Below are 576,716 nucleotides of genomic sequence, written 5' to 3' on the forward strand. Positions count from 1 at the left end.
GGAAGGGAGATAGACCCATTGACAAGTATACCCATCGACTCAGAATCACTTTCTGATTTGATTTAGCTATGTCCGTCTGTCTGTCCGTCTGTCCATGTTAATTTGTGTACAAAGTACAGGTCACAATTTTCATCCCATCATCTCAAAATTTGGTACAGACATGTTTTTTGGCCTAGAGACAAAGCCTATTGAAATTGGAAAAAATCGGTTCAGATTTGGATATAGCTCCCACATATATGTTTGTCCGATTTGCAGTAATAAAGCAATAAAATGGTAATTTGTTAACCGAAATTTGGTGAATTTCATAGAAATCAATTCAGATTTATATATCTCTGGACATTACAGGTAAATTTCCTAGAAATCGGTTCAGATTTATATATAGCTCTCATATATCGCCCGATTTTCACTCCTACAGCCACTGCAAACGCATTTTTTGACCAATCTTGCCAAAACTTTGCACAACGCTTTCCCTGACAACTTTCACATTATTTAAGAAGTTTGTTCGAAATCGGTTCAGATTTAGCTATATAGGTCCCATATATATGTTCGTCCGATTTTGAGATATATTGCAATAAAATGCTTATATGTTAACCGATTCTCTTGAAATTTGGCAGAAAGGATTTTCTCTCTCAGATGTATGTATCTCTGGACATTACTGCTGAATTTCATACAAATCGGCTCAGATTTAAATATAGCTGTCCTATATGTATATCGGCCGAGTTCCACTCCAAGAGTCACTGCAAGCGTATTTTTTGATCAATCTTGCCAACATTTTGCACAACGCTTTTACCGGACGACTACCACATTATCTGAGAATTTTGCTCGAAAACGGTTCAGAATTAGATGTAGCTCCCGTATATATGTTCATCAGATTTAGGGAAATTTGCAATAATGTTGTTATTTGTGAATCGTAGTAATTACAGTTTGAATATATTTGCTCAAAATTTGATAAAAAAAAAATTGCAAATTTTCCCCATGAACATTCCACTAAAGAACAGTGGCAAACTTCTCACATATCAATGAGTGCAGTCCGATTCAAGTTTATGCTCAATGATAAGGGGCCTCCTTTTTATGGCCGAGTCCGAACGGCGTGCCACTGTGCGATACCTCTTTGGAGAGAGGTTTTACATGCCATAGTACCTCACAAATGTTGCCAGCATTAGAAGGGGAAAACCACCGCTGAAAAAAAATTTTTTTTTCTGATGGTCTCGACAGGATTCGAACCCAGGCTTTCAGCGTCATAGGTGGACATGCTAACCTCTGCGCTACGGTGGATTGTTTATTAACCCATACGAAAACATGCGCCGAAGTCTATCAACATTTGTTCAGAATTGGATACGGCTCCCACATTGTACACACATGGTAGGTGTATGGTATTATGCAGTCGGCACCGCCAAACATTTACCCCTCCTTACTGGTTTTTTGTAAAATAGCATATATTTAGCAATACCAATATTCACATTTACTACCCAGTTTTGATGAAATTTGAAACAGTGAATTCTTTAGACTCCTCCTCAACGCAAGTGCATATACAGTGGCACAGAAAAGTCTACATACACCATTGAAAAAACACTTTTTTCTTAACGTTTTTTTTTTTTGTGAAAAAGTTGTTTACCATGGTTCCCAGTATTATAATTAGTTAAAGTTTTTGGGGTAAAATCTTTTCCTTACTAAGTAACCGTCAATTTACTTAACTGCTATTTATGAAAAGGTATGTAGACATATCTGTATCACTGTATGTATATTGCTGCCAAATAAACCGATCCCCCGGTTTTCCATTAAACAAAGTTGGCAAATATGTTGGTTAGCGCCCATTATTGTACTTTTCTGATCACCTATCCCATATGGCAAGGGTGTAAATAAACCTTGAGTCTTGACCCCTTTGATTAACCTTTGGGGATCTCATTGATTTCTGACTAACCCAAGATTTACGTCACTTGGTCCAGCTTAAGTTAATTTAATTTTCTTTTCAAAATTTGATTATTTTCCAATAAGTTTTTCGATTTTTTAAGGCAATTTATATGCGCCAGGCATGCTAAAAGTCTGCTTTTTAGCATTGTCTTCCAGTCTCGCTATTGATTTTTTTTTTTTTTTTTTGGTCTCTTCCGTACTTTGGTAGATTTATCTTTTGGTTGGGGAGTTGTTTTTTGTTTATTTCTATCTTTCGCCTGTTTATGTTTATGAACATGGCCATTGACTAGCTGACAAATGTACTCCTATGATTGGTTTGGATATATAGTATGGAGAGGTTGTTGTTCTTGCAAAAGTCAACAACAACAACAACAATAGACAAACACACTTCATTGGGATAACTATTTTGGGGCTTTTGTTGGTTTCTTTGCAAGTTATTGGTTCCTCATGGCCATTTGTTTGGCGGTGGCCAAAGAAGATGTGTTCTTTGCTTGGCTACTAATGGGGGAATTACTTTTGATTTGTTTATAGCCGAACGTTATTTGAATTATAATCCTGTGTTGCTATTTGCTAATTTTCTATTTGTTTCCTTTTTTCGATAAAAAGTTTTCCTTATTTCGCATTTTCTTGACTAATGCCGTTATCGATGGAGAATTTATAAACTGCTACTCATTGTAAGGAGATATGTATTTGGTTAGGACCATGCTAATAGATTGCAATCACAAAAATTGCGAATCAGACTATACATGGATGTTGTTGCCATATAGACTGATCTGCATATTTAAAATCTTAACTGTTTAGATTAGGTTAGGTGAGGTTAGGTTAGGTTGAAAAGAGGGTGCTGATATTAATCCGCCCCATGCCACTATGGACATACACCTAAGCCAGTAATCGGCTTGTTGTGCGCTCTAAAAACTATAAAAAAACCTCTAACCGAATCTTATATACCCTCCACCATGGGTCGCATTTGTCGAGTTATTTTGCCGGCATCTCTTCTAAGTCAAAACAAGTAAAAGCGTATTAAGTTCGGCCGAGCCGAATCTTATATACCCTCCTCCATGGATCGCATTTGTCGCGTTCTTTTCCCGGCATCTCTTCTTAGAGCAAAAAAAAAAAGAAAAGAGTTGCTCTGCTATTAGAGCGATATCAAGATAAGGTCCGGTTCGGACCACAATTAAATTATATGTTGGAGACCTGTGTAAAATGTCAGCCAATTCGAATAAGAATTGCCCCATTTGGGGGCTCAAGAAGTAAAATAGAGAGATCGATTTATATGGCGGCTGTATCGGGCTATAAACCGATTCAGACCTTAATAAACACGTGTGTTGGTGGTCATTAGAGGATCCGTCGTACAAAATTTCAGGCTAATCGGATAAGAATTGCGCCCTCTAGAGGCTCAAGAAGTCAAGACCCAAGATCGGTTTATATGGCAGCTATATCAGGTTATTGACCGATTTGAATCATACTTGGCACAGTTGTTGGAAGTCATAGCAAAACACGTTGTGCAAAATTTCATTCCAATCGGATAAGAATTGCGCCCTCTAGAGGCTCAAGAAGTCAAGACCCAAGATCGGTTTATACGGCAGCTATATCAAAACATAGACCGATTTGAACCATACTTGGGACAGTTGTTGAAAGCCATAGCGAAACACGTCGCGCAAAATTTCATTCCAATCGGATAAAGATTGCGCCCTCTAGAGGCTCAAAAAGTCAAGACCCACGATAGGTTTATATGACAGCTATATCAAAACATTGAACGATTTGAGCCATACTTGGCACAGTTGTTGGATATCATAACAAAACACCTCGCGCAAAATTTCATTCCAATCGGATAAGAATTGCGCCCTCTAGAGGCTCAAGAAGTCAAGACCCAAGATCGGTTAATATGGCAGCTATATCAAAACATAGACCGATTGGAACCTAATTAAGCGTAGTTGTTGGTAGTCATAGCAAAACACGTCGTGCAAAATTTCATTCCAATCGGATAAGAATTGCGCCCTCTAGAGGCTCAAGAAATCAAGACCCAAGATCGGTTTATATGGCAGCTATATCAGGTTATTGACCGATTTGAACCTAATTAAGCACAGTTGTTGGATATCATAACAAAACACGTCGTGCAAAATTTCATTCCAATCGGATAAGAATTGCGACTTCTAGAGTCTCAAGAAGTCAAGACCCCAGATCAGTTTATATGGCAGTTACATCAAAACATAGACCGATTTGAACCTAATTCAGCGTGGTTGTTGGTAGTCATAGCAAAACACGTCGTGCAAAATTTCATCCCAATCGGATAAGAATTGCGCCCTCTAGAGGCTCAAGAAGTCAAGACCCAAGATCGGTTTATATGGCAGCTACATCAAAACATAGACCGATTTGGACCTAATATAGCGTAGTTGTTGGTAGTCATAACAAAATACGTTGTGCAAAATTTCATTCCAATCGGATAAGAATTGCGCCCTCTAGAGGCTCAAGAAGTCAAGACCCAAGATCGGTTAATATGGCAGCTATATTAAAACATTGACCGATTTGAACCATACTTGGCGCAATTGTTGGATATTATAACAAAAAACGTCGTGCAAAATTTCATTCCAATCGGATAAGAATTGCGACTTCTAGAGGCTCAAGAAGCCAAGACCCAAGATCGGTTTATATGGCAGCTATATCAGGTTATTGATCGATTTGAACCATACTTGGCACAGTTGTTGGAAGTCATAGCGAAACATGTCGCGCAAAATTTCATTCCAATCGGATAAGAATTGCGCCCTCTAGAGGCTCAAGAAATCAAGACCCAAGATCGGTTTATATGGCAGCTATATCAGGTTATTGACCGATTTAAACCTAATTTAGCACAGTTGTTGGAAGTCATAGCAAAACACGTTGTGCAAAATTTCATTGCAAACGGATAAGAATTGCGCCCTCTAGAGACTCAAGAAGTCAAGACCCAAGATCGGTTTACATGGCAGATATATCAGGTTATTGACCGATTTGAATTATACTTGGCACAGTTGTTGGAAGTCATAGCAAAACAAGTTGTGCAAAATTCCATTCCAATCGGATAAGAATTGCGCCCTCTAGAGGCTCAAGAAATCAAGACCCAAGATCGGTTTATATGGCAGCGATATCAGGTTATTGACCGATTTGAACCTAATTTAGCACGGTTGTTGGAAGTCATAGCAAAACACGTCGTGCAAAATTTCATTCCAATCGGATAAGAATTGCGCCCTCTAGAGGCTCAAGAAGTCAAGACCCAAGATCGGTTTATACGGCAGCTATATCAAAACATAGACCGATTTGAACCATACTTGAGACAGTTGTTGAAAGTCATAGCGAAACACGTCGCGCAAAATTTTATTCCAATCGGATAAGAATTGCGCCCTCTAGAGGCTCAAGAAGTCAAGACCCAAGATCGGTTTCTATGGCAGCTATATCAAAACATAGACCGATTGGAACCTAATTTAGCGTGGTTGTTGGTAGTCATAGCAAAACACGTCGCGCAAAATTTCATTCCAATCGGATAAGAATTGCGCCCTCTAGAGGCTCAAGAAGTCAAGACCCAAAATCGGTTTATATGGCAGCTATGGCGAAACATGGACCGTTATGGCCCATTTACAGTCTCAACCGACCTACACTTATAAGAAGTATTTGTGCAAAATTTCAAGCGGCTAGCTTTACTCCTTCGAAAGTTAGCGTGTTTTCGACAGACAGACAGACGGACGGACGGACATGGCTAGATCAACATAAAATGTCACGACGATCAAGAATATATATACTTTATGGGGTCTCAGATGAATATTTCGAGTAGTTACAAACTGAATGACGAAATTAGTATACCCCCATCCTTTGGTAGAGGGTATGAAAAGAAAATTTTAAGTTAGGAATTCCGTGCTACTTACAAAATCCTTAATTGTTTTCAATACCACTCCCCTAAGATGGTTCATGTCTGGTATTGTGTCCCCATCTAGGTGCCAATATCTGTTAGACGCGAAAGTCGGACAATGACAAAGGAAATGCTCCAACGTCTCATCATCTTCCCCACATGCCCTACACATGATATTACTTGCCGCACCGATTTTACATAAGTGAGCTCGTAGTCCTATGTGTCCCTTTATGATACCAATAGCTATACGGACCTCCATCTTACTTCCTTTCAGTAATAGCCTCGTCTTTCCAAGGTTATGCGTTCTTCTAGCCAGATTGCGCAGATAAGCTGATGCATACTCCTTATCAGCGTGTCGCCTCCGGTCTTAAATAGTTCAGCGAGTAACCCGTCGGCTCCTGCTGCCTTGTTGTTCTTTAGTCGGGTCACTGCTACTTGAACCTCATTCTGACATTCTATACCATCATCAGGAACTGGTTCCGCGGTATCCTTTTCGCCGCCAACGTCAGACACTAGCAGTTGGGTAAAATGTTCTTTCCATATCCTTAGCATGCTATCTGTGTCAGTTACTAGATTTCCTTCTTTGTCTCTGCAAGAGGATATGCTTGCACCAAAGCCATCGGTTTGATGTTTAATTCGTTGGTAGAATTTCCGGACTTCATTCTGACTCCGGTACATTTCAATTCGCTCACACTCACGTCTTTCCATTTCCTTTTTCTTTCTGTCGAATAGACGTTTCTTCTCTCTCCTTCATCTGGCGCATTACTACTGATTGCAGGGTTGCTCTGTATGCCGCATTCTTGGCTTCAGTAGCATCTCGACACTCTTGGTCGTTCCATGGGTTTCTTGGCTCCTCCAAGAAACCCATGGAACGCTTCCGATACCCAAGTACGGATTTCGCGGCATTTTCCATGGAGTGGGCAATAGTTTGCCACTGCGCTATTTTATCATCGGAACAAGGAGTGCTGTCATCAAGCAGTGGGGTCAGTCGAGTGGAGTATGCCGCTGTCATCTGTTGTGTTTGCAACTTTTCAATGTCCAGCTTCCGTACAGTGTCAGATCGTACTTTTCTCGCCATGTTCAAACAGGTGCGAACCTTTGCTGCAACAAGGTAATGATCTGCATCTATATTCGCTCCACGGATGGATCGTACATCTAACACTCTGGATGAATGCCTTCCATCTATCAACACGTGTGAAATTTGGTTCCTCGTCCTTTGTTCGGGTGACAGCCATGTAATGCAAATTTTGCCCATGAACATTCCACTAAGGAACAGGGGCAAACTTCTCACATAGCAATGAGTGCTGTCCGATTCAAGTTTAAGCTCAATGATAAGGGGCCTCCTTTTTATAGCCGAGTCCGTACGGCGTGCCGCAGTGGGACACCTCTTTGCAGAGAAGTTTTATATGGCATAGTACCTCATAAATGTTGCCAGCATTAGGAGGGGAAAACCACCGCTGTAAATTTTTTCTGATGGTCTCGCCACGATTCGAACCCATGCGTTCAGCGTTATAGGTGGACCGTTCCGACTGTTGAACCAAAAATGTCTTCCTTCCCTATCTTCGCATTAAAATCTCCCAAAACGATTTTAATATCATGGTCGGGGCAGCGGTCATATTCTCTCTCTAGGCGCTCGTAGAAAATATCCTTGGTCTGCTCGTCTTTGTCTTCCGTCGGGGCATGGGCACAAATAAGGCTGATGTTGAAGAATTTGGCTTTTATGCGGATTATGGCTAGCCTCTCATCCTCCAGAGTAATGTTGGAGACAAGGCTAGGTTCTGCTAAATATCCATATTCCAGAACCCTGCGACTTTGATGAGGTGCATCCAAAAGGATATGTTAGTAAATCAAGTACGAGTGGATGGGGAGATTGACAGGTGATGAATGTCGTACGCCACGAGATTCCAGATCACACATCCAGCACGTTGACATCAATTATAGGCCACTAGGAGTTGAGAAGACTGCATCAGCCAGGTGCAGCCAGGGAGGCCACCAAAGCGCAGAGGTAAGCATGTCCGCAAATGACACTGAAAGCTTGGGTTCGAGTCCTGTTGAGGACATCGGAACAATTTTTCAGCGGTGAATATCCCCTCTTAATGCTGAAGGCATTTGTAAGGTACTTCACCATGTAAAAAACTTCAACCCAAGGATGCGGCAAGGCGTTCGGACTCGGCTATAAAAAGGAGGTCCCTTGCCCTTTACATTTTTACACCATGTAAAAAACTTCCACCCAAGAGGTGTAGCACTGCGGCACGCCGTTCGGACTCGGCTATAAAAAGGAAGTCCCTTTTTATTTATATGTGCGTAGATTGCTCCTGTTTTTTGTTGGAATGTTCATGGAGAAATTTGCATGCCATAAGCCAGAACTACACTACTTTGCCTAGGGAAGTTAACCTCTTCAGTTGCTTTGGTTCTCCCAGAACGGAATTCACTTGGTAGCTGTACACTGCTTCCGTTACCGAATCCTCGTGAATGCTATTTGGAGCCGCCTAATACGCTTCTTAATGAATGGATATCCCCCACTACCAACTGGTTAGAAATCATGTCATTGTGTCTTCGCATGTGTAATTTTTTTTTCAGCCGTATTCACAAAACTTAATGTAGCTTTTAAATAGGTAAATTTGGCATATTTCATTTATAGAATGTCAAATAAACCTATTTTAAGGCTTCATTAAGTTTTGTGAAAAATGCCCTTAGTCTTTTTTATAATAATTTTATTTAAAAAATAAAACTTATTTAGAACGCTGTTATCATAGGACGATGGTATCGTTTTTTGCACTGTTATACCGACAATATATAAATAACGTAATTAAAAATCATAAGCATGCTTTTGGGCGCTTTTAATACACGGTTGGCATTAAATGGTTTTATCATCCTTGCTCCCTGTAATACCGACAATCAAAAAAAGACATCCTAAATAAAAATCGTTAGCATACCTTTAGGCGAATCAGTTATTGGGTTTGAAACTATGGTAAATGTCTCTGTAGAAGAGAGAGAAAGCGTTAATGAAGGGCATTTAGAAATAAAATATTCTTAAACCATGTTTCCACTTGGAGCAAATCTAGATTTGCGACGATATTTCGGAAATCTCGTGTTCAACGATACATTTTCAATGTGAGCAAATCTACTTATTTGAGGAGATTTGCAGCAAATATCGTTCCAAATTCAAATGAAACACTGCGTATGCATTGAATACCGGTTATTATTGGGATTTTTTGGCATCACTTTTTCTCAACATCTGACAGTTTCTTATTGAAATTATAAAATTTAGTAGTAATTTAATAAAATCGTTTCACAAACTTAATTGCTGACCGCAATGTATATGCTGAACACACTAAAAATGCTAATCACAATAAAAACGCTGTCAAAAACGTCTCTGCCACCGTAGCGCTGAGGTTAGCATGTCCGCCTGTGACGCTGAACGCTTGGGTTCGAATCCTGGCTAGACCATTAGAAACAATTTTCAACGGTGGTTTTCGCATCCTAATGCCGGCAGCATCTGTGAGGTACTATGCCATGTAAAACTTCTCTCCAAAGAGGTGTCGCACTGCGGCACGCCGTTCGGACTGGGCTATAAAAAGGAGGGCCCTTATCATTGAGCTTAAAACTTGAATCGGACTGCTCTCATTGATATGTGAGAAGTTTGCCCCTATTCCTTAGTGGAATGGGCAAAATTGGCAAATTTGCTGCTTTCTTTAAAGAAAAACAAGTTATTGTCCGATTCGGACCATAAATAAATTGCATGTTGAAGACCATGACTTCTACTCATTGGGTAATATTTCAGTCCATTCGGATAAGAATTGCGCCTTGTAGGGGCTCATGAAGCATAGCCTGATATGGGAGCTGTATCAGGCTATAGATCGATAAAAACCATATTGAACACGTATGCTGAAGGCCGTTGTACAAATTACAGATCCCAGATCGGTTTATATGGTAGTTATATCAGGTTATGTATCGATTTGAACCATATTTATCGCAGTTGTTGGAAGTCCTAACAAAATACTTCATGCTAAATTTCAGCCAAATCGGATAAGAATTGCACCCTCTAGTGGTTCAAGAAGTCAAGATCCAAGATCGGTTAAATGGCAGCTATATTAAAACCTGGACCGATTTGGCACATACAATCCCAACCTACCTACACTAATAAGAAGTATTTGTGCAAAACTTGAAGCGGCTAGTTTACTTCTTTGAAAGTTAGCGTGCATTCGACAGACGGAGGGACGGACATGGCTAGATCGACTTAATATGTCATCATATAGTTTATGGAGTCTTAGATGCATATTTCGAAGTGTTACAAACGGAATGACGAAATTAGTTCGGACCAACGAAATCCTAAATAAAGGGTGATTTTTTTGAGGTTAGGATTTTCATGCATTAGTATTTGACAGATCACGTGGGATTTCAGACATGGTGTCAAAGAGAAAGATGCTCAGTATGCTTTGACATTTCATCATGAATAGACTTACTAACGAGCAACGCTTGCAAATCATTGAATTTTATTACCAAAATCAGTGTTCGGTTCGAAATGTGTTCATTCACCGTAACGTTGCGTCCAACAGCATCTTTGAAAAAATACGGTTCAATGATTCCACCAGCGTACAAACCACACCAAACAGTGCATTTTTCGGGATGCATGGGCAGTTCTTGAACGGCTTCTGGTTGCTCTTCACTCCAAATGCGGCAATTTTGCTTATTTACGTAGCCATTCAACCAGAAATGAGCCTCATCGCTGAACAAAATTTGTCAAAATTTGAACACATTTCGAACCGAACACTGATTTTGGTAATAAAATTCAATGATTTGCAAGCGTTGCTCGTTAGTAAGTCTATTCATGATGAAATGTCAAAGCATACTGAGCATCTTTCTCTTTGACACCATGTCTGAAATCCCACGTGATCTGTCAAATACTAATGCATGAAAATCCTAACCTCAAAAAAATCACCCTTTACTTTCAGGATGAGCGTTCACTACCACTTCAATGATCCGACCTTAACAATATGGGTATCAAATGAAAGGTATTCTCGAATAGAACACGAATCTGCAAAAACAAGTTAAAAAATTGAACCCGGGAAGGACCTCCACGGTCTTGAGAACCTTAGACAATATGAGTATCAAATGAAAGGTATTAACGAGTAGAATAGGAATATGCAAAAATATCTCTAAAAATTGGAACCGGGAAGAACGTACGGGGTCTTGAGAAAGGTATTTACAAGTAGATTGCGAATATGGAAGAAAATGTGACTAAATTGGTCACTTTACCAATTCTTCACCATTATCGTCCAACCACCACGTCACAATGTCTTCGGGAACAACTTTTGCCATTCTTGGTTATAAAATTACTTCCGTGTCGATCGAAATCAAAACCAGAAATGAGAAATGAATGAACGGTGCGTGTTGTAGGTCAATTCATGTAATAAGTAAATGAATATGGTAATGTTATAATGTACCAAACGTAATAGGTATTAAAAAAATTTACATTGGCTTGATATCAATTTGAAAGGTATTAAGATAGTTTGCGAAGAGCAAATTTTCATATGCAAAACAATGAATTATCTCACTACTGTAATATAACAATGAACTTAATGCTCCATACGAAACCATATCTGATTGCAGACTGCCATCATAGCTTAACCTAACGTATGATGTATTTCGGCTACGGCAAATAGAAAAAAATTTGAGATACATACATATTTACTTCGAACTACGTTTTCCATTAAATAATAGCTCGAACCAGGCAATGACTTTAAACTGTGTCTGTACAATGAAATCCCTTGACATACATTGTATTTGTCAAAGCATTTCATCACAATTTGCTAAAAGGTTTTCTATTTTTTTCCAGCAGTCCACAAAACAGCTAATTTATTTAAATTCATTACAAACAAAGTGTGCTCGATTGAAGGGATGGAGTGAAATGTAGGATTAAAGCAAAGAATAAAGTAAAGAAACACTGCAAAAAGGATATGAGGGTAGTAATATGATAACTGGGAACATTGTAGGAATATTGTCATTCCGTTTATTACGCCTCGAAATATTGGCCTAAGATCCCTACAGCAAACCCATGGCAGTCGGTTATACGTACCGGTTTGACCCGATGGATTCCTTCATCGATAAGGGCTGCCGCCACAGTGTACAACAACACCCCCTATAGATTATAATTGGCGTACCATTTTATGTAGATCTGGTACTGTACGTTTTTTTGTCGCCATCAGGCTCACTTTCGAACGAGCAAAACTAGCAGCTCTAAATTTTCCACAAATACCCATTATTGGTGTAGGTTGGTTGGGATGCAAAATCGATCTTTGTATAGCCCAAAAAATCGGTCTGCTTTTGTGAGAGGCAAATACACCATGAACATCCTATTAAAGAACTCCGGGAATACTTATCTCATATTTAGCGAAATATTAGGGACATCCTTTTCTACAGCCGAGCCAGAACGCCAAGTTGCAGAGTGAGAGCACCCAGTAGAGAATACAAAGTCAGTAGTAGATAAGACAAAAGTCACCAGCGTAAGTAAACATATATACACAGCTGAAAATTTTCATTTTTAAGTCTACTTTTCATATAAACATACAAACAGGCAAATAATCCGAAAACACAAAATGAGATTTCCAATATCCAAACAAAGTATAGTTTAATTAAAGGCTGGCTGGGATTGGGGCTGCTGTTAAGCTAGCCGAAATGGGTCACTTAAGACTATTGACCAAGGTAGGGCATCTGTGAGCACACCCCCTGCGAGCTACTTGGTATAGATGCTTCCTACGATGAAACCCCGATTTGAAAGTTTTACCATATCCGGCTCTGTATTCATTTCCATTTTTCTTTCGATACAATGTGGTCGTAGTATTCAAATTTTAATTTTCGATTACCTCTTTGTTAAAGATTTGTACTACAATTATCCCATATCCATTACGACTACCTCTAAGACTTTTGGTCACCAATAAGGCTATTTCGCAATCCCTTTATTTTCTTCAACATCCACATCTTTAAGTTGAAATTTGATTAAGTTCTCTGGCTTTGCAGACCACTGCTTAAAATATTTGCATTTCATTTCACTCCAAGCGTTTTGATAATCATTGGACATAGACTTAAGCTCTAGGTATGACTTATTTTCTAGGTCATCACAGCAAATATTAAAGCTTTGAGGTTTTAATTTTACAATTTCCACAAACTTTTTAAAAAGGTGAAATTTTGAAATAGCTAAAGCGGCTTGAGCTGTATTTAGTTTTTTACTTGTAACTCCTTGGCGTTTACCATTTACGGATACTTCATAGGGCCTGAAATTAAAAACAGTGACTAGGATATTTTGTTGTTAATGAATATCCATATAGATAGACCTACTTTAAGTACTCAGGTATACTGCACCATACCAATCCATTTGGGGTTGGTTGCTTCTTTTCATCTTGAGCATGTGCAAATTCTCCCAGACTACAAATGCGTATAAGTGGCTTATGCAGTGCATATTTTGTGTTAGTGTAATCATGATTTTCAAAACGTTTCCATATGGCTCTCTCTAAAGCTCCATGGTCATTTTGACAAAAATTTAAAGTCTCAAAATATATTGGTGTTTCAAGTAACATGTCCAACAGTGCCCCCTGCACGCCTATTACCTGCCATTTGGCTAATTTATCACTGCAGCTCATAGACAGAGTTCGCTCACCTCTTCCCGGCTTTGTTCTTACTGCCCCAGTTATTTGTTCAATGAGATCTGTGTGTTGTGTACCCAAAAGCTTAGCTCCAGTGTAAACCACATCACCACTAGTTTCGACATAAGAAAGCGACTTGGAGGAGTCATCTTCCAATTTTTTTCTTTTTATTAATGGTTCGCCATCAATTGCATCTTTTTTATTATCTATTATGCAAGCATCACCGCAGGGAGTTTGTGTACTTAGGAAATGGAAAGATATTCCATCTCTTAATTTGCATTTCTTACTTTCAAAAACCCATGTGAATATAGAACTGCTGTCATTTTCCAATGCCTTTTGAATGTGAATGTAGAAATATCTCAGAAGACCTCTACGGGCGAGCACCTCGGCATGTGAGTCGTTAAGAATGAGACCTTTAGAACATAGTTTACTTTTGCCAATGCATTTGGTTCCACATCCTAACGACACAACCTCGCTTGTTGCACTAAGGTCATTGTGCAAAACAACACCAGCCAAAACCGTCCATTCATCATTTTTTGGTTTACCCGTTTTGGGCAAAGTTTTGAACTTGTTAAAGCACATTTTTGCTATATCTTCAGCCTTCAATTCCAGGAATTTATTCCGCATTTTAGCTGGCGGCTGTTAGGTTTTTAGTTGCGGTAAAATGTAAACAATAGCAGATTCTTCTTTTGTCAGACATTCACAGATCATTGACATCAAGAATAAATACCGCAATGCCAAATAAACCACAACAAGAACTAAGGGCAAAAGCGACATCAAATGAGTTTATAGACAAAAATACTAATTTTTTGTTTTCTAAGTGGAACCCCAAGGCGGATTTAAAAAGGTGGTCTTACACGAACAGCCGTTAACCGCTGGGCCGGTTTGACGGTATTAAGATGACAGATTTTTGTTTGCTATATCTTTGTTGTTATCTTCTTTCTCGCATATTCTCTGCTCATTTACGCACACGTATGCACACACGCACAAAAATTTCTTTGTGTGTGTTGGCAAAACGGTTAAAAAGGCGGTCTCACGCAAACAGCTGTTAACAGCCGGCCAGGTTTGACAGTATTAAGATGTCAGGTTTTTGTTTGCCTTCTCTTTGTTGTTATCTTCTTATTCTTTACTCATGTACGCACACGTATACACACACACACAAATTTCTTTGTGTGTGTTGGCAAAACGTCGATTGGCAAACAAAATTGCTAACCCAGATTAACTAAGCCTCTAGTCATATCACTGTCTATTTATGGCAAATTCTTATTTGAGGTGTTAGTAAATTATCTTCTTCTTCATGTTGACATATATGTCAATACCGCCACAATATGTCTTCTGGCGGTGGGGTGTATAAAAAGTGACATGAGACACTAAAGGCCTGGTTTGTTATGTGTGCGCTTGGTCGGCGTTTGAAATGGCTACCGGTTAGCTGTGGTGAGACTTTCAGGGCTAGGGGCCTCAACCCGCCAAAACAAACCCTGCACACAAACATCGAAAAAATGAGGGGGATACTATTTCACATCCAAAACTTTACCACTAGCGAACAAAAAAAAAACTCAAGGGGAAACACTCTTCACAGGGATCTTGATGTCACAATCCCGCGCTAGCCCGCCCAACCATGGTCCAAGGCATCCACTTACCATATTTCTACTTGGACCCCAAATTCCACACACAAAGCTATGCACCTACTTCATCGCGCTGCCCCCGCAATCACAAATTTACCAACACATAGTCATTTTAATTATTACACATTACAATCAGCACATATTTTATTAACTAAAAAAAAACTTAAAATTATATGAAAATTTTGCCATAAAAATACATTTGTTTCTTAACCTGGATTTACAACTATTTTTTTTTTGCAAAACAAACAAAGAATAATACCTGGTAAAACAAAACAAACAATTCCCCCTTTTTTTTTTTTTGCCCAATTCACCTAAGGCAAGACTAACCGAATATTTCTTTAACCTTGTCTTTCGCTTTAATACCAGCGCATAGAAATTACCTACCACTAAACGAGCTCGCTTATCTGGTTATCTTTTGCCGTTAATGTCTTCTCTCGGCACAACAAAAAAAAACTAAACAAGGTTCATAGACAATTCAATATAATCCCCCTGGGAGGCACAATTTCTCTTAGCCTCAGGCTATTATTCCTTTTACAAAACACAACAATTAACACTACGTTAAATATAAAACTAACCTAGGATCTGTTTTTCTTCTTCTTTTCTCTTTTTTTTCTTTAGTATATAATGGTTTCTCTTGTCCAAATAAAAAAAAAAAAAAAAATTAGCTCTTACTGATTTTTCAACTTCTTCTTTGCAGCTAGCGCTCAGCCACAATACTGAATATACTTGGACGAAATCTTGGATATAGGTGGACGACACACACACAGGTAACAGAATCTACTTTTACCTTAATTTTTTTTTGACACAAATTAACAATCTTCTTCCAACGTTTCAGAAGCGCTCCCGCGGTCTTCACAGACGGAGAGGGAAGCAAAACGCTCACCAGAGCTTCAATTCACGCGACACGCCACAGTTTCCTGCCGCAAGTTGCAGTAGAGCTACTGGCAAACCGAATAAAATGATGGTAGCTAACCAATTGTTGGTTCCACGGCTGCTGCAACCAAGGGCAAAGCACACAGGATCTAGAATCAACTTTCGCGGGCAATTTACTGGCAGTTTGGCAACGAATGAGTCGTGTTGGATGGCGAATTCACCAATCTCAAATATGTAACGTCACACACGCAAAAAAGAAACAAGCACTGGCCGTCCGTCCTCAGAAAACCAGTGCAGCTATGAAAGTTGGCAAAAATACAACAAATTACTTTTACACACACTCAATAAACACTACACCTGTTACTTACAAAGGCATGAGTTAACACAAACTAATTATTTTAAATAAAATCGGCAACAAAAAAAAACACTGATGAATATTTCTTTTTTTTTTTTTTTTTTTTTTTTTTTTTTTGACTACGATCAGTTTCACTGGCTGGGCTTAGAATGGCTCTTTCGCTTGCTCATGAGGCTTATATATCCCCGCATACCCTCCCGCCACAAGCCAATTTTCCAGCCAAAACCATTTTCTTTAGCTATTTTCTTTTAGGCCCATTCTCATTTTCCCCAAATACATCGGTCGTCCTTTTCCCACTGGGGTCGATTTCGATTAACGTGGCCACATTATCGACATACATTTACGGTCGTACGACCAATCTTCGAACAAATCGTGCAGATTTCTCATGGTCCTGGCCAAAATAAAAATCACAAGACCATTGTAATTTCTTGGGGGTAATAGCATACATGATACCCCATAGCATATCAATCAATGCCTTTCAATGTCCACCGTGCCTTAAAGTCCATACCCGCACTGAATTCACAAAATCACTCATTACGCCCTACGCCAACGTACCTAGCGTATCATCACGTAATTCACTAATTGTTAACCAACCCTGGCTTCGATCGGCATGATGTTCGCAGCCAACTTTACGCACATCCCCATTCACTCGCACGCCACCACCACGATACCACGATCCATCCACCAGAAGCCCACTGCAGAACACACCAGAATTAAAAATTAAATCTTTAAAAGAAAACGTGTGTTCTTCATCTGGGAATATCTCCCTATCGGCGAAACCGTCAACTTTTGGATATCGGTGGTGGCGTGCATCGAACCAGCCGATCATGGAAATAACCATAACCACCATCACACCGTACCCCCCCACCCCCTCATGCAATCGGTGTCATCTTTCCCTGCCACCAACACATTAGGGTGGCCTGCAACAAAACATCGGGGAACGGCGAGGCTCCGCAGACGGCAACGATGTGTCAGGACAGGTAGGATTTCCAACGTGGGGAACACCCACGCCTGAGATGTCTCATGCCGGGCTCTAGGCGTTATATGGCCGCTGTAGGTAAGTATGACTGTCTCACGAAAATGAGAGAAAAAACTAATTTCACATATCATCCACAGGCTCGTAGTTGTTGTTGGCTTACTACTGGTATTGACGAAGCCATGGCCATTCAGTGGAACTTGCGCGTGAAACGTATTTGCGAAAATCCAGCTCTGTCGGTCCTGAGGGTTGTCGTGCCAATATCTCTACCTGTCCTCATGTTTCCATTGACCCCTTCACCATCACAATAACCAGGTCGAATGCCGTGGCCCAAATCCACTCAGGTACCATAATCGTTGTGGTTGTCTCTAGTTAGTGTCCGTAGACATTTGTTTTTTTCTTGAATTAAAAAAAAACACACATGGCCAAATGGAAATGATTGTGTTCCTTCTGGTTTATGAAAACATACAGGCATAGTTTGTGAATTTAGTGACAGTGGTCGAATATGATTGTGGAAATAAATAATAGATACTGTCCCCGATTCACAGTATTTATGTGCAAAACATGAGGATGCAACAGGTATAGTTTTAGTTACAGCCCATCATGAAAAATCAGTGTACGTTATTGCAGCCAAAATATTCGTGTTTCATGAGGACAAATAGATATAAAAAAAAATACTGTCACCAAAGTACTTATTGGCATGCCACACACATGCACCCTTATTGGGAGTGAAAATATAAGCATGACGCAGTCAGTGGTTGATGTTTTCTTTTTATTATGGCAGCAGCGAAACAGTGGGAAAAATCAAAATAGCACAAAATGTGCCGATCGTTATAAGAAAGTGGTACGTTATTGTTGTTGTAACCAATGGTACGTACAATTAATGTGTGCATAAACAGACGTACATTGAAAGTTAAATGAAATTCATCTTTTCCGTGAGGGGCCTAACCGTTTGAAGGCCTATGCGGTCTAAACTTGCCATGAATGTTTAAAAATATTAATGCATCAAATGCACAAAATAATGCAAACGATCAAGTGGTATTTTGACGCGAAATCGTAGGTATGGTTTGCTTAAATCTGCCCGTGCTTTTGCATAACCAAATGTGACCGCCTACTGGAAAATTTACGTGTTTTAGAAAAACGTTAGTAAGATTGGGTAGATACGTTACGCGGACGGACGTACATTCGCCAGCTGGACGGATCGAAAAACGGATAAAAACACAAACTATACCAATGTATAGGAATATTATTTCAGGGTGTTTTACAGGGCATGACATACCCCTAATGTTAGATTTTATATTTGATTCTTTTTTTTTTTTTTTTTTTTTTTTTACTAAATGCGTACAACACAAAAAACATAACCATGTACTACCCAATATAAATATGGATACAAATAGTTCATAATATGTAACTGGACAATACGGCCTATGATTACCGGGTTCCAAAGGACTAGGTCTGGGACACAAAAGAAAACGATGTTTTGAGAGTTGTGAATATTATGGTTATCTAAATTTCATTAAAGTGATATACCTCATTGCAAACGATTGTCATGTAGCATATTCCGCGTTGGGAAATGTATTTAAGAAAAGGTATAAATATTGCAGGAATGTATTCTTGGCCTGTATTGCATTCTTGGTGACATTCACTGATCTAGACAACCAGGTAGCTGACGCAAGCAAAGCTACGATTCATACTGCTCATACTTCTATATACCAGTGGTCGAAAAAAATGTAGGTAGTATGGTGACAAAGTGTGCATCATAAAAAAAAGGAAATAGGTCTTCATGTTGCCCTGTCCCACCGTGTTGATGTACGATCTGATTTGTTCCACTTCGACCCAATACAGGATATCATCAGACATTCCACACTTAATCGGGTACCTTCAGTCCAGTGATAGCTAATGCATCTCGCTATGTCTAACTTTTCAAACAATGTCAATGGTTAACAAAAACTATTTTTCCAATTTGCTACATTTGGGTAAGACAGTTACAGAGTAATGTCACATGGTTTGGCTTAATCTTGGTAACCCATGCTCAAAAGTCGACTCAATAGGGATTCGTTTATGTTTCTCAAAACTAGATCTGCGTTCACGTCAGTGGCATTGGTCTATCTTTTAAGGTCCTTCACATGACTTACACCCATTGGTTTTCCGTTCAGATCCTCAAGGGAATACATATTATTTCCTATCGGTTTTACGATACGACATTTTATGAATTTACGGGCGAATTTAGCATTGAAATTTTTTTCAAAGTCACTTAGGACATGATTCCTTTTGTATACTTCCTGTCCAGGAGAAAATGTTACCATTCGAGCCCTCGCATTGTACCTCTTGGCGCTCCGTTCGTAAGCTTGATGCATATTCTGTTTGATTTTATTACGAACCAAGTCCATTCTGTCGTCTCTTTTCAATTGCACAATCTCGTGATCAGACATAGAATGTAATTTTCGGGCTAGTTTATAATCAGCGCCATGGGTATACATATTGTACCCAAATAGGGCGAAAAATGGGGTTGCCCCCGTCGCACTATGAATCGACGTTCGAAGAGCACATTCAATGTCTGTCAAGTATAGATCCCAATCTCGGTGATCATTTTCTAGATAGGCTCTGATGGCAGCCAGCACCGATTGGTTCACCCGCTCGGATGCGTTGGACTGTGGGGCGTAGGGTGCTGTTTGTAGATGGTTTATACCGTATGTTTCAATCATATCTTTAAAAGTTTTCGATACGAATTGAGCCCCGTTGTCGCTATGAACCGTTTCGGGCACCCCAAACTTTCGGAATATGTCCTGTATCAGAAATTTCACCACGTTGGAAGCGGTCGCCTCACGCATCGCTTTCAGGAACGTGAATTTGCTGAAATGGTCTACCACGATAAATATAAAGGCATTTCCACTTTTGGAGCGCGGATATTTACCCAAGAAATCTATATAGATCTTCTGAAAGGGACGTTGGGTTACCACCTCGTCACCGATTGTGGGTTGAGTATATTCATTGGTGGGCTTGGTTTCCTTGCATATAGCGCAATTGGTTACATATTGTCGCACTTGCGATGCCATTTGTGGCCAATAATATTTTTCTTTTAATCGATACAACGTCTTGGATATTCCTCCATGAGCAGCAGTGGTGTTGTCGTGGGCTTGTTCTATTAGGGTATGCGTCAAAGCTTCAGGAATCCACAGTTTCCACTGAAATTCTTGGGTGTCTGGGTCATACGACGCATGGCCCTTCTTGAAAATCATATTATCCACAATCTTGAGATCAGGCAACTGTGCTTTATTCTTTTCCACCACCCCTCTAATCTCCTTATACGCCTCACTCTCAAACTCAGTCGTCTCGAATTCCAAGACCTGGTTCATATCTATCTCGTCAGCTGTAGGTAATCGTGACAGCATATCCGCCACCACGTTGTCTTTCCCTTTTCTGTGCTCAATGTCGAAGCTATACCCCTGGAGTTGCAATGACCAACGAGCCAAACGACCGCTTAGGTCTTTTAGGTTCATTAGCCATTGCAAGCTCGCATGGTCAGTAATGACGGTGAACTCCATGAGCTCGACATAGGGTCGGAATTTGCGGATGGCCATCACAGCTGCGAGACACTCTTTCTCAGTAACGCTGTAGTTTCGTTGGCATTTGTTGAGCTTTTGAGAATAGAAAGCTATGGGGTGCTCCTCCCCTTCGCTGTTGAGTTGGAAAAGTACGGCGCCTATCCCGTATTCCGATGCATCACATTGGATATAAAATCTCTTGGAAAAATCGGCGTGGCGTAAGACGGGTGCCGAGGTTAAAGCTCTCTTTAGGTTTTCAAATGCTTGTTTTGCCTTCTCATCCATCGTGAACTTTGTGGACTTTTTCAGGGTGTCGGTGAGCGGTGCTGAAATTGTGGCAAAGTTTTTAATAAACCGACGATACCACCCTGCAGTACCGAGGAAGCTTCTGACCTCTCTTGCATTTTTGGGCACTTTGATCCTTTTAATGGCCTCTACTTTTTCGGGGTCGGTCCTTAAGACTCCTTCGCCCACAATAAATCCCAAATATTTTAGTTGCCTGAAGCAGAATTGGGACTTTTTTAAGCCTATCGTGAGATTCGCCTTCTTTAGACATTCGGCAACTTCGCTTAGCAGACGAAGATGCTCGTCAAATTCACCTGATATGATCAACAGATCGTCCAAGTATACAAAGACATTCTCCTTCAGTCGTTGGGGAATGACTTTATCCATCAGGCGGCATAATCTTTGCGCAGCATTGCACAAGCCGAACGGCATCACACGGAATTGATACAATGGACGGCCTGGGACCGTAAAGGCAGTGTAAGACTTGCTTTCTTCGTCTAGCTCGATTTGCCAGAATGCGTATTTTAAATCCACACTGCTTATATAGAAAGTCTCATCTATTCGGCTTAATATGCCATCTATATTTTGCAGTGGGTAGGCATCTTTTACGGTTAGTTTGTTTAACTTCCGGGCGTCTAAGCAGAAGCGGTTTTTACCCGGTTTTCTCACCACCGTTGTGCGATTACTCCACGGGCTGTCACTTTCCTCAATCACATTTAAGGCTAGCATGTTGTCTACTTCTTGGAATGTTATTGCCTGCACCGCGGGTGACATGGGGTAATGGCGGTCTTTTACCGGTTCCGCCCCGTCAATCAGTTTTATGGAGTGCTTTTCCAAAGTGGTACAACCCAGACCATGTTTCTCAAATGTCTTAAATTGTTCTATGACTTTATTCAGCCGCTTAGCTTGTTCGGATGAAAGTTCGTGGGGATTCAGCCGATGTTCGGAATCGGTACTGGCCATGTCATTGGTGATCTTTTCGAGATTTAACTCAGAGACGCCTACGACATCAGGGGCTAATTGAAACAGTCGCCAGAAATCAATGCCTAAGTAGAGATTCTGTTCCAAGTCGGGACATAGATATAAAACCATCTCCTTAGTCTCCCCTTGGTATTCAACGGAAGCCTTTACCATTCCCAAAACTCTATACAGTTTCCCACCTGCAGTGCTAACGTTGCTGGATAGGGGTATCATTGGAATTTCCATCTCATTAATCAATTCTCTACAGTCTTTTCCCAACATGCTAACGGACGCCCCGGTGTCGAGAAGACCGTGAATGACCTTTCCCTGAATGGTTATGTCAGCAAAAACTCTGGGATCATTCCGACGACCTACGATTTTCGTTATCGAGTCTGTTAAAAATCGCCTCTGTTGGCGCCATTGGGTTGCTTTTTGCCTTAATTTGACTATTTTCTTTGGGATCGTTTTTACTTCCGAATTAAAAATTCTCTCTCTTACTTTCTCATAGTTTCTTTCTCTTATCTCCAGTGGAATATAATGCCTTTGGGATGGGGTAAAATCCCCACAGATATTCTTAGTACTATCCTTATTTTCTCTATTCCTAATATTATTTAAACTCTTAACTATCTTATCTTCTACTTGCCGTGGGGCACCGGGTTGTCGGACGGACGAGGTTCCCCCCTCTTCTCTCCGCCCCTTCTCTGGTTTCCCTGTAGACATATCGGGCATTTCGGCGTTACGGTGTCTGGTTTACCGCACCTGTAACAGAATAGTTTTCGGAACTCCGCCTGGCAGTCCATGAACATATGTCCAGGTTCGCGGCAATTCCAGCAAATAATCTGTGTTCTGGACTGACTTTGCACTCGAAGTGCTGAAATATTCTCCTCCTGAGGTTCCTGAATCTCCTCGACCGGACATTCTATCTCCTGTCCATATATCTCGCTCACTTGTCTCATGGGTCGTTGTGGTACGGGCAGTGGCCTATTTTCACGTCTGGGAAAGTTACGCTCTGCTTCTATGCATTCAATGCGCAACTGTTCAACAGAAGATATGGTCATCTGGTAGACATGACGCTTTATATCTTCTCTTATGTTGCCTTTCAAGATCTTTATCATCTCATACTCATAGATGGGCTGCATTAATCTAGAGCGTAATATTCCCATCTCGTGAAAATAATTGTTGACGGACTCATTGGGCCTTTGCCTCCGTTCCAACAACTCCCGTAGTATGTCAAATTTTGACTGTGGAGTTTGATATTGACTTGTCAGCGCATGTTTCAGACTTTCCCAATCGGAATCGACATTATTTCGGCGGTGTAACCAGTACCATTCCCTGGCTTGGCCTGATACTAAAAACGAAAAATCTCGTAAAACCTCTGCCCATGGAATATTGTACTGGGCTCTCATCAACTCAAGCCTATAAATAAAATCATTGACCCTTAGTTCGCGAGGATCCCCGCTAAAAATCAAACCCAACTTATCAACTCGTATGCGCAAGGGCTCATTACTAGGGTACACCGCTGGTGCACTGTCTAGATTGGTCGACGAGGTCGTACCGGGGTATGATATGATCGGGTGAATATCTGCCCTGGGCAGAGAAGCTACATTGTTCCCATAATCATGTATCGGTCCTTCTGCAATGACCGATCCAGATGCATTGGAGCCAGAAATGGGCGTGTCTCCTCTTGTTGGTATGGCCGACTGTTTGCGGACAATACCAGATAGATCATCCATGCCTTTCGCCAAGGAAGCTATCATCCTTCTAACATCGCCTAATTCGTCCCTAACCATTTCCTTGACCCGTTCCTCTAATGATCGTTGGCTGGACGCGGCCTTATTCTTTACCGGACCTCTAGCCTCTTGCGGCAATGTTTCTCCTGCCCCATTACCTGATGACTGACCGCCACTGGCAGACACGTTAGCATTGTTCTGTTCTTTATTGATTATAGAATTTGAGAGATCCCTAACTTGGGCCCCATTCGTGTTCGTACTTGGTTCCGCCATATCGCCCTTTACAAGTCTTCGTCTACTATGTTCAGGGAAATACACTGAATTATTCAAATCAAATGACTCTGGTAGGGTTCTTTTCTTTGATCGAGTATTAATATTCATGCCTCAATTGAACAGCCCTAAAAATCAATTCGCTTTAGGCGGTTCGCCGTAACCCAGATATGTATTAATGCTATTATTTATTTATTATTATTATTATTGTTTTTTTTTTTTTTTTTTTATATATATAAATTGCTGTTAAATTAAAATAAATATGACACTCAATATTACAAACATCAATCGCTACTTCTAAAAACATAAAATACTTGGTTGACAAATACTACGAAATTGAATTTCCAATCAGATCATTAATTTGTGGGGGCAATGCTTTCTCAGAAGCAGTGCGTGCATTTTGTGTGGTTTTCCCTTCTTAATTACTGAAAGAATTATAAAGCGCCCTCTATTGGAGGTGTAAAAAAAAAATGTTTCTCTAGACAATTTTACGAACTGAACATTTGCGAAACAAATAACTATCACTTCAATGTCCATGACATTTCTTAAAATCTTTACTTTCATGAAAAGTTCATGGCTTACTGTACTCGCAATACTCTGACTTTCAAAACGATGCGTAAATTGAAACGGCTATTGCACTTTCCCAAAATTGAAGCGATATTGTCATATTGTTATATATTGCACCGATGTAAAACACAAAACAAAAATTGTAAGGCAAACTTCGGACATAGACAAAACATTCGTCGTCCTTATGAGAACTAACGAGTTATTGCACATATCCGGTGTAAAATGGAGAAATTATTCTATTTTCAACCTACTAGATCTAATATTGCACATCATAAATTGCTTTTTACAAGGTTGGTTGCAATAAAATATCATAGTTTGTAAAAACATTTGTATAATTTCTTTTGGTCTATTCTCAACACTATCATTCTATGGCTATGTGCGTCGGTCTTATTGCACAGATTTAACTAACCTAATATCACATTAAACAAAGGCGTTATTCACATCGCCATTCTGAAACGCGCATCAGGTATTTTCTGTCTTACTTTTCGATTGGGCGCCATCTCTGTTATGTGTGCGCTTGGTCGGCGTTTGAAATGGCTACCGGTTAGCTGTGGTGAGACTTTCAGGGCTAGGGGCCTCAACCCGCCAAAACAAACCCTGCACACAAACATCGAAAAAATGAGGGGGATACTATTTCACATCCAAAACTTTACCACTAGCGAACAAAAAAAAAACTCAAGGGGAAACACTCTTCACAGGGATCTTGATGTCACAATCCCGCGCTAGCCCGCCCAACCATGGTCCAAGGCATCCACTTACCATATTTCTACTTGGACCCCAAATTCCACACACAAAGCTATGCACCTACTTCATCGCGCTGCCCCCGCAATCACAAATTTACCAACACATAGTCATTTTAATTATTACACATTACAATCAGCACATATTTTATTAACTAAAAAAAAACTTAAAATTATATGAAAATTTTGCCATAAAAATACATTTGTTTCTTAACCTGGATTTACAACTATTTTTTTTTTGCAAAACAAACAAAGAATAATACCTGGTAAAACAAAACAAACAATTCCCCCTTTTTTTTTTTTTGCCCAATTCACCTAAGGCAAGACTAACCGAATATTTCTTTAACCTTGTCTTTCGCTTTAATACCAGCGCATAGAAATTACCTACCACTAAACGAGCTCGCTTATCTGGTTATCTTTTGCCGTTAATGTCTTCTCTCGGCACAACAAAAAAAAACTAAACAAGGTTCATAGACAATTCAATATAATCCCCCTGGGAGGCACAATTTCTCTTAGCCTCAGGCTATTATTCCTTTTACAAAACACAACAATTAACACTACGTTAAATATAAAACTAACCTAGGATCTGTTTTTCTTCTTCTTTTCTCTTTTTTTTCTTTAGTATATAATGGTTTCTCTTGTCCAAATAAAAAAAAAAAAAAAAATTAGCTCTTACTGATTTTTCAACTTCTTCTTTGCAGCTAGCGCTCAGCCACAATACTGAATATACTTGGACGAAATCTTGGATATAGGTGGACGACACACACACAGGTAACAGAATCTACTTTTACCTTAATTTTTTTTTGACACAAATTAACAATCTTCTTCCAACGTTTCAGAAGCGCTCCCGCGGTCTTCACAGACGGAGAGGGAAGCAAAACGCTCACCAGAGCTTCAATTCACGCGACACGCCACAGTTTCCTGCCGCAAGTTGCAGTAGAGCTACTGGCAAACCGAATAAAATGATGGTAGCTAACCAATTGTTGGTTCCACGGCTGCTGCAACCAAGGGCAAAGCACACAGGATCTAGAATCAACTTTCGCGGGCAATTTACTGGCAGTTTGGCAACGAATGAGTCGTGTTGGATGGCGAATTCACCAATCTCAAATATGTAACGTCACACACGCAAAAAAGAAACAAGCACTGGCCGTCCGTCCTCAGAAAACCAGTGCAGCTATGAAAGTTGGCAAAAATACAACAAATTACTTTTACACACACTCAATAAACACTACACCTGTTACTTACAAAGGCATGAGTTAACACAAACTAATTATTTTAAATAAAATCGGCAACAAAAAAAAACACTGATGAATATTTCTTTTTTTTTTTTTTTTTTTTTTTTTTTTTTTTTTGACTACGATCAGTTTCACTGGCTGGGCTTAGAATGGCTCTTTCGCTTGCTCATGAGGCTTATATATCCCCGCATACCCTCCCGCCACAAGCCAATTTTCCAGCCAAAACCATTTTCTTTAGCTATTTTCTTTTAGGCCCATTCTCATTTTCCCCAAATACATCGGTCGTCCTTTTCCCACTGGGGTCGATTTCGATTAACGTGGCCACATTATCGACATACATTTACGGTCGTACGACCAATCTTCGAACAAATCGTGCAGATTTCTCATGGTCCTGGCCAAAATAAAAATCACAAGACCATTGTAATTTCTTGGGGGTAATAGCATACATGATACCCCATAGCATATCAATCAATGCCTTTCAATGTCCACCGTGCCTTAAAGTCCATACCCGCACTGAATTCACAAAATCACTCATTACGCCCTACGCCAACGTACCTAGCGTATCATCACGTAATTCACTAATTGTTAACCAACCCTGGCTTCGATCGGCATGATGTTCGCAGCCAACTTTACGCACATCCCCATTCACTCGCACGCCACCACCACGATACCACGATCCATCCACCAGAAGCCCACTGCAGAACACACCAGAATTAAAAATTAAATCTTTAAAAGAAAACGTGTGTTCTTCATCTGGGAATATCTCCCTATCGGCGAAACCGTCAACTTTTGGATATCGGTGGTGGCGTGCATCGAACCAGCCGATCATGGAAATAACCATAACCACCATCACACCGTACCCCCCCACCCCCTCATGCAATCGGGGTCATCTTTCCCTGCCACCAACACATTAGGGTGGCCTGCAACAGGTTATGCTTTCGTAAACATACCGTAAATGTAGGAAAACGTGTCAGCTGTTTGGTTTCAGCTTATGAATACACATACAAATGATAACCGAACGTCTGTCTACCGTAACCGGAATGTAAAATTCAGTAAAAACAACATTTTACGTTCCGTTTTCGTGTCAGCTGATAAAATTTGAAGTTTGAACAAATTTTAAAACGAAAAATGTATATTTAGAAAACTTCTATTCTCCTGTTCTATGATTTTTTTGTTTTTTTTTAGTCTGACCCGTGGTGGAAAAGAAATAAAAAAGTGAGAAATATGTGACAAGAAGAAATTAGAAGAAGAGAGTAGGGGGTAATCGTCAATGCGGCTCTGGTGTATGGAGTCTATTCAGGGACTCCACATACTCCGCGACACACTTCGACCTCACTGTACTAGAACCCACGGCCTTAAGGCCGCCATATATACTGATTTCGAAAACTGTAAATTCCCTCCCAGAATTTCTGTGTCATTATGACACAGAGCTCTGCTTGAAATGTTGTGTGTGTCGTAGTACAGCCCCAATCCAGTCCCTATCCCAATTTTAGAGTCATCTATAAAGATCGAGGTATCATTCTCGGTATTGACTTCCTCCCTCCCAGGAAAGCGAATCCCGAAATTCTGAAACCCTCCTTAGTCTACTCGACTCATCCATAGTATCCTGAATGGAACATTGGCCGTATTCTGTCTCCTCCAGATGGTACAGTTCGGAATATAGACCTTGATATGTTGCATACCTAGCATCGCGATCATTCTCACGCCTTCCCTGTTTAGACCCAACAAAAATTTGTTCCATTGAATTGGCGAGAACCTCCCCACCCGTTCCCATTATCACCCGCCTTCTAACCTCACTATCTGCGAGGTTCGCGTTGATTGTGCTGTCAAGTAGCATACAGTTCGATCGCAGGGAGAAACTCGAGTGGATCCCCGTATGGCACAGAGCGGTGACAGTCGACCCATCTCCTCTTTGTTAAAATTCAGGAAGGCCGCCATCGCGTACTCCTTCAGTTAGAGAGACGTCTCGTCTTCTCGCATTACTGCGTGGAGGGCCGTCATCTCCGACCTGCGCTTAAGGTATGCCTGTTGTGCCCTTGAGGTTTGTCTGGAGTTCTTAGACGTCAGACCCTCCCTCACCTTTAAGTCTTTTTTTGTCAATAAAATTGTTTTGTTTGAAATGACAAATGCTACATTTTGTAATGAGCATAATTGCCTTTTTACATTTGTTCTACAATAACGAGAGCATAACCAGGCTTTTAGTTTATACTGTCACTCTTATGGAATATGCTAGCTGTGTGAACTTATATGTTTATATCAAAATGTTGTCGACATACAATTTGTATAGGTGTACATAGACTTTGTGTTTGTCTTTCCTGAGAATGTCAATGATGGTTCGTCCTCCGATACCATGGCTCATCAGGGTCTAATTGAGAAGGTCTCTTTGCCGTTGGTTAATTCTCGGGCATTGAAATGTCAGGTGATCGATAGATTGTATCTCGCCGCAATCGCAGCGCTCTGTGTCCAGTATGTTTAGAGTTCGGCCACAATGAAACACAATGAAAAGTTCTTTTCAGCAAAACATTGGCAACCCTTTGGGATGTACAGTTATATGATATCCCAGATCCCAGCAAGGCTGAAAAACAGCTGATTATTATTCTTGATTTGAAGAAAACAGCATTTTGGAAACTGTTAGGAAAAAATATAAATTAGATTTCACAACTTGAGCGCAATGAATATCTTTTGGTAGAGCTACATCCATAATTAGATAAGTAACTATGTCTTTGGCGGAGGCATATCGTTCTTGTTGGCTGATTGCCACATTTGGTCTCATACTTTTTCTTGGCGGAGCCGGTGTTTTATTTTGGAATGAGGTAAGATTTTATAAAAATAACTTTTGTGAAATCAGTCTAAAATTTGAACTTTGTTCGTCGTCAGGGAAGAGCAGTCCATACGATTATGTCATTGGACGAAGCATTAGATGATGCTGTGACCCTGGAGACAAATGCCGATGATATAGAACCTATATATAATGATCGTATTGTACATATCACCGGACCACTCATTGTGGGCGAACCCTTAACGGAACCCGATTATAATATACAAGTATTGGCCGTAAAATTAAAACGGCGTGTTCAAATGTACCAATGGGTTGAGGAAACAGTGTAGGTATTCGAAGGTTTATTTAGCAAGTTTATAATGAAAATTTATGCATGTGTGTATGTGTATTACTATTCGCAGGGAACATAACTATGGTGAAAGTGTAGCTTCAGTACACACAGAGGATCGTACCTATTATTATACACGTGATTGGCGTGATCATGTCATAGACTCTCGTTCGTTTTATATACAAACTGGCCATCAAAATCCCCGCCAATTTCCCATCGAGTCTGCAACGCAAACAGCTGATGCTGTCTACATTGGACGTTTCGAGTTGGGCAGTGATATCAAGAACAAATTTAACAACTATGTGGAATTAACATCTGACACCAGACCTGAAGATCCTACGATTAAATTACACTTGGGCTTATATTACCATACAAATGACATTTTTAATCCCGAGATAGGAGATATACGTCTTCTATTTTCGTTTGCTGGCATGGAAGGTGAGATGGTGAGTATTCGTTCAACAGCTTTTTGAATTTTTGAAACTAAAAGTATTCGATTTCAGTATACGATAGTGGGCAGACTGGCTAAGAATAAAATAGAACCCTACACTACAAGTCGTGGTGTTAAAATTTTACTAGTCTATCCTGGTGAACTATCATTGACTGAAGTGTTCAAGAAGGAACATCATGCTCAACGTCTAACCACGTGGGGTTTCCGTTTTATGGGTTGGGTTTTGGTGTTCTTCGGTGTAACATGTACATCGACACTATTGCATCTAATTTGTAAGTAGGATATCATTTTGTTTAAGTTAAAAATTACATATATGCCGTTTTTTGGAATTCCAGTATCTCGAGTACAATTTTTGTCATCTCTTGCCCCAGATCCCCGATTTCCAGTGGGTACAAATGTTTTACTTTCACTTTCTATGGCCTTAGTGATTGCCGCTGTGGCATGGATCTTGCATAGACCTATGATAGGTGCTGGTTTAATGTTTGCTGCTGCCTCCCCTTTTGTGTGGTTTGCACGCGGTGTGGCCAGTTATCAACGAGTCAATTGACCAGTGAACAGTACCAAAATATGGGAACAAAAGATAACAATATAATATACCAAATAGCAATTATGTTGAGCTCCAAATACTGGAATATAAAATGTAATTATTTTTGCGCTATGACTTGTTGAACTTCAAAAAAAAGACAGCCAACAAAAGCTGGTAAGACAGAAGTTTAGGCATTTTCAAATAAGCCACCAGAAACAAAGTAATATTTTAAATTTCATGTCTGTTGTTTCTCATATAAAAGTATCACAAGATCAAATTTTAAACAAGACTATATGAATACTTTAGTACATTAAGAGTTTACTTAGTTCCTTATTTTAATGTTATAATATACATTTTAGATGCCGTTGTGTTATTTAATTATTTCTATTGTATTATCAGTCTCAAATATGTTTTATAAAATTTTTAAACACTTATTTTTATCAAAAGGCCAATTACTTTTACTAACCATAATTTATTTATTAAACGATAAAATTCATACAACATTTTTAAATTTTTTAGACTGTCTTTTCTAGATTGACTGTACGAGCGAAGGATCAAAATTTAACGCAAAGGAGAACCGAATTATGCTACGAAAAACAATGAATTGGTCTCAGTCTGTCCACACACTACGTACCCTTTGTCCAATATCCGGCCCATCGATAAAAGCGGTAAAACATGAGCTATTTACATGAATGAGTAAAACCATTCGAAATCTTTCAATTTTGAGTTTTGTACCTACATATGCCTTAATTGAAAGATAATTATTAAACTTTAAGAACGTGAATATTTAAACCGACAATTTGACATTCAACTTTGTACAAAGTGGTATAACATTCATTAAATACGAGATGAAATTTCATTTGATATGAAAACGTACTCGGATCGCTTATGCATTATTTCGTCCCCAGCTCTTAAAGTTAAAGACAGGAGAGCCTAACCATATTTTCATGTGAAGGTGGCGATCTTCGTCAAACTCCAGTGTGAACAAGCTCGATCGCCGCGAGCACAAGGTGGCCGGCCATTGGTTAATTAAAGGCGCCAATAACTCGCCTTGTCATATCGAGCACCATAGGCACTCAGTATTTGTGCAAGTGCCGGTGCCGTCCGGCTTCTCACTGAGACTCTCCGCTCGATACCGCTGATAGTTCGGGACTGCCGTTGCAGCCGTTGAGCATTCCACTATCCGCAACCTGTGGACGCGCCCGGTGGCTCACAGGAACGCTTCTCGCGACAGCAATGCACACCACACGGATAGGACCTCATTGTTCCAGCCTGTGTGGTGCTCACAGCTATCCCGTACCGGGCATGGACATGGCATTTAAATCGTACTAGGAGACTGCCGAGATATGTAGGGAGAATATGTTTTGCCCGATTATCCGAAAATGGAAAAATGAACTTCGCCACAATAAAAACATGATAGTTGGCAGCACTGGATTTCAATATCGTACAGGCCGCATGGTGGTCCACCGATCAAGAAGTTTGCAACCAAATATATGGAAGGCATTCATCGTTAGATGAATATTTACCTTGTTTCTGCAAAAAGAAAAGTGTGATCTGAAACCGCAAGGAAGCAATGGCCAATGGCCACCACCCTTTGGCCGGAACGAGCTTGCTCATATTTTTAAAATATTTTTCAAACAATTTTTGATGATTTCATATTCTTTGTATTTAAACCTGATCTTCTGATCTCATAAAATCGGATTTTAGTTATATATAGCTATATAGACCGGTAGACCCCTACCCATTTCTGTGAAGTGTGGTTCAGATCGGACTATGGATATAGCTGCCCTATAGACCAACCGCCCGATCTCCCGATATAGGTTATTCAGTCCATAAAAGATCCATTTATTACCCGAATTCGATAAAATTTGGCACAGTGTATTCTGGTAGACCCCTACCCATTCTTGGTTAGGGGTCTACCAAGATTGGTTGACCCCTAACCTATGGTCCAAACCGGACCATATTTGGATATAGCTGCCATATAGACCGATCTCCCGATATAGTGTAATGAGCCTATGAAAGGAGCATTTTTCATCCTATTTCGATGAAATTTTGCACGGCGAGTTCTGGTACCCCTCTTAACCCTTTTGTTGAATACCGATTTTATGAGATCAGCAAAAATTGTTTGAAAAACATTTTTATACTCAAGATATCTACAAAATTATAAATACCCAGATTTTGGGTATAAATGAGTAAATACCCGGGTAATTACCCAATTTACCGGTTAAATACCTTTTGGCTTTTTACCCATCTCCCTTCTCTACGCATACCTATTGAAAAACTGAATAGAACCTTTTCGATAGGACTTAAAGGTTTTTTTCGATATGACTTAAATGGTCGCTACTACAGACTTATTGGAGATAAATATAAATCTGGCTCGACTTTAATGAAATTTAGCACACGTGTTAGGACGTTAAATAAAACATCTCATGCTAAATTTTATAAAGATCAAACCGAAATTGTGGCGACTGCAGTCAATAAGGCCATATCGGATGAAATATATACATGGAAGCTATATCTAAATCTGAGCCGATTCTGATGAAATATTACACACATATTGGGATGTCACAAAAAGCACTTCATGCCAAATTTGGTAAAGATCGTCTAAAGGCTCAAATCGGATGAAATATATATATGGGAGCTATATCTAAATCTGATCTAATTTTGATGAAATTTTGCACACATATTTGAATGTCAAAAAAAGCACCTAATACCAAATCAGACCGAAATTGTCGCTTCTACGGCTTTAAAAGGGCATATCGGATGAAAAAATATATATGGGAGCTATACCTTAATCTGTACCATTTTTTTCAAAATCAACAGCGTTCGTCCTTGGACCCAAAAAGTGACTTGTGCAGAATTTTATGAAAATCGGACAAGAAATTCGACCTGTACCTTGACTACAAGAATACTTGGACAGACAGACCGACGGACGGACATAGCTAAATTGAATTAGGAAGTGATTCTAAGCTGATCGGCATACTAATCGATGGGTCTAGCTCTTCCTCTTCTAAGCGTTGCAAAAAAATGCACAAAGTTATAATACCCTGTACCACAGTGGTGGTGTAGGGTATAATCAGTGGATGTTTTGTGTTAGCCTATTGGTAGCAATGTAGGGTTCCGCCATCATATGGAGGGCTCCATTGCCTATCCGCACCATAGTCGCAATAGGGATTACGACAAAACATATCGAATTGTACCAGCTAATGCTGTAATGGCGTAAAAACATCGGCTTTTGCACAGATTGCTAGACAATCATGTCTACGCACAGACATGTAGACAATCTTTCTGGGTTAACTCAGTGTGTTGTTCCAAGTCTCTGCCCTTACCCAATGAGTAACTGCAGTTTTTGCAGTCATAATTAAAATCTTCTCTATCACTTCCTCAACAGCTTTGGTTGTTTAAAGGGTTAATTCTATACGATATAAATGGACAAAGGCAACTCTCTAGGATGTATCCTTTGAAATCCCCTTGTCAAGTTAAAACCGACCAAGACCATAACTGAGAGCTACTTCTACACTACTTGATTAAATGAAAACTTGTTTCGTAATTATGATTCATATGAATAATATTTACAACTTTTATTATAACATTTATATACATATGTACGAGAATACTATTAAAATAGCTTCATTTTTATGCAACAACTCTTTTTTTACATTTCATGACATTAAAAACATATTTACTAGCCCATATCTTAGTTGAGCTTCCAGAACAATTATTACACAACACTTTACTCTTAGGTATAGCTATTATTAAATTCTGCATTTGTACCTTTACTGCCACTGTTTTCGTTATCTACACTTGGTGGCACAGCTGCATTATCATGAATGTCAATGCCACTCTTGATGTCAGCCATATCATGTGACTGAGAATTAGTCGAATGTCCATGGGACAGAGGAACTTGAGGGCTTTGAGATTTATCATGAGCACTGGTACTACTTGTATTGTCATCTCCCTGGGATTCTTCAAAACGCACATATGGCTCAAACGCATTGATTTGCATGGAGCCGCGATGCAAAGTACCCGACTCGGCCTCAAAGAGAATATCATTTATGAACTTTTCAGCGAATAGCCGCTGGTCGCGTGGCAAACGTTTTAGCTTATAAGCCCATGTACGTGTTAGGGATTCTTCCTCGGGATACTGAGATGATAGACAATTGCAGGTGGAGGCAGATGCATTATTTGTGGTGGGGTTAAATGTATTCATAGATGTTCTCTGGCGTTTATTAATCTCCGAACTTGGTGATGGCTGTTGTTGATTATGCGGCGATTGTTGTTGATGATGCTGCTGCATTTGTTGTCCATATTCATTTAAGTTGTTGCCACTATTTCCCATTTCATTGGTCATACCCACGTTCAAAGGGTTTAACGAGTTATTTAGATTGCCGCCTGGTGCCTTTTGTGGTGATGCATTATTACTGCCACTCTGTCCAAATGACTTTTGAAACATTTGTGTTATGCTAGGTGGTGGAGAGCCACCATTATTCATGCGAAATCCATAAGGTGATATTTCCAAGAAGTTCCCCTGATGCGTGGCTTCATTGAATATGCCAAACGCCGAAGATGCGGAAGAATTGGAGGTCTCACTCTTTATGTAGTTGGGATCAACGGCCAGAAATTTTTCAGCATTCCTCAAAAAATCCAACTCATAAAAGGTCCAACACCTTGGCTGGTAAGTGGTACCTTGTCTACGTGCACTTTCAATTATCTTTAACTCTTTGCGATAGTTAGTCCTTAAGGTGTTTATTTTCTTTTTTACATCTTGCAAATTGGCATCTCGCTTTAAATACTTATAAATGGGTACCAACTGTTGATATGCCTCTGCCCTTTTATCTCGGTTGGTGTAGTCACGCAATGTGGTATCCCATAAAATGGGAAGATTGTGATAAGTTTGAATGAAAACTTTTAAATAATGACGATTTTCTTCAGTGACACTAAATGAAGACTTTATGTTATTGGCTGCATGATGCTGCTGCTGTTGTTGACTGGGGTCCAACATATTTGTGTATATTTTTGAAATAGCAAAAACCGTTAACCAATAATGTGAGTGCCAGATAATAAGATAACGGTACTATAGTAGAGGCGAAAATGGATTAAATTTTACACGAATTTGCAGAAAATTAATAATAATTTGTGTATTTGTGACAATTGTAGAGTACGTAATGTTTTGTTGTTGTATTGACAGATGGATTGTCATGGATTGATAGATGGATGAAATGAGTAGCGTTGCCAACGTGTATATGGTATTTTGCTAAACGTCACCGTATGGCTTAAATAACGGAAACAAAAATTTGAAAATTTAAATGGACAACAATGAAAGGTGATGAAATAAAACTACAGGTGATTGAAGCAAAGTAAGCAAGGGATTATTACTAAATTATTGCAAAATCTCATGATAACCGGGCTGTCGCTCAGTGTAACACACTACTACAAAAACAACAACTAAACAATTGCAAACAATAAGGGACTAGGGATACTTCTCTCTTAACAATGAGTGCCGATTCAAGTTTTAGCTCAATGATAAGGGACTTTGTTATGACACGTGGAATCGAACGATGCGCCGCTTACTGACAATTTTTCGGTGCCACTAAAAATAACGTTCTGATTATCTAGCCGGGATTTGTATCCAGGCGTTAAGCCTAATATGCGGACATTTTTTAAATAGCATTTTTATACCCTTCACCATAGGATGGGTTACACTAATTTCGTCATTCTGTTTGTAACACCTCGAAATATGCGTCTAAGAGACCATAAAGTATATAAATTCTTGATCGTCGTGACATTTTAAGTCTAACTAGTCATGTCCGTCCGTCCGTCTGTCTGTCGAAAGTGCGCTAACTTTGAAAGAGTAAAGCTAGCCTCATGAAATTTTACACAAATACTTCTTATTAGTGTAGGTCGGTTGGGATTGTAAATGGGCCAAATCGGTCTTTGTTTTGATATAGTTGCCATATAAACCGATCATGGGACTTGACTTCTTAAGCCTCTAGAGGGCGCAATTCTTATCCGATTTGACTGAAATTTTGCACGTAGTGTTTCAATATCACTTCCAACAACTGTGCTAAGTATGGTAAAAATCGGTTCATAACCTTATTTAGCTGTTATATAAACCGATCTTGGGTATCGACTTATTAAGAGGCTGTAATTTTGCACGTTGTGTTTTGGTATCACAGATTCTCACTCAGGAGAATCATTACAAACGCAGATTCACTCTTAAAATGCTGCACATTATTGATATTCCTCCTGACGAGAGAATAAATTACAAGAAAGACGTTGAAAGTTGTGCAAGGGTACATCGACACGTCGTCAATAAACATAGAAAGAGAAAATCAGTTGACAACCGATAGTGAGACGAAGAGCAGCGCATCGAATGTAAATTTTCAATTAAAACGTAAACATTTTAGTTATTTTCATTGTGATTTATTTTACGTAATTGTTTATTGTTGTATTTTGGTTAAAAAATAGCCTGTGAAAACGGTAAGTCGAAGTCAACCGAAATATCGGAAATAAATTGAAACAGCACCATAAAACTCTTTGTTTTAATTGACCTGCAGCCGAAACCATAAAGTAAGTCAACTATACGCCAAGAAATCAGAAACAAGCTATAGATAAAATTCAGTCAGTGTAAACATAGAGGTAGATTTTTAAATAACCGTTCAAAGTTGTTAAAAGGTATGAAACCTTATGTAATCACTGGCCCTGTTTATAGCGAAACAATTAAAGGTGGTCTCATTTATACAACAACCACAAAAAGCTGATCTACGTTTTGCCAACACACAGAACAAAATTTGTGTGAGTGTGTGAATATGTCCATGAGCAGATAATATGCGAGAAAGAAGATAAGAACAAAGGGAATGCAAACAACAATCTGTCACCTTAATACCGTCAAACCTGGCCGGTTGTTAGCAGCTGTTCGCGTGAGACCACCTTTTTAAATCCGCCATGGGCGCTGTTTAATTTTTTCATTTTGCGCTTTGCCAATCACAAAAGTCTACCAATTGAATATAAATCGATGATAATGAAAACACAAATGACAATCAAGCTCAAGCTTTTATATTTGATAAGCAATATAAGAATTCTATAACCAAATTAAATATTTATTTAAAGTATTTTTTTTTTTGAATAACCCTGAATATGAAAAACATGTCCATTATTGGTTGTAACTATCTATGAATTGGCAACGCCACAGCCAGAGATGTGTTTGCATGTTATAGCACAGAGTTGGCTGTCGATACAAGTCAGCTGTGCTAAACATCGCATATCGCTTATGTTTGACAGACAGCGCAACAACAACTGCACAGCCAAAAACGATCGTTGAATTCAATTTTTATTTAGCCGCGCCAGCAAAATAACCTCGCCGCCGTCGCACTCTGCTGATCGGGAAAACGCAAAGATACAAAAGAAAAAAGTGGTGGATTAAAATTGAAATGCTTAGAAATTTAAAAAAAGAATTATGAAGTAGTTAATAGAAAGTAAATAAATTTAAGTGCCGCGAGAATTTTATATTCAAGAGAAAAAGGTGTGCCGATATGTATATATTGTGAATACATGCGACAATTGTAACTCAAAGTTAGCCGCGTCGTCCTTGAATTTATCGGGCACACAACAACAATGGATGACATTCTTCTGTGAGCGGTGGCATAAAGAAATTATCCGATAGAGAAAGATTTTATTGTAGCATCGTCGTACCTGCCTGCCATAATCATCATCACCTAGAGTATATACACATATCTTATTTAATCAAGGATACATTCCTATAGAAATCTGTGAAAACAGAAATATATACAATTGCTTAGTATATATATACAATTGCTGGTGTATAAGTGCAATTATTTTTGAGCATTCTGTAAAGTGCGTAGTGCAATGGAATAGTAAGAAGGAAAAAAGTGAGCCCTTGTTTGTTGCCTAGTGGCAAAAGATGCACAGAGCTATAGGCAAAAAAGTTTGCGCATTTTAACTCATTTTTTGGATCAATTGGATATCTTTTGAAAAGGCTGCTGCTATCATTAAAGACAGCGTTTTTTTTTTTACTGAACACAATTCAGTGTGAGCTCTGTGAGCAGTGTTTGTGTGTGAGTGTTGTTGCAAATTGTTATTTTTCAAAGGAAATTGAAGCTTGACAAGCAAGCGCTTCCCCGAAACCTTTCATTGTGGATAAATAGACATTAAAAACAAAAATTTCATCAACATGGAAACAATAGATGAACAATCTTCTAAATATGGTAAGCATTTGTTTTCGCGTTTTTTTTAAATCCTGTAAATAATTTTTTTATTTTATTTTATTGTAAATTGCACTTCTGTCGAACATGTAGCGATTTAGATGACAATTTATGGGACAGTTTGCAGATCATGTTGGAAGATTTCGTAGATCGCCTGTTAGCCAGGCTTGTCAGATGCCAAAAGCAGGAAATCGGGGAGTCCAAAGCTTAAGTCAGGACATTCTTCGAAAAGAGTAATAATATTTTTATACCCACCACCATAGAATGGGGGTATACTAATCTAGTCATTCCGTTTTTAACACCTCGAGTACTTGATCGTCTCGACATTCTGAGTCGAACTAGCTATGCCCGTTCGTCTGTCCGTCTATCGAAATCACGAAAGCGCTCGAACGCGTAAAGCTAGCCGCTTGAAATTTTGCACATATACTTACTAAATATTGATGTAGGTTGTTAGGAGATCGGTTTATATGGGAGATATATCCAAATCTGAACCGATATAGCCTACTTGCAAACCAGTGGGCTATATCGGTTCAGATTTGGATATAGCTCCCATATAAACCGATCTCCCGATTTGACTTCTTGAGTCCCTGGAAGCCGCAATTTTCATTTGATTTGTCTGAAATTTTGCACATAGTGTTCCTTTATGATTTCCGACAATTGTATCAAGTACGTTGCAAATCGGTCGAGAACCTGACATAGCTCCCAAATAAACCGATCTCTTGATTTGAATATTTGAACTCCTGGAAGCCACAATTTTTGTCCGATTTGACTGAAATTTGGCAAATAGTGTTTTGTTATGAATTCCAACAACTATGTAAGTACGGTCCAAATCGGTCAAGAACATGATTTGAAACAATCTCTCGATTTGATTTCTTGAGCCCTTGCAAATGCAAATTTTGCCCTTCAACATTCCACTAAGGAACAGGGGCAAACTTCTCACATATCAATGAATGCAGTCCGATTCAAGTTTTAAGTTCAATGATAAGGGGCCTCCTTTTTATAGCCGAGTCCGAACGGCGTGCCGCAGTGCGACGCCACTTTAGAGAGAAGCTTTACATGGCATGGTACCTCACAAATGTTGCCAGTATTAGGAGGGAAAAACCACCGTTGAAATTTTTTTCTGATGGTCTCGCCAGGATTCGAACCCAGGCGTTCAGCGTCATAGGCGGACATGCTAACCTCTGCGCTACGGTGGCTTGCGCCCCTACAAGCCGTGATTTTTATCCGATTTGGCTGAAATTTTGCGTAGTGTTCTGTTATGACTCTTAGCAACTGTGCCAAGTACGATCAAAGTCGGTCTATATCCAGATAGAGCTCCCATATTTTAGCAGAATCCATTGTGGTGGGTTCCCAAGATTCGGCCCGGCCGAACTAAGCACGCTTTTACTTGTTCTCAGAAAAGTCAGTTTAACCCATATGTAAAGTTGAAATTTCATCTCATTAAAAACTGTTGTCATTCTTATAGCCCGGCTCTAACCGCCAGCATGTGAAGGGATGTCTCTGAGCACTCTGATAGTTCCAGATGTCTGAAAAATGGGCGGAGCGATCCAGAAAGAACACAAATAGAGGGTTCAGACCGATCTTCCTTCTCTCGCCAGTAGCAAAGACTTGTGAGAAACTTACCCTTCCGAGTCTGGTTAAAGAACTTGAATTTGCTGAGCACCAACAGGAACTCTGTAGATTGTATAGCGTATTCTTTGCACTGCATTACTACACATATTTAAACGGAACTAAAATATTAGATAATGAATTATCTGTTTGGTCGCCAGTCCAAAGTCCCATAGAGTGCAATAGGGTGTTCCCCAAGGCGAGATGTTATATCTGGTACTGTTTAAGCCCCACCTCTTGTCTATTCCACACCCTGCAGACGTCATCGAGATCGTTTCATATGCGGACGATAGTGCAATAATAGCTGCGGGTCCCCTCGTTGATGTAATCTGCGTAAGGTGAACTATTACCTTGCCGATCTTTTGGTTTATTCCGCTGCCGGAAACTTGAAGATCCGCGATCTAATTTTCAGCCTCACTGTTCACTCCACAGTCAGCGGAGATTCATAAGCAGTTAAATGTGATAGTCGAATCGCAAAAACTCAGACCACTATTGTCCGGCACGGGATAACTGTGAGCAACACACAGGCTGGTGTTCATTGTTATCAGGAGATGCTTAGCTGTGAACTACCAGGCACGTTGACAGGTTGCGGATAGTGGAATGCTCTATAGGGAGTAGCTGCAATTGCAGTCGCGGACAATCAGCGATATCGAGCGGAGAGTCTCTGTGAGACACCGGGCGGCACCGTCTGTTATTTAAGTACTAAGTGCCTGTGATGCTCGATATGATAAGGAGTTTTTGGCACCTTTAAATGTTCCGATGGCGATCGGTCCTTTGGACCGGAACAAACTTGCTCACCTATAGGAGCTAGACGAGGATGCCCGGTAGCTCGATTAAGATTAGGAAACGTATCCGATATCGAATTGTCGGACTAAACACACTAAAACACCCCAAAATCTAACATATTTACCGACCATGACAATATGGAACTCAAATGAAAGATATTTGCGAGTAGAATATGAATCTGATATCCATAACACCCCCTTTACCAAAACACCCCCCACACAGGACTTTGTTACTGACCATGGCAATATGGGGCTCAAATAAATGGTATTTGAGTGTAGAATACGAATCTGATACCCAAATGTTTGGGGAGCCGCCCCTTACCAAAAACATCCCCCAAAAAGATCAAATTTACTTCCATAGCAATATGAGGCTCAAATGAAATGTCTTTGGGTTTAAATCACGAATCTTATATCAATATTGTGGAAAAAGTGTCAAAATGGGCCAGCCCAACCCCATAATACACCCCCAAACGGGTCATGTTTGCCGACTATGGAAATATGGGGCGCAAAGAAAAGGCATATGGGAGTAGACCACGAATCTGATATCAACATTCGGGACCAACTGCCTAGGGAACATCCCACCCCCATAACAACCCCCAAATAGGACGTATTTGTTCACCATGACAATTTGGGTCTTTAAGGGGAGTGGAATTCGATATTAATAGTTTTTAGGGCCCATACCCCAAACCGGACATATTTGCTGATTTTTGCAATAAGGGATTTAAATAAAAAGTATTTGAGATTAGAAAACGAATTTTATATCCAATTTTGAGGTTCAAATAAATTATATTTATGCGCCCGTTAGCTCGCAACTAAGCTTCTCGTGACAGCAATGAACCCCATTCGGGATTATATCGTTTGTTAATATTTTTCTACTGAAGGTCACCATAAAGCCTATTTTGTTGTTGTAAAATTGTTTGTGTATTCATACTTAGGAGGCCACCGTAGCGGAGAGGTTAGCATGTCTGCCTATGACGCTGAACGCCTGGGTTCGAATCCTGGCGAGACCATCAGAAAAAAATTTTCACCGGTGGTTTTCCCCTCCTAATGCTGGCGACATTTGTGAGGTACTATGCCATGTAAAACTTCTCTACAAAGAGGTTTCGCACTGCGGCTCGCCGTTCGGACTCGGCTATAAAAAGGAGGCCCCTTATCATTGAGCTTAAACTTGAATCGGACTGCACTCATTGATATGTGACAAGTTTTCCCCTGTTCCTTAGTGGAATGTTCATGGGTAAAATTTGCAAAATTTTTGTATTCATACTTAATTCTAATTGCTAGGTCCTGTTAAATACCCAGATCTAGGAACTCTGCAATTTGAGTATGATGTGTCCAGAGTGATTTGGCAATAAGACGACCAGAGGTGATGTGTGGTCTTAGGTTTAAGGGGAACAAGCTTCTAATACGTTGATATAAATCCTAGCCCATTAGGAATGGAGGCGGCTGCATGTGTCGCAAAGTCGTTCAGCCCCAAATATACTCTGTTGTATACCGAGGGAGGTTGTCTTGTTACGACTGTCAAATGTTTAACCAAGTATTTTGGTTAGTCGGAGTTGCTGCGCCATTACCTTCCGCCGCTGGACTTTCTATTTTATGACAGATGTCATCAATGGGGCCGGAAGCTGTGATCATACAATCATCTTTAAATAAAACCATGTTGCTGCGGTCGGGAGAGTGTGGAATAGATAATATGTTTCAAATTTATTTCCTAAATTCTCCATACGACTGAAGGGATGTGATGGCGAAGTCCCCAAAAGCATTGTATGGTTGAACGTATCAAAAGCATTCCATGTCAAGAGTATTCATATGGCATGTTCTGAAATTGTTCAGATCTTGACTGATGGATGGCAAATAAGTTGTCGTACTATGCATATACATGCTCAGCGAATGGAAGTTCTTGGCTGATGGAGAACAAATCAATCATTGTTCTATGCATCCCCAAGCTGAGAAATTGGAAATTTTCAGCATGGCTTGTAATGAGCAGTATCTTGCTCCAATTCTTTATTGGCTTTAGAATGAGGGTTCAAACAATGAGTTTTCCTGTCAACTGAGTCTTTGTATGTTCAGAGACAGGTTAACCATTATCATCAGATACAAAACTTGGGCCACGGTAAATTGTGATAGCTGGTTATGAATTCAAAGGTCATAGATGCGACGAAAGTTTCTCCAACTCGCTCGTTGTGCTCAATAAAATAACGGTGAAACAACCAGACGCATCGTTGATTGCTGATGTCCTATCGTCCCATCCACCTGTTCGAGAGTTACGTATTTCAATCAATTTGGGCAACTAGGGGCTTCAAAGACTTGAGCCAATACCAGTAAGGAAAGGCAAAAGTCGGCGGAGCCATCTATATAATGCCCTACAATTACATACTTGGGCAATATATAAATTTATATGTATATGAGAGCTATATCTAAAAATGAACCGACTTTTAAACAGATCGTTTGAAAATTGTTTTTACTACGGTCATTTAAGTGCAAATCGGGCGATACATGTATATGGGAGCTATATCTAAATCTGAACCGATTTTGATGAAATTTTGCAGATATGTTGAAATCAGGAACAAGAAAATCCGGTTTGTGCAAATCGGTTGCAAATTGTAGTTATATATATGAGAGCTATATCTACATCTGAACCGTACGTCCTTGGGCCAAAAATGCGGTATGTGCAAAATTTCGTGATGATTGGACAACAAATACCACCTGCACTTTGATTACAAGAATACATGGACTCACAGACGGACATTGCTAAATCGAATCAGAAAGTGATTCTGAGTTGATCGATTACCAATGGGTCTAGGTCTTCTCCTTCTTAGCGTTGCAAACAAATGCAGAAATTTATACAATAATACCCTGTACCACAGTGGTGGTGTAAATTCAAATTTTGCCTATGAACATTCCACTAAGGAACAGGGGCAAACTTCTCACATATCAATGAGTGCAGTCCGATTTAAGTTTAAGCTCAATGATAAGGGGCCTCCTTTTTATAGCCGAGTCCGAACGGCGTGCCGCTGTGCGACACCTCTTTGGAGAGAAGTTTTACATGGCATAGTACCTCACAAATGTTGCCAGCAAGAGCACCGGAACTGAGTGCTTACGATAAGACAAAGGCAAGATATTGGCGCCCTTAAAAAAACCAAAGGCCACCATGTTCCCTCGCCGATCGGTTGTATAGACCGGAACGAACCGGATTGACACGATGGAGTTCTTCTTCGGCAAGGGTTGCCGCCTCAGTGTATAATACACTGCTAACCTTTTAAATATTAGCTTGAATAATAAGTTTAATTTTTAAACATCTATTAATGTTTGTATTTTTATCAACTTTATGATAAAAATACAAATTTTATAAGGCAGTATATTTAATAATTAATTTAATTTATAAATTATGCAAGTAGATAAATTAACTTTTCACTGAAAACAATTTTATCAAACACACATATTTTAATACGGTACTAGTTCAGTTTTTACCAACATTTTCTAAAACATATGAGATTCTCAGGTTTGAAGATTTCGCTCTACTTATTCTGATAGCGCTAATTTCTTCTTTACACCTTTAATAAGGTGTGATTTAAACACAACAACAATGTTGTTGTTCGTGTAATAAATGAAAGGCAAAAATTTACAACGACAAAATTGAGCTCGAGATAGAAATACATTCTCTTGTTCCTTTAAAATACTTCTATCTCTCCCTATATCTCATATATGCTCTGTCTCCTAAGTAGTTTTTTTTTAACTTCTACATCCCTCCTTCGTCGTGCCATTGGGGTGAGTCATAATTGTGACTCCTGTAGCAGCCGATGTTAGTGCTTGTAGAAAGTCACTCATTTTGAATACAAAGCGAATTCTCGTAGTCAACACATACATGAACAGACGCAACGAAGTTCATCCTATGGTCATTTGCAAATACACTGATGTAAAAATATTTAGGTACATTAAAGGGGAACAGTTAATACGACCAACTAAAAAGTTAAATTGAAAGATAATTTTGATTTGTGAAATATTTTTAAATGGTATATAACATTTTTGGGGTAAGGGGGAGGGTCCCCCTTACCCAAACGATTCATATATAAAGGCCATGGCAAAATGGGGCTCAAATTAAAGGGATTTGGAAGTGCAGCACCATGTCGATATCTATATTTGAATCGAAATGTCTGAGATGCCATCCCTCCCCTTATGAGAACGTTACCCTAAGGAAGAACATTACCACCAGGAACCGAGAAGGGGCAAATTCTCACCGGGATAAACACCGCTTTGTCCGTTGTTCTTTCCAGGATTCGAACGCATTCAGCTTCATGGGCTACAATGGCACGAATTCGATATCCGCATTCAGGGCGAAGTGTTCCCACCCTAAAAAGATATTAGAGAGTTAAAGAAGGCACAGCGGAGCTGACCTGGTTCGGCTAGTAAATATATATATTTCATCCAATATATGCTTTTATGGGTGTGGTAGCAACAATTTTAGACACAGCATTACCAAATTTAGCAAAAGATGTTCTACATATTTGATGTCGCAATCAGCGTTGCCGTTTTTAGTAGGTTCCTACCAAAATTGGTAGTTTTTTATTCTCTTGGTAGGTTGGTTGGCTGACTTCAATTTTTGGTAGGTTTTTCCAACATATAATTACCACTTTAATTACTGAAAACATCGCCGGGGATAACTCAAAAATATTTCACTTCTTGTTGTTTCTGAGTATTCGTTAAGAGTGCAGAATAAAACCATGGATGTCGATGGCCCAAATACTCTTACAAGGGGTCTCACTGCATCAACTTTCAGGAAAAAAGGACGAAAGTAATGATATTGACTGTAACTGGTACGAGTGTTAAGGGATCTCTTCCAAATTTTCGGGTAGAAAAGCGGCTGTTGTGCGTTTAATGCCTTCAATCGAAAAGCGTATGTATGTATGTATGTCAGATGCATTAAAATATGGTTAGATCTGGTCCATACTCAGAGGTTGAGGGGTCCATGCAACTCACTATTATGTGGGAAAACCGATAGTAAAAGCGCATTTCTGGGCTCTAGCACAAAAATCGGGAAATCGCTTGATATAAACTTGGCACAGATGTTCATTGAAATTGGGACAAAAATATTTTGGATCGTCGTAAAATTCTAAGACCCAAATATGGTAAAGATTGAACTGTTTTTAGATATAGCTGTCATATAGACCGAGATGCCGATTAAGGGTCTGAAGCTCTCATAAAAGCTTTATTTATTACCCGATTTTGTTGAAATTTGAAATACAAAATTCAACAGTGACTTTTATATATTAGACTACTCAATGTCCGTGTCGAATTTGGGTGCATAAGTTATCCAATTTTCACCGGATTGTGACGAAAGGGGGTGGGTATGCAAAGTTCGGCCTAGCCGAACATAATACATTTTTACTTGTTTATTTTAATCTGAAGCTGTTTTTAATTAAATATGGGCTATACATTGATAGATATCAAATTTTTCAAGTTATAAAAACAAACACCTAGCCTTATAGCGGTGGGCTGTTGTCAGGCTTATAAACTGAGGTAAAACTGCCAATCGGTGGTATGTACTAGTTGTTAAGCTTTTCCTCGGCAGTTGCAGACTTGACAGCTACCCCCATACATTCAACATTGAAGTTGTGTATCAAGTATGTCATTCCCCATATTCTTATGCAACCGGTTTTAATTTCAACAAATGTACAAGTTGCAGGTATAACTAAAATATTTCTTGTAGATCGCAGCGGCAATTATCTTCTATTGAGTCCACAATCTTCTCGATTTTGCTTACAAATGCAAATTTTGCCCATGAACATTCCACTAAGGAACAGGTAAACTTCTCACATATCAATGAGTGCAGTCCAATTCAAGTTTAAGCTTATAGATAAGAGGCCTCCTTTTTATAGCGTAGTCCGAATGGCGTACCGCAGTGCGACATCTATTTGGAGAGAAGTTTTACCTCACAAATGTTGCCAGCATTAGGAGGGGAAAACCACCACTGAAAATTTTTCTTATGGTCTCGCCAGGATTCGATCCCAGGCGTTCAGCGTTACAGGCGGACATGCTAACCTCTTCGCTACGATGGCCTCCATTTTTGCATACAGACTATTAAAATCAAATTTCAAAACCTAGTTACTTCCAGGCATTGTAATCTGTAGTATTTATGTAATGTATTTTGCCATTTTTATATATTAAACCAATCTACCTAAACTATTTTCCAGTAGTGTCTTCTGTAGGCAAAATAAAATGATGATCGTACTTTGATCTCAACGAATGGCATTTGTGTGTACAGTAATGCCGCCTGGTTGTGCATTTATGAACTTTGCAATAATCGCTTACATGAACTCTCTTCGTTGGTACATCTCCCACCCTGTCTGTTGTTCTCACTGTACACAATCCTGTTTCTTTACCTCTCGCCATAAAATATAAATGCGAGAAGGGGATTCCTAATTTTATGACAGGATTTAACAACAAACAGGCAGCCGCAGCTTATGCACAACTCAGCTGATTTCTAATGAAATGACGAGTGAGAGAGAGATAGAGAGAGACGGGAGAGTACACACCCGGCCAATAAAGCAAGCAACCATTACTTGATGACTGACACGTACTGATCCATGTTGTTTATGTTTAATCTTGTCGACGACAGTTTAGTTTATAATTAGAAGTAGGAAAAAAAAGAAGGAATACAATTTAGTATTTAAGAGGAAAAGCATTTGTTTTTTATTTTTAATATTTGTGCTTATTGTAGGAATTTCAAACGCAAGCAGGCATGGAGGAGCAGCATATTTATGTTTGTGGCCTGTGTCATGTATTTATTTTTAGTATGCGCAACTCTTCAGGGGCACATGTGAATATATGGTACATTATGGACACATTGTCTTGTAGTTTTTGACGTATTTTTTCATATTGTATTGTTGTTGTTGTTGTCTTTGGATCTCTATGTTTTTTTATGAAGATTTTCTCTTAGACATTCCCCTTGGTATTTTTGAGGTGCAGAGTGAGTGTCAAGTACATGATCATTTGCAAAGTTGTTGCTTCCTTTTTACGAGTTTCAACAGCAACACAACTTCCGTTTTGATGAGATGAGACATGTTGCATGGCGGCGTGATAATGTTTAAAAATTTATGACTTATGAGAGCGTGTATGGGTGCTTGTTGCATTTTAAATTATGTATTGTGTTCCCCATGTTTTTTCATGAACAATTTGGGCTATAAACTGCAACCGCATATGTTGATGACATTGAATACCAAAAGAATGTATCTGGAGTGTGAGAGTTTAGAAATCTGATGAAAGTATAAACTCATATAGGTAGCATTTATTACGATTTGCGTTCATGTTTTCTTCACTTGTATTCTGTTAAAATATATAGATTATAAAATTTAATGAGCGCTGTTTTTATACCCATCACCGTAGGATAGGAGGTATATTCATTTTGTCATTCCGTTTGCAACACATGGAAATATCAATTTCAGACCCTAAAAAAATATATATTTCGGATCGTCGCAAAATTCTAAGACGATTTAACGATGTCCGTGGGTCTGTCCATCCGTCTGTTGTAATACCTCGTGAGTCTTCAAAAATTGAGATATTGAGCTGAAATTTGGCACAGATATGTCTTTTTGATGCACGCTGGTTGAGTTCTTGAACAGGCCAAATCAACCAATATTTGTATATAGCTGTTATATAGTCCAATTTTCTGATAAAGGGTCTAATGCCCATAAAAACTTTATTTTTCATCGGATTAAAAATTTGAAATTTGAAACATTAAGTAGTTTTAGGCCTTCCGACAACTGAACCAAATACGGTTCAGATCGGACTATATTTAGATATAGCTACCATATAGACCGATTTTCTGATAAAGGGTCTAATGCCCATAAAAGCTTTATTTATTTCCCGATTTTGCTGAAATTTGCAACTGTGAGCTATTTTAAGCCTTCCGACATTTGACATAAATATGGATTTGATCGGTCCATATTTAGGTATAGCCGCCATATAGACCGATTTTCCGATAAAGGGTCTAATGCCCATAAAAGCTTTATTTTTACCCGATTTCGCTGAAATTTAAAACAGTAGATTTTTTTAAGCCTTCCGACATTTGACCTTAATATGGTTCAGATCAGAATATATTTAGATATAGCTGTCATAAAGACCGATCTCCCAATAAAGTGTCTGAAGGCCATAAAAGCTTTATTTATTACCCGATTTCGCTGAAATTTAATACAGTGGGTTCTTTTAAGCCTCCCGACATCTGACCTAAATATGGTTTAGATCGGACTATATTTAGATATAGCTGCCATATAAACCTATCTCCCGATAAATGGTCTAAAGGCCATAAAGCTTTATTTTTTTATCCGATTTAGCTGAAATTTGGAATAGTGCGCAGTTTTAAGCCTCCCAACATCCGACCCAAATATGGTACAGATCGGACTATATTTAGATATAGCTGTCATATAGACCGATCTGGCGATAAAGGGTCTGAAGCTCATAAAAGCTTTATTTTTTAACCGATTTTGCTGAAATTTGAAGCAGTGAGTTTTTCTGAGCCTCACAATATCTGACCTTAATATGGTTCAGATCGGTTAATAATTGGATATATCTGCCAAAAAGACCAATATTTTGTTCTACAAAATTGAACAGTAACGTATATATTAGACCACTCAATGTCCGTGCCGAATTTGGGCGCTTAAGTTGTCCAATTTTCACCGGATTGTGACGAAATGGGTGTTTACATATATACCCGAGGTGGTGGGTATCCAAAGTTCGGCCCGGCCGAACTTAATGCCTTTCTACTTGTTTTTGTTAATACTCGTATCTTATTGTCTATTCCTAGAACTTGTATAAAAATTGTAATTTTTATTGTTCTTTAGTATTTCTTTCCGCACTAACGGCCGTATTCACAAAACTTATTGAAGCCTTAAAATAGGTTTATTTGATAGTTGTCTTAAGGAAATTTGTCAAATAAACATATTTTAAATCTACATTATGTTTTGTGAATACCGGTGTAAGATTTTTCCTGCATCTAATTCCTTATATCGTATCAAAGTATTGGGTTGCCCAAAAAGTAATTGCGGATTTTTTAAAAGAAAGTAAATGCATTTTTAATAAAACTTAGGATGAACTTTAATCAAATATACTTTTTTTACACTTTTTTTTCTAAAGCAAGCTAAAAGTAACAGCTGATAACTGACAGAAGAAAGAATGCAATTACAGAGTCACAAGCTGTGAAAAAATTTGTCAACGCCGACGATATGAAAAATCCGCAATTACTTTTTGGGCAACCCAATAGAAAGCTGAAACATTATTTTTTATTTAATTTATACTATATTCGTATTAGGGTGCAGGGAAGCTACGACGCACAATGGAATGGAACAGAAAAATGTGGTAATGAGTGTCTTTTTTGAAGAAAGAGAAAGGGAGTTACAGGGATTTTTAGAAATATAATACCTCTAAGCGAATGGATTATATTGGCTGGTACCTACCTCTCTTATGAATTTCTTACTTTAATTGGCTATGACAGAATATTTGGTCCACTAGCCGAACATAGAATAGCGTTCTAAGCGCCTCGATTTCTACGCTCATTCTAAAATCTCTGACACCAAGTTGCGAGGTGTCTCCCACCACTTTTTCCCTATTTCCATCGGGCTTTTGGTCTTCCCGGTCTGCGTGTACCACCGTGTTTGCCTTCAAAAGACTTCATTGCTGGAGCTTCTTCATCCATTCTGACAACATGACCTAGCCAACGCAGCCGTTGTATTTTGATGAGTATTACTATGCTATCGTCATCAGCTCGTGGTTCATACGTCGCCTTTATTCTCCATTATCGCAAATTGGTCCATATATTTTACGAAGAATCTTTGTCTCAAATACTCCAAGCACTACCTCATCTGTTTTCACAAGTACCCATGCTTCAGAACCATATAACAGCATGGGTAGTATCAATGTCTTGTATAGTGTACTCTTCGTCTGTCGAGAGGTGGCCTTGTTTCTAAACTGCTTACCTAGTCCAAAGTAGCATCTGTTTGCCAGTATTATTCTTCGCTCTATCTTAAAAGTGGTGTCGTTCGTTTCGGTTACGGCGGTGCCTAAGTAGATAAAGAAACTGACTTGTGGTTTCCAACATTCTCCATTTTCTTTATCTCCTCGGTTGTACAAGGCATTTTGGGAGTTGAAACCACCCATTTCGTCTTATCTTCATTTCCTGCCAGACCCATTTTCGCTGACTCTCTTTTGATTCTTTCAAAGGCTGCAGTTACTAATTCCGGTTACCGACCTATGGTGTCGATGTCGTCCACATAGGCGAGTAGCATGTGTTCCCTTGTGATTAGTTAGAGATTCACACGATAGTCTGTCTCCTTGTATGAAACCTCTTTGGCTTGAAATGCCTTTGAACCTAAAGGGGTATCAAAAGCTGCTTTGTAGTCAACAAAGAGACGGTAGGTTTTGATTTGTCCTTCTCGAGTCTTTTCCAGCATTTGGCGCTGTGTGAATATCTAGTCCAGGGTGGATTTACCAGGTCTAAAGCCGTATTGATAGGGTCCAATTATCTCATTGACTTTAGGTTTTAATCTTTCACACAGTACGCTCGAGAGTATCTTGTATGCGATGGGGAGGAGACTTATTCCTCTGTAGTTGGCACATTCCGTCTTGTCTCCTTTCTTGTGTACGGTACATAGTATGCTGAGGTTCCAATCATCGGGTATGCGTTCTTCTAGCCAGATTTCGCAGATAAGTTGGCTATCAGCGTGTCGCCTCCGGTCTTAAATAGTTCAGCGGGTACCCATCGGCTCCTGCTGCCTTGTTGTCCTTTAACTGATTTCCTTCCTTGTCTCTGGAGGAGGATGTGCCTGCACCAAAGCCATCGGTTTGATGTTTGATTCTTTGGTGGATTTTCCGGACTCCATTCTGACTCCTGTACATCTTAATTCGCTCACACTCACGTCTTTCCATTTACTCCTTTTTTCTCCGAAATAGGCGTTTCTCCTCTCTCCTTTTCTCCCTATACCACTCCTTGACATGGCGCGTTGGGTTGCCCTGTATGCCGCATTCTTGGGTTTAGTAGCATCTCCACACTATTGGTTGTATCATGGGTTTCTTGGGGTAGGCTTCACAAGTACGGATTCCGCGGCATTTTCCATGGAGTGGGCAATGGTTTGTTACTGCGCCATTATATCATCTGGACAGGGGTCCTTTCATCAAGCAGTTGGGTCAGTCGAGTGGAGTACTGCTGCCATCTGTTGTGTTTGCTGCTTTTCAATGTCCAGCTTCTGTATAGTGTCAGATCGTACTTTCCTCGCCATGTTCAAACGGGTGCGAACCTTTGCTGCAACAAGGTAATGATCCAAATCTATATTCGTTCCACGGATCGATCGTACATCTAACACGCTGGATGAATGCCTTCCATCTATCACAACATGATTAGCCCAGCGACCCAACCGCATGGGTTTTGTAGGATTGCACATGTATCCCTCGTTGTGGCGAGCCGCTTGCTCGAAGATCCGACGTTTGCCTCCAGGCGCCCCTAACCTGGGACCAAACGCTGTTGTTGGCCATTGGTTATTTGAAAGCGCCAATAACTCGAGTATCACTGGCACTCAGTATTTAATTAAGAGCCAGTGCCACCTGACTCCTCACTGAGACTCTCCTCTCGAAAATCGCTGACTACGCGCGGCCGCATTTGCAGCTACTCCGCATAGAAACGGAGCTTTCCACCATCCGCAACCTGTGGACGCGTCCAGTAGCTTTCAGCTAAGCTTCCCGTGATAACGATGGACACCACACAAATCGGAGCTCAAAGTTGCAGCCTGTGTGGTGCTCATAGTTATCCCGTGTCAGCCGGGAACGCCCAAACTCTAGACTTGGGCAATTATAATACAAATGAATCGTCTTTCCGTGCTGCTTTGTGCTTTTATCCGCCAGTACACGATCTCATTAGAGGGTCCGGCCATTACTGTTAGTGATCTGTGCGGGTTCTTCATTTTATTTTGATTTCTCTTTATACCCTCCACCATAGAATGGGGGTATACTAGTTTCGTCATTCTGTTTGTAACACCTCGAAATATGCGTCTGAGACCCCCTAAAGTATATATATTCTTGATCGTCATGTCATTTTAAGTCGATCTAGCCATGGCCGTCCTTCTGTCTGTCGAAAGCACGCTAACTTTCGAAGGAGTAAAGCTAGCCGCTTAACATTTTGCACAAATACTTTTTATTGCGACCTATACCAATAAAAAGTATTTGTGTAAAATTTCAAGTTGAGATTGTAAATGGGCCAAATCGGTCCATGTTTTGAAATAGCTGCCATATAAACCGATCTTGGGTCTTGACTTCTTGAGCCTCTAGAGGGCGCAATTATCCTCCGATTTGACTGGAATTTTGCACGTAGTGTTTTGGTACCACTTCCAACAACTGCGCTAGGTATGGTTCAAATCGGTCCATGTTTTGATATAGCTGCCATATAAACCGATCTTGGGACTTGACTTCTGGAGCCTCTAGAAGGCGCATTTCTCGTCCGATTTGACTGAAATTTTGCACGTATTGTTTTGGTGTCACTCCCAACAACTGTGCTAAGTATGATACGAATCGGTTCATAATCTGTTATTGCTGTCATATAAACCGATCTTGGTTCTTGACTTCTTGAGCCCATAGTGCGCGAAATTCTCATCCGATTGAGCTGAAATATTGCAAGAGGTGTTTTGTCAACTGTGCTAAGTATGGCGCAAATCGGTGCATAACCTGATATAGCTGCCATATAAACCAATCTGGGATCTTGACTTCTTGAGCCCATAGAGCGCGCAATTCTCATCTGATTTGGCCGAAATATTGCATGACTTGTTTTGTTATGACTTCCAACAACTGTGCCAAATATGGCTCAAATCGGTTTTTAACCTGATATAGCTGCCATATAAACCGATCTGGGATCTTGACTTCTTGAGCCTCTAGAGGGCACAATTATCATCCGATTTGCCAGAAATGTTGTACAACGGCTTCTCTCATGACCTTCAACATACGTAACTAATATGGTCTGAATCGATCAATAGCTTGATACAGCTCCCATATAAACCTATCTCCCGATTTTACTTCTTGAGCCCCTACAAGGCGCATTTTTTATCCGAATGGACTGAAATATTACACAATGACTTTTACAATGTTCAGCATTCATTTATGATCCGAATCGGACTATAACTGGTTGTTTCTTAACATGATCCTGTAGGCATGTGAAGGGCATGCGGGGAAGATGATGAGACGTTTGAGCATTCCCTTTGTCATTGCCCGGTTTTCGCGTCTAACAGATACCGCTACTTAGGTGGGGACACAATATCAGACATTAACCAACTTAGGGTCGTGGCATGGAAAATAATTAAGGATTTTGTAAGTAGTACGGAATTTCTAAATAAGATTTTCTTTTTCGAGGTTACTTTTTTAGTATTTAGAGCGCATAACAAGCCGATTACTGGCTTAGTTGTATGTCCAGTGGGATGGGGCGGATTAATATCCGCACCCTCTTTTCAACCTAACCTAACGTCCTCTACTTCTATATGGATGACAAGCATGGGTCAGGATTTAATAAGAAATAGTAGAGAATACCAATAATAGACAGCAAGATTGTAACCTTTGTCCCCGACAAATTTTTCAGTTTTTCAGATTTTAAATATAAGTATAAACGATTATTATTCCTTTTTTAATTGGGCAAATCCATAATGGCTGTCAGATCGATGAGGTAATGCATTTCGCTTTTAAAATGTACCAAAAAGCATATACCTGAAAAAATAAAATTTTTATTTGAAATTTTAGGGTAGATTTTGGCTTATTTGCTTTACTCGCAGTCAACCAAGCGTAATTGTGAAATTTATGGCAAATGGTATGCTTAAACAGATATTAAATCATACCCAAAGTTTATTAGCTTACTACGCCTCGACGGCTAACAAGCCTTTTACTTTTTCAATTCCGGTGATGGCAAAAGTACCCATATGTATGTGTCACCTTAATTGGACAATATCAGGAAAAGGCACTGTTAAGTTGCACCGGAAAATGATTCTCTGAAGAAGATGCCACTTGACATTGTAGCCAGGGAGAAAAGCATAAGATATAAATGAGGCATCCTACTTCAATGGCCGGCCATTTGTTGAGTTTAAATCCAGGCACTTGTTGGATTACATGGATTTATTCGGCTGATAGATCTTGCAGAGTTATACCACCTGCGGTTCATTTTTTGCCTTACCTTTTCTTAACTTAAACAAGCACCTGCTGTTGTTGTTCTTATACTCTCTCGCTCTTGTCTCTCCATATTCTATATACCTTTTTCAATTCTCTTTTGTCTTCTCCTTTTGTTGCATTGCTAATTTGGCACTTGCCATTGCATTGAAGTATTCACACATCCGAAGGACTGCCTTGGTATTTTTGGTTTCTTTTGAAACTGTGTGTTATTCCAACATGTGGACAACACATGTGTTTATTGGTATGAGTGTTGTGTGTGTGTGTGTAGTAGTTCCTCTTTATTCCTGTTAAGGATTTACCTAACTATCTACCTACCTATTTCCCTTCTTCATTTTAAAACAAGACCTTATTATCCTTAACAGCCTCGACATTGCCGGTTTTTGTTTTGAAAGGAAGTTTTTATTCCTTACAAGTCCTTGTTTGAAGCTAGTCATTCGTTTGCTTGTTTATTCTCTATCGTGTCGGTTATGTTTCAATGTGTTCCAGTTTCTTTGCCATCGGTTTAAATAAAGACAAAATGGACTGACTACGCAATGTGTCTGTATGTTTGAAAAGTTTTGAACGAAATTTTTAGCAATTTGTGATGTTATACAAAATTCTGTGAAAATTAAAGATACAATTGTTGTAAACAAAAAAAAAATCAGAAAACATGTGTTATGGTTAGTAAAATAATTTAATTTTTCTTAAAAAATCTTTTAGAAGAATGTGACTTAAAAATTTATTTTTTAACTAGCATAAGGAAATTGTGGATAAATTATTGGGCCAAAAAGTAATTGCGGATTTTTTAAAAGAAAGTAAATGCATTTTTAATAAAACTTAAAATGAACTTTAATCAAATATACTTTTTTTACACTTTTTTTCTAAAGCAAGCTAAAAGTAACAGCTGATAACTGACAGAAGAAAGAATGCAATTACAGAGTCACAAGCTGTGAAAAAATTTGTCAACGCCGACTATATGAAAAATCCGCAATTACTTTTTGGGCAACCCAATATTTATATAATTTTGGCATATAAAAATTTTAATAATGAAAACAGTAGTCAAAGCGGAGGATCAGTTTTTATGTAAGATATATAGTAACCTCACCCTTTGAACTATAATTCATATGGGCACGAATGGTCATCGAGCAACATTAAGTCAAAAATATCAAAAACATATTTCAGCCATGGATATCTCTTTAAAAATGCAGGCGATATTTGTGAAACTCCTAAACTGGGAGTTTAATAACAAAACTTTTAAAATTTCTAAAAGACGTTTTTAAAAAACATATTGAATAGGTAAAAACGTAATAAGTTCGACCAGACCGATCTTTGAATACCCACCACCATATATATATTTATTATCATGTATAATTGTTACTATTTTTACACCCTCCACCATAGGATGCGGATATACTAATTTCGTCATTCTGTTTGTAACACCTCGAAATATTCGTCTCAGATCCCATACATTATATGTATTCTTGATCATCATGACATTTTATGTCGATCTAGCCATGTTCGTCCGTCGGTCTGTATGTCTGTCCGTCCGTCCGTCTGTCTTTCGAAAGCACGCTAACTTTCGAAGGAGTAAAGCTAGCCGCATGAAATTTTGCACAAATACTTCTTATAGGTGTAGGTCGGTTGGGATTATAAATGGACCATATCGGTCCATGTTTTGATATAGCTGCCATATAAACCGATCTTGGATCTTGACTTCTTGAGCCACTACAGGGCGCAATTTTTATCCGATTTGGCTGAAATTTTGCATGAGATGTTTTTTTATGATTTTCACTAACTGTTCTAAGTATGGTTGAAATCGGTCCATAACCTGATATAGCTGTCATATAAACCGATCTGGAGTTTTGAATTCTTGAGCCTCTAGAGGGCGCAATTTCTATCCGATTTAGCTGAAAGTTTTCACGACGTGTTTCGTCATGACTTCCAACAACTGTGCCAAGTATGGTTGAAATCGGTCCAAAAACTGATATAGCTGTCATATAAACTGATCCAGGGGCTTGACTTCTTGAGCCTCTAGGGGGTGCAATTCCTATCCGATTTGGCTAAAATTTTGCACGACGTGTTTCGTCATGACTTCCAAAAACTGCCAAGTATAGTTAAAATCGGTCAATAACCTGATATAGCTGTCATATAAACCGATCTGGGGTCTTGACCTCTTGAGCCGTTAGAGGACGCAAATCCTATCCGATTTCACTAAAATTTGGCACGGCGTGTTTCGTTATGACTTTCAACAACTGTTTCAAACAGGGTTCAAATATATCCATAACTTGATATAGCTGCTCTATATCCGCTTTAGCTAAAATTTTGTACAACGGCTTCTCCCATGACCTTTAACATACATGTCAAATATAGTCCGAATCGGTCTATAGCCTGATACAACTCCCATATAAACCGATCTCTCTTTTTTACTTCTTGAGCCCATAAAAGGGCGCAATTCTTATTCGAATTGGTTAAAATTTTACACAATGACTTCTACTACGGTCTCCAACATTTAATTCAATTATCGTCGAATTGGACCATAACTTAATATAGCTCCAATATTATAGCAATTCTTTTCTTTTATCCTTTTTTTTCTAAAAAGAGATATCGGGAAAGGAACTCGACAAATGCGATGTATAGTGGAGGGTATATAAGATTCGGCCCGCCCGAACTTAGCACGCTTTAACTTGTTTATATTAAGATTTTTATACCCACCACCGAAGGATATATTCATTTTGTCATTCCGTTTGCAACACATTGAAATATCCATTTCCGACCCTATATAGTATATATATTCTTGATCAGCGTAAAAATCTAAGACGATCTAGACATGTCCGTCCGTCTGTCTGTTGCAATCGGTACAGTCTTTAAAAATAGAGATACTGAGCTGAAACTTTGCATAGATTATTTTTTTTCTCCATAAGCAGGTAAAGTTAGAAGATTGGCTAAATCGGACTATATCTTGATATAGCCCCCATATAGACCGATCCGCCGATGTTGGGTCTTAGGCCCATAAAAGCCACACTTATTATCCGATTTTGCTGAAATTTGGGACAGTGAATTGTGTTAGGCCAGTCGATATCCTTCTTCAATTTGGCCCAGATCGGTCCAGATTTCGATATAGCTGCCATATTGACCGATCTCTCGATTTAAGGTCTTAGTCCCATAAAAGCCACATTTATTATCCGATTTTGCTGAAATTTGGGACAGTGAGTTGTGTTAGGTCCTTCGACATTTCTCTTTAGTTTGGCTTAGATCGGTCCAGATTTGTATATGGTTGCCATATAGACCGATCTCTCGATTTAAGGTCTTGGGCCCATAAAAGGCGTATTTATTGTCCGATGTCGCCAAAATTTGGCACAGTGAGTTAAATTAAGCTCCTCGACATGCCCAGATTTGGATATAGCTGCCATATAGACCGATCTCCCGATGTAAGGTCTTGGGCCCATAAAAGGCGCATTCACTGTCCGATGTCGCCGAAATTTGGGACAGTCAGTTGTGTTAGGGCCTTCGACATCTAAATTGGTCCAGATTTGGATATAGCTGCCATATAGACCGATCTCTCGATTTAAGGTCTTGGGCCCATAAAAGGCGCATTTAATGTCCGATTTCGCCAAAATTTTTGACAGTGAGTTGTGTTAGGCCCTTCAACATCTTTCTTCAATTTGGACCAGATCGGTCCAGACTTGGATATAGCTGCCATATAGATCGAACTCTCGATTTAAGGTCTTGCGCCGAAATTTGGGACAGTGGGTTAAATTAAGCCCCTCGACATATTTCGCAATATGGCACAGATCGGTCCAGATTTGGATATAGCTGCGATATAGACCGATCTCTCGATTTAATGTTTTGGGCCCATAAATGGCGCATTTATAATCTGATTTCGCTGAAATTTGACACAGTGACTTATGTTAGGCTTTTCGACATTCGTGTCGTATGTGGTTCATATCGGTCAATATTTCGATATAGCTACCAAAAAGACCAATATTTTGTTCTACAAAATTGAACAATGACTTGTACTTATTAGACCACTCAATGTCCGTGCCGTATCTGATCTAAATCGGACCATATTTCGATACAGTTGCTATGGGGACATAAATTATGCATTTTTCACCGGACTATGACAAAAGGTGGTTTACATATATACCCGAGGTGGTGGATAACCAAAGTTCGGCCCGGCCGAACTTAACGTCTTTTTTACTTGTTTTGCATATAATATAAGTTTTTTCATACACATGAGTCCCCAAAGGCCGCAGTTTTTAACCGATTGTGTTGTGACGTATGGCTTTCATGCCAAATCTCATTTTGCTTCCACATGCCTCTATTTCTGCATGTAAGATTCTAGAGCCCCTGTGTTTTTAGTTTATTTAATTGCATAAGACACCTTTAGAGCCCATTTCTGACCTCTACGTCTATCCAAATATTTATGAAAATTCCATAACATATGCAACTTACCATTCAACAAAACTATAATGCTATCATTCAAAACTTATGTTTAACTATTCATTATAGTATTTAGAGTAAAGTGTTTTCCACACATAAAGTTTTTAAACAAAAAAAGAAATGCAATTAAAATTATATTTGTTTATAATTTTCAATTTCAAGTACACTCACATTTGGGTATCTTTACCTATTCCATTTTTTGCTTGGACAATGATCCCCTTCCTATTCAGTTTGATTTGAGTTTGCAGCTGTTGCACATGTGCCAAGGCATAAACAAAACTAACTTTTGGTGATGCGAGGGGAGTTTTTAAAGTCATTGATCCATAAGGACATAAGAGTGTGTAGAGACTTTAGGTTCAAAAACAATAATGATTTATTTTAGAAAGAGCAATGACCTTGAACACTAATTGGAAACATTTGGAAACAGTTTGTGTGTAGCGGAAGGGGAATACCAAAAAGATTACTAAACAATAAAGGAAAACGGGTTTTTTCCATTTCTTAAACTAAGCTACAATATTAACCTTTTCCCAAAGTAAATTTTCTAATCTTCCACCATATTTTGAAAAGAAAAGATTTTCTCTTTAAAAATAAGACGACGCAAATTTAAGTATATCTTAAAGTTTCATTTAAGTTAAAAATTCCCTAATACGAAGTAAAAAATCTTTCTTTTGTTTGAAATTGAGTTTGCAGTAATCAAAATTTAACTCTAGAAAGACCAAGCATTTTTATACCCACCACCGAAGGATGAGGGTATATTCATTTTGTCATTCCGTTTGCAACACATCGAAATATCCATTTCCGACCCTATAAAGTATATATATTCTTGATCAGGGTAAAAATCTAACCATGTCCGTCCGTCTGTCTCTTGAAATCACGCTACAGTTTTTAAAAATAGAGATATTGAGCTGAAACTTTGCATAGATTATTTTTTTGTCCATAAGCAGATTAAGTTCGAAGATGGGCTATATCGGACTATATCTTGATATAGCCCCCATATAAACCGATCCGCCGATTTAGGGTCTTGGGCCCATAAAAGCCACATTTATTATCCGATTTTGCTAAGATTTGGGACAGTGAGTTATGTTAGGCTTTTTGACACCCTTCTTTAATTTGGCACAGATCGGTCCAGATTTGGATATAGCTGTCGTATAGACCGATCCGTCGATTTAGGGTCTTGGGGCCATAAAAGCCACATTTATTATCCGATTTTGCTGAGATTTGGGACAGTGAGTTGTGCAAGGCCCTTCAACATTCATATTTAATTTGGCCCAGATCGGTCCAGATTTGGATATAGCTGTCATATAGACCGATCCGCCGATTTAGGGTCTTAGGCCCATAAAAGCCACATTTATTATCCGATTTTGCTGAAATTTGGGACAGTGAGTTTTGCAAGGCCCTTCGACATTCATATTTAATTTGGCCCAGATCGGTCCAGATTTGGATATAGCTGTCATATAGACCGATCCGCCGATTTGGGGTCTTGGACCCATAAAAGGCGTATTTATTGTCCGATATCGCCAAAATTTGGAACAGTGGCTTAAATTAAGCCCTTCGACATACTTCTGCAATATGGCACAGGTCGGTTCAGATTTGGATATAGCTGCCATATATTCCGATCTCTCGATTTAAGGCTTTGGGCCCATAAAAGGCGTATTTATTGCCCGATGTCGCCGAAATTTGGGACAATGAGTTAAATTAAGCTCCTCGACATACTTCTGCAATATGGCTCAGATCGGTCCAGATTTGGATATATGTGCCATATAGACCTATCTCTTGATTTAAGGTTTTGGGTCCATAAAAGGTGCATTTATTGTCCGATTTCGCCGAAATTTGGGACAATGAGTTAAATTAAGCCCCTCGCCATACTTCTGCAATATGGCACTGATCTGTCCAGATTTGGATATATGTGCCATATAGACCGATCTCTCGATTTAAGGTTTTGGGCCCATATAAGTCGTATTTATTGCCTGATGTCGCCGAAGTTTGGGACAATGAGTTAAATTAAGCGCCTCGACATACTTCTGCAATATGGCACAGATCGGTCCAGATTTGGATATATGTGCCATATGGACCGATCTCTCGATTTAAGGTTTTGGGCCTATAAAAGACGCATTTATTGTCCAATGTCGCCGAAATTTGGGACAGTGAGTTAAATTAAGCTCCTCGACATACTTCTGCAATATGGCTCAGATCGGTCCAGATTTGGATATATGTGCCATATAGACCTATCTCTTGATTTAATGTTTTGGGTCCATAAAAGGTGCATTTATAATCCGATTTCGCCGAAATTTGGGACAATGAGTTAAATTAAGCCCCTCGCCATACTTCTGCAATATGGCACTGATCGGTCCAGATTTGGATATATGTGCCATACAGACCGATCTCTCGATTTAAGGTTTTGGGCCCATATAAGTCGTATTTATTGCCTGATGTCGCCGAAGTTTGGGACAATGAGTTAAATTAAGCGCCTCGACATACTTCTGCAATATGGCACAGATCGGTCCAGATTTGGATATATGTGCCATATGGACCGATCTCTCGATTTAAGGTTTTGGGCCTATAAAAGACGCATTTATTGTCCAATGTCGCCGAAATTTGGGACAGTGGGTTAAATTAAGACCCTCGACATACTTATGCAATATGGCACAGATCGGTCCAAATTTTGATATAGATGCCATATAGACCGATCTCTCGATTTAAGGTTTTGGGGCCATAAAAGGTGTATTTATTGTCAGATTTCGCCGAAATTTGGGACAGTGAGTTGTGTTAGGCTCTTCGACATTTTTCTGAAACTTGGCTCAAATCGGTCCAGATTTGGATATAGGTGCCATTTAGACCGATATCACGATTTATAGTCTTGGCCCCATAAAAGCCGCATTTATAATCCGATTTCACTGAAATTTGACACAGTGACAAATGTTAGGCTTTTCAACATCCTTGTTGTATATGGTTTCGATCGGTTTATTTTTAGATATAGCTACTAAAAAGATCATTATTTTGTTATACACAATTGAACAGTGACTTGTACTTATTAGTATTTGATCCAAATCGGAACATATTTCGATATATCTACTATGGGGCATGATGTATGCATTTTTCACTGGATTTTGACGAAAGGTGGTTTACATATATACCCGAGGTGCTGGGTATCCAAAGTTTTGCCCGGCCGAACGTCAAATTGACTAATTTGATGATGTTGGTAGAAAATTTTTAAAATTTCAATTTGCTGCCCTCAAATCTACAAAATCCATAAAAAAATTTTTATTATTACAAAAAAATTTTAAATTTCAAAATATCCAATCAAAACGACCGGTTAGGTCTTTCTAGTTTTAATTTTTATCTGCAATCCTCGTTTCATAACGTATGCGATTAAAATTTCTATTAAAATGCCTTTTTGGCCTATTGCTTAAATATACCATGGATACAATAAAATTCAGCCTTTTGGTATAACAATAATTGACGCATGTAATTTTTGTCTAATAAAATTTTCATTGATCCAAAAATAAATAGAAATTTTTGCCATTTTCATTGTCCATAACATGTGTCCGCAATTTTAAATAGCTCATTGAGCAGAAAATTCCATCCAGCATCTATGCATTCCAAAGACCCTCCAGACGACTGACAGAGAGAGAGAGAGAGAGTGCATTCTTTTGTGCTGTCGTTTGTTACAGCAAACGTAATTCAAATCAATTATACAAATATAATAAATTATACTAAAAGATAATCTCCTAATGATTGCTGTTCATAATTTATAAACTAATGTGAACTAGGAAATTTTATGGTTATTTTGCCAATGATGGCTGGGAAGAGGTAGTAGGAGATGCAGGACTTATGGCCAAATGTTTAAATGTTTACTTTAAAGTGATGAGTTACTGAACCATGTGAATTAGTATTCAAATTTGATGGTGGTTGATTATTGATGAGCACAAGGCGAAAATTATTCAGGCAATGAAAACACAAAGGAAATCTGTTTAATTTCTGGTAGAAGAGTTTAGCCTAGAAGAGAATTAGTCAGGCTAGGAAAACACATTAAAAGAAAACACCTTGAAGCATCTAGATCATATAACAATATAAATAGACCTAATCTTTTCTCTAGAGGTCACCATAGTGCAGAGGTTAGCATGTCCGCCTATGATGCTGAACGCCTGGGTTCGAATACTGGCGAGAAGATCAGAAAAAATATTTCAGCGGTATTTCCCCTCCTATTGCTGGCAACATTTGTGAGGTACTATGCATGCATAGAAGTCATATAAAAACTTCTTCACAAAGAGGTTTCGCACTACGGCTATAAAAAGCAGGCCTCTTATCTTTGAGCTCATAACTTGAATCGGACAACACTCATTGATACGAGGGTTGCCTTTTATATTTCGGGTTGTCCAATCCCTTGTGTTGCAATCTGCCAACTGACAGCTCTATCATAAAGCTTGACATTTTTTGAGGTTATACGTACACAGAACGTTTTGACATATGAGCGCTATTTGTGTTGTTGACAGTAACTTAAAAGATTCATCTCGCTCAAAAAATGTAATTAAATCGTGAACATTTTCGTGCGATTATTGTTAACAACTATCGACATGGATTAACTCAACAACAGCGCATCGTTGAACTTAATTCAATTTTTGGCCATGAAGCTCCATTAAGGACCAGTTTTTATCAATGGTAAGGTGAATTCAACCGAGGTCGTAGTTCAGTCCAAGACGAATTTCGTGTAGGTCGTCCAAAATCAGTTGTAGTTGAAAAAAACATTGCTGATGTGCGTCAACTGCTATTGCAAGAGCGTCATTATTAGTAGGACACAGCATACATTCAATATTGCATGAACACCGGCAAAAAAAATGTTCGCGTTGAATTCCACACAATTTGTCAATCGCTCAAAAATAGTCTCGTGTCGATTGGTCGAAAGAAATACTTCAACAATACCTACCAAACAACTGCATTTTTGAGCACTTACAACATCGATTTGATGAGTCATCCGGCGTATAGTCCTGACTTGGCACGGAATGACTTCTTTTTATTTCCGTACATAAAAAATAAAATGAAAGGTGAACGTTTTTCGAGATCGGAAGAAAAATTTGTTCGCGTTGGATCCCACATAATTTGTCATCGCTCAAAAAAAGCTCGTGTCGATTGGTCTAAAGAAATGCTTCAACAAAACGATTGCGGTACTTCGAAACACGTCTATGACATCGTGACACTCGTTGAATCGTGGATTTACGCGTATGAGCTCGAAAATAAACAGCAATTGACTGTATGGGTGTTTCAAGATGAACCAAATCCAACAAAACTTGCTGACGCACGAAGTATTTCCAAGCAAATGATCGCCTGTTTTTTCGGAAAAACTGGACATGTCGCAATCGTACCACTAGAACAAGGCAGAATGTCAATTCTGAGTGGTACACAACTATTTGCTTGCCAGTTGTCTTTCAAGAAATCAGGAAATCATTTTCAATGATTAATATTTGCTTTTGTGTTCTCTGATCCCGAAGTATGAAAGGCAACCCTCGTACATAATAAATTTGCCCCTGTTCTCCTCCATGGAATGTTCATGGGCAAATTTGCATTTGCATTAGACTTCTTTTTAAAAATAGAGAAACGCATACCCTCCATTTTTTTCCTTTTGATCCCAATGAGCGAAATACAATCAGTTAACGACGATCAGGAGGCCACCGTAGCGCAGAGGTTAGCATGTCCGCCTATGACGCTGGACGCCGGGGTTCGAATCCTGGCAGGACCATCAGAAAATCTTTCAGCGGTGGTTATCCCCTCCTAATGCTGGCGACATTTGTGAGGTACTTTGCCATGTAAAAACTTCTCTCCAAAGAGGTGTCGCTCTGCGGCACGACATTCGGTCTCGGCTATAAAAAGGAGGTCCCTTATCATTCAGCTTAAAATTGAATCGGACCGTATTCATTGATTTGTGGTGATAAATTTGCCCCAGCTCCTTAATGGAATGTTCATAGGCAAATTTGCATTTGCAACGACGATCAGTTAACGATAACACGTCGTCCAAAATTGAAAAAAGTGTTTTTTTAGGATCCATTGGAGGATTTTAAGTCGTCGAATTTACAAAAAAAAAAAAACATTTATATAGCACTTTTTGTTAAAATAAACACGAGTTACACCTAGAACCACTACTTTGGCAGTTTATAGTGTATCGATCGACTCAGAAGTACTTCCTAGTTCGAGTCAACTGTGTCCGTCTGGCCGTGGATCCGTGAATTTATCAATATTTTCACGAAAAAATTTGCACTTTCACAAGGCCAATGCTGCCTGAAGGAGTGTTCCAATGCTTTTGCGATGTACTAGAGAGTTCTTAACTATTGTCTTAGCTACAGTTTTTGTCTCAACATTGGATCGAAAATCCTAATGGTTTGGCAGTTATAGGTCAAAATATCCAAAAAACGTGACAAAGGTAAAAAAAAACAGGGCTGCGAGTCGAGCAATTTGACTCGACTCCGATTCCGACTTTGACTCCAGACAAATTGCTCGACTCCGGGTGCGATTCCAGGCACTTAAAAATGCTATTTTTTATATCCACCACTAAAGAATGGGGATGATACCCAACCTAGGCAATGTGGTCATCAAATGAAAGGTATTAGCAAGTAGATTACGAACAAGTAAGAACAAAAAATAAAAATTGGACCTGGGAGGGACCTACGGGATCTTGAGAATTTTGAACCCCCTTTAACCCTAGACAATATGGGTACCAAATGAAAGGTATTAAGGTGTTGATTATGAAAACGCAAAAAACAAATAAATTACATTCACTTACAGCATGTAGTTAGTTTTTTCCCCAGAAACGGACTTCAGAATTTCGTTCCTGGTGTGCGCCCTATAAAGTGCATTTTTCCCCAAATCCCGTCATTTCGTTTATAACGCCTCGAAATATTTATAATGAGGTTAGGATAGGTAAGGTTGAAAGGAGGATGCGGATGTTAATCCGCCCATGCCACTATGTACATACACCTAAGCCAGTAATCGGTTTGTTGGGCGCTCTAAATACTAAAAAGTTACATCGAAAAAGAAAATTTTAAGTTAGGAATTCCTTGCTACTTTCAAAATCCTTAATAGTTTTCCATACCACTCCCCTAAGTAGGTACATGTGTGGTATTGTGTCCCCACCTAAGTACCGGTGTCTTTTAGCCGCGAAAGCCAGGCAATGACATAGGAAATGCTGCAACGTCTCATCATCTTCCTCACATGCCCTACACATGCTATCACTTACCCCGCTGATTTTTCATAAGCGAGCTCGTAGTTCTATGTGCCCCGTTATGATACCAATAGCTATGCTGACCTTCTTTTTTACTTCCATTCAGTAATAGCTTCGCCCTCTCACGATCCGGTTCAACCCATAGAATTTTCGCCGTCCTACCGACTGTTTTGATGTTCCTTTTCCGCTGTTCCACAGGGTTTCATGCGTATTCGTCACCCACGCTTTTAACTCGGACTGCGTCGACCCGAAAGGCTTCGGGTTAACGAAGTTTATTGACGGCAGTTCTCTGGCCTTCACTGCCAAATCGTCTGCCCTTTCATTCCCCCTTATTCCGTTATGGCCCGGCACCCAAACGATGGGGATTGTGGCATCCTCAGAGAAGGCGTTAATCGCCTTCTTATACTCCAAGACTGTTCTTGAGTATATGCAAGTCCTAGGCTTTACTTACTTACTTTAATTGGCTATGACAAACATTTGTTCTACAAGCTGAACGTAGAACAACGTTCCAAGCGCCTCTATCTTCTGCGCTCATTCTTAAATCTCTGGCACCAAGTTTCGAGGTGTCTCCCACCACTTGATCCTTCCATCGGGCTTTTAGTCTTCCCGGTTTGCGTGTACCACCGTGTTTGCCTTCCAAAGACTTCTTTGCTGGAACTTCTTCATCCATTCTGACAACATGACCTAGCCAACGTAGCCGTTGTATTTTGGTACATACAGCTCATACAACAAGTCCTAGGCACGCTATGAAAATTTTGGCCAGATGAGGCGTCAGATAGTCTGCCGGATATATTCCGGTGTTACTACAGATAGAGGTGTGATGAGTTAACTGTTCCCTACGGGAGATGGTATAGGTCCCAAACCTGTCACGGGATAGGTCCTCTGTTGGTAGGGACCGGTCCCAGTTCTAGCCCACTTAAATGATTAATAGCTATCACTTTTATAAGGGTTTGTCGCTCGAGGTGACGAATTGCCACCATTCTAACACAGTAGGATAGGTCCTGGGACAGTTCGAAAAGGATGAGTATACTTTGCAAGTATTTTTAAGGGAGATAGCATTAGTTAGCAAATGTATTTAACGGAAAAGCAATTTTTAAGAATAATGAAGCAAACATCAAGTATTTAATTGCATATTGATTTTATTGCAATTAGCGTAACTTAGCCGACTTTAGAAAATAATCCATATAGGCTTAATTATTATAATATCTTATGTTTGTCCATTTTCTTTCCCACAACATCATCATCATCAGTTGTCATAATAATTTGCGGTTTGTTTTTTGTTTGTGGTTCCAAAAGCTCATGTTGTAATTGGAAAAATTTAGTATCAGCTGCTATTTGCTTGTCTGTCATTTGTTTTTCTTTACAAAAAGTATACATTGTAATTTTATACTTGCGATTAAGATGTGAGCGAGTGCTTTCCTCAAGATATGAATTTTCACTCTGAACAGCTAATTAAGGCGTTTAAATGTGTATAGCTAATTACACATTACATTGGAATTATGGACAGATAATAAATAGGGGTGGCATCCCATCTTGTACAATACAATAGGGGTAATTTGGGAAATAGGACCTCTCCTGCCGACCATCACTATGGGAAAAAGGATAACATTTTTATAATTTACGATGTGGTGCTTTTATTGCATTTAATTTATTCAGTTTAGGGTTTATTGAGCAATTTTGTCCCAAAATGTCATTGCTGCTTATGCATATATACACAACATATTATTTTGAGGATTTTCCCACGGTATTTTGTGGGATTTTCCTTTCTTTTCTACATAAAAAAGAAAAAAAGGATTATCACTTCAGCTATTTCAACGCTATATCAAAGCCTATACCACGATAGATTTGTGGCTATTCTCTTGTTCTTTGCATGGCGATATTCATAGTAAATTTTTTCAAATTTAACTTTTATTAAAAAACTTTAAAATTTGATTCTCATAAACATTTGTTTAGAAATTTAATAGTTGTTGAAAATTTTGTGTAAACTTGTTTCAGATACAAAAATCGTGTACAAATTTAATTTTTATAGAAAACTAGCTAAAAAACTGCTTTCTTTCACTCTCTAATACCTTTTATTTGAACCTCATATTCCCATGGTCGGTAAATTTGTCATGTTTGCGTATCTATTGGGAGTGGGACGGCTCATAGTCAATTCGGCTCGACTGTCAGGTCTTTTTCGTTTTTCGAAACAAATCTTCAAATCGTCAAATATTTTATTAAAAAAAGTCACACCTAAAATTCGACTTTTTATATCCACCACCGAATGATGGGAGTATATTAATTTTGTCATTCCGTTTGCAACACATCGAAATAATTATTTCCGACTCTATAAAGTATATATATTCTTGATCAGCGTAAAAATCTAAGACCGTCTTGCAATGTCTGCCTGTTGAAATCACGCTACAGTCTTTAAAAATAGAGATACTAAGCTGAAACTTTGCACCGATTCTTTTTTTGTCCATAAGCAGTTTAAGTTCGAAGGTGGGCTATATCGGACTATATCTTGATATAGCCCCCATATAGACCGATCCGCCGATTTAGGGTCTTAGGTCCATAAAAGCCACATTTATTATCCGATTTTGCTGAAATTTGGGACAGTTAGTTGTGCTAAGCCAGTCTACAACCTTCTTCAATTTGGCCCAGATCGGTTCAGATTTGGATATAGCTGCCATATAAACCGATCTCTCGATTAAAGTTTTTTGGGGCCATAAAAGGCGCATTTATTGTCCGATGTCGCCGAAATTTGGGACAGTGAGTTTTGTTATGTCCCTCGACATATTTCTGCAATATGGCCTAGATCGGTGGAGATTTGGATATAGCTGCTATATAGACCGATCTTTCGATTCAAGGTCTTAGACCCATAAAAGCGCATTTACTGTCCTATATCGCCAATCAGTCCAAATTTCGATACAGCTGCCATATAGACCGAACTCTCGATTTTAAGTCTTGGCCCCATAAAAGGCGCATTTATAATCCGATTTCACTGAAATTTGACACAGTGCAGTGACATATGTTAGGCTTTTCGACATCCGTGTCGTATATGGTTCAGATATAAATCCATCCCCTGATTTCACTTCTTGAACACATAAAGGACGCAATTCTTATCATTATCCTTCGTTTTCCTATAAAGAGATGCCGGGCAAAGAACTTATTTTGCCTATAATGAGATGCCGGGCAAAGAACTTGACAAATGGGATCCATGGTGGAGGGTATATAGGATTCGGCACGGTCGAACATAGCACGCGTTTTACTTGTTTATACATATGTATGTATGTTCGATGAAATAAGAGCTCGATTTATCGAGATGGGGTTTTAGCGATAAGACGTTTCATGGCTGCCATTTAAAATTTAATCAAATTTGTTTTCTACTTCGAAATACCTTTAATTTAAATTCCATAACTGGTGCAAATGCCACTTTGTTGGAGTTTTGGAGCGGGCCGTTCGCCTCAGTTAGTTGACGCCTAAATTGGTTATTAGTTTCGCACTTTTCTACCAACTACCTTTTATTTGAGTGCCGTATTATTCTGATGGGTCTAGATGCCCGCTCTTTCCGGTCTAGTGAAGGGGTTCTCCACCCAGTTACTTCATTTGAATCCCATCTTGTCCTAATCGGTCTACATGCCCGCGCATTGGGGGTTTTAGAGTGAGGCGTTTCCCACAGTAGGTTGACCATTAATTCGGTTATCAACTCCGGATTCTTCTTCGAAAATACCTTTCGTTTGAGTTCCATATTGTTCTGATCGGTCAACATGCCCGCTCTTTGAGGTTTAGGGATGGGGCGTTCCCCCTAGTTACTTCATTTGAATCCCATCTCGTCCGGAGCGGTTTACATGCCAGCTCATTGAGGTTTTGTAGTGGGGCGTTCCCCCCAGTTTCTTATCAGATTCGTGCTCAATTAACAAAAACCTTATATTAGGGTCCCATAGTCTCCCGTTCGGTATACATGACCGCTTGTTTGGGTGCAACTAAAAATCCACTCAAATCGGTCGACCCACATTACAGTGCGGTGATTTTAAAAGTTTTGGTAAAGGTATAAAAATGAATAACCTTGGGGTCACAATTCAGCTGTTTGTGATTATAAAGGATGATTCTTTAAGAGCTATAGGAATGGTTAAAAAAAAAACATGTCCGCTAATTGGGGGTTTTAGGTTGGCGCGTTTCCCTCAGTAGGTTGACCATTAATTTGGTTATCAACTCCGGACTTTGAGTTCCATATTGCTCTGATCGGTCAACATGCCTGCTCTTTGGACCTTGGGATCACGATTGAGCTGTTTTTCATTATAAAGGGTGATTTTTTAAGAGCTGTAAGAATGTTTCTCAAAAAAAAAAAAAAAAAAAAAAACGTAAAATTCAGAAAAATTTAAATCTTTATTTTAATCGATAGTACGATCCATAAAATTTAATGTTTGAAGATTATTTCATGCAAATGTTGACCGTGACTGCGTCTCCAATGTTCCATCCGCTTAGTCCAATTTGGAATACTCTTTCCAACATTTCGGCCGGTATTTCACGAACAAATGCTTCAGTGTTGTCTTCCAATGCGACAATTGAAGCGGGCTTGTCTGTAGAGACATGAACTTTAACATTGCCCTACAAAAAAAAGTCAAAAGGCGTTAAATCGCACGATCTGGGCGACCAATTGACCGGTCCCGAACGTGAACTCGCCTCTCAATATGTCCATTTTTACGCGTGTTGTGTGGCACCGTTTTGTTGAAACCACTTGTCATGCAAGTCAAGCTCTTGCATTTTGGGCAAAAAAAGGTTCAATTTCATCTCACGGTAGCGCTCACCATTCACAGTTACATTACCATTTGCATCATCTTTAAAGAAGTACGGTCCAATGATGCCACCAGCCAATAAACCTCACTTTTTCTGGATACATTGATAGCTCTTGCAATGCTCTCTTCTGGCTAATATTCACTCCAAAATCGACAGTTCTGCTTATTTACGTAACCATTGAGCCAAAAATGAGCTTCGTCGCTAAAGAAGAAGAATCGCGGGATAAACTTTCTTAACAGAGCAAGCAATTTGATAATAAAATTCAATAATTTGCAAGCGTTGTTGTTTTGTAAGACGATTTATGGTTAAATTATAGACCAAACTGAAGACGTTTGACAGTGACACAAAACTCGAAACATGCGTAAGCTGTTCAAACCAGTGTTGCCAAATTGTTGCCCATTGAACAGATAAGCAAACAGACATATTGACTATCTTTATACAAAACACGTACCAGCAGGTAACACTAAACACCGTTTTTGGAGATGATTTTATGAAAGTTTTAAAAGTATCTTAATTTTTATCTAGATTTTTTAGTTTGAACATTATATCAATTTTTAATTTTCTGTGATTTTATTGATAATTTTTTATTTTATTTATTATTTTAATTTTCATAAAACAAATCCCCCTCGTTTCACAATCTTTTTTTATTTCTATTATCTCCACACGAATTTTGCACCTGTTTCCGGAAAGTCCATATGTTTTAAATTCAAACATCCATTTAGGATTTCCTTTTCCCAAAATTTATTTGCTTTAATGGACTAATTTAAAATATTTATCGGCATTTATCGAAATTTGCCAAGCCAAAACCCTTACCTCTTAACAATACAAACAAATGTAAAGAGTGACAGTGGCAAAGAGCGCGGAGATTTATGCCTGTAAGTGCGTTCCAGTGTTCGCGTTTCAGCTCATTGGCTTTTATGATACTCAAGAGGCCATTCATACCTTACCATTGATAATTGTAGGGGAGACAAGATTGACAAGCCACTAAGATGTTCAATTTATAAGAAAAATAAACAAATTTCGTTAAAATATACAAATCTTGAAAATGAGGGGTGAAAAAACACTAAATAAACAATGGCCAAGCGTATGCAGCCCATACACTTATTCAGATAAAAATTATTTGAAAAGTAACAGGCAACAGCAAAAAGTACGAAAGTTGATTATAATACAAGGCGAGAATAGGCAACAGCAGGCTATGGACACTTAGAGAAATATTGTTAGTGAGCATTAGAACTAAAGGAAGTGGTCAAATTAGAACTGTGATAAGTTTTTATTTGCTCGCTTAACAGATGGTTGATCGATTGGTGCTTTAATGCTCTTGTATACATGTCATTACAGCATTTTCTCTGAGTGCATTTATGCCTATGATAAACAAAATAACCTTCTCTACAATGCCCATATGTTCGAATGTGATGAGACAGACGAATGTATTCACACCATCACAACACATTTACTCAGCGTCCATGCTGTTGCTTACTCTCGGAAACGTTGTGAATATGACCGACATACCCCCATAGACATTGGACACCTACCCCGTGTCACACAGTCAAGCACAATTCAACTAGAAGATCATACGCCGCGGTGGCATATAAAGAGAGGATGGACGGCAAGCAATAGTCTAAAGCAAAACTGCCGTCGTTCCTACATAGACAGCGTTGGGTCGTGTGCCTCTGCATTTTTATTTCCTTTTTAATTTCTTTATACGCTTTTATTTATTTATTCGTTTTTTATTGAAATGGACAACAAATTGTTTTAGCTTAGTAGTGGTCGTTGGCTTTAAAATGCCAAAATGGAAATTTAGTTTAACCATTAAAAGAAATGCACACAAATTGTCTTTTGATCGCAAAGAATAAATTTCTTAAAAGGAATGTGTGATCGTTTTTCTTAAAAAACAAAAAAAAAAAAAAACAAAAAACTAAAAATATTCAGTTCACACAAATTAAAAAAAAAAAAAAGTAAAAAGGCATTAAGTTCGGCCGGGCCGAACTTTAGATACACTCTACCTCGGGTATATATGTAAACCCCATTTTTTCACAATGACGGCAAATTGAATAACTTAGGGAAATCATTGTCTCAAATTTCAGCGAAATCGGGTAATAAATAAAGCTTTTATGGGCTTCAGTCCCCTTATCGGCAGATCGGTCTATATGGCAGCTATATCTAAATATAGTCCGATCAGAACCATATTTTGGTCGGATGTTGGGAGGTCTGAACTTACTCACTGTTTCAAATTTTATCGAAATCCGTTAAAAAATAAAGCTTTTATGGGCTTCAGATCCTTTATCGGCAGATCGGTCTATATGACAGATATATCTAAATATAGTCCGATCTGTACCATAATTGAGTCTAATGTTGGGAGTCTTAAAACTGCGCACTAATCCAAATTTCAGTGTAATCGGGTAATAAATAAAGCTTTTATGGGCTTCAGACCCTTAATCGGGAGATCGGTCTGTATAGCAGCTTTATCCAAATTTGGTCCGATTTAATCCATATTTAGGTCAAATTTCGGGAGGCTTAAAATAACCCACTGTTGCAAATTTCAGCGAAATAATAAATTAAGCTTTTATGGACTTCAGACCCTTTATCGGCAGATCGGTCTATATGACAGCTATATTTAAATATAGTCCTATCTGCATTATATTTGGGTCGGATATTGGGAGGCTTAAAACTGCGCACTATTCCAAATTTCAGCGTAATCGGGTAATAAATAAAGCTTTTATGGGTTTCAGACCCTTAATCGGGAGATCGGTCTGAATAACAGCTATATCCAAATATGGTCCGATTTGGCCCGTTCAAGAACTTAACCAGTGTGCTTCAAAAATACGTATATGTGCCAAATTTCAGCTCAATATCTCAATTTTTGAAGGCTCTAGAGTGATTACAACAGACGGACAGACAGACGGATAGACGGACACACGGACATCGTTGAATGGTCTTGGAATTTTACGACGATCCGAAATATATATACTTTGTAGGGTCGGAAATTGATATTTCGATATATTGCAAACGGAATGACTAAATGAATATGATCTCTATCCTTTTCTATGGTAATGAAGTTTGGATGAAAATTTATTTTCGATTTAAGTTTCCATGCAAACAGACGAAATTTGACGTAATTTTCTATAAAAATAATATTTCGACATTTTTGGTACACAAATTAAATTTCGACAAAATTTTCTTAATAAGACGGTCTCGAAATGGGGCTTGAACCCGAGAATAATCCACTGGCTCCACAGGAGCGTGATTAGACCAATACTTACTTAGGCATAAGTAGTTTGGTGGAATGCTATGAAGAAATGTGCAACATAAGGACCATACAACAGGTTCAGAGAACATGTTTTCTTGGCATAGGCGGAGCGATAAGGACCACGCCCACTAGGGCACTAGAGACTATTCTAAATATCTGACCCATTGACATACAAATTAAGTGTGAGGCAGCCACTGCGGCTATGAGCCATAAGGCGATGGGAGAATGGATTGCGTATGGGGGCAGCTCATACCATCGCGGTATAATCAAGGCGACGAAAGGAAACCTGGAAGGAAGGCAAGAGGTTTCCGATCAGATACCTGAGACGACGCTTGAGGTCGAGTGCTAGGCACTGCTGTCAGCAGCACAGTTTTGGAGTGACGGAACCCTAGTATTGTCAATTGGAAGATCATGTTACAGGGATGGATCAAAGCTACTAGCTAAGGACAGAGTGGGCCTGGGGGTCTACATTGAGAGCCCAAGGACTGAGATCTGTTTTAGGCTGCATGACCAGTATACGGTCCTGCAGGTGGAAATCCGGGCGATCACGGACGGGTAGGTCACGAACAGTCTTGCAGTGTAAGGAGATTAACGCCTTCTTTGAGGATGGCACAATCCGCATCGCTTGGGTGCCGAGCCAAATCGGAGTAAGGGGAATGAAATGGCAGATGATTTGGCGGTGAAGGCCAGAGACTGCCGTCAATAAACATGGTTAATTCGAAGCCTTTCGGGTCGACGCAGTCCAATTTAAGGGCGTGCGCGACGAATGCGCATGCAACCCTGTGGAACAGCGAATATCTTATGGGGGGATCCAGATCGTGAGAAGATGAGGCTATTACTGAAAGGAAGTAAGAAAGAGGTCGGTATAGCTATTGGTATCATTACGGGACACATAGGACTACGAGCTCACTTATGTAAAATAGGTGCGGCAAGTGATTGCCCGGCTTTCGCATCTAACAGATACCGGTACTTAGTTGGGGACACCATACCAGACATAAACCAACGTAGGAGAGTGGCATGGAAAACAAGGATTTTATATGTAGCACGGAATTTCTAACATAAAATTTTCTTTTTCAAGGTTACTTTTTAGTTTTTAGAGCGCACAACAAGCCAATTACTGGCTTAGGTGTATGTCTATAGTGGCACCCTCTGCACCCTCTAACCTAACCTTCCATTAAGAAACAGGAGATACTTCTCTCATATCAATGAGTGCATCCGATTAAAGTTTAATGATAAAAGGGCTTCTTTTTTATGCCGAGTCCGAACGGCGTGGCGAATAGCGACACCACTTAGTAGAGAAGTTTTAACATGGCAGGATAACTCACAAATGTTGCCACCGCTGAAAATTTTTCTGATGTTTGCATTGAGATTTGAACCCAAGCATTCTGCTTCATAGGCGAACATGCTAACCTCTGCGCTATCTCAGCGTATAAAACCAGTAAGGAAAGGCAAAAGTCGGGCGGTGCCGTCTTTAAAATACTCTACACCTACCCTATAAATACAAAAGGGGGACTATATCTAATTCTGAAACAATTTTGATGAACCTCGGCGGATGTATTCAGATAGGTTATTAAAATTACTGTATCAAATTTTGAGCAAAGCAAATATGTTCAAAATGTAATAACTACGGTTGACAAATGACAACAAATTACCCAAAATCTGACGAACATATAGATGGAAGCTATATCTAAATCTGAACCGATTTCGATCAAACTTTATGGAGGAAAGCGTTGTACAAAATTTTGGATTGGTCAATAAATGCGCTTGCAGTGGGTCTAGGAGTGAAAATCGGGCGATATATATATAAATGAGAGCTATATCTAAATCTGAACCGATTTCTATGAAATTCACCAGTAATATCGGAAGGATAAGAAAATCCTTCCTGCCAAATTTCGAGAGAATCAGTTAGCAAATGACTATTTTATTGCAGTTTTATTGCAAATCGGAAGAACATATACACATAGTCCATAAAGTCTGCGTTCATGTGACAATTTTGTTTTAATGATTAAAAAACAACATAAAAAATAAATAAAGTTCAGTTTTGTTGTATATGTTGTTTCTTTATATTTCCTAAATTAGAAAACAAAAATACAAGTTTGCTTTTGCTTTTTTGTTCTAACGGTACTTATGTCTCATAAGAAGAAATTATGACAACCAAAAAGTCTGCGTTCACTTTGTTTACTTCGAAAGTACCGTTACTTTTTATGATGCTTGTTCTTATTTTTGATCAGTTTCAGTTCATTATCATAACAAGTGATAGTTACACGTGTTGTTTTTTAAGTTATTAATTTGTAAACATGGAAACTAAAGGAAAGGAAATATGCAGTTCTGAAAGAAAAATAATTATTAAATTGTGGAAAGAAGGACAAAGCTTTAGAAATATTGGTGGAACAGTTGGAAGAACGTATTCTTCTGTCCAGCGTGTTATTAATAATTACAATGAAACCGGCATTATAATTTCAAAGCCTCGGCCTGGGCGTCCCAAAAAATTATCCGCTAGAGAAGAGCGCAAAGGGATTAATATGGCAAGCAACAAGCCTCGTATAACATCAACCAAAATTGTAGAAAATATTAAAACAATGTTTAAAAAAAGCATCTGTGCCGAAACTGCCAGAAAAAATATTACATAGAGCTGGATTTCATGGAAGAGTTGGAAACAAATTATTTTCTCCGACGAGAGCAAATTCTATATTTTTGGCATTAAAGGTCGGCAAATAGTGTGGCGCAAGTCCGGGATTGAGCTGGAAAAACAAAATTTAGTTGGAACGGTGAAGCTCGGTGGTGGAGTTATGGTGTGGCGGTGTATGGCTGCTAGTGGAGTGGGTCAATTAGAATTTATTGAGTCCAAAATGGATAAATGGGGTTATCTCAATATTTTGAAAAAAAAATTTGAAACCAAGTGCTGCTAAACTAGGGTTAGCAACGACATTTTGGTTCCAACATGATAACGATCCAAAGCATACATCGGAGGTTGTTAGGCTTTGGCTTCTATATAACACTCTAAAGCAGCTTAAAACACCACCCCAATCACCAGATCTCAACCCCATTGAGCATCTTTGGGATCTATTGGAGAAAAAAATTCGTCAGCACGTTATAACCAGCAAAGGAGATGTTATGAAGTGTCATGCAGGCAGAATGGGTGAAAATAACATCTGAGGAAACAGAGAGGTTGGTAAACTCCATGCCAAATAGACTAAGTGCAGTCTTAAAACAACGTGGCTATCCTACCAAATATTAGGAATGTGTTAATATGTTTTTATTTTGTGTTTAAATAACTCTTTTGTTTATTTTTAATAACTGAACGCAGACTTTGTGGTGCTTATATTTAATTGTTATCATATTTAAATCGCTCTAGAGTGAAAGTGCTTAACCAAACTTAGAATTTTGTTTTTGTTTTTTAATGTTAGGAATATAAAGAAAAAATATATGTAAAAGAGTTGATTTGATTTATAATTTTATTTTGTGTTCTTTAACCAATCATAAAAGTTTGTCAGGTGAACGCAGACTTTATGGGCTATGTGTATATGGGAGCTATATCCAAATCTGAACCGATTTCTACGATTTCACCACTAATATCGAGAGTTATAAAAAAATCCAGCCAAATTTCGAGAGAATCGGTTAACAACTGACCATTTTATTGCTGTATTATTGCAAATCGGACGAACATATATATGGGAGCTATATCCAAATCTGAACCGATTTTTTCCAATTTCAATAGGCTTTGTCTCTAGGCCGGAAAACATTCCCATTCCAAATTTGAAGACGATCGGATGAAAATTGAGACCTGTACTTTGTACACAAATTAACATGGACAGACGGGCAGACAGACGGACAAAGCTAAATCGAATCAGAAAGTGATTCTGAGTCGATCGGTATACTTATCAATGGGTCTATCTCTCTTCCTTTTGGGTGTTACAAACAAATGCTCTAAGTTATAATATCCTGTACCACAGTAGTGCTGTAGGGTATAAATACAACTACTACAAAATGCTTGCCGAGTGAATTAAAAATACGTCAATTTTTTAACTTTAATACAAATTTTCTTAATTTTGGGAAATTTTTAACTTAAAATGCGTGTGTCTCCTTATTCAATAATCAGTCTGACGTGTCACTATAGAACAAGAAAATATTGTAATAATAAATGTATTATTTTTACATTGTTCATTTATATTATATTAAATGTATTATTCCAAAGAGAATTCATGCTAGTCATGAAAAATCTCTTTATAATGGGTAATTATTCAATGATCTTAAATTTTAAGTTGGCACACAATTACTTCGAAACAAAGACACATAAGAGCCATTTAATTGTTTATGGTGAGTGTTTGCTAAATTTTCAATCACTATGTACCATGACAATTCTCTAAAACAACGTTACCTAAACTTCAAAATATAAAGGGGCACTTAAATGTGTTGTTAGTACCTAAAATTAGTAACTAAACAAAACAAACGAAAAAAAGATTGTATAAACAATATAAATATTTCATAGTCTACTACCAGCTAGCTAATGGTATTTGCCCAGCACTTAGGAACAGTTCACACACATATTTATATAAAATACAATTCTATTTGAAAACTACGTAACATGCATTTAACTAATATGGAATAGTAAGTGTGCTAAGCAGCTAAACATTCAGCTACGCGATATTATTCTAATAAGCAAACAATGAAGCAACAGAGTGCAAGGGTCTAGCTGGATTGGTAGGTACTCGTACATATAAATTAAAAGCGGAACAGATGTTTCGAATCCTTAAGCAAACTAACTACACCGACAGTTTGTATGATAAACCATCCAATATGAGATGCATGGCACGTAGCACTCGCCGACTTTGACTGCATGCCTGTATGGCTGTCTGTCGATCTGCTTCTCTTACAAATTTAAGTGTGGAAAAACAAAGTACCAATTCATATGGACAAGAGTGTATACAAAAAATAAAATACATCTATCGTGTCGGCGGTTGCGGAGGTGCAATGTTATTTGGCTTGTATTGTTGATAATATAATTTCCTTTTATTACACAAAAAAAAAAATAAACGTTATTATATTAATATTCATTCCTCATTCCTATGTAGAGCCTTTGTAGTTTTTTTTTTTTGATTTTATGGTAAAGAAAAAAATATTTTTCTCTTGGTTTTAATTTAAATAAAAACGGTTACCAACCATGTGCTCCCTTAGTCATTCTTGAACAATGTTTTTTAGAGTATTCCAGGGGTATGGTAATTGATTTTAGAGTTCACACATGTGAACGGCGGATGTTCTCTTAACTGTATAGTCAAGAAAAAAGAATAATAGTACGCTGTTTTTGTATGAAATAGGCTTATATAATACAAATATGATGTTTTTAAATTGTTATCATTTCATTGTTGAAATTTTCACTTGAAGATTAAAAAACATATTTATTCATATTTACCAGATTTTCTCCTAAAAAACTAATAAACTAAAACTTATAATTATCCATACTTTAGTTATTTGAACAACTTACTTTACTTAAATTGCTTTAACTGGCTATGACAGAACATTTGCCGAATTACTTTTGGGAGTTATACAACATCCACATTTTGGTATATAAGGCAGAATGCTTGGGGACATTGTTCCCTACACCACCATTGTGGTACAGGGTATTATAAGTTTGTGCATTTGTTTGCAACGCTAAGAAGGAGAAGAGCTAGACCCATTGATTAGTATACCGATTGGCTTAGAATCCCTTCCTGATTCGATTTAGCTATGTCCGTCTTTCTGTCCATGTATTCTTGTGATCAAGGTACAGGTCGCATTTATTGTTCAATTGTCTTGAAATTGAAAAAGATCGGTTTAGATTTAGATATAGCTCCCATATATATCATTCATCCGATATGGTTTTTTAAGGCTTGTAGAAGCCACAATTTTCGTCCGATCTTCACAAAATTTTTGTTTTATATGAGGTCTACATATATGTGCTAAATTTCATAAAAATCGGTCCAGATTTAGATATAGGTCCCATATATATATCTTTTATCCGTTATGAACTTTTAAGGCTGTAAAAGCCACTATTTTAGTCCGATCTTTAACAGACTTTGTGCGAGATGTTTTTTATTTGACGTCCTAATATGTGTGGATAATTTCACGAAAATCGGCCCAGATTAAGATATAGCTCCTATATATATATTTCATCCGATATGGCTGTTTAACGCTGTAGAAGCCACAATTTTGGTCCGATCTTTACAAAAGTTGGCATGGGGTGTCGTCTATATATGTGTGCAAAATTTCATAAAAATCGGTTCAGATTTAGATATAGCTCCCATATATATTTTTCCTCCTATATGAAGTTTAAAGCCTGTAGAAGCTAAAATTTTGCTCCGATCTTTCAAAAAATTAAGTAGGAGGTGTTGTGTTTGACCTTGTCAGATGTGTGCAAAATTTCATCAAAATAGGTCCAGATTTAGACAAACCTCCCATATATATCTTTCATCCGATATGGAATTTTCAGGCTGTAGCAGCCACAATTTTTGTTCGATCTTTACAAAATTTAGCATGAGACGTTTTATTTAACGTCTACATATGTGCGCAAAATTTCATTAAAATCGGTCCTGATTCAGATATAGCTCCCATATATATCTTTCATCTTATATGGACTTTTAAGGCTGTAGAAGCCTCATTTTTGTTCAATCTTTACAATATTTTGCATGAGGAGTTTTATTGATCATCTTAATATGTGTGCTAAATTTCGTCAAAATCGGCCCAGATAGATATATATATAGCTCCCATATATATATTTCATTCGATATGGAGTTTTAAGGCTGTATAAAATACAATATTAGTCTGATCTCAAAGTTTAGCACGATGTGTTTAATTTCGGCCCAATACGTGTGCAAAATTTCATAAAATTTGGTTTCGAGTACTACTCCCATATATATTTTTTATGCGATATGTCAATATTTCAAATGGTATGCAAAATTAAAGTCTGACTAGATTTGGAGATAAGTTTTATATATTAATAGCATTACGTATACTAGGTGACGTAGGGTATTATATAGTCGGCCCTGCCCGACTTTTGACTTTCTTTACAGGTTATCTTGATAAATTGATTATTAGTACCAAGTCCAAGTTGAATGCACCATTTTTTAAATTTCTTTTTAAAATGTCGATGTATTATTTGTGGTCCCGCTCCTGAAGCTGCTATACACCCCCAAACGATTAAACCCCCTCCACCATGTGATACCGTAGCCACTGTGTATAGTTCTTCAAGCTCTGTATTGGGGTTTCTGTATACTATGACTTTTCCATCACACCGAAAAAGATTAAACTTGCTCTCATCTGCAAAAGTAATTTTTTTCCAAAAGGATTGTGGTTCTTTGACTTATGTTATTGCGAAGTTTTGCCTTTAACACGTTTTATTTTATTTGTGTAGGGCTTCTTTCGTGCAGTTCTTTCTCTATAACCATAACTTTTAAACGAACTTTGAATTGTTTGTGGCGTAACATCCTTTCCTAGATATTCCTTAGTATTATTACAGAGAATTGTGGAGTTTGTTTTCACCTTTTTCTGTACTTGCGGCACTAGACAACGCTCATTTGCATTTGTTATCGTTTTTTTGCAGTTTTTGCTTGTTTCACTTTCTTATATTATATTGTATAGGACTTCATGGTCTATTTACTATTTCACCAATTCCTTGTTGAGTTAACCCATTTCTGTGATGTTAAATCATCAAAACTTTAACTTCATCAGAAATTTTTGTCCGATTTGGCTGAAATTTTGCAGGTATTATTCTTTTATGACTTCCAACAACTGTGGCGAGTACGGTGCAAATCGGGCTATAACCTGATATAGCTCCCACATAAACCGATCTCCCGATTTGACTTCATGAGCCCTTACAAGCCGCAATTGTTGTCCGATTTGGCTGAAATTTTGCATGTAGTGTTGCAACAACTGTACCAAGTACGGTCCAAATATGTCCACGTTTTGATATAGCTTCCATATTAACCGATCTCCCTATTTGACTTCTTGAGCCCCTGGAGGTTTTTGTCCGATTTGGCTGAAATTTTGCACATAGTATTATTTTATGACTACAACTATGGCGAGTACGGTTCAAATCTGGCTATAACCTGATATAGCTCCCACATAAACCGATCTCCCGATTTGACTTCATGATTTGACTTCATAGCTGAAATATTGCATGTAGTATTTTAACAACTGTACCAAGTACGGTCCAAATATGTCCATGTTTTGATATAGCTGCCATAGCAGAAATATATATACTTTATAGAGTCGGAAATAGATATTTCGATGTGTTGCAAACGAAATGACAAAATAAATATCCCCACATCCTAAGGTGATGGGTATAAAAATTATGTTTTTCATCTTTTGGTCAAAAGTTGCTTAAATACCTCAATTTTTACTTTTTATACCCACCACTATAGGATGGGGGTATACTAATCTAGTCTTTCCGTTTGTAACACCTTGAATTTTTGATCTGCGACCCCATTAAGAATATATATTTCTGATCGTCTGGACATTTTGAGTCATTTTAGCCATGTTCGTCCCTCCATCTGTCGAAATCACGATAGCGGTCGAACGCGTAACCCTAGCCAATTGAAATTTTGTCCAGATACATCTTATTGATGTAGGTCGTTGGGGATTGCAAATGGGCCATATCAGTTAAGATTTGGATATAGCTTCCATATAAACCGATTCCACGATTTGATATATTAAGCCCCTAGAAGCCGCAATTGTTATTCGATCGGACTGAAATTTTGTATGTAGTGTTCTGTAACGAGGTCTAACAACTGTGCCAAGTAGGGTCCAAGTCGGCCTTTGACCTGATGTAGCTATAAACTGATCTCCGATTTCCTTGTTCGGTTCCTAGAAACTAATTCATAATTCAACTAATTCTAGTTTGTGCCAATTTTACGCTGTACCATGGTGGTTGGTTCAAAGATTTGGCCCGGCCGAAATTAACACGTTTTTACTTCTTTAGGTTAAGTTGCTAAGTTCAAAAAAAGAATAATTGAACAATTATCTATTAGTAAAATAAGAATCAATTAGCGATCAAAATTTAAAACGGATGGCCATGTCTGTTAGTTAATAGGAAATTTAATTTAAAGAAGTCTATCACTAGCTTTTCAAGGGATTACTGGTTTCTAGTGTTCTTAGTAGTGTGACTGGCCTTCAAAAGTGATGATGACTTGCTGCATTATGTTTATTACTTCTTTAACTCATAATGTTGCCTTTTTTATGATGTGATCGATTATGGGTACTGTTTGGCATATCCACGGGTTTGATCTTTTGCCACGCGTCTACCAATTTCGGTTAGGAGTACTGTCGTTTCAAGCTTTTTAGCTTTCCATTAAAATATGGAAAGCTAACTTCCTCAAGAAGAACAAAATGTATTGATGGTCGCCTGTAATATTTGTCTGTACTGCACTTTCTCTTCTTGATGTCATTGGCTCTCAGACCTGTGTAATATCTGGGATAGTAAACAGGGCGGATGTACTTATTGCGTGGGAGCTAAGATCGCCAGCTATTTCAAGATCGACACTCTTCAGTCTTGATTGCTCTTGAAAACCTTTGCTGTCCCATGGGGTTAAATATCTGCTTAGATTTTTCATCCTCTAAATGTTCATGTCCGTGATGATTAATAGGCTATTTACATAAAACACAGTTAACTAAAATTTAAAATTTTTTTCCTAAATCGAAAGATATTGGCAATGATTTCAAGATAAAGAAGTATGACTCCAAAATAAGGATCTTATTCTTAATTTTTAATCGCTGTGTTTAAGGCACACAACCTTTCATTTCGACTGAATTTTAATTTACTTCACAAATGCCTACCTGTTTCTATTTTGGGAAAAATCTTTTGCTAAAAATATTAAAGAGCGCTTCATCGTAAGGCGATTCTTGTAACAGTGTTGTCCTATTTCCAAAGTTAATTTCCTAACCTTCAACTATACTTTGACCTTAGTTAAAAGATTTTTGTATTTAAAAATTAAACTTAAAGTTAAGGATCTTTTATACTACTTTTTAAGAAAAATCGCATTAAAATCAAGTAAAAAATTTTTCACTTAAAAAAATTTACCTTAAAATGTTGGAAAATTTGGCATAATTTAAGGTAGTTTAAAAAGTCCTTAAAGTGAGTTGAAGACAAACATATTTTCAGTTTATAAATACACATAAAATACACTTGGTTGATGATCTTTAAAAAAAATTACTAAATTTTTGATTCATAAGCACTAAACAAACTTTAAGTCAATACACTCATAACTACTACAGTTCACATTGTATTGCATTTTTACATAACATCCCTTCTAACGTCATATTCTTTTTTCATTTAACAATTCAGAAATTACATACAACAATATAACGGTAGACAATATTTTCTAATAAATATCCATATTGTGTTTTGTTATTACAGAAATGTCAATTTCCTCATCTCCGTCACCGGAAAATTTACGCATTTGCCTTGTGGGCAGTGTAGTGCAAAATGATGCTGCCGTTGAAGCTGCCCATACATTTGGTGTCCCCGTCATAACATCTGAAACTGGTCTGGAACTTGTTAACGATTATGATTGGCGAACATATTTCATATTAAATGACTTTGAAGGTCCTGTGTACGAGGCGATACACAAAAGTAAACAATGGTAAGTCTCGGTCTAAAGTTTTCCTTCCCCCCATTTTAATTTTTACTGAGTTTGATATACATGCATGTGGTATAGAAATGTTTAATTAAGTTAGACAAGATCTCATTGATAATCAACTCATCAACTCATCATCACCACCAGCCATCATCATCATCATTATTACATAGCTGAGGTAATATATTGAAATTGTGGTGATAAATACATCGTTGAAAAACAATAAAAATTAATTTATTTATAAAATTCTATGCAAATTAATATGGCCGTATATATTGTAGAGCAAAAAAGCTGAACAACAATTGTCACTGCTCACCACTCAACCAACCTCCTGTTCCATCTACTTCTCGTAATGTTTATTCAATTGGTACCTGTTTGCTTTTTTCTATTTTTCTTTTTCAATTTTTTTTTTTTGTGAAGGAAAAGAATATTGTATGCAAATTGGTCTGTATAAGTGTGTTTTTTTTTTCATTTTGTCTATATACTACTTGTATATCGACAATGTCGTCGCATTCACCGCGCGGTATGATTGGTTTTCATTGTTTTCTATGGGGATGGTGATAATGCTGTTAAATTAGGACGTTTGTCTTTTTTTGTTGGTTTATAATTTTGATATATAAAAAAATATTTTTGATCTAAAAAGCTTTACTTTCCTACCAAGTTATCAGTTGGCCTAAAAAATGTTAATCATTAATGGTTTACTCAAGTTTCAAAGTTGATGTAAAGACTAAAATTTAGTTTAAGATATTAACTAAAAATGTACGGGTGATACGAGGCAGTGCTGAGGCGCTGCCGGTTGTTGAGGGAATGACAACCGGAGGGGAGTATAGCTCCCACGATTTATTCGTTTGAGCCCTACAAGTCAACTTGACCGGATGGAATATCGCCTGTCATGCTGCAAAGGGCGAGTTCGTATGCCTTGATGCTTCTGAAGGAGAAAAAGGTGGCAAAAAACTGAGAAAAATCTGAGAAAAAGAATCAGAAACGCGAAGGGCCCATTAGGTTAGGTTAAAAAGAGGGTGCAGATATTAATCCGCCCCATGCCACTATGAACTTACACCAAACCAGTGATCGGCTTGTTGTGTGCTCTGAAAACTATAAAGTAAGCTCTAAAAAGAAAATTTTTATGTTTGGAATTCCGTGCTACTTACAAAATCCTTAATTATTTTCAATACCACACCCCTAAGTTGGTTCATGTCTGGAATTGTGTCTCCATCTAAGTGCCGGTATCTGTTAGACGCGAAAGCCAGGCAATGACCAAAGAAATGCTCCAACGTCTCATCATCTTCCCCGCATGCTCTATACATGGTATCATTTGCCGTACCGATTTTACATAAGTGAGCTCGTAATCGTATGTGTCCCTTTATGATACCAATAGCTACACTGACCTCCTTTTTACTTCCTTTCAGTAATAGACTCGTCTTCTCACGATCTGGAAACGCCCATAGGATTTTCGCCGTCCTACCTATCATTTCGCTGTTCCACAATGTTGTTCCCTTAAGTCGGACTGCGTCGACCCGAAAGGCTCGGCTTAACCAAGTTAACGACGGCAGTCCTCTTGCCTTCACCGCCAAATCGTCTGCCCTTTCATTTCCCATTACTCCGTTAGGGCCCGGCACCCAAACGATGCGGATTTTTCCATCCTCAGAGGCATTAATCTCCTCCTTACACTCCAAGGCTGTTCGCGATCTTACCGTCCTGGTCGTTATTGCCCTTATGGCAATTTTACTGTCGGTAAAGATGTTCACACTCAACGTCCTCGCGTTAGCCTCACGCCACTTCACGAATCGCCCGGATTTCCGCCTGCAGGACCGTATTATGGTCAGGTAGTCGAAAATAGATCTCAGTCCCTGGGTTCTCAATGTAGACCCCCAAGCCCACTCTGTCCTCTAGCTTTGATCCATCCAAGTAACATGATCTTCCAGATGGCAATACTAGGGTTGCGTCAATCCAAGACTGTGCCAATGACAGCAGTGCCTCGCACTCGACTTCAATGTTCAACTCAGGTATCCGATCGGAAGCCTCTTCCCTTCCTTCCAGGTTTCCTATAGTCGCCTCGATTGTACCGCGATGGTATGAGCTGCTCCCATCGCCTTAAGTCTCATAGCCGCAGTGGCTGCCTCACACTTAATCTGTATGTCAATAGATCGGATATCTAGAATAGTCTCCAGTGCCCTAGTGGGCGTCCTCATCGCTTCGCCTATGTCAAACAATATGTTCTCTGAACCTGTTGTATGGTCCTTATTGTAGCCACATTTTCATGTAGAGGTGGCGATCCTCGTCAAGCTATTGTAGGTGTGTAAGCTCGTTTCGGTCCAAAGGCCCGATCGCTGCGGAAACAAGGTGGCCTTTGGTTATTTAAAGGCGCCAATAACTCGCCTCGTCACATCGGGCATTATATTCACTCAGTATTTGTGCAATAGTTGGTGCCGCCCGGCCTCTCACTAATACTTTCCGCTCGATACCGCTGATTGTCCTTGACTGCCGTTGCAGCTACTCCAGAATCGGCCAACACTCATTGATATGTGAAAAGTTTGCCCCTATTCCTTAATGGAATGTTCATGGGCAAATTGCCATTTTTCCCATATAAACCGATTTCTTGACTTCTTGAACCTCTGGATGGCGCGGATGTGCGCAGTATGGTCCAAATCGGCACATAACCTGAGATAACTTCCATATAAACCGAACTCCAAATTTGACTTTTTAAGCCTCTAGACGGCGCAATTATTCAATTTGGCTAAAATTTGGAACGTGGTATTTTTTTAATAACTTATAATAGCCATGACAAGTGCGGTTCATAATTTGATCTATCTCCTATATAAAGGGTGATTTTTTAAGAGGTATAGAAAAAATTTCAAAAAAAAAATCATGAAAACTTTATTTGAATCGATAGTACGGTCCACATAATTTAAGGTTTCAAGATAATTTTATGCAAATGTTGAACGTGACTGCGCTACAAATGTTGAACGTGACTGCGGTTCAAATTCCATACGATTAGTCCAATTTTGTCATACTCTCTCCAAAATTTCGGCCGGTATCTCACGAATAAATGTTTCAATGTTGTCTTCCAATACGTCAATTGAAGCGGGCTTGTCTGTATAGACATGAGCTTTAACATAGCCCCACAAAAAATAGTCTAAAGGCGTTAAATCGCACGATCTAGGCGGGCAACAGAAAGGTCCCGAACGTGAAAAAATGTTCACTGAACTCGCCTCTCAATAAGTCCATTGTTACGCGTGCTGTGTGGCATGTTGAAACCACATGTCATGCAAGTCTAGCTCTTGGATATCTTCTCTCGATAGCGCTCAACATTCACAGTTACGTTACGATTCGCATCATCTTTGAAGAAGTACGGTCCAATGATGCCACCAAACCATAAACCGCACCAAACTAAATTTTTTTTGATGCATTTGTAGCTCTTGCAATGCTTCTGGTCGATTTTCACTCCAAAATCGACAATTCTGCTCATTTACATACCAATTGAGCCAAAAAATGGGCTTCGCCGCTCGATGGAAGAAGCGCGCTATGAACTTTGTTCACAGAGCACGCATTTTGATAATAAAATTCAATAATTTGCAAGCGTTGATCGTTTGTAAGACGATTCATGGTTAAATTATAGACCAAACTGGAGATGTTTGACAGTGAAACAAAACACGAAACGTGCGTGAGCTGTTTAAACCAGTGTTGCCAAAAAGATAATAGTTAAATCAACCTTTTTTTGAAAAAGTCATTCAAAGAACGTGTCAAATGCAATTCATGGTGAAGGGTGTGCAAGCAACTTAACTTGCTTTTATTATTTTTTTGTGGGTGTATGGGCAGCTATGACCGCCTGGCGTCAAAATAAATGGACGTATTATCGGGAAAAATTTTGGAAGCTGCTTTGGAGTCGTTGTCGGTTGTACGCCATGGACGTACCAACAGGATTCGCCACCATCAGGAAGGAAAGAATTGCTAAAATTCCCCACTTCAATTCGTCTATGCAATGCCTGCCTCATTCGTCAGAGGCCAATCTTATGGGCTCTTCTATATGGGTCATAGTAGAGATCCAGGTAAGGATAAACAAATATGACAGAATGGATGCTCTGAAGAATGCCATTGTACGGATATGGGCAAAAATATAATAAAAAAATCGAGCAAAAGTGAATAGATACGGAAAATTGAATTCCGCTACAATGTGGCCTAATATAGTATGACAATATGCATATGATAGAAATGTTTACATACATGTACAAACATACATAGGTTGGCCTTTTCGGGAAAATGAGGGTTTTCTTGTCGTCAAAATTTGATGCCAAAAGTGTTTGCGGCATGTTATTTTTATTTTGGCCCCTATTTTTTGCCTCTTTTGAGGCAATGTCATTGTTTGGCGTTAACCATTCATTCACTATTCACTTGGCTCAGATCTTTTGTTTATTTTATGTTCAATTTAATTTTAAACATTTGAATAATTAAGTAATCAGCAAATTGCAAACATGAAACAATTTTCTAAATATCTCACACTTTGTCACAATACATTGTTATAGTTGAAAAAATTATTTTATAATATATAAACAAAAAAAAAAACATTAGGAGGAAAGGAAGACAAGTATTCACGAAATAAAATGAAGAGCTTATTTTCAATTCAAAAATATTCAATTATCAACTCATTTGTTAAAAACTCTTATATCTTATAATACATTTTTCAGTTTTAATTTTATGGAAATTCGCAAGTCCTACGAAAGCCTTACTCGGATTATTTTTTCACTTATATTAACATTTTAACTCCATGTAGTCATATGTTTCAGTTTTTCCAAGTCATCACTTATTTTAAATATTTTTATTAATAGAATGCCTTCCTGCTAAGGCTTATTATTATTAAGTTTTAGTATTTTTTCCCTTGAAACATTTTAAATAATGAAATTATATTTAAAATTCTACTAACCATTTTTCCTAAAATACATATTTCTTTAAAAAAAATTCTTTTCTCATCGCCATTCATGTATTTATACTCAGTTTAAAATATGATATAAAACATTTGTTCCGTTGACCGTGTTTTCTTTGCAAAAAAGAATATATATTTCTTTTATTATTTGTCAACTGGGATGAGGTCTTCCTACTGAAATTGTTTTTGACGACAAATTTATCTTGTTTTTGTATTAGTCACAAATGCATTTTGTCGTTTTTATGCCCTTCACCATAGGATGGAGGTTACTAAACGTCATTCCATTTGTAACACCTCGAAACATTCATTTAAGACCTCACAAAGTATATATATATTCTTGACCGTCATGACATCGATCTAGCCACGTCCGTCCATCCGTTTGAAATTTTGCGCAAAAACTACTTAATAATGTAGATCGGTTGGGATTGTGAATGGGCCAATTCGGTCCATGTTTAGATATAGCTTTCATATCAATCGATCTCCGGATTATACATCTTGAGCCTCTAGAAAGCGCAATTCTTATCCGATTAGGCTGAAACATTGTATGATATCCAACAGATGTACCAATCATGGACCGAATCGGTCCAAAACCTAATATAGCTCCCATATAAAAAGATCACCCGATATTACTTTTTGTACTCCTAGTGGGAGTCGTTTTTGTCTGACTTGGCAGAAATTTTGCATAATATAGTGACTTTTCCTATAACCTGATTTAGATCCTCTATAAACCGTTCTCCCGATTTTACCTCTTTAGTCCCTAAAGGTCGCAATTCTTATCCGATTTGGCTGAAATTTTGTCAAGTACGGCCCGAATCGGGCAAAAAATCATGGTGGAGGGTATATAAGATTCGGCCTGGCGAACTAAACACGCTTTTGTTTGTTCCCTCTACTATACTACACTAACTACATATACTACAGTTATGTGCAAAAAAGAGGGACAGCGGATAGACTGACAAAGAACTACTACACCCATAAAAGAAAAACCTTTCGAACATTTTTACGGCAAAGAAAATCTTTTTGTCACCAAGTTTTTCTCATATTGTAACTGTGTAACGTTTCGCTTCAACATATCAAACGTTAGCCATAACCGTAGGATTATTAAACGTAACTAACTTTGTTTATTGTAAACCCTTTAGCAGCTTTGCCTACAGTAAAAGGACTTTTCTTTTGTTATAATACCAAAAACTCTTTAATTGCAAAAAAGATTCGATAGCCGCAAACAATTATTCGTGCATCTGATCTTTAATTTTCTCTTGTGTCTATACTACTAGGAGAGAGGATGAGTATAAGAGCGTATAGACCAGTGGTGGGCAAAAGTACTCACACTATTGCACATTACTGTGTATGTTCAGAAGAAAATAATCCCAAGCAGGTCAATGGGCTTCCAAACAATAATATATAGACACATTCTCACTTGAGCAAATAGCAGTCAGTATATTGAGCAGCTTTGTAAACTCTGAAAGTGACTATGTTTAGATTCGCCTAAGGTGCCAAAATACTGATATGTCCAATGACAAAATTCATCAGAGCAACATACAAATGGCTGCCAAGTACAAAAAAATACAACAATAATTTCTAAGGCACATACATTGTTTGGTAATATTTACGCAGTAAAGAAGTATCTATCCTAAAGTAGGCATTTTAATGTGCGAAAACAACAACACCCATAAGTAGTTTTTTTATTTATAGCATGAATACAGCAAATCATAATGCAAAACCATAACAGAGTTGTACAAAACTGAAAGGCCTATATTATAATTGTGTATCATAACATCGAAAATCCAAATAAACTCTGAAGGAGTTTAAATTACCAACTGAGATCTGCTTATAATTAGTAAAAACTTGCGATGAAATTAAGTTACAGCATTAATTTGAACTTGGCATCTTTTTATAAGCATGACGCGATATTAATTTAAATAAACAAAGAAAAACTAGTTGAAACCCCTAATAGCATGTTCAATATATCAAAGATATTGTCAGGGTACCACAAAAATTAATATTTGTCACATATTCTTGCAAGAATTTATTACAAAGTCCAACAATTTTCGCAAAATAAATTTACTTGGCGAAAATTTCCTTTATGTGAAACGAATTATTTTTTCCGTGTACTACTTCTAAATTTCACATGAACATTAAGGAATAAGGGATACTTTTCTCATATCAATGAGTGCAGTTCGATTAAAGTTTAAGCTCAATGAAAGCAGCCTTCTTTTTTATGCCGAGTCCGAACGGCGTGCCGCATAGCGACAATACTTGGTAGAGACAATCCAATGGTAGCCGGTTGTACGCACCGGATTGACCCGATGTAGTCCTTCATCGGCAAGGGCTGCCGCTTCAGTGTACAAGACACTGCTACAACAACAATAACAATAATAATGGTAGAGAAGTTTTGACATGGCAGGATAACTCACTAATGTAGCCAGCATTAGAAAGGGGATAACTACCGCTGAGAATTTGTTTATACCCACCATAGGATGAGGTTTTACTAATCTGGTCATGCCGTTTGTTATATTGAAATATCGATCTGCGACTCCATAAAGTAAGAAAGTTATCAAAATAAAAACACATCAAATTCGGATAAATGCATGAAATCTTTATTTGAATCGATAGTATGGTCCACAGAATTTAATGTTTGAAGTTTATTTCATACAAATGTTGACCGTGACTGCGCCTCAAACGGTCCATCCAAGTGGTTGAAGTTATCTTCCAATGCGTCAATTGAAGCGGGCTTGTTTGTAAATCTCCCGAACGTGAAATAAAATGTTCATCGAACTCATGGTCTCTCAATAAGACCATTGTTACGCGTACCATTCACAGTTACATTACGACTTCATCAGCATCATCTTTGAAGAAGTACGTTCCATTGATGCCACCAGCCCACAAACCGCACCAAACTGCGACTTCTTTAGATGCATTGGTATTTCTTGCAATGCTTCTGGTTGTTCTTCCCTCCAAAATCGACAATTTTGCTTATTTACATACCCATTGAGCCTAAAATGAGCTTCGTCGTTGAAGAAAAAAAAGCTCGTAATGAATTTTCTTTACAGAACATAATTCGCAAGCGTTGTTCGTTTGTAAGACGATTCATGGTTAAATTATAGACCAAACTGAAAACGTTTGACAATGAAACAAAACACCAAACGTGCGTGAGCTATTTAAACCAGTGTTGCCAAAAATATAATAGCTAAAAAATCACCCTTTATTTGAAAAAGGCATTTAAGAACGTGAGATAGCTCGCATATAAACCGATCTCCCGATTTGACTTCTAGAGCCTCTAGAGGGCGCAATTCTTATCTGATTTTGCTTGACGTGTTTCGTTACGACTTCCAATAACTGTGCTAAGTATGATTCAAATCGGTCCATAACCCGATAAAGCTGCCATATAAACCGATCTTGGGTCTTGACTTCTAGAGCTTCTAGAGGACGCAATTCTTATCCAATTTGGCCGAAATTTTGCATGAAGTTTTCTATTTTCACTTTCAACAACTATGTCAAGTATGTTCTAAATCAGTCAATATCCTGATATAGCCGCCATATAAACCGATCTCCCGATTAGATTTTCTATAGCCCCTAGAGGGCGCAATTCCTATCCGATTTGGCTGACGTGTGTCGTTATGACATCCAACAACTGTGCTAAGTATGGTACAAATCGGTCCATAATCTGATATAGCTGCCATATAAACCGATCTTGGATCTTGACTTCTGGAGCTTCTAGAGGGCGCAATTCTTATCCGATTTGTAGTGCCGGAAACGGATAGCATAGTTTAATGCATTAAAGTAAAACGATTATCTTGCCGAAGTCATGTTGTCTGAATAACCTCAGCTAACAAGTTGCTAGAAAATGGACCTATGTTTAACGTCCACGGAAAATATAAAATCTCCGATCAAAAAATCATGTGAAGAATGTTTTCCATGAAATGTTCTATTTTCACTTCCAACAACTGTGTCGGTTATGGTCTAAATCAGTCGATATCCTGATATAGCCGCCATGTAAACCGATCTCCCGATTAGAATTCTTGGGTTTCTAGAGGACGCATTTCTTATCCAATATGGTTGAAATTTTGCATATGCCGTTTTGGTATGACTTCCAACCACTGTTCCAAGTATGATCTAAATCGGTATATAACCCGATATAGCTGTCATATAAACCGATCTCTCAGTTTGACTTTTTGAGCCTCTGAAGAGCGCCATTATTATTCGATTTGCCTGTAATTTTGAAGGTGGTGTTTTTCTATGACTGCTGTTTTTCTATTTGGAAAAGTCATTCAAAGAACTTGATAAATGCGATCCATGGTGGAGTGTATATAAGATTCGGCCTGGCCGAACTTAGCACACTGTTACTTGTAAAAGGGTTACAATGCCTCGATCTGCCTGTATCGGCCTAGCTTTAAAGTAGGGAAACTTAAATTAAAATAAAATATTTGACCTTAACTATTGTTTTATCTTTTCTTCAAATAAATAACAGCTTTTTATTTGTTTTAAGTAATAGCTTTCGATGATTTTTCAACATTTTTTAAACGATTTGACTTACTGTCTATATTCTTTCCCACAACCTTAAATTGGACTTTTTGCAGCAATTTCTATATCAGAAAATTGCTTGTTCTATATCAGAATATGTTTGACGTTTTCGTAACAGAAATTGTTTTTGCAGTGTATATGCAATAAAAAATTGTTATAACTATAAATTCAGCTTTCATCTTTTATATGTCTGTCTGGCCGCTGTCCCTATTTTTTCGCACATGACTGTAATTGCATTGAAGACATTTTTGAAATAATTTTTTTTTTTTGTGTAAAAGTTGCTACAATTGAATAATGTGTATTTCCCATAATTTTATCGAAAGCAGAGGATAATATCAGGGAATTTCTTCCAGATTCTATAAAAATACCAAAATGGACTAAAATTGTACTAAGTCACCTGCTTCTCTATCAATTTTCATTACAATTTCATATGTACCTGCAAATAATGAATTTGTATTACAAAATTCATAAATTTTTGTGGCGCTATGTGACGCTTTGAATTGAGGTATTCTATCATCTTATTATGATACCAAAATGATGATTGGCATAAATCAGCATCACCTCCATCTATCCACTGGCTGGCACGAATTCGTGTAAATTATAAGAATTATCTGTCGTTGCCGCGGTCATCTAGACCATTCCTCAGAAATGTTTTATGACAAAAGTAATCTTGGGAAATCAGTAGCGACATTACAATGGATGGTTGAATGAATGGATGGATGGACGAATGGATGTATCGTTTTCTTCACTATTTTTATTTGCTGGTTCTCAGCACTTAAAAGTGTTTGTGTCTCTTCATGGCTTTTTGTCACATCGCGTCTTTATTATTTATTTGTATATCAATGTATGTTTGTAATTTGTAAATTTTCTTCGTATAAAATCGTATTTTACAAAATTTAGAAATTTTATTTCGTAGAATAATAGACTATTCTCATTATTGGCGCCAGTTTGTTGTTGCTGTTGTGTTTTTTTTTTCTTACGGTGCGATTCAAATTGTATGGCAAAAAATCACCATCAACACAATGACATGGTAGAAAAGTAAAAGTGTTGATAAATTGGTGTGATATTGTTTGAATATGGGGATTTTGATTACTTGGTGGAATGTTTTAGGCTAATCTTTTGAGCGTTAAATGTTCAAGAGCTTTAGCACAGTGGGCAAACAACGGCAGAAAAATAGGATACTTTTCAAAAGTACATGCTACAAGTTAAAGTCCATACACAAAATCGTTCAATGTGTTTGGGATTCATATGAGCTTTTCTTAAGGGTAGCCTAGATTTTTCATTCCAGAATTGATTGACCTTTTAAACAAATTGCTGCGCAAACAGACAAGAATTTCGCGCGACAGAGTACTTAGAAGCGAAGTAATTTCTGCACGAACAGCGTCTTCGTTCCAAGTGTTCTTCCACGGCCGCACGTCCTTTACGCAATCTTTTGAACCTTGCTAACCGTGCGGGTGTTTTCCCGGCGTTTTCGAAGATTGTGAACGTGCAGCCTATTCCCCAGAAGGTTGAGGACCCTGCAAATTACCGACTAACGAGCATAACGCTACTCCGCACTTTCCAAGATTATGGAGAGGATGGTTAATTAGTATCTTGTGAGATACTTAAGAGTCCAATGGTCTTCTTAACGACCACAGATGGGTTCCGCAGAAATTGCTCAACGGGTGACCTGATGGCATTCCAGTCTGAACGATGGAGTCGCTTTATTCACCAGTTCGTTGAGAGTAAGCTCTTGGCTCTATATATCTCCAAGGCATTTCGTAGGATATGGCACGGTGCATTCCTTTCAAAGCTTGTACATTTTGGTATCGGTAATAAGTTCGCTCGCTTTGTTATCCGATTTTGCTGGAATTTGGGACAGTGAGTTATGTTAGGCCACTCGACATCCTTCTTCAATTTGGCCCAGATAAGTCCAGATTTGGATATAGCTGCCATATAGACCGCTGCCTCGATTAATGGTCTTGGGCCAATAAAAGGTGTATTAATTGTCCGATTTCGCCTAAATTTGGGACAGTGAGTTGTGTAAGGCCCTTCGACATGATCCTTTAATTTGGCCCAGATCGGTCCAGATCTGCATATAGCTGCCATATAGACCGATCTCTTGATTTTAGTTCTTGGCCCCATAAAAGGCGCATTTATTATCCGATTTCGCTGAAATTTGGGACAGTGAGTTGTGTTAAGCCCTTCTAAACCGTTTATTAATTTGCTGGAATTTGGGACAGTGAGTTATGTTAGGCCACTTGACATCCTTCTTCAATTTGACCCAGATAGGTCCAGATTTGGATTTAGCTGCTATATAGACCGATCTCTCGATTAACGGTCTTGGGCCAACAAAAGGTGCATTAATTGTCCGATTTCGCCTAAATTTATGACAGTGAGTTGTGTAAGGCCCTTCGACATGATCCTTTAATTTGGCCCAGATCGGTCCAGATTTGGATATAGCTGCCATATAGCATGTCCGCCTACGACGCTGAACGCCTAGGTTCGAATCCTGGCGAGACCATCAAAAAAAAATTTTTGAACGGTGGTTTTCCCCTCCTAATGCTGGCATCATTTGTGAGGTACTATGCCATGCAAAACTTCTCTCCAAAGAGGTGTCGTTACGCCGTTCGGACTCGGCTAAAAAAGGACGCCCCTTATCATTGAGCTTAAAACTTGAATTGGACTGCACTCATTGATATGTGAGAAGTTTGCACCTTTCGTTAGCGGAATGTTCATGGGCGAAATTTGGCTTTTTTACAACATAGACCGATCTCTCGATTTAAGGTCTTGGCCCCATAAGAGGCGCATTTATTATCTGATTTCGCTTAACTTGGACACAGAAACTGATGTTAGGCTTTTCGACATCCATGTCCTACACATAACCAAATTTGTTATTCAAAACAGCAAAAATTTTTGCTAAAACAGCAGTTTTTGTCTGCTGGAAATAGTAAAGCAGGCAATACTGCTGGTTCACCCATATGCACCCATAATTTATAAATTTTTCACCAAATTATGACGAAAGGTCACCACCCGAGGTGGTGGGTGTCCGAAGTTCGGCCCGGCCGAACTTAATGGCTTTTTACTTGTTCTTATTTTCATTGACGATATATTGGGTTTCCGATATCCGAATTCGATATACTCGTTCGCGGACGACAGCAACCTCTGTCATTCATTTTCATGCGACCATAGAGAGACTGAAGAGAGAAAGCGGATTATGGACGTGGCACTCTCGCGGGATTCGCTGGCCATTTCATAGTGGATTTGAGTGCACCTAAGAAGCAGTACTGTTTGTTGTCTCACAAACGGTTCACTGACAGTTTGCAATCGTCAATATCTATCAACGGTTGTTGTTGTTGTAGCAGTGTAATGCACACTGAGGGGGCAGCCCTTGCCGAAAAAAGACTCCATTAGGTCAATCCGGTACATACAACCGGCTGCCATGCCTCGTCGTAGATATCGTGCAGTCAGATGCTCTTAATGTTCTAGGCATGAAGATACAATGTGATGTCCGTTGGTCAAGACATGTATTCGAAGTGTCAAAGAAAGCATTCAAGCGCTTGGGCTTTCTTAAACGGTGTAAGAAATATTTCACTCCCTCATACGTAGTATCTTTACTACGTACATCAGGCCGAAAATGGAATATAACTCGCATACATATATGTAGACTGGAGCTTCGAAATCAACCCTGTGGCTGCTTGACCGTGTCGAGAGACGGTTGTTGAAGTTGATTTGAGATGATAGGGTATCCTACTCCATTTTTTCCCTTGAACATCGTCGAAATGTGGGTTGTGTGGCGCTGTTCTATCGAATCTTCCACAGTGTGTGTTCTTCGGAAATGAGTTTTCTGATTCCTGACTTGAGGTTGTTTCTCAGAAATTCAAGAATTTCTAGAAGCTCATACCGGCTTGGTATCGATTGGCCAGTTAATCGCACGGTTCGATGCGACTTGATTGCGTCAGAAGGACTTTTTTCGCAAGGATGATTCGAATGTGGAATTGACATCGGGCAGATGTTTATCCCGCATCTACGACATTCAGAAATTCAAAACAAATGTTTTGAAAAACGGCAATACTGGTCGTAAGTAGTGTTTAACTTACGACCAGTATTGCCGTTTTTGGTAGGTTCCTACCAAATTAGGTAGGTTTTTATTCTCTTGGTAGTTTGGTAAGCTGATCTCTATGTTTGGTAGGTTTTTTCAATATAAAGTTAATTACCGAAAAAACAGCCGTGGATAACTCAAAATTATTTCAATTCTTGTCGTTTCTGTGTCTTCGTTAAGAGTGAACCATTAATGTCGAGGGGTAAAATACTGTTACTATTGAAAATTTCAGGAAAAACTCGTAAGTTCTGATATTTACTGTAACTGGTACTAGTGTTAAAGTATATCTTCGAAATTTTTTAAATTATGGGCAAGAAATGCGGCTTTTGTGCGTTAAATGACTTCAATCCGAAAAAGGGGCGATATGGCAGCTGCATACAAATATGGTCAGATCTTGTCCAGATGTTGAGGAGTCCTTGTCCTGTTGTTCACAAGGCGAATTTTAAACAGGTGGTCTCACGTAAACATCTGGAAACAGCCAGTCAGTATAACGTTATTAAGATCGAAGAGGGTGAGAAAGAGAAGAGTTGACTTTAGCGCATTTTGCGGGATCACAAATAACAAAAGTTAAAGACACAACATGTTTGAATTGCTTACGATTTTTCGTTTTTTTTTATTTCAACATTCGGTTGCAAAGAATCAAAGCAAAATGCGACTAAATGTTCGAAAAAATCGACGATATGATTTGTGATTGTTATACAAATGAGATCACCTTTTGGGTTGTTCATTGAAATCGGGGGAAAAACACTTAGACTTGTATGAACTCAAGATTGCTAATCGAGAGATCGATATAAAGAGATAGCTCTCTGTCATCAAAATAAAGGTCATCTTTGAACTCTAGGCTGTAGAGTGATTTCAACAAACAGATGGACGAACATGTCGAGATCGTCTATGAATATAACGACCATCTATTGGGTTGCCCAAAAAGTAATTGCGGATTTTTCATATAGCCGGCGTTGACAAATTTTTTCATAGCTTGTGACTCTGCAATTGCATTCTTTCTTCTGTCAGTTATCAGCTGTTACTTTTAGCTTGCTTTAGAAAAAAGTTTAAAAAAACGTATATTTGATTTGATTAAAAAGTAAGTTTTATTAAAAATGCATTTACTTTCTTTTAAAAAATCCGCAATTACTTTTTGGGCAACCCAATAGTATGTATACTTTGTAGGGTTGAAAATGTATAATTTGATGTATGAAAGATGGAATAACAAAATGACCAACTCTTCGGTAGTGGGAATAAAAACATACCGCTTTTTTGGCTTGTAGAAAATTTGGCAGGTTTTGGTGGGATTTGGTAGGAGTTTTTTAAATTCTGTGAGTGACAACACTGCTTACGATCCTTAACTATTCTCTCAAATTTCAAGTCGATCTCTCTATTCATTTGACCGACTTGATATTTTCGACAGTCGTATTAGTAGATTACTATACAGCCGAATGGTTATACTCATTCTATATACTTGAACTCACCTATAAACCAGTAAGGAACGGCAAAAGTCGGGCAGAGCCGACTATATAATACCCTACACCACCGAGTCTACGTAATACTTTAAATAAATATATAGCACTTATATCCAAATCTAGTCAGACTTAAATTTTGAAATAGATCCTTCTACGATTTTCTTACGATGGTACAAAAATTTTGGCTTCTACATCCTTAAAAGTCGAAACGCATAAAGTATATATATATGGGAGTTTTATCTAAATCTGATACGATTTTGATAAAATTGCACACGTATAGGGATGTCAATTAAAACATCGCATGTGATTGTAGAGATCGGACCAAAATTACAGCCTTAAAAGTTGAAACGCATAAAAGAATTTTACCAAATCTGGTTCGATTTTGATGAAATGTTTTGGATGTAGTGCGACATCAAATAAAACATCTCCTGCAAAATTTTGCACATCTCCTTTAAAGGGCACATCAGATGAAAAAATATAGATATGAGAGCTATATATAAATCTGATCCGATTTTGATGAAATTTTGCACACATACTAGGACGTGAAAAAAGCACTTCATGCCAAATTTGGTAAAGATCGGATCAAAATTGTGGCTTCTACAGCCTTAAAAGACCATATCGGATGAAAAATATATATGGGAGCTATATATAAATCTGATCCGATTCTGATGAGATTTTCCTCACATATTGAGACTTCACAAAAAGCACTTCGTGCCGAATTTGGTAAAGACCGCACCAAAATTGTGCCTTCGACAGCCTTTATAGGTCAAATCGGATGAAAGTTATATATGGGAGGTATATATTAATTTGAACCGATTTAGATAAAATTAATAATATTAAAATTAAACTAATATAATAAAATGCACACGTATTAAGACGTCACACGAAATATCTCATGTTGAAATTGGTAAAGATCGGACCAAAATTGTGGCTCCTTCAGCTTGAAAAGAGGAAAATCGGATGAAAGATATATATGGGAGCTATATCTAAATCTGTACCGATTTTAATTAAATTTTGCACACATATTGGGACATCAAAAAAAAAAAAAAAAACACTTCGTGCCAATCTTTGTATGGATCGGATCAAAATTGTGGCTTCTACAGCTTTCTAAGGGCAACATATATGTGGGAGCTATATCTAAATCTGGACCGATTTTTTTTCAAATTCAATAGCGTCCGTCTTATGTAAAAATCGGTTAACAAATGCGACCTGTACCTTGATTACAAGAATACATGGACAGACGGACATAGCTAAATCGAATCAGAAAGTGATTCTAAGCTGATCCGTATACTTATCGATGGGCCTAGCTCTTCTCCTTATTAGCGTTGCAAACAAATGCAAAAATCTATAAAACCCTGTACCACAGTGGTGGTGTAGGGTATAAAAAAAAGGTACCTTATCATTGATATAGGTGAAGTCTCCGTGCTGTACCTTGATTGCTGTACCTTGCTCATGGGTAAAAAAAATAACTCAAAAAAAAATTTTTTTCCCAACATATTCCACTGTGGTTTCCTTCAACTCATGTATGTGTATATAATAGGTAGGCTTCTGTACAATTTGTGTTCACACGCAGTATTATTAATGAAATTTATGACATATTTAAGAAGACATTTTTTTATAGAAAATTGCTGGCCATGCACAAGAATTATAAGCAAACGGGTGATAAACGATTTGAAAATGAAATGAACGGCCAACGGAGGACGTACGTACATAAACTTAGCATTTTGGCAGCGTCATTTTTTGGTGTTATCATCAAACATAGTCAAAATTTTCTTGGAAGGCAGTTGTGATTTTTGTAAAAAAAAATACAAAATATTTTCTTCGCCTGCTTTTGTGTAATAGTTCTATGTTTATGTTTGTTTTTGTTTTATTATACCCTCTCAATGATTGTGATGTTGTGTTGTGTGATGATTGTTCCATAGGGGGTTTTCGTTACATATTTTATATTTAACGCACCATAAATTTTGCGCTGCGGTTTATGGAAACGACCCTCAACAAGTTTATTAACCGCGTTCAACCTGAAACGACCGCAGGTCAAAGACTGTGTTACATAAGGGTAGAACAAAACGAAAAAGAAGCACAATATGCCTTAGTAAGAGCCACGAACTACAACATTGTCGCCCCATGCCTCATTCTTTTTGAGGTGAGGTGCGGAATGATCGCATTGCCTTCAGTTGTATTCTGCTATTCTTGTTTTGTAATATGCCCTAGCATCTCGTGATTGTTTGTTAGCGTTGTTTTTGCTATAGACACAACTGACGTTGCTGTTTTTTATTATATCGTAATATTTTCTCAGTTGTTGGAACAGACAACGACGCAGAATTTTATGGAAGAATTTCCCAAGTTATTTTCTCCTTATCACATTCTTAATTTAAAGGTCACAAGTGTTACATATATTTTATAAATAAATAATAATAAAATTCATATATCGTTTACTGATGTTTCTCGTTTTTTGAGTTGCAGTATTGTTTATACGCGCGCTGCCTAACAGCCATGCTGCGTTTAATGAGAATTCAGTTTTTGAAGTATATACACACAAAAAAAAAAAAACGTTTAAGAGATCCACGCCTATTTGTTGTAATGATCCACTTTTTGTTTGTTTGTATCGTTATATTGTTTATTTTAGAAATTTAATGATATGCTTTTAAAAATTAATTTATTTGCATGTTGTTTTCTTTATAAATAAAAAGCTTTTGTATAACCTTCATCAAATTTGAGTGAGTAAATCCATATCAATTCTGTAAGGTAAACAAGTAATAATAATGCATTAAACTGATTGGGTTGATAGAAACCAATAAAAGATCGGAGAGTTGAAATAGTATCACGGGTATTTCTTAATTAATTATTTTGAACTTAAAACAAGTAAAAGCGTACTAAGTTCGGCCGGGCCGAATCTTGGGAACCCATCAACATGGATTCTGCTAAAATATGGGCACTATATCTAGTTATAGACCGAATTGGACCGTACTTGGCGCAGTTGTTGAGAGTCATAATAGAACACTATATGCAAAATTTCAACCTAATCGTATAAAAATCGCGGCTTGCAGGGGCTCAAGAAGTCAAATCGGGAGATTGGTTTATATGGAAGCTATATTAGGTTATAGACCGATTTGAACCGTACTTGGCACTGTTGTTGGGAGTCATAATAGAACACCATGTGCAAAATTTCAGCCAAATCGGATGAAAAATTGAGGTTTCCAGTGGCTCAAGAAATCAAATCGGGAGATCGGTTTATATGGGAGCTGTATCAGGTTCTTGACCGATTTGAACGGTACTTGGCACAGTTGTTGGAAGTCAAAATGGAACACTATGTGCAAAATTTCAGCCAAATCGGAGAAAAATTGTGTCTTCCACTGGCTCGAGAAATCAAATCGGAAGATCGGTTTAAATGGGAGCTATACCATGTTCTTGACCGATTTGAACCGTACTTGACACAGTTGTTGGAAGTCATAAAAGAACACTATGTGCAAAATTTCAACCAAATCGGACAAAAATTGCGGCTTCAATTCAAATTGACTTCAGGGGCTCAAGAAGTCAAATCGGTAGATCGGTATATATGGGAGCTACATCAGGTTCTTGACCGATTTGGACCGTACTTGGCACAGTTGTTGGAAGTGAAAACAGAACACTGTGTGCAAAATCGGACAAAAATTGTGGCTTCCAGGGGCTCAAGAAGTCAAATCGAGGGATCGGTTTATATGGGAGCTATATCTGGTCATAGACCGATTCGGACCCTATTTGACACAGTTGCTGGAAGTTAAAACAGAACACTATGTTCCAAATTTCAATTTCAACGGGCAGACGGACATGGCTTGTTCGAATCAGAATTTCGAGACGGTTAAGAATATATATCCTTTTGGGGTCCTAGATCAATATTTCGACGTGTTACAAACGAAATGACTATATTAGTATACCCCCATCCTATAGTGGTGGGTATAATTATGCCATTAATATATTAATTGTTATGCCATTAATCATTAATAAGAATTATGTGTCGAATTTTAAAAGGGTAGTCGAAAGACTTTTTTCCGTTACCAACACGCAGGGGATGTCCCCTATATGCAGTGCGTTGCGTTGGCGATTAGGAAAGTTAAGGGTTGGAGGGGGAAAGAGGGAGTAGCGTTTATTGATATTCGTCTTAAACTTCTGAACGTCAATGTCGGAGGGAAAGACATTTGGGCGACAAATGAATTTTCTCGGTAATGCATGGTTCGGTTGACTGGCCAATCAATTACAAACGGGTGTGAGTTCCCGGCAAGTCTTGTATTCCTGGTGAACATCCTAACGTCAGGGATAAGAAGACGAATATCCCTGGAACACACGCCATGAAAATAACGATAGAGCAATACAACAAAATTTTGAGCGGTTAAACTTATTCAAAAACGGACCACCATCGCTCTCCGTTGAACCCGGCCAAGGAGCTTCAAAGATGATTTTGGAGCTCCTGCCCATATATGAGAGTTATTTTCAATCCTTGGTTTATGGTCGGAGTTTTATCTTCTATTGACTATATAAAAAATCCGCAATTACTTTTTGGGCAACCCAATATATATAGAAAGTCCTTTTCTAAATTTTGAGCGGCTAAACTTTTTCAAGAACGGACAGTCATAAAGTCTTGTTAGTTCTCAAAAAGGTTCCGATTCCATTAAACTATGGAAAAAACTTTCTGCCTAGACCACTAAAATCTTTTTTCTTTCCGTCACTGGATTCGTTAGCAAATTCAATGAAAACAGCTGCTTTTCATCTATGAAATCAGCTGTTTTCAATGAAAAGTTTGTGGTGATGGGTATCTTAAGTTTGGCATGGCCGAAATTAATACGTTTTTACATACCACTTTTTGAATTTGTATACCTACCACCGAAGGATAGGGGTATATTAATTTTGTCATTCATTTGCAACACATCGAAATATCCATTTCCGATCCTATAAAGTATATATATTCTTGATCAGCGTAAAAATCTAAGACGATCTAGCCATGTCCGTCCGTCTGTCTGTTGAAATAACGCTACAGTCTTTAAAAAATAGAGATATTAAGCTGAAACTTTGCACAGATGTTTTTTTTGTCCATAAGCAAGTTAAGTTCGAAGAAGGCCTATATCGGACTATATCTTGATATAGCCCCCATATAGACCGATCCCCCGATTTAGGGTCTTAGGCCCATAAAAGCCACATTTATTATCTGATTTTGCTGAATTTTGGGACAGTGAGTTGTGTTAGGCCCTGCGACATTCTTCTTTAATTTGGCCTAGATCGGTTCAGATTTAAATATAGCTGCCATATAGACCGATATCTCGATTTAAGGTATTGGGCCCATAAAAGCCACATTTATTATCCCATTTTGCTGAAATTTGGGACAGTGAGTTGTGTTAGGCTCCTCGACATTCTTTTTTAATTTGGCTTAGATCGGTTCAGATTTGAATATAGCTGCCATATAGTCCGATCCACCGATTTATGGTCTTAGGCCCATAAAAGCCACATTTAATTTCCCATTTTGCTGAAATTTGGGACAGTGAGTTGTGTTGGGCCCATCGAAATTTTTTTCAATTTGGCTTAGATCGGTTCAGATTTGGATATAGCTGCCATATAGACCGATCTCTCGATTTAAGGTTTTGGGGCCATAAAAGGCGCATTTGTTGTCCGATTTCGCCGAAATTTGGGACAATGAGTTGCGTTGGGCCCTTCGACATTTTTTTTTTCAATTTGGCTCAGATCGGTCCAGATTTGGATATAGCTGTCATATAGACTGACCTATCGATTTAAGGCTTTTACAATAAAAGGCGCATTTATTGTCCGATTTCGCTAAAATTTTGGGACAGTGAGTTCTGTTAGACCCTTCGATATCCTTCTTTAATATGGCCAGATCTGTTCATATTTGAATATAGCTGCCATATAGTCCGATCTCTTGATTTAAGGTTTTAGGACCATAAAAGGCGCATTTATTGTTCGATGTCGCCGAAATTTGGGACAGTGAGTTATGTTGGGCCCCTCGACATTCTTTTTTAATTTGGCTCAGATCGGTCCAGATTTGGGTATAACTGCCATATAGACCGACCTCTCGGTTTAAGGTTTTGAGGCCATAAAAGGCGCATTTATTGTCCGATTTTGGCGAAATTTGGGACAGTAAGTTGTGTTAAGCTCTGCGATATTGTTCTGTAACTTGGCCCAAATCGGTCCAGATTTGGATATAGCTGCCATATTTGACCGATATCTCGACTTAAAGTCTTGGCCCCATAAAAGGCGCATTTATAATCCGATTTCACTATAATTTTGACACAGTGACTTATGTTAGGCTTTTCGCCATCCGTGTCGTATATGTTTCAGATTGGTTTATTTTTTGATATAGCTACTAAAAAGATCTCTATTTTGTTATACACAATTGAACAATGACTTGTACTTATTAGTATTTGGTCCAAATCGGTAAGGTATGAATTTTTGTCACCGGATTTTGACGAAAGGTGGTTTACATATTTACCCGAGGTGGTGGGTATACAAAGTTTGGCTCGGCCAAACTTAACGTCTTTTTACTTGTTTAAATTTTTAAGGACATTGTATTTGAAGATCCAAATTTCGTACGCAAAATGTTCTATAATTTTAAAAAATTTCCACTATTGTGAAAATTATTATTTCATATTTTTTTTTCGCAATAAGTAAACAGAAAACTACCCAATTGGATTAAGTCAAAAAAAAAAATTTAATGAGGCGTTAAATAGGTATCTCGTGTGTGCTTCCATTGATGTTCCGTTTATCGAAAAAACATAAAAATTTAACAGATCCATTCGTAATGGGAAGATTAATGGAAAAATATTTCATAAACATAGCAATGGTATAAAAACAAACATTGATTTCCTTGTAATCAATATTGATAAACTGTATGCAAATGTCGAATTTAACACTGTATATACATATAGACCACCTGTTTTTAAAGAAAACATTTGAATATATAACAAAAAAATCATACATGTTAAATTCTTCGTTTCACGAATCTATAGATTAAAAATCAATAGAAATTAATTGTAAAAAAATTGGTTTCTGTTAAAGTTTTCATTGAATTTTTTTAAGATTGTTTTTAATATGAAAAAATGTTTGATAATATATACATACACAGTGTCACACATAAGTATTGGCAAAACCATCAATTTTAAACTTGACCGCTATTTTTTAGCCCCGTCTCCCTCCCAGTCTACTCAAAAAAAAAAATATTTTTCCGAAAGATCCCATGTTGTTACTTAACTAATGCAGTAATTTTTATTCCAAATTTTTTCCCCCATAGGATGAGGGTATACTTATTTCGTCATTCTGTAACACTCCGAAATATGCGTCTGAGACCCCATAATTCTTGATCGTCATGTCATTTTAAGTCGATCTAGCCATGTCTGTCCGTCTGTCTGCCGAAAGCACGCTAACTTTCGAAGGAGTAAAGCTAGCCGCTTGAAATTTTGCACGAATACTTTTTATTAGTGTAGGTCAGTTGGGATTGTAAATGGGCACGTGGTGTTTTGTTATCACTTCCAACAACTATGGTTCAAATCGGTTAAGTATGGTTCAAATCGGTTCTTAATCTGGTATAGCTGTCATATAAACCGATCTTGGATCTTGACTTCTTGAGCCAATAGAGCGCGCAATTCTCATCCGATTGGGCTAAATATGGCGCAAATCGGTACATAACCTAATAAAGCTGCCATATAAACCGATCTGGGATCTTGACTTCTTGAGCCTTTAGAGGGCTCAATTCTCATCCGATTTGGCAGACATTTTGTACAACGACTTCTCGCATGACCTTCAACATACGTGTCTAATATGGTCTCAATCGATCAATAGCTTGATACAGCTCCCATATAAACCTATTTCCCGATTTTGCTTCTTGAGCCCCTACAAAGCCCCTATTACACAATGACTTCTACAATATTCATCATTCAATTATGGTCCGAATCGGACTATAACTTTATATAGCTCTAATAGCATAACAGTTCTTATTCAATATTCTTTGTTTGCCTAAAAAGAGATACCGCGCATAGAACTCGACAAATGCGATCCATGGTGGTGTAGGGTATATAAGATTCGACCCGGCCGAATTTAACACGCTCTTTCTTGTGTTTTTTAACTTTTTTATATTTTATTTAGCAAAAAATAACGTGATTTCATTGCACAAAGGTATTGGCACACTTACATGTTCTGCTATATTTTTTCCTCATTCTTGTCAGTTGGCAACCCTTTTTGCAAAAATATTGATTCCTAAAATTGTCTACCGTGTTGCTTTATTCGTTGCAATTGGTTCCGAAAATTATCTACCGTGTTGTTTTACCGTTAATTTAAGTTTTTTGTTAAAAGAATAAAATTAAATGCAGAAAATACAAACAATGGCCCCAAAGCAAAAAGAAACGAATGTATCTGAGCGAAAAATTATAATGCACCTTCACAGTCAGGGAAAATCGTTTGCTGAGATCGGCCAAATGATGGACAGAAGCCGTTTCACAATTCGATTACATTGTCAGCAGGTTTAAAGGAGAATCAAATTAACGAAACGCAAAACGCTCTGGGCGTCCCCGAGTTTTAAGTGACCGGGAGAGTCAAAAGATAGTGCGAGAAGTCCAAAAAGACTCCTAAAAAAAACATCAACACAATTAACAGCTGAAGTTCAAGAGGAGACTGGAAAGAAAATTCATCCCATGACGGTCAGAAGAGTGCTCCATGAGGCCGATTACAGTGCCCGAGTTACGTAAGCCGCTTATTTCGTTAAAGAATTTTGGGACAGTGATCAACATAACAGCATTTAAAGAACCAGAAGAAGCGCCTAGCCTACGCAAGAAAATATGTGAGCCCACCGAACAACTTCTGGGACTAAGTGCTATTCTCGGATGAGAGTAAGTACAACATTTTCCGTTCTGATGGCCGCTCTACTGTATGGAGAAAGCCCAATACGGCATACATATGAAAAAAAGCATCTACAGTCAAACACGGTGGAGAAGGAGTTATGGTATGTCGTCTGTCGTCTTGGTCGGTGAGCTGGTCGTCAGAGATAGCATTATGGATAAAACAGTATATTTAAATATTTTAAAGTAAAATGTAAAAAAAAGCGCGGACAAACGGAATCTACCGAGGTCATATACAATTCAACAGGACAATGATCCCAAACATTCTGCTCATGATGTGCGTAACATCCTACGCAATCTCCAGACCCATCGAAAAAATGTTCAGCGTTGGTTTTCCCCTCCTAATGCTGGCAACATTTGTGAGGTACTATGCCATGTAAAACTTCTCTCCAAAGAGGTGTCGCACAGCGGCACGCCGTTTGGAATCGGCTATAAAAGGGAGGCCCCTTATCATTGAGCTTCAACTTGAATCGGACTGCACTCTTTGATATGTGAGAAGTTTGCCCCTGTTCCTTAGTGGAATGTTCATGGACAAAATTTGCATTTGCATTTTTCAATACTTATGTGTGTCACTGTACATATTTTTGAAGAAAAACTTCTTATATTCAATATGTGCTTATTTTCAATTTCTCCGAATAATAATATCAAAACAATTTTCTTTTGATGATTGGGCTCCTCTGTGATGGTTGATGACTGTAGGGAAGGTGTTAATTGAAATCTGTCAAGTGTTGTAATTTAATGTTTACATGCCTTTTTGAAGTAGAGTAATTTGTGGGAGTTGTTATACAGCGGTCAAAAAAAGTATTCATCATTCAATGTTTTTTTTTTTAATAAGTCTACAAAAGACAATTGGAATAAAAACATATTAAACTAATGATGCAGTAGTGCTTGTGTGATATATATGTACACAATTTCATTGTTTTTAAAGAAAAAAAATAGTATTTATTGGAACAAAAAGGGCCATTTTACAGCTGAACACAAAAAATTAAACAAAAAAAGTATTCATCATTGCAAAAAAACAAAAAAATAAATAACATAATTTAAAAAAATTAATACTTTGTTATTCGACCACCGCGTCTTATAACTTCTTTTAAACGGTTTGACATCGATTGGACTAATTTAGCGGTTATATTTTGGTCTATATTAGTCCATTCCTCCATTATCACCTGTTGCATTTGACTCTTGCTCGAAAAATTGCGCGTTCTCAATTTGCGTTCGAGATGTTCCCAAAGATGTTCAATTGGGTTCAAGTCGGGACTTTGAGGAGGAGTTTTAATGACTTTGGGGCAGTTATACAGCATCCACATCTTGGTATTTAAAGCAGAATGTTTGGGGTCATTATCTTGATAATATTGAAAGTTATTACCAAGCCCAAGTTTTACAGCACTATCTTTTAAATTCCTCTTTAAAATGTCAATGTAATACTTATGATCCATTACTCCATTAATAATTTCAAGATTTCCCGCTCCTGAAGCCGCCATACACCCCCAAACCATTAAACCACCTCCACCATGTTTTACAGTAGCAACTGTGTTTCGTTCTTCAAGCTCTGTATTTGGTTTTCTGTACACTATGACCTTTCCATCGCACCCAAAAAGATTAAACTTGCTCTCGTCTGCAAAAATGACTGTTTTCCAAAATGATTCGGGCTGTTTTACATACATTTTTGCGAAGTTTAGCCTTTTCACTTGGTTTATTTTATTTATAAAGGGCTTCTTACGTGCAGTTCTTCCTCTGTAACTATGCCTTTTGAGTGTATTTCGAATTGTTTGTGTAGTAACTTCCTTCCCTAAATATTCCATAGTGTTTTTACGAAGAATGGTCGCATTTGCCTTCGGAGTTTTCTGAACTTGCCGCACTAGCCAACGCACATCTCCAACTGAAAGTGCTTTTGGTCGACCAGATCTTGGTTTATTGTCAACAGTTTTCGTTTCTGTCCACTTTCTGATGATGGATTGTATAGTAGATCGTGGTCTATTTAATATTTCACTGATAGTTTTTTGAGTTAAACCATTCCTGTGGTGTTTTATTATCAAAACTTTTACCTCATCAGAAACCTCGTTTTGCTTACGACCCATTTTGACAAAAACTATATTTTCAATGAAATTAAATATTTGCTGTCAAGGGCAAAGCCTCCTTTACTAAATAAAACAGAAAAGGGGGATTCCCAAATAATATTTGAATTTGACTTTGATGATAGCACATCAATGATGAATACTTTTTTTGTTCTGTTTTTGGTGTTATTATATAAAATTGCATTTTTTGCGCTAATTAAATTTATTTTTTTAATTTATTTTAAAACATATTACAAAAAATAAACTATTGCATAAAACTGCATTATTTGTTTACTTTAAATTTTCTTCAATTACCCAAAATAAGTGAATTTATTATCAATTTTGCTAATGATGAATACTTTTTTTGACCGCTGTACATTTTTTCTTGAATGAAATTCCCATTTACCTAAATATTTACCAAACTTTTGATTTTTTGGTTTTTCTGATTTTCGTTTTAGCATATTGGGTCCTCCAGCTTTGCAACAGGCAGCCGAAATGAAAGATGGTCTGACACACAATGCCCGTCCCATTTACAACTATTCCATGCGTGGTGTTGTAACGTGTTTCACGGGCATACGCAAAAAAGATGAATTGGTGAGTTTTGTAAATGTCAAAAAAAAATCTCTTTAAATAAGGAAAAATAATCAATCTTTGCCTATTAACTAATATATTTTTCATTTGTTTCTTTTTTTTTTACGAAACAGACAAAATTGGTGAATTTAATACATTCAATGGGCGGATGCATACGCAAGGATATGAATTCCAAAATCACTCATTTAATCAGTTCTCACAGTGGTGGAGAAAAATATCAGTAAGTATTTGAATGAGTTGTTGTTATTTTACTACCGGTGATTATTACATGTTGGACTAATTTGAATTTGTCCCTAATCTAAGAATCTCGTTTTATCTAAGCCAAGTTTTAACTGTGAATTATTATGAATTTTTATACTCTCATACGATAATATATACAACTTGTCTGCAATAGTAAGTCTTAAACTAGACGAAAAGAAGAAAGTCTATGCATATTTTGTAGACTTTTCCGCTGCTTTTGACAATGTGTCCAGACAAGCCCTAATTTATAAATTATTTGAACTGGGTGTCTCCTATAAATTTGCTAAGCTTGTAGAGAACTTATACGCTAATACACAGTACGCTGTATGGACGGGGGAGGAAATGTCCGCATATTTTCAAACTAAGGCTGGCGTAAAACAGGGATGTTTGCTCTCACCCTTATTATTTGCTTTATACATCAATGATTTGCATGATAGCCTGGAGGGAGGACTGCAGTGTAATGGTATTAATCTGAGGATTTTACTATACGCAGATGATATTGTGATTATCTCTGATGATATAGAAACAATGCAAAGCATGATTTACAACTTAGAAATCTATTGCAAAAAATGGAACCTTTCAGTCAATATGGCAAAATCGCAGATGCTAATTTTTAGAAGAGGTGGAAGATTAAGCTCTCTCGAAAAGTGGTGGTATAAAGGGGAAGAAATTAAAATGACCTCTGAATTTAGTTATTTGGGAGTAATTTTTACTCCAAAGCTGAGTTTTCAAAAACATGTAGAAAAGAGAAATTTGCAAGCAAAGAATGCTCTTAATACGACCTGGAATCACATAATGAAGGAGAACCGAATCAGTCTACGTATGAAATGGAAGGTGTACTTAGCCGTTTGTAGAGCAATACAGAGCTATGCATCTCAAATATGGGGCTTTAGACATTTTGATGAAGTAGACAAACTTCAACGCTTTTTTATGAAAAAAATTTTACGGCTGCCGAAAAATACGCCAAATTATGTACTGATGTTGGAAACTGCTGCTGAAGAAAGTCATATATATACGATGGGATTACATTTGAAATATATAAATAACGTTTTACTACATTACCATGATAATCGGTTGCCAAAGATGCTAACGAGAGCATTAATAGAAAGGAATTCGTTTTGGGTGAAAGATTTGAGAAATATAGCAAGAGATCTAAACATCAATTGGCCTGAATTGTCGAATATTTTCGTCCAATGGAAAACTTTCAGCATTGAACTGCTAACGGCTTTAAAATTGAGAAACATCTATGGTAATATTCGAAATAAAAACTCAACAGAACGGTTTTACAAACATCTGGACTATAATAAGGGGCTTTCATATATAACAGATGAGAATCCGTTAGATAACATCATATGGATTCTAAAGGCGCGAGGTGGAATGCTTAACTTAAACGGCAATTTATATGGTGTGGAAGATAACCATAAATTATGTAACCTTTGCAATATGCGGGCTATCGAAAATATCCAACATTTCGTAGGTGTATGCCCAGTGCTAAAAGAATTTCGAATTTTGTACTTTGGCAAAATAGTACTAGCTGATCATGAAATGATCAATATATTGAATGGACAACGACAGGATGATTGGAGCAATTTGATTAAATACATAAAATGTGCAATGAATTATAGGCACTATTTGATACAAGAATTAAACTAAACACAAATGTGACAGACGTTTAATGCAAAAAAAACATTGTCTAAGTTTAACTATCTTTATTAAAGTTAATCAAAAAAAAAAAAAATACAAGCAATGAATATTATACTTATATAGTTGAATTTTGTTTAATAAAGATCTAATCTAATCTAATCTACTCTCCACCATAGGATGGGGGTATACTAATTTCGTCATTCTGTTTGTAACATCTCGGAGGCCCCAAAAAGTATATATGTTCTTGATCGTCATGTCATTTTAAGTCGATCTAGCCATGTCCGTCCGTCCGTCTGTCTGTCTGTCGAAAGCATGCTAACTTTCGAAGGAGTAAAACTCGCCGTTTGCAATGTTGCACAAATACTTTTTATTAGCGTAGGTCGGTTGGGATTGTAAATGGGCCAAATCGGTCCATGTTTTTATATAGCTGCCATATAAACCGATCTTGGGTCTTGACTTCTTGAGCCTCTAGAGGGCGCAATTCTTGTCCGATTTAACTGAAATTTTGCATGAGGTGTTTTGTTATGACTTTAAATAACTGTGCTAAGTATGGCGCAAATCGGTACATAACCTAATATAGCTGTCATATAAACCGATTTTGGATCTTGACTTCTTGAGCCAATAGTGCGAGAAATTCTCATACGATTTGGCTGAAATTTTGCATGAGGTATTTTGTTATTCTAAGTATGGTGCAAATCGGTACATAACCTGATATAGCTGTCATATAAACCGATCTGGGATTTTGACTTCTTGAGCCTCTAAAGGGCGCAATTCTCATTCGATTTGGCAGAAATTTTTGTACAACGACTTCTCTCATGATCTTCAACATACGTGTCTAATATGGTCAGAATCGATCTCTAGCTTGATACATCTCCCATATAAACCGATCTCCTGATTTTGCTTTTTGAGCCTCTAGAGGGCGCCATTCTAGTCCGATTTAAATGAAATTTTGCACATAGTGTTTTGATATCAATTTCAACAACTGTGCGAAGTATGGTTCAAATCGGTTCATAACCTGATTTAGCTGCCATATAAACCGATCTGGGATCTTGACTTCTTGAGCCTCTAGAGGGCGCAATTCTCATCCGATTTGGCAGAAATTTTGTACAACGACTTCTCTCATGATCTTCAACATACGTGTCTAATATGGTCTGAATCGATCAATAGCTTGATGCAGCTCCCACATAAACCTAACTCCCGATTTTGGTTCTTGAGCCCCTACAAGGCGCAATTCTTATCCGAATGGACTGAAATATTACACAATGACTTCTATAATGTTCAGCATTAAATTATGGTCCGAATCGGACTATGACTTGATATAGCTCCAAAAGCAATACAGTTCTTATTCAATATTCTTTGTTTGCCTAAAAAGAGATACCGCGCATAGAACCCGATAAATGCGATCCATGGTGGAGGGTATATAAGATTCGGCCCGGCCGAACTTTGCACGCTCTTACTTGTTATTATCTAAGAATATACTTTGATAATGCTGATTTCGATCGTGAAAAAAATGTTACACTAATGTTGCACTTGTACAGGACGACATTTTGCAAATGTCGCCCCAACCCTCTCATAGTGTTAAACTCTTTGCATATTCAATCGAAAATTGTTTACATGTCCATACGATTCTTGTTTGAACCGTTGAGTGGAGCGGACGTATTGTTGTTTCACTCCGCAAGAATTTCCCTATAACTCGTAATAGGTCATTATTTTTGGAAGAAAAATGTAAATCCCTCAAGGATAGCTGCGATAGAGGTATCCATTAGGCGGATGATGATCTTCGTCTGCTTCCAGTGCAGCGTCAGTTCTAGAGCCCAGGAGTAGCCTTAGAATGGACTCCAAAGACCCAACAGCTGCGGTGGTGGCATAAAGCCGTAGCATGTTGTCTGCTACTGAAACCTCGACTGGTGGAGCGGCTGCTGCAGGCTCCACTAGCCGACAGACGACTGGTCAGCAGGGGCTTTTGACGAAGACACCTGGTTCGAGTGTAAAGGACAAGGCCGAACCTATTCCTTCTTCGCATCGAAGGCCATCGGCCTTCCCCAGCAAACCAACACGCTCTTTAAAAGGTTGGAATAATAGAAGACGCATCGCTCTCAGGTTTATTAAGAGGTTTGTTGCGAATGATCCCAAGACTCTCACAGATAGGGAGAGAAATTCCCTTAATTAGTCTTGGGAATCCGCTGCACAGGCTACCCCAAAGACTGCACGTCTAGATTTAGAAACTGCATCGCAGTTAGCAAAAAGGCTGCGTTTACCTGGAGGGCATCCCATGCCTAAAAGAACTTGACGAACAACAGTAACTGCACCGCAGTTAGCCAAAAGGCTGCGTTCACCTGGAGGGCACCCCATGCGTAAAAGAACTAGAGTGAAAAACAGTAAAACGGGTTCAAGAGCCCTCGCTAATGTCGCTAGGGACAGTTTGGTGATGGCAGTTATCGACAAGGGAGAAGAACAGGGCTGCATACCTAGGAATAATTGGAATGGGATAGTCAATGGACTGTCATCCGTATACTCCGATGTTCTTGCGGGGTCTCCTCCAGTTTGTGACGATGCAGGCTGGTATCGAAGCCAATACAAACTAATTGCCTTCGGCGATCAACGCTCAATTGAAACGTATCGTTGGGCGCTAAAAAAGATTGGTGAGATCTGGCCAGGTGCAGCACTTGGTTTAGTCAAGAAGTAAGATATTCCTACTCGACCAATGGCGCATGCTTGGATACCAAGGATTCCCTCAGATCCTGAAGCGATACTTGGAAGACTAAGGGAATGTAATCCCAATCTTTCAACCACTGACTGGAAGATTGGTAGGTTTGATGAGGCTGATGGTGACCGGAGACATGCAGTATTCGTACTAAACTCCGGATGTCTCGCAGACCTCAACAAGTCTGAAGGGGTTGTATCCTACGGATTCAAGAAGTTGAAAGTTGAAGGTCTATAGAAGAGGTGGGGTTGGGGAATCAGGAGACGACTCAGCAGTTGTTGCTGAACACTTGCCTAAGGAACTATCGACCACATCGCTAAAGTCTGGCGGATTGCAGGAGACTGGAAATCCCCCTGCCACAATCGAGACAGGAGGGGATGGCCCTGTGTGGATGCATCACAAAGTTGAACTGGGCTCAAAGTTCGCGCCAGCGGGGAAGTACGGAACTTTGGGCTATAATTGAAAATTTTTCGTCATTTGTAAACTGATTCTCACGAATTATAGGTCTCGACATTATTGGTGAATTTTATAGAAATCGGTTCAGATTTGGATATAGCTCCCATATATATGTTTGCCCGATTTGGACTAAAATTGCAATTCAATTGTCATTTGTAAACCGATTCTCACGAAATTTAGCACTAGTGATTCTCTTATAGGTCTCGACATTATCGGTGAATTCTATAGAAATCGGTTCAGATTTAGATATAGATCCCATATATATGTTCGTCCGATTTGGACTAAAATATAGGCGTCATTTATAAACCGATTCTCACGAAATTTTGCACTACCGATTCTCTTATAGGTCTCTACATTATTGATGAATTTTATAGAAATCGGTTCAGATTTACATATAGCTCTCATATATATTTTCGTCCGATTTTGACTAAAATTGCAATTATATCGTCTTTTGAAATCCGAATCTCACGAAATTTTGCACTACTGATTCTCCTATAGGTCTCGACATTATTGGTGAATTTTATAAAAATCGGTTAAGGTTTAAATATATCTCCCATATATATGTTCGTCCGATTTGGACTAAAATTGCAATTTATTCGTCTTTTGTAAACCGAATCTCAGGAAATTTCACACTAATGATCCTCTTATAGGTCTCAACATTAATGGTGAATTTTATAGAAATAGGTTAAGATATAGATATAGCTCCCATATATATATTCGTCCGATTTGGACTAAAATTGCAATTTAATCGTCATTTGTAAACCGAATCTCACGAAATGTTGCACTAATGATTATCTTATAGGTCTCGACATTACTAGTGAATTTTATGGGAATCGGTTCAGATTTACATATAGCTCCTATACTATATATGTTCGTTCGATCTGGACTAAAATTGCAATTTAATCGTCATTTGTAAAACTATTCTCACGAAATTATGCACTAATGATTATCTTATAGGTCTCGACATTGTTGGTGAATTTTATAGAAATCGGTTCAGATTTAGATATTGCTCCCATATATATGTTCGTCCGATTTGGACTAAAATTGCAAGTACATCGTCATTTGTAAACCGATTTTCACGAAGTTTTGCACTAATGATTCTCTTATAGATCTCGACATTGTTGGTGAAATTTATGGAAATCGGTTAAGATTAAGATATATCTCCCATATATATGTTCGTCCGATTTGGACTAATATTGCAACTATATCGTCATTTGTAAAACGATTCTCACGAAATTTTGCACTAGTGATTCTCTTATAGGTCTCGACGTTATTGGTGAATTTAATAGACATCGGTTCAGATTTAGATATAGCTACCATATATATGTTTGTCCGATTTGGACTAAAATTGCAATTTAATCGTCATTTGTAAACCGATTCTCTCGAAATTTTGGACTAATGATTCTCTTATAGGTCTCTACCTTGTTGGTGAATTTTATAGAAATCGGTTCAGATTTGGATATAGCTCCCATATATATGTTCGTTCGATCTGGACTTAAATTGCAATTTAATCGTCATTTGTAAACCGATTCTCACGACATTTTGCACTAATGATTCTCTTATATGTCTCGACATTGTTGGTGAATTTTATAGAAATCCGTTAAAATTTAGATACAGCTCCCATATATTTGTTCGTCCGATTTAGACTAAAATTGCAATTATATCATCATTTGTTAACTGATTCGAAACTTTGCATGATTACTTGTTTTTCTCTTCAAGATATGCCAAAACGTTTCGATTAACAGTGGTGCGACCAAATTGGGTTTATGCTGCATGGGAAAGAAGAAATGAGACAGATTTTAAAGCCACCACCGATGAATTCTCCAAAGATCACAAACTGAAAGCCTTCGAAGGACAGAAGATTTGCTTTTTTGGTTTCCCTGCCGATGAACATCAACACATGGTTGATATACTAAAAAGTAATGGAGGTGTACCCGCCGAATTGGATGATCCTGAGTGTTCACATGTGGTAAGTTTGATATTTAGGAATTAAAAAAATAGACAATTAACAACTACTACTGCACCTTTTGTTCTTTAAATAATAATGTACACTTATTTATATACTTATTTATACAGGTTATGCCTAATACGGGTGGTTACTTTTCTGAAACTCTTAATAACAATAACAATAATAATTGCAATACTAACAGTAATTCACAAATTCAAACCAATCCCAATCCTGAAGAATCCAATCCTAAACCAGATGATGATAATGGAATGGAAGTTGATGATGAGGTTGAATCAGCCATTGAAGCGGCCAAAGGTATTGAAGCAATCAAACCGAATTTAAACGAAAATCTGATTACTGAGGGCAAACAGTTGCAAAACATCGAAAATGAGGAAGACAACGATGACGACGAAGATAATGATGATGACGAAGAAGGTCATTTTGATGTACGTCTGGTAGTTGACTATGAGCGAAATTTGAAACAGGATGAAGATGATTTGGTCAACGATTTGATACCCTTTGTCGATGACCTCGAAGAGGAGAGAGTTGTGTTGAAACCTGCCGATGGCAATTCTCATGCCAGCACCCCCAAATCCTCCAAGGCTATACATGCTTTGTTGCCCTCCAAGCAACTGGAATATAAAATCAACAATTTGGTCAATGTTACTTCGAATGAGTTTCAAAATAACTCAGCAAATTTATCACCAATTTGTAAGAAAGACCATCAAGATTTAACAGGCCCTGCAAAGTCAACACCTCAAGATGACTCTTGTTTTCCCATGGACCTGGATATGGATGATTTGGAGGCCGATCCAGATGCCGACTTGGATGAGGCCCAACGAGAGTTGAAACGCAAACGTGAAAGTCTTGATAGCATTTCCCTAATGTCCGTAGAATCGTTTGCCCTGCCAACTAGTACAAAGAAGCCTAAACTATTGCGCACTGGATCGATATCTCGCACCATAAAACGTTCCATGAGCTTCGTGGCCGTACGCACTCCCATAGCCAAGATGTTGAGACCGCGACGCAGTTCGGTGGCTTTGGATACTGCTCCCACAGATATAACAGACAATGACAATGATGATGACCACAATGAGAATGCCAATGATTCATTTTGCTCCATAGCTTCGGTGGAGAGTACCTTTAATGAGTCCATACGTAAACCTGTCAAGGAGAAATTGCGTAGCCTACGCAATCGTATAACGCGCAGCAGTAGCCGACGCGAGAAATATGTTGTCAGCAACAATGGTCAGAAAACTGCTGACAATAAAGGAGAGGATTCGGCGGCTGATGCTCAAAATGATAAGGAGGATTTTAAAACTCCCAAAGCCCCTTCCAAATATAACTATGCCTGTTTGTCGGCTCCTAGGCCCAACACTAGATCCCTCAGCCAATCAATGTCTGCTTCAGCAGTATCATCAACTTCCAAAATTTCCCATAAATCCCTTAACCTCTCAAGCATCGATGGTCCGTTTGTTAACTCCAATAATTCCTTTTTCCAAAAAATGAATACCTCTACTAATCTACCGGCTGATTGTAAAAATGTGGGTTTACTTGGTACTAACGCTTTACGTCTTACATCCGCTTCCGCTTCCTGTTCTATTACTAACCCAATTATACCGCCCAGTAACCAATCGCTTGAAATAAATTCAAACGATCACCATATCGCCCATCATCATCATGAGCATCATCGTGTTGTACAAAAACAATCGCAATCATATGCAAATCATAACAAAGCAGCAAATGTGGACTCAAGTTGTGCACCACCTACAGTTGCACCGGCTGCCATACATTCGGTACTTAAATGTTATTTTTTTTTCCTTTTACACATCATTACTATATGGCAACAAAGAAGACTTTTATAAACAAACATGGAAAACATTTGTTTTTAGAGAGCGATATTTTTTTTTCAAGTATTATTGCCCATTAAAAAGTTTATGGGATAGGACAAAAATCCTTCTTGTTTATGACTTTTTTTTAAATTGTATTAATCACCATTTAAGACTTTGAGAGATCAGATCTTTATCATTTATCTTTGTAATCTGTTGTTTAGGTAACAGTTCCTTCATTTTAGTTTTGATTTTATATATAAAAACTTTAAGCCGATAAAAAGGCTTTAAAATCAATGTATAGTAGTAAAATGATTCAGAAGTTAAAGTCGAAATCATTCTGATTGCTTTTTGGGCCCATTAAAGCTTTATACCCAATTCGAATGAAATTTGATATTACGACCCCTCAAAAAACACAATGAGTGATCAAACCTTAGTGGTCTGTGGTCAGCTAACCCTCTCGATATGGCCCGTTGTAGTTCTTTACAGTATACCGCATAGAACAAATTATCATCTTGTTTGGAACCATCCATATAAAAGTAAGAGTCATGCGTATTATATTTCCAATCGGTTCTATCAGCCAAATCAGATAGTATTTGCGCCCTCTAGAAGCTCAAGAAGTCAAGATCCCAGATCGGTTTATATGGCAGCTATATCAGGTTATAGACCGATTCAGTCCCTATTTGAAACAGTTGTTGGAAGTCATAACAAAACACATCATGTAAAATTTCAGCCAAATCGGAAAAGAAGCGCCCTCTAGTGGAAAAAGAAGTCAAGATCCAAGATCGGTTTATATAGCAGCGATATCGGGTTATGGACCGATTTGAACCATACTTCTAAGATCGGTTATATAGCAGCGATATCAGGTTATGGACCGATTTGAGCCATACTAAGCACAGATGTTGGAAGTCATAACGAAACACGTCATGCTAAATTTCAAGAAAATCGGATAAGAATTGCGCCCTCTAGTGACTCAAGAAGGCAGCTTTATCAGATTATGGACCGATTTGAACTATAATTTTCACAGTTATTGGAAGTCATAACAAAAAACGTTATGCAAAATTTCAGCCAAATCGGATGAGAATTGCGCCCTCTAGTGACTCAAAAAGTCAAGATCCCAGATCGGTTTATATGACAGCTATATCAAAACATGGACCGATATGGCCCATTTACAATCCCAACCAATCTACACTAATAAGAAGTATTGGTGCAAAATTTCAAGCGGCTAGCTTTACTCGTTCGAGAGTTAGCGTGCTTTCGACAGACGGAAGACTTGACTCGATCCACTTAAAATATGACGATCAGTAATATACATACTTTATGGAGTCTTAGACGAATATTTCGAAGAGTTACAAACGGAATAAGGAAATTAGTATATCCCCATCCTATGGAGGAGGGTACAAAAAATAAAAAAAAAAATCTTTTAGTGGGATAACAATCTGATGATGCTCCTGGTAAGGCCGTAATCGCAATAATTGTAGCCTGCCCAATACATTTTGCACCACAACGGTGCGAAGATTCTATGAAAGGCTTTTGTTGCTTTTCCATCCGAAATAGAACAAAAAACAAAAACACTTTGTCCTAAATCCAATAACAAAATGAAATAATTTTGTCACCAGATGAAAAAAGCTCAAGAACAAAGGAATTTTTCATTAAATCTTAATAGATTTTTTACCCACCACCGTAGGATAGGGGGTATATTCATTTAGTCATTCCGTTTGCAACACATCGAAATATCAATTTCCGACCCTACAAAGTATATATATTTCGGATCGTCGTAAAATTCTAAGACGATTTAACGATATCCATCTGTCCGTCCGTCTGTTGTAATCACTCTACAACCTTCCAAAATTTAAATATTGAGCTGCAAATTGGCACAGATACGTCTTTTTGATGCACGCTGGTTAAGTTCTTGAACGGGCCAAATCGGACCATATTTGGATAAAGCTGCTTATATAGACTGATCTGCCGATAAAGGTTCTAATGCCCATAGATGTTTTATTTTTTATCCGATTTCGCTGAAATTTGATACAGTGTGTTGTTTAAAGCTTCCCGACATCTGATTCAAACATGATTCAGATCGGACTATATTTAGATATAGCTGCCATATATAACGATCTACTGATAAAGGGTATAATGCCCATAAATGCTTTACTTTTTATCCGATTTTGCTGAAATTTGAAACAGTATGTAGTTTAAAGCTTCCCGACATCTGATCTAAAAATGGGTCAGATCGGACTATATTTATATATAGCTGCCATATATACCGATCTGCCGATAAAGGGTCTGAAGCCCATAAAACTGAAAATTTCAAAAGGTGAGTAATTTAAGGCCTCCCAACATAGGACCCAAATATGGTTCAGATCGGATTATATTTTGATATAGCTGCCATATAGACCGATCTCCCGATAAAGGGTCTGAAGCCCATAAAAGCTCTATTTATTACCCGATTTCGCTGAAATTTGGAAAAGTGGGTTATTTTAAGCCTACCGACATCTGATTTAAATATGGTTCAGATCGGACTATATTTAGAAATAGCTGCCATATAGACCCATCTTCAGATAAAGGGTCTGAAGAAATTTAAAACAGTGGGTTATTTTAAGCCTACCGACAGCTGACCTAAATATGGTTCAGATCGGCCTATATTTAGATATAGCTGTCGTATAGACCGATCTGCCGATAAAGGGTCTGAAGCCCATAAAAGCTTTATTTATTACCCGATTTCGCTAAAATTTTAAAAAGTGAGTTTTTCTGAGCTTCACGATATCCGACCTTAATATGGTTCAGACCGGTTTATAATTATGTATATCTGCCAAAAAGTCCAATATTTTGTTCTACAAAATTGTATAGTGACACATATATTAGACCACTCAATGTCCGTGCTGAATTTGGGTGCATAAGTTATCCAATTTCCACTGGATTGTGACGAAAGGAGATTTACATATATACCCGAGGCGGTGGGTATCCAAAGTTCGGCCCGGCCGAACTTAATGTTTTATTTTTTTAATTCATACATATAGGCACTAAAACTTTCAAAATGTTCTTCCTTTTGGATAAGGCTAAAGCTATTAAAATTGGCATACAGTTACATCTTGATATTGGATGTACCATCGTGGGCAGCGAAGCGACCGGACATATGCTAGTATATTCATAATTTAGAGAATTTATATTGACGTGCAATTTTTTTAAATACTTTTGACAAGCCAATTTTCCCCCAAAACATGACGGGAAAAATTAGTTACAAGAATTTTTCCCGTCATGTTTTAGTCGTCTACTTTCATTACGATACCTCTTTCCAAACTCGAGCTAGAATTTTTCTAAGGCAGCTCTTGGGTATTTTTCGTCGTTAATGCGAACCTGAGCACACGGAGCAGCAGCAAGAGCCATTGCCATTGTATACCATTCGAAGCAATTAATACAACTTCCAAAAGATATTTGCACTGTGTTGGCAATCAGTGTAGTATTCAGCTCCGACTTTTTGACCAAATATCGAGCCGATGTGTCTGTTCCTGCACCTAATGCAAATTTCTCACCTATCAATGAGTGCATTCCCATTCAAGTTTAAGCTCAATGATAAGGGGCCTCCTTTTTATAGCCAAGTCCGAACGGCGTACCGCAGTGCGACACCGCTTTAGAGAGAAGTTTTACATAGCATATAACCTCACAAATGCTGCCAGCATTAGGAGGGGAAAGCCACCGCTGACAATTTTTTCTGATGGTCTCCTGCACCCAATAGTTACCACAATAAAAAAAAAATTATGGTATGTTTACCAATTTCACAGTAATAATAATTTTGGCAATTTTCGATTTTGAAAAAAATGTGTGGTGGACCCCTCCCCCCAAAATAAAATCCTGGCTACGTCCCTGGCTACCATATGTATGTATCGCCCGATTTGCACTTAAATGGCCGTAGTAACTACAATTAGCAACCGATCTGCCCAAGATTTGGCACGGATTGTTTTGTTACTGATTTTAATTCATTCATTCATTCAGGTTCAGATTTGGAAGTAGCACCCACACATATTTTTTGGAGCCCACGGTAGCGCAGAGGTTAGCCTGTCCGTCTATGAAGCTGAACGCCTGGATTCGAATCCTGGGTTCAGATTTGGATGTAGCACTCATACATATTTTTTGGAGGCCACCGTAGCGCAAAGGTTAGCATGCCCGCTTATGACGCTGAACGCCTGGGATCGAATCCTGGCGAGACCATCAGTAAAAATTTTCAGCGGTGATTTTCCCTGGCAACATTTATGAGATACTATGCCATGTAAAACTTCTCTCCAAAGAGGTGTCGCAAAGCGGCACGCCGTTCGGACTGGGCTAAAAAAGGAGGTCCCTTATAATTGAGCTTAAACTTGAATCGGGCTGCACTCATTGATATGTGAGAAGTTTTTCCCCGTTCCTTAGTGGAATGTTCATGGGCAAAATTTGTTTATTTGTTGTCTTATAGACCGAAAAGCCGCTTAAGGGTCTAAAGCTTATAAAAGCTTTATTTATTACCCTTTTTTTATTTTTTTTATAAATTTATTTAAATAAAATTTAAAAACCTTTACCAGAATGACTTCTTCAAAAAGCGGGAATTCTCGGGATTTCCCGGTTCGAAGTTCCCTTTGCAAAACCATATTCAATATCCACATTAAATATGAGTTAATTCGAACATTGAACCAGCTCTTTTTGTCCGATTTAGATGAAATATGTTATGCAAAGTTCCCATATAAGGAACCACACCATATGTAGATATAGCCCTTTACTTAAACCTATCCAGAGTGGTAAAAAATCGAAAGAAAATTAGTCAAAAATGTTCCTTGTGATAATGGGTTCGGTATTACGAAAAATTGTTCGGTCTTCCAAATCCTCAGTTATGGTCTGATTTTTCAAAAAAAAAAAATTTTACTGGATAGTGCTCAAAAATCCCTACAAATAAGTTCCACAATATCTCCGCTTGAGGTCTACACTATCTCCACTGGTTTCGGAGATATTCGACTTTATTTTTTTTTGGTGCAATTTTGACTGAGATCCGCTTTACAATCTGCAATTTGCGAAGGCATTTGTGGTTCGATTTTCTTTTCTATGCATGATTTGGATTCGTGATAATATTTACAATGACAAGTGTCCACATCTTCAGTCGAAAGTTATACAGTTTGGAAATCAAAAAATGTGAAAAGAGTGTATTTTTTACATTAATGGTCAAAAAAATATTTTCATTGATTAGTCTTTATTGAAAAAAAATTGCTTCAATACCTTCATTTTTTCTTTTTTGTTGGTGAAGAGAACATATTGAAGTTCGTTATGTTCGGCCGGGCCGGGATATCCACCACCTCTGTAAACCACCTTTCGTCATGATACGGTGAAAAGTGCATAATTTATGCCCACATAGCAGCTATGTCGATATATTGTCCGATTTGGACCAAATTCAGAACGAACAGTGAGTGGTCTAAGTGGAACAAGCCATTAGTCAATTTTGTAGAACAAAAAATTTTGGTCTTTTTGGTAGCTATATCCAAATAAAGACCGATCTGAATCATATACGACATAACATAAGTCACTTTGTCAAATTTCAGCACAATTGAATTATAAATGCGCCTTTAAGGGGGCCTTGATTTTAAATCGAGAGATCGGTCTCTATGGCAGCTATATTCAAATCTGGGCCAAATTGCAGAAATATGTCGAAGAGCCTAACACAATTCACTGTCCCAAATTTTGGCGAAATCTGACAATAAATGCGCCTTTTATGGGCCCAAATCCTTTAACCGAGAGATCGGTAGCTATATCCAAATATTGGCCGATCTGAGCCAAATTGCAGAAAGATTTCGAGGGGCCTAACACAACTCACTGTCCCAAATTTCGGCAAAATTGGAAAATAAATGCGCTTTTTATAGGCCTAAGACCTTAAATCGAGAGATCGGTCTATATCCAAACCTGAACCGATCTGGGGCAAATTTCGTAGGGATATCAAAGGGCCGAACACAACTCACTGTCCCAAATTTCAGCAAAATTGGATAATAAATGTGGCTTTTATGGCCCTAAGAGCTTAAATCGTCGGATCGATCTATATGGGTGCTATATCAATATATAGTCCGATAAAGGCCATCTTCGAACTTAACCTGCTTATGGATAAAAAAAAAGAATCTGTGCAAAGTTTCAGCTCAATATCTCTATTTTTATAGACTGTAGCGTGATTTCAACAGACAGACGGGCGGACATAGCTAGATCGTCTTAGATTTTAACGACGATCAAGAATATATATACTTTATAGGGTCGGAAATGGATATTTCGATGTAAACGGAATGACAAAATGAATATGCCCCCATCATTCGGTGGTGGGTATACAAATTGGAAAAGCCCCTCTAGTTCAAAATTTCCAAAGCCCAGATTCCCCAATTGGGCTCATATGGAGTAATGTCCCCTAAACCCATGCAAAACTTTTTTTGCACCTAACAAAATGCCATGCCATGCGATTTGGATACCATCTTTTTCGAAATACCAAGGTGGCCAACTTTAAGGGCCTGCCAAAAGGCGCCCGGACAACCTAGGGCCTTGGAATTTTGCACATTTTTTGATCTCGTTAACACCTGAGCTCTAACCATTTTAAATTTCAAAGGTATAGCTCTACCCATTCTTAGACGGCATATTTTTTAATAATTTTGTTTTTCGATTTTCTCCCACTGTTCGATCCCTTAAGCTCCTTAAAGTTATATCTAATTTTTTTTATCCGTACCCATGGTGGTGCCTATACAAAGTTTGATCTACTCTTTGGTATTAAAGATTAATATTGACGATTTTCCTTTAAACTTATTGTAAATTTCATTGCATTTTAAACATTTTTATTATAATTTAAAATTAAAAAATTTATAAACAAATGTGCGGTTGGTTACTGTTGTTTTTTCGTTTAAAAAAATTCTATCGTTTTGTGTGTGTGTGTTTTTTTGTAATCTTACGCACATAATTAACAATTAAATTAAGTTATATATTTTATTTATGGTTAAAAGGTTATTTTTTGTCAAAGTTTCAGAGGGAAGAAGAAAAAACACAGCACATTAAATTGTAGTAGCAGAGAGTGAAAGAAAAAAAAACAAACGAATTCAGTTGTCTGCATAACCACAAAGAGCTGCTGACCGCTAACCTACATGCAAGCACTTGTGCGGCTTTAAATTTTTATTTATTTATTATTTTTATACAAAAAATGTTTCAAATGCCGTGCAAATTGCAAATTTAATTTACTCGATGGGTTATGATAAAAAGGGATTTTTGTCAATAAAAAAAAAACCTGAATTGCATAATTTTTAAATGCTTTAAAACAAATGTTTTCCAATAAAAAAAAATCCTATTGAGTCTTCTTTGAGATTTGCCTTAGAGAAAGTTTTAAAAAATTGTTTAAATTTCAAAATGAAGATGAAAAGTTTTGTTTTTTTTTTTTTTGAAGTCTAATTCAACAAATGGCTGAATTTTGTTTTTCTTTGTTAACTTATTTATCACTTTGCAATTATAATTTTATGTGCTTGTTGAGTTTTTCTTCTAAAAATCCGTTGATTGAATTTAATTATTCTTTTCCTTTGCTTTTCAACAACTGCATGCCATTATTTTCTAATTGATTTTATATATGTTTCTATATATAATACATATCTACATGTATGCGATTTTTTGTTTTATGCATAACCAAATAAGTTTTTAAATACTTTCCATTTGAATGTTGTTTTTGTTATTTTCGCAATTTTTTTGTTTATTACACTTTTCTTCATTCAGCCATTTCACAACAAATTTCACGTTTCATTTCATTTCGATTGTTTTTTTTTTATTTTGGGTAAAAGTAAACCAAACTTTTTTCATTTTTTGTTGTGTATCGAAACACTTAAAAAAATTTGCCTTAAAAAAATCGAAGCGCTATCATTAACAAAAGCCTCATAAGATGAGCAAAAATATAACAAAATTTAATATCCATTTAAAATGTTTCTCCCACAAGAACAAGAAATGAGAAAGAAAAAAAAAACATAATTTAAACAATTTTCAATTTCTCTATTTTTATGATAAACACAAAAAAAAAAGAAACAGAAAAAATATATATCAACATTGTGTATACATATGTACGTAGATTTAAGAATTTATGAATGAAAAGCATTTAAAGGGGTTGTGAATGCTTAGTATCTGTGTTTGCGTTTTTCTTTTATTTTACCAAGAGCCGTTATAAATGACAAGGCCAGGTGAATGAAATTAAAAAAAAATAAATACACATTCCTTAATTATGTATATCCTACTTCCTACTGTGGTACAGGGTATTATAGATTCGTATATCAGCTTGTAACTCTTAGAAAGATGAATAAACCGATCACCATTAAATATTGTTGATGTTGTTGCAACAGTGTGTTGTATCTTCAACCTTAAATCGTTTGCTAAGTTTCCATTAAATATTCAGCAGATTGATCAGACATACAACTAGGTCAGTAATCGGCTTATGGGGCTTTCTTACAGCTCGAAAAAAGTCGTAAAGCCTATGCACACCATGGGCGGAAATGGAAAATTTGCGGCAAACATTATTCACAATCATACCACCTTTCTAACCATTGTAAATTGGTATTACTTATCAAAAAAAAAAAAAGTAATAAAAAGGCGTTAAGTTCGGCCCGGCCGAACTTTGGATACCCACTACCTCGGGTATATATATAAATCACCTTTCGTCATAACCCGTAAAAAATGTAAAATTTACGCCCCCATAGCAGCATACCGAAAGATGGTCCAATTTGGACCAAATTCGACACCTACATTGAGTGGTCTAATAAGTATTGGGTTGCCCAAAAAGTAATTGCGGATTTTTTTAAATGAAAGTAAATGCATTTTTAATAAGACTTAGAATGAACTTTAATCAAATATACTTTTTTTACACTTTTTTTCTAAAGCAAGCTTAAAGTAACAGCTGATAACTGACAGAAGAAAGAATGCAATTACAGAGTCACAAGCTGTGAAAAAATTTGTCAACGCGGACTATATGAAAAATCCGCAATTACTTTTTGGGCAACCCAATACAAGTCATTGTTCAATTTTGTAGATCAAAATATTGGTCTTTTTGGTAGCCATATACAAATATAGACCGATGTAAACCATATACGACACGGATGTGTCAAATTTCACCGAAGTCGGATTATAAATGTGCCTTTTATGGGCTCAAAACTTCAAATCGAGAGATCGGTCTATATGGCAGCTATATCCAAATCTGGACCGATTTGTGCCATATTGCAGAAGAATGTCGAAGGGTCTAACACAACTTACTGTCCCAAATTTTACCGAAATCGGATTATAAATGTACCTTTTATGAGGCCAAAACCTAAAATTGAGAGATCGGTCTATATGGCAGCTATATCCAAATCTGGACCGATTTGTGCCATATTGCAGAAAGATGTCGAAGGGCATAAGACAACTCACTGTCCCAAATTCCACCGAAATCGGATTATAAATGCGCCTTTTATGGGCCTAAGACCCTAAATCGGGGGATCGGTCAATATGACAGCTATATCCAAATCTGAACTTATCTGGGCCAAATCGAAGAGGGCCCAAATTTCGGCGACATCGGACAATAAATGCCCCTTTTTATGAGCCCAAACCCTTATATCGAGAGTTCGGTCTATATGACAGCTATATCCAAATCTGAACCGATCTGGACCAAATTGCAGAAAGTTGTCGAACAGCCTAACACAACTCACTGTCTCAAATTTCGGCGAAATCGGATAATAAAAGCGCCTTTTATGGGCCCAAAGCCTTAAATCGAGAGATCGGTCTATATAGCAGCTATATCCACGTACAAGTCCAAAGAGGTTCTGCGTCTTAGTCGAACTTTGTCCGAGGTTAATTCTGGTGGTTGTTTAACATTTAGGAGACCACAAATGTGACAAATCTCGCCCTATCTGTTTTGGGATGCTTGGCGAGTAAGGCGATTGGCGTATCTCTTACGATCAGTTACCTCAACATGGCCAAAAGCGACTAAGGACTTATCATCCCTTTTGCCGGAGTTTACGAAGAGCAACATAAAAGTTAGCCAATAACGGCACTTAGGTAATATTGGATTGCCCAAAAAGTAATTGCGGATTTTTTTAAAAGAAAGTAAATGCATTTTTAATAAAACTTAGAATGAACTTTAATCAAATATACTTTTGTTACACTTTTTTTCTAAAGCAAGTTAAAAGTAACAGCTGATAACTGACAGAAGAAAGAATGCAATTACAGAGTCACAAGCTATGAAAAAATTTGTCAACGCCGACTATATGAAAAATCCGCAATTACTTTTTGGGCAACCCAATAGTTGTTTAAGCTGACTATCCTACCGATTTCAAGATTTAGTTCCCATCGCCCTCGCATGAAATATCGGTATTATTCGGTCAGCTAATAAAAAGGCAACAACTCCGCGTTTATGATGTCCTGGGGTTTTCTGTCACCAACACGTTCTAATTCGTGTATTCTAAAAAAAAAGCTGTTCGACCAAACGCGGAGCATTATTGATCAGGTGGAGCAAACTTTACTGCTTACCAACAAAATGTATAGTTTGTGATGTAGTATAATGTAGAGTTCTGTGGCGTTTACATAACTTGACTGTTATGTCCCAAGTGGTGTAGGGTATCATAAGTTCTTCGTTGTTTCTAATCGTTTTGGATTAAAATTTTAACAATAATTTATCAATACACACATATGGCTGCACATTGTTGAATATATATTTTTGATAAATTTATTTTATTATTATAAATTATTATTATTTTTTTTTAAATTATAAAATTAATCCCAATATAAAATTTAATATGATTCCCTTTAGGTGGTTGATAAGCACACCACTCAAACCAAGCCTGAGCCAAAAAATCATCGTACCCATATCCTAAAATCCGATTGGTTTTGGTATACCATACAAAATGGTTATGCCGATGAAATGGATTATCTCTTTGGAGATGTAAGTATTAAATCCATGTTAAATATTTAATTTTGTTATTAAAATGATTCTTGTTTTTGATTTTCTCCAGTACTTGGATAGCATTGCCAATACCCCCAATACAGATCGTCGTGATTCCTTGCCGATTAGCTTCAATAAACGCAAACGTAAACGTTTCTCACAACGCATCCAATTGGAGGGTACACCTTTAGGTTCCACCAAGCGACGTTCATCCGTATCGGATGCTGGTCTTCTATCTGCTTCGGGAAGTTTCTTTGATTGCACCACCAGCCCCTCAAAATTAGAAAATGGTACTATTCTGACAGAGCCTGAGACATCGACATGTGAGGTTCAGACACCGGGGAAGAAGGCATCAATGCGTTTTAATCATTTTATGGATTTCTATAGTACGGAATCGAATTATGTTGGTATTTTGGATACAATAGTGAATGTGAGTATTAGTAGATAAGATTTTACTGAAAACGATTTTACAATTTTGAAGGCATGTTTTATAGAGGATATAACATCACAGAAAAAAAAATAGAAATCGGTTTCAATCACGAAATTAATTGATCCAATTAATTTTTTGATTCAAACGGTTTTAATCACGAAAATGGTAATATCAATCACCGTTTCTGAAAGAGTAATTGAAAAAATTTGCAACTAAAAAAAGGCATAATCAATTAATAAGTGATTGAAAATTTTGAAAATTTCAATTAATTTTTTAATTGATCAAATTAAAAAAGTTATTGAAATTTTCAAATAATTTTTTAATTAATCCAATTAAAAAATTATTGTAATTTTTTGAAAACTTCAATTCAATATTTGGTACACTGATGTTTACCTCCTGGAACTTGAGCTGCGTTGTTTATTGATGTTGTTAGGACAAGGGTCCGTAAGCACCCGTATAAAAAAACTCCCAAAAAACTTCCCCAAAAAAATTGTTCCTACTTCTTACCATGTTACAAATTGCAGTAGAAATGTGTTCAGGACCAGTAAAGGCTGCCAAAGGCCAGCCAACTTCCGACGTACTCCCGCTATCATTGTTTTGAACAAAGTGCCTGAAAAATTGGCGCGGATGTCATTAAATTTCTTGCAGCGAAATAGGCGGCAAAATCGTTTAGGTCAATGTGCGATAGACTAAACCATGGAGCCGTAATCGCACAATCGTTAACATATGATACTATTTCAATGCCATCTGTAGATGCAATGCAAGATAGGAAACTAAACAATGCCAGAGTTACAACTCCATCACCATGGAATTGCCTGTTTCACTCTATGGGGATTCGACCATTTATTCCTAAATTCCACATACGACAGTTCACACAAATTGTTCACGATATAAGGTCTATCCCATGGCAGCCGGTTGAACGTACCGGATTGACCCTATAGAATCCTTCGTCGGCAAGGACTGCCGTCTCAGTGTACATCACACTGCCACAACAACAATAATGATCCAACGTTTTAAACCTTGCTGAAGGGGTGACTTGCCAATATCCTTAAAAATCGTGGCGTAGCGACCGTACAGAATGCCTTCGATAGGCCAATAGCCACCATCCCATAGCCCAGCTTGGCCAGTAATAGCGGGCAAAACAGTTGTCGCGCCAAAGATTTACAAATTTTGTCCATGAACATTCCACTAAGGAACAGGGGCAAACTTTTTGCATATCAATGAGTGCAGTTCGATTCAAGTTTTAAGATCAATGATAAGGTGCCTCCTTTTTATAGACGAGTCCGAACGGCGTGCCCCAGTGCGACATCTCTTTGGAGAGAAGTTTTACAAGGCATAGTACCCAACAAATGTTGCCAGTATTAGGAGGGGAAAACCACCGCTGAAAATTTTTCTGATGGTCTCGCCAGGATTCGAACCCTGGCGTTCAGCGTCATAGGTGGATATGCTTACCTCTGCGCTACGGTGCATAGCACATAAAAATTCTCCAAGCCTGGGAGGAGAAGGACCTTAATCTGTTTAGCTACTGTAGAGAAGGGGAATCGGACTTGCTCGAGTTAAATTTCCCTATACCAGATATTTTATCTAATTACCTTTTTGGGATGCCAATAATAGGTATTCCAGGTGATACCACCGGTTGATCTATGTCCACAGCGGGTATAAGAGTCTTAATTTTGTATAGCAAAACAGATGAAATAATTATCCCATTTTTATGGTAAACTAAAGAGGGTCCTTTTTTATACCCTCCACCATAGGATGGGCGTATACTAATTTCGTCATTCCGTTTGTAATTCATATTTATCTGAGACCCAACATAGTATATATATTATTGATCGTCTTGACATTCTTAGTCTGTCGAAAGCACACAAACTTTCGAAGCAGTAAAGCTAGGTGCTTGAAATTATACATAAATACTCCTTATTAGTGCAGGTAGCTTGGGATTGTAAATGGCCCAAATTGGTCCATGTTTGGATATAGCTGCCATATAAAACCGATATGGGATCTCGACTTCTTGAGCCATTAGAGGAAGTAATTCTTATCAGATTTGTCTAAAATTTAGTACCAAGTGTTTTATTTTGACTACCATAATTTCTACTAAGTATGGGCCAAATCAGTTCATAAACTGCTAACCCGATTTCGGAACTTGATTTCTTGAGCTTCTAGAGGGCGCAATTATCATCCGATTTGGCTAAAATTGTGCATAAAGTGTTTTGGTTTGACCGTTAACAACTGTGCCAAGTATAGTCCAAATCGGTTCATAACCTGATGTAGCTCCCATATATACCGATTTCGGATTTTAACTTCTTGAGCCGCTAGAGGGCGCATTTATTACCCGGTAGGACTGAAATTTTGATAGTGTTTTTTGACTACGAACCTTTCTGCTAAGTATGGCTCAAATCGGTTCATAACCTGATATTGCTCCCACGTAAACCCATTTCGGATCTTGACTTCTTGAGCCGCCAGAGGGCGCAATTATTATCCGATTTGGCTAAAATTTTACATGAAGTGTTTTAGTTTGACCATCAAAATCTGTGCCGAGTATGCTTCAAATCGATTCATAACCTGATATAGCTCCCATTTAATCCGCTCGAGGATCTTGATTTTGTGATCCTCCAGAGGGCGCAATTATTATCCAATTTTGGCTTTTGCAAGAAGTGTTTTGGTTTGGTATGCTCCATAACATGATAAAGCTCACATATGAACCGATCTTCCGATTGTACTTCTTAAGCCTCTAAGGGAGCAATTCTAATCGGATTTGGCTGAAATTTTGCACAACTTCCTGTATGATCTTTAACATACGTGTTAAATATGGATGAATCTTCCAATTTTATTTCCTGAGCCACTTTATGCAATTCTTATCCAATTTGGCTGAAATTTTGTACAATGAATTCCACTTTGGTCGGTAAATAACATGGTATAGCAATTCTTATCCATTACCCTTTGTTTGTCTATAAAGAGATATCGGCCAAAGAACTTTACAAATGCATGGGATAACTATGAGCATCAAACAGGGTGGAAGTTTGAGCTCCATTCAATGTGGTGCTCTTCGTTATGACGAGACGCTTAGCTGAGAGCTACCGGGCGCGTCCACATACGGAGTAGTTGTGACTGCAGTCGCAGACAATCAGCGGTATCGAGTTGTTGTTGTTGTTGTTGTAGCAGATTATTGTGCTCTATCTTTCGTCTGCTTGATTCTGTTGAGTGTCAAAACCCAGGAACTCTGCGACTAAGATGGGGTGCGTCCACAGGGATCTGGATGTGAGTTGAGTGGGTCTGGCTGGGCAGTTAATTAGGGGACATGTATCGTGCGGTCCCTGTTTACAATCGGGACATACATCTTGCACGTCGGCATCAATCCTTGCTCTGTAGGAGTTGAGGCGGCTGCATCTGCCGGAACGTAATTCAGCCAGAACCACTCTGGTTTGCCGGGGGAGGTCAATTTCTTCAGGTGCAATGGGAGCCGGTCGTTCTTCAAGGAGTGGAGAGTCTCAGTGAGAGGCAGGGTGGCACCAGCTCTTGTTAAAATACTGAGTGCCTATGATGCTCGATACGACAAGGCGAGATATTGGTGCCTTTAAATAACCAATGGCCATGATGTTCCCGCGGCGATCGGTTGCATAGACCGGAGAGAGCTTGCTCGTCTATAAGAGCTTGACGAGGATCGCCATCTCCACATGCAAATATGGCTACAACAACAACAACAACAATAGCGATCCATGGTGGCAAATGCGTTCCGACCCGACCGAACTTAGCACGCTTTTACTCGTTTCGATTTAAACCTGAATATAATTTTTTCCAACTTTTTCTATCTCCTCCAGCTGTTTAAAAATCCTCTTGAGGAGATTGCCGAATCTAGTGATGCTCTCTTAAATAAATCAGAAATTAAAGCAATTTTTGGTAATTTTATACCCATACACGAAGTACATCAGAGTATGTTGGAACGTTTGAGAGCCATACACAGCAAATGGTCGGAAGAGTGTCTAATTGGTGATATTATACTGCAGCATCAAGATGAGCTTATAAAGGCCTATCCACCTTATGTGAATTTCTTTGAACAAATGAAAGAGACCCTTATACAGTGTGATACACAAAACCCAAGATTTCATGCCTTTCTGAAAATCAATCAAACGAAACCGGAGTGTGGAAGGCAAACATTACAGGATCTTATGATTAGACCTGTACAAAGATTACCCAGTATTAGTTTGTTGCTGAACGATATACTAAAGCATACAAATAAAAATAATCCAGATTATGCCAGACTTGAAGAGGCCCTAAAGGCTATACGAGTGGTGATGACGCATATAAACGAGGATAAAAGAAAGACAGAGTCGCGTATGGCCATTTTTGATATCTTTAATGATATTGAGGGATGTCCGGTATGTAAAAATGAAATTGAAAAAATTATTTAGGTGTTCATGAAAATTTATTTGTTTCATTTTTGTTTTCAGGCTCATTTGGTATCCTCCAATCGCAATTTTATTTCACGCTGCGAAGTCTCCGAACTCACCGATAATCTTAGTGGGCGTGGCGATAGTTTGGTCTTGTACTTATTCTCCGATTCCATTGAAGTCTGCAAGAAGCGATCGCGTGGTTTCAATTCCGCCAAATCGCCCAGCACAGCGAAATGTTATAAACACATTAAGCTGATGTCCTTAAATGCCATACGCTTTGTCATAGATATCACCGATAGCCCGCGGGCATTTGCTTTGCTATGTCGCCAGGACAAAGATAAATTGCATTCATTCACCATCACCGATGAGGAAATTGATAAAGTGGTCTATTTGAAAAGCCTGTGTAAGCAAATGGCTGAAAATGCCTGCAGAACAGATACGGTAGGTGGTTGTCAAAGGCCAATTAACATGGAAATGGGGCTAATAAAGTCGGTTCTCTTTGTGTGTTTTTTTTTGTATTCCAGGATAAGGCGCTACTATGTCGTACTTCACAAGAATTGGAAGTGGATATTAGTGATGTTAATCTGAGTACGCTATCGAAAGCATTTAAGTTGGCGGCACGCACACGCCTAAAGGTAGGTCCTTTGTGATGATGATGTTTCTTTTGGTTATTTATCTTCATTAGTTTTATGTGTATATAGTATGTATGTATGTATGTATGTGTTTATGTGTTTATGTGGTTATGGTTTATTTTTGTTGTATCCATGTTTGTGCTGGAAGTTTTATCGCTTTGATGTTTTTGTTATTTTTATATGTTTTTTTTTCTTCATTTTATTTTATGTTGATGTGGTTGTTTTCTGTTCTAACATTGGTTTTTTTTTATTTTTTCCGATACAACCACGCTGTGTTTATATGTGTTGCTCTGTCTGTGTTTGTGTCATCTAAATTAAAGAAACTATTTACTCTACCTAGGTCGGGCGCGCATTTTCATTCAACAAAACCCCTTCCAAATTGAAACGTGCTGTGTCAACAATGATGACATCACCATTTGGCAGTACAAATTCCCTAACACCCGCCTCGCAATTAGCCCAAATGCGTTTGGCCAGTTGTACAAATATTCATGTAAGTATTGATAATTGAAATTTATGTTTATATCACTATCATTTTATGGTTAAAAAGGATTTTCATATAAATTGGATTTTGAGGTTGTACATATTATGTAGGTAGGCAAAAATAATCCGGCAGTTTAATTGCTTTGTTATTCTGTGATTTGATAAGTGAGCAAATTAAATAATGGGGCTGTTCATCTTCTTTACTGCTCTTTCAATGTTGCACAGTTGGGTGGCTATGAAAGGAGCACGCCCCGCCCGTGGTCAGATATCATGTATCTGTATAAAAACTTCAGCTTTTGTTTTAGGCCCATATTGCCATAGGCTGGTAGTCGTAACATTTCCTGGTATTAAGAAGAAAAACTTTTGCTAAAGTTTTATAGTCCTTAAATAACTTCCTGGTTGCAAAAACTGTCATTAAATATTCCGGTTAGTGACTCTCGGGCATAAAAATGTATTCCCAGAAATTATTTGCCAAACAAATATAAACAAGTAAGAGTGTGCTAAGTTCGGCCGGGCCGAATCTTGTATACCCTCCACCACCATGGATCGCATTCGTCGAGTTCTATGGGCGGTATCTTTTTTAAGACAAACAAACAATATTAAATAAGAACTTTTATGCTGTTGGAGCTATATCAAGTTATAGCCCGATTCGGACTATAAATGAATGCTGAACATTGTGGAAGACATGGTGTGACATTTCAGTTCATTCGGATAGGAATTGCGCCTTGTAGGGGCTCAAGAAGCAAAATCGGGAGATAGGTTTATATGGGAGCTGTGTCAAGCTATTGATCGATTCAGACCATAATTGTCACGTATGAAGAAGGTCATGAGAGAAGCCGTTGTACAACATTTCTGCCAAATCGGATGAGAATTGCGCCCTCTAGAGGCTCAAAAAGTCAAGATCACAGATCTGTTTACATGGCAGCTATATCAGGTTATAAACCGATTTGAACCATACTTACCACAGTTGTTGGAAGTGATATCAAAACACTATGTGCAAAATTTCATTTAAATCGGACTAGAATTGCGCCCTCTAGAGGCTCAAAAAGCAAAATCGGGAGATAGGTTTATATGGGAGCTGTATCAAGCTATTGATCGATTCAGACCATATTAGTCACGTATGTAGAAGGTCATGAGAGAAGCAGTTGTACAATATTTCTGCCAAATCGGATGAGAATTGCGCCCTCTAGAGGCTCAAGAAGTCAAGATCTCAGATCGGTTTACATGGCAGCTATATCAGGTTATGTACTTAACACAGTTGCTGGAAGTGATACCAAAACACTACGTGCAAAATTATAGTCAAATTGGACGAGAATTGTGCCCTCTAGAGGCTCAAGAAGTCAAGACCCAAGATGGGTTTATATGGCAGCTATATCAAAATATGGACCGAGGTGTTACAACAGAATGACGAAATTAGTATACCCCCATCCTATGGTGGAGGGTATAAAAATTCTGAGAAATATTTCCAAGGACAAAATGAAAACCATTACTCAGCTTTAAAAGAAAGTTACTTTATCCATGAGCTGCTTTGGAAAGACGGGTGTTTTGTTTTCATACCCACCACCGAAGGATGGGGGTATATTCATTTTGTCATTCCGTTTGCAGTACATCGAAATATCCGTTTCCGATCTAAAGTATATATATTCTTGATCAGCGTACAAATCTAAGACTATCTAGCCATATCCTTCCGTCTGTCTGTTGAAATCACGCTACAGTCTTTAAAAATATAGATATTGAACTGAAACTTTGCACAGATTCTTTTTTTTCCATAAGCAGGTTAAGTTCGAAGATGGGCTATATCGGAATTTATATCGATATAGCCCCCATATAGACCTATCAGCCACATTTATTATCCGATTTTGCCAAAATCTGGAACAGCGAGTTGTGTTAGGCCCTTCGACATCCTTCTTCCTTTTGGCCTAGATCGGTCCAGATTTGGATATAGCTGTCATATCGAGCGATCCGCCGATTTAGGTCTAGGGGAAATTAAATTTTTCTTCTACATCTTTTCTTCTTTAATATTAAAAGAAACAAGTAAAAAGGCATTAAGATCGGCCGGGCCAAACTTTGGACACCCCCAACCTCGGGTATATATGAAAACCCCCTTTCGCCACAATCTGGTGAAAATTGGATAACTTATGCACTTATCTAATCCATATTTAAGTCAGATGGCAGAAGGCTTAAAACTACCCACTGTTTGAAATTTCAACGTAAACGGGTAATAAAAAGAGCTATTATGGTCTTCAGACCCTTTATCAGCGGATTGGTCAATATGGCAGCTGTATCTAAATATAGTCCGATCTGAACCATATTTGTGTCCTATGTTGGGAGGCGTAAAACTACTCACTGTTTCAAATTTCAGCGAAATCGGTTCACAAATAAAGCTTTTATGGCCTTCAGAGATCGGTCTATATGGCAGCTATATCTAAATATAGTCCCATCTGCACCATATTTGGGTCAAATGTTAAGAGGCTTAAATCTGCGCACTGTTCCAAATTTCAGTGAAATGGGATAAGAAATAAAGCTTTTATGGGTTTCAGACCCTTTATCGGGAGATCGGTCTATATGGCAGCTATATCTAAATATAGTCCGATCTGAACCATATTTGGGTCAGATGTCGGGAGGCTTAGAACTGCGCACTATTCCAAATTTCAGCAAAATCGGATAATAAATAAAGCTTTTATGGGTTTCAGACCCTTTATCGGAAGATCAGTCTATATGGCAGCTATATCTAAATATGGACCGATCTATTTCATATTTAAGTCAGATGTTAAGAGGCTTAAAATAACTCACTGTTGCAAATTTCAGCGAAATCGGGTAATAAATAAAGCTTTTTATTGGCTTCAGACCCTTTATCGGGAAATCGGTCTATATGGCAGCCAGGTCCATATTTAAGTCAAATGTCAGGAGGCTTAAAATAACCCACTGTTACAAATTTCAGCGAAATCGGGTAATAAATAAAGCTTTTATGGTCTTCAGACCCTTTACCGGGAGATCGGTCTATATGGTAGCTATATCTAAATAAAGTTCGATCTGAACCATGTTTGGGTCAGTTGTCGGGACGCTTTAAACTACTCACTGTTTCAAATTTCAGCAAAATCAGTTTTTATGGACATTAGACCCTTTATCGGAAAATCGGTCTATATAGCAGCTATATCCAAATATGGTCCCATTTGGCCCGTTCAAGAACTTAACCAGCGTGCATCGAAAAGAAGTATCTGTGCCAAATTTCAGCTCAATATTTCAATTTTTGAAGGCTCTAGAGTGATTACAACAGACGGACGGACAGACGGACCGACACACGGACATCGTTAAATCGTCCTAGAATTTTGCGACGATCCGAAATATATATACTTTGTAGGGTCGTAAATTGATATTTCAATGTGTTGCAAACGGAGTGACTAAATTAATATACGGCGATGGGTATAGAAACTAATGAATAGTAATAAATTATTTAAATATAATGAATAATTTAGTTTTTTCTTTATTTCAGGAAGTTGTTGATGACGATAATTCCAATATGCGCAGCAGTTCACCCTCTACACACTCTGAGGTTATAGCTCCCCCAATGTCTGTGCAGCCGACTCGTAAAAATATGGCCTCATGTATAGGCAGTGTTGGACGTATTTAATTATGCCTTCAAGACACCAAAAGTAATCCCAAGTTCTGTGTGTCTCTAACTATGAATCGGTTAGGATCATGTGAGAACATTGAATTTCCGTTACAGCTTCAAATACTCGTTCAATTTCTACCCTTTGGGAGACAAATAATGTAAAGTTAAACAGTTTTCGTTTGAAAATGTTTTAAGGATTTTTTTTTCAATCATTTATTGGCGTCCTAGTGTCACTTGTAAATGAAGACACTTTAAAAAAGTCATTAAGGAAATACACACACACATCCAATTCCTTATGAATCTTGATAAGAATTTTGTTGTAATTTTTAACAGATCTTGCAACACTCTCTCTTTCCAAATGATTATGTTGCATGCAGAAACTAATATGAAAACAAAGGAAAAAGCTACTTATACATAAACTTTAAATTAAACTAAAGTATTTTAAATACTCGAATTTTATGTCCTTTTTATTGTGAAAAAATGCAAAGGCTTTCGTTTTAGACACTCTTTTTTTTATCTATAAAACAAAAAACAAAACAAACCCCAATTATTATTACTACTCTCTATCATATTAAAGGACTTTTTAAAATTGTCTTCTTAATCCAATGTTTAAGCGATTTTTCTTATAGATTTATACTTATACATTTATATATATAACTGAACGTAAAGTAGTTTTATATATAGGATTATTTTCATAAAAATTTTAATTTTTATAGTGTATTCGGTCACAATTTATGTTTTCCTTGTGTGTTCTTATACCCTCCACCCATAGGATCTGGGTATACTAATTTCGTCATTCTGTTTGTAACACCTCGAAATATGCGTCTAAGACCCCATAAAGTATATATATATATTCTTGATCGTCGTGACATTTTAAGTCGAAGTAGCCATGCCCGTTCAACTCTCCGTCCGTCAGTCTGTCTGTCGAAAGTACGCTAACTTTTGAAGGAGTAAAGCTAACCGCTTGAAATTATGCACAAATACTTCTTATTAGTGAAGATCGGTTGGGATTTTAAATGGGCTAAATCGGTTCATGTTTTGATATAGCTGCCATATAACCGATCTGGAATCTTGACTTCTTGAGCCTCTAGAGAGCGCAACTGTCATCAGATTTGGCACAAATTTTGTACAACGGCTCCTTCCATGGCCTTCAACATACGTGTAGAATATGGTCAGAATCGATCTATAGCTTGATACAGCTCCCATATAAACCAATCTCCCGAATTTGCTTCTTGAGCCTCTACAGGGCGCAATTCCCGTCCGATTTAAATAACATTTTGCACATGGAGTTTTGATATCACTTCCAACAACTGCGTGAAGTATGGTCCAAATCGGTGCATAACATGATATAGATGCCTTATAAACCGATCTGGTATCTTGACTTCTTGAGCTTTTAGAAGGCACAATTCTTATCCGATTTGGCACAAATTTTGTACAACGGCTTCTCCCATGGCCTTCAACAAACGTGTGGAATATGGTCAGAATCAATCTATAGCTTGATACAACTCCCATATAAACCGATCTCCCGATTTTGCTTCTTGTGCCCCGAATCGGACTATAACTTGAGCTCCTTCTCCTCCGTGCTTATTCATTATTCTTTGTTTGCCTAAAAAGGGGTACTACGCAAAGAACTCGACAGATGCGATCATGTTGGAGGGTATATAAGATTCGGCCCGGCCGAACTTAGCACGCTCTTACTTGTTTTTTTTTTTTTGTATAAAAAAATAACTAATAAAAAGAATAATAACTCAAAAATTTAAAACTTCGGTTAAATGGACATGCATTGAAGGGCCCCTCGTTCATTTTCTATCAAAAGAACTCTCAAGTTTGTATTTCGTGTCGCTACTATTTGAATTCTTAAAATTTCGAGTTATTACACTTTTGTTTGACAGTTGTGTTATGTCGATTTTATGAACATTCAAATAATCCTTATATTCACTAAGGCTCCTCGTTTTTGCTTGCTTCAAGTTTCTGTTTTGTATTAACTATTTTTCATTTTCTTAATGAAGCCCTGCTTAATATTTTTTTTCAACTTTTCATTTTTATACATTTCCTTTGTGTATGTGTTAGTATCTTTTTGTATATAAATTTGGTATTTTATATAATATATAAAATAGAATTATTGCCCAACGGCATTGCTTTTAGTGTATGTAGCTGTAGAGACAAACTACATGAAAACAAAATCTTACTTAAAAATATAATAATTCAAGAAACCCCTGATTTTTATACACCAACTCGCTCATAAATAAGAAACGAAATTTAATAAATAAATAATAATAAATATTATTTTATATATATTTAACCAAAATAATTTTTAAAATTTAATTAAAATGTCAAAACAGATCGATAGCATAAAATTATTTGTAGTTTTATGGAAAATCATAAATTTTTATGTAAACCATATGCATAAAAACTCTATTAAAAGAGGGTAATTTTTTCCAATAATCATATCTATATTCGTAATTGTGTAACAAAAACAAAAAGGAATCTGTAAAAAAAGAAAAATAAACCGCAAAATATTTTGTATATAAAAGATATTTTATTTATCAATAAATATTTTAGTTTTTTTCTTACAATTTTAAAACTTTTTCAAAAAAAATTCGATGGAAAAAAGCCACTTCGATAATTTTGAAAAAATCAGAATGCTATCCCTCGAAAAATGCAATAAAAAAACAAAATTGAACAATTTCTACGAAATTCTCTTTATTTTATGAAGCCTCTATAAATTTTAAATTGCGGAATGCATTTGAAATTTCGTTATTCGAAGATATGGAGGAGTTATAGCGAAAATATGTGAAATTTTAAGTAAAGTTGTTTATTTTACGAATCGCCTTCGAATTTCAAACTGCGAAATACTTAAATTTTTGATGATTTTTAAAATGAAGGAGTTAAAGCGTTTTAGGCCTTGAAAACGACTTTGAATTTTTACGCACGAAAAAATTAGCTTTTTGCGTTGTTTTTTATAGAAATGCTTAGAGTGTTGGATCATCCAGCACCTCTACGGAAAGGGATTGTCTTCACGAATACAACGGTGTACTCAGAATTTTAAAGTTCGCAAAACTAAAGAAGTAACAGTAATTTCAAACTCACGTTGATTTTTTTTGAATTTTTGGAATATGAATCAAGCGATTTTGCGCTTGCTTTTTGAAGAACGAACACAGGAGTTGCACAATACCGATTTTTCCCCACAATATTCAATACAGTAGACTCAACTCGAAAATTTTTTTCCCATCAAAAATTTAAAATTTTGGTAAGGGGGTAGCCTTTGCTAAAAAATGCCAAAAAAATAAAATATGAAATTTTAAGTAACGCTGTTTATTTTACGAATCGTCTTCGAATTTCGAACTGCGGAATACTTAAAATTTTTCGAAATTCGACAAAATGAAGGAGTTACAGCGTTTTAGGCCTTGAAAACGACTTTGAATTTTTACGCACGAAAAAATTTGTTTTTTGCGATGTTTTCCATAGAAATCTTTACAGAATTCATTCATCCAGCACCACTACGGAAAGGGATTTTCTTCACGAATACAACGGTGTACTCAGAATTTTAAAGTTCGCAAAACTAAAGAAGTTACAATAATTTCAAACTCAATACAGTAGACTCAACTCGAAAATTTTTTTCGCATCAAAAATTGAAAATTTTGGTAAGGGGGTAGCCTTTGCTAAAAAAATGCCAAAAAATTAAAATGTGAAATTTTAAGTAACGCTGTTTATTTTACGAATCGTCTTCGAATTTCGAACTGTTGAATACTTAAAAATTTTCGAAATACGACAAAATGAAAGAGTTAGAGCGTTTTAGGCCTTGAAAACTACTTTGAATTTTTACGCACGAAAAGAATTTGGTTCTGGCGATGTTTTAATATGAATTAAGCGATTTCGCGCTTACTTTTTGAAGAACAAACACAGGAGTTGTACAAAACCGAATTTTGCGCCACAATATACAATACTGTAGACTCAACTCGAAATTTTGTTTCGCATCAAAAATTTAACATTTTGTAAGGGTGTAAGACTTTGCTAAAAAGATACAAAAAAAAAAAATTAAAATCTAAAATTTTAAGTAACGCTGTTAATATTGTTGTTTTTAATTCAAACTCGAGGACTTTCTGGGGTTTCTCTTTTCTTTATTATTTATGTATCGATATTTCGCATTTGAATGAAATGCATTTTCAAGATATGATCTACAACAAATTAAATTTATTTTTAAACTATTGACATCACTGTTTTTATTTTGTTTTATTTAACTTACATATCTAAATGAGAAACAAAACACAAACAAAAACTTTATGCGACCGTCTTCAACAGTCGTTGTCTGCTTTGCTACTGTTTTATAATTTTTCTTATTGGACTTTGTTCACTCGTTGTACCAACAGTCTATAGTTGCTCGCGCATCCCTCTGTGTCTGCTTTGTAATTCATGCGTTTTGTTGTTGTCGTGTTAATGATGTGTAGCGTTTCTAGTGTCAGTTTATTGTTGTAATTTATCCCGTTATCTATTATTCTTACTCTTTCTAAATAAGTCTGGCTCACGGTGTTCTGTTGCACAGTGTTCTGCTAATGCCGTTTTTTGGTGTGTGTGTTTCTACTTCTTAATTAAATGTCAGATTTATGGCCTGCCAGTCTAGTTTTTAGTTTATCTTTGGAGGTTCCGATATATAATTTTGGCATCCGGTAGTTCCATCTTCATTGCATTGGATCTGGTATACTACATTCGATTTCTCTATATTGTATAAGTTCGTCTTTGTGTCAGTAGATAGGGATCTAAGTGTGTTTGTGGTTTTGTTTGCGATTTTGTATTTTAATTTGTCTATACAATTTGCGTTTTCAAATCTCTCTGATAGTTTTGGTACATATGTTATGGATTTGTGTGCTATCGGTTCTCTCTCTTGAGGCTTACTGTTCATCGATTTTTTTAATATATTGATTCAATGACTGTTAATGGGAAACTATTATTTTGAAGGATATTGATGATTTTTCTTGTGTTTTTTTTTATCGTGGAATCTTTCGTCACTTATTTTAACTCTATTGATAAGATTTAAAGCTGTATTTAAAATAATTCTTTTTGGATGGTTTGAATGATATAGAGCAACCCCCTGCAATCAGTAGCAACAGATGAAGGAGAGGTATCGGGAGAAAAGGAGAGAGGAGAAACATCTATTCCGCAAAAAAAAGGAAATGGAAAGACGTGAGTGTGAGCGAATTGAGATGAGTGAGAATGAAGTCCGGAAATTCTACCAAAGAATTAAACATCAAACCGATGGCTTTGGTGCAGGCACATCCTGCTGCAGAGACAAAGAAGGAAATCTGGTAATTGACACAGATAACATGCTGAGAATATGGAAAGAATATTTTACCCAACTGCTAGTGTCCGACGTTGGCGGCGAAGAGGATACCGCAGAATCAATCCCTGATGATGGTATAGAATGTTTACCTCCCAGTCAGATTGAGGCCCAAGTAGCAGTGACCCGACTAAAGAACAACAAGGCAGCAGGAGCCGACGGGTTACCCGCTGAACTATTTAAGACCGGAGGCGACACCCTGGCTAGAAGAACGCATACCCTATGATTGAAACCTCAGCATACTATGTCCCGTACACAAGAAAGGAGACAAGACGGAATGTGCCAACTACAGAGGAATAATTCTCCTCCCCATCGCATACAAGATACTCTCGAGCGTGAAAGATTAAAACCTGAAGTCAATAAGATAATTGGGCCCTATCAATGCGGCCCTAGACCTGTAAATCCACCCTGGACCAGATAAAAATAGGAAAGAATCTCTCCGAACCATTTAATACCAAACGAGGTTTCAGACAAGGAGACAGCCCATCGTGTGATCTCTTTAATATCCTGTTGGAGAAAATTATACGAGATGCAGATGTGAATAGATGTGGCACACTAATCACAAGAGAACACATTTTACTCGCCTATGCCGACGACATCGATATCATAGGTCGGTCACCGGAAGTAGAAACTGCTGCCTTTGAAAGAATCGAAAGAGAGTCAGTGAAAATGGGTCTGGCAGTAAATGGAGATAAGACGAAATGGAGGGTTTCAACTCTCAAAACGCCTTTGTACAACCGAGCAGATAAAGAAAATGGAGAAAGTTGGGAACCACAACTTTGAGATAGTCAGTAACTTTATCTACCTCGGAGCACCGCCGTAACCGAAACGAATGACACCAGTTTTGAGATTAAGCGAAGAATAATATTGGCAAACAGATGCTACTTTTGAAACAAGGCCACCTCTCGACAGACGAAGATTACACTATACAAGCCACAGATACTACCCGTGCTGTTATATGGTTCTGTAGCATGGGTACTTGTAAAGGCAGTACTTGGAGTATTTGAGAGAAAGATTCTTCGTAAAATATATGGACCAGTTTGCGATAATGGAGAATATAGGCGACGTATGATGGAAAGATCAAGTGGTGGGAGACAACTTGAAACTTGGTGTCAGAGATTTAAGAATGAGCGCAGAAAATCGAGGCGCTTGCAACGCTATTCTACGTTCGGCTAGTGGAACAAATATTCTGTCATATCCAATTAACGTAAGTAAGTTTAATGATAATTTAATATTCTGCCTGATGATGAAGGCTTCTGATACCAGTCGATAAAAATAATTGCATATCCAAGTATGGTAAACTATTGTTTTCTTCTTTTTCTATTGCGAACTTGATGCTTGAATTAAAACTATTGAATTAAGTCTAATATCACAGTTTGAAAGGCATTCATTCAGTAGCTCCTCCATTACAATGTCTGCCACGATTGGTGATGCTGCCGATCCAATAGGCAAACCTTTCTTTTGCATTTGTAGAATGTCCTTATATTGAAAATACCTATTTTCTTGCATGCAGGATCGTATTGGGTTGCCCAAAAAGTAATTGCTGATTTTTTAAAAGAAAGTAAATGCATTTTTAATAAAACTTAGAATGAACTTTAATCAAATATGCTTTTTTTACACTTTTTTTCTAAAGCAAGCTATAGGTAACAGCTGATAACTGAAGAAGAAAGAATGCAATTACAGAGTCACAAGTACTCTCAGGAAAAAATAGTACTCTCAGGAAAAGGCCCTTCGCCATGGTTGTTAAATTTGGAATAATTGTCCACTTATTTCCTATAATCCTTATTGCACAGTCCACTGGTATACTAGGGAAGAGGGGCACTACACCGAGTGAAAACATTGTTTCGTCGGTATTTATCAAAGTATTGTGTATTTTCTCTTTAAATTCGTCTGAGTTTTTGACGTTGTACTTAGACTCTTTTGTCAGATTAGATAAAATTGTAGTAATACATCTGCAAAGTTCGCTAGCAGGTGAGTTTACCGTGGTGGAAATCGGTCGAAGTGGGTAACCCCTCTTTGTGAAGCGCGGAGGTTGGGTCCTTGGTCAGTCGTCGATGCATCGTCATATCGTTTACCATTCCGTGCATCCGTTCATCGTATTCTTCCTTTTCCATTACCACTGTAACATTGCCTTTATCTGCGTCTATTATCATGATATTGTTGTTTTCTTTCAAAAATCTTTGGGTTTGTCTCGCTATTCTGAGAATGTATCTATCTCTTGGTGTTGACTGGTGCTTTTGTCTCCAATGTCTTCATGCACTCTTCTCCATCTGCAATATATTGTGGTAGTGCAAAATTTGCTTTCGTCTGCGGTCGTGCAAACTTTTTCGCATGAGGCAAAAGCCAATTCACGTCGTCTGGTATTATTGATTCCGTCTTGTTAACAAACCAATTCTCGTTGATTCTTATATCTAGTTCCCTTTTCTGTTGTTACTTCAAATTATTAAATTTTTTCTTGTGTCTTGACTAATAATCAACATAACGATTTTTATTTTACGAATCGTCTTCGAATTTCGAACTGAGGAATATTTAAAAATCTTCGAAATTCTACAAAATGAAAGAGTTACAGCGGTTTAGGTCTTGAAAACGACTTGGAATTTTTACGCACGAAAAAATTAGCTTTTTGCGATGTTTTTCATAGAAATCTTTACAGTATTGGATAATCCAGCACCACTACGGAAAGGGATTTTCTTCACGAATACAACGGTGTACTTTTAAAGTTCGCAAAACTAAAGAAGTTACAATAATTTCCAACTCACGTTGATTTTTTTTTTAATTTTTTCAATATAAGTTAAGCGATTTTGCGCTTGCTTTTTGAAGAACAAATAGAGGAGTTGCACAAAACCAAATTTTTCGCCACAATATTCAATATTGTAGACTAACTCGAAATTTTTTTTCGCAAAAAAAATGCAAAATAAAATGTGAAATTTTAAGTAACGCTGTTTATTTTACGAATCGTCTTAGAATTTCGAATTGCGGAATACTTAAAATTTTTCGAAATTCGACAAAATGAAGGAGTTACAGCGTTTTAGGCCTTGAAACGACTTTGAATTTTTACGCACGAAAAAATTGGTTTTTGCGATGTTTTCCATAGAAATCTTTACAGAATTCATTCATCCAGCACCACTACGGAAAGGGATTTTCTTCACGAATACAACGGTGTACTCAGAATTTTAAAGTTCGCAAAACTAAAGAAGTTACAGTAATTTCAAACTCACGTTGATTTTTTTGGAATTTTTTGAATATGAATTAAGCGATTTTGCGCTTGCTTTTTGAAGAACAAACACAGGAGTTGCACAATACCGATTTTTTCCCCACAATATTCAATACAGTAGACTCAACTCGAAAATTTTTTTCGCATCAAAAATTGAAAATTTTGGTAAGGGCCTTTGCTAAAAAAATGCAAAAAAAAATAAAATGTGAAATTTTAAGTAACGCTGTTTATTTTACGAATCGTCTTCGAATTTCGAACTGCGGAATACTTAAAATTTTTCGAAATTCGACAAAATGAAGGAGTTACAGCGTTTTAGGCCTTGAAAACGACTTTGAATTTTTGCGCACGGAAAATTTTGTTTTTTGCGATGTTTTCCATAGAAATCCTTACAGAATTCATTCATCCAGCATCACTACGGAAAGGGATTTTCTTCACGAATACAACGGTGTACTCAGAATTGTAAAGTTCGCAAAACTAAAGAAGTTACAGTAATTTCAAACTCACGTTGATTTTTTTTGGAATTTTTTGAATATGAATTAAGCGATTTTGCGCTTAATTCAAACACAGGAGTTGCACAAAACCGAATTTTTCGCCACAATATTCAATATTGTAGACTAACTCGAAATTTTTTTTCGCAAAAAAAATGCAAAATAAAATGTGAAATTTTAAGTAACGCTGTTTATTTTACGAATCGTCTTCGATTTTCGAACTGCGGAAAAATGTTCAAAATTCGACAAAATGGAGGAGTTAGAGCGTTTTAGGCCTTGAAAACGAAAATTTGCTTTTTGCAATGTTTTTCATAGAAATCCTTACAGAATTTATTCATCCAGCACCACTACGGAAAGGCTTTTTCTTCACGAATACAACGGTGTCCTCAGAATTTTGAAGTTCGCATAACTAAAGGGATTTTGAGATTGTTTTTTTGAAGAAAAAGCACAGGATTAGCACAACTCCTTTTTTGCATTTTCTAGCCATAAACTTCATCACTGAGTACACAACTCAAAAAATGTTTTCGCTTCAAAACTTTCTCGAAAATGCCAAAAACATCAAAAGTCAAAATTTCAAGAAATGCTATGTGTGTTATGATTCCTTTTCGAATTTTGAATCACGGAAGACTTTTAGATTTTTGAAATTTGAAGAAGTTTCATCATTTTTGAGCTTGAAAAATACTTCGAATAGTTACGCAAAAATTAAGTTTTGCAAACGTTTGGAGAGAAAACTATGAGGGTTCTTTGCGGATTGATTTTCTACAATTCGACTTAATTAACGGGTGACGGGCATCTACAATACATCGCAAAAAGTAAAACATACTTTTGGGGTATAGACATGATAACTAGAAATAATGAATATATAAAAACTAAAGCATACTTTTAGGGTCTATTAAAATTATTGGTTGTAACGAGTCCTCCTTTATAACAATAAACTAAACTGTTATAAACAATGTATTTATATTGTTTTTGTTTTTGGAAAATCAAACAGATGAGTGGTAAGTATTTTGGTTCTTCTCATGCGTAAATTATAAGGTTCACTTAATAACGGTACGCAAAGCAATCAATCAACATAAAATGTTTTGAATTTGCGCCTTAAAGCTTGTATAAGTTTCAATTTTTTACGTTTTTCTTATTTGTTGGTGAACAGTGAACAGATTGCTATCATTCGCTTTTATAACGCATGACGTATTTTATTCTTACTTTCAACAACTGTGTCAAATAAGGTTCAAATCGGTTCATAACCTGATATAGCTGCCATATAAACCGATCTGGGATTTTGACGTCTTGAGCCTCTAGAGGTCGCAATTATTATCCGATAGGCCTTAAATTTGTACGACGGATCCTCTCATGACCATCAACATACGTGTTTATTATGGTCTGAATCGGTCTATAGCCCGATACAGCTCCCATATAAATCGATCTCTCTATTTTACTTCTTGAGCCCGCAAAAGGTCGCAATTCTTATTCGAATTGGCTGACATTTTACACAGGTCTCCAACATATAATTTAATCTTGATATCGTTTTAATAGCAGATCAAATCTTTTCTTATATCCTTTTTTGCCTAAGAAGCGGCGTGGAAAAGTTAACAAAATTTCAACTTTGACACTTGAAAGCGAGCGTCGTTCCGTGCTGCCACACGCAAGTAGTGTTTTTAGTAGTCAAAGTTAAAAACTGTTTAACTTATGCGAGTTGATTTTGTGACATTTGTGTGCAGAGTTGTATTTTTCAACGCGACGCTCCTCAACGCACACCTAAAAACAAAAGTGGACCGATCGGGGCCATGAAGGACTTAAATGAAAAGTACTCGGGAGCAGAGTACGAATATGATATTAAAAATTAGGTCCAAGTATTTAGGAAGCCGTCCCAAGCCCAAAACCGCTCTGAAAGTACCGCCTAAAATCAAAAGTAGATCGATCGCAACAATGTGGGACTCAATGAAAGGTACTCGAAATTAGAGTATGAATATCATATTCAAAATTGGGTCCAAGTATCTAGGGGGTGCTTCAAGTCAAAACCGCCCCCAAATAGGTATTTTGGACGTTTATGCCAAATGGGACTAAAATGAATGATATTCGACAAGGAAAGGTACGTGAAAGTAAATACTATTGGGTTGTCCAAAAAGTAATTGCGGATTTTTTAAAAGAAAGTTAATGCATTTTTAATAAAACTTAGAATGAACTTTAATCAAATATACTTTTTTTACACTTTTTTTCTTAAGCAAGCTAAAATTAACAGCTGATAACTGACAGAAGAAAGAATGCAATTACAGAGTCACAAGCTGTGAAAAAATTTTTCAACGCCGACTATATGAAAAATCCGCAATTACTTTTTGGGCAACCCAATATTTTGGTACCCGCTTCAGGGACAAATGTCTGGGTGTCCACCACTCCCCCAAACAGGACATACTTACTTACCAAACATGCACTAGAATTGGATATCAAATCCGTGTTTTACTACCAGATACCTCTCTTTTGAGTCCCATATTGCTAAAGAAATATGACAAAAAAACAAAATGTGATATTTTAAATAACGTTGTTTATTTTACGAATCGTCTTTGAATATCGAACTGTGGAATACTTAAAAATTTTCGAAATTCGAAATTAGCTTCAAAAATTGAAAATTTTGGTAAGGGGGTAGCCTTTGCTAAAAAAATGCCAAAAAAATAAAATGTGAAATTTTTAGTAACGCTGTTTATTTTACGAATCGTCTTCGAATTTCGAACTGCGGAATACTTAAAATTTTTCGAAAAACTAAAGAAGTTACAATAATTTCAAACTCACGTTGATTTTTTTGGAATTTTTTGAATATGAATTAAGCGATTTTGCGCTTGCTTTTTGAAGAACAAACACGGGAGTTGCACAATACCGATTTTTTCGCCACAATATTCAATACAGTAGACTCAACTCGAAAATTTTGTTCACATCAAAAATTGAAAATTTTGGTAAGGGGGTAGCCTTTGCTAAAAAAATGCCAAAAAAATAAAATGTGAAATTTTAAGTAACGCTGTTTATTTTACGAATCGTCTTCGAATTTCGAACTGTTGAATGCTTAAAAATTTTCGAAATACGACAAAATGAAGGAGTTACAGCGTTTTAGGCCTTGAAAACGACTTTGAATTTTTACGCACGAAAAAAATTATTTTTTGCGATGTTTTCCATAGAAATCTTTACAGAATTCATTCATCCAGCACCACTACGGAAAGGGATTTTCTTCACGAATACAACGGTGTACTCAGAATTTTAAAGTTCGCAAAACTAAAGAAGTTACAGTAATTTCAAACTCACGATGATTTTTTTTGGAATTTTTCGAATATGAATTAAGCGATTTTGCGCTTGTTTTTTGAAGAACAAACACGGGAGTTGCACAATACCGATTTTTTCGCCACAATATTCAATACAGTATACTCAACTCGAAAATTTTTTTCACATCAAAAATTGACAATTTTGGTAAGGGGGTAGCCTTTGCTAAAAAAATGCCAAAAAATAAAATGTGAAATTTTAAGTAACGCTGTTTATTTTACGAATCGTCTTCGAATTTCGAACTGCGGAATACTTAAAATTTTTCGAAATTCGACAAAATGAAGGAGTTACAACGTTTTAGGCCTTGAAAACGACTTTGAATTTTTACGCACGAAAAAATTTGTTTTTTGCGATGTTTTCCATAGAAATCTTTACAGAATTCATTCATCCAGCACCACTACGGAAAGGGATTTTCTTCACGAATACAACGGTGTACTCAGAATTTTAAAGTTCGCAAAACTAAAGAAGTTACAGTAATTTCAAACTCACGTTGATTTTTTTGGAATTTTTTGAATATGAATTAAGCGATTTTGCGCTTGTTTTTTGAAGAACAAACACGGGAGTTGCACAATACCGATTTTTTCGCCACAATATTCAATACAGTATACTCAACTCGAAAATTTTTTTCGCATCAAAAATTGACAATTTTGGTAAGGGGATAGCCTTTGCTAAAAAAATGCCAAAAAAATAAAATGTGAAATTTTAAGTAACGCTGTTTATTTTACGAATCGTCTTCGAATTTCGAACTGCGGAATACTTAAAATTTTTCGAAATTCGACAAAATGAAGGAGTTACAGCGTTTTAGGCCTTGAAAACGACTTTGAATTTTTACGCACGAAAAAATTTGTTTTTTGCGATGTTTTCCATAGAAATCTTTACAGAATTCATTCATCCAGCACCACTACGGAAAGGGATTTTTTTCACGAATACAACGGTGTACTCAATTTTAAAGTTCGCAAAACTAAAGAAGTTACAGTAATTTCAAACTCACGTTGATTTTTTTGGAATTTTTTGAATATGAATTAAGCGATTTTGCGCTTGCTTTTTGAGGAACAAACACGGGAGTTGCACAATACCGATTTTTTCGCCACAATATTCAATACAGTAGACTCAACTCGAACATTTTTTTCGCATCAAAAATTGAAAATTTTGGTAAGGGGGTAGCCTTTGCTAAAAAAATGCCAAAAAAATAAAATGTGAAATTTTAAGTAACGCTGTTTATTTTACGAATCGTCTTCGAATTTCGAACTGCGGAATACTTAAAATTTTTCGAAATTCGACAAAATGAAGGAGTTACAGCGTTTTAGGCCTTGAAAACGACTTTGAATTTTTACGCACGAAAAAATTTGTTTTTTGCGATGTTTTCCACAGAAATCTTTACAGAATTCATTCATCCAGCACCACTACGGTGCTGGAAATTTTAAGTAACGCTGTTTATTTTACGAATTGTCTTCGAATTTCGAACTGCGGAATACTGAAAATTTTTCGAAATTCGACAAAATGAAGGAGTTACAGCGTTTTAGGCCTTGAAAACGACTTTGAATTTTTACGCACGAAAAAAATTATTTTTTGCGATGTTTTCCATAGAAATCTTTACAGAATTCATTCATCCAGCACCACTACGGAAAGGGATTTTCTTCACGAATACAACGGTGTACTCAGAATTTTAAAGTTCGCAAAACTAAAGAAGTTACAGTAATTTCAAACTCACGATGATTTTTTTTGGAATTTTTCGAATATGAATTAAGCGATTTTGCGCTTGTTTTTTGAAGAACAAACACGGGAGTTGCACAATACCGATTTTTTCGCCACAATATTCAATACAGTATACTCAACTCGAAAATTTTTTTCGCATCAAAAATTGACAATTTTGGTAAGGGGGTAGCCTTTGCTAAAAAAATGTCAAAAAAATAAAATGTGAAATTTTAAGTAACGCTGTTTATTTTACGAATCGTCTTCGAATTTCGAACTGCGGAATACTTAAAATTTTTCGAAATTCGACAAAATGAAGGAGTTACAGCGTTTTAGGCCTTGAAAACGACTTTGAATTTTTACGCACGAAAAAATTTGTTTTTTGCGATGTTTTCCATAGAAATCTTTACAGAATTCATTCATCCAGCACCACTACGGAAAGGGATTTTTTTCACGAATACAACGGTGTACTCAATTTTAAAGTTCGCAAAACTAAAGAAGTTACAGTAATTTCAAACTCACGTTGATTTTTTTGGAATTTTTTGTACATGAATTAAGCGATTTTGCGCTTGCTTTTTGAAGAACAAACACGGGAGTTGCACAATACCGATTTTTTCGCCACAATATTCAATACAGTAGACTCAACTCGAAAATTTTTTTCGCATCAAAAATTGAAAATTTCGGTAAGGGGGTAGCCTTTGCTAAAAAAATGCCAAAAAAATAAAATGTGGAATTTTAAGTAACGCTGTTTATTTTACGAATCGTCTTCGAATTTCGAACTGCGGAATACTTAAAATTTTTCGAAATTCGACAAAATGAAGGAGTTACAGCGTTTTAGGCCTTGAAAACGACTTTGAATTTTTACGCACGAAAAAATTTGTTTTTTGCGATGTTTTCCATAGAAATCTTTACAGAATTCATTCATCCAGCACCACTACGGAAAGGGATTTTTTTCACGAATACAACGGTGTACTCAATTTTAAAGTTCGCAAAACTAAAGAAGTTACAGTAATTTCAAACTCACGTTGATTTTTTTGGAATATTTTGAATATGAATTAAGCGATTTTGCGCTTGCTTTTTGAAAAACAAACACGGGAGTTGCACAATACCGATTTTTTCGCCACAATATTCAATACAGTAGACTCAACTCGAAAATTTTTTTCGCATCAAAAATTGAAAATTTCGGTAAGGGGGTAGCCTTTGCTAAAAAAATGCCAAAAAAATAAAATGTGAAATTTTAAGTAACGCTGTTTATTTTACGAATCGTCTTCGAATTTCGAACTGCGGAATACTTAAAATTTTTCGAAATTCGACAAAATGAAGGAGTTACAGCGTTTTAGGCCTTGAAAACGACTTTGAATTTTTACGCACGAAAAAATTTGTTTTTTGCGATGTTTTCCATAGAAATCTTTACAGAATTCATTCATCCAGCACCACTACGGAAAGGGATTTTTTTCACGAATACAACGGTGTACTCAATTTTAAAGTTCGCAAAACTAAAGAAGTTACAGTAATTTCAAACTCACGTTGATTTTTTTGGAATTTTTTGTATATGAATTAAGCGATTTTGCACTTGCTTTTTGAAGAACAAACACGGGAGTTGCACAATACCGATTTTTTCGCCACAATATTCAATACAGTAGACTCAACTCGAAAATTTTTTTCGCATCAAAAATTGAAAATTTTGGTAAGGAGGTAGCCTTTGCTAAAAAAATGCCAAAAAAATAAAATGTGAAATTTTAAGTAACGCTGTTTATTTTACGAATCGTCTTCGAATTTCGAACTGCGGAATACTTAAAATTTTTCGAAATTCGACAAAATGAAGGAGTTACAGCGTTTTAGGCCTTGAAAACGACTTTGAATTTTTACGCACGAAAAAATTTGTTTTTTGCGATGTTTTCCATAGAAATCTTTACAGAATTCATTCATCCAGCACCACTACGGAGAGGGATTTTCTTCACGAATACAACGGTGTACTCAGAATTTTAAAGTTCGCAAAACTAAAGAAGTTACAGTAATTTCAAACTCACGTTGATTTTTTTGGAATTTTTTGAATATGAATTAAGCGATTTTGCGCTTGTTTTTTGAAGAACAAACACGGGAGTTGCACAATACCGATTTTTTCGCCACAATATTCTACTGTATTGAATATTGTGGCGAAAAAATCGGTATTTTGCGCTTGTTTTTTGAAGAACAAACACGGGAGTTGCACAATACCGATTTTTTCGCCACAATATTCAATACAGTATACTCAACTCGAAAATTTTTTTCGCATCAAAAATTGACAATTTTGGTAAGGGGATAGCCTTTGCTAAAAAAAATGCCAAAAAAATAAAATGTGAAATTTTAAGTAACGCTGTTTATTTTACGAATCGTCTTCGAATTTCGAACTGCGGAATACTTAAAATTTTTCGAAATTCGACAAAATGAAGAAGTTACAGCGTTTTAGGCCTTGAAAACGACTTTGAATTTTTACGCACGAAAAAATTTGTTTTTTGCGATGTTTTCCATAGAAATCTTTACAGAATTCATTCATCCAGCACCACTACGGAAAGGGATTTTCTTCACGAATACAACGGTGTACTCAGAATTTTAAAGTTCGCAAAACTAAAGAAGTTACAGTAATTTCAAACTCACGTTGATTTTTTTGGAATTTTTTGAATATGAATTAAGCAATTTTGCGCTTGTTTTTTGAAGAACAAACACGGGAGTTGCACAATACCGATTTTTACGCCACAATATTCAATACAGTAGACTCAACTCGAAAATTTTTTTCACATCAAAAATTGAAAATTTTGGTAAGGGGGTAGCCTTTGCTAAAAAAATGCCAAAAAAATAAAATGTGAAATTTTAAGTAACGCTGTTTATTTTACGAATCGTCTTCGAATTTCGAACTGCGGAATACTTAAAATTTTTCGAAATTCGACAAAATGAAGGAGTTACAGCGTTTTAGGCCTTGAAAACGACTTTGAATTTTTACGCACGAAAAAAATTATTTTTTGCGATGTTTTCCATAGAAATCTTTACAGAATTCATTCATCCAGCACCACTACGGAAAGGGATTTTCTTCACGAATACAACGGTGTAGTCAGAATTTTAAAGTTCGCAAAACTAAAGAAGTTACAGTAATTTCAAACTCACGATGATTTTTTTTGGAATTTTTCGAATATGAATTAAGCGATTTTGCGCTTGTTTTTTGAAGAACAAACACGGGAGTTGCACAATACCGATTTTTTCGCCACAATATTCAATACAGTATACTCAACTCGAAAATTTTTTTCACATCAAAAATTGACAATTTTGGTAAGGGGGTAGCCTTTGCTAAAAAAATGCCAAAAAATAAAATGTGAAATTTTAAGTAACGCTGTTTATTTTACGAATCGTCTTCGAATTTCGAACTGCGGAATACTTAAAATTTTTCGAAATTCGACAAAATGAAGGAGTTACAGCGTTTTAGGCCTTGAAAACGACTTTGAATTTTTACGCACGAAAAAATTTGTTTTTTGCGATGTTTTCCATAGAAATCTTTACAGAATTCATTCATCCAGCACCACTACGGAAAGGGATTTTTTTCACGAATACAACGGTGTACTCAATTTTAAAGTTCGCAAAACTAAAGAAGTTACAGTAATTTCAAACTCACGTTGATTTTTTTGGAATTTTTTGAATATGAATTAAGCGATTTTGCGCTTGCTTTTTGAAGAACAAACACGGGAGTTGCACAATACCGATTTTTTCGCCACAATATTCAATACAGTAGACTCAACTCGAAAATTTTTTTCGCATCAAAAATTGAAAATTTTGGTAAGGGGGTAGCCTTTGCTAAAAAAATGCCAAAAAAATAAAATGTGAAATTTTAAGTAACGCTGTTTATTTTACGAATCGTCTTCGAATTTCGAACTGCGGAATACTTAAAATTTTTCGAAATTCGACAAAATGAAGGAGTTACAGCGTTTTAGGCCTTGAAAACGACTTTGAATTTTTACGCACGAAAAATATTATTTTTTGCGATGTTTTCCATAGAAATCTTTACAGAATTCATTCATCCAGCACCACTACGGAAAGGGATTTTCTTCACGAATACAACGGTGTACTCAGAATTTTAAAGTTCGCAAAACTAAAGAAGTTACAGTAATTTCAAACTCACGATGATTTTTTTTGGAATTTTTCGAATATGAATTAAGCGATTTTGCGCTTGTTTTTTGAAGAACAAACACGGGAGTTGCACAATACCGATTTTTTCGCCACAATATTCAATACAGTAGACTCAACTCGAAAATTTTTTTCGCATCAAAAATTGAAAATTTTGGTAAGGGGGTAGCCTTTGCTAAAAAAATGCCAAAAAAATAAAATGTGAAATTTTAAGTAACGCTGTTTATTTTACGAATCGTCTTCGAATTTCGAACTGCGGAATACTTAAAATTTTTCGAAATTCGACAAAATGAAGGAGTTACAGCGTTTTAGGCCTTGAAAACGACTTTGAATTTTTACGTACGAAAAAATTTGTTTTTTGCGATGTTTTCCATAGAAATCTTTACAGACTTCATTCATCCAGCACCACTACGGAAAGGGATTTTATTCACGAATACAACGGTGTACTCAGAATTTTAAAGTTCACAAAACTAAAGAAGTTACAGTAATTTCAAACTCACGTTGATTTTTTTGGTATTTTTTGAATATGAATTAAGCGATTTTGCGCTTGCTTTTTGAAAAACAAACACGGGAGTTGCACAATACCGATTTTTTCGCCACAATATTCAATACAGTAGACTCAACTCGAAAATTTTTTTCGCATCAAAAATTGAAAATTTTGGTAAGGGGGTAGCCTTTGCTAAAAAAATGCCAAAAAAATAAAATGTGAAATTTTAAGTAACGCTATTTATTTTACGAATCGTCTTCGAATTTCGAACTGCGGAATACTTAAAATTTTTCGAAATTCGACAAAATGAAGGAGTTACAGCGTTTTAGGCCTTGAAAACGACTTTGAATTTTTACGCACGAAAAATATTATCTTTTGCGATGTTTTCCATAGAAATCTTTACAGACTTCATTCATCCAGCACCACTACGGAAAGGGATTTTCTTCACGAATACAACGGTGTACTCAGAATTTTAAAGTTCACAAAACTAAAGAAGTTACAGTAATTTCAAACTCACGTTGATTTTTTTGGAATTTTTGAATATGAATTAAGCGATTTTGCGCTTGCTTTTTGAAAAACAAACACGGGAGTTGCACAATACCGATTTTTTCGCCACAATATTCAATACAGTAGACTCAACTCGAAAATTTTTTTCGCATCAAAAATTGAAAATTTTGGTAAGGGGGTAGCCTTTGCTAAAAAAATGCCAAAAAAATAAAATGTGAAATTTTAAGTAACGCTATTTATTTTACGAATCGTCTTCGAATTTCGAACTGCGGAATACTTAAAATTTTTCGAAATTCGACAAAATGAAGGAGTTACAGCGTTTTAGGCCTTGAAAACGACTTTGAATTTTTACGCACGAAAAATATTATCTTTTGCGATGTTTTCCATAGAAATCTTTACAGACTTCATTCATCCAGCACCACTACGGAAAGGGATTTTCTTCACGAATACAACGGTGTACTCAGAATTTTAAAGTTCGCAAAACTAAAGAAGTTACAGTAATTTCAAACTCACGATGATTTTTTTTGGAATTTTTTGAATATGAATTAAGCGATTTTGCGCTTGCTTTTTGAAGAACAAACACGGGAGTTGCACAATACCGATTTTTTCGCCACAATATTCAATACAGTAGACTCAACTCGAAAATTTTTTTCGCATCAAAAATTGAAAATTTTGGTAAGGGTAGCCTTTGCTAAAAAATGCCAAAAAAATAAAATGTGAAATTTTAAGTAACGCTGTTTATTTTACGAATCGTCTTCGAATTTCGAACTGCGGAATACTTAAAATTTTTCGAAATTCGACAAAATGAAGAGTTACAGCGTTTTAGGCCTTGAAAACGACTTTGAATTTTTACGCACGAAAAAATTTGTTTTTTGCGATGTTTTCCATAGAAATCTTTACAGAATTCATTCATCCAGCACCACTACGGAAGGGGATTTTCTTCACGAATACAACGGTGTACTCAGAATTTTAAAGTTCGCAAAACTAAAGAAGTTACAGTAATTTCAAACTCACGTTGATTTTTTGGAATTTTTTTAATATGAATTAAGCGATTTTGCGCTTGCTTTTTGAAAAACAAACACGGGAGTTGCACAATACCGATTTTTTCGCCACAATATTCAATACAGTAGACTCAACTCGAAAATTTTTTTCGCATCAAAAATTGAAAATTTTGGTAACGGGGTGGTAGCCTTTGCTAAAAAAATGCCAAAAAAATAAAATGTGAAATTTTAAGTAACGCTGTTTATTTTACGAATTGTCTTCGAATTTCGAACTGCGGAATACTTAAAATTTTTCGAAATTCGACAAAATGAAGGAGTTACAGCGTTTTAGGCCTTGAAAACGACTTTGAATTTTTACGCACGAAAAAAATTATTTTTTGCGATGTTTTCCATAGAAATCTTTATAGAATTCATTCATCCAGCACCACTACGGAAAGGGATTTTTTTCACGAATACAACGGTGTACTCAGAATTTTAAAGTTCGCAAAACTAAAGAAGTTACAGTAATTTCAAACTCACGTTGATTTTTTTGGAATTTTTTGAATATGAATTAAGCGATTTTGCGCTTGCTTTTTGAAAAACAAACACGGGAGTTGCACAATACCGATTTTTTCGCCACAATATTCAATACAGTAGACTCAACTCGAAAATTTTTTTCGCATCAAAAATTGAAAATTTTGGTAAGGGGGTAGCCTTTGCTAAAAAAATGCCAAAAAAATAAAGTGTGAAATTTTAAGTAACGCTGTTTATTTTACGAATTGTCTTCGAATTTCGAACTGCGGAATACTGAAAATTTTTCGAAATTCGACAAAATGAAGGAGTTACAGCGTTTTAGGCCTTGAAAACGACTTTGAATTTTTACGCACGAAAAAAATTATTTTTTGCGATGTTTTCCATAGAAATCTTTACAGAATTCATTCGTCCAGTACCACTACGGAAAGGGATTTTCTTCACGAATACAACGGTGTACTCAGAATTTTAAAGTTCGCAAAACCAAAGAAGTTACAGTAATTTCAAACTCACGTTGATTTTTTTGGAATTTTTCGAATATGAATTAAGCGATTTTGCGCTTGTTTTTTGAAGAACAAACACGGGAGTTGCACAATACCGATTTTTTCGCCACAATATTCAATACAGTATACTCAACTCGAAAATTTTTTTCGCATCAAAAATTGACAATTTTGGTAAGGGGATAGCCTTTGCTAAAAAAAATGCCAAAAAAATAAAATGTGAAATTTTAAGTAACGCTGTTTATTTTACGAATCGTCTTCGAATTTCGAACTGCGGAATACTTAAAATTTTTCGAAATTCGACAAAATGAAGGAGTTACAGCGTTTTAGGCCTTGAAAACGACTTTGAATTTTTACGCACGAAAAAATTTGTTTTTTGCGATGTTTTCCATAGAAATCTTTACAGAATTCATTCATCCAGCACCACTACGGAAAGGGATTTTTTTCACGAATACAACGGTGTACTCAATTTTAAAGTTCGCAAAACTAAAGAAGTTACAGTAATTTCAAACTCACGTTGATTTTTTTGGAATTTTTTGAATATGAATTAAGCGATTTTGCGCTTGCTTTTTGAAGAACAAACACGGGAGTTGCACAATACCGATTTTTTCGCCACAATATTCAATACAGTAGACTCAACTCGAAAATTTTTTTCGCATCAAAAATTGAAAATTTTGGTAAGGGGATAGCCTTTGCTAAAAAAAATGCCAAAAAAATAAAATGTGAAATTTTAAGTAACGCTGTTTATTTTACGAATCGTCTTCGAATTTCGAACTGCGGAATACTTAAAATTTTTCGAAATTCGACAAAATGAAGGAGTTACAGCGTTTTAGGCCTTGAAAACGACTTTGAATTTTTACGCACGAAAAAATTTGTTTTTTGCGATGTTTTCCATAGAAATCTTTACAGAATTCATTCATCCAGCACCACTACGGAAAGGGATTTTTTTCACGAATACAACGGTGTACTCAATTTTAAAGTTCGCAAAACTAAAGAAGTTACAGTAATTTCAAACTCACGTTGATTTTTTTGGAATTTTTTGAATATGAATTAAGCGATTTTGCGCTTGCTTTTTGAAGAACAAACACGGGCGTTGCACAATACCGATTTTTTCGCCACAATATTCAATACAGTAGACTCAACTCGAAAATTTTTTTCGCATCAAAAATTGAAAATTTTGGTAAGGGGGTAACCTTTGCTAAAAAAATGCCAAAAAAATAAAATGTGAAATTTTAAGTAACGCTGTTTATTTTAAGAATCGTCTTCGAATTTCGAACTGCGGAATACTTAAAATTTTTCGAAATTCGACAAAATGAAGGAGTTACAGCGTTTTAGGCCTTGAAAACGACTTTGAATTTTTACGCACGAAAAAATTTGTTTTTTGCGATGTTTTCCATAGAAATCTTTACAGAATTCATTCATCCAGCACCACTACGGAAAGGGATTTTTTTCACGAATACAACGGTGTACTCAATTTTAAAGTTCGCAAAACTAAAGAAGTTACAGTAATTTCAAACTCACGTTGATTTTTTTGGAATTTTTTGTATATGAATTAAGCGATTTTGCGCTTGCTTTTTGAAGAACAAACACGGGAGTTGCACAATACCGATTTTTTCGCCACAATATTCAATACAGTAGACTCAACTCGAAAATTTTTTTCGCATCAAAAATTGAAAATTTTGGTAAGGGGGTAGCCTTTGCTAAAAAAATGCCAAAAAAATAAAATGTGAAATTTTAAGTAACGCTGTTTATTTTACGAATCGTCTTCGAATTTCGAACTGCGGAATACTTAAAATTTTTCGAAATTCGACAAAATGAAGGAGTTACAGCGTTTTAGGCCTTGAAAACGACTTTGAATTTTTACGCACGAAAAAATTTGTTTTTTGCGATGTTTTCCATAGAAATCTTTACAGAATTCATTCATCCAGCACCACTACGGAAAGGGATTTTCTTCACGAATACAACGGTGTACTCAGAATTTTAAAGTTCACAAAACTAAAGAAGTTACAGTAATTTCAAACTCACGTTGATTTTTTTCGACAAAATGAAGGAGTTACAGCGTTTTAGGCCTTGAAAACGACTTTGAATTTTTACGCACGAAAAAATTTGTTTTTTGCGATGTTTTCCATAGAAATCTTTACAGAATTCATTCATCCAGCACCACTACGGAAAGGGATTTTTTTCACGAATACAACGGTGTACTCAATTTTAAAGTCCGCAAAACTAAAGAAGTTACAGTAATTTCAAACTCACGTTGATTTTTTTGGAATTTTTTGTATATGAATTAAGCGATTTTGCGCTTGCTTTTTGAAGAACAAACACGGGAGTTGCACAATACCGATTTTTTCGCCACAATATTCAATACAGTAGACTCAACTCGAAAATTTTTTTCGCATCAAAAATTGAAAATTTTGGTAAGGGGGTAGCCTTTGCTAAAAAAATGCCAAAAAAATAAAATGTGAAATTTTAAGTAACGCTGTTTATTTTACGAATCGTCTTCGAATTTCGAACTGCGGAATACTTAAAATTTTTCGAAATTCGACAAAATGAAGGAGTTACAGCGTTTTAGGCCTTGAAAACGACTTTGAATTTTTACGCACGAAAAAATTTGTTTTTTGCGATGTTTTCCATAGAAATCTTTACAGAATTCATTCATCCAGCACCACTACGGAAAGGGATTTTCTTCACGAATACAACGGTGTACTCAGAATTTTAAATTTCACAAAACTAAAGAAGTTACAGTAATTTCAAACTCACGTTGATTTTTTTGGAATTTTTTGAATATGAATTAAGCGATTTTGCGCTTGCTTTTTGAAAAACAAACACGGGAGTTGCACAATACCGATTTTTTCGCCACAATATTCAATACAGTAGACTCAACTCGAAAATTTTTTTCGCATCAAAAATTGAAAATTTTGGTAAGGGGGTAGCCTTTTGCTAAAAAAATGCCAAAAAAATAAAATGTGAAATTTTAAGTAACGCTGTTTATTTTACGAATCGTCTTCGAATTTCGAACTGCGGAATACTTAAAATTTTTCGAAATTCGACAAAATGAAGGAGTTACAGCGTTTTAGGCCTTGAAAACGACTTTGAATTTTTACGCACGAAAAAATTTGTTTTTTGCGATGTTTTCCATAGAAATCTTTACAGAATTCATTCATCCAGCACCACTACGGAAAGGGATTTTTTTCACGAATACAACGGTGTACTCAGAATTTTAAAGTTCGCAAAACTAAAGAAGTTACAGTAATTTCAAACTCACGTTGATTTTTTTGGAATTTTTTGAATATGAATTAAGCGATTTTGCACTTGCTTTTTGAAAAACAAACACGGGAGTTGCACAATACCGATTTTTTCGCCACAATATTCAATACAGTAGACTCAACTCGAAAATTTTTTTCGCATCAAAAATTGACAATTTTGGTAAGGGGTAGCCTTTGCTAAAAAAATGCCAAAAAAATAAAATGTGAAATTTTAAGTAACGCTGTTTATTTTACGAATCGTCTTCGAATTTCGAACTGCGGAATACTTAAAATTTTTCGAAATTCGACAAAATGAAGGAGTTACAGCGTTTTAGGCCTTGAAAACGACAAAACTAAAGAAGTTACAGTAATTTTTTTATAGAAATCTTTACAGTCTTGCATCCAGTACCACTACAAAAAACGAATGCAACGGTTGCACAAAACCGTATTTTTTGCCACAATCTTTAATATTGTAGACTCAACTCGAACATTTTTTTTCGCATCAAAAATTGAAAATTTAATTTTAAAAAAATGCCCAAAAATAAAATGTGAAATTTTAAGTAGTAGTAGTAGTTTATTGATTCTTATAATTTTCGTTTACGTATCTAAAATAATATAAGTAGTTATAATAGTATTTACTAAGATTATATTATTAAAATTTTAAACTTTGAAACTAATTATAAGAATACCATATCGACTTTGTGACAATAACTAAAAGTTGTCTGTCACAACCAATTATCAATTGAATTTCATTTGCTAAGTTTTTTCATTAAAAAAATAAAAAAAGTAAATTTTCTTAAATATCTATGAAATAGATATAACATTTTTCGTAATTTCAAAACAATTCATGAATTTTACATTTTCTGTAATTTAATGCAGTACGAACATAATTATTCTATTTTTCCCAGTCATTATCTTCTTCACCATTTAATAAGCTAATTAGCTCTCCTTCTTCTAATTGACTCTTTCCTAATACTTTATTCTCGCATAATTGGGCATATTGCAATCAAATGTTGAATAGTTTCATTTTGCTCTGTGTTACATAAGGTACACTGTGTACTAACCGCTCGGTTAAAAGAGTTGACATTTAATGGCAATATATCTGCTCTGGTACTCATTATAATGGAAATGTTATCCAGATTATAGAAGCCTTTCATGTATTCTACGCCAACATTGTAATTTAAAAATCTGTAGTAACGGGTTTCGCTTGTTAGGGCTCGATCAATTTTTTCCAAATAATTTCGTAACTTGAGTTCTTCCATCAATGCATTATTTTTTATATTCCATTCTCCTGCAGTTTTTATAATATTATCAATTGAGATATTTGCTTCGCTCAACCTGCTTACTAACGCTTCTGCCCAGAAAATTTGTCTATTCCATACCTTCAACTCTAGTTTATGCGGCTATCTTTCGTTTCCATATTGATACAGCGCCTTGGAAATATAATATATATCCATTTGTAGCGTGTGGAAGTGATTGTCAACTGTATCGGTTTTCAAGGACAATATGTAGTTCGGTATAAAATCAGGGAGTTTAAGAGCCCTTTTAAGAAAATACCCGTGAAGCTTGTCCACCTCTACAAACCAGGAGTAGCCCCATATTTGAGTAGCATACGACTGCGTGGATTCTCCACTTTGACAAAAGGGTAACCTGTGGTCGGTTTATCAGTGCTTTTCACGTTGAATTAATGCAGCTTTTGGATAATTTATTCCTTTCTTCATTTACTATTTCGATGTTCTGATTTCGGTATGACCATTTATTGTCTGCAGGTAACCGACGTCCGTTTATGAACACCATTATCGTTGATTTCTCCAGATTTACCATAAGATTCCATTGTATACAATACTCTTCAAGCTTAAATAGCATATTTTGCAAAACCACTCTCTCTTCTGCCAGTATAACTATAACGTCTGCATATAATAACACTCTAATATTGAGGTCCTCCAACATTAGACCGCCTTCCAACTAGTCATGAAGATATTGTAATTTAAATAAAGAGTGATAAGTTGCGGAGATAATAGACATCCTTGCCTCACGCCTGAATACGTAATGAAGTATTCTGATAAATCCTTGCCTCTCCACAAAACAGATTTTGCATTTTGGTATAGAGTCTTTATCATATTCACCATTTTGGTATACATTGCTGCAGTATGCAATTTATATATCAAAAGGTTTCTAGATAGGGTATCATCGAGGTATCGAAAGTCGCGGAAAAGTCGACTAAGGAATACACCTTTCTCTTCTCTGCCAATTTCTGGTGAATTATAGACGACAGGTTGAATACATTGTCCACTGTTGAATAGCTTGCTCCGAAACCAGCTTTATACTCGTTTAGAACATTGTTTCGTATGGACCATTTCGCAATTTCCATTTCTTCTTGAAACTCGTTTGATGCATTCTTGATATACTTGTACTTATTTTAAGGTCTTGACCTCTTATTTGTCTAGCTAGCTTCCACCATTCCTTGGGATCTAAGTTTGGCTTATTTTTTGTTCCAGATGTCTGAAAAATTCAAATTTACTCCGTTTACAGATGTCTTTATATGATTTTACCACATTCAAATATATTTTCCTATCCTCTACTGTATCTGTTCTTCTAAAGTTTTTGAGACACTCAAAAGATCGGCTTCTTGCTTTTTCACAATCATAATTCAACCACTTGCCTATGTATTTTGATAAGTTCTTTTTCGTGGTGCTGGGACTGCATTTTTTACTATATTTACAAGATTCATTAAACTGTTTATACTATTTCCTGCATCCTATAAGTATCTATTTAAATTTCTTTGATATCAGAATTTTTCATGATCCTTCCATTTCAACTTTGGCAAAAGGCTCAATGGTTTTGTTCTTTTTCGATTTTGCTTGACATCCATTTCAATATATAGGGGCAGTGGTCGGATCATATTTTGTCCTCAATACTAAATCTCTTTATGGTTTTAAGTACATCCAGTGATACCGAGGCAATGTCATTAACCGAAAATACAGTTTTGCTGATATAAGTAAAATTTGCTCTCCTCGTCCCCAAGTGTTCTTTCATTTTCTGCAATGAACCTTTTGCCTTTTGAATTCAGAGTTGAGTCCTTAGACCTCCTTGTCTCCAAACCCGCCGAAAATTCTGTCGCCAAATGTCTTCAAGCTGTTGTTGCTGCATACCAATTCTAGCATTCGTGTCTCCTGCTTGAATCTTCGTATCTTACATAGTTATCTTTCTATATTCCAAATTCAGTATTCCAGTCCTCTCCCCTAATATATATTGGTATATAAGTAAATTGTATGTGTCGTGATTCTATTTTCATTAGAATAAAACTATTTTCCATCTTGCATTTGCATTTAACTCCTCTTTTTATTAACAAATATTTCTTTATACCACAAAGAATTCCACCACTTGCTCTACCATAATGATTCGCCCGTTTTGCCAGTATCAATCGAAATCCATAATAAAGGGTGATTTTTTTGAGGTTAGGATTTTCATGCATTAGTATTTGACAGATCACGTGGGATTTCAGACATGGTGTCAAAGAGAAAGATGCTCAGTATGCTTTGACATTTCATCATGAATAGACTTACTAACGAGCAACGCTTGCAAATCATTGAATTTTATTACCAAAATCAGTGTTCGGTTCGAAATGTGTTCATTCACCGTAACGTTGCGTCCAACAGCATCTTTGAAAAAATACGGTCCAATGATTCCACCAGCGTACAAACCACACCAAACAGTGCATTTTTCGGGATGCATGGGCAGTTCTTGAACGGCTTCTGGTTGCTCTTCACTCCAAATGCGGCAATTTTGCTTATTTACGTAGCCATTCAACCAGAAATGAGCTTTATCGCTGAACAAAATTTGTCAAAATTTGAACACATTTCGAACCGAACACTGATTTTGGTAATAAAATTCAATGATTTGCAAGCGTTGCTCGTTAGTAAGTCTATTCATGATGAAATGTCAAAGCATACTGAGCATCTTTCTCTTTGACACCATGTCTGAAATCCCACGTGATCTGTCAAATACTAATGAAAATCCTAACCTCAAAAAAATCACCCTTTATATTTTGACCATCTTTCTGTCTGATGCTCCATGAAATGTGTCTCAAGTAAAGCAAACGTTTCAAAATTCCCAATATATGAGAAAAATTCTGGATATAGACATTTATTATTGAGACCATTTATATTATAAGAAAGGATTTTAAATATGCATGATATAAGCAGATTTCCTCTCCTACTAACCCCCTATAAAATTATTAGATTTCATTGCTTTTTCTAGTTTTTTGACTCTAAATCCTTTTAAAATATTAAATTTAATGTTTAAATTAAAATTTCTTCATAACAGGATTGCATCAATAGTACCACATACCAACATTCGGTTTTTGTTCCATTTGAACCATCTGCTTCCAACTCTTAGCTTGTAATCTCGAATTTTAATTTTATGAGCCTTGCTGAATTCCATTAACTGTTTTCTTAGTTGCAACATATGTAATTATCTTGTCTCTTCTTCTTTCTGCGTTCAAATCACAATAAACACAGGAGTTGCACAATACCGAATTTTTCGCCACAATATTCAATACTGTAGACTCAACTCGAAAATTTTTTTCGCATCAAAAATTAGCCTTTGCTAAAAAATGCCAAAAAAATAAAATGTGAAATTTTAAGTAACGCTGTTTATTTTACGAATCGTCTTCGAATTTCGAACTGCGGAATACTTAAAATTTTTCGAAATTCGACAAAATGAAGGAGTTACAGCGTTTTAGGCCTTGAAAACGACTTTGAATTTTTACGCACGAAAAAAATTGTTTTTTGCGATGTTTTCCATAGAAATCCTTACAGAATTCATTCATCCAGCACCACTACGGAAAGGGATTTTCTTCACGAATACAACGGTGTACTTTAGTTCGCAAAACTAAAGAAGTTACAGTAATTTCAAACTCACGTTGATTTTTTTGGAATTTTTTGAATATGAATTAAGCGATTTTGTGCTTGCTTTTTGAAGAACAAACACGGGAGTTGCACAATACCGATTTTTTCGCCACAATATTCAATACAGTAGACTCAACTCGAAAATTTTTTTCACATCAAATATTTTAAATTTTGGTAAGGGGGTAGCCTTTGCTAAAAAAATGCCAAAAAAAAATAAAATGTGAAATTTTAAGTAACGCTGTTTATTTTACGAATCGTCTTCGAATTTCGAGCTGCGGAATATTTAAATTTTTTCGAAATTCGACAAAATGAAGGAGTTACAGCGTTTTAGGCCTTGAAAATGACTTTGAATTTTTACGCACGAAAAAATTAGCTTTTTGCGATGTTTTCCATGGAAATCCTTACAGTATTGAATAATCCAGCACCACTACGGAAAGGGATTTGCTTCACAAATACAACGGTGTACTCAGAATTGTAAAGTTCGCAAAACTAAAGAAGTTACAGTAATTTCAAACTCACGTTGATTTTTTGGAATTTTTTGAATATGAATTAAGCGATTTTGCGTTTGCTCTTTGAAGAACAAACACAGGAGTTGCACAAAGCCGAATTTTTCGCCACAATATTCAATTCTGTAGACTCAACTCGAAAATTTTTTTCGCATAAAAAATTTAAAATTTTGGTAAGGGGGTAGCCTTTGCTAAAAAAATGCCAAAAAAATAAAATGTGAAATTTTAAGTAACGCTGTTTATTTTACGAATCGTCTTCGAATTTCGAACTGCGGAATACTTAAAATTTTTCGAAATTCGACAAAATGAAGGAGTAACAGCGTTTTAGGCCTTGAAAAAGACTTTGAATTTTTACGCACGAAAAAATTAGCTTTTTGCGATGTTTTTCATATAAATCCTTACAGTATTGGATAATCCAGCACCACTACGGAAAGGGATTTTCTTCACGAATACAACGGTGTATTCAGAATTTTAAAGTTAGCAAAACTAAAGAAGTTACAGTAATTTCAAACTCATGTTGATTTTTTTGGAATTTTTTGAATATGAATTAAGCGATTTCGCGCTTGCTTTTTTAAGAACAAACACAGGAGTTGCACAATACCGATTTTTTCGCCACAATATTCAATACAGTGGACTCAACTCGAAAATTTTTTTCGCATAAAAAATTTAAAATTTTGTAATTTTGCTAAAAAAATGCCAAAAAAATAAAATGTGAAATTTTAAGTAACGCTGTTTATTTTACGAATCGTCTACGAATTTCGAACTGCGGAATACTTAAAATTTTTCGAAATTCGACGAAATGAAGGAGTTACAGCGTTTTAGGCCTTGAAAACGACTTTGAAAAATTGTTTTTTGCGATGTTTTCCATAGAAATCTTTACAGAATTGGATAATCCAGCACCACTACGGAAAGGGATTTTCTTCACGAATACAACGGTGTATTCAGAATTTTAAAGTTAGCAAAACTAAAGAAGTTACAGTAATTTCAAACTCATGTTGATTTTTTTGGAATTTTATGAATATGAATTAAGCGATTTTGCGCTTGCTTTTTGAAGAACAAACACGGGAGTTGCACAATACCGATTTTTTCGCCACAATATTCAATACAGTAGACTCAACTCGAAAATTTTTTTCGCATCAAAAATTGAAAATTTTGGTAAGGGGGTAGCCTTTGCTAAAAAAATGCCAAAAAAATAAAATGTGAAATTTTAAGTAACGCTGTTTATTTTACGAATCGTCTTCGAATTTCGAACTGCGGAATACTTAAAATTTTTCGAAATTCGACAAAATGAAGAAGTTACAGCGTTTTAGGCCTTGAAAACGACTTTGAAATTTTACCCACGAAAAAATTTGTTTTTTGCGAAGTTTTCCGTAGAAATCTTTACAGAATTCATTCATCCAGCACCACTACGGAAAGGGATTTTCTTCACGAATACAACGGTGTACTCAGAATTTTAAAGTTCGCAAAACTAAAGAAGTTACAGTAATTTCAAACTCACGTAGATTTTTTTGGAATTTTATGAATATGAATTAAGCGATTTTGCGCTTGCTTTTTGAAGAACAAACACGGGAGTTGCACAATACCGATTTTTTCGCCACAATATTCAATACAGTAGACTCAACTCGAAAATTTTTTTCGCATCAAAAATTGAAAATTTTGGTAAGGGGGTAGCCTTTGCTAAAAAAATGCCAAAAAAATAAAATGTGAAATTTTAAGTAACGCTGTTTATTTTACGAATCGTCTTCGAATTTCGAACTGCGGAATACTTAAAATTTTTCGAAATTCGACAAAATGAAGGAGTAACAGCGTTTTAGGCCTTGAAAACGACTTTGAAATTTTACCCACGAAAAAATTTGTTTTTTGCGAAGTTTTCCGTAGAAATCTTTACAGAATTCATCCATCCAGCACCACTACGGAAAGGGATTTTCTTCACGAATACAACGGTGTACTCAGAATTTTAAAGTTCGCAAAACTAAAGAAGTTACAGGAATTTTATGAATATGGTCAAAAACCGCCACCAAATAGGTATTTTGGACGATCACGCCAAATGGGACTAAAATGAATGATATTCCGGAGTAGATTACGAATATGACACTAACAATGAAGTGAAAGAAATAGGAGGCTTCCCCAACCCCCTGGTATCCACTTCTGGGCCCAAATGCCTGGGTGTCCGTCACACCCCCAAACAGGACATACTAACTTACCAAACATGCACTAGAATTTGATACCAAATCCGTGTTTTATTGTACTACCTGATACCATTCTTTTGAGCTCCATATTGTGGGTGGTTTTTGGGGTAGGGCGGCCAGCCAGGCACTTGACCCTGAAAATAGATATCAGTTTCGTGCTTTACTTTACAAATACTTTTCATAGGAGTCCCATATTGTAATAATCGGTCTGTATGCCTGTTTTAAGGGGTTTTTGGGGCATGGCGGCCGCAGATACTTTAACACAAATTTTAATACCATATTCGTTTTCTTCTCACCCATGACTTTCATTTGAGCCCCATATTGTCATTACCAGCCATTATCAGCTGTTTTAATGGAGGTTTAGGTTTGGGACGGCTCCCTAGATACTTGGACGCAATTTCGATTTAGCTAGGTCCGTCTGGCTGTCTGTCAATGTTAATTTGTGTACAAACTACAGGTCGTAATTTTCATCCGCTCGCCTTCAAATTTGGTACATACATAAATTTTTTTTTGGCATAGAGACAAAGCCTATAGAAATTGGAAAAAATCGGTTCAGATTTGGATATAGCTCCCATATATATGTTCGTCCGATTTGGACTAATTTTGCAATAATGTGTTCATTTGTTAACCGATTCTATGGAAATTTGGAAGGAAGGATTTTCTCCTGACTCTAAATATTACTGTTGAATTTCAAAGAAATCGGAGCAGATTTAAATACAGCTGCCACATATGTATATAGCCCAATTTCCACTCCTAGAGCCACTGCAAGCACATTTATTGGCCAATCTTGCCAAAATTTTGTATAACGCTTTCCTCGATGACTAGATTTAGATATAGCTCCCATTAATATCTTTCATCCGATATGGCCTTTCTTACAAAATTTAGCATAAGACGTTTTATTTGGTGTCCCAATACGTGCACATAATTTCAATAAAATCGGTCCTCATTTCCGTCTGTCCCTCCGTATGTATGTCAGTTGTAATCACGCTGCAGTCTTTAAAAATTAAGATATCGAGTTGAAATTTTGCTCAGACTCGTATTTCTTCTACACGCAGGTCTAGTTCTTGAATGGGCCACATCGGACCATACTTGGATAAAGCTGCCATATAGGTCGATGTAACAGTCACATTTATTATCCGATTTCAAAATGAAATATCCATTTCCGATCCTATAAAGTATATGTATTCTTGATCAGCGTAAAAATCTAAGACGATCTAGCCATGTTCGTTCGTCTGTCCGTCGGTCTGTTGAAACCACGCTACAGTCTTTAAAAATAGAGATATTGAGCTGAAACTTTGCAGAAATTCTTTTTTTATGTCCATAAGTAGGTGAAGCTCGAAGATGGGCTATATCGGACTATATCTTGATATAGACCCCACATTGACCGATCCGCCGATTTAGGGTCTTAGGATCATAAAAGCCACATTTGTTGTCCGATTTTTCTGAAATTTGGGACAGTGAGTTATGTTATGTTCCCCGTGACATATCTCTTCAATTTGGCCCAGATCGGTCCTTGATCTCTCGATTTAAGGTTTTGTGTCCACAAAAGGCGCATTTATAGTCCGATGTCGCCGAAATTTAGGCGATTTAAGGTTTTGGGCCGATAAAAAGCGCATTTATTGTCCGATGTCGCCGAAATTTGGGAGAGTAAGTTAAGTTAAGCCCCTCGACATACTTCTTCAATATGGCACCGATCGGTCCAGATTTGGATATAGCTGCCATATAGACCGATCTCTCGATTTAAGGTTTTGGGCCCATAAAAAGCGCATTTATTGTCCGATTTTGTTGAAGTTTGAGACAGTGAGTTGTGTAAGGCCCTTCGACATTCTTCTTCAATTTGACTCAGATCGGTCCAGATATGGATATAGCTGCCGATATTTCGATAAATTCTATATATTAAAATTAATACGCAGACTAGGTGGTGCAGGTTATTATTGGGTTGCCTAAAAAGTAATTGCGGATTTTTTTAAAAGAAAGTAATTGCATTTTTAATAAAACTTAGAATGAACTTTAATCTAATATATAATTGCCATTTTGTTCGATAACCTTTTGCCATCTTTCTGGCAAATTTAGTATTCCGTGCTCATAGAACTTCTGGTCTTTATCTGCAAAAAACTGAACCAAGTGCGATTTTATAGCCTCATCATTGCCGAAAGTTTTACCATTTAAGGAGTTCTGCAAAGATCGAAATAAATGGTAGTCTGATGGAGCAAGGTCAGGGCTATATGGTGGATGCATCAAAAGTTCCCAGCCAAGCTCACTCAGTTTTTGGCGAGTGACCAAAGATGTGTGCGGTCTAGCGTTGTCCTGGTGGAATATGACACCTTTACGATTGACCAATTCTGGTCGCTTCTCCTTGATGGCTGTATTCAATTTGTCCAATTGTTGACAGTAAACATCCGAATTAATCGTTTGGATCCTTGGAAGCAGCTCAAAATATACCACACCCTTCCAATCCCACCAAACAGACAGCATAACCTTCTTTTGGTGGATATCAGCCTTTGAAGTGGTTTGAGCTGGTTCACCATGCTTGGACCATGATCGTTTTCGACTAACGTTGTTGTAAACACTCCATTTTTCATCTCCAGTTATGATTCGTTTTAAAAACGGATCGAATTAATTGTGTTTCCTTTAATACATGTGGTACCCAAACATCAAGCTTTTTCACCAGTCCAAGACTTTTTATGTGATAATGAACGGTTGATTTTGGTATATTGAACTTTTCTCCTATCTCACGCTCAGTTACATGACAATCCAATTCGATTAATGCTTTGATTTGGTCATCATCAACTTCATTTGGCCGACCTGAACTGGCTCATCTTTAAGTGAAAAATCTCCAGAACGGAATTTGCGAAACCAATTTTGACACTGTCTTCCTTTTAAGGCTTTATTACCATACACATCTCGCTACTTTTTAGCAACCTGCTTCGCGTTTTTTCCTCTACGGAAATAATAAAGTAAAATATGACGAAACTGCTCCTTTATGGGCTCCATATTAAAATTGACGCCAAACAAACAAATGTAAACAAAATTTCGCGCACTTTTTTCTAAAGCAAGCTAAAAGTAACAGCTGATAACTGGCAGAAGAAAGAATGCAATTACAGAGTCACAAGCTGTGAAAAAATTTGTCAACGCCGGCTATATGAAAAATCCGCAATTACTTTTTGAGCAACCCAATATATAGTCGGCTCCGCCCGACTTTTGCCTTACTGGTGGGAGTCCTGCACATAGTAGGGCATATTAAAAAATACACACAGCGAAGACAACTGATGACCTGGCTTACTCCATCCATTCACATTTCCAAATCAAACTTCAGTAATGTAACATTTAATATAACTACATTTAATATTTTAAAGTTCTGAAAAAGTACAAGTTAAAACATATATAACTTAACATAAAAAAGTACAAACGATTTTGTTTTTTTTTTTCAAAAGTTACAAAAAAATTAATAGTCCTGTAAATGCTTTTGATCCTTTTTCTCAAAGAAACAAATATAGATTTTTACACATTCACACACAAACAGAAATGTGTTAAAAATTTGAATAAATATTTAGAATTACACAAACAAAGGCACAAAACTAAACAAAAATAATGAATGGGGGAGGGAGCAACATATAAATAAATACAAAAAAATACGGCTTTGCTGACTCTACAATGGAAGAGAGAGAGAGTTGCAAAACGTTTTTTTTTATTAATCGAAAGGTCATATTAGACCCATAGAACGGTATTGGCATCTTCGCTATTTGCCAAAGCTGAGAATCTTTGAAATTTCGTGCTGGCATTGTGGTAAGTCTTCGAGGGTGAATCCCAGCGATGCGTCATATCTTGTGAAGAATTTAAGGGTAAACCCACAACATTGGCTTTCAAGGTGGAATTACGACTTTCGGAGGATAGCAAATCCTTGTCACCATGGGCCTTCTGAGACCGCATGTCATTTGCCTCGGTTGTTTTTCGCCCCTTATTCCCATTGTTATGGGAGGAGAGCATGGTGGAGCTGAATGGTACGCCCACATCGGGAAATGAACTTATGGAGCTGAAACCACTTTCATCCTCTGTACTAGAACCGGCTATATGATGATGCGATGGTTTATGCTGGGTCAGAATATTTCCTTGAAATGGTGTGTTGGGCTCTTCATCGGTTTCCACTTTTGAAGAAGCCGAAGAAGCAACCGATGATGTGGAATGCACCGAACTGTCGGTAGAACTACGCAATGAGAGACGTGAATCTCGCATATTGGCAGAGCGCAAAAACAACATGTCAGCAGGGGCAAGAGTATTGGGTGAGGCAGCAATGGTGGGAGAGGCTGTTGAAGAATCCGATGTAGTGGAGGCACCACAATTGGCAGTTAGGGTAGTGGAATTATGCATGGGCACTCCCGGTAATGTGGCCACTGAACTGGTTGATATGGCTTTTGAAATGCGTCCCAAATGCCCCAAAATTGCACTGGGTGCTAACGAGTGACGCTGATGAGTTAGGCTGTGATGTGCTATGTCTGCCTGATGCTGTGATGTGTTCAATAAATTCTGTATGGTACGAAACAGACGAAAGGCTTCTTGATTAAGTTTTTCATCAGCATCATCGCCGCCCTTGTGGCCGCGCAAATCATTGGCCTTTTTGGGTAAACGTCTCCTACAGGAGGAAAAAGATTATAATTTTCGATTTGATCCACATTCTAGGTCTTAAATTAATACTCACCAGGTAAAATCTTTGAAAGCGCTATATGATTGCGAAGGGGCCAAGCCTGTCTCGAAATTATGATCATCCTTACTATGACGCCCCTTGCCATTCGTCAATTTGTTGCCTTCGGTTTGTTTAAGATCTATGAGATTCGTGCTACTGCGTACTCTCAAGTACGACGATGATGAAGCGGACGATGCTGCTGGTGAATCATCCACCAAGTTATGGCCTAGAGAAGTGCATTTATCCTGGCCTCCTCCGGAAGCATTCACTTGGTATAGACTTTTTGAACGTGATATTTGTTCATTGTTAATATGCTTCTGGGCTGCCATTTGTTGTTGTTGCTGCTGAAGCTGTTGTTGTTGAAGTTGCCTCTGTTTTTGGTAGCGTTCAAGAAATCGTGCAACTTCTTCCATAACAGCGCGATACATGTCACAACTGGTCTCCACCTGGAAAAATGAATGGGAAATGATAATTAAAACAGGAATTGAAAAACAGATTGTGAGAGAGAACAGGACATTAGGGGGAGTGAACCGCCCGTATTGCAAAGTATCACTAGAAGTATTTTCGATGTGGGTGCCCGATGCCTAGCGAAAATCTGAGTATCAATTAGGTGTAACCACCCAAATCCCTGCTGTGCGGCCATGTGCTCCCGAGGATGGTAAAGGTAGACAAGTCCTAATGGTTGCTGTTGTTGTTGTTGTAGCTACATTTCATATGGAGGTGGCGATCCTAGTCAAGCTCCTGTAGGTGAGCAAGCTCGTTCCGGTCTAAAGGACCGATTGCCTGGGGAACAGAGTGGCCATTGATTATTTAAAGGCGCTAATAACTCGACGTGTCATATCGAACATCATACTGAGTGCGTATTCGTGGAAGAGCCGGTGCCGCCCGTCCTCTCACTGAGAATCTCCGCTCGATACCGCCGATTGTCCGCGATTGCCATTGCAGCTACTCTGTATGGAGCATTCGGCTATCCGGAACCTTTGGACGCGCCCGGTAGCTCGCAACTAAGTTTTTCCTGACAGCAATGAACACCACACAAATTGGAGCTTAATGTTCTAGCCTGTGCGGTGCTATTCCGTGCCGTTAATTGTTGTTCTTGTTGTAGCAGTCTGTTGTACACTAAGGCGACAGCCTTTGCCTATGAAAGACTCCATCGGGCCAATACGGTACGTACAACCGGCTGCCATGGGATTGAGTCCTAACGGCGTCTCAAGCAGGCACCTGCCGTGTTGGCTTAGTCCTGCAGGGCTCTCAGCCCTGAGCCCTGGGTGTATATAATGCGTCTACCAACGCCCCAATACGTGACCGAAGCCAGAATGAGTACCAATTCGATTTCACGTTGTTTGGACTCGATCTCCTCTTTGGTTAGGAGCGGAGCACCATCTAAAACTCCTTCCAATCTTTGGGTCACGGCATCCGGTTGACTAAATGCAATACCACACCGAACAAAAATTGCCCTTCGTGCGATTTTAGGTCTAAACTACAGGCACCACGTTGCTACCAACTAGGGCCTCACCATAATAAGACTGGAGCCGAAGTTCCGGGGGCTCCTGACTCCCGTTGTACAAGATTAAGGACTCTGGTCCGAACAGGAATTATTTCCAGTTCAACTCCAAACAGTTCCAGATTGATCACTTAGTGCGTAGCAACTCGTCATTCAGAAACCATCAGAAATAAGATGGCATAACCCAAAATGAGTCAGCACAAGACTGACCCAAATCAGGAACAGGCTGCAAGGAGTTTACATGCTGCTTTTCCCTATTCGAAGGTTGTAAGACGCGATTCGAATAGAGAGGCGGCGTATGCGAGACTAACAATGGGTAAGCAGCAGGCTGTGCTCAGGGAGCCTGGCTCTATCTACATGGAGCGGCTCTGCGTCACATGGAGGGCAATAGATTTTCGGAATTCGAGCACACTGTTACTGAGGTTGTCGGAAATACTTCCAGCTCAATACTCTCGCAGTTTTGAGAGTTCCAAGTGATTTTGAGTGGTATTCGTGACGATATGCAAGAGAACTTCATCAGAATGGATGTTGGTTTAACTAGAATAAAGTCTGATCAACGACAAGTACGGCGATTACTCGGCTGTAACGACTCGGTTTTTTTATACTCACCACCATTGAATGGGGGTAAACTAATCTAGTTATTCCGTTTGAAAGTATATATATTGTTGATCGCCTCTACCAAGGCTGCGGATTCGAGTTTTTGAGGCCGGAGTCGGACTATTGAGCCGGAGTAGGACTTAGGTTCTGGTTGATCCGGCTTAATATTCCGACACCGACTTAGAATCCGACCCGGGGTCGGAGTCGAGTGCTAGACTCCGCAACCTTGGTCACATTCTCAGTCGATCTAGCCATATCCGTCCATCCGACTGTCGAAATCACGATATCGGTCGGACGCGTAAAACTAGCCGCTTGAAATTTTGCGCAGATACTAACAATTGATTTAGGTCGTTGGGGATTGCAAATGGGCCATGTCGGTTCAGTTTTGGATATAGCTCCCTTATAAACGGGTATCCTGATTAGACATCTTTAGCCCCTGAAAGCCGCAATTTTTTCCGATTTAGCTAAAATTTTGCACATAATGTAGTATTATATGGGTTGCCCAAAAAGTAATTGCGGATTTTTTAAAAGAAAGTAAATGCATTTTTAATAAGACTTAGAATGAACTTTAATCAAATATACTTTTTATACCCTCCACCATAAGATGGGGGGTATACTAATTTCGTCATTCTGTTTGTACCTACTCGAAATATTCGTCTGAGACCCCATAAAGTATATATATTCTTGATCGTCGAGACATTTTATGTCGATCTAGCCACGTCCGTCCGTCCGTCCGTCTGTCTGTCGAAAGCACGCTAACTTCCGAAGGAGTAAAGCTAGCCGCTTGAAATTTTGCACAAATACTTCTTATTAGTGTAGGTCGGTTGGTATTGTAAATGGGCCATATCGGTCCATGTTTTGATATAGCTGCCATATAAACCGATCTAGGGTCTTGACTTCTTGAGCCTCTAGAGGGCCCAATTCTTATCCGATTGGAATGGAATTTCGCACGACGTGTTTTGTTATTATATCCAATAACTGTGCCAAGTATGGTTCAAATCAGCCCATAACCTGATATAGCTGCCATATAAACCGATCTTGGGTCTTGACTTCTTGAGCCTCTAGAGGGCCCAATTCTTATCCGATTGGAATGGAATTTCGCACGACGTGTTTTGTTATTATATCCAACAACAATGCTAAGTATGGTTTAAATCGGTCAATAACCTGATATAGCTGCCATATAAACCGATCTTGGGTCTTGACTTCTTGAGCCTCTAGAGGGCACAATCCTTATCCGATTTGAATGAGTTTTTGCACGAAGTATTTCGTCATGATATCCAACAACTGTGCCAAGTATGGTTGAAATCGGTCCATAACCTGATATAGCTGTCATATAAACAGATCTGGGGATTTGACTTCTTGAGCTTCTAGAGGGCGCAATTCCTATCCGATTTGGCTGAAATTTTGCATGACGTATTTTATTTTTACTTTCAACAACTGTGTCAAATAAGGTTCAAATCGGTTCATAACCTGATATAGCTGCCATATAAACCGATCTGGGATCTTGACTTCTTGACCCCTAGAGGTCGCAATTATTATCCGATATGCCTGAAATTTTGTACGACGGATCCTCTCATGACTATCAACAAGCGTGTTTATTATGTTCTGAATCGGTCTATAGCCCGATACAGATCCTATATAAATCGTTCTCTCTATTTTACTTCGTGAGCCCCAATGGGCGCAATTCTTATACGAATTGGCTGAAATTTTACACAGGTCTTCAACATATAATTTAATTGTGGTCCGAACCGGACCATATCTTGTTTTACACTTTTTTTCTAAAGCAAGCTAAAAGTAACAGCTGATAACTGACAGAAGAAAGAATGCAATTACAGAGTCACAAGCTGTGAAAAAATTTGTCAACGCCGACTATATGAAAAATCCGCAATTACTTTTTGGGCAACCCAATAACTTCCAACAACTGTACTAAGTACGGTTCAAATCGGTCTATAACCTGATATAGCTCCCATATAAACCGATCTCCCCATTTGACTTCTTGAGCCCCTGGAAGCCATAATTTTTTTCCGATTTAGTTACAATTTTGTGCGCTCCAAATCGATCTATAATCTGATAAAGCCCCCATATAAACCGATCAGTCGATTTGAATTCGAGAGCCCCTGGAAGCCGCAATTTTTGTCCGATTTGGCTGTAATTTTGCATGCGTTGTTCTGTTACGACTTCCAACAACCCAGTACGGTTTAACTCAGTCTATAACCTTGTTCGGTTCCCAGAAGCTTTAATTTTCGCTGGTTTGACAGAAGTTTGGTATGTAGAATAAAATTATGCCCTTCAACTTACTTTATTTTGTATAAATTTTTAGCAGAATCTATGGTGGTGGGTTCCCAAGATTCGGCCCGGCCGAACTTAGCACGCTTTTTCTTGTTGGTTACTATAAGGGTGCAAACAATTTCGATTTATTCGGTGAACCCATATTCAATATATAGCATTTTTAAAATTTGAGGTATGGGGTAGTGTTCAGTCCCCAAGTAAAAGAGTGGTAAGTTCGGCCGGGCCGAATTTTATATACCCTCCACCGTGAATTGTTGTTCTTTGAATAACTTTTTCAAACATATATGAGCTAAGTTTTTGACCGATATGGACCGTACTTGTCATGATTGTTAGAAGTCGTATAAAAATACCATACACTCTAGAGGCTCAATAAGTCAAATCGCGAGATCGGTTTATATGGCGGCTGTATCAAAACATGCATCGATTTAGCCTTTTTACAATCCCAACCGACTTATATTAATAAGAAGTATTTGTGAGAAATTTTAAGCACCTAACTTTACTCCTTCGAAAAATAGCTTGTTTTCGACAGACAGACGAACGGACGGACAAGCCTAGATCGACCTGAAATATTATGACGATCAAGAATATATATGCTTTATGAGGTTTAGACGAATATATCGAGGTGTTACAACCGGAATGTCGAAATTAGTATACCCCCATCCTAAAAAAATGGAGTACCCGGGGGTCAAACTCTACATACTGTGAAAATTTCATGAAGATAGATTCAACCGTTTTTTAACCGCAAACAAACAAAGCGCAACACTTTTTCTTTTATATACTGGAGTGTATATCTTCACATGAACCGACTAAGCCTATTTACTAACCCAAATTAACTACACTAATGGTATTTGTGCAAACTTTTAAGTTCGTAGCTTTACTTCTTCTAAAGTAAGAGTGCTTTCAACAGACAAACGGATTAGCATGGCTGGGTCTGACAACAATATATTCTTGGTGGCTTTAATGGGTAATATCGGGAGAACGGTCTATATGAAGATCATATCGAAAGTTGGCACTAATGTAGACGAGGCTAATACAGCCCATCATTCTAAACTTCAACGAAATCAGAAGAAAAACAAGTAAAAATGCATTAAGTTCGGCCGGGCCGAACTTTGGATCACCCAAGGTGGTGGGTATCCGGTGAAAATTGGATAAATTAAGCACCCAAATTCGGCATTGAGTGGTCTAATATATATATCACTATTAAATTTTGTAGACCAAAATATTGGTTTATTGGGCAGATATATCCAATTATAAACCGATTTGAACCATATTAAGGTCGGATATCGCGAGGCTCAGAAAAACTCACTGTTTCAAATTTCAACGAAATCGGGTAATAAATAAAGCTTTTATGGGCTTCAGTCCCCTTATCGGCAGATCAATCTATATGGTGGCTATATCTAAATAGGGTCCGATCTGAACCATATTAGGGTCAGTTGTCGGGAAGCCTTAAACTACTCACTGTTTCCAATCGGCAAAATCGGATGAAAAATAAAGTTTTAATGGGCATTAGACCCTTTATCGCAACATCGGTCTATATAGCAACTATACTCAAATATGGTTCGATTTGGCCCGTTTAAGAAATTAACCAGCGTGCATCAAAAATTTTCAGCGGTGGTTTTCCCCTCCTAATGCTGGCAACATTTGTGAGGTACTATGCCATGTAAAACTTCTTTCCAAAGAGCTGTCGCACTACGGCACGCCGTTCGGACTCGGCTATAAAAAGGAGGTCCCTTATCATTGAGATTAAACTTAAATCGGACTGCACTCATTGATATGTGAGAAGTTTGCCCCTGTTCCTTAGTAGAATGTTCATGGGCAAAATTTGCATTTGCATTGAAATATTGAATAGAACCACAGCCTTACAAGGCCATATCGGATGAAAGATATCTATGAGAGCTATATCTTAAATTGAGCCGATTTTAATGAAATTCACATGTACTACGACGTTACATAAAACATCACATGCTAACTTTCGTAAAGGTCGGATCAAAACTATGGCTTCTACAGCCTTTAAGGCCATATGGGCTGAAAGATGTATTGGGTTGCCCAGAAAGTAATAGCGGATTTTTCATATAGTCGGCGTTGACAAATTTTTTCACAGCTTGTGACTCTGTAATTGCATTCTTTCTTCTGTCAGTTATCAGCTGCTACTTTTAGCTTGCTTTAGAAAAAAAGTGTAAAAAAGTATATTTGATTAAAGTTCATTCTAAGTTTTATTAAAAATGCATTTACTTTCTTTTAAAAAATCCGCAATTACTTTTTGGGCAACCCAATATATAGGAGCTATATCTAAATCGATTTTAATGAAATTTTGCACACGTACTGGGACGTTAAATAAAACGCATCGTGCAAAAATTTTGTAAAGACCAGACCTAAATTGTGGCTTCTACAGCCTTAAAAGGTCATATCGGATGAAAGATATATATGGGAGCTATATCGAAATCTAGACCGTTTTTTAAAACTTTTGTACACAAACTGGGATGTCAAATAAAACTACTCATGCAAAATTTTGTAAAGATCGGGCCAAAGTTGTGGCTGCTATAGCCTTAAAACTCCATAACGAATAAAAGATATATATGATTGCTATATCTACATAAATCTGAACCAATTTTTATGAAATGTTGCGGTCGTATTGAGACTGTAAAGAAAACATTTTGTGCAAAATTTTGTAAACATCGGACCAAAATTGTGGCTGCTACAGCTATAAAATGCCATATCGGATGAAAGTTATATATGGGAGCTATATTTAAATCTGAACCGATTTTGACGAAATTTTGCACACAAATGAGAACGTTGAATAAAACACCCCATGTCAGATTTCGTAAAGATCATTCAAAGCCTTTAAACTCCATATCGGATAAAATATATATATGGGAGCTTTATCTAAATCTGAACCGATTTTTACCAAAATCAGTAGCGTTCGTCCTTGGTCCAAATAAAAAAAAAATTGTGCAAAATTTCATGATAATCGGACAATAAATGCGACCTGTAACTTGATCACAAGAATATATGGATAACCAGACGGACATAGCTAAATCGAATCAGGAAGTGATTCTAAGCCGATCGGTACACTTATCAATGGGTCTAGCTCTTCTCCTTCTAAGCGTTGCAAACAAATGCACAAAGTTATAATACTCTGTACCACAGTGGTGGTGTAGAGTATAAAAAGAGACTCCGTACATTTAACTATGGCCAACAATGTACCATCATATTTATACTTCCCATCCGTAAAATATATGTGTAGGCGCAAAAAGTCGGAATTTTCCCATAGTTGAGAGTCGAAAATGTTGGAGATAATTGCGACCAATGCCGACCATCTGACAAGCCCAGCTGCAGCGCGTCAGCATTAGCGAGGAGATATCAACGGCCGAAACTTCAATCTGATATTCTCACCCGGATTCGAATCCAGGCGTTCAATGTCATAGATGGGGGTGGCCTTCTGCAATCCAATATTAGCTTCATATTTTTATCTTGACATTTTAAAGAATTTAACATTAACTCTCTGTTCCACAAAGAAAGTGGATAATGCTATTGAAGTGTTTTAAATATTTTGTAATATCTTCGTTGTGGAGATAGTTTGTGTGGTATCGCTGGTGATGGCATGGCCAATCCACTTAAAGATTTACTTAAGTAAAAACATATGTGTATGTCGACGCTTTGGAGAGAATTTCATAGCTAATTTTAAGACACTTGATGGAGTTGCTAAAAGCGTTACTGATAAGGCCGTCACTGCTATTTGGCGGAAAAACAATGCGGCAAAGAAAATTCCAACACCAACAACACACAAACCTCGTCTAGTAGAGCATTGTTTGTTAAATGGAATACTATAACGCGGGCTTTCACTTTTGTTTCAGCTGATTACGAAGCACCCATACCCACCGCAGCAGTACTCGATCGAGATAGTTTAGTAGTTGTCGCTGGAATGAATACTCTATCCATCCAAATTAGATTACTTAGCCGACTAGCTGAGTGACTGACTGATGGCAGGTGAGATGATGCAGCTGAAATACACTTTTATACAAACGAATAGAGCACCCATAGCAAATGGAGGATATGGAGTCATGACAGAAACAGCCCAAATGTTTTGGCATGAGAAAATGAAATTGTTGCAATTAGAAACTTAAACAAAAGTAATGACTCTTTTAGGAAACTCCATTTCATTATCTTGAATTAGGGAAATTAAGCTACACAATAGTTGGAGTCATCTCTCTTACAAAGCATTCGAAGTTGTAATGACTTTAAAAGCATTGTGGGGTAATGGTTTAAATGAAATGGATAGGAATAAGACTTATCAAAGAATAAAAAAAGGAAACAAATTGGACTTGAACAAGTAAGAGCGTGCTAAGTTCGGCCGGGCCGAATCTTATACACCATCCACCATGGTCGCATCTGTCGAGTTCATTGCGCAGTATCTGTTTTTAGGGAAACAAAGTATAATGAATAAGGACGGAGGAGTTATAGTCCGATTCGGGGCTCAAGAAGCGAAATCGAGAGATCGGTTTATATGGGAGCTGTATCAAGCTATAGGTCGATTCTGACCATATTGCACACGTATGTTGAAGGCCATGGGAGGAGCCGTTGTACAAAATGGATTTATGTGGCAGCTATATCAGGTTATGGGCCGATTTGGACCATGCTTCGCACACTTGTTGGAAGTGATATCAAAATACTATGTGCGAAATTTCAGTCAAATCGGACAAGAAATGCGCCCTCTAGAGGCTCAAGAAGTCAAGACCCAAGATCGGTTTGAATGGCAGCTATATCAAAACATGGACCGATTTGGCCCATTTACAATCCCAACCGATCTACACTAATAAGAAGTATTTGTGCAAAATTTCAAGCGCCTTGCTTACTTCTTCGAAGGATAGCGTCCTTTCCAAAGACAGACGGACGGACGGACAGACGGACGGACGGACAGACGGACGGACATGGCTAGATCGACTTAAAATGAAATGACGATCAAGAATATATATACTTTATGGGGTCTTAGACGCATATTTCGAGGTGTTACAAACAGAATGACGAAATTAGTATACCCCCATCCTACAGTGGAGGGTATAAAAATGTTATGAAAATACCAGTAAGTAAAGGCAAAAGTCGGGCGGAGCCGACTATATAATACCCTACACCACCGCGTATACGTAATACTTTTGTAATACTTTTTTTTCCAAATTTAGTCAGACTTTAATTTTGCATACCTATTGAAATCTCGCATAGAACCTTATAAGATTTTCTTGCGATGGTACGAATATTGTGGCTTTTACAGCCTTAAAAGTCGAAACGCATAAAAGAAATATGTGGGAGTTTTATCGAAATTGATTTTGATGAAATTTTGCACACGTATTGGAATGTCAATTAAACCTTTTCATGAAATTTTGTAGAGATCGGACCAAAATTGTGGCTTCTACAGCCTTAAAAGGCTATATCGGATGAAAAATATATATGGGAGCTATATCTAAATCTGGACCAATTATCATGGAACTTTGCAAACATATGAGGACATTGAATAAAACGGCCCATGCCAAATTTTGTAAAGATCGGACCAAAATTGTGGCTTCTACAGTCTTAAAAGGCCATATCGGATAAAAAATATATATGGGAGCTATATCTAAATCTGGACCGATTTTTATGGAACTTTGGCCACATATGAGAACGTTGAATAAAACGGTCCATGCCAAATTTTGTAAAGATGGGACAAAAATTGTGGCTACTACAGCTTTAAAAGGCCATATCGGATGAAAAATATATATGGGAGCTATATATAAATCTGATTCGATTATGATGAAATTTTGCACACATATTGGGACGTCACAGGAAGCACTTCGTGCACTTTCGTGCCAAAATCGGAACAAAATTGTGCCTTCTTCCGCCGTAATAGGTCAAATCGGACGAAAGTTATATATGGGAGCTATATCTAAATCTGAACCGATTTAGATGAAATTTTGCACACATATTGGGACGTCACACGAAACATTTCATGCCAAATTTGGTAGAGATGGCACCAAAATTGCGGCTCCTACAGCTTTAAAAGGGCATATCGGATGAAAGATATATATGGGAGCTATATCTAAATCTGAACCGATTTTTTTCAAAATCAATAACGTTTGTTCTTGGACCAAAAAAGACACTTATGGAAAATTTTGTAAAAATCGGACAACAAATGCGACCTGTACCTTGATTACAAGAATACATGGACAGACAGACAGACAGACAGACAGACAGACGGACAGACAGACAGACGGGCATACCACAGTGGTGGTGCAGGGTATAATAAACAAAAGTAAAATATGGTGTTCAGAGAAAATTTTGTTCTTAGAGAAAATTTCATTAATATTTTCTATATAAAGAAAATTTCACTAAAATTAAGTTTTTATATAAAATTTCATTAAAATTTTGTCTTTTAAGGAAATTTTATCTTTATCTGTCTGGGCGGTGGTTACTTAACCACTGCGTTTCCCTGGATTGATGAGAACACACCACACCTGCATGTATAGCCAACAAGGTTTATTTTTCCCATCGCCAAACGACGGCGTGGCGCAGTGTGACACCTTTTCGGGGAGTAGTTGTTACATGGCATAGTACCTCACAACTGTCGCAAACATTTGAAGGAGATAACGACCGCTGAAATTTTGTTTCTCATGTTCTCGCCAGGATTCGCACCCAGACGTTTGGAGTCATAGACGGACGTGCTTACCTCTGCACTACGGTGGCCTCGGGCTGCAAACATTCGGCTTGATATTCCGGAAATATCACCCTACTTCCTGTTGCATTCTAAGCGACTTTGACTTTTTATCGCGATCCAACGCTGAAGAAATATGTTTGCATTGTACTAAAAATCAGGTTTGTGTAGTTGAGACAGGCCCTGCTAATAAATGTGGCATGTATGGGTTTGGCTAGGTTAGAGTGACAGTCTATTTTTTCAAAGCAGACTCACTAAGATTGCACATTGCCATACTCTTTCCAACATTTCGGCCGGTATCTCACGAATAAATGCTTTAATGTTGTCTTCCTATGCGTCAATTGAAGTGGGCTTGTCGGTATAGAAATGAGCTTTAACATAGCCCCACACAAAATAGTCTAAAGATGTTAAATCGCAAGATCTAGGCGGTCAATTGACCGGTCTCGAACGTGAAATAAAAAGTTCACAGAACTCGCCTCTCAATGTGTCCATTGTTACGCGTGCTGTGTGCCAAGTGGCACCGTGTTGTTGGAACCACATATCATGCAAGTCAAGCTCTTGCATTTTGGGCAAAAAAAAGTTGGATATAATCTCACGGTAGCGCTCACCATTCACAGTTACATTACCGTTTGCATCATCTTTGAAGAAGTACGGTCCAATGATGCCACCAGCCCATAAACCGCACCAAACTGTGACTTTTTCTGGATGCATTGGTATCTCTTGCAATGCTTCTGGCTGATCTTCACTCCGAAATTGACAATTCTGCTTATTTACGCACCTATTGAGCCAAAAATGAGCTTCGTCGTTAAAATTGAAGGAGCGCGTGATGAACTTTTTAAACAGAGCACTCATTTTGATAATAAAATTCAATAATTTGCAAGCGTTTTTCGTTTGTAAGACGATTCGTCTTTAAATTATGGACCAAACTGAAGATGTTTGACACAAAACACGGCACGGGATAGCTATGAGCACCACACAGGCTGGAACATTGAGGTCCGAACTGTGTGGTGTTCATTGCTGTTACGAGGCACTTAGATGCGAGCTACCGGGCGCCTACAGTGGAATGCTTCATACGGAGTATCTGCAACGGCAGTCGCGGACACTCAGCGATATCGAGCGGAGAGTTTCCGTGAGAGGTCGCGCGGCACCAGCTCCTGAACAAATACTGAGTGTCTAAGATGCTCGATATGACAAGGCGGGTTATTGGCGCCTTAAAATAACCAATGGCTACCATGTTCTGCGGCGATTGGTCCTTTGGACCGGAACGAGTTTGCTCATCTACAGGAGCATGATAAGGATTACCACCTCCACATGCAAATGTGGTTACAACAAGAACAACGAAACGTCCGTGAGCTATTTAAACTAGTGTTGCCAAAAAGATAGTAGCTAAAAAATCACCCTTTATATGAATGTTCAAAGACAGATTGAGAACAGTTGTAAGGTATTCCGTTGGGGCTTAATGCCTTGGATGACTTGGCACCACGGACAACAGTCATAACTTCGCCCACGTTAAATTGTGATGGCTGTCCATCGGCTCGGAGGCAATGGATACGACGAATGGCTCTCCTTCTAGCCCTGCTACTCTCAGGATGCACAATAAATTGACGGTTGAACAACCTGGCGCTTCTCTTCAGATCATTCACAGTTACGTCGCCACAAGTGAATGAGGTCCTGTTATCCCTTATACCGAGGTTCGAGAGTGACTTGCCTACACCGGTACCTATGTTACATTGCTCCATGCTGATAAGGAGTATGTATCAGCTTATCCGCTCAATCTGGCTAGAAGAACGCATACCCGATGATTGGAACCTTAGCATACTATGTCCCGTATACAAGAAAGGAGACAAGACGGAATGTGTCAACTACAGAGGAATAAGTCTCCTACCCATCGCATACAAGATACTCTCGAGCGTACTGTGTGAAAGATTAAAACCTAAAGTGAGGGCCCTATTAATGCGGCTTTGGATCTCGTAAACCCACTTTGGCCCAGATATTCACAATGCGCCAAATTCTGCTGGAGATACGAGATGCAGATGCGAATAGATATGTCACACTAATCACAAGAGAAACATGAGTGCTCGACTATGCCGACGACATCGACATCATAGGTTGGTCACCGTAAGTACTAACTGCAGCCTTTGAAAGAATCGAAATGGGTCTGGCAGTAAATGGAGATAAGACGAAATGGATGGGTTTCAACTCCCCAAAAAGCCTTGTTCAACCTATCAGATAAAGAAAATGGAGAATGTTGGGAACCACAACTTTGAGATAGACATCAACTTTATCTACCTCGGCACCGCCGTAACCGAAACGAATGTCACCAGTTTTGAGATAAAGCGAAGAATAATACTGGCAAACAGTTGCTACTTTGGATTAAGTAGGCAGTTTAGAAACAAGGCCACCTCTCGGCAGACGAAGACAACACTATACAAGACACTAATACTACCCGTGCTGTTATATGGTTCTGAAGCATGGGTACTTGTGAAAGCAGATGAGGCAGTGCTTGGAGTATTTGAGAGAAAGATTCTTCGTAAAATATATGGACCAGTTCGCGTTAATGGAGAATATAGGCATCGTATGAACAACGAGCTGTGTGAGCTGTATGACGACGATAGCATATTTACATGTACAAAATACAACGGCTGCGTTGGCTGGGTCATGTTGTCAGAATGGATGAAGGAGCTCCAGCAAAGAAATCTTTTGAAGGCAAACACGGTGGTATACGCAAACCGCGAAGACCAAAAGACCGATGGAAAGATCAAGTGGTGGGATCGATAACAAATGTTCTTTCATAGCCAATTAAAGTAAGTAAGTAAATTGAAGAGATTATTGAAAGCAGACTGTAGGTTACCAATACCGACATTAAGGTTACAATGTTTGAGTTTCTCTACCTGCAAATTCCGCTTATGTTAGTTGGCCACCCGTTTAATTTTTAGATTCAGTTGCTATTGACCTCTCCCGGCAATCGACTGGTTGTAGTCTCTTTATACTGAGATGTAACTCCGAAATCCCTAATCGTTTTTCCATTCTATATCCTCTAAGTTGGTTGAAGTCTGGCATGGTATCCGCATTAAGTGTGGAGCCTGTTTGTCGCGAAAGCTGGTCATTGACATAGGAAATGTTCCAACGCCTTATCATCTTCCCCACGTTCCTTTCCTACACACACTGTCACTTGCCGCACTTATTCTGCATGAGTGCGCATGTTGTCCCCAATGATTTCAAAAGCCATTCAAAAAAAAAAAAAATAAACAAAAATTCCATGAAATATTTTTCTTATATTTAATGTTGTCAAACATTTTTTTCAAATAATTAATTTTAAGATAAGTGTTTAAACATTATCTGATTTCAAATACATATTTTCCTATGAAGGCGGCCATAATAAAATAAATTAATGTCCATAAAGCCTTCCACCTTCAAATAGTCCACAAATGTGGCCATTTGGAATGTAACAACAATGGCCAGTGGCATATTAATCTGGCTAGCTGCGCATTAACTAAATTACTACAAAAATCAAAACATTGCCAAATAAAAAAAAAAATACAACAGATAGCTAAAAAAAATAGCTACAGCTCCGGTTTTAACTACCGCAAAAGATATGGACGAACGAGTGGCGAAATAAGTACAAGTACAGCCATTTGTTGGCCACAATCTTTTGGCTTGATGAAGGAACACACCCCCACCACCAGTTCGGTTGGTTTCATATTCTGTTGGTGTTGCTTGTTGTTGTTGGAGTAGTTGGTTACTGTGACAATGGCAATTATTTAAACATTACATTTATTTTCATGCATTTGAGACTATTTCACATTGCCAAGAGATTGTTAATCTGGCTATAACCATAAGCACTCACTAAGTTGTGCATATGCCGTATGCTACCCCTCACTTCCCTGCTTCGCACCACCAGCTTGGGGATATCAAGCAAAAACCCAAAGCCGGTAGTCAACTGACAAACATTGTGATAGTGATGGGGTGCTTCGTCAAGCGCCACTGATAGAGTTGCCGACATTTGGAGATTCCAATTAATTTTCAAGGAATAGACAACACTATACCGTTTCCAATAGCCTCATCTATCGCATGTTCTTCGAAATCTCAGGGAGAATTCAATTGTACCGAAGTGTCCAACGAGATGGATATAGAGCTACCTGCATTAAAGCATTTATTATAAGGAAGGAATGACCTGACGGAGATGCCAGACGGATTTTTTCTAGTAGGATTTAAGTTTGATTGTTGGTGCCGCAGAGTGGCACCTATTGGTAGAGAAGTTTTACACTGCTAAAAACCTCACAACTATCGTCCTCATAAGTGAGGTGATAACCCAGTTGCAAATTTCCCCATGTACATTAGATTAAGAAATGGAGCAAACTTCTCCCATATCAATGAGTTCTGTCCTATTCAAGTTTTAAGCTCAATGATAAGGGACCTTTCTATAGCGGAGTCTGAATGGTTTGCCGCAGTGCGAGACCTCTTTGGTGAGAAGTTGGCTGCTAACCATTTTCATACCCACCACCATAGGATGGGGGTATACTAATGTAGTCATTCTGTTTGTAACACCACGCAATATTCCTCCAAGACCCCATAAAGTATATATGTTATAGAACGTCTCGATGTTTTGAGTCGATCTAGCCATGTCCGTGCGTCCGTCCGTCTGTCGAAATCAGCTAGCCGCTTGAAATTTTGCACAGTTACTTAATATTGATGTTGGAGGCCACCGTAGCGCAGAGGTTAGCATGTCCGCCTATGACGCTGAATGCCTGGGTTTGAATCCTGGCGAGATCATCAGAAAAATTTTCAGTGGTTTCCCCTTCTAATGCTGGCAACGTTTGTGAGGTACTATGCCAAGTAAAAGTTTTCTCCAAAGAGGTGTCGCACTGCGACACACCGTTCCGACTCGGCTATAAAAAAGGAGGCCCCTTATCATTGAGCTCAAACTTCAATCGGACTGCGCTCATTGATATGTGAGAAGTTTGCCCCTGTTCCTTAGTGGAATGTTCATGGGCAAAATTTGCAATTTACTTAATATTGATGTAGGTCGTTGGGGATTGTTAAAGGGCCCTATCGGTTCACATTTAGATACAACTCCGATCTCTCGATTTGACTTCTAAAGCCCTTACAAGCCGTAATTTTTGTCCGATTTGGCTGAAATTGGGCATGTAGTGTTCTGTTATGACTTCCAACATCTGTGCTGAGTACGGTTTATAACCTGATGTAGCTCCCATATAAACCGATCTCCCGATTTGACTTCTTGATCCCTTACAAGCAGCAATTTTTATCCAATTTGGCTGAAACTTTGCATGTAGTGTTCTGTTGTGACTTTCAACACCTGTGCCAAATACTGTCCAAATCAGTCTATAACCTGATATTGCTCCCATGTAAACCGGTCTCTCGATCATCTTGGTTCGGTTCCTAGAAGCTTTAATTTTTGTTGGTTTGACAGAAGTTTAGTATGTCCTTCAACTGAATTTATTTTGTATAAATTTTTGCGGAATCCATGGTGGTGATCTCCCAAGATTCGGCCAGGTCGAACATAGCATGCTTTTACTAGTTTCAAAAGGCGCAGTACCAACGAAATGTCGCCAGCTTTAGGATAGGATAACCACCGAAAATATTTTTCAGCGGTGGTTTTATCCCTCCTAATGCTGGCGAAATTTGTAAGCGTCTGGCACGGTGCACTTTTATTAAAGCTTGTCGCTTTTGGAGTCGGTAATACCTTCATCCGATTCATATCGAGCTTTCTCAGAGATCGCACTATACGAGTTGTTGTAGATGGATTCTCATCCGATAAGTATACATTGAGCGCAGGTGTGCCACAAGGCTTTGTCCTTTCCTCTTCCCTTTTTATACCCACCGTCGTAGGATAGGGGGTATATTTATTTAGTCATTTCGTTGGCAACACATCAAAATATATATTTCCGGCCCCATAAAGTATATATATTCTTGATCAGCGTAAAAATCTAAGACGCTCTGGCTAGATTAGCCATGTACGTCCGTCTGCCTTTTGAAATCACGCCACAGTCTTTAAAAATAGAGATATTGCGCTGAAATTTTGCACTGATTCTTTTTTTGTGTATAAGCAGGTTAAGTTCGAAGATGGGGTATATCAGACTATATCTTGATGTATCCACCCTATAGACTGATCCGCCGATTTAGGGTCTTAGGCCCATAAAAGTCAAATTTATTATCCGATTTTGCCGAATCTTGGGACAGTGAGTTGTGTTAGGCCCTTGAAAATCGTTCATCAATTTGGCCCAGATTGGTCTAGATTTAGATATAGCTGCCATATAGACCGATCTCGAGATTTAAGGTCTTGCGCCCACAAAAGGCGCATTTATTGTCCGATGTCGCCGAAATATGGGACAGTGAGTTGTGTTAAGCCCTTCGACATTCTTCTTTAGTTTGGCTCAGATCGGTCCCGATTTGGATGTAGCTGTCATATAGACCGATCTCTCGACTTAAGGATTTGGGCCCATAAAAGTCGCATTTTTTGTCCGATTTCGCCCAAATTTGAGACAGTGAGTTATGTTAGGCTCTTCGACATTTTTCTGCAAAATGGCACAGATCGGTTCAGATTTGGATATAGCTGCCATATAGACCGATATCTCGATTTAAAGTCTGGGCCCCATAACAGGCGCATTTATAATCCGATTTTATTGAAATTTGACACAGTGACTTATGTTAGGCTTTTCTTCGACATCCGTGTCGTATATGGTCCAGATCGGTTTATTTTTAGATATAGCTACTTAAAAGACCAATATTTAGTATTTGGTCCAAATTGCCGATGACAGTAGTCTGTGTGAAATTGTCGACAGTAGGCGCATTATGGATGAGGAGATGCACTTTCCGAGTGGGGTAGAATGAACAGAGTAGACATTAACGCATAGATGACGCAGTGCTGTTTCTTGTCTCACAAGCGACTCACTGACCTACTAAAATCGTCGATATATATTGACAGTATAGATATTTAGATATTAAGCAGTCAGATGCTTTTGATGTTCTGGGCATGAAGATACAATGTGATGTCCGTTGGTCAAAACACGTATTCGAAGTGTCGAAAGAAGCATTCAAGTGTTTGGGCTTTCTTAAGCGATGCGGGAAGTATTTCTCCTGTTCTGATCTTCTGTTCCGCCGATTGGACTCTGCTATCAAAAAGAGGTCCCTTATCATAGCACTTAAACTTGTAAGGGATAACACTCATTGATATTTGAGAAGTTTGTCACTGCTTCTTAATGGAATGTTCATGGGCAAATTTGTATGGGAAAATACTTTTGCCAGCGGCAATACTGGCCACCACCATCACCATAATAACCAATTGGCCAAATAACCCACTGTGACGTGCCGTCTAATGTTTAAGACACTTCCACTTCTCTGCTCAATGACTTTTCCCATCTTTAAATGTTTGTTAAATAATCCCCCCCATAATCATGCCGCAATTGTGTGTTGTATGGAGTGAGTGGTAATGGTGGTGGCGGTGGTGCTAGAGCTGCTGTATTGGATCCAATGTCGCTGTGGATCGATGGAAAGATGGCAAGACAGCTTGGCCTACCAGCTGCTTGGCTAGGCTGTGGGTATATTTGTCTGTCTACATGGAAAATGCCAAAAGTTTTGGGGTGGCGCGGCGTTTGCAAACATTTGATACCAGCGGCCAATTTAGCCATACCGTCAGTCAACTAGCCAGGCTGTAACCACTAAACTCCCCATACTTCCAAAACGGAACAATGTGGCTGAGTGGCGAAGTTAAAGCGTTACTTAAATTTGTCTTAAGATTACATAACCAACGGGTACTTGTATTTGGCAGTAACGATTTTTCTGGTTTAATCTATGATTCGATGGTGGCCAACATGGTCAACAGAAGGGTAGTTGGATGGTTGGCTGTTGGTGGGGGGGCCGGGAAACTCCAAACGTAATAAAATTGCTCTTAATCATTTGGTGTTATCTAGAAAATTTTGAACATAAGAGGAAGTTGCTCTATCGAATGAACATCATCTGTCATTGGATCAAACACCCAAGGTAATGTGGCAGAAGTTCAGCAACTAATTCTAGCAATCAGGCTGTTAAAGTTAGTTAATGAATATGATGCGAGGGTGGTGTATTGAAGTTGTAGAGTGAGTGGTGGCATGGTCTCTTAAAAACAAAATATTTTCTGAAGAAGTTGCATTAAAAAACGAATATTAGCTTTAATCAGTAGTTAAGCCCTTAAACGTCTGTCCGTCCATCCATCTAACTGTTGAAATCGCGCTACAGTCTTTAAAAATAGAGATATTGAACTGAAACTTGGTACAAATCCTTTTTTTTGTATATGGACAGATTAAGTTCGAATATGGGCTATATCGGATTATATTATATAAATATTATATTATATAAAAATATAGCCCTTATATAGACAGATCTCCCAATTGGAGTTATTTGGCCCATAAAAGCCACATTTATTAACAGATTTCGCTGAAATTTGATACAGTGAACTGTATTAGACTCTTCGATCTCCGTGCCTTATATGGTTCAGATCGATCATTGTTTGAATATAGCTGTCATATAAATTTGAGTGAGTTGACTCAAATTTTACAATTTTATGGCCTGACATAAAATTTGATTGTGAATTTTGAGTGAAATGATAACTGAAAGAGCGAAATATTTTCAAGAAAAACTAAACATAAATTCGGAATGCAAGTACTCAAGTGGTTAGCTAGAAAAATTAAAAAAACGACGTAAAATTTTCAGGCTCAAAGTGACAGGAGAAAAAGAATGCGCTGATTATGAATCAGGCGCTCTGTTTGTTGAAGAGTTACGCGAAAATATTGAAAGTGAAAATCTGTCAACTGAACAAATTTATAACGACGACAAAACATGCCTATTTTGGAAGTGTTTGCCTCGGAAGAATTATCCATCGATGGGTACAAAGTATTCAAGAAGAGAATAGTAGCTTTGCTTTGTGGTAATGCAGCTGGGACATACAGATGCAAAGTGATGGTAATTGGTACAAGTAAAAGCGTGTTACGTTCGGCCGGGCCGTATCTTATATACCCTCCACCATGGATCGCATTTGTCGGGTTCTTTTCCCGACATCTCTTCTTAGGCGAAAAAGGATCTGCTATTAGAGCGATATCAAGATATGGTCCGGTTTGGACCACAATTAAATTATATGTTGGAGACCTGTGTAAAATGTCAGCCAATTGAAATAAGAATTGCTCCCTTTGGGGGCTTAAGAAGTAAAATAGAGAGATCGATTTATATGGGAGCTGTATCAGGCTATAGACCGATTCAGACCATAATAAACACGTATGTTGATGGTCATGAGAGGACCCGGATAATCGGATAATAATTGCAATCTCTAGAGGCTCAATAAGTCAAGATCCCAGATCGGTCTATATGGCAGCTATATCAGGTTATGAACCGATTTGAACCTTATTTAACAAAGTAGTTGAAAGTAAGAATAAAATACGTCATGCCAAATCGGATAGGAATTGTGCCCTCTAGAAGCTAAAGTAGTCAAGTCCCCAGATCGGTTTATATGACAGCTATATCAGGTTATGAACCGATTTGAACCAAACTTAGCACAGTTCTTTGGTATCATAACAAAACAGGTCTTGCAAAAATTTATTCCAATCGGATAAGAATTGGGCCCTCCAGGGGCTCAAAAGGTCAAGACCCCAGATCGGTTTATATGACAGCTATATCAGGTTATAGACCAATTTGAACCATACTTGACACAGTTGTTGGATATCATAACAAAACACGTTGTGCAAAATTTCAGCCAAATCGGATAGGAATTGCGCACTCTATAGGCTCAAGAAGTCAAGACCCAAGATCGGTTTATATGGCAGCTATATCAGGTTATGGACCGATTTGAACCATACTTGGCACAGTTGTTGGATATCATAACAAAACACGTCGTGCAAAAATTCATTCCAATCGGATAAGAATTGCGCCCTCCAGAGACTCAAAAATCAAACTGAGAGATCGGTTTATATGGCAGCTATATCGGGTTATGGACCGATACCAAAACACCACGTGCAAAATTTCAGTCAAATCGGACCAGAATTGCGCACTCTAGAGACTCAAAAAGTCGAGATCCTAGATCGGTTTATATGGCAGCTATATCAAAACATGGAGCGATTTGGGCCATTTACAATACCAACCGACCTACACTAATAAAAAGTATTTATGCAAAAATTCAAGCGGCTAGCTTTACTCCTTCGAAAGTTAGCGTGCTTTCGACAGACAGACGGATGGACGGACGGACGGACGGACGGACGGACGGACGGACGGACAGACGGACGGACATGGCTAGATCGACATAAAATGTCGCTATGATCACGATTATATATACTTTATGGGGTCTCAGACGCATATTTCGAGGTGTTGCAAACAGAATGACGAAATTAGTTTACGCCCATCCTATGGTGGAGGGTATAAAAGGGTATAAAATGTGGCAATCCAAGAGTATACAAAAATGTTCCCAACCTTCCTGTAATTTATAAAACAAATAAGAGAGCCTGGGTAACATAAGAACTTCTCCTCGAGTGGTTCAATAACAATTTTGTGCCAGATGTAAAAGAAAATCTACAAAACATTGGCTTTGTTAGGAACTGCAAAGTGCTTTTGCTTCTATATAATTGTCCTGCACACCCAGATGTAAATGTTCTGAAATCTAAAAACGTTGCAGTAAAATTTCTTCCACCGAATTCCATTTGCTAAATTCAGCCTATGGATCAAGGGGTAATTCGAAGCTTCAAATGCAATTACCGAAAACTAATCGTCCAAAAACTTTTGGCTGCAGACATGATTTCGCCATGTATTTGAATATTAATACATCTTTGTGGACAGCTGCAATATCTTGGGACAAGTTAACACCACAAGTGTTATGCAATGTTTGGAACAATCTGCTGTCCCAAGATGACGAAAATGCGAACTTAGGGATCCCAAAGTCGACTTTCGACTACTCGATTAGTCGTCTTTTTGCATAAAAAAGTCGAAGTCGACTTTCAATGATTAAAAAGTCGAATAATCCATTTTGAAGTCGAATAGTCGAAAAGAAAGCTGCACAGAGATACATGTTAGGCTTTGCTAGTGTTGCTGCTAGGTAAGAACTGTATCCAATTTTACGATTCATTGCTCTTTGGCCTACTCTTGTTGCCATAAATAACTCGTGCCAAAGTTTGTGCATATCCAAGTCAAATTTTGGGATTACGTCATTATAATTGTAAGATTCATCTTAATAGATTTATATATATGGAAGCTAAATTTTGGCTCAAATGTATTTTTTATCCATTTTGTTCGAGGATGGGCTATATAGGACTATATCTTTTCATTGCCCCCACATAGGCTGGCCTCCAGATTTGAAATCTTCAGCACCCAAAAGGCGGATTTAATGTCCGATTTTTCTTAAGTTGGGAAAAATTTGTTATACTATACTAAGCGTCGTATGAACCACAAGCTGTATGACGACGATAGAACGGTTAAACCCATCAAAATACAACGTTTGCGTAGGCTAGGTCATGCAGTCAGAGTGGATACAGAAGCTCCAGCAAAGAACTCCTTTGAAGGCGACTATAAAAGCAAAGGAGTGGAGAGCGACATCTCGAATCTGGGTGTCAGAAATTGGAGGAGAAGAAGCACAGAAGATCGATGCGCTTGGGCGTTTATTCTAGGTTCGGCTAGAGGAACAAATTATCGGCAATGGCCATTTAAAGTAAAGTAAAGTAATAAACTCATCCCAGTCCATATTTTGATGTAGCTATCATATAGATCGATCTCCAGATTAAACATCTTAAGCCTATAAAATGCGTATATATCGAAAACTTTAGGTGTTGGTCTCATATTAATGTACCCCCAATTTTCGGTAGTTTTGCTCTGAAACCCACATTTTTGGTCCAATCGTCTTAAATTTTGAAAGCAATTTTTTTCGACCAGGCGAAAGTATAATCCATGAACGAATCGACCAATATTTTATAATAGCTCCTATATAAGAGTACATTTCACAAATATAGATTTTTGAAACGAATTTAGCGAAGTCTAAAGGTGGGGGCGGACCCTCCCCCTTACCCTAATTTTCAGAAACGCCAGATCTCGGAGATGGGTGGTGCGATTTAAGCGAAATTTTGTGTGCTCTCATATAGTACCCTAAAAATAAAAATTTGGTATCCAGTGGGGTTGCCCCACCCTAAAACCTACCAAACATATATTTAGACCAATCACGACAATATAGGACTCAAACGAAAGGTATTTAGGATAAGAAAACGTAACTAATATCCAATTGCCGGACCAAGTGCTAGGGGGACCACCTCAAGCCCCAAAACACCCCTAAATCGGACATATTTACAGACCATGGCAATATAGGACTCAAATGAAAGGTATTTGCGAGTAGAATACGAATCTGATATCCAAATGTGGGACCACGTTTCTGGGGGTCCACCCCTTTCCCAAAAAACCCCCCATACAGGACTTATTTAGGTATTCGAATGTAGAATATGAATCTGATATCCAAATATGGGACCTCCCAAAGGGGACAAATTTACGACCATAGCAATATGGGGCTCAAATGAAAGGTCTTTGGTGGGGTGGCCCCATAGCACGAATTTGATATCAATATTCGGGCTATGGGGCCACTCCACCCCCACAACACCACCCAAATAGTAAGTATTTTCTGAATATTGCAATATGAGGCTCAAATAAGAGGGCTTTTAAAGTGGAACACGAATCCGATATATATTTTCAAGGCCAACTCACTGAGTGGCCGCCCATCCCCCAAAACACCCCCCAAGCCGGTCATGCACGTGGGAGTAGACCACGTATCTTATATCAACATTAGGGCCAACTGTCTAGCGGACGTCCCACCACCATAACAACCACCAAATAGGACGTATTTGCTCACCAAGACAATTTGAGTCTTTAAGAGAGTGGAACTAAATATTCATAGTTTTTAGGGCCCATACCCCAAACCGGACATATTTGCTGACTTTTGCAATAAGGAGTTTAAATGAGATTAGAAAACGAATTTGATATCCAATTTTGAGGGCAATGGCAATATGGGGTTCAAGTAAATGATATATAGATATATGAGAATAGAGTACGTTTCCGGGCTTAGTGTTTAAGGGACCACCCCAATCGCCAAAACACCCCTAAATTGGGCATATTTACCGACTATGTCGCTGTGGAGCTTAAATGAAAGGTATTGGGGGGTAGAGCAAGAATTGATACCCATTTTCGCAAGTATTGATACCCAAAATACCCCACAAACAGCAAAACACCCCCAAAGGGGAAAAATTTTTCAACCATGCCAATAAGTGGCTCAAATGAAAGGTATTTGAGATTAGAAAACGAATTTGATAACCTATTTTGGGGCCATGTGTTTGGAGGACGCCTAATCCTGTTAACTCCTCTTAAGCCAATGGCAATATGGGTTTAAATAAATGGTATTTGAGAGAAGAGCACGATGCTGATATTTTTTCAGGGCCAAGTATCTGGGGGACTACCTCTCCCCCTAAAACACCACTTAATCAGACATCATGAGAATATCGGGATGAAATGAAGTATTTTAAGAATTGAGTACACCTTACATCCAAACTTAAATTCGTAGACCAATAAAGATCATATGGGATTCAGATAAAGGCACTTATATTGTTAAACAGTTAGTCAAGCGATATACTATTTTCGTAGCATGGTATTTCACTAAAAGCTCTTTAATTGTCGAAAACAAATATTCCAAGGAATCTTTTGTTTCATATAAAGTAAAAGAAGGCGCACCGGAGCGGGCCCGGGTCAGCTTGTTTGCAATAAAATGTGATATTCTACATGGGTTTTAACATTCGGAAAAACACTGGTTGAAAGTCGGCTAGGATATATAGACTATTTGAAGCTTTAATTCGGGTTGGTTTGATATAAAAATGCGGCAATTTTGTATTGAAAACTTTCCTTAATACCTCCTCTTTACGAAAATAAAAAGAAATGATCATATCTTGATGGCAAAAGTTTACAAAAACGTGCAAAAGTAGACTTTTTGATAAAGTTGAAAAGTCGACCGTTTGAAAAGAAAAGTCAAAAAGTCGACTCTTGCCAATTTGATAAAAGTCGAAAAGTCTAAAAGTCAACTATTCTTCCCATCATGGGATCCCTATGTGAACTATGCCGCAGTTGTATAACCAGACAGTGTAATACATTGTTCTATTGATGACCTCTCAAAGTGGATCGCGTGTGATGATGATGTCACATCCTGTGCTATTCTCTTTCATACCGGCATAATACGTATGGCAAATCAAAGCAAAGATTACGAGATTGATGGGGATTCCAAAGAAAGTAATTGCGGATTTTTCATTAAGTCGGCGTTGACAAATTTTTTCACAGCTTGTGACTCTGTAATTGCATTCTTTCTTCTATCAATTATCAGCTGTTACTTTTAGCTTTCTTTAGAAAAAAAGTGTAAAAAAAAGTATATTTGATTAAAGTTCATTCTAAGTTTTATTAAAAATGCATTTACTTTCTTTTAAAAAATCCGCAATTACTTTATGAGCAACCCCACATTGGCTCAAGCAATAGAGGGATGCAGTGTTCTTTTGGAATTTCTTGAAAACAATAGAATTTCAGAGCCAAATGTAATGCAGGTACATCGCATACAAACATATCTACTCAACCAAAAAATACACGCTCAAAAACAAACAATACTTCATAATACAAATGCAAATTTGCCCATGAACATTCCATTAAGGAACAGGGACAAACTTCTCACATATCAATGAGTGCTGTCCGATTCAAATTTAAGCTCAATGATATGGTGCCTCCATTTTATTGCCGAGTCTGAACGGCGTGGAGAAGTTTTTACATGGCTGCCATACCAAATGGTACAGTACCTCCCAAAATGTCGCCAGCATTAGGAGGGGATAACCATCGATGAAAATTTCATGATGTTCTCGCCAGGATTCGAGCCCAGGCTTTTCAGCGTTATAGGCGGACATGCTAGCCTCTGCGCTACGGTGGCCTCCACCACTTCATAAGTACTATAAATAATTATATATATGTAACATACAGCCCAATTCTAAAAATTCCCTGGGAATAAACTCCCAGGGAATAAATTTCTCCATCGAATAAAATCCTCCTATTCTGATTGAATGCGGAGAAGAAAAATATGGGAGAGGGAATTTCGAATTTTCGGAAACAGTTGTTTTGCCTCAGATATTTTATTTTGGCTAAACATTTCACTATTATTTTTCGGAAAAATGAACATAAAATGGAAAAATAAGCAAAAAGAATTTATGACGATTGCTAAAAAAGTTTACAATTATGTTTAGTGTTGCTTTTGTAATGTTTGTTTGAATTTTTGTTTTCAATAGTACACAATTATAGCCTACAGCTTGTCACCCTATTTCTGTGTTGTGATAACAACTTTCCGTCTTCATTCAACAATTAGATGCTTCGAGAGTGGTCTGGTGGACAGAAAAATAGACTAATTGTGTCGTGTTGTTGTTGTTGAAGCCTTATTTTCATGTGGATGTGGCGATCCATGTCATGATGCTGTAGGTGAGCAATCTCCTTCCTGTCCAAAACACCGAATGCCGCGGGAACAGGTTGGCAATTGGTTATTTAAAGACGCCATTAAATCGCCTTGTCATAACTAGCTTCATAGGCCCTCAGTAATTGTGCAAGAGCCGGTGCCGTCCGATCTCTCACTGAGACTCTCCGCTTGATACTCATGATTGTCAGCGACTGCCGTTGCAGCTACTCCGTATGGAGCATTCCATTATCCGCAACCTGTGTGCGCATCCGGTAGCTCGCACCTAAGTTTCTCGTGATAGCAATGAACACCATATAAATCGGAGCTCCCTATGTGGTGCTCTCAGCTATCTCGTGTCGGGAATGGGGCACACATACTGCCTGTTGACGTTTTCCCTTGCCAAAAGGAGTTAAGGTGGTTGAATCCACCGGACCGTTCGATGTGTAGTATAGAGGTTTGCTCATCTTTCGTCGTCATAAATGCTGTGGTAGTTTGCATGATACGCCGCTTCATCTTAAATCCTACTTTTATGGGGCTAGAACTTGAAGATCTAGTTGACATTTCAGGGCGGAGGTCGATTTTCTTGGTGGTTGGGACGGCTGCTGGACATAGTGCTGCTGAAAAGCGACTTATTGATTATTTATTCCTACTCCTGTGGAGTACATGCTGTCAAATGTGGCGCCAAGTATTTTTTAAATTTTTTTATTAATGTAGGTCGGTTGAGATTGTAAATGAGACAAATTTTGATATAGCTGCCATAAAACCGATCTTGGGTCTTGAATCTTTGAGCCTACAGAGGCAATTTCTCTTCCGATTTGAATGAAATTTTGCACGAAATGTTTTGGTATCACTTCCAACAAGTGTGCTATGTATGATTCACATCGGTTCATAGAGAGCGCAACTTTTAGAGAGCGCAATTCTTATCCGATTTGGCTGTAATTTGGCACTCTCTTTAAGGCCCAAATTGTCATGGTGAACAAATACGGTCTATTTGGGGGTTGCTATGAGGTTGGGTCGTCCCTTGGACAGTTTGTTCGGAATGTTTATATCAGATTCGTGGTCTACTTCCAAATACCTTTTATTTGAGCCCAATATTCCAATAGTCTGCAAAAATGTCCGGTTTGGGAGGTGTTTTGGGGAGTGGGGCGACCACTCAGTGACTTGGCCCTGAAAATATATATCAGATTCGTGTTCCAATCTAAAATACCTCTTCCTCCCCATTTTGTAATGGTCAGCCGTTTTGGGTGGTGTTATGGCGATGGGAAGGCGCCATAAACACTTTTACTTAACATTGATATAAGATTCGTGCTTTACTCCCAAAGACCTTTTATTTGAGCCCCATATTGCTATGGTCGTATATTTGTCCTCTTTGGGGGTGTTTTTGGAGACGGGCGACTCCCCAAACGCTTGGGCTAACATTTGGATATCGCATTGGTATTCTACACTCAAATACATTTTATTTGAGCTCCATATTGCCATGATCAATAAATAAGTCCTTTTTTGGGGGGTGTTTTGGGGAACAGATGGACCTCCAGAAACTTGGTTACACATTTGAATTTCAGATTCGTATTCTACTTTCAAATACCTTTCATTTGAGTTCCATATTGCCATAGTCGGTAAATATGTCCGATTTAGGGGCATTTGGGAGTTGGGGTGGTTCCCCAAACACTTGGTCCGACAATTGGATATCAGATATGTTTTCAAATCTTAAATATCTTTCATTTGAGTGCCATATTATCGTGATTGGTCTTTATGTAAATTTGGTAGGTTTTGGCGGTGGGGCGCCGCCCTAGGTACCCCACCCGGAATTTTGATACCAAATTTTTGTTTTTACGTTACTATAAGAGAGGACATAAAATTTCGCTTAAATCGCACCACCCATCTCCAAGATCCGGCGTTTCTGAAAATTAAGGTAAGGGGGAGGGTCAGCCCCCCCTTCAAAAATCAAAAAATGTAGTACCCTATTTTCACCACGGGACCATTATGCACTATCTGTGAAAACTTCAAGAAAATCGGTTTAGCCGTTTTTGAGTCTAACGGAACAGACAAACAAACACAAATTGATTTTTATACCCTACACCACCACTGTGGTACAGGGTGTTATAGATTTGTGCATTTGTTTGCAATGCAAAGAAGGAGAAGAAATAAGTATACCGACCGACTCAGAATCACTTTTTGATTCGATTTAGCCATGTCCGTCTGTGAGTCTATGTATTCATGTAATCAAAGTGCAGGCTCAGATTTAGATATAGCTCCCATATATATCTTTCATCCGATATGGCTTTTTAAGGTTGCAGAAGTCACAATTTTCGTTCGATCAGTACAAAATTTGGCATTGGGTGTTTTATTTGAGGTCCACATAAGTGTGCAAAATTTCATAAAAATCGGTCCAGATTTAGATATAGTTCCCATACACATCTTTCATCCGATATGTCCTTTTAAGGCTGTAGAAGCCACAGTTTCGGTCCGATCTTTGAAATATTTTGCGCGAGGTGTTTTATTTGACGTCCTAATATGTGTGGAAAATTTCATGAAAATCAGTTCAGATTTAGATATAGCTCCCATACATATCTCTCATCCGATATGGCCGTTTAAGGATGTAGAAGCCAACATTTTTTTTCGATCTTTAAAAAATTTGGCATGGGATGTATTATTTGATGTCTACATATGTTTGCAAAATTTCATAAAAATCGGTCCAGATTTAGATATAGGTTCCATATATATGTATCGCCCGATTTGCACTTCAATGGCCGTAGTAGCTCCAATTTGCAACCGATTTGCACAAAATTTGGCACTGACTGTTTTGTTACTAATATTAACATATCTGCAAAATTTCATCAAAATCGGTTCAGATTTAGATATAGCTCACATATATATGTGTCGCCCGATTTGCACTTCAATGGCCGTAGTAGCTCCAATTTTCAACCGATCTGCACAAAATTTGGCACGGATGGTTTTGCTATGGATCCTAACGAATCTTCAAAATTTCACTAAAATCGGTTCAGATTTGGATATAACTCCTATGTATATGTATCGCCCGATTTGCACTTCAATGGCCGTAGTAGCTCCAATTTTCAACCGATCTGCACAAAATTTGGCACGGATGGTTTTGTTACTGATCCTAACGAATCTTCAAAATTTCACTAAAATCGGTTCAGATTTGGATATAACTCCCATGTATATGTATTGTCCGATTTACACCTATAAGGCTGTAATAAACACAATTTGTAACTGATCTACACAAAATTTGGTACGGATTGATTTGTTCCTGATCTTAACATATGTGCGAGATTTCATCAAAATCGGCTCAAATTTGGATGTAGCACCCATATATATTTATCGCCGGATTTGCACTTATATAGCCGTAGTAACAAAAATTTTCAAATGATCTGTTTGAAAGACGGTTCAGATTTAGATATAGCCCTCATATACATGTATATTTATATATTGCCCGAATTTATAATTGTAGGGTAGGTGTAGGGTATTATATAGGCGGCTCCACCAGACTTACTTACGTGCTTCAACAAATAATGTCTTCGATTCAATGCTAAAATTCGTTGAGAATTTGAAGTTTCGCATACAAATTTGGTAGTTGGTTTTTTCTAAGAGTTATATTTTTCTGTGTTCCTTAATGGAATGTTCGGGGATTCGATGGACCGATCAGGCGTGACTATTTTAGATAGTTTCAATCATTATTAAACAATTAACAACTCCTTCTATTATCAAATTATCTTTATCACACTTCCATTGCCCCTCAAACCAATTTAATTTCCACTACTAATGCAAACAATACGAATGGCTTCCACTTTAGAGTATCCACCCCAAAAATTTGACTTAATTTGCTGCTCTGGAGACCAATAAACTGCTTTGTTGTTGTTACATTAGCGTTTGCAAGATATTTAGATATTCCCCGAAGACAAATGAGTTTGCCCCAAAGAGCACTTGGGACTTAGAAAGTGGCAGGGATTGACTACTAACTCCATAATAAAGAAATGTGTTTGGGGATTTCGAGAAATTTATAAAAATTACCAAAACTTGAGCAGATTCAAATGAGGGAATTAAAAAAGAAATTAGTTATTGTGATGGTTCACTAAATATCAAATGACACATTTGCTCAAATGCTCTATAATGTTCTAATGTACAAACCACATTTCTTCATTTCACTGACTTTCATTTAACATCTGACAAGGCAGGTCAAAGTGAAACTTCAATGTTAAATACTCCCTTGTGGTAAGTAGGTCTGCAACCCAATTCATAGTTACTATAGTTTTTCAACGATGGGACAAACATAACAACAAACGAGTTACGTATCAACTTACAGCAAGAACATGGTCATTTATTTGTTTTGGGGCCACGCGGATGATGATGATGATGACAACATTTACTCGGCTACCAGGTATTAAACTTGTCAGAACTTTTCTTAGGCAATCGATATAAACTTTAGCACAGTTTTAAAAGTTCCATTATTGTTAACTTGATTTTATTGTTAAGTATACATTCGGTGTAATTTATCAAAAGTATTGCTACACCTTTAATTATGGCCACTTGGGTTGTATTACCAAAAGAAAAAGGGTATTAAGTTCTGTGTGTTTGATGGATTTGATGTGATTTTAATGATTATGCTGACGTAACTTGATAATTGTAAGAACTTGATTTTGAAACTCTGTTGTGCTACATGGACATTAAAGGTTTTCGAATTAAATTTTTGAAAGGCGCATATTTGGCAGCAAGTAATGGAACCCTAGTATAAACAAAGGTGGAGGGGCACTTTAACAACAAAAGAGTAGAACACAACATCAATCATTTACGAATATTGTTGTACAAACTTGAAGGTCAGTGCTGCACTTAGTCCTTAACATTAATGCATTCGACTTTTAATTACTTTTGACACTCATGAAAAATTAAATAAGGCACATCTACACGTTTCACATGAAGGGAATTTTCTTTAGTAAAGAACGTATAAGATGTAAATACATGTTTTTTTTGCGATAGATTTTTGCAAGTTAAAAAGTTTTTTTTTAACCTGACAATACCTTTAATTTTGGATTTATCAAACACTTTCAGATTAATTCAAAGTCGTTTAATTCAATGTTATGACACACAATTATAAAGGATGATTTTTTTAGCTATTCTCGTTTTGGCAACACTGGATTAAACCGCTCACGCACGTTTAGTGTTTTGTTTCACTTGCTAACATCTTCTGTTTGGTCTATAATGCCTGTTAAGTTCATCGCACGCTTTTTCCATATTATGGTCAGTTTAATCGACCAATTGAAGCGGCTATTCGGGTTAGGTTAGGATTGGAAGACAACATTGAAGCATTAATTCGTGAGATACCGGTTGGAAAGTGTATGCCAAAATTGAACTAAGCGGATGGACCACGGTCAACATTTGCATGAAACAATCTTCAAACATTAAATAATATGGGCCGTACTATCGATTCAAACAAAGATTTTATGGTTTTTTCAGAATTTTATGTTTTTTTTTTTAACTTTCCTATAGCTCTAAAAAAAATCATCCTTAATAAAAGCCCTTTATTTTCGGACAATTCCCATATGGTTTTATATGATGATCCGTTGTATTCGTTATGCTATAAATAAATCAAAAAAAAATCTTATGGGAGTTGTTGTTTTCACACATTGAAATACCTACTTTGGGATTGTAATTTCATTATGGCCTAACTATTTCTCAATAATGTGTGTGCTAGGAGCTTTTGTTGTGTTTTCTTATACCTGTTAGCCAATTGTCTCTCGCTCTTATGATTTTTGCCATTGGACATACCAGCATTTTTGTACCCAACACCATAGGATGGGTGGGGGTGTACTAATCTAGTCATTCCGTTTGTAACACTTCGAAATATTGATCTAGGACCCCATAAAGAATATATATTCTTGATCGTCTCGACGTTTCTGTCGAAATCACAATAGCGGTCGAACGCGTAAAGCTATCCGCTTGAAATTTTGCACGGATGCTTAATATCGATGTAGGTCGTTGGGGATTGCTAATGAGCCATATCGGATCAGATTTGGATATAGCTCTCATATAAACCGATCGCCCGATTTGACTTCTTGAGCCCCTGGAAACCGCAATTTTTGTCCAATTTGGCTGAAATTTTGCACATAGTGTTCGGTTATGACTTCCAACATCTGCGCTAAGTGTGGTCCAAATCAGTCAAGAACATGATATTGCATCAATGTAAACCGATCTCCCGATTTGATTTCTTGAGCCCCAAGAAGCCGCAATTTTCATCTGATTTGGCTGAAATTTTGCTTGAGGTGTTCTGTTATGATTTGCAACAACTATGTCAAATTCGATCCAAATCGGTTAAGAACATAATATAGCTCCCATTTTAACCAATCTCCCGATTTGATTTCATGAAATTTTCTGAAATTTTGCATATAATGTTCTGTTATGACTCTCAACAACTGTGCCAAGTACGATCAAAGTCGGTCTATAAACAGATATAGCTCTTATATTTTAGCAGAATCCATGGTAGTGGGTTCTTAAGATTCGGCCCGGTCGAACGTAGCACGCTTTTACTTGTTGTACCTAAGACGAAACATTCGGAATGTACACTTTCCGAGTTTACCATACACGCTCGACCAAGCTGCGCATATTATTGCAATTATATGCGAGCTCTGGGCTTGCATGAGATTATTTTCTTATGTACATACACAGTAATGTGGAATAGTGTGAGTATCATCACTGGTCTATACGCTCAAATAACTTTCTCTCTGGTAGGAGAGACTCAAGGAAATAATTATTCATCCGGTAAACGAATAACCGTTTGCAGCTATCGATACACTTATACCATTCATGAGTTTTTGGGCTTAAGATAAAGGAAATGTCCTTTTACCGTAGGCGAAGCTGCTAAAGGGTCTATATATATCTGATATAGCTGACATATAAACCAATCTTGGCTCTTGGCTTCTTGAGCATCTAGAGAGCGCAATTCTTATCCGATTTGGCTGAAATTTTGCACATGGTGTTTTGGTATTACTTCCGACAACTGTGCTAAGTAAGGTTCGGTACATAACGTAATATGACTGCCATCTAAACCGAACTTGGGTCTTGACTTCTTGAGCTCCTAGAGGGCGCAATTCTTATCCGATTTGGCTAAAATTTCGTACATAACACTGAGAAATGTCTTCCAACAACTGTGCCAAGTATTGTCTGAATCAGTCGATAACCTGATATAGCTGCCATATAAACCGATTAGACTTCTTGATCTTCTAGAGGGAGCAATTTTTATCGAATTTAATTGAAATGTTGCATATGTCGTTTTGGTAGGTACTTCAACAACTGGGCCATTTGTCAGAAAATTTGGAGGTGGTAGTTTTCTATGACTTCTAACAGCCATGACAAGGACGGTCCATATCGGCCACATGATGTAGCTCATATATATAGCCATTCAAAGAACTTGACTAATGCGATCCATGATGGAGGCTAATATATAAGATTCGGCCTGGCCGGCAGGCATGTTTTTTACTTGTTTTTCCTAAAAATGTCCCCAATGTTTGGCTTTTTGTGTGTAGCATAGTGTTTTCGATTAATCGTGGCGTAAGCAAAACTCACTTGTTTGGATATTGAATTAATCGACACAACCATGACAAACCTTTTGGATTTTTCACGAGTACGGCAGGTGCATTTGCTTCAAATTTCAATCTGCGACAAATTTCCATTTTGTACTATTGAAAGCCATCGTAGCCCAGAGATTAGCATATCCGCCTATGCCGCTGAACGCCTGAATTCGAGTCCTGGCGAGAACATCAAAAACAAGTAAGAACGTGCTAAGTTCGGCCGGGTCGAATCTATAGTCCGATTCGGACAACAAAATGAATGTTGAACATTGTAGAAGTCATTGTGTAATGTTTCAGTTCATTCGGATAAGAATTGCGCCATGTAGGGGCTTAAGAAGCAAAATCGGGAGATAGGTTTATATGGAAGCTGTATCATGCTATTGATCGATTCTGACCATATTAGACACTTATGTTGAAGGTCATGAAAGAAGCCGTTGTACAAAATTTCTGCCAAATCGGATGAGAATTGCGCCCTCTAGGGGCTCAAGAAGTCAAGATCCCAGATCGGTTTATATGGCAGCTATATCAGGTTTTAAACTGATTTGAATCATACTTAACACAGTTGCTAAAAGTGATACCAAAAAACCACGTGCAAAATTTCAGTCAAATCGGATGAGAATTGCGGCCTCTAGACGCTCAAGAAGTCAAAACCCAAGATCGGTTTATATGACAGCTACATAAAAACATGCACCGATTTAGCCTATTTACAATCCAAACCGACCTTCACTAATAAAAACATTATTTGTGCAAAATTTCAAGCGGCTAGCCTTACTCATTCGAAAGTTAGCGTGGTTTCGACAGCCAGTCGCACGGACGAACGTGGCTAGATCGACTTAAAATGTCATGACGATCAAGAATATATATACTACTTTATGGGTTCTCAGACGCATATTTCGAGGTGTTACAAACAGAATGACGAAATTAGTATACCCCCATCCTATGGTGGAGGGTATACAAATTGTCAGCGGTGGTTATCCCCACCTAATGATGGCGAGATTTTTGAGGATCTATGCCATGTTAAAGCTTCTCCCCAAAGAGGTGTCGCACTGCGGCCCGCCGTTCGGACTCGGCTATAAAAAGGAGGCCCTTTATCATTGAGCTAAAAATTTGAATCGGACAGCACTCAGAGATATGTGAGAAGTTTGCCCTGTTCCTTAGTGGCATGTTCATGGGCAAATTTATAATTTGCATATGTGCCACCTTTGAAAAGTGGTGACGAAATTTGTCCAGTGCGTAGTCTTCTTATAACATTACGTCTTAGATATCTGCGTAAATGGTTAAAATGAATTACTTTGCTTATGTTGGTTGGTCGAACAGTGATGAGACGTGTTAATTTTTTATTTTTCCAAGGAAGTGACTAATTATATCAAATTAAAATTTTTTATTTAACAAAATGTAAGCAAATGTCATGAGTTTGTTGAACAATATACGAGTATATATAATTCTCATCCATTTGGTCAGCTACCACAGTAAATGAAATTGAGTGCGAATTGTGGTCTATTGTGTTTCCGCCATGCAAGTCACTCTATAGGACAGATTTTTACATACTAAATATAAGCTTAAGGCAGCCTTTGTCTTTTTTATAAAAAAAAAGTCTTAAGGCAGCCTTTGTTTTGTTTACCGAAACATGCTGATTTATTTCCTTCATTTTCCTCTTTCTCAAGATATGACGCATACATTTTCGCTAAGAGTCGTGGAGAGACCCTTAAAAAAAAAAACATCCAAAACCAAGCAAATACTTCCTTATACGAAAAAAATTAATTACATATCATTTTCACCTTAACTCTTGCGGCCTGGTTTCCTTTATAATTAAACAAAAAAAAAGCCAACACAATTTTTTTTTTAATTTTCTAACAATAAACTGACATTGAAATCCAAAGGTTTCCCATATTCTCAATTAGACCAACAAAACATAAGAATAAAGAAATCCATTTCAAGTACCTCTGCCTACTTTTGAATAATTTGAGCCAATCACGAATCATAGATAATACGAGTACATTGGAGTATGAATACATGTTCTGCGTAAATAACAATGCCAAAGAAAGGGACAGACAGACAGACAGGAGACCTAGAAAATAAAATAATTACTGCAGCCAAGCATGATAATGCTGAAATCAAAATAAACCTATATCGTGAATATTAGAAGTTGTATAAAAGAGAAATACTTCAAGTACGGAGGAAAAAAAATACCAAACCATAATTAATGTCAGATTAGTCGTGAGAAAACTATGCAGAACATGATATGAGAACACATAACTTTGTTTCACGGGCGTAGTTTTTAAGGGGGGCAGCTGCAACTGATATATATTTTGTTAAGGGGATTAGTATAAATGGGTCATGGAAATGCAATTTTTAAGAATCTATGAAATTTCGATCAAATTTGAAAACAAATATGAAAACTGATTGTCAATGTTCGACTTTAAAAAATTCCACAAAATTTTGAATAGGAAACCAAATAAATGGTATTTTAAAGTAAAGCTTAAGTCTGACCAAGTTATATTATCGAGAGTATGATCCAGTCAGTTAATTCGGGCCCATACAGAACTCAAGAATAGTAAGAGAACTAAGAGCCCGTATGGAATCCAGGCTCGGAAAAAGGAGTTCACCCCTAATCCTATATCTTCTCCTCGCAATTGCCCGGCAGTGACATAAAAGGTGCTGGGCCGTCACCAATTACTCATCGTCATCGCAAATTCGCAGAAGTCCGCCTTGCCCAGCGCAACGACAAAAACCTGACGATGCAGTGCAAATGACCAATGACTCCGATTAGCAGGCCTAAGTCATGCTTTCTCAGCCCCAGGATAAGCGACGTCCTGTCTCGCGAAATACTCGGCCGCAGGGCCTTTGACACCGTAGCCTTAAACACTAACCCACGCCTTGTACGCGCAGTCATTTGTAGAGGGCTTCCACTCTACCAAGAAGCTCGCACAGTGAAGGTCTCATGGATTCCATAGCAAGATCTGTGGCAATTAGCAATCCATTCTTTGTCGGCTCGTTCGTCATTTCGTTCCCCACAACACCTCGATGGCATGAAACCCACAAAAGCCTGATAAGCTTTTCCATGGTTCGAAGAAGTTTGGACCTCACGCGGCCCGACACCAGAACTTTCAGCGCCACTTGACTGTCTACGTACAATGTGACGGTTTGATCGGGCCGCCGCTTTCGCAGCAACATTGTCTCCAGTGTCTTCAGTATCGCAAAGACCTCTGCCAGGAAGACGCTGTAGTCATCCAGAAGTCTATAAGAATCCATGATTCCCAGGAATTCAATGAAGACTCCTCCTACAGTGCTCCCATCCAATTTAGACCCATCCGTGTATTCAGAGTCAGGTCCCAGGAAGGGCGAGGTCCCCCCCAACCCAGAGATCCCTTTTCGGGAAAACGACTCACAAGTCATCAATAAGTAAGGACTTCTCTAGCACATAGCATGGCGCCACGCGGCACCACCATCAGAAGAATGGCCTGATGTAGAAAGGTAGAAGAGCGCCATGTACCTGACACCCTTAGTTTGATGGCGGTCTTTGTTGCCACACACCCTACATATAGGTGCAAAGGCTTAAGATTGAGAAAGGCATTCAGCGCCTCTCTCGGGACACTTCTACTTGAACCATTAGCACTACCTCGCTACCCTCTAGCTGCTCGATCATCCTGCGAAGTGCAAAATTGTCCAGAGCTTTATGCCAAACCAGACAACCATAGATGAGAATAAGAGAACGAGCGCCGTAAACATCCAGTGCATCGTCCCCGGTCTTAGGCTTTAACTCCTTCTTATCGAGTTTCGACAGGAGCAAAGCACATTCAGTTCCCTTTTCACCCTTTGTTAGAAGTTTATTCCCTCACTTAGTTTCTGGTCAAGAATCAAGAGAGCGGCAGCTCCACCCCAACCAGGACAGGTACCTTGAAAACATCCAGCTTCCTTCACCTGGTGAATAGGACCAGTTCAGTCTTTCGGAGATTTATGCCAAGCCCATTGGCCCCCGCCCTTTCGGATAGCTTCATCAAAGCTCACTGAACGAGGTCCGTAATAGTAGAGATGAAAATGCCACTCAACATGATGACGACGTCTCCCTCTCGAAAGATCTCAGAATCCCATTGATCACCAAAAGCCACAATAGTGGCAATAACACTCCTCCTTGAAAAGTACATCACAATCTTCCTTATCGCATCTACCCAAATCACAAAAAGAAGGGGCACCATGTATGGACTTCAACTTCACGTTATTAAAAGCCCCTTCTATGTCCAAGAAGGCCGCCATAAGCCATAACCATAATCTATCGAATCCACTAGATTGGTACATAAAAGAACACAAATATGCAATTCAAATAAAGATATTTGGGAATGAATTGCGATTCTAGCATCTAAATTGGAAGATTTTTTTCAACAAAAATTAAGTTTGAAGAATAATTTTAGTTTAAAAACCAAATTATAGCCAAAATTTGCAATTTTCCCCGAAATTATTTATGAACGCCCAATTTTGCAAATTTTGATGAAATTCTCCATAAAAATCGAAGTTCGCCGAAATTTGCAATAAAATTAAGAAATCAACGAAATTTCATGAAAATCAAAAATTTTTTATGAAAATTAAATTTCAATAAAAATTCCTCTTAAAACCGAAGTTTGACGAATTTTTCTATTATGGCTAATTTTTAATGGACCTTGGCCTTGGGTTTAAATCGGGTAATAAATATGCTTTTTGTGGGCTTTAGACCTTTAATCTAGAGATCGATCTTTATTGCAGCCATACCAAAAAAAATTCCCGTCTGGTTTAGACATTGGCGACGGATATCAGGTGACTTAATAAAATGCATTGTCCAAAATGTAAGTTAAGCCGTGAATAATATACGCCTTTTCTAAGCCATAACTGCCAAATGGGGTGGTCGAATAATATGCCAGCTATGTTCAAAATTGGTCCGATTCGATCGTATTTAGCAATATTCGGTTCCATCGCTTGCCAAATGACGCTTTTATGGGCTCGATAGCATAAATCGGGAGATCGGTATATACGGAAGCTTTATCCAAACATGATTCGATGTATACAATATTTGGCAAGGATGTTGAGGGGTCTAATATGGCTCACTATACCAAATATTTTGTGAAAAAAGAGTATTAATTGCGAATTTTATGGTCATACGACCGTTTATCGGGAGATCGGTCTATAAATGGCAGCTATATCTAAGCATGACTCGAAATGGACCATATTTAGCACACTTGGAATGACTTTTTCAAATATATAAGAGCTCCATCAAATTATAGATTGATATGGACCGTACTTGTGATGGCTGTTAGAAAGTCATAGAAAAATACCACCTCCAAAATATCGGGCAAATCGAGTAATAATGCACTGTCCAGAATCTCAGGAAGTCAAATTTGGAGATCGGTTTATATGGCAGCTACATTTATCAGGTTATGAACCGATCTAGACCACACTTGGCCCAGTAGTTGAAAGTCCAAACAAAATGCTACGTACAAAATTTCAGCAAAATTGGATAATAGTTGCGCCACCTAGACGCTCAAGAAGTCTAATCGGAAAACGTCTACATGAGTCTGCCACTTAAACCTAACCTTACCTACCAGAATGTTTGGACTTAGTTGGGAGTTCGTTTTATATGGCAGCTACATATACCAGGTTATGAACCGATTTAGACCATACTTGGCACGGTCGTTGGAAGTCATAACAAAAAGCTACGTGCATAATTTCATAAGAAATAGCATAAGAATTGCGCCCTATAAAAGTTTAAGAAGTCATATCAGGAGATCGGTTTATATGGCAGCTATATCAAAACCTGAACCGCTTTGGTTCATTTACAATCCCAACCGACCTACACAAATAAGAAGTATTTGTGCAAATTTTCAAGCGCCTACTCGCAAAAAATAAAACGGTTGGAACATTTTCACGATAAACAAAATACTTTCATTACGAAGTTTTTCTTTTATTGTAACCGAATAACGTTTCTCTTCAATATATCAAACGTTTGCCATAAACTTTGCATTAGTGAAAGTAACTTACTTTGCTTATTGTTAATCGCAAACGATTATTATTATTTTCTTGTGTCTCTCCTACAAGAAAGAAAGAGTAAATATTTGAGCATATAGACCAGTGGTTGGCAGAAATACTCACACTATTGCACATTATTTTGTACGTATGCAAGAAATCCGAAGCAGGTCCATGGGCTTGCAAATAATTGCAATTATTTGCTCATCACTGGTATAAACACTTTCTAAAAAACATTGTTTTTTTTTTTTTTTTTTTTGACTGAGCAAAGAGCATTCAGAATATTAAGTAGCTCGGTCGAGTGCGGATGGTAAACTCAGAAAGTGAAAATTTTTAGAATTTGGCCTTAAGTCCAAAAATTCTGGTATGTCCAATGATAAAAGTCATTAGAGCAACACACAAATGGCTGCCAGGTTCAAAGAAAACGCAACAAGAATTTCTAAGTCACATACTTTGTTGGTAACATTTATGCGATAAAGAAATACCCATCCCAAAAAGGTATTCAAATGTGGGAAAACAACAACTCCCAAAAGTATTTTTTTTTTGTTTTATTTTTAGCATAACGAATACAGCAGATCATTATACAAAACCATAATGGAGTAGTGCGAAAATGGGAAGCTTTTAATATAATTGTGTATAACGACATCATATAACATCGAAATAAATCCAAATAAACTCTAAAAGAGTTTGAATTACACATCATAAAATTGAACTTGGCATCCTTTCCAATAAGCACAATTTATTTTAAAATTAAAATTAATATAAACATACATAAACATGACTTTAAATTAATTAAGAAAAAAAAGAAAAATTTGCTAACATCCCGAATAACATGTTCTATATATCAATAATAAAAGGTATTGCTTGGGTAAAAAAAAATGTCACAAACTCTTGCAACTATTTGTCGCAAATAAACATGTACTTTTATCGTAAACAAAGTTCATCGTTTTTCAGAAAAGTAGTTTACTTGGCGAAAATTTCCTTTATGTGAAACGAATTATTTATTGGCGTGTAGCTTTACTCCTACGAAATTTGGCATTCTTTCGTCAGACAGACGGACGAACGGACTGAAGAATTTATGTACTTTATGGAGTTTGAGAACGATATTTCGAGGTGGTACAAACTGAATGACGAAATTAGTATGGCTCCATAGGATGGGGGTGGAGGATGGTACAAACTGAATGACGAGATTAGTGTGCCCCCAGAGGATGGGTGGAGGGTATAAAAATATTCTGCTTTGGTTATCCCTTCCTAAAGTTTGCGACGTTTCTGAGTTACTGAAAAAATGGCATAGTAGGCATGTGAAAACTCCTCTTCAAAGAGGTGTCGCCCTGAGGCATGTCCTACGGATTCGGACTATAAAAGGAGGTCCCTTATCATTGAGCATAAACTTGAATGGGATAGCACTCATTGATATATGAGAGCTTTGCCCCCTGTTCCTTAATGGAGTTCGTGGGTAATTTTGAATTCTCTGTGGCATCTACCTCCTACCCCATTTTCCTAACGCTCCTGTTTAACAAAATAACCTTACAACGCAAGAGACATGGTAACATACACGACAAACAACATACTCCCCAGAGATACTAAAAACATGTGTGGAAAAACGTGTTGATAGTGCCCCTCTGTACTAATTATATCCGTGTTTATGAATTTTAAGAACCACAACAACTACCAGAACTATGTACATATGTACGTTGAAATATAATAATGAGCAATGTAACAAACATGGAGTGGTGACACAAAAACCCATGGAAACTGGAATTATTCACTTAAGGTAAGAAGAATAAGAAGTTAGGCATGCCAATCAGGGATGGAAAATATTAGTTTTGAAATGGTTCTAAAAAGGTACTTTTTGTACTGTATGAGTACTCTTTGTTTTGCACAATGATTTCAAAAATCTCAATTTATTTTTGCCGGTTGGGGCGAGGGAGGCCACCGTAGCGCAGGGGTCAGCAAGTCCGCCTTTGATGCTGAACGCCGGGGTTGGAATCCTGGCTAGACCATCAGAAAAAAATTTCAGCGGTGGTTTTCCCCTCCTAATGCTGGCAACATTTGTGAGGTACTATGCCATGTAAAACTCCTCTCCAAAGAGGTGTCGCACTGCGGTATGCCGTACGGGCTCGGCTATAAAAAGGAGGCGCCTTATCATTGAGCTTAAACTTGAATCGGACTGCACTCATTGATATGTGAAAAGTTTGCCCCTGTTCCTTAGTGGAATGTTAATGGACAAATTTTAATTTGTTAGGGCGAGGATTATTTTTATTTTTGCGCGAAGTGTTTATTTCTTGTTTGAGACGAGCTTAATGATGGAAAATTTCCATGGAAAGGAATATTAAAGCCATTGCAGTAACTAAAAATATTTCCCTGGAAAACTTCTGCCTTACAGACTACACATTACAAGAGCCAATCTGAGTAATGGGCTATCCCAAGTTATGGTGGGGTAAGCCAAATCCCCAAAAGAGTTCTCAGGACAAACAGTTTTTGGCCCTTTTTATATAACCCTAACCCTATATCTTGCTAATTCTAGATTTTACATTAGCGATGGCATTTTTAATTGTACATTGATAGTAAAAACTTCTCGCTAAAGAGATGTTGTACAGCGTCACGCCATTCAGACTCGTTTATAAAACGAGGGTCCCATGGGTAAACTTCTCACAAACAGATTATGCTGTCCGATTCAAGTTTAAGTTCAATGAGAATCGGCCTCCTTCTTATAGCCAAGTCCGAACGGCTCACAGTGTTGGCTCTCAGTGTATTCGTTGAACAAAAATAGTAAGTGTTACATAGAGCTCTAAAATGTTGCACAGATGTATATTTGGACGTAATATAGAAAAAAATGGAGTATGGTCCAAATTGGTCTATAATCTGATATAGCTGCCATATCTGATTTCCCGATTTAATTTTTGGAGCCGCCAGAGGTCGCAATTATTACCCAATTTGTCAGAAATTTTGCACAATGACTTCTGTTAAAAGTCTTAACAACTACCACAAGTACGACCCAAATCGGTCTATAAGCAGTCATAGTTCCCATATAAACCAATCTCTTGATTTGAGTTTATCCCTAAATTGTGTTTTTCATTTTACTGATTTCCAGTGTTTATGTTAAGTTTTGGGTTTTGGTGTATTAATGGGACTATATAGTATTTTACGGCCAACATTTTTGTACAAATTCTGATATGCTAGAATCCAAATTTGTTTCTCGAAAGAGAAAACAACAAAAATTTTGAAATTTAATGATCTTCACCCCACAACAGGCAAAAAATTTGGAAATGAAAATAATCGGGGGAGCTCGGTCGAGATTCGAACCCGGGCACACGGAGCAGCAGCGAGAGCCGTTGCCGTTGTCTAACATTCGAAGACATCAACACAACTTCCAACAGATGCACAGAATCATGTGCACCATGGAAGTAGTGTAATTGTCGCAGAAAAAAGTCTGGGAAAAAGTACAGCTAATAGACAGGGTTGTCGAGCGTAGTTAATGTGGTTATTGTATCATAGAGGCGTTTTCGCAATAAATACGATTCAAATACAACATACCAATGGGCCCTTGAAGCCATCACACCAAATATGGTTGAAAAGTCTTCTAACCAAAGACGAAACGCGTCCCATAGTGGTTGGTGTGTATTGCTATCTCTGGCTTTCCTTTTCCATTTTGGAAAGAAAATCTTCGATTATTGAGCTTGTCTCGAAAGTGAAACAAACAAAAACTGTGAAATTTAACTATCTTCCGACTATCAGGCAAAAAACTTGAAAATGAAAAAATTCGGAAAAGCCCGACCGGGATTCGAACCTGGGATGAAGGGTTTTAAGAGTTTTTGCGCTACGGTGAAGACCACCAGAGATTAGCATGTTCGCCTATGACGCTGAACGCCTGGGTTCGACTAGTGGCGAGACCATCAGAAACAAATTTTCAGCGATGGTTTTCCCCTCCTAATGCTGGCAACATTTGTGATGTACTATGGGTTGCCCAAAAAGTAATTGCGGATTTTTTAAAAGAAAGTAAATGCATTTTTAATAAAACTTAGAATGAACTTTAATCAAATATACTTTTTTTACACTTTTTTCTAAAGCAAGCTAAAAGTAACAGCTGATAACTGACAGAAGAAAGAATGCAATTTCAGAGTTACAAGCTGTGAAAAAATTTGTCAACGCCGACTATATGAAAAATCCGCAATTACTTTTTGGGCAACCTATATCATGTAAAACTTCTCTCCAAAAAGGTGTCGCACTGCGGCACGCCGTTCGGATTCGGCTATAAAAAGGAGGCCCCTTATCATTGAGCTTAAACTTGAATCGGACTGCACTCATTGATATGTGAGAAGTTTGCCCCTGTTCCTTAGTGGAATGTTCATGGGCAAAAATTGCAATTGCAATAAAAAATGTCATAAAAATATCATATCGGTCCATGTTTTGATATAGCTGCCATACAGACCGATCTTGGATCTTGGCTTCTTGAGCCAATTCTTATCTGATTTGACTGTAATTTCGAATGAGGTGTTTTGTTATGATTTCCAACAACCGTGCGAGGCATGGTGGAAATCGGCCCATAACCTGATATATCTGTCATATAAACGGATCTGGGGTCTCGACTTCTTGAGCCTCTAGATGGCACATTTCTTATCTGATTTGGCTTAAATTTTGCACGACGTCTGACTTCCAACAACTGTGCTGAGTACGATTCAAATCGGTTATAACCTGATATAGCTGCCATATAAACCTATCTTTGATCTTTACTTCTTGAGCCACCAGAGGCGCAATTCCTATCCGATTTGGCTGAAAAATAGCATGAACTGTTTTGTTATGACTTCCAACAACTGTGCTAAGCATGGTTGAAATCGGTCTACAACTTGATGTAGCTGTCATATAAACCGATCTGGGGTCTTGAGTTCTTGAGCCTCTCTTCTTATCCGATTTGGCTGAAATTTGGCATGACGCGTTTTGTTATGACTTCCAACAACTGTGCTAAATATGTTTTTTATCGGTCCATGTTTTTTATATAGCTGGCATATAAACCGATCTTATATCTTGACTTCTTGAGCCACTACAGAGCGCAATGCTATCCGATTTGATTAAAATTTTGCCTGACATATCTTGTTATGACTTTCAACAACTGTGCTAAGTATGGTTCAAACCGATCCATAACCTGATATAGCTGCCATATTGTGGTCCAAATCGGACCATAACTTGATATATCCCCAGTAGCATAGCAATTATTTTCTTTTATCCTTTACTTGCCTAAAAAGAAATACCGGGAAAAGAACCCGGCAAATGCGATCCATGGTGAAGGGTATATAAGATTCGGCCCGGTCGAACTTTGCACAAACTTTTGTTGTCGCTAGGATTCGATTCCAGGCGTTCAGCGTCATAGACGGACATGCTAACCACTGCACTACTGTGGCCTCCATTACATAGTAGCCCAAAAACACAAATTTCGAATCAAATATCTAGGAGGATCGCCCCACTCCAAAACCCCTAAACAAGCTAATAGAAAGATCGGTACTATATGAGACCTAAATTTTGGGAGTAGATTAGGAATCTCGTATATAAATTGAGAGGCAAGTGTCAGGGTCCCGCTTCTCTCCGAAAGCTTTTAGTCAGCTAAGGCGTTTAAATATAAACTGATATTGCCCCTTGAAATGCCCAAACGATCCGCATAGCGCAAATAAGACAGTCGCACAAAAGTGATTCGAGCGACTAACAAATGAATATCCCTATTTTATCGTTAACTTTGTTTCACAAAGTGAGAAATTCTCGTCTTTTAGGATAAAAAAGGCTTGAAAAAATCCGTATTGTTCCAAACATTCGTAACGCCTGAAAAGGTACTAATTCGGTCGCGGGGGTACTATGGTACTCCTCGGGTGGAAAAAGTACTAAAACAAATACTAAAGTACTGACTTTTCCCATCCCTGATGCCAATGCCACCTTAGTAGTACTCAGGTTTGTGTCTTAAGTCTTTCGTTTTATGTGACCATACACCGCACAACACTGGGTTTCCTTGATTAACCATTAATTACCTACCTGCTTGAGTTGCCAATGCAATGTGTCCACTTGGTTTTGTAGTATAACAGCTTCCACATTTGTGGTGTTGTCATGTACAACAACTTCATAGGGATGTTGCTGCTGCTGCTGATGTTGTGGATTATTTGATATGTTTGTAGTCATGATAGTGGGTATCATCATCTGGTGTGATGAGGCCAGCTGTGGCTGTTGCTGTTGTCGCTGCATATGATGTTGATGCTGTTGATTAGCTGTTGTCGGTGTTGCACTAAAGTCATTGGGATTTGCTAATTTAGTTGTATCATGATATTCAATGAAATGTATATCATCATCATTATCGGCATCATAGAAATTACAGTCCTGAAAGTAGAAAAATGGCAGGAAAAGAAAACATTCATTAGAAAAACAAAGAACTAAATAAATAACTTGATGCTTATCTAATGGTGTAAAATAGATGTTATGTTAGCAATGGAAAAATGAAGAATTTGATTCATTCGTTGAAGAAATCACACTAAACTGTACTGAAAACATCAATATCAAGGTTTACAAGAATCCGAAACTATTTCTGTTTTAAATGAAAATTCGTGCAGCAAGAAAAAATGAGTGTTCCATTGAAACATCAAGTGGAGGAAAACTTATCGGAATTCAAAAATATTCAAAAAAGGGCCCAATCTTTGCAAATGCAAATTTACCCATGAACATTCCATTGGGAAACAGGGGCAAACTTCTCACATATCAATGAGTGCTGTCCGATTCAAGTTTATGTTCAATGAGAAGGGGCCTCCTTTTTATAGCCGAGTCCGAACGGCGTACCGCAGTGCGTTACCGTTAGTATCTTACAAATGTCCAGCTAGGAGAGGATAAACATCGCTAAAAATTTTTTTTGATGTTCTCGTCAGGATTCAAACCTAGGTGTTCGGTGGCACCCATTCTTTACTTTACTTTATTGGCTATGGCAGAACATATGTCCCATTAGCCGAACTCAGAATAGCCTTCCAAGCGCCTCAATATTCTGCGCTCCTTTTATAATCTATAACACCAAGTTTCGAGGTGTCTCCCACCACTTGATCTTTTCATCGAGCTTTTGGTCTTCCCGTGTTTGCCTTCAAAAGACTTCTTTACTGGAGCTTCTTCATCCATTCTGACAACATGACCTAGCCGTTGTATTTTGATATGTGTAACTATGATATGATCGTCATACAGCTCATGTAGCTCGTGGTTCATACGACGCCTATATTCTCCATTAACGCAAACTGGTCCATATATTTTACGAAAAATCTTTCTCTCAAACACTTCAAACACTGCCTCGTCTGCTTTCACAAGTACCCATGCCTCAGAACCACATAACAAGACGATTAGTATCAGTATCTAGTATAGTGTAATTTTAGTCTGCCGATGGGTGGCCTTGTTTCTAAACTGCTTGCTTAGTCCAAGGTAGCATCTGTGTGCCACTATTATTATTCTTCGCTTAAGGGTTTTGTGGGTTCACACATGTATCCCTGGGTGTCGCAAACCGCTTGCTCCATGATCCGACGCTAGCCTACAGCCACCCCTAACCTGGAAACAGGCGCTAATGTTGGCCATTGGTTATTTAAAGGCGCCAATAGCTCGCCTTGTCGTCTCGAGTATCATCCAGTGTTACCTGACTACTGAGACTCTCCTCTCGTAATCGCTAACTTCGCTAATTGCCTGCGGCTGCATTTGCAGGTACTCAGCATAAAAACAAAGCTTTCCACTATCCGCAATCTGTGGACGCTAAGCATCCCGTGATAACGATGAACGCCCAATCTTTAAGCCATTTAATTTCTTCAAAGGAATCGAAATATGCACATAGTTAATATATGCACGATTTTAACAGAGTCCATGGTCTTGTCAAAGAAACCCAAAATTTTATTTGTTTCTTGGCATTATATCCCCAGCTTTTCTCTGTTATTTACGACATACGTATGTATATTATAAACGGATATCATTCCCCTCTTCAGACTTCATGTTTATTATGTTTTTTTTTCTCAATGATTTTTCGATTTTGTTGATTACAAAACCTCCCTATAATCATTCGATGGATATTAGCTTAAGTAGACCATAATTTCCAAGTCATGGTATATTTTGGCAAACCCGGAAAATGTGATTTTGCATTATAGCACGCAAAAATAATTAGGTGCGAAACCTTCACAAGCATCGTTTTACAATACAAACATCTGTATCAATATTTGTGCTTAATAGCATCATAATTTGAAAACTATTTATTAGCAAGTGGTGGTATTTGAAGCAAAAGTATTGTAATTTGCAAGATTTTGTCACAGTTCATTACCTCGATTTCGTCGCAGTTCGTTTGTTTGTTGTTAGGCAATAAATACTCACATTTTGGTATACCAATATAGCATATCATAATGCATGAATTAGCAAATTTGTCATTTAACCCATTGTGGGTGGGTGGATTATGTGTAGAAATATTGCAATACAAACAAACGTTTGGCAAACAATATATTAGTAATTAGTATTGCTTTGATAAGCCTATTTGTCAACATAAAGACTCAATTGGGTCAGGAATTAAATGTGTAACTATAACATAATTTCAAGGGCATGTACTGAAGAAATTGTACAAATGCTTGTGAACATAAATAGCACTTTACAGGGATAAAGAGGTGGTATTTTTGGTTGTGCCTTACAAATATATCCTCACCTTCAGGATTTCCTTTTATGAAATGCATCAGTTTGTTTTATGAGAATGCAACAGTTTGTTTGTACCAGGGATCCGGAGCTGGTAACTTTTTTCCGCTTCGCTCCGGTACACATTTTTCTGCTCCGCTCCCGCTTCTTTAAATTTAAATTGACGTTTTATTTTTCACACCTTAGTATTGATTTTGTTATAACGTTTACAACATCGAGCTATATTCAGTTTCGATTATATTGGGTTGCCTAAAAAGTAATAGCGGATTTTTTAAAAGAAAGTAAATGCATTTTTAATAAAACTTAGAATGAACTTTAATCAAATATATAATTGCCATTTGGTTCGATAACCTTTTGCCATCTTCCTGGCAAATTTAGTATTCCACGCTCATACAACTTCTGGCCTTTACCTGCAAAAAACTGAACCAATTGCGATTTTATAGCCTCATCATTGCCGAAAGTTTTACCATTTAAGGAGTTCTGCAAAGATCGAAAAGATCTGATGGTGCAAGGTCAGGACTATATGGTGGATGCATCAAAAGTTCCCAGCCAAGCTCACTCAGTTTTTGGCGAGTGACCAAAGATGTGTGCGGTTTAGCGTTGTCCTGGTGGAATATGACACCTTTACGATTGACCAATTCTGGTCGCATCTCCTTGATGGCTGTATTCAATTTGTCCAATTGTTGACAGTAAACATCCGAATTAATCGTTTGGTTCCTTGGAAGCAGCTCAAAATATACCACACCCTTCCAATCCCACCAAACAGACAGCATAACCTTCTTTTGGTGGATATCAGCCTTTGAAGTGGTTTGAGCTGGTTCACCATGCTTGGACCATGATCGTTTTCGACTAACGTTGTTGTAAACAATCCATTTTTCATCTTCAGTTATGATTCGTTTTAAAAACGGATCGAATTCATTGCGTTTAAGGTGCATATCACAAGCGTTGATTCGGTTTGTTAAATGAATTTCTTTCAATACATGTGGTACGCATATTAAAATTGACGCCAAACAAACAAATGTAAACAAAATTTCGCGCACTTTTTTTCTAAAGCAAGCTAAAAGTAACAGCTGATAACTGACAGAAGAAAGAATGCAATTACAGAGTCACAAGCCGTTTAAAAAATTTGTCAACGCCGACTATATTACTACTATATTACCGACAATTACTTTTTGGGCAACCCAATATGTATTCTTGATCACCGCTTATATGGGGCTAGTTCTTTATAAAGCCCCCATATACACCGATGTCCCGAATTGACTTCTTGAGATTCTAGAGGGCACAATTTTCATCCGATTTGGCTGAAATTTTGCAAAACGTTTTTTTTTTCACGACCTTCAAACTTCTTATCAATTATAGTCTCAATCGATACAGAACCGTGTAAAGCTCCCATATAAATCCATCTCCCGATTGTACTTTTTGATCCCATAGAGGCCATAATTCTAATTTGAATGAAATTTTGCTTAGAAGAACCCCCCGAAGAATCTGTACCAAATTTCAGCTCAATTTCTCAATTTTTGAAGACTGTAGCGTGATAACAACGCACAGATGCAAAGACGAAAGACGGGCGGACGAACAGACACACCGACATAATTAAATCGCTTTAAAATTATACGACGATTTGTGGGGTTCGAAATTTATATTTCATTATGTTGCACACGGAATGTCTAAATGAATATAACCCCTATAAAAATTAGTATTTAAAAGATTTTTATTCTGTTGGAGCGGAGCGAATTTTGCAATTAAAAACCTCTGCGCTCCGGGTTCAACAAATTTCGCTTTCGCACAAGGTGAAAAATATCCTCATCTCTATTGTATAAAACTCAAAGTGTATTTGTTTGTTCCGAATAGACTCGAAAATGGCTGAACTGATTTTCTAGAAATTTTCACAGATTGTGTAGGATGGTCTAAAACAAATAATAGACTATATAATTTTTTGATATCGGAAGGGGCCGGACCCTCCTCTTTACCCCAAAAGCACCACCCAAAAATGCAAGTGAACTGATTGGGACAATATGTAACTCAAACGAAAGGTATTTGGGTAGTAGAGTACTAATTTGATAATAAAAATTAGGTCCAGTTACCTAGGGGGTCATCCCGACCCCAAGTTCACCTCATCAGATATGGGACTCAAATCAAAGATTTTCGGGAGTAGATTATGAATATGGTCTGGAAGAACAAATAGGCAAAAAAATTAGTTAATATCGGAAGGGGGCGGACCCTTCCCTTTACCGCTAAGCACCACCCAAAAAATAAAAGGGGACTGATTGCAACGATATGAGACTCAAATGAAAGATATTCGAGAGCAGAGTACGAGTTTGATATTAAACAAGTAAAAGCGTTCTAAGTTCGGCCGGGCCGAATCTTATATACCCTCCACCATGGATCGCATTTGTCGAGCTTTTTTCCCGGTGTCTACTTTTAGGCAAACAAAGTAAAGGAAGGGATAAAAGAAAATAATTGTTATGCTATTGGAGCTATATCAAGTTATGGTCAGATTCGGACCATAATGAAATGAATGTTGGAGAACATAGTAGAAGTAATTGGGTAAAATTTCAGCCAAATCGAATAAGAATTGCGCCCTCGAGGGGCTCAAAAAGTAAAATAGGGAGGTGGTTTTATAGGGGAGCTGTATTAGGCTATAGACCGATTCAGAATATATTTGACACGTATGTTGAAAGTCATGGGAGAAGCCGTTGTACAAAATTTCACCCAAATAAGAATATAAATGCGCCCCATAGAGGCTCAAGGAGTCAAGATCCCAGATCGGTTTATATGGCAGCTATGTCAAAACATGGACCGATATGGCCCATTTACAATCCCAACCGACCTACACCTATAAGAAGTATTTGTGCAAAATTTCAAGCGGCTAGCTTTATTCCTTCGAAAGTTAGCGTGCTTTCGACAGACAGACGGACGGACATTGCTAGATCGATATATAATGTCACGACGATCAAGAATATATATACTTTATGGGGTCTCAGACGAATATGTCGAGTAGTTACAAACAGAATGACGAAATTAATATATTTATACCCCCATCCTATGGTGGAGGGTGTAAAAAATACCATTTATTTAAACCCCATATTGCCATTGGTTTAAGGGGAGTTTATAGGATGAGGCGTCCCCAAAACACATGCCCCCAAATTGGTTATCAAATTCGTTTTCTAATTGTAAATACCTTTCATTTGGGCCACATATATCCATGGTCGGTAAATTTTTACCCTTTGGGGTAAGGGGCGGTGCCGCAAATACATGTTCCCACATTTGGATATCAGATTCGTATTCTACTCCCAAATACCTTTACTTGAGCCCCACATTGCGATGGTCAGTAAGTAATAACTGTTTGTGGTTTATTTTGGGAAAGGGTTACACCACCAGAAAATTGGTCCCGTAAGTGGGTATCAATTACCAATACCTTTCATTTTAACCCTACATTGACATGGTCGGTTATTATGCCCGATTTAGGCTTGTTTTGAGGAGTGGGGTGGTCTTACAAACGCTAAGCCCTGAAAAAATATCAGCATCGTGTTCTATTCTCACATATCTATATATCATTTATTTGAACTACATATTGCCATTAGCCTCAAAATTGGATATCAAATTCGTTTTCTAATCTCAAATACCATTCATTTAAACCCCTTATTGCAAAAGCCAGCAAATATGTCCGGTTTGGGGTTTGGGCCCTTAAAACTATGAATATTGAGCTCCACTGTCTTGAAGACCCAAACTGTCGTAGTAAGCAAACACGTCCTATTTGGTTATTGTTATGGTGGTGGGACGTCCCCTAGACAGTTGGACCCGAATGTTGATGTCAGATTCATGGTCTACTCCCAAATACCCTTCATTTGAGATCCATTTGTCTATAGTCCGCAAACATGACCGTTTTGGGGGATGGGGTGGCCACTGAGTGACTTGGCTTTGAAAATATGTATCAGATTCGTGTTCTACTCTAAAATACCTCTTATTTGAGCCCCCTTATTTGGGGTGGCCCCATAGACACATTTTCCCGAATATTGATATCAGATTCATGCTTTCCCTTCAAAGGCCTTTCGTAAATTTGTCCTCTTGGGGGATGTTTTTAGGGAGGCCCCCCAAACACTTGGACCCACATTTGGATATCAAATTCGTATTCTACATTCAAATACCTTTTATCTAAGCCTCATATTGACATGATTAGTAGACTCCCAAAAACTTGGTGTCACATTTGGATATTAGATTCGTATTCTACTCGCAAATACCTTTCATTTCCATGGTCGGTAAATATATCCGATTTAGGGGAGTTTTGGGGGGTTGGGTTGGTCCCCCAAACCCTTGGTCCGACAATTGGATATCAGATACGTTTTCTCTTCCTAAATACCTTTCATTTGAGTCCCATATTGTCGTGATTGGTCTATATATATATATTTAGTAGGTTTTGAGGGTAGGGCGGTCCCCTTAAGTACCCTATCCGAAATTTGGATACCAAATTTTTGTTTTAAGGAGGTTACTATAAAAAAACACACACAAAATTTCGCTTAGATCGCACCACCCAACGACGAGATCTGGCGTTTGTGAAAATTAGGGTAAGGGGGAGGGTCCGCCACTTCTTGATATATCAAAGAATATGGTAGCCTATTTTCACCACGGGATCATTATGCACCATCTGTGAAAATTTCAAGAAAATCAGTTCAGCCGTTTTTTAGTCTATGAGGAACACACAAACAATTACAAATTGATTTTTATAACCACCACCGAAGGATGTGGGTATATTCATTTTGTCATTCTGTCTGCAACACATCGAAATATGCATTTCCGACCCTATAAAATATATATATTCTTGATCAGCGTAAAAATCTAAGACGATATAGCCACGGCCGTCTGTCTGTCTGTTGAAATCACGCTACAGTATTTATAAATAGAGATATTGAGCTGAAACTTTGGACAGATTCTTTTTTTGTCCATAAGCAGGTTAAGTTCGAAGATGGGCTATATCGGACTATATCTTCATATAGCCCCCATATAGACCGATCGGCTGATTTAAGGTCTTAGGCCCATAAAAGTCACATTTGTTATCCGATTTTGGTGAAATTTGGGACAGTGAGTTATGTTAGACCCTTCGATATCTTTCTTCAATTTAGCACAAATCGGTCCAGATTTGGATATAGCTGCCATATAGACCGATCCGCCGATTTAGGGTCTTAGGCCCGTGAAAGCCACATTTTTTATCCGATTTTGCTGAAATTTGGGACAGTGAGATGTGTTGGGGCCTTCGACATCCTTCTTTAATTTGGACCAGATCGGTCGAGATTTGAATATAGCTCCCATATAGACCGATCTCTCGATTTAAGGCTTTGGGCCCATAAAAGGATAATTTATGGTCCGATGTCGCCGAAATTTGGGACAGTGAGTAAAGTGAAGCCCCTCGACATACTTCTGCAATATGGCACATATCGATCCAGATTTGGATATAGCTGCCATATAGACCGAACTCTCGATTTAAGGTTTTGAGCCCATAAAAGGCGCATTGTCCGATGTCGCTGAAATTTGGGACATTGAGTTTTGTAAAGCCATTCGATATTCTTTTTCAATTTGACCCAAATGTGTCCAGATTTGGATAGACCGATTTCTTGATTTAAAGTCTTGGCCCCCTAAAAAGCGCATTTATAAACCGATTTCACTGAAATTCGACACAGTAACTTATGTTTGTGTCGGCTTTTCGACATTTGTGTCGTATATGATTCAGATCGATTTATTTTTAGATATAACTACTAAAAAGACCAATATTTTGTTATAAACAATTGAACAATGACTTTTACCTATTAGTATTTGGTCCAAATCGGAACATATTTCGATATAGCTTCTATGGGGCATAAGGTATGAATTTTTTACCGGATTTTAACAAATGGTGGTTTACATATATACCCGAGGTGGTGGGTATCCAAAGTTTGGACCGGCCGAACTTAACGCCTTGTTACTTGTTATAAATAAGAAAGAAAGAAGAAAAATATCCTTACCATCAGTACCTCACATTAAATGTATTGCAAATTGCAAATTGAATGAAATTCCACTATGGAACAGGGAAGGGCCTCCTTTTTATAGCCGAGTCCGAACGGCGTGCCGCAGTGCGACACCTCTTCGGAGAGAAGTTCTACAGGGCATATTACCTCACAAATGTTGCCAGCATTAGGAGGGGAAAGCTACCGCTGAAAATGTTTTCCGATGATTTCGCCAGGATTCGAACCCAGGCGTTCAGCGTCATAGGCGGATATGCTAACCTCTGCGCTACGGTGGCCTCTGTGTTTTCCAAGAGATTTAGAACTAAAGTCACTATACTTCGATTTATTTAAGCAGGTCACTAAACATTTAAAGGGTTTTTACATCGAATAACAAATCAATAATTCGGTAATTTAATGACAAAACTTTTCAAACATAAACTTGAGCACCATCAGTAATTTTTAACCATGTACACACCTTGTTGTTTACAAACCATACCCCCCAGAAGTGGGTTAATAATATTATTGTGGTATCAACATTTATTTACATTTACACTTTAGCTCTTGCAAATGTAATGATTAAGCCATTTCAACAACGACACCAACTATCAATCATCGATGATTACCACAAATGTATTTAATTTTTTTTTATAGCATATATCTGCAAATGTCATCGTTATCATTCGTAGTAGCAACGTATCTTGCGGAACAACTACATGCCACAATGATTTCTACGAAAGATATCTAGTGAAGAAAAGCATTAACGTACTGTGATCAAATAAAAGATTATCATGTCTCATTTGAGTTTCAACACGAGTCATTTGTCGGTTGATGAGCTTCTGCAGAGTACAACTTACTTAGCTTGGTAAGAACAAGTTAACGATAATTTGATCCATTTAGTGATTGAAAAACTTTTCGTAGACCATCTTAAAGAGTCGTAGCACTGATGTTTCGTAATTGATTACTTGTAAAGAGTAAACATATGTAGCCCAACTAGTGCTTGCGAAACTTTTTCCTGGGTCACCTTATTCGACTAAAAGCAAGTAATAAGAGGTTAAAATGAGATCAGAATCAGGATCTTTTATTAATAAATTTAAATTTTGGCCTACCAGTAGTAATACTGTGGAGCATAACAAAAATTAGCATACAAAACTGCATTGATTATAAAGGAAGAGTTTCAAAGAGAAAACATGTGTATCGGCGTTTTGAAAGTATACATCGAAAAGTAATCAAACAAGAGGGGGAAGTTCCCGCATTCTGAAGTTTTATTAATGTTCGGTTTACTCCTAATCTCTTCACTATAGGCAATATTACTGACAAGACCGTTGGCAATGTACAGGAGTCAGAATGTAGCCCGGAAATTCTACCTAAGCCTTTAGGTAGAATTAAACCGATAGCTTTGGTGCAGGCACATTCTCCTGCAGAGACAAAGAAGGAAATCTGGTAACTGACACAGATAACATGCTGAGGATATGGAAAGAACATTTTTCCGCAGAACCAATACCAATCCCTGATGATGGTATAGAATGTTTACCTCCTAGTCAGAATGAGGCCCAAGTAGCAGTGACGCGACCAAAGAACAACAAGGCAGCAGGAGCCGACCGGTTACCCGCTGAACTATTTACGACCGGAGGCCCTGGCTAGAAGAACGCATACCCGATGATTGAAACCTCAGCATACTATGTCCCGTACACAAGACGGAATGTGCCAACTACAGAGGAATAAATCTCCACCCCTTCGCATACAAGATACTCTCGAGCGTACTGTGTGAAAGATGAAAACCTAAAGTTAATGAGATAATTGGGCCCCATCAATGCGGCTTTAGACCTGGTAAATCCACCCTAGACCAGTTATTCACACTGCGCCAAATGCTGGAAAAGATCCGAGAAGGACAAATCACCACCTACCACCTCTTTGTTGACTATAAAGCCGCCTTCGATACTCCTTTACGTTCAAAGGTATTTCAAGCCATGTCTGTATTTGGTATCCCTGCAAAATTAATAAGACTCTGCAGGATGACACTTGCTGATACACGAGCCTCAGTAAGAATAGGAAAGAATCTCTCGGAACCATTTAATACCAAACGAGGTTTCAGACAAGGAGACAGCCTATCGCATGATCTCTTTAATATCCTGTTGGAGAAGATTATGCGAGATGCAGATGTGAATAGATGTGGCACACTAATGAGAAGAGAACACATGCTACTCGCCGATGCCGACGACATCGATATCATAGTTAGGTCAGCGGAAGTAGTAACTGCAGCCTTTGAAAGAATCGAAAGATAGTCAGTGAAAATATTGCTACAGTTAAAGTACCATTATTATACCCACCACCATAGGATTGGAGTACACTTATCTAGTCATTCAGTTTGTAACACCTCGAAATATTCGTCTTCTTGATCGGCTCGACGTTCTGAGTCGATCTAGCCATGTCCGTTTGTCGAAATCACAATAGCAGTCGAACGCGTAAAACTAGCCGCTTGAAATTTTGCACAGATACATAATATTAATGTAGGTCGTTGGGAATTGCAAATGGGCCATATCGTTTAAGATTTAGATATAGCTCCCATCTAAATCGATCTCCCGATTTTAGTTCTTGAACCCTTAAAAGCCGCAATATTTGCCCGATTTGGCTGAAATTTTGCATACAGTGTTTTGTTATGACATTCAACAACTTTGGCAAACACGGTTCGAATCGGTCCATAACCTGATATAGCTCTCATATAAACAGATCTCCCGATTTGTTGGAAGTGATACCAAAACACCACATTAAAAATTTCAGCCAAATCGCATAAGAAATGCGCCCTCTAGAAGCTCAAGAAGTCAAGACCAAAGATCGGTTTACGATCTTTATTCAAATATAAACTCAGTTAAGAAGTGTACATTTTTAGCGGAATCCATGGTGGTGGGTACCCAAGATTCGCTTTTACTTTTTGATTTTATCCCACTGTGTAACATCTCATTATCTTCCCCATATGCCCTACACATGCTACCATTTGTTGCACCGGTTTTACATAAGTGAGGTCGTAATCCTATGTGTCCCGTTATGATACCGACTTCGTGAGAAGTCGAGGCTATTTGAAAGGAAATAAGAAGGAGGTGAGTACTCCTTCTTATTCCCTTTCAGCAATAGTCTCGACTTGAGCTTAAACTTTAATCGGACTGCACTTATTGATATGAGAGAAGTATCCCCTGTTCCTTAGTGGAAATGTTCATGGGAAATTTTGTTGTAGTAGTACTTTGGCCTTCAGTGCCAAATCGATAGCACTTTCATTACGCTTACTCCGCTATGTCCCAGTGCACAAACAATGTGCATCGTGCCATTCTCAGAGAAGGCGTTAATCTCCATTTTACAGCCCGAGACTATTCGTAACCTTATCATCCCGCTTGTTATCGCCCTGATGACGAGCTTACTGTCTGTAAGGATGCTCACACTCGACGCCTCCGCGTTAACACCATACCACACTCACGAGTTCCGTTATCGCCTAGATCTTAATGTAGAGCCCCATTTTATAGGTTAGGTTGAAAAGAGGGTTCAGATATTAATCTGCCCCATGCTACTATGGACATGTTTTGCAAGTTATATACTCGTATGTTAAAAAATTGTAAATCGGTTCAGAATTGCCTATAGCCATGCTAGGTATCTTTCTAAGTTTTGATATAGTTCCAATATAAATCTATATACCGATTTTACTTCTTGATGCTCTAGAAGCCTAATCAATTTTTCGATCTGGCTGCACGTAGTATTTGGATATTACTTTCAACATTCGCGCTAAGTATTGCCATTAGTATCACCAGCCCATGGGGGGTATAAATAAGTAAATTTTGTTGAAAACAAAGCATTTTTATACCCACCACCGAAGGATGGGGGCATATTAATTTTGTTATTCCGTTCGCAACACATCGAAATATCTATTTCCTACCCTATGAAGAATATATATAATCTTAATCAGTGTAAAAATCTTAGACGATCTACCCATGTCCGTCTGTCTGTTGAAATCACGCTACAGTCTCTAAAAATAGTGATATTGAGCTGAAACTTTCCACAAATTCTTTTTTTTTTTTCTCTCTAAACAGGTTAAGTTCGAAGATGGACTATATCGGACTTTATCTTGATATAGTCCCCATATAGACCGATATGCCGATTTAGCGTCTTAGGCCCATAAAAGCCACACATATTATCCGATTTTGCAGAAATTTAAGTAAGTTGTGTAAGGCCACTCGACATCTTTCTTCAATTTGGCCCCGATCGGTCCAGATTTGGTTATAGCTGGCATATGGACCGATCTCTCGATTTAAGGTCTTGCGCCCATAAAAGGCGCATTTATTGTCTGATTTGGCCGAAATTTGGGAGAGTAAGTTGAGCTAGGCCACTTGACATCTTTCTTAAATTTTTCCCAGATCGCTCCAGATTTGGATAAAGCTGTCATATAGACCGATCTCTCGATTTAAGGTCTTGGGCCCAAAAAGGCGCATTTATTTTCCGATTTGGCTGAAATTTGGGACAGTGAGTTAAGTTAGGCCCCTCGAAATTTTTCTGCAATTTGGCTCAGATCGGTTCAGATTTGGATGTAGCTGCCATATAGACCGATCTCTCGATAAGGACCGATAAGGTCTTGGGCCCATAAAAGGCGCTTTTATTGTCCGATTTCGCCAAAATGCGGGACAGTGAGTTGTGTTAGGCCCTTCGAAGTCTTCCTTCAATCTGGTCCAGATCGCTCCAGATTTGGATATAGCTGCCATATAGACCGATCTCTTGGGCCCATAAAAGGCGCTTTTATTGTCCGATTTCGCCAAAATGTGGGACAGTGAGTTGTGTTAGGCCCTTCGAAGTCTTCCTTCAATCTGGTCCAGATCGCTCCAGATTTGGATATAGCTGCCATATAGACCGATCTCTCGATTTAAGCTCCTGGGCCCATAAAAGACGCATTTTTTGTCTAATGTCGCCCAAATTTGGGACAGTGAGTTGTGTTAGGCCCTTCGAAGTCCTCCTTCAATCTGGGCCAGATCGGTCCAGATTTGGATATAGCTGTCATATAGACCGATCTCTCGATTTAAGGTCTTGGGCCCATAAAAGGCGCGTTTATTGTCCGATTTCGCCAAAATGTGGGACAGTTAGTTGCGTTAGGCTCTTTGACATCTTTCTGCAATATGGCACAGATCGCTCCAGATTTGGGTATAGCTACCATATAGACCGATCTCTCGATTTAAGGTCTTTCGCCCATAAAAGGCGCATTTATAATCGGATTTCGCCAAAATTGAGCACTATGAGTTGCGTTAGGCTCTTCGACAACTTTCTGCAATTTGGCCCAGATCGGTCCTGATTTGGATATAGCTGTCATATAGACCGATCTCTCGATTTAAGGTTTTGGGCCCATAAAAGCCACGTTTATTATCCGATTTTGCTGAAATTTGGGACAGTGAGTTAAGATAAGCCCAACGACAGACTTCTGTAATATGGCATAGATCGGTCCAGATTTGGATATAGCTGCCATATATAGACCAAACTCTCAATTTAAGCCTTTGGACCCATAAAAGGCGCATTTATAGTCCGATGTCACCGAAACTTGGGACAGTGAGTTAAGTCAAGTCCCACGACATATTTCTGCAACTTGTCCCAAATCGGTCCAGATTTGAATATAACTGCCATATAGGCCAATGTCTCGATGTCGCTGAAATTTGGGACAGTGAGTTGTGTTAGGCTCTTTGACGTCCTTCTTCAATTTGGCCCAGATCGTTTCAGATTTTAATATAGCTGCCATAAAGACCGATATCTCGATCAAAAGTCTTGGCCCCATAAAAGGCCCATTTATACTCCGATGTCACTGAAATTTTACACAGTGACTTATGTTAGGCTTTTTGACATTCGTGTCGCATATGGGTCAGAACGGTTTTTCTTCAGATATAGCTACTAAAAAGACCAATATTTTGGTATACACAATTGAACAATGACTTGTACTTATTAGTATTTGGTCCAAATCAGAACATATTTCGATGTCCGAGGTGGTGGGTATCCCAAGTTCGGTCTGACCGAACTTAACGCTTTTTTACTTGTTTAAAATTCCAGAGGGAGGATCTCACCGCCCAGAGTTTAACGAGTTTTTAAATTTCTGTCCCAATTCTCATCCTCCTTTTGTTCTGACGTTCATACTCTATTTTCTTCTTTCGTGCGTCGTGTTGGTTGATTGTTTCTTATCTTTTTGATCATAACTTTCTTATATTTTGTCTACTAGATTTTAATAAAATTTATTTCTTTACAAATGAAATTTATTACACATTTCCTTATTTTCCAACATTGCCGGCGAGGCTTTAAAACACTAACTTGTAATGTTTGTGGTAAATGTGGTATCGTGTCCAATTAAGAGTCTTCTTCCTACTAACTGTCTTCGATAATCTACCATTTAGGCCTTAAACAAATAAAATAGACATTGAAAGATTTCAATCTTACAGCAGCAACAACGCCAACTGGTGACATACACACATACCTACAAAATCTTATGGTATTATGTGGTAATTTCACTAGAAATTTGCTTTTCATTGTCTTTGTTGCAAAACATGAAAGTTGAAGGCAGGTGGAAAAGTCGACCATAAAAGCAATTCACGTATTTCGCAAATAAGACAAGAAATTGATATGGGAAATATGGATGCAAAGAAGTATCTCTTAAGTACATGAAATAATGATGTTGTGGTCTCAATTGATTTCAGTTTAAAGATTCATAGGGAAAAACAACACAAATTATGGGTTTCTACACATTTATAGAAGAAAAGTTAAAAATCAGAAATATATTGGCATTTACGACATTAAAATGCAATCAAAAATTGTTAACAAAAAATTATGTAACTAAAAATATTTGTGGTCTTCAATATAAAAATTCTTTAATGTTTGGTTTTCATATTAAGAGAGCTTCCGAAAGGATGGGTTCACTAGCCACATACATACATTTTTTCTATTGCCAAATCTACAGCATCACTTGGTGCCATATTTGAGAGAAGACACGTTGCTTGTAGGAGGAAGTAAGTAAACAAAGTAACTGTGAAAACATTTGTCTATTGACGACGAGACATTTACAAATATCTGCAGTCATTCATTAGCCAAAAGCTTATTTTTCCTGCATTTTTATACCCTACACCAAAGAATGGGGTGTGTTTGCAACATCTGTCTATCTATTGACAGCACACTAGCTTTCAAAAGAATGCAATGTGTATTTGCCAAACTTTTCACATATCACTGAATGCTGTCGAAGTTTAATCTTTATGATAAGGGACATCCTTTTTATAGCCGAGTCCGAACAACGCACAGTGTTGCCTCTTAGTGTTTTCGTTGGACGAAAATAGTTAGAGTAAACATACTTTACATACTTTACTTTAATGGGCTATGACAGAAAATTTGTTCCACTAGCCGAACGTAGAATAGCGTTCCAAGCGCCACGATCTTCTGAGCTCACTCTAAAATCTCTGACGCCAAGTTTCGAGGTGTCTCCCACCACTTCATCTTTCCATCGGGCTTTTGGTCTTCCCGGTTTGCGTGTAAAGACTCCATTAACATAAAATCGTCCATATATTTTACGAAGAATATTTCTCTCAAACACTCCAAGAACTGCCTCGTCTGCTTTCACAAGAACCCATGCCTCGGACTCATACAGCAACACGGGTAGTATCAGTGTCTTGTACAGTGTAATTTTCGTCTGTCAAGAGGTGGCCTTATTTCTAAACTGCCTACTTAATCCAAAACAATGTTCACATCCGCTAAATCATACAGGTTCTCAAAGAAATGAGAACCTAAAGTGGAACTCCTTCTGACTGATAGTGCGGAACACACACACAGAAGGTGTTCTACAGTCTCTTCTTCATCGATGTCCTTCAGTCTGTCAGCATGTCAACCTTCAGTATGTCAGCATGTTTTCCGATCAGACAGTGACCTGTCATGACGGCCACAATGACTGATGCGTCTGTTCTAGCCAGTGACAGCAAAGCGGTAGACCTCTTCAAGTGTAGATTAGGCCACATAGTTTTGGAATGCTCATAGCCCTCTTTTTGTGAGCATCTATCATTCGTTGTCCCTCGGCCCTGGTCCTGAAAACTTAGCTTACATGTCGTTAGAGGCAGACCCACAGGTTGCAGTATCCCTGAAATGTGTAGGGAAGTTCTTAGTATCGCAAGCTCGTCCACTTTACAATTCCCTGGGATATCTCTATGGTCAGGCACCCAGAACAAGTGAATTTTGAACTTTTCAGCCATCTCGTTGAGAGATCTGTGACAGTCGAGGGCGGAATTTCAAGGGATTTAATGGTTGCATGGCTGTCTGAGAATATATTTATGCAAATCGTCGTAATGACATTATATCTTAGCTATTGCGACGTCTGGGTTCAAATCCTGGCGAGACCATCAGAAAAAAATTTTCAGCGGTGTTTTTCCCCTCCTAATGCTGGCAACATTTGTGAGGTACTATGCCATGTAAAACTTCTCTTCAAAGAGGTGTCGCACTGCGGCACGCCGTTCGGACTCGGCTATAAAAAGGAGGCCCATTATCATTCAGCTTAAAAACTTGAATGGGACTGCACTCATTGATATGTGAGAAGTTTGCCCCTGTTCCTTAGTGGAATGTTCATGGGCAAAATTTGCAATAGTAGAATTTTTAGGCAAACATTTTTATGCCCACCACCATAGGATGGGGTATACCAATCTAGTCATTCCGTTTGTAACACTTCAAAATATTCGTCTAAGACCCCATAAAGTATGTATATTGTGGATCGTCTCGATATTCTGAGTCTATCTAGGCATGTCCGTAGGTCTTTAAGCTAGCCGCTTGAAATTTTGCCCAGATACTTCTTATTGATGTAGGTCGTTGGGCATTGCAAATGGACCATATCGGTTCAAATGTGGATATACTAAATTTTCCCATGAAAATTCCATTAAGGATATCGATGAGTTCAGTCCGATTAATGTTTAAGCTCAATGATAAGATGATAAGGGACTTACTTTTTATTGCCGAGTCTGAACGGGTGTCGCATAGCGAAACTACTGGGTAGAGAAGTTCTAACATGGCAGAATAGATCACAAATGCAGCCATGTCAGAATAGATCACAATGTAGTAAGGGGAAAACCACCGCTGAAAAATTTTCTGATGTTCACGACGGGATTGGGGCTTTCGATATAGACCCCATATAAACCGATCCGCCCTTTGAAGCCTCAATTTTCATTCGATTTGGCTAAAATTTGGAACAAAGACTGGAGTAATGACTTGTAACATCCATGTAAAGTATGATCGGAATCGGTCTATAAACAGATATAACCCCCATATAAACATATCCCCGGATTTAACATCTTGAGTCCTTAAAAGCCTAAATTTTCACTGATTTGGCTGAAATTTGGCCTAAAGTTTTAGTTCCAAGTTTTATACGAATCGGTCAATATGATGATAAAGGCCCTCCTAAGTACCGATATCCCGATATGACTTCTTTAGACCAAAATAATTCAAATACAAATGCAATAAGGGTACATTTTTACCGGAATCCATGGTGGTGGGTATCCAAGATTCGGCCCGGAGGAATTAAGCACGCTTTTGCTTGTTGTGGAATATTTTGATATGCTAGAAGCCCAATTTAAAGGAGTTTTTATCCCCGTTTCAATTTTTACAAAATATTCCAAAATTTTAAATTAGTGCAAAAAAAGTCATTCAGATTCGTGTTCTACTCTAAAATACCTCTTATTACAGCCCCATATTGGAGTAGTCAGCAAATACTTCCTAAATGGATGGTGTTATGGGGGTGGGGTGGCGCCATAGCCACATTTTCCCGAATGTTGATATCAAATTTGTGCTTTAGTTCCAAAGACACTTTATTTGAGCCCCATATTGCTATGGTCGTTAATTTATCCTCGTGGTGTTTTTGGGAGGGACGGCCCCCGAAACATTTGGCCCCATATTTGAATATCAGATTTGTATTCTACACTCAAATACGTTTTCTTTAAGCCCCATATTGCCATGGTGAGTAAATAAGTCCTATTTGGGGGGTGTTTTGGGGAACGGGTGGACCCCCAGAAACCTGGTCCCACATTTGGATATCAGATTCGTATTCTACTCGCAAATACTTTTCATTTGAGTCCCATTTTGCCATGGTCGGGTGTTTTGGGGGTTGGGGTGGTCACCCTAACACTTGATCCGACAAATGGATATCAAATACGTTTTCTCTTCCTAAATACCTTTCATTTGAGTCCCATATTGTTGTGATTGGTCTAAATATATATTTGGTAGGTTTTGGGGGTAGGGCGGCCCCCTAGGTACCCCAACCGAAATTTGGATGCAAAATTTTTATTTTTAGGTTACTACAAGAGAGCACACTAAATTTTACTTAAATCGCACCATTCATCACCGAGTTTTGGCGTTTCTGAAAATTAATGTAAGGAGGAGGAGTAAAGCTAGCCGCTTGAAATTTTGCACAAATACTTCTTATTTGTGTAGGTTGGTTGGGATTGTAAATGGGCCAAATCGATCCATGTTTTGATATATCTGCCATATAAACCGATCTTGTATCTTGACTTCTTGAGCCACTAGAGGGCACAATACTTATCCGATTTGTCTGAAATTTTGCTTGAGGCATTTTATTATTACTTCCAACAAATATGCTGAGTGTGGTTGAAATAGGTCTATAACCGGGTATAGCTGTCATATAAACCCATATTTTTTTTTTTTGACTTCTTGAGCGTCTAGAGGGCGCAGTTCCTATCCGTTTGGCTGAAACTGTGCACTACGTTTTTTGGTATGACTTTCAACAACTATGGTAAGAATGGCCTAAATCAGTTTATAACCTGATATAGCTGTCATATAGACCGATCTTGTATCTTGACTTCTTCAGCCACTAGAGGGCGCAATTCTTATCCGATTGGGCTGAAATTTCGCATGAGGTGTTTTGTTCTGACTTTTAACCAAATATGGTTCAAATCGATCCATAACCTGATATAGCTGTCATATAAACCAATCTGGAATCTTGACTTCTTGAGCCTCCAGAGGGCGTAATTATTATCCGATTTAACTGAAATTTTGTACAACGGCTACTCCCATGATCTTTAACATACGTATTAAATATTGTCCGAATCGATCTATAACCCGATACAGCTCCCACATAAACCGATCTCTTTATTTTACTTCTTGAGCCCCTTAAGGGCGCAATTCTTACTCAAATTGGCTGAAATTTCACACAATGACTTCTAGTATGGTCTCCAATTATAAAATTAATTATGGTCCGAATCGGACCAAAACTTGATATAGCTCCAATACTATAGCAATTCTTTTCTTTTGTCCTTTGTTTGTCTAAAAAGGATATCAGGAAAAGAACTCGACAAATGCGATCTATGATGGAGGGTATATAAGATTCGGCTTGGGAGAACTTAGTAGGGTTATTTTTAACTGTCACTGCATCCTCTCAACACAAGCATAGGGCATGTCTATTGCCTAGAAGTGTATACCATCAGTAAGGAATCATTTTTGTATAAGGGTCAGCACTCTTTTCCCTAAGAACTAAACCAAAAGAACTGGCCTTATTTTTTTATGAAATCCTTACGGATATACCAAGCATCATGGTACGTTGTGTTCTTCACATGACGTTTAACAATGCCCCAAAATTATTATTCACTCAACGTATTTTCAATTGTTAGTACTTTAATGCGAATAATGGTTTGTGCTACATGTGTGTCTGCCACTGCTGCTGCTACTACTATTACTTTTTACAACTTATTGGGGCAACAAAGTAACTGGTGCATGCCACAAAGTAGTGTTGCCAATAGGATGAAATGCTTCATTGTTACTCATATACACAACAGCTTACAACAATGGCAGAGTCCGGCAGAACACAATACAACAATAAACAGCAACAGCAACAGCAGCAGCAACACAACGTCACGTTGCAGGAAGTTCGGCAAGAAGAACAGATTTTATTGAATGCATAAAAAAAAGTTGAAATGGGAAAAAATATTTCGAATACAAAATGAGCCAAAGGAAGAGCAAAAATCGATATAACCTTGAGTTGAAATCATAAACAGAAAATGTTCACGGTGCTGTTTGCTTTCAGCGGTGGGGTGGTGTCTGTTACAATGACTTTGGACTGTGATGGACTTTTGTGGAAAATATGAGGAACTTTGCGAATTTTTTAAAATAAGAGAAACTACACAGATCGAAGGCGGACCCTCCCCCTTACCCTAATTTTCAGAAACGCCAGATATCGGAGATGGGTGGTGCGATTTAAGCGAAATTTTGTGTTCTCTCTTAAAGTAACCTACAAACAAAACTTTGATATCTAAATTTTTGGTGGGCTACTTAGGGGGGACGCCCCACCCCCAAAACCTACCAAATATATATATATACACCAATCACAACAATATGGGACTCAAATGAAAGGTATTTAAGATGAGAAAACGAATCTCATATCCAATTGTCGGACCAAGTGTTTAGGGGACCACCCCACCCCAAAATCGGACATATTTACCGACCATGGCAATATGGGACTCAAATGAAATGTATTTAGGAGTACGAATTTTATATCAAATGTGGGACCAAGTGTCTGTGGGTCGACCCCATGCCCAAAAAACATCCCCCAAACAGGACTTATTTACTGACCATGTCAATATGGGACTTAAACAAAAGTTATTTGGGTGTAGAATACGAATATGATATCCGCCAAAGAGAACAAATTTGCGACCATAGCAATATGGGCCTCAAATGAAAGGTCTATGGGAGTAAAGCACGAATCAGATATCAATATTCGGAAAAAGGTGTCTATGGGGCCATCCCACCCCCATAACACCACCCAAATAGAACGTATTTGCTGACCACTGGAATATGGGGCTCAAATAAGAGCTATTGTAGAGTAGAACACGAATCTCATATATATTTTCAGGGCCAAGTCTTTGAATGGCCGCCCCATCTCCCGAAACACCACCAAAGCAGTCATTGCCGACTATGGAAATATGGGGCTCAAATGACAGATATTTGGGAGTAGACCACGAATCTGATATCAACATTCGGGAACAAATGTCTAGGGAACGTCCTACCCCCATAATAACCCCCCAAATTGTACTATTTGCCCATAATGACAATTTGGATCTCAAACAGAGTGGAGCTCCATATTAATAGTTTTCAGGGCCCATACCCCAAACCGGGGTTTGCTGACTTTTGCAATAAGGGGTTTAAATGAAAAGTATTTAAGATTAGAAAATGAACTTGGTTTCCAATTGTGGGGCCAATGGTAATATGGAGTTCAAATAAACGATATTTGAGAGTATAGCACGATGTTGATATATTTTCAGGGCTAAGTGTTTGGGGGATCACCCCACTCCGTAAAACACACCTAAGTCAAGGATATTTACCGACCATATCAATGTGGGGCTCAAATGAAAGGTATTAGGAAGTTGAGTACGAAATTTATACCCACTTTTGGGATCAATTTTCCGGGGGTGTACCTATTCCCCAAAACAATACAATACAATACAATATGGGGCTCAAATAAAGGTATTTGGGGGTAGAATACGAATCTGATATCCAAATGTGGGACCATGTATTTGGGGCACAGCCCGTACCCCAAAACATCCCAAAGAGTACAAATTTACCGAGCATGGCAATATGTGGCTCAAATAAAAGTTGTTTGAGATTAGAAAACGAACTTGATAACCAATTTTGGGGACAAGTGTTTGAGGGACGCCTCATTCCATAAACTCCCCTTAAACCAATGGCAAAATGGGGTTTAAATAAATGGTATTTGAGAGTAGAGCACGATGTTTTTTGTTAAGGGCCAAGTATCTGGAGCACCACCTCACCCCCGAAAACACCCCTAAATCGCATATCATGAGAATATCGAGCTTAAATAAAGACTTTTAAGAATGGAGTACATCTAACATCCAAACTTAAATGACGCTAAATCCTCCGAGCGAATTCATAGACCAATGATAGGCATAGACCATTCATAGTCATATGGGATTCAGATAAAGGCATATACAGTGGCACGCAAAAGTCTACATACCCCCATCAACAAAAAAAAAAAAAAAACGTTTTTCAAAACTATTTTTTTATATAAAAGAGTTTTTCTGCCAAATGTCTATTGTTCCTAAAATTGTTTATCATGGTTCCCAGTATGGTAATTAGTTAAAATTTTTAGTATAAAATTTTATAATTGGTTTTTACCTTTTCATACCCACCACCGCAGGATAGGGGGTATATTCATTTAGTCATTCCGTTTGCAACACATCGAAATATCAATTTCCGACCCTACAAAGTGTATATATTTCGGATCATCGTAAAATTGTAAGGCGATTTAACGATGTGTCTGTCCGTCTGTCCGTCCGTTTATTGTAATCACTCTAGAGCCTTCAAAAATTAAGATATTGCTCTGAAATTTGGCACAGGTACGTATTTTTGATGCACGCTAGTTAAGTTCTTAAAAGGGCCAAATCGAAGCATATTTGGATATAGCTGCCATATAGACCGATCTCACGATAAAGGGTCTAATGCCCATACAAACATTATTTTCATCCGATTTTGTTGAAATTTGGAACAGTGAGTAGTTAAAAACTTCCCGACATTTGACCCATATATGGTTCAGATTGGACTATATTTAGATATAGCTACCCTATAGACCGATCTCCCGATAAAGGCTCTGAAGACCAAAAAAGCTTTATTTATTACCCGATTTCGCTAAAATTCGAAACAGTTAAGCCTCCCGTCATCTGACCTAAATATTGATTAGATCGGTCCATATTTAGATATATTGTAGCTGCCATATAGACCGATCTCCCGATTATTATTTCTGAATATTATTCAGATTATTATTTCACTGATATTTAATATAGTGGTTTATTTTAAGTTCCCGACATCTGACGTAAATATGGTTAAGATCGGGCTATATTTAGATATAGCTGTCACATAGACCGATCTCACGATAAAGGGTCTGTAGGCCATAAAATCTTTATTTATTACCCGATATCGCTGAAATTTAAAACGGTGGGTTATCTTAAGCCTCCCGACATCTGGCCCAAATATGGTTCAGATCGGACTATATTTAGATATAGCTGCCATATAGACCGATCTCACGATTAAGGATAACATATAAAGGCCACAAAAGCCATAAAAGTAAAGCTTTTTTTGTTATCCGATTTTACTGAAATTTGGAATAGTGCGCAGTTTTAAGCCTCCGAACATCCGACCTAAATATGGTTCTGATCGGACTATATTTAGATATAGCTGCAATATAGACCGATCAGCCGATAAGGGGACTGAAGCCCATAAAAGCTTTATTTATTACCCGGTTTCGCTGAAATTTGAAACAGTGAGTTTTTCTAAACCTCACGATTTCCGACCTTAATATGGTTAAGATCGGTTTATAATTGGATATATCTGCCAAAAAGACCAATCTTTTGTTCTACAGAATTGTATAGTGACATATATATTAGACCACTCAATGTCCGTGCCGAATTTGGATCCTCAGTTTATCCAATTTTTACCGGATTGTAACGAAATGGGGTTTACATTAATACCCGAGGTGGTGGGTATCCAAAGTTCGGTCCGGCTGAACTTAATGCCTTATTACTTTTTTTAATTGAAGTAATAATGGAGGCCACCGTAGCGCAGAGGTTAGCATGTCCGCCTATGACACTGAACGCCTGGGTTCGAATCCTGGCGAGACCATCAGAAAAAATTTTCAGCGGTGGCTTTCCCTTCCTAATGCTGGTAACATTTGTGAGGTAATATGTCATGTAAAACTTCCCTCCAAAAAGGTGTCGCACTGCGGCACGCCGTTCGGACTCGGCTATAAAAAGGAGCTAAAACTTGAATCGGACTGCACTCATTGATAAGTGAGAAGTTTGCCCCTGTTCTTTAGTCGAATGATTATGGGCAAAATTTGCTGTATTTAATTTATTGAGGCACTTATTACTGTGCAGCAATACTTATTGATTTATTTCATCATTAAGAAGATGATGTCGGTAGGCTAGAGGATTCGTGCAAGACTACCAAACCAAATGAGATCATGAGTTCAATACTATGCGACATGAAAATTATTAAAATTTGTTTTTAAGGGTATTAGTAGAGAGTGACAGAGGAAAACCCGAGGAAAACCCGCAGTAAAATGAACGAGACAAAGTAGCGCGAACCGAACAAAGAAAACTAAAACACCACCACCCGAAGCAAAGCACGTGCGTTGGCTGGTTAGATGGTTTTTTGCCTTGCTTATGGATATATTGTTGTTGTTGTTATATGCTGGCTTGCAACGAGTGCCTTTCAACGACAAATTTGTACTTTGGATCGTTGAGATTGGAAATAAATTGTTGCAGGAATATTAACAACTTTCGTAGTTGTATTTTCGACCAAAGTTGTTGTTTTTCAAAATTATATTTATCTGTGTAGGCGAGTACCACTAGTTTTCTTTGCCCTATTAATGAATGTTTTTTGTTGTTGTTGTTATATGCTGGCTTGCAACGAGTGCCTTTCAACAGCAAATTTGTACTTTGGATCGTTGAGATTGGAAATAAATTGTTGCAGGAATATTAACAACTTTCGTAGTTGTTTTTTCGACCAAAGTTGTTGTTTCTCAAAATTATATATATCTGTGTAGGCGAGTACCACTAGTTTTCTTTGCCCTATTAAGGAATGTTTTTTCTCATTTAGTTAGAGTTCTAGTCTAATAATTCTGCTTCCAAAAGCCCAATAAGTCACTATGGTCAATTCTATTCAATGTAACGTTAGCTCAATGACAAATGGCCAATTTTGGTGGATTTGTTGCAGGGCGCCACCTTAAAAATCTCAATGTTAAATGATATTTAAGAATAATTACTTCATTCGGCTTACAACCGTAACCTCAAAACGTATACCAACTTAAAACACTTTTTGTGACTTAATGCAGGCAGTCCGGTCTGCATAGAAAATTATGACAAAAGCTTAAAGTTACATAAAATTCAAATTTCATATCTTTTAAAAGAAACAACAACAACAACAAAAAACCAAGACAAAACCTTAAAAAATGTCAAAATAATTTTTTGATTTTCCACCTATTTTGGCATAATTTCAAAGACAAAAGCATAAAAGGACAGACAACGGTTGGACAGATAGACAGACTATGCAGCATAATAACATTATCAAGATTTTCAAAATAATAACAAAAGCACAAAAATAATTAATATTAACGCTTGATTAATCACCGTAACGCCTTAAGATTGTCATTGTGGCCTCTTATTCGGGGTTTTAGTTGACTGTCAGATAGCGCTGGCTTTATTGGATGGTAGTTTCTTTAGTTGGGCGGCTGCTCATTCGATTCGTTTTGGATTATTAGCATGAAACAGCACATGGCAAACATAAACACAAACGTCAAGACAAACATTATTGTTTCAGAAATTGAATTGAAGTCATTTTCAAATGGACAACATGGTGTATAGAGGGAGCTACAGTGTGGTGTAACATTTTGGTAATCACCTGCCCAGCTGCCTGCCTGCCTGCCTGTTCATAATGCCAATCTAAACATTGTCTGTCTGTTTGAATGAATGTCTTCCACCGCAGTTGAGATGGAAATGGTCAAAGCTTGGGGTTAATTTTTCTTCTTGTTGCTTGTCTTTATGCTTTTCCTCCTTCTTCCCCCTTTGACTCCCCACCTATTAAGTCCCCCGAATGGCAGATCAGAAAATCAAAGATGTCGAATTGAAACGACAATGTCAGCTTAAATGAATTAAAAGCAAGACAATTAAATCGCCTTGCCAAACAATGACGGAGCAGCAAATGTAATCAAAGTTTCATTCGTTACACCTTAAGGTCAATGCAAAGATTTCGTATGTAGAAGAAAAGGTGTGGACTACATAAAATCTGGGTAAGGTTCTTATAATTGTAGGAGGTCGTGATGACGATTAAGTTTCATTTTTGTTGCCTTCAATTTTCTGGGAATGAGTAGAAAATAGAAAGTGAGGAAAACTTAAATGGAGGGACGCAAAGGTCTTTTTTATTCCAAAAGCAGAAAAACCATACGAAAGCGAACGATTTACGCCCTATTAATCTAAGATCCTTCATGCTGAAGACTCTTGAGAGTTTAATAGAAACATATCTAAGGGCAAATATCTCTGGAGATTGCCTGGCTCCGCAACAACATGCATATAGTAAGGGCAAGGTCACTGAAACAGCCCTTCACGATCTAGTCGGCTTCATAAAGGGTTCTCTCGCTGTCACAGAATATACAATGGTAGCATTTCTTGACATTGAAGGTGTATGTAAAACCCAAGTCTATCATGAAAGAGCTGGAGTTTCTAGGCACCAACACTTTTATGGGGCCATGGGAGCTGCCATATAGATCGAGATATCGATCTATATGGCAGCTATATCCAAATCTGGACCGATCTGAGAAAAATTGAAGAAGAATGCCGAAGGGTCTAACACAACTCACTGTCCCAAATTTCGGCGACATCGGACAATAAATGTGCCTTTAATGGGCTCAAAATTTTTAATCGAGAGATCGGTCTATATGACAGCTATATCCTAATCTAGACCGATCTGGGCCAAGTTGTAGAAGGATGTCGAAGGTCCTAACACAACTCACTGTCCCAAATTTCAGCAAAAGTGGACAATGAATGCGCCTTTTATGATCGGTCTATATGGCAGCTATATCCAAATCTGGACCGATCTGGGCCAGATTGAAGAAGGATGCTGATGGGACAAACACAACTCACTGTCCCAAATTTCGGCAAAATATGATGGGCCTAAGACCCTAAATCGGCGGACCGGTCTATATGGCAGCTATATCGAAATCTAGACCGATCTGTGCCATATTGCAGAAGAATGCCGAGTGACTGAACCTAAATCACTGTCCCAAATTTCGGAGACGTCGGACAATAAATGCGGATTTTACAGGATCAAAACTTTAAATCGAGTGATCGGTCTATATGACAACTACATCCAAATCTGAACGGATCTGGGCCAAACAGAAGAATAATCTGGACACAACTCACTGTCCCAAATTTCAGCAAAATCGGATGATAAATGTGACTTTTATGGGCCTGAGACCCTGAATCGGCAATTCGTCTATATGGGGGCTATATCAAGATATAGTCCGATATAGCCCATCTTCGAATTTAACCTGCTTATGGACAAAAAAAAAAAAAAGAATCTGTGCAAAGTTTCAGCTCAATATCTCTATTTTTAGAGACTGTAGCGTGATTTCAACAGACAGACGGACGGACATAGCTAGATCGTCTAAGATTTTTACACTGATCAAGAAAACATAAATTCTTTATGTGGTCGGAAATAGATATTTCGATGTGTTGCAAACGGAATAACAAAATGAATATGCCCCCTTCCTTCGGTAGTGGGGATAAAATTGGTCGGGTATACTGGTGACATGGCTACTGCGGTTAAGAGAAAGATTCCCAGCACTCTTAGAGATATACTTCAGGAAGCTCCTGTCTCCTTGGGATCCCCACCGAGAACCATTTAGGTGAAAAGTATATGAATGCTCTTCACCGTGAAGTTTTCGGCTTTCCTTAGGTGAGGTTAGGTTGAAAAGAGGGTGCAGATATTAATCCCCCCTGTCACTATGGACATACACCTAAGCCAGTAATCGGCTTGTTGTGCGCTCTAAATGAAATTTCCTTAGGAATTGTTTTCCTGGGAACGGCAGAAAGTTGTATAAAATTTGGATAATCGTATTGTATGTGGAATTTGATTGGAATGGTAGGAAGGACGGGAGAAATGATGAGACGATTGATGGATGAGTGGTTAGTTGAGTATCGAAAAGGTCGGTGAGCAGAAGACATGAAGTTTCGGAGCTGATCGGAAGGTGGTGGATGTAGCGATGACGGGAGAAGTGATTAGATGATGGATAGTAGGGTGGTTAGTAGGCTGCATCGAAAAGGTCGGTGAGCTGAAGCCGGCTGGACCATGAAGTTGCGGAGCTGATCGGAAGGTGGTGGATGTGGCGATGACGGGAGAAGTGATGCTACGACGGATGGATGAGCAGTTAATAGGCTGCATCGAAAACGTCGGTGAGCTGAAGGCTACTGGACCATGAAGTTTCGGAGCTGGTCGGAAGGAAGTGGATGTGGTGGAATGCTGATGTTTTGAAAGTTTTAACACGGTGCCGCTGTTATTCCTTGTGACTAACATACTGTATACCGTGTGTGTGAATGTTTCGGGGGCACTCCTGTTTTGGCTCAGACCTGTGCTGAGTCATTTTGGGTTATGTCATCTAATTTTTGACTGTTTCTGAATAACGTGTTGCTACGTCACGGGGGTTTTGAGGTGGGGTAGTTCGCAAGATACTTGGGACCTTGTTTTCATGTCATATTCGTACTCTACTCCCAAATGCCTTTCATTTGATACCCATTTTGTGCCAGCTGGTAAACATTTGGGGAGGTTTTACGCTTGGGGAGGTTTAACGGTAGGACGTTTGCCCTTAGTTTTTTGGTCCCAAGTTTAAATATCTAATACGAGTTTTTGGTTACTGCAAGGCTTTTTTTTTCAAGGACGCAACAAAAGTAGACCGATAGTAGCAAACTATATTTTTTGCCACTCTTTTGACTTTTTTCTTTAGTAAGGACTGCCATTTCATGATGGATGTGTATGTATGCTTCGTATGGTCTAATTGGTCTGAGCACCAACTTGAAAATGCTTTGGATTTTCATTGAAAAATCATATTCAGCGATGAGGCTCATTTCCGTGATGAGCACGACCGGCACGTTACTGTGAATGGGAATAGATACCCTTCAATGATAACAGAATATTTTTGGCCCCAATTGGATGATATGGATTTGGAGGACACGTGGTTCCAACAGGACGGAGCCACAAGCAACACAGCGAATTTCACAATTAATTTATTGGAAACCAAGTTTGGAGATGTATCATCTCACGAAATGGTCCAGTCGATTGGCCGCCTCGGTCGTGCTATTTGACGTCGTTAGACTGTTTCCTGTGGGGCTACGTCAAGTCTATGGTCTATGTCAACCAGCCAGTGACGATTGATGAACTTCTTACGAATATCGAACACGAAATTGCAGCAATCTTGGCCGTTTTATGCTTGAGAACCGTCGAAAATTGGTCTCAGCATCAGGATTTCTGCAAGCGTGCCCGTCGCATCGAAAACATTTTCGCAGAAATAAACAATTTCATTGATAACCATAACCATTTTTATTTCATTTAAAAAACAACTTTTGTAGCGCTCTTTTTGAAAAAAAAAAAACGGTGGAGTGAACAGTCGGTGGAGTTTCAAAATGCCGTCCACCATAACACAACACCATATAGCATAACAGGTATAAATACAGCACTATACAGCCGGAGGAAGACACGCGTTTTGAATTTTTGGTGAACATCTTAATGTCAGGAATATGAAGACTTATATCTTCGGAACATGAAAGTAATGATGGAACAGTACAACGCTATCCACATTCCCAGAAGCAATAGAGTTGGATATCCTTCTGTCCCCAATTAACATCATAGATCTCCGCTGAACCCGCTCAAGCAGTTCCAAGGAACACTTTGAAGCTCCTGCCGGTATATGAGAGTTATATTCCATCTTCGACCTGATGTAATTAGTATAGATATTAAGAAAACCAATAGAGCTGAAATAATTTTTGCACCGCTTAAAACACTTTAATGAATTTCAAGCACATGTTTTATTCAACGGACATCACATGCCAAGAGAACGAAGAACATCTGATTGCTGAATGTCTATACCGTCGAAAGTTATTGACGACCGCTGTGGGCCAGTAAGTGGCTTATGAGACAAGGAACAGCACTGCGTCTTCTGCTCGCTCAAATTTACATTGTTCATTGTACCCCACTTGGAAATGGTCAATAGATTCCTGGAGAGCGTCTTATCCATATTCTGTCTCCTCTCTCCAATTTCTTGTGGACTGCGCCTGTGGTCGAATGAATATGAATGACAGACTCTACTCTCATCGGCAAATGAGTAGATAGGATTGGAAGTGCGATCCTATAGATCGTCAATGATAATAAGAAAACATGGATTGGGAAAGGGCAAAACTTTGTGTCACACCTGTTTCCAATATATACTCATCGGATGATAACCCATCTACAACAACACATAGGATGTTATCTCTGAGGAAGCTCGATATAAACCGAATGAATTTATTTCGGACTCCAAAAGCGATTAGCTTTGATACAAGTGCAACGTGTCAGACCCTATAAAATTTCTTGGAGAGATTATTTGCAATTTTTGTTATAAAATGACTATCTATAATGTGAGTAAGTGTAAGTGTAGAACATTAGCTTTTAACAAAATCATATATCGTTGTAATAGCATGTTAAATAGAAGTGTTTATTTCAATTGTATGCACTTTGCAAGACAATGTAGCCCAAAATTGAATGAAATAATTAAACGCAACTAAATTTAGTGTCGCGTAACTGACGGATGTCATCAACGTCATCATTATCACCGCCACCATGATGATGGTGAAGATGACGACGATCATTATCATCACCAATAGCATTTTTTTCATAATGAATGCTATTGTTGTCATCTTCCCTTTCATCTGCAAATCATCATTGGTTCCACTTGGCGGAGCATAGTTTTTATTTTTTCGTATAACATGCATTTTAATGAGTCAAATAGACATTCCTAACTAAATATTTAGATATGTGTGTGCAATTCATTAAATGCAGAATTAAATTCCAGCAACTAAAAAGTCGATTAAGTTTAGTTGACTCATATAGAAGGAGAATATTGCAATATAAAGAGTTTCGCAAATTTCGTTACAGAAAATAATTCCGTATTGTTCCTGATATACAGTGATTAACGTGACTTCATATATAGTGAAATAATGAAATCTACAACATTGTGTAGGAAGTCTCACTCCAAACAATCCAGACTAAATGAAGATAAAAAATGTTGCTATCATTTTAACTGTAATGTTTAATTGTTCTTAATTTTTTTTTTTTGTTATTTAAGAGACTTTTTACCCTTGTGTATCAATATTTTAGGAGTATAAAATTCCAGCAACTAGAAACTCGCTAAAGTTTAGTTGACTCATATAGAAGGAGAATATTGCAATATGAGGAGTTGTAGATTTCGTTATAGAAAATAATTCCGAATTGTTCCTAATATACAGTGATTAATGTGACTTCATATATAGTGAAATAATGAAATCTACAACCTTGTGTAGGAAGTCTCACTCCAAACAATCCAAATTAAATGAAGAAGATAAAAAATGTTGCTATCATTTTAACTGTAATGTTTAATTGTTCTTAAATGTTTTTATTGATATTGAAGACACTTTTTTCCCTCGGCTATCAATATTTAAGGAGTTGCAAGCATTTTAAGTTCTAGTAATGCAATTATGGATTTTTAAAACAACATTCTAGTTTTGGTGAGATCTGTGATTCACCAATCTCATTTCCCAGTTGCAATATACAAAAACTCTTTGGAACAATTTAATGAGATTTCGGTGACATTTTCAGTTTCCGTCTTATTAAACGTCATTCATTTAATATTTAGTTTTCATATAGCAAAAAATTTTAGAAAAGGTAATTACCTTAAATTTGTGTTGTGTCAACCAATTTCAGTGTGCAGTAACATGATCAATGGTAATTCATATCAAATTATCATTTAACAAAAAATAACTGTAAAGCTATTAACAGGCAATTACAAGAAAAAATAAAAAAAAAACTGTTCTAGATACTTATTAAATGTGGTTGCTTTAATTGATTGTTTAAAACCTTGCACAGTGGCTTGAAAGCAAAGGTGAAAAATTAAAATTTAAGAAATACTGATTTTGTGGAGGCTTTACTTTTTTCAATATTTTAAGACATTGATAGGGGTTTTCGCATCTTTTCGTTCGTGATATCTCGAAATATCGATCCAATGCTTTTTGAGCACACAATATATATATATATATAAATGGTAACAGAAGTTAAATAGACTTTTGTAAGGATGGTTCAAAACTAGACGACCAAGTGGGTGTACTCTAAGGATCTAGAACTGGTTATATCGAAAAGGATCTCCGCATCAAGCGGAGATCCTTGCAATTAAGGAAGTGGTAGAATGGCTAAGATTGGCAGAAATATCTTCTCAGACAGCCTTTAAATCCCTGTATAATGTATTTCTGAACACAACACACTGTCGCAGATCTCTCAACAAGATAGCCGAACAGTTCAAAATTCACCTGTTCTGGGTGCCGGGCCACAGAAATATCCCATTGAATTATAAAGCGGACAAGCGTGAGACTCTAGGAACTACCTTGCACGTTCCAGGGAAACTGGAATCTGTGGGTACGCTTCTAGCGACATGCAAGCTAAGTTTGCAGGACCAGGCCCGACGAACAACAAATGATAGATGATCATAGAAAAGGGGGCTGTGAGCAACTTTGTGGCCTCATCAAGTCTTGAAGAGGTCTACCGCTTTGCTGTCATTGACGATTTTTTCTAAAGCTGTGAGGACGTCCAAGAAGGAAAAACTATAGAACACCTTCTCTGTGTGTCCCGCACTGGCAGCCAGAAAGAGTTGCACTTTAGGTTCTAATTTCTTTGGGAACCTATCTGATTGAGAGGATGTGAACATTCGCAAGTTGTTGGGCTTTTTAAAGCGATCTGGTTGGTTCAACGGCAGGAACAAGAAGGCATACTCCTTCTTCTTCTGTTCCTGTGGTATCACAATGGACGAAAACGGCTAAGAGAGTCTGATGGCAGACTGCCACTTTAACCTTACCTTGTGAATAAGGCCGTGAGTAGACTTCTTACACATTTTCTTTTTAAAGATTCGATAATACCATTATTTACCTTACCTTTTAAAACTATGTACCACTTTATATCATTCATAAACACTGTGTAATTTAATGACTTTGGGAAATCAGAACAACCGCTGTGAATTAAAATTTCATTAAATTTTTTTCTCCCAAAAAATTGGCTATGGTCACACAGAATTTACTTCGCTACTAGTCTACACTTCTGTCATTACTGCTCCTGCCTCTTCTGGCAAGTGCCCCATACACCACCACCAGTGTACTAAAGTTTTAATTTTCATGTTTTTTCATTGATGTCACATTATTTGGTATACCAAAAAGGTATTAACCCCAATTTTGATGGTTTACCGATTGAAAATGTATGTCATTGTTGTTTTTGACAACTGAGAAAGAAGGGGCTTCACAATGAAAATGAAACAAGATATCAATTTAAAAATCAATCATGTATGAAATTACGTCTTACCAACTTAGTTTTCCCAAAAGCCAACTTCCAACCAATTCAATGACAGACAATTTTAAAGTTGTTATTACCATCCATTTGGCAGGCAATTGTGATTGGTATTTGTTTAAAAAAAAAAACTTTTTCAATTGTCAAAATATTCAACAATGTCATTCATAATTTATTTTTCTATCATTGCCAAAAAATAACTATTGGTTCATAAGTCATACATACATTTTTATTATATTGAAAAAAAAAAAAGAAAAACATAAGAAGAAGAAACAAATATTGTATGAGGAGACAGGTGATGTCGAAAATATCAAAGATGATTGTAAAATAACTTTCATACTAAATCGAATCGAGATGATGGAATTTATTTAAGAGCGAATTTAACTAAAACAAGTAAAAACCCGTCATGTTCGGCCAGGTCGCATCTTGTGTACTCTCCACCATCGAGCGCAATTGACAACTTCTTCCAAGCCACTAGCGGAACCTGGTCCGCTCCGCTGCGCCTTCTTTCACTCTCTGCTATCTTTTTAGGGTGGGGGACACTTCGCCCTATGCGGATATAGAATTCATGCCATTGTAGCCTATGACGCTGAACGCGTTTGAATCTTGGCGAGAACATCGGAAAAAGCGGTGTATATCCCCTCTTAATGTTGGCGACATTTACGAGGTACAATGTCGTGCATGGTCATTTAAAAACTTTTCCCCAAAGAAGTGGAGATATCAAATTCTTTCTTTATTCCCAACGGAAATTAAGTACAGTTTAGGTAGTGCTTAAGGGCGTACCCCAAAACACTTGGCTCCAAAATTGGATACTAAATTCGTTTTCTACTCGCAAATACCTTTCATTTCAGTCCCATATTGTCACATAGGTCATATAACCCATTTGACGTATCTTTAGGAGGAAAAGCGCCACCTAGATTTTAACACAAATGCTGGGTACTTGAATACCGCTGGGTACTTTAATACCATATTCGTTTTCTGGTCTCCGATACCTTTCATATGATACCCTTATTGTGCCCATCGGATCACTTTCGGATATGGGTGGCATTTTTGGGATGTGGGGAATGGTCCGCCTCTACCCGATATCTAAAAATTATACAGCCTATATTTCCTTCCAGACAAACGAAAATATCGGTTTAGCCAAGTTTCATATAGTCATAATGGGTCTAATGACGTTTTTTGTGGGGTGGCGTGACCCCCTATACATCAATCTGATTTTGTATGGCAGATTCGAAATCTACTCCCGAATACCTTTCATTTGAGCCCCATATTGAAATAAACGTCCAAGATTAAATTATGTCTGAACTTAGCACTCGTTTACTTGTTGCGAACTCTTTTTTTTCTCGACCTTCTTTTTATTCCCTATACAAGACGGCCATTTGAGGCGTCCATCCGACTTGTGCATCTGAACCGTCCATATAAACCATTCATGTTCCGTTGGACTCTTTATATTGATGTCATTTTTTGTTCTCTCCTCCTCCTCCCCTCTTCTTACTCTTTTACCACATTTTTTTGGCATATGTCCTTACTCATTTGCCTTTGTTGACGCCACCTGATACCTCCTACTCATTGTTATCTGTTTTTTCAATCGCAATTTTCTCTCGTTTGTCTTTCTTTTTTCTCCTCGACTCGCTCTTTCCCGACCCTTTCTTCCTAATCCGCTTCAGACACCACCACCTGAACCGTTGCTAGCTTCTGTTTTGGACAATAATTTCATGTTATTTCGTTACCACATTCCGACCCCTCCTCCACATAAAGACATCTAATTTATACAAATTCATTCAATGTCCTTACCTGATCCACCATGCTCCATCGTCTACCGATGACACAACCTTCCAGTCCTACCATTCGACCACTCATTTTAAAACTTATACTAAGTCCAACTTGGATAAGAAGGTTTTAAATGTTGACTGAGATTCTGATTCTTACATTCTATTGTAAATACAACACCTTCTGCGGGCCCTTCAACACCTCTTATATCGACCTATTCTATCAGCCCTACCTGTGAAAACTTCTCCCATGTAAGTATCCTCTTTTCTATTTTCAATCTTTCGTAACCATCTCCATTTCAATGTGTCTGTCTAACTGTTCATTGATAGCATTTCTTCCTTACACTCTTTTTCCTGATCATTTCAACTAAACCTCATTATCTAACCATCTCTTCTGAGATCCCGCCCCGGCCGAACTTTCTTTCCTATCATTATTTTCGCCCACTTCAAGACCTCTACTTCATACTCTCCTTATATCTTTTGAATTACTTTATTAGGCATCTCTTATCTGTTATTTTTCTAAACTACATAGAATCTGACTAGGCCATCCGACCCTTTCGTTAGAAAATTACTATTTTTCGTAATCCTATTAGTCTCATCTTATCAAACACTTCGTTTTGAAATATCTCTACTAAATCGTAGCGAACTTATCCCTCCATTCCTCCGAGGAACTCATCATACCGATTATTTGATCCTCGATCGATTGAATGGAAATTCGATCTAATTTACCCTTTTACCTAACTACATCCCTTTGTTTTTAATCCTTTAATATATCAATACTTCTTTCTAATCCTATCACCATGACCTTTTTTACGATATCATACAACGTATGTACTCATGTGCAATAAACAACAACAAAAGGTTATCCTTCTGTGTGCAGAGTGGGTGTGTGACCGCAACCTTTTTTCCTCATTTTCTTTCTAAAAATCTTCTGTTTTATTTTATTTCCTCTAACAAACCCATCATAATTTAATTAGCAGTCATTTTAAGCTAACAACAGACTTTCGGCAGTAAGCCTGCTATTCTGAAATTGCAGAACAAGTGCTGCAATAGTAGCAACATTAACTACTAACAATCAGCAGACAGTGTTTGTTATTTTCAGAAGGATTTTTCCGAGAGTGTACTTCCCACCTTTTCTCTCCATCGCTCCATTTGCTCCTTTTCTCTCCATCGATCCTTTTCTCCATTTAAAGGTTCCTTCGTTAGGGCCCACCTAACGGCACATTCTTCCTAAATCTCAGACACTTGTAGCCGATCCCTCCTTTCGACCTTAATTCCGTCGACATCTACTTATCCAGATTTCTCCTCCTGGATGACACTCCCTAGACCTTCTCAGACTTCTTCACACATTTGCTTTTTCCTAAGCACGCTTTCGACGCATGTAACCGATTGTTCAAACAACCTCTTAATCCTCTTGCTCATTGCCGCCCCCTAAGCTCTACTGTCAATTATTTCTCCTCGCCTGCTAGCGCCTTTCACGTATTTCACATTCAATCTCCACAAACCGACATATTATTCTACAACTATGACATATAGACCAAATCCCTCCTTTCGATCCTCGCTTTTTTTACGCATATTCTTCAGGCCCTTTTTCTAGTCCCCTTCGTAATTCTTTTCCATCCTTTTTGCCTGTACCCCTCTTTAGACCTATTTTTGACATATAGTCCCAATCCCTCCTTTCAATCTTCGCTTTTTTTAACGTATACGTATTCGTATACTTCAGGCCCTTCTTCTAGCCCCTTCATAATACTTTTCCATCCTTTTGTCCTGAACCCCTCTTTTGACTTATTATTTTCAATTATTCCAAAAACCCCTCTCTCTTAAATCCTACGGATTTCTACTGTCCACCTTTTCATTTTTGTCATTAGCACATTCTACAGATTACAACTTCAGTGCATACGGCATATTGTTCTTAAACCTTAAAGAGCTTGTTCCATTGGCTTCTTCTTCGAAATCATCCTTCAGACACTCACAAACCACTTCAGACACTTTCTCCCATAAATTTTTCATGAATCTCCCTGTCCTTCACTCAGTTCGACCCTATCACCTTTCTTTTCCTGATCCTCCTCATTCGATGTATCTTTCCGACCAAGTCCTTCTTTTTCGTCTTCTAACTTCTACTGAAGAGATTTTCTTCTTGTTTTTCAAGGTATACAGCTCAATTCAAAGTGGGTTTTTAATATTTCGATTTGTGTTAAACTGAGTTGTCATTGTAGTGTGACATAATGACAACTAAGTTCGGTCGTGGTAAGCTTCAAATAGCCCATCAAATCTCTCGTTTCTCTATAAAATTCTGAATTGCCTTACACTATCTCAAATGTGATGTTATAACAACTGGGTATCTGTCCTAAAGAAACATGAAAAATATTCCAAGTCATTTCGCTTCTGGCAGCAAAGTTAAGCTCATTACGAAATCATGTTCCACGAAAGTATATTTCTCGCATTAGATATTACCAATGTTGATCTATATAAAGTCCAAAACATGTTCTTATATTAAATTATCCATGACATGACATCCATACAAGTTGAATGATTTGCCAAATTTCATATATACTTACGTACATAGTACGAGTACGGAATCCATATGTGATGAAAAACACTACAAACCATCATCAAGCAAAAATGTCAACGACCCCTTGAGTTGAGTTCAGTTCTCAAGAAACCCAAAATGTAAGGAGGTAAAAGAATTGTGCGGCAAGAGCTAAGACACAAAGTGCTCCATGGGAAATGGGTACCTGAATATGAATATTTTTCCATGATCACATGCCTTAGGTGTTCGTTCACTCACATGTGACACTCCAGTGCCAAAGATAAAGAGGCAAAAAAAAAACCTCACGAGGGACAAAAGAAGGAACCAGAAAAGAACAACGAAAAACACAGAGACTTGGCAAAAGAATAAGCGACCCTATGTTCAGACATAACTGTTGACTGGCGTTTGATGGGCACCTAACCGTAATCGTTGCTTGGTACCTATCACGCTCGGTTGGATTCCTAATCAGTCAGCTAGTATACATACATACAGTATGTAGGTACCTAAGCCAATTGAAATTAAAAGACCCAGGCGCACGTGTGTGTACGCACTTCCATGCCAATTTTTATGAGTGCGCGTATTCATTGCAGGTTTAATGGGGTGGATAGAGGTCTGGCCGAATCTTTGGAACCCACCACCATGGATTCTGCTAAAATTTTATACAAACTAAATTTAGTTGAAGAGCATAATTTTATTCTACATACCAAACTCTGTCAAACCAGCAAAAATTAAAGCTTCTAGGAACCGAACAAGGATAATCGAGTGACCGGTTTATATGGGACCTCTATCAGGTTATAGACTGATTTGGACCGTACTTGGCACAGTTGTTGGAAGTCATAACAGAACACCGCATGTAAAATTTCAACCAAATCGGACAAAAATTGCGGCTTGTAAGGGCTCAAAGAGTCAAATTGGGAGATCGGTTTATATGGGAACTATATCAAATTATAGACTGATTTGGACCGTATTTGGCTCAGTTGTTTGAAGTCATAACAAAATACTACATGAAAAATGTAAGCCAAAACGAACAAAAATTGCGGCTTGTAAGGGCTCAAGAAGTCAAATTGGGAAATCGGTTTATATGGGAGCTATATCAGATTATAGACTGATTTGGACCGTACTTGGCACAAATATCGGAAGTCATAACTGAACACTACGTGCAAAATTTTAGCAAAATCGGACAACAATTGCGGCTTTCAGGGGCTCAAGAAGTCAATTTGGGAGATCGGTTTATATGTGAGCTATATCAGGTTACAGACCGATTTGCACCGTACTTTGTACAGTTGCTAGGAGTCATAACAGAACACCACATGCAAAACTTCAGCCAAATCGGACTTCCAAGGGCTCAAGAAGTCAAATCAAGAGATCGGTTTATATGGGAGCTATATACAAATCTGAACCGATATAGCCCATTTGCAAACCCCAACGACCTACATCAATATTAAGTACATGTGCGAAATTTCAAGCGGCTAGCTTTACGCGTTCGACCGTTATCATGATTTCGACAAACGGACGGATGGACATGGCAAGATCGACTCAGAACGTCGAGACGATCAAGAATATATATATATTCTAAGGGGTCTTAGACGAATATTTCGAGGTGTTACTAACGGAATGACTAGATTAGTAAACCCCCATCTTATGGTGGTATGTATATTATTTTACATTAAGTTCGTCCGGGTCGAACTTTGGATACCCATCACCTCGGGTATATAATAAAAACTTTTCGTCATAAAACGGTGAAAAATTTAACATTCATGAATCCATAGCAACTATATGTAAACATAGTCCCATCTCCACCCTATTTAGGAAGCCTTTTAAAGGGTCAAACACAACTCACTGTACCAAATTCATCGGTTAAAAATGCTTCTTTAATGGGCCTAAGAACATAAATCGGGTGGCAGATATATCCAAATATGGACCGATCTGAAGCATAAAGAGCACGGATATCGAGGAGCTTAATTTCAGCGACACGAGGACAAAATGCGTTTTTTATAGGACCAAGCCCTTAAATCGGGTTATCGCCCTATATGGTAGCCATATCTAAATATAGACTGGGACATGTTAAACACGTATGTCGAAGAGTCTAACGCAGTCTACTGTGTCAAATAGCAGCGAAATTGAATATTAAATGTGCTTTTATGGTCCAAAGAACATAAATCGGGTGATCGGTATGTATGGCAGATATATTCAAATCTGTACCGATTTGGGCCGTATTGAACAGGAGCCAAACCAACTCATTGTGATAAATTTCAACGAAATCGATTAATAAATTCACCTTTTATGGGGCTAAAACCATATATATATGGTATCTACATCCAAATATTGACCAATCTAGGCCGTATTGAACTGGGGTGTCGAGTGGCCTAATACAATTCGCTGTCCCAAATTTCAGCGAAATCGGGTAATAAATGCGCCTATTATGGGCCCAAAACCTTAAATTTAAAGATCGGTCTATATGGCAGTTATATCGAAATATAGACCAATATTAACCATACTCGGTACAAATGTCGAGAGACCTAACGCTACTTACTGTGCCTAATTTCAGCAAAATCGGTCAATAAATTCACCTTTTACGAGCCTAAAAACCTAAATCGGGAGATGGGTATATGGCAGCTATTTCCAAATATAGAAAGATCGCGGCCATATTGTGCACGGATATCGAAGAGCCTAACACACTTCACTGTGCTAAATATCAGCGAAATTTGGTAATGAATGCGACTTTTATGGGCCCCAAGACCTTAAATCGGTCGAGATCGGTCTATATGGCAAAAAGTGCAAATTTGGCCATTGAGGAACTGGGGCAAAGTTCACACAATCAATGTTTTAAGCTCAATCTCCTTTCTATAGCCGAGTTCGAATGGCACGCCGCAGAGCGACACTTCTTTGGGGGGAAGTTTTTACATGGCAAAGTACCCCACAAATGTCGCCAGCATTAGGAGGGGATAACCACCACTGAAAAATTTTCTGATCGTCCTGCACAGGATTCGAACCCAGGCGTTCAGCGCCATAGGCGGACATGCTAACCTCTACGCTACGGTAGCTGGTCTATATGGCAGCTATAAGCAAATATAGACCGATCTGAACCATATAGAGCATGGTTGTCGAAAAGTCCAACATAGGTCACTGTGCCAAATATCGGCCAAATCGGATAATAAATGCGCCTTACGCAACACATTGTGCCAATTTTCAACGAATCGGATAATAAATATGGCTTTGATGAGACTAAGACCTAAAATCGGCATACCGGTATATCAAGATATATTCCGATATACCCCATCTTCGAACTTAACCTGCCTAGAGCGCACAACAAGCCGATTACTGGCTTAGGTGTTTGCCCATAGTGGCATTGGGCGGATTAATATCTGCACCTTCTTAACAACCTAACCTGCCTATGGTCAAAAATAAGGGTTTAAGCAAAGTTTCACCTCAATATCTCTTTTTATTAAGACTGAGGAGTGATTTCAATAGACAGACGGACGGACATGACTAGCTTTTCTTAGATTTTTAGGACGATCAAGAATTTAAAAGAGAGTTGCCTTTTATATTTCGGGATTAGAGAACACAAACCCAAATATCAACTATCGAAAAACGCATGCATGCGTTTGAACCAATTGTCGAAGCAGTTTTGCTACTCTGATTGAGGTATCTCCGAAACATGCGTTCTGAATGCATCAAACACTTCTTCAGGTGTCGAAAAACGTTGACCTCTCATTTTATATTTTACCTATGGGAAAAAAAGATGTCATTTGGTGCCAAGTCAGAACTATACGGCGGATGACTCATCAAATCGATGTTTTGAGTGCTCAAAAATGCAGTTGTTTCGTATTTTTGGAGCATTTCTTTCGGCCAATTGACACGAGCCTTTGTTAGAGCGATTAACAAATTGTGTGGAATCCAAATTTTTTGACGGTCAAATGTTCATGCAATAGTGAATGTATACTGGTCCCACTAATGCCTAAGGTAGTCTCAATCTCACGATAGGTCACATAGCGATCTTGCAATATCAGATGGCGCACAGCATCAATGGTTTTTTGAATCACAACTGATTTTGGAATATCTTCAATACCAAGATGGCTCCCTTGTGGAACCCCAGAACTTACATCAATTTTATTAGACACTACATTACCAAATTTCACCATTTGTGATCTGCCAATAAGGTACGACTTTATCCAATTTAATAACGAAGGACCAAATCCCATGTAATGCAACTTGGTTAATAACAATCTATGATTTATCTTATCGAATGCCTTACTGAAATCAGTATAGTCTGGTATTTCTTTCTAAATTCATCGTTCACAACCGTAGTGAGCTCAATAATATTCGTTAATGTCAAGCGATGTTTTAGAAAACCATGCTGGTATTATGATAAAATAGACGATATTTGGAATGATAATGAATCTGTTATAAGTTTCTCAAATAATTTTGGTATAGCATTAAGCTTCGCGATACCTCTGTAATTGGAAACGTCAGTTCTCTTACCCGACTTAAATAAAGGTATAATGTAAGACTCCTTTCACATTTCAGGAAAATACCCAGAATATAAAGATATATTGAAGAGTATGCAAAAAGGAAGAGCGAGATTTTCCGCACAATGTTTCAGTAAGTATGTCGGGATTCCATCTGGCCCAGAAGCTGTCATACTTTTGAGGCATCTTAAGTTTTTCAACACGGTAGAAATATCAAATCTTTGGACATCTATGTGTATCGATTAGAATTCAGCAATCGGTTAGGGATATCAAAAAGTGCCCTCGTGCGATTTGGTGGAATAAGTGGTTCTAAAAAATGATGCAAAGGTATATGAGATTCCAATATCATCATCCGCTGCAACTTGCCCAAATTGCAAACTCTTTGGGAAACCATTACATCGACGTTTATTGTTAATGAAACCATAAAAGGATTTAGGATTCGACATCAACTCTTTCTTCATCTTTGTTATGTACCTGCCATACAGTTGTTTATTCATAATCGTGAAATAAGTGGTTCTAAAAAATAATGCAAAGATATTTGAGATTCCAATATCATCATCTGATGCAACTTGCCCAAATTGCAAACTCTTTGGGAAACCATTACATCGACGATTATTGTAAATGAAACCATAAAAGGATTTAGGATTCGACATCAACTCTTTTTTCATCTTTGTTATGTACCTGCCATACAGTTGTTTATTCATAATCGTGTATTTCGACCTTGCTACTGAATAATTCGTATAATCAAAATCTGAACCACTTCTTTGGAATTTTCTATAGAGTTTATTCTTTCTGTTCTTCAATTTCGACAACGCAGGAGTATTCCACGAAGGACCAACATTCGTAAAGGATACTCTCTTTGGAAAAGTTGCTGATACATAGTATCTTAGAGTACTATAGAACATTTGTAGCATTTCATCTAAAGAATTCATTGAATGGAGAGTATTCCAGTCCATTGAACTCAGAGGTGAAATCAATTTAATGTAATCTGTCTTCTTTTGGAACTATTGACAAAATGTTTTGCTGTCATAAATGCTACTTTGAAGTCAGGTTTCAGTAAAGCTATAACATTGTAACTAAATTCGTAACTCTCAATATATGAGGCTGATAATTTAGTATTTAAAGCTGTAACCTTTGAATAAACTAGATTAAAGGTATCAAATGAAGGTATAGAAATTAGTTTTTTGATTGAGTATTAAGTAGATAAACTATATCAGGTGTGGGAACATCCCTATATAAATATTCGTGTTGAATAGGTTTCGATGGCCAAAAAGAAGAATTAACAATAGTTTCAAAAATATCTTCAGGAACAAAAATTTTAAAAGAGAACTTACTTCGTCGTTCCGCATATTTAAATTTGAAGACTTTTATATTAGTGGCGGTGTTGGCTTTGCTTTTAATCTGTCGTCTCAGCAGCAAAACGGGCAGCAAATATAGGTCGTTTAGGTACAACCAATTTTAGGTTGGGTGGGATAGGTGAGTTAGGTAAATTAGGGGCGACTGGTATATATACTTAATAGGGTCGGAAATGTATATTTGGATATGTTGCAAACGGAATGACAAAATTAATAGACCCCCATACTTCGGTGGTGGGTTTAATAAAATTGTGACATTTTTTTGAAATATCAAACATTAAAATTTTTTTAATGCAAATAAAATTTGGACAAAATTTTCCTTGAAAATCAATTTATGATTGTTTTTCCTTTGTAAACAAAATTTCCTTTTTTAAGTTACATTGTTTTTGTCTGTTAATGATTACTTATTTGGTCTTTATTCTTTAAAAAGTTAAACAATTTTTTATCTGTATTCGAATTTTTTCGTAATCCCTTTCGAACCGCCCCAATATCAATATATTGCAAAAACAATTCGCATTTAATGCAATAGCGAAAAAACTCAACTCCACGTAAATCGTATTCAACAATGACGATCAAAATATGCTATGACGAGAGAAAAAAGAACGTAGAACACATGAGGACGGGAAAAATGCAAATACTGTAAATAGCGCCAAAATGTCATTTTATGATTTTGAATTGTTTATTGTTACTGTGCCAACAGCAGCGGCGGCAAATGTCTCTTCCCCTTGGGAGAGCATGTGATCGGATCAACATTTGAGCGAAATGATAATAAAATGTGACTGAAATGAAATGTACCAGAAAACTAGGTAGGGTGTGACAAAAATAACACAACGCCCAAAGTATTGTAAGAACGAAGGTTTAGTTTATGATGTCTTGTAGACTATGGAAGAAGGAACGGTATTGTGTTTTAACCTTAATGTTCTTTACAGTTCTGCTAACCCCACCTTGCTCGATTGCAATTCAATATACGTTAGTAGGTCAATATTGAGATTTATTTCATAAAGTTTGGGCGAGCCAATTTTTCGCCAACCTTACATAGACGCTTAATCATGGGTTGGTCCATGTGAGGTCTAGTGTTAAGTCCTATTAGCATGGATAAAAGAGGAACTAATCTTACTCACCGCTTCGAATTTCACCAAATTTGTATAAACATTTTGCCTTTTTAGGATCTCAAGAGATTTAATGTAGAAATTGGTTGAAAATTTCAACTATGTGCACTATACGCATAGATGTAGGCAGGATGAATCTGCATATATAAAAATTGTTGTTTTTTCCTCTTAGAATCGAAAACAGCTGCACCGATTTTTTTTCCAATTTTGCAGAGAAGTTGCTATCTGTCAACAAATTTTGACTCCAACGCAGATACCTGCCATCACGGTTCAAACCTGCAAGGCACTTGGGCCTTGCGTTCATCAACAATCCCATATGCCACAACCGATCCCATTTATTTGGATGTGTTCACCTGCTTGTTTAGGAGCGGCACAATTTCCGAAACTTCTTCCGAACTATGTGTCATGGCACCAGCACAGCTTCAACGGCAATTTGGGTTTAACCCATAACCACCACGTTGCTACCAAAGGGGCCCCACTATTGTCAGGCTGGAACCGTAGTCCCAGGGGCTTCTGACACCCATAGTACCGAAAAAAGTCTTCGGTCAATTTGTATTAGTCGAAAGACTATTACCATTTGGACTTCAATTTGTCACGGACTGGTCCCCTACGAAGGACTGGAGCTGATCTATCGCCTGCTTACAAAGTACTCACAAAAGAACATACATCAGGACAACATGAAAAACACAAGCAGGACACGGTAGCTTGCGGACACGAGCTATGCAACACAGATCAGCTACAACAGAGACTTAACAATAAATGCGGCTACGGATGACCGAAAACCACCAGAAGGCAAGGGAAAACAAAGAATGACAAAACAGCGCAGCATTGAAATGGACAACGTAGGTGGCAACGCATGTCATGCCCAGCTCAAAACTGCTCGACCGCACCAGCAAGCAATAATAGGCATGGATAACTAGCGTCTATTTAGGCATCAACTAAGTTTTCTCCTTCTCCTAAAAGACCGAAGTCTGGGCGGTCTTGTATGAACGTTGCGTCACGAATAAATCTGTAAGTCACCCGTCATGTTTTCCACCTAACATCAAGAAGCTCCAAAAGAAATACCTTGAGCCGCCTCACATCCCTATTTGCCAGCTCACCAATGAGCCTAATCCTCGGCAACCAACTCCGTGCAGAACAGCCATGTAACTCACGGGTAAATCAAGCGGGCCACGACTGCTCACCCCAAGCTTCCACCTTAAGTCAGGAATCTCAAGGATATGAAATGCTCTTAAAGGACTCAGCAGATCCGTCAGGAGGTTTTATATATGTGAAGGACAAATGGATCCCTGAGGACAGCCCAACTCAATATCCTTCCAAACCGTATCGCAAGCACCAACTATGCAAGCTTTTCTACAACCAATTCGACAACAATTTCATTCAATCTTGTAAGTACACAAGGCCATGCAAATTAATCGAATTCGCCTTTGAAATCGACGAATATACCAAGCACTCACAGTCTTGCCCATGGGTCCAAGCATCCATTGTACACTATTCTCTCAGAAGATGAATTGGTACGGGAATGTACCCAAGTAATCCAAGATCGTATCGGGGCATCAGCATCCCGCTCCGATACGTTCTTGGATTGCTACTCATTCGATTATATGATTTCATAACTACGACTAGGGCATATTTTCATGTATGAGGGAAATAACCTTCTTCAATATACCGGGTGAGAATAGCCCCAACATAATCTGGAAGAACCTTTCACATGCTTGTCCATGTCTGATGACATTCTCGGTCTTTAGCCCGCAGACATTGGTCACATACTATCTCGAGTTGGAGCAGAGACAATCATCTCCAAACTGGAATCCTGTTAATGCTCATCCGAATTAGGAAAGAACGTTCCCATTAACACCATAGCACACTCATTTCAAGGAGTCAAAACATTGTCCCCCACTTTGAAACCAACCAAGACGCCCTGGCTAATATCCTGTTGGTCGCCAAGCCGGCACACGCGGCTTGAGTCATCTATATGTCCTGTACAGATCTCTCAAAGTGATCTTTCTTACTTCTAATGAACATTCGTTGGTACGTTCTCAAATGGTTAAGGTAATCGGTTCGGCGTAAGATAAGATCCTCTGCATTGAAATGTCTGACTCTTTGGAATCGTTTCCTTAGACGTCTAATATTCCGCCGCATTATTTCATGTTCACTGGTGCACCACCTGACCTTACTCGGTTTGTCCTTTCTACGTTTCTATCAAGAAGTATATCAATCACCGCACTAATACACTCAGTGTCCTTAAGTTATCTAAAGACCATGATGATACAGTCCCCAAAACTTTCCGCGTAAAGGTCCCAATTCAAGTCTCGATCTTACCAGAACCTGGACCCGCCTATCCTTGGCAAGGACCGTAATCTTGGTCGGATTATGGTCACTTAAACCCCATACCCTTCACTTAAACTAGTAAACAGTAAATGCCGCCCCATTTTCGGCGCTTATGTCAATGGCACCTTCAACTCTTTTAAAGGTATACTTCTCACTAGGAGTAATCAACTCACAGAAGTCATTCAAATTCAACCAATCGCTAAGCAGCTGTAACCGAAAACGATTCTCATTACCAAGCGAAGGCTGGATAATTTCCGAGAATCACATCGGTGAAGATGCCTTTACATCTAGACTAAGGATGAGCGAATTCATGCTAGCAAGTGGTTGCACCGAATCCATATACCTAAAACAGGGCTCCAATTCATCGATTTATATGCTAGTCAAGAACATCTTTCTGTATCAACCTTCTGCACAATCTTAAACCCTCACTAGCTACAGTTCACTCCTGTACAGTCCATGTCCCTGTCATCTACGATTATAGCGAAGTCGCGTCCGCTGTCGGTAAAGACTCACATCGCCCCTGCAATCCTGAAACTTTACTATCCACTACAGACGCTTCCCGAAACAGCGCGACCAAGCAACCAGTGCTGCGCATGACCTGACTTAGCTCCTACACACCGCTCTGCTCCGTTGGCAGTTAAATTGATAAAATTTAACGTCCATGATTAGTCTAATAATGCTTCTCGTTCGCCCTAGCCGACAGACCGTCGCGATCATTATGTTTTCCGCGGTGTAATCCCTTTAACTCACAATTGCTACGGCGATCGGGGTTCCGGGGTTCGGAAATACACTCCAGGGTGATGTTACGGCTGCACCGCTTGGCTTCGACGGAAAACTGACCAGCTTGCCGACCTTCTAAATTGGACGACGCTAATTACCTCCTTCATATTAAGTTCATACAAATCCGTCATGAACTCATCAGGCGTTATGAATTGATGCCGCCGTTATGACGTGATGAACCCTAACACCAAGCTTTGGCCATAACTCTTCAACTAATTTCTTGACAATCTTCGTGGACGTCGCATTTACCTTGACCATGACTTGCCACGTGTCAACCAGCCTCGCAACGCCAACCTATAGTGCCAGCACCCAAGAAAGCGCCGCAGGCTGCCATCGTCTTAAACCCACTAAACCTGCCTTCCGCGAACGATGATAACGAATTTACCTTGACCATGAATTCCCACGTCTCTACTGGCCAGAAGTTCATTCAACTCCGTAATGAACTCATCTGGAGCTATGACTTGATGTGTCCGCTTTACAACTACCTTAGATCAGGGTTTATCTCGAACACCCACCCGACTTGACTTTCTATTTTACACCATCCCCCTCAGCAATAAGGGGAGTGCTGATCACTGCCCCACCGTCACGCGTTGGATGCACACTCTCGCCGCAAGCTTGGGGCCCAACTCCTTAAATAATTTCATGACAACCTCCGAGGTCATCGACACCTCGTTTACCTTGACCATGATGTCCTACATCTCCACCAGCGAGGTCACCCCGAGCATGTCAAATTTTGAATTGCTTGCCAAACAGTCATTTACGGGCCGATCGAATTGATTTTTTTTTAAGATAGACCTCGTAAAACCCTCCAAAAATGTCCAGCATATCCCTGACGGAAATTTGAGACTGAAGAATCGGTGATCAATTTTCAAGCCCCATGGATCAGCCCCAAGATTCTCTAGGGCCCCCAAATTTTGCAAACTTTTTGGAAAACACTTCAGCATTGACTATGTAAAGTCGCGTGTACATATCTCTATCCGTTCAAAAGTTTCAGAATTTTTTTCCAAAATTTTTTGGATTTAGCAACACTGTGCGTCGGCAATTGCGTTGGTGAAATTTAAGGCCCATGGCTAGAGATGGGTTTCTATCGTGTAAGTACCCCACGCTTGGGTATTTATTGGGTAAATACCTTTGTTGGGTATTTATAGTTATACAGATATCTTGGGTATAAAAACATTTTGCAACAATTATTTGATTATTTCGTCCTTGTGTATAAACCTGACCTTCTGATCTCATAAAACCGGATTTTAGTTATATATAGCCGCTATATAGACCGATCTCCAGACTAAAAGTCTTGAGGCATTAAATTGGTAATTTGGCACAGTGAGTTCTGGTAGACCCCTTCCCATTTCTGTGAAGTGCTATTCAGATCGGACTATATTTGGATATGACTGCCCTATAGACCGACCGACCGATCTCCCGATATTGGGTATTGAGGCCATAAAAGATCCATTTATTACCCGAATTCGATGAAATTTGGCACAGTGTGTTCCGCTAGACCCCTACCCATTCCTGTCAAATGTGGTCCAGATCGGACCATATTTGGATGTAGTTGCCATATATACCGATCTCCCGATATTGTGTAATGAGCCTATAAAAGGAGCATTTTTCCCCTTTTTCGATGAAATTTGGCACAGCGAGTTCCGGTACCCTTCTAAACCCTTTTTCAACCAAAATTTTCAGACGGGTTTCAAAACGCACTGTTTCAAATTTCATCAAAATCGGATAAAAAATGCTCGTTTTCTGGACTCAATATTCTATTTTGGGCAGATCGGTCTATATGGCAGCTATATCCAAATATGGTCCGATCTGAACGTTATTCAAAAAAAGGTTTGAGGGGTACCGGAACTCGCTGGCCCAAATTTCATCGAAATAGGATTAGAAATGCTCCTTTTATAGGCTCATTACACAATATCGAGAGATCGCAATATATATATATGGCAGCTATATCCAAATATGGTTCGATCTGGACCACATTTGACAGGGGTCTACCAGCACACACTGTGCCAAATTTGATAAAATTCGGGTAATAAATGGATCTTTTATGGCCTCAATACCCTACATCGGGTGATCGGGTGGTCGGTCCTTAGGGCAGCTTTATCCAAATATAGTCCGATCTGAACCGCACTTCGCAGAACTGAATAGCGGTCTACCAGAACTCACCGTGCTAAATTTCATCGAAATCGGATGAAAAATTACCAATTTATTGCTTCAAGACTTTCAGTCTGGAAATCGGTCTATATAGCGGCTATATATAACTAAAATCCGATTTTATGAGATCAGATGGTCAGGTTTATATACAAAGAATACAAAAAAAATCAAAAAATTTTTGAAAAATTTGTGTATACCCAAGATATCTGCAAAATTATAAATACCTAGCTTTTCGGCATATCTCTACCCCTGGCTATTTCTCCAGTCCTAGCCGCCAGCCCCTCGCTCGGAAAACTTATAAAAACCACATCACTGGTCAATGCCGAAACCCCTGCCACGCTATCCTCTAAGCCATCATAAACTACCAACAGCTGACTGTTAGATGCTTTCTGACGACTTTGGGTGACCCGAGCATGAGCCGATTCCTATCCTCACCACTGGCACTGGAGGACAACACCTCCGACTTCACGAAACCTGTTACTTCTACCTGATTCCTTGAAACACATTACCAACGGCTGCCAACACACTACCAACAGCTGACAACACACTACCTTCAGCTGACACCGCATTAGCTTCCTAACGACTTTGGGCGATCCAAGCTTGAGCCGCTTCCCATCCACAACATTCGCACTGGAGGACAGTAACTCCGAATCCTCGCGCCTACTTCTTCTATCAGACTTTTTGCCGTTACGGATCAGAGACAAGTCGGTACTTATAGCACCTTCCGACGTCCCACCCACTCTACTCTCCTTCACACTCTTCACCATTACTCTGAAGTCTCTAATCCTCTCCAGAATCTGAAACTTATTAAATTAGACGGAGGTCTAATATTTAATCGATCTATTCAAAATTTCTTGGTTTTATCATCGAACTAAACATTTCTGCTAAATTTCATCATAGTCGCTTAAGATTTGGTTTTATTTGTATATTCCCCACCTTGTATAACTTCAAGTTACTCTAAAATTATAACTTTAACTATGTTACCTAGGGGATATTATAATTTTAAAATTCCACTCACAGGCACAAATAGGCACATTCGCTACCTATGCCAGCAACTTAGTTGCAGCAACTAACTTGCATTTGAGTGCAGCAACATTACGAATCCCGTATTGGTTTCGTGCTGCACTTGTTGGCAGGGGCAATTCCTTCAATGGATAGTGACAACGATTGTTTCTTTGGAGGGACAGGTTGTTTTATTGCATAATGCACTCTGACAATGGCCAGTGCAGTGTTGTCTGATAGTGAATGTTCAATGAACCATTCTCGCAGAGGGTTACTACACATAAGCAAATGGAACTTCAGCATAAATTATTATTTAGTATTATGGCTAAACAATTAGTTATTGAAAATATTTAGACTGCGACAGTAAAACAATGGACCCATCCATCGTTTAGGGTAATGTAAAAATGGAAAGGAACATGTATTCAATAATTCAAATTGTAGTTCTATTTTTGAATGTTTCTCTCCATTGTATTGGAATATGTTGTGTGGTAACATAATAACGAGAATGTAAACGAAGTTTTGGATAAAGTTGCAAAGTTGAGAATAATCTTTGGTGCTAAGGTTCTTAATTTTGCCCCCATCGATTATTTAAAATCGAACGAACGTACATTTATCCCATAAAAATGTTAAAAATGTTAAAAAAGGCATTAAGTTCGGCCGTGCCGAACTTTGGATACCCACCACCTCGGGTATATATGTAAATCCCATTTCCCATTTTCAATCCGGTGAAAATTGGTTAACCTTTTTTTCACGTAACCAATACGCAGGGGATGTCCCCTATATATGCAGTGTATTTGCGTTGGCAATAAGGAAAGTTAAGGGTTGGAGGGGAGAAAGAGGGAGTAGCGTTTATTGATATTCGTCTTAAACTTCTGAACGTCAATGTCGGAGGGAAAGACATTTGGGCGAAAAATTAATTTTCTCGGTAATGCATGGTTCGGTTGACTGGCCAATCAATTACAAACGGGTGTGAGTTCCCGGCAAGTCTTCTATTCCTGGTGAACATCCTAACGTCAGGGATAAGAAGACGAATATCCCTGGAACACACGCCATGAAAATAACGATAGAGCAATACAACAAAATTTTGAGCGGTTAAACTTTTTCAAAAACGGACCACCATCGCTCCCCGTTGAACACGGCCAAGGAGCTCCAAAGATGATTTTGGAGCTCCTGCCCATATACAGGGTGGCTGATGAATATTGCTACAATGATGAATATTGCTACATTTTTTTTTCGGTGTATGGAATACATTTTTCTTTTATTCATGTTAAATTAAATTATTAAATTAATTATTAAATTATTATTAATTAAATTAATTAATTAATTAATTAAATTAATTATTAAATTATTATTATTAAATAGAAAAAAAGTTATTACATTTTTTTTTGGTAGCGGCTTTCATCAGCCACCCTGTATGAGAGTTATTTTCCATCCTTGGTTTATGGTCGGAGTTTTATCTTCTATATATAGAAAGTACTTTTCTAAATTTTGAGCGGCTAAACTTTTTTAAGAACGGACAGTCATAACAGTCTTGTTAGTTCAAACAAAGTTCCGATTCCATTAAAAACTATGGAAAAAACTTTCTGCCTAGACCACTAAAATTTTTTTTCTTTTCGTCAATCGATTCGATAGCAATGGATATTTCGATGTGTTGCAAATGGAATGACAAAATTAATATACCCCTATCCTTCGGTGGTAGGTATAAAAATTCAAAAAGTGGTATGTAAAAACGTGTTAATTTCGGCCATGCCAAACTTTAGATACCCATCACCACTAACTTTTTTCTTTTTGTCACTCGATTCGTTCGCCAATTCATTGAAAACATCGATTCCACATACGAATGGTTCGGACGAAAAATGAATTTTCTCGGTAATGCATGGTTCGGTCGACTGGCCAATCAATTACAAACGGGTGTGAGTTCCTGGCAAGTCTTGTACTCCCGGTGAACATCCCAATGTCGGGGATAAGAAGTCGAATATCTCTGGAACACACGCCATGAAAATAACGATAGAGCAATACAAAGCTACCCACATTCCGACGATGTTCAAGAGAAGCAATAGAGTTGGATACCCTACTGTCCCCAATCAACACCATCGCTCTCCGTTGAACCCAGTCAAGTAGCTCCAAGGATGATTTTGGAGCTCCTGCCCATATATGAGAGTTATAGGCCTAGGCCTAATGTAGGTAGTATGGCTATTAAGAAGATCAGAAGAGGTGAAATATTTCTTGTACCGCTTAAGAAAGACCAAACACTTGAATGCTTCTTTCGACACTTCGAATATGTATTTTGACCAACGGACATCACATTGTATCTTCATGCCCAGAACATCAAGAGCATCTGACTGGAAGATTTCGGAGCTCCTGCCCATATATGGGAGTTATATTTCATTCTCGGCCTAATGTTGGTGGTATAGATATTGAGAAGATCAGAAGAGGTGAAATATTTCTTGCACCGCTTAAGAAAGCCCAAACAACTTCTTCCTTCTTTCGACACTTCGAATACGTGTTTTGACCAACGGACATCACATTGTATCTTCATGCCCAGAACATCAAGAGCATCTGACTGCTCAATATCTATACCGTCGATAGATATCGACGATTGAAGTGGGTCAGTGAATGGCTTGTGAGACAAGAAAAAGCATCTTCTGCGTCTTCTGTGCGTTAAAGTCTACTCTGTTCATTCTACCCCACTCGGAAATGGTAAACAAACCTTAGGAGAGCGTCTCATCCATAATGCGCCTCCTCTCGACAATTTCTTGAGGACAGGGCCTATGATCGAATAAATACGAATGACACAGACTACTGTCATCGGCAAATGAGTAGACTGGATTTAAAGTCTGACCCAATAGATCGTCAATGAAAATAAGTAAAAGGGAAGGGGAAAAGACAGAGCCTTGTGGCACACCTGCGGTCAATGTATACTCATCTGATGAGAACCCATCTACCCAACAACTCGTATAGTGCGATCTCTGAGAAAGCTCGATATAAGTCGAATGAAGTTATCACCGACACCAAAAGCGACAAGCCTTAATAAAAGTGCACCGTGCCAGACCCTATCAAATGCCTTGGAGATATCCAGAGCAACGACCTTATTCTCACCAAACTGGTGGATAAAGCGACTCCATCGTTCCGACAGAAATGGCATTAGGTCTCCCGTAGAGCGATTTCTGCGGAACCCATACTGTCTGTCGTTAAGAAGGCCATTGGACTTCAAGTATCTGACAAGATGATGGTTAACCATACTCTCCATAACGTTGGGGAGCGCGGAGCATATTGGCCGATAATTCGCAGGGTTGTTCGCACCACCTTTCTTGGGGATGGGCTGAACGTTCGCAACCTTCCAACGCACTGGGCAAACACCCGCACGGTAAGCAAGGTTGAAAAGGTTGCGTAGTGGACGAGCAAGCGTCGAATAACCAAAATTCGGCACGGACATTGAGTGGTCTAATGTATAGGTCAATATTGTTGAGCAAAATATTGGTCTCTTTGGCAAATATATCCAATTATAAACCGATCTGAACCATATTAAGGTCGGATATCGTGAGGCTCAGAAAAACTCACTGTTTCAAATTACAGCGAAATCTGGTAATAAATAAAGCTTTTATGGGCTGCAGACCCTTTATCGGCAGATCGGTCTATATGGCAGCTATATCTAAATACAGTCCGATCTGAACCGTATTTAGGTCGAATGTTGGGAGGTCTTAACCTACTCACTGTATCAAATTTTAGCAAAACCGGTTAAAAAATAAAGCTTTTATGGGCTTCAGACCCTTTATCGGCAGATCGGTCTATATGACAGCTATATCTATATATAGTCCGATCTGAACCATATTTAGGTCGATTGATGGGAGGTCTTAACCTACTCACTGTTTCAAATTTCAGGGAAATCGGGTAATAAATAAAGCTTTTATGGGCTTCAGACCCTTAATCGGGAGATCGGCCTATATGACAGCTATATCTAAATATAGTCTGATCTGAACCATATTTAGGTCAGATATCGGGAGGCTTAAAATAACCCTTTGTTTAAAATTTCAACGGAATCGGATATAAAATAAAGCTTTTATGGTCTTCAGACCCTCAATCGGGAGATCGGTCTATATGGCAGCTTTATCTAAATAAGGACCGATCTAATCCATATTTAGGTCAGATGTCGGGAGGCTTAAAATAATCCACTATTGCAAATTTCAGCGGAATCGGGTAATAAATAAAGCTTTTATGGTCTTTAGACCCTTCATCGGGAGATCGGTCTATATGGTAGCTATATCTAAATACAGTCCGATCTAAACCATATTTGGGTCAGTCTGTAGCTACTCACTGTTTCAAATTTCACCAAAATCGGATGAAAAATAAAGTTTTTATGGACATTAGACCCTTTATCGGAAAATCGGTCTATATAGCAGCTATATCCAAATATGGTCCGATTTGGCCAGTTTAAGAACTTAACCAGCGTGCATCAAAAAGACGTATCTGTACCAAATTTCAGCTCAATTTCTCAATTTTTGAAGGCTCTAGAATGATTACAACAGACGGATAGACGGACAGACACACGGTCATCGTTAAATCGTCTTAGAATTTTACGACGATCCGAAATATATATACTTTGTAGGGTCGGAAAAATTATATTTCGATGTGTTGCGAACGGAATGACTAAATGAAAATACCACCTATCCTATGGTGGTGGGTATAAAAACACAGTCTTAAGATTTAACACTCTAGAGTTGATTATCTCTCAGGGTTTTGTGTTTATCTGCCCAGGGTCTATGTTTAACGCCCACAAGGCCTTCAGTGTTGTGGCACACAAAATATGAACTTGTCCCAACCAACGATTATTGATGAACGGTCAATAGAATGCCCATTTACAAGTTCAATACACTTCCGTCCGTCCGGCCACTCAGTGAGTTAGCCAGCCAGCCATTCATTCATCGATTCATTCATGCGTTGCAACGCCAGGGGAGTGAGCACACCTATGATTTGCTATTACAGTCTGTTATTGGATTGGGAAATAGGTATTCTTATACACACTCACATCCATGTTTATAATGAATGTATATGAACATGCATGTGACCATTTGTTGCCCAACAGGTACACGGGCAGACAAAGTGACCGTGGGTTTGGGCATCCGCTCTAATGCATTTCCGTTCTAAAGTTAAGTTAGCCACACTACTCGTTGTCGTGGTTCTTTTGTTTGTTTTTTTTTTGTATGTTGCAATTGCATTAAAGTGTTGTTGCTATTGTTGTAGGAATTTTATGTAATATTATGTTGTAGCTGATGTTGTTGCTGCTTGCACCTATCATCGAAGGTTAGCAGTCATTGTGTCTATTGATGGAAAACCATTAAGGCGACCAATTGTATGATGTATGGACGCAGAGTTTGTCCATTAATGGGTGCTTTATCGTTCATTGACTTGGTGGGTTTAATCTTTAAAGAAATCAAAGAAGCACTCATAATTTTCTCTAAATGTTCTAAGGCCATCTGAACATAAGAAAATACCGACATCTTTGGCGGTACTCATTAAAGACTCATTAATCACACTGTGGAATCAGTTTAGGGTCATGGTCTCGAAGGGTGGGGAATTCAAAGTAAGCATGATGGCATTAGGTTAGTAGTTGAAAAGCCCAAAATGGTTTGGAGTTCCCAGGTCAAACTATCGTTCAAAGTCATTTTAATATAACAACCGAATAGGAAGGATCACTTTGCATTATATTCAAATACTTCATAGATGGGTGAATTGATTTATGCGAATTTTCCGGAATTTCAAACATTCTATCAAGAAAACCAGAAAGGAAAGTCAAAAGACGGGCTGTGCCGACTTTATAATACCCTACACCTACCCTATAGGTACAAAGTGGAAGCTATGTCTAATTCTGAAACAATTTTGATGGACCTCGCCGGAAGTTTTCAGATGGGTTGTTAAACAATCCTTATCACAGTTCGAGCAAATATGTTCATACTATAATAACTACGGATCACAAATGACAACATTATTTCAAATTACCCAAAATTTGACGAACATATATATGGGAGCTATATCTAATTCTAAACCGATTTCGAACAAACTTCTCAGATAATGTGGTACTCGTCGAGAAAAGCACTGTGCAAAATTTTGATAAGATTGGTAAAAAAATGCGATTGCAATGGCTCGAGAAGTGAAAATCGGGCGATATACATATATGACAGCTATATCTAAATATGAACCAATTTCTATGAAATTCATCTAAAATATCGAGAGTCAAGAGAAAATGATTCCTGCCATATATCGAGAGAATCGACTAACAATTGACAATTTTATTGCATTATTACCACAAATCGGACGAACATATATATGGAAGCTATATCTAAATCTGCACCGATTTCGAGCAAACTTTATTGACATTGTGGATGTCATCGAAAAAAACGTTGTACAAACTTTTGGGAAGATTGGTCAATAAATTCGCTTGCAGTGGCTCTGGGAGTGAAAATCGGGCGATACATATATAAGAGACTTATATCTTCATCTGAACCGATTTCCCCGAAATTCGCCAGTAATATCGAGAGTCAAGAGAAAATCATTCGTGCCATATTTCGAGAGAATCGATGAATAAATAACCATTTGATTGCAATAATACTGCAAATCGGACGAACATATATATGGAAGCTTTATCCAAATCTGAACCGATTTCGAGCAAACTTTATAGACATTGTGGATGTCTCGAAGAAAACGTTGTACAAACTTTTGGGAAGATTGGTAAATAAATTCGCTTGCAGTGGCTCTAGGAGTGAAAATCGGGCGATACATATATACGAGAGCTATATATAAATCTGAACCAATTTCCATGAAATTCACCAGTAATGTCGAGTCAAGTCAAGAGAAAATTGTTCCCAACAAATTTCAAGAGAATCGTTTAACAAATGACAATTTTATTGCATTATTACTATAAATCAGATGAACATATATATGGGAGCTATATCCAAATCTGAACCGATTTTTATGAAATTTACATGTAATGTCATGAATCATAAGAAAATCCTTCCTGCCAAATTTCAAGAGAATCGGTTAACAAATGGCAATTTTATTACATTAATACTATAAATAAGATGAACATATATAAGGGGTGATTTTTTTGAGGTTAGGATTTTCATGCATTAGTATTTGACAGATCACGTGGGATTTCAGACATGGTGTCAAAGAGAAAGATGCTCAGTATGCTTTGACATTTCATCATAAAGAGACTTACTAACGAGCAACGCTTGCAAATCATTGAATTTTATTACCAAAATCAGTGTTCGGTTCGAAATGTGTTCATTCACCGTAACGTTGCGTCCAACAGCATCTTTGAAAAAATACGGTCCAATGATTCCACCAGCGTACAAACCACACCAAACAGTGCATTTTTCGGGATGCATGGGCAGTTCTTGAACGGCTTCTGGTTGCTCTTCACTCCAAATGGGGCAATTTTGCTTATTTACGTAGCCATTCAACCAGAAATGAGCCTCATCGCTGAACAAAATTTGTCAAAATTTGAACACATTTCGAACCGAACACTGATTTTGGTAATAAAATTCAATGATTTGCAAGCGTTGCTCGTTAGTAAGTCTATTCATGATGAAATGTCAAAGCATACTGAGCATCTTTCTCTTTGACACCATGTCTGAAATCCCACGTGATCTGTCAAATACTAATGCATGAAAATCCTAACCTCAAAAAAATCACCCTTTATATATTTGAGCTATATCCAATTCTGAAACGAATTTCATGAATTTAACCTGTAATGTCGGGAGTCATAAGAAAAGCCTTCCTGCCAAATTTCGAGAGAATCGGTTAAATGACCATTTTATTGCAGTATTACTGCAAATCGGACAAACATATATATGGGAGCTATATCCAAATCTGAACCGATATTTTCCAATTTCAATAGGCTTTGTCTCTATGCCGAAAAACATGCCCATACCAAATTTGAAGACGATCAGATTGCTAAATCGAATCAGAAAGTGATTCTGAGTCGACCGGTATACTTATCAACGGGTCTATCTCTCTTCCTTTTAGATGTTACAAACTATTTCACTAAGTTATAATACCCTGTACCACAGTAGTGGTGTAGGGTATAATAACCAGTAAATACGTGGTAAGTTCGGACGGACCTACATTCGAAGTTTTGGCAGCCCGAAAATTTTTTTATACCGCAGCTCTAACCAATTCAAAGAGTTATATCTATCCGTTCTCAAATTCAATATTTTTAATTATTTTTCCCGTTGACCGAATATAGATTCGGATCAGTACTTTGTTGCAGCAAAGGTTCGCACAATTTTGAACACGGCGAGGAAAGGACGATCTGACACTGCACGGAAGCTGGACATTGAAAAGCTGCAAACAAAACAAATGACAGCGGCATACTCCACTCGACTGACCTAACTGCTTGATGAAAGCACACCTTGTTCCGATAATATAATGGCACAGGGGCAAACTATTGCCAACACCATGGAAAATGCCGCAAAATCCGTACTTGGGTATCGGACGCCTCCTCCAAGAAACCCATGGTAAGACCAAGAGTGTCAAGATGCTATTAAAGCCAAGAATGTGGCATATAGAGCAACGCTGCAATCAGTAGCAACGAGCCAAATGAAGGAGTGGTATCGGGAGAAAAGGAGAGAGGAGAAACGTCTATTCCGCACAAAGAAAAAGGAAATGAAAAAACGTAAGTGTGAGCGAATTGAGATGTACAAGAGTCAGAATGAAGTCGGGAAATTTTACCAAAGAATTAAACTTCAAACCGATAGCTTTGAATCAGGCACATCCTCCTGAAGAGACAAAGAAGGAAATCTGGTAACTGACACAGATAATATGCTGGGGATATGGAAAAAACATTTTACCCAATTGCTAGTGTCCGATGTTGGCGGCGAAGAGGATACCGCAGAACCAATTCCTTATGATGGTATAGAATGTTTACCTCCTAGTCAGAATGAGGTAAAAGTAGCAGTGACCCGACTAAAGAACAACAAGGCAGCAGGAGCCGACGGGTTACCCGCTGAACTATTTACGACCGGAGGCGACACGCCGATAAGGCGTATGCATCAGCTTATCTGCCCAATCTGGAGAGAAGGACGCATACCCGATGATTGGAACCTCAGCATACTATGTCCCGTACACAAGAGAGGAGACAAGACGGAATGTGCCAAATACAGAGGATTAGGTCTCCTCACCATCGCATACAAGATACTCTCGAGCGTACTGTGTGAAAGATTAAAACCTAAAGTCAATGAGATAATTGGGCCCAATCAATGCGGCTTTAGACCTGGTAAATCCACCCTAGACCAGATATTCACCCTGAAAAAGACCCGAAAAGGACAAATCAACACCTACCACCTCTTTGTTGACTACAAAGCCGCCTTCGATACTCCTCTACGTTCAAAGGTATTTCAAGCCATGTCTGAGTTTGGTATCCCTGCAAAATTAATAAGACTCTGCAGGATGACACTTGCTGATACGCGTTCCTCAGTAAGAACAGGAAAGAAACTCTCTGAACATTTAATTAAACGAGGTTTCAGACAAGGAGACAGCCTAACGTGTGATCTCTTTAATATCCTACTGGAGAAGATTATACGAGATGCAGATGTGAATAGATATGGCATACTACTCACAAGAGAACACATGGACATCGACATCATAGGTCGGTCACCGGAAGTAGTAACTGCAGCCTTTGAAAGAATCGAAAGAGAGTCAGTGAAAATGGGTCTGCTAGTAAATGGAGATAAGACAAAATGGATGGTTTCAACTCCCAAAACGCCTTGTACAACCGAGCAGATAAAGAAAATGGAGAAAGTCGGCGACACGGGTCATCGTTAACCGATTGCCGTATTTTGCTTATTGAGATCAAAAGGAAAAAAATTTAGGGTATGATATTTCTCTATTTCCAAAAAAAAAGAAAATTATCCTTTATATCATGGAACGTCTTGTTGCGAGTATACTGCAGTATAACACAAAAATTGCTTTTATATCGTTAAATTAAACATTATCATATGTCATCGTTGGCAAAATAGCCCTATGCAACAACATCGTTGCATGGAAAAATGCATGCATTCCAGATTAAAACTTTCTTAGCTTTCTGCCAAACTTTATTAATTGCCTTTCTCTCTTGGCACCAGGTGAAATTTGCATTGTAATCTCTGTGATCTGCCTTTTGAAAACTCCATCTTATACCACCTTTCATTTGCATTGTTTTAGATCTTCAAAATGATTTCTACATTGTCTCAGAACAATGCTACTACGCCTGCTTACCGAATGTATTTGGACTTAGGCGCTCCTCCTTCTTGACTGTTATTTCTATGGCCCAGAGTTTAGCCTACCCTGCCCTACCCTACTACTACTGAGCCACAACATAGCCCACTAAATGACGAGAAAATGCATCAAGAAATGGAGATTGTTTTTTTTTTCAGCTGCCCATCTTACTCTTCCTCTTCTTTTGTTTGGTTATTATCTTTGTCAGCTTAATGTAACCGTTATAGAGACAATGGCGTTGGAAATGTATTTTATTTCCATAGGAAAAATCTTTCTCTCTGATAAAGGAATGACTGAGTGAGTGAATGAGAGCTATATCTAAATCTGAACCGATTTTTTTAAAACTTTGCACACATATGAGGACGTTGTATAAAACGCTCCATGCCAAATTTTCTAAAGATCCGACCAAAATTGTGCCTGCTACAGCCTAAAAGACCATATCGGATGAAAGATATATATGGGAGCTATATCTAAATCTGGACCGATTGTAATGGAACTTTGCACACATATGAGGACGTTGAATAAAACGCTCCATGCCAAATTTTGTAAAGATCGGACCAAAATTGTGCCTGCTACAGCCTAAAAGACCATATCGGATGAAAGATATATATGGGAGCTATATCTAAATCTGGACCGATTGTAATGGAACTTTGCACACATATGAGGACGTTGAATAAAACGCTCCATGCCAAATTTTGTAAAGATCGGACCAAAATTGTGCCTGCTACAGCCTTAAAAGGCCATATCGGATGAAAAATATATATGGGAGCTATATCTAAATCTGGACCGATTTTTTTGAAGCTTTGCACAAATATGAGAACGTTGAATAAAACGGCCCATGCCAAATTTTGTAAAGATCGGACCAAAGTTATGCCTGCTACAGCTTTAATAGGTCATATCGGATGAAAGTTATATATGGGAGCTATATCTAAATTTGAACCGAATCAGATGAAATTTTGCACACATATTGGGAAGTCACAATAAGCACTTCTTGGCAAATTTGTTAGAGATCGCATCAAAATTGTGCCTTCTACAGCCTTTAAAGGCCATATCGGATGAAAACTATATATGTGAGCTATATCTAAATCTGAACCGATTTTTATAAAACTTTGCACACATATGAGGACGTTGAATAAAACGCTCCATGCCAATTTTTCTAAAGATCCGACCAAAATTGTGCCTGCTACAGCCTAAAAGACCATATCGGATGAAAGATATATATGGGAGCTATATCTAAATCTGGACCGATTTTTATGAAACTTTGCACACATATGAGGACGTTGAATAAAACGCTCCATGCCAAACTTTCTAAAGTTCCGACCAAAATTGTGCCTGCTACAGCCTAAAAGACCATATCGGATGAAAGATATATATGGGAGCTATATCTAAATCTGGACCGATTTTTATGAAACTTTGCACACATATGAGGTCATTGAATAAAACGCTCAATGCCAAATTTTGTAAAGATCGGACCAAAATTGTGCCTGCTACAGCCTTAAAAGACCATATCGGGTGGAAGATATATATGGGAGCTATATCTAAATCTGATCCGATTATGATGAAATTTTGCACACATATGAGGACGTTGAATAAAACGACCTATGCCAAATTTGGTAGAGATCGCACCAAAATTGTGCCTGCTACAGCCTAAAAGACTATATCGGATGAAAGATATATATGGGAGCTATATATAAATCTGATCCGATTATGATGAAATTTTGCACACATATTAGGACGTCACAAAAAGCACTTCGTGCCAAGTTTTGTAAAGATCGGACCAAAATTGTGCCTTCTACAGCCTTAATAGGTCAAATCGGACGAAAGTTATATGTGGGAGCTTTATCTAAATCTGAACCGAATTAGATAAAATTTCGCTCACATATTGGGACGTCACAAAAAGCACTTCGTGCCAAATTTTGTAAAGATCGGACCAAAATTGTGCCTTCTACAGCCTAAATAGGTCAAATCGGATGAAAGTTATATATGGGAGCTATATCTAAATCTGAACCGAATTAGATGAAATTTCGCTCACATATTGGGACGTCACAATAAGCACTTCTTGGCAAATATGTTAGAGATCGCATCAAAATTGTGGCTCCTACAGCTTTAAAAGGGCATATCGGATGAAAGATATATATGGGAGCTATATCTAAATCTGGACCGATTTCAATAAAATTTTGCAAGCATTTTGAGTCGTTAAACAAACACCTCGTGCCAAATTTTGTAAGGATCGGATCAAAATTGTGGCTTCTACAGCTTTAAAAGGGCACATCGCTTTAAAAGGGCACATGAAAGATATATATGGGAGCTATATCTAAATCTGGACCGATTTTTTCCAAAATCAATAACGTTCGTCCTTGGACCAAAAAAGACACTTACGCAAAATTTTTGTGAAAATCGGACAACAAATGCGACCTGCACCTTGATTACAAGAATACACGGACAGACAGACGGACATAGCTAAATCGAATCAGGAAGTGATTCAAAGCCGATCGGTATGTTTAGCGATGCTAGCTAGCTCTTCTCCTTCTTAGCATTGCAAACAAATGCACAAATCTATAATACCCTGTACCACAGTGGTGGTGTAGGGTATAAAAATTGCATTTCAATGAATGTCGTTTTCCAATCACACGCCAAAGCACAGCCGCCGTTTCAAACAATGCTGCATTCGCCGCATTGCCACAATTTCGTGCCACAAATAAGCCAAACTGGCAACATTTGTTGCAACTAATCTAGTCGAAGGTGTAAATTGTGGTAAATTGCATTGAATGCAATCTCCACCACCAATGGAGTATCGAAGAAGACCAAAAAGCAAAGAACAATTATTTCGTTTCTTGCTGCTGTTCGCGAGGATGATGATGATGATGAAATTTGTACATGGCTCTTAACAAATTTACAATTAAAAGTTATTGCACCAGCAAATGAAGCAAGAAATGAAAAAAGAGATCCATGGCTTATATTTCAAAGTTAACATTCGTTCATTGGAGAACAGAGGGATTAACACTCAAAGAAAGGTCTTATTTCCACATGAATAAAAAGACAAATTCGGAAGGATCGAATCTTGACTATCTACCGCCATGGATTCTGCTGAAAATTTACAAATATCAACTCAGAAGAAATCAAATTTGGGTCCCAAAAAGTCAAATAGGGAGATCGATTTTTAAGGTGGCTATATCCATTGATTAATTTATCTGAAAGACATTTTAGGGTGCAGTAAGAGTGCATGAGTACACTCCACGTACCATATTTCAACTAGTCAAAGTAAAAATTAAGGTGTTTTTAGACTCAAGAACTAAAATCCAGGGATCGATATTTTTATATCGGGATTTTTTATTGGTTTTGATTTTTAATAAAGAAAATAAACCGACCTTTGTTACACGGAACGAGAGGGCCGACCTTTATTACCAGGAACGATTTCGAGAGGAGAGTCTCAATGAGGCGTCAGGTGGCACTGACTTCTATTTTAATACTGAATGCCAATGATACTCGAAATGACAAGGCGAGTAATTGGCGCCTTCAATTAAACAATCGCCAGGTAAGGGGCGGCTGGAAGTTAGCGTCTTGCAGCAAGCGATACATTTGCGATATCACAAACCATAAACGAAGATTTAGCAGCCCCAATAAATTTTCGAAATACCGAAGTGACCATCTTTAGAATCCTGCCAAAAGGCGCCTGGACAATCTATGGTCATGAAATTGCACACGATCACGCTAGCACTTCAGCTCTAACCATATCAAATTTCAAAGAGATATCTCAACCCGATCTCACACGGCATATTTTATACCCACCACCAAAGGATGAGGGTATATTCATTTTGTTATTGCTTTTGCAACACATCGAAATATTCGAATCCGACCCTTTACTTTACTTTAATTGGCTATGACAGAATATTTGTTCCACTAGCCGAACGTAGAATAGCGTTCCAAGCGCCTCGATCTTCTGCGCTCATTCTAAAATCTCTGACACCAAGTTTAGAGGTGTCTCCCACCACTTGATCTTTCTATCGGGCTTTTGGTCTTCCCGGTTTGCGTGTACCACCGTGTTTGCCTTCAAAAGACTTCTTTGCTGGAGCTTCTTCATCCATTCTGACAACATGACCTAGCCAACGCAGCCGTTGTATTTTGATGAGTATAACTATGCTATCGTTGTCAGCTCGTGGTTCATATGTCGCCTATATTCTCCCTTAACGCAAACTGGTCAATATATTTTACGAAGAATAATTCTCTCAAATACTCCAAGCACTGCCTCGTCTGCTTTCACAAGTACCCATGCTTCAGAACCATATAACAACACGGGTAGTATCAGTCTCTTGTATAGTGTAATCTTCGTCTGTCGAAAGGTGGCCTGTTCCTAAACTGCTTACTTAGTCCAAAGTAGCATCTGTTTGCCAGTATTATTCTTCGCTTAATCTCAAAACTGTTGTCATTCGTTTCGGTTACGGCGGTGCCGAGGTAGTTGTGGTTCCCAACTTTCTCCATTTTCTTTTTCTGCTCGGTTGTGCAAGGCTTTTTGGGAGTTGAAACCATCCATTTCGTCTTATCACCATTTACTGCCAGACCCATTTTCACTGACTCTCTTTCGATTCTTTCCAAGCCGGCAGTTACTACTTCCGGTGACCGACTTATGTTATCGATGTCGTCGGCATAGGCGAGTAGCATGTGTTTTCTTGTGATTAGTGTGCCACATCTATTCACATCTGCATCTCGTATAATCTTCTCCAGCAGGATATTAAAGAGATCACACGATAGGCTGTCTCCTTGTCTGAAACCTCGTTTGGTATTAAATGGTTCCGAGAGATTCTTTCCTATTCTTACTGATGAACGCGTATCAGAGAGTGTCATCCTGCAGAGTTTTATTAATTTTGCAGGGATACCAAACTCAGACATGGCTTGAAATACCTTTGAACGTAAAGGAGTATCGAAAGCGGCTTTGTAGTCAACAAAGATATGGTAGGAGTTGATTTGTCCTTCTCGGGTCTTTTCCAGGATTTGGCGCAGTGTGAATATCTGGTCTAGGGTGGATTTACCAGGTCTAAAGCCGTATTGATAGGGCCCAATTATCTCATTGACTTTAGGTTTTAATCTTTCACACAGTACGCTCGAGAGTATCTTGTATGCGATGGGAAGGAAACTTATTCCTCTGTAGTTGGCACATTCCATCTTGTCTCCTTTCTTGTGTACGGGACATAGTATGCTGAGGTTCCAATCATCGGGTATGCGTCCATCTCTCCAGATTGCGCAGATAAGCTGATGCATACGCCTTATCAGCGTGTCGCCTCCGGTCTTAAATAGTTCAGCGGGTAACCCGTCGGCTCCTGCTGCCTTGTTGCTCTTTAGTAGTCGGGTCACTGCTACTTGGACCTCATTCTGACTAGGAGGTAAACATTCTATACCATTATCAGGTATTGGTTCTGCGGTATCCTCTTCGCCGACAACGTTGGACACTAGCAGTTGGTTAAAATGTTCTTTCCATATCCTCAGCATGTTATCTGTGTCAGTTACCATATTTCCTTCTTTGTCTCTGCAGGGGGATGTGCCTGCACCAAAGCTATCCGCTTGATGTTTAATTCTTTGGTAGAATTTCCGGATTTCATTCTGACTCCTGTACATCTCAATTCGCTCACACTCACGTTTTTTCATTTCGTTTTTCTTTCTGCGGAATAGACGTTTCTCCTCTCTCCTTTTCTCCCGATACCATAACATATCCGACCCTATAAGTATATATATTCCTTATCGTCGTAAAAATCTAAGACGACCTAGCCATGTCCGTCAGGGCGCCCCGGTAGCGTGCTTGGATTACCAGTGCAGGGGTCGTGAGTTCGATTCCCGCCAGAAGCCTGGGTCTGTCGCTACTGTGGTATCACTATGGACCTAAAATTGGCTAAGTGAGTCTGTAAAGGCTGCCACTGTTTTCTCCTGAGCCCCTAGATGGCGCAATTCTCGTCCAATTTGACTGAAATTTTGCACATGGTGTTTTGTTATGACTTTCAATGACTGTGCTAAGTATGGCGCAAATCGGTACATAATATGGTATTGCTGCCATATAAACCGATCTTGGGTCTTGACTTCCTGAGCCTCTAGAGGGCGCAATTCTCGTCCGATTTGACTGAAATTTCGCACGTGGTGTTTTGGTAACACTTCCAACAACTGTGTTAAGTATGATTCAAACCAGTTCACAATCTGGTATAGTTGTCCTATAAACCGATCTGGGATCTTGACTTTTTGAGCCTTTAGAGCGCGCAATTCTCATCCGATTTGGAAGAAATTTTGTACAACGGCTTCGCTCATGGCCTTCAACATACGTGTCTAATATGGTCTGAATCGATCTATAGCTTGATACAGCTCCCATAAAAGACCGATCTACCGATTTTGCTTCTTGAGCCCCTACGCAATTCTTATCCAAATGAACTAAAATATTACACAAAGACTTCTACAATGTTGAGCATTCATTTATGGTACGAATCGGACTATAACTTGATGTAGCTCCAATAGCATAACAGTTCTAATTCAATATTCTTTGTTTGCCTTAAAAGAGGTTCCGCCCATAGAACTCGACAAATGCGATCCATGGTGAAGGGTATATAAGATTCGACCCGACCGAACTTAGCACGCTATTACTTGTTTTTTGTTAGTGTAAGTTGGCTAACATAAAGGCCCATCATTAGCCACTCTCCTTTTTTATCTGTTCCCTAAACATTGAATATACTCAAAGATCGCAATAAACAATCGACATGCTACTCACACATACACACCTCTACCAGGATATTAGACTCTCAAAATATTAGACCTATAAGGTACATTAAACGCCTGACAATGCAACATCATCATCAACTACTACCCCTCCGCCACATTATGTGAGTTGACGATGGGGCAACCATCATCCATATATTCATCACCTGTTTTGGCTATCATGTAACACAACAATGCAACAAAGCCCTCAAAGACCTATCATCACTCGTCGTATCACATTACAAGGCAGCTCTTGCAAATTAGCGAATGAGGAGACCTTTATTATCTCCTTTGCCTCTTGTGTGCTAGTATGTGGTTGATGGATATGAAATAAATAGACTCTTCAAAACGTTTTTCTCTGAATAAAGTCATTCATTCCAGTCCAAGTCCAGTCTAGCATTGTGGGATGTTTGTTGTGGTGTTTTATTGTTTGCATACAATCGTGTAATTAGACTTTGGACTTTTTGCGCCACTGCCTTTGTGATGGCAGTTTTCTTTTGTTTTTGGCTCCTCAGAAACGTGTTACCATTTAGTTGCAGCACTTTTTTTTATTTTTTGTTTGCCCATACCGACAATGGAGCATTTTCTTTGCCTTAGTGAATGGTTTTTACCGTAATGGGCCAACAGCACAGTTAGTGTATGGCGTTATGTCTTGGATGTGTCTTCGCTTCGTTGTGGTCTGTTTTATTGTTGTCTTTTTCGCAGCGCAAAGGCGGCAGGCCATCCAACTCAGCTGGAATCGGTGCATCACCTAAATATGTGAAATATTTAAACTATGCCCACATGGAATCTTAACGATTCCATTGAAAAGCTCGAAAATCGTGTTGGCTTATTTAGGATTATTGTCGCGTATTAGGCAAACGCAAACATCGTTTATTATACTCAACAAAAGAATAAGTGAGGTTTTTTAATTTGGAAACATTATGTTGAGGAGGCCCCCGTAGCGCATACAGGGTGGCTGATGAAAGCCGCTACCAAAAAAAAATGTAATAACTTTTTTTCTATTTAATAATAATAATTTAATAATTAATTTAATTAATTAATTAATTAATTTAATTAATAATAATTTAATAATTAATTTAATAATTTAATTTAACATGAATAAAAGAAAAATGTATTCCATACACCGAAAAAAAAATGTAGCAATATTCATCATTGTAGCAATATTCATCAGCCACCCTGTAGGTAAACATGTCCGCTGAATGGCTGGGTTCGAATCCTGCCGAGAACATCAGTAAAATTTTGTCAGCGGTGGTTATCCCCTCCTAATGCTGGCGACATTTGTGGGGTACTATGCCATGTAAAAACTTCTGACCAAAGAGGTGTCGAACTGCGGCCGGCCGCTCGGACTCGGCTATATAAAGGAGGTCCCTAATCATTGAGCTTAAACCTGAATCAGACAGCACTCTTTAGTGAGAAGTTGGCCTCTGCTCGTTCATGGAATGTTCATAGGCAAATTTGCATTTTGCATCCCATGAACATTCCACTAAGGAACAGGGGCGAACATCTCACATATCAATGAGTGCAGTCCGATTCAAGTTTAAGCTCAGTGATAAGGGACCTCCTCTTTGTAGCCGAGTCCGAACGGCGTGCAGCTGTGCGACACCTCTTTGGAGAGAAGTTTTACATGGCATTGTACCTCACAAATGTTGCCAGCATTGGGAAGGGAAAACTACCGCTAAAAATTTTTCTAATGGTCTCGCCAGGTCTCGAACCCAGGCGTTCAGCGTCATAGGCGGACACGCTTAACTATGCGCTTCGAATGCATTTTGCATTCGTATTTTTATAAACAAGTAAAAGCGTGCTTAGTTCGGATGGGACGAATCTTGGGAACCCACCAACATGGATTCTGCTAAAATATGGGTGCTATATCTGGTTATAGATCGATTTGGACCCTACTTGGCGCAGTTGTTGAGTCATAACAGAACACTATGTGCAAAATTTGAGCCAAATCGGGCAAAAATTGCGGCTTCCAGGGGCTTAAGAAGTCAAATCATTAGATCGGTTTATATGGGACCCATATAAGGTTATAAGCCGATTTTGACGGTACTTCGCACATTGGTTAGAAGTCACAACAGAACACGTCGTGCAAAATTTCAGCCAAATCGAATAAAAATTGCCGCGTCCAGGGGCTCAAGAAGTCAAATCGTTAGATCGGTTTATATGGGAGCTATATCAGGCTATAGACCGATTTTGACGGTACTTGACACAGTTGTCCAAAGTCATAACTTAACACGTTGTGCAAAATTTCAGCCAAATCGGAGAAAAATTGCGCCTTCCAGGGGCTCAAGAAGTCAAATCGGGAGATCGGTTTATATGGGACCCATATAAGGTAATAAACCGATTTGAACCTTACTTGGCACAGTTGTTGAAAATCATAACTTAACACGTCATGCAAAACTTCAGCCAAATCTGATGAAAATTGCGATTTGTAAGGGCTCAAGAAGTCAAATTGGGAATTCGGTTTGTATGGGAGCTATATGAGGTTATAGAAGAATTTGGTCGGGACTTCGCACAGTTGTTGGAAGGCGTAACAAAACACCACATGCAAATTTTCAGCCAAATCTCAAGAAGTCAAATCAGAAGATCGGTTCATATGGAAGCTATATCTAAATCTGAACCGATATGGCCCATTTGCAATCCCCAACGACCTACATCAATATACCACCATTCCTGAATGGAACTACAATATCCCTGATAAGAGAAGTTACATAGACTTCTTCACAGATGGTTCCAAACTAACTAAACGACCAGGTGGGCTTTGGGGAGTACTCTAAAGATCTAGAACTGGTCATATCGAAGAGGTTACCCGACCACTGCAGTGTGTATCAAGCAGAGATCCTTGAAATTAAAGAAGTGGCTAAGATAAAATGTCATTACGACGATTGGCATAAATATCTTCTCAGACAGCCATTAAATCCCTGGAGAACGTATTTCTGAACACAAAAACTGCCCTCGACTGTCGCAGATCTCTCAACGAGATGGTTGAACAGTTCAAAACTCCAGGGACACTGGAATCTGCGGGTATGCCTCCAGCGACATGTAAGCTAAGTTTTCAGGACCAGGCCCGAAGGGCAACGAATGATAGATGGTCACAAAGAGGAGGCTGTGAGCATTCCAAAACTATGTGGCCTCATCTAGACTTGAAGAGGTCTGCTGCGTTGCTGTCATTGGCTAGAACAGACGTCTCAGTCATTGTGTCCGTCATGACAGGTCACTGTCTAATCGGAAAACATGCTGACAGACTGAAGGTAGCCCGCAACGACTTTTGCAGAAGCTGTAGGTACATCGAGGAAGAAGAGACTATACAACACCTTCTGTGTGTGAAGCAGTTAGAAGGAGTTCCACTTTAGATTATCATTTATTTGAGAACCTGTATGATTTACCGGATGTGAACATTCGCAAGTTATTGGGATTTTTAAAGCGATCTGGATGATTCAACATTAGGAACTAGAAGGCATCTTCCTTCTTCTGTTCCTGTGGTATCACAATGGATGAAAACGACAAAGTGAGTCTGAAGGCAGACTGCTACTTAAACCTAATCTAACATCAATATAAAGTATCGTCGACAGACGGACGGGCATGTCTAGAAGATTTCGAGGTGTTACAAACGGAATGACTAGATTAGTAAACCCCCATCCTATGGTGGTGGGTAAAAAAAATTTTTTTTGAGGAGGCCACCGAAGCGCAGAGGTAAGGTAAACATGTCCGCTGAATGCCTGGGTTTGAATCCTGGAGGGAACATCAGAAACAAATTTTCAGCGGTGGTTATCCCCTTCCATTGCTGTGTAACTTTTGTGATGTACTATGCGGGGCTGCGGAGTTTAACACTCGACTCCAGAATATAAAGCCAGAGTTGGCGAGCGGTTCGGAGTTGGGGCTAATGTGCACAACTCCGCACCAAACTCCGACTCCGGCTCAAAAGTTAGATTCCGACTTTGGCTTCAAAAAATCGATTCTCCTTCACAATTGTACTGATGTGGTCAAGATTGGGCTATATTTGGATATAGCTGCCATTTGGACTGATCTCCCGAGTTTTGGCCCCATAAAAGGTGTACTTATTACCCGATTTTGCTGAAATTTGGCATAAACACCTATGTTAGGCTTTTTGACATTCGTGCCTTATATGGTTCAAATCGTTCTGTATTTGGATATATTTCTCCGATCTCCCGATTTAAGGTCTTATATCTTTATATTGCTCCCATATAGACCGATCTGCTGATTTAAGGCTTTAGGGCCCATTTAGGGTCTTGGTCCCATTAAAGGTGCATTTCTTACCCGATTTCGCTGAAATTTGGTAAAGTAAGCTGTGTTCAATATGGACCCAATTAACATAGCTGCCATATAGAGCGATCTCCCGATCTAAGGTCTTGAGCCCATAAAAGGCGCATTAATTATCCGATTTCGCATAAAATGTAGCACATAGACTTTTGTATGATTTTTCGAAATCTGTGTCCTATATGGTTCAAATCGGTCTATAGCTGGATGTGGCTGATACATATATATATATATATAGCGATCTCTTGTGTTAAGGTCTTCGGGGCATAAAAGGAGCATTTATTATTCGATTTGGCTGAATTTTTTTCATAGTGACCAATGTTAGGCTTTTCGGCATCCGTGCCCTATATGGTTCAGATCCGCCTATATTTGGATATCGCTGCCATATTGACCAATATTCTGTTATAACAGCTAGAACAGTGATTTGAATTTATTATACCACTCGACGGCCGTGCCGAGTTTCGGACCACATTTGAATATAGCTTCAATGGGTTCATAAAAGATACATTTTTCTGGATTATGATGAAAGGTTTTTATTTCTAGAGGTTTTTACTCACATATATCCCTTTTTGTTTAAATCAGAGTCATTGCTTACCTAAAAAGACAAATAAAAAATTAGTTAAAACAAATAATTATTTTATTTAACAAAAAAAATCACTAAAATTAAAGGTATTTGCGAGTGGAGCATGTATCTACCATCCAGAGCTAAGGCCAAGTAATAGTGAGTCGATCTGACCCAAAAATGAGCTTATAAAGGGTGATTTTTTTGAGGTTAGGATTTTCATGCATTAGTATTTGACAGATCACGTGGGATTTCAGACATGGTGTCAAAGAGAAAGATGCTCAGTATGCTTTGACATTTCATCATGAATAGACTTACTAACGAGCAACGCTTGCAAATCATTGAATTTTATTACCAAAATCAGTGTTCGGTTCGAAATGTGTTCAAATTTTGACAAATTTTGTTCAGCGATGAGGCTCATTTCTGGTTGAATGGCTACGTAAATAAGCAAAATTGCCGCATTTGGAGTGAAGAGCAACCAGAAGCCGTTCAAGAACTGCCCATGCATCCCGAAAAATGCACTGTTTGGTGTGGTTTGTACGCTGGTGGAATCATTGGACCGTATTTTTTCAAAGATGCTGTTGGACGCAACGTTACGGTGAATGAACACATTTCGAACCGAACACTGATTTTGGTAATAAAATTCAATGATTTGCAAGCGTTGCTCGTTAGTAAGTCTATTCATGATGAAATGTCAAAGCATACTGAGCATCTTTCTCTTTGACACCATGTCTGAAATCCCACGTGATCTGTCAAATACTAATGCATGAAAATCCTAACCTCAAAAAAATCACCCTTTACAATGATCATAACAATATGGGATCCAAATCGAAGGAATTTCTGAGTAGAGTCATACAAAATTGGAGCCAAGTGTCTTGAAGGGCCGCCCTACCACCAAAACCCAGCCATTTTGGATTGTCAGTTTGTTTTTGACAGATAAAAAGGTTTGTTGTTTTTGTTGTTGTAGCAGTGTGTTGTATATTTTGTCTGATTGATTCTGTTGAGTATCCAGATCGAGGAACTCTGCGACTAAGATGGGGTGCGTCCAGAGGGATCTGGGCTTGAGTCGAGTGGGTCTGGCTGGGCAGCTGATTACAATGGGGACATATATCCTGCAGGTTGGCATCAATCCTTGTCCTGTAGAAGTTGAGGCGGCCGCATCTGCCAGATCGTAATTGAGCCAGAACTACTCTGGTTTGCCGGGGGAGGCCAATTTCTTCAGGTACAGTGGGAGGCGGTCGTTCACCAAGGACTAAACTTACCCGGTAGCTATTTACCGCATCTGCTATCATGTCAGCATCAATGTTTCTAGATCTGTTTGATATGACACTTGATCTTGAGGGTCTTTCTTGTAGCGCCGAACCTCACGTTCTAGCTCATGTAGATCTACCTTAAGGATTCGGGGCGGTGGATACCTATCCACAAGGTATTGCTTAGACAGCATGTAGTTGTGTCTTCGCACTGGTAGGATCTTTGTCTCCTGATAAAGGGGACCCACATTAGAACTGAGAAAACAATCCGTCGCAGTTCGAAGGGCGGCATTCTGACAGATCTGAATATTATTTCACTCTGTGTCACAGAGCTGACTTATGACCGCTGCATAAGTCACCACAGACCGGTCAATTGCTTTGTTCGTGGTTAATAAGGTTTCTGTGTCAGCACCCCAAGTGCTGCCGGCTAGTGACTGGAGGATCTTGTTTCCATTTCTGACCATATCGCAAATCGCAGTGGCATGTAAGGAGAATGTGTAAGAGCTGTCAAATGTGACACCAAGTATTTTGGGTCAAATCGTCACTCCATCCACTCATTCACATTCAGCTCATTATTCATCTTATGCGGATTTTTAATGAAGAATGTGGCTGAAGTTTTAGTGGCATATGTCTTGCAGCGAATTAAGTGGCAAGATCGTTGAGGCAGACGTTTAACCTATTGCAGATTTACACAATTTGTGGTGAGCCTGATGTCATGATCGTACAATCGTCCGCATGTGATATGATCTCAATGCCGCCTGGAGGGTGTGGAATAGAGGATGCAAATGCAAAATATTCTATTAAGGGACAGGACAATCTTCTTACATATCATAGAGTTCTGTCCGAGACGTGCTTTCTATAGCCGAGTTTGAACGGCGTGCCGCAGTGTGACACCTCCTTGAGGAGAAGTTTTTACATGGTTTCTATGCATGGCATAATACCTCACAAATGTCGCCATCAATAGGAGGGGATAACCATCGCTAAAATATTTTCTGATGTTCCGCCAGGATTCGAAGCCATGCGTTCAGCGTCTTAGGCGAACATGCTAATCTCTGCGCTACGGTGGCCTTCGGTGATGGTGGAGGTAATTTGTGGCCCAGCGTTTCAGGCCTGGCTGGACGGACGTGATTGTCCTCAAATAGCTTAGCATGGCTGACCAAATACCTTCAATAGGTCCAGTGCCACATGGACCGTTCTATCACATGGCCTGGACAGATTGAAGCCACGGCAAATGTGTGCGGTGATGGCATGCGAAGCAATTGTCGTGCTATGCATGCTGATGCTGAGGCGAAAGGAAATTCTCCTACGACGCTCGGGAGGAGTAATGCCTCAAGCACCTTTGCTACTGGTGAGCGAAAGGAGATCGGTCTGTACGACTCTCCAAAATTCGGGTTCTTTCCAGGATTCATAAGCGGGATCACTCTGCCCATTTTCCAGACATTGGGAACTATAAGAGTGTTCAAAGACAAGTTGAGGACAGTAGTAAGGTACTCAATTCAGGTAAATCCAGATTCTTCAGTATCTGTGTAGAGATTCCGTCGGGGTCCAACGCCTTGAATGATTTGGCGCCACTGATGACATTCGTAACTTTGCCCATGGTACATTGTGATGGCTTTCGGTTCGGAGACCACGGATACAACGCATGGCTCTCTTCCTTGCGCTGTCACCCTCGGGGTGCCCAAATAAATTGACGGTTGAACAACGTGGCGCATCTCATCGGATCAGTCATGATTACGTCGCCAAAAGTGACTGAGGTGACATCCCTTCTATTGGGGTTGACTTAACAATAGATCACAGCTTTCCTTAACCGGTACCTAAGGTACATTGCTTCAAGTGTTCCTGCCACAAATGCTCGTTGACTTCCCTGTTTATTTCCAGATTCAGCTCGCTGAATCGGGTTTTAGTGGGGTCCGTTCAAAGAATCCCATCACGCTCGTCTGCGAGTACCACTACATGCGCCTTAAAATTGGGCCGCTCTTGTATGGTATTCGACCGGCTGGTATAATGCAAGCAACTGATGCGTTTATGATGTCTCGGAATTTCCTTTCGGCAACTAGCACATTCGAGGGTGGGTGTCAGTTCACTGAAGCGGAGATTGGTGTACTATCTGAAGCCAACCTAATGGGCCTTCTTCTGATTGATCAACGTCCGGCTCTCAGAGGTTATGAAGTCAAATGGTCGATCGATGGTGAGAATTATGGGAAGGTGGTCTGATCCCATAAAATTGACGGCTTGCCAGGATACCTCACTCAGGAGATTAGGTGATGCAATGTAAATGTCTGGCGAGCTGCTACATCTCCTCGTTATCCTAGTGGGGACATTCTCATTCACCGTGCAAAACGTAGGGCTTTTAATCTGGTCTGTCAAAGCTATGCTACGCTGGTCGTTACCTAGGGGACAATGCGATGCGCATTAAAGTCCCCTACAACCAGACGATTATGGCCAGATAGTAGCCCACTTATGTCGGGCTTGGAAGCCTGGCCGTTAATTGGGACCCAGCTGGTAACCGGCGGTATGTACACGTTGTATGGCTCTATCTCGGCAGCAACGGACCTGACTGCTATCCCCATGCTCTCTATGTAGGGGTCACTAGCTCCAGGCGCAGGCGAGATAGGTCTACACTGCACGGAATAGTGTATCACGAAGGCCAATCTTTCACATCCATTCCTCGAGCGATCCTATTTTAACACATTGTATCCCTGACAACTATGCAAGCTGCAGGTGTGTTGGTCAGCTTTGTCTCCCGGATCGCTGCGACCATTATGTTCTTCAGACTCATAAAATCCACAATCTCGTCGAACTTGTCACGGAGACCGTTGCAATTCAATTGCAAAAGTGAAACACTTCCCGGCACTGGCCTGGCAATATTGGGGCTGGGATACTGCTGTTGCGTATATTGCCGCACTGGAGAGATCGGGGTGGTCACAAAGTTCGACGACGAGGACGACGACGACGATTGTGACCCACTACTGTTTACGTTCGCACATCACTTTGCAACATATTCGGTGTGATTATACTCCCATAGTGACGTAAGGCCAGAGCAAGATCGGAAAAGTACCCACTCCGGGTACCGGTTACACTTCACCGACACCGACCGATGATGGAGCTGGTTCTGGCAAACCGAACAGAACCAGGGTCCGGAGTTTTTTTGAATCCCGGCACGGAACAGAAGCGTGCGTAAATGATACTCCGGGATGTGCCTCTCCCATGCCGAAAAAAGGACGAAAAAGTATACTGAAGCGCCAGCCCTTGCCGATGAGGATTCCATCGGGTCAATCCGGTGCATACAACAGGCTGCCATGGGATTGGTTAGTCGTGTTTTGGTGTACTATTCGAAAATATGAGGGGGATTACTTTAAAAAGGACAAGAAAGTTATTGATGAGTAAATATTGGGTTGCCCAAAAAGAAATTGCGGATTTTTCACATAGTCGGCGTTGACAATTTTTTTCACAACTTGCGACTCTGTAATTGCATTCTTTCTTCTGTCAGTTATCAGCTGTTACTTTTAGCTTGCTTAAAGGCTATTTTTCGATCACACCTCGTATCTTATTAATCTTAACTATCACTAATGTTTTCCAAATCTCAAAGTTGTCTCAAGTTTGGTTACTCATCAAACATGCAATTGTGGGAAAATTGGAACAGATCTGCCAGCAATACCCCAGCAATATTTTCTGCATTTATTCTCAGACTTTATTTATTTCATCCATTTTACAATAAAATTGTACGATAAATCTTTCCAACTGCCCCTCATTATGTGGCTGCCGATTTGTTGTTACGATTTGGATTGGGATTTGTGTTGGATGGCAAATGTGGAGCGCATGGAATGCTTGCAATTTATTACAGCTTCATATTCAACATGACGTGCGATGTGTGTGTGAACAAGACATGTGGGAGGAGAACGGAGCAAACGCTCCGCAAGCAATAAATTCAAACACTAGGTATGGAACACGTCTTTGATGTTTTAGGTCGATAAGTCAAAAAGAAAATATATTTTCACTCTTGTTTTAGATTTGGAAAGACACGCATCAATTTTATGCGAGAAAAAGTAAATGAAATAAATTTTGTGTAAATCTATTTTGAAGTTAACGACAATCAATGACCCCAAAAAGGGGGAGAGAAACGTGTTATAGCATAGCCATAAAAGTGACAGCAATAAAGCAAAACTACAATAACTTGAAAATGCTAGTGTTCCAGATGATTTTATAGATTTGGAGAACAAATGGGGTTAAGAAATGGAATTTTTAAGAATTCCCACCCACATCAGCAACATTTTAATGAAAATTAACTTTAGAAAATATTTTCATTATTTTTCATTAAAATTTTATTGAGATTCCATTGCAGGATATTGTCCGGCTTTAGACCATTGTTTAATGCTTTCTATTCAAAGAATAGCATAGCAAAAAATAGTTAAAAGTCAGCAAATGTGTGTTGTTGCTAGAAGCATTTGACTGGCTATCCGTATCGCGATTTCAATTTCGACCAAGAAATATCATCAGCGGACGAACTCAAATGGATCATGGTGCTTTACATATCATCCCAACTAGAGTAGGTTGTAAAACGCACGTCTGATATGAGCAGGGCTCTTTAAGACGACTTATTACCCTTATTAACTAAGTTCGTATTTGAATTATTTTGTAGCAATCAAATCGAGAATTGATTGAGGCTTCATGGTCTCAAGAAGTCAAAATGGCATATCGTTACTTAGGGGGGCCTACATCACCGGATTGGCACTGATGCTGTAAGTCATAAGATAAGTTTTTGGGCCAAATTTCAGCCGAATCAGATGAAAATTTAGACTAATATAAGTTGAAGAAGTCAAATCCGGGGATCGGTTTATATGGGGGATATATCTGTTTATAGACCGATTTGGATCATACTTGGCATATATTGTATGTTGGAAGTTATAATGCAAACCAGCCAGTCATGGTGCTCACCGGAACTGAAGGTGCTCAGGAGCGAAAGCAGTAGACTTTTTAACAAGGCCACGAGGGAGAACACGGCGGATTTCGACGTTAATAAATCTCCGCGCCCGAACGGTATATCAACTCCTTTGTCCTTTGTAAGTGTTCTTCGACGCTTGCTCGTCCACTAAGCAACCTTTTCAACCTTGCTTGCCGTGCAGGTGATTTTCCCAGCGCGTTGGAAAGTTGCGAATGTTCAGCCCATCCCCAAGAAAGGTGGGGCGAACAACCCTGCGAACTACCGGCCAATTGCGATATGCTCCGCGCTCTCCAAGGTTAACCATCATCTTGTCAGATTTTATATGGGGGGCCTCCAATGGCCTTCTTAGCGAGAGACAGTATGGGTTCCGCAGAAATCGTTCTACGGGAGAGCTAATGGCATTTTTGTCGGAACGATGGAGTCGCTCTATCCACCAGTTTGGTGAGAGTAAGGTCGTGGCTCTGAATATCTTCAAAGCATTTGATAGGGTCTGGCACGGTGCACTTTTATCAAAACTTGTCGCTTTTGGCATCAGTAATAACTTCGTTCGATTAAAATCGAGCTTTCTCAGAGATCGCACTATACGAGTTGTTGGGTAGATGGGTTTTCATCAGATGAGTATACATTGACCGCAGGTGTGCCACAAGGCTCTGTCCTTTCCCCCTTCCTTTTACTTATTTTCATTGACGATCTATTGGGTTAGACTTCGAATCCAGTCTACTCATTTGCCGATGACAGTAGTCTGTGTCATTCATACTCATTCGACCATAGGCCCAGTCCTCAAGATATTGTGGACAGGAGGCGCATTATGGATGAGACGCTCTCCCAGAATTTGTTGGCCATTTCCGAGTAGGGTGGAATGAACAGAGTAGACTTTAACGCACAGAAGACGCAATGCTGTTCCTTGTCTCACAAGCGGCAAGTTCAAAATTAGACGAAAAATACGAAGAGGAATTCCTGGGCGAAATTTTGCGGGGAATTGGAAAGCACTAGTGAGGCATCTAGGTTACGCAAAGTGTTCTCGAAGGATCCCATCACGCCTAGCTTCCTGAGGAGGGAGGACGGACTTGCACTGAGAGTCGGCAGTAGACGGAGGAACTCCTGATGGAGGCTCATTTCCCAGGCGGCCAGGAAGAGGTCGGCGATCAGGACATCCCAATACCTACACATGTGGCCGTAAGGGATGATCTCATCAGGGACATCGTGGACGAGGAGAAAATAGCGTGGGCGGTCCGCACTTTCCAGCCATTTAAGTCGGCCGGTTCTGACGGAATTATCCCGGCACTGTTGCAGAAGTCCCTTGGAGTCACCCTGCCATGGCTTGAGTAGATCTTCAGGGTGAGTCTGGCATGGTCCTACATACCGAGGGGACTGACGCCGGAGAACTTCAGTGGGGCACAACACGTATACCTCAAAGGCAGGTCTGTGGAAACGGCCCTCCAAGAGGGGAAAAGAAGGTAAAGACTGATTGACCGGAAAGACTTATTGACCTGATGGTGAGGGGGGGGACTGATGCCGGAGAACTTCAGTGGGGCACAACACGCATACCTCAAAGGCAGGTCTGTGGAGACGGCCCTCCACGAGGTGGTACAAGAGGTCGAGACGTCTCTCCGACACAAGGTTAGACTTTGGCGGGCTTCTTGGATATTGAGAGGGCTTTCAGTAATGTGGAGATAGAATCGCTAGTCGCCGCACTGGACCGCACGGGAATTCACCCCATAATCTCCCAGTGGATGCGAACCTGGGAGAAGACGACGCGTGCGAAGGAGTTCGAGAAGGTCCAGGGACTGGCCTGCATCGGGATCACAGGGGCGCTGAGATCCGCACCGCATGGAGGCCTGGAGTCGATGCTGGATATGCAGCCCATTTTGGGCCTATATTTGAAACTGCGCCGCCAGGGTCGCGTTTAGGCTGAGAGAGCTCGGCATGCTGAAGGAGGATGGGATCCGCATCGAAGGCAGGCCTGGAGGCGATGCTGGATATGCAGCCCATTAGGGCCTATATTTGGAACTGAGCCGCCAGGGTCGCGCTTAGGCTGAGGGAGCTCGGTATGCTGAAGGAGGATAGTTGCAGCCACAGTTCGATTCTGGGTCTTATGCATACCGAGGGTAGACTGAGGAGGATCTCCGACAACCTGGCACCAGTGCCGACCGGAGTGAGGGCATTCGCGATTCGTTTTCCTGAGAGGGACGAATGGAGGGCGGATGTTGTACTTGAGGAGGATGAAACCTCAATCTACACAGATAACTCCAAGCTGGAGTCAGGGACTGGATTGTGGGTCGACTCTGATACACTCAATATCAGTATGTCTCTGACACTTCCAGATGAATGTACAGTCTTTCAGGCAGAGGTCTGTGCCATTGCAGTAGCCGCAAGTGAAATTCTGGCAAGGGGTTTACCGCCCTCGAAACTCAGTATTTATGTGGACAGTATGGCGGCGCTCAGGCCTTGGGGTCGAGGATGATGAGGTCGAGATGCGTGCCGGACTATTTGGAATCCCTGGATAGGCTCCGCGCCCACGACGTGACGCTGACATGGGTTGCTGGGCATGACGGAATGAGGGCATGAGAGGGCGAACGAGTACGCCAGGGAGGATCGCCTGCGCCGGGCGGACCAGTCATCGGTCTTGCCTATGTGCCATTTGTCGAGCTACTGAACATAGTAGAGGGGATGGCTAGGGCGGCGTCGGTGGTGAGGTGGGATACGATAGATCGTTGCCGGACTGCGAAGGCGCTATGGCCATGTCATCGATTAGAGAAGGACTAGGGAATTGCTAGCTTTCGATAAGAGTTCAATGAGTACTTTGACAGGCGTCATAAGTGGACACTTTGCATAGGCCGCACGGCGGCGCGCATGGGGATACCGCACAATGACATCTGTAGGAGTTGCCTCGATGAGGATGAGGAGGAGACTATTGAGCACTTACTTTGTTTCTATGCGGGTCTGCAGAGACGTAGGCACTCCTTTCTGGTGAGCCGTTTCTTCTGCGATCTAGGTGAACTTGCGAACGTACCTCTGGTATCTCTCCTGAGGTTTGTTGAGGGAACAGGATGATTCCAACGGGTGGTGACACAGGCTCCGGCGTAGGTAGGTCCGTGCTTGCGTAGCGAAGGGCGGTTCTTCACCTCCCACTCGGGTTTCTTCCCTCCTCCTGCCTTTTTAATTTTTTTTATTCGTGTATAACCTCTAGTACGAGGATTCATATTTCCTTTTTCTTCCCTTTCTCTCTCTTGGGTACCACAATGGACCAAACTGGCCTCTTTGTTCCAATTTTCGGCCAAATCGGATAAAAATTGAGGTTTCTAGGGGCTCTAAAAGTTCAATCCGGGGATCGGTTTATAAGGGGGCTATATCTGTTTGTAGACCCATCGGGATCATACTTGGCTTGGATGTTGGAAGCCATAACACAAGTCTTTGTTCCAAATTTCAGCCAAATCGGATAAAAATATAGGTTTGTAGGAGCTCAAGAAGTCAAATCCGGGGATCGATTTATATGGGGGCTTCTACGAACTCAAGAAGTCAAATATGGGGGCTAAATCTGTTTATGCACCGATTTGGATCATACTTCAAACATATATTGGATGTTATAACATAAGTCTTTGTTCGAAATTTCAGCCCAATAGGATGAAAACTGGGGCTTCTAGGAGCTCAAAAAGTCAAATCCGGGGATCGGTTTATATGGGGGCTATATCTGTTTATGCACCGATTTGGATCATACATAGCATGGATATTGAACATGTTAATATAAGTCTTTGTTTCAAATTTGAGCTAAATCGGATGGAAACTGAGGCTTCTAGGAGCTTAAGAAATCAAATTCGGGGTTCGGTTTATATGGGGGTTATATCTGTTTATAGACAGATTCGGATCATACTTGGCATATATGTTGGAATTTATAATGCAAGTCTCTGTTCTGTTTCCGATTCGGAACATATTTGGCAGGGATGTTGGAAGTCATAACACATAGCCCCCATATAAACCGATTCCCGAATGTTACTTCTTGAGCTCCTAGAAACCTCAATTTTTATCCGATTTAGCTGAAATTTGGAACAAAGACTTGTGTTATGACTTCCAACATCCCTGCCAAATATGTTCCGAATCGGAAACGGAACAGAGACTTGCATTATAAATTCTACGAACTCAAGAAGTCAAATCCGGGGATCGGTTTATTTGGGAGCTATATCAGTTTATTGACCGATTCGGATCATTCTAACCAGGGATGTTAGAAGTCATAACACTTAACCAAATCGGAAGGAAATTGAGGCTTCTAGAGTCTCAAGAAGTCAAATCCGGGGATCGGTTTATAAGGGGGCTATATCAGTTTATGTACCAAGGTGGATCATACTTAGCATGGATGTTGAAAACTCATCCATGTTGTAAACTCTTCTTCTCTTTGTTTCAACTTTCAGCTAAATCGGATGGAAATCGGGGCTTCTAGGGGCTCAAGAAGTCCAATCCGGGGGTTGGTATATATGGGGGCTATATCTGTTTATAGACCGATTCGGATCATACTTGGGATATATGTTGGAAGTTAGAACGCAAGTCCTTGTTCCTAATTTCAGCCAAATCGGATGAAAATTGAGGCTTCTAGGAGCTCAAGAAATCAAATCCGGGGTTCGGTTTATATGGGGGCTATATCTGTTTATAGACCGATTCAGATTATACTTGGCACAGATGTTGGAAGTTATAACACAAGTCTGGTGGTGGGTATAAAAATTTCGAAAAAAATATCTTAAGGCAACTTTGAATTTCCCTTTTTATACTTCCTCATGTCAGATAACTCCCTAGTAAACGTAGGCTTAATTTTTCCTTTCAGGTTACTTAACATTCATAAATTGCCTTTTTGCCATGAAGAGTTGCTACACGCAAGTGTTGTTGTTGGTGGTGCTGCAATGGCATATGTCAAATTGGACTGTCAAAAAGCATAACACAAAACAATGATTGATTAGTAGAGCCATCGAATTAAATCGAAACTCCGCTATGCTTTTCTCACAGCAAGTGGGTGTGCGATTCCGTTGTTATTGTTTTGCCTTTTAATTTTTCAAAAACAGAAGGTAAACATGGCATAAGATTTTCCAGCATCACTAGGAAAATTGAAGGAAAACAAGCATATCATAGCAGAGAAAAAAAAAAACTGCTAAACAGGGGGACACAGAGAAATATAAGAGGGGAAAAAAACCAAACAAATGGCAAAACAATCAACAATTCGTTCGCTTAACAATCGAAAAATTATGTGGGCCGGAAAACAAATCCAACCGCATCGTATTGCAGCTCATATGGGAATGTTGATGATGATGATGAGGAGGATGAGGAGGATGATGGGAGGACTACCATTACCCTGAGGCGGCAGAGAGCGGTGTAGCATTCCATAACAACACAAGCAAAACAACGGCCACAGTAGCTGTTGCTGCTGTAACTGCAACAGCAAAGGCGGCCAACAGCATCGACCACTTACAGCCGTGGCAAGCAACACCATCAGCAGCAGTAGCAACCACAACAAAATGTGCATAAACAATAATAAATCTTAATACGTTTTTTTCTAAGTTAAAATTTTTCAAATTGTTGTGTACAAGTGTGTGTGTGTGTGTGTGTGTGTGTGTGCATTATTGTTTTTGTTATAGTATGACAACCATGCGGAGAAACGCTCAAATGCACTTAAAAAGAGTTCAACTGAGAAATCGGAAAATGCTCTTCTACCAAATGCATTTCTTGGGAGTAGGATTGGAGGCACCAGCGAGCCCGTAAGAAATGGTTCTCATAAAAATTTTGTAAAATTTTCATTTTCATAGAAAAACTAGCTGAACCGGGCCCGCTCCGCTGCGTCTTCTTTAACTCTAAAATATCTTTTTAGGTTGAGGACACTTTACCCTGAATGTGGATATCACCTGCATTCGAATCCTGGCGAGAACATCGGACAAAATTGAAAGCAGTGGCAACATTTGCCATGGAAGGTCATGTAAGAAATTCTCACCAGAGGTGCTGCGTTGCGGCACTCCGTTCGGACTCGGCTGTAAAAAAAGGTCAATTTTAACTGATAAACTCAACTTGAATCGAACAAACAAACAAACATAGTCTCATATAGTCATGATGGGTCGTATGCCCATTGGGGGCGTTCTTCGGAGGTGGGGTGACCCCCTACACTTCGATCTGGTTTTGTATGCCACATTCGTAATCTACTTCCGAATAACTTACATTTGAGCCCCATATTGATATGGACCTTCAAATTGTCTGCTTTTAGAAGTTTGGTTAGGGCGACTTCCTCGATATTTGGACCCAATTTTAATACCATAGCCGTATTCTACTTTTCAATACCTTTCATATGATATCCATTTTGTCCTTATCGGTACACTTTTAATTTTGGGTGGTGTTTTTGGGGTAACGGAGGAGGGTCCGCCCCCTTCCGATAGCAACAAATTATAAAACCAATTCCTTCTTCCTGACTATATTCGTGATTTACCTTTAATTTGAGTCCCATATTGTCTTGCTCGTCCAATAAACCTATTTAAGGGGGTTTTGGGGCTGGGGCGGCTCCCCAGTTACTTGGACCCAATTTTTAATATGAAGTTTGTACTAAACTCCTCAATACCTTTCATTTGAGTCCAACATTGTCCTGATCGGTACACTTTTTTTTTGGGAAGTACTTATTGAGTAAGGGGGAGGGTTCGTCCCCCTTCCGATATGAAAAATTATATATCCTATATTTCCTTTCAGACCAAACTACATAATCTGTGGAAATTTCAAGGTAATCGGTTCAGCCGTTTTTGAGTCCATACGGAGCAAACAAACAAACCGACATTTTTATATATAAAAAGACTAGTTGGACAGGACCCGCTCCGCTGCGACTTCTTTCATTTTCTTATTTTATCTGAGTCCTATACTGGCACGGCCAGGAAAAAATGCCAAGTTCGTACGCTACTCTTAAACACCTTTCATTTGATACCCATATTGTCCCAGTCGGTAAACATGATCGTTCGGGTGGGTTTTGAGATGGGGCGTCCCCCCAGGTTAGTAGACCACAAAATTGTATATCAATTTTCGCCATAACTAATTTCGTCTACAAAATTGACTCAAAAATTAAATTTCGACGAAACATAATTTACATCGAAAAATTCGTCGATATTTGTGAAAAAATTCATCGACATTTGGTCTTCATACAAAATTTCTTTGTAATTTCATTTTCATTGAAAATTTCGTCGAAATTGTATTGTCCTAAAAAAATCTTTGAATTTAGATATTTACCGAAAATTTGGCCGAAATTAGATTTTTAACAAAAATTTTGCGGAAATTGGATTTTCTTAAAATATTTCGCCAAAATTTAATTTTGGAGTACATTTTGTCTCCTTTAATTTCGTCTGGAAAACTTTGAAAAAATTTATTTTTTATGGAAAATTTAATCAATTGCAAATTGCAAATTTTGCCCATGAACATTCCACTAAGGAACAGGGGCAAACTTCTCACATATCTATGAGTGCAGTCCGATTTAAGTTATATGCTCAATGATATATAGCCGAGTTGGAACGGCGCGCCGCAGTGCGACACCTCTTTGGAGAGAAGTTTTCACATGGCATAGAACCTCACAAATGTTGCCAACATTAGAAGGCGAAGATCACCGCTGAAAATTTTTTCTGATAGTCTCGCCAGTATTCGAACCCAGCCGTTCAGCGTCATAGGCGGACATGCTAACCTCTGCGCTACGGAGGCCACAGTGGCGAAAAATTATGTCAAAATTTGATTTTCCTAAAAATGTTCGTCAAACTTTAATTTGCATAGCAAATTTTGACAAAATGAATTCATCAGTAGGATTTTTGAAAAATCGTACTGATGAATTTGATGGTACCACGTCACGGTGGCATCCGTACCACATAAGTAAAAAATTCCGTCGAAATTAGATTTTCATAAAAATTTTCGTCTAATTGTAATTTGCAGAGCAAATTTGGACAAAATTAACTCATCAGTAGGACTTTTGACAAATCCTGCTGATGAGTTTGATGGTACTAAACGAAATCGCGATCTAAGAAACCAGTCAAATGCTATTACAAGGCAAAAACATGTTTTCTGCCTATCTTAAAAAAAGGGTTATTTTTTTTTTATTTATAATAGAAACATACAGGATTCACTAATAGAAGGTTAGGTCACATGTAAAAACATAAAGTGGATAGGCCCCATAAACATCATTAAGGATGTCAAATCTGACGATTGAAAATGTCATCATATAGGAGAAAACGTAAACAAAGAATGAATGTAAAAAGAGAACAAGTTGACATCCTCAATGCCAAGTACTGTCAAATATTAAAAAAAAAGTATATCGGCTGATCGCTTGGCTTAACCTTATTCAGTGAATCCTGAGAAACATATAACACTACGGTTAAAAATCCAATTTTTTAAAAAAATTTGTTGAAATTTCGATCCAAATTTGGTTTTCAGAAAAAACTTTTTTTTCTTCAAATTTTGATCTCATTTGCCGATGTTATAGAATTTTTATTGGTTAATTTTAGCTTTTCTTGCCTCTTGGAGGCCCCCTATTTCAAGCACACCTAATACAATAACCTCCTTCCACCTCTGCTACTTCACATGCGTATATTTATGAGTGCCTTAGTAAACTACAACACAACAACAAGAAATGAAAGGAAAATTCATTCGATTTCTTCGTGAGTTTTCTTTTCTTTTTGTTATTAGTTTTTATTTTTGCTGTATTTCCAAAGATATTTTTAGAAGAAAATATGATCGGCTGAGAACAGCCAACTGTGTGTGAATGGATGTTCCGCATATGTGAACCAAGAAACCGCAACCAAAGTATTGGACTAAGGCACACCTCGTCATCATCATCATTCATAGCCATTCTCATTTTCATCATCATCATCATCATGGTCGTCGTCTCCATGAAACTGCAACTAAATTATAAAGCGCATGAATGCGTTGGTTGAAATGAAATGGGGATTTGTGAAAATGGGAAATAATGATGGGACAAATGAGTGTGCCAAACAAATGTGACACTTCTTAATAGTTTTAGTATTTTAATGGTGCAAATATTTCCTCAGAGTTCAAATGTGTGCCTCTTTCAGGCTTTTCTCAAATTCGCATTTGTTATTTTGCTCATTAGATAGAAAGGTACGATGACATGTCGGCACATAATTTCTGACCTAGTGTTAATATGAGGAATTTATTTCAAATTAAATGAGAAAACATATAAGAAAATATCATAAATTAGGGTTAGCATATATTTTGAATATTTGACATACAACAATGAGCTTGATAAACATTTTTTATTTGAATTTGTTTTATGTGGAAAAAAATTAATTTTTGTTAGAGATATATTTTTATACCCACCACCATAGAATAGGGGTACACTAATGTAGTCATTCCGTTTGTAACACCTCAAAATTGATCTAGGACCCCATAAAGTATATATCGGGTTGCCCAAAAAGTAATTGCGGATTTTTCATATAGTCGGCGTTAACAAATTTTTTCACAGCGTGTGACTCTGTAATTGCATTCTTTCTTCTGTCAGTTATCAGCTGTTACTTTTAGCTTGCTTTAGAAAAAAAGTGTAAAAAAAGTATATTTGATTAAAGTTCATTCTAAGTCTTATTAAAAATGCATTTACTTTCTTTTAAAAAATCCGCAATTACTTTTTGGGCAACCCAATATATTCTTGATCGAAAAAGCCATGTTCGTCCGTCCGTCTGTCGAAATCGCGATAGCGGTCGAACGCGTAGAGCTAGCCGCTTGAAATTTCCCACAAATACTTGATTTTAATGTAGATCGTTGGGGATTGCAAATGGGCCAAATCGGTTCAGATTTGGATATAGCTCCCATGTAAACCGATCTCCCGATTTGATTTCTTGAGGCCTTGAAGGCCACAATTTTTGTCCGATTTGGCCGAAATTTTGCATGTGATGTTCTGTTATGACTTCCAACAACTGTGAAAAGTACGGTCAAAATCGGTCAAGAACCTGATATATCCACGATATAAACCGATCTTTCGATTTGATTTCTTGAGCCCCTGGAACCTCAATTTTCATCCAATTTGGCTGAAATTTTGCACATAGTATTTTGTTATGACTTGTAACAAATGCGTCGAGTACGGTCAAAATCGGTCAGGAACCTGATATAGCTACCTTATAAACCGAACCCCCCATTTGATTTCTTGAGCCCTTACAAGAAACAATTTTTGTCCGATTTGGCTGAAATTCTGCATGTGATGTTCTGTTATGACTTCCAACAAATGCGGCAAGTACGGTCCAAATCGGTAAACAACCTGATATAGCTCCCATATGAACCGATCTTCCGATTTGACTTCTTGAGCTCTTACAAGCCCCGATTTTTATCCGATTTGGCTAAAATTTTGCACATAGTATTCTGTTATGACTTCAAACAAATGCGTCAAGTACGGTCAAAATCGGTCAGGAACCTGATATAGCTACCTTATAAACCGAACCCCCGATTTGACTTCTTGAGCCCTTACAAGAAACAATTTTTGTTCGATTTGGCTGAAATTTTGCATGTGATGTTCTGTTATGACTTCCAACAAATGCGGTAAGTACGGTCGAAATCGGTAAACAACCTGATATAACTCCCATATGAACCGATCTTCCGATTTGACTTCTTGAGCCCTTACAAGCCCCGATTTTTATCCGATTTGGCTAAAATTTTGCACATAGTATTCTGCTATGACTTCAAACAAATGCGTCAAGTACGGTCAAAATCAGTACGGCCAGGAACCTGATATAGCTACCTTATAAACCGAACCCCCGATTTGACTTCTTGAGCCCCTTGAAGCCGCGATTTTCATCCGGTTTGGCTGAAATTTTGCACATCGTATTCTGTTATGACTCCCAACAACGGAACCAAGTACGGTGCAAATCGGTCTATAATCTGTTATAGCTCCCATATAAACCGATCTCCCGATTTTGCTTCTTGAGCCCCGAATTGGACCATAATCAGATATAGCTTTTACTCCTCCTTCTCCTCCTCCACCGACCTTATTCATTATTCTATGTTTGCCTAAAAAGAGATGCTGCGCAAAGAACTCGACAGGTGCGATCCATGGTGGAGGGTATATAAGATTCGACTCGGCCGAACTTTGCACGCTCTTACTGGTTACTTGTTATACCCACAACCGAAGGATAGGGGTATGTTTATTATGTCATTTCGTTTGCAATACATCGAAATATCCATTTCCGACCCTTTAAAGTACAAATTCTTGATCAGCGTAAAAATCAAAGACGATCTAGCCATGTGCGTCCGTCTGTCTGTTGAAATCACGCTACAGTCTTTAAAAATAGAGATATTGAGCTGAAACTATGCACATATTCTTTCTTTGTCTATAAGTTCGAAGATGGGCTATATCGGACAATATCTTGATATAGCCCCCATATAGACCGATCCGCCGATTTAAGGCCTTAGGCCCATTAAAGCCACATTTATTGTCCGATTTTGCCAAAATTTGGGACAGTGACTTGTATGAGGCCCTTTGACATCCCTCTTCAATTTGGCTTAGATGGGTTAAGATTTGGCTATAGCTGCCATATAGACCGATCTCTCGATTTAAGGTTTTGGGCCCATAAAAGGCGCATTTATTGCCCTATGTCGCTGAAATTTGGGACAGTGAGTTGTGTTAGGCCACTCGACATCTTTCTTTAATTTGGCTCAGATCGGTTCAGATTTGGATATAGCTGCCATATAGAGCGATCTCTCGATTTAAGGTCTTGGACCCATAAAAGGCGCATTGATTGTTCGATTTCGCCAAAATTTGGGATAGTGAGTTTTGTTAGACCCCTCGACATCTTTCTGCAATTTGCTCAAGATCGGTACATATTTGAATATAGTTGCCATATAGACCGATCTCTCGATTTAAGGTTTTGGGGCCATAAATTATACATTTATAATCCTATTTCTCCGAAATTTGGAACAGTGAGTTTTGTTAGGTTCTTCGATATATTTCTGCAATTTGGTCAAGATCGGTACAAATTTGAATATAGCTGTCATATAAACCGATCTCTCGATTTAAGATTTTTGGGGCCATAAAAGGCGCATTTATAATTTAATTTCACCGAGATTTGGGACAGTGAGCTTTGTAAGGCCCTTCGACATCCATCTTCAATTTGGCCCAGATCGGTTAATATTTGGATATAGCTGCCATATAGACTGACCTCTCGACTTAAGGTCTTGGACCCATAAAAGGCGCATTTATTGTCCGATTTCACCGAAATTTAGGACAGTGAGTTGCGTTAGGCCCTTTGATATCCCTCTTTTATTTGGCTCAGATCGGTTCAGATTTGAATGTAGCTGCCATATAGACCGAGCTATCGATTTAGGGTCTTGCGCGCATTTATTGTCCGATTTTGCTGAAATTTGCGACAGTGAGTTGTGTTAGGCCCTTCGACATCCTTATTCAATTTTTACCAGATCGGTCCAGGGTTGGATATAGCTGCCATGTACACCCATCTCTCAATTTCAAGTTTTGGCCCCATAAAAAGCACATTCGTAATCCGAATGAAATTTGACACAGTGACTTATGTTAGGCTTTTCGACATCCGTTTCGTATATGGTTAAGATCGGTCTTTATTTGGATATAGCTACTATGAAGGCCAATATTTTGTTCTACAAAATTTAACAATGACTTGTACTCATTAAACCACTCAATATCCGTGCCGAATTTGGTCAAAATTGAACCATATTTCGATATAGCTGCTATGGGGGCATAAATTAATAAATTTTCACCGGACTATGACGAAAAGTGGTTTTTATATATACCCAAGGTGGTTGGTATCCAAAGTTCGACCCGACCGAACTTAACGCCTTTTTATTTGTTATATAATTTTACTATAATTATACTAATTTCGTCATTCTGTTTGTAACACCTCGAAATATGCGTCTAAGACCCCATAAAGTATATATATTCTTGATCGTCATGTCATTTTAATCGATCTAGCCATGTTCGTCCGTCCGTCTGTCTGTCGAAAGCACTCTAACTTTCGAAGGAGTAAAGCTAGTACAATTTTGCACAAATACTTTTTATTAGTATAGGTCGGTTGGTATTGCAAATGGGCTAAATCGGTCCATGTTTCAATACAGCTGCCATAAAAACTGGTCTTGGGTCTCGACTTCTTGAGCCTCTAGAGGGCGCAATTCTAGTCCGATTTAACTGAAATTTTGCACGTAGTGCTTTGGTATCACTTCCAACAACCACGCTAAGTATGGTTTAAAGCGGTCCATGTTTTGACATAGCTGTCATATAAACTGATCTTGGGTCTTGACTTCTTGAGCATCTAGAGGGCGCAATTCTTATCCTATTTAGTGTTTTGGTAGCACTTCCAACAACTACGCTAAGTATAGTTTACATCGGTCCATGTTTTGATATAGTTGCCATACAATCCGAATTTGGGTCTTGACTTCTTGAGCCTCTAGAGGGCGCAATTTTCGTCCGATTTTATTGAAATTTTGCACGTAGTGTTTTGGTAGCACTTCCAACAACTAAGTTAAGTATGGTTTACATCGGTCCATGTTTTGATATAGTTGCCATACAATCCGATTTTGGGTCTTGACTTCTTGAGCCTCTAGAGGGCGCAATTCTCGTCCGATTTTATTGAAATTTTGCACGTAGTGTTTTGGTAGCACTTCCAACAATTACGCTAGGTATGGTTTAAATCGGTCCATGTTTTGATATAGCTGCCATATAAACCGATCTTGGGTCTTGACTTCTATGGCCTCTAGAGGGCGCAATTCTCGTCCGATTTAACTGAAATTTTGCACGTAGTGTTTTGGTATCACTTCCAACAACTACGCTAAGTATGGTTTTAAGCGGTCCAAGTTTTGATATAGCTGTCATATAAACTGATTTTGGGCCTTGACTTCTCGAGCCTCTAGAGGGCGCAATTCTCATCCGATTTAACTGAAATTTTGCACGTATCACTTCAAATCGGTTCATAATCTGGTATAGCTGTCATATAAACCGATCTTGGATCTTGACTTCTTGTTTTTTATCTATAATTTTTCTAGTGTTTAATTGTGGAAATGTGTATGGAACAATTAAAAAAGTAGTCCATTATAAAGAATTTTGGCACACATATATCAATTTCATTTTGTTTATTCACAAAACAAAAAAACGCTTTTCGAAATTAGCAAATGTTTTGTTTAGAAGAACATTAGCAGTAAATTGTTTTGTGTTTTTTTCTTCTTTTAGCAGATTTGGTGGAATTTCATTTCGCGTGGTTTGTTTGTTTTCGGTGAGCTTATTTTTTTTTCTTGCCATACATTTTTTAGTTACAACAAAAGTTTGGAATTGTTTATGGTCAGTTTTATAGAGATCTTTAGCTTCAATAGATATATAAATAAATAAACAATTGATGTACTACTCTGCTTGAAGGTAATATTGTAGGTGGAAGAGTGATTGGTTCGACTGCTGCAGCCACTTTTCTAAAATAAATTGTGTGCCAAAAACTTTAATTGTTTCCTTGAACCGCAACGAACCGTTCTGTGCTAAATGTTTTGCAGTTTTGTTTTGTTTAACACAAAAATCAAAAATCCAAAAATTCTTTCAACTACTTAATGAACAAACAGTATTCGTATTTTGTAGAAATATTGGAAGGCGAATGCTGTGTTTGAAGAGGATGAGATCACAATCTTGATCGATGGCTCCAGAACGGAGTCAAGGACTGGATTGGTATTCCGACGCACTCAATATGTGAGACTGCCGGACGAGTTTTTCAGGTAGAGGTCAGTGGCGCTTTTTCAGGTAGAGGTCAGTGGCATTACAGTAGCCGGAGGAGAAATTCTGGTAAGCGATTTATCGCCCTTAAAACTCAGGATTTATGTGGATAGTAGGGCGGCGCTTAAGGCCTTGGGGTCAAGATGCGTGGCGGATTGTTTGGAGTCCCTGGATAGGCCCCAGTCTACGATGTATCGCTGACATGGGTTCCCGGACACGAAGGCATTCTAGAGAATGAGGGGAGGACGAATACGCCAGGAGGGGTTCATCAACGCTTGGCGAACCAGCCAACGGTCTTGCCTATGTGCCATTTGTCGAACCACTGAACACAGTAGAAGAGATGGCCAGGGTGGCATAGATGACGAGATGGGACTCGGTGAATGGTTGCCGAACCGCTAGGGCGCTCTGGCCTGTCATCGACCGGAGGAGGACGGGGGAGTTGCTGGCTATCGATAAGAAGTCGATGAGATCTTACATCCGGTTCGGCAGGGACGAGTGATCTCCTTTCTGGGAGCCGATTCTTCTGTGATCTAGGTGAATTTTCGAATGTACCTCTGTGAGGTTCCCTGAGATTTGTTGACGGGACGGTATGGTTCCGAAATGAGTTGCCATAACCTGCAGTGAAGGTACATCCATGCTTGTGTGGGGATGGGTGGTTTTCACCCCCCAGTCTTAGCCAGCACGACATGCTGAGGAGGAAAGGTACGGCCACAGTTCCATTTTGGATTCTGTAGATGCAGAGAGATGGTTGAAGATAGTCTCAGATAAGCCGACGCTGAGACTTATTAGGCATAGAATATTCAGGACTCGCTTACCCGAAAGCAAGTTAATGAGATGGGGAGGCTGTGTTCCAGGTCGACGGACTCCAAGCTCAATTGCGCTCAGTCCGAGGGAGTTCTTTATGCAGAAGAAAAAGTGAGGACACGGCTACAATTCCCATCAGGCTACTATTAATGCGGAGGTTAGACTGAGAAATGTCAAGACAACCTGATGCCGAAGCCGATTCGAAATAAGACCTTCAGAACTGGCTTTTCCGGAGGACGGGCAGAAAAAAAACTCTAAGACAACCTGACACCGCGATCGATTCGAGATAGGATTTCGATTTTCCCAAAGATAGAATTGGCATGTGGATGCTGTGTTGTCACTTACAGATGGATGCTGCAAGGCTGTCGATAGGAGGATTCGTACTATGAATCGAAGACCGTTAAGTCGAAGTGAGTTCGAGAATGATTAGAAGCGCTGAATAAACTCTGGGCTAATGACAAGGCGCTGATTTGGTTCACGCATTTTGGGAATTTAGAAGGTGGCAAATTCCTGTCAGAAGGTACACGGTGAGCAAAACAATCGCTTGTCTGAAAGGCCAGTGCAGAGTCCGTGGAAAGATCAGATATCATGCTGGCGGGACTCTCGGGCTTGCCGTCGACTGGCATTAGTTGGGTGGACACAGAGCACTCTGACTGGGGCCATGCGTGGTAAGCCATTTCAATAATTGGTGATCTTGATTGCAATGATGACGAGGCCGAGTAAGAGGCGATTGAGGTTTTCCATCTTGGGAAAGCTGTTATTCTTCGATATGCATGATCTAGGCAAGATATAAAATGCCTTCCAAAATACATAGAGCACATACTTCCATGATGGAGTCGAGGATGGAAATGACATTGGATTCGATACACTAGATATTGACACGTCACAGAAACTGTCGAAAGGCAAAGGCCTGTGCTGTTACGATACCCGCCCTCCACAGTGAGGTCGAAGTAATGCAAATTAGCCTATGAACATTTCATTAAGGAACAGGGCAATCTTTTCATATATCAATGAGTGCTGTCCACTGCAAGTTTAAGCTCAAAGATAAGGGGCCGCCTTTTTATAGCCGTGCCTGAACGGCTTACCGTAGAGCGACACCTCTTTGTGAAAAAGTTTTTACATGGCTGCCATAGCAAATAGTACAATACTTCACAAATGTCGCAAGCATTAGGAGGGTATAACCACCGCTGACAATTTTTTGATGTTCTTGACAGATTTCGAATCCAGGCGTTCAGCGTCGTAGGCGGACATGCTAATTTCTGCAATGATTGTTTTTTCTATTTTTTCTCTCAAGACAAAATTTCAGTTAAATTTTCTTAAAAGAAAAAAATTTCAGTTAAATTTTCTTTAAAGACAAAATTTTAATGAAACTGTCACAGTGTCCCTGTGACCCCGACGCCGGCCAGTCTCTGGACCTTCTCGATTTCCCTCGTACGAGTCCTCTTCTCCACTGCCTTCCACCATACCAGTGCTCCATAGGTCAGTACTGTTCTCACGATGGCCATATACATCCAATAAATCATTTTACGGGATACCCCCATTTCCTATCGAATATCATGCTGCTGGAGTAGAAAGCGCATAGTGCCTTATGGCCTCTCTCCTCGGCATTTCTCTTCCAGGACAGCTTTCAATTGAGGACAATTCCGAGGTGTTTTGTCTCCTTCGACAGGTGCAGGGTTTTCGCGTCCAAGGGCGGGAGTCTTCAATCCGAAATCTTGTATTTATCTACGCGTGAAAAGCACCAGCACCGTCGTCATTGGGTTGATGTCCATTCTGGTAGCGACAATATCCTCAGTGCTCCTTCCATGATTTCGTTGATCGTCGAGAGAAAATGCTCAACCCATTTCTGGTAACGACAATCTCCTCAATGACCATTCCATGATTTCGTTGATCGTCGAGAGAAACCTGCCTTAGCAATTATCTTCGTGTCACCCCCGCCGAGATCCAACAGGATTTCATTCATCACGATGATCCATAGAATCGGCGAGAAAACTACTCGCTGGGGCGTTCCTCTGGTCTCCCGCCTTCTGACCACACTATCGCCCAGGTTCGCATTAATAATCCTGTCACTGGGATATTATGGAGTGAATCCCCGTGCGGTCCAGTGCGGCGATTTTTGATCCTATATCCAAGTTATTGAAGACCCCCTCAATATGTAAGAAGCTCGCCATAGTGTACTCCTAGTGTCGGAGAGACATCTCAACCTCTCGTACCACTTCATTAAAGGCCCTTTCAGGTCGATGACAGCTTTTGAGGTATGCGTGTTGTGCCCTACTGAAGTTCTCCATCAGTCCCCCTCTAACCTTTAGGTCAATCAATCTCTCCAGTGTTTTCAGCAAAAAAGATGGCAGGCTAATAGGTCTATAACCCTTCGTCGTGTTGTGGTTTATTATTCGAGCCTTGGGCATAAATACCACCTTGATCACCCTCCATGCCCTTGGTATGTAGGACCATGCCAGACTCGTTCGGAAAATCTGTTCAAACCAGGACAGGTTGACTGCAAGGGACTCCTGCAGCAGTGCCGGGATGATACCGTCAGGTCCGGCCGACTTAAATGGCCGGATAGTCCGGATTGGCCACACTATCTTCTTCTCGCCAACGATGTCCCTGATGAGGTCATCCCCTAAGGCCAAATATGTAGGTATAGCGATATCTTGATCGCCAACCTCATCCTGGCCGCCCGGGAAATTCGTCTCCATCAATCAGTTCCACCGTCTCCTGACCACTTTGGGTGAAAGTCCCGTCCTCCCTCTTCAAGGGGTTAGGGATCCTTCGAGAGCACTTTGCGCAACCCAGATGCCTCGCTAGTGCCTTCCAATTCTCCACAGAATTTCGCCCAGGAACTCCTTTTCGACCTCTTCGACCTCTTTGTCTCTTTTTGAACTTGCCAAGTACCCCAGCCCTCTGCCATGTTCTCCCTATTGGCCTTATTAAAAAGCCTTTTACTCTCTCTCTCTCCTGAGCACCTTCAACTGCGGTGACCCGCAGGACAAGTCAGTCCTATTCACAGCTTACCATTATACCAAAGCCCCAGTGGTTTCATGAAGGCCCTGTATATGCCCCAACTCATTTTGGGGTTAACTCTCCAATTCCAGCAGAACACCCTGCCGCAGAAGTAAAAGGTGTCTCAAAGTGTCTTTCGGCTTCCTGCCTTCGTGCATCGGTTGTAGAACAGTTGCGAATCGAGGTACTATACCATGTCCAGCTATTTCGCTTCTTTCGGCAACTACAGTCATCCCGTACAGAGACGTGACTTTCAAATCCGTTTTTTATATTGCTGAGTGAAAAGCGCCAACTCTGCCTTCCTTAGGTTCTTCTTCAGCGACAGGGGAAAACTTCTAACATATCAATGAGTGCAGTCCGATTTATGTTTCAAGTTCAATGATAAGGCACTTCCTTTTTATAGCCGAGTCCGAACAGCGTGCCGCAGAGCGACACCTCTTAGGGTAGAAGTTTTTATTACCTCATAAATGTCGCCAGCATTAGGAGGGGATAACCACCGCTGAAAAAATTTCTAATGTCCCTGCCAGCATGCGAACCCAGCCCCAGCCCCAGCGTCATAGGCGGACATGCAAACCTCTGCGCTACGGTGGCCTCTAAACAGACTTGATTGCGAAACCACATTAGCGACAGCGATAACCAGTGAGAATCGAACCCACAAATACCGCACTGGTAATCTGAGCACGCTACCATCTCGGCTACCGGGGCAATCATACTAATATTCATTTCTGGAATTCCTCCGACCTGCCCTTAAGGTATTTGCGGGTTCGTATCACACATTGATCGCAGTCAACAAAACGCACATACAAAGGTTCCTCGCCAATAGTCTAACTGGGACCAAAATGTCAGGTGCTTCCTCATTCTTGTTATGCCCAAGTTGAAATGCTCAGGTTCGACCACCGAGTGGATGGTATGTGGATTCCATATAGTCCAGCATTCTTAAACTCCACTGCCAGACAGCCATATGATGGGACTGGGTTGGACTTTCCTGAATCAATACTCAATGACTTTTCGATATAAAGTTTGTCAGCCAAGTCAATAACAATTATCTTAAAATCGTTGAAAACATTTACGAAAATTATCAATGGCCTACAATAGAGCACTTAAACTCTTCAAATAGGCCATAAATGGAGTTATGACAATAACAATTTAATTTGAAGACGTAAATGTAGCCATGGCAAAATGCAAACAAAACAATTGGAATAAAATATGGGAATTACAAGCGTACGCCGTAAAATTGCCTGAAATTTAGATCAAAAATAGACATGGAAGTTGACTTCATGGCCCTTCATCGCCTCCCCTTTTGCATTTGCCCCCAAAGAGCACCACCACAACAATAGTTGTCATAATACCAAAGTGGCATGCATTGTTTTTGCCACAATAGAAAAGAACTCCAAAATGTGTGGCCTGAAAATCATGTTTCCTGACTGGCTCCTCCCTTCCATCAGCATGGCAAAGAGTTAATAAACCTATTAACATTAAATGGTTTTTGTTTTTGTGATTTAAAATGGTTGTGGCGTATCCAACCGACCAAACGTCAGCCAGAGAGACAGACACAAAACAAATCTCTGGGTACGTCGCAGCAACAGCAACAAACAAAGACGCATTCAAGTGTTTATGCCTTTTTAAGGAAAACAGCCACTTTAATATAATTTCCCAAAAACAAAAAGACAAAGTAAAAGAGCTTAAACAGCAACATATCATCATTATCCAAATCAAATGCTATGATATGAACATAATACCTCATAATCAACAAAATCACTGACATCGAGGAGGAGTCTCAAAGAAGGTGGATTATAAAATTTGAAGAAAAACTGGCAGCTTACTAAAGAGGCGTCACTAAATCGTGACTTGTCATTATGATGCAGATAAATTTCGATGAAGATCAAATTGCACCAGTTATTAAAGATGTTGGGAAAGCGTTTTTTCTTAGAAAATCTATCTTCGAAAGAAATGCATATGTTGAAAAGTTAGTTTAAAACTTTTGAGAAATTTCATAGTCGATGTCTCCATGTATACCCCGGGCGAATGCCATAGGGTACCTGAGCAAAAAACTCTAAAAATTTAGGGCCTTGAAGACGAGAAGACTGTTGCAAGGCTGGCCACCTTTTCCCGGGAAGTATTTCTTTTAAGAAATTTCATAGTCGATGTCTCCAAGGAAGCCATCTATACCCCGGCGAATGCCATAGGGTATTTGAGCAAAAAAACTCTAAAAATGTAGGCCTTAGAAGACCAGACGACTGTTGCAAGGCTGGCCACCTTTTCCCGAGAAGTATTTCTTTTGAGAAATTTCGTAGTCGATGTCTTCAAGTAAGCCATGTATACCCCGGGCGAATGCCAAAGGGTACCCGAGCAAAAACTCTAAAAATGTAGGCCATAGAAGACCAGACGACTGTTGCAAGGCTGGCCACCTTTTTCCGGGAAGTATTTCTTTTGAGAAATTTCATAGTCGAAGTCTCCAAGGGAGCGAATGCCATAGGGTATTTGAGCAAAAAAAACTCTAAAAATTTAGGCCCTTGAAGACCAGACGACTGTTGCAAGGCTGGGCACCTTTTTCCGGGAAATATTTCTTAGGAGACGGACAAGACTTAGTGGGGGCAAGAATACACTCTAGTTATCCATGACAAGGTGTTGCTGTACTGGCGCGACCGAGCTGCCCACGACATGGCCTGGCATCTTCCTTGCCCCTGTTGATGCTGCAGCGTTTGCCCATCGTTGATTCCCGTAGCTTTTGTGAATTTTGTTGATTGTTAAGTCCCATGTTGGAGCGGATATGTGTGGCGTAGCCTATGAGGGCTGCCGTGTCGTGTTTGTGTATATCGCCGTGTTGATTGCTAAGTCCCATGTTGGAGCCGATATGTGTGGCGTAGCCCGTGAGGGCTGCCTTGTCCTGTTTGTGTATATCGTCCTGATGTATGTTGTTTTGGTGCATACTTTCGTATGCTGGCTTTAGGTCGCTTTAGGGCGATTCTTTCTTCCAGGTGACCAGTCCGGAACTGTTGGGGTTCAACTGGTAGTAGTCTTCTAAGGCTACGAAGTCTGGCCGGAGACTCTAATCTGGTACCACGGGTGTCAGGAGCCCCTGGGATTTCGGTTCCAGCCTGGGAATGGTGAGGCCCCAGTGGGGAGCAACGTGGTGGCTGTGGTTTGTACCCAAATCGCTGGTAGAGTATAAGCTCGGCGTGGAATTGCGTTTTCAACCGGGTGCCTTAACCCATAGATCAGAAGGAGTTTTAGGTGGTGCTACGCTCTTAACCAAGGAGCTGAACACGTCCAAATAAGTGGGATCAAATTGGTACTCATGTGTGGAATACGCCATGTGGGGGCGTTGGTAGACGCATTGTCTCGTAGGTTTGGGCCGTGACGGCAGGGTTCTGCGTTAAACACGACATTCATGCCCTCCATCATAGAATGAGAGTTGACTACTTATCATCGAATTTTGATCTGTGACCTAGCAAAGTAGCCGGGTCGATTTTATTTTCAAGAAATCGTATAGCAAAAACGTAAACTACATACAATGCCAAGAAGGTTCACCGTTCCTCTCGACTTCAAAGTGTTTTTCCCATTAAGGCTACTATTGCCTTAAAATGTCATATCAGATGAAATATATATATGGGAGCTATATCTCAAACCAAACCGATTTTGATTAAAATTATGCACACATGTTGGAACATGAAAAAGAACGTCTTGTGCAAAACTTTGTTAAGATCGGATCAAAATTATGGCTAGTAGAGCTTTAAAAGGCCGTTTCGGATGAAATTTATATATAGAAGCTATATCTAATTCTGAACTGATTTTGTTCAAAATCAATAGCGTTCGTCCTTAGATCAAAAAAGTGACTTGTGCAAAATCTTACGAAAATCGAACAACAAATGCTACCTGTCCCTTGATCACAAAACTATCAAATATCGAAAGAACGGGAAACAAGTAAAAGCGAGCTAAGTTCGGCCGGGCCGAATCTTGGGAACCCACAACCATGGATTCTTCTAAAATGTGGGACCTATATCTGGTTACAGACGGATTTGGAACGTACTTGGCACAGTTGTTGAGGGTCATAACAGAACACTATGTGCAAATTTCAGCCAAATCGGACAAAAATTGAGGCTTCCAGGGGCTCAAGAAGTCAAATCGGAATATCGGTTTATATGGGAGCTATATCAGGTTATACACAGATTTGGACCGTACTTGGCACAGTTGTTGGAAGTCATGACAGAAAACTATCTGCAAAATTTCAGCTAAATTGGACAACAATTGCGGCTTCCAGAGGCTCAAGAAGTCTAATCGGGAGATCGGTTTATATGGGAGCTATACCCAAATCTGAACCGATATGGCCCATTTGCAATCCCCAACGACATACATTGATATTGAGTATCTATGCAAAATTTCAAGCGGGTAACCTTACGCGCTCGACCACTATCTCTGTAGTGGGTCGATCTGGACATATTTGCTCCAGGTACCGAGAAGGCTTATACAAGTTATAGATTCAAATTACATAGAAAACGATAAATAAATGAGGCTTTTATGAGCGTAGGATCTTCAAACGCCAGATTGGAATAGACGGCAGCTAAATCCAAATAAGGCCCAATGCGGACCATAATCGGTTCAGATATCAGTTGGAAAATTTCAGCCAATTCGGGCGCTTTTTAAAACATCACTTAAGACTTTATATCTGCAGATCGATCTATACGGTAGTTATATCTAAATAAGTTCTTGACTATAATAAGTTGACTATACTCGATTCGGTTATCGAATGGCCTAATCTAACTCACCGTTCCAAATTTTAGCGGAATCGGATAATAAAATACCTAACCTAACCCTAAGTCCGCAGATCGGTCTACATGGCAGACCACACTAGATTCGGATGTCGAGTGGCCTTGTCCAACTCACTATTTCAAATTTCAGAGAAATCAAGTGTTCAATGCGTCTTTTATCGTCTTAAGTACCTGAATCCGCAAATCGGTCTATATGGCAGCTATATCCATATATGGAGATATATATGGTTCGATTAGCTATCGAGTGCCCTACTCCAACTCACTGCTACGAATTTCAGTCAAATCGCGTTATAAATGCGTCTTTTTTTGTGTTTAAGACCCTAAATCGGCAGATCAGAATATGGCAGTTATATCTAAATGTTGTCTGATGTGTAGTTGCAATCTATATGACAACTATACCCAAGTGTGGTCTGATGTGGACTACACTAGGTTCGGATATCAAGTGGCATTGTCCAACTCACTGTTTCAAATTTCAGAGAAATCAAGTGATAAATGTGGATTTTATGGGCTTAAGTCGCTGAATCCCCAGATCGGTCTATATGGCTGCTTTATCAAAATATGCTCCGATCTGGACCTTACTCCGTTCGGCTATTGGATGTCCTACTACAACTCACCATTCTGAATTTCAATCAAATCGGGCAATAAACGCGTCTTTTATAAACTTAAGGCCCTGAATCCACAGATCGTTCTATATGGCAGCAATATCTAAATATGGTCAGAACTGGACCATACTCCGTTCGTCTATCGTGTGACCTACTGCAACTTACTGTTCCGAAATTCCATTCAAATCGGGTAATAAATACTTTATATGCTTAAAACCCTAAATCGGCCTATCGGTCTATATGGCAGCTATCTCTAAATGTGGTCTGATGTGGACCATACCTGGCTCGCATATCGGGTGGCCCAATCCAAGTGAGTATTTCAAATTTCAGAGCAATCGATAACTAAATTCGGCTTTGATGGGCTCAGGTCAGGATTCAGATCTGCAGATCGGTCTATATGGAAGCTCTATGTAAATATAACCCGATATGGACCATATTCGGTTCGGATATCGAGGCCCTAGTACAACTCACTGTAGCATATTTCAGCAAAATCGGATAAAAACTACGCCTATTGTGTGCTCAAGACGCTAAATCAGAACATCGGTCTATATAGCAGCTATATCCAAAAATGATCCGATTTGGCCAGGTATTCGAACCCAGGCGTTCAGCGTCATAGGCGAACATGCTCACCTCTGCGTTACGGTGGCCTCCTCCCTATCCTCTGATGGTGGGTATAAAAATCCATGGGATTTATTGGGTAAAGTCGCATGAACATTTTTTAGTTTTTGCCTTAGAAAAGCCTTGTTAAGAACTTCTCACAAGCGATTCTTGGTGGAGGGTATATAAGAATCGGTGTCAAGTTCTTTGAGTTTGAGTTCAACTCCAAAAATTCAGGCAAATCGAGTAATAATTGCGCTCTTCAGAGACTCAAAAAGTCAAACTGGGAGATTGATTTATATGGCAGCTATATCACGTTATATGCCATATATGGAACAGTTGTTTGAAGTTTTACCATAGACATATGCAACATTTCAACCATGCGCCCTTTAGAGGGCCAAGAAGCCTAATCGGAAGTTCGGTTTATATGGCGGCTATAACAGGTTATGGTCTGATTTAGACCATACGGCAGCTATATCAGGATAGTATGGTCTAGCACAGTTGTTGGAAGTGATACCACGTGCAAAATTTTAGCCAAATCACATAAGAATTGCGCCCTCTATATCAAAATTACGCAATTACTTTAAGGTTGCCCAAAAAGTAATTGCGGATTTTTCATATAGTCGGCGTTGATAAATTTTTTCACAGCTTGTGACTCTGTAATTGCATTCTTTCTTCTATCAGTTATCAGCTGTTACTTTTAGCTTGCTTTAGAAAAGAAGTGTAAAAAAAGTATATTTGATTAAAGTTCATTCTAAGTATTATTAAAAATGCATTTACTTTTTTTTAAAAAATCCGCAATTACTTTTTGGGCAACCCAATATTTGTGCAAAATTTCAAACGCCCAGCTTTACTCCTTCGAAAGTAAACGGGCATGGCTAGATCGACTTAAAATGTCATGACAATCAAGAATATATATACTTTATGGGGTCTTAGGCGCATATTTCGAGGTGTTACAAACAGAATGACAAAATTTGTATACCCCCATCCTATGATGGAGGGTATACAAATATTTTTTATAAAAAAATTTTAAGTTTCAGAAATTGTGTTATACCCTACATTACCACTGTGGCATAGGGTATTATAACTTTGTGCATTTGTTTGCAACGCTAAGATGAAGAAGAGCTAGACCCATTGATAAGCATACCAATCGGCTAAGAAGTACTTCCTGTTTCGATTTAGCTATGTCCGTCTGTCTGTCCATGTATTCTTGGGATTAAAGGTACAGTTCGCATTTAATGTCCGATTGTCATGAAATTTTGCACATGTCACTTCTATGGCCCAAGGATGATCGCTGTTGATTTGAAAAATTTCGTCAAAATCGGCTCAGATTTAGATATAGCTCCCATATATATCTTTCACCCGATATGGCCTTTTAAGTCTGTAGAGGCCACAATTTTGGACCGATCTTTATAGAATTAAGCGAGAGGTGTTTTATTTGACTTCCTCATATGTGTGATAAATTTCGTAAAAATCGGTTCAGATTTACATATAGCTCCCATATATATCTTTCACCCGATATGGACTTATAAGGCTTTAGAAGCCACAATTTTGGTCCGATCTTTGCAAAATTGAGCAAGAGTTGTTTTATTTGACGTGCTTATATGTGTGATTAATTTCGTAAAAATCGGTTCATATTTAGATATAGCTCCCACATATATCTTTCACCCGATATGTCCTTTTAAGGCTGTAAAGGCCACAATTTGGGCCCGATGTTTACAAAATTTGGCATGGGGTATTTTAATTGACGTCCCCATGTGTGTGATCAATTTCGTAAAAATCGGATCAGATTTAGACATAGCTCCCATATATATCTTTCACCCGATATGGCTTTTTAAGGCTGTAGAGGCCACAATTTTAGTCCGATCTTTACAAAATTTGGCAAGAGATGTTTAATTTGACGTCCTCATATGTGTGTAAAATTTAGTCAAAATCGGTTCAGATTTACATATATCTCCCATACATATCTTTCACCTGATATAGCCTTTTAAGGCTGTAGAGGCCACAATTTTGGTCCGGTCTTTACAAAATTTAGCAAGAGTTGTTTTATATGACGTCTCCATATGTGTGTAAAATTTTATAAAAATCGATCCAGATTTAGATATAGCTCCCATAAATATCGTTCACCCGATATGGCTTTTTAAGGCTGTAGAGGTCACAATTTTGGTCCGATCTTTACAAAATTTAACAAAAGGTGCTTTATTTGACATCTTAATATGTGTGTAAAATTTCCTCAAAATCGGGTCAGTTTTAGAAATATCTCCCATATATATCTTTTATCTGATATGGACTTTAAGGCTGTAGAAGCCTCATTTTTGATTCAATCTTTAAAATTTTTTGCATGAGGTGTTTTAATTGACGTCTTAATAATTGTGCTAAATTTAGATATAGCTTCCATATATCTTTCATCCGATATGGAGTTTTAAGGCTGCAGAAGCCACAATTTTTGTCCTATCGTCAAAAAATCATACATGGTCATATTCGATATTTCAATAGGTATGCAAAATTGAAGTCTGACTAGATTTGGAGACATGCTCTATATATTAAAAGTAGTACTAGGTGGTGCATGGTATTATATAGTCGGCTCCGCCCGACTTTTGGCTTCCCCTACTGTTTTTTTTTTTTTTTTTTAATGAACGAAGTGTTTTATGAGTATATTCGTTTGATGACCAAACAAAAATTTAGAATTTTCATATATTACATTCCCATCTGACTAAGCATGCGTTCCGAAATTCTTTAAATGCCACTATTTTGAAAATGTTATTTTTAAACATTCCGTCTTCCCAAACATTCCCATTCAAAGGTGTCACACATTCTACTCCAATTTATCTTTCATCTAAAATAAGAAGAAATGAAAAAAAAAACAAAAACTTAATTAAATTAGGTCACGAGAGAAGATCAATGTCTACAAACTGTATATAGTCTTAGAAGTGGCCAAAGGATTTTTTTGTAAATTTTTTTTACATTCAGTTCATATATATTTTTTCCATATTCACATCATTTTTGACACTTGTGAATGAAAAGCCATCATCAATGTGTGGATATTTGAATGTCCCCTGACAAGCAATTTGGCGGCTAACAAAAACTACATGGTTGGTCATATTTGTCAAATGTGTGCCAAGCATTAATGCTGTGGCAACTTGAAAGAGAAGACTTTATATGATAGAAAATCCGTATATCAACTTTATTTAATTCCATGAAACTATTGAATGGATTTTAAAGATTTGTGAAGATTTTATAAACTTTATGATGGTATGGGAATCTGTCGAACCAAAATTTGTTATATTTCAATTTGTCTACTTCCTTAAAAAATTAAATCTTTGGTAATAATAAAAACTAAACAAAATTTTCAAATGATACCTTGTATGTGACACTTTTCTTTTGTAAGAGCTTACCTGAAAATAAAAAAAAAAAATATTATTTAGATGATTTTTTTTAATACATATGTAGGTTAGATAAGGTTGAAAGGAGAGTGTGTATATTAATCCGCCATATGCCAATATAAACATACACCTTAGCCAGTAATCGGCGTGCTCGGTGCGCTCTTAATACTAAAAGTATCTTTAGAAAAGAAAATCGAATTTAGGAATATCGTGCTACTTATAAAGTACCTACCAAGCAAAATGTTTGCTTCCAAATATGTAAAAAAAAAAAAAATTGTTTTTGAGAATCTGGATGTACTCTAAAACTGCACCAAATGTTGCGATTTTAACAAAGGATTGTCGCCAAAAAAATGATACATTTTATTTTATTGTTGTATTGGTTTAATATTCTCAATGTTTTTTATTTGGTTTACAAAGCCTTAAATCGCGGTATCGGTCTATATGGCAGCTATATCCAAATTTGGACCGATCTGCGCCAAATTGAAGATGAATGTCGAAGGGCCCAACACAACTCACTGTCCCAAAATTCGGTGACATCGAACAATAAATGCGCCTTTTATGGGCCCAAAACCTTAAATCGAAAGATCGGTCTATATGGCAGCTATATTCAAATCGGGACCGATCTAAGCCAAATTGAAAAAGGATGTTGCAGTTCCTAATACAACTCACTGTCCCAAATTTCGGTGACATCGGACGATAAATGCGACTTTTATGGGCTCAAAACCTTAAATCGAGAGATCGGTCTTTATGGCAGCTATATCCAACTTTGGATCGATCTTGGCCAAATTGAAGAAGGATATCGAAAGTCCTAACACAACTCACTGTCCCAAATTTCGGCGACATCGGACAATAAATGCGCCTTTTACGGGCTCAATACCTTAAATCGAGATATCGGTCTATATGGCAGCTATATCCAAATCAGGATCGAGCTGCGCTAAATTGAAGAAGAATGTCGAAGGGCCCAACACAACTCACTGTCCCAAAATTCGGTGACATCGAACAATAAATGCGCCTTTTATGGGCCCAAAACCTTAAATCGAAAGATCGGTCTATATGACAGCTATATTCAAATCGGGACCGATCTAAGCCAAATTGAAAAAGGATATTGCAGGTCCTAATACAACTCACTGTGCCAAATTTCAGCGACATCGGACGATAAATGCGACTTTTATGGGCTCAAAACCTTAAATAGAGAGATCGGTCTATATGGCAGCTATATTCAACTTTGGATCGATCTTGGCCAAATTGAAGAAGGATATCGAAGGTGCTAGCACAACTCACTGTCCCAAATTTCGGTAACATCGGACGATAAATGCGACTTTTATGGGCTCAAAACCTTAAATCGAGAGATCGGTCTTTATGGCAGCTATATCCAACTTTGGATCGATCTTGGCCAAATTGAAGAAGGATATCGAAAGTCCTAACACAACTCACTGTCCCAAATTTCGGCGACATCGGACAATAAATGCGCCTTTTACGGGCTCAATACCTTAAATCGAGATATCGGTCTATATGGCAGCTATATCCAAATCTGGATCGAGCTGCGCTAAATTGAAGAAGAATGTCGAAGGGCCCAACACAACTCACTGTCCCAAAATTCGGTGACATCGAACAATAAATGCGCCTTTTATGGGCCCAAAACCTTAAATCGAAAGATCGGTCTATATGACAGCTATATTCAAATCGGGACCGATCTAAGCCAAATTGAAAAAGGATATTGCAGGTCCTAATACAACTCACTGTGCCAAATTTCAGCGACATCGGACGATAAATGCGACTTTTATGGGCTCAAAACCTTAAAGAAGAAGGATATCGAAGGTCCTAGCACAACTCACTGTCCCAAATTTCGGTGACATCGGACGATAAATGCGACTTTTATGGGCTCAAAACCTTAAATCGAGAGATCGGTCTTTATGGCAGCTATATCCAACTTTGGATCGATCTTGGCCAAATTGAAGAAGGATATCGAAAGTCCAAACACAACTCACTGTCCCAAATTTTGGCGAAGTCGGACAATAAATGCGTCTTTTATGGGCCCCAAGAATTTAAATCGAGAGATCGGTCTATATGACAGCTATATCTAAATCTGAACCGATCTGAGCCAAATTGCTCCCACCCTCAATTCATTCTCCCATCGCCTAAAGTCTCATATCCGCAGTGGCTTATTTAATCTGCATGTCAATGGGTCGGATATTTAAAACAGTCTCCAGTGCCATAGTGGGCGCTCCTCATCGCTCCGCCTATGCCTGGACAACATGTTCTATGACCCTGTTCTATGGTCCTTATGTTGCACTTTTTCTCTATAGCAGTCCACCAAACTTCTGAGGCGTAAGTATAGCCATTAGACTATCCTCGGATTCAGGCCCCATTTCGTGCTTACGGCCCAACATCTGTGAGCCTTTTCAGTACGCTCCTTAATGTGACACTTCCAATTCAGTTTTCTGTCCAAGATCACACCTAAGTATTTGACCTTGAAATATGGTGCGTTAAATTGGCCCACTTTCGGCTTCCCAGGTGTATTTCAGTCTTCTCTGGGTTAACATTGAGACCTCTGGGTCTAGCCCAGTCATAACCTGATATAGCTCCCATATAAAATTGTCTCCCGCTAATACTTCTTGAGCCTATTAAGGGCGCAATTCTCATCCGATTTGGCAGAAATTTTGTGCAACGACTTCTCCTATGACCTTAAACATGCGTGCAAAATATGGTCTGAATTGAGTTTCCTGTCTTATATCATTAAGGAACAGGGGCAAAATTCTTACACATCAATGAGTGCTGTACGATTCAAGTTTAAGCTCGACGATGAAGGGCCTTCTTTTTATATCCGAGTTCGAACAGCGTAACACCTCTTTGGGGAGAAGTTTTTATATGGCTAGCATTCAACAAAAGTCGCCACTATTAGGATTTTATGATTATCTCGCCAGGATTCCAACCTATGCATTCAGCGTCATAGATGGAAATGCTAACGTTTGCGTTACGGTATTCAGTCCCTGCACTGCCAGATGTTTTAATATTAGGATCTTTGCCTATCCTAGTATTCGCAATATTGAGAAAGTCGCTGATGGTCTCGTTGTCGGCCGCCTGTTTGTCAGTCAGTGTTGAGTCTCCTGTCACTGGATTGGCTGATGTCTTAATATGAAATCTTGAAAAAGACAGCTTTATTTCCGTTTAACACCTAAGCCAAACTTGTCACGGAGACTTGGTCAATGTTCACCACAAGGGTAGTTCCCTCCTCGTTCTTCTCTCTGTGGAAAACTTCTCATTTCTCTGCGGCCAAATCTTGGTTTTGCTTGCCTTTGATTCCCACCATGCGTTCCGTCATGAATTTACTGTCCCATCCCTTAATGAAGACCGCTGCCTTTGTGAGCAGGGGGATGTTCATCTTTCTCACCATGTCGAGCTTTGCGCCCTCCCAGGGAGCGTGGATACCTCTGACGAGCTGTTTGACGGTATCAAAACGTTTCGCCGACGCAAAACGCAGCGTAAAGATGTCCCCTCTATACTCGCAGATCATCACTTGTATGGGTGGACCCTCTCCAAAGTTTCACACATGTTCGAAAAACCGCTCTTTAACTAGGTCCTCTACTTGGGACCGATGATCTGCACTTCTGATATTGATGACTGCGTACATCAGCTCATCTCTATTGTGCTTCCTTGCCACTCTGGCATAAGAGGCCGGCGTCCTTTTTGAAGTCATATTCCTTATTGAAGACATTGCGGAAGGGCTGACTTCCCAGAGTAGTTGAAAGAGGGGAGCTCTTTTTCAGCGTTTTGGCAGAGTTATGCACATCGGGAGATCTGATTCTTTTTCCAGCTTCTGTAGAAATGCTTGGAATGGAACTAGCATTATGTCCTTTCGCCAGATTACACTGCCGGTGCATACTCCTCAGTCTCCTGCGGAATGTTATGCTCATCGGAAGATCTGATGCCCTTTAGCCCGATTTCGTTGTGCCCCGGATTGCTTTATCGGTCTTCTTGTGAGCTTAGGAAAACCGTAGCACATTACTGCCGTCATCCACCTGTCCTCATTTCTCGATTGGGCTGAGATGACTGTTTCATTGACACTGCCACGTCTCTAACGGAATCGAAACCAAGCTTTATTCAAATTTACTTAAAGGCTGGGGACAAACTACGCATCCCTCTGGTTTATCTGTCTTTTCCTCATTGGTTAGTCTGACGAATGGTTGTGCACTTAAAGCATTAATCTCGACTACTGGTGCCAAGGAGGGATATCCCCATCTATAGGAGGGGCGGACAATCAGCTACGGTTTGATGCCACCACCGCAGCTGTTGGGTCTTTGGAGTCCATTTTGAGCCTATTCCTAAGAGGCTTTAACATGTTTGACACGGGATAACTTTGAGCACCACACAGGCTGGAACTTTGAGCATCGACTTGTGTGGTGTTCATCGTTTTCACGGGAAGCTAAGCTGAAAGCTACCGGGCGCGTACACAGGTTGCGGATAGTGAAAAGCTTCGTTTTTATGTGGTGTAGCTGCAAGTGCGACCGCAAGCAGTCAGTAATTTCAAGAGGAGAGTCTCAGTGAGGTAGCACTGGCTCTCAATTAAATACTGAGTGCCAATGATAATTGGGATGGCAAGGCAAGTTATTGGCACCTTCAAATAACCAATAGCCAACATCAGCGTCTGTTCCCAGGTTAGGGGAGGCTAGCGACGGCTCTTGGAGCAAGCGGCTTGCCACAACGAGGTATACATGTGCAACCCCACAAAACCCATGCCGTTGTGCCAGTAACCCGCCCCCGGAAAACTATGAGAAACAAAGCAATAGTAACAAGTAAAAGCGTGCTAAGTTCGGCCGGGCCGAATCTTATATACCCTCCACCATGGATCGCATTTGTCGAGTTCTTTTCCCGGCATCTCTTCTTAGGCAAAAAAGGATATAAGAAAAGAGTTGCTCTGCTATTAAAACGATATCAAGATATGGTCCGGTTCGGACTACAATTAAATTATATTTGTGAAATTTCAGCCAATTCGTATAAGAATTGCGCCCATTGGGGCTCACGAAATAAAATAGAGAGAACGATTTATATGGGATCTGTATCGGGCTATAGACCGATTCAGACCATCATAAACACGTTTGTTGATGGTCATGAGAGGATCCGTCGTACAAAATTTCAGGCATATCGGTCAAGAAGTCAAGATCCCAGATCGGTTTATATGACAGCTATATTAGGTTATGAACCGATTTGAACCTTATTTGACACAGTTGTTGGATATAATAACAAAACACGTCGAGCAAAATTTCATTTCAATCGGATAAGAATTGCGCACTCTAGAGGCGGAAGAAGTCAAGACCCAAGATCGGTTTATATGGCAGCTATATCAGGTTATGGACCGATTTGAACCATACTTGGCACAGTTATTGGATATCATATCGAAATACTTCGTGCAAAAATTCATTCAAATCGGATAAGAATTGTGCCCTCTAGAGGCTCAAGAAGTCAAGACCCAAGATCGGTTTATATGGCAGCTATATCAGGTTATGGACCGATTTAAACCATACTTGGCACAGTTGTTGGGTATCATAACAAAACACGTCGTGCGAAATTCCATTCCATTCGGATAAGAATTGCGCCCTCTAGAGGCTCAAGAAGTCAAGACCCAAGATCGGTTTATATGGCAGCTATATCAGGTTATGAACCGATTTGAACCATACTTGGCACAGTTGTTGGATATCATAACAAAACACGTCGTGCAAAATTTCATTCCAATCGGATAATAATTGCGCCCTCTAGAGGCTCAAGAAGTCAAGACCCAAGATCGGTTTATATGGCAGCTATATCAGGTTATCGACCGATTTGAACCATACTTGGCACAGTTGTTGAAAGTCATAACAAAACACGTCGTGCAAAATTTCATTCCAATCGGATAATAATTGCGCCCTCTAGAGGCTCAAGAAGTCAAGACCCAAGATCGGTTTATATGGCAGCTATATCAGGTTATCGACCGGTTTGAACTATACTTGGCACAGTTGTTGGATATCATAACAAAACATGTCGTGCAAAATTTCATTACAATCGGTTAAGAATTGCGTACTCTAGAAGTAAAGACCCAAGATCGGTTTATATGGCAGCTATATCAAAACATGGACCGATATGGCCCATTTACTATACCAACCGACCTACACTAATAAGAAGTATTTGTGCAAAATTTCAAGCGGCTAGCTTTACTCCTTCGGAAGTTAGGGTGCTTTCGACAGACAGACAGACGGACGGACGGACGGACGGACAGACGGACGGACATGGCTAGGTCGACACAAAATTTCACGACGATCAAAAATATATATACTTTATGGGGTCTCAGACGAATATTTCGAGTAGTTACAAACAGAATGACGAAATTAGTATACCCCCCATCTTATGGTGGAGGGTATAAAAACGGACCTCCCCAACATTGACGATCCACGCTAACGAGAAAAGGTCCATGATATGCGGATCTGCGCCTGGAATGTCTACACTATTTATAGAGAATGTGGAGTATACCCGCTGGCGGATGCATTGGAGAAGTACAAGCAGATATTACCGTCTTACAGGAAGTGCGTTGAACTGGAAAAGGCGTCACTACAAAACCAAACGGTGACGAATTATAATAAAGCTGCCATAACACGAGGCATGAATTTGGATGAGGATTTGTGGTTAGTCGGAGATTGAAACACCTTGTCTCCAGCCTTACTCCGGTGGATGAGATATTAGCCACAATCCGCATAAAAGTCAATTTCTTCAACAAATGTTCTGTCATAGCCAATTTAAGTAAAAGTAAAGTAGGTAGTAACTATTCCGAGCCACAGACTTTTTTTTTTTTGAGGAGCGAAATGAAAAACACCTTCTCTCCATTCAACGGTTACTTCTTAGAAGTTTATAAACAAAAATTTCACAAAAAAAATATATGAAAAATATGTATGAATATTATTCACTCTATAACAAGAGACGTTGCTAATCAACTCATTTTATCGTTTATCCATGGTAACGTTTTTTTTTGGGGATTTTTCATCGCATTACAATGGCAATACGAATAATTTGGGAATTACAGCCTTATTAACTGCTTGGAATATCAACATATCTTATAAATATTCATTTAATTTTCCCATAATTTATTTTTATCTAATTTTTGGAAAGCAATAATTCTCCTTAGCAATGATTAGTGAGTGTTCACGCATTTGTTTTGGTTATTAATTGATTTCCCCCAAAAATTTTACAAATTTTGTAATGTTTTACTAAGTATTCACCATTTCCTTTATAATTTTGATGAATTTCCTATGAGCATGAAAGTATTTATTGCCAAATTATAAACTTCCAACGAAATCATAATTTCGTACCAAAAAGTATTGCAGCCATATAGCACAGTAGTGCAAAAAGCTTCGATGAGTGTTTATGGTATTTAGTAGTTGCCACCATATTTAGTAGATATTTTAATTTAAAGAAATTGTGAAGACTTCTTTAAGACTAGAAAAACCAAGCATTGTTTACACAATTTTTTGCATTATTCGACAAAATAACTGATTTGATGTTTTGGTGGAAAATTAAAAATTATTAATCAGGTTATGGACCGATTTGAACCGTACTTAGCACATTTGTTGGAAGTCATAACATAACATTATGCGCAAAATTTCAACCAAATCGGATGACAATTAAGGTTTCCAGGGACTCAAGAAGTCAAATCGGGAGATGGGTTCATATGGGAGCTATATCAGGTTATAGACTGATTTGGACCGTACCTAGCACATTTGTTTGAAGAACACTACGTTAAAATTTCAGCCATATCGGATAAAAATTGCGGCTTCCAGGGGCCAGGAAGTCAAATCGTAAGATCGGTTTATATGGGAGCTACAGGGTGGCTGATGAAAGCCGCTACCAAAAAAAAATGTAATAACTTTTTTTCTATTTAATAATAATAATTTAATAATTAATTTAATTAATTAATTAATTAATTTAATTAATAATAATTTAATAATTAATTTAATAATTTAATTTAACATGAATAAAAGAAAAATGTATTCCATACACCGAAAAAAAAATGTAGCAATATTCATCATTGTAGCAATATTCATCAGCCACCCTGTATATCCAAATCTGAACCGATATGGCATATTTGCAAACCCCAACGACCTACATCATTATTAAGTATCTGTTCAAAATTTCAAGCGGCTAGCGTTACGCGTTCGACCGTCATCGTGATTTCGACAGACGGACGGATATGGCTAGTTCGACTCAGATCGTCGAGACGATCTAGAATATATATACTTATGGGATCCTAGATCAATATTTCGAGGTGTTACAATCTGAACGAGACTCATAGCCCTGCATATCTTGATCGCCACCTTCAAAATTCTTAACATTATGAGACCCAAACAAAATCGTGCTCTACCAGGGACCGCCCACTAAACTCCCTTCAAATCGGCCATGTTTGCTTACTAAAGCAATAAGTAAGCAAACATGAGCGGTAGGTATTCGATATTCAATTTTGAAATCAAGTGTTTAGGGCTAATCTCACGCCATAATCTCCCCCTAAACAAATTGCAATTGCGGTTCAAATAAAAGGAATTTCATAGTAGAGCACGATGCTGATATTTTTTCATGGGCTAAGTGCGTGGGTGGACGCCCCACCCTACATACACCTCAAACTGGACATATTTGTGGATTATGGAGAAAAGGGGCTCAAACCTGATATATGCTCTATGGTCAAATGTTTCAGGGACGTCTCATCTCATAAACTCCCCCTGAACCACACACATATACCGACTATAGCAAAATGTAGCTCAAATATGGTTTTTGGGAGTAGAATATGAATCTGATATCCACTTTTGGGGCAAACGATTTGGCTACGTCCAATCCATCATCAAAACCAAGAGAATGAAGTACATCTATCATTCAAATTTTAATGGGCGGACCCTCCCCTTACCTTATGATCAAAAATGCCAAATCTCGGAAATTTAGTTTGTTAATAATAACTCAAAGATAGAAATTTGGTATACTTATTTAAGGTGGGATGTCTGGGGCGGCCGCCCAACCCCCAAAGCCCGCCAAATGGAAATATAAACCAATAATGACAATATGGGGCTCAAATGATAGATATTTGAGACTAGATTACGAGTCTGATGTATGAGCGTCCACCTTACCCTCAAAAATGCCCATATACCGGACATATTTACCGGCCATAGCAATATAATGCTCAAATGAAAGAAATTTGGGATTAGAGCACCAATATGATATCCACATTGGGGCGAAATATCTGAAAGGCCGTACCAGTACCCCCAAACGGGTGTTCTTTATACCCACCACCAAAGGATGGGGGTATATTCATTTTGTCATTCAGTTTGCAACACATCGAAATATCCATTTCCGACCCTATAAAGTATATATATTCTTGATCAGCGTAAAAATCTAAGACGATCTAGACATGTACGTCCGTCTATCTGTTGAAATCACGATACAGTCTTTAAAAATAGAGATATTGAGCTGAAACTTTGCACAGATTCTTGTTTTGTCCATAAGCAGGTTAAGTTCGAAGATGGGCTATATCGGACTATGTCTTGATATAGCCCCCATATAGACCGATCCGCCGATGTAGGGTCTTTGGCCAATAAAACCATAATTATTATCCGATTTTGCTGACATTTCAACATCCTTCTTTAATTTGTCCCAGATGGGTCCAGATTTGGATATAGCTGTCATATAGACCGATCCGCCGATTTAGGGTTTTAGGCCGATAAAAACCATATTTATTATCCGATTTTGCTGAAATTTGGGACAGTGAGTTGTGCAAGGCCCTTCGACATCCTTCTTTAATGTGGTACAGATCGGTCCAGATTTGGATATAGCTGTCATATAGACCGATCCGCCGATGTAGGGTCTTAGGCCTATAAAAGCCACATTTATTATCCGATTTTGCTGAAATGTCGGACAGTGAGTTAAGTTACGCCCCTCTGCAATCTGGCACAGATAGGTGCAGATTTGAATATAGCTGCCATATAGACCGATCTCTCGATTTAGGGTTTTGGGCCCAATAAAGGCGCATTTATTGTCCGATGTCGCCGAAATTTGGGACATTGAGTTATGTTAGGCTCTTCCACATCCATGACGTATATGGTTCAGATTGGTTATTTTTAGATAGCTACTAAAAAGATCAATATTTTGTTATACACAATTGAACAATGGCATGTACTTTTTAGTATTTGGTCCAAATTGGAACATATTTCGATATAGCTGCTATGGGGCATAAGGTATGCATTTTTCATCGAATTTCGACGAAAGGTGGTTTACGTATATACCCGAGGTTGTGGGTATCCAAAGTTCGGCCCGGCCGAACTTAACACCTTTTTACTTGTTTCTGATTGTGCCAGTATAGGGCTCAGATAAAATAGGAGAATGAAAGAAGGCGCAGCGGAGCTGGCCCGGTTCAGCTATCAATTTATATTAAAAAAATTTTAATTAAAAAATACTCTATTCGGTAATGTTGACCAGTTTGGGCTTTCTATTGTTAGCTCAGTGCTGTCTAATTACAGGTTTACTTAAAAATAATAGGAAAAATCAATTCAACTTGTCATAGTATAAAGTGGTCTTACTATATGTATTTATAGAACTCTCTTAGATATGAGCGGTTAGCCGAATCAGATAGGTGCTAAACTTTGCCATCTCCAATGTCTTACATCATAGAGAATCATGTGTACAGCTTAGCTTCATTCATTGAAATATTATCGTGATTTCGATAGACTCACGTATCGTTCGAAAATGTTGTCAAAATTTGTATAAACATCACATTTTGAGCTACAATTCATGTAATAAAGTTATAAAATTATCTGTTCCCATTGCAGGGCTCCTTTAATTGCTTACACTTCTTGTTACGCTTCACATAATTCATGGAATTCTATTGAGCTGTTGTTCCGGTCAGTGCAATGGTTATTTATTATCCCCTCACAAAACCATCATTTAAAGGTGTAATCAAATGCAAATGACTCTCAATTATGAATGACAATGTAGTTAACAGCGAAAAAGTCCTAAGCGATAGTTGTTGCATCATACTTTTAGCATGTAAAAAATTACAGAGTTGCTGGGCCTCTCTCAAAAAAATGAAAATATTATACACCGGCTTACATGTTAACAATTTAATTTTAAATGGCTTTTCCATTCATTTTTGTGGAACAATTTCACTGATAAAACCAAAAAACAGCGAAAAAAGACAATGCGGCAGCCATAACCAAAAACTGTCGCTTCCACCATCACTTTTCATGTTGGAATCGTCATCCGCCGTCGCATCGTTACTACCACCATCATGATACACCGTCATTTTTATGTTACCTTAGAATTTATTATTTCCGGCAAGAAAAAAAAAGTGCAAAGTTACAAAAGCTATAAAAAATGCACACAGTGGTGTGGGAAATTATAGAAAAAGAATTAGGGCCACATACAATTTTGGAGTTGATTATTACCTCTTAATTGAAAAACTACAAACGGTTGGTTTTTTTTTTGACTCATTGATCAATGGGTAATTAGAAGGTGCGTTAAGTTTTTCGGAGTGGCAGCACTGGCTGACAGTTGCGTCTAAACGTTGTCTGTGAAACTGAAAAGTGTTCAGTATACGCTGCCATTTCATCAAAGAGAAACTCACAAACGGCTGCAAATCGCTTAAATTTATTATCACAATTAGTGCTGTGTGACTACTCGATGGACATCCAATGTTTTATCTGAAAATTGTGTTCAGCGATGCGGCTGATTTTTGCTAAATGTATACCTAATCAAGTAGGGAGAGGCAAAAGTTGGGCGAAGACGACCTTAATACACCTACCTGGCTGACAGTTGTGTCTAAACGTTGTTTGTGAAAGTGAAAAGTGTTCAGTATACGCTGCCATTTCATCAAAGAGAAACTCACAAACCTGTAACTGCTGCAAATAGTTTAAATTTATTATCACAATTCGTGCTCTGTAACAACTCGATGGGCATTCAATGTTTTATCTAAAAAGTGTGTTTAGCGATGCGGCTGATTTTTGCTAAATGTATACCTAATCAAGTAGGGAAAGGCAACAGTTGGGCGAAGCCTGCCCTATAAGTGAAAATTGCGAGCTATATCTAATTCTGAACCCAATTTCATAAAATTCGGTGGAGGTTTTCAAATGGGTAATAAATCAATCCGTACGGCTCTATATGCGCAAATAGGGCGATGTACACATGAATGTATTGGGTTGCCCAAAAAGTAATTGTCGGTAATATAGTAGTAATATAGTCGGCGTTGACAAATTTTTTCAACGGCTTGTGACTCTGTAATTGTAATTCTTTCTTCTGTCAGTTATCAGCTGTTACTTTAAGCTTGCTTTAGAAAAAAGTGCGCGAAATTTTGTTTACATTTGTTTGTTTGGCGTCAATTTTAATATGGGTACCACATGTATTGAAAGAAATTCATTTAACAAACCGAATCAACGCTTGTGATATGCTCCTTAAACGCAATGAATTCGATCCGTTTTTAAAACGAATCATAACTGGAGATGAAAAATGGATTGTTTACAACAACGTTAGTCGAAAACGATCATGGTCCAAGCATGGTGAACCAGCTCAAACCACTTCAAAGGCTGATGTCCACCAAAAGAAGGTTATGCTGTCTGTTTGGTGGGATTGGAAGGGTGTGGTATATTTTGAGCTGTTTCCAAGGAACCAAAAGATAAATTCGGATGTTTACTGTCAACAATTGGACAAATTGAATACAGCCATCAAGGAGATGCGACCAGAATTGGTCAATCGTAAAGGTGTCATATTCCACCAGGACAACGCTAGACCGCACACATCTTTGGTCACTCGCCAAAAACTGAGTGATCTTGGCTGGGAACTTTTGATGCATCCACCATATAGCCCTGACCTTGCACCATCAGACTACCATTTATTTCGATCTTTGCAGAACTCCTTAAATGGTAAAACTTTCGGCAATGATGAGGCTATAAAATCGCACTTGGTTCAGTTTTTTGCAGATAAAGGCCAGAAGTTCTATGAGCGTGGAATACTAAATTTGCCAGGAAGATGGCAAAAGGTTATCGAACAAAATGGCAATTATATATTTGGTTAAAGTTCATTCCAAGTTTTATTAAAAATGCATTTACTTTCTTTTAAAAAATCCGCAATTACTTTTTAGGCAACCCAATATTTGGAAGCTAAATATGAATCTGATCCGATTTTGATAAAATTTAACAAAAATATCAACAGTCATAAGAGAGTCATACCACATACACCACTTCTTGAGACAAATGGTTGACAAATGACAATATTATTGCAAAATACTCAAAGTCGGATATGGGAGCTATATCTAAATCTTAACCGATTTCGATCAAACTCTTTAGATATTGTGGTAGCGTTCGGCAAAATTTGGAAAGATTGGTCCATAAATGTGCTTGCAGTGGCTTTAGATGTGAAAATCGGACAAAATATATATGAGGGCTATATTAAAATCTGAGCCGATTTCTACAGTATTCACCAGTAGTATCGAGAGTTTTAAGAAAATACTTCTTCCTACACAAATTTCGAGAGAATCAGTTAACAAATGACCATATTATTGCAAATTGCTTAAAGTCGTACGAATATACATATGGGAGTTATAGCAAAATCTGAACCGATTCCTACGAAATCCTTAGATATTGTGGCAGTCATAGAGGAAAGCGTTGTATGAAATTTTGAGACAGATTGGTCAATTAATGCGCTAGCAGTAGCTCTAGAAGTGAATATCGGCCGATACAGATATGTATATGAGTGCTATTGGGTTGACAAAAAGTAATTGCGGATTTTTCATATAGTCGGCGTTGACAAATTTTTTCACAGCTTGTGACTCTGTAATTGCATTCTTTCTTCTGTCAGTTATCAGCTGTTACTTTTAGCTTGCTTTAGAAAAAAGTGTAAAAAAAGTATATTTGATTAAAGTTCATTCTAAGTTTCATTAAAAATGCATTTACTTTCTTTTAAAAAATCCGCAATTACTTTTTGGGCATCCTAATAAAGGGTGATTTTTTTGAGGTTAGGATTTTCATGCATTAGTATTTGACAGATCACGTGGGATTTCAGACATGGTGTCAAAGAGAAAGATGCTCAGTATGCTTTGACATTTCATCATGAATAGACTTACTAACGAGCAACGCTTGCAAATCATTGAATTTTATTACCAAAATCAGTGTTCGGTTCGAAATGTGTTCATTCACCGTAACGTTGCGTCCAACAGCATCTTTGAAAAAATACGGTCCAATGATTCCACCAGCGTACAAACCACACCAAACAGTGCATTTTTCGGGATGCATGGGCAGTTCTTGAACGGCTTCTGGTTGCTCTTCACTCCAAATGCGGCAATTTTGCTTATTTACGTAGCCATTCAACCAGAAATGAGCCTCATCGCTGAACAAAATTTGTCAAAATTTGAACACATTTCGAACCGAACACTGATTTTGGTAATAAAATTCAATGATTTGCAAGCGTTGCTCGTTAGTAAGTCTATTCATGATGAAATGTCAAAGCATACTGAGCATCTTTCTCTTTGACACCATGTCTGAAATCCCACGTGATCTGTCAAATACTAATGCATGAAAATCCTAACCTCAAAAAAATCACCCTTTACATCTAAACCTGACCCAAATTCGATGAAATCCAACAGTACTGTCAAGAGTGATAAGAGAAACCTTCGTGCAAAATTTCATCAGAAGCGGTTGTCAAATGACGATATTAGTTCCAATCGGAAGAACAAATGTGTGAGAGTTATATCCAAATCTGAACCGGTTTTTTTTTTTTAACTTTCAATAGGCTCAATCTCTAGGCCGAAAAATATATCCCTGTACCAAATTTAAAGACGATCGGGAGTAAATTGCGACCAGAACTTTGTGCACAAATGAATATGAAGAGACAAACAGATGGAGACATAGACGGGCAGATAGACGGACACACAGACGGACGGACATAGTTAAACCGAATCAAAAAGTGTTTCTGAGTCGATCGATTTACTTAGTTTTGGGTCTATCTCTCTTCATTTTGGGTGTTACAAGTTAAAATACCCTGTACAACAGTAGTGGTGTAGGGTATAACAAGCAACTGTCGCCTCTGGAGTAAAGAATAGCCACATGCAATACAAGAGTACACATTGGCGGTATGGGTGGGGGGATTTTTAACAATGTGTGATCCAACCCTTAGACCAATACCGGGTCCTTAATAACTGGATGAACCATATGCTAAGGAACAGGTGGGTCCCATGGACATGCCACATAGTGGCATTTTATCGACACTACTCTGGGTGACCAAAACCATAAACAACCCATTACGGATGCTGACTTAGGAGGGATTTGATTATACTTCTTAGAGGTAAGGATCCGAACCAGCTACGCAAAAGGGATGAAAGGCTCTGCCAGATGGCATACGAGTGGGCTAGAATGTTGATCGAGAGAAGACTGAAATCTGGTGAGCCAATTTACAGAACGATATAGTACAAGCTCAAATACTTAGGAGTGATCTTGGACAAGAATCTAAATTGGAAGTGTCACATTCAGAAGCGTTGGGAGAAGGCACATAGATTTCAGACACCATGCAGACTACGGCCCGTTGGTGTCCGACATCTATGTGCCTTCTCCGCACGCTCCTGAATGTGACACTTCCAATTTAGATTCTTGTCCCAGATCACTCCTAAGTATTTGAGCTTGTCCTATATCGTTCTGTAAAGGAAACGTGGCACATCAAATTGGCTCACCAGATTTCAGTTTTCTCTCGATCAACATTCTAGTTCAGTCGTATGCCATCTGCAAGAGTCTTTCGTCCTTTTGCATAGCTGGTTCGGATCCTTACCTCTAAGAAGTATAATAAAATCCCACCTCAGGAGCGTGATCAGACCAATACTTATTAAGGCCTCAGTAGTTTGGTGGACTGTGATGAGGGGAAAAACAAGAACGTAATGATGATACAACAGTATCGCAGAACATGTTGTCTTGGCAAAGGCGGAGCGATGAGCACCACGCTCAGAGACTATTCTAGACATCTGACCCATAGAAATACAGATTAAGTGTGAGGCAGCCACTGCGGCTATGAGACTTAAGGCGATGGGAGAATGGATAGAGGACAGAGGATAGGGGCATGTCAAAGCATCGCGGTATAATCAAGGCGACGACAGGAAACCTGTAAAGGAAATGGAAGAGATTCCGGATCGGATACCTGAGACGACACTTGAGGTCGAGTGCGAGGCACTGCTGCCAACGGCATAGTCTTAGATTGATGGCATGACATCTGAAAGGTCATGTTACACAGCTGGATCAAAGCTAGAGTACAGAGTGGGCCTGGCGGTCTACATTGAGAACCTGCCGGCAGAGATCTGGGTGATCACGAAATGCATAAGGACGTCGAGTGTGAACATATTTACGGACAGTAAACTGGCCATTAGGTCAATAACAACCAGGACTTTAAAATAACGAATAGTCTTGGAGTGTTAGAAGAAGATTAACACCTTCTCTGAGGAGGACACGATCTGCATCGTTTGAATGCCAGGCCATAACGTATTTAGGTGGAATGAAAAAGCAGACGATTTGGCAGCGAAGGCCAACATATGTGGTTATCCCGAATAGCGCATGTATCTCTTTGGCAGATCCGGATCGTGACAAAAAAAGATGCTATTACTGAAAGGAAGTAAGAACAGTACACCTTTCGGTATCGTAACGGGACACATAGGACTACGAGTTCAATGCCAATTTTGTTGCAACTAACCCGGGGGGGACGCCCCATCTCAAAACCCACTGGAATGGACATGTTTACCGATTGGGACAATATGGGTATCAAATGAAAGGTATTTAAGAGTAGAGTACAAATATGAAAAAAAAATATTTCTTGGTATCTGAGACGCCCCCAAATGCAAATACTAAATTTTGCCCATGAACATTCCACTAAGGAACAGGGGCAAACTTCTTACATGTCAATGAGTGCTGTTTGATTCAAGTTTTTAGGATAAGGGACCTCCTTTTTTTAGCCTAGTCTGAACGGCGTGCCACAGTGCGACATCTCTTTGGGAAGAAGTTTTTACATGGCTGCCATACCAAATGGTACAGTACCTCACAAATGTCGTTAGCGTTAGGAGGGGAAAGTCACTGCTGATAATTTTTTTTGATGTTCTTGCCAGGCGTTCATCTTCATTGGCGGACATCCTAAACTCTGCGCTACGATGGCCCTGTAGCTGGTTCTTTTACGCAAAAACGGTGGGGCAAGTGATAGGGCATGTGGAAAGATGATGAGACGTTGCAGCATTTCATATATCATTGCCCGGCTTTCGCGGCTAACAGCCATCGGCACTTAGTTGGGGACACAATATCAGACATGAACCAATTTAGAGGCGTGGTATGGAAAAAACTGAGGGCTATTGTAAGTATCACGAAATTGTTGACTTTAATTTTCGTTTTCGAGTTTACTTTTTAGTATTTCGAGCCCTCAACGAGTCGATTATTGGCTTGGATACATGTCCTCTGTGGCATTGGGTGGACTAATATCGGCACCCTCTGTTCAACCTAACCTAACATTATAGCCTTCAAAGATCGATGCTGTTAATTGTATTCTAGAGGATCTCTCTGCATTTTGGAAAACTGGCAGGGTCCAGTTGTGCATTGATTGTAACCTACACCACTACTGTGGCACAGGGAATTATAACTTTGTGAATTTGTTTGTAACATCCATGAAGGAAGAGAAATAGACACATTGACAAGTATACCGATCGACTCGGAATCACTTTGTGATTCGATTTAGCTATGTCCGTCTGTCTGTCCGTCTGTCTATGTTAATATGTCTACAAAGTACAGTATTTTGTCCGTCTATCTGTCTGTCCGCCTGTCTGTCTATCTCTCTGTCTAACCACCTGTTAATACAAAGTACCGGTCGCAATTTTCGTCCTATCGTCTTAAAATTTGGTATAGGGAAGTTTTTCTGCCTAGAGACGAAGCCTTTTGAAATTGGAAAAAATCGGTTCAGATTTGGATATAGCTCCCATATATATGTTCGTCCGATTTGGACTAAAATTGTAATCCAAATTTTACAAAAATTGTTTATTTTTTTACCACATTCTGGGTGGTACACTGAATACCGTCGCCAAGGATTGGTTCGAAAGGATCCTTACCACCGTCACAGCCATGTTTAAAATGTTTATCTATAGCCTCAGAACGTTATTTATCTCTGTAAAGAGATTAACATCTCTACTCTACAGGAGGCAAAGCCATGAGGCCGTTGTTTTATATTCTGATATAAAATTTCTCTACGAAGAAGAGCCGCTTAGCGGCAGGCCGGTCGCACTCAACAATCAAATGAAGATCCCTTATCATTACCATTGACATGAGAGAAGTCTTGCCAGTCTAGCCTAAAGAGAAGTTCCTAGGAATTTTTGTATTTGTACCACTGTGCCATAGTTCACCAAACAACTATGGGAAGACCCTCATCTGATGGTTCTCTTGTAACATCACCACATGAATGTACAGTGGCGCAGATACATCGCACAATAAAACTACAATATACGCATGCGCAACAGAGTCTCCGCCGCGACTACTATGATAACAAATTCATTTTATTAGGCGGTCGCAGTCTGTCATTCTACCGTTCATTGCAGCCCACCCCACCGTACATTGGTGAGGGTGTTCGCTGAAGGGGAACGTTGACTTGTTGTTGACTAACTACAACTACATCATGCGGATGCATGGCTCTTTTTCGAATTTTCCCCCTTGCATGAAGCTGAAGTTTTCGCTAAAATGTTAAAACTGGTGCTTTATTTTATTTCGATTGTTTTTTTTTCACATTTTTATTGTTGTTTGTTTGTAAATTTTGTTGGTTGTCCGCTGAAAATTGGTTTTGTTACCGTTTCGTGAGTTGCAGAGCAATTCTCCCTCTCCGTATTTTTTTTTTTTTTTGTTTTTGTTATAGGAGGTACATTTAGTTATTATGGTCTTAAATGTTATGGTCTGTCGGTAACCCCCTATGTGTGAATGCACATGTTGATAGGTGCTGCTGAAGAGGAATGAACAGTGGGGTATATGACAATGGAAACTTTTTGCTAGAATGAACTTTTATCAATACTTTCTTTGGTAGTCAGAAAACTAATTTACAAAAAACGATTGCTAAAAATACAAATAAGATGTTTATGGAAGGGAAGGTATAAACGGAAGGGAAGGGAAGGTATAAACGGTAAAAGCAAAAGAGCTTCCAAATTTTGTCATAAATTTCCATTGAAACCAAATTTTAAATAACACTAAATTAATGCTTTTTAAGAAAATTTTTATTTTGCGAGGATGATTTTTGAGAAAATATTTACTTCCTCTTTTCTTTTCATAAAAAAAAACCTAGATTGAGAGAAAAATAAAACTTTCCAAAATATTTTTTTTTACAAATTTTCTTTCAATTTGAAAAATATTTTCTATCTTTTTGCTCTCTAGAGGTCTTATTGAGCCTTGTTTCTTAATTTTTAAGAAAAAAATAATTTTTAAGGAATAATAAAATTTTTAAAAAATTTCCAAAAAAATCTAACTTTTAGTAAAGTTTAAGTCAGTATAAGTAAGTTATAATAAAATCTTTCCTGCCGAATTTCCAGAGAATCGGCTAACTAATGACCACTTTATTGCAATATTTCTCAACATCGTACGAATATATAAATGAGAGCTCTATCAATATCTAAACCAATTTCTACCAAACTTCGCAGATCTTGGGGAAGTCGTTGAAAAAAGCGTTGTACAAAATTTTTACAAGATTGGTCAATAAATGGGTTTGCAGTGGCTGCAAGGTGTGAAAATCGGTCGATAAATATTGGGTTGCCCAAAAAGTAATTGCAGATTTTTTAAAAGAAAGTAAATGCATTTTTAATAAAACTTAGAATGAACTTTAATCAAATATACTTTTTTTACACTTTTTTCTAAAGCAAGCTAAAAGTAACAGCTGATAACTGACAGAAGAAAGAATGCAGTTACAGAGTCACAAGCTGTGAAAAAATTTTTCAACGCCGACTATATGAAAAATCCGCAATTACTTTTTGGGCAACCCAATATATATGAGAGCTGTATCTAAATCTGAACCGATTTCTATGAAATTCACCAGTAATGTCGAAAGTCACGAGGAAATCCTACCGATTTTTTCTGAACCGATTTTTTCCAATTTCAATAGGTTTCGTCTTCAGACCCAAGAAAATGCTGGTGCCAAATTTGAAGACGATCGGATGAAAATTGCGACTTGTACTTTAACATGGACAGACAGATAGTGATTTTCTGAGTGGATCGGCAGATTTATCAATGGGTCAATCTCTTTTCCTTCTGGGTGTTACAAACAAATGCGTTAAGTTATAATGTACCACAGTAGTGGTGTAGGGTCAAACTGTAACTGTAAAAAGTGTGTGAAGGGTATGTTGGGTGCACGGTGTCTTGGGCCGCGGATTGCGAGCTATGGGTAAATCCTACAAAGACGGAACTTATCCTGTTCACAAGGAAGAGAAGGATACCGGAGTTCGAACTACCCACGATGCAGGGGGTAACTTTGGAATTGGCTAAATCGGCTAAATTTCTTGGCGTTATTCTTGATAGTAAATTGGACTGGAACTTGAATAGAGACTCCCGGATAGAGAAGGACTTTGCTGCTCTTTACTCCGGCAAAAGCTTATAGGATGTAAGTGGGGTCTACAACCTAGGTTGACGCAACTTATCTTGTTCACAAGGAAGAGAAGGATACCGGATTTCGAACTACCCACGATGCAGGGGGTAACTTTGGAATTGGCTAAATCGGCTAAATTTCTTGGCTTTATTCTTGATAGTAAATTGGACTGGAACTCGAACAGAGCCTCCCGGATAGAGAAGGACTTTGCTGCTCTTTACTCCGGCATAAGCTTATAGGATGTAAGTGGGGTCTACAACCTAGGTTGATGCACTGGCTGTACTAGGCGATGGTAAGGCCAGTTCTGGCGTATGGCTGTCATGCATGCATAAATCGGCTAAATTTCTTGGCGTTATTCTTGATAGTAAGTTGGACTGGAACTCGAACAGAGCCTCCCGGATAGAGAAGGACTTTGCTGCTCTTTACTCCGGCAAAAGCTTATAGGATGTAAGTGGGATCTACAACCTAGGTTGATGCACTGGCTGTACTAGGCGATGATAAGGCCAGTTCTGTCGTATGGCTGTCATGCATGGTGTGTGAAGGGTATGCTGGGCGCACGGCGTCTTTGGGCCGCGGATTGCGGGCTCAGGGTGAATCCTAGAAAGACGGAACTTAACTTGTTCACAAGGAAGAGAAGGATAGCGGAGTTCGAACTACCCACGATGCAGGGGGTAACTTTGGAGTTGGCTAAATCGGCTAAATTTCTAGGCGTTATTCTTGATAGTAAATTTGACTGGAACTTGAATAGAGCCTCCCGGATAGAGAAGGACTTTGCTATTCTTTACTCCTGACAGAAGCTTATAGGATGTAAGTGGGGTCTACAACCTAGGTTAATGCACTGGCTGTAGCAGGCGGTGGTAAGGCCAGTTCTGACGTATGGCTGTCATGTATGGTGGCCGGTGACGGATAAATGGACATATGTGGGCGATTTAGTCAGGGTTAATAGCGTAGCCTTGAGATTCATAACTGGAGCTATGGGCACTACTGCGACAAGGTCCCTACAGAGAGGACTCTGTTAAGACTATTACACCTTGACCTGCTTAGGAAAACTCCAGTTAGACATACCCATAAACACTGGACAGCATATTGAAAGAATTGCAGACGGACTTACAAGACTTTCAAGCCGACTAGATATTAGGATACTGACTCTGACGGAATGACTTAAGGGCCGAATTAGGTGTACGGATATTAATATATTTACAAATGGATCTAAGATGCAGAACAGGACCGGCTGTGGCATATATTGCGGTGAACTTGACCTCAACGCCTCTGTGCGAATGCGTGATGACTGCAGCAGACAAGGGTCTTTGTAATAACTAGGGCGGCAGAGAGGTATGGATCGATCTAACATCTGTATCTACGATAACGATAGTTAAGCAGCATTAAAGGGCTTTAACTGGCACAAGTATAAGATCTAAGGTTTTGTGTCGCTGTCGAGAGGTCTTCAAATGTCTTCAGAGGAATCAAAATCTGGCTTTATGCTGGATTCCCGGACCTAAAGATATCAAAGGAATGAGAAGGATGCAAGCCTTGCTTTTGTGTCAATATTGGAGGTTTATCCACCACTATCGAAAATTTTCCATGGATTTCCATGGTTAAATCGCTAGAATTCGACAGACGGTTATCCACAAACATAGTTTGTGTGGGACGAACGCTCGAAATCGAACATAGATAGTCTGCTGTCAATGGAAAAGGACCTAATAAATAAAGTAAACATATGTCTCGTATTGGCATTAGAAAGGTAATGGCAACTGTCGGTGGTGCCATGGGATCGCCTCCCCGGAGTACAGCTTTCATTTTCTTTGTTAATGCCCTGCTTTATGTCAAAGTAGAAACAGGATACTGGGCTCATTTTTCTTTCAGGCTCTAGTAAAACTGAGAGGTGTTAAACCGTACAGGATCAAGGCACTTGCTTTTTCAACCGGGTGGCTCCAGAGAGCATGTTAAATTACGGCAGTGAATTCATTAGGAGAAAAAGGGGGAAGATGAGAAATCACAATGAGCCTTAATCTGGTGAAAATGGATTTCTAGGTGAAAAGGTCTTGTTATCATTTTTACCTAACCTAACCTATAGAAACTTAGTTTTTAATAAAGTTTTCTTTGGAAGTAAAATTTTAAAGATTTTGATATATATTGGGTTGCCCAAAAAGTAATTGCGGATTTTTTAAAAGAAAGTAAATGCATTTTTAATAAAACTTAGAATGAACTTTAATCAAATATACTTTTTTTTACACTTTTTTTCTAAAGCAAACTAAAAGTAACAGCTGATAACTGACAGAAGAAAGAATGCAATTACAGAGTCACAAGCTGCGAAAAAATTTGTCAACGTCGACCTTATGAAAAATCCGCAATTACTTTTTGGGCTACCCAAAATTATACCCTCCATCATAGGATGGGGGTATACTAATTTCGTCATTCTGTTTTTAATACCTCGAAATATGCGTCTAAGACCCCATTAAGTATATATATTCTTGATCGTCATGTCATTTTAAGTCGATCTAGCAATGTGTGTCCGTCCGTCTGTCTGTCTTTCGAAAGCACGCAGTAAATCTAGCCGCTTGAAATTTCGCACAAATACTTTTTATTGGTGTAGGTCGGTTGGTATTGTAAGTGGATCAAATCGGTCCATGTTTTGATATAGCTGCCATATAGACCAATCTTGGATCTTGACTTCATGAGCCAATAGAGCGCGCAATTCTCATCCGATTAGGCTGAAATTTTGTATGAAGTGTTTTGGTATCACTTCCAACAAATCGGTTCATAATCTGGTATAGCTGTCATATAAACCGATCTGGGTTCTTGACTTCTTACGCCTCTAGAGGGCGCAATTCTCGTCCGATTTAACTGAAATTTTGCATGAGGTGTTTTTTATGACTACCAATAACTGTGCTAAGTATGACGGTATAGAACCTGATATAGCTGCCATATAAACCTATCTGGGATCTTGATCTAGAAGGCGCAATTCTCATCCGATTTGGCAGAAATTTGGTACAACGGCTTCTATTATGACTTTCTAATATGGTCGAAATCGATCAATAGCTTGATACAGCTCCCATATAAACTTATCTCTCGATTTTGTTTCTTGAGCCCCCTACAAGGCGCCATTCTTATCCGAATGAACTGAAATATTACACTATGACTTCTACAATGTTCAGCCTTCATTTATGGTCCGAATCGGACTACAACCTGATATAGCTGCAAAAGCATAACAGTTCAATATTCTACGCAAATTTTGCCCATGAACATTCCACTAAGGAACAGGGGCAAACTTCTCACATATCAATGAGTGCAGTCCGATTCAAGTTTAAGCTCAATGATAAGGGGCCTCCTTTTTATAGGCGAGTCCGAACGGCGTGCCGCAGTGCGACATCTCTATGAGAAGAGAAGTTTTACATGGCATAGTACCTCACAAATGTTGCCAGCAATAGGAGGGGAAAACCACCGCTGAAAATTTTTTCTTATGGTCTCGATAGGATTCGAACCCAGGCGTTCAGCGTAATAGGCGGACATGCTAATCTCTGCGCTATGGTGGCCTCCAATGTCTATTCTATGTTTGTCTTAAAAGAGATACCGGGCATAGAACTCGACAAATGTGATCAATGGTGGTGGGTATATAAGATTCGGCCCGGCCGAACTTGGCACACTCTTACTTGTTTTTTTTATGAAATTTTATTTAAAAGTCAAATTTTGGAATATATTCTTCAAAAAAACATGTAAGCAAACCAATGTAAAAAAATTCAATAAAAATTTATGAAAAATCCTCTTAAAAAAATGGAGGAAAATTTCTGATTCATTACTTTGCTCTTCTTTGGTTTGGCCACAAAATTAAAACGAAACTTTCTAACATTAGAAAACGTAATTTTCTAATATTAGAAAATTTTAATTTTTTTTAGAAAAATTCCTTTAACAATGTTAAGCCATCTTTTTTAAATTTTTTTTTCCAATATTTTTGAAAAAATATTTTTTTTTTAATTTCTAAACAAATTTAATTTTCAACAATTTTTTTCATATTCAAAACTTTTTAGAAAATTTCCTAAAAAATATGATTTTTGAAGAAAATTTCTTTTTAATAAAATTATTATAAAAATTACCTAATTATTAAATTAATTTAAGATAATAATTTAAAAAAAAAAAATCTTTAAAAATTTATTTTTATCTTTTTTTTAATTAAATGCTGAAGCCCACTGTAAAAAGGATTGTTAACAGCACCTTTTCGTATGTACCTCAGTATACATGGGTATGTATTAACATAATTTTATATTATGTATCATCAGAATACACTTGTTGCATTGTTGCAGTAAATGCCAGTTTCGATTTTCTACCCAAAACAAAAAAAGAATATATAATGAAAAACAAAATACAGAAACTAAAAAGTGTATCATTAAATTGGACTCGCCTGCTTGGTTTGAAGTGATCTGAGTGCAGCGAACTGTTACCAATTGGGTTCGCTGGGTTCTAAACTGTAGAAGAGCTCTAAAGAGCTGAAATGCTGATGTTATGAAATATTCATCACCATGAAAATAAATGAATTGCATTGTTCTTCGTTACCTTAATTCAAGTTTGAGCTCTTAACTCAGAAATAATTTAAATTTTTAGTCATCACACAAACACACGCACACACTATGAAGAACTTGAACAGAGTAAGAACGACAAAAATTTGTGATTTGCTTTAGGATAGCCGGAAAAATTAAATGAACTATTTTTTTTTTCAAATATAATCCATTTATGGGTTAATAGACATGGCATTAAAGAAGATCATAATAGTTGACAGGAAAATAGTGCCAACCTAATCCAATTCAATCAGTATGGGCCATGTAACTCGTAGGCAGATTTATGTTTTGAAGTCACAAGTACCATCTGTAGCTAATTGAAAACAAGAAAAATTAATTTATTTTTAATTGCCATTCCCGGTTTTTGGCCCACATGGTTTGGTTCATTGAAAATTGGGCGATTAGCATGAAGAAATTTGTACTCAAATACACACAGAAAATTCTTCAACCAAAAATTAAAAGAAAATAAGTTTCAGACTTTTACGAAGCCGGGGAAAAACAAAAAAAAAAACTTAGATCATGTTTATAACTTTCAACCTTTGGAGACTTATCACAACTGCCCTTAATCCCGTAGCATTTCCAAAACTCAGATTTTCTCGGATAACCTTCCTCCTACCTAATGATGTACTTTTGCAAATGCAAATTGCAAATTTACCCATGAGCACTTTTCATAAAATCATATTGTCGTCAAATTTCAGTTCAATAATAAGCATCCCATTAGCGGAGTTCGTAGCGTGCTCGGATTATTGATAAAGGGTTTGTGGGTACAACTCCCAACTCTGAAGTTATATCTATGTGATAAAATCGTATTATGTAAAATTTAAAACTCACTTTTCTCTAAGTGTTTGGCATAGAATTAGGATATGCTGCATACGGCATAGCCCTGTCATCACAAATGCAACCAATCACCCATGGAGGTTTCTCTAATGCATGTGCAGCATTAAAATTAGCTATGCTACATTTGAGATATTCGTCATGGTGGGAAAGTGTGCTATGCACACGACTAAGTTTTACCGAACCAAATGGTTTCTTAAATAAAGAAAGTAAAAGTCCATATGATGTGATTATTATCGCAAAGCTAATTTCAATAATGAATGTCAACAAGGTTAACGAAGAAAATAAAAATTTTCGGAACAAATTTTTTATAGAAAAAATTTCGAAACAAATTTTTTATAGAAAAAATTTCGGAACAAATTTTTTATAGAAAAAATTTCGGAACAAATTTTTTATAGAAAAAACTTCGGAACAAATTTTTTATAGAAAAAACTTCGGAACAAATTTTTTATAGAAAAAATTTCGGAACAAATTTTTTATAGAAAAAATTTCGGAACAAATTTTTTATAGAAAAAATTTCGGAACAAATTTTTTATAGAAAAAATTTCGAAACAAATTTTTTATAGAAAAAATTTTGGAACAAATTTTTTATAGAAAAAATTTCGGAACAAATTTTTTATAGAAAAAATTTCGGAACAAATTTTTTATAGAAAAAATTTCGGAACAAATTTTTTATAGAAAAAATTTCGGAACAAATTTTTTTATAGAAAAAAATTTCGGAACAAATTTTTTATAGAAAAAATTTCGGAAAAAATTTTTTTATAGAAAAAATTTCGGAAATTTTTTATAGAAAAAATTTCGGAAATTTTTTATAGAAAAAACTTCGGAAATTTTTTATAGAAAAAATTTCCGAAATTTTTTATAGAAAAAATTTCGGAACAAATTTTTTAAAGAAAAAATTTCGGAACAAATTTTTTATAGAAAAAATTTCGGAACAAATTTTTTATAGAAAAAATTTCGGAACAAATTTTTTATAAAAAAAATTTCGGAACAAATTTTTTATAGAAAAAATTTCGGAACAAATTTTTTATAGAAAAAATTTCGGAACAAATTTTTTATAGAAAAAATTTCGGAACAAATTATTTATAGAAAAAATTTCGGAACAAATTTTTTATAGAAAAAATTTCGGAACAAATTTTTTATAGAAAAAATTTCGGAACAAATTTTTTATAGAAAAAATTTCGGAACAAATTTTTTATAGAAAAAATTTTCAAACAAATTTTTTATAGAAAAAATTTTCAAACAAATTTTTTATAGAAAAAATTTCGAAACAAATTTTTTATAGAAAAAATTTCGAAACAAATTTTTTATAGAAAAAATTTCGAAACAAATTTTTTATAGAAAAATTTCGAAACAAATTTTTTATAGAAAAAATTTCGAAACAAATTTTTTATAGAAAAAATTTCGGAACAAATTTTTTATAGAAAAAATTTCGAAACAAATTTTTTATAGAAAAAATTTCGGGACAAATTTTTTATAGAAAAAATTTTGGAACAAATTTTTCGCAACAAATTTTTATAGAAAAAATTTCGCAACAAATTTTTTATAGAAAAAATTTCGCAACAAATTTTTTATAGAAAAATTTCGCAACAAATTTTTTATAGAAAAATTTCGCAACAAATTTTTTATAGAAAAAATTTCGCAACAAATTTTTTATAGAAAAAATTTTGGAAAAAATATTTTATAGAAAGTTTCGGAACAATTTTTTTTTATAAAAAAAATTAAGGAAAAAATTTCGGAACAAATTTTTTATAGATAAAATTTCCGAACAAATTTCGGAACTAATTTTTTATACAAAAAATTTGGGAACTAATTTTTTATACAAAAAATTTGGGAACTAATTTTTTATACAAAAAATTTCGGAAAAAATTTTTTATAGAAAAAATTTCGGAACTAATTTTTTATAGAAAAAATTTCGCAAAAAATGTTGTCATCATCCTTCCGATCGATTCACAGCTCCACAGTGCTATATGCGCCCTGAAACTGGGACTGCGTCACCCTGAAATGCTTCGCTTTCATCAAGTTTATCGAAAGAGTTCCTCTGGCCCTTATAGCCGAGTCGTCGGCCCTTTCATGACCCCTTATTCCGATTTGCCTTGGCACCCAAACGATGCAGATGCTGCCATTCTCAGAGAATGCATTAATCTTCTTCTTCCACTCCAAGACTATCCTGCACTTTAGCATCCTGGTTGTAATAGAACTTATTGTAAACTTAATGTCCGTAAAAATATTCATATTTGAAAACTTAATCACGTTAATAACCTACCACCTAACGCAATCTATAAATACAGATATTCACCTGCAGAACCTTGTTAAGGTCAGACAGCCGGCCCTCCATGAAGACACTCAGACCTGTTCTGTGCTCTAGCCTTGACCCATACGTATAGCTAGCATGAACTACCAGATGACATTACCATAGTTTCGTCAATCGAAAACTGTGCTGCTGGCAAAAGTATTTTACACTCGACCTCGCAAGGTACGCAACTGCACCTTTAATGTCGTCTAAGGTATCTAAAAATCCTTCCAGGTTGCCACTATGTTATGATTTTAATCGTCATAGCCGCATACTTAATCTGTAACTTTATGGGTTGGACATCCAGTATTATCTCCAGTGTCCTAGTAAGCGTAATACTCCTCGTAGCCCTTTTGAAAAGCCAAACTACAAACTCCTGTACAGTCATTGGACCCATTTCCAGTCTACGGTCTGCCTAATAGTACTCAAAATTTGAGATCGTTCTCAGTACGCTACTGGATGTGATACTTCCAATTCAATTTCATATCCAAGAATCCTCTCAAGAGAGGACACGTAGCGCATCTAATTGACCTATCTCTTCTTCCTCGTAAACAAGCCTTGAATTGGCCCATCGTAAATAGGCTGATTTCACTTTTTTCTTGGTTAACATTCACAGCTCTAGGTAAAACCCAGTGTTATGGCATCTTAAGACTCCTATCGGCCTTCCGGCAATGATGATTAGGACTCCTACCCCTTAAGGTGCTACTACACGAAAGAACAATTGCGTTAAAATCTTCCAGAAGATTGTTTTATTCATCGCGGGAACGAACGCAGAGTCTACGTAGCAGGCTGGTTCAAACTCATTTTCATCCAGGAACCGTAGTAGGCTATTTATGAAGAAGTGGGGATAAAATGTCCCATGCGTTGCCCTATGCCTCCTTAGCCTTTATCCTTCTGTCATGGAATCACATGGATCAGTATAGGCATCGCTCAACGGCACGCAGTTTGGGCTTGGTTATAAAAACAGGTTTCTCATTACTGAGTTTAAAGATATATTGAAAGTAACTTTGGTCTCTAAAAAAAAAATATTTTTATACCCTCCACCATAGGATTGGGGTATACTAATTGTCATTGCGTTTGTAACACCTCGAAATATTCGTCTAATACCCTAGTATATATATTCATGATCGTCATGACATTATAAGACGATTTTACCATGTTCGTCCGTCTGTCTGTCGAAAGCCCGCTAACTTTCGAAGAAGTAAAGCTAGGAGCTTGAAATTGTGCACAACTACTTTTTATCAGTCTAGGTCGGTTGGGATAGCAAACGGGCCATATCGGTCCATGTTTTGATATAGCTGTCATATAAATCGCTCTTGGATCTTGACTTCTTTAGCCTCTAGAGGGCGCAATTCTTATCCAATTAAGTTGAAATTTTGCATGAGGTGTTTGACTTTCAATAACTGTGCAAAGTATGATTCAAATCGCTCAATAACCTGACATAGCTGCCGTATAAAACGTTCTTGGATCTTGGCTTCTTAAGTCTATAGCGGGCGCAATTCGCATCCGATTTGGCTGAAATTTTGCATGGGATGTTTAGTTAATACTTGCAATAACCGTGCCATGCATGGTTCAAATCGGTAAATGACGCAATATAGCTGCCATAAAAACCGATCTGGGATCTTGACTTCTTAGGCCTCTAGAGGGCGCAATTCTAATCCGATTTGGCTGAAATTTTGCATGAGGTGTTTTGTTATGACTTTCAACAACTGTGCCAAGTACGGTTCAAATCGGTAAATAACGCAATATAGCTGCCATATAAACCGATTTGAGATCTTGATTTCTTAAGCCTCTAGAGGGCGCAATACGCATCCGATTTGGCTGAAGTTTTGCATGCGGTGCTTCGTTATAAACTCCAACAACTGTGCTAAGTATGGTTCAAATCGCTCAATAACTGACATAGTTGCCGTATAAAACGTCCTCTTGGCTTTTAAGCCTCTAGAGGGCGTAATTCGCCTCAGATTTGGCTGAAATTTAGCATGAGATGTTTTGTTAATACTTTCAATAACCGTGCTATGCTTGGTTCAAATCTGTAAATAACGTAATATAGCTGTCATATAAACCGATATGGGATCTTGCCTTCTTAAGCCTCTAGAGGGCGCAATTTTTATCCGATTAGGCTGAATTTTTGCATGAAGTGTTTGATTATGATTTTCAACAATTGTACTTAGCAAGGTTCAAATCGCTACATAACCTGATATAGCTGCCATATAAACCGATATGGGATCTTGCCTTCTTAAGCCTCTAGAGGGCGCAATTTTTTTCCGATTTGGCTGAAATTGTGCATAGGGTGTTCTGTTTTGCCTTCCAACAACTGTGCTAAGTACAGGTTAAACTGGTTCATAACCTGATACAGCTGTCATATAAACCGATATGGCATCTTGACTTCTTAAGCCTGTAGAGGGCGCTATTCTTATTCGATTTGGCTGAAATTGTGCATAAGGTGTTTTGTTATGCCTTCCAATACCAGTGCTAAGTATAGGTTATATCGGTGTATAACCTGGTATAGCTGCCATATAAACCGATCCGGGATCTTGATTTCTTAAGCCTCTAGAGAGCGCAATATTTATCCGATTTGGCTGAAATTGTGCATAGGGTGTTCTGTTATGCCTTCCAACAACTGCGATAAATATGGTTCAAATCGATACATAACCTGATATAGCTGCCATATAAACCGATCTGGGATCTTGACTTCTTAGGCCTCTAGAGGGCGCAATTCTAATCCGATTTGGCTGAATTCAACAATTGTAGTAAGCACGGTTCAAATCGGCCCATTACTTGATATAGCTGCCTTATAAAATGTTCTTGGATCTTGACTTCTTGAGCCACTAGAGGGCGCAATTCTTATCCGATTTGGCTGAAATTTTGCATGGGATGTTTAGTTAATACTTGCAATAACCGTGCCATGCATGGTTCAAATCGGTAAATGACGCAATATAGCTGCCATAAAAACCGATATGGCATTTTGACTTCTTAAGCCTGTAGAGGGCGCTATTCTTATTCGATTTGGCTGAAATTGTGCATAAGGTGTTTTGTTATGACTTCCAACAACTGCGATAAATATGGTTCAAATCGATACATAACCTGACATAGCTGTCATATAAACCGATGTGGCATCTTGACTTCTTAAGCCTCTAGAGGGCGCATTTCTTATCCGATGTGGCTGAAGTTTTGTACAATGGCTTCTCCCATGACCTTCAACATACGTGTCCAATATGTGTCTGAATCGATCTATAGCCTGATACAGCTCCCATATAAAACGATATCCCGATTTTGCTTCTTGAGCCCCCTACAAGGCGCAATTCTTATCCGAATGGACTGAAATATTACACAATGACTTCTACTAGGGTCTTCAATATTCAATTCATTTATGGTCTGAATCGTACTATAACTTGATACAGATCCAATAGCATAACAATTCTTAATCAGTATTCTTTGTTTGCCTAAAAAGAGATACTGCGCACAGAACTTGACAAATACGATCCATTTTGGAGGATATATAAGATTCGGCCCGGCCGAACTTAGCACGCTCTTACTTGTTCTTATAGGCATTTATTGGATTTACCATTAATAACCAAATAACGATAATTTGACAAAATCTAATGTCCACGTCGTTTTTTTCATAATTTCACTTTTAGTTGTCTTAGGCTACATTGGTGATGTGGGAGGGCCAGCAAATGGCTTTCTATTACCGGGTTGACAAACCTCTAGACCTATCAAATAATTCATTTACCTTTTCGCCAATGCAAATAGAAGAAACAACAACATAAATATGGTAATGGCAAATATTGAAAATGGTATGGCATTGAAATTTGATACCAAATTTAAAACCGGTAAGAAAAATTTTACACCAACTATTTATCGATAAGCTTCACTTGTTGGAAAGAAAAACAGTCCATAATGGCATTTGAATTTGAATGTTTTATAGTGCACAACTATTTAATGTTCGAAGCTGCATAACCACGATTCCATGAAACCCCAAAAGCTCCCAATTGTAATGTGTGAAAAATGAATGTAATAATAATCATAAAACAGCATTGTAATAAAATATTTATTAATATTTTTCGTTAGTAATCATAACAATAATGACAATAAATATTAAATCGCCTTCCCTGTCACCAACCATATGATCATTATGTGAGGTACATGTTTATTATTTTTTTTCAATTTTATTGGTTATTGTCTTTTTGTGCGGGTGGGCGCTTCTATTAATCGAAAGCATCTGATTTCTGCTCTCCCGTTCACAGCTTTCTACAATGCAAAAAACAAAAAGCCAATCCATTATCGCACAACTGCAACGGATGCTGAAACAAAAGACTGAGGCAAAGTGGCAACAACAATCAACATCATGACGATGATGTTGCCTTTGCTATTGCATTGTATAATGTGACACTCTAAAGGTCATGGCTAGGAATGCAGTTCAAGTGTCATTATACGAGATAAAGCATAATACACTCGAGGAAATATGTCTGTTCTTACCAAAGGATTCAGGATCACTTCATGGCGATTTGGTTGAGTAGATTACAACAAACTTATCTTATATATAAAATTCAATTTGTGTTTGTTTGTTTCGTATAGACTCAAAAACCGCTGAACCGATTACCTTGAAATTTTCACAGATTGTGTAGGTTGGTCGGGAAGGAAACATAGGCAATACAATTTTTTGATATCGGGAGGGGGGCGGACCCTCCCCCGTACCCCAAAAGTAAAAGTGGATCGATCGGGACAATATTGAATTCAAATGAAAGGTATTCAAGAGTAGAGTACGAATTTCCTAATAAAAGTTTCGTCCAAGTACCTGGGGGGCCGCCCCAGCCCCAAAACCCCTATAAATAGGATTATCTGACGATCATGACAATATGGAACTCAAACAAATGGTATTCGGGATAAGATTACGAATGGTTTAATAGTTTATTGATAACGGAAGGGGGCGGACTCTCCATCGGTACCCGAAAAACACCACTCAAAACCAAAGTGGACCGATAAGGACAATATGGGTATCAAATGAAAAGTATGAGGGGGTAGATAACGAATCTGGCATACAAATTCATGTCGAAGTATAGGGAGTCACCCCACCCCCACAAAAACGCCCAAATTGGGCGCATTAGCCAATCACGGGTATATGGGACTCGGTTAGTTTGTTCCGTATAGACTGAAAGATGGCAGAACCGATTTTCTCGAAATTTTCGCATATTGTGTAGGTTGGTCTGGAAGGAAACATAAACTATATAATTTTTCGATATTGGAAGGGGGAAGGACACAACCCAAAATCGAAAGTGGACCGACCGGAACAACACAGGTATCAAATGAAAGGTATTGGCGAGTAGAATACGAATATGGTATTAAAATTTGAGTGTAACTACCCATCAGGCCGCCCCAACCCCAAAACCCCCCAAACAGGCATATTGGACATTCATTTCAATATGGGGCTCAAGTGAAAGGGATTCGGGAGTAGACTTCGTATCTGGCATACAAAAATAGATCGAAGTATAGGGGGCCACGCCACCCGTCAAAAACGCCATTAGACTCGTTATGACTAAATGAAACTTGGTTGAACCGATTTTCTTAAAATTTTCATAGATTGTGAACTTTTCTCTAGAAGGAAACATAGACTACATAATTTTTAGATATCGGGTGGAGGCGGACAATCCCCCTTACCCCAAAACGTCATTTATATCTGAACGTGGTCCGATGGGCACACTAAGGGTATCAAATGAAAGGTATTGGAGACCAGAAAACGAATATGGTATTATAATTTGGGTACAAGAACCCAGCGGGCCCCCCAACCCCAAAACTCCTCTAAACAGATATATTCAAAGTTCATGTCAATATGGGTCTCAAATGAAAATTATTAGGCAGTAGATTACAAATATGGCATAAAACATTAGGTCCAAGTAATGGGAGGTCGCCCACCCCCATATGGGCATATTATCTAACCATGGCTATATGGGACTCAAATGAAAGTTATTTGGGAGTAGATTACGAATATGACATTAAAATTTGCGTTCAAGTCAAGGTGGCGCTAAAGATACGTCAAATAGGTTATTTGACCCATTTGACAATATGGGACTCAATAGAAAGGTATTTGGTAGTAGGAAACGAATTTGGAGCCAAGTGTTTTGGGGCACGCCCTAAAGCACCCTTTAACTGAACTTCAATAATAAAGAACGAATTTGATATCTATTTTCAGTGCAAAGTGCCAGTGGTCGCCCCAGCCCCAAAACACACTCCAAACGGTTCATATTTACCGGCCATGACAATATATGGCTCAAATTAAAGGGTTTTGGAAGTGCAGCACGAATTTGATATCCATATTTGAGTTGAAATGTCTGAGGCGCATCCCTCCCTTAAAAAGCACTTCTCATCACCCTAATTTTAAAAAAACACCAGGAAACGAGCAGGGGCGAACTTCTCACATATCGATGAGTGCTTTCCGATTCAAGTTTGAACTCAATGAAAAGGGACCCTTTTTTTTTAGCCGAGTCCGTACGGCATCCCGCAGTGCGACACCTCTTTGCGAAAATTTTTTTCAATGACCATGGATGGCATTGTACCTTGCAAACATTAAGAGGGGATAACCACCGCTTTGTCCGATGTTCTCGCCAGGATTCGAACGCGTTCAGCGTCATAGGTTACAATGGCACGATTGCGATATCCGCATTCAGAGCGAAGTGTCTCCACCCTAAAACCACATAACAGAGTTAAAGAAGGCGCAGCGGAGCGGCCCCGGTTCGGCTAGTATATATATATGTTATTAAACGGCCAAGTGTTTCATAAAGGCGATTTTGTGGTACTTATTACAACCAAACGGCTGAATTGATTCTAATGAAATTGTCATTAATCGTAAGATATTTTTTCAGAGAAGCGACGAATATATATGAAAATTAATTTTTCTTAAAGAAATGCCTTGAAAATGAGGAATTGATTTTCAATGAAAGACAAAGAAGCATAAATTAAGCAAATTGTTGTTGGTGTTTTTTTTTCTAAAGCATTCGTTATGGGTATGAATGCAAAGCCATAGGTGGGAGTATTAGTGGTGAGAGTAAGAGAAACAAATGGTGCGAGAAAGAGAGAGTATCACTATTTAGGTGAGGGTGTTGCGTGGTGTGTTATGCGTAGCCAATTTCTTAAGGTTCGGCTATGGCGTGAGAGACATTTGCATTTACATTTGTTGTTGTTTGTATATGTTTTGCCCGCATGTCATATGCAGTAAGTGGGTTTTTTTGAAGTGAGTTTGTGATCATCGAAAGATATTTTTCCAGAGTTGTGCAGAATATACGTATATGAAAATTAATTTTCCGAAAAGAAAATCCATGAAAATGAGAAATTAATTTTCAATGAAAAAAAGAAGAAGAACCAGAAACAAAGCAAATTGTTGTTGCTTTGTACTTAAGCATCCGTTATTTGTATGAGTGTAAAGCCATAGGTTGGAGTATTAGTGGTGAGAGTGCAAGAGGTTACTGGTGTGTGCGAGAGAAAGAGAATGCTAAACGAGGTTACTATTGTGGTGCGGTTGTGTGATGCTTCTGGCCCTACTTGGTGTTCTTTGGCATGAAGGTTGGTCAGTAGCTCAAACTGCGGCTATGGACAATGACGTTTGCGGTTTAATATGTTAGCAACGGTTTAATACAACTTTGGCAACGCACTTATTTAAACACTGAAGTAAACATTAAAAGTAGTCAAAGCAACTTAATTTGTGGTCGCACTATGGACTTAATGAATGAAATAGTAGGTGGAGAGTTAATTCATTCGACCCCACTCAGAAATGGCCAGCAAATCCTGGCAGAGTGTACCATCCATAACCCGCCTCTTGTACTCAATCTCTCGAAGACTCGGCCTATGGTCGAATGACAGAGATTACTGTCATCCGCAAATGAGTAGATCGGATTCGATGTCCGACTCAACAGATTGTTGATGAAAATAAGAAAAATAGAGGGAGAAAGAACACAGCCCTGGGGTACACCTGCGGTTAATTTATGCTCATTGTATGAGAACCCATCTATAACGACTCGTATAGTGAGATCTCTGAGAAAGCTCGAAATAAATCGAACAAAGCCATTACCGACACAAAATGCGAAAAGCTTTGATAGTAGTGCATCATGCCAGACCCCATCAAATGCCTTGGAGAGATCCATAGCCACAACCTTACTTTCACCAAACTGGTGGATTGAGCGACTCCAAGCTTCCGACAGAAGTGCCATGAGGGCGCCCTTAGAGCAATTTCTGCGGAACCCATACTGTTGGTCGCTTAGAAGACCATTACACTCTAAACACCTGACAAGAAGGTGATTAACCATGCTCTCCATGACCTTTGAGAGAGCGGAACATATCGCAATTGGCCGGTAATTCGCAGGATTGTTTGCCTCACCCTTCTTGGGTATTGGCTGAACGTTCGCTACTTTCCAACGCGCCGGTAAGACTCCCGCACGTTAGGCAAGGTTGAAAAGGTTGCGTAATGGACGAGCGAGACTCGAAGAACACCTGCGTAAGACAAGTGTTGATATGCCATCCAGGCCCGGAGATTTATTTACGTCTAGATTCTCAAGAACCCTTTTAACTCCATGAGTTCGAAAAAATATCTGGGGCATAATGCCAGATACATTTTCGATTGAGTGGAGTGGTTGATTACTATGCGGCAGGGAAGAGTACCCTGCAAATATATCAGCCAACAGGTTAGCCTTATCAACCGGGTGAGTGAACGTTTGATCGTCCTTAAGAAGAGTTGGAATAGATGAAGAACTACCCTTTTCACGAACGACCAAAAGCTCTTACTTTCTCGTATATAAGCAAGATCCTTGGTACGTAAACGCTGTTCGTAAAGAAATGTTTCCCGCCTAAGCACATTGTCACACGAAGATCTTGCCTGCTTGCGCAGCAGTTCTGTATAGGCACTTTTATATACATGTATGGTGTCGATCATCATCCAGAAGGTTAAGTTAGGTTAGGTTGAAAAGAGGGTGCGGATATTGATCCGCCCCATGCCACTATGGAGATATCTCTAAGCCAGTAATCGGCTTGTTGTGCGTAAGCAAGTCCTTATTGGACACTAGTACTTGGAGAACACCGTGGAGCAGTGGTTTGCATATCCACATATGACGCTGAATGCCTGGGTTCGAATCCTGATGAGAACATCAGAAAACATTTTCAGCTGAGGTTATCCCCTCCTAATGCTGGCGACATTTGTGAGGTACTTTTCCATGGTAAAACTTCTCTCTTTGCCATGTTAAAACTTCTCTCTCCTGCTTAACCGTATATGACGCTGAATGCCTGGGTTCGAATCCAGGATAGAACATCAGAAAAAATTTTTCAGCTGAGGTTATCCCCTCCTAATGCTGGCGACATTTGTGACATACTTAGCCATGTTAAAACTTCTCTCCAAAGAGGTGTCGCACTGCGGCACGCCTTCAGACTCCTTTAACATTGAGCTTAAGCAGAATTGTATAGCACTCATTGGTATGTGAGAAGTTTGCCCCTGTTCCTTAATGGAATGTTCACGAGCATGCTCAGGATCTGTTTCTCCTACTACCTTGAACTTATATTTTTTCTTGGCTGTCTAGCTTGCATATTGGTATACTGATTGGCTTTCAGCAAGCAATGAAGCCCAGCATAGTCACCAGGTTGCATACCTTTGTGATTTTTGTTTTTTTTTTGCATGATTATCTCAATGACTATGGCATAGGTTTCAAGTGCATGAAAATGCATTTTCATGTAACCCAGGGTAGATGTTGCTATTGTTGTAGTTATCATATATTGCTAACAACTATTATTTATGCATATTCGTATATTAGCAAAAGTACAATATATGCTATATAAAATGTATATAAATATGAAAATGGAAGAGATACCGAGATGGAGATGCAGGATGGGAAGATTGAATCAAAGCAGGAGAATCAACTATCAAATTTCAGCTCAAGTAGGTGCTTGTTGCACATTCGGTTTCAGTTCATTCATTCCTATCATACACTTCACTAACCATAGATGGGTCTCATAGCAACCATGGCCCCCCAAAACCCTCCGACAATGTGGTTTCCTATCTTCCATTGCCTTGGAGACTGCCGCCAACATCAACCTCATTATAGTCATCTGGTAAGCCACAGTAAATAATCATTAGAGGCGCTTCAAAGTAAATCATGATAAATAATTCGAATGCAATTACGTTGACCTTTTGTCTACGTTGTGGTCGTTTTTCAAGAGTGTCGCTGACTCTGTCTCTGCCACTGCCTGCCTCTATTCAACATCTGAAGCAATGATAACTGAATCCAGCCCATTGTAATTTATCCATTAAAAATCAGTTTTTCAAACCGCAACGTAGGCAGGGCGTCATATTAAATTTATGAAAAACAATTGTTTTAAATGTGTTGTAGAGTATAATTTTCTGGGTCTTTTATTATACCTGATGTGGTGGTTTTCGTTGTGGGTGTTTTGTGGTGACATAAAATTATGAGCATTCACATGCACCCCTGAACCGATTGCAGTATATTTGGAGTTGTAAAGTTGCAAATATATCATGAGGTCATGAAGTTGGAATTGTGAGTTTTCGCATAACTGCTGGCAACATTGCCAATAATTTATTAGATGATGGAAATAAATGCTTTTTATGAAAATTTTGTTTAATTTAACAAATATGTCAAGTAATTCACAAAACTCAAATATTGGGTTGCCCAAAAAGTAATTGCGGATTTTTCATATAGTCGGCGATGACAAATTTTTTCACAGCTTGTGACTCTGTAATTGCATTCTTTCTTCTGTCAGTTTTCAGCTGTAACTTTTAGCTTGCCTTAGAAAAAAAAGTGTAAAAAAAGTATATTTGATTAAAGTTCATTCTAAGTTTTATTAAAAATGCATTTACTTTCTTTTAAAAAATCCGCAATTACTTTTTGGGCAACCCAAAATAATTAATTGTAATAAAAAACTAATTCGAACAAAAATCAATTGTGTGTAAGGAAGTCGACAAGTATTACTAATCCATTGTTAAACAAGTAAAAAGGTATTGAGTTCGTCCGGGCAGAAACTTATATACCCTTCACCATGGATCGCATTTCAAATCAAGTCAAGTTCTTTGTCCGGTATCTCTTAAAAGGCAAACAAAGGTTAATGGACACATATTGCCATGATATTGGTGCCATATCAGGATATCGACCGTTTCAGACCATACTTGATTTGAATGTTGGAGTCCATGGTAGAAGTTATTGTGCAAAATGTCGGATGAGAATTGCGCCCTATAAGGGCTCAAGAAATAATATCGGGAGATCGATTTATATGGGAGCTATATAAGATTATACACCGATTCAGGCCATATTTGACACTCACCTTGAACGTCATAGGAGAAGGTTAGGTTAGGTTAGGTAAGAGTGGCAGTCCTTAACAGGCTTACTTAGACAAATTTAAGTCCATTGTGATTCCACAGTAGCGTCAGACCTAGGTTTCTGGTGGGTATCGAACCCACGACCCCTGAACAGGAAATTCCAACACGCTACCAACTCGGCTACCGAGACGCTCGTCATAGGAGATCTTGTTGTACAGAATTTCAGCTAAATCGTATAAAAATTGCTCCCTCTATATGCTCAAGAAGTATTATCGGGAGATCATTTCATATGGGAGCTATATCAGCTTATGAACCGATTTCGTTCATACTTGGCTAAGTTGTTGAAAGTCAAAACAAAAGACTTCATACAAAATTTCAACCCAATCGGATAAGAATTACGCCGTCAAGAGGCTCAAGAAGTCAAGATCTAAGATCGGTTTATATGGCAGCTATATCAAAACATGGACCGATATGGCCCATTTACAATCCCAACCGACCTATACTGTAAGGAAGTATTTGTGCATAATCTCAAACGCCTAGCTATAGTTCTTGGACAGTCAGCGTGCTTTTCCCAGACAGACGGACGGTTCAGATTTAGATATAGCCCCCATATAAACTGATCTCCCGATTTGACTTCTTGAGCCCTTACAAACCGCGAAATTTTCCATGAAATGTTCTGTTATGACTCTCAACAAGTGCGCCAAGTACGGTCCAATTCGGTCTATAACTAGATATAGCTCCCATATTTTAGCAGAATCCATGGTGGTGGGTTCCCAAGATTCAGCCTGGCCGAACTTAGCACACTTTTACTTGTTTTCAAATAAAAAAATTAAATGATTCAAAATTTTATAATTGAGTCTGAAATTTTTTGAATCACAATCGTGATTGAAATTTTTGCAATCTTCAATTAAAAAATTAATTGATTCAATAATTTTTTAATCGAATCTTAAAAAATTTTCAAAAAGGCCATTTTGTCACGTACAATATAACGGGAAGGAGATTTCAAAAAACCCATGCGTCCCACGACAAATCTATAGCAGTACACTCAGAGAAATTTGTTAGTGAAAACGGCAAAAATGATTGCTGTAACAGCAGAAAATTTAGTGAAAATGGGACAGCATTAATTTCTAACTTAAACAGCGATCATATTCCGTTGTTTTCAAATGCAAAATGTAAAAAAGTTCAAAAATATCATATATATTACAAAAAGTTTTTATATTCTTATCTTACGATTTTCTACGAAATGTCAGTCAAATCGGATAAGATTTGTTTCCTCTACAGGCTCAAAAAGTATAATCGAGCGATCGGTTTATATTGGAGCTGTATGAGGTTTTGAACCGATTTAGGCCATACTTGGTACAGTTGTTGGAGGTCAAACCAAAACATTTCATGCAAAAATTTCAGTCAAACCGGATAATAAATGCGCCCTCTAGAAGCTGAAGAAGTAAAAATCCGAAATCGGTTTATATGGAAGTTATATCAGTTTATGAACCGATTTGGACCATACTTGGCACAGTTGTTGATGGTCCAATAAGAGCACTTCGTACAAAATGTCAGCCAAGTCGGATAATAATTGCGCCCTCTAGCAGCTCAATAAATCAAGTTTATATGGGAGCTATCATCAACCGTTGGGTTATGAACCGATTTAGACCATACATGGCAGAATTGTTGAAATTCAAAATAAAGCACTTGGTACAAAATTTCTGCCAAATCGGATAAGAATTGCGCTCAAAAAACAATGCATGTAAAATCTCAGCCAAATTGGATGATGATTGCGCCCTCTAGCGGCATAAGAAGTCAATATCCGAAATCGGTTCATGTGGGAGCGATATCAAGCTATGAACCTATTTGGAACATACTTGGCACAGTTGTTGATGGTCCAACCAAAACACTTCATGTAAAATTTGAGCCAAATCAGATAATAATTGCGCCCTCTAGCGGGCGAAATCGGTTTATATATGAGCTATATCAGGATATGAACCGATTTTAGCCATACTTGTCACAGTTTTTGATGGCCCAACCAAACCACTTCAAGCTTAATTTGAGCCAAATCGGATAATAAGTGCACCCTCTAGCAGCTAAAGAAGTCAAGATCCGAAATCGGTTCGTGGGAGTTATATCAGGCTATAAACCGATTTGCACCATACTTGGCACAGTTATTGATGGTCCAACCAAAACACTTCATGCTAAATTTCAGCCAAATCGAATAATTGCGCCCTCTAGCGGCTCAAGAAGTCAAGATCCGAATCGGTTTATATATGAGCTATATCAGATTATGAACCGATTTCAGCCATACTGAGCCCAGTTGTTGATGGTCCAACTAAAACACTTTATGTAAAATTTGACCCAAATCAGATAATAATTGCGCCCTCTAGCGGCTCAAGAAGTCAAAATCCGAAATCGGTTTATATATGAGCTATATCAGGTTATGAATCGATATGAGCCGTACTTGTCACAGTTTTTGGTGGCCCAACCAAACCACTTCAAGCTTAATTTGAGCCAAATGGGATAATAAGTGCACCCTCTAGCGGCTAAAGAAGTCAAGATCCGAAATCGGTTCATGTGGGAGTTATATCAGGCTATAAACCGATTTGCACCATACTTGGCACAGTTATTGATGGTCCAACCAAAACACTTCATGCTAAATTTCAGCCAAATCGAATAATTGCGCCCTCTAGCGGCTCAAGAAGTCAAGATCCGATTCGGTTTATATATGAGCTATATCAGATTATGAACCGATTTCAGCCATACTGAGCACAGTTGTTGATGGTCCAACCAAAACACTTCATGTAAAATTTGAGCCAATCAATTTATATGGGAACTACATCAGGTTATACAGCGATTTGGACCATACTTAGCAGAATTGTGGGAAGTCAAAATAAAACACCTGGTGCAACATTTCAGCCAAATCGGATAAGAATTGCGCCCAAGAAAAAAAATCATGAAAAATTTCAGACCAATCGGACAAGAATTGCGCCGTCTAGAGGCTCAAGAGTCAAGATCCAAGATCGGTTTATATGACAGCTATATCAAAACATGGACCGATATGGCCCATTTACAATACCAACTGACCTACACTGTTGGGATGTTTTGTGCAAAATCTCTAGAGCTTAGCTTTATTACTTGGAAAGTTAGCGTGATTACCACAGATAGATAGATAGAAGGACGGACGAACATGGCTAGATCGAATAGAACCTTGTAAGATTTTCTTACCAAAGGACCTCAATTGTGGCACAGCCTCATATGCTCTTATCGGATGAACGATATATATGGAAACTATATCGAAATCTGTACCGATTTGGATGAAATTTAGCCCGAATGCTGGGACAGCAAATGAAACACATCACGCAAACGTCGAGCAAGAGGAGACTATAGAAATCTGCTGAGTGTGAGTCTCGCAAAAGGCGTTTTACAATAATCTCTCATTTCTTCAATAACTTACCTAAATTAGCGAATGTGAACATTTGAAAGTTGTAAAATTGCAACATTGCAAATATTGCCCATGCACATTCCACTAAGGAACAGGGGCAAACTTCTCACATATCAATGAGTGCAGTCCGATTCAAGTTTAAGCTCGATGATAAGGGGCCTCCTTTCCTCCGAGTCCGAACGGCGTGCTGCTGTGCGATACCTCTTTGGAGAGTAGTTTTACATGGCATAGTACCTCAAAAATGTTGCCAGTATTAGGAGGGGAAACCACCGCTGAAAATTTTGTCTGATGGTCTCGCCAGGATTCGAACCCAAGCGTTCAGCGTCATAGGAGGGCATACTAACCTCTGCGCTACGGTGGCCTCCTAGTTTGCAAGATGTGGGGCTTTTTAATGCGATCTGGATTCCTTCTCCAGTTCCTGTGGTATTATTGTACAATGGACGAAATTGTCAAAGTGAATCTGATTGCAGACTGATACTTAAACCTAAGCTAACCTATGAAGCAATCAAATCGGCAAAAGTATCTTAGCTGCGTTTTATGTAGAGTCAATATATGGGTGTTTTTGAACCTTGAACAACCCTAGATTTGGTTTTATATAACATAAATGCCGTTTTATTTCCGGAAAAATTTTGTAATTTTTATATTTTTGATGTTGAATCATTTAGGACTCTTAAGCGGTGCTGAAGATGACATCTTAAGGAGGACAGTCTTTAAAATTGTTGTGAACGATTGATCTTCGGGTCTCCATGTCAAAACCAAATCAGAGCGCCGTTATTTGCAACATCTCCTTAGTTTATTTAGTCTGATATACTGCCTTTTATTTCTGTCCCACATTTTACCATGTCTCCCATAAACGAACATATTTTACAACCATATTAGCTTCTTATGAAGGCTCGGCCAACTCCTTTGATTTTAACTTAAAAAAACGAAAATTTCCATGAATTTCACACCAATCTCCCACTGGGCAGGCATCAAGACAAAACATGTAAAAATCATAAATATGACCATATTTTGACAACTATGACATGTCTGTCATGGAAAAAAAAACCTGCCTATTTTTCAATGGCCATTGCCAAACGGCCCCAAATAGGTTTCGTTTTAGCTTCGATATGCCTGCCACGGACAATTAGGTTGGTCTATTGAAATAACTGCAAATTGCCTAAGATGACAACCTCTAACGAAGTGTAACAACATTGTTTTGGACATTTAAAAATGTCGTGACACTGTCACAAGTATTTCAAAAACCACCATCACCACCACCACCACAATCACATTCAACAAGCCGTCTTGAATTTTACAGCCTGTTGTAGGACAGACGACACTTGAAGTGGCAGCCATGAATGAGACAACAATTTAAGCGTTTAAATTGTTATTTTACAACTTCATTTGGGGAGATTTTCATGCCAGTTGTCCGATACCACTATGGCGGAATCACTTAAACCAGTCTAAGGAATGCCCCAACCTTCCACTGTCACAACTTAAAGTCCAGAGATGATTGATGGATGATAAATGAGAGATTTAGGCACTTGTTGCAGTGACAATTGAGTTATGAAAAGAAATTTAAAATGCATTCACAAAAAAAAAGCAGTAAAAGCGTTTGTCTCCATAGGTAGAAACTAAAAAAGGGTAATGGGAGGTCAATCCAATAAATCCATGGAAATTTTTATATATTTGGAAAAGGCGTGTCGTCCCGATCGACACTGGATGACTATGAGCACCATACAGGCTGGCATTTTGAGCTTCGACTTGTTTGGTGTTCATCGTTATCATGGGAAGCTTAGATGAAAACTACCAGGCCCATCCACAGGTTGCGAATAGTGGAAAGCTTCAAATTTGTATGAGGAATAGCTGTAAATGCGGCAGCGGGTAGTCAGCGATTTCGAGAGGAGATTCTCAGTGAAAAGTCAGGTGACACCGACTTTTGCTTAAACACTGAGTGCGAATGATACTGAAAATGAAAAGGCGATTTATTGGCGTCTTCAAATAACCAATGGTCAACATAAGCGTCTGTTTCCAGTTTCTTGCAGCAAGCGATTCGCCACATCGAGGGATGCATGAGCAATCTCCCATAACTCAAGCGGTTGGAGCGCTGAGCCAAAACTTGGGAACCCACCATCAAGAATTCTGCTAAAAATTTATATTGGGTTGCCCAAAAAGTAATTGCGGATTTTTCATATAGTCGGCGTTGACAAATTTTTTCACAGCTTGTGACTCTGTAATTGCATTCTTTCTTCTGTCAGTTATCAGCTGTTACTTTTAGCTTGCTTTAGAAAAAAAGTGTAAAAAAAGTATATTTGCTTAAGGCTCATTCTAAGTTTTATTAAAAATGTATTTACTTTTGTTTAAAAAAATCCGCAATTACTTTTTGGGCAACCCATAGTAATATTGGGCTCAAATGAAAGGTCTTTGGAAGTACCGCACGAAACTGAAATCAATTTTCGGGAAAAACTTTATATGGGAACAACCCACATCATAACACCACCCAAATAGGAAGTATTTGCTGACCATTGCAATATGGGTCTCAAATAAGAGGAACTTTAGAGTAGAATACGAAGCTGATATATATTTTCAGAGAAAGTCACTGAATGGCCGCCCTATCCTCGAAAACACCCCACCCCCCAAGCCGGACATGTTTGCGGACTATGCAAATATGGGGGCAAATGAAAGATATTTTGGAGTAGACCACGAATCTGATATCAACATTTGGGACCAAATGTCTAGGGGACGTCCGAACACCATTACAACCTCCAAGTAGGACTTACTTCCTCACCATGGCAATTTGGGTCTTATAGAGAGTGAAGCTCTCCACAAAGCGGGCATATTTGCTGACTTTTGCAAAACGAAAGGTATAATATGGGGCTTAAGTAAAGGTATTTGGGAGTAGAATACGAATCTGATATCCAAATGTGGGACCATGTACCGCCCCTTCCCCAAGGGTACAAATATACCGACCAACTAAAAGGTATTTGAGATTAGATAACGAATATGATAACCAATTTTGGGGCCAAGTATTTGAGCTACGTCTCATCCCATAAACTTCCCTTTAACTAATGGCAATATGGGGTTAAAATAAATGGTATTTGAGAGAAGAGCACAATGCGGATATTTTTTTAAGGACCAAGTGTCTGGGGACCATCTCACCCCGAAAACACCCATAAATCGGACATTCATATTTACGGGTCAAGGCAATATGGGACTCAAATGAAAGGTATTTGGGAGTAGATCACGAAATTTAGACCCACTTTCGGCACCACGTTTCTGGAGGTCCACACCACTCCCTAAACCGGTTCTGGTCTGGTCCAATTATGGCCTTCAACAAAATTTTTTTGTATAAATTTTTCGCAGAATCCATGGTGGTGGGTTCCCAAGATTCAGCCCGACCGAACTTAGCACGCTTTTACTTGTACTTCCAAAAATAATGACCTATTACGAGTTACAGGAAAATTTTTGCGGAGCGAAATAATAAAACGTCCGCTCCACTCAACGTTTAAAACAAGAAGTTGCGAAAAAATTTGGTGTCAAGTTCTAGGAGGGCTGCCCCATCTCAAAAACCAGTCCGCAAACTGACTTCAGACCATTCGGGACAGTATGTGATTCAAACGAAAGGTACTTGAGAGTAGAACACGAAACTTATATTAACATTTGGGGTCTATTCCCAGGCGGGTCGCTCCATATCGAAAATTATGCCGCAAATAGACATGTACATCGAATATAGGACTCAAACGCAAGGTATTTGAGAAAAGGTTAGGTTAGGTTGAATGGGTCGCCTACCAAAGGTGAGTTCACTTGGAGGCCAGTTTGGCCCATTGTGGTACCCTAGAGAGAGAAAGGGGAAAAAATGTGAGACTTCGTACTAGAGGTTATACACGAAAAAAAAGAGGAGTGGAGAAACCCGAGCGGGAGGTGAATAACCCGCCTTCCCTACGCAAGCACGGTCCCATCTACGCCGGAGCCTGTGTCACCCCCCCTTCGGAACCATCCTGTTCCCTCAACAAACCTCAGAAGAGATACCAGAGGTAAGTTCGTAAGTTCACCCAGATCACAGAAGAAACGACTCCCCAGAAAGGAGAGCCTACGTTTCTGTAGACCCGGCTAGGAACAAAGCAAATTTTCAATAGTCTTATCCTCATCGAAGCAACTCCTACAGAAGTCATTGTGCGGTATCCCGTTGCGCGACGCCATGCCGTCTACTACACAGTGTGCGGTTATGACCCCTGTCAACAATCCCAAAGGCAGCCGGTTGTATGTACCGGATTGACCCGATGAAGTCCTTCATCGGCAAGGGCTGCCGCATCAGTGTACAACACACTGCTACAACAACAACATGACCCCTGTCAAACTACTCATCGGCCTCTTATCGAAGGCCATCAATCCCCTCGTCCGCCTCCGGTCGATGACCGGCAGCCGGTTGTACGTACCGGATTGATCCGATGAAGTCCTTTATCGGCAAGGGCTGCCGCATCGGTGTACAACACACTGCTACAACAACAACATGACCCCTGTCAAACTACTCATCGGCCTCTTATCGAAGGCCACCAATTCCCTTGTCCGCCTCCGATCGATGACCGGTCATAGCGCCTTCGCAGCTTGACAAATGGCACGTAGGCAAGACCGATGACTAGAGATGGGCGATGGGTAAATACCCAAAAGGTATTTACCCGGTAAATTGGGTATTTACCCATTTATATCCAAAAGTTAGGTATTTATAATTTTGCAGATATCTTGGGTATACAAATATTTTCCAAACAATTTTTGATGGTTTTTCGTATTTTTTGTATATAAACATGATCTTCGGATCTCATAAAATCGGATTTTAGTCATATATAGCCGCTATATGGATCGATCTCCAAACTTAAAGTCTTGAGGCAATAAATTGCCTCATTTTTTATCCGATTTCGATGAAATTTGGCACAGTGAGTTCTGGTAGACCCCTACCCATTTCTGTGAAGTGTGGTTCCGATCGGACTATATTTGGATATAAATAGTTGCCCTTAGACCGACCGCCCGATCTCCCGGTATATGGTATTGAGGACATAAATGATCCATTTTTTAATCGATTTTGATGAAATTTGGCACAGTGAGTTCTGGTAGACCCCTACCCATTTCTGGGAAGTGTGGTTCAGACCGGACCATATTTGAATATAGCTACCATATAGACCGATCTCCCGATAAAGTATAATAAGCCTATAAAAGGAGCATTTTTCATCCGATTTCGATGAAATTTGGCGCAGTGTGTTCTGGTAGACCCCTACCCATTTCTGGGAAGTGTGGTTTAGATCGTACTATATTTGGTTATAGTTGCCCTTACACCGACCGCCCGATCTCCCGATATATGGTATTAAGGCCATAAATGATCCATTTTTTAACCGATTTTGATGAAATTTTGCACAGTGTGTTCTGGTAGACCCCTACCCATTCCTGTCAGATGTGGTCCAGATCGGACCATATTTGAATATAGCTGCCATATAGACCGATCTCCCGATATAGTATAATGAGCCTATAAAAGGAGCATTTTTTAACCGATCTCAATTAAATTTGGCACAGCGAGTTCTGGTACCCCTCTTAGGCTTTTTGTTGAATATCGCCTGGTTCAGACCATATTTGGATATAGCTGTCATATACACCGATCTCCCGATATGTAGTATTGAGCTCATAAATGATCCATTTTTTACCCGAATTCGATGAAATTTGGCACAGCGAGTTCTGGTAGACCCCTACCCATTCCTGTCAGATGTGGTCCAGATCGGACCATATTTGAATATAGCTGCCATATAGACCGATCTCCCGATATAGTATAATGAGCCTATAAAAGGAGCATTTTTTATCCGATTTCAATTAAATTTGGCACAGCGAGTTCTGGTACCCCTCTTAGGCTTTTTGTTGAATATCGCCTGGTTCAGACCATATTTGGATATAGCCGTCATATACACCGATCTCCCGATATGTAGTATGGAGCTCATAAATGATCCGCTTTTTACCCGAATTCGATGAAATTTGGCACAGTGAGTTCCGGTAGACCCCTACCCATTCCTGTCAGATGTGGTCCAGATCGGACCATATTTGAATATAGCTGCCATATAGACCGATCTCCCGATATAGTGTAATAAGCCTATAAAAGGAGCATTTTTCATTCGATTTCAATGAAATTTGGCACAGCGAGTTCTGGTACCCCTCTTAGGCTTTTTGTTGAATATCACCTGGTTCAGACCATATTTGGATATAGCTGCCATATAGACCGATCTCCCGATATGTAGTATTGAGCTCATAAAAGGAGCATTTTTCATCCGATTTTGATGAAATTTTAAACAGTGCGTTTTGGTACCCTTCTTAACCTTTTCGTTAAATATCGTCCAGATCGGACCATATTTGGATATAGCTGCCATATCCAAATATGGTCCGATCCGATTGACAATGGCAAAAAGGGCTGCACTACACCACTTAAGAGTGTAACGAAGCACGCCGAGCCAGCTAGTCTTTTTCTAAATGTTAAATATTGAAAAAAATACTTCCAGCGTTTTCCTGTTTTAAATTACTCCACTTATAATTTTCTTTTGCCCAGCTTAAGGTCACGTTATCTTAAGTTAAGTGGCTAACTAAAGAGAAATCTAGACTAACAACTATGAGTAGAAATTTCCGAGGCTTTTAGTTGGTTTTTTGGCTTAGTTGCAAAACCAAGCGCAGCAACTGAGAATTCCATTACCATGGTTTTGTTGGTCATACGCATACAAACACAACCGAATGCCCTTTTGTCAGAAGCCACAGAATATATAACAAAATTTAATTATTTCAGTCCCATTCGTGTTTTCGTTACATTTTTATTAGACAGTTTAAAAAACAGTTTTTGTTTTTGTTGCGGGTATAGTGTGAAATTGTTAGCTTCGCATAATTGTCATAAAACTGGGGAACATACGTTACACTGCATGCAAGCTATGAGTTCGTCGGGTCCCTCGCTAGTTAACCGGAAACGAATTTTTGTGTTCCGGTTTAGTTTTTTGTGTCCCTGGTTTGGCATGTTTTTCGGTTTTTTTTTTATAAACTGACGTCTCTTTCAATTTTTGGTTAATATATTCCAGGCAATCTTTTGTTCAACATATTCATGTGTTATTGCATCGCTTGTGCTCCACTCCTCTGGCCCATGAAGGTAGGTGGCATACCGCCACTTCACTTTGAGGTGGCATGAGCAGTTAAAACTGGGCTGTCGTGTGTAGAGTGGCATAAATATTTATGCAACATATACATGACAGTGAGTGAAGTAAAATAGGAGCAGTCACAAAAATGGACGGATGGATGGATGGATGGACAACTAAAGGACAGACTGTGGACAGTCTGGGTTAGGATTATAACAAGGGTTGCCGTATCTTAATTGGCACTCTATATTTATACCACCACTGTGGTACAGGGTATTACAAGTTTGTGCATTTGTTTGCAACGCTAAGAAGGAGAAGGAGTAGACCCATTGATAAGTGTACCAATCGACTCAGTATCACTTTCTGATTCGAATTAGCCATGTTCGTCTGTCCGTCTTAACATATCCTCCGAAAGCCTGGCAGGAGGCAAGGGTGGTGTTTATACCCAAGCCCGGCAAGGCAAATTATGCGACACCAAAGGCCTACAGACCCATAAGCCTTACGTCCTTTCTACTCAAAACCATGGAACGTATTGTGGACACCATGATAAGGAGTAGGACATCCAGCAAACTGCTCAAATACAAACAGCATGCCTATGTCAAGGGAAGGTCGGTGGAGACTGCTCTGCACGAGGTTGTGCATAAATTAGAAGAATCCTTTGATGCCAAAACGTACACACTGGCGGTATGCGTTAACAATGTGTAGACAATATGGAGGCCACCGTAGCGCAGAGGTTAGCACGTCCGCTTATGACGCTGAACGCCTGGGTTCGAATCCTGGCGAGACCATCTGAAAAAAAATTTAAAGCGGTGGTTTTCCCCTCCTAATGCTGGCAACATTTGTGAGGCACTATGCCATGTAAAACTTCTCTCCAAAGAGGTGTCGCACTGTGGCACGCCGTTCGGACTCGGCTTTAAAAAGGAGGCGCCCTTATCATTGAGCTTAAAACTTGAAACGGACTGCACTCATTGCTATGTGAGAAGTTTGCCCCTGTTCCTTAGTGGAATGTTCATGGGCAAAATTCGCATTTTTTTTATTTGCAGACCGACACACTGATCCAATCCTTAGAGACTGGATAAACCATATGCTAAGGAACAGGTGGATAAATTGTGTGTCCCATGGCATAAATATAAGGGAAAAGTGGCACAGGGCACGCCACAGGGGGGCATTTTATCGCCACTCCTATGTTTGACCACCATAAATGACCTATTACGGATGCTGACTGAGGAGGGATTTGAACCCGTCTGCTACGCAGACGATGTTATAATACTTCTAAGGGGTAGGGATCCGAACGAGCTATGCAGAAGGGCCGAAAAGGTCTTGCATATGGCATATGACCGGGCTAGACCCAAAGGTCTCAATGTTAATCCAGAGAAGACTAAAATATGCCTGTTCACGAGGAAGACGAAGGTGGGCCAATTTAACGCACCACCTTTCCTTAATAAGACGATTTCGATATCTGACAAGGTCAAATACTTAGGTGTGATCTTGGATAGGAAACTGAATTGGAAGTGCCACATTTCGGAGCGTTCTGTGAAGGCTCACTGACGTTGGGTACTATGTAGACGGGCCGAAGGCTCGAAATGGGACCTGAATCCTAGGATAGTCGACCGGCTCTACAGGAGCGTGATAAGACCAATACTTATATACGCCTCAGTAGTTTGGTGGACTGCTATGTAGATAAAGTCCAACTTAAAGACCTTACAACAGGTTCAGAGAACATGTTGTCATGGCACAGGCGGAGCGATGAGGACCACGGCCCCTTAGGGCAGTGAAGACTATTCTAGATATCCGACCCATTGACACACAGATTAAGAGTGAGGCAGCCACTGCGGCTATGAGACTTAAGGCGATGGGAGAATGGATTAAGGATGGGAGCAGCTCATACCATTGCGGTATAATCGAGGCAACGATAAGAAACCTGAAACGTAGGGAAGAGGTTTCCGATCGGATGCCTAAGATGAACATTGAAGTCGAGTACGAGGCACTGCTGCCATCGGCACAGTCTTGGATTGACGAAACCCTAGTAATGCCATCTGGAAGATCATGTTACACGGATGGATCAAAGCTAGAGGACAGAGTGGGCCTGGGGGTTTACATTGAGAACCCAGGGACTGAGATCTGTTTTAGACTGCCTGACCATAATATGGTCCTGCAAGCGGAGATCCCGCGATCACGGAATGAGTGAAGTAGTGTGGTGGTCGAGTGTGAACATCTTTACCGACAGTAAAATTGCCATAACGGCAATAACAACCAGGACGGTAAGCTCACGAACAGTCTTGCAGTGTAAGAAGGAGATTAACACCATCTCTGAGGATGGGAAAATACGCATCGTTTGGGTGCCGGGCCATAACGGATTAAGGGGAAATGAACAGGCAGACGATTTGGCGGTAAAGTCCAAAGGACTGCCGTCAATAAACTAGGTTAACCCGAAGCCTTTCGGGTCGACGCAGTCCGAGTTAAGGGAGTGGGCGACGAATGCGCATGCAACAATGTGGAACAGCCAAACGGTTGGTAGGACGGCGAAAATCCTATGGGGGGATCCAAATCGTAAGAAGACGAGGCTATTACTGAAAGGAAGCAAGAAGGAGGTCAGTATAGCTATTGGTATCATAACGGGACACATAGGACTACGAGCTCACTTATGTAAAATCCGTGCGGCAAGTTATACCATGTTTAGGGCATGCGGGGAAGATGATAAGACGTTGGAGCATTTCTTTTGTCATTGCCCGGCTTTCGTGTCCAATAGATACCGGTACTTAGGTGGAGACACAACATCAGACATGAACCAACTTAGGGGAGTGGTATTGAAAACAATTAAGGATTTTGTAACCAACACGGAATTCCTTACTTAAAATATTCTTAGTCTCTTACGTTTCTTTTTAGAGGTTACTTTATAGTTTTTAGAGCGCACAACAAGCCGATTACTGGCTTAGGTGTATGACCATAGTGGCATGGGGCGGATTAATATCTGCACTCTCTTTTCAACCTAACCTAACCTAACATATCCGCCAAATTTCATCAAAATCGGTTCAGATTTAGATATAGCTCCCATATACAATATATATATATATATATAGTGGCTACAATTTTCAACCGATCTGCACAAAATTTGTCACGGATTGTTTTGCTACTGATCTTAACATAATTGTGAGATTTCTCCAAAATCGGCTCAGCTTTGGATATAGCTCCCATATATTTGTACCGCCCGATTTACACTTATAAGGCTGCAAAAAAAAAAACACAATTTGTAACAAATCTGCACAAAATTTGGCACGGATTGTTTTGTTACTGATCTTAACATAATTGTGAGATTTCTCCAAAATCGGCTCAGCTTTGGATATGGCTCCCATATATTTGTACCGCCCGATTTACACTTATAAGGCTGCAAAAAAAAAAAAACTCAATTTGTAACAAATCTGCACAAAATTTGGCACGGATTGTTTTGTTACTGGTCTTAATATATCGAGAGAGATTTCATAAAATTCGGTTCAAATTTGGATGTAGTACCCATACATATTTATCGCCTGATTTGCACTTATATGGCCTTAATAACAACAATTTTCAAACGATCTGTTTAAAAGTCGGTTCAGATTTAGTTATAGTTCTCGTATTCATATATTTCCCGAATTTATGATTGTAGGGTATGTGTAGGGTATTATATAGTCGGCTCCGCCCGACTTTTGCCTTTCCTTACTGGTTTTTTTTTTATCAGGCAGGAAAAGTCACATCCCATATTTTATGAAGAAAAATTTTTTAAAATTTCTGGAAAACCTTTGTGGCAATACTGCCAGGCAACGGACAAATTGTGAACAGTCTGGGCTAAAATTTAAACCAGGGTTGCCATATGTAAAATTTCTGAAAACCCTTTGAGGCAACACTGCCATGCAACGGTCCAAGTCAACAAGGGTTGGAATAAACGAATTTTTTTGACAAATAGTAAGACCCTGCAAAGTTTCAAACTTTTCTCCTGGAAAACCCCTGTGGCAACACTGCCCATTGCATTACTGTTGCCTGTTTGCCACTGTTGTACATTGTTGCTGCTGGTGTTTTTTGTAGTCCCATGTTCACCATCAATATTGATGTCAAATTGTTGCATTATTTGGGGAGCGCCATCTATTGTACGACTATCCCTGGTCCCCCCTCCCTCACTCAAATGGTTTGCTTTTAAAAAATTACAGAAAAAATGAAATGAAATTGTATCACTTCGATTATTTTTCACCTTGATTGCTGCTATGGTTAATGCTTTAAGCATATCTTTTTTTTCAACCAACTCCCCACTGATTTTTACCTGGCAACCTGTGTTGTTTGCTGCAGTTGTCTGTCTGTCTTGCTGTTGGTTGGGTTGTTGACAACAATTGCCACTGCTGGAAAACGCCATCATGCAACCTGTCCCAACGAAGCGCAGCGAACAGGATAGTAGTCTACGTGTGTTTGTTTAATTAAAAAATTACTCCAGTTGTAATTTATCATTAATTATGTGATGCCATAAAATTTGCTCCCAATGGTGTGCAGGGTGGCAGAAAAAAAATGTTCGTAAGCTGTTGATTTCAATTTGCTGGTTTACCCAGCCGCCCATTGTAATTGCCGCCTCACGTCGTCGTTAGTTTGGCCAATTAATTATTGGATAATTGGCATTTTTATTAATTTCAGTAATGATGCTGGTTATTGACAATTTGTCGGAAGACGATTATTAATATTTTCTGGCCTTTTCGGGAAATAAAATTTGTGGTGGACAAGCAGGAAAACGCACAGTTAAGGAAATGTGCAAAAAAAAAAAACAAAAACGCCCACTCATTGCACAAAGGCAGATGGGGCAGGTGGGATCTAACATAAACCAGGTTTCTCACTGAGAAGAAATGCAGACGGTGTTATAATACTTCTAAGGGGGAACAAGTCTAAATCAGCTTTGCAGCAGAGCCGAAGGGGTCTTGGAGATGGCATACAACAGGGCTAGAACTAGGTATCTGAACGTTAACTCAGAGAAGAGAGATATCAACCGAACGATTTCGGTATCGGACAAGGTCATACTACTTACTTGAGAGCGATCTTGGATGGTAAATTAAACATGAATTGGAGCATCTAACACCATACTAGGAAGGCTCATAGATTTTAGGCACAATCCAAACGGTTCGTAGCCTCAAAATGGGGCCTGAATCCAAGGATAGACCACAGACTATACAGGATCGTGATTAATGCTTACAAATATTAACTGACGCCTCAGTAGATTCAGAGAGCATGATCTCATGGCATAGACGGGGTGATGAGGACCACATTTTCTAGGGCACTGAAAACTATTCTAGGGACTAAAGGCGATAAAAGAATGGATAAAGGATATTAACAGGTCCTGAGAATTGGAAACCTGGGTGCAAAGGAAAAGGTTTCGTAGTGCATACCTAGAGGCGACACATAATGGGAGAAAATAATAAAAAAATTAAAAAACAAGCAAAAGCGTTCAAAGTTCGCCCGGGTCGAATCTTATATACCCGTCCGTCGTGGAGGATCGCATTTGTCGGGTTCTTTGCGCGGTATCTCCTTTTAGGCAAACAAAGAATAATGGATAACAATTGTTTGAACTATTAGTCCGATACGGACCAAAAGTGAAATGAAGACCATAGTTGAAGTCATTGGGTAATATTTCCGTTCATTCGGATAAGAATTGCGCCTTGTACGGGGCTCAAAAAGCATAATCAATTGGGGGATCGGTATATATGAGAGGTGTATCATGCTATAGACCGATTCGGACCTAAAGTGACTTGAAGACCATAGTAGAAGTCATTGGGTAATATTTCCGTACTTTCGGATAAGAATTGGGCCTTGTAGGGGCTCAAAAAACATAATCGGGAGATCGGTTTATATGGGAGCTGTATCAGGCTATATATTGATTAAGACCATATTGGACACGCAGGTTGAAGGGCATGGGAGAATCCGTTGTACAAAATTTCAGCAAAATCGGTTAAGAATTGCACCCTCTAGAGGCTTAAGAAAACAAGATCCAAGATTGATTTATATGGCAGCTATATCAGGTTATGTAACGATTTGAACCATACTCAGCGCAGTTGTTGGAAGTCATAACAATACACTTCATGCAAACTGTCAGTCAAATGGGATGAGAATTACGCCCTCTAGCGGATCAAGAAATCAAGATCCAAGATCGGTTTATATGGCAGCTATATCAGGTTATTGACCGATTTGAACCATACTTGCCATAATTGTTGGAAGGTATAACAAAACATCTCATGCCAAATTTCAGACAAATCGGATGAGAATTGCGCCCTCTAGTGGCTCAAGAAGTCAAGATCCAAGATCGGTTTATATGGTAGCTATATCAAGTTATTGACTGATTTAAACCATACTCAGCACAGTTGTTGGAAGCCACAGCAAAACACTTCATGCAAAATGTCAGACAAATCGGATAAGAATAGCGCCCTCTAGTGGCTCGAGAAGTCAATATCCGAGATCGGTTTATATGGCAGCTGTATCAAAACATGGACCGATTTGGTCCATTTACAATCCCAGCCGACCTACCCTTATAAGTTATATTTGTGCAAAATATCAAGCATCTAGCTTTACTCCTTCGAAAGTTAGCCTGCTTTCAACATACGGACGCACATGGCTAGATCGACTTAAAATATCATGACGATCAAGAATATTTGCACTTTATTGGTTCTTAAACGCATATTTCAAGGTGTTACAAACGGAATGACGAAATTAGTATACCCTCCCCATTCTATGGTGGAGGGTATAGCTAGTATAAAATATGCCATGTAAGAACGAATAGTGATATCTCTTTGAAATTTGGCATGGTTAGAGCTGTGGGGCTAGCAAGATTGTGTGCAAAATTTAGGGAAGCTTTTTTGCAGCAATTTTTAGGCACTACCCTGCCAAAAAAATTGGAAATCGAACCAAAAAAGAAGATTTGGCCCGAATGTTTACCTCCTTGTCAGAATAAGGTCCAAGTAGCAGAAAGAAGAACAACAAGGCAGCAGGAACCAATGGGTTACCCGCTGAACTATTTAAGACCGGAGGTGACACGCTGATAAGGCGTATGCATCAGCTCGTCTGCGCGATCTGGCCAGAAGAACGTATACCCGATGATTGGAACCTCAGCATACTGTGTCCAATACAACTACATTGAAATAAGTTTCTTCCCCATCGCATACAAGATACTCTCGAGCGTATTGTGTGAAAGAATAAAACCTAAAGTCAATGCGGCAATAGACATGGTAAGTCCACCCTAAGCCAGATATTCACACTGCGTCAAAAAATCCTTGAAAAGACCCGAGAAGGACAAATCAACACACACCATCTCTATGTTGACTACAAAACCGCTTTCGATACTCCTATACGTTCAAAGGTATTTCAAAAGCCATGGGTCGGTCACCGGAAGTAATAGCTGCGGCCTTTGAAAGAATCGAAAGAAAATCAGTAAATATGGGTCTGGCAGTAAATGGAGATAAGACAAAATGTATGGTATCAACTGCCAAAACGTCTTGAACAACCAAGCAGATAAAAACAAGCAAAAGTGTGGTTAAGTTCGGCCGCACCGAATCCTGCAAACCCACCACCGTAGGTTTTACTAAAAATGTATACAAAATAAATTAAATTGAAGGGCATAATTTTATTCAACATGCCAAACATCTGTTAAACCAGCAAATATTAAAGCTTCTAGGAAAAAGGATAATCGAGAGACCGGTTTACATGGGAGCTATGGATGCCCAAAAAGTAATTGCGGATTTTTCATATAGTCGTCGTTGAAAAATTTGTTCACAGCTTGTGACTCTGTAATTGCATTCTTTCTTCTGTCAGTTATCAGCTGTTACTTTTAGCTTGTTTTAGAAAAAAAGTGTAACAAAAGTATATTTGATTAAAGGTCATTCTACTTTCTTTCTTTTAAAAAATCCGCAATTACTTTTTGGGCAACCCAATATATCAGGATAGAGACTGATTTGGACCTTGGCTTCGGGTTAACCAAGTGTACTGACGGCAGTCCTCTGGACTTCACCGCCAAATCGTCTGCCCTCCGTTATGGCCCGGCACCCAAACGATGCGGATTTTGCCATCCTCAGAGAAGGCTTCTAACACTGCAAGACTGTTCGTGACCTTACCTCACTGGTTGTTATTGCCCTTATGGTAATTTTACTGTCCGTAAAGATGTTCACACTCGACATCCACGCGTTAGCACCACACCACCTCATGCATTCCGTGATCGCCCGAATCTCCGCCTGCTGGACCGTGTTATGGTCAGGCAGTCTAAAACAGATCTCAGTCCCTGGGTTCTCAATATAGACCCCCAGGCCCACTCTGTCCTCTAGCTTTGATCCATCCGTGTAACATGATTTTCCAGATGGCAATACTAGGGTTCTATCAATCCAAGACTGCGTCGCTGGCAGCAGTGCCTCGCACACGACCTTTAGGTTTATTTTAGGTACTAAAAAAAGTACTAAAAAAGGCGACCTAATGGGTTTATCACAATTCGAAAATTTTGGTACCAAAACTCGTACTTCTTGGTACTGTCTTTATAGGTGAAGCTAGAGGTCCGAAATTTGGCAGTTAGGTACAACTAAGAAATATAGGATGGTTGACTAAATGATCTATTCAAAATTTGTACATTTTGGAACCAAAATTGGTACCATTTTACACTTGCTGTTCTGATGGTGTGAATAGAAGTCTGAAATTTGGCATGAAGGTACAACTAAGAAATATAGGATGGGTGACTAAATGTTCTATCAAAACTTTGTACATTTTGGTACCAATTGGAACTTTCTGGTCGGTTGGAGCTAGAGGTCTGAAATATGGCATGTAGGTCTGAAGCCCATAAATGCTTTATTTATTACCATTTCAGTGAAATTTGATCTTTGATTGATACTATCCAAATGTTATCCAGATCAGACTATGTAGATGTAGCTGCCGTATAAACTGATGTTGCAATTTAGAGTCTTAATCAAAGACAAAAAGCGATATATTGCCTGATTTCGCTGACACTGTTACTTGTATAAGGGTTCTCGGGACCCGAATATAATATAATCCAGACAAGCCCCTATTATAACCCTAAATATAACTATGGATATGGCATTGGAGTTATAATAAAATAGGATGACTAATATATCAATGGTGGTGGGTATCCAAAGTTCGGCACGGCTGAACTTAACATGTTTTTATGTGTTCAAATTTAATTTAATTTAATCCTTTTTATGTCTCGTTCCCAATCGAATATTCATAATTCATACTTTTAACTTAAATACTCACAGAAATTGTTTTAAATAAATTTATGAAGTTTACCTGCAATAGAAAAAACAAATTAAAAATTAAATTTATATGTAAAAAATATAAATATAAATAATACGAGGGTTGCCTTTTATATTTTTGAGGATTAGAGAACAAAAACAAATATTAATCATCGAAAATCACTTTATTGTTTTTCAAAATATTCCCATATTAAGATCTATGCACTTTTGCATGCATTTGAACCAATCGTAGAAGCACTTTTGCCACTCTGATTAAGGTATCTCCAAACGCATCAACCGCTTCTTCAGGTGTCGAAAAACGTTGACCTCTAATTTTATTTCTTACGTATAAGAATAAAAAGAAGTCATTCGGTGCCAAGTCTCATGACTCACCAAATCGATGTTTTGAGTGCCCAAAACTACAGTTGTTTGAGCCGATGTGTGAGAGCTCGCATTGTCGTGGTGAAGTGTAATCCGTCTTCGGCGGTTGGTTGTCTTGATGCCTTGAAAGACAACTGGCAAACAAATGGTTATGTACCACTCAGAATTGACTGTTCTGTGGTGTTCTAGTGGTACGATTGCGACATGTCCAGTTTTTCCGAAAAACATAGGCGATTATTTGCTTGGAAGTGCTTCGTGCGCCAGCAACTTTTGTTGAATTTGGCCCATCTTGAAACACCCATACAGTCGACTGCTGTTTACTTTTGGGCTCATACGCCCTAGTCCACGATTCATCACCTGTCATGATGTCATAGACGTGTTTCGAAACACCGCTATCGTATTTTTGGAACATTTCTTTCCATTGTGTGGGATCCAACAAGAATTTTTTTTTGATGGTCCCACCAATACCTAAGGTGTTCCCAATCTCACCATAGGTCACATTATTATCTTGCAATATCAGGTTGGGCACAGTATCAATGGAGGCCACCGTTGCGCAGAGGTTAGCATGTCCGCCTATGACGCTGAACGCCTGGGTTCGAATCCTGGCTTTCCCCTCCTAATGCTGGCAACGTTTGTGAGGTACTATGCCAAGTAGAACTTCTCTCCAAAAAGGTGTCGCACTGAGGCACGCCGTTCGGACTCGGCTATTAAAAGGAGGCCCCTTATCATTGAGCTTAAAATTTGAATGGGACTGCACTCATTGCCATGTGAGAAGTTTGCCCCTGTTCCTTAGTGGAATGTTTATGGGCAAAATTTGCAAATTTGCAATTTACAGTATCAATGGTTTTTGGAACAACTATTGATTTTTTGACGATCTTCACGAAATTCGTCTTGGATTGAACTACGACCTCGTTTGAATTCACCATACCATCGATAAACATGGGTCTTTGTTGGAGCTTCATCGCTAATAATTGAATTGACTTCATCGATGCACTGTTGTTGAGTTAATCCAAGTCGAAAGTTGTAAAAAATAATCGCACGAAAATGTTCACGATTTTATTCTATCTTTTGAGCGAAATGAATTTTTTGAGTTACTGTAAACAACACAAATTGCGCTCGTATGTCAATACCTTCTGAGTACGTATAACCTCAAAAATGTCAAGCTTTACGATAGAGCTGTCGGTTGGCAGATTGGAACACATGGGTTATCCAATCTCAAAATATAAAAGGCAACCCTCGTTAAACTATAATCACTGCATATAATATTTAAATATAGTTTTGATGATACAATGGTGTTCATACCATCTTCATATCAATCGACCTTTTTGTCAACCAATAGTTGTGGCATGACCCATCTCTGGTTGACCACAAAAAGAAACTGGAATCGCCTGAATTAAAAAACGCGCTAAATTGAAAGCATTTTCAATGTGGCAAATACCACAAATTGTAGTACAAGACAAGTCATAATACTATGACCATTGTGGCCATAAAAGCCATTTGTCTTGTACTTGATTTAATTGTTTTTTTTTATTATTTGCGGTGGCTACTACTAACAACGATGATGTTACTGTAGTCAGCAGCACTTTGAACATTAAGATGTGAAGATGTTGATGTGGACGATGATGAAGACGCTATCATCCATCCAAAGGATGGATGGATACGCTGCCTGAGCAATAAACATCCCCGAGTTAATGGCTCTCTTGACATTACAGCTTGTTTTTTGAAGAAAAAATCTTTGTTTTTTTCTCAACAACATATTTTATTGAAAAATGTTGTAAAACTTTTTTGTTTCTTCATCTTTTAAAGTGTTAAGGTATGTGAGAGGTATTTTATTTATTTTTTTTTTTGTTAGTCAGGCTATGTATGTCTGCTCAGCTACTACGTCTGCTGTTTTAATTTTTGCTATTTATGCGACGAATTAAAGACTTGTAATAATCATTGCTTTGTAGTTTTGCTTTTATTTTTTGCTCCGTCTCTGGCATTGCAAACAAATTGGAATTTCGCTATTTATATTTTCATTTTTGCAGTTGACAGACATTGCCGGAATGATTTTATTGCCAAGGGGTAACTTTTGTTTGAGTTTTTTTCTACCTGCCTTCAAAGACAACTTACCTGGCAGTAAATTGTATGGAAACTAGTTCTGTGGACCAAGTTAAAATGCAGCATTGCTGCAGCGAAATAACTGAACCTCTTTACCGGGCCAACAAATTAATTATGAATATTTGAAATATTTCATTAATTAGGGAGGTGGAAATTATTTCTCCGTCTAGCTTTTGTAACTCGGAAGTTAAGCAGAAGGCCCATAAAAATTTTTTTGAGCATTTGTTCATTAACAGATTCCAAAAAATTTAATAAAAGTTTATTAAAAGCTACTTAAAAGAAAGAAGTATTTGAATATGGAAATGTACGAGGGTGGTTCCAAAAGTAGCTCACCTGACCTAAAGATGGCGGTAGTAAACGCCTGGTTTCAAATCCTGTTGAGAACATCAGAAAATATTTTCATTGCGGTTTCATTCCCCTTCTAATGCTGGCAACATTTGTTAGGTACTATGCCATGTAAAAACTTCTCCCCGAAGAGGTGTCACTCTGTGGCATGCCGTTTGGACTCGGCTATAAAATGGAAGTTCCCTATCATTGAGCTTAAAAATATTTTCATTGCGATTTCATTCCCCTTCTAATGCTGGCGATTTGTTAGGTACTATGCCATGTAAACTTCTCTCCGTAGAGGTGTCACTCTGTGGCACGCCGTTTGGACTCGGCTATAAAATGGAAGTCTCGGCTATAAAATGGAAGTCTCGGCTATAAAATGGAAGTCTCGGCTATAAAATTGAAGTCTCGGCTACAAAATGTAAGTCTCTCTCTTGGATAGCTTTTTTGTTTCTCAAATATAAAAAATTGATTGGCGTCAAAAAATTTGGCAGTAATGAAGAGCTGGAAGTTGCGGTGATGGCTATTTTGAGGAAACTAGCTTCTCAATTTTTACTACAAATTGGGTATAGCTAGAAAAAAATTTGTCGAGCTCCTAGGTGATTACAAGATTTTAGGTTAGGTTGAAAAGAGGGTGTGGATATTAATTGCCCCATGCCACTATGGACATACACCTAAGCCAGTAATCGGTTTGTTGAGCGCTCTTAACAAGCAAAAGCGGAACCCACCACCATGGATTCTGCTTAAAATTTTCATAAAATAAATTTAGTTGAAGGGCATCATTTTATTCTACATACCAAACTTCTGTCAAACCAGCAAAAATTAAAGCTTCTAGGACCCGAACAAGGATGATCGAGAGACCGGTTTACAGGGGAGCTATATCAGGTTATAGACCGATTTGGACAGTACTTGGCAAAGTTGTTGGAAGTCGCATAGAACACCGTCTGCACAATTTCATCCAAATCGGACAAAAATGGCGGCTTGTAAAGGCCCAAAAAGTCAAATTGGGAGATCGGATTATACGGCAGCTATATCAGGTTATGAACCGATTTTGTTGTTGTTGGAAGTTATAACGTGTTGGAAGTTATAACTATGTGCAAAATTTTAGCCAAATCGGACAAAAATTGCGGCTTATAAGGACCCAAGAAGTCAAATCGGGAGATTGGTTTATATGGGAGCTATATCAGGTTTTTGACCGATTTGGACCTTACTACGCACAGTTGTTGGAAGTCATAACAGAACACTTCATGCAAACTTTCAGCCAAATCGGACAAAAATTGGGCCATGTAAGGACTCAAGAAGTCAAATCGGTAGATGGGTTTATATGGGAGCTATATCAGGTTATAAACCGATTTAGACCGTACCAGATACAGTAGTTGAAAGTCATAACAAAACACTACATGCTCAATTTCATCCAAATCGGACAAAAATGGCGGCTAGTTACTGCTCAAGAAGTAAAATCGGGAGATCAAGTTATATGGGAGCTATATCAGGTTATGGACCGATTTTTATAGCCGAGTCCGAACGGCGTGCCGCAGAGCGACACCGCTTTGGGGAGAAGTTTTTACATGGCAAACTACCTCAAAACTGTCGCCAGCATTAGAAGGGGATAACCACCGCTGAAAATTTTTCTGATGGTCCTGCCAACATTCGAACCCAGGCGCTCAGCGTCATAGGCGACATGCTAACCTCTACGCTGGCCTCCATAAGCAAACACCACATGCAAAATTTCAGCCAAATCGGACAAAAATTGTGGCTTCCAGGAGCTCAAGAAGTCTAATCGGGGGATCGGTTTATATGGGAGCTATATCAGGTTATAAACCGATTTGGACCATACCAGGCACAGTGTTTGAAAGTCATAACAGAACACCACATGCAAAATTTCATCCATTTCGGACAAAAATTGGGGCTTCCAGGGGCTCCAGAAGTCAAATCGGGAGATCGGTTTATATGGGAGCTATATCAGGTTATAGACCGATTTGGACCATACCAGGCACAGTTTTTGGTAGTCTTTAGAGAACACCACATGCAAAACACAATAAATCTAAACTGATATGATATCTGTGCAAGATTTCAATCGGCTAGCTTTACGGGTTCTACCGCTATCGTGATGTCGACAGACGGGTGGACGGACATGGCTAGATCGACCCAGAACGTCGAGACGATCAAGAATATGTATACTATATGGGGTCCTCAAGCTGACTTTTTGTTAGGATTTTTGAGGACTATTCAGTAAAAAATTAAAAAATTTAAAAAATCGAACCAAATCATCAAATTTAGCAGCCCGAACAATTTTCCAAATGCCGAGGTGTGACCAGATTTAGGGTGCTGCCAAGAGGTGCCTGGGCAACTTGGGGCTTTGAAATTTTGCACATGATCTCGGTGGCACCTCAGCTCTAACCATTTCAAATTTCAACCTAAAAATAGAGATCAGTCCATATGGCAGCTTTATCCAAACCTGGACTGATCCATACCAAATTGCAAGAAGTAAAAACGTGCTAAGTTCGGCCGAGCCGAATCTTATACACACTCCACCATGGATCGCACTTGTTGAGTTCTTTGCCCGGTATTTTCTTTAAGGCAAACTAAGAATAAAGAATTCTTATCCACTAGAATTGTTATGCTATTGGAGCTATATCAAATTATAATCCGATTCGGACCATAAACGATGTTGAAGACCATGGTAGAAGAAGTCATTGTGCAAAATTTCAGCCAAATCGGATAAGAATTGTGCCCTATAGAGGCTCAAGAAGTAATATCGAGAATTCTTTTTAAATGGGTGCTGTATCAGGTTATATATTTCACATGTATATTGAAGGTCATGGGAGAAACCGTTGTACAAAATTGTAGACAAATCGGATAAGAATTGCGCCCTCTAGAGGTTGAAGCAGTCAACACCCCAGGTCGGCTTATATGACACCTATATCAGGTTATGGACAGATTTCAACCATACTTAGCACAGTTGTCGGAAGCCGCAACGAAACACCTCATGCAAAATTTCAGCCAAATCGTATAAGAATTGCGCCCTCTAGAGGCTCACGAGATTAAGACCCAAGATCGGTTTTTATGGCAGCTATATCAAAACATGGACCGATATAGCCAATTTACAATCTCAACCGACCTACACCAACAAGAAGTATTATTTCTTCGAAAATAAGCGTGCTTTTGACAGACTGACGGACGGACGGCCATGGCTAGATCGACTTAAAATGCCATGACGATCAAGAATATAAAGGGTGATTTTTTTGAGGTTAGGATTTTCATGCATTAGTATATGACAGATCACGTGGGATTTCAGACATGGTGTCAAAGAGAAAGATGCTCAGTATGCTTTGACATTTCATCATGAATAGACTTACTAACGAGCAACGCTTGCAAATCATTGAATTTTATTACCAAAATCAGTGTTCGGTTCGAAATGTGTTCAAATTTTGACAAATTTTGTTCAGCGATGAGGCTCATTTCTGGTTGAATGGCTACGTAAATAAGCAAAATTGCCGCATTTGGAGTAAAGAGCAACCAGAAGCCGTTCAAGAACTGCCCATGCATCCCGAAAAATGCACTGTTTGGTGTGGTTTGTACGCTGGTGGAATCATTGGACCGTATTTTTTCAAAGATGCTGTTGGACGCAACGTTACGGTGAATGAACACATTTCGAACCGAACACTGATTTTGGTAATAAAATTCAATGATTTGCAAGCGTTGCTCGTTAGTAAGTCTATTCATGATGAAATGTCAAAGCATACTGAGCATCTTTCTCTTTGACACCATGTCTGAAATCCCACGTGATCTGTCAAATACTAATGCATGAAAATCCTAACCTCAAAAAAATCACCCTTTATATTTATGGGGTCTTAGACCAATATTTCCAAGAGTTACAAACAGAATGACGAAATTATTGTAGTATAAAAATATGTCGAAGGGCCTAACACAACTCACTGTCCAAAATTTCGGAGACATCGGACAATAAATGCGCCTTTTATGTGGCCAAATCCCCAAATCGAGAGATCGGTCCATATGGCACCTATATCCAAATCTGGACCGATCTGGCCTATATTGAGGAAGAATGTCGATTGGCCTTACACAACTCACTGTCCCAAATTTCAGCAAAATTATATATTAAATGTGGCTTTTATGGGCCTATGACCTTACATCGGCAGATCGGTACATACGGGGACTGTATCAAGATATAGCCCATCTTCGAACTTAGCATGCCTATGGACATATAGAGTATGTGCAAAGTTTCAGCTCAATATCTCTACTTTTTAAGACTGTAGCGTGATTTCAACAGACAGACCGAAGAACATGCCAAGATCGTCTTAGATTTTAACGACGATCAAGAATATATATACTTTATAGGATCGGGAATGCATATTTCGATGTGTTGTAAACGGAATGACAAAATTAATATGCCCCCTCCTCCTTAGGTGGTGGGTATAAAAATATGTTTTTGTTGTATTCCTCACAATTTGCGGGATGAAAAGAAAAAGTTTGGAAAATAGTTGCCGAAACGAATTGGGAGAAAATGTGCGTTTGGTCCCACAATTGGCTCAATTTGGTACTTTCTCAACGGAATGAGTAAGGGCTCTGAAATTTGACTTAGGTGTATGTCCATTGTTGCATGAGGCGGATTAATATCCGCACCCTCTTTTCAACATAACCTAACCTACTACTTTTTAGTACCTAGTGTATGAATTCGCCCAGCCTTATCTAGCGCCTATACCCAAAACCAACATTCGTGCAATAATTCATGATTCTAGTTATAACCGTTTGGGCTGGGCAGTGATCACTCAGTCATCAGTCCATTATATGTATTGGGTTGCCCAAAAAGTAATTGCGGATTTTTTAAATGAAAGTAAATGCATTTTTAATAAAACTTAGAATGAACTTTAATCAAATATACTTTTTTTACACTTTTTTTCTAAAGCAAGCTAAAAGTAACAGCTGATAACTGACAGAAGAAAGAATGCAATTACAGAGTCACAAGCTGTGAAAAAATTTGTCAACGCCGACTATATGAAAAATCCGCAATTACTTTTTGGGCAACCCAATATTTACTAGCTGGCCCGGTGCGCTTCGCTACACCATAAAATTGCTTTTTGAAAATGGATTTTTCTTTAAGCATTTTTAAGCTGGTGATCAAGACATTCAGGGCTACGGGTCTCGTTCAGATCCACACTAAATTTTTTTTTTATTGATTATCTACTTTCCAAGTCATATGGGAAAGCACATTTTTAAAGATACGCAGGTCCTTCCTGTGTCCATTCGAATTTGAGGGTAAAAAGTGTACTCTACTACAAAAAACCTTTTATTGCTGTCCTATTCTTTACCGATCTTCCTTTATATATTATTTTCCATTCTTTTTGTTTTGGTGGGATGGGAGAAGGGGATTGCCCGCTGCCATATCCTTACATTTGTGTACAATATGTTCTCAGACGCCTTACATGACAGTTTGGTGTTGTTTATATTGAGAGGAGAGGGTCGGTCCCCCCGACGCTAAGACCATTTATTTGAATCCTTTATTGTCGCGATCTACATGTCCTGCTGAACGGCAGGAAGAGACCCAGATACTTGGATCCTTATATCAATATTAGATTCGATCTCTACTGTCATAGACCTTTCTTTTAATACCCATATTATCCCGATCGAACTACTCCTCCTATTGAAGGGTATTTAGTGGGCGGGTCGATCCCAGACTATGCCAAACCAGATTCGTACACAGATAAAAAATAATTTTGAAAAACAAGAACTTTGGTCGAAAAAACAACTATGAAAGTTGTTAATTTTCCTGCAACAATTTATTTAAAATCTCAACAAATTTGTTGTTGAAAGGCATATAACAACAACAACAGTATATCCATGAGCAAGGTAAAAAACCATCAAACTAGCCAACGCATGTGCTTTGCTTCGGGTGGTGGTCTTTTTGTTTTTCTTGTTCGGCTTGCGCTGCTTTGTCTCGTTCGTTTTACTGCTGCTCTCGGGTTTTCCGCTGTCACTCTCTCTCTACTTTTACCCTTAATAACAAATTTTAATAATTTTGATGCCGAAGAGGTATTGAACTCATGATCTCATGTTTGGTAGTCTTGCACGCATGCACTAGCCTACCATCTTGATGATGAAATAAACCAATAATTACTGCTGCACAGTAAAAATTTCTTATTTTGATCCTTTCGACATTCTGATTCGATCTAGCCATGTCCGTCCGTCCGCCTGTCGAAATCACTATAGCGTAAAGCTCACCGCATGAAATTGTGCACAGATACCTAATATTGACGTAGGTCGTTGGGGATTGCAAATGGGTCATATCGGTTCAGATTTGGATATAGCTCCCATACAAATCGATCTCCCGATTTGATTTTCTTGAGCCCCTGAAAGTCGAAATTTTCATCCGATGTGGCTGTAATTTTGCACAAAGCATTCTGCTTTGACCACCATCATCTGTGTCAAGTACGGTCCAAATCGGTCTATAATTTGGTATAGCTCCCACATAAACAGATCTCCCGATTTGACTTTTTGAAACCCTGGAAGTCGCCATTTTTATCCGATTTGGCTGAAATTTCCCACATAGTGTTCTGTCATGACTCTCAACAACTGTGCTTAGCACGGTCCGAATCGGTCTTTAACCAGATAAAGGTTCCATATTTTAGCAGAATCCATGGTGGTGGGTTCCCAAAATTTGGCACGGCCGAACTTTGCACGGTTTTAATTTATTTTTTTTTTTTTTCAATTTTTTATTTTCATGAAATTTTTTTCAAAATTTCATTTTATTGGAAATTTTTTCGAAAATAAAATTTTAATTATTTTTTTGTTCAAATTTAATCGTTATAAATACAAAAACATTGCCAATATTTGATTCTCACAACACAGCTAGACAAATATTGACTTGCGTTTGATTACCATAAACAGCACTAAATTATGATTCCCCTGTACAAATGTCGAACTAACAAGAGCGAGTGAAAAACCCCAAATTGCATAACTCTATGACATGCAATACCATGGCACCTTACAACGCATTTCCTTTGCTCAATTTATCCAACTTAGCTAATTTAAGGTATATCTTTGAAGAAAACCCCCCTTTACCCCTTTATCTTGAACCACCACAATCTTGGTCATCTTACAGTTGTTGAAAAACGCCTCTTCAATAAACCTCAGATTTTTTGGGCAACAGCAACTTGCAACAAATTTTGAAATGGTCGACCATTAAAAGACCACAAGTGTTTCGAAGTAGACTTTAATAATTTCTTAAACTTCCAACACAGACGGACAGACAGATAGACGATGATAGAGCGACCTGGTATACGCTTGGGTTGTGGGATTTTTTGTTGTTATCATTTGCTTTTATTTTTCGCTGACTTCTACGCATTTCAATTTCCTTACGCATTGCAGCATCGTCAACATTTTTGCTGAAGCTACCACTACCGCTGCCGCCTGGACATGGCATCCCATCTCATCTCTTTATTGCGTCAGGCCACACGGCTGCCAAAGCCCAAACCACAGAGCAGCGACGAATGAAATGAAGACAAACATCATCAGCGCCATGCGGGTAATTTGTGCAAATAAACATTTATAAAATATGCGTTTAATAACACCCATTTCAAAAATGCTACTTTTTTCTCTACGTTTTTCTTCTACAATTTTCCTTTAAACTCCCTGCAATCATCTCCCGCGTACCAAGTCATAGTAGCAAATCTGCTGCTTGGCAAATAAAAACAAATGATATGGCCAACGACGAGTATGGCCACTATGACTCCACCATAACTCGAGTCCCATAAAACATTTAAAAATTATTACGATTTAAAACAATTTGTTGGAAGTCATGTGAAGAAGAAAAACAAAAACAAAATATCCACGAAAAAGGCTTTCTCTGGCTGAATAAAACTAAAATGAAATGGAATGAATAAAAGGAAAATCACTAAGCGAAAAATCCAAACAGGTAGTTTGCACTTCTGAGAAGTCAAGAGGCGATGGAGTCCAAAAATGTCAAAAGGCAAAGAAAATCTCCACCATACACACTTTGTGGAATGAAAATTTGTGGAAAACCAAGTTAGGCTTAGTTGAGTTTAGCGATATCAGAGGCGCTACTCTAGGGTTTGAAGTTGACATCACCTTGTGAGACCTTTCTTTTGAGCAGAAACCAAGTTAAATAATTTCAAGTCCAAAAACATCCGTGATGTTGCTTATTTGAGGCTGATAAATGTCTCTGCATGTCAAAGAGGACTTAGTTGAGTGAGCAAATATTTGGTTAGCTTTTTCAGAAGCAAAAGACATTGTAGAAAAGTTTCTACTAGATACGGTGAGTCATTTATTGTACGCAGCCTGGAGAGTGTTCCAGCGAGGATGATGAGAGACTTGACCCTGTCCAACGATAATCAAGAAATCACTATGATTCCAGCTACATCTTCGGAAGCTATCAGGGAAAAGCGGTTAACATACTCTCCTATAACGCTGCACAGTGGAAGACAATAAAAAAAAAACAAGTAAAAGCGTGCTAAGTTCGGCCGGGCCGAATCTTATATACCCTCCACCATGGAGCGCATTTGTCGAGTTCTTTCCCGGCATCTCTTCTTAAGCAAAAAATGATATAAGAAAAGATTTGCTCTGCTATTAAAGCGATATCAAGATATGATCCGGTATAGACGACAATTTAATTATAAATATGTTGGAGACCTGTGTAAAATGTCAACCAATTCGAATAAGAATTGCGCCCTTTGGGGGCTCAAATAGAGAGATCGATTTATATGGGAGCTGTAACGGGCTATAGACCAATTCAGACCATAATAAACACGTATGTTGATGGTCATGAGAGGATCCGTCGTACAAAATTTCAGGCAAATCGGATCCTAATTGCGACATCTAAAGGTTCAAGAAGTCAAGAATCTAGATCGGTTTATATGGCAGCTATATCAGGTTATGAACCGATTTGAATCATACTTGGCACAGTTGTTGGATATCATAACAAAACACGTCGTGCAAAATTTCATTCCAATCGGTTAAGAATTGCGTACTCTAGAGGCTCAAGAAGTCAAGACCCAAGTTCGGTTTATATGACAGCTATACCAGGTTATGGACCGATTTGAACCATACTTGGCACAGTTGGTAGAAGTGATAATAAAACACTATGTGCAAAATTTCAGTCAAATCGAATGAGAATTGCGCCCTCGAGAGGCTCAAGAAGTCAAGACCCAAGATCGGTTTATATTGCAGCTATATCAGGTTATTGACCGATTTGAACCATACTGTGCACAGTTGTTGGATATCATAACAAAACAGGTCGTGCAAAATTTCATTCCAATCGGATAAGAATTGCGCTGTCTAGAGGCTCAAGAAGTCAAGACCCAAGTTCGGTATATATGACAGCTATACCAGGTTATGGACCGATTTGAACCATACTTAACACAGTTGGTAGAAGTGGTAGTAAAACACTCTGTGCAAAATTTGTTGGATATCATAACAAAACACGTCGTGCAAAATTTCATTCCAATCGAATGAGAATTGCGCCCTCGAGAGGCTCAAGAAGTCAAGACCCAAGATCGGTTTATATGACAGCTATATCAAAACATGGAACGATATGGCCCATTTACAATACCAACCGACCTACACTAATAAAAAGTATTTGTGCAAAATTTCAAGCGGCTAGCTTTACTCCTCCGGAAGTTAGCGTGCTTCCGACAGACAGACGCCATATGGGCCATATCGGTCCATGTTTTGATATAACTGCCATATAAACCGATCTTGGGTCTTGAGCCTCTAGAGTGCACAATTCTTATCCGATTGGAATGAAATTTTTGTTAATGATATCCAACAACTGTGCCAAGTATGGTTCAAATCGGTCCATAACCTGATATAGCTGCCATATAAACCGATCTTGGGCCTTGACTTCTTGAGCCTCTAGAGTGCGCAATTCTTATATGATTGGAATGGAATTTTGCACGACGTGTCTTGTTATGATATCCAACAACTGTGCCAAGTATATCTCAAATCAGTTCTTAACCTGATATAGGGATCTGGGGACTTGACTTCTTGAGCCTCTAGAGGGCGCAATTCCTATCCAATTTGGCTGAAATTTTGCATGACGTATTTTATTCTTATTTTCAACAACTGTGCCAAGTATGGCTCAAATCGGTTCATAACCTGATATAGGTGCCATATAAAAGATCTTCTTAAGCCTCTAAAGGTCGCAATTATTATTCGATTTGCCTGAAATTTTGTACGACGGATCCTCTCATGACCATCAACATACGTGTTTATTATGGTCTGACTCGGTCTATAGCCCGATACAGCTCCCATATAAATCGATCTCTCTATTTTACTTCTTCTTGAGCCCCCAAAGGGCGCAATTCTTATTCGAATTGGCTGACATTTTACACAGGTCTCCAACATATAATTTAATTGTGGTCCAAACCGGACCATAAATTGATATCGCTCTAATAGCAGAGCAAATCTTTTCTTAAATCCTTTTTTTGCCTAAGAAGAGATGCCGGGAAAAGAACTCGACAAATGCGATCCATGGTGGAGGGTATATAAGATTCGGCCCGGCCGAACTTATCACGCTTTTACTTGTTTGTATATAAACCTGACCTTCGGATGTGATAAAATCGGTTTTTATAACCTACACCACCACCACTGTGGTACAGGGTATTATAGATTTGTGCATTTGTTTGCAACGCTACGAAGGAGAAGAGTTAGACCCATCGATAAGCATACGGATCGGCTTCGAATCACTTCCTTATTCGATTTAGCTATGTCCGTTTGTCCGTCTGTCCATGTATTCTTGTAATCAAGGTACAGGTGGCATTTGTTGTCCGATTTTCATACAATTTTGCATAAATCTCTCTTTTGGTCCAAGGCTATTGATGTTGAAAATATTCGGTCCAAATTTAGATATAGCCCCCATATATAATTTTCATCCGATTTGACCTATTAAAGCTGTAGAAGCCACAATTTTGGTCCGATCCTTACAAAATTTGACGTCCCAATACGTGTGCAAAATTTCATTGAAATCGGCCCAGATTTAGATATAGCTCCCATATATACTTTCATCCGATATGCCCCTTTAAGGCTATAGGAGCCACAATTTTGGTTCGATCTTTACCAAATTTAGTATGAGATGTTTCGTGTGACGTCAAAATATATGAGCAAATTTTCATCGAAATTGGTTCAGATTTAGATATAGCTCCCATATATAATTTTCATCCGATTTGACCTATTAAAACTGTAGAAGGCACAATTTTGGTCCGATCTTTACCAGATTTAGCACGAAGTGCTTTTTGTTACGTCCTAATATGTGTGCAAAATTTCATCAGAATCGGATCAGATTTAGATAGAGATCCCATATATAATTTTCATCCGATTTGACCTATGAAAGCTGTAGAAGGCACAATTTTTGTCCGATCTTTAACAGATTTAGCAGGAAGTGCTTTTTGTTAAGTCCTAATATGTGTGCAAAATTTCCTAAAAATCGGTCCAGATTTAGATATAGCTCCCTTACATATCTTTCATCCGATATGGCCTTTTAAGGCTGTAGAAGCCACAATTTTAGTCCGATCTTTACAAAATTAAGCATGGGGTGTTTTATTTAACATCCTCATATGTGTGCAAAATTTCCTAAAAATCGGTCCAGATTTAGATATAGCTCCCTTACATATCTTTCATCCGATATGGCCTTTTAAGGCTGTAGAAACCACAATTTTCGTCCGATTTTGCATGAGACGTTTTAATTGACGTTCTAATATGTGAGAAAAATTTCATTAAAATCGGTCCTATAGCTCCAATGTGTATATTTCATCCGATATGGCTTTTAAGGCAGTAAAATCTACAATTTTTTTCACATCTCTACAATATAGGGCTTGAGATGTTCTATTTCATGTCCCAGTATGTGTCATTAAAATTGGCACAGGTTTCGGTATAACTCCCATATTATTTTATCCGATATGGCCTTTTAAGGATGTGGAAATCAAAATTTGTAGTCCTATCGAAGGAAAATCTTACAAGATTCTATTTGATATTTCAATAGGAATTGAAATTAAAGTCTGATTAAATTTCGAGATACGTTTTGCATATAAAATGTACAACATATGCTAGGTGGTGTAGGGTATTATATAGTTGGCCCGACTTTTGCCTTTCCTTACTGGTTTTCAGTTGAAATTTGTAATTGGCTGTATCTCCTAAACTATGCGTCCTAGTGGGGCTTAGATTCATTACTCCATCAAAACATTTAGAATTTCAATAAAAATCTATTAAAGTTTGGATGTTTAAAACTTTACAATGGCTGTATCTCCTTAACTATGCGCCCTAAGGGGAAATGGGCTTGAATTCGTGACTTCATCAAAAAATTGAAAATTTTACCGAAAATCTGATGAAATCGAATATACACTTTGAAAACTTTACCGTAGCTGTATCTCCGTAGCTAAGTGTCCTAGAGGGAAATGGGCCGTAATTCGTGACTCCATCAAAAAATTTAATATTTCATTGAAAATCCATCAAAAATCAAATGTTCACTTTAAAAACATTTAAATGGCTGTATCTCCTTAACTATGCGTCCTAGAGGGAAATTGGCTTTAATTCGTGACTTCATCGAAAATTTCAAAATGTCATCGAAAATCCATCATAAATCTAAATTTTACTTAGAATACTTTAAAGTCGCTGTATCTCCTTAACTATTCGTCCTAGAGGGAAATGGGCCTTAATTCGTTCCTCCATCGAAAAATTACACAATTTCATCGAAAATCCATTGAAAATCGTAATTTCGCTTTAAAAAAAAAACTTTAAAATGGCTGTATCTCCTAGACTACGCATCCAAGAGGGAAATGGGCCTTGATACGTGACTCCATCGAGCAATTCAAAGTTTCATCGAAAATCCATCAAAATCCATCTAAATTTCACTTAGAAAACTTTAAAATGGCTGTATCTTCTAAACTAAGCGTCCTAGATGGAAATGGGCCTTAATTCGTGACTCCATCGAAAAATTAAAAAATCATCGAAAATCCATCAAAAATCGAATTTTCACTAAGAAAACTTTAAAATGGCTGTATCTTCTTAACTATGCGTTCTAGAGGGAACTTGGCTTTAATTCATGATTTCATCAAAAAAAATCAAAATATTACCAAAAACCCATCATAAATCGACTATTCACTTTGAAAACTTTTAAAAAGCTGTATCTCTGTAACTAAGTGGCCTAGAGGGAAATGGGCTGTAATTCGTGACACCATCAACAAAATTCAAAATTTCATCGAAAATCCATCAAAAATCGAAATTTCATTTTGAAAACTTTCAAATGGCTGTATCTCCTAAACTACGCGTCCTAGAGGGAAATGGGCCTTAATTCGTAACACCATCAAAAAAAATTCAAAATTTCGTCGAAAATCTATCAAAAATCGAATATTCACTTTGAAAAATTTTAAATGACTTTATCTCCTAAACTTTGTGGGCCATAATCCGTAAAACCATTAAAAATTCTAAAATTCATAGAAAATCCATAAAAAATCGAATATTCACTTTGAAAAATTTTAAATGGCTGTATCTCCTAAACTATGCGTCCTATAATGTTTGTCATGACGGACTACTTTCTACATGCAAAACATAATGGTGGACTGCTGAAGGTTGTAACTAAAGATTTCTGTAGAATCATTAAGGAATAGGAAACGGAAGAACATCTATTGTGGGCTTATCCAGCACTAGCTAAGAGAAAGATTGGGTCACCAGGGATGGAGACTTCATTGTGATTTAAGATTTCTAGACAAGAGTAGAGTTCGACGAAGGTCTACACTTTAGACCCCTACACATTCCAGGAGACCTTGTATGCCTTTAGCTTTCATGTCGTTGATTCTTCGAGATAAGGCCGGTAGGGCAACGGATATCAGAGGGTCACCAAGTAGAGTCTATGAAAGTTCCAAAATTATGTGGCCCCATCTAAATTTGAAGAATCTTTTGTCATACTTTGGTTGACTAAGCCATAAGTCTGTGATAAGGAAACATGCTGTTAGGTTTAAGGATACAAGTAACGTTTTTGTAGGTTGGTTGAAGAACATCGAGGTAGAGGAAACTAAAGGACATCTAGTGCTTGCTTCTACGAACAACATTAGAAATCGATATTGAGATTTTCTTGAGAACTCGCCTGAATTGGAGGATTTTTTTAAAATTGATGAGACTATTGAGATTCCATTGCAGGATATTGTCCGGCTTTAGACCATTGTTTAATGCTTTCTATTCGAAGAATAGTATAGCAAAAAACATTTAAAAAGTCAAAGTGTGTTGTTGCTAGAAGCATTTGACTGGTTTCCTTTATCGCGATTTCATTTTCAACCAAGAAAAATCATCAGAAGGGTTTTTTTGATTGATTGATGAGACTTTTAAAAGCGACCTGGTCAATTCATTGCTTGGATTCGCAATGGATTAAATTGTCTATTCAGCGTAACCTCCACTATCTGGGCACGGAGAAACTTCAGCTAAATGTAATCGAAACATGCTAAACGTTAATCCACTTTGGGACTTCATTGCAAGGGGAATCTGTGGGAATGATCTTGACGTTTATTCATTTAAATAAACCTGCTAGAGATAAATGGTCACAAAACAATGGCTGGTCACATTCCAAAACTATGTACTAGCCCCAGATGTCATACCCTTTGTTTCTGTGATATCATAATGAACTCAAAGGTCTTAGTGCATGTACCACTTTCAAGAGAAGCCTGATTCATTCTAAAGGTGGTTATTATTTTAAACGTACAACTTATTTTTCACACGGTATTTACATTAATCTCCAAAACGCACTTCACTTAAAAGCCAAAAAAACACAAATTTCTGTGTATTTTGAAAAAACCAATTTGCATTCAACAAAGGCTACAATTATTCTGTGACCTTAACTTTGACTACATACTTTGAGGTATGATCTCAACTTTCTCAAGATCATTTGCCATGGATGGCTGAATGCCGTGCTGCCGCCTGTGTACTACCTACCTAGCAGTACGTGGCCATTGTTACCAGCCTGTCAACATTTTTCTCTGTGTTTCTCGAGAGAATTCAAAATATTGTTGTACGTGCAACATGCGGTCAAGGTCATGGGGAATGTTGAACACCGAACGTACTTAAGCAACAACAACATATCGTAAATCGATTTTCGTTTGGTAAGCAAGAGAAAAAAAATGCTATAAAATGAAACAAATGCAAAAAAAAAAAACGATTTCACTTAAAAAGGAAATTCAACAAATGGTGCAGCAAATACCACTCGCGATAAAAGCATGGAATACATTGCCCCAGGTTGGGGAGGGAGGAAGGGGGGGGGTGCGTGATAAAGATCTTGCCATCTCGTAAAATGGTCATAACAACATTGCGTATAAAAAGCGAACAGCATTCGCTTGTATGTCTGTCTGTCTGCCTTGTTGACTAGCAAGCAGCACAAATATGAAGCAGTAAAATGCACTCACAAAGGCCAATGAAAATAAAAAAGAGGTCAGTGGAAAATACGGCGAAATTGCCATTTTTCTCCAAGTTGAAGCTGGAGTATGGGGAAACATGTTAGGGAAAAAGCCTAAAAGGTTTCCCTCAATTCTGCTTCTAATTAATTGAAAGGAAAGGGAAATGTGATGTTAATTATTGGAAAAGAAAGAAAGGAAAAGTCAGCCAACGGAAGTTGCAAATAAGCAGATGTGTGAGTACCTAATGGACTGCATTTTAGCTTATTAAAATGGGATCAACTACTATGAGGAATGGTGCTACATGCTATTGGGTTGCCCAAAAAGTAATTGCGGATTTTTCATATAGTCGGCGTTGACAAATTTTTTCACAGCTTGTGACTCTGTAATTGCATTCTTTCTTCCGTCAGTTATCAGCTGTTACTTTTAGCTTGCTTTGGAAAAAAACTGTAAAAAAAGTATATTTGATTAAAGTTCATTCTAAGTTTTATTAAAAATGCATTTACTTTCTTTTAAAAAATCTGCAATTACTTTTTGAGCAACCCAATATGTTGTGAGATAAAAACTTCTACCGAAAGAGGTGTAGCACCTGCGGCGCGTCGTTCGTACTCGGCTATAAAAGAGAGATATTTTTTGCCCTGCCCTAATATTTATGTGAAAAGTTTGCCCCCTGTTCCTTAATTTAATTTAACTTTTATACCCTCCACCATAGGATGGGGGGTATACTAATTTCGTCATTCTGTTTGTAACTACTCGAAATATTCGTCTGAGACCCCATAAAGTATATACATTCTTGATCGTCGTGACATTTTATGTCGATCTAGCCATGTCCGTCCGACTGTCCGTCTGTCCGTCCGTCCGTCTGTCCGTCCGTCCGTCTGTCCGTCTGTCCGTCTGTCCGTCTGTCTGTCTGTCGAAAGCACGCTAACTTTCGAAGGAGTAAAGCTAGAAATTTTGAACAATTACTCTTATTAGTGTAGGTCGGTTGGTATTGTGAATGGGCCATATCGGTCCATGTAAACCGATCTTGGGTCTTGACTTTTTGAGCCTCTAGTGTGCGCAATTCTTATCCGATTGGAATGAAATTTTGCACGACGTGTTTTGTTATAATATACAACAACTGTGCTAGGTATGATTCAAATCGGTCCATAATCTGATATAGCTGCCATATAAACCGATCTTGGGTCTTGACTTCTTGAGCCTCTAGAGGACGCAATTCTTATTCAATTGGAATAAATTTTTGCACGTAGTATTTTGTTATGATATCCAAAAACTGTGCCAAGTATGGTTCAAATCAGTTCATAACCTAATATAGCTGCCATATAAACCGATCTGGGATCTTGACTTCTTGAGCCTCTAGAGATCGCAATTATTATCCGATTTGCCTGAAATTTTGTACGACAGATCCTCTCATGACCATCAACATACGTGTTTATTATGGTCTGAATCGGTCTCTAGCCCGATACAGCTCCCATATAAATCGTTCTCTCTAGTTTACTTCTTGAGCCCCCAAAGGGCGCAATTCTTATTCGAATTTGCTGACATTTTACACAGGTCTCCAACATATAATTTAATTGTGGACCAAACCGGACCATATATTGATATCGCTCTAATAGCAGAGCAAATCTTTTCTTATATCATTTTTTTGCCTAAGAAGAGATGCCGGGAAAAGAACTCGACAAATGCGATCCATGGTGGAGGGTATATAAGATTCGGCCCAGCCGAACTTGGCACGCTTTTACATGTTTATAATTTTTTATACCCACCACCATAGGATGAGGGTATACAAATCTAGTCATTCCGTTTGTAAAATGCAAATTTTGCCCATGAATATTCCACTGAGGAACAGGGGCAAACTTCTCACCTATAAATGAGCGCAGTCCGATTCGAATTTAAGCTCAATGATAAGGGGCCTCCTTTTCATACTCGAGTCGAAACGGCGTGCCGCAGTGCTATACCTCTTTGGAGAGAAGTTTAACATTGCATAGTACCTCACTGCATAGTACCCTCATAGGCGGGCATGCTAACCTCTGCGCTACGGTGGCCTCCGTTTGTAACACCTCGAAATATTCGTCTAAGACCCCATAAAGTATATATATTCTTGAACGTCTCAACGTTCTAAGTCGATCTAGCCATGTTCGTCCGTCCGTGCTGCCGTTTTTGGTAGGTTCCTACCAAAATTGGTAGGTTTCTATTCTCTTGGTAGGTTGGGTAGGCTGACATCAATTTTTGGTAGGTTTTTCCAACATATAAAAATCAATTTTTTGTGTGCCGAAAAAAATCGCCGAGGATAGCTTAAAAATATTTTTTTTCTTCTTGTTGATTCTTTATATTCATGGAGAATAAAACCATGAATGTCGAAGGGCTAAATACTGTTACAAGGGTCTCACTGCTTCAAATTTCCGGAAAAAGGGGCTAAGTTATGATATTGACTGTATCTGGTACGATTGTAAAGGCGGCGTTTTTGTGTTCTTTAATCAGAAAACAGGTATATATGCCAGGTGCATCCAAAAAGGTCAGATCCGGTTCATATTCAAGTATTAAGGGGTCCACTGTAACGCCGTTATATTCATAAATGTTCCAGGAATATAGGGCAGGTGCATACAAATAAGGTCAGATTCGGTGTTAAGGGGTCCACTGTAACGTCGAAAATGGTTAATAAATTCACATTTCTGGGCTCAAACCCTTGAATCGGAAATTTATGAACTCAAGAATACTTATGGGTAGATCGGTGTAAAGAATGCTATATCAAGACATAGGCCAACATTGAACTAAAGGCTGTGATTTCAACAAACAGACGGACGGACAAGTCTAGATGGTGTATAAATACAGACTCAGAAACGGCTGAACCGATTTTCTTGAAATTTTCACAGATGGTGCGCAATGATCCCGTGGTGAAAATAGGGTACCTCATTTTTGATATCTGAAGGGGGGGGCGGACTCTCCCCTTACCCTAATTTTCAGAAACGCCAGATCTCGGAGGTGGCTGGTGCGATTTAAGCGAAATTTTGTGTGCTCTCTTATAGTAGCCTACAAACAACAAATTGGTATCCAAATTTCGGATGGGGTACCTAGAAGGGGGGGGGGGGGGGGGGGGGGGCGCCCCATCCTAAAACTTGCCAAATATATATATATATACACCAATCACGACAATATGGGACTCAAATGAAAGGTATTTAAGATTAGATAACATATATGATATCCAATTGTCGGACCAAGTGTTTGGGACCCCCGCCTCCATCCCTAAATCGGACATTTTTAACGACCATGACAATATGGGACTCAAATGAAAGGTATTTGCGAGTAAAATACGAATCTGATATTCAAATTTGGGACAAAGTTTCTGGGGGTCCGCCCCTTCCCCTCAAAGAGAACTTATTTACTGGTATTTGAGTGCAGAATACGAATCTGATACCCAGATGTGGGACCGAGTGTTTGGAGGGCCGCCCATCCCCGAGAACGTACCCCAAAGAAGAAAAATTTACGACCATAGCAATATGGAACTCAAATAAAAGGTCTTTGGAAGTAAAGCACGAATCTGGTATCAATGTTCGGGAAAAGTGTCTATGGGGCCACCCCACCTCTATAACACAACCCAAATAGGACGTATTTGCTGACCATTGCAATATAAGTCTCAAATAAGAGGTATTTTAGAGTAGAACACGAATCTGATATATATTTTCAAACCCAAGTCACTGAGTGGCCGCCCATCTCCCAAAACACTCGCCAAACCGGTCATGATTGCCAACTATGGAAAAATGGAGCTCAAATGAAGGGTATTTGGAAGTAGACCATGAATCTGACATAATTTCGAGACCAACTGTCTAGTGGACGACACACCACCATAACAACCCCCAAGTAGGACATATTTGCTCACCAAGACAATTTGCGTCTTCAAGACAGTGGAGCTCGATATTCATAGTTTTTAGGGCCCATATCCCAAAACGGACATATTTACTGGCTTTTTCAATAAAGGGTTCAAGTGAATGTTATTTGTGATTAGAAAACAAATTTTTATATCCAATTTTGAGGCCAATGGCAATATGGAGTTCAAATGTATGAGAATAGAGCACGTTGCTGATATATTTTCGGGGCTTAGTGTTTGGGGGACCACCCCACTCCCCAAAATACCCCTAAATCTGACATATTTACCGACCATGTTACTGGGGGTTTAAATGAAAAGTATTGGGGGTAGAGAAAGAATTAAAACTCATTTTCGGACCGTTTTTCTGGGGGTCTACCCCTTTCCCAAAATATCCCACAAACAGCAATTTTTTACTGACCATCGCAAAATGGGGCTCGAATAAAGGTATTTGGGAGTAGAATACGAAATGTAGGACCCCTTCCCCAAAACACCCCCCAAAGGGTAAACATTTTTCGACCATGCAGATATATGCCTCAAATTAAAGGTATATAAGATTATAAAACGAATTTGATAACCAATTTTGGGGCCATGTGTTTGGGGGACGCCCCATCCTGTAAACTCCCCTCAAAACCAATGGAGTTTTATAAATGGTATTTAAGAGAAAAAAAGATTCTGATATTTTTTCAGGGCCAAGTGTCTGGGGGACATCATGAGAAGAATGGAGTACACCTTGCATCCAAACTTAAATTCGAAGACCCATAAAAGTCACATGGGATTCAGATAAAGGTACATATATTGTAAAACTGTTTGTCAAGCGATATACTATTTTCGCAGCATGGTATTTCACTAAAAGCCCTTTAATTGTCGAAAATAAATATTCCAAGGAAAATTTTGTTCCATATAAAGTAAAAGAAGGTGCAGCAGAGCGGGGTCTGTCCAGCTAGTAGTATATATAATTTGTAGTGTTGAAAAAAATATCATTTAATGGACTGCAAATGGAATGGTCAAATGGCCAACTCTTCAGTGGTAGGCATAAAGCCATAAACCGCATTTTAGTTGTAGAACATTTGGTAGGTTTTGATCGGGTTTGGTAGAATTTTTCTTAAATTTTGGTAGGAAATAATGTTCTTGAGTGGCAACACTAATCACGAAAGCGGTCGAAGGCGTACAACAAGCCGCTTGAAATTCTGCACAGATGTTAAGTATTGATGTGGGTCGTTGGAGATTGCTCCCATATAAACCGATCTCTCGATTTGACTCCTTGAGCCCTTACAAGCTGCAAATTTTTGTCTGATTTGGTTGAAATTTTGCCTGCAGTGTTATATTAAGACTTCTAACAACCATTTTAAGTATGGTCCGAATCGGTCTATAACCTGATATAGCTCCCATATAAACCGATCTCTCGATTTGACTTCTTGAGCCCCTTACAAGCCGCATTTTTTGTTCGATTTGGCTGAAATTTTGCGCATGATATTTCGTTACGATTCTCAACAACTATTCTAAGTATTGTCCAAATCGGTTCATAACTTGATATAGCTCCCATATAAGCCCATATCCCGAGTTGACTTCTTGAGCCCCTTACAAGCCGAAGTTTTTGTCCAAAATGGCTGACATTTTGCATGTAGTGTTCCGTTAAGACTACCAACAACTATGGTAAGTATTGTCGGAATCGGTCTATAACCTGATATAGCTGTTATATAAACGGATCTGGGATCTTGACTTCTTGAGCCTCTAGAGGGCGAAACTATTATCTAATTTGTCTGAAATTTGGTACAACGATTTCCCCTTCAACATAATATAGTCTGAATCGGTCTGTAGCCTGAAACAGCACAACAGATATACCGGGAAAAGAACTCGACAAATTTGATCCATGGGGTATATAAGATTCGGCCCAGACGAACTTAGCATGTCCGTCTGTCCATGTTAATTTGTGTACAAAGTGCAGGTCGCAATTTTCATCCGATCGTCTTCAAATTTGGTACAGGCATATTTTTCGGCCTAGAGACAAAGCCTATTGAAATTGGAAAAAATCGGTTCAGATTTGGATATAGCTGTCATATATATGTTCGTCCGATTTGCAGTAGTAATGCAATAAAATGGTCATTTGTTAACCGATTCGCTTGAAATTTTGTACGAAGGATTTGCTCTTAACTCTCGACATTACTGGGAAATTTCATAGAAATCCGTTCAGATTTAAATATAGCTACCATATATATGTTCGTCCGATTTGCAGTAATAATGCAATAAAATGGTCACTTGTTAACCGATTCTCTTGAATTTTGGTACGAAGGATTTTCTCTTAACTCTCGACATTACTGGGAAATTTCATGGAAATCGGTTCAGATTTAGATATAGCTGCCATATATGTATATCGCACGATTTTCACTTCTAGAGCCACTGCAAGCGCTTTTATTGACCAATCCTGCCAAAACTTTGTATAACGCTTTTTTTCACAACTGCCACAATATCTGAAAAGTGTGCTCCAAATCGGTTCAGATTTGGATATATCTCCCATATATATATATTTGTCCGATTTTGAGAAATATTGCAATAAAGTGCGCATTTATTAACCAATTTTCTCAAAATTTGGCAGGAAGAATTTTCTTAAGACTCTCGATATTGCCGTTGAATTTCGGAGAAATCGGTTCAGATTTAGATATAGCTGCCATATCCGTATATCGCCTGATTTTCACTTATATGGTCACTGCAGTCGCATTTTTTAACCAATCATCCCCAAAAATTTTGTGCAGCGCTTTCATCGATGACTACCACAATATCTGTGAAGGTTGCTCGTAATCGGTTCAGATTTGGATATAGCTCTCATTTATATGTTCGTCCGATTTGCAGTAATTTTGCATTAAAATGGTCATTTGATAATCGATTCCCTTGATATTTGGTTGGAAGAATCTTCTCTTGACTCTCGAAATTGCGTCTGAATTTCATAGAAATCGATTCAGATTTAGATATAGACCTCACATATATATTTCGCCCGATTTTCACTTTTAGAGCCACTGCAAGCGCAATTATTGATCAATCCTGCCAAAACTTTGTACAACGCTTTCCTTCACAACGGCCACAATATCTGAGAAGTGTGCACCAAATCGGTTCAGATTTAGATATAGCTCCCATATATATGTTCGTCCGATTTGGAGTAATAATGCAATAAAATGGTCATTTGTTAACCGATTTTCTTGAAATTTGGCAGGAACGATTTTCTTATAACTCTCGACAGCCAGTGAATTTCATAGAAATCGGTTCAGATTTAGATATAGCTGCGATATACGTATATCACACGATTTTCACTTCTAGAGCCACTGCAAGAGCATTTATTAACCAATCTTGCCAAAATTTTGCACTTTCCTTGACGACTTTTACAATATTTGAGAAATGTGTTCCTAATCGGTTCATATTTAGATAAAGCTCCCATTAATATGTTCGTCAGATTTTGAGTAATTTGCAATAATGTTGTCATTTGTCAACCGTAGTTATTACAGTTTGAACATATTTGCTCGAAATGTAATACGGATTGTTGAATAACCCATCTGAAAACATCCGCCGAGGTCCATCAAAATTGGTTCAGAATTGGATATAGCTCCCACACTGTACTTATAGGGTAGGTGTAGGGTGTTATACAGTCGGCACCGCCCGACTTTTGCCCTTCCTTACTGATTTGTTATTATTTTTGTGGGGTTTGGGTTGTGTACAAACATTAAGCATTTATTGAAGAACGAGATCTTCATATTTTTTAAACATTAGCAGGTTTACTCTAATAAAAGCCATATATAGACGTTATTTACAATAAAACTTATAATACAATGTTATAAATGAGCTGGAAATCTCCGTGGGAAGTATTGAAAAACTGGAAACTCTCAAATATACATCCGATTCCATTACATTTCTATTCGATTCTATTCACAGATATTTATTTTCCCTTTTATTGTCTACAAATGTCATTAAAATTCTGGTTATGTGGAAATTTTCTTTTATTTATCATTTCCCTTATCAAACAAGTTATGGAAATGAGCCTAATCACTTCCACCACAGTGTAGTGCTAAGACTGACACACCACCAACAACCAAGTCGATTTTGTTTTTGGCCAGCGAGATGCATATGAAAGTGCAGTCATAAAAAAAAAGAAATAAAAAATATCAAAACTTGGTTCAAAATAACCAAACGAAGAATGTGAAGATGAAATTGAGAACAGTGTTGCCACAAGGCAGAGAAAAAATTCTATCAGTATTAGTAGCAACAAATGACCAATTTACATTTTATTGTCATAGAAAACTTGGTCAGAATTTTATTTTTATTAAAAATTTCGTGAAATTTTTATAACTTCAACAATAGGATGGGGAAAGGTTGGATTAGGTTTAAGTGGCAGTCTGTCATCAGACTTACTCAGACATTTTCGTCCATTGTGATACCACAGGAACAGAAGAAGGAAGATGGCTTCTAGTACCTACCGTTGAACCACCCAGATCGATTTAAAAAGCCCAATAGCTTGCGAATGTTCACATCCGCTAAATAAGACGGGTGGCTAGTGCGGGACACACACTCAGTAGATATTCTAAAGTCTCTTCTTCTTCGATATCTGCAAAAGTCGTGGCTGGCAACCTTCAGTCTGTCAGCATGTTTTCCGGATGGGGATAAATGGCATCTGTTATGACCTTGAACGTAGGAAACAATTATGGCACAGCAGTTCCAAAACCTGATACAGATTCGATATACGAGGGCTGCTATTATATGTGCTAAACACTCAAATTTTTATCATCAAACATGGTTTTAGTATTTTTCAAAGTATCCTCTAGCATGATTTAAACACTTTTGCATGCCCTCAAACTAATTGCCGAAGCTGTTTTTCCACTCCGATTGAGACACCTACAAAACATGGCTATTCAACGCTTCAACAGTATTTTCTGGCAAACAAATCATTGAAATCATTAACCAAGCATTTTTATCTTAATGTGCGGGGAAAAAAAATAAGTCATTGGGCGCCAAGTCAGGAATGGTACGGCGGATGACCTTTGGTGTCGACATTTTAGCCGGTCAAAAAGGCCCTGGTGGGAGCACGCATTATCGCGGTAAACAATTCTTCTTCTCTTGTTCGTTTTTCGAATTTGTCTCCAGAATTCAATCAAATTGTGGTGTACCACTCAGAATTGACCGCCCACATTTCTCAAGTGAAAAAGCCGCCATATGAACAATCTGTACTCTACTCCCAAGTGTCTTTCTTTTGAGTCCTATATTACCGATTTGCTAAATATTTCCGGTTTGGAGGGTATTTAAGCGGGTGGTCACTTCGCCTTTAGAGTAAATATAAGATTCGTGCTCTACTTTCAAAAACATTTCATATGAGCCCCATAATGGCATGATCGGTAAATAAGTTGTGTTTGAGGTGGGGTGGACCCCAGGGCCTTTGTCCCGAAAACGAATATCAATTTCTCAAAAATCAATCAATTTCCACCCCAAATAGCTTTTATATAATAGGGAGGTATTTTGGGGTGGGCGGCTCCCCAAACACATGGCTCTATTTTGTCGTGATTGGTCTATATATCCATTAGGCGGGTTTTGAGCGGCCTCCGGGGCACCCGACCGGAACAATAGAAACCATGTTTTGTTTTTGGTGACTGTGAGAGTGCCAAAAAATTCTAAGATCTGGTATTTTTGATAATTAGAGCAATGAAAAGTGCTTTTTAGGCGAGACATTTCGACTCAAATATGGATATCAAATTCGTGCTCCACTCCCAAATCCTTTTAATTTGAGCCCCATATTGTCATGGTCGGTAAATATGAACCGTTTGGAGGGTGTTTTGGGGTAGTCGGAAATGAGGTCCAGTTTAGGGGGTGATTTAGGGCGTACCCCCAAACATGTGGCTCCAAAATCTAATTCAATATGTGTTTGTTTGTCGGTTTGTTTGTTCCGTATAGACTCAAAAACGGCTAAACCGATTACCTTAAATTTTTCACAGATTGTGTAGGTTGATATGGAAGGAAACATAGGCTATAAAAATTTTTGATATCGGCAGGGGGGCGGACCTTCCCCCCTATCCCAAAAGTACTACCCAAAAACTAAAGTGGACCGATCGGGACAATAAGGCATTCAAATGAAAGGTATTCAAGAGTAAAGTACGAATTTTATAATAAAAGTTGGGTCGAAGTACCTGGGGGGCCGCCCCAGCCCCAAAACCCCTTAAAATAGGTTTATTTGACGATCATGACAATATGGGACTCAAATGAAAGGTATTCGGGAGTAGATTACGAATATGGTCAGTAACTTGGAATAGGCTTTATAATTTGTTGATAACGAAAGGGGACGGACCCTCCACCGTTACCCCAAAACACCACCCAAAATCAATCTGGACCGATCGGGACAATATAGATATCAAATGAAACGTATTGGAGAGTAGAATACGAATATGTTAATAAAATTTGAGTCTAAGTTCCCAACGGAAATGAAGTTCAGTTTAGGGGGTGCTTAAGGGCGTAACCCAAAAAACTTGGCTCCAAAATTCGATATAAAATTCGTTTTCGACTGTCAAATACTTTTCATTTGAGTCCCATATTGTTATAATAGATCAAATAACCCATTTGATGTATCTTTAAGAGGAAAAGCGCCACCTAGACGTGAACGCAAATTTTAATGTCATACTCGTAATCAAATTGCAAATTTTTGCAAATTTTGCCCATGAACATTCCACTAATGAACAGGGGCAAACTTCTCACATATCAATGAGTGCAGTCCGATTCAAGTTTTAAGCTCAATGATAAGGGGCCTCCTTTTTTTATTTTTTTTACTCGTAATCTACTCCTAAATATCTTTCATTTGAATCCCATACAACCATGGTCGGCTGATATGCCCATTTGTGGATATTTGGGTATGTGGGGCGATCTCCCATTACTCGGACGTAATTTTGTATGTCATATTTGTAATCTACTGCCGAATACTTTTCATTTGAATCCCATCTTGATAGGAACGTCGAATATATCTGTTTAGAGGAGTTTTGGTATTGGGGCGGCCCTCTGGCTACTTGGACCCAAAATTTATCACGATATTCGTTTTCTAGGGGGAGGGTCCGCCACCATCCGATATGTAACCAGAAAGGAAGGGCAAAAGTCAGGTGGGTGACGACTGTATAATACCCTACACCTAGCCTATAAGTACAATGTGGGGCTATATCCAATTCTAAACCAATTTTGATGGACCTTGGCGGATGTTTTCAGATGGGTTATTAAACAATCCATATCACATTTCGAGCATATATTCAAATTTTAATAACTACGGTTGACAAATGACAATATTATTGCAAATTCGCCAAAATCTGACGAACATATATATGGGAGCTATATCTAAATCTGAACCGATTTCTATGAAATTCACCATAAATTTCGAATGTCAAAAAAGAAATCGTTTCTGCCAAATTTCGAGAGAATCGGTTAACAAATGAGCACTTTATTGCAATATTCCTCGAAATCGGACGAACATATATATGGAAGCTATATCTAAATCTGTACCGATTTTGAGCAAACTTCTCAGATATTATGATAGACGTCAAGGAAAGCATTGGGCAAAGTTTTGGCTAGATAATGCGCTTGCAGTGGCTCTTGGAGTGAAAATCGGGCGATTTACATATATGACAGTTGTATCTAAATCTAAGCCGATATCTATGAAATTCGCCATAAATTTCGAGTAGGTCAAAAAAAATTCCTTTTTGCCAAATTTCGAGAGAATCGGATAAGAAAAGAGCACTTTATTGCAATATTTCGCAAAATCGGACGAACATATATATGGGAGCTGTATTCAAATTTGAACCGATTTCGAGAAAACTTCTCAGATATCGGTGTGGACGTCAAGGAAAGCGTTGCGCAAAGTTTTGGCAAGATTGGTCAATAAATGAGCTTGTTGACCCCCTACACTTCGAACTGATTTTGTGTGCCAGTTTCGTAATCTACTCCCGAATACCTTTCATTTGAGCCCCATATTGATTTGGACGTTCAATTCGTCTGCTTTTAGAAGTTTTGGAGTTAGGGCGACTATTTGGGTACTTGGACCCAATTTTTAATACCATATCCGTATTCTAATCTTCAATACCTTTAATTTGATATCCATATTGTCCTTATCGGTTCACTTTTAATTTTGGGTGGTGTTTTTGAGGTAACGGGGGAGGGTCCGCCCCCCTTTCGATATCAACAAATTAAAAAGCCTATTCCTTCTTCCTGACGATATTCATAATCTACTCCCGAATACCTTTCATTTGAGTCTCATATCGTCATGCTCGTCCAATAAACCTATATTAGGGTGTTTTGGGGTTGGGGCGGCCCCCCAGTTGCTTGGACTCAATTTTTAATAGGAAATTCGTACTCTACTCCTGAATACCTTACATTTGAGTCCCATATTGTCATGGTCGTTATACTTTTATTTTTGGTGTGTTTTGATCTCTGGCGTTCCTTGAAAGAAACTTAAATTAAAATTCGGCAGAGCCCGGCTGGATTTTGAACGTGGACACACGGAGCAACAGCGAGAGACGTTGCCGTTGTCCAGAGTTCCAAGCCATCAATACAACTTGCAAAAGATGCACAAATAACATAGAGGTCATGTAGTCGTGTGAAATAATTCCATTACAACAAAGAAAATGTTAAAGGAAAAGCGTGCTAAGTTTGGGCATGCGGGATCTTATATACCCTCCACCATGGATTGCATTTATCAAGTTCTTTGCCCGGTATCTCTTTATAGACAATCTAAGGATAATAGATAAGAATTGCTATGTTATTGGAGGTATATCAGGTTATGGAACGATTAGGTTAGGTTGGATTAGGTTGAAAAGAGGGTGCATATACTAATCCGCCCCATGCCACTATGGACATACACCTAAGCCAGTAATCGGCTTGTTGTGCGTTCTAAAACCTATAAGGTAATCACTAAAAATAATTCGGTTAGGTGATTACGTTAGGAATTTCGTGCTACTTACAAAATCAAAATCCCCCAGGCCCACTCTGTCCTCTAGTTTTAATCCATCCGTGTATCATGATATTCCAGATGGCAATACTAGGCTTCCGTCAATCCAAGACTGTGCCGATGGCAGCAGTGCCTCGCACTCGACTTCAAGGTTCATCTCAGATATTGTGTCTCCACCTAAATCTCGGAAACCTCTTTCCTTTCTTCCAGGTTTCCTATCGTCGCCTCGATTATACCGCGATAGTATGAATTGCTCCCATTCTCAATCCATTCTCCCATTGCCTTAAGTCTCATAGCCGCAGTGGCTGCCTCACACTTAATCTGTATGTCAATGGGTCGGATATCTAGAATAGTCTCCAGTGCCCTAGTGGGCGTGGTCCTCATAGCTCCGCCTATGGCAAGACAACATGGGCTCTGAACTTGTTGTATGGTCCTTATGTTTCACTTTTTATGGAACGACAAGTATGGTCCTTGTTTTGGATGTATGAAGTAGAATAGTAGAGGTCATTGTGCAAATTTTCAGCCAAATCGGATAAGAAATACGCCCTCTAGAAGATCAAGAAGTAAAATCGGGGTTCGGTTTATATGGGAGCTATTTCAGGTTATGGGAGAAGAGAAGTTAGTGTAAGAGGTGTCAAACTTGGTGAATGTTGTACTTACACCGTAGACACGTTTTCACGGTATACTCGATATAAGTTCGACCCACAAATGTATGGCCCTTGAAGCCTCCACACCTAATATGGTTGAAAAGTCTCCTAACCAAAGACGAAGCGCGTACCATACTGGTTGGTGTGTTGTGATCTCTGGCTTTCCTTTTTCATTCCAAAAAATCTTCGATCATTATTAAGCTCGTGTTATTCAAAATTTTAGAAAATTAGAAAATTTAATTTTCGTAAAAAATCTTATTTTCTTAAAAAATTTGATTTTCTTAAAAAATTTTTTCAAAATTTTAGAAAATTTGAAAATTTTATTTTCGTAAAAAAATTTATTTTCTTAAAAAATTTTGTCAAAATTTTATTTTTATATTTAATCTTTTCAATTTTCGTAAAAAATTTTGTCAAAATTTTTCAAAATTTTAGAAAATTAGAAAATTTCATTTTCGTAGAAAAATTTTATTTTCTTAAAAAATTTTGTCAAAGTTTTATTTTTATATTAAATCTTCTTTTTTTGTGAAAATGTTCAATTTATATTGTTATAGAATTTTTTTTGTACAAATTTTGTATTTATAAAAAATTATGTCAAAATTTTATATCTTAAAAAAATTTTGTTTTCATATTTTCTTGGTATTTTTAAAAAAATTCAAAATTTTATTGTTGTAGAAGTTTTTGGCAAAACTGTATTTTACGGGGCAGTTCACAAAAAATCTAATTTTGTGCATACCCCCTAATTTTGACCCCAGGATCTCGAATATGTATTCCGTTTTTGGGGCTCGGGCCCGTGGATTCCCCTGGCGGTCTGCGGCCGGGTTTGAGATTTTCTTCTCCTCCATATTTCCAACAGTGGGAAATAGCAAAAATATTTTAAATAAAAGTATTTGCCTTCCAAAGTTTTTTTTTTAAAAAAAAGCGCAATCTTTTTTAAAAATTTTTAATTTTTTTGTAAATATGTATTTTTTTAATTTAGAGTCCTTCTAGAGCTTGATTTTTTGTATATTCGTAATCTCTTCGTTCATACCTTTAATTTGATACCCATATTGCCTAGGTTGAAGAGGTTTCAACATTCTCAAGACCCCGTAGGTCCTTTCCCGGGTCAAAATTTGGGCCTTTGTTTCCATATTCGTAATCTACTAATCAATAGCTTTCATTTGATACTCATATGGCCTAGGTTGCACTACTTCCCCCCAAGGGGGTTTTTGGCCCCTAGGGGGGTCCACGGGCCCGAGCCCCAAAAAGCGGATTTCATATTCGAGTTCCTGGGGTCAAAATTTGGGGGTATGCAGAAAATTAGATTTTTTGCAAACTACCCCATAAAATACAGTTCTCCCTTTTTTTCCATCTTGGATTTCCATAAAAAATTCCGTCAAATTATATTTTCATAACAAAAAAATTGATTTTTAAATATAGTTTTTTTTTTTAAGTTGGCAACCCTAGCACCAAGAGAGATGGTTGAAATACAATGTTTTTAGGCCTAGTTTAAGTAAAAGCATGACTAACCTGTTCCACATTTTGTTTGGTTTGATTCGGCCAGACAATATTCCTTCTGAAGTTTTGATGCACGTTGTTGCTGTTGTTGTTTTGGTTGGCGCTGCTGCTGCCATTACTGGAGATGCTATCATTGTTGCTGCCACAGCCGCTGCTATTGCTGCTGCCACTAATGGTCGTGGGGCCCCTGGAGGCGGCAACTGGCTGATAATGATTAATAACTTTTTGATTAAATTGTTGAGGCTGCTGTGGTGTTGATCCTCTAGAGGCGTCAGAGGCCCCAGTGACATTCACCGGCAGTATTGCAGCATTAGCATTTGTCTGGCTTAAAGCCTGATTGAAGGCTTGTTGGCGTAAATGTGTCAGCGAGGCTTGCATATTTTGTTGTTGTTGCTGCAGACCAGCATTGGAATGGCCATTAAAAGTGGGCCTCCTAGCAGGCAAGGCTGGAGGTTTGTCCGTGGCTACTTTGACGCTGCCGCCACCACCACTGCCGCCGGCATTGGTCTTAGTTGTCCCATCATCATCATCTGCGTCATCTTTTTGTGGGCTGTCAACCGGTTCATTGTTGGCCCCATTCTTGCAGCTCTGTTGGTGTGCTGAAGAAGAAAAACTTACAGTTCCGTCTTGAGCTGAAGATGCTGCCACCCCATTGGGTTTAAGGGGTACGGGTGGTGGACCATCACGTTTAAGAAAACCTCCGTTAACAACTCCTCTGCCGACGCCACCATTAGATGTTGTTGTGCTGGCGTTGCCACCGCTATTGTTATTTGGCTTTGGCAAACAATTGTTATTGTTGTTGCTGTTGTCGCTAGAATGTATGTCATAATCCAATGATTTGCATTGATTATTGCCGCCCCCACCGCTGCTACTGTTCAGCGAAAGTGAACGGGCAAAAGAGCTCTTGAAAAAGCGACATGGCAAATTGAAATCGAAGTCAGGCGGTGAGGCATTCATCGGCGAAGTCAAATCCAAAGAATCCATGGTGGTGGCTATGACAATTGCTTGAACTGTTATTTGTTTGGTTTTGTTATTTTTTTGTTTTTTTTTTTTTGGCAAACACAACACCACACATGCACACAAATTCACTGAAATATTTAGGTTTTGTTGTTTTATCAATTCCACACACGTTTCTAAGGCCGGCTGTATGCTTTTTTTTAATATTTTTGCAAGCACTCACTTATTAAGGAATATTTTATGATTTCTTTTTTTCGGGTTTCCTTCTTTCTCCTTCCAAAAATTCTTCTATACGTCAACTTGACACTTTGTTTTGTTTTGCTTTTATCTCATTTTCATTTACATGTTTCATTTTTTTTATACACACTTAACACTTCTCTTTAGAATAATTGGTAACAAATTTGAATAAAACAATCATCACCCCAATTATGATTTTTTTAATTAAGTAGCAAAGTAGTATTTTCAATAAAACACATTTTACTTTTCTGTTTTCCAAAAAAAAACCAATCAGTCGTCGCCTCACGTCATTACCACTCGCACGTTTTTTGTTAACTAACAACACTCTGGAAAATTGTATGGATACCAGCGGTCACACGGTAACAGTAACAGCAACAGCGCAACAGCATTAAGTTCTTTATCAACAAATGCCTTAGCTTAACACGCAGTTGTTTGTACGAAAAGCCCATTGCTCTTGTACTCACACAAAACATTTAACATTAACCGTTTTCAGTGGCTCCACTCTTGTACTCTCTCTCTCTCTCTCTCGCATTAAGATCTCCCCTAACAGAGTGTGAGAAAAATGTTAACGATGTTGTTGATCAACTCACTCACCACCTTTTGTTTTTTGTTTTTTAGTAACAGTGCATGCCCTGTAATCAACAGGTATTTCATTTTCACCATGCCGGTGTTTTAACAGTGAGATAGAGAGACAAAGGCATCAAAACTTTTCTCACGGTCTGTTGGGTGTGTGTGTGTATGTTATTATTCAACAGGCTTGTAAAGGGGTGGATATGCAAATGCATTTTGCATTTTAAAAAATAAGTGGTCATCAGTGTGTTCTTTTGCCGCGGGGTACCAAGGCGGAAGTGCTTAGTTTGGGTGGTGTGTATTAGACTGTAACACATTAAATATTCAGTAGATGTGGTTTGTTTCTTGATCTTCAAGACATAGTAGTGACACAAACATTCCGCTATATGAAATACTAATTGAGTCAATGTTTTCTTTTTTAAAAACCTCCACCATAGGATGGGGGTATACTAACATCGCCATTCCGTGTGAAACACATCGAAGTATAGTATGTATATCTAGGACCCCATAAAGCACTTACATATATGTCTATCATTGGAAAGCGGGCTAACTAGGCACTTGAAATTTCGCACAAATACTTCTTATTAGTGTAGGTCGGTTGCAATTGTAAATGGGCCAAATCGGTCCATGTTTTGATATAGCTCCCATATAAACCGATCTTGGGTCTTGACTTCTTAAGCCTCTAGAGGGCGCAATTCTCGTCTAATTTGGCTGAAATTCTGCAAGTGGTGTTTTGGAATCACTTCCAACAACTGTGCTGAGTATGATTCAAATCGGTTCATAACCTGGTATACCTGCCATATAAACCGATCTTGGGTTCTGACTTCTTGAGCCGCTGGAGGGCGTAATACTCATCCGATTTGGCTGAAATTTTCTATGTGGTGTTTTGTTATGACTTCCAAAAACTGTGCTAAGTATGGTGAAAATCGGTACATAACCTCATATAGCTGGCATATGAACCGATCTGGGATCTTGACTTCTTGGGCCTCTAGAGGGCGCAATTCTCGTCTGATTTGACTGAAATTTTGCATTTGGTGTTTTCTTATGACTTCCAATAACTTTGCTAAGTATGGCGAAAATCGGTACATAACCTCATGTAGCTGCCATATGAACCGATCTGGGATCTTGACTTCTTGAGCCTCTAGAGGGCGCAATTCTCGTCTGATTTGGCAGAAATTTTGTACAACGGTTTCTTCCACGACCTTCAACTTACGTGCCCAATATGGTCTGAATCGATCTATAGCTTGTTTTTGTTCTTATCTCTTCTTTCCTTCACTTCTGTTCTCATAGGTCTCCAAGTTAAGCGGCTAGTGACCGAAGCTTAAAGATATGTGCCCTTCAACCTAACTCAACCTATTTATCTGAAAAACGAAAGCTGGCCGTTTGCAGTGTACCTGCCCTGGATGGGGTAGAGTTGCCGCTCTCTTCGGAGGCCACGTAACTGGGTTGTGATTGTTGACTAGAATTTTAACTAGAAAAGCAATGCAAGAAAAGGGTCAAAAAGTCACAGGAGGCACTCTAATCCAGTAGAAACTAAATAGAAAGGAGTTAAAGGTTAAGGCAGGGGATAGTGCAATGGATGCTTACGACGTTGGTTGAGCCATCGCCCATCTGTGGCCGTCTGGTATAGCATCAGAATGTGGGTAGCTTTGGCCCTGGTTAGGATGGGCGAATAGATACAAAGAGAGATGCTGAATCTTGTATATGTCTTTGCACCTTTATGCTGGATGTGCGGTACCGAAGATTGCCCTGTTCAAACTGGCGTTCCTCAAGCAATTCTCTTTCTTCTGTTCTGATGGGAACAGACTTAATGCGACACGAGGAACTAGTTGCCACGGGCGTATTTCCTTATTGACGGGCTGGAAGTCATTTCTCGAAAAGGGATCTCTGATCTGGGGCTACCCCACCTGTCCTAGGATCCTGTGTATACACTTAAGGTTCCAAATTTGATGGTGGCACAGGGGCAGGTATTTATACTGACTTTGGAGGAATTAGAGAGATATAAAGGCTTCTGGATGAAGCCCCTAGACCCACTGAATCTTGTGTCTTTCAAACGGAGGTCTTTGCGATCCTGAAGGTACGGGATGTCAAGGTTCTAGTGTCTGCCTGGTCGGACTGTCATAATATACGGCAAAAGTCCGCCGGCGCTGAAGACTTAGCAATTGGGCCATGTGAGGTCGAAACTGGTTACAAGATGGAAGAAGCTTCTTCAAACCTTTTGGGGAAGGCTTCACGCTTTGCTGTGTGTCGGGCCATCAAGGTCTGAAGGGGATGAAGGCGTTAGATGAGCTAGAAAGAAGAGATGATCGAGCACCTTTTGTGTTATTGCCCCGAAATATCAAGGAGGAAGACATGATATGCGTCAAGAGTCCGCCGGCGCTGAAGACTCTGCAGTCGGGCCAAATAAAGTCGAAAGTGGTTAGAAGATGCAACCTTTTGGGGAGGCCGTCACGCTATGCCGTATGTGGTGTAATGGGAATCGAGGCGGCCGATGAGCTAGCCAAGAATGAGGGTCGCTCGTGCTATTAAGTCAGTGAACCTTTCCCTGCACGAGCTTCTTAATAGGGTAAATGCTTTCTTCGTTGACTACACGTATGAGACGTGGGCTGACGCCGTTGATTTCAAGGCAGCGCCTGCAGTAGAGTGTTTCATGGAATAGATGGCCATTTATCCTTGAGCTGGGGAAACCAGACCTCGGACTGCATATCGGGATCCTTTCTGAGGATTGCAATGCCAGGTCTTTGACGTCACAGAAGAGGCGGACTTCTGCAGAATCAATGGCGATGAGGGGGACATGCTCGAACACCTTTTGTGTAATTGCCCCAAAATTTCAAGAAGTCACAGGATTATGGGTGAACACCTCTTCGTGTGCCTGACCTAAGCTATTACCCATGACAGCTCCCTTCTGGTCTACCTATTCCCTTGGAATGTGTCTTGTGCGTTGGTTTTCCCCTCTTCCTTTTTATACCCACCCCCATAGGATGGGGGTATACTAATCTAGTCAATCCGTTTGTAATACCTCGTCTAAGACCCCATAAAGTATATATAGTCTTGATCGTCTCAACCTTCTGAGTCGATCTAGCCATGTCCATCCGACCATCTGTCGAAATCACGATAGCGTTCGAATGCATAAAGCTAGCCGATTGAAATTTTGCACAGATACATACTAATTTAGGTCAATGGGTATTGCAAATGGGCCATATCAGTTCAGATTTAGATAGAGCTTCCATATAAACCCATCTCCCGATTTGATTTCTTGAACCCCTGGAAGCCCTAATTTGTGTCCGCTTTGGCTGATATTTTGCACGTAGTGTTCTATTACAACTTCCAATAACTGGGCCAAGTATGGTCCAAATCGGTCTAGGTTAGGTTGAATGGGTCGCCCATCAAAGGTAAGTTCACTTGGAGGCCATTTTGGCCCATTGTGGTACCGTAGAGAGAGAAAGGGAAGAAAAAGGAAAATATGAGACCTCGTACTAGAAGTTATACACGAATAAAAAGACAAGAGGAGAAGAGAAACCTGAGCGTGAGTTGAAGAACCGCCCTTCAATACGCAAGCACGAACCTACCTACGCCGGAGCCTGTGTCACCCCCCTTCGGAACCATCCTGTTCCCTCAACAAACCTCAGGAGAGATACCAGAGATACGTTCGCAAGTTCACCCAGATCACCGAAGAAACGTCTCCCCAGAAAGGAGAGCCTACATCTCTGCTGACCCGGACAGGATCCAAGCAAGTACTCGTTAGTCTCCTCCTCATTCCAGTCATAGTGCGGTATCCCCATGCAGCCTATGGCACAGTGTCCGTTTATGACCCCTGTCAAAGCACTCATCGACCTCTTATCAAAGTCCAGCAATTCACTCTTCCTCCGGAAAGGAACAAAGTACAAGTACTCAATAGTCTTCCTCCTCATTCTCATCGAGGCAACTCCTACAGAAGTCATTGTGCGGTATCCTCATGCGCGACGCCATGCGGCCTATGGCAAAGTGTCCGGTTATGACCCCTGTCAAAGTGCTCATCGACCTCTTATTGAAGGCCAGCAATTCACTCGTCTTCCGCCGTTCGATAAAGGGCCACTGCGTCTTCGCAGTCCGGCAACCATTTACCGTTTCCCACCTCGCCACCGACGCCGCCCTGGCCATTCCCTCTACTTTGTTCAGTAGCTCGACAAATGGCACGTAAGCAAGAGCGATGACTGCTCCGCCCGGCGCAGACGAACCCCTCCTGACGCACTCGTCCGCCCTCTCATTCCCTGGAATCCCCTCATGGCCAGGAATCCATGTCAGCGTCACATAGTGGGCCCGGAGCCTAGCCAGCGATTCCAAACAGTTCGCCACACATCTCGACCCCAAGGCCTTAAGCGCCGCCATACTATCCACATAAATTCTGAGTTTCGAGAGCGGTAAGCCCCTTGCCAGAATTTCTCTTGGCACAGACCTCTGCCTGAAAGACCGTACACTCGTCCGGCAGTCTCAGAGACATACTGACATTGAGTGCATCAAAGTAGAACCCTAATCTAGTCACTGACTCCAACTTGGAGCCATCAGTGTAGATCGAGGTCTCATCCTCCTCATATAAACCATCCGCCCTCCATTTCTCCCTCTCAGGAAAACGAATCGCGAATGGCCTCGGCACTGGTGACAGGTAGTCGGAGAACCAGGGATTCCGAACAGTCTGCCACGCATCTCGATTCCACCATCCTCGACCCCAAGGCCTTTAGCGCCGCCATACTGTCCACATAAATTCTGAGTTTCGAGGGCGGTAGGCCCCTAGCCAGAATTCCTCTTGCGGCTACTGCAATGGCACAGACCTCTGCCTGAAAGACCGAAGACTCGTTCGGCAGTCTCAGAGACATACTGATATTGAGTGCATCAGAGTAGACCCCAATTTAATCCCTGACTCCATCTTGAAGCTATCGGTGTAGATCGAGGTCTCATCCTCCTCATGTAAACGATCCGCCCTCAATTTCTCCCTCTCAGGAAAACGAATCGCGAATGGCCTCGGCACTGGTGACAGGTAGTCGGAGAACCAGGGATTCCGAACAGTCTGCCACGCATCTCGACCTCACCCTCTTCGACCCCAAGGCCTTGAGCGCCGCCATACTGTCCACATAAATTCTGAGTTTCGAGGGCGGTAGGCCCCTAGCCAGAATTCCTCTTGCGGCTACTGCAATGGCACAGACCTCTGCCTGAAAGACCGAAGACTCGTTCGGCAGTCTCAGAGACATACTGATATTGAGTGCATCAGAGTAGACCCCAATTTAATCCCTGACTCCATCTTGAAGCTATCGGTGTAGATCGAGGTCTCATCCTCCTCATGTAAACGATCCGCCCTCAATTTCTCCCTCTCAGGAAAACGAATCGCGAATGGCCTCGGCACTGGTGACAGGTAGTCGGAGAACCAGGGATTCCGAACAGTCTGCCACGCATCTCGACCTCACCCTCTTCGACCCCAAGGCCTTGAGCGCCGCCATACTGTCCACATAAATTCTGGGTTTCAAGGGCGGTAGGCCCCTGGCCAGAATTTCTCTTAGCACACACCTCTGCCTCAAAGACCGTACACTCATCCGGCAGTCTCAGAGACATACTGACATTGAGTGCATCAAAGTAGACCCCTAATCTAGTCACTGACTCCAAATTGGAGCCATCAGTGTAGATCGAGGTCTCATCCTCCTCAAGCACACCATCCGCCCTTTATTTGTCCCTCTCAGCAAAACGAATCGCGAATGGCCTCGGCACTGGTGCCAGGTAGTCGGAGATCCAGGGATTCCAAACAGTCTGCCACGCATCTCGATTCCACCATCCTCGACCCCAAGGCCTTTAGCGCCGCCATACTGTCCACATAAATTCTGAGTTTCGAGGGCGGTAGGCCCCTAGCCAGAATTTCTCTTGCGGCTACTGCAATGGCACAGACCTCTGCCTCAAAGACCGTACACTCGTCCATACAGTCGACCTACAGGCAGTCTCAGAGACATATTGATATTGAGTGCAACAGAGTAGAACCCCAATCCAGTCCCTGACTCCATCTTGTAGCCATCTGTGTAGATCGAGGTCACATCCTCCTCAAGTACACCATCCGCCCTCCATTTGTACCTCTCAGGAAAACGAATCGCGAATACCCTCACTCACAGTTGGCACTGGTGGCAGGTAGTCGGAGATCCTCCTCAGTCTACCCTCCGTATCCATAACAACCAGAATCGAACTGTGGCCGCAGTGCCGAGCTCTCTCACGCGTCCTCTTCCCTACAGAGTCCCACCATACCGGTGCTTCATAGGCCAGTACTGGTCGGGTTTGATCGACAGCCAAAACATTTAAACTTTTGAATTTAATCACTTCAGAAAGATCCCAATACCCCAAATATTTTCTCGCTAATTACAGAGGCCCTTAAACTTTTAAAATCCAGTCAGTACATACCAACAATTAAATTTTTCACACACTGATTATCTCACCTGCCATAGTTTTCATCAGCCTCTGGGTACTTAAAATTTAAAATCTTTTAAAATATCTCATGAGGTCATCGAAGGGGGGTTGGTCTGGTGTTTGCTCTTGGCTATTTGCGTATTTTGAGGAATTAATTAAAACTGTACCTTGGTACAATTTTCATTACTTGTTGTGTTGTTTATTTACACACACATCTAGCACGAATTTACGCATTTGTAATGAAACGTCCAATGTGTTGGAGCAGAAGCTGTGTGCTTTTGTTTTTCCAACTCAATTGTGTTTAATGTTCTTTGTTTTTTGCCAGTACACATTTCAACTATGCGATTTTTCAAACAAATTAAGAATTTGCGTGTACTGTTTGTTCACCTTGAGAGGTAAATGTTTGATGATGGCATGAAACTAAAAAATTCTTATATGTATATGTGGGAGTGTGTATTCATAATCTTTTAATGCCTATTTAACAAATCTTAAATTAAAAACAAGTAAAACCGTGCTAAGTGGGGCCGGGCCGAATCTTGGCAACCCACTACCATGGATTCTGCTAAAAATTTTTACAAAATAAAATTTCTTGCAGGTCAAATCGGATAAAAATTGGGCTTGTAGGGAATCAAGAAGTCAAATCGGAAGATCGACTGATATGGGAGCTATATCAGGTTATAGACCGATTTGAACAGTACTTAGCATTTTTGAATTGAGGCTTCCAGGGGTTAGGAAGTCATATCGGGAGATCGGTTTATATGGAAGCTATATGCAAATCTGAACCGATATGGTCCATTTTCAATCCCCAACTACCTACATCAAATTTCATGTGGCTAGCTTTACGCGTTCGACCGCTATCGTGAATTCGGCAGACCGACGGACAGACATGGCTAGATCGACTCAGAATGTCGAGGGGATCCAGAATATATATACTTTATGGGGTCTTAGACGAATATTTCAAGGTGTTACAAACGGAATGACTAAATTAGAATACCCCCCATTCCTATGGTGGTGGATATAGAAAAGGAAATTGGTCAAGTGAATCTATTGTTGGTAGTCGCCATGTGTTGCCTAGAGCAAAATTTCTATTGTGCTACTTAACCGTTAAAAAATATTATGAACTACCCTGTAAAGTCTTGATAAATTGCACATCAAAAATTAAGCATAGTTTCAGGCGCAACTGAGGTTAAAAACGAAAATTTATATTTCAAAGCATGGTTTTAGGGTGAATTTAAAATAAGATGGAAATGTAAGAAACTGAAATTAACTTTAATAAAAAATATCAATACTACAAGTGAAACTTTAGAAGACTTTCAAAAGGTTTTAAGAATTTTTTAAATATAACAACATTGATATCACCCGCATAAAAAATTTTTTTCAAAATTTTCCTATTATTATTTTAGGAATTTAAGGGTTTTTAAAGATATTCAAAGAAAATTGTTATTCACTGAAATATTGGGTGAACTTTATTTGTTACCTTTCTTAAAATTAAAAAAAAAAAAATGATTTCTTTAAAATAACTTAACGGAAATAAGTTTTTGTGGTTTTAAGAAATTTGTCACTTTATTAAATTTTTTTTGAAATCTTATATAAAAAGAGGCAAGGATGGTGTTTATACCCAAGACCGGCAAGGCAAGTTATGCGACACCAAAGCCCTACAGACCCATAAGCCTTACATCCTTTCTACTCAAATCCATGGAACGTATTGTGGATACCATGTTAAAGCGTAGAATATCCAGCGAATTGCTCAAATACAAACAGCATGCCTGAGAAGTCGCTGGAGACTGCCATGCACGAGGTTGTGCATAAGATTGAAAAATCGTCGATGCCAAAACGTACACTCTGGCGGTATGCATTGAAATTGAGGGGGCTTTTAGCAATGTACGGACCGACACATTGATCCAATCCTTAGACCAGTACTGGTCTAAGGATTGGATCAATGCATAAATCATATGCATAAATCATATGCTAAGGAACAGCTGGATAAATTGTGTGTCCTATGGCATAAATATAAGGGAGAGATTGGCACAAGGCACGCCACAGGGGGGCATTTTATCGCCACTCCTATGGGTGACCACCATAAATGACCTATTACGGATGCTGACTGAGGGGTAATGATCCGAACCAGCTATGCACCAGGGCCGAAAGGGTCTTGCATATGGCATATTACTGGGCTAGACTCTGAGGTCTCAATGGTAACGCAGCGAAGACTCTGAGGTCTCAATGTTAACCCAGCAAAGACTGAAATATGCCTGTTTACGAGGAAGATGAAGGTGGGCCAATTAAACGCACCACGTTTCCTCAATAAGACGATTTCGATGTCTGGCAAGTGTCACATTCGGAAGGGTACTGAAAAGGCTCACAGATGTTGAGCACTGTGTAGACGGGCCGTAGACTCGAAATGGAGCCTGAATCCAAGGATATTCCACTGGCCCTACAGGGGCGTGATTCGACCAATACTTACTTAAGCCTCAGTAGTTTGGTGGACTACGATGGAGAAAAAGTTCAACGTAAGGATAATGCAACAGGTTCATAGAACATGTTGTCTTGGCATTGGCGGAGTGATGGCCCACTGGGGCACTGGAGACTATTCTAGATATCCGACTCATAGACATACGGATTAAGTACGGGGCAGCCACTCCGGCTATGAGAATTAAGGCGATGGGAGAATAGACTGAGGCGACGATAGGAAACCTGGAGAGAATGGAAGAGGTTTTCGATCGGATACCTAAGGCGACACTTAAGGACGAATGCGAAGCACTGCTGCCAGCGGCACAGTCTTGGATTGACGGAACCATAGTATTGCCATCTGGAAGATCCTGTTACGTGGATGGATCAAAGCTAGAGAGGATAGAGTGGGCCTGGGGGTTTACATTGAGAACCCAAGGACTGAGATCTGTTTTATACTGACTATTTAGAAATGACCATAATACGGTCATGCAGGCGGAGAACTGGGCGAACACTGAATGCCTGAGATGGTGTCATGTTAACGCGTGGACGTCGAGTATGAACATCTTTATCGACAGTAAAATTCCCATAAGGGCAATAGCAAGCATGACAGTAAGGTCACGAACAGTCTTTCAGTGTAAGAAGGTGATTAACTCCTTCTTTGCCTTCTTTCGTTTCATCATCTTCCTCACATACCCCACCACACATGGTATCCCTTGCCGCACCGTTTTTTGCTTAAGTGTGCTCGTAGTCCTATGTGCCCCGTTATATTCTTCGAAAATTGGTATTTATTGCATCTTGAAGTAAGTTTTTTGGAGATTTTAAAGAAATCTGGTTGTTTTTTTTAATGTTATTCGAAATTTGATTTACATAGAAAATATCGACCAAATTTTTCATAGAAGAACAAAATTTAGCTTTACATGTAGATATATAACCAGATATTTTATTTTCCCAGGAATTTTTTTCTCAGTTTGATTTTTTCACGAAATTTTATAAAATTTTATTTTCATGGAAATTTTGTATAAATTTTCTTCTTAAAGAAGAATTTCTTTTGTAGAAAATTTTACCGTTTTTTGTTGATGGAAATTGTGAATTGAGAGTGTGAAGTAAATGTTTTTGGCGAAAGCTCCAGATCACTCCTAGGTTCAAAATGTCAGAGTCTCAACTTAGACATTATCGGTGTCATATGAAAATGTATTTACAAGTAGATTTAAAATTGGATACGGAAAGGGCCTTTTGGGTTCAGTTATCGACATTTAAATATTGAATACAAAAAGAGAACAAATCGGTTAAGTTTTTAATTTTTTTTTTTTTCAATTTAGATTGAACCTTATTGGACTGGACCAAATTTAATCGAATTCGGGGGTTTGGCCTTAAATGTGCAGAACATGTGATCGAATGTTTTCTGATTGATTTGATGTTTCGGTACAAATTTTTTTATTATGATTAATTTAATAAAACATATCTTTAATAATATCTAAACGTTTTATTCATTCGTCTTATTAAGACTATTTTGAGATCTCAAATTTTTCACCCATGCCACTTGTTCTAAACCTAAAGCCATAAAGTAGTACAATTTACCAATCAACCTAAAACACTGCTAATCTATTCAACAGAACTGTCTGTCATTGAATGACGCATTTGTTTTGACAATTTGCCAAGAGAGTATGCCAAATAGTGGCAACACTCAGCACTTATTCATATTACATAAGCCTTATATAAGGGGAACAACAACACCGAGCAGCTAGCAAAAAACCAAACACACACACTCACATAGCACATTGACATAAGCATGCCGTTATTCATCGGCATTTGCGAAAAAAGAAACGAGCGAAACAAAATCTCTCGAATAACAGCGAGGTCCGAAAAACAACATACAAAGCACTCTTAAGCTCCCCTTTCAAAATGCCCCCCTCCCGCGTTCGTTAGACAAACCATGACAACAGAATTGTGTACTAGCGAGCAAGAAATCCAAAATCCCCACAAATCTAAAAGCCCCACATTACCATATTGCGGCGACAAAGACAGGCAGCAGAGACTAACGCAGCAATCTCTATGGGTGGAGGTGCTTATCAACGGTGCCGCTGCATTGTAATGTCATGCATAATTGAGACAATAATAACAACAACACACAACTACACAGCAGCAGCAACAGCAACACTCCAAAAAACAAACAAAATGCACTGTGGGTTGTTGTAGCATTACTCAGAGAATGCATTGCCGCCAAAACAAAACAAAAAAATAGAGGAGAGCCATGTGGCGACTGGCCGACCGACCGGCTGTAACGAAGTTAAGAAAACATTGCTGCTTCAAACAGTCAATACTCTGCTAAGCAGTGGGGAGAAACATTCAATTGCAACACCCCGAAATGATTTCTTCAATTGTAAAAATACTCATGTTTCTACAATATAAACACAGCAACAGTGGCCCAAAGTGAAGGTTATGAAAATTTTAGATTTAAATTAAGGGGTCCATTATGGATGGTCGCGCAACTATAGTTGCGTTGGTTGCCATAAAATAAAAACTAATTCTACAAATTTGGAGTTTTTTGTATGTGCGCCGTCATATGGCCTATTTCAGCGTGTCTGTTAATTGTTCCTGTTATAGTTCTCAGTGACCTCATATCAAAGGAGGCCATAGTAGCGTTGAGGTTAGCATGTCCGCCTTTGACGCAGAGAACCAGGGTTCGAATCTTAGCGAGACCATAAAAAAAATTTTTCAGCGTTGGTTTCCCCCCCTAATGCTGGGAATATTTGTGAGGTATTATGCCATAAAAGACTCTCCAAACAGGTGTCGCACTCCGGCACGCCGTTCGGTCTCGGCTATAAGAAGGAGGCCTCTTATTATTGAGCTAAGATTTGAATCGGACTGCATTCATTGATATGTGAGAAGTTTGCCCATGTTCCTAAATGGAATGTGCATGGGCAAAATTTGCAATTGGACCTCATATCAAAAGCCAGCAGTTCTTTCGCACTCTACTGTCAATGATAGGAAAGAGTTTTCTCGCAGTTCGGGATCAGTGCATAGATTCCCATCTCGCCACCAAGTTTGCCCTGGTTATGCCTTTACTAAGCTCAGTAGTTTAATTGTTGAACGTATGCAAAACCTGCAATATTCTTCCGCCTCCCGGACACAAGGGCATTCCGTTAAAATACCATCGTGTCCGCATTGTCATGAGCCCGGAGTCTTATAACAAACGCAACAGCGTTGCCATGCTGTTCCATTCCAGAATTTCTTAAAGGCTATAGTAAGGGCCAGACCCTTGCTTCAAAGACCGTACACTAGTCCGGCAGCCTCAGCAATATCGATTGAATCGGAGTAGAACCCCATCTCATCTTTGGCTTATTATTAGTGGAGATCAAAGTCACATCGTCCGTAAACACAGAGTCCGCCTCCCAATCCTTCTAATTGGCAAAGCTAATACATAAGATCTTAACTTGAAACGGGCTTGCTATCAGGTTGTATGAGATCATAAAATTCTGATAATTATTCAGGATAACATTAAGCCACGTACTTCGGCCACACTGTCATCGAGTCTAAGGCAGGAGCGCCGACATACTGTGCATGAGTTTTCTTATTCCAAGATTTTACTTGCAGCTATAGTAATGCCACAGACCAGCCACGCATTTCGACATCTCTGTCCTTAAATTAAAGCCAGGAGCTCCGCCATACTGTGCCTGAGTTTTTCTTTTGCAGGATTTTACCTGAAAGAGCATTCACTCCTCCGGCAATCTCAGCGACACACCAATAGAGTGTGTCTCAAAGCAGACTCCCAATCCCGACCCAGAATCCATCTTGGAGTCATCAGTTAAGGCCAAGGTCACATATTTCTTAGACACAGCATCCGTATCCCAATCTTCTTTTCCGAAAAAGCCGGAAACTCAAGTCAGCGCTATGTAATTCACCCAAAGTTCATTTGAGAGCCGTCATACGGTTTACTTAAATCGTGAGTTTTGAAGCCTATTTCAATTGCGTCTATCGTAATGGCACAGAACTTTAAGTGAAAAACCTTACATTTGTTCGGCAGCTTCCGCGACAATGTAATATCAAGTGCCCCAATACCATCCATTAATCAATCTTGGAGCCATCACTGAAGACCTCACACACAATAACATCCGCCTCACAATTCTCCCTTTCAGCAAAGCGAATCCCGAAGACATTGTCTCGAAACGATCTCTATGACATGAAGTCAAATACTTTACTCAGCCTACCCTCCGCACCTGAAGTATGCATAATGGAACTATAGTCGTGCCAGTGCTCCTTCAACATGCCGATCTCACTTAGTCTGAGCTAAACCTTGACGGCAGGGCTTCGAATAAAGATCTAAAAAGTTTGCAGCATCACTTCCAAACCTTTCTGCGGTGTGGATTCCAACGCTCTTGTGATGAATGTGTATTTGCACCTTTTCGAACTCTCTAGCATGAGTCTTCCTATCCACAGTTTTCCACCATACCAATACCCCATATGTTAGCACTGGTCTCTACACAATTGCCTTGTACAACCCGTATATTATGTTCGGGTTAGCTTTTCACTTCCTACCGAACATCCTCCAGTAGAAATAAAAGGCAAATAGTGTATTTGATAAATGGACTTGTTACATTCCACGCCCCTAAATTGGTTCATGCCTGGTATTGCGTCCCCACCTAAATGCCGGGGTCTTTTGGCCGCGAAAGCCGGGAAATGATATAGGATATGCTCCAACGTCCCATCATCTTCCCCACTTGCTCATCACATGCTATCCCTTGCCGCACCGATTTTGCATAAGTGGGCTCATAGGATGTCCCCATAGGATTTACTCCAAGACTGTTCGTGAACTTACTGTCCTGGTTTCTATTGCCCTGATGGCCAGTTTACTGTTCGTAAAGATGTTCACACTTGACGTCCTTGCGTTAATACCACACCACCACACACATTCCGTGATTACCCAGATCTCCGCCTGCAGGATCGTATAGTGCTTAGGCAGTCGAAAACAGATCTAGTCCTAGCTTTGATCCATTTGTTTAGTACGATATTTCAGATGGCAAAAGCAGAGTGTCGTCAATTAAAGAATGTGCCGCCGACAGCAGTGCCCCGCACTCGATCTCAAGTTTCATCTCAGGTATCCGATCGGCAAACTTTTCCATTCCTCCCAGGTTTCCTATCGTCGCCTTGATTATACCGCGGTGGTATGATCTGCTTCTCTCCTCTATCCATTCTCGCATCGCCTTAAGTCTCATAGCCGCAGTTGCTGCCTGACTCTTAATATGTATGGATATGGGTCGGATATCTAGAAAAGTCTTCAGTACCTTGGTGGGCCATCGCTCCGCCAAGGCAATATGTTCTCTGAACCTGTTGTATTATCCTGACGTTGCACTTTTTCTCCATCGTAGCCCTTCAAAGTACTGAGGCGTAAGTAATTATTGATCTAATCACACTTCTGTAGAGCCAGTGGACTATCCTCGTATCCAGGCCCCATTTCGAGCTTATGGCTCGTTTACACCCTGATGATCAACCGCCAGAAAATGTCACCCTGCAAAGGGTGGAAATAGGTTTAGAGTTAGATATAACTCCACGAACATATATATATTACCGAATTTTCATTCATAGAACCGTATCAACAAATATTTGAGAAAATTTGACTTATTTTAATTCAGTTTGGACAAATTTCCACTTTGTTTAGGGTTTCTAAATGTCGAAAGAATAAAAGCTATTTGTATTCTTTTGTAAAGTGTAAAATAATTATTGTGAAACTATTTTTTGAGAGAACTACTTTTTTGCACTTCTTTAAGAATAATCGACTTTTTGTGCGACCTTTTTCAAAATTCACGACGGTAACCCTGATCGCGACCATATCCAAATATGGGCCGATCTAGACCATATTATGCAGAATGTTGTCAGGTCCAATAACTTACTGTTTTAAATGTCAGCGTCAAAGGCGGACATGTTAAACTCTGTGCTACGGTGACCTCCAGCTACCATTTATTTAATACCATTCTCATAAGCGAAGAAATGTGTTTGAGGGATGGGGTAAGCACTCCAGACTTTCAAAAAGTTCATTGTTTTTGATTTAATTTGGTCATTTTATTGCTATTGAAAGGGTTTTAGCCCCCTCCCCCCAAAAAAAAAAGCTGGGCTGGCTACGCTAAAGACCATTCTTATATTTCCAACACATCCCACATCCCCACGCAATGCAGAAAAAACTGCGTTTAGTGCTAGCCATTTAATAGTGACATTTTATTTGCTTTGACGCACTGTGAATACAACTATGCAAGCATGTAAATGTGTGCGTGCATGGAGTCAATTAAATGACTGGACAGAAGGACGTGCGTGCTTGAAGAGCGGAGAAATATTAAATGTTGGTTGGTTGCCTAGTTGGTTGGTTGGCTTATGGTGTGTGTTGTGGTGCTCGATGCCATCGAATGTTCTTTACATACAATTTAGTGTTGTTCTAAATCTCGTTAAGATCACTTTTGCTTTCGATTGAGAACGTAATTCGGGGCTGTGGGTTTGCTCATAATCCAAAACCATCTAATCATAATCAATAGCCATTGATACACAACACAACATACACAACGGGTGTGTATCAGTTGACAAGTGAATTAGAAAACAAGTAACTCTGGCGCCGGCAAGCCAAACAGCAAACAAACGAAACGAATAAGTGCAAAAGTCAGTGAATTCAGTTTGTATGTAGACATGCAAACATAATTGAAAATAAAATAAAAATATCTAATAACAATACCAGAGAATTGAGAATAAAAAAATTACATGCTTATAAATATAGAAAAAAATTGGTAAATACCAACAAAAACAATAACAACAAAAGCAAACAAAAATAAGAATCACGTGCTCCCCGCCACAACTCCCCAACGTGCGACTCCTCATACTAAGCAGAGCATAATTTATTGAGTGCAAGTGTTGGCAACAAAAAAAAAAAACAAAAACAATTTCAATAATAATTTTGCTCTTTTGTGGGAGAAGTAAATCGTGTAAAAGTCTCTCTCTCTCTTTCTCTCTCCCACTCTCTGCCTTGGCTATCTGTCAGTGCGTGCTCCAATCCTCCACTCGGCTCATATTTATACACGCGTGGTTTTATTGAGAACTAAAAGAAAACAAATCCCAAAACACTTTGTGAAAAAACTCCCCTACTTACCCCTGGCCTACAAAATACAATTGCCACCACCACGCATAAAGAGGAAAAAGAGTTTAGTTTGGCCGCGTGTTTTTCAATTTCGACATTTATTTTTGGGGATTTTGAGTGTTGGTGCAAAGTGATGATCAGCAAGAATTTGTATTCCTACTGATAAACAAATAAACAAACAAAAAAAAAAAAATAGAGTTGCCTTGTTTTGGTTGTTTTCCCTTTTCATTTACTTTCTTTTGTGCGTGCGTGAGATTTGTGAGTATTGTTTTGTGTTGCTACAAAAAAAAATCTGGAAGAGAAGAGATAATGCCATCTGGACGCAGCAAATCCCGAGCATATTTGCGGAAACCTTCAATAATGTTCCAGGCGAACATTATGGATTTATCTATGAAAGGTAAGTGAAACGTAATATCTCATTGAAAATTTTTATAAATGATAAATGTCAATAGAATGAGAAATTACTGAAAATCGAATGTACAACGATGATTAATTTGGTACTTTTTTTTGAAACACCACTGTAGCTTGATAGACTTCGATGCAGGTGGAACTTTGTAAACAACTGTGCACTGATAGACAATACAACGATTAGTTTTGTTCTATTTGCAATCAATTTTTCAATTAAATTTTATAGATTTCTTAATAATTCAAATTAAAATTTCCATGTAAGCCAATTTTGTTGGATAGGGGTAGTTTGCAAAAAAATCCAATTTTTTCCATGCCTCCTAATTTTGACCCCAGGAACCCAAATATTAAGTCCGTTTTTGGGGCTCGGGCCCGTGGACCCCCCTGTGGGCCAAAAAACCCCCTTGGGGGGAAGTAGTCCAACCTAGGCAATATGGATATCAAATGAAAGGTATTGATTAGTAGATTTGGAATATGCAAATAAAGGTCCACAAGGTCCTGAAAATTTGGAACCCTCTTAAACCTAGCAATATGGGTATCAAATTAAAGGTATCAACGAGTAGATTATGCAAGAAATTAAGGTCTAGAAGGACTCTACATTAAAACAAATACATATTTACAAAAAAAATTTAAAATTTTCAAAAAAATCTCACTTTTTTACAAAAAAACTTTGGTAGGCAAATAGAGTTTTATTTAAAATAGTTTTGCTATTTGCCACTGTTGGACATGGAGAAGGAGAAAATCCCAAAAATCAGCCGAAGACCGGCAAATTTGTCCAACTTTGGTGGGTAAATTTCCTAAATTTTCCAAATAGGGGTCAAAATTCTCAAGATCCCGTAGGTCCTTCTCGGGACCTAACTACCCCGTCAAATACAGTTTTCCCAATTTTTTTATACGCACCTCCATAGGATAAGGGGTATATTCATTTAGTCATTCCGTTTGCATCACATCGAAATATCCATTTCCGACCCTACAAGGGTTTTAAGATATTGAATTGAAATTTCCCACAGACTTGTATTTCTTCCATACGCAGGTTAAGTTCTTGAATGGGCCAAATCGGACTTTATATAGATATAACTGCTATATAGACAGATCTGGCGATTTTGGGTCTTAAGCCTTTTAAAAACACATTTTTGTCTGATTACGCCGAAATTTGGAACAGGAAGGTGTGCTAGGAGCCTCGATATTTGAACCGATCCATACTTACATATAGCTGCCGGTTTAGGGTCTTATGCCTGTAGCAGACGCATTTATTATGCGATTTCGATGACATTAAAAACAGTGAGTTATTTACAGCCTCCCGACATCCGACTCAAATATGGTTCGACCATATTTAGATATAGCGGTCACATAGACCGATCTGCTAATTTAGGGTCTTAAGCCCATAAAAGTCGCAATTATTATTCGATTTTGCTTAAATTTGAAACAGTGAGTTGATTAAAGGCTCCCAATATCCGACTCAAATATGGTTCACATCGGACTATATTTAGATATAGTTGCCATATAGACCGACCTGCCGTTTATGGGTCTTGAGCCCACTAAAGCTGCATTTATCGTCCGATTTCGCTGGAACTTGAAACGGCGAGTTGTTTCAAGCCTTGCGTCATCACACCTAAATATGGTTCAGATCGGAGTGTATTTAGATATAGTTGCCATATAGACCGATCTGCCGATTAAGGGTCTTGAGCCCATAAAAGCTGCATTTATTGTCCGATTTCGCAGAAATTGGAAATAGTGAGTTGATTAAAGCCTCCCGATATCTGACTCATATATGATTCAGATCGGAAAATAGTTGGATATAGCTGCCATATAGACCGATCTGCTGAATGAGGGTCTTAAGCTCATTAAATCCGCGATTATTATCCTATTTTGCTGAAATTTGAAATAGTGAGTTGAATAAAGCCTCAAGATATCCGACTCATATATGGTATAAATCGGAGTATATTTAGTTATAGCTGCCATATAGACCGATCTGCTGATTTAGGGTCTTAATCCCATAAAAGCCGCAATTATTATCCGATTTAGCTGCATTTATTATCCGATTTCGCTGGAATTTGACACAGATTAGGTTAGGTTTAAGTGGCAGTCTGTGCCATCAGACATACTTAGACGTTTTCGTCCATTGTAATACCACAGAAACAGAAGAAGAAAGATGCCTTCTAGTTCCTACCGTTGAAGCATCCAGATCGCTTTAAAAAGACCAATAACTTGCTAATGTTCACATCCGCTAAATAAGACAGGTTCTCAATGAAATTAGAACCTAAACTGGAACTCCTTCTAACTGTTCTTGTTGTGTTGTCTCTTCTTCTTCGAAGTCCTCACAGCTTCTGCAAAAGTCGTTGCTGGCAACCTTGAGTCTGGCAGCATGTTTTCCGATTAGACAGTGACCTATGATGACGAACACTATGAATGAGACGTCAGTTCTAGCCAATGACAGCAAAGCAGTAGACCTCTTCAAGTCTAGATTAGGCCACATAGTTTTGGAATGCTCACAGCCCGCTCTTTGTGACCATCTATCATTCGTTGTCCTTCGGGCCTGGTCCTGAAAACTTAGTTTACATGTCGCTAGAGGTATACCCACAGATTTCAGTAGCCCTGGAATGTGTAGGGTAGATCCTAGTCTTGCAAGCTCATCCGCTTTACAATTGCTTGGGATATCTCTGTGGCCCGGCACCCAGAACAGGTGAATTTTGAACTGTTGAATTTGACACAGTGACTTGTATTAAGCCTCCCGTCATTCGACCAGCACGTGGTCCACATCATACTATTAAGACATATAGGGTCTTAATCCCGTAAACAGCTGATTTGTTGCCCGATTTCGCTGAAACTTTGACTTGTATTATAAGAATTCTCGGGACCTGAGTCAAATAAAGGGTGACTTTTAAAGATCTATAGAAAAGTTTTTCAAAAAAAAAAAAAAAAAAAACCCATAAAATTCAGAAAAATGAAATCTATATTTAAATCGATAGTACATTCCATACAATTTAATGTTTGAAGATTATTTCATGCAAATGTTGACAGTGAATGCGCCTCAAATGGTCGGTCCGTTTAGATCAAATTTGGCATACTCTTTCAAACATTTCGGCCGATATCTCATGAATAAATTCGTCAATGTTTCTCTTCCACTACGTCAATAGAAGCGGGTTTGTCTGTATAGACATGAGCTTTAACATAGCACAACAAAAAAATGGTCCAAAGGCGTTAAATCACACAATCTAGGCGGCCAATTGACCGATCCTGAACATGAAATAAAATGTTCATCGAACTTGCCTCTCAATAAGTCCAGTGTTACGCGTGATGTGTGACTTGTGTCACCGTCTTTTTATGTAAAAAAAAAACTGGATATCTTCTTACGATGGCGCTCAGCTTTCACAGTAACGTTACCATTCGCATCATCTTTGAAGAAGCACGGTCCAATGATGCCACCAGCTCATAAACCGCACAAAAACTGTAACATTTTCTGGATGCATTGGTAGCTCTTGCAAAGCTCCTGGCTGATCTTCACTCCAAAATCGACAATTCTGCTTACTTACATAGCCATTGAGCCAAAAATGAGCTACGTTGTAAAATGGTAGAAATTTCTAAAAATTTAAAATTATTGGAATCCTTAAATTTCACAAACACCAATTCTGGGAGAAATGTGCATTAATTTATGCGAAATTTTGTTAACATTCCAATGGTAACCCAAAAATTCAAATTTGTTAAAAAATTGGGCTAAACGCCATTCAACTCAAATGGACGTGTTTACCGATGGCAATAGTGTGGGTATCAAATGATAGGTAGTTAGTTGTAGAATATGAACCGAAATTGGAGGCCACCGTAGCGCAGATTTTCAGCGGTGTTTTTCCCCTCCTCACAACATTTGTGAGGTGATGCCATGTAAAACTTTTCTTTAAAGAGGTGTAGCACTGCGGCACACCGTTCGGACTCGGCTATAAAAGGGAATCGGACTGCACTCATTGATATGTCAGAAGTTTACCCCTGTTCCTTAGTTGAATGTTCATGGAGAAAATTTTCAATATTTATATGAATCTAAATTCCAAATTTTGGGGTGTCTAGGGCATATATGTCGGTCGTTCAGGACTATATGGTAGTATATAGTGTACGACATGGGAGTAAGGCAGAGACAACTAAGGACAGCTTTTATTGACGATGGATTTTCGTCCGGGCACGAGATAGCTGTTAGTATTGCACTGGCTCGAACTTTGAGTGCCCATTTATGTGGAGTCCATAGCTGTCACGGGAAGCTTATCGCGAGCTACCGGGCAAGTCCACAGGTTGCGGATAGTGGAATGCTCCAAATGTAGTTACTGCAGTTGCAGACATTCACCGGTATCGAGTGGAGAGTCTCAGTGAGAGGCCGGGCGGCACCGGCTCTTGCGTAAATACTGGGTGTTTTGGATGCTTGATACGACAAGGCGAGTTATTGGCGCCTTTAAATAACCAATGGTCACCTTGTTCTCGCCGCGATCGGTTCTTTTTGACCGGAAGGAGCTTGCTCACCTACAGGATCTTGACGAGGATCGCCACCTCCACATGCAAATGTGACTACAATAATAACAACAACACTTTCAGCTAAGTTTCCTGTATAAGGTAACTATAGCTTGTCGGATATGAGAATCCCTCTGTTGAAGAAAGATGGGGTGTCAATTTGAATCCCCTCGAATCCTCCTCGTGAACATGCAGAATCCTCCTCGTGAACATGCAGATCAGTTTTCTCTGAGTCAAGATTCATACCCCAAGGCCCAGCCCAGCGGCAAAGCTTTCTCTCAGTCAACATTCATACCCCTAGGCAAAGTCTTGGATTGTCGAAACTCTGGCATTGCCACCTGGAAGATCATGCTACACAGATGGATCAAAACTAGAGGACAGAGTGTTTGGTTCTCTACATTGAGAACCTTGGGACTAAAATCTGTGTTTGACTGCCTTACCATAATACGATCGTGCAGGCGGAGATCTGGATGATCCCAGAAAGCGTAACGTGGTGTGGTGTTAACGCGAGAACGTCGAGTGTGAACATCTTTACAGACAGGGCAATAATAAACAGTAAGGTCACGAATAGTCTTGTTGGGGTGCCGGGCCATAGAGGAGTAGAGAAAAAGCAGACGATTTGGCAGTGAAGGCCAGAGGACTGCCGCCAATAATCTTGGTTAAACCGAAACCTTACGGGTCGACGCAGTCCGAGTTAAGGTCGTGGGTAATGAAAGAACATGCAAAACTGTGGAACAGCGAAATGGTCGGTAGGTCAGTATAGCTTTCCGAACGAAAAATTGATACCGACTGCATTGATAGTAAAGTAATACCAAAACAATCTGGTCTCGAGGGTTACGAAGCCTACAAATAATAATTGAAAATAAAAAAAAAAAGTAAAAAGGCGTTAAGTTCGGCCGGGCCGAACTTTGGATACCTTCCACCATGGATCACATTTGTCGAGTTCTTTTTACCTGCATCTCTTCTTAAGCAAAACAAGTATGTTGATGGTCATGAGAGAATCCGTCGTACAAAATTTCAGGCAAATCGGATAATAATTGCGACCTCAAGAGGCTCAAGAAGTCAAGATCCCAGATTAGTTTATATGACAGCTGTATCAGGTTATGAACCGATTTGAACTTTATTTGACACAGTTGTTGAAAGTAAAAATAAATTACGTCTTGCAAAATTTCAGCCAAATCGGATTCGAATTGCGCCATCTAGAAGCTCAAGAAGTCAAGTCCCCAGATCTATTTATATGACAGCTATATCAGGATATAAACAGATTCGAACCATACTTGGCACAATTGTTGGATATCATAACAAAACACTTCGTGCAAAATTTCATTTCAATCGCATAAGAATTGCGCCCTCCAGAGGCTCAAGAAGTCAAAACCCAAGATCGGTTTATATGACAGCTATATCAGGTTATGGACCGATTTGAACCATACTTAGCACAGTTATTGGATATCATAACAAAACACGTCGTGCAAAATGTCATTCTAATCGGATAAGAATTGCGCACTCTAGAGGCTCAAGAAGTCAAGACCCAAGATCGGTTTATATGGCAGCTATATCAAAACATGGACCGATATGACCCATTTACAATACCAACCGACCTACACTAATAAGAAGTATTTGCGCAAAATTTCAAGCGGCTAGCTTTACTCCTTCGGAAGTTAGTGTGCTTTCGACAGACAGACGGACGGACGGACATGGCTAGATCGACATAAAATGTCGCTACGATCAAGAATATATATCCTTTATGGGGTCTCAGACGAATATTTCGAGTAGTTACAAACAGAATGACGAAATTAGTATACCCCCCATCATATGGTGGAGGGTATAAAAATTAAGGTCCAATTCGGACCATAATTGAATTATTGAATTGAATGTTGGAAACCATAGTAGAAGTCATTGTGTAAAATTTCAGCCAATTCGAATAAGAATTGCATCCTTTAGGGGCTCAAGAAGTTAAGTAGGGAAATCGGTTTATATGGCTGCTGATTGTGGTGCAAACCACGTGTAGAAAGTGGTTGGGTTGTTTATGATCAAGTTCTGGAAAAATTATCAAAATATTTATGTGCGCCCAAGTAACAATTGTGAGCGCTTGTGTTCCAAGTCGGGAGAGAACCTGAGCAAACATTTTCAGCTTTGGTTATCCTCTTCGACATTTGTGAGGTGGTATGCCATATGCCATACTTTTCACCAAAAAGGTGGCGACCTCTCCAACGTTATGTGGAAAGCCATTACTTTTATTTTATTCCTTCTCCCCTATCACCGAACTAAATCTTAAAACGTATCAATGGCTGTTCTGAATAAGTTGTTGTCCCGTGTAATCAGCGATGAGTTATTTGTTCTTTTAAAAAGGTGTAAAATTTAAAACATAGCTAAAAATAAAGAGAATGAATGTAAACAAAAAACCCACTGCAAATAAAACGATTGCTAATGTAAATACAAGCGAAAAATTGGAAGAAGAGACCGGGTAAATATTTAAACGAAACAAAACAAAAGTGTCAACAATGACAGCAGCAAGAAATATTGAAAACAAATGTACCAATGAGTGAACATTTGTACAGTAGTTAAACATTTGCCATATTGTGGCTACAGTATGGAGCAAAAGTGTTAAACATGAGCGAAGGCTTGAATGTTAGTATTATAGCAAGAAAGTTTTTGTTTGTTTTTGTTTGTTTGTTTGTTTGTTTATTGATACCAGACATCACAAGATAAAAATCTTATAAGTGACGATGCCGGTTTAAGGAATGGATTACATCGAATATGTGTTAAGAAAAATATAAATAAAAAAGTAATTATATTATAAAATTTATCATAAGAGAATTTTTTTAGGAATTATACTTTAAATATAGTGTTTGAAAATTGTTTTCTTGAAAAGAGTAGCATTACTTATGGTTTGGATGTTGGATGGCAAATTGTTCCAAAGACGAATACTGTTGATTAAAAATTGTTTTTCAGAGTTTGAGGTTCGGAAGCGTGGTAGAATGATTTTTAGTCCTCTGCCAGACCGAGCAAAATGGAGATGATCATAAAGATATTTTGGCTGCTTAAGATAGATTATTTTTTGCAGTAAAATAACGCATTTCGCTTTGAGGAGGTTTTCGAAACTAATGTCGAATATTTTGTGGGCGAATTGAGAAATTCGGTCTCTCCTTTTCTTATTAAATATGTAGCGAGCAATGTTATTGTAGCTTACTTTTAGTTTGTTGAAGTCTCTCGAATCACAATTTGCGAAAATTTCACATCCATAAAGTAGAGTAGGTATAAGGTAAGATTTCGCTAAAAGCATACGTACTTGAAAAGGTGTAGAAGTCCGCACAGACCACAAACTTCGCAGCATTCCTTGAACTTTACCAACAGCTTTGTTTATATGATTAGTCCAAGTCAGTTTGGAATTGAATATTACACCAAGGTTGCAGGATGTATCAACAGTTTCTATTACCGAGTTGTTCAAAGTAGCTCTTACAGGAGGAATCTGGGTGGTTGATCGTTTTAAAATTTTCATCAGTTTAGTTTTTGACGGATTTAGACAGAGACTATTTTTACTCGCCCAGTTCTGGATTTCATTCAGATCGCAATTAATATTATTTATACATGATTGTACGCAATTTGGTTTAGCGCTGGAGAAAAGCTGAACATCGTCAGCGTACATTTGCACATTACAATGCATTGGAATATCAGGTAGATCATTTATGTATACAGAAAAAAGTAAGGGACCAAGGATAGAGCCCTGCGGAACACCTCTAGGTACATCAAGTGCCGCAGATGTTGTATCACCGACATTGACGGATTGACGGCGTCCGGTAATGTATGATGAAATCAGTTTACAGGCCGGTTTGGAGAAAAAGAAAAGTCTGTCAAGCTTCGAGATAAGAATATCATGGTTCACTGTGTCAAAGGCTTTACTGTGGTCCAGTAAAACCAGAAATGATACCATATTATTATCCATATTTTGTCTCAATTCTTCCACAACGTCAATTAATACAGTAGAGCAGTTTCTTTTTGTTCGAAAACCAGATTGTCTATCATTCAAAAGACCTCTGAAACTCAGGAAGGCATCTATTTGAGTATTTATAATACGTTCCAAAGCTTTAGAGAAAAACGGCAGGATAGCAATCGGACGGAACTCTGAATTCTGTTTGGGTATCGGTATAATTTTTGCCAATTTCCAGTCTGTTGGGAACGTTGACTTTGTAAGAATGTTGTTATAAATGTGTGTAACAAATGGAAGTATTTTCGGCAGTACCAATTTGGCAAATCTAGGATGTATGCCATCAAATCCCATTGCGTCAGACTTTATGGTTGCAAAACTTTGTAAGACTTCTTCGGGACTAACACATCTAAACGAGAATGTGTCTTCAATCTGTGCTGTAGAAATATTAGAATAAGTGTTTGTGCCAGGGTCCACAGTATTTATTTTCAAAAAGTTTTCATTTATCTCATCTAGGTCAGAGATAGAAAGACAATCAGTGTTGGTATTGGATTTCGATCCAATTCCGATGTTCCTTATTTCTTTCCATTTTCGCTTACTATCAATTGCATTTTCGAATTTCCTTTTATAGTACTGCTTTTTGGACTCGTTAGTCTTTTTGAGCACATCTCTTCTAGCGGATTTAAACGTGTCATACAGTGTAGGCAGTCTATAACGTTTCCATCTTTTATATGCCAAATTTCGAACGCTGATCAAGTGCTTGATTTCAGGAGTAAACCATGGCTGTTGTTTTCTGTTAGTATAAATGACTTTGACAGGAACGCATGTGTCGTAAATTGAGCAAAGGTTATGATTTAGGAAGGAAACTTGTTCGTCAACACCTTCCATATAGAAAATCTCTTCCCAAGGTACTTCATCTAAACTTTGATGCAGAAGTGGCCAGTCAATGTTTTTGAAGTCGCGATATGTCGATGTACAAACAGTGGGATTAATTTCGAAGTGGTATGTGACGAAAAGCAAATCATGCTTGGAGAATGCGGGGGCATCTAGCTGATTGTAGAGAGATATTTTGGACAAATGGCTGACAAGAACAACAAATTATTAAACCAAACTTGGGATCTTTCAAAATTCAGAGATATATGAGTGAATGGACATCTTAAGAGGATGTACGGTTTTCATTGCATTCAGAGATATATGAGTAGATGGAAATCTTAAGAAGGTGTACGTCGTCCACTACAATGAAACATAGCCATAAACAAAATGTTATTGTCTCTGTAAGAAAATTCAATTAAACGGCTTATTGAAATGAACAAACTGAACTAGTTCATATCTGTCGGCGCTTTTCATTCACAAGCTTAGTTGATTGATTATATGCTGCCGTTGTAATTACTGCGTTCGCCACCCCTTTGCTGGATCAATCAGTTATCAGTTATGCAATATGCTTATCAGTTATGCAATATGCTTATCAGAATTACCGAAATTTGGCGCACCAGTTACTACACAGAAAAAATCGACAAAAAATTTTCAACAAAAAATTTAATTGAAAATAAAATAGTTTTCAATTAAAAAATTTATTGATTCAATAATTTTTGTATTGAATATAATTTTGTTTTTCAATTACAGTCGTGATTAAAATTTTTGCAATTTTCTATTAAAAATTTAATTGATTCATTTAATTTTTTAGTTGAACCCGACAGTTTTTTTAATCACAATCGTGATTGAAAATTTTTTAGTTTTTAATTAAAAAATTAATTGATTTAATCATTATTTCAATCGAATCTTAAAAATGGCACGTAGGCAAGACCGATGACTGGTCTGCCTAGCGCAGACGAACCCCTCGTGGCGCACTCGTTTGCCCTCTCATTCATTGGAATCCCCTCATGCTCAGGAACTCATGACAGTGTCACATGGTGGGCCCGGAGCCTATCCAGGGACTCCAAACAAACCGACACATATCTCGATCCCACCATCCTCGACCCTAAAGTCTTGAGCGTCGCCGTACTAAACACATCAATTCTGATTTTCGAGGGCGGTAAATTCCTTACCAGAGTTTCCCTTGAGCCCACTACAATGGCATAGGCCTCTGCCTGAAGGACCCTACACTCGTCCGGCAGCTTCTGCTACTGCTACATACTGATATTGAGTGCATCAGACTAGACTCCAATCCAGTCCCTGACTCCATTTTGGAGCTATCGGTGTAGATCGAGGTCTCATTCTCCTCAAGTACAGCATCTGCCCTCCATTTATCCTTCCCAGAAAATCGAATCGCGAATGCCCCCACTTCAGTCGGCTCTGGTGCCATTTAGTCAGAGATCCTCCTCTGTCTACCGTCTGCATTCATATCACCCAGAATCGAACGGTGGCCGCAACCATCCTCCTTCAGCATGCCGAGCTCCCTCAACCTGAGCACGACCCTGGCGGCGCAGTTCCAAATATAGGTCTCAATGGGCTGCATAACAAGTATCGCTTCCAGGCGTGCCTGCTGTGCGGAACTCAATGCCCCTGTGACCCCGATGCAGGCCAGTCTCTGGACTTTCTCGAACTCCCTTTCACGCGTCCTCTTCTCTATGGCATTTCACCATACCAATGCTCCATAGGTCAGTACTGGTCTCATGATGACCCCATACAATCAATAAATCATCTTGGGAGCTACCCCCCACTTCCTACCGAACATCATCCTGCAGGAATAAAAAGCGCACAGTGCCTTACGGCTTCTTTTCTCGGTGTTCCTCTTCCAGGACAGTTTCGAATCGAGGACGATGCCTAGGTACTTCGCCTCCTTCGACAGCCGCAGGCTGACACCGTCCAAGGACGGGAGCCAATGACCCTTCTATGATCTTGCTGATCGTTGACAGAAACCTGCCTCGGACCAGCAGCACAACGTCGTCGGCATAAGCGATAATCCTTGTGCCGTCCCCACCGAGATCCATCAGAATTTCATTAATTACGAAGTTCCATAGAATGGGACCCCTCCTTGGGGCGTTCCACTGGTCACCGGCCTAATGAACACACTATCTCCCAGGTTCGCATTAAAAATCCTGCCGTAAAGCATATTATTGGTCCACTGGGAGATTATGGGGTGAATCCCCCTCTCACCTGCAGGTCAATCAGACTCCAGTGTTTTCGGCGAAAACGATGACAGACTAATAGGCCTATAATTCATCGTTGTACTGTAGCTTATTCTTCCCGCCATGAGGATAAATACCTCCCCCCATGTCCTCGGTATGTAGGATCAAGACAGGCTCGCTCGGAAATCCGCTCAAGCCAGGGCAGGGTGACTCCCAGGGACTCCTGCAGCAGTGCCGGAGTCCAAATCATGTTTGATGCAAATCGAACCACAAATACTTTCGTAAATCGCGAAATACGAAGCCAATCTCGGCTTAAATAAAAGATAACAAGTAAAAGCGTGCTAAGTTCGGCCGGGCCGAATCTTATATACCCTCCACCATGGATCGCATTTGTCGAGTTCTTTTCCCGGCATCTCTTCTTAGGCAAAAGAGGATATAAGAAAAGAGTTGCTCTGCTATTAAAACGATATCAAGATATGGTCCGGTTCGGACCACAATTAAATTATATGTTGGAGACCTGTGTAAAATTTCAGCCAATTCGTATAAGAATTGCGCCCATTGGGGCTCACGAAGTAAAATAGAGAGAACGATTTATATGGGATCTGTATCGGGCTATAGACCGATTCAGACCATAATAAACACGTTTGTTGATGGTCATGAGAGGATCCGTCGTACAAAATTTCAGGCATATCGGATAATAAATGCTACCTCTAGTGATCAAGAAGTCAAGATCCCAGATCGGTTTATATGGCAGCTATATCAGGTTATGGACCGATTTCAACCATACTTAGCACAGTTATTGGATATCATAACAAAACACGTCGTGCGAAATTCCATTCCAATCGGATAAGAATTGCGCCCTCTAGAGGCTCAAGAAGTCAAGACCAAAGATCGGTTTATATGACAGCTATATCAGGTTATGGACAGATTTGAACCATACTTGGCACAGTTGTTGGATATAATAACAAAACACGTCGTGCCAAATGTCATTTCTATCGGATAAGAATTGCGCACTCTAGAGGCTCAAGAACTCAAGACCCAAGATCGGTATATATGGCAGCTATATCAGGTTATGGACCGATTTGAACCATACATGGCACAGTTGTTGGATATCATAACAAAAAACGTCGTGCAAAATTTCATTCTGATCGGATAAGAATTGCGCACGCTAGAGGCTCAAGAAGTCAAGACCCAAGATCGGTTTATATGGCAGCTATATCAGGTTATGGACCGATTTGAACTATTCTTGGCACAGTTGTTGGATATCATAGCAAAACACGTCGTGCAAAATTTCATTTCAATCGGATAAGAATTGCGCACTCTAGAGGCTCAAGAAGTCAAGACCCAAGATCGGTTTATATGGCAGCTATATCAAAACATGGACCGATATGGCCCATTTACAATACCAACCGACCTACACTAATAAGAAGTATTTGTGCAAAATTTGAAGCGGCTAGCTTTACTCCTTCGGAAGTTAGCGTGCTTTCGACAGACAGACGGACGGACATGGCTAGGACGACATAAAATGTCGTGACGATCAAGAATATATATACTTTATGGGGTCTCAGACGAATATTTCGAGTAGTTACAAACAGAATAACGAAATTAGTATATCTTATGGTGGAGGGTATAAAAATAAGAACTCGAATATTCTCGAATCCAGTGGAGATGAACTATTTGCAGCGATTTTTGAGCACTATCAATCAAAAAAAGAGAATTTTGAAAATCGGACCACAAATAAAGATTTGGCAGCATGAAAAATTTTTCGAAATGCCGAGTTGACCAAACTTAGGGCCCTGTCAAGTGGCGCCCGGGCCACTTAGGATCTTGAAATTTTATACATGATCTCGATAACACCACAGCTCCAACCATTTCAAATTTGAAAGAATTATTTTACTAGTTTTTTTCCGATTATATCCCACTGTGCATCGGTTTGATGCTTAATTCTTTGTTAGAAATTTCGTAATTCATTCTGGCTCCTGAACATCTCGACTCGCTCACACTCACGACTTTCCATTTGCTTCTTCTTCTTGCGGATACCTCTCCTTAGCCTGGCGCCCTCCTAAACCTTGCCCTGTATACCGCGTTCTTGGCTTCAGTAGCTTTTTGACACTTCTGGCCGTATCAAGGCTTCCATGAGGGAGGCTTTTGGTACCCAAGTACGGATGTTGCGGTTCTTTCCATGAAGTGGGCAGTGGTATGCTATTGCGCTATTATACTATCGGGATAGGGAGTTCGTTCTTCAAGCAATTGGATCAGCTGAGTGATGATCCGATGTCCAACTTCTATACAGTGTCAGATCGTACATTTCTCGCCGCACTAAGGCAAGTGCGAAATTTTGCTGCAACAAAGTAATGATCCGAATCGATGTTCTTCCTTCGGATTGATCGAGCATCTAACATGCTGGTTCAATGCCTTCCATTTATCACAACATAAACTATTTGATTTTTCGTGATTTGATCGTTTGACAGCCATGTGGCCGTGTGAATCCTTCGATTTTGGAATCTGGTGCTTTTAACTACATATGCAAATCCAATATAGAGTGGGGGCAAGTTAGGTGGTATGCCACAAACTTCTATTAGCCTCAATCAAATATCGGAAGTTTCTTGATGTAGGCAAAATTTTCCGACTTTTGGCCGAAAGATATTTTCCTTTTCTATCTTTGTATTAAGATCCCCCATATCGTGGTTGGGACAGCGATCCTTTTCTCATTCTAGGCGCTCATAGAAAATATCTTTGGTCTGTTCGTCCTTGTCTTCCGTCGGGGCATGGGCGCAAATAAGGCTGATGTTGATGAATTTGACCTTTATGCGGTTTGTCGCTAGCCTCTCATCCACCGGAGTAAACCTGCAGACAAGGTTTTCCGGTCTCCGACTAACCACAAATCCACAGCCAAATTCATGCCTCGTTTCATAGCAGCTATAACATAGGGCGTCATCTCTCGGTGTTGTTGTGAAGCCCTTCCGGAGCCATCGCACTTCCTGTATGGCAGTAATGTCTGGCCTCTATTTCTCCAATACATCCGCCAGTGCGTATAATGCGCCTTCTTTATATAAAAAGGACGAAAATCCTGTTGCTTAGAACGTTTGCGGGGGTCGTCAACATAGGGGGGGTACGTTTTCAATCTGCTACGTTTTTTCATAGTAATGTCTTCCAGTTCTCCGGGTGATAGGCTACATATCCGACGCCCCAACTAATCTTTTTATACTCTCCACCATAGGATGGGGGTATACTAATTTCGTCATTTTGTTTGTAACTCCTCGAAATATTCGTCTCAGACCCCATAAAGTATATATATTTTTGATCGTCATGACATTTTAAGTCGATCTAGCCATCGATCCGTCCGTCAGACCGTCTGTCCGTCCGTTCGTCCGTCTGTCCGCCCGTACTTCTGCCTGGCGAAAGCACGCTTACTTTCGAAGGAGTAAAGCTAGCCGCTTAAAATTTTGCACAAATACTTCTTATTCGTGTAGGTCGGTTGGGATTGTAAATGGGCTATATCGGTCCATGTTTTGCTATAGCGCCATATAAACCGACCTTGAATCTTGATTTCTCGAGCCACTAAAGGGCGCAATTCTTATCCGATTTGGATAAAATTTTGCATGAGGTGTTTTATTATGACTTTCTATAACTGTGCTGAGTGTGGCTGAAATCGGTCTATAACCTAATATAGCTGACATATAAACCGTTCTTGAATCTTAACTTCTTGAGCCACCAGGGGGCGCAATTGTTATACGATTTGGCTGAGATTTCGCATGACTGGTTTTGTTATGACTACCAACAACTGGGCTAAGTATGGTTTAAATCGGTCCATAACTTGATATGGACCGATTTGCATATAAACCGATGTTGCATATAAACCGATCTTGGATCTTGACTTCTTGAGCCACTAGAGGGCACAATTCTTATTCAATTTGGCTGAAATTTTGCATGATATGTTTCATTATGACTTTCTACAACTGTGCTCAGTAGGGTTGAAATCGGTCCATAACCTGATATAGTTGCCATATAAACCGATCTTGAATCTTGACTTCTTGAGCCACTAGATGGCGCAATTTTTATCCGATTTGGCTGAAATTTCGCATGAATGGTTTTCTTAAGACTACCAACAACTGGGCTAAGTATTGTTTAAATCGGTCCATAACCTGATATGGACCGATTTGCATATAAACCGATCTTGCATATAAACCGATCTTGCATATAAACCGATCTTGCATATAAACCGATCTTGGATCTTGACTTCTTGAGCCACTAGAGGGCGCAATTCCTTTCCGATTTGGATGAAATTTTGCATGAGTTGTTTTATTATGACTTTCTACAACTGTGCTCAGTAGGGTTCAAATCGGTCTATAACCTGATATAGTTGTCATATAAACCGATCTTGAATCTTGACTTCTTGAGCCACTAGATGGCGCAATTTTTATCCGATTTGGCTGAAATTTCGCATGAATGGTTTTCTTAAGACTACCAACAACTGGGCTAAGTATGGTTTAAATCGGTCCATAACCTGATATGGATCGATTTGCATATAAACCGATCTTGCATATAAACCGATCTTGGATCTTGACTTCTTGAGCCACTAGAGGGCACAATTCTTATTCGATTTGGCTGAAATTTTGCATGAAATGTTTTATTATGACTTTCTACAACTGTGCTCAGTAGGGTTGAAATCGGTCCATAACCTGATATAGTTGTCATATAAACCGATCTTGAATCTTGACTTCTTGAGCCACTAGATGGCGCAATTTTTATCTGATTTGGCTGAAATTTCGCATGAATGGTTTTCTTAAGACTACCAACAACTGGGCTAAATATGGTTTAAATCGGTCCATAACCTGATATGGACCGATTTGCATATAAACCGATCTTGGATCTTGACTTCTTGAGCCACTAGAGGGCACAATTCTTATTCGATTTGGCTGAAATTTTGCATGAGATGTTTTATTATGACTTTTTACAACTGTGCTGAGTATGGTAGAAATCGGTTCATAACCTGGCATAGCTATCATATAAACCTATCTGGGGTCTTGATTTCTTGAGCGTCTAGAGGGCGCAATTCCTGTCCGATTTGGCTGAAATTTTGCATGAGGTATTTTATTATGACTTTCCACAACTGGTCTAAGAATGGTTTAAATCGATCCATAACCTGATATAGCCGCCATGTAAACCGATCTTGAATCTTGACTTCTTGAACCACTAGAGGGCGCAATTCTTATCCGATTTGGCTGAAATTTTGCACGAGGTGTTTTGTTATGACTTTCTACAGCTGAGCTAAATATGGCGCAAATCGGTACATAACCTTATATAGCTGCCATATTAACCGATCTGGGATCTAGACTTCTTGAGCCTCTAGAGGGCGCAATTCTCATCCGATTTGGCAGAAATCGGTACAAAACCTTATATAGCTGCCATATTAACCGATCTGGGATCTAGACTTCTCGAGCCTCTAGAGGGCGCAATTCTCATCCGATTTGGCAGAAATTTTGTACAACGGCTTCTCCCATGACCTTCAACATACGTGTCCAATATGGTCTGACTCGATCTATAGCTTCATACAGCTCCCATATAAACCGATCCCCTGATTATGCTTCTTGAGCCTCTCGAAGGAGCAGTTCTTATCCGAACGGACCGAAATATTTTACAATGGCTTCTACAATGTTCAGTATTCAATTCATTTACGATTCGAATCGGACTAAAACTTGATATAGCTCCAATAGGAAAAAAGTTCCTATTAATTATTCTTTGCTTGCCTAAAAAGAGATACCGCACAAGAACTCGACAAGTGCGATTTATGTTTCATAGTAATGTCTTCAAGTTCTCCGGGTGATCGGTTACATAACCGACGCCCTAACTCATGATAAAACCAATCAGAAACATTACTTGGTTTCCAACATCCCCAAGTCACCCTTTCATTTAAGATAAGTACTCAAAACCAATTTTCGGCTATCAGAACTACTATAGCATGTCAACCTTAGAATTACTTTTTAAAATAGATAGGATTTTCAAATTATACCAATTTCTCCCACTGTGTCGTGTGAATGAGAGCGACACAATTCAACTAGAGATTGAACTACAACAGTGATTACGATTTCACACAAACTTAAATCCGTTTTCATCATTGATAACGGCCTTATTTTCTGTGCCGTCTGTAAAAATAATTTTTTCATTTTAACGTTTAGCTGTGATTTGGCTAAACAAACACGTCGTGATCAGCCAACAACATTTGATTGTAATCTCTGTACGTAGGTTCATACGTACAATGTACGGTAACAAATCTATGTTAGATGCTTGAAACGTAATTGGCGGCATGGCTATGACAAGTTTTATTGGTGTGTTAAATGGATTAGTTCAGCGGTTAAGTATTCAGGGTACGGAAATTCGACATGTACGGAGTATTAAATTACATTAAAATTAAAAGTTTCGTAGAGAGTTTAGACTTCTAAAACTTTAACTGACCAACCAGGTAAACATAGAAGGATAAGCGAGAAATAGGTGTATATGGGAGCTATATCAGGTTATACACCCATTTGGAGCATACTTGGGACTGTTGTTGAAAGTCGTTAAAGAACACTATGTGCAAAGTTTCTGCCAAAGTAGATAACATTTCCAGGCTTCCAGGTGATCAAGATGTCAAACTGGAGATTGTTTTATATGGAACCTATAGCAAATTATAGATCGATTTGGACCATACTTTACATGAAAGGCGGGTTCCAGTGGCTCGAGATGTGAAATCCGGAGATCGGTTTACATGCGAGCTATATCAGGTTAAAGATCGATTTGGGCCATACTAACCAGGTTGGTATGAGAACAGAACACTGCGTGCAAAATGTTAGCCAAATCGGGCAAAAATTGCGGCTTTCAGGCTCTCAAGTCGTCTAACGGAATGACAAGATTAGTATACCCCCCTTCCTATGGTAGTGGAGTATAAAAACTTAAATGGCCCTGACCAAAGTTCGTAAGGCAAGGCAATGGCTAATTTTAAAACATTCCCAAAGTTCAATGAAAGTTTTTACAAATTTTAAATGTTTGATAAGAAATCTTAAAAAGGCCATAACTCTTAAATTGGGGACATCTGTCCTACTACAACAACTCACTTACAACCTACTCCACTTCGCCATCTAACCATTTCGGTTGAAATGGTTTGTACAGCTTTGTACAGAAGGCCACCGTAGCGCAGAGGTTAGCATGTCAGGCTATGACTCTGAGAGCCTGGATTCGAATCCAGGCGAGAACATCAAAAACAAGTAAAAAGGCGTTAAGTTCGGTCGGGCCGAACTTTGGATACCCACCACCTCGCGTGTATATGTAAACCACCTTTCTATATAATCCAGTGAAAAATGCATTATCTACGCCCCCATAGCAGCTATATCGAAATATGGTCCGATTTGGATCTTGTCGAATTTGATCCAAATCGGACCATATTTCGATATAGCTGCTATGGGCCCATAAATAATGGATTTTCACTGGATTATGATGAAAGGTGGTTTACATATACACCCGAGGTGGTGGGTATCCAAAGTTCGGGATATTGAGTGGTCTAATAAGTACAAATCATTGTTCAATTTTGTAGAACGAAATATTGTTCTTTTTGGTAGCCATATCCAAATAAAGACCGATCTGAACCATATACGACGCTGATGTCGAAAAGCCTAACATAAGTCACTGTGTCAAATTTCAGCGAAATCGGATTAAAAAGGTGCCTTTTATGGGGCCAAGACTTTTAATGGCAGCTATATCCAAATCGGAACCGATTTGCGGCAAACCGAAGAGAACTGTCGAAGGGCCTAACACAACTCACTGTTCCAAATTTTGGCGAAATCGGACAATAAGTGCGCCTTTTATTGGTCCAAACCCTTAAATTGAGAGATCGGTCAATATGGCAGATATATCCAAATCTGAAACGATTTGGGCCAAATTGAAGAGATAAGTCGAAGGGTCAAACACAACTCACTGTCCAAAATTTCGGCGACATCAGACAATAAATGCGCCTTTTATGGGCCCAAAACCTTAAATCGAGAGATCGGTCTATATGGCAGCTATATCAAAATCTGAACCGATTTAGGCTAAATTGAAGAGAGATGTCGAAGTGTCTAACACAACGCACTGTACCAAATTTCGTAGGAATCGGATTATAAATGCGCCTTCTATAGGCCAAAAACCTTAAATAAAGAGATCGGTCTATATGGCAGCTATATCAAAATCTTGATCGATCTGAGCCACATTAAAGAGGCATGTCGAAGGACCTAACACAACCCACTAAGCGCCTTTTATAGGCCCAAAACTTTTAATTGAGAGATCGATCTATATGGCAGCTATTTCCAAATCTGGCCGATCTGGGCCATATTGCTGAACGATGTCGAGGAGCCTAATTTAACTCACTGTCAATTTCGGCGACATCGGACAATAAATGAGCCTTTTATGGGCCCAAAACCTTAAATCGAGAGATCGGACTATATGGCAGCTATATCCAAATCTGAAACGATTTGGGCCAAATTGAAGAGAGAGATCGAAGGGCCTAACACATCTCACTGTCCCAAATTTCGGCGAAATCGGGCAGTAAATGCTCCTTTTATAGACCGAAAACCTTAAATCGAGAGATCGGTCTATATGGCAGCTATATCCAATTCTGGATCGATCTGAGCCAAATTGAATAGAGAGATCGAAGGGCCTAACACATCTCACTGTCCCAAATTTCGACGAAATCAGACAGTAAATGCTCCTTTTATAGGCCGAAAACCTTAAATCAAGAGATCGGTCTATATGGCAGCTATATCCAAATCTAGATCGATCTGTGCCACATTGAAGAGGGATGTCGAAGAGCCTTATACCACTCACTGTCCCAAATTTCGGCGAAATCGGACAATAAATGTTCCTTTTATTGGCCCAAAACCTTAAATCGAGAGATCGGTCTATATGTCAGCTATATGCAAATCAGGACCGATCTGAGTCAAATTAAAGAAGGATGTCGACTGGCCTACCACAACTCACTGTCTCAAATTTCAGCAAAATCGGATAATAAATGTGGCTTTTAAAAAATTTTATAAATCGGCGGATCGGTCTATATGGGGGCTATGCCAAGATATAGTCCGACATAGCCCATCTTCGAACTCAACCTGCTTATGAACAAAAAAAGATTCTGTGCAAAAATTTTTAGCTCAATATCTTTTTTTTAAAAACTGTAGCGTGATATCAACAGACACTGTGATATAGCGTGATGTCACTGTGACACGCCGTTCGGACTCGGTTATAAAAAGTGCCTCTAAATAGGTGTTTGGTGTCATGGGATCCAGAGCTGCGTTCAGGGCAGGTATAAGGGTTAGTATAGCCCAACTGAGATCCATCTGGATCGCAGTTGGGCCAGAGTAGTTGTTGTTACTGCATCTTGGTGCATATCCTGCAAACCTGCCTTATATGGCGGATTCCGTTCTTAAGCTTCCCGATATTTTTCTTCTTCCTGGGAGGGGGGCCAGCGCGGTGAGTTGGTAGTTTTCCTGATGGCAGCCCAGGAGAAACTGTTAAGATAGAAGCTCACAATGGTCCTTAACTTTAAGGATTTTAGTCTTCGCGTGCAGATGGTCGGAGTGCGCCATTTGGTTACTTCCTGTGATGGTCCTTAGTGCCGTGTGTGGACGAGTTTGTAGGTTGCGCCAGTGTGACTCGCAACTGGGTCTCCTTGCCTATTCCCCAGATGCTGATTTGTTTGTTCCTTTCACCCATTCGCCAATCGAAGTAGCGTGGGCCGACATTGAGAGATACTTGTCGAGGGGCACTCCCATGATCTTTGGGTGCGTCACTGCTGGGATATGTTATCCGCCGACCTATATCTCAAGCTCCCTGGTGCAATCAGTAAAATCACTTTCGTTAAAATCACCCCTGTTTTTCATGGCGTACTACCTTAACAGGTTAATTTTTGATGTCTTCAATGAGTTTAAAATTCACTGTCATTTTCTTTTTCACTAAGCCTCTCAATCTCAAAACATTTTGTATTTTAAGGCGTTGTATGGCCAGTCCAGCAACGAGTTCTTTTAATTATCAAAGAGGTGCGACATGTGACTATTTTCTGTATTAACTCAATGGCTTAACGATTCTGCACCAGTTAGTATTAGGTTTTTAAGAGATCTAAAAGCTATGCTTTTTTGGGCGTTTGGTGTTTACCAATTCATGATTTTGGAAAAAAAACATTTCAAACCCTGTGTCAATCATTCTGCAAACACCAATTACCACAGCCAGTTTTGTTAGAGTAACGATGAATTATAACCATGTGATTTCAATCACTAAGGCAAGCGTAATATGTTAGCTCATCCAAGAGCACAACTATAAACGACGCCGAAGCACATTGTAGGTGTTTAAGAGGCAGTATCTAGTCGTATTATTATAATGGCTTTATTTTATAATGGGAGAACAAACATTTTGGTGAGACTTGTTATATTAGTAATTGGAAAAGTTTCTGGTCATGCGAAACAACATATTAACAGCTCACCATGAAGGTGAATTTACCATTAAAGTGAGTTCACCATAGAGGTGAGTTCACCATAAAGGTAAGTTCACCATAAAGTTAAGTTCGGTGAGTTTACCATAAAGGTGGGTTTACCACAAAAGTGAGGTCAAAATAGTGGTGAGATCACCATGAGATCATCATTAAGGTTAGTTCAACATAAACGCGACTTCACTATTAATGTGAAATCATTATAAAGGCGAATTCACCGTAAAGGTGAGTTTACCATAAAGATCAATTCTCCAGAAAGGTGAGTTCATCAAAAAGTTGCATTCTCATATGGTTATAAAGGTGAGTTCACCATGAAGGTGAGTTCATCATAAAGATGAGTTCTCCAGAAAGATGGGTTCACCATAAAGGTGAGTTTACTATATAGCTCAGTTGAACATAAAGGTGAGTTTACCGTAATGGTGTGTCCACCATAAAGATGACTTCACCAGAAAAGTGAGTTATTTCACCGTAATGGTAAGTGCACCATAAAGGTGAGTTCTACATTGAGGTGAATTCACCATAGTGGAGAGTTCTCCTTAAAGGTGGGTTTATAATGACCCTCTGGGGCAGATTTTTCTTGTCATCAGCAATAGGTTGTGGGCGCCCACCAAGGACTATATTCGGTCAATACGATAAGCTTGCAATTGTTACTGCATCTTAGTGGATATCCTGCAAACCTGCCTTATATGAGGCAGTTGTGAGTGGGACTGTAAGGTATTGGCGGATTTCGCTTTTAAGCTTCCAGATATTCCTCTTCTTTCTGGGAGAGGGGCCAACCCCATAAAGGTGAGTTCTCCCTAAAAGTGAGTTCATCATAAATGTGAGTTCCCCACATAGGTGAGTTCACCATAAAGGTGAGTTCATCTTAAAAGTGAGTTCTTCATGAATGTGAGTTCACCATAAAAGTGAGTTCACCAAAATGGTGAGTTCACAGTTATAGCGAGATTACCATAAAAATGAGTTTATCATAAAGTTAAGTTAAAAAAAAGGTGAGCTCATCATAAGGGTAAATTTACCATAAACGTGAATTTAGCATAAAAGTGAGCTCCCATAAGGGAGAGTTCTCTAACACGAGTTCACCATAAAGGTGATTTAAAAATAGAGGTGAGCTCACCATATATGTGAGTTTTTCATAAAGGTGAGTTTTCACCAGAAAGGTGAGTTCACCTTCAAAGTGAGTTCACGATAAAGGTTATTTCACAGTAAAGGTCAGTGTACCATATAGGTGAGTTCTTCATTAAATTGAGTCCGCCGTTCACCATAATGATGAGATCACAATAAGGATGAGTTCAGCATGGATGTGAGATCACCATGAAGGTGAGTTCACCATAAAAGTGAGTTAAAAATTAAGGTGAGTTCGCTATAAAGGTGAGTTCGCAATAAAGGTGAGTTCACCATAAAGGTGAGTTTACCATAAAGGTGAAGTTCACCATAAACGTGATTTCACCAGAATGGTGATCTCACCATAAATGAGAGTAGCACATAAAGTTGAGTTCATCATTAAGGTGAGTTCACCATAATGGTTAGTTCACCATAATGGAGAGTTCATCTCATAGGCTAATTCACCATAAAGGTGAATTCACCATAAAGGTGAGTTCACCATAAAGGTGAGCTCACCATGAAGGTGAGTTCACCTTTAAGTTGAGTTCACCTTATAGGTGAGTTCACCATGAAGGTGAATTCACCATAAAGGTGAGTTCACCAGAAATCTGATTTCATCATATTGGTGGTTCATTAGAAAAAGTGAGTTCATCATAAAGATGAGTTTACCAGAATGGTGAGTTTACCATAACGGTGCGTTCACCATGAAGGTGAGTTCGCCGTAAAGGTGAATTTAAAATAAAGTTGAAATTAAAATAAAGGTGAGTTCACCATAAAGGTGAGTTTGCCGTAAAAGTGAGTTCACCATAAAGGTGAGTTCACCATAAAGGTGAGTTCACCATAACGGTGAGTTCACCATAACGGTGAGTTCACCATAAAGGTGAGTTCACCATACAGGTGAGCTCACCATAAAGGTGGGTTTACGATAAAGGTGAGTTCATTATAAAAGTGAGTTCATCATAAAGGTGAGCTCACCATAAAGGTGGGTTTACTATAAAGGCGAGTTCATTATAAAAGTGAGTTCATCATAAAGGCGTCCACATATATATGATGGAGGAAATTATCGCGTGTCGTGTCAGAACCACCCCGTTTTGCTTTTTTATTATCATAGAAGACATCTCAGAGAAACGTTGTCGAAAAAAATTAAAGTTTCCAGCTATCTTAAAATTTGAGGACTACATTACCATATTGTTAGTGGTACATATTCGATCTATTCCTATAATTGTGATTGAATCTCCTTCTTAATTTTTCCTCTAACCCTACCCGTTACTATTATCTGACCACACACTGTATGAAGTTTATGCTATAAATCGCCCATTTTAACAAATGTGTGTTTTTGTGTGCTTGTTTTTTTTTCGGACAAATCCAATTCACAGTTGGACAAATTATCATTGGACACTGCTTAAGACGCAGTGCGATGACAAATCACGCAATTATCCGTCTAATGGAAAATTTCTATTATTGATGAGTGTTTGTTTGTGCTTTTATTGCACCATGCTGTGTTAGTTTGACATAAATTTTTGCGCACATTATTGGCACTGATAACGCTGATGGCGTTAGCGCGCACTAAACAAATCGTCCATCGCAATGGACACGGCAATGGCGATGAAAGTGATGTTTGGCATGCATATTTACTTCATTCTAATGTTGTTTTGCGATTGCATTATGAAAAACAAATAAGCAGCAATCTTAAAAAATAAACGAAAAAAAAAAAATTAAAATCAACAAATCTAATCAATCATGAATGTGGCCTTCAGGGAATAGTGTACTTTAAACATGTTTTATAAATTGTATATGAAACAAGTATATGGATGATTAGTTTGGCAGGGCCGAAAGATGAAATGAAATGTATGTTGCAAGTTGATATGGTATAGTTCTGATAAAACGAAGAAAATTGCTTTCTAAAGGCCCAAAGAAGTCATCTTCAGCCTCATCAGATTTTACACCGATTCAGACGATACATGGTATGCATGTGGCAAGTTATAACAGGATTGTATATGCCAAATTTTAGCTAAATTGATAAAACTTGGAGCCTTCAAAGGCTTAAGAAGCCACCACATAACATCAGGGGACTTAAACTCCCGTACCGTGATACGATGCATGCTGTCAATTAACTAGAAAGGTAGTGGAGTGGAGAGAGTGGAGCAATAGTAGTGTAGGTCGGTTGGGATTGTAAATGCGACATACTAGTCATGGCCATGTTTCGATATAGCTGTAAACCATCTTCCCATTTGACTTTTGAAAATCAAAATTTTTCACTGCTTTAACTGAAATTTTGCAAGCGGTGTTCTGCTATGACTTTCAAAATCTTCGCCTGAGCGTAATTTGGAGCTAGCGCGACTAATAAAACCTTGATGCGTGGAAATAAAAGCAGAAGGAGAGGGACTTAAAATGAATCAACTTGTCCTATACCCAGGGTAGACAATAAATGATGCCCTATAGACGTTAGATGTTGTGTCAACCTTCAATAGCCCCACATGTAAGACGTATTGCAGGCCATGCGGAGCAATTTTTAAGTGACAGTGTAATTGGTAAGGAACATATGTAAATACTTACTGGAGAGACAGTTTAAGTTTGTTTACTTCTACCGTGGATGAGGACAGGCGTAAAATCCAACCTCTGGAATGTCAGCTGGGTGCGTTACGGGGGATGGAGATTAAGGAAAACACTTTTCGGGTCGGCTGCGCTGACGATATTTTTGCAGTCATTACTGCAAGAAACAGGGACAAGGTGCGAGAAAGACTACAGCAAGGCATGATCAGAACCTCAAATGGTTGCAATGTAATGCAAAGGACAGAGATACTCCTACTAAAACCTCCTAGAATACGACATGCTACGAAATTGACTTGAACAAGCAAGAGCGTGCAAAGTTAGGCCGGGTCGAATCTTATATACTCTCCACCATGGATCGCATTTGTCGTGTTCTATGTGTGGTATCTCTTTTTAGGCAAACAAAGAATATTGAATAAGAACCGTTTTGCTATTGGAGCTATATCAAGTTATAGCCCGGTTGGGACGATAAATGAATGCTGATTATTGTAGAAGTCATTGTGTAATATTTCAGTTCATTCGGATAAGAGTTGCGCCTTGTAGGGGCTCAAGAAGCAAAATCGGGAGAAAGGTTTATATGGGAGCTGTATCAAGTTATTGATCGATTCAGACTGCCAAATAGGATGACAATTGCGCCCTCTAGAGGCTCAAGAAGTCAAGATTCCAGATCGGTTTATATGGCAGCTTTATCAGGTTATAAGCCGATTTGAATCATACTAAACACAGCTACTGAAAGTGATACCAAAAAACTACGTCTCAAATCGGATGAAAATTACGCCTTCTAGAGGCTCAAGAAGTCAAGACCCAAGATCGGTTTATATGGCAGCTATATCAAAACATAGACCGATTTGAACCATACTTATCGCAGTTGTTTGAAGTGATGCCAAAACACCACGTGCAAAATTTTAGTCAAATCAGATGAGAGTTGCGCCCTCTAGAGGCTCAAGAAGTCAAGACCCAAGATCGGCTTATATGGCAGCTATATCAAAACATAGACCCATTTGAACCATACTTATCGCAGTTGTTTGAAGTGATGCCAAAACACCACGTGCAAAATTTCAGTCAAATCGGATGAGAATTGCGGCCTCTAGAGGCTCAAGAAGTCAAGACCCAAGATCGGTTTCTATGGGTATTAAAATTGTGTAAAATTTCAGCCAATCGACCTTGAACTGCTCTCTTTAGAAGCTCAAGAAGTGAAATCGGAAGATCGGTTTAAAAGGTAGCTGTATAAGGCTATCGATCTATCCAGACCATATTTGACACGTATCTGGAAGGTCATGGGAGAAGCCGTTGTACAAAATTTCAGCCAAATCGGATAAGAATTGCGCCCTCTAGAGGCTTCAGAAGTATAATCGGGACATAGGTTTATATGGGAGCTTTATCAGGTTATTAACTGACTTACTTAGCATAGTTGTTGGAAGTCACTACAAAAAACTTTGTGCAAAATTTCAGCCAAATCGTATAAGAATTGCGCCCTGTAGAGGCTCAGAAAGTCAAGATCCAAGATCGGTTAATATGGCAGTTATATCAAAACATGGACCGATGTGGCCCATTCACAATCCCAACCGAATGGCGCTAATGGGAAGTATTTGTTCTAAATTTCAAGAGGCTATCCTTACTCCTTCGGAAATTAGCGTGCTTTCGACAGACACATGGATGGACGGACGGATGAACGGACAAAGGAACGGATGGATGGACGGACGGACAGACAGACGGACATGGCTGCAATATGCCTCAGATTGGCCCAGATTTGGATATGGCTGCCATATAGACCGATCTCTAGATTTAAGGTTTTGGACCCATAAAAGGCGCATTTATTGTCCGATGTCACCGAAATTTGGGACAGTGAGTTGTGTAAGGCTCTTCGATATTTTTCTGCAACTTGGCCCAAATCGGTCCAGATTTGGATATAGCTGCCATATAGACCGATCTCTCGATTTAAGGTTGTGGGGCCATAAAAGGCTCAAAAATAGATATATTGAGCTGGAACTTTGCACAGATTCTTTTTTTGTCCATAAAAAGGATAAGTTCGAAGTTGGACTATATCTTGATATTGCCTCATATAGACCGATCCGCCATAAAAGCCACATTTATTATCCGGATTTGGAAATTTGGGACAGTGAGTTGTGTTGGGCCCTACGACATCCTTCTTCTATTTAGCCCAGATCGGTCCAGATTTAGATATAGCTGCCATATCGACCGACCTCCCGATTTAAGGTCTTACGCCCATAAAAGGCGCATTTAATATCGACATCCTTCCTCAATTTGGCCTAGGTCGGTTCATATTTAAATATAGCTGCCATATACACCGATATCTCGATTTAAGGTTTTGCGTTCATAAAAGCCGCATTTATTGTCTGATGTTCTCGAAATTTGGGAGAGTAAGGTAAGTAAAGCCCATCGACTTACTTCTGCAATATGGCACAGATCGGTTCAGATTTGAGTATAGCTGCCATATAGACCGATCTCTCGATTTAAGGTTGTGGGGCCATAAAAGGTGCATTTATTGTGTGATGTCGCCGAAATTTGAGACAGGGTGTTTTGTTAGGACCTTCGATATCCTTCTTTAATTTGGCCCAAATCGGTCCAGGTTTGAATATAGCTGCCATATAGACCGATCTCTTGATTTAAAATTTTGGCCCCATAAAAGGCGCATTTATTGTCCGATGTCGTCGAAATTTGGGATAGTGAGCTATGTTAAGGCCTTCGACATCCTTCTTAAATTTGGCACAAATCGGTCCAAATTTGGATATAGCTGCCATATAGACCGATATCTCGATTAAAGGTTTTGAGCCCATAAAAAGCCCATTTATTGTCCGATATCGCCATAATTTGGGATAGTGAGTTATGTTACGGCCTTCGAAATCCTTCTTCAATTTGTCCCAGATCGGTCCAGATTTGAATATAGCTGCCATATAGACCGATCTCCCGATTTAAGGTTTTGGGCCCACAAAAGGCGCATTTATTGACCGATTTTGCCATAATTTGGGATAGTGAGTTATGTTAGGGCCTTCGACATCCTCGTTTAATTTGACCCAGATCGGTCCAGATTTGAATATAGCTGCCATATAGACCGATCTCTCGATTTAAGGTTTTGGGCCCATAAAAGGCCCGTTTATTGTCCGATGTCGTCGAAATTTGGGATAGTAAGTTGTGTTAGGACCTTCGACTTCCTCCTTAAATTTGGCCCAAATCGGTTCAAATTTGGATATAGCTGCCATATAGACCGATCTCTCGATTAAAGGTTTTGAGCCCATAAAAAGCCCATTTATTGTCCGATTTTGCCATAATTTGGGATAGTGAGTTATGTTAGGGCCTTCGACATCCTTCTTCAATTTGTCTCAGATCGGTCCAGATTTGAGTATAGCTGCCATATAGACCGATCTCTCGATTTAAGGTATTGGGCCCATAGAAGGCGCATTTATTGTTCGATTTCGCCGATATTTGAGACAGTGAGTTGTGTTAGGCTCTTCTAAATTTTTCTGCAACTTTGCCCAAATCGTTCCAGATTTGGATATAGTTTGGCCCGGCCGAACTTAACGCCCTTTTTACTTGTTTCTATTGCTCACGCCGGGATTTGAAGCCAGGCATTCGGTATCATAGGCGGACATGGTAACCTCGGCACCACGGTGGCCTACTAAAAATAGATTTTAAACAGTGCTGGAGATATCACCCCATTGCTTATTGCACTGTAAAGATGACTTGATTCGCTAATATTTTGTGATTTTAATACAAAAATATTAAAGTGACAAAACACAATAAAATAATTAAAATTTCCACACAAATAAAATCCCCCAAACGGTTTATGGTGTTATAACCCAGAACCTTTCGGGCCAAAGCGAGTTGCGGTCTAGCTTAACACGTTAGCTTTGCTAGACTGAGTTAATTTGTATTTACAACAATTTAGCAAACATTTGCTAATGGGTTGGCTGTACGATTCAAACGTGTTTTCTTTATTTATTTAGATTGCCCATAGTAAATTAATAAGCCCCCGCACCGCAAACAAAACTCATTTGTCATCTTCACCTCATGCAAAAACAACAAAAACAACAACAACTTAAAACAGACAAAACTTTAATTAATTTTCACGTGATTTTTTCAGCTGCTTCGGCCAGCGCTGTATTTGTAGTTGCCAAACTAAAAATCATATACACATACGCACACACACACACACACACACTCACACAAAAATCAAATCGCTACAGCGACACGAATAAAATGGGCTCGACTCTGTGGCATATCACCTGGCATGCCATCTAAACTTATCTATCAACTTTCGTGTTAGATTCTACTCAGTTTGTTGTTGTTGTTGTTGTTCTTTGGGTTCCTTTTATTATTTCTATTCAATTCACCTATTCGAAAATAGCAAATGAAATAATTTTCATATCAATTTGTTGTGGCATGTATGGACGGTTGGTCAGGAGGCGGAGGTGGAGTATCAGCAGCAGCAGCAGGGAACAGCGGTGTTTTAATGGATGACGTCAACATGGCGCGCTTCAACGTCATGACAATGATTGTCCACGATTAAAATGTTGGCTAGATAGCTTTCTTAGGATGTTATTGATGGTATCATGGAATGAGCTCACGGATAGTATTTTTGGTTGGGGAAAAGCTGTGAAATTTTATGGCCTCAATACACGAATTATCTCCATTAACGATAAGAAGGTGGGCAATGGGTGTTGTAATTTGTGTTTTATTAAATGTTGCTGTCTACCTTTGACCTTTAAGTTCCAAGGAAGGTAAAAGGTTCGAAAACAATGAAACGATTCAAAAAAATGCTTTATAAGTTCTTCTTCTAAGCCATTGCTTTAAGATATTTAAAGAGTGTTGCAAGCCTAAATTCCATTGGGATCAACACGATCCCTTTTCTACCATGAAATTACTCATTTTTATACCCCCCACCATAGGATGGGGGTATACTGACATCCTCATTCCGTTTCTAACTCATTAAAATAATGATCTGAAATCCAATAGTGTGTATGTATTCTTGTTCATCTTGACGTGCTAGAACTATTTAGCCATGTCTGTCCATCCATTCGTCCGTCTGTCTGCCGAAGGAATGAAGCTAAGGTTCGAAGGAGTTAGGTTAGGTGCTTAAAATTTTGCACAAATACTTCTAATTGCGGCAGGTCAGTTGGGATTGTAAATGGGCCAAATCGGTTCAAGTTATGATATAGCTGGCGATATAATCAGGATATCCCGATTATTTTTCTTGAGTCTCCGAAGGGCCCAGTTGTTTTTCAATTTGGCCGAAGTTTCACACCACGACTTCTTCTATGGCCTCCAATGTACGTGGCAAGTATAACCTAAATCAGTACAATTCTTATCCGATTTGGCTGAGGTTTTGCTCAAGGACTTCGTCTTTGACGTCCCTATTACGCGTTATGCATGGCCTAAATTAGTCAAAAACCTAATAGGCCTACCACACCCACTAAGGCACTGGAGACTGTTATATTGTAGATATCTGACCCATTGACATACAGATTAAGTGTGAGGCTGCCACTGCGGCTATGAGCCTTAAGGCGATGGGAGAATCGATTGACGATGGGAGCAGCTCATACCATCGCGGTTAAACCAGGCGACGATAGGAAACCTGGAAGGAAAGGAAGAGGTTTACGATCGGATACCTGAGATGAACAGATGAACCCTCAAGTCGAGTGCGAGACACTGCTGCCATCGGCACAGTTTTGGAACCCTAGTGCTGCCATCTGGAAGATCATGTTACATGGATGGATCAAAGTTAGAGGACAGAGTGGGCCTGGGGGGCCCAGGGACTGAGATCTGTTTCAGATTGCCTAACCATAATACGGTCTTGCAGGCGTTGATCCGGGCGATCACGGAATGCGTGAAGCGGTGCGGTGCTAACGCGAGGACATCGGGTGTGAACATTTTTACAGACAGTATAAAGGCCAAAAGGGCAATAACAACCAGGACGGTAAGGTCACGAACAGTCTTTTAAGAAGGACATTAACGCCTTCTCTGAGGATGCCAAAATCGGCATGGTTTGAATGCCGGGCCATAACGGTGTAAGGGGGAATGAAAGGGCAGACGATTTGGCGGTGAAGGCCTGAGGACTGCCGTCAATAAACTTGGTTAACCCGAAGCCTTTCGGGTAGACGCAGTCCGAGTTAAGAGCGTGGGCGTCGAATGCGCATGCAACATTGCGGAACAACCAAACGGTCGGTAGGATGGGGAAAATCCTATGGCGGAATCCAGATCGTGAAAAGACGAGGCTATTACTGAAAGAAAGTAAGAAGCAGATCAGTCTAGCTATTGGTATCATGACGGGACACATAGGACTACGAGCTCACTTATGTAAAATCGGTGCCGCAAGTGATATCATGTGTAGGACATGCGGGGAAGATGATAAGACATTGGAGCATTTCCTATGTCATTGCCCGGCTTTCGCATCTAACAGATACCGGCACATAGGTTGGGGGCACTATACCAGACCTGAACCAACTTAGGGGAGTGACATGGAAAACAATTAAGGATTCTGTATGTAGCACGGATTTCCTAACTTAGATTTTCTTTTTCGAGGTTACTCTTTTTGTATTTAGAGCGCACAACAAGCCGATTGCTGGCTTAGATGTATGCCCATAGTGGCATAGGTCGGATTAATATCTGCACCCTCTTTTCAACCTAACCTAATCTATCCGACTTTGCTGAAATTTTCTTCTGTTACGTTTTCTATGACATTCAACAGATGTTTTAAGTATGGTTCGAATCGGTCCAAAACCTGATAAAACTGCCGATTTTGCTGATGCATTTCCTAAGGGCTTCTTCTATGACTTCCAATGTACATGGTAAGTACGGCCAAAATCTGTCGAAAACCTGATATAGCTCCCATATTAACCGATATCCTGATTATACTTGTTGAGCTTCTATAGGGCGCAATTCTTATCCGATTTGGCTGCAGTGTTGCACAAAGATTTCTTCTATAACCTCACACATACGTGCCAAGTACGGCCTAAATCAGTCTAAAACCTGATATGGCTGCCATATACCGATCTCCCGATTTGATCTCTTGAGCCTTTACAACCGCAATTTTTGTACGATTTAGCTGAAATTTGGCATGCGGTGTTCTGTTACTACTTCAAACAACTGTGACTTGTATGGTTCATATGGGTCTGTAACTTGATATAGCTTCCATATAAACCGCTCTCCCGATTTGACTTCTTGAGCCCTTTCAAGCCGCAATTTTTATCCGATGTGGCTGAAATTTGGCATGTGGTGTTCTGTTTTGACTTTCAACAACTGTGTCTAGTATAGTTCATATGGGTCTATAACCTGATATAGCTCCCATATAAACCGATCTCCCGATTTGACTTCTTGAGCCCCTACAAGCCGCGATTTTTGTCCGATTTTGCTGGAATTTGGCATGCGGTGTTTTGTTATGATTTCCAACAGCTATGCGAAGTATGGTCTATTTGCCCAATTTGGCTGACATTTTGCATTTGGTGTTCTGTTATGACATTCAACAATTGTGCCTACTATGGTCCATATCGATCTATAACCTGATATAGCTCCCATATAAACCGCTCTCCCGATTTGACTTCTCGAGCCATTATAAACTGCAATTTTTGCCCGATTTGATTGAAATTTGGCATGTGGTGTTCTGTTTTGACCTCCAACAACTGCGCCTGGTATGGTCCATATCGGTCTATAACCTGATATAGCTCCCATATAAACCGATCTCCCGATTTGACTTCTTGAGCCCTTACAAGCCGTAATTTTTGTCTGATTTGCCTAAAATTTTGCATTTGGTGGCAAGATCGGTAGATATGTATGTCCAATTCAGGAATGTTTTGTGGAGTGAGGTGGTCCCCCAGACACTTTGCTTTGAAAAAATATTAGCATCGTGCTCTACCCTCAAAAATCATTTTTTAAACCCCATATTGCCATTGGTTTAGAGGGAGTTTGTGGGATATGGCAACACCCCAGACACTTTGCCTAAAACTGTTTCTTAAATTCGTTGTTAAAACTCAAATACCTTTCATTTGAGCCATATATTACCGAGGTCGGTAAATTTTTACTATTTGGAGGGTGTTTTGGGGGAAGGGGCGGTACCCCAAATGCATGGCCCCACTTTTCGATATCAGATTTATATTATACTCCCAAATATTGGGTTGCCCAAAAAGTAATTGCGGATTTTTCATATAGTCGGCGTTGACAAATTTTTTCCACAGCTTGTGACTCTGTACTTGCACTCTTTCTTCTGTCAGTTATCAGCTGTTACTTTTAGCTTGCTTTAGAAAAAAGGGTAAAAAAAGAATATTTGATTAAAGTTCATTCTAAGTTTTATTAAAAATGCATTTACTTTCTACTTTTTTACTTTTTAGGCAACCCAATACCTTTATTTGAGTCCCATATTGTGTCGGTCAGTAAATAATTGCTGTTTGTGAGTTGTTTTTGACCACCGGAAAATTGGCTCCAAAAGTGGGTACCAATTTCGTGCTCTACTCCCTAATACCTTTCACTTTAGCCCCCCATTGACATGGTCGGTAAATATGCCCGATTTAGGGGTGTCTTCGGGAGTGTGGTGGTCGCCCAAACACTTAGCCCTGGAAATATATCAGCATCTTGCTCTACTCTCAAATATCATCTATTTGAACCCCATATTGTCATTGGCCTCAAAATTGGATATCAAATACACTTGCTAATCTCAAATATCTTTTATTTAAACCCCTTACTGCAAAAGTCAGCAAATATGTCCGGTTTGGGGTATGGACCCTAAAAACTATCAACATCGAGCTCCACTCTCTTTAAACACGCAAATACGTCCTATTTGCGGGTGGGACGTCGGTTACACAGTTGGTCCCGACTACATTCGTAGTCTATTCCCAATTACCTATCATTTGAGCCTCATATTTGCATAGTCGAGAAACATGACCGTTTTGGTGACTGTTTTGAGAGATGGGGCGGCCACTCAGTGACTTGACCCTGAAACATATATCAGATACTTGTTCTACTCTAAAATACCTCTTATTTGAGCCCCATATTGCAATGGTCAGCGAATACGTCCTATTTGGAAGGTTTTATGGCGTTGGGGTGGCCCATAAACACTTTTTCCCGAATGTTGAATATTCGTGCTTTATTCCCAAAGACTTTTCATTTGAGCCCCATATTGCTATGGTCGTAAATTGCTCCCCTTGGGGGGTGTTTTAAGGAAGGGATGGACCCCCAGAAACTTGGTCCCACATTTGTACATCAGATTCGTTATCTACTCGCAATTACCATTCATTTGAATCCCATATTGCCGTTGTCAGTAAATATGTCCGATTTTGGAGGGTTTTGGGGGTTGGGGTGGTCCCCCAACAACTTGGTCCGACAATTGGATATCAGATACGTTTTCTACTCTTAAATACCTTTCATTTGAGTCCCATATTGTCGTGATTGGACTATATATATATCTGGTAGGTTTTGGGGTGCGGCGGCCCCCTAGGTACCCCATTCGAAATTTGGATACCAAATTTTTGTTTGTAGTTTACTATAAGAGAGCACACAAAATTTCGCTTAAATCGCATCACCCATCTCCGAGATCTGGCGTTTCTGAATATTAGGCTAAGGGGGAGGGTCCGCCCCCCCTTCAGATATCAAAAAATGTTGTACCCTATTTCCACCACCATCAGTGAAAATTTCAAGATAATCGGTTCAGCCGTTTCTTAGTCTATAAGGAACACACAAACAAGCAAACAAACAAACTGACGAACAAACACAAATTGATTTTTATATAGGGTTGCCCAAAAAGTAATTGCGGATTTTTCATTTAGTAGGCGTTGACAAATTTTTTCACAGCTTGTGACTCTGTAATTGCATTCTTTCTTCTGTCAGTTATCAGCTGTTACTTGTAGCTTGCTTTAGAAAAAAAGTGTAAAAAAAGTATATTTGATTAAAGTTCATTCTAAGTTTTATTGAAAATGCATTTACTTTCTTTTAAAAAATCCGCAATTACTTTTTGGGCAACCCAATATATAAGTTAAATTTTTACCAGAATCCATGGTGGTGGGTTCGCAAGATTCGGCCCGGCCGATCTTAGCACGCTTTTACTTGTTCTAACCTATACTTGGTGAGTGTGTTTTGCAATATTTTCCCTTCTACTTGGTTTGTTTGGTTATCTCAATGCTCAATAGGAGTATAAAAGCTCCTACAATTTTAAACAATTTCGTCATAATTTAGAGACTATTCAAAATGAACAATTTCTATGAAGAACACAATGGCCGACGAGTGCTTTGACAGGAAAGTGCGTGCTAGTATTTTATGCTCAAGTGCAATGGTCACAATTTTATGAGCGACACACAACGTGGTTTTGAAGGTTTTTTGTTGTGACATTTCCATAGGGGATTCAACTATTGAAAAAAACATAAAAAACCACTCGCATATCTGCTTTTTCGACAGTTGGCGGCATTCACTTTCAAATGGCTAATTGCCGATATAAAAAATGATAATTTCGATATCTCCATACAAATAGAAGAAAAAAGTATTAAAACTTTGATAAAAACAAATTCGTCAAATAATGACCACAACATTCGGGGACTTGGTGTCGAAAAAAAATGTTTGATGTTTTCATGTGAAGAGGAGAACGAGTAGGAAAAGGGTAAATAAAAGTCACAGAAGTTATGACTTGACTTGTGTATATAAATGGGGTTGAGATAAAAAAACTTATCTTTTTACCTTATTGCTCGCACTAGGATTGCGCCATGCCTACTGTGTAATGGCTACTTTCGATGATAAAGAGGCAATGTTTATAGTTGAAAAGCGATTTATTGGAAAATTCATGGCTATAACCTTTGAAAGTCTCATATCTCAAAGCGAAAAATGGAAAGAAAATTTGAAGTCGTTCCGATCAAAGATTTCATCTGCACGAACATGCAAAGTTCAGCCGGGCCGAATCTTATATACCCTCCACCATGGATCGCATTTTTCGAGTTCTATGCAAGGTATCTCTATTTAGGCAAACAAAATATATTGAATAAGAACTGTTTTGCTATTGGAGCTATATCAAGTTATAGTCCGATTCGGACAATAAATGAATGCTGAACATTGTAGAAGTCATAGTGTAAAATTTCAGTTCATTCGGATAAGAATTGCGCCTTGTAGGGGCTCAAGAAGCAAAATCGGGAGATAGATTTATATGGGAGCTGTATTAAGCTACTGATCGATTCAGACCATATAATGAACCGATTTGAATCGTACTTAACACAGTTGTTGGAAGTGATACCAAAACACTACGTGCAAAATTTCTGTCAAATCGAATGAGAATTACGCCCTCTATTCTATCAAGAAGTCAAGATCCGAGATTGGTTTATATGACAGATATACCCGATTATGAACCGATTTGAATCATACTTGACACAGTTGTTGGAAATGATACTAAAACACTATGGGCAAAATTCGAGGAGAAAATTCGGACGAGAATTGTGCCCTCTAGAGGCTCAAGAAGTCAAGACCCAAGATCGGTTTATATGGCAGCTATCCCCGATTATGAACCGATTTGAATCGTACTTAACACAGTTGTTGGTAATGATACCAAAACACTACGGACAAAATTTCAGTCAAATCGGATGAGAATTATGCCCTCTAGAGGCTCAAGAAGTCAAGATCCCAGATCGGTTTATATGGCAGCTATATCAGGTTATGTACCGATTAGCGCCATACTTAGCACAGTTAAGGGAAGTCATAACAAAACATCTCATGCAAAATTGTAGCCAAATCGGATGAGAATTGCGCGCTCTATTGGCTCAAGAAGTCAAGACCCAAGATCGGTTTATATGGCAGCTATACCCGATTATGAACCGATTTGAATCATTCTTAACAAAGTTGTTAGAAGTGATACCAAAACACTATGGGCAAAATTTCAGTCAAATAGGACGAGAATTGTGCCCTCTACGGGCTCAAGAAGTCAAGACCCAAGATCGGTTTATATGGCAGCTATATCAGATTATGTACCGATTTGCGCCATACTTAGCACAGTTAATGGAAGTCATAACAAAACATCTTATGCAAAATTGTAGCCAAATCGGATGAGAATTGCGCGCTCTATTGGCTCAAGAAGTCAAGATTCAATATCGGTTTATATGATAGCTATCCCGGACTATGAACCGATTTGAATCGTACTTAACACAGTTGTTGGAAATGATACCAAAACACTACGGGCAAAATTTCAGTCAAATCGGATTTGAATTGTGCCCCCTAGAGGCTCAAGAAGTCAAGACCCAAGATTGGTTTATATGGCAGCTATATCAAACATGGACCGATTTGAACCACATTTAACACAGTTCTTGGAAATCATAACAAAATACCTAATGCAAAATTTCAGCCAAATCGGATATAAATTGCACCCTCTTGAGGCTCAAGAAGTCAAGACCCAAGATCGGTTTATATGGCAGCTATATCGAAGCATGGTCCGATTTGGCCCATTTGCAATCCCAATCGGATATAAATTGCGCCCTCTAGAGGCTCAAGAAGTCAAGACCCAAGATCGGTTTATATGACAGCTATATCGAAGCATGGTCCGATTTGGCCCATTTGCAATCCCAATCGGATATAAATTGCGCCCTCTAGAGGCTCAAGAAGTCAAGACCCAAGATCGGTTTATATGGCAGCTATATCAACACATGGACCGATTTGGCCCATTTGCAATCCCAACCGACCTACACTAATAAAAAATATTTTTGCAAAATTTCAAGCGGCTACCTTTACGAAAGTTCGACAGACGGACGGACGGACATGGATAGATTGACAAAAAATGACATGACGATCAAGAAAATATATATTTTTTAGGGTCTCAGATGCATATTTCGAGGTGTTACAAACAGAATGATGAAATTAGTATACCACCATCCTATCGTGGAGGGTATAAAAATATAGATGGACGGACAGACAGCCAAATAGACAAACAGGCGGATAGACCGACAAACAGATATATGGACGGATAGACAGATAGAGGTACGACATGTGGATAGACAGACAGACAGACGGATAGATGGACAGATAGATGGGTAGACAGACTGCTATACGAACAGACGGATAGAAAGACAGACGGATAGACAGCTAAACAAGCGGATGGACATGATTAAACCTAACTACGAAGTGATTCGGAGTTCATTGGTATAGCTATCAATAGGTTCATCTTTTCAAAAGTACTAAGTTACGAGGGTCGCCTTTTATATTTCGAGATTGGACAACCCTTGTGTTGCAATCTGCCAACTGACAGCTCTATCGTACACCATGACATTTTTGAGGTAATACGTACTCAGAACGTTTTTGACATACGAGCGCTATTTGTGTGGTTTACAGTAACTCAAAGCAGTCATCTAGCCAAAAAAAAAAAATGGAATCTTACGATAGGTCACATGACGATCTTGCAACATCAGTTGGCGCTGAGCATCAATGGTTATGGGAACAACAGCTGATTGTGAGCGACATTCACGAAATTCATCTTGGAGTGATGGACGACCTCGGTTGAATTCACCATACCATCGATAAACACTGGTCCTTGATGGAGCTTTATCGCCAACAATTGAATTTAATTAAGTTCATTGATGCAATGTTGTTGAGCTAATCCTTCGACGATTGGATTAGCTCAACAACATTGCATCAAATTGACAGTAATTCAGCCTTTCGAGATAAAATGTAGAATTTTTGTTTTGTATTTTTTTAGAATTTTTGTTTCGATTACCCTGAACTTTTCACAGATTATGTAGGTTGGTCTAGAAGGAAACATAGGCTATAAAATTGTTTGATATCGGAAGGGGGGCGGACACTCCCCCTCACCACAAAAGTACTACCCAAAAATAAAAGTGGACCGATCGGGATAATATGGGATTCAAATGAAAGGTATTCAAGAGTAGAGTACGAATATCATAACAAAAGTTGGGTCCAAGTACCTGGAGCGCCGCCCCAGCCCCAAAACACCTTTAAATAGGTTTATTTGACGATCATGGCAATATCGGACTCCAATGAAAGGTATTTGGGAGTAGATTACGAATATGGTCAGGAACTAGCAATATACTTTATAATTTATTGATATCGGAAGGGGGTGTGCCCTCCCCCTTGCCCCTAAAAACACCACCCAAAATCAAAAGTGGACCGATAACGACAATATGGGTATCAAATGCAAGGTATTCAAGAGTAGAATGCCAATATGGTATCAAAAAATTGGTTCAGGAAGCCAGGAGGGCGCCCGAACCCCAGAACTCCTCCAAGCAGAAAAATGAAACGTTCGTATCAATATGGGCCACAAATCAAAGGGGGTAGATTACGAATCTGGCATACAAAATCAGATTGAAGTAGACGGGTCATATCAACCCCCCAAAAATGCCCCGAATGGGCATATTAACCAATTATGACTATATGGGACTCGGTTTGTTTGTTCCGTATAGACTGAAAAACGGCAGAACTGATTTTCTCGAAATTTTGTAGGTTGGTCTGGAAGGAAACATGGGCGATATAATTTTTCGGTATCGAAACAAGGAGGGACCCTCCCCTTAAGCCAAAAACGCAACCCAAAATGAAAAGTGGACCATTCGGGACAATATAGGTATCAAATGAAATGTATTGGAGAGTAGAGTAAGAATATGGTATTAAAATTTGGGTCTAAGTACCCATCGAGCCGCCCCAACCCCAATACTATCCCAAACAGACATATTGGACGTTCATTTCAATATGGGGCTCAAATGAATGCTATTCGGGAGTAGATTTTGAATCTGGCATACAAAATCAGATCGAAGTATAGGAGGTCGAATCTGGCATACAAAATCAGATCGAAGTATAGGAGGTCACGCCACCCCTCAAAAACGCCATTAAATCCATTATGACTATATGATACTTGGCTGAACAGATTTTCTTAAAGTTTTCATAGATTGTATACGTTTGTCTGGAAGGAAACATAGGTTATATAATTTTTAGATATCGGGTGGAGGTGGACCCTCCCCCTTATCGCAAAAACGCCACCCATGTTCGAAAGTGGTCCGATGGGCACTATAAGTGTATAAAATGAAAGGTATTGCAAATTTTGCCCATGAACATTCCACTAAGGAACAGGGGCAAACTTCTCACCTATCAATGAGTGCAGTCCGCTTCTAGTTTAAGCTCAATGATAAGGGGCCTCCTTTTTATAGCCGAGTCCGAACGGCGTGCCGCAGTGCGACCCCTCTTTGGAGAGAAGTTTTACATGGTATAGTACCTCACAAATGTTGCCAGCATTAGGAGGGGAAAACCACCGTTGAAAATTTTTTCTCATGGTCTCGCCAGGATTCGAACCCAGGCGTTCAGCGTCATAGGCGGACATGCTAACCTCTGCGCTACGGTGGCCTCCAAATGAGAGGTATTGGAGACCAGAAAACGAATATGGTATTAAAATTTGGGTTCAAATGACCAGGGCTCCCCCTCCCCCACCAACCCCAAAACTCCTCTTAACAGACAGGGTAACATCAATATGGGACTCAAATGAAAAGTTTTAGGCAGTAGATTACAAATATGGCATAAAACATTAGGTCCAAGTAATGGGAGGTCGCTCATCTCCATATACCCCCAAATGGGCATATTAGCCGACCATGGCTATATGGGACTCAAATGAAAGGTATTAGAGAGTAGATTACAAATATGACATTAAAATTTGCGTTCAAGTCTAGGTGGCACTTTTTCCCCTAAAGATACGTCAAATGGGTTATTTGACCCATTATGACAATATGGGACTTAAATGCAAGGTATTTGAGAGTAGAAAACGAATTTGATATCCAATTTTGGAGCCAAGCCAAATGGAGCCCTAAAGCACCCCCTAAACTGAACTTCATTACCGTTGGGAATAAAAAACGAATTTGATATCTATTTTCAGGGCAAAGTGTCGGTGGCTGCCCCATCCCCAAAACACCCTCTAAACGGTTCATATTTACCGGCCATGTCAATATGGGGTTCAAATTACAAGGATTTTGGAGTGTTGCACGATTTTGATATCCATATTTGAATCGAAATGTCTGAGGTGCTATCCCTCCCCTACTGAGAACATTACCCTAAGGAAGTACATTACCACCAGGAACTGAGAAGGGGCAAATTCTCACACATCAATGAGTGCTTTCCGATTCAAGTTTAAACTCAATGATAAGGGACCTTTTTTATGGACGAGTCCGAACGGTGTCCCACAGTGCGACACCTCTTTGAGGATAATTTTTTAAATGACCATGCATGGCATTGTACCTCGAAAATGTTGCCAACATTAAGAGGGGATAAACATCGCTTTGTCCGATGTTCTCGCCAGGATTCGAACACGTTCAGCGTCATAGGCTACAATGGCACGAATTCGATATCCGAATTTAAGGCGAAGTCTCCTCACCCTAAAAAGATATTATAGAGTTAAAGGAGGCACAGCGGAGCGGGCCCGGTTCAGCTAATTTCATATAAATTTTATCGTAATAGAAAATTTTACATAAATGTTTTTCTTTAGAGATAATTTTATGAAAAATTTTGTCTTTAACCAAAATTTCATCAAAGTTTTGTCTTTAAAAAGAATTTCAACAAGATTTTGTCTTTAAAAAGAATTTCATGGAAGATTTCACATCTTAAGAGAACAACAGTCCTATTTTCTTTGCGATTTTGGTGATATGTGGAACGGTCGTAAGTTTCAGTTATTTTACACATAGATCAAATTTTCTATAAAGCTCCAGTAGTTGAGGAATTTATCATATGACAGTTTAACTGTACTTTCTTGGAGAGTCCTAGAGAACAAAGTATTTCTTCTACAACATTCTGCTTTGTCCCTTTTTGGAAAAACGAATTTTTTTTTTTTTTTTAGGTTTTAGAAATAATCTCCCCCAAGACCAACTCGTAGTTGATTTTAGTTTTTGTGTTCCCCTAATGTTTTTAGTGTCGTTTCTTTTGTTGTTCAGTTCTTCTCCAAAGGAAATTTAACTAAAGTTTGTAGGACTGTTCCCCTACCGCTGTTATTCTATGGTTGTCGCCATTGATGTTGTCGCTGTCGTTCCCATTGAAGTCTCAATTTTGTGTTGGTGTTGTTCCATTCTCTTGGGCTCGCTTAGTACTACGATTTGTTTATTTTGGACTTAATGTTGACGACTTTTAACACTTCAGATTTATTATTCTTGTTGTAGTTGTTGTTTTTATTGCCATTATTATTATTGTAACCCTCTCAACTTGAATTTTTTTTAATGGCTTTAATTCTAGTTTGTCCGTTGTTGTTTTGTGTTAGTCTATTGTATTTCAAACTTGACTGATTGTTATGGCTGCCAACAGCTGCATAGCACCAATGCCTGTCGATGGAGAGGTAATGAGTGGAGCATGGCTGGGGAACACTTTTTTTTTTGATTGTGATGACAACATAAGGATTAAAATTCAAAATTAGGTTATTTACACATCATTAAGGTGGTGAGTGGGTGATGAGTGTTTTAAATCATTGAATAGAGTTTGTTGTGCCCTTGTGGCAACTTGAAAATTTCAATAGAATGAAACAAAGTGTAAATGAAAATCGGTTAATTAAGAAAATAAAAATGTTAAATAAACAAGTAAAAATAAAAAACGGCCGAGCCAAACATTGGAACAATCTTATAGCAGCTCACGACATAGTCCTTCACCGGCAAGGATTGCCGCCTCAGAGCACAACACACTGCTACAGTTACAACAAACTTTTTAAGGTCCGTCACCCTACAAAATACCTTTCATTTGCGCCCCATATTTGCATAGTCTGCAAACATGTCCAGTTTGGTGGGTATTCTGGGGGATGGGGCGGCCATTCAGAGACTTTCTCTGAAAATATATATCAGCTTCGTAATCGACTCGAAATTACCTTTTATTGGAGCCCCATATTGTAATGGTGGGTGGGTAGGGTGGTTCGGAAACTTTTCTCAGATTCGAAATCTACTCCCGAATACCGTTCATTTCAGCCCCATATTGAAATTAACGTCCAATATGTCTGTTTGGGGGAGTTTTGTGGTTGGGGCGGCCCTATGGGCACTTAGACTCAAATTTTAATACAATATTCGTATTCTACTCTCAAATACCTTTCATTTGATATTTATATGGTCCCGATCGGTCCACTTTTGATTTTGGGTTGTGTTTTTAGCATAAGAAAGAGGGTCCGTCCCCCGTCCGATGTCGAAAAATAATATAGTCTATGCTTCCTTCCAGACACAATATGCGAAAATTTCGAGAAAATCGGTTCTGACGTTTTTCAGTTTATACGGAACAAACAAACCGAGTCCCATATATCCGTGATTGGCTAATGTGCCCATTTTGGGCGTTTTTTTTTTGGGTGGGGTGATCCCCTATACTTCGATCTGATTTTGTATGCCAGATTCGTTATCTACTCCCGCATACTTTTCATTTGATACCCATATTATCCATATTGGATCACTTTTTATTTTGGGTGTTGTTTTTGGGGTAACGATGGAGGGTCCGCCCCCTTCCGTTATCAATATATTATAAAGCCTATTCCTAGTTCCTGACCATACTCGTAATCTACTCCCGAATACCTTTCATTTGAGTCCCATATTGTCCTTATCGGTCCACTTTAGATTTTAGGTGGTGTTTTTGTGGTTAAGGGGGAGGGTCCGCCCCTTCCGATATTAATAAATTATACAGCCCATTTCTACTTCCTGACCATATTCGTAATCTACTCCCGAATACCTATCATTTGAGTCCCATATTGTCATGATCGTCAAATAAACCTATTTTAATGGGTTTTGGGGCTGGGGCGGACCCCCAGGTATTTGGACACAACTTTTATTATGAAACTTTACTCTACTCTTGAATACCTTTTATATGAATATTGAATATTGATATTAGATTCGTGGGGTACTTCCAAAGTCCTTTCACTTGAGCCCCATATTGCTATGCTCGTCAATTTGTGCTCTTTGGGAGGGTGTATTTGGAGGGGGGCGGCCCCCAAAACACTTGGTTCCACATTTGGATATCTTGTTCGTACTCTACACTCAAATACCTTTTATTTAAACCGCATATTGCCATGGTCAGTAAATAAGTCCTGTTTGGGGGGTCTTTTGGGGAAGGGATGGACCCGCAGAAACTTTGTCCCAAATTTGGATATCAGATTTGTATTTTATTCGCAAATACCTTTCATTTGAATCCCATATTGCCATGGTCGGTAAATATGTCCGATTTAGGGATGTTTTGGGGGTTGGGGGACCATCCCAACCAAACGCTTAGTCCGACAATTGAATATCAGATACGTTTTCTAATCTTAAATACCTTTCATTTGAGTCCCATATTGTCGTGATTGGTCTATATATATATTTGGTAAGTTTTGGGGTTAGGGTGGCCCCCCTAGGTACCCCATCCGAAATTTCGATACCAAATTTTTGTTTTTAGGTTACTATAGAGAGCACACAAAATTTGGCTTAAATCGCCCCTCCCATTTCCGAGATCTGGCGTTTCTGGAAATAAGAGTAAGGGGGAGGGTCCGCCCCCTTCAAATATCAGAAACTGTAGTATCCTATTTTCACCACGGGACCATTTTTATATATAAGAAGAATTAGATTTCATTGAAATTTTGTCTTTCGAGAATATTTCATGGAAATTTTTGCCTCACAGAAAATTTCAATGAAAATTTTTTCTTAAGAGAAAATTTCAGGGAAATTTTTTCTTTAGAGAAAATTTCATGCATACTTTTCTTTAGAGAGAATTTCATGGAAATTTTTTCTTTAGAGAAAATTTCATTGAAATTTTGTCTTTAGAGAAAATTTCATTGAAATTTTATCTTTAGAGAAAATTTCATGGAAATTTTGTCTTTGGAGAAAATATCACGGAAATTTTGTCTTTAGAGAAAATTTAATGGAAATTTTGTCTTATAGAAAATTTCATGGAAATTTTGTCTTTAGAGAAAATTTCATGGAAATTTTGTCTTTAGAGAAAATTTTGTCTTTGGAGAAAATTTTGTCTTTAGAGAAAATTTCATGAAAATTTTTTCTTTAGAGAAAATATCATGGAAATTTTGTCTTTAGAGAAAATTTCAGGGAAATTTTTCTTTAGAGAAAATTTCATGTAAATTTTTTCTTTAGAGAAAATTTCATGGAAATTTTTTCTTTAGAGAAAATTTCATGGAAATTTTTTCTTTAGAGAAAATTTCATGGAAATTTTTTCTTTAGAGAAAATTTCATGGAAATTATTTCTATAGAGAAAATTTCATGGAAATTTTGTCTTTAGAGAAAATTTCATGGAAATTTTTTCTTTAGAGAAAATTTCATGAACATTTTTTCTTTAGAGAAAATTTCATGAACATTTTTTCTTTAGAGAAAATTTCATGAACATTTTTTCTTTAGAGAAAATTTCATGGAAATTTTGTCTTTAGAGAAAATTTCATGGAGACTTTGTCTTTAGAGAAAATTTCATGAAAATTTTGTCTTTAGAGAAAATTTCATTGAAATTTTGTATTTAGAGAAAATTTCATGGAAATTTTGTCTTTGGAGATAGTTTCATTGAAATTTTGTCTTCAGAGAAAACTTCATTGAAATTTTGTCTTTAGAGAAAATTTCATTTAAATTTTGTCTTAAGAGAAAATTTCATTTAAATTTTGTCTTAAGAGAAAATTTCATTGAAATTTTGTCTTTAGAAAAAATTTCATTGAAATTTTGTCTTTAGAGAAAATTTCATTGAAATTTTGTCTTTAGAGAAAATTTTATTGAAATTTTGTCTTTAGAGAAAATTTCATTGAAATTTTATCTTTAGAGAAAATTTAAAGGAAATTTTGTCTTTAGAGAAAAATTCATAGAAATTTTGTCTTTAGAGAAAATTTCATGGAAATTTTGTGTTTAGAGAGAATTTCATGGAATTTTTTTTTTAGAGAAAATTTCGTGGAAATTTTTTCTTTAGAGAAAATTTCATGGAAATTTTTTCTTTAGAGAAAATTTCATTGAAATTTTTTCTTTAGAGAAAATTTCATTGAAATTTTGTCTTTAGAGAAAATTTTATTGAAATTTTATCTTTAGAGAAAATTTCATTGAAATGTTGTCTTTAGAGAAAATTTCATGGAAATTTTGTGTTTAGAGAGAATTTCATGGAAATTTTTTTTTTGAGAAAATTTCGTGGAAATTTTTTCTTTAGAGAAAATTTCATGGAAATTTTTTCTTTAGAGAAAATTTCATTGAAATTTTGTCTTAAGAGAAAATTTAAAGAAAATTTTGTCTTTATAGAAAATTTTATTGAAATTTTATCTTTAGAGAAAATTTCATTGAAATGTTGTCTTTAGAGAAAATTTCATTGAAAGTTAGTCTTTAGAGAAAATTTCATTGAAAATTTCATTGAATTTTCCATCGCATTTTTAGATCGGTAAAATAGTCTTTGATCACAAAGACGATTTTTTATCCCTTGTCACTGATGTTACTTCTTCTTCTTCAATGAGTATGTGACAGTTGAATTGACATTCCCCACATTTTCTTCGTTTGGAAATTCAGTTCGATTTGGTCTAATTTATAGTTCCTAAAGACACTAATAAATTATTTTTTGTTCCTTATATCAATGGGCATTAGGAAAACCTCCTATTTTTTAAATTAGTAAATTTGAACATACATACCCCGCATGCCGTTACCTAGTAGATACCGAACAAAGAAGAGTACTTCTGGTCTCCTTGAGATGATGTTTCTAATGTACGTTTTTATATATATACACATGGTACACTTGTCATTTTCCAATTTTTCTTTCCCTTGGCAGTTTGTAGGTCAACACTCCTCTTTACATGCGAGTATTATTTTACATGAGACTGACTTACCGACGATACAAACGAATGAATGAATGAATGAACTTGTGAGTAAGTGGATGCGTCAGTCGTGCGTTAATGGGATGGATGGTGATGGCGATGGCAATGTTGTTGATGATGTTGATACCCCTGCTAGAACAACCTCTTCATGGTGAAGAAGTAGGGCCCTTGTAAAAGACTCATATTTTAACACCTACACGCAGTCATTGGAAATGCACTCATGTGTGTTATTAACACACAAAGGCAGGGGTGGAGGGCTGGAGGGGGAAAAAAAGGCATACATGAGGCCTTTGAACGAAGTAATAAAATTTTCTTAAAGACAAAATTTTTATGAAATTTTCTCCAACGACAAAATTTCCATGAAATTTTCTTCAAGACAAAATTTCCATGAAATTTTCTTCAAGACAAAATTTCCATTACATTTTAAAGACAAAATTTCCATGAAATTTTCACTAAAGACAAAATTTCTATGAAATTTTCTCTAAAGACAAAATTTCGATGAAATTTTCTCTAAAGACAAAATTTCGATGAAATTTTCTCTAAAGACAAAATTTCGATGAAATTTTCTCTAAAGACAAAATTTCGATGAAATTTTCTCTAAAGACAAAATTTCGATGAAATTTTCTCTAAAGACAAAATTTCCATGAAATTTTCTCTAAAGACAAAATTTCCATGAAATTTTCTCTAAAGACAAAATTTCCATGAAATTTTCTCTAAAGACAAAATTTCCATGAAATTTTGTATAAAGACAAAATTTCCATGAAATTTTCTCTAAGGACAAAATTTCCATGAAATTTTCTCTAAAGACAAAATTTCCATGAAATTTTCTCTAAAGACAAAATTTCCATGAAATTTTCTCTAAAGACAAAATTTCCATGAAATTTTCTCTAAAGACAAAATTTCCATGAAATTTTCTCTAAAGACAAAATTTCAATGAAATTTTCTCTAAAGACAAAATTTCCATGAAATTTTCTCTAAAGACAAAACTTCCATGAAATTTTCTCTAAAGACGAAATTTCCATGAAATTTTCCCTAAAGACAAAATTTCCATGAAATTATCTCTAAAAACAAAATTTTCTCTAAAGACAAAATTTCCATGAAAATTAACAAAAATTCCATGAAATTTTCTCTAAAGACAAAATTTCAATGAAATTTTCTCTAAAGACAAAATTTCAATGAAATTTTCTCTAAAGACAAAATTTCAATGAAATTTTCTCTAAAGACAAAATTTCAATGAAATTTTATCTAAAGACAAAATTTCCATGAAATTTTCTCTAAAGACAAAATTTCCATGAAATTTTCTCTAAAGACGAAATTTCCATGAAATTTTCCCTAAAGACAAAATTTCCATGAAATTTTCTCTAAAGACAAAATTTCCATGAAATTTGCCTCTAAGGACAAATTTTCCATAAGGACAAAATTTCTATGAAATTATCTCTAAAAACAAAATTTTCTCTAAAGACAAAATTCCCATGAAATTTCTATGAAATTTTCTCTAAAGACAAAATTTCGATGAAATTTTCTCTAAAGACAAAATTTCGATGAAATTTTCTCTAAAGACAAAATTTCGATGAAATTTTCTCTAAAGACAAAATTTCGATGAAATTTTCTCTAAAGACGAAATTTCAATGAAATTTTCTCTAAAGACGAAATTTCAATGAAATTTTCTCTAAAGACAAAATTTCCATGAAATTTTCCCTAAAGACAAAATTTTCATGAAATTTTCTATAAAGACAAAATTTCCATGAAATTTTGTCTAAAGACAAAATTTCCATGAAATTTTCTCAAAAGTCAAAATTTCCATAAAATTTTCTATAAAAACAAAATTTCCATGAAAATTTCTCTAAAGACAAAATTTCCATGAAATTTTCTCTAAAGACGAAATTTCCATGAAATTTTCCCTAAAGACAAAATTTCCATGAAATTTTCTCTAAAGACAAAATTTCCATGAAATTTGCCTCTAAGGACAAATTTTCCATAAGGACAAAATTTCTATGAAATTATCTCTAAAAACAAAATTTTCTCTAAAGACAAAATTCCCATGAAATTTCTATGAAATTTTCTCTAAAGACAAAATTTCGATGAAATTTTCTCTAAAGACAAAATTTCGATGAAATTTTCTCTAAAGACAAAATTTCGATGAAATTTTCTCTAAAGACAAAATTTCGATGAAATTTTCTCTAAAGACAAAATTTCGATGAAATTTTCTCTAAAGACAAAATTTCGATGAAATTTTCTCTAAAGACAAAATTTCGATGAAATTTTCTCTAAAGACAAAATTTCGATGAAATTTTCTCTAAAGACGAAATTTCAATGAAATTTTCTCTAAAGACGAAATTTCAATGAAATTTTCTCTAAAGACAAAATTTCCATGAAATTTTCTCTAAAGACAAAATTTCCATGAAATTTTCTCTAAAGACAAAATTTCCATGAAATTTTCCCTAAAGACAAAATTTTCATGAAATTTTCTATAAAGACAAAATTTCCATGAAATTTTGTCTAAAGACAAAATTTCCATGAAATTTTCTCAAAAGTCAAAATTTCCATAAAATTTTCTATAAAAACAAAATTTCCATGAAAATTTCTCTAAAGACAAAATTTCCATGAAATTTTCTCTAAAGACGAAATATCCATGAAATTTTCTCTAAAGACGAAATTTCCATGAAATTTTCTATAAAGACAAAATTTCGATGAAATTTTCTCAAAAATATAAGGAAGGAAGTGGCATAGGACTTGCCACAGGGGGGCATTTTATAATCACTCGTATAGGTGACCACCATAAATGACCTATTACGGAGGCTGACTGAGGAGGGATTTAAACCCATCTGCTATGCAGACGATGTTATAATACTTCTAAGCGATAAGGATCCGAACCAGCTATGCAGAAGGGCCAAAGGGCATTACATATGGCATATGACTACGCTAGACTCAGAGGTCTCAATGTTAACCCAGAGAAGACTGAAACATGCCTGTTCACTAGGAAGACGAAGGTGGGCCAATTTAACGCACCACGTTTCCTCAATAAGACGATTTCGATATCCGACAAGGTCAAATACTTAGGTGTGATCTTGGGCAGGAAACTGAATTGGAAGTGTCACATGCAGGAGCGTACTGAGAAGGCTTATCGATGTTGGGCACTATGTAGACAGGCCGTAGGCTCCTGGCTGTACAGGAGCATGATTAGACCAATACTTACGTACGCCTCCTTAGTTTGGTGGACTGCGATGGAGAAAAAGTACGACATTAGGATTATACAACAGGTTCAGAGAAAATTTTGTCTTGGCATAGAAGAAGGGGATTAACACCTTCTCTGGGGATGGCACAGTTCGCATCGTTTGGATGCCGGGCCATAGCGGAGTAACTGGGACTGAGAAAGTAGAAACATTTGTGACACACTCCCAATGCCTTTAATTTGTGCCCCATATTGCCATGGTCGGTAAACGTGGAGGGTGTTTTGGGCATGGGGCGCCCATCAGCACTTTGCCCTGAAAATAGACATCGAATTCGCTCTTTACTCCTAAATACAGTTGATTTGAGCTCTGTATTGTCATAGACGGAAATGAAGTTCAGGGTGCTTTAGGGCGTATCGCCAAACACTTGCCTCCAAAAATGGATATCAGATTCGTTTTGTACTCTTAAATTGCCATGGTCGGGTAATCTGCCCATTTGGGGGTATTTGGGGATGGGGCGACCTCTTATTACTTGGACCTAATTATACACCACACCGAAGGATGGGGGTATATTTATCTTGTCATTCCATTTGCAACACATCGAAATATCCATTTCCGTGTATTCCTGATCAGCGTAAAATTCCAAGACGGTCTAGCCATGTCCGTCCGTCTGTCTGTTGAAATCACGCTACAGTCTTTACAAATAAAGATATTGAGCTATAACTTTTAGCTGCAAATACTTTTTTATTTGAAACCCATATTGACATGAACCTCGGATATATCTGTTTAGATGAGTTTTGGGGTTGGGGGGGCGCGCTGGGTACATGGACCCATTTTAATATGAAATTCGTTTTCTAGTCTCTAATACCATTCTTTTGATAACCATGTTGTGCCTATCGCCCAACTTATGATTATGGGGGAGGGTCCGCTCCCCCCCCATATCAAGAAATCATATAGCCTATGTCTCCTTCCAGACCAACCTACAAAATCTGTGAAAATTTTAAGGAAATCGGTTTAGCCGTTTTGGAGTCTACGGAACAAACAAACAAACCGAGTCCCATATAGTCATAATATGCCCATTCGGGGTATTTTCGGGGGGTTGATATGACCCCGTCTACTTCAATCTGATTTTGTATGCCAGTTTCGTAATCTATCCCCTTTGATTTGAGGCCCATATTGATATGAACGTTCAATTTGTCTGCTTGGATTAGTTTTGAGGTTCGGGCGCCCTCCTGGCTACTTGAACCCATTTTTAATACCATATTGGCATTCTACTCTTCAATACCTTGCATTTGATACCCATATTGTCCTTATCGGTCCACTTTTGATTTTGGGTGGTTTTTTTTAGGGGCAAGGGGGAGGGCACGCCCCCTTCCGATATCAAAAAATTATAAAGTCTGTTCCTCCCTTCTGCCCGTAAGCACAATCTACTTCCGAATACCTTTCATTTGAGCCCCATAGTGTCATGAACGTCAAATAAACCTATTTTAAGGGGTTTTGGGGCTGGGGTGGCCCCCCAGGTACTTGGACCCAACTTTTATTATGAAATTCGTGCTTTACTCTTGAATACCTTTCATTTGAATCCCATATTGTCCCGATCGGACCACTTTTATTTTTGAATAGTACTTTTGGGGTAAGGGGGAGGGTCCGCCCCCATCCCGATACCAAAAAAATTTATAGCCTATGTTTCCTTCCAGACTAACCTACACCATTTGTGAAAATTACAAGGTAATCGGTTCAGCCGTTTTTGAGTCTATACGGAACAAACAAACACAAATTGAATTTTATATATAAGATGTGGTCGCAAATCAATATTACGAGGTGTTACAAACGGAATGACTAGATTAGTATACCTCCAATCTATGGTGGTGGGTATAATGACTAGCCATTTTGCCTTATTCGACAGCGGGAGAGTGATTGTGTACAGTGCAAGTGAAAAACCCTACATCCATTTTCTTTGGACTTCTTCGTTAATCATTCCTCGTAGTCCATCTCAACTGTACCCTCAGTGAGCTCTTGCTCCTCGTAGACAAACAATTGACTGAAATCAGAAGTACAATATTTTCTGCATATGCGACCAAATTCGTGGCAGCCTTTTTAAGATGCAATAGGACTTTATTTATCACTAGATTTCTGATGACATTATCTCCCAAGTTTGTGTTGATAATCTAGAGGCATAAAAAAACAATTTTTTCACATAAAGGCAAATTTCGCCAAGTAAACTTCTTTTCTGAAAAACGTTGGACTTTGTTTACGATAAAAGTTCATGTGTTTGTGATCAATACAAAGTTTTGTTTTTACACTGACAATACCTTTCATTCTTGATATGTAGAACACTAGGGACAACCTTTTTATAGCCGGGTCCGTACGGCGTGCCGCAGTGCGACACCTCTTAAGAGAGAAGTTTTACATGGCATATCTCACAAATATTGCCAGCATTAGCCCGTACTTAGCCCTGAAAAAATATCAGCATCGTCCTCTACTCTCAAATGTCTTTAATTCGAGCCCCAATTGCCATTGATTTAGGGGGAGTTTATGAATTGACACGACCCCCAAACATTTGGCCTCAAACTTGGATATCAAATTCGTTTTCTACCATCAAATACCTATTATTTATCGCCATAGTAGGCAATCATGACCGGTTTGAAGGTTTGGCGGGAGTTTAGAGGCGGACTCTGAAGTAATATCAGCATCGTGCACAATTTTGTTTGAGGCCCATAATGTCAAGCATTTTGAAAGAGGCTATCAAGATATTCAAGACTAGGGGGTTTCGTTCAGATTCACACTAATTAATTGGTTATCTATTGGGTTGCCCAAAAAGTAATTGCGGATTTTTCATATAGTCGTTGACAAATTTTTTCACAGCTTGTGACTCTGTAATTGCATTCTTTCTTCTGTCAGTTATCAGCTGTTACTTTAGCTTGCTTTAGAAAAAAAATGTAAAAAAAGTATATTTGATTAAAGTTCATTCTATGTTTTATTAAAAATGCATTTACTTTATTTTAAAAAATCCGCAATTACTTTTTGGGCAACCCAATACATTTAAAATCATATTTCAAAGCGACCGCTTGGGATACTACATTCTTAAAGATCCGCAGGTCCTCCTGTGTCCATCGCAATTTGATGGTAAAGTGTGTACTCTACTACCAAAGACCTTTTATTTCTGTCCTATTTTATCCTGATCGGTCTTCATATATTATTTCATATTATTCTTAATACCTTTTCTTGGGTAGGATAGGGGGAGGGGGATTGCCTTCTGACATGTCCTTTCATTTGAGTAAAATATATTCTCGATCATTGTACATGACAGTTTGGCGTCGGTCCCCCCATCGCTAAGAACCAAACGACAATTTATTTGAGTCTTTTATTGTCGCGTTCTACTGTCCTGCGGAACCGTAGGACGTGACCCAGATACTTGAATCCTTATACCATCATTAAATTCGAAATATACTGTCATAGACCTTTCTTTTAATTGACATAGTATCCCGATTGAACTACACTTCCTGTTGAAGGGTCCCGGTCCCAGACTCTGTCATAATTGTGCATCCCAGATTTGTAGTCAAGTCCCAAAGACCTCTCATTCGATATCCTTTTTGTGCTGTGGAACATTTATGCCCGTTTTGGGTTTTTTTTTTTTGGATTGGGGAGGCCCCCTAGACACCTTGGACAAAATTCTTATGACAGATGTATACTCAGGTTGCGAATATTTTCCGTTTGATATCCTTATTGTCCCAATCGGTAAATTTGTCTGGCGGGGGGGTTTTGGGGTGGTTTGGTGGGCCCTCAGACCCCAAAAATTTATTTGTTGTCTCAGATTTGTATGCTACTTTTGAATACCTTTAATTTTATATCCATATTACTCAAAACGGTTAATGTATCCTGTTGGGTGGTATTTTTAGGGGTGGGGCCCCCCGACACTTAGGTTAACATTTAAATGCCAAGTTCGTACCCTATTCTCAAATACCTTTCATTTGATACCCATATTGCCCAAAGCGGTGATAGTGTCCTCTTGGGGCTTTTTTTTGGGGGGTTGAGGACCCCCCCCGACACTATATGTGACATTTGTATACTAAATTCGTACTCTAGCGTTAATTACCTTTCATTTGATACCCATATTGTCCCAATCAGTGCACATGTCCGTTCGGGTGGGTATTGGGATGGGGCGTCCCCCCCAGATTATTTGACCCCAACATTTTTTACCAATTTCTTGTTTTTGGGGTACCATAAGGTGAGATAGAATTTTTTGATTAAATCGGTGCTCGCATCTCCGAGATCTGACGTTTTTGAAAATGGGGGTATGGGGGGGGGGGGGGAGGGCCCGCCCCATAATTTATTTATAAATTAATTTAACGTCATGCTTATGTATATTCTTTTTAATTTTAAAATAATTTGTGCTCATTGAAAAGGATGCCAAGTTCAATTGAATCTTGGAACAAAATTCAAACTCAATATTTCACCAATTATAAGCAGATCTCAGTTGGAATGCAATCTCTAATTTGAGGCCCTATCTCAATCACCTTCCCTGCCGTCACTGTGCCATTACTGCTGCAGCATCTTGCCCAAGAATGTCACATTGTATGGATTGTAAGTGGACTACACACATTTACATGTGTGTGTTCTTTCTACATTCTATGGTGTTTCAACTCAGTAAGGAGGCCTCCTGCGAGAGGGTGCATATTTAAAATCCCATTTAAATATTCTATTCGTTCGCTTTCCTTAGTTTTCATTTCATTTCGCTTCGATTTGTGGGTTGCTGCCCATGTTACATTAGGCAATTTTGACGGTTAAAATATGTATCTGGGATTTAATTACAAAAATAACAAAATCTACATCTCAATCAAATCGAAAAAATATCGCCTGGGATTATGAGAATTCGGTGATTTAGTTCGAAAATCTTATTTATACATACCTCAAAATCCCCTTAAAGCGTAGGCAATGTTTTCTGGGAAATTTAATATGCCAAAGACAATTTCAAAATCAATCATATGAAGGCCCATCTTTTGTGTGTGTTCGTGGAAATTCCATGTCGTGGATTAGAATATTCAACATGGATTACTATAGCATTCATTGTAATGGGTTTTGGTCGGGTTGGCCCATCGTCATCTTTGTAGCTAGAAATAGTCGTTCTATGTCTTTTTTTGAGTTGCTGGGATGTCTGTGACTGCTGTGAGTGTGGAAACTCAGACATATGTCTTAAAATGTTGCCCCCATGTATGAATAGTCTAAATATGAGATTTTTTAAACAAATATTTGTTAAATTATTCCAAAGCTAAAAAGCTTAAAAGGATGTTGCCATTAACAAAAAAGTTTCTCCCTAATATTGTGAACTGTAGTCTATGATTATTTGCAAAACTTTTGAGGAGCAGAAATATGATTCCTAGAACTTTGGAGCTATGTATATTCGGTTTCTAGTTGCGTTTGTTAGAGAAAAATGTGGGAAATGAGTTTTTAACGAAAACTTACCATGCCCTAAGGCATTTCATTTTTTATTCACATTGAATCCACCTTCACAAAGAGGAAGCATATACATCATGCAAAAGCCTTCGTTACACCTAGACGTAATACTACGATATCATGAATTATGAATATACTCACATACATGCGTATGCATTGGATTAAACTATACGTGTATTAAGGTGGGGCGATTTGAACTTCTTAAGGGGCCCTTCGCGTTTCTGATTCTTGGGATTGTACTGAGCACAAAAATCCACTGGGCCATAAGTCTATGGTGAAAATCGAGCCTGCAGATTTTGATTGCCAGTTTTTTCTCAGACTGTTGTCACTTTTTTTTTATACCCTCCACCATAAATGGGCCATATCGGTCCATGTTTTGATATAGCTGCCATATAAACCGATCTTGGGTCTTGACTTCTTGAGCCTCTAGAGGGCGCAATTCTTATCCGATTGGAATAAAATTTTACACAACGTGTTTTGTTATGATATCCAACAACTGTGTTAAGTATGGTTCAAATCGGTTCATAACCTGATATAGCTGCCATATAAACCGATCTTGGGTCTTGACTTCGTGAGCCTCTAGAGTGCGCAATTCTTATTCGATTTGAATGAATTTTGGTACGACGTGTTTTGTTATGATATCCAACAACTGTGCCAAGCATGGTTCAAATCGGTTCATAACCTGATATAGCTGTCATATAAACCGATCTGGGATCATGACTTCTTCAGCCTGTAGAGCTCGCAATTCTTATTCGATTTGAATGAATTTTGGCACGATGTGTTTTGTTAAGATATCCAACAACTGTGCCAAGTATGGTTCAAATCGGTCAATAACCTGATATAGCTGTCATATAAACCGATCTTGGGTCTTGACTTCTTGAGCCTCTAGGGGGCGCAATTCTTATTCGATTTGAATGAATTTTGGCACGACGTGTTTTGTTATGATATCCAACAACTGTGCTATGTATGGTTCAAATCGGTTCATAACCTGATATAGCTGTCATATAAACCGATCTGGGATCTTGACTTCTTGAGCCTGTAGAGGTCGCAATTATTATCCGATTTGCCTGAAATTTTGTACAACGGATTCTCTCATGACCGTCAATATACGTGTTTATTATGGTCTGAATCGGTCTATAGCCCGATACAGCTCCCATATGAATCGATCCCTCTATTTTACTTCTTGAGCCCCCAAAGGGCGGAATTCTTATTCGAATTGGCTGACATTTTACACAGGTCTCCAACATATAATTTAATTGTGGTCCAAACCGGACCATATCTTGATATCGCTCTAATAGCAGAGCAAATCTTTTCTTATATCCTGTTTTGCCTAAGAAGAGATGCCGGAAAAAGAACTCGACAAATGCGATCCATGGTGGAGGGTATAATATAAGATTCGGCCCGGCCGAACTTAGCACGCTTTTACTTGTTTTGGGGTATTTTTGCCTATAACAGCCAAACCATTAAGAAATGAAAATGTTTTTTTGTTTATACCCACCACCGTAAGATAGGGGGTTTATTCATTTAATCATGCCGTTTGCAACACATCGAAATATCAAGTTCCGATCCTACAAACTATATATATTTCGGATCGTCGTTAAGACGGTTTAACGATGTCCGTGTGTCTGTCGGTCTTTGCGACTGTCAGTCCTTCTGTTGTAATCACTCTACAGTCTTTAAAAATTGAGATATTGAGCTGAAATTTCGCACAGATACGTCATTTTTTTTTGATGCACGGGTCAAATCGGACCATATTTGGATATAGCAGCTATATAGGCCGATCTCCCGATTTAGGGTCTAATGCCCATAAATCCTTTATTTTTTATCCGATTTCACTGAAATTTGAAGTAGTGAGTAATTTAAGGCTTCCCGACATCTGACCCAAATATGGTTCAGATCGGACTATATTTAGATATTGCTGCCATATAGACCGATCTGCCGATTAAGGGTCTGACGGCCATAAAAGCTTTATATATTACCCGATATCGCCGACATTTGAAACAGTGGGTTAGTATAAGCCTTCCGATATCTGACCTAAATATGGTTCAGATCGGACTATATTTAGATATAGCTGTCATATAGACCGATCTCCCGATTTAGGGTCTAATACCCATAAATGCTTTATTTTGTATCCGATTGCCCTGAAATTTGAAGTAGTGAGTAGTTTAAGGCTTCCCGACATCTGACCCAAATATGGTTCAGATCGGACTATATTTAGATATAGCTGCCATATAGACCGATCTGCCGATTAAGGGTCTGACGACCATAAAAGCTTCATTTATTACCCAATTTCGCTGAAATTTGAAACAGTGATTAGCCTTAGGCCTCCTGACGTCCGACCTAAATATGGTTCAGATCGGACTATATTTAGATATAGCTGTCATATAGACCGATCTCTCGATTTAGGGTCTAATGCCAATAAATGCTTTATTTTTTATCCGATTTCATTGAAATTTAAAACAGTGAGCTTTTTTGAGCCTCCCGATATCCGAGTTTAATATGGTTGAGGTCGGACTATATTTCGATATAGCTGCCATATAGCCTGATCTGCCGATCTGAAGGGTCTGAAGCCCATAAAAGCTTTATTTTTTAACCGATTTCGCTGAAATTTGAAACAGAGGGTAGTTTAAGGTCTCCCGACATCCGTACCAAATATGATTCGGATTGGACTATATTTAGATATAGCTGCCATACAAATCGATCTCCTCCCCACTCAAATCAAATGAAAGGTAATTGGAATTTGAATATGAAACTTCCCATCCCCGAAACCACCATCAAACGGACATGTACGACGATCAGCACAATGTGGGTCTTAAACGAATGATATTTGGGAGTATAACACGAAACTAATATAACAAGAGTCGCTTCACTCCAAAATTATGCCCCATATGGAGATATGCCCAATATGGTGTAGCGAAGCGTACGGGGCCAGCTAGTTTCTATAAAGACAAAATCTCAATGAAATATTCTCTAAAACGAAATTTTCAAGATAAATTTTCAATGTGGGGTGTTTTTTTGGGAAGGGGTAGACCACCAGAATTTTGTTTCGAAAGTGTGCATCACTTTTGTGCTATATTCCCCAATACCATATATTTGAGCCCCAGATTGAAATGGTCGGTAAATATGTCCGATTTAGCGATGTAAGTGAAATGGTCTCCCAAGCACTTAACCCTGAAAATATATCAGCCTCGTGCTTTATTTGAACCCCATATTGCCATTGGCCTCATAATTGGATATCAAATTCGTTTTCTTATCTCAAATACCTTTCATTTAAAACCCTTATTGCAAAAGTCAATAAAATGCAAATTTTTCCCATGAATATTCCACTAAGGAACAGGGGCAAACCTCTCATACATCAAAGAGTGCAGTCCGATTAAAGTTTTTAAGCTCAATGATAAGGGGCCTCCTTTATTATAGCCGAGTCCGAACAGCGTGCCGCAGTGCGACACCTCTTTGGAGAGAATTTTAACATGGCATAGTACCTCAGAAATGTTGCCAGCATTATGAGGGGAAAACCACCACTGAAAATTTTTTCTGATGGTCTCGCCAGGATTCGAACCCAGGCATTCAGCGTTAAAGGCGGACATGCTTACCTCTGCACTATGGTGACCTCCATTGCAAAAGTTAGTACATATGTCCATTTTGGATATGGGTATGGGTCATGGTGACCAAATATGTCCTATATGGGAGTTGTTATGTAGATGGGACATCCCCTAGACAGTTGGTACCGAATTTTGATATCAGATTCGTGGTCTATTTCCAAATACCTTTCATTTGAGTCCCATATTTCCATAGTAGGCAAACATGGTCGGTTTGGGGGATGGGCGGCCACTCAGTAACTTGGCCCTGAGAATATATATCAGATTTGTGTTGTACTCTGAAATATCCCTTGTTTGAGCCCCATATTACAATGGCCAGCAATTACGTCCTACATGGGTAGTGTTAGGGGGATGGGGTGGTCCCATTGACATTTTTTCCCAAATATTGATATCAGATTCGTGCTTTACTACCAAAGACCTTTCACATGAGACCCATATTGCTATGGTCTTAAATTTGTCCCCTAGGGGGTTTTTTGGTCCCACATTTGGATCCGTTTTAGGGGTGTTTTTAGGAGTTGGAGTGGTCCCCCAAATACTTGATCCCGTAATTGGATATCACATACGTTTTCTACTCTTATATACCATTCATTTAAGTCCCATATTGTTGTGATTGGTCAACATTTATATTTAATAGTTTTTGGGGGTGGGACAGCCACCCCCACAAAATTTTCCCTTAAACCGCACTTCCCATTTCGGAGATCTGACATGTCAGTAAATTAGGGTAAAGGAGATCGCTTCAGACCATATTAGACACGTATGTTGAAGGTCATGAGATAAGCTGTTGTACACAATTTCTGCCAAATCGGATGAGAATTGCGCCCTCTAGAGGCTCAAAAAGTCAAGATCCCAGATCGGTTTATATGGCAGCTATATCAGGTTATTGACCGATTTGAACCATACTTAGTACAGATGTTGGATATCATAACAAAACACGTTGTGCAAAATTTCATTCCAATCGGATAAGAATTGCTCCCTCTAGAGGCTCAAGAAGTCAAGATCCACGATCGGTTTATATGGCAGCTATATCAAAACATGGACTGATTTGAACCATACTTGGCACAGTTCATGGATATCATAACAAAACACTACGTCCAAAATTTCATTCCAATCGGATTAGAATAGCGCCCTCTTGAGGCTCAAGAAGTCAAGATCCCCGATCGGTTTATATGAGAGCTATATCAGGTTATGGACCGATTTGAACCATACTTAGTACAGATGTTGGATATCATAAAAAAACACGTTGTGCAAAATTTCATTCCAATCGGATAAGAATTGCGCCCTCTTGAGGCTCAAGAAGTCAAGATCCCCGCTCGGTTTATATGGGAGCTTTATCAGGTTATGGACCGATTTGAACCATACTTAGTACAGATGTTGGATATCATAACAAAACACATTGTGCAAAATTTCATTCCAATCGGATTAGAATAGCGCCCTCTAGAGGCTCAAGAAGTCAAGACCCAAGATCGGTTTATATGGCAGCTATATCAGGTTATCGACCGATTTGAACCATACTTAGTACAGATGTTGGATATTATAACAAAACACGTTGTGCAAAATTTTATTTCAATCGGATAAGAATTGCGCCCTCTAGAGGCTCAAGAAGTCAAGACCCAGGATCGGTTTATATGGCAGCTATATGAGGTTATCGAACGATTTAAACCATACTTGGCACAGTTCTTGGATATTATAACAAAACACGTTGTGCAAAATTTTATACTAATCAGATAAGAATTGCGCCCTCTAGAAGACCAGAAGTCAAGACCCAAGATCGGTTTATATGGCAGCTATGTTAGGTTATGGACCGATTTGAACCATATTTCGCACAGTTGTTGGATATCGTAGCAAAACTCGTTGTGTCAAATTTCATTCCAATCGGATAAGAATTGCGCCCTCTAGAGGCTGAAGGAATCAAGTCCCAAGATCGGTTTATATGGCAGCTATATCAGGTTATGGACCGATTTGAACCATAATTGCCACAGTTCTTGGATATCATAACAAAACACGTTTATGGTGTCTTAGATGAATATTTCAAAAAGTTACAAACAGAATGACGAAATTAGTATACCCCCATCCTATGGTGGAGGGTATAAAAATCGGTTCAGATTTGCATATAGTCCCGATTTGGACTAAAATTGCAATTTTATCGTCATTTTTAAATCGATTCTCATGAAATTTTGCACGAGGGGTGCTCTTATTAGTCTCGACATTATTGGTGAATTTCTTAGAAATCGGCTCAGATTTAAATATTGCTCTCATAAAGGGTGATTTTTTTGAGGTTAGGATTTTCATGCATTAGTATTTGACAGATCACGTGGGATTTCAGACATGGTGTCAAAGAGAAAGATGCTCAGTATGCTTTGACATTTCATCATGAATAGACTTACTAACGAGCAACGCTTGCAAATCATTGAATTTTATTACCAAAATCAGTGTTCGGTTCGAAATGTGTTCAAATTTTGACAAATTTTGTTCAGCGATGAGGCTCATTTCTGGTTGAATGGCTACGTAAATAAGCAAAATTGCCGCATTTGGAGTGAAGAGCAACCAGAAGCCGTTCAAGAACTGCCCATGCATCCCGAAAAATGCACTGTTTGGTGTGGTTTGTACGCTGGTGGAATCATTGAACCGTATTTTTTCAAAGATGCTGTTGGACGCAACGTTACGGTGAATGAACACATTTCGAACCGAACACTGATTTTGGTAATAAAATTCAATGATTTGCAAGCGTTGCTCGTTAGTAAGTCTATTCATGATGAAATGTCAAAGCATACTGAGCATCTTTCTCTTTGACACCATGTCTGAAATCCCACGTGATCTGTCAAATACTAATGCATGAAAATCCTAACCTCAAAAAAATCACCCTTTATATAGCTTCGCACGATTTACATATCAAATTTAAGCCATTTTTAAATTCGACGACTTAGCCTGCATATCCAGTGTGGTGTAGGGTATCAAAAGGTCGGCTTCCCCCGAATTTTGCCCTTCCTTGCTTGTTAGGCTCTACGACATTCGTGGTCAGTATGGTCGTGAGTGGTCTTTGTTTGGATATAGCTGCCAAATAGGCCAATATTCTGGTATACCGTCTTAAACTCGACGTCCGTTACAAATTAAAGCATATTTCAATATAGCTGCATGACGAAAGGTTTTTGACCAAAGGTGATTGATATAAGTATAGGCTTTGAGTTAGTGGTTATAAAATGCCTTTTCACTTGTTTTACGTTAATTTATTAAGTTTTTATCAAACGAATTTGATTGTTGATTAATTTTTTACCCCCCTTTTTGGTTCATTTTTTTAGCCTTCTTTCTTGTGATTTTTTCCAATACAACAACTTGCTTTCATTTATGTTGGAGGGCTCTCTTTCAAAGTCCTGAATCGCATCGTGTCGCTGTTGCCCCTACAATTGTTTTATTGTTTTGTGAAAATTCACACCTACATTCAATGTTGACAAAGTGTTCATTTCTAATCTAATCTAGAAAAATGAGTGACTTGGCAGGCAGTCAAATAGCCAAACTAATCTTTGGTCAAAACATACAATGAACCTAAATTGTTTCTTATTGCGCTCATTTCATAAAATGTTGCATTTTATAATGTTTATTTTTTTTTTTTTTTTGACTTAATAGGGCGTGACTTTCTTAATAATGTCTAAAATGTCGGTGTCAGCCATGGTGAATTTTTTAAAAATTTAAAAATTCATAGAAATTTGTAAGAATTTGCAATGATCTTTCCATAAAAAAATGTCTTTGCCTCAGATAATTTTTTGTAATTAAATCCAAAACGACCTTTGTTCAAGTTCATTGGACAATTGGTCAGGAACTTAAGAACCTAAATTGTCAGATGAGTATATATGTCAGCTGTATCTAACTTTGGTCTGATATGAATCATATTTGGTTGGAATATCGGGGAGTTTTGTACCTCTCACTGTTACAAATTCCAGCGAAATCGATCCCAAACCTCTGCTTACTTACCGTTGCCCTATGGTAACATCGATTATCCGACGATGAGACAACCCGCTTCTTTCGTTTGAAACCCATCTTGTACCGCTCGGTGTACATGTCCATTTGGTGCATAACTTTGGAGTGGGGCGACCCTCCTGGGAATAGATGCCAAATTTTTATATAAGTTTCGATTTCTACTCTCAAGTGCCTTTCGTTTGAATCTGTGGTTCTTTGGATGGGGCGGCCCCCAAGAACTTGACCCAAAATTTTTATATAAGCTTGTATTCTACTTCCAATTACCTTTCATTAAATACCCATACTGCCCCAATCGGTAAATATGTCAGTTTTGAGGGGTTATTGGGGGTGGAGCGGGCCTCCCGATAAGTGAGATCGAATTGTTATAAAAAGTTCGTACACTACTCTTAAATATTTTTCAATTGAGACCCGTATTATCCCAATCGGTAAACATTTCCGTTTAGGTCGTGCTTTTGGGGTAAGGTGGAGGGTCCGCCCCCTTACGATATCCCCGGCACGGGACAGCTATAGGCACCACACAGACTAGAACATTGAGGTCCGATCTGTGTGGTGTTCATTGCTGTCACGAGAGGCTTAACTGCGAGGTTGCGGATAGTGGAGGGTCCGCCCCCTTACGATATCCCCGGCACGGGACAGCTATAGGCAGCACACAGGCTGGAACATTGAGGACCGATCTGTGTGGTGTTCATTGCTGTCTCGAGAAGCTTAGCTGCGAGCTACCGGGCGCATCCACAGGTTGCGGATAGTGGAGGGTACGCCCCTTACGATATCCTTGGCACGGGATAGCTATAGCACCACACAGGCTGGAACATTGAAGTCCGATCTGTGTGGTGCTCATTGCTGTCTCGAGAAGCTTAGCTGCGAGCTACCGGGCCAGCCCACAGGTTGCGGATTGTGGAATGCTGCACATGGGGTAGCTGCAACTGAAGTCGCGGACAATCAGCGCTATCGAGTGGAGAGTCCCAGTGAGAGATCGGGCGGCACCGGCTCTTGCACAAATACTGAGGGCTTATGATGCTCAATATGACAAGGCGAGTTATTGGCGCCTTTAAATAACCAAGGGTCGCCTTGTTCTCGCAGCGATCGGTCCTTTTGATCGGAGCTTGCTCACCTACAGGATCTTGACGAGGATCGCCACATCCACATGAAAAAACCGGGCACGAGATAGCTGTTAGCACCACACAGGCTGGAACTTTGAGCTCCAATATGTGTGGTGCCCATAGCTGTCACCAGAAGCTTAGCTGCGAGCTACTGGGCGCGTCCACAGGTAGCGGATAGTGGAATGCTCCATACCGAGTAGCTGCTACGGCAGTATCGTACAGTCAGCGGTATAAAGCGGAGAGTCTTAGTGAGACGCCGGGCGGCACCGGCTCTTGCACAAATACTGAGTGCTTATGAGCATATGACAAGGAGAGTTATTGGTGCCTTTAAATAACCAATGGCCACCTTGTTCTCACCGGAACGAGCTTGCTCAACTACAGGAGCTTGGCGAAGATCGCCACCTCCACATGAAAATGTGGCCAATACAACAGCAGCAATAACGATATGAACAAATTCTAAAGCCTTTTTATCCTTGCAGACCATATTCATAATGTTGTCCCTAATAGCATTCATTTGAGTCCCATTTTACCCCGATTGGTCCACTTTTGTTTTTGCGTGGTGTAAGGGGGAGGGTACGGTCTCCTTGCCTCCTTGCGATATCAACAAATTCTATAGCTTTTTGCTCCTTTCAGACCATATTCGTAATCTACTCCCTTATACCTTTCATTTGATTCCCATATTGTCGTGATCGGCCCGATTTTATTTTTGGGTGGTGATTTTGGGGTAAGGTGTGGAGGTCCCGCCCCTTAGGATATCAACAAATTCTATAGCCTATTTCTCTTTCCAGACCATATTTGTAATTTCCTCCTATAGGACTTTCTTTTAAGTGCCATATTGTCCAGATCATTCCGTTTTATCCCTACCACCGAAGGATGGGGTATATTCAAAATATCCATCGAAATAACCCTATAAAGTATATATATATATACTTGATCAGCGTAAAAATCTAAGACTATCTAGCCATGTCGGTCCGTCTGTTTATTAAAATCTCGCTACAGCCTCCAAAAATGGAGATATTGAGCTGAAACTTTGCACAGCTTCTGTTTTTGTCCAAAAGCAGGTTAAGTTCGAAGATGGGCGATATCGGACTATATCTTGATATAGCCCCCATATAGACCGATCCGCCGATTTAGGGTCTTAGGCTCATAGAAGCCACATTTATTATTCGATTTTGCTGAAATTTTGGGACAGTGAGTTGTTTCAGGCCAGTCGACATCCTTCTACAATTTGGCTCAGATCGGTTCAGATTTGGATATAACTGACATATACACCGATCTTTCGATTTAAGTTTTTGGGCCCATAAAAGGTGCATTTGTTGCCCGATGCCGCCGAAATTTGGGACAGTAAGTTGAGTTAGGCCCCTCGATATCTTTCTGCAATATGGCACAAATCGGTTCAGATTTGGATATATCTGACATATAGACCCATCTCTCGATTCAAGGCTTTGGACCCATAAAAAGCGCGTTTATTGTCCGATGTCGCCGAAATTTTGGACAGTGAGTTGTGTTAGGCCCTTGGATAGCCCTCTTCAATTTGGCCCAGATCTGTTCAGATTTGGATATAGCTGCCATATAGACCGACCTCTCGATTTAAGGCTTTGGGCCCATAGAGGTCGCGCATTTATTGTTCGATGTCGCCGAAATTTGGGACAGTGAGTTAAGTTAAGCCCCTCGACATACATCTGTCGAGGGGCACAGATCGGTTCAGATTTGGACATAGCTGCCATATAGACCGATCTCTCGATTTTCAGTTTTGGGTCCATAAAAGATGCATTTTGTTGTCCGATTTTGCTGAAATTTGGAACAGTAAGTTAAGTTAAGCCCCTCGACATACTCATGGAATATGGCACAGATCGGTTCAGATTTGGACATAGCTGCTATATAGACCGATCTCTCGATTTAAAGTTTTGGGCCCATAAAAGGCGCATTTGTTGTCCGATTTTGCTGAAATTCGGGACAGTGAGTTGTATAGGGCCAGTCACCATCCTTCTTCAATTTGGCCCAGCTCGGTTCAGATTTGGATATAGCTGCCATAGAGACCGATCTCTCGATTTAAGGCTTTGGGCCCATAGAGTACGCATTTATTGTTCGATGTCGCTGAAATTAAGGACAGTGAGTTGAGTTAGGCTTCTCCACATCTATCTGCAATATGGCACAGATCGGTCCAGTTTTGGATACAGCTGTCATATAGACCGATCTCTCGATTTAAGGTCTTAGACCCATAAAAGCCACATTTTTTATCCGATTGTGCTGAAATTTGAAACAGTGAGTTGTTTAAGGCCAGTCGACATTCTTCTTCAATTTGTCCCAGATCGGTTCAGATTTGGATATAGTTGCCATATAGACCGATCTCTCGATTTAAGGTTTTGGGCCCATAAAAGGCGCATTTATAATCCGATGTCACCGAAATTTTGGATAGTGAGTTGCGTTAGGCTCTTCGACAACATTCTGCAATTTGGCCCAGATCGGTCCAGATTTGCAACTAAATCGGATAAGAATTGCGCCCTCTATAGGCTGAAGTAGTACAATCCGGAGATCGGTTTATATGCGAGTTACAACAGTTTATGAACCGATTCAGACCATACTTGGCACATAAGTTTAAGGACAATGGTGAAGTCCTTGTACATAATTCCGGCGAAATCGTATATGCATTGCGTCCTCTAGGGGCTCAAGAAATATAATCGGGAGATCAGTTAAAATGGAAGCTATATCAGAATATGAACCGATTCGGACCATGCTTAGCATAATTGTTGGAAGACAAAACACAAGACTTCATGCAAAATTTCAGCCAAATCAGATAATAATTGCGCACTCAACAGGCTCAAGACATCAAACATATATAAATTTAAAATCAAAGATTTGTACTGTCTACAATTGTTTCAATGTTTCTCAATATGTTGTTTCCTCGTAATGAAGGGAGACAATCTACACCTGATGGTCAGGGTTCTAGCGCGACAGAAGCCAGGACTGAAAATTGTGCACATAAATGCTCAGAGCCTTAAGAACAAAATTGATGAGTTTCGCTATGTATTTGAGAAATCCGGTGTTGACGTGGTTGCGGTCTCTGAGACATGGTTTCAACCACATTATGTGAATAGACTGGTATCCGTAGATGGTTACAGGTTTTTAAGATCCGACCGGCTGAGGTGGTGGATTTGCTATCCATATAAGACATGACATAGATTTCAGACCCATTGCTTCGTCTGGTTCAACAGACAAAGTTGAATATATTTTTGCCGAATTGCACTGTTTGCGAAGAAAAGATCCGGTTGAGGTTGTATACCGTCCGAACAAAGGAGTGCAATATGATGAATTTGTGAAGAGAGTTGAGGATATAAACTGACATTATTATGATATTATAGTCACTGGTGCTTGAAGAGACACATTTGACGGGGAGCATGCAATTAATAGGGTTGCATGCTGTTAATTCCAATACTGGCACACACTATACAACGACAACAGATACTATTATTGACCTGTTCTTCGTAAGTTCCAAGACTGATGTAAAGTTATATGATCAATTATCGACACCCCTACATGATTTATGGTTTTAGACTTATGGCGTTCCAATGGAATATACAAGTATAAGACTATAGAAACATTGATTATAACTCACTAGTTTGTGAAATTGGCACCGTTGAATGGCAGGAGATTTTTGGCGTGTCTTGCGTTCATCATGTCTTGGATGAACAGTCTGCATTTCTTCAACGTAATGTGATTTAGATTTTCGACAAATTTGTTCCGATGAAGACCCAAACTGTTTTTTCGAATGTGAATCAGTGGTTTGATAATGATATTAAAGTATTGATACGTAATAGAGATTGTGCGTACTCTCGATGGAAGCGTTTTAGAACACCTGAACTCTTTAATGATTACAAGCGTGCGAGGTATTAGACCACTTCTCGTATAAAGACAAAGAAAATAGCTTATTTTAGTCGTCAATTTCAAGAGGCATTGAACACGAAAGATACTTGGAGACATATTAAGTCAATTGGTATAGGAAGTGATTATGCATCAATTGATGAGCCAAACGTACATTTCTACGACAGTGAATTTAGTAACGTAAACCATAGTAGTAACAACGCCTCACCAGATCTACGTTTTGATCTTGAGCGTTTTCAACAAAGCGATATCATTAGCGCTGTAGAATCGATTAAGTCTAATGCCATTGGTTCCGATGGTATTGAACCAAGATTTTTTAGGATAATTCTACTCTTTATTCTTCCGTATATGTGACATCTTTTTAAAAATATTATTTTAAGGAGTTGCTATCCTGTAGAATCGATTAAGTCTAATGCCATTGGTTCTGATGGTATTGACCCAAGATTTTTTAGGATAATTCCACCCTTTATTCTTCCGTATATGTGCCATCGTTTTTAACAATATTATTTTAAGGAGTTGCTATCCACAGTCCTGGAAACGGGCAAGGATACCAAAGATTAACCAGGAATTTAGGCCAATAGCAATACTTCCATATGTCTCTAAGATATTTGAGACTCTAGTAAACTGGAAATTATCAGAATATATTGCGAATAATTCGTTGCTAACAGATTTTTAATCTGGTTTCCGACCAAATCACAGTTGCACCACTGTACTTTTGAAAGTAGTTAAAGATTTAAGGAGTAATATTGATAGCGATAAAGTTATCTTTCTTGTTCTTCTAGATCATTCGAAAGCATTTGATTCCGTTGATCCCAATATACTTTGCCTTAAATTGAAGCATTTATTTAAATTTTCTGAAAGAACAACGGATCTTAGATATTCCTATCTTTCGAATAAAAGTCAATCGGTATGTGTTGATAGGCGGTGTTCTAGTTATCTTCCAGTCTCAAGAGGTGTTCCATAGGGATCTGTATTGGGCCCACTCCTGTTTTCCTTATATAGCAATGACCTTTCTGGACAGTTGCGCAACTGTGGTATTCATATGTATGCCGACGATGTACAGCTGTATATGAGCTCCTCGCCGGGGGGGCTGATCGATGGTGTACTTCGCCTTAATAATGACTTGGATAGGATATACACATGGGCAAACGCCAACGGACTACTTTTAAATCCAACAGAGTCAAAGTTCCTTGTAATTGGTAGGAATCGGGTGACAATGCCGCCCAATCTTGATGTGGCAATTGCTGGAGCCCCAATTGAGATTGTTTCGTCTGCAAGAAACCTTGGGTTGGAGTTTGATGATAAACTTGACTTACGGCGTTTTACGAAACTTATATATTGGGTTGCCCAAAAAGTAATTGCGGATTTTTTAAAATAAAGTAAATGCATTTTTAATAAAACTTAGAATGAACTTTAATCAAATATACTTTTTTTACACTTTTTTTCTAAAGCAAGCTAAAAGTAACAGCTGATAACTGACAGAAGAAAGAATGCAATTACAGAGTCACAAGCTGTGAAAAAATTTGTCAACGCCGACTATATGAAAAATCCGCAATTACTTTTTGGGCAACCCAATATGAGTCGACAGTATACCCCTTTGTCAATAAGAATGCTTTTGGCTAGGACATTTATTCTGCCGAAACTATTATACTCTTGCGAGCTTTTTTCGGTTATGATGTAACTCATAGGAATAAATTGCATGTGGCCATTAACGATGTCGTTAGACACATTTTTGGTTTGCGTAAAAGAGACCGGGTATCTGACTTTGCCAGACAAGTATATGGTATCTCATTTAACTCGTTCCTTAAGATACGCTCGTTGCAAATGATCCACAAGATAATTTATACCAATGAACCGTCATATCTGGCTTCTGTATTGCGTTTTGCCAACTCTATAAAAGGGAAAACAAGCAATACAAATACGTCATCAATATCGTGTATCTGAACAACAGTTCTTTGTTAATGCTATACGTCTCTGGAATAATCTTCCCAATAGTATTCAAATTATAAGTAATGAACGACAGTTGGAATCTTTGATTTATAATCATTTTAATTAATAATTGGTTTTGTTTTTTTAAAACTATTAATTAATTAATTATTTATTAATAAATTAATTATATCAATTAATTAATTAATTATTGTGTTGCCCAAAAAGTAATTGCGGATTTTTCATATAGTCGGCGTTGACAAATTTTTTCACAGCTTGTGACTCTGTAATTGCATTCTTTCTTCTGTCAGTTATCAGCCGTTACTTTTAGCTTGCTTTAGAAAAAAAGTGTAAAAAAAGTATATTTGATTAAAGTTCATTCTAAGTTTTATTAAAAATGCATTTACTTTCTTTTAAAAAATCCGCAATTACTTTTTGGGCAACCCAATATTAATTAATTAATTAATATATAACATCGGTTTGTATGGCAGCTACACTAATAGGAAGTATTGGGGGGCTCCTCCAAATGTCCGCAAAATTCACAAAAAATGCGGCCTTTATTGACTCAAGACCCTAAATTTACGAATGGGTCTATATGGCAGCTGTATCTAAATATGATCCCATATGGACCATACTATGAAAACTTTCCTATAGCTCCTTAACAACCCTTGGCACTCACTTTGTAGACCTTGTGATCACCAGCCAAACGCTTGGGTGACTGATGACCAGCCGCGCTAAAATCTGCTATACTTCGAGCCCAGATAAGTTTAGTATGAAAAGTTTCCTCTTGAAGCTTAGAACTTTCAATTCCCTGCGCAGCACGAAAAATCTACAAATAATATACTTTCCCATTAAAATGTCATACAAATACAAACTTTTATATTTTTGTATATTTTTCTATTTTAAATACCTCGTTGAGGTGTGCGCAATTACTATCATTGAGACTAGGCGAGTAGTAGTAATCACGTTTCCTCCAAACAACAATGGTCGTAAAAGTTACGACTACGTTCAACTACTTGCTTACTTACATGAGCAAATATTCTTAAGTGTCTGTGATGTAATTTCATGGCGATGTTCATAAATTACCTCGATTTAAGTTGCATATACGAGCACAAGTGCGGTAACTCGAGTGTCGTAACTAAAATAGTATTTGAGTTAGTCTATCTGCAATACATCGTACACTCGACTACGATTAGCACCCTTCATGGGAAGAGCAACGATGATCATTTTCAATTTAAGTTCATAGTGGCATTTGTTACAAATTCTTTTAGTAGCAAACGAAAATGTTGTTAATTTGTAGTTTGTTTGCTTAGACCTTTGGACAAGATTTCTTGGCGACACGTGAATTTGTTTCACTATCTGCTCGGGGGGTTGACTACCTGTCATCTGTCTTTTTTTTCTAATCTTACCTTCTCCAAAGTCTATTCTACTAATCATAGAGTCTTTTTGTGAGTTTGTTTGCTGGGTAAACAATACAACACAGGCAGATATGTATGTTCTTATGTTTTGGGTTTATTTGCTCTATTAGGGTAATGTTTACATGTGTATGCTAAGAAAACTACAGCAAATGTAGATTGCTTTCCGAGCAGGAAGATCCACACTGATCTGTCTAGGTTTTAAGTGATTTGTTCATAAAACTGTATATGAAGGGAACGTTTTTTCAAAGCATTAAAATAATGATGCTAAAGCTGAAATGAAAAAGAATGGATGATTGGGGAGATTTTTTAGAGAGCATGTTGTAAACAAACGGCAGTTTATTGGCACGAGTATAAAGCAGTTCAGTAGAGCGAGTATTCCCAAATGCAAGGGTTATGAAATTACACTTTCGCAAAAGGAATAGTACTAAAACTAAGCTTTATCCAAAGGTAAGAGTACTAAAACTACCCTTTCCCCAAGGCAAGAGTACTAAAACTACCCTTTCCCAAAGGCTAGTGTACTAAAACTACTTTTTCCCAATGGCAAGGATATTAAAACTTCCGTTTCCCAAAGGCAAGGGTACTAAGAATACCCTTTCCCAAAAGGAAGGGTACTAAAACTACTCTTTTCCTAAAGAAAGGGTACTAAAACTACCCTTTCCCAAAGGAAGGGCACTAGAACTACCCTTTCCCAAACGCAAAGGTACTAAAAGTATTATTTTCCAAAGAAAAGACACTAAAACTACCCTTTCTCAAACGCAAGGGTACTAAAAGTATTCTTTTCCAAATGCAAGGGTACTAAAACTACCCTTTCCAAAAAACAAGGGTACTAAAACTACCCTTTCTCAAAGGCATGTGTACTAAAACCACCCTTTCCCAAAGGCAAGGGTACTAAAACTACCCTTTCCCAAAATCAAGGGTACTAAAACTACTCTTTCCCAAAAGAAAGTGTACTAAAACTAATCTTTCCCAAAGAAAGGACACTAAAACTACCCTTTCCCAAACGCAAAGGTACTAAAAGTATTCTTATCCAAAGGAAAGACACTAAAACTACCCTTTCCCAAACGCAGGGGTACTATAAGTACTCTTTTCCAAATCAAAGGGTACTAAAACTACCCTTTCCAAAAAGTAAGGGTACTAAAACTACCCTTTCTTAAAGGCATGTGTACTAAAACCACCCTTTCCCAAAGGGAAGGATACTAAAACTACTCTTTCCCAATAGGAAAGGGTACTAAAACTATCCTTTTCCAAAGGAATGGGTACTAAAACTATCCTTTCCCAAAGTAGAGAGTACTAAAACTATTATTTCCCCTTTCTTATGGGAAAGGTTACTAAAGCTACCCTTTCCTGTGGAAAAAGATACTAAAACTAATCTTTTGCAAAGGAAAGGGTACTAAAACTACTCTTTTCCAACGGTAATAGTACCAAAACTATGTCTCCCCAAAGGAAGTGGTACTAAAACTACCCTTTTGGAAAGGAAAGGGTACTAAAACTAAACTTTCCCAACTGCAATGGTACTAAAACTACTCTTTCCCTTCCTTTGGGAAAGGTTATTTATACTACCATTTCCATTGGGATAGAGTACTAAAATTACCACTTCCTTTAGGAAAGGTAACCAAATTTAACTTTACCTTTGGGAGAGGGTACTAAAACTACCCCTTTCCAAAGCAAATGGTATTAAAACTATCCCCTATTGAAGGAAAGGGTAATAAAAATATCTTTTCCCAAAGGAAAGGGTATTCAAACTACGCTTTCCCAAGTAAAAGGAAGTGGTACTAAAACTACCCTTTTCCAAATGACACTTAAACTACCCTTTGCCAAAGGAACGGGTATTGAAACTACCCTTTTCCAAAAGAAAGGATACCTTAACTATCCTTTCCCAACAGAATGGGTACTGAGACTACTCTTTTCCAAAGGAAAGGGTACAAAAACTACCCTTTTGGAAAGGAAAGGGTACTAATACCATCCCTTCGTTTGGGAAAGGTTATTAAAACTACCCTTTCCTTTGGGATAGAGTACTAAAATTACCATTTCCTTTTGGAAAGGTAACCAAATATAACTTTACCTTTGGGAGAGGGTACTAGAACTACCCCTTCCCAAAGCAAAGGGTATTAAAACTATCCCTTCTCAAAGCAAAAGGTACTAAAAATATTCTTTTCCATAGAAAAGGATACTAAATCTATCTTTTTCCAAAAGAAGGGTTCTAAAAGTATATTTTTTCAAAGGAAAGGGTATTCAAAATACCCTTTCCGAAAGGCAAGGGTATTCAAGCTACCCTTTCCCTATTCCAAAGGTAAGAGTACTTAAATTATCTTTTCCCAACGGAATGGGTACCAAGACTACCCTTTTGGAAAGGAAAGGGTACTTATACTATCCTTTCCCAAATGAGAGGGTACTAAAACTATTCTTTCCCAAAGGAAAGGGTACTAACACTATCCTTTCCCAAAGGAAAGGGTACTAATACCATCCATTCCTTTGGGAAAGATTATTTAAACTACCCTTTCCTTTGGGAGAGAGTAGTAAAGTTACCCTTTCCTTTGGGAAAGATAAGCAAATATAACTTTACCTTTGGGAGAAAGTATTTTAACTACCCCTTCCCAAAGCAAAGGGTACTAAAACTATGCCTTCTCAAAGAAAAGGGTACTTAAAATATCATTTTCCATAGAAAAGGATACTAAATCTATTTTTTTCCAAAAGAAAGGGTACTAAAACTATCTTTTTCCAGGGGAAAGGGTATTCAAACTACCATTTCCCAAAGGGTAGGGTATTCAAACTACACTTTCCCATGTTAAATGGTACTAAAACTTTACTTTCCCGAAGCAATGTGTACAAATACCATCCTCTCCTTTGAGAAAGGTTACTAAAAATACCTTTTCCTTGAGGAGAGGGTACTAAAACTACCCTCTCCTTAGGAAAAGGGTACTAAAAATAACCTTTTCTTTGGGAGAGGGTACTAAAGTTATCCCTTCTCAAAGGAAAGGGTGCTAAAACTATATTTTCCAAAGGAAATGGTACTAAAACTACCCTTTTCTTTTGGGAAGAGGTACTAAAACTGCCCTTTACTTTGGGAAAGTGTACTAAAATTTCCCTTTGCCAAAGAAAAGGGTTCTAAAACTAGCCTTTTGCAAAAGAAGGGTACTAAAACTTCTTTTTGGCTAAGGAATGGTTATTAAATCTATTCTTTCCTAAAGGAAAGGTTATTAAAACTTTCCGTTCCCAGAGGCAAGGGCATTAAAATTACCCTTTTTTAAAGGAAGTACTATTAAAACTACCTTTTTTCACGAGAAAGGGTATTAAAGCTAGCCTTTCCCAAGTGAAAGGGTGCTAAAACTTTCCCAAAGAAACGGGTACTAATACTAACCTTTCCTTAAGGAATTGGTATTTCCATAAGAAAATGGTACTAAAACTAACCTATCCCAAAGGAAGGGTATTAAAACTTCCCTCTCTAAAGCAATAATGCCCTTCCCCAAAGGGAAGGGTATTAAAACTACCCCTTTCCAAAGGCAAGGGTACTAAAGCTACCTTTTCCAAAGGAAGTTGTACTAAAGCTACCTTTTCCAAAGGAAGTTGTACTAAAACTACCCCTTTCCCAAACGAAAAGTGTATTAAAACAACCCTTACCCAAAGAAGTGTATTAAAACTACCCTTACCCAAGAGAAAATATATTTAAACTACCCTTTCCCAAAGATAAGGGTTTTAAAGCTAGCCTTTTCCAAAGGAAAGTGTATTAAAGCTACCCTTTACCAAAGGAAAGTATATTAAAACTACCCTTACCCAAAGGAAAGTGTATTAAAACTACCCTTTCCCAAAGGAAAGTGTACTAAAACTACCCCTTCCCAAAGAAAAGTGTATTAAAACTACTTTTACCCAAAATAAAGGGTAGTAAAACTACCCTTTCTCAAAGGAAAGGGTTTTAGAACTACCCCTTTCCAAAGGCAAGTGTACTAAAACTACCTTTTACAAATGAAGTTGTACTAAAACTACCCTTTCCCAAAAATGTTAATTAAAATTGTGATTAAAAGGATTGAATTTATGATAATAAAAAATGAATCGGACAACGCTTCTAAATATGAAATAAGTAGACAATTGACAATCATGCCATCTGACAATTGCTTGTTGTACTAAATAGGTAAGAAACCTAACATTGGGCATTTAATGAAGAATCTTCATCGGTCAAAGATTGCCGTATCGGTTGTTTTATTACTCGATTTATCTCTGGGTATACAATCTAATTTCCCCCCCTTGTTTTAAATGTAGGCCAAAATAAGAATGGCATTTCTGCGTTTCGGTAACCTGCATTATGGGTCATACGTTTATTTATCACCTAACGATAAATATCAGGAAATTTTTGGTGCGTTATCATAATCGCTCACCCCATACTTAATGCTCAAGGCAATTTGATAACGAATTACTTGGAATTCGAAAACAAGAAAGTAAGTTTTATGTCTTCCATTGTAGTTAAGCGTTATTTTTTTCTATTCTATTCCTCCTACGAAATGTTGTTTGTGTTTTTGTGAAACTTGTTGAGCTGTTCATCGCTTGATGTATTGTTTGCTTTGCGATATGTATGCGTCGTTTTCAATTTCTTTTGGCCGATAAGACAGCAGCGTTTTCCTACCTCCTCATTGGTATTTTTTTCAATGATTTGTTCCTATGCGTCGTCCTAAATGTCAAGAAGACAAACATAATGCTTGACTTTCTAAATGCCTATGCAAATAGGCAAACAAATTTAAGTTTTGGCTCTAATTATCGTTTTTTTTTTTCTTTTCTTCTATAACTTGTGATGATATAGAAAATATGGCTTGTGATTTGGTTTTATGTTTTTTTTTTTTTTGTGTAATATGTTAGTTTGGGATTAGTAAAGGGGTGGATATATGGTTTCTGAGGGAATAATTTGGAATTTTTTGAGAAATTATGGGAATGTGGGATATTTCAATTAATATTCTGAAAACAAATGTTTGGCTGTTTCTTTGTACTAAATGGTCACCTAGCTTTGGTTCTTGTGTGCACTGAACAAAATTACTTGTGTTCACTGAACAAAATGCCATATCGGATGAACGATATATATGAAAGCTATATCTAAATCTAAACCGACTTTTATGAAATCAGGCATACATACGAAGACGTCAAATAAAGCACCTCATGCTAAATTTTGTAAAGATCGGGCAAAAATTGCGGCTCCTACAGCCTTAAAAGGCCATATCGGATGAACGACATATATGAGAGGTATATTTAAATCTGAACCGATTTTTATGATATTTTGCACACATATGGAGACGTCAAATGAAACACCCCATGCCAAATTTTGTTAAGATAGGTAAAAAATTGTGGCTTCTACAGCCTTAAAAGGCCAAGTCGGATGAAAGATATATATGGGAGCTATATCTAAATCTGAACCGATTTTGATGAACTTTTCCATATATGTTAAGATTAGTAACAAAACAGTCCGTGCCAAATTTTGTACAGATCGGTTGAAAATTGTAGCTACTACGGCCATTTAAGTGCAAATCGGGAGAAACATATATATGGAAGCTATATCTATATCTGGACCGATTTTTATGAAATTTTGCACACATATGGAGATGTCAAATAAAACACCCCATACCAAATTTTGTAAAGATAGGTAAAAAATTGTGGCTTCTACAGCCTTAAACGGCCATATCGGATGAAAGATATATATGGGAGCTATATCTAAATCTGGACCGACTTTCATAAAACTGTTCACATATATTAGGACGTGAAATAAAACACCTCGCGCAAAGTATTATAAAGATCGGACTGAATCTGTGGCTTCTACAGCCTTAAACGGCCATATCGGATGAAAGATATATATGGGAGCTATATCTTAATCTGAACCGATTTTTATGAAATTTTGCACACATATGTAGACCTCAAAAAAAAAAATACCCAGTGCCAATTTTTGTAAAGATCGGACGAAAATTGTGGCTTCTACAGCCTTAAAAATCCATATCGGATGAAAGGTATATATGGGACCTATATCTAAATCTGAACCGATTTTTATGAAATTTTGCACACATATGTTGACCTAAAAAAAAATACCCAGTGCCAAATTTTGTAAAGATCGGACGAAATTTGTGGCTTCTACAGCCTTAAAAAGCCATATCGGATGAAAGATATATATGGGAGCTATATCTAAATCTGAACCGATTTTTATGAAATTTTGCACACATATGTAGACCTCAAAAAAATACCCAGTGCCAAATTTTGTAAAGATCAGACGAAAATTGTGGCTTCTACAGCCTTAAAAAGCCATATCGGATGAAAGATATATATGGGAGATATATCTAAATCTGAACCGATTTTTATGAAATTTTGCACACATATGTAGACCTCAAAAAAAATACCCAGTGCCAAATTTTGTAAAGATCAGACGAAAATTGTGGCTTCTACAGCCTTAAAAAGCCATATCGGATGAAATATATATATGGGAGCTATAGCTAAATCTGAACAGATTTTTTTCAAAATCAATCGCGTTTGTCCTTGGGCCAAAAAAGTGACATGTGCAAAATCTCGTGACAATCGGACCACAAATACGACCTGCAGTTTGATTACAAGAATACATGGACTAACAAGCGGACAGACGGACATGGCTAAATCGAAACAGAAAGTGATTCTGAGTCGATCGGTATACTTATCAATGGGTCTAGATTTTCTCCTTCTTAGCATTGCAAACAAATGCACAAATCTATAATACCCTGTACCCCACCACTGTGGTACACGTACACGTATGTATTAGCGTATAAAAAATCTGTCCGTCCCTCATCAATCCCTGTGTCCCTTAGTCCTCGTTTGGGACAGTGAGTTACGTTAGGTCCTTCGACATTCCTCTTCAATTTGGCTCAGATCGGTCCAGACCGATCTGATCCGCCGATCCGCCCACATAGAGTCTTAGTCCCGTAAGCGCCAAATTTATTATCCGATTTTGCTAAAATTTGAGGCTGTGAGTTGTGTTAGGCCCTTCGACATCCTTCTTCAATTTGGCTCAGATCGCTTCAGATTTGGATATAGCTGCCATATAGACCGATCTCTCGGTTTAAGGTCTGGGGCCCATAAAAGTCGCCTTTATTGTCCGATTTTGCTAAAATTTGGGACTGTGAGTTGTGTAAGACCCCTCGACATCTTTCTGCAATATGACCCAGATCGGTCCAAATTTGGATACAGCTGCCATATAGACCGATCTCTCGTTTTAAGGTCTGGGCCCATAAGAAAGCGCATTTATTGCCCGTTTTCGACGAAATTTGGGACAGTGAGTTAAGTTAGGCCCCTCGACATCTTTATGCAATATGGGTCAGATCGGTCCAGGCTTGAATATAGCTGCCATACAGACCGATCTCTCGTTTTTAAGGTATGGGGCCTATAAAAGTCGTCTATATTGTCCTGTTTCGACGAAGTTTGGGAAAGGCCACTCGACATCTTTATGCAATATGGGTCAGATCGGTCCAGATTTGAATATAGCTGCCATACGGACTGATCTCTCGTTTTAAGGTCTGGGGTCCATAAAAGGCGCATTTATTGTCCAATTTGGCTGAAATTTGGGACAGTGAGTTGTGATAGGCCCTTCGATATGCTTCTTCAATTTGGTCTAGATCGGTTCAGATTTGGATATAGCTGCCATATAGACCGTTTTCTCGATTTAAAGTCTTTGTCCTATAAAAGGCGTTTTTATTGTCCGATTTCGCCGAACTTTGGGACCGTGAGTCAGGTTTGGATATAACTAGAATATAGTGAGGGTTTCTGGCATACCTATGCTGCTTACGTTCATCACAATTCTTTCTACAGTTTTTACTTTATCCCTTAAGTTTTTGTATGCCGCAATAAGTTTTTGTATGACGCTTAGATCCTTTTTACTTGGATGTGTTCGCTGAGCTGTTTCCGCAGGTGATCGACGGTAAAACCTTCTTTGGCCAACCCTCATTTGCGGCTCAATTCAAGGAGTTACCCGTATTTGAGTATGTGGATCCAGCAGAGTGATTCTGGGCCAAGACTTAAATTTCGTTCTATGTCATGGTTGGAACCCGACGTGCCCTCGTTGGTGGCAGGTTCGGTATTTCCACATTGCGCATTCACGTCGGGTCCCTGCGCGGGCGCCATTTGGTTTTGTCGCTGGCTGAGTTAACTTCAGTCGTCTCCAGGATCAACTTAAGTATCCACAAACCCGAAGTGATTATCGGAGATTTTATTTGCAAATGGAAAGGGAAAGCCAGAAATAACAACACACACCAACCACTATGGGACACGTTTCGCCTTTGGTTAGAAGACTTTTCTACCATATTAGGAGTGATAGCTTCAATGGCCGCTCGTGGGTATGTTGTATTTAAATCGTATAAATTGCGAAACGCCTCTATGATACAAATACCATATTAACCACGCTCGACCACCATGTCTATTAGCTATACTTTTTCCCAATGCATGTGTTTTTTGTGTAATGACAGACTTTTTTTCTGCGACATTTACACGACTTCCGTGGTACACATGATTCTGTGCATGGGTTGGAAGTTGTATTTATTGCTTCGAACGCTTCGCTTGACAACGGCAACGGCTCTCGCTGTTGCTCCTTGTGCCCAGGTTCGAATCCCGGCCGGGCTCTGTCGAATTTTTTCATTTTAAATTTTTCACAATTTTTGTTGGTTTCTCTTTCAAGACGAGCTCAATCAATAATCGTAGATTTTCTTTGCAAATGGAAAAGGAAAGCCAGAGATAGCAACACACACTCCAACCACTATGGGATGCATTTCGTCTTTGTTTAGAAGACTTTTCAACCATATTAGGTATGATGGCTTGAAGCTGTTTGATTCGTATCTTCAAAATCTTGAGTTTCTCGAAACTTTGTATGATAGTTCCATTTTTTTGGACTATGAATTTTAACTCTATGCTATTGTGCTATATTTCTAATTATTTTCTGTGTTCCTTTCGAAAATAGGAACCCTTATTTGTTTCAGTGTATAGATCAATAAATATTCTTTAGAAAAATATGCGTCCATCATATTTGTTGTCACTTGTGTCTCACTTTCATTTAAAAAGAAACAAAAAAAAAAGAATCATATTCGTCGGCACTTTGTAGTGCCGTCTAAATTTAGCCTTCAAACAAAGGTGAGGACAGAGAATTTGACATTTCACTGCTGTCAAAGACACAAAAGAATGTGCTCAGCAAATGACATTTCTTAAAATATATTTGATCACATGTATGTATATGCATATGTGTTAGTGTTAATATTTCTCTAATATTGTTGTCACTTGGAATAGATTTGAGGAAAAGATGGAGTTTAAGTGCTTTGGTATTCTTGATTAGGATTGTGAACTGAATGAAATACCACAGAATATAAGCAATTGGGGGATCAACTAATGGCTGCCCATCGGGTTAGTTGTACGGTCAAAGCGATGAAGAATTTATTTATAGGCGGACTATGTATAGACCGATAGATAGAAGGGTAGGGAGGTCGCTGGGAGTTGAATTTGTATTTAGCATTTTAAACCTAGATACCCACCCAAGTGAAATGGTTAAGGAAAGTTAGATAGACAAACTTCTTATGATAGATGGCAAATCTTATATAAAAAACTAGCCGAACCGGGCCCGCTCTGCTGTGCCTTCTTTAACTCTCTAATATCTTTTTAGGGTGGCGACACTTCTCCCTGAATGCGGTTATCGAATTCGTGCCATTGTAGCCCATGACGCTGAACGCGTTCGAATCCTGGCGAGAACATTGGACAAAGCGGTGTTTATCCCCTCTTAATGTTGGCGACATTTGCGAGATACAATGCCATGCATGACGCAGTGCGGGACGCCGTTCGGACTAGGCTATAAGAATAGGTCCCTGATCACTGAGTTTAATCTTGAACCGGAAATCACTCATTGATGTGTGAGAATTTGCCCCTTCTCTGTACCTGGTGGTAATGTTCGTCCTTAGGGTAATGTTCTCATTAGAGGAGGGATGGCACCTCAGAAGAAATTTCGACTCAAATCCCTTTAATTTGAGCCCCATATTGCCATGACCGGTAAATATGAACCGTTTGGAGCGGGTTTTGGGGCTGGGGCGGCCACCGGCACTTTTTACTGAAAATAAAGGGTGATTTTTTTGAGGTTAGGATTTTCATGCATTAGTATTTGACAGATCACGTGGGATTTCAGACATGGTGTCAAAGAGAAAGATGCTCAGTATGCTTTGACATTTCATCATGAATAGACTTACTAACGAGCAACGCTTGCAAATCATTGAATTTTATTACCAAAATCAGTGTTCGGTTCGAAATGTGTTCAAATTTTGACAAATTTTGTTCAGCGATGAGGCTCATTTCTGGTTGAATGGCTACGTAAATAAGCAAAATTGCCGCATTTGGAGTGAAGAGCAACCAGAAGCCGTTCAAGAACTGCCCATGCATCCCGAAAAATGCACTGTTTGGTGTGGTTTGTACGCTGGTGGAATCATTGGACCGTATTTTTTCAAAGATGCTGTTGGACGCAACGTTACGGTGAATGAACACATTTCGAACCGAACACTGATTTTGGTAATAAAATTCAATGATTTGCAAGCGTTGCTCGTTAGTAAGTCTATTCATGATGAAATGTCAAAGCATACTGAGCATCTTTCTCTTTGACACCATGTCTGAAATCCCACGTGATCTGTCAAATACTAATGCATGAAAATCCTAACCTCAAAAAAATCACCCTTTAGATATCAAATTCGTTCTTTTTTCCCAACGTAAATGAAGTTCAGTTTAGGGGGTGCTTTAGGGCGTACCCGAAAACACTTGGCTCCACAATTGGATACGAAATTCGTTTTCTATTCTCAAATACTTTTCATTTGAGTCCCATATTGTCATAATGGGTCATATAACCCATTTGATGTATCTTTAGAAGGAAAAGTGCCACCTAGACTAGGTACCCGCTAGGTACTTGAACCCAAATTTTAATACCATATTCGTATTCTAGTCTCCAATACCTTTAAATTGATACCCTTATTGTGCCCATCGGACCATTTTTGGATATGGGTGACGTTTTTGAGGTTAGGGGGATGATCCACCTCCACCCGATATCTAAAAATTATACAGCCCATGTTTCCTTCCAGACAAACGTACACAATCTATGAACATTTTAAGAAAATCGGTTCAGCCAAGTATTATATACTCATAATGGGTCTATGGGCGTTTTTGAGGGGTGGCATGACTTCCTATACTTCGATCTGATTTTCTATGCCAGATTCAAAATCTACTCCAGAATAACTTTCATTTAAGCCCCATATTGAAATGAACGTTCAATATATCTGTTTGGGGTAATTTTTTGGTTGGCGCGGCCCGATGGGTACTTACACTCAAATTTTAATACCATATTCGTATTCTACTCTCCAATACCTTTAATTTGATACCCATATTGTCCCGATCGGTCCACTTTTGATTTTGGGTTGTGTTCTTGGCATAAGGGGAAGGGTCCTTCCCCCTTCCGATACCGAAAAATTATATAGCCTATGTTTCCTTCCAGACCAACCTACACAATATGCGAAAATTTGGAGAAAATCGGTTCTGCCGTTTTTCAGTCTATACGGAACAAACAAACCGAGTCCCATATATCCGTGATTGGCTAATGTGCCCGTTTTGGGCTTTTTTATGGAGGTGGGGTGACCCCCTATACTTCGACATGAAGTTGTGTGCCAGATTCGTTATCTACTTCCGCATACTTTTCATTTGATACCCATTTTGTCCTTATCGGTCCACTTTTGATTTTGGGTGGTGTTTTTGGGGTAACGGTGGAGGGTCCGCCCCCTTCCTTTATCAATATATTAAAAGCCTATTCCTACTTGGAGGGAAACATAGGCTATATAATTTTTTTGATATCGGGAGGGTGGCGGACCTTCCCTCCTACCCCAAAAGTACTACCCAAAAAGAAAAGTGGACCGATCGGGACAATATGGGATTCCTAAGGAAAGTATTCAAGAGTGGAGTACGAATTTCATAATAAAACTTGGGTCCAAGTATCTGGGGGGGCCGCCCCAACCCCAAAACCCATCCCTTAAAATAGGTTTATTTGACGATCATGACAATATGGGACTCAAATGAAAGGTATTCGGGAGTAGATTACGAATATGGTCAGGAAGTAGGAATAGGCTTTTAATATATTGATAACGGAAGGGGGCGGTCCCTCCACCGTTACCCCAGAAACACCACCCAAAATCTAAAGTGGACCGATAAGGACAATATGGGTATCAAATGAAAAGTATGCGGAAGTAGATAACGAATCTGGCACACAAATTCATGTCGAAGTATAGGGGGTCACCCCACGCCCACAAAAACGCCCAAACTGGGCACATTAGCCAATCACGGATATATGGGACTTAGTTTGCTTGTTCCGTATAGACTGAAAAACGGCAGAACCGATTTTCTCGAAATTTTCCCATATTGTGTAGGTTGGTCTGAAAGGAAACATAGACTATATAACTTTTCGGTATCGGAAGGGGGAAGGACCCTCCCCCTTATGCCAAAAACACAACCCAAAATCAAAAGTGGACCGATCGGGACAATATGGGTATCAAATTAAAGGTATTGGAGAGTAGAATACGAATATGGTAAAATTTGAGTCTATGTACCCATCGGGCCGCCCCAACCCCAAAATTCCCCCAAGCAGACATATCGGATGTTCATTTCAATATGGGGCTCAAATAAAAGGTATTCGGAAGTTGATTTCGAATCTGGCATACAAAATCAGATCGAAGTATAGGGGTCCACGTCAACCCTCAAAAACGCCATTAGACCCATTATGACCATATGATACTTGGCTGAACCGATTTTCTTAAAATTTTCATAGATTGTGTACGTTTGTCTGGATGCAAACATAGGCTGTATAATTTTTAGATATCGGGTGGAGGCGGACCCTCCCCCTTAACCCAAAACGCCACCCATATCCGAAAGTGGTACGATGGGCACAATAAGGGTATCAAATGAAAGGTATTGGAGACCAGAAAACGAATATGGTATTAAAATTTGGATCCAAGTAATCCATGATAACCATATTTAAGTCGAAATGACTGAGGTGCCATCCCTCCCCTAATGAGAACATTACCCTGAGCAAGAACATTACCACCAGGAACCGAGAAGGGGCAAATTCTCACACATCAATGAGTGCTTTCCGATTCAAGTTTAAACTCAATGATAAGGGACCTTTTTTATAGGCGAGTCCGCACCCCGCAGTGCGATACCTCTTTGGGGATATTTATTTAAATGACCATGTATGGCATTGTACCTCGCAAATGTCGCCAACATTAAGAGGAGATGAACACCGCTTTGTCCGATGTTCTCGCCAGGATTCGAACGCGTTCAGCATCATAAGCTACAATGGCACGAATTCGATGTCCGCATTCAGGGCGAAGTGTGCCCACCCTAAAAAGATATTAGAGAGTTAAAGAGACGCAGCGGTGAGGACCCGGTTCGGCTAGTAGAGATATAAAGAAAACCTAATCCAAAACAGCCGACTTATGTTTTCACACGGAGAGATTGAAAGTATTAGCGCTGGTTTTATATCTTAAGCTCTTTATGTGCTTAATGTAATGCACCTGTCATTAGTTTCTTCCACGCCAATAAAGAAGACTTTTCGTTGCTTCTGCCATTTTGATGGATGTCTGCCCAAACTCTATTTACCCATGGGAGATCCCCCATTTAATGTGGAAATTTTCCTCTCACATTTTCTTTGTGGTACAGATCTTATTCCTATGGCGCTGATATAGGTCAAAACTAAAGACAAAAAAAAAAAAAAAAAAAATAACGTATTGTGGCATCTATTTTTAAGAATAGTCACAAATCATCGATTGAGCCAATTTTTTTTTCTCTTCGTTTTTTTTTGATGCAAAAATATTTTCTATAGTTCATGACTGGTGCAAACGCATATTCACTCATACACACATATGGAAAAGTGTGGACCCACCAACACACTTGCACTTTCTCAACATTGTTTAGTTTTCAACTACTGGCAGTCGCCATGGGGAGGGACGACATTACCTTACTTGAGGGCGATCAGCAATTTAAACGTCATGACAACAAATGTCGTGAGTTTAGCAACAATTTGCGAAAACATTTTTTACAAATTATTTTGTATAGGTAGAGCGAGTTGTTTTTGTTTCTCAGCGTTTTCATTGTTGTTGGACGTAATTTGGTATATGCATCTGTTGCGATACGATAACAAGTGCCAAAGTGCTAAGGCACTTCAGGTGCGGCGTATTTTTTTTTTGCTTTTCTATTAGTGTAGACCATGCCTCTTAAGCCTTTGCTGTACTGAGTGCGGAAAATCATTGCTGGGGAAGTTGCCGCCCATGATCACTAAACGCTATTGTTGATGTGGTGTAGATAGCAACGTTGCCATAGCATTCACTAAATGCTCTAATTTTGTAGATCTTTGTTTCAACGTTTTGTGATGGTTTTTTGTTTTAGTTTTTGTTTCCTTTTTTTAGATTTTATTGTCTTTTTTTATTTTGTGAAATACTTTGATGCATCTTTTATATCTCAGCTAAAAGTGCATACAAATTTAGTTAACAGTCTTGTGCAAAAAAAGTGTGGGAAAAACTTTAATGTTGCCTTGTAAAATAAGGTTTCCTATAGGAAAACTGCAATTCAGCCTGGCTGAATAAGGTTTTCCTATAGGAAAACTGCAATTCAGCCTGGCTGAATAAGGTTTTCCTATAGGAAAACTGCAATTCAGCCTGGCTGAATAAGGTTTTCCTATAGGAAAACTGCAATTCAGCCTGGCTGAATAAGGTTTTCCTATAGGAAAACTGCAATTCAGCCTGGCTGAATAAGGTTTTCCTATAGGAAAACTGCAATTCAGCCTGGCTGAATAAGGTTTTCCTATAGGAAAACTGCAATTCAGCCTGGCTGAATAAGGTTTTCCTATAGGAAAACTGCAATTCAGCCTGGCTGAATAAGGTTTTCCTATAGGAAAACTGCAATTCAGCCTGGCTGAATAAGGTTTTCCTATAGGAAAACTGCAATTCAGCCTGGCTGAATAAGGTTTTCCTATGGGAAAACTGCAATTCAGCCTGGCTGAATAAGGTTTTCCTATGGGAAAACTGCAATTCAGCCTGGCTGAATAAGGTTTTCCTATAGGAAAACTGCAATTCAGCCTGGCTGAATAAGGTTTTCCTATAGGAAAACTGCAATTCAGCCTGGCTGAATAAGGTTTTCCTATAGGAAAACTGCAATTCAGCCTGGCTGAATAAGATTTTCCTATAGGAAAACTGCAATTCAGCCTGGCTGAATAAGGTTTTTTTTTCAGTTTTCCTTATTCAGCCAGGCTGAATTGCAGTTTTCCTATAGGAAACCCTTATTCAGCCAGGCTGAATAAGGTTTTCCTATAGGAAAACTGCAATTCAGCCTGGCTGAATAAGGTTTTCCTATAGGAAAACTGCAATTCAGCCTGGCTGAATAAGGTTTTCCTATAGGAAAACTGCAATTCAGCCTGGCTGAATAAGGTTTTCCTATAGGAAAACTGCAATTCAGCCTGGCTGAATAAGGTTTTCCTATAGGAAAACTGCAATTCAGCCTGGCTGAATAAGGTTTTCCTATAGGAAAACTGCAATTCAGCCTGGCTGAATAAGATTTTCCTATAGGAAAACTGCAATTCAGCCTGGCTGAATAAGGTTTTCCTATAGGAAAACTGCAATTCAGCCTGGCTGAATAAGGTTTTCCTATAGGAAAACTGCAATTCAGCCTGGCTGAATAAGGTTTTCCTATAGGAAAACTGCAATTCAGCCTGGCTGAATAAGGTTTTCCTATAGGAAAACTGCAATTCAGCCTGGCTGAATAAGGTTTTCCTATAGGAAAACTGCAATTCAGCCTGGCTGAATAAGGTTTTCCTATAGGAAAGCCTGGCTGAATAAGGTTTTCAATGTGAGCAGCTTTAATTCCTTTCGCCATAATAAAAATATTTTTGACAATCCGACACCCACTAATTTTTGTTTAATTTCTCCTCTTTTTTAGGTGAGTGCAATGCCAGGTTCGACGCTTATTCAAAATTTTTGGTATGTATTAACAAAAAATATTTTTAAATTTGTCTGGAAGAGATTTTTATGTGGTAACCCTTATGGTTATTAACTACCATGTGTCATTTTTGTGCTCTAATTAGTCTAGGCTGCCGTGCACCACCTTCAATTGGTGGTGTAATTTCTATGGTAACATTAAATTTGTATCCTACTGTAAACATGTGTCCATTTGTAATTTTCCGTCTGTAGGTGAGTGTGAATGTTGGATTTCTATAGTAAACTAAACGAACACTTATTTTGGGTGCTCGGTCGCCTTTTGTTCGGTGTTGATATTTCGTAGGTGCGATCATTTGTGGGTTTTAGCTGTCTGTCCATCTATTGGTTTTGTCTATGCTAGTCTGCTCGAATCGAGTACCTTCGATTCATTAGCATCCGAGTGCAAATTAATTAATAACACAAAACTACTAAAATCACGATTTCGAACTTATTTTTTCTGCTTCTTCACTTCAAGCATTTTATCTTCCTCTATTTCTAGAGCAGTTTCAGATATGTATGCTTTGTCAAAAAAAAAAAAGAAAAAATCATTTAAGTTGTCAATTTGTTTTAGTTGAATTCAATTTGATGCGTTTGGTACCTTTCTTCAGAATTTTAATTAGAGGAAAAATACTGAAGGGATTTCACGGTGATTTAAATATCTGCCTGTTACCTGTGAAGGTGGAGAAATTCACAGCATCTTAAAAACAAATATGCACGAACTTTGTAATTGTGGAAAGTTTCCCCATAATTTTGTACTTAGAGCAAAATATCACAGATGGTTATCAAAGACTGTTTGCTCCAGTTGCCGTCTTTATAAGATTTTTTGATTTCTACCTGACCTGGTTTTTATAAGACTTAACTAAATTTGTTCCCATAAACATTCCATTAAGGAACAGGGGATACTTTTCTTATATCTATGAGTGCAGTCTGAATAATGCTTAAGCGCAATGATAAGTGGCCTGTTTTTTTATGCCGAATCCGCCGGAGTGACGCATAGTGACATCACTCGGTAGAAAAGTTTTAACATGGTAGGATACCTCACAAATGTAGCCAGGATTAGTAAGGGAACAAACACCGCAAACAAAATTTTTTGATCTTCACTCCAATCTTCACTAGACATTCGGTGCCCTCCCACTTGGTGGCCTTTTTAAGACCTGGCCATCTTTATAAGATAAACTCGAGTCCATAGTCGACTCCTTTCCAGACTTCAGTAGCGTGATCACTCTGTCCATCTTCCAGACATCGGGTACTATAAGAGTGTTCAAAGACAGTTTGAGGACAGTTGTAAGGTACTCGACTCCAGGTAGATCCAGATTCTTCAGTACCAGTGAAGAGATTCTGGGGGCCAAATGCCTTAGATGACTTGGCGCCAATGAAGACATTCGATATTTTATGATGGCTGTCCTCTGGCTCGAAGACCACGGATACGACGAATGGCTCTCCTCATAGCCCTGTCACTCTCGGGATTCAGAATAAATTAACGGATGAACAACCTTGCGCACCTCTACGGATCAGTCACAGTTACGTCGCCAAAAGTGATCTGTCGTCCCGTCTACCAGGGTTCGCGAGTGACTTAACAGCAGACCACAGCTTGCCTAAATCGGTACCTTAGTAACATTGCTCCAAATGTTATAGCCACAAATTCCGCTTAAGTTCGCTGACTTCCCTGTTAGTTACCAGCTCCAGATTGCTGATTCTAGGATTAAAGGGGTCCGTGCAACGAATCCCATCACGCTTGTCTGCGAGTACCACTGCCTGAGCCGGGAAATTAGGCCGCATTTGGGGTATTCGACCGGCTGGTATAAAGCCAGCGACTACTGGGTTAATGATGTCTCGGAATTTCCTCTCGGCACATGGCACATTTGAAAGGGGTGTCAGTTCACTGAATCAGCGTTTGGTGTACTCTGAAACCTGCCCAATTGGGTTTCATTTGATTGATAAACGTCCGGCGCTCAGAGGTTATGAAGTGGTCAGCAGGTCTTATAAAGATCATCAGGTCTCATAAAGCCCAATAGGTCTTAAAAAGACCACCAGGTCTTATAAACGCCACCAGGTCTTAAAAAGACCACCAGGTCTTATAAAGACCAACAGGTCTTATAAAGACCAACAGGTTTTATAAAGACCATCTTATAAAGACCACCAGGTCTTATAAAGACCAACAGGTCTTCGAAAGACCATCAGATAATATAAAGACCACCAAGTCTTATAAAGACCATCAGGTCTTATAAAGACCACCAGGTCTTAAAAAGACCACCAGGTCTTATAAATACCACCAGGTCTTATAAGGACCACCAAGTCCTATAAAGACCACCAGGTCTTATAAAGACCACCAGGTCTTATAAAGACCACCAGGTCTTATAAAGACCACCAGGTCTTATAAAGACCACCAGGTCTTATAAAGACCACCAGGTCTTATAAAGACCACCAGGTCTTATAAAGACCACCAGGTCTTATAAAGACCACCAGGTCTTATAAAGACCACCAGGTCTTATAAAGACCACCAGGTCTTATAAAGACCACCAGGTCTTATAAAGACCACCAGGTCTTATAAAGACCACCAGGTCTTATAAAGACCACCAGGTCTTATAAAGTCCACCAGGTCTTATAAAGACCACCAGGTCTTATAAAGACCACCAAGTCCTATAAAGACCACCAGATCTTATAAAGACCAACAGGTCTTATAAAAACCAACAGGTCTTATAAAGACCACCAGGTCTTCGAATGACCATCAGATAATATAAAGACCACCAAGTCTTATAAAGACCATCAGGTCTTATAAAGACCACCAGGTCTTATAAAGACCACCAGGTCTTATAAAGACCACCAAGTCCTATAAAGACCACCAGGTCTTATAAAGACCAACAGGTTTTATAAAGACCATCTTATAAAGACCACCAGGTCTTATAAAGACCACCAGGTCTTATAAAGACCAACAGGTCTTCGAAAGACCATCAGATAATATAAAGACCACCAAGTCTTATAAAGACCATCAGGTCTTATAAAGACCACCAGGTCTTATAAAGACCACCAGGTCTTATAAAGACCACCAAGTCCTATAAAGACCACCAGATCTTATAAAGACCAACAGGTCTTATAAAAACCTACAGGTCTTATAAAGACCACCAGGTCTTATAAAGACCACCAGGTCTTATAAAGACCACCAGGTCTTATAAAGACCACAAGGTCTTATAAAGACCACTAGGCCTTATAAAGACCACCAGGTCTTAAAAAGACCACCAGGTCTTATAAAGACCAGCAGGTCTTATAAAGACCACCAGGTCTTATAAAGACCACCAGGTCTTATAAAGACCACCAGGTCTTAAAAGTGGTCAGCAGGTCTTATACATACCACCAGGTCTTATACAGACCACCAGGTCTTATAAAGACCACCAAGTCTAATAAAGACCACCAGGTCTTATAAAGACCACCAGGTCTTATAAAGACCACCAGTTCTTATAAAGACCATCAGGTCTTATAAAAACCATCAGGTCTTATAAACACCACTTGATTTTATAAAAGCCACCAGCTTCCGCGGGCCAGATGAGCTCACAAACTTTAAAGGGAGTTAAATGCATCGTGTGACATTTCGGCGAGTTTTGTGTCCACAATTGAGATGAGGTAGGAATCGAGATTGACCTGGAATATTTTTCTTATAAAGGAAATATTCAAATATATTTCATATATATATATTAAAAAATGTATACAAAAAAATCCCACTGCTTTGGACAAAAATAAAATCCGGCTAAAAATCACATTTAGAAATATGTGATATTTTTACCAACCGCGAGAGAAACTCACGTGAGTGCTGCTGCCGCTGCATAATTTATTAATTTGTGTGAAAAAGACGAACAAGCTGTAGGAGCAGTAGCAGCAGTAGCAGCAACTTCTTCACAAGTCAATACAATACAGTGGGCACAACAGCCTAATAGAGGGAACCTAAAAATAAAGAAAAACACACGAAACAAAATGACGATGTTGTTGTTATTGCTTTCTTGGATGGATGCTAAGCAGTCATGCACCACACTCTCATTCAATCACTCACTTGCATGTTGGGTATAAGAAAAAACTATCGAATCCACGAGTGCCATACACAGGCGCTGGCGAACTCATGCAAACACGCACACACACACACACACGATCATATGTGCAGAGGGATGCAGATATGATTTCAGCACTTTGTGAACGCAGTCACAATCACATGCTTTCGGCATTGACGTAATAATCGAACGTTGTTGTACTACTGCCTGCACACTTGCCGTCGTATACTCTGGTCTGTGTCTATGGCAGGGCAAAATCACATCAACAATAATACTTGAGAGATAATTTTTTTTTGAATTGGACTGGGATTATTGTAAAGTGCTACTTACCGCCTGCTGGTAACTTAAGAAAAAAAGATTTATGCTAAGTAAAGTGATTTATACCAATTTAGGCTATGTACAGTGGAAATCAAGTATGTTGGGGATGGGATTTTTTACAGCTACCCGGTGGATTTTATGATCTTTTTCGAAAATCTAGTTGTATATCCTTCAAAATGGATCCCAGTTAGCAGTTTAGCAAGACTTGTAAATTTAACTGTGCCATACCGCCGGTGACGAGAACAGCCAGGTTAAGAGCCTGTTCGGTAGGATGACGTTACACCTAGAGCTAGCATCTTTTATAATGAAAGCAGCGCCTTAGGCGTGCACTTAATCTACAGAAATTTTACTTCCCTTTTAGAAGATACTATTACACACTTTTATCTTGAGGTAGGGGTGTCCTCCGATATTCGCCATTAATGAACCGTTACTTCGCAATCTTCGTTAACTAGTAAAGGTTGTATAACTTCGTCATCGTGATGGCTGGCTTTCTCTACACAGATCCCCTTCAAGGTACGTCAATTAAACAGTTTGAATAGGCAATGGCAACTGAGCTTGTTTCAAACCCCACAATGTTTGAGTTTAAAGGCAACGATCGGAGACCTCTTTCGTTCCTTCCAGGTTTCCCATCGTCGCCTCGATTATTCCGCGATGGTATTCCTGGTAAATCCCTCCTTAGTCAGCATCAATAGTAAGTTATTTATGGTGGTCACCCAATGTCAATGCAAACCCCCAAAATGTATGTCTTGGCATCGAAAGATTCTTCTATTTTATGCACAACCTCGTGCAGGGCAGGGCCCACCGATTTTCTCTTGACATAGGTATGCTGTTTGTATTTGAGCAGTTCGTCAGTAAACTGTGCTTTTGATTGACCTTGATGGCTTCATTTCTGTATCGCCCCGGTAGTAATGTTGATCGCTCGGGAAGTGAAATAGCTGTTTCTATTTGATCTCAAGCGACGCTTCTTCGATATCGCCATGTTGGAATTGGAAAATCACAATACGTGTAGCACACAGATAAAAAAATAAACAACAACTTAAGTCGAAAAAACGACGACGAAATTTGTTAATTTTCCTGCAACAATTTATTTTGAATCCCGGCGACTGGTGAGGATTTTTCACTTTTTGAATTTTTTTTTGGCTGGATAGTACTGGTGATGTTAGTGCATAAACGGTTTACTTACATCTTTATCAGTTAAAATTTTGCTATATTTAAAGTATTACCCCTTAGTATGACAAATTCCAAATTGACTGCATATACTCCAAAGTCTTTGCCAAACAAATATTGATCATAGTCACAAAAAAGGTCATGTTCAACATTAGAAACGAGAGTGAGAAATTTGTTCTTGGCAAACACTTTTGATTTCATTGGAAGACTGGTTTGATTTGTGCTGTGTTTATGCGTGCAATATGAAGAACTAGATCGACATTCACACATATATTGGAATACTCCATTAGTAATTGAATATTAATGAACGTTAAACACCTGGGCACATGAATATAACTACAAACATGTTGTTTTATTTTCATCTACAAGAATACATTTACATACAAAATTGCATGTGTGGCTTAAAGCTTTTAACATGTGTGGGTAGCGCTCCATTAGCTACACTTTAATAATTTGCACTGTAAACAAATGCAGATCTATGAAACATGCTTTGGTTAGCACATGCTTTCTAGAATCTCTAACTATATTTCTAGCTTTTTTATTTAGCAATATCAGTAGAGACAAACAACAACAACGACAATAAGAATAATAACAACAATATTCATTTAATATAAAACAACAACAATTTGTATCAGCAGGTTTTGTTTTTTCGTTTCAAATAATGCTCAAACGTTCGAGGTGCGCATACACATATTCTCTCACATATTCACACTCTCTTGATGCTTGTCTCTCACTCTGACCAACTCCAAGAGTCTCTTATTAATATGAGCATTTGCTCCACCAACAGCCACCCGCAACTTTATACAATTGGGGTGGCTAACCCATGAAATTTAAGAAACGAACTCACACACAAACATACCTAAGGCTGCATGCTTGTGAGAGAGACAATATTCTCAAAATTGGATACACGTTGAATACCCCATTCCCCCTAAGCAGAAGCCATGTGTATGGTTGCTTGCCCCCACAGCCTTAGGCATTGACTATGGCTCTTTCTTACTTACCCTCTCAGAATAATGTATCACATCGTAACTCATCTCAGTATGTTTGGTGCTGCCGGCGCATGGTATACATATGTATGTATGTGTGACATCACACACAGTTTGTGCTCCCCAAATGTATTGTTGACTGACATAATATTCGAAAAGCAACGGCGAGATTGACGTCGCGTCGCTGCTAGCAATGATACCATTGAGTGAGAGTATGGGCAGGGTTGTATGGCTCTTGTATTTACGAAAACGAATTCCAACAAAAACAAAAACAAAATAAAAAAAAAAACACTAAATCTACTCACGTGGTTATATGGTTTAGCCGATGTATTGTGATGTTGATCTGTGGTTATTATTGTTGTTGCTATGCTTTTTTTTTTGACCAGTGTAAGTTAAAAATAATGAAAAAATTATAAAAAAAGAGATTTTGCTTTGCTAGATTCAAGAGAATACAACAACATCATCAACAACAATTTTAACAATTGTTGGTATATATTTAAATGAACAACAATTTACAAACAGTAGCTGTAGAAAAAGACGAGTACAATAATAACAACAACAACGAGAGAAATCAAATCGGCGCGCAATAAGAACAACGATCACTTGATTAGAATAAAAGAAGAAGCACATCAAGATACTCTGTTTCTTAAAGCTTGCAGCAACTGTGGTAGCATTTGAGCCAAAAGCGGTTGGATGACAGAACTTCAAATCCAACCTTTTGGAAAGGGCAAGAAAGGCCACTCTTGCTCTATACACCTGCAAGAGAGCCATTGGCAAAAGTTGGGGGCTTTAGATCGCGTGTCATGCATTGGGTATATACTGCAGTTGTCAGTCTTATAATGCTATATGGTATTGTGGTCTGGTGGACGGCGCTTCAAAAGTCCACCTACTACTCTATAAATAACCGAATCCAAAGGATCGTCCTCAGTGCGGCTGTGATGCACTGAATTTAATGCTACATCTTATGCTTCTGGGCATTGTTGCTACCTGGGCATTGTTGCGACCACTGCTGTGAGGTTAAGGGAGCTTTCTCATTGGTCATGTGGCGGCTACGGGCACTGTGTTATCCTTGCTACAATATTCGATGTTTCAGGCAGTGTGGATTACACCCTACCTTTTTGATAAAAAGTACTGTACCACTATTCCTGATAGAACCGATTGGAACTACGATATCCCTCGTAACAGAAGTCACATGGACTTCTATACGGATGGTTCCAAACTAAACGACCAGGTGGGCTTTGGGGAGTAGTCTAAAGATCTAGAACTTGTCATATCGAAAAGGTTAACAGAGCACTGCAGAGTGTATCAAGCAGAGATCCTTGCAATTAAGGAAGTGGTGGAATGGATAAGATAAAATGCCATTAACACGATTGTCATTAAATCCCTGAAGAACGTATTTCTGAACACACAAACCACCCTCGACTGTCACAGACCTCTCAACAAGATGTCTGAACAGTTAAAATTCACCTGTTCTGGGTGCCGGGCCACAGAGATATCCCAGGGAATTGTAAAGCGCAAAAAAGAGTTAGTTATCAGCTCACGGTAGCGCTTGCCATTCACAGTTACGTTACGATGCGCATCATCTTTAAAGAAGTACGGTCCAATGATGCCACCAGCCCATAAACCGCAACAAACTGTGACATTTTCTGGATACATTGGTAGCTCTTACAATGCTTCTGGCTGAGGTTCACTCCAAAATCGATAATACTACTTATTTACGTACCCATTGAGCCAAAAATGAGTTTCGTCGTTAAATGGAAGAAGTGCGCGATGAACTGTCTTAACAGAGCACGCATTTTGATAATAATATTCAATATTTGCAAGCGTTGTTCGTATATAAGACGATTCATGGTTAAATTATAGACCAAACTGAAGATTTTAGCAGGGAACCAAAACACGAAACGTGCGTGTGCTGTTTAAACCAGTATTGCTTAAAAGATAATAGCTAAAGAATCACCCTTTATATAAGATTTAAATAGCAATTTTTTCTGTTGTTATTTTAAATTGTTAAAAAATGATAAAATTGCATGTTATTACAACAAAATTTACGCTATCTACCTCCTTAGTATACCCTAACAGGATGGGGGTATTATTCCAATCTAGTCATTCCGTTTGTAACACCTCGAAATAATTGTCTAAGACCCCAAAAAGGACGTATATTTTTGATAGTCTCGACGTTCTGAGTCGATCTGGCCATGTCTGTCCGTCCATCTGTCGAAATCACGATGAAGATCGAACCCGTAAAGCTAGCTGCTTGAAAATATGCACAGATACTTCATAGGTTGTTTGGGGATTACAAATGGGCCATATCGGTTCAGATTTAGATAGAGCTCCTACATAAACCGATCTCCCAATATGAATTCTTGAGTCTCTGGAAGCCGCAATTTTTGCTCTATTTGGCTGCGGTGCTCTGCGGTGTTCTTTTATGACTTTCAACAACTTTGCTAAGTACGGTCCGAATCGGTCTATAACCTGATATAGCTCCCATGTAAACCAATCTCCCGATTTGACTTCTTGAGCTCCTGGAAGCCATATTTTTGTCCGATTTGGCTAAAATTTTGCCCACGGTGTTCCGTTGTGACTTCCAACAACTGTTCAAGTACGGTTCAAATCGGTCTATAACTCCCATATAAACCGATTTGACTTCTTGAGCCCTTACAAGCCGCAATTTTTGTCCGATTTGGCTGAATTGGAGCATGCGGTGATCTGTTACGACTTTCAACAACTGTACCAAGTACGGTCCAAATCAGTCTATAACCTGATACAGCTTCCATGTAAACCGGTCTCTCGATCATCCTTATTCGGTTCCCAGAAGTTTTAATCATTGCTGGTTTGACTAAATTTATTTTGTAAAAATTTTTAGCAGAAGCCATGGTGGTGGGTTCCCAAGATTCGGCCCGGCCGAATTTAGCACGCTTTTATTTTTTTTTTTTATTTAATTTAGGCCATTTTTAACTGTTTACCATCTGAAAACAGCAGCAAATGTTTGCTGTTTCAGCCAAAAATTACTGCCGATACATTTTCTGCGAACTGGTTGTTGTTCTTTCTACAACAATTTTTGTTGTTTTTACTATAAAATTTCTCTGAGTGTATGCAAATGTTTGCTGTTTCAGCTAAAAATTACTGCTGTTCCATTTTTCGCAAACTGGTTGTTGTTTTTTCTACAACAATTTTTGTTATTTTTACTAAAAAATTTTTCTGAGTGTATGATTTTTGTCTTGTAATGACCTCTAAATGTCTTTTCATAGTATCTTTAACAAGACTTGACCTGGGGCCAAATTACCTCATACGTGATCGAGTGCACTTTCGTATCTAATCAAACTTCATCTCGTTTTTAATGGATGTTATGCCACTTGTATAGAAATTTGTATGTCAAAATTTTTATAAATAATGATCGACTTAAACAATCGCATTCCTAAATTTCAAAAATTCCCTTACAATTAAGAGGTACCTAATTCACAATAGAGAGATTTCGAACGATTTTACTCGTTCACGTATGCGGTAATTCAGCCCCTGTTTTATTTTCTATTCCCCAATGATTTTGCGTGGTTTCCGTTTCCCAAAAACCACTGTGCTCGACAAATGAATGATGTTGCGCTGCTGCTCTTTTTGTTTTCCCTCCAACCAACGTGTGGTGTTTCTCACAACCATGCGGCAGTTTGATTCTCGGCATGAGATTCAAATAAGAGAGAGTGCAGAGGATTGCGCTATACGGTGTGCGCGCTCTCTCATTCTCTCTCTCGCTGTCGGATTCTCCCTCTCACACTTGTATGCTACATTAGTATAAGTTTCACACAAGGTGAATGTGTGTTGTTGTTATTGTTATTGGATCACTTAGATTTAGTTTTTTGCGCTCACCACATGTTGGCTATGCATGTGTTGTTGTTGTTAATGCTATTTAGCGTTGTTCTACGAATATACGGTGACGATGACGGCAGCGTCGCCGACATCGTCATATGGTGAGTGTTGTGCCGATACGATACGGGGACCAAATGACAGCACAAGGCATTAGTACTCGTTTCACTCGTTAGTTTGGTTTGATGACTTACGGTGCTTACGGGCTATATAGGAATTAGCACGCGAACGCGACGACGACACGACAACAACAACTATACTACAAGCAACCAACAATAAACACACACACACACCAACAAACACAACCAACCAATCCACCACCATCATCCATCCCCATACACTACAACTTTGTGTGTGGAATTAGAAGATAATAGAAAAAAAATTAAGAATAAATAGTTAAAAAAAAAAACAATAACCCAAAACTTTGGCCATCCTTTAAATTAACAAAAATCTTTACCGCCATTTCTCAATAACAACAACAACATCAGCAAAATAATAATAATAATAATTGAGAGAGAGTATATATTTTTCCTAAAACAAAAAAAAAATTCAACAATTTTTTCGTTACGGGTTTTTTCCGCGTGCATTTCGTGTGTGTGTATGCAAAATTTAAAGCGAGTATTCGTATAAGAAAAAAATTGTATGCCAAAACAAATAACGTTGTCAACGAAAGTGGAAGTGTCGCTAGAAAACAACAACAACAACAGCAACAACAACAGCAACAACAACAGCAACAACAACAGCAACAACAACAGCAACAACGAAACCCCACATAATTCCTGTGTGTTGCCCTAAGTAATAAGAGCACCCAAGAGTCGTGAGTGCAGGAGGAGACCCTAAACAGCTCTCCTCCCCATCTATGCCAGCCCAACTAACGAGCTTCAAACCTCTACCAAGCGCTACAGAGTTTATGTCAGAGTGTTTTTTCGAAGAGTTGTCAGACACACTCAAAGCAACTCAGCTCTTCCAACCGTATCATACACAACACCTTGTAGCAGCAAAAAATAAAATATAAATTATAGAAAACTTGCAAATTTGTGAAAAAAATTTTCTTATTCTCAAGCAAAGGTGATAATGTTGCCCAGTTAAAAGGGGCCCCAAGTAAATTTATTAAAAAAATAGAAAATCTTGTTAAGAAATTTCTCTGCAAAAGTCAGCTGTTTCGAAATGTCAAAGTGTATGCTTTATTGAGAGAGTGAAAAATGTTAACATTAACTGTTATACTGCAAATGTCAACTGTTATAATTAAATGAAAAGAAGATTTAAAACATTTTTTGTGAAACGAACGATAGAAAAAAAAACAAAATTCTGGTTATTGTAACTAAAAAAAGGAGAGAGTTAAAAAAATTAATTATCACCGCTTTTTGGTATCACTACTCCTCATTATCTCCCATAGTTCGTTTGCTGGCTCTCCCTCTCTCACACTCACTCTTTGTGCTACTGTGGCTTTGATAAACTTAACTTTGGCCAGACTTTGCCGTTACTTTCACTCTCTCTCTCTCTCGCGCTCCCGCTCTTTTGTGGATGCCAACTGTTCGTCTGTGTGTAATGCCTTAACCATATATGAGAGTATATCCTGAAATTCCAACACCCACACATGTTTAAACTCACTCAAATGCCTGCAAATTTTTTAGTTACATACACGCAAGGCACCAATTTGGTTTAAATTTCCCAGAATCGAGTTCGGAAAAATTTCAAAAAAAAAATCGAAAAAAAAACTATTTTTTTTAAGAAAATTAAGGCATAAAAAAGAAACTTTTAAGGGGTAGCCTTTTAAAGTGAAGAAATTTGTGCAAGGAAAATATTTAATTTTGTTACAAATTAACAACAACAACAACAACTATAACAACCACACAACTACAACAATTGACTGCCTTTTTGTGCTCTTTCTTTTATTTTTTTTTTGTGCACGGCCTACAATCTCTCTCTGTTTAAAACAACAAAAACATTTTTTTTGATTTTTCAACAACAACAACAAAGTTAAGCATAAATGTATTGATTTTTTCGGCTTAAAAACATCAAAAAAAAAAATTCTGTGTTCGTTTTCAAAGTGAAAAAAAAGTAACAAAAAAAAGTTTGCAACAATAATTATTAAACCAAGGTTGTTAAATTATATGAAAAAAATTAAGACTCCCCCCCCCCCCACCCTCTAAAAGCAAAAAGCAATAAATTCTCCAAATCCTTAAGCAATTGTCCTCCCGAAATTAAAAACACCGTGAGAAAAAAACCAGCCATTGCCTAAAAATTTGAGTTTCTAACATTTTCCTGCTACCCTCGCTCGTTGGCTCTTTCTTGGCCACCCATTTAAATGCCACAAATTTACAATAGTTTCGAAAACAAAAAATTTTCCGCTAAGCATTTAAGGCTAAAACACATTTAGCAAAACAAAACGTAAAAAAGTTTAATAAAATAAATATCGAAAATAAAAAAAAAAAACAAAAACGTTGCCGTCGCTAAAGCAAAACCCCGCTAAATTCATTCAAAAATCACAAAGCAACAAAAATCTCCTGGCGGTCAGCAAAAAACTTACCTCCCCTCTTTCCAACCACACAGAGTCTAGAAAGGAAACGAAAAGAAGAAAAAAATTCAAAAATAAAAATACAAGATACATAAAAACTGAAATTTAAAGAAAATTTCTTAAAGAAGCTGAGATAAGAAAAAGAAAGAGAAATAGCAGGCAGACAAAAAAAAAAAACGAATTGTTTATTTTTATAGTCATTGTTATTGTTAAATTACACATTGTTTAATAGTTAATTAAATAGATATATACGAAAAGCAAAAAAAAAAACAAAAACAAAAAACACGCTGTGCATTTTGTTGTAGCTGAAACAAAAAATCACCAAAATTACCTTCATCAACAAAAAACAAAAAAAAAAAAAACACAACAAAAAACGCTAAAACGCAGCAGTAGTCCACAGGCGCAGCACTACTAAAATCTACCATAAAGAAAAAAAACCAAAAAAAAAAAAGAAAATTAAATCATATACAAAATAATCCCATAACAAAAAATATAAAAAAAAATTATTTTGAAAAAAAATCAACAAATCTATTTAAAGCAATTTATTTAAAATAAAACTTTATAAAAAAAAATATATATTTATATATATTAAAAAAAAGCAAATACACATGATATAAGGGGCCTTTAATTTTTAGCAAATTTTACACAATAAATAAAAAACCAAAAAAAAAAATATAATTTTAAAAAAAATTACAAAAAAACAAAACAAAAAATTATAAAAAATACAACCGATAAAAAATATAGTGCAATATTTAAGAAAATAAAAATCCTATTTGTGATTTAACACAAAAAAAATTCGTTTGCTTTACAACCATAAAAGAGAAAAAAAAAAATCAAATCTGCTTCCACTAAATCTAAACCAGTGAGAAAATTATAAAAAAAAAAAAATAGTAACAACAACCCTCCCTTCCTCTTGCAAAAAGAGAGCTCCTTCTTCTTCTTCTTGTTCCTGTAACTACACTCGTCAAAACAACCTAAAACCAGTGCTACGAAATTAAAAAAAAAAATTTTTAATTCTTTCAAATTTTCAATTTTTGTGTGATTTGTCGCTGGTGCTGTTAAATTTAAAAATTTTATGAGAAAATGAGCGACAGGGAGCGATCGTCCCCAACACTGATCGAAACAGGTTTAAAGAATTTAATTGGCGGCCGTGATGGCAATTATCCATTAATCAGTGGCATAAATGGTAAGTTCTAACATTTTTCTCTGAGTGTAAATCATTCTCTGCAGCTTAGGCAAGCACAAAAAATATTTCATTCCCAATTGTGGAACTGTAAGCTATTAAATAAAAAATTATAACTGCTCCAACACATTTTGTATAATTTTTGTTTTGAAACGAGTTTCTATCATCATCGCTAATTGTTGGGGGGAAATACACAGAGTGTATGATTCAAACTACACTAGGCATCATGTTTTTCTGTTAAAAATGAGTAAAAGCGTGCCAAGTTCGGCCGGGCCGAATCTTGTATACCCTCCACCATGGACCTCATTTGTCGAGTTCCTTATGCGGTATCTCTTTTTAGGCAAACAAAGAATAATGAATATGGACGGAGGAGGAGCTATATCAAGTTATAATTCAATTCGGGGCTCAAGAAGCAAAATCGGTAGATCGGTTTATATGGGAGCTGTATCAAGCTATAGATCGATGAAGGCCATATGAGAAGCCGTTGTATAAAATTTGTGTCATATCGTATGAGAATTGCGCTCTCTAAAGGCTCAAGAAGTCAAGATCCAAGATCGGTTTATATGGCAGCTATATCAGGTTATGGACCGATTTCGACCATATTTCGCACAAAATGTTGGAAGTGATGCCAAAACACCACTTGCAAAATTACAGCCAAATCGGATAAGGTTTGCGCCTTCTAAAAGCTCAAGAAGTCCAGACTCAAGATCGGTTTATATGGCAGCTATATCAAAACATGGACCGATTTGAACCATACTCACCACAGTTGTTGGAAGTGATACCAAAACACAAACTACCATACTCACCACAGTTGTTGGAAGTGATGCCAAAACACTGCGTGCAAAATTTCAGTTAAATCGGACAAGAATTGCGCCCTCTAGAGCCTCAAGAAGTCAAGACCCAAGATCGGTTTATATGGCAGCTATATCAAATTATTGACCGATTTGAACCATACTCACCACAGTTGTTGGAAGTGATGCCAAAACACTGCGTGCAAAATTTCATTCCAATCGGATAGGAATTGCGCCCTCTAGAGGCTCAAGAAATCAAGTCCCAAGATCGGTTTATATGGCAGCTATATCAAAACATAGACCTATTTGAACAATACTCAGCACAGTTGTTGGAAGTGATACCAAAACACTGCGTGCAAAATTTCAGTCAAATCGGACAAGAATTGCGCCCTCTAGAGGCTCAAGAAGTCAAGACCCAAGATCGGTTTATATGGCAGCTATATCAAAACATAGACCTATTTGAACAATACTCAGCACAGTTGTTGGAAGTGATACCAAAACACTGCGTGCAAAATTTCAGTCAAATCGGACAAGAATTGCGCCCTCTAGAGGCTCAAGAAGTCAAGACCCAAGATCGGTTTATATGGCAGCTATATCAAAACATCGACCAATTTGAACCATACTCACTACAGATGTTGAAAATGATACCAAAATTTAACTTTTCAAATTTCAGTCAAATCGGACGAGAATTGCGCCCTCTAGAGGCTCAAGAAGTCAAGACCCAAGATCGGTTTATATGGCAGCTATATCAAATTATGGACCGATTTGAACCATACTTCTCACAGTTGTTGGATATCATAACAAAATACCTCGTGCAAAAATTCATTTAAATCGGACAACAATAGCGCCCTCTAGAGGCTCAAGAAGTCAAGACCCAAGATCGGTTTATATGGCAGCTATATCAGGTTATAAACCGATTTAGACCATATTTCTTACAAATGTTGGTAGTGATATCAAAACACTGCGTGCAAAATTTCAGTCAAATCGGACAAGAATTGCGCCCTCTAGAGGCTCAAGAAGTCAAGACCCAAGTTCGGTTTATATGGTAGCTATATGAAAACATCGACCGATTTGAACCATACTCACCACAGTTGTTGAAATTGATACCAAAACTTCACGTTCCAAATTTCAGTCAAATCGGACAAGAATAGCGTCATCTATAGTCTCAAGAAGTCAAGACCCAAGGTCGGTTTATATGGCAGCTATATTAAAACATGGACCAATTTGGCCCATTTACAATCGCAACCGACCTACACTAATAAGAAGTATTTGTGCAAAATTTCAAGCGGCTAGCTTTACTCCTTCAAAAGTTAGCTTGCTTTCGACAGACAGACAGACGGGCGGACCTGGCTAGTTCGACTTAGAATGTCACGACGATCAAGAATATATATTTGTTATGGGGTCTCAGACGAATATTTCGAGTATTTACAAACAGAATGACGAAATTAGTACACTCCCATCCTATGGTGTAGGGTTTGATTGTTTGTTTGTGGGTTTGCAAATTTGTTTATTCCTTATACACTCAAAAACGGCTGAACCGATTTCTTTCAAATTTTCACAGATTGTGGGGATAGGTCCGCAAGGAGCAATAGGCTATATAATTTTTTTAAATCTCAAGGGGGGCGGACCCTCCCCCTTACCCCCAAGAGTACCACCCAAAACTAAAAGAGGACCGATCGGGGCAATATGGAACTTAAACGAAAGGTATTCGGGAGTAGAATAGAAGTTTGACATCAAAATTTGGGTCCAAGTACCTAGGGGACTGCCCCGACCTCAAAACCCCTTCAAATAGCCCTATTGGATGATAATGACAATATGGGACTCGAATGAAAGGTATTCGGGTGTAGATTACGAACATGGTCAGGAAGGAGGAGGAATAGGCTATATAATTTGTCGATATTGGAAGGTGGCGGGCCCTCCTCTGTTACCCCAAAAACACCACCCAAAATCAAGGTCGACCGATCGGGACAATATGGGTATCAAATGAAAGGTTTTGGAGAGTAGAATACGAATATGTTATTAAAAGTTGGGTCCAAGGAACCCAGGGGTCACTCCAACCCCGAAAGTTTCCCAAACAAACATATTGGAGCTACATATCAAAATGGGACTCAAATCAAAGGTATTCGGGATAAGATTACGAATAGGACATAAAAAATGGTGTTTAAAAACCCCCTTACCCCCAAAAGGCCCCTTAAATGGGAGTTTTACTCGATCACAGCTATAAAAGACTCAAATGAAAGGTATTAGGGAGTTGTTTACGAATATGACATTAAACTTTGTGTCCAAAAATCTAGATGGCGCTTTACTTACTTACTAACTTTAATTATCTATGACAGAATATTTGTTCCACTAGCCGAACGTAGAATAGCGTTCCAAGCGTCTCGATCTTCTGCGCTCATTCCAAAATCTCTAACACCAAGTTTCGAGGTGTTTCCCACCACTTGATCTTTCCATCAGGCTTTTGCTCTTCCCGGTTTGAGAGTACCACCGTGTTTGCATTCGAAAGAGTTTCAAAATCGCCCACCCCCACCCCCAAATAACCCCCCACGAGAACTCTTTCGCCGCTTTGGCCGCTATGGGTATCAAATGAAAGGTATTTAAAAGTAGAATACAAATCTGACATAAAAGTTTATTTTTTGTTGTCTGAGGCGCCCATCCAAACTATAATGGGCGGACTCCCCCCTTACCTTTTTTTTCAAAACTCCAGAACTCGGAGTTGGGTGGGGAAATTTAAAATTTAGTTTGTTTACAATAACTCAAAAAGAGAAATTTGGTATCCTTATTGAGGGTGGAATACGAAGAGGGCCGCGCCACCTCCAAAGCCCGCTAAATGGGAATACAAACCAAAAGAAAGGCATTTGGGAGTAGAGCACCAATATGGTATCCACATTGGGACGAAATATCTGAAAGGCCGTACCAGCACCCCCAAACAGGTTTTTTCTGACTGTGCCACTATGGGGCTCAGATAAAAAAAAAGAGAGTGGAAGCAGGCGCAATGGAGCGGGCCCTGTCCAGCTAGTGTCTATATATTTAGCGGTAGATGCCAGTGTTTTCAAGAAGAATTTTTTTTGTCAACAATTTGCATAGTTTTTCGAATTTCGCATTTCCTTCAAGTTTTCGCAAACTTTGTCAAACAAAGGATTATCATTTATTATCATTTTCATAAAGCAGAGGTACTGAGAAAAGTTTTAAATGCCAATTTGTTTGATTATTTTGATATCAAACTACCCCATTATCTAAAGAGCAATATGGCCAGTTTATTTTTTTTTTGCTAAATTTCAAGTTTCGCCCCAAAAAATTTCCACAGAAATTTTTTTCTTTTTTATATCCACCTCCGTAGGATAGGGGGTATATTCATTTAGTCATTCCGTTTGCAACACATTAATTTCCGACCCCACAAAATATATATATTTCGGAGCGTCGCAAAATTCTAAGACTATTTAACAATGTCCGTGTGTCTGGCCGTCTATCTGTCTGTCCGTCCGTCTTTCGTAATCACTCTACAACCTTCAAAATTGAGATATAGAGCTGAAATTTGCCACACATACGTCTTTTTGATGCATGCTGGTTATGTTATTGAACGGGCCAAATCAGACCATATTTGGATATAGCTGCTATATAGACCGATCTGCCAATAAATGGTCTAATGCCCGTAAATGCTTTATTTTTTATCCAAATTCGCTGAAATTTCAAACAGTGAATAGCTTAAGGCTTTCCCACATCTGACCTAAATACGGTTCAGATCGGACTATATTAAGATATAGCTGCCATATAGACCGATCTCCCGATAAAGGGTCTAATGCCCATAAAAACTTAACTTATTATCCGATTTAGCTGAAATTTGAAACAGCGGGTTATTTTTAGCTTCCTAACATAGCACCCAAATACGGTTCAGATCGGACTATATTAAAATATAGCTATCATATATACCGATCTCCTGAAAAAGGGTCTGAAGCCCATAAAAGCTTTATTTTTCAGCCGATTTCGCTGAAATTTGAGACAGTGATTAGATTTTGGCCTCCTTTTAGCTGACCCAAATACGGTTCAGATCGGTATATATTTAGATATAGCTGCCATATAGACCGATTTCCCGATAAAGGGTCTGAAGCCCATAAAATCTTTGTTTTCTACCCGATTTCTTTGAAATTTGAGACAGTGAGTAGTTTTGGGCCTCCCAATAGCTGACTTAAATATGGTTCAGATCAGAGTATATTTGGATATAGCTGCCATATATACCGATCTCCCGATAAAGGGTCTGAAGCCCATAAATGCTCTATTTTTTATCCAAATTCACTGAAATTTCAAACAGTGAATAACTTAAGGCTTTCCAACATCTGATATAAATACGGTTCAGATCGGACTATATTAAGATAAAGCTGCCATATAGACCGATCTCCCGATAAAGGTTCTGAAGCCCATAAAAGCTTTATTTTCTACCCGATTTCTTTGAAATTTGAGACAGTGAGTAGTTTTGGGCCTCTCAATAGCTGACTTAAATATGGTTCAGATCAGAGTATATTTGGATATAGCTGCCATATATACCGATCTCCCGATAAAGGGTCTGAAGCCCATACAAGCTTTATTTATTACCCGATTTCGCTGAAATTTGAAACAGTGACTAGTTTTGAGCCTCCCAGTAGCTGACCTCAATATGGTTCAGATCGGTATATATTTAGATATATCTCCCATATAGACCGATCTCCCGATAAAGGGTCTGAAGGCCATAAAAGCTTTATTTATTACCCGATTTCGCTGAAATTTGAAGCAGTAAGTTTTTTTAGGCCTCTTGACATCCGTCCTAAATATGGTCCAGATCGGACTAAATTTGGATATAGCTGCCATATAGACCGATCTCCCGATAAAGGGTCTGAAGCCCATACAAGCTTAATTTATTACCCGATTTCGCTGAAATTTGAGACAGTGAGTAGTTTTGAGCCTCCCAATAGCTGACCCAAATATGGTTCAGATCGATATATATTTAGATATAGCTGCCATATATACCGATCTCCTGATAAAGGGTCTGAAGCCCATAAAAGCTTTATTTTTCAGCCGATTTCGCTGAAATTTAAAACAGTAAGTTTTTTTAGGCCTATTTTTTGTCCTAAATATGGATTAAATCGGACTATATTTAGATATAGCTGCCTATAGAGCGTGTAGAGCATACAAATAAAACTTAGTTTTTAATTAAAATTCAGTAACAGTTTTAAGAACTTTAAACGTTTTGCTACCCAAGAGCCAAAAATATTGCCTCATTTCCTTAAACCAAAAAATAAAATAAAATTTTATCTGCCTTTGAATGGCTTTCCACTTGAAATCAGTAATTGCCATTTTACCTTAAGATTGGCTTTTTTCCCCTATCCTACATAGGCATACAAATCTACTTTTTTCCGTCGATGAGGTAAGATTAGCCCAAAAAAAAAAAAATCCTAGACAGATTTGACTTGGGGCAAAGGCATAGAGACTACTTAAGAAGCAGAAAAAAAGTAAAGCAGGCTATCGTCATATTTTAGCTTACGGTATGATACTAAAACGTTATGGCTTTGATAGTGGACTTGGCTGAGTAGGAGATAATGGCGATAACGTCAGCGACAACTACAGTCACCAGGCAAATGAATGGCCAGGGACAAACCATTTGATATAGAATCAAAAAAAAAACAGAAAATCGAAAAAATGCGAAACTCACTTAAATAATATGGGCAAGAATTTCAAGTAATGACGTTTTTTTTTGTTGGTGCTTTCACTCCAAACCGCCTTCTGTATGGGCTGCGATTAGATCTACTTGCTGCTACGCCCGCTTCCTTTTTCCTTATGACCAAAAAAAAAACAACAAACACACTTTTTGTTTGATTTTATTTCGTGACCGTGATATACACGGATTTCGATTTAAGGAAAAATATCTAAGAGGGGTTTGTTTTTATTCTCCTTTGGGGGTATGTTTAGATTCTTTCTTTTGTTTTCCATTAATTTTCATGACATCAATCGACCTCAAGGAAATGTCTGGCAAACAAGCAAACCACGGCATCAAGGAAAAGAAAAAGAGAGACTGAATGGGCTGGGAAAAAAGAAGAGCAACAAAAAACAAGCAAAAAGGCGCCCATTAACAATGAAGAAGAAAAATTATTTTGAAAATCTATTTTGCGTGCGTTAAAGTAATAAAATATCCACAAAACACAACGAACAACAAAAACGAGTAAAGAAAACAGAAAATCTAAAATAAGAGACAACAAACAAACAATGGATATGAATGGAACTCAAACAAAATGACAAAAGCAAACTTCTTCTGCCCATTGCTTTCAATGACTGACTGACTGACTGACTACTCCTAGCAGAGTCATTCGTACTTACTAACCATCGAAGACACTATGAATGAACTGGGGTAAAATGGGAAAAACCAATAATAAAAACGTCAAAAAATGTATCTGTCTTAGGGTCATTTCATTGGCAAACAAACTATTTCAAATATTTTTTATGGACTTTTTTTTCTCTCCACTCAAACTTCTTGAGTTTAGTGGTGGAGGAGCCAACTTTCCAAGTACTGACAGTAAGAAAACCCAATAAACCGACATTCAGTACTTGGGGTTTTCAGGCACTAACAGAAAAAAATGGAGGAAAACTTCTTTCGCTCAATCATAAAAACAAGCGTTGAACTGTGCTCAAGAGTTTGGTTAAGGGTATAAAATTTATGACAAAGTTTAACTTGAAACACCATTGGCCCACGCGTCCGTAGAGGAATCACAGCAGTTTCGCTAACAAACCGCATTAGAGACTAAAACTTTTTTTTTTTAAGATTTTTCTTTCTATGAACTACTACATTCAGTATAAATTATTCTCCCAATTGAAATAGTATTTGTTTTCCAATAAAATATGAATATTTAATGACAACTGTATCCCAGCAAACCAAAAACCTTATGAAGAAAAAACAAATAAAAAGGCATGAAGTTCGGCCGGGTCGAACTTTGTATACCCACCACCTCGGGTCAAAATCCGGTGCAAAACTCATACCTTATGTCCCATAGCAAAAATATGTGGAGGGGCTTAACTTAACCCCCTGTCCCAAATTTTGGCAACATCGGACAATAAATGCGCTTTTTATGGCCCCAAAACCTAAAACCGAGAGATCGGTCTATATGGGAGCTATATCCAAATCTGGACCGATCTGAGCCAAATTGACGGAGGATGTCGAAGGGCCTAACACAACTCACTGTCGCAAATTTCAGCAAAATCGGATAATAAATGTGGCTTTTATGGGCTCAAAACCTTAAATCGGAGGATCGGTCTATATGGCAGCTATATCCAAATGTGGACCGATCTGAGCCAAATTGACGAAGGGCGTTGAAGGGCCTAACACAACTCACTGTCGCAAATTTCAGCAAAATCGAATAATAAATGTGGCTTTTATGGGCATAAAACCCTAAATCGGAGGATCGGTCAATATGGCAGCTATATCCAAATGTAGACCGATCTGAGCCAAATTGACGGAGGACGTTGAAGGGCCCAACACAACTCACTGTCGCAAATTTCAGCAAAATCGGATAATAAATGTGGCTTTTTTGGGCCTAAAACCCTAAATCGGAGTATCGGTCTATATGACAGCTATATCCAAATCTGAACCGATCTGAGCCATATTGACGGAGGATGTCGAAAGGCCTAACACAACTCACTGTCCCAAATTTCAGCAAAATCGGATAATAAAAGTGTGGCTTTTTTGGGCCTAAACCCTAAATCGGAGGATCGGTCTATATGGCAGCTATATCCAAATCTAGACCGATCTGAGCCAAATTGACGAAGGGCGTTGAAGGGCCTAACACAACTCACTGTCGCAAATTTCAGCAAAATCGGATAATAAATGTGGCTTCTATGGGCCTAAAACCCTAAATCGGAGGCTCGGTCTATATGGCAGCTATATCCAAATCTGAACCGATCTGAGCCATATTGACGGAGGATGTCGAAGGACCTAGAGCAACTAACTGTCTTAAATTTCAGCAAAATCGAATAATAAATGTGGCTTTTATGGGCATAAAACCCTAAATCGGAGGATCGGTCTATATGGCAGCTATATCCAAATGTGGACCGATCTGAGCCAAATTGACGGAGGATGTTGAAGGGCCTAACACAACTCACTGTCGCAAATTTCAGCAAAATCGGATAATAAATGTGGCTTCTATGGGCCTAAAACCCTAAATCGGAGGCTCGGTCTATATGGCAGCTATATCCAAATCTGAACCGATCTGAGCCATATTGACGAAGGATATCGAAGGGCCTAACACAACTCACTGTCGCAAATTTCAGCAAAATCGGATAATAAATGCAGATTTTATTGGCCTATGACCCTAAATTTGAGGATCGGTCTATATGGCAGCTATATCCAAATCTGTACCGATCTGAGCCATATTGACCAAGGATGTCGAAGGTCCTAACACAACTCACTGTCCCAAATTATAGCAATATCGGATAATAAATGTGGCTTTTATGGGCCTAAGACCCTAAATCGGCGGATCGGTCTATATGGGTTCTATATTAAGATATACTCCGATATAGCCCATCTTCGAAATTAACCTGCTTATGGACAAAAAAATATTCTGTGCAAAGTTTCAGCTCAATATCTCTATTTTTGAAGACTGTAGCGTGATTTCAACAGACAGACGGACGGACATGTCTAGATTGTCTAGGATCGGAAATGGATATTTCGATGTGTTGCAATCGGAATGACAAAATGAATATACCGCCATCCATCGGTGGTGGGTATAAAAACAAATAAAAAGGCATTAAGTTCGGCCGGGTAGAAATGCAAAGTTCTACCCGGCCGAACCCACCATCTCGGCTATAAATGTAAACCCCCTTTCTCGCCAGTATTCGAACGCGTTCGGCGTAATGGGCTACAATGGCACGAATTCGAAATCCGCATTCAGGGCAAAGTGTCCCCACCCTAAAAAGATATTAGAGAGTTAAGGAAGGTGCAGCGGAGCGGGCCCGGTTCGGCTAGTTAAGTATATATATTCATTTTCAGCGAAAAAATCTGAGACGATCTAGCCATGTCCGTCCGTTTGTCTGTTGAAATCACGCTACAGTCTTTAAAAATAGAGATATAGATCTGAAACCTTGCAAAGACTCTTTTTTTGTCCATAAGCAGGTTATATTCGAAGATGGGCTGTATTGGACTATATCTTGATATAGTCCCCATATAGACCGATCCGCCGATTTGGGGTCTTAGGCCCATAAAAGCCACATTTATAATCCGATTTTGATGAAATTTGGGATAGTCGGTTCTGTTGGGCCCTTCGACATTCTTCATCAATTTGGCCCAGATTGGTCCAGATTTGGATATAGATGCCATATATACCGATCTATCGATTTAAGGTTTTGCCCCATAAAAAGCGCATTTATTGTCTGATGTCGCCGAAATTTGGGACAGTGAGTTTTGTTAGGCCAGTCGACATCCTTCATCACTTTGCCCCAGATCGGTCCAGATCTGGATATAGCTGCCATATAGACCGATCCTCCGATTTAGGGTCATAGACCCATAAAAGGTGCATTTATTATCCGATTTTGCTGAAATTTGGGACAGTGAGTTGTGTTAGGCCGTTTAACATCCTTCATCACTTTGGCCCAGATCGGTCCAGATTTGGATATAGCTGCCATATAGACCGATCTCTCGATTTAAGGTCTTGGGCCCATAAAAGGCTTATTTATTGTCCGATGTCGCTGAAATTTGGGACAGTGAGTTGGTTAGACCGCTGGACATCTTTCTGCAATTTGGCCTAAATCTGTTCAGATTTCGATATAGCTGCCATATAGACCGATATCTCGATTTAAGGTCTTGGGTCCATAAAAGGCGCATTTATTGTCCGATTTCGCCAAAATTTGGGACAGGGAGTTGTGTTAGGTTCTTCAACATTTTTCTGCAATTTGGCCCATATCGTTTCAGATTTGGATATGGCTGCCATACAGACCGATCCCCGATATAAGGTTTTGGGCCCCTAAAAGGCGCATTTATTGTCCAAAGTCGTCGAAATTCGGGATAATGAGTTGTGTTAGGCCCTTCAAAATTTTTCTTCAATTTGGCTCAGATCGGTCCGGATTTGGATATAGCTGCCATATAGGCTGATCTCTTGATTTAAGGTTTTGGGCCCATAAAAGGCGCATTTATTGCCCTAAGTCGTCGAAATTTGGGACAGTGAGTTGCGTTATTCTCTTCGACACCTTTTGTTAATTTGGCCCATATCGGTTAAGATTTGGATATAGCTGCCATATAGACCGATCTCTCGATTTAATGTTTTGGAGCTTTAAAAGGCGCATTGCTACTAACTGCAGGGTTCAGTTGCTTTTGGACACCCATGGGGTGCCTTTTGAAACTTAATTTTGTACTTAAAATTTAAAAATTTTAAGTACATCATTTTTTTATACCCTCCACCATAAGATGGGGGGTATACTAATTTCGTCATTCTGTTTGTAACTACTCGAAATATTCGTCTGAGACCCCATAAAGTATATATATTCTTGATCGTCGTGAAATTTTGTGTCGATCTAGCCATGTCCGTCCGTCTGTCCGTCCGTCCGTCCGTCTGTCTGTCGAAAGCACGCTAACTTCCGAAGGAGTAAAGCTAGCTGCTTGAAATTTTGCACAAATACTTCTTATTGGTGTAGGTCGGTTGGTATTGTAAATGGGCCATATCGGTCCATGTTTTGATATAGCTGCCATATAAACCGATCTTGGGTCTTGACTTCTTGAGCCTCTAGAGTGCGCATTTCTTATCCGATTGGAATGAAATTTTGCACGACGTGTTTTGTTATGATATCCAACTGCTGTGCCAAGTATGGTTGAAATCGGTCCATAACCTGATATAGCTGTCATATAAACAGATCTGGGGATTTGACATCTTGAGCTTCTAGAGGGCGCAATTCCTATCCGATTTGGCTGAAATTTTGCATGACGTATTTTATTTTTACTTTCAACAACTGTGTCAAATTAGGTTCAAATCGGTTCATAACCTGATATAGCTGCCATATAAACCGATCTGGGATCTTGACTTCTTGACCCCTAGAAGTCGCAATTATTATCCGATATGCCTGAAATTTTGTACGACGGATCCTCTCATGACCATCAACAAACGTGTTTATTATGGTCTGAATCGGTCTATAGCCCGGTACAGATCCCATATAAATCGTTCTCTCTATTTTATTTCGTGATCCCCAATGGGCGCAATTCTTATACGAATTGGCTGAAATTTTACACAGGTCTCCAACATATAATTTAATTGTGGTCCGAACCGGACCATATCTTGATATCGTTTTAATAGCAGAGCAACTCTTTTCTTATATCCTTTTTTGCCTAAGAAGAGATGCCGGGAAAAGAACTCGACAAATGCGATCCATGGTGGAGGGTATATAAGATTCGGCCCGGCCGAACTTAGCACGCTTTTACTTGTTTTCAATTTTTTTGACATTTTTATGGAGGTCAGGTGTTTAAAGCTCTTAAAATGTTTCTAATATGTTCAATTTATAGCTCCATAACTTTTCTGTTGGGTTCAACTTGTATCTGTTTCGATTGTGATTAGCAGAAATATTGCGAAATCTTTTGAAATTCAAGTTAGACTGAATAAACTTCTCGTTTTGTTTATTTTAGGTAAATAGCTACCTATTTCTAAGAAGATATTAGCGTTTGAAGTGTTTTAAAGATAAATACGATTAATTAAAATTTTTGGCAAAAAGTTTGTTTTTTATTTTTTTATTTTTTTTGGTTTACCTACAACCATGAAGACGTGAGGTTGATTGGTTGGTTCGTTCAATCATTCGTTGGGGGAGAAGTTTGCAATTGTTTTGCCATGTTTCTTCTCTTTTGTGTGGAAAAAAGGGCTATTTATTATTTATTTATGCCATGCATATTTCATTCCTGAGTACCATGAATTTATTCATATCTTTTGTATAATTTATATACCTATTATCCTTGATGAAATACTATATGCGAAGACCATAGATGAGGGTTGGATTAGAATTGCCGTAGAAGTGATGGGCTGGTGGTGGTGGTAGAAAGTGACACTGATTTAGCGTTTAAAGTCTTAGACAATTGTTATGAGGAATCTGTTACCTGCTGTAGAAATTGTGGGGAATTTTAAAGGACGAAAGTAAGTTCGTTTCTATTTCATATTATAAAGAAAAAGAAAAAAACAGTAAATGACACAATTCCAAAAACTTTGATAAAATCCTCAAAAATTCTCTTAACTGGGCAACTATCTGTGAAAAATGGGTTATTGAGTCATATTTTGTGTAAAAAAAACGTAAAATTGCAATAATTAAGAACAAGTAAAAGCGTGCTAAGTTTGGCCGGGCTGAATCCATCTGCTAAAAATTTAGAGACCAATAGAGACCGTTTTACACGGGAACTATATCAGAATATGGACTGATTTTGGCCGTATTTTGCACAGTTGTTGGAAGTCGTAACAGAACATCGCATGCAAAATTTCAGCCTAGTCGGACAAAAATTGCTGTTTGTAAGGATTCGAGAAGTCAAATCGGGAGATAGGTTTATATGGGAGCTACATCAGGTTATAGACCGAAATCATAATGGAACACCACGTGCACAATTTCAGCTAAATAGCAAAACACCGCATGCAAAGTTTGAGCCAAATCGGACAAAAATTGCAGCTTCCAGGGGCTCAATATGTCAAATCGGGAGATCGCTTTATATGGGAGCTATATCAGGTTATTGACCGATTTAAACGATATTTGACACAGTTGTTGGAAGTTATAACAAAACACTACATGCAAAATTTCAGCCAAATTGGACAAAAATTGCGGCTTGTAAGAGCTCAAGAAGTCAAATCGGGAGATCGGTTTATATGGGAGCTATATCTAAATCTGAACCGATATAACCCATTTGCAATCCCCAAGGACCTACATCGACTGCAAGTATCTGTGCAAAATTTCAAGTGGCTAGCTTTACGCGTTCGACCTCTATCTTGATTTCGACAGACGGACGGACATAGCTAGATCGGCTCAGAACGTCATAATGGAACACCTCGTGCACAATTTCAGCGAAATCGGTCAAAAATTACGGCTTCCAGGGGCTAAAGAAGACAAACCCGGATATCGGAGCTATATCAGGTTATAGACCGATTCGTACCGATATTGGCACAGTTGTTGGATGTGATAACAAAACACTATCTCCAATATTTTAGCTTAATCGGACAAAAAATTGCGGCTTCCAGGGGCTCAAGAAGTCAAATCGGGAGATTGGTTTATATGGGAGCTGTATCAGGTTCTTGACCGATTCGGATCGTACTTGGCACAGTTGTTGGAAGTCATAAAGGAACACTAATTGCAAAATTTGAGCCAAATCGGACAAAAATTGCGGCTTCCAGGGACTAAGGAAATAAAACCGGGAGATCGATTTATATGGGAGTTATATCTTAATCTGAACCGATATGACCTATTTTCAATCCCCAAAGACCAACATCGATTTTAGGTATCTGTGCAAAATTTCAAGCGGCTAGCTTTACGCGTTCGAACTCTATCTTGATTTCGACAGACGGACGGGCGGACATGACTAGATCGACTCAGAACGTCTATGACGGTTGGGTATGTTAATGGGCCAAATCGGTCCATGTTTTGATGTAGCTGCCGTATTAACCGATCTTGGGTCTTGGTCTCGTAAGCCTCTAGAGGGCCTAATTCTCGTCCGATTTGACTGAAATTTTGCATAAGGTGCTCTGCGATGTCTTCCAACGACTGTGATTGGTATGGCGCAAATCGGTACAAAACCTGATATAGCTGCCATATAAACCAATCTTGGGTCTTGACTTCTTCAGCTTTTAGAGGGCGCAATTCTTATCAGATTTGAATGTAATTTTGCACGTGGTGTCCAATAATTGTACTAGATTTGATTCGAATCGTTTCCTAGCCTGGTATAGCTGCCCTTTAATCCGATCTTCGATCTTGACTCCATGAGCCGCTAGAGGGCGCAATTCTTACCCGATTCGGATTACATTTCGCATGTGGTGTTTTGTTATAACTTCAACAACTGTGCTTAGTATGGCACAAATCAGTACATAACCCGATATAGCTGTCATATAAACCGTCATGAGCCTCTAGAGGGCGTAATTCTAGTCCCATTTGACTGAAATTTTGTACGTGTTGTTGTGGAATCACTTTCAACAACTGTGCTTAGTATGGCGAAAATCGGTACATAACCTGATATAGCTGCCATATAAACCGATCTTGGATCTTGACATCTTGAGCCTCTAGAGGGCGCAATTCTAGTCCCATTTGACTGAAATTTTGAACAAATAAATCTAAATCTAAATCTAAATCTAGAGGGCGCAATTCTAGTCCGATTTGACTGAAATGTTGTACGTATTGTTGTGGTATCATTTCCAACAACTGTGCTAAGTATGGTTCAAATCGGTTCAGAATCTGCTATACCTGCCATATAAGCATATCTTGGATCTTGATGTTTTGAGCCGCTAGAGGGCGCAATTCTCACCAGATTTGGCAGAAATTTTGTACAACGACTTCTCCCATAACTTTCAAACCTTCTTGTCCAATGTGGTCTTAATCGATCTATAGCTTGATACAACGTCCATATAAACCGATCTCCCGATTTTGCTTCTTGAGCGTCTACAAGACGCTATTCTTATCCGAATGGAATCAAATTTTACAAAATGACTTCTACAATGTTCAGCATTAAATTCATTTATGGTCCGAATCGGACTATAACTTGATATAGCTCCAATAGCATAACAGATATTTTCCATTTTTCTTTGTCTTCCTAAAAGACATACTACGCAAAGAACTCTACAAATGCTGTCCATGGTGGAGGTTGTATAAAATTCGACTCCGCCGAACTTAGCACGATTTTCTTTATTTTATTCAATTATTTTATTTATTTGATTTTATTTTTATATATATTTATTTTATTTTTATATATATTTATTTTATTTTATTTTTGTTTTATTTTTGTTTTATTTTATGTTATTTTATTTTATTTTATTTTATTTTATTTTATTTTATTTTATTTTATTTTATTTTATTTTATTTTATTTTATTTTATTTTATTTTATTTTATTTTATTTTATTTTATTTTATTTTATTTTATTTTATTTTATTTTATTTTATTTTATTTTATTTTATTTTATTTTATTTTATTTTATTTTATTTTATTTTATTTTATTTTATTTTATTTTATTTTATTTTATTTTATTTTATTTTATTTTATTTTATTTTGTTTAATTTTATTTTATTTTATTTTATTTTATTTTTTTATTTTATTTTATTTTATTTTATTTAATTTTATTTTATTTTATTTTATTTTATTTTATTTTATTTTATTTTATTTTATTTTATTTTATTTTATTTTATTTTATTTTATTTTATTTTATTTTATTTTATTTTATTTTATTTTATTTTATTTTATTTTATTTTATTTTATTTTATTTTATTTTATTTTGTTTAATTTTATTTTATTTTATTTTATTTTATTTTTTTATTTTATTTTATTTTATTTAATTTTATTTTATTTTATTTTATTTTATTTTATTTTATTTTATTTTATTTTATTTTATTTTATTTTATTTTATTTTATTTTATTTTATTTTATTTTATTTTATTTTATTTTATTTTATTTTATTTTATTTTATTTTATTTTATTTTATTTTATTTTATTTTATTTTATTTTATTTTATTTTATTTTATTTTATTTTATTTTATTTTATTTTATTTTTGTTTTATTATATTTTATTTTATTTTACTTTATTTTATTTCATTTTGTTTTATTTAATTTCATTTTATTTTATTATATATTATTTTATTTTATTTTATTTTAGTTTAGTTAATTTAATTTAATTTTATTTTATTTTATTTTATTTTATTTTATTTTATTTTATTTTATTTTATTTTATTTTATTTTATTTTATTTTATTTTATTTTATTTTATTTTATTTTATTTTATTTTATTTTATTTTATTTTATTTTATTTTATTTTATTTTATTTTATTTTATTTTATTTTATTTTATTTTATTTTATTTTATTTTATTTTATTTCATTTTATATTATTTTTTTATTCTATTTTTATTTTATTTTATTTTATTTTATTTTGTTTTATTTTATTTTGTTTATTTTTATTTTATTTTATTTTATTTTATTTTATTTTATTTTGTTTATTTTTATTTTATTTTATTTTATTTTATTTTATTTTATTTTATTTTATTTTATTTTATTTTATTTTATTTTTGTTTTATTTTTATTTTATTTTATTTTATTTTATTTTATTTTATTTTATTTTATTTTATTTTATTTTATTTTATTTTATTTTATTTTATTTTATTTTATTTTATTTTATTTTATTTTATTTTATTTTATTTTATTTTATTTTATTTTATTTTATTTTATTTTATTTTATTTTATTTTATTTTATTTTTGTTTTATTTTTATTTTATTTTATTTTATTTTATTTTTTTTTTTGTTTTTTTTTTATTTTATTTTTTTTTTTATTTTATTGTATTTTTTTGCCTTTAGTGAAAATTTCGTTGGAATTTTGGATTTGAATTTGGCACCAATTTTCATTTGAATACTCGAAGCCAATCAAATTTATAGGAAATGTTCTTCAAAACCCTGACAAAGGGCCAGATTATGTTAAAATGCCCTTCATGTGATAAAAATAACTTTTTTCGGACGTACGCTTGTGCTCTCACACCTCTTCGTAGAGGTTTAGTCGCTGTGACAATGCTTCCATCCCCACCCACTGGGCATGTTCAATTATCTTTGAATCTAAGCAATAAAATATTATGAAATATTCATAAATAATATGACAATCAAGACAACCTCAAATCGATATTGCAATGGGACATTATATTAAATAATAACAAATGTAATCACAAATGACTATGCCATGTCCACACCCCTACGCCCCCCAAAAGCCATCCTCAATAAATGATTTTTTTGCATGACAAACATAAATGGCAAATTCAAATAGTTGTTTTCTTAGGGGACATGCTCACCCCCTCGCCCATCCAGACATGGCAGGAGGCCACGTTCTTTCCGTCTGTACTATTCTTCATACTCTTAAGTGCATAAAAGGACATGGACAAGTTCAAAATCTCCCCCCTTTTGCAATTGGGAACATTGAAATGCCATTTGAGGAATGAACAACAACAACTATACGATGAAGAGAGGAGAGGGCTTTTTTATGCTTTATTTGCCCATAAACAATCAAATAAATGAACTGCAAGAGCCATGGAAAAATAAAGACCAATAAAAATGATAATAGGTTGGTATGACTGCATGAGAGCCAGAAGAAGCTAGAAGAAGAGCGCAAGGGAGGTTGGGGTTAGGAGGTTGTGGCCATTTTTGCCAACTTGATTTGCTTGCTACTCATGTTCATCGGCCCAGAAAGCAATTTGCAAACGATAGCTGAAAAAAAATCTAAAGTTTGCCATAAAACTTTTGACAAAAGTTTTTTTTTTCTCTTATTTTTTCCAAAAATCGTAAACAACATGAAAGCTTAGCTAGAAAATGACATAAGTTCACCAATATTCTGCAGTATGGTCTAAAAATTTCTGGGGATTATTTCCTTATAGTTTTTGATGACAGGCAATACAAACACTTTTTATCGTTTCCAAAGTTGTGAGTAGCTGGCATCCAAATCGAAAATTATCATAGATTCTAAGAAAGGGATGTTTTTTTTCAACTTTTTATATGACAGCCTGATGATATCTTCACTTAGTAACCCTTGCTCTCTAGAACTTTTTCCCATTATGGAGTAGGTGGCAAATGTTATTTTAAGGGTAATTCGAAGTTTCTTTGGTTGATCAAAGATTCATACCAGTATCTTTATCTGCGCCAGACACTTAGCATGAACCCTGAAAAGGAAGATCCATCGTACTCAATGCAAATGAATGCGAGGCAAACTTCTCATATATATAAATGAGTGCTGTTCATTCAAGTCTAAGCTCAATAATAAGGGACCTCCTTGTTAGTGCCGAGTCCGAACGGCGCACAGTGGGGAATTTTACCTCAAAAGTGTCGTTTAAATCAACGGACAGGCCGATCTTCATGAAATTCGTTGTTTGTTTGTCGGTTTGTTTGTTTGTTTCGTATAGACTCCAAAACGGCTAAACCGATTACCTTGAAATTTTTACAGATTGTATAGGTTGGTCTGGAAGGAAACATAGGCTATATAATTTTTTGATATCGGAAGGGGGGGGCGGACCCTCCCTCTTACCCCAAAAGTACTACCCCAAATTAAAAGTGGACTGTTTGGGACAATATGGGATTCAAATAAAAGGTATTCAAGAGTAGAGTACGAATTTCATAATAAAAGTTGGGTCCAAGCACCTGGAGGACGCCCCAGCCCTAAAACCCCTTAAAATCGGCTTATGTGACGATCATGACAATATGGGACTCAAATGAAAGGTATTCGGGAGTAGATTACGAATATGGTCAGGAAGTAGGAATGGGCTGTATAATTTTTTGATATCGGAAGGGGGCGGACCCTCCACCGTTACCCCAAAAACACCACCTAAAATCTAAAGTGGACCGATAAGGACAATATGGGACTCAAATGAAAGGTATTCGGGAGTAGATTACCAATATGGTCAGGAAGTAGGAATGGTCTATATAATTTTTTGATATCGGGAGAGGGGGCGGACCCTCCCCCTTACCCCAAAAGTACTACCCCAAACTAAAAGTGGACCGTTCGGAACAATATGGGATTCAAATGAAAGGTATTCAAGAGTAGAGTACGAATTTCTTAATAAAAGTTGGGTTCAGTTACCTGGAGGACGCCCTAGCCCCAAAACCCCTTAGAACAGGTTTATTTGACAATCATGACAATATGGGACTCAAATGATTGGCATTGGGGAGTAGATTACGAATATAGTCAGGAAAGAGGAATTGGCCTTATAATTTATTGATATCGGAAGGGGGCGGACCCTTCCCCGTAAAGCCAGAAGCACCACCCAAAATCAAAACTGGACCGATAAGGACAATATGGGTAGCAAATAAAAGGTATTACAGAGTAGAATATGAATATGGTATTAAAATTTGAGTATGGCCGCCCAAACCCCAAAACTCCTCCCAACCGACATATTGAACGTTCATGTCAGTATGGGGTTCAAATGAAAGGCATTCGGGATTGGTGGAGAAAGGTGAGAAATGCTTACTTTATGCCCTCAAAGCAGCTTTACCAAAATATGATGCGATTTGGGCCAAATTCGACACGGGTATTGACTGGTCCAATAAATACAAGTCACATTGTTGAATTTTGTAGAGCATAATATTGGTCTTTTTAGTAGCCATATTAAAATAAAGACCGATCTGAACCATATACGACACGAATGTCGAAGAGCCTAACATATGCCACTGTGTAAAATTTGAGCGATATAAAATTATAAATGTACCTTTTATTCGACCAAGATTTTAAATCGAGAGATCGGTCTATATGGCAGCTATATCCATATCTGAACAGATCTGGGCCAAATTGTAGAAGGATTTTGAAGGGTCTAACACAACTCCCTGTCCCAAATTTCAGCAAAATCGGATAATAAATGTGGCTTTTATGGGCCCAAGACCCTTAATCGGCGGATCGGTCTATATGCCAGCCATATCCAAATCTGAACCGTTCTGGGCCAAATTGAAGAAGAATATCGAAGGGCCTAACACAGCTCATTGTCCCAAATTTCAGCAAAATCTAATAATAAATGTGGCCTTTATGGGCCTAAGATCCTAAATCGCCGGATAGGTCTATATGGCAGCTATATCCAAATCTAAACCGATCTGGGCCAAATTGAAGAAATATGTCAAAGGGCCTATGACAACTCACTGTCCCAAATTTAAGCAAAATCGGATAATAAATGTGGCTTCATGGGCCTAAGACCCTAAATCGTCGGATCGGTCTATATTGGGGCTATATACTCCGATATAGACCATCTTCGAACTTAAACTGCTTATGGACACAATGAGAATCTGTGCAAAGTTTCAGCACAATTTCTCTATTTTTAAATACTATAGCCTGATTTCAACAGACAGACGGACGGTCATGGCTAGATCGTCTTAGATTTTTACACTGATCAAGAATACTTGTACTTTATAGGGTCGAGAATGGATATTTCGATGTGGTGCAAACGGAGTGACAAAATGAATACACCCCCATCCTTCGATGGTGGGTATAAAAACCAAAGAAAAGTGCATGTTCATTAACCTACTACTACCAGGTTAGATGGCCTAAGACTATTTTTTTCCGGAATATGATAGAGAATTTTATACCCTTTCGAATGGTGTATAATATTTTATTATAGCTTGAAGTTTCAGTTTTGAATTAAACGACACTTTTGAGGTCGAGGTCGTCGTGGCGAATTGCGACTCCTCTTTGGGTAGAATTTGTGCAATTTGCATGCAAATTAGCCGTAGTAAGGACAATTTTCAACTGACCTGCCCAAAATTTGGCATGGATTGTTTTGTTACTGATCTTAACATATCTGCGAAATTTCATCAAAATCGGTTTAGATTTAGATATAGCTCCCTTATATATGTATCGCCAGAATTGCACTTAAATGGCTGTAGTTACTACACTTTTTAATCGATATGCATAAAAATGGGCACGGATTGTTTCGATATTGGTTTTAACATATTTGTAAAATTTCATTAAAATCGGTTCAGTTTTAGATATAGTTCCCATATATATGTATCGCCCGATTTGCACTTAAATAGGCGTAGTAGCTACAATTTTCAACCGATCTGCATGAAATTTGAAATAGGTTGTTTTGTGACTGATTCTAACAAATTTGCAAAATTTCATAAAAATCGGTTCACATTTAGATAAAGCTCCCATATATATGTCTCGCCCAATTTGTACTTAAATGGCCGTAGTAGCTACAATTTTCAACTGATCTGCACGAAATTTGGCACGGATTGTTTTGTTACTGATCTTAACATATCTGCAAAATTTCATAAAAATCGGTTCAGATTTAGATATAGCTCCCATATATATGTATCTCCCGATTTGCACTTAAATGGTTGTAGTAGCCACAATTTTCAACCGATCTGCACGAAATTTGGCACGGATTGTTTTGTTACTGATCTTAACTTATATGCGGAATTTCATCAAAATCGGTTTAGATTAAGACATGGCTCCCATATATATGTATCGCCCGATTTGCACTTAAATAGGCCGTAGTAGCTACAATTTTCAACCGATCTGCATGAAATTTGACATAGGTTGTTTTGTGACTGATTCTAACAAATTTGCAAAATTTCATAAAAATCGGTTCAGTTTTATATATAGCTCCCATATATATGTATCGCCCGATTTGCACTTAAATGGCCGTCGCACAGTGGGCCAAATGGCAAAAAAATTGGAAATAAGTCTACAACTTTTTATCTGTTGATTTTAGCCATACAAAATGTTCTAGACATTTGTAGAGGAGGACATAGGCTTTCAGAAAAGTGCTGTTGTTGGTCCATATCTTTAATACAGGGTGAGCTACAGGGTGTCAAAGTTGACCACTTTTGACTTCTCCAAGCTTCTGGGGGCCATAACTTTTGATCTACTCAACCGATTTACATGATTTAGGACTCTAGAGAAAGAGCTTGACAAGATCTAAAAAACTTATGCATAAAGTACCATGCCATCGTGTACTGTTAAGGAGTTATGAATTGTTTAATTTTAAAATATGAAAATTTGGCCTTGGTTTTTTTCAGTGTTTTTTAAATAACTCCGTCAATTTTAAAGCTATAAACTTCATACTTCACACAAATTATGCCAGCATATGTGTGCATAAAATACAAAAGGAATCACGTGAATATCTTTGGCGGTTTAAAAATGGCATCGTTTTCAATATGAAAAATATTTTTTTTGTCAAAAAATTGCAAAATTTTTCAAAAAAGATACTCCCATTTCCTTTAAGTTTTCGCAAACTTTGGCCGTCAAAGCATTATCATTTCTTTCCATTTTCACAAAGTCGAGGTATTAAGAAAAGTTTTAAGTGCTAATTTGGCTAATTTCGATATCAAACAACACCGTTATCTTAAGACCAAAATGGCCAATTTTTTTACTAAACTTCAAAAGTTTCTCACTGGAAAAAAAGTTCCACGGGGATTTTTTCGCTTTTTTTGAACTTAAATGAAAGCTTAAAATGTTCCCAACATTTTAAGGTATGTCTCGCCATATCCTAGCCATAAATGAGATCGTAGCGATCAAAATACTGAAAAAAGTCAATTTTCAAGTAGTGCTATATTCATTGCTAAAAAACAAGTATTACGTCACATTTTATTGCAAAGATGTTAAATAAACTTTTATTTGGTAACACTTCTTCTACAAAACACAAAAAGAATCATGGAAATATCTCTATTCTATTCCATTTTATGGAACCGGCAATAAAAAAGTCAATTTTTCAAAAAAGTCGAATTTCCCAAATTTTGTTTTTGTTGTCCTAATTGCACATGACACACTATAGCCATATTTACGCAACATACCTTATCGTAAAGGAAATTTTCATACCTTTCCAACGATGTATAAAACATTTCTCAACTCGGATTCTATCTACTCTAAAATTCATTTACACTTCATTAAACTCTATATAAAAATGTCTATTTGTGAAATGGAACCTTATATGGGGCCTACACTAAAACATTGATAGATTTGCCCAGGGTTTACAATACAAATGTGTTAGAATAAAAAAAGGTCTCCTGCCAAAGTTTAAAAAAATTGGAATAAAAATATGTGTTTTAGAGCGAAAACACTTCGCATCGGCGTGCGTTTATATGTATATTAGCTACTCCCAAAATAAAAAAGCATTTTAGTTTTGTATTATTTGATTTTATTCTCTACCAACATCCATCACAACCCCATTTGCTGATCAAAACCACTTCGGAATTATTACATGTGTTCAACTGTTCTTCAGTAAAATTAGAAATAATTCTAACAGCTGTATTTTCAACAAGATCAGCAAGTTTCACTCTTGCTTTTAATTCGTCCACGTATATATTTGATGGCACCATTTTCGTCCTGGTGTTGTACAATTTATGTTTTGAGGGTAAACAACCCCATCCTTTTTCACGAAGAGCCTTCCTCATTGTTGAGTATTTGTTTCTTGAGAGGCCTAGGTTCAAAATCAGGGCCAGTGCATCTTCCTCCGTGAATTCTGTAGTCGATTTTGGAGTTGGAATACTTTCTACCATTCTCTTTACCCTTTTCGGAGATGCTAATGGTAAAACATCGACAATTCGTCCAACATTTTTTGGTTGTGTTTTTAACAATGCTGTTTTGAACGTATCTTTTATTAAATTTGGCGGATGTGCCGCCAATAGTTCCTCTTGTTTTTTCTTTTTGGTTTTCTCCGTAACTTCGTCGTATGCTTTGCTAGGCCGGCCGGGAATCAGCGGTTTAATTTCAATAAGTAGATCCGATTTCAGCCACTTCTCATACATTTTGAAAAACTTGATTTTTGCGAATGAACATTCTGGCAACCTTCTCTCAAATGATTTGTAGAATTTTTCAAGTTTGTCTAAAGCGTCTTTATTTAGCCTTATTCCATATATGTGGTCCAAAGTGTAAACAAGTTCCTTAAATGACTCCGTGTATGATTTGGAATCATTTTTGATGTCCCATACAATTTTCGAAAGAGTGGAATACTTCAGTATGACTTCCATAACTTATAAATGTCCTTTACGCCTCTACAAAATATAATGAAGAAAATTTGGATTTTGTTCAAATATTTATGCAATATATTCACAATTAATGACCCATTTCAGGTATCAGACGCAATCGTAAAAAGGGGTCCAAAGTGCCTCTTTTTACTTACTCTTCTATAATTATTTACCTGGACTCGAATTTGGTTAAAAAAAATGACAATGAATTTTTTATGGGTAGGTTTTTTCACATTCATTGATACGGTGGATTTCCTGGGAATTCGACATAGCGAAACAGGTAACATTTGTCTGCATCAAATCTTAACACAAATATATATATATATGCAGGTATATTTCTAGGTTACTTTTTATTCAAAAATCATCAGCTTACATTAAAAATAGATGTAGGTACTATACAAACGCACGCCGATGCGAAGTGTTTTCGCTCTAAAACACATATTTTTATTCCAATTTTTTTAAACTTTGGCAGGAGACCTTTTTTTATTCTAACACATTTGTATTGTAAACCCTGGGCAAATCTATCAATGTTTTAGTGTAGGCCCCATATAAGGTTCCATTTCACAAATAGACATTTTTATATAGAGTTTAATGAAGTGTAAATGAATTTTAGAGTAGATAGAATCCGAGTTGAGAAATGTTTTATACATTGTTGGAAAGGTATGAAAATTTCCTTTACGATAAGGTATGTTGCGTAAATATGGCTATAGTGTGTCATGTGCAATTAGGACAACAAAAACAAAATTTGGGAAATTCGACTTTTTTGAAAAATTGACTTTTTTATTGCCGGTTCCATAAAATGGAATAGAATAGAGATATTTCCATGATTCTTTTTGTGTTTTGTAGAAGAAGTGTTACCAAATAAAAGTTTATTTAACATCTTTGCAATAAAATGTGACGTAATACTTGTTTTTTAGCAATGAATATAGCACTACTTGAAAATTGACTTTTTTCAGTATTTTGATCGCTACGATCTCATTTATGGCTAGGATATGGCGAGACATACCTTAAAATGTTGGGAACATTTTAAGCTTTCATTTAAGTTCAAAAAAAGCGAAAAAATCCCCGTGGAACTTTTTTTCCAGTGAGAAACTTTTGAAGTTTAGTAAAAAAATTGGCCATTTTGGTCTTAAGATAACGGTGTTGTTTGATATCGAAATTAGCCAAATTAGCACTTAAAACTTTTCTTAATACCTCGACTTTGTGAAAATGGAAAGAAATGATAATGCTTTGACGGCCAAAGTTTGCGAAAACTTAAAGGAAATGGGAGTATCTTTTTTGAAAAATTTTGCAATTTTTTGACAAAAAAAATATTTTTCATATTGAAAACGATGCCATTTTTAAACCGCCAAAGATATTCACGTGATTCCTTTTGTATTTTATGCACACATATGCTGGCATAATTTGTGTGAAGTATGAAGTTTATAGCTTTAAAATTGACGGAGTTATTTAAAAAACACTGAAAAAAACCAAGGCCAAATTTTCATATTTTAAAATTAAACAATTCATAACTCCTTAACAGTACACGATGGCATGGTACTTTATGCATAAGTTTTTTAGATCTTGTCAAGCTCTTTCTCTAGAGTCCTAAATCATGTAAATCGGTTGAGTAGATCAAAAGTTATGGCCCCCAGAAGCTTGGAGAAGTCAAAAGTGGTCAACTTTGACACCCTGTAGCTCACCCTGTATTAAAGATATGGACCAACAACAGCACTTTTCTGAAAGCCTATGTCCTCCTCTACAAATGTCTAGAACATTTTGTATGGCTAAAATCAACAGATAAAAAGTTGTAGACTTATTTCCAATTTTTTTGCCATTTGGCCCACTGTGCGTCGTTGCTACAATTTTCAACTGATCTGCACGAAATTTGGCTTAGATTGTTTTGTTACTAATCCTAACATATCTGCAAATTTTCATTAAAATCGGTTCAGATTAAGATATAGCTCCCATATATATGTATCGCCCGATTTGCACTTAAATGGCCGCAGTAGCTACAATTTTCAAACGATCTGCACAAAATTTGGCACGGATTGTTTTGTTACTGATCTTAACTTATATGCGGAATTTCATCAAAATCGGTTTAGATTAAGACATGGCTCCCATATATATGTATCGCCCGATTTGCACTTAAATAGGCCGTAGTAGCTACAATTTTCAACCGATCTGCATGAAATTTGACATAGGTTGTTTTGTGACTGATTCTAACAAATTTGCAAAATTTCATAAAAATCGGTTCAGTTTTATATATAGCTCCCATATATATGTATCGCCCGATTTGCACTTAAATGGCCGTCGTTGCTACAATTTTCAACTGATCTGCACGAAATTTGGCTTAGATTGTTTTGTTACTAATCCTAACATATCTGCAAATTTTCATTAAAATCGGTTCAGATTAAGATATAGCTCCCATATATATGTATCGCCCGATTTGCACTTAAATGGCCGCAGTAGCTACAATTTTCAAACGATCTGCACAAAATTTGGCACAATCTGTTTCGTTACTGATTTCAACATATTTGCAAAATTTCATCAAAATCGGTTCAGTTTTAGATATAGCTCCCATATATATGTGTCGGCCGATTTGCACTTAAATAGCCGTAGTAACTACAGTTTTCAGCCGATCTGCACAAAACTTGGCACAAGCTGTTTCGGTACTGGGTTCAACATATTTGCAAAATTTAATCAAAATCGGTTCAGTTTTAGATATAGCTCCCATATATATGTATCGCCCGATTTGCACTTAAATGGGCCGTAGTAGCTACAATTTTCAACCGATCTGCACGAAATTTGACATAGATTGTTTTGTTACTGATTTCAACACAATTGCAAAATTTCATGAAAATCGGTTCAGTTTTACATATAGCTCCCATATATGTGTATCGCCCGATTTGCACTTATATGGCTGAGTAACAACAATTTTCAAGCGATCTTTTTAATAGTCGGTTCAGATTTAGATATAGCTCTCATATACGCATATATATTTTTATGTTGCCCGAATTTATAGGGTAGGTGTAGGGTATTATATGGTCGGCTCCGCCCGACTTTTGCCTTTCCTTACCGGTTTTCATTTGCTTTTAATGAATTCAACACACAACCATTCCACAAAGCATTTTAAACCTCTCAAATCTCTCAATAAAATTTGATTTTCAAATAATTTATATACCCAATTTGCTGCCATCTCTCTTTTCCTCCCGATTTCCAACTATAATTCCTATTTTGACAACTAATTATTTTTAATTAATTCTAAATTGTATTTCAAAAATAATATGTACAAATGAAATAAATGCTAAAACACATTGTTGTATTTGCGCGTGTGTGTGTGTGTGTGTGTATGTGTTTAACACAGCCCCCAAGGAGTCCCATTTAATTATATTCGAATAAATAATTATCCGTAACGAGTGCGTCAAAGCATGAATGAGATGCTTGCAATGCTACGCCGCCACTAACCACACAACAATCACAAGAACAGAACGGAAATCGAACGCAACGAAACGAATCAAGAAAAATACCCACAACAATCCGAAACTCATCTGCTATGTTCGGCAAAATGCAGGTATTATAAATTTCATAAAGGGTTAATGAAAACGCTCGGGCAGCTTTATTTACAGAAACATAAATTGTTTTAAATACCCCCATGAAGCAATAGCAAAAAAAAAAAAACATTGTTGTCTTGAAAGCAAACAAAAATATATATTGCTAAAAAGAATTTACATTAAAATAGTTTACATATAAATTTATGAAGCAAAGCTATACAAAAAATACCATTTTAAACTGAGGAAAAACGGGAAAAGTTTAAGTAGGTGAATAGACAGATGGATCTACACAATTTCATACACAAAGGCAAATATTGTTATGATATATCATAGCATATCTAGGTATGCCTAAACATGTACATAACCCAATGTTCAGCCCCAATAAAGGTACTGATCATATAGTCGATCTGACATGGAAGGCTAATATATTAAAAATATAGAAGTAAACAAGTAGAAAGGCGTTATATTCGGCCGGGCCTAACTTTGTATACCCACCACCTCGGGTATATATGTAAACCACCTTAAGTCAAAATCCGGTGAAAAATGTATACCCTATGCCCCTTAGCAGTTATATCGAAATATGTTCCCATTTAGACCAAATACTAATAAGTACAACTCATTGTCCAATTGTGTATAACAAAATATTGATCTTTTCAGTAGCCATATCTAAAAATAAACCGATCTAAACCATATACGACATGGATGTTGAAAAGCCTAACAGAAGTCACTGTGTCAAATTTCACTGAAATCGGATTATAAATGCGCCTTTTATGGGGCCATGACTTTAAATCGAGATATCGGTCTATATGGCAGCTATATTCAAATCTGAACCGATCTGAGCCAAATTGCATAAAGATGTCGAGGGGCCTAACACAACTCACTGACCCAAATTTCGGCGACATCGGACAATAGTGGGCCCAAAACCTTAAATCGAGAGATCGGTCTATATGGCAGCTATATCCAAATCTCGACCGATGTGAGCCAAATAGAAGAGAAATGTCGAAGGGCCTAACACAACTCACTGTCCCAAATTTAAGCAAAATCGGATAATAAATGTGGCTTTTATGGGTCTAAGACCCTAATTCGGCGGATCGGTCTATATGGCAGCTATATATAAATCTGGACCGATTTGGGCCAAATTCAAGAAGAGTGTCGAAGGGACTAACACAACTCACTGTCGCAAATTTCTGCAAAATCGGATAATAAATATAACTTTTATGGGCCTAAGACCCTAAATCGGTGGATCGGTTTAAATAGCAGCTATATCTAAATGTGGACCGAAGGATGTCGAAGGGCCTAACACAACTCACTTTCCTAAATTTCAGCAAAATCGGATAATAAATGTGGCTTTTATGGGTCTAAGACCCTAATTCGGCGGATCGGTCTATATGGCAGCTATATATAAATCTGGACCGATTTGAGCCAAATTAAAGAAGAGTGTCGAAGGGACTAACACAACTCACTGTCCCAAATTTCTGCAAAATCGTATAATAAATATAACTTTTATGGGCCTAAGACCCTAAATCGGCGGATCGGTTTAAATAGCAGCTATATCTAAATGTGGACCGAAGGATGTCGAAGGGCCCAACACAACTCACTGTCCCAAATTTTGGCAAAATCGGACAATAAATGCACCTTTTATGGGCCGAAAACCCTAAATCGGCGGATCGGTCTTAATAACAGCTATATCCAAATCTGGACCGATCTGAGCCAAATTGAAGAAGAATGTCGAAGAACCTAACGCAACTCACTGTCCCAAATTTCGGTGACTTCCGACAATAAATGCGCCGGTTATGGGCCCAAAACTTTTAATCGAGAGATCGGTCTATATGGCAGCTATATCCAAACCTGGACCGATCTGGGCCAAATTGACCAAGGATGTGCAAGGGCCTAACACAACTTACTGTCCCAAATTTCAGCTATGTCGGACAATAAATGCGCCTGTTATGGGCCCAAAACCTTAAATCGAGAGATCGGTATATATGGCAGCTATATACAAATATGGACCGATCTGTCTCAACTGCAAGAAAGATGTCGAAGGGCCTAACACAACTCACTGTCCCAAATTTCAGCAAAATCGAATAAAAAATGTAGCTATTTGGGGCTATACCCCCAAATCGGAGGATCGGTCTATATGGCCGCTATATCCAAATCCGGACCGATCTGGGCCAAATTGACCAAGGATGTCGAAGGGCCTAACACAACTTACTGTCCCAAATTTCAGCAAAGTCGGATGATAAATGTGGCTTTTATGGGCCTTACACCCTAAATCGGCAAATTGGTCTATATGTCAGCTCTATCCAAATCTGGACCGATTTGCGCCAAATTGAAGAGGTATGTCGACTGGCCTAACACAACTCACTGTCTCAAATTTCACCAAAATCGAACAATAAATGTGGCTTTTATGGGCCTAAGACCCTAAATCGGCTGATCGGTCTATATGGGGGTTATATCAAGATATAGTCCGATATAGCCCATCTTCGAACGTAACCTGCTTATGAACAAAAAAATAATCTGTGCAAAGTTTCAGCTCAATATCTCTAGCTTTAAAGACTGTAGCGTGATTTCAACAGACAGACGGACGGACATAGCTAGATGGTCTTAGATTTTTACGTAATACCTCGAAATATTCGTCAAAGACCCCATAAAGTATATATATTCTTGATCGTCTCGACGTTCTGAGTAGATCTAGCCATGTCCATCAGTCTGTCAAAGTCACAAATGCGGTCGAACGCTTCAGGCTAGCTTGAAGCGTTCGACTTGAAATAATGAACAAATACTTACTATAGGTGTAGGTCATTGGAGATTGCAAATGGGCCATACCGGTTCAGATTTAGATATAGCTCCCATGAATACCGATCTCCCGATTTGACTTGTTGAGCCCTTGAAAGCCGCAGTTTTTGTCCGATTTGGTTGAAATTTGGCATGTAGTGTTCTGCTATGGCTTTCAACAACTATGCCTCGTACCGTCCAAATGGTTCAAGAACCTGATATAGCTCCCATATAAACCGATCTCCCCGTTTGACTTCTTGAACCCCTGGAAGCCGCAATTTTCAGCGGATTTGGATGAAATTTTGCAGATAGTGTTCTGTTGTGACTTCCAACAACTGTGAAAAGTACGGTCCACATCGGTGTATAACCTGATATAGCTCCCATACAACCCGATCCCCCGATTTGACTTCTTGAGCCCTTGAAAGCATTAATTTTTGTCCGATTTGGCTGAAATTTTGCACATAGTGTCCCAATTTGACTTCCAACAACTGTAACAAGTACAGTCCACATCGGCCTATAACCTGATATAGCACCCATATAAACCGATCTTCCGATTTGACTTCTTGAGCCCTTGAAAGCCGAAATTTTTCTCCGATTTGGCTGAATTTTTGCACATAGTGTCCCATTATGAATTCTAAAAACTGTGCCTAGTACGGTTCACATCGATCTATAACCTGAAATAGCTCCCATATAAACCGATCTCCCGATTTGACTTCTTGAGCCCCTGGGATCCACAAATTCATAATTCTTACCATTTTTTTTTTAATAATAAATTTAATACGGCCTTTCTTGAGTATGTAATAATTTTTTATTGTCGCTATCAGTGATATATGCACTGCAACACGCAAACATTTAGAGGGCACTAACTTTGCTTTTATAAATAATCTCGGATCAATTTGAACGAAATTATAAGGAAAGAGTTGATAAACCAATGGAAAAGGGGGATTTTCATACTGAATTCTAGAGAACTTGAAGTGATAATAAATAATAAATTGAAATCACTCAAATAGAGTGATGAGCATGAAGTTTGACAGGTTGATAACTTGGTACGATGGATATTCTGAGAACTCTATGTTGACACTAAAGACACAAAAAAGTGGCTTCTGCACGCAAAAAAAAAAAAAAAGTTTGATATAAAGGAAATTTTCTGAAAAAACATGGGACTTTGTTAAAGATCACGTCTTTTTAATAAATTCTTGAATTTTTCTCTAATATAAAGTTTTTTTTACCCTAACAATACCTTTCATTCTTGATACCTATAACATGCTATTCGGGGTTTGAACTAGTTTTTCTTTTTTCTTTCAATATATTTAACTTCAAATATTTGAAATGGATTGTGCATATTGAAAAGGACGCCAAGTTCAATTCAATGTTGTTACAAAATTCATACTCAAATTTTTACAAATTATAAGCAGATCTCAGTTGGTAAATCAAACTCTTTCAGAGTATATTTGGATTGATTTCGATCTTATGATACACACTTATATTAAAAGTCTTCCATTTTCACACAACTCCCTTATGGTTTTGTATTATGATCTGCTATATTAGTTATACTATAAATAAAACAAAAAAAAAATGCTTATGGGAGTTGTTGTTTTCGCACATTTAAAACCCTACTTTGGTTTGGATATTTCTTTATCGCGTTAATGTTACTGAACAATGTATGTGCCTTAGAAATTCTTGTTGTGTTTTCTTGTACCTGGCAGTCATTTGTGTATTGCTCTAATGATTTTTGTCATTGGCCATATCAGTATTTTTTTACCGAAACTTTAAAAATTGACACTATCTGTGTTTACCATCCGTACTCGTCCAAGCTGCTCTT

General features: G+C 38.5%; 5 protein-coding genes and 2 long non-coding RNA genes across 10 annotated transcripts; 4 read left to right on the forward strand and 3 right to left on the reverse strand.

Moving 5' to 3' along the window:
- Nucleotides 1-12,726: 12,726 nt before the first annotated feature.
- LOC106082931 (tRNA-specific adenosine deaminase 1) lies at nucleotides 12,727-14,085 on the reverse strand. The gene is made up of 2 exons (XM_013245691.2): nucleotides 13,127-14,085; nucleotides 12,727-13,062 (listed from the first exon to the last, which is right to left on the reverse strand). Exons 1-2 carry the CDS (start codon nucleotides 14,056-14,058, stop codon nucleotides 12,732-12,734), a joined length of 1,263 nt encoding a protein of 420 aa, XP_013101145.1. The 5' UTR covers nucleotides 14,059-14,085; the 3' UTR covers nucleotides 12,727-12,731.
- Nucleotides 14,086-15,711: 1,626 nt separating this feature from the next.
- LOC131995222 (uncharacterized) lies at nucleotides 15,712-16,360 on the forward strand. The gene is made up of 2 exons (XR_009397287.1): nucleotides 15,712-15,823; nucleotides 15,892-16,360. It is a non-coding gene; the product is annotated as an uncharacterized LOC131995222 (long non-coding RNA).
- A 558-nt stretch (nucleotides 16,361-16,918) lies between these two features.
- On the forward strand, nucleotides 16,919-17,801 carry LOC131995221 (uncharacterized). Its single transcript, XR_009397286.1, has 2 exons — nucleotides 16,919-17,341; nucleotides 17,401-17,801. It is a non-coding gene; the product is annotated as an uncharacterized LOC131995221 (long non-coding RNA).
- An 11,294-nt stretch (nucleotides 17,802-29,095) lies between these two features.
- LOC106082930 (transmembrane protein 43 homolog) lies at nucleotides 29,096-31,680 on the forward strand. 2 transcript variants are annotated; one of them, XR_001220572.2, is made up of 6 exons: nucleotides 29,096-29,405; nucleotides 29,470-29,696; nucleotides 29,773-30,145; nucleotides 30,203-30,422; nucleotides 30,486-30,790; nucleotides 31,196-31,680. XR_001220572.2 is itself a non-coding variant. In XM_013245690.2 (5 exons), the coding sequence occupies exons 1-5, from the start codon at nucleotides 29,310-29,312 to the stop codon at nucleotides 30,695-30,697; spliced, it is 1,128 nt and encodes a 375-aa protein (XP_013101144.1). In that variant the 5' UTR covers nucleotides 29,096-29,309; the 3' UTR covers nucleotides 30,698-30,794. The 2 variants fall into 2 exon arrangements, 1 of the variants encoding a protein (XP_013101144.1); XM_013245690.2 differs by lacking the exon at nucleotides 31,196-31,680 and having other exon boundaries at nucleotides 30,486-30,794.
- A 2,618-nt stretch (nucleotides 31,681-34,298) lies between these two features.
- Nucleotides 34,299-35,835, reverse strand: LOC106082932 (uncharacterized). Its single transcript, XM_013245692.2, has one exon. The coding sequence runs from the start codon at nucleotides 35,676-35,678 to the stop codon at nucleotides 34,416-34,418; it is 1,263 nt and encodes a 420-aa protein (XP_013101146.2). The 5' UTR covers nucleotides 35,679-35,835; the 3' UTR covers nucleotides 34,299-34,415.
- A 2,166-nt stretch (nucleotides 35,836-38,001) lies between these two features.
- Nucleotides 38,002-143,230, forward strand: LOC106082944 (protein ECT2). 3 transcript variants are annotated; one of them, XM_013245709.2, is made up of 13 exons: nucleotides 38,002-38,901; nucleotides 85,515-85,740; nucleotides 112,094-112,229; nucleotides 112,340-112,446; nucleotides 118,990-119,239; nucleotides 119,347-121,014; nucleotides 131,840-131,971; nucleotides 132,042-132,401; nucleotides 136,220-136,777; nucleotides 136,850-137,233; nucleotides 137,317-137,427; nucleotides 137,765-137,914; nucleotides 141,398-143,230. In XM_013245709.2, exons 1-13 carry the CDS (start codon nucleotides 38,868-38,870, stop codon nucleotides 141,533-141,535), a joined length of 4,254 nt encoding a protein of 1,417 aa, XP_013101163.1. In that variant the 5' UTR covers nucleotides 38,002-38,867; the 3' UTR covers nucleotides 141,536-143,230. The 3 variants fall into 3 exon arrangements, with proteins under 3 accessions (XP_013101163.1, XP_013101164.1, XP_013101165.1); XM_013245710.2 differs by lacking the exon at nucleotides 141,398-143,230 and having other exon boundaries at nucleotides 137,745-137,903; XM_013245711.2 differs by lacking the exon at nucleotides 119,347-121,014 and having other exon boundaries at nucleotides 38,005-38,901.
- Nucleotides 143,231-176,910: 33,680 nt separating this feature from the next.
- On the reverse strand, nucleotides 176,911-425,563 carry LOC106082947 (homeobox protein 5). The gene is made up of 4 exons (XM_013245714.2): nucleotides 424,085-425,563; nucleotides 224,368-224,706; nucleotides 178,250-178,680; nucleotides 176,911-178,183 (listed from the first exon to the last, which is right to left on the reverse strand). The coding sequence occupies exons 1-4, from the start codon at nucleotides 425,054-425,056 to the stop codon at nucleotides 177,262-177,264; spliced, it is 2,664 nt and encodes an 887-aa protein (XP_013101168.2). The 5' UTR covers nucleotides 425,057-425,563; the 3' UTR covers nucleotides 176,911-177,261.
- Nucleotides 425,564-576,716: the final 151,153 nt, after the last annotated feature.

The sequence above is a fragment of the Stomoxys calcitrans genome, chromosome 1, assembly GCF_963082655.1.
Source record: "Stomoxys calcitrans chromosome 1, idStoCalc2.1, whole genome shotgun sequence".
NCBI lineage: Eukaryota > Metazoa > Arthropoda > Insecta > Diptera > Muscidae > Stomoxys > Stomoxys calcitrans.

What these genes read in the sequence shown, in the direction of transcription:
- LOC106082931 (XM_013245691.2), bottom strand. Translation starts at nt 14,058, where the DNA reads ATGCGGAATAAATTCCTGGAATTGAAGGCTGAAGATATAGCAAAAATG. An exon ending in AGTATACCTGAGTACTTAAA is followed by an intron (nt 13,063 to 13,126) that starts GTAGGTCTATCT and finishes TTTTAATTTCAG; the next exon opens with GCCCTATGAAGTATCCGTAA.
- LOC106082930 (XM_013245690.2), top strand. Translation starts at nt 29,310, where the DNA reads ATGTCTTTGGCGGAGGCATATCGTTCTTGTTGGCTGATTGCCACATTT. An exon ending in GTGTTTTATTTTGGAATGAG is followed by an intron (nt 29,406 to 29,469) that starts GTAAGATTTTAT and finishes GTTCGTCGTCAG; the next exon opens with GGAAGAGCAGTCCATACGAT. An exon ending in CAATGGGTTGAGGAAACAGT is followed by an intron (nt 29,697 to 29,772) that starts GTAGGTATTCGA and finishes TACTATTCGCAG; the next exon opens with GGAACATAACTATGGTGAAA.
- LOC106082932 (XM_013245692.2), bottom strand. Translation starts at nt 35,678, where the DNA reads ATGTTGGACCCCAGTCAACAACAGCAGCAGCATCATGCAGCCAATAAC.
- LOC106082944 (XM_013245709.2), top strand. Translation starts at nt 38,868, where the DNA reads ATGGAAACAATAGATGAACAATCTTCTAAATATG. An exon ending in ATACACAAAAGTAAACAATG is followed by an intron (nt 85,741 to 112,093) that starts GTAAGTCTCGGT and finishes TTTTCGTTTTAG; the next exon opens with CATATTGGGTCCTCCAGCTT. An exon ending in CGGCACGCACACGCCTAAAG is followed by an intron (nt 137,428 to 137,764) that starts GTAGGTCCTTTG and finishes TACTCTACCTAG; the next exon opens with GTCGGGCGCGCATTTTCATT.
- LOC106082947 (XM_013245714.2), bottom strand. Translation starts at nt 425,056, where the DNA reads ATGGATTCTTTGGATTTGACTTCGCCGATGAATGCCTCACCGCCTGAC. An exon ending in TGCATTGGCAACTCAAGCAG is followed by an intron (nt 178,681 to 224,367) that starts GTAGGTAATTAA and finishes TCATTTTTCCAG; the next exon opens with GTGGAGACCAGTTGTGACAT. An exon ending in GCTTTCAAAGATTTTACCTG is followed by an intron (nt 178,184 to 178,249) that starts GTGAGTATTAAT and finishes TTCCTCCTGTAG; the next exon opens with GAGACGTTTACCCAAAAAGG.